General features: G+C 42.2%; 1 protein-coding gene across 1 annotated transcript; it reads left to right on the top strand.

The window, feature by feature from the left end:
* The first annotated feature begins 176,170 nt into the window (after window positions 1–176,170).
* Window positions 176,171–430,422, top strand: ERC2 (ELKS/RAB6-interacting/CAST family member 2). The gene is made up of 13 exons (XM_036739687.1): window positions 176,171–176,279; window positions 189,246–189,502; window positions 214,830–214,985; window positions 223,988–224,155; window positions 292,618–292,785; window positions 343,007–343,144; window positions 354,261–354,401; window positions 356,521–356,661; window positions 361,025–361,060; window positions 371,078–371,271; window positions 383,056–383,067; window positions 429,345–429,480; window positions 430,360–430,422. The coding sequence occupies exons 1-13, from the start codon at window positions 176,171–176,173 to the stop codon at window positions 430,420–430,422; spliced, it is 1,719 nt and encodes a 572-aa protein (XP_036595582.1).
* The last annotated feature ends 146,294 nt before the right edge of the window (window positions 430,423–576,716 follow it).

Genomic DNA, 576,716 nt, shown 5'->3' on the forward strand with positions numbered 1-576,716 from the left:
ATTTCATCTATTCTTCGCAGACAGATTGGGTTTTCAGTTGACTCTGAGTCTGCCTCTGCAGTGCCCCTCTGTCCGGCCTGGCCCCTTCCTTTCATTCCATTGACATTGTGAGTGTCCGACTTCTTGTGGCCTCCTGCCTGGCACCTTTAACAGCCTCGGCCCCTGGCTCCTGGCCCTTGCTTTTCAGATCCATCTTTTGCTTGGGGCCGGCCTAAACTTCTCCCAGAAGCTTCCTAAAATGGCTTTGATCACTTCATTCAAAATTGCCTCATGGATCAAGCCCAAGATTCTCAGTCTGGCGCTTCTAGCCCCGTGCAGTCTGGCTCCGCATCACCTTCTCAGCCTCATTTCTCACTGCTGCTCATCACGGAGCCTGTGGAGACTGAGAGCAGCAGAGAACCTTAGAAGCCAACCAACCCCCTCATTTTACAGAGGAGGAGACTGAAGCTCAGGGAGGAGAAGGACCTTGAGTCACTTCATGAGGGATCTAGGACGGAAATGGTAGAATGGGGATGCAAACCTTGGTTGTCTGACTCTCCCCACTGCACCACACTGTCACGGCTCTCACTTTTATCCACCTTCTGAACAAAGGCTCACACCACCTCCTCAGACCAAATGAATGTACAATGAATGAACAAGTTAGAACAAGGATATGAGCCATCAAAACCTTTCAGAAGTGCTTCAGTGTAGGGATTAAAGACTCTCTGTGGGAGGTTCCACTTTTATTTATAAAGCCCCTTCCCACAACCACCATCCCCTGTCATATAATAGGTTCTTTTGGACTCAAACCACTTTGAGGGACTTTAGAATTCTGATCATGGCAATGATGGCCCATGATTCCAGAGGACTCATGACAGAAGGGAGACAAGACTTAGGGGGCAACATGAGACAGATGTGTTTTGGACTTGGCCAATGTGGGAATTTGTTTGGTTTGACTATGAAGATCTGTTGTAAGAATTTTCTTTTTCTTTTGTATGTTTTTTTTTCCAGTAGGGATGGGAAGGTACAAGGGAGAGAAATGCTTGTTAAATTAAAAAGAAATAAATTTTTTAAATGAAAAAGTTTGTCAAATGAATATTTACCTAAAAATCCCTAGATATTTTCCCTAACCATACAAAGGCAGTAGCAGAGACCCCCCAGTCCCTCAGAGATTGCCTGCTGATTTGCTGAGCTGTGAAGGTCATGGCTTTTCTTCTTGAATACTTCTCATTGAAAGTTATTAAAGATCAATAAATCAACAGGAATTCCTTGAGTGAGTACTCTATGCCAAGCACCATGCTAGGCATGAAACCCAAAATAAAAGAGTACTTGCCTTAGAAAGGCACATAAGTGCATATGAAATACATAGAAAGTCAATGCAAAATCATTTTTTGCGGGGGGGGGCGGGGTAGGACAGACCCTCGCAGCCTAGGGAATTGAGAAAGGTCTCATGTAGGAGACAGCCTCTGAGCATTGAAGGAAACTAAGGCTGCCAAGAGGCAGATATGGAGAAGAGGGAGTGAGCAAGAAGGTTTCTGACATGAGGGACAACTTTTGCAAAAGCCTGGAGGTGAGAGATGGAATGTTGTGTGTAAGGAATAGACAGAAGGCCAGTTGGGCTGGAGCACAGAGTGGGTGAAGGGGAGTGAGTTCTGTTTAATTTTAGAGGCGACAAGGAGTCACGAGGGTTTACTGAGCAGGGAGGAAAATGATTTGTTGGGTCCTCTAGGCAGATCACTGTGGCCACTGTGTGCAGGAAGGATTGGGGTGAGGAAGGATGCAGGGAAGCCTTCTAGGAGGCTATGATCCAGGTGAGAGGTGATGAGGGCCTCCACCAGGGCGGGGCCACCTAAATTGGGACAAAGGATTGGATGTGAAAGCTGTCATGGCAGTAGAGTCAGTAAACCCAGGAGCTGGATCTACTTGGGGTTGTGAATGTGGGTGACCAGAGGATGGTGATGCCTTTGACTGCTATGGAGAAGTTAGAAGGGAGAGAGATAATGAGTTTGGTCATATTAGGTTTGCTTTGCCTATGGGACCCAGCACCTGTTTCCTTTCATCAGTTGCTGTTAGCATTTATTTAGCTCTTCAAGGTTTGTAAGATACATTACATATACTTTCACATTTACATACTTTTTTGGGTAAAATTTTAAACTTATCTTAAACGTAAATACAAAGTGAGAAAAAATTTGCCATGTACACAGCAGAACATGAGAGAGGATTCAATATAAAACAATAAACTGCCATTTCAAGAAAACCTATATGACAAATACTCCACACTGTTTCTACAGCTGCCCAGCTTTTCTTTGCTTCCTTAATGGTTTTCTTTTGTTCTCTGCAGTGCATTTTTCACTTTACTTCCCCACCCCTCAGAAGGCTACAATTGAGCATATACACATACATAGCTATCTATAAACATACATATATACACATATACACTCATGTATGTATATGTAAGACTGCCCTATGCTTACTTCCACCTGCCTTCTGTTTCTCTGAAGGTGGGGAGCATCTTCCTTCCTAAGCCCAAGTCTTTCCATGTTTTTCTTTTTTTTTTAATCTAAGTTTTTTTTTAATTTTTTTTTGGAGGGGGGAAGGCAGGGCAATTGGGGTTAAGTGACTTGCCCAAGGTCACACAGCTAGTTAAGTGTGTCATGTGTCAAGTGTCTGAAGGCAGATTTGAACTCATGTCTTCCTGACTCCAGGGCCAGTGCTCTACTCACTGTGCCACCTAGCTGCCCCTTTCCATGTTTTTCTAAATCAATCATCTCATTGTTTCCTATACCACGGAAATATTCCAACCCAATCACATCCTATCTGAGAGATTGGCTATGAAAGTTTTCCCCCAGTTTTTTGCATTCCTTCTATTCTTGGCTACATAGATTTTGTTTATCCAAGAACAATTTAATTTAAGATAATTGCAATTCTCCATTTTACACTTCAACAATGCTTTCTCCTTATGATATGGTTGAAGGTCTAATACTGCTGAATCTACTTCCTTTATGTATTTTTTCCCTGGTTTCTTTGAAGTTCCTGACCTTTTGTTCTTCCAAATCAGCTTTGTTACTGTTTTTTCTAACTCAGTAAGATAATTTTCTTGTAATTTAATTGAGATGACATCGAACAAATAGATTAGTTAGGTAAAATTGTCATTTTAAAAATTATATAGGCTTTACCTACCCATGAGCAAAAATATTACTTCAGTTATTAAGATATGAGTTTATTTGTATAAAAAGTGTTTTATGTTTATGTTCATATAGTTCCTCTGTCTGTTTTGGCAGGTATACACTCAAGTATTTTATACTGTCTACTTATCTTTAATGGTCTAAAACAATATTGAATAATATTGCTGACACATAGTGTAGATTCTCTATTTTTCTCTTTTGATTAAATCTATTTTAACTTTAACTTTGTCTAAGATCATGATTACTACCCCTACTTTTTTGCATAATAAATTCTACTCCTGCCCTTTATTTTATCTTTGTATGTCTCATTTTTATAATGTTTCCTGACAGAAACATAATGTTGAATTCAAATTTTTAATCTGCTATCCATTTCTATTTTATGGATAAATTCTTCCCATTCACATTCGAAGTTACAACTATTTGTGTATTTTTCTCCTTCCTATTTTCCCTCACTATCCTTCTCACCCTATATACCCTATTCCTCCTTACTCCTCTGCTTTACTTCTACCTACTACCTTGCCCTCCTATTCCTTAACCTATCCACCCCTCCAAGAGTCCCTCCCTTATCCTCTCCCCCATCCTAACCTCTTGCCCTCTTATTTCTTTCTGAATTTAGAAGACTTTTATATATACATAAATACGTACACACATATTTCCCTCTTTAACCAATTCCTGATGAGAGTAAGGTTCCAGCACTACTCCTCCCCCTACTAGCTTCATCTGTATCAAGTTTTCCTTTTATGCCTCATTCGAATCTTTCCCTATGCAGTTTTATTTTTTTAGACTCACTCCATCATACTCAGCTCAGCCTAAGCCTTTCTTTCAAGCTACCCAAGCAATGATGACAGTCATGAGTACTGCTAGCATTTTCACATGTAAGAAGCAAACGGTCTGATCTTATTGAGTCCCTTATAGTTGGTCTTTAATATTTACCTTGTATTTCTCCTGGATGTTTTGTGTCAAACTTTCTCATCTACTTCTAACAGTCCTGTAGGATAGGTGCTATACTTATGTCTATTTTACAGATGAGGAAACTGAGGCACAGAGAAGTTAAGTGACTTGTCTAGAGTCACACAGTTAGTGCCTGAGGCTTGATTTGAACTCCAATTCCCAAAGAACAATGGAAAGATGTGGGGAGCTTACTGGGTTAGACATTATTTACTTACTGATAAAGACCCACATATTAACTGAAGTCACCTGTCTGTTTGGGGCTAGTGTTGTACCATTGATTTTAAATGGGTTCATTTGACAAATGATTTTTTAAAAATACATTTTAGTTGATATATATTCTACTCTGATTTCTCAGTATTTCCCTCTCTGTCCCAGAATCCCTTTTGACAAGGAATAAAGAAGAGGAAAAAACCCTATTTCAGCAAAACTCACCAACAAAAGCCTGCCATTATCTGCAGCATTCCTCACCCATAGTTCCCTACCTCTGCAAAAAAAAGGCATGAACAGAAAGGTTGGGCAAAGGTTCATTGAGGGTCTACTACGTACAAGGCATAAGGGGAACTTCTATGCCAAATAGGGCAGTCCAGGGAATGGGCTCCCTGTGCCTCAATTTCTACTCAGCTGAATGGGCACTTTCAGGAGATACGGCAAAGGAAATGCCTTCAGGGAGAGATCAGAGTACACGACTTCTCTGTCAAGTCAGGAAACATTCACTAAGCACCTATTATTGCCAGGCCGTGCTGAGTGTTGGGTGTTCCATTTGATTTGAAGATAATGGCATTCAGTTAAGATGATTTGGGTCAGCTAGTCCATCCCATACACAAAATGAATCCCCACTGATGACATAGGTATATGAATACCTAATGGAGGTCATCCAGACTCTGTGTGAAGACTTCCAAGGAAGGGGCACCTATCATCGCTAGAGGTACCTCAGATTGTTCTTTTCCCAAGTGGGCATATCTCCAACTTCCAACCATTTGTTTGGGTTCTGCTCTTTGGAGCCAGACAGAACAAACCCACTCCCTCTGCCACAAGACAGTCTTTAACCCACCTCTCACGTTCTGCTGGGGTCTTCTCTTCTCCATGTTGAATGGCACTCCCAGTTCCTTCGATGGATTCACGTATGATATAGTCCCAAGACCCTTTGGCATCCTGGTTCTCTTCTGTTCACTTCAGCTCATTACTGTCCTCAAACTGTGGTACCAGAATGGAATATCATGCTTGAGGTGAGGTCTCACTGGGCCAGAGGACAGGGCGACCATTACCTCCATATTCTTCATTACCAAACCCTTCTTTAGTCCAGCCCTAAATCTCAGTATTTCTTGGTTTCCACGTCTCACTGCTGACTCATATAGATGACTTTAGCTAAGGCCAGATCACAGGCTGGTATAATTGGAGGAAAGAATAATTAGCAGGACATTAATTAGCATCCTTGCCTGCACTTTGTCAAGAATTGTATTTTTCTTTAGGTGAAATGCCTGCCCAGCCATCAATATAGCCAATGTTGTCCATGAGTAAGAGGATGTGGTTAAATTTTGTACTCATTTCAGTAAGCATTTATTAATTGAGACACTTGGCCAGACCCTGAGGGGAAAATAGGCCTGTCCCTCAAGCAGTTAATGTTCTTCTAGGATGGGAGAGTAATAAGGTTTCATCTTATTTTTGTTCCATCTGGAGTCCCATAAGTTGGGAGGTCCTCTCCATTCCCCTGTTTGTGAATGACACAGTGTATATTACATCAAGCCAAGGGACATCAAAGCACCTTCTTGAGATTACCCACAATTTATCCCATCTATAACTTGACTATACATAGTGGTTTGCATGCCGTCTTCCCACATTAGACTGTGAGCTTATCAAGGACAGGGACTGTTTTTGCCCTTCTCTGCATCCTCAGAGCTTAGCACAGTGCCTGGCCCAGAGTAGCTGCTTCATAAATACTTGCTGACCTGACTTGACTCTGCCAGAACACTGGCTCCACTCAGATTTTGTGCTGTTTAGATTTCAGTTTAGCTTTTTGGCACGTGCTGGAATTTGAGCTTTGACACCTTTAGATTTTATTTCAGAGAGCCAGCAAATATTATTTATGAGAAAGCTGGCCCAGAGTCAAGTTTCTTTATTTTTTCTTTGTGTTAAAATCTCTGTGTGCACCTACAAAGTCTCATTGGCTGTACTCTTAAGATACGCTTTCTCTCTCTTACTCTTAGGATCTTTATGTCTTGGGAGAGGGAGTCCGATTTAAGAGTCAGGATTTTTGCCTTGCATGTGGAAGATAATTAAATATGTTCACTGGAGTAAGTCAGAATTTTCAGTTTATTCCTTATCCTCAGACATAATCACTACTGTGAAATAGCTGTAAGTGGGAAGAGAACTCTGAAAATTAACTTTTGATTTTAGTATTTCCATATCCAGGGATCCTGCTCTTCCTTGCACGCATAGCAAATCTGAGGTTTGCCAGGATTTCCTCAATTTCTGCTTCCACATGGCCTTCTTGTTTTAGAGCTAAAAGCTGCTGTTGGAGTGAATGCCTTGATGGTAGACTCCATGAGTGACACTTGTGTCTCTGTGACAAAGTGAGAAATTACCTGGCTAGTCCCAAGAAGGTGGCATCCCTCATCAAGGGAAGGCTTACATGTGAGTCAGAAGGAGCCAGCCTTGTACCTGTGGTGTGGATGATTCCTTTTCTTCTCCCTGCAGGTATACATCGATTTTCTGTTCCATGAGGTAGAATATTGGAAATGAGTCCATTTCTTGGTTGTTTTAGCTTCAATCTTCCTGTTGAGTGGTCATTAACCTCTTGAAAAGACCACAGGAGAGAAATTTCAACCAATAATTTCAAGTGTTGTGGCTTTGGTCTCCCATCCAAAATGCAACTGGGGCTAGCTGGAGGATTTTCTGAGAGTGATGAGAAAATTCATGTCTTCCTCAGAAGACTTTTAGCAAATGATGCAGATAAAATCCAGGAGATTCAAATGACCTATGTCTATTTTTTTAAAATGAAGACCTTTAGTATAGCACTCTCAGTGTCTTTATGGGTTTTTCTTTTTTGGTCCAGATCTATGATTTCACTGGTGGGGGGAGTGTTCCAGTGAGAAAACTCCCTTCACTGATGCAGCCTGGCTGCTCGTTTGTGACTTAGAGTGTTAGTTCCCTGCATGAGAAGTTACATGATTTACTCCGATCACTCAGCCAGTATGTGTCAGAGGTAGGTCTCTAGCCACTAAGCTACCTCTTGTTAGAGATTAATGATACAGTGTTTTGTTTATTAAAAAAATTTTTTTTAGTTTTTCCACTGTCTTGATGATTTATTTTATTTTATTTTTTTAAGCTTTTTTTAAAATTTATTTAACATATTTAGTTTTCAGCATTGATTTTCACAAGAGTTTGGATAGTATAATAATTTTCTAATCTATATACTCTACTTCCTCAGTGAGCACTCTTCCCTTGTGACAAGGAAGAACAGTCCTGCAAAACCAACTCTTCTAATATCTGACAATATAAACCCCATTCCATATCACTGGTCACTCATATCTCTACTGAGAAGAGGGAGATGTGCTTAATCTATTGGTCACTGACCGTTAGTGTAGGTTTCTTTTACATTACTGTAATCTTTGTGTAAATCTTTCTGGTTGTTTCCTTTATCCTGCATCAGTTCATACATGTCTTCCCATGTTTCTTTGAATTGCCTCATCTCCATTGTTTCTTGTGGTCTAATAGTTTTCCATTCCATTCATAAGCCACAATTTGTTCAGCTGTTTCTCAAGTGATGAGGCCCTGTCTTGTTTTCAGTTTTCTTTGTTATGACAAAAAGATTGTATGCATTTAAATATATGTTGGGGTCCTTATTTCTGTCTTCGACTATCTTGGGGTCTTTTCTCTGTAGTAAAATTGAAGAGTCAAAGGGTCTGAACAGGTTAGTGACTTTCCTAACAAATTTCTAAAGTAGTTTCCAAACTGGTTGGGACCAATTCAGAGTTTTCCCAATGGTGTATTAGCATAATAGTAGCCAGTCTTAGTGTAGGCCCATAAATATTGACTTTTTGTAATTTCGGTCGTCTTTGCCAGTTTGCTGAGTATGAGATGAAACCTCAAGAGAAGTTTTAACTTGCATTTGTTATTTGGCTGTCTGTTTTGGTATGGTTGTTGACAGTTTACAGTTTTCCTTAAGAAAATTCATATTCTTCGAAAACTTATCCATTTGGGAATAGCTTTTGGTTTTTTAACAGTCTCTCTGGCCATCTTTATTTTCTCTTCTTGGTCTAGTCCCTGCCTCTAGCCTTGTGCTCAAAATGTTGCGTTGGGGATTTGGGCTCCTGATGGGTGAGAGATCTCTGTGTCTAGCCCAACCCAGACCAATTAATTTCCCTGTAGCTCCACTCACTGCCCCTATGTTTCAGAGCAAAGCACCCATCCCTTGCTGCTATTCACAGGTCAGATGAAGCACTCACCAATCTGGACAGCAGTTAAACTGTCCAGGGCACGTGCCTCAGACATAGTAGACAATTAGCTCCCCCTCCATTTCTCCTAACATCTCTGCCCTTATTCAATTATCTTCCCTCTGGTGTCCCGTAACAGGATTGGTGTAGATTTAGAGCTGGACATCACCTTCGGGGTCATATATTCCGACCTGCTTATTTTACCCAGAGGAAAACTAAACCTCACAGAAGTTAAGTGACTTATTCAAGGTCATAGAGACGTTAGGTAGCAGTCAGCCAGCAAGCAGCGATTAAGTACTTACCATGTAGCTAGGCCCTGGGCTAAGTACTAGAGACACAAAGAAAAGCAAAAGCTCAGTTTTTGCCCTCTCCTAACTCACACTCTAATGGAGGAGACAACGTGCAAATAACTATGTACCCATAAGATATATACAGAGTGGATGGAAGTTAACCTCAGAATGAGGACACTAGCAGAGCTGGAATTTGAACAGGCTTCCCCACTGTGCTATATTGCCTTAGATGATGACATATGGCCTTAGGGTCATGGATTCCTAGCTCATGTTGATCTAGAACTGGCAGAGATGTCAGAGGTCATCAAATCCAGTTTCCCCATTTAACAGATGAGGAAACTGAGGCTCAAGGAGGTTTAGTATTTTGCCCAAGGTCATACAGGTAGTCAGTGTCAGAAGCTATTGTTCTTTCTACTGTTCCATGCTGCCTTCCTCTTTCTCTAGGGCTAACCCTTCCATGTATGCACATAGATCTCATTTTCCCTTTTATAAGACCTTCCTTCCTTCCTTCCTTCTTTCCTTCCTTCCTTCCTTCCTTGCTTCCTTCCTTCCTTCCTTCCTTCCTTCCTTCCTTCCTTCCTTCCTTCCTTCCTTCCTTCCTTCCTTCCTTCCTTCCTTCCTTCCTTCCTTCCTTCTCTTTTCTGCATATTTAAGCTCTAGCTCTTCCTCTTACCTGTAATTGTACTGGAGACTCTCCTATCCTGAAGCAAAAATCTTCCTTTAATCCTTCTCTTCTTTCTAGATATCTTCACACTCTTCCCCCCTTGATTGCCCAACTTCTACAGAGGAAGGTTGACCTATACTTCCTTCTCTTCTACTCACTTGCCAGTCCCTTGTAACTTGGTCTTCTTTTCCACATCTCTACTGAAACTTTTCTCTCCAAGATCCCTAAGCATCTCTGACCTTCATTTTAGCCTTTACTCTTCTTGGCCACTCTGAAGTATTTAATTACTCCTTGGTTTCTGTGACTTCATACTCTCATGATTCTTCCCCACCCTTCTCTCTGACTCCTTATCCTTCGCCTGTCACTTAGATGTCAGTGTCTTATAAAGCTTCATCTTCACCCATCTTCTCTCCTTTCTCTAGTCTCTCTCTCTTGGTTATCTCATCGACCTCCACAGCTTCAGTTATCTCTTTTAGGTGGATGGTTCCTAAATCTCCAGTGCCACCTAACCCAAGGACACATTTCCCATACTTCTACCTACCCACTGGATATCTCCCTCTGTATGACCCACTGGCACCTAAAACATGTCAATATTTTTTTTTACCCAATGATACCCCTACTTGGAATATGCTCTGAGCAATATAAAAGATAGAAAGGTGTCATGTTTTTAAAAAGCTTCATAACAGCACTTTCGTTATAGGTAAGAATTGCAAGGAAAGTAGGTACCCATCAATTGAGGAAGGGCTGAACAAATTGTGGTGAGTGAATGAAATGGAGCATTATTGTGCTATAAAAAAGAAGATTTCAGAGAAACTTGGGATGACTTGTAAGAACTGAGGTAGAGCAGAGTAAGCAGAACCAAGAAAATAATTTACATAGTGACTACAATAATGTGCAGGAAACCAACATTGAAAGACTGTGAAATTTTGATCAACACTATGACTGGTTATAACTTCTGAAGACTGAAAGGAAAGCCTGCCACCCATCTCTTGGCATAGAAGTGGTGACCTATAGGTGTGGAAATAGTCATTTTTAGACATGGCCACAGTGTTGGTTTATTTGTCTTGACTATACTTTTTTTGTTATGAGATGCTTCCTCTAAAGGTCGTGGTAAGTCCTTTGAGATCTGATAGTGATTTTTTTTAAAGAAGAGAGCATTTATAAAATATTTAAAAAGAGGAAAAAAGATAAAGGGAAAGTCTCCCAAATTCTGTTTTTGTTCATAGTGACTAGAATTGTGTCAGAAAACCAGCAATGAGGACAAGATACAGTATCTTGGGAAGAGTCCTGAAAAATGTAGTCATCTTTTTGTGTTGAATAAAACATACATGATTAATAAGATAATTAACAAATAGTTAAGGGGCATCGAATGCCAAGATGAGTGAGGCTGTGGAATATAGACAAGATCGTATTGTAACTATACATTATTTCATTCCAGTGTTCAGTGTGGTTGCTTATTTTCTGTTGGCTGCCCCTAACCAGTTTAGAACAGAAAATGAAGTTATGAAAAGAGATGATTTCTCATCATTAAATGCCCTGTCGTAATTTAGACTGTCATTCAGAGAATCAGCTGCAATTTAAATGGTCACAATTTAGCAGAATGTTAGAAGGCTCATATTTTGAGAAAATGGATTTTATTGCCAATGAGAATGGTTATTGTTTCTAACATTTGGATTTTCTTTCTTTTTCCCCCTGCTTATGTCAGATTGTTCAGACTTAACAGAATGTTGGTACTTTTTCCCCTTTATAATAAAAGTCCCATAGTATTTGTGCAGTTTTTCTTTGTTTTTTTGGAGAGGGGAAGGCAGGGCAGTTGGGGTTAAGTGACTTGCCCAAGGTCACACAGCTAGTAAGTGTGTCAAGTGTCTGAGGTCAGATTTGAACTCAGGTCCTCCTGACTCCAGGGCCAGTGCTCTACTCACTGGACCACCTAGCTGCCCCAGTCCCATAGTATTTGGATCATGATTTTGGCTATTATTACATTTTTTGGTTTTAATTTCTCTTTTCTTTCCAGTGACTTCCAGCACAGTGTAAAGTGATACCTTTCGTATCTCCAGATCCTAGGATGGTGTTTTGCATATGGTAGGCAATTGATGCTTCAATGAAAGAAAATTATTAAATTTTTAAAAATTGTAATTTAATTTAATTACATTTGCAATTTCAATTTAATTAAAAATCAAAATTACAATTTTTTAGGATATGATTTTAAGCAATATGATAGAAAAGTCCTTGTCTGTCTTACCCCTAAAATAAAGCTTCTTCTGATGCTTCATTGGGGTGTGGAGATGACTTTGCATTAACTAATGCTATTTAAAATGGAATACAAACTCTAGCTGCTTCTAGTAAGACAGAAGGGATTTGAGAGCAGGTCTGGGAATGAGCTGTAAGTCTCTTGTCTAAGGACTAGGCTGCCTAATTGGAGGAAAGCTCATCACCACAGTGATGGACTGGAGGGAGATAAGTTTTTTGGTCACCATAGTTGACCAAGGCCAGCTGCTAAAGTCTGTAGTCTAAAATCTCCTAAAGGGCTTGCAATCTGTGCAGGTGCCAAGAATACTCCTACCAAGGGTATCATGTTTTCCCTCAGTAAAGTTAGGAATGTGCCTTTCATATGAAATAAGACCAAAAGAAGAGACTTGAAATTTTGATTGCTTCTGCTTGGAAACAAAATGTAAAGAAAGCTGATGAATGGATGAATGATTTAGATTTGTTTTAAGCTGATAAAAATGGGTATGGCATTTATTCATCAATACTGAAGATTTGGAAAGATGATGCATTAAAAAATAAGTGTAGTCCTCTGAACTTCCTTTTGTTTAATTGTCGATGTTCTCACCATCCGGGTCTCCTCTGTGGAACCAACCTTGGCCATTCTAATTATGCAGCATTTAGTTTGGCTTTTTGGGTTCTTCCTGTTTACATTGTGGCCATTGTTTCTCTGGCTGGCCCGTGTGCTTGGGATTCTCTTCTTCCTCATTCCTATCTCAAGGCTTCCTTCAAACCCCATTTTCTACGGGAATCCTTTCCCAACCCCTCTGAGTTCTAGTGCCTTCCGTTTCTTGATTAGCTCCTGTTTATCCTGTATATGCCAGCTTCTTTGTACATAGTTGTTTGCATGTTGTCTCCTCCATGAGATCAGGAGTTCCTTGAGGGCAGGGACTGCCTTTTACTTTTCTTTGCATCTCCAGGGCTTAGCACAGTGACTGACATAATACATGCTTGTTGACTGACTGGCTCTACTTACCTTGCCCTGTATCACTTCATCTAAGTTTTCCCATCTTAGCAGATAACTCTGAAAAATCGGGAATTTAAAATTTCCTTTTCTATTTTTGTGTGTCAGGAGCAAAATCATTCTTTTCTTTTTGGTACTAATCCCTCTCAAATTTGTAGTTTTTTCCTTAGGAGAATTAGTGATGATTGCAGATTTCTGGCAGGCTTCTAAAAAGAAAATTGCTTTTCTAAAAAATGTGGTGAATCATGATGGATTGAGCGTATTTTTAAAAAACAAATGAGGCTGATTGGGTCACTCTGAACCTAATGCCAGTTGATAATAAAGAATAGCAAAAATATTGATCTAGAAAATCTGGGCTGATACATTCTGTTTAGTGGTAAATATTCTGGTAGGGCAGTACCCATACAGTGCTTTCCAAAAGAATTATTCCCAACTATCATTAGAGCAGTGCTGCCCAGCAGAAAGAACTTTGGAGTTGGAGAACCTGGGCCTGAATCATCTAGCTTCTGTCACTTATTAGTCATGCATTTTTATTTTTTATTTATTTGGTTGTTTCTGACCTGTGATTTTATCAGCATAGGGAGCTCCCTGTGTAGAAAAGCCCTGTACCAATGCAGGTCAGTACCTTCTCTACAACTCAGAGTTTTATAGAGTTGCCCGGGGACATTGAGAGGTTAAGTGAAATGCCCTGAGTCACATAGCCAGTATGTTTCAGAGGCAGGATTTGAACCCAGGTCTTCCTGAATCTGAGAAACTGTTAACAACACTATCTTTGTGTGCAAGTATGTGTGTTTCATTGCTAGCATTTCATTAATTTATGCAATTATTTTCTCCCTCCCTCCCTCCCTTCCTTCCTTCCTTCCTTCCCTCCTTCCTTCTTTCTTCCCTCCCTCCTTTCCTTCCATCCTTCCTTCCTCCCTCCCTTCCTTCCTTCCTTCCTTCCTTCCTTCCTTCCTTCCTTCCTTCCTTCCCTCCCTCCCTCCCTCCCTTCCTCCCTTCCTCTCTCCCTTCCTTCCTTGAAAGAATCATCTTAAAAAAACTTTGAGAATGAATCTTCTTGTTGGGGCAGAATGGTGGTAATTTCTACAAGTCTGTTTGATTATTGGATTTTAAAGTGGGAATGTTTCCCTTACCAGGTGTAAGCATAGTGAAACCCACATTGACTCCCACATGTTGGCTTTTTAGGAATAGGAAAAAGACATAAAAGGGGAGAGAGCAGGAGTCGTGGTCTCCATGGAAACTTTCAAAAGTTCATGATTTATCCTTAGCAAAGGTGGGGAGCTGATTTAAAGGTGAATGAAATACTAGATGTGTGTGTGTGTGTGTGTGTGTGTGTGTGTGTGTGTATGTAAATATCCTTTTCTTTGGGTGCCAGGCCTCATAGTGTAGTGGTGAGAACGAGGGTGGGACTTGCTGTGGGCAGATCTGAGTCTGAGCTGGAAAGGCCATGGGGTGGCCCCAGGGGGAGAATCCCAAGGCCAAGGCTAAAGTTGGGGACCTGGCTCCAAACCATCTTCCTGCTGTTTGCCTTTGTGACCTTGTCCAATGAAGGGGTTGGATTTCCTAGTCTCTGAGCTGCCATCCAGCTCTAGGTCTGTGAGCAGAAGCTTCTGGCTTGGCTGCTTCCCAGCTAAGTCCCCGTTGACCAAATCACTGCTGTTCTCTGAGTCTCTGTATCCTCATTTGTAAAATAGAGCAATCATATTGGCTTGTCCTCTGCATGCTTCTGGGGGTGAAATGAAATCAGGTACTGTGGGCTGTTTGAAAATGGTAAAGCATGAGGAGTAAAAATGGTGTCTCCCACTGTTATATCTCACATGTTCTCACTGTTGTATCTTTTCTGCTTAACAGATTTGGAAAACTCCATGTTTTTGAGTTGTTTTGATGAGATGAGGGAAACCAAAGGGAACTTCATTTGCCCCTTGGCCTTGGATCCTATTTATAGAGGCACAAGAAGGATAGCCTGTGTCCGTAGGATCGGAAGATCATGGATCTAAGAACTGATGAGAGGACCCTTAGAGGTTGTCACACCCAAAGGTCAAACAAGCAGTAATTCCTGGGTGGAGCAGAACCAGATTAAAATGTAATTGGGAAATATGGAACAAAAGAAATCAAAATGTCATGGAATACAGTGTTAGTATGTAGTCTTCTAGGTCAATATTACAGCCTGCAGGGATGCTTATGTATAGTTTAATGGCCCCTGTTTCTAATTTAGTTTAACACTGCTGATCTAGGCCAATCCCCTGATTTCACAGACGAAGAAACCAAGCCCAAGGAGCTTAGGTGACTTGTTTAAAGTCAAACAGGTGGGAAACATCAGAGGTTGTATTTGAACCCAGGATGATGTCCATTTCTAGTATTAGACATCTTTTCATGTAATTCCAAGTGTGTTTGGGTTCTGGACCATAAAGTGGCCAATATGGGTTATGACATGTTGGTGGAATGGATAAACATATGACACCCCACTTTCCTTTGGTTGCCCTGTGTGAATGATGAGGTGACAGTAGATAACTCCAGAAAATTAAAGGATCTTGCCTGTTAGATGGAGAACTTTGCTGCTGTCCATGGTCCTTAGCAGCATGTTACTGTTGTTTGCTTAACATAATTAAAGCTCTGCTTTTTAATGTTAACAACTGCTTATTGGTTCATATTTGATAGCGATATAAATAGCTAGAAAGAGAATTTATTAAGCACTTACTATGTGCCAAGTACAGATTCAAGAAAGAGAGGCAATGTCTGCCGTAAAGAGCTTATTCCCTAATGGGAGAAGACAATACATCAAAGGGAGCTGGCAAAGGTGGGGGATTTGGGGGGGTATGGTATGAGTAGTGGCATCAGTAGAGCAGGACAGGAAGTGGGATGGAAGGCTGGGCTTAATTAAGAGAAGACAAAAGGCTCCCACATTAGAGCCGATGGACTCAAGAGTAGAATCTAGGTTCCCTGAGGGAAGAGGGGTTGTGGGGAGATGGTGGATGTGATGGTTTGAGTAGAGAAGGCATAGCAAGGAGTAGCTAGAGAATTTATCTGTATTGCTGTTAACTGTTTGTGAAGATGAGACCTATAGCTTATAGCAAAAATGGGCCAAATCCAGGAACTAGAGGTCAAGATAACAGTTTTTGTGCCTGTAGCAAGTAGCCTAGAGTGTGCAGGGTGGGAAATCAGGGCTGGGTCACCACAAATCCACTGCTTGGGACCTTGAGAATGGGATGAGGGAGTTCAACTAGGTGGTCACTACAGAGGGGGAGACAAGGAGCTTCCTGTTTGAACTCATTATTCCTGCTAACAAGATGCTAAGCTAAGGGTGGGTTTTTTAAATGCTAGTCTTGTAGTTACTGTCAATGCTCTCTACATTTTGACATCCTAGGAAAATCCCTTGTTGTCCTGCCTGTTACAGCTTTGGTCAGAGATATGTTAGTGGAACTACCCACTTGCCTGCTATTAGTAATAACTGCCTGCTACTTAATTCTCTTCCTCGTCAGCCTTGGAATTTCCTTTTAGGCACTACAAATTCAAGTTCATTTTCATGGTGGTTGTAGTATTCCTAATTTCCCCAATCCCTACAATCCAAAATTTCTAGAATAAAAATTTTTATCCATAAATTCTAGATTTCAAAACAAATTTGCATTGCAGTCCCAACCAGTGACCAGAATATACTAGATTTAGGGGTCATCTGATCTAATACTTTCCTTTTACAGCAAGGAAACAGGTCCAGAGAAAGGACATGACTTAGCCAAGGTCATATAACTTAATTTATAGGAGAATCAGGATTCAAACCCAGGTATCTCTGAGTCCAAATTCATCTTTGTGCTTAATGATGATTTTGAAAAAAAGTAAGCATCTTCTCTCCTCTTTAGACCATTTGAAAAATGTGACACTCAACCCCACCTGCCCTGTTTAATGTGAATTCGTCCTTCTGTGCCTTCATTTGATGTCAACTTGTCCTTCAGTGCCATCAAGTGTTGGCTTTACCTCCACAGATGCAGACTTAAGGAAACATAGTGTGTGTGTGTGTGTGTGTGTGTGTGTGTGTGTGTGTGTGTGTGTGTGTGTGTGTGTGTGTGTGTGTGTGTGTAAGTGAGCAACAGATGGGCAGTTTGTGATTTAACCTTTCCTGTTAGACACTAGGATGCCACTAGGAACCAGAATGTCACCCAGTCATTTCTAAATGTAGGATAAATTCTCTTCTGCATCCCCTGTGGCAGTGGTGGCCTGAGAGTGGACAGACAGTCTTGTGGATTTCATAGGGACACACAAATATGGATACTCATGCCGTTTGCTCCCAGACCATTTCTGGGATCCTGGCTTTTGTGGGAGAGGCAGGCAATGAGCTGTGGTCAATAGTGAATGGGGCAGAGAAAGAGAAAAAGGAACAAGTGAAGATGCAGGTTAAAATCGATCAGTTCTCATGGTCCAGAAAATGCATTTATTTTCCTATCACCTGGGTGGCTCCCTAATAGGCTCTGATAGGTCTTATGGGAACAGGCTGGCAGCTAATTTCAGCCACTACCTGAGGGCTTGGGCTTCCTTTGTGTGTCTGCCAATTTTAGGAATGTAGCCCCTTCTTATAATCTCTTACTCCCTTCTTGGTCCTTCGATCCCATGGCCACAACTTCCTCTTGGGCCAGGCTTTGGCACAGCTGAATTTTTTTTGAAGGAGGCCATGCCTAGCAGCTGGCTGGGCAATGTGCTGTACCATTGTGGAGTGAGTGTTGGACTTAGAGTCAGGAAGACCTGTGTTCAGGTTCTGCTTCTGATACCTACTTCCTATATCCTGATTGATGTCTGGCCACTGGACCCAGATGGCTCTGGAGGAGAAAGTGAGGCTGGTGACTTTGCACAGCCCTCCTTCACTCAAATCAAAGTCAACTACAAGTCATGTCATCATCTCCCTGATGTCATGGTCCTCTTTGAGAACGAAGGACAAATCACAACACAACACAAGGTATATGATGATAGCCAAATCACAAGATCTTTCTGAGCCTCTATTTCTCCATATGTAAAGTGGGTATGCTAATCAATCAAAAAGCATTTATTAAATGCCTGTTATGTTCCAGGCAATTTTGCTAGGTTTACAAATACAAAGAATGAATGAATCCCTGCCCTCAAGAAGCTGACATTCTAATACCTATAATCCCTCCCTCAGAAAGTTGTTGTGAAGCTCAAATGACATAATATATGCAAAATGCTTTGCCAACTTTTAAGAGCCTTTGAAGTTCCCATTCAGCTCAATAGCTCTAGCATTTTATAGACTACTTCCTTCCTGGCGTGCTACCACCATGTGTTCTTGTTTTAGCCTGGGTTTAGCTCTGCAGGACCAGCAGCCCCGGGAAACTGACCTCTCATGTCATCTTAGGGTCTGCTAATGGCAGGCCAGCTACAGGTAGCATGTTCTCATACATAGAAGGATTCCCATATTACTTTCACCCTTAGGTTCTCATCTTATTCTAGTTTTTGGAAATCAGCTACCCACATAACTGCATTCCATGACACTGGCAGGAATGAAGGACCAATTCAGGATCTTCTCTCTCTGAATTTTGAGTGGCCCAAGGCCATTGTGGTATTATATTAAGGCAGACCAAGGGAACATTTTATAAAGGTGCTGGTGTAAGGTGAGCAGACCCCAGTTAGCTAGTCATTCACTAAGCATTTATTAAGCACCCACTGTGTATCAGGCATGGTAATTAGAATTAAGGATACAAAGAAAGTGGAAAAAAAGCAATTCCTGCCTTCAAGGAGTAGACGTTCTACTGAGGCCCCCCTGAAAATGCCAATTATGGAAAGGTCGGATAAGATTAAATACAAGGGTTGAATGTGAAGAAGAAGAATTTGCATTTCTACTTGGATTTAAGGTTTGTAAAATGCTTGCACACACATCATCCCCAAACAGCTCATGCTGTGGGCACTACTTACTATTCTCATTTTCCAGATGAGGCTCAGAGTGACTGGCCTAGTGCTATACAGTAAGTGTTGCAGACAGATTCAGAAGCCAGATTTCTCGTGACTTCAAGTACAATGATCTGCGTGGTACCATTCCTTTGGCATCAAGGGTGGCACTCATGCACTTTTTAGTAATTCTTGTTTTTTGCTTTCTGTGTGTCCTGAAACATCCCCTCACCTGGCTCTTTGGCACTTTAGGGATTGATAGATTATAAATTTATAAAGTGGGCTGAATCGACTAATGGTTATATTCTCTTTAGCAAATGACCCAATTTAATAATTACTTGGTGCCTATTATTGTATGTGCTAGGTACTGGGGACGCCAAGACAAAATGAAATAGTTCTTACCTTTAAACAGCTTATCTTCTGAGGGGGGGTTATAACACATACCCAGGTAAGTAGAAAACACATAAAGTCTATACAGGGTGAGAGAAAGGGAGAGGGAAAGAGAGAGGGAGATGGAGACAGAGAGAGAGGGAAAGGGAGAAAGAATAAGGGAGTGGGAGAGAGAGGGGGTGACAGACAGGGAGACGGAAAGGGAGATCTCATGCTAGTAATTAAAGAGTAGAACAGGAAAGATTTTAAGTAAGAGGCGGCACCTGAGCTGGGCTCTTGATAAAACTAGGCAGGCAAAGTTGAAGAGCAAGAGCATTCCAGACATAAGGGACCATTTCTGCCACAGTGTGGAGGAGGGCTATGGAATGTAACAGCTAGCAGGCCAATTTGACTAGAGTGGAGAGTGTTTTAAGGGGAGTAACATATAACATAAAATAGAACTGAAACGGTAGGCGGGCCCCAGAATGTGGAAGGCTTTAAATGCCAGGCGGAGGATTTTGTTTTATCCATGCTATTTTTCTCTGCTTTCACTTGATTGTAGGTGTGGATTAGTCCAGTTTGATGTGCAATTATCTTTTAAAACAATCCCCATTTGGTTAACCAGACAGATCCTAAGCAACATCCATCCACCAAAATAGACACAGATCATTAGCATCTGTTTCTGACTCGTTGACTGTTTCCAGAAGAGAATTTGTCACTTATGGCTGTGGGGGCTTGAGCTGCATATCTGAAGTTGACATTTTGTGTCACGCCTCACTTAAAATCAAAGGCAGCAGGCCTGTGGATTAACTCTTCTTAAAAGCAAATTTATTTGCAGCTTGTCAGTAGCAGGCAGATTTAGAGGATTATATTAAGAGTGCACAAATTCATACTTTAAAAATAGTTGTTTCAGCTTTAGGCGTTTAGTTTACACTCCACCTTGGTAATATTCTTCATATTATAAATATCACCCATCGCTCACCCGAGCCCTCATTGAGTCTTCCTGCAAAACCTCCCATCAGACCTCCCCATTCCATTCCTGGGGCCACTCCTCTTGAGAATCTTCATCCACTCCAACTGAGATCCCTGATTATATTCTCACCCAATCCATCCTGTTTATAGCTGCTGGTCTCGTTTTTCTCAGGCACCTCTGCCACCCCTCCACCCCATCCATCTTCTGCTTAAAGAAATGATCATGCCATCTCCCTGTTGCCTTAATCCGAAAGTCTTCTCTCTGGATTTCAAAGCAGTCTGTGAGCCTGCTCTTGTCACTTATTACTTGCGTGACCTTGGGCAAGTCACTTGACTTTTATGATCTTCAGTTTCTTCATCTTTAAAATGAAAGGGTTAGACAAGATACTCTCTAGAATCCTTTCTGGCTCTAAATCAATGATCCTATGATCCCACAATCTCTCTGGGACCCACTTTCCTCCTTGGTAAAATGAGGGGGTTGGGCTGTGCATTCTTTGAGGTTCCCCTTCCAGCTTTACATCTATAATCTCCCCCAGCTATGATCCGTAATCTGGTCCCATCCTCTCAATCATTTCTTACTTTACTCCGTTCCTCAACTCAAACTGTTATGATCATTTCTTGCCCACGAGATGTTCATTCCAGTCTTCTTGCTTTTTCCCCTCACCTGGAAAACTCCCCTTCCTTCCTCCACTTTTTCAAATCCCGTTTTTCCTAGAGCTAAGTTTGCTATCTTCTGGGAAGATTTCTCTGATTCCTCCTTCCTCCTTTCTATCTCTGTATCTGTGTTTCTACTGTGACCATCTCTGCTGGCCTCTTTGGACTACAGACACAGACTACTCACTCTTTTATTGTTTGGGGAGATTCCATGTGAACTGGTCTCATCTCCCATAGATTTCGCAGGGCAGCAAGTGCAGCTTAAATTGATTTGTTCTGTTCCTCAGGGAGCCCACTGGTGCTGAGCAGGGATCATAAGAAGTCTGGAGTGAATGGAAAGATTAAACTCTGGCTCTGGAATCACAGGACCTGAGTTTGAACCATGACTCTGACAAAGTATCTCTGTGATCTTGGGCAAGGCATTTGGCCTCAGTTCCCTCATCTGTAACGTGAGAAAGTTGAATTCGATTGACAGAGGGCTCTTCCAGTTAGAAATCTGTGACTTCGTGATCATTGATTTGAATGGTTAATTGAATGATTTCAAAGGGCCAGCAGTTACTTGTACTTTGCTTTCTGTGGAGTTGATCTTTGGTCAGAATTGCTTAGAATGAACTATTTGAAGCTTCCTTTTAGTAGAATATAAACTCCATGAGGTCCAGACTTTCATTTTTGTCTTCAGACTCCCCCCTCCCCGATACCTAGTACAGTGCTCATAATCATAGGGAGTGTTTGCAGCTAGGTGTTACAGAGGATAGAGTATTATACTCGGAGACCTGACTTTTTACTAACTGTGTGACTCTGGGCAAGTCACTTGACCACTGTCAGCCTCAGTTTCCTCATCTGTAGAATAATATTAACTTACTTCCATAGGATCAGATGTGATCACATGTATGAAACACTTTGCAAACCTTAAAGGGCTCTATAAATGCTAGTGATTATTTGTGGAATTAAATGGAAGGTTTTGTTTAAGGTCTTCAAAGCGATGTAGAAAAAGCACTGCACTTAGAGTCAGAGGCCTTGGGTTTGAATCTCACCTCAGTCACTTACAATATTCCACCTCTCTGGGCCTCCCTTTCTTCTCTTGTAAAATGGTGGACTTGGACTGAGTGGTCTCTGAAGGCCTTAGAGCTCAAAATTGATGACCTCACAGGCTCTACCATTTGTTGCCTGTGCAGCCTTAAGGAAATCATTTGTACACTCTGGGCCTTGGTTTTCTCAATGTAAGATGACAGAGTTCAATGAGATGATGACTTTGAGCCTAAATTTGTGCTCCTGGGATTGACTCAGCACTTTGGAAATTGACTTAGTATTACTCAAGGGAGGAGAAGGCTCATCAAATGGATAAATGTCTGCCATGATCATCATTGTTCCTTTTGTAGATGGAGTGTTTGATATTCTGTTTTGGTGGGGTGTGGTAGGGATCAGTAGACAAAGCTGAATAAAAAAACCTGCCTCTGACAGTGATGGGCCTGCCTCTGATGCAGGCAGTGCCGTGTAGATTTGACTTTGGGATTGAGTTGAAACTCACAATTGAGCTCAGGGAAGGGTTGATTTACCTAGGTGGGGAACCTGTGGCCTCAAGGCCACATGTGGCCCTCTAGGTGGTCAAGTGTGGCTCTTTGATTGAATCCAAACTTCACAGAACAAATCCACTTAATAAAAAGATTTGTTCTGTAAAGCTTGGACTCAGTCCAAAGGCCACACCCAAGGACCCAGAAGGCCATGTGTAGCCTCAAGGCTGCAGGTTCCCCACCCCTGACCTAGTCTCTAGGTATTCCAAAAGTCCATTTGGAGAACTAGCTGAGGGTAATAACATTTTGCCTCAAAATGGGAGCCATTAAGCTCTGATAATGACAATTCTTTGTTACTGTTGACTTGGCTCAGTAGGTAAAAATTAATCTTTAAGCCCCATCCCCCTCCATCCCCAACTAAGTTCTGTTCATTTTGCTGAACTGGAAAACAGGGACCATGTGATTTATCTTTGTATTTTACCCAGAGACCGAGAAAGAGTATTGTACATAGTGGGTGCTAAATAAGTGTTTGTGGTTTTATCTGGGAGCACGAATCCTGCACGAGCGGCCAGACTTTGTAAGATGTGTGGCAACTTCAAAGGGTCTTTTTAAAAAACTTAAGGAAAGAGCATTCAACTGAAGAAAGCATGTATTAGGAGACTATAGTGTGCAAGGCACCAGATGTACAGAGATTAAGAACAAAGTCAATGCCAGTCCCCGCTCTCAAGGAATTTCTATTCTGTTGGGCAATGCCTTGTTACCCAACATCACTTGCTTATTTGCCACTGACTCCTAAGCGTGTGTCCTCTAGGACTCTGTACTGGAGACTTTTCTCTTTATTTCTAGCTACAGTCTCTCCCATGGGGATGATTTCTCCTTGTGGAGGTTCAGTGATTACACTGTCCATACACATTGGACGTGTTGTCTCTCCCAGTGGAATGTAAGCGCTTTGAGGGCAAGGCACTACTTCAGTTTGATCATTGTATACTCAGCCTTTGGGACAGTGCCAGGCCTGTGGGGGATTTGTAATAAGTGCTTAATGAATGAATAAATAGAGAGAAGCTCCTTGAAGGCAGAGCCTGGTTCTAATTTTGTCTTTGTATCTCCTGTTTTTAGCACAGTGCTCAGTACATAACTACTTGGTACATTTATGATCAATGAAATATAGCAATCTCTATGTCCATGCGTAATAATGGGTATTCTAAGCATATACACATGTATGTATATACATGTATACATGCTTGTGCATATCTGCATATGCATACATAAGTATTTGGAAGAGGGCCGGATTTGTGATTTCTCTCATATAAGAGAGCTCTCGATGAGGAAGGTACCAATATAGATTGGCTCTTTCTCTTCAAGTTTGAGTCTTTGTGAATTGCCTGGGGATGCCTGCCCAAGGTCACACAGGTCAGAGGAGTCAGAGGAAGAATTTGGACATAGGTTTTTCTGACCCCAAGGTTGGCTCTCCATGCATTAGGCCACACTGCCTCTCACACTGGATTCCCAAGCTTCCTTCAAGACTCATCTTAGTCCTGACTTCTGTAGGAAGACCTTCCTGGTTTCCCTCATTGCTAGTGCCTTCTCTGAGATTACTGTCCATCTATGCTGTGTAGATCTTGTATGTACCTGATTTTTTCACGTTGCTTCCTCCATTAGAATGTGAGCTCCTTCAGATCAGGGATTGTGTTTTTACCTTTATATCCCCAGAATTTGGACCTGTGGCTGGTACATGGTAAGCACTTAATAAGCACATGTTGATGGATTGACTGTGTATACATTCATGTGTGCATAGATGTTTATGTGTATCTTCAGCTCTGCTCTTTTCTCCTGAATTTCAGCTTTCATTTGCCAGTTGTTCCCTGGATACCACCAACCACTTGACTGTCCCCATCAGTTCCTCAGACTTGTTATGTCCATAATAGACCTGATCCTCTTTATCTTGGATCCCCCCACTCCATGCCAACCTGTCTCTCTTGAGACAGACAGTGTGAACTATATATCTCTAAAGGGTCCTAGTAGGGAGATCTCAGTTGTGATGGCCCAATCTTTTCTTTCTTGTTGGAAAAAACCACTCCCAGGTACCTGTCCTATAGAAGTAGGTGAGTTATTTGTGGGACCACTGGAAAGAGGAATCCTCTAAAGATCTAGGTTTGAATCCTGGCCAGCAATTGCTGCCTTAAGGCATCGACAAAGCCACAGCCTGTCTGAGCCTTGTCTGAGCCTTAATGCTCTCAACTTTAAAATGGAGATATTAACCCATGTACTGTCTACCTCAGGTCACATTGTAAGGAAAGTAGTCAGAAGCCTTCTCCTGGAGGGAGCTGTTATGATCTCCTGGAAGGACAGGCTGCTTCTGCTTATCCTTGTTGTTCTGTAGCTCAGGGGACTTAGGAGCTTATCTTTGTCTGCCAGGATCAGGGAATCAAAATACCAGGGCTTTGTAGCAGTCTCTGATGAAACCATACTGCAGAGTTAGAGGATTTAGAGATGGCCAGGACCTCAGGGGCCTGCATGAAGCATTAGTTAAAAATCCCTCAGGGAAGAATCACACAGTCAATTCAGTTCATTCAGCAGTTTTTAAGTACCTACTATGCGCATGACTTTGTGCTAGGGATACGGATACAAAGAATAAGATAGTCCCTGACCTCAAGGACATTACATTCTATGAAGTATGTGTGTGTGTGTGTAAAAATATAGATACATATAGAAATCTATATAAACATATCTATATAAGCATATAGATATCTATACATCTGTCTTTTATACATCTGAATATCCATCCATCCATCTATATCTGTATTTATATCCATCCATCATCCATCTGTCTGTCCCTCATCTATCTATCTATCTATCTATCTATCTATCTATCTATCTATCTATCTATCTATCTACTTACCTATAATGGTTAACCAGTTGGCAGACTTGTAAGTGACTTTCATTTTTTTCTGACCTTTGTAGGGGCCAGGCTACCCTGTGAATTACTCTTCTTTGGAGGGTGGTTTTTTTCTCAAGACACTTCTTCAGTCTCCTCCTCTCTGTGGGAGGGGCTTCCTTTCAGATAGGGCATGGGAAATGACCGGTTCCTGTTTCCATGTCAGACAGTTAGCTTCCCACAATATTTCTGGCCTGTTTGGATGCCTGGAAGGAGTTACTGATGAAAATATTCTCTCTTTTTGTGCTTTGAATACAAGCCCTCAGCCTGACATCTTGCTCTGGCAGTGCTAACTTATAGTTTACAGAAATAAACCCCAACTCCCTAGATCTTGTCCCTTCAGGGTGTTTGTCCACTCATCCATTTCACATGGCACATAGCAGTAACATGCACATTTGAACAGTTAACCATGGTTTTAATAGCTTAGAGATTAAAGTGGATTTATATAAAAGAAACTTCTAAAGACCTGAATCTGAGCCAGCCATTGAGAGAAAAAGCAAGCCTTCTTTCTCTTCCCCGGAGTCATGGAAAAAGCTTATTTTTTTGGTAAATAGTATTTTATTTTTTCAATTACATGCAAAGATAATTTTCAACATTCATTTGTATAAGATTATGAGTTCAAAATTTTCTCCTTCCCTCCCTTCCCCCCTCTCTAAGACAGCAAACAATCTGATATAGGTTATACATGTACAATCATGTTAAACATATTTACACATTAGTCATGTTGTGAAAGAAGAATCAGAACAAAAGGGAAAAATCATGAGAAAGAATAAAAAATAAAATAAAACAGTATGCTTTGGTCTGCATTCAGACTCTGTAGTTTTTCCTCCGGATGTGGATAACATCCATCATGGATCTTTTGGAATTGTCTTGGATCATTGTATTGCTGAGAAGAGCTAAGTCTGTCGTGGTTGATCATTGTGCAATGTTGCTGTTACTATACACAATGTTCTTCTGGTTCTATTCTCTTCTCTGAGCCTCAGTTCATGTAAGTCTTTTCAGGTTTTTCTGAAGTCCACCATTACATTACATTCATATACCACAGCTTGTGACTGATGGGCTTTCCCTCAATTTCCAGTTCTTTGCCACCACAAAAAGAGCTGCTATAGATATTTTTGTGCATGTTAGTCCTTTTCCCTTTTTTATGATCTCTTTGAGATACAGATCTAGTAGTGGTATTTCTGGATCAAGGAGTATGCAAAGTTTCATAGCCCTTTGGAGCTCCATAGTTCCTGGAGAAGCTTTGAGCCAAAGGTGGAACGAGCTTCTCACCACATGACACATTAGGTCTGCTCCAGTCATCATCTGCTCCTTGATTTTTACTCTGGTCCTGCTCAGCTCTGACCCCACCCCCTTCCAATTCTTACTCTTCCCAATGCAGGGAAGCAGTGTGTTGTGTTCATTACCTGAGTGACCTTGGAGAAGGTCACCAATGAGACCTTGCTGGCTTTCAGTTTTGTCCTCTATACAATGAGGGAGTGAGGGTAGATGGCCTCTGAGGTCCCCTTTGCTTTTGGTCTTTGGTTCTATGGACACTTTATACATTCTCTTCTTCCCAGAGGGGCTGCCTGGAAACTCTGCTGTCACCATTTCTTGCCTCTGCCCTTTCTCTGGTAGTGCATGTCCCCCCATGGCCAAGATCCTTCTTGGGGTGGAGAGAGCAGTGACCAGTATGGGGATTCCTGTCACCTTTCTCCAGGTCACGGCAAGCCACAAGTGACCACAGACCAAAATGCCTGTCCCTCCCTCCTCCCTCCTCAGATCAATCTGCAGAAACTCTGGAAAGGGTGTTATATGTGGATCATTTCATCTGAACCTCAAAGAAGCCCCATGGGGAAGACACTACAGGAATTCTGAGCATCCCCAGCTCAGAGAGGAGGAAGCTGTGGTTGATCAGCTTGCCCTGGGCTGCACAACAGAGGCGTTTCTGTGGCCTGGCTGTCTGGCTTCCTCTGCTCAGAATCCCCACCCCCCCCGCCCCATCCCCCTTACTTCTACCTCTTAGAATCTCCAGCATCCTGCAGAGCTGCCTCCTCTTCCTATGTGAGGCCTTTCCTCATCCCTCCTGGGAAATCCCTCTGTATATCATTTGTATTGACTTAGCCTATGTCCAGGTTACTTTTCCTGGTAGGATGTAAACTCCTGGAGGGCAGAAATTGTTTCATTCTAGTCTTTGTCTCTCTTGTGCTTGGCACATAGGAGGCACTTGATAAATGTTTGATTGAAGCATCTGAGTAGGATTTGAACTCAGATCCCTCCTGATCCTATCAATCTTCCCACTACCCTGTGCTGTTTCCCAGAGGTCTTCTCCTTCGTGGTCATAGCTTTATCTGCTAGGTTATATTTCGTCACTCTACTGGCAAAGTCTAAATGACAGATGGATGATTTATCATCATCATCACCATTATCATCATCATCACATTCAAGATGGCTTTAAAACCTTTGCCCAGATTGTGTATCTGCAGAATCCATGATCTTCATTATTATTTTTAAGGTGGTGTGTTCTCAAGCTTTTTCTGGATCTAATGTGAGAAATGGTGTCTCTGTGAATTCTATTTAAAGACTGTAATCAATTGTGGCTGTAGGTCTGATATTACTGTGCAGAGGACATGGGAGCCAGGCTTTTATGTCTGGATGTCATTTATGCACTTGGATCTCAAGTCTGTGCTGGAGACCTTACCTAAATTAAATTCTTTGTGGTTTCAAATATCTGCTCCCTGGCCTTGGCAAGCAAACATGTAGAAGGATGGCTCGCCCTAATGGGACCATTGGTCAGATGCACTTTTGGGGACCATCTCTGGTGTGTCTCCCTCTGTGATGGATTTTGTCTTTCCATCTCTTTCTTTTTCTAGAAGCTATAATTGGAGGCTTTCCCCTTCTGAACTGTTCTCTCCTGCCCTCCCTCTTTTTCGCCTTTTGTGAGTGAGTTTTTACCGGAGCCTTTTCTGTTGTGCAGTTAATATTATTTTTTTGGGGGCGGCATTCAGCTAAGGTTTCCATAGGTGGACCAAAATGAAATTTTCCCAGTAGATTCCATCAAGTCACCCCGAAGGGAAATATCTCCTGTAGACAGGAAGCAGTATTTGCATATGAATTCTGGGGCATCCTACCTGACATGTTTCTTAATTCAATTCCTTCAATTTTTCTCAAGCATTCGTGGGGTTCCGGGCTCTGTCCTAGGTGCTGGGGAGATAGAGACCATCACAAAACCCTTTCTTCCCTCAAGTAGCTTACATTCCATTGGAAGACACACCATGTACACAGAGAGGTAACTACAAACTATATACAACCTAATTTCTCCTGGACTGGAGGTGGGAATCAGATAAGGCTTCATACAGGAAGGAATACCTCACCTGAGCCTTGAAGGGAGCTAGAGATTTCCGAGGTAAAGTTGAGGAGGGAGAGTATTCCAGGCATGAGAGGGGAGACAGCCTGTACAAAGACATGGTGTCAGGAGATGGAGTCCTGAGGTCAAGGACTAGAGTGTGTGAGGGACACTGATGTGTAATACAGTAGAAAGGGCTGCGGAAGCCAATGACTTCTCTGCAACTTACAGCACTGAAAAGGAAGGGGCAGGGGAAGGGGAAGGGGAAGGGGAAGGGAATCCGCATTTATGAAGTGCCTACCATGTGCCAACCACTGTGCTAAGTGCTTTACTGTCTCATTTGGGTCCCCCAACAGCCTTGTGAGGTAGGTGCTGTTATTATCCTTATTTTAAAGTTGAGGAAACTGAGGCAAGAAGAGGTTAAGTGACTCATCCAGGGTACCATAGGTCATGTGTTGGGACTTGAACTCAGGTTTTCCTGAGCTGGCTTTAAGGCCAGCTCTCTATCCCCACGAGCTTGGTGATGATGGGTAAACCTCTCAGAGCTTCAGTTTTCTCATCTATAAAATGGGAATAAATGATATCTTTAGTACTTTGCTCACAGGGTTGTTGTAGAGGCTCAAATGAAATAATTTGCATAATATTTGCAAACTTTAATTAACTAGCACCATGCAAATGTCAGTCGTGCTTCAAAGGCAAATACAATAAGCATCTGTTTTTATTAATTCTCTTGACTTTAAACTTTTTCAAATTAAATGTTTTATTAAAACCCACTAAACTTGCTTAGCAACTACAGCAAATACTTTTCAAAGGCGAATGTGGCCTAAATGCATTTCAGATTTTGTACTTTTTTAGATTATCTCTGCCAATCTCTAGATTGGCTCCACTAAGATGTGTCAATGAAAGTTGAATGTATATAAAAATGTGGTTTGGTGTGTTATTAATAATAAGTTGTTGACTCTACTTAAGAAAGAATTCAAAAATCTTAACGTGATTTGCTGATAACTGTTTTTTAAAGGACATTAGCGTATGGAAACCAGGCTAATTGTATGGAACTGATAGGATTTAAAATGTATTATGGTTAAGTTTCTATTAATATTGTACTTAAAATGCTGATGGAACAAGTTTGAGGTTAATTTATTTGGCATCAAAATTCCCTCAAATATTTGGAAAGACAATTGCTGGTACCAAGCTATTTTTAAAACCTTGGAAATTTGAGACAGTAAGGAGTTTATAGATGTTGCTGTATGCTGTACTTGACTTGTAAAAACCATGTTACAATTATCTAATTAGCATAGATGTAACAGCAAACATTAACTGTGTATAGATCAGACTCGGGTTCCATTTGTAGGATGTGATCCAGTTTTCTTTGTTAAACCACTATGTAAGTCTTGCTGTTGTTGACTTCCCATGGTTTCTTTTTTTTTTCCAGTTCATGTGTAGCCACCCAGATGCCACTAATTGTACCCTTTAATGGTCTGGACCTTTCCTCATCATCTGAACTGAAGCATGTGGAAACTATTGGGTGGTCATCAGAATGACAATATTAAGAAGAATGTAGGGACATTGCCATTTTTGTATTTGGAGTTTTCAAGCAAAGCTTCTTGTCTAGCTAAGAAGTAGGGCTTTTCTCTAGGGCACATAAAATTCTAGTGGTAGGTTTTGTTGTATATAAGCACATCTTGACTTTTGTCTTGCCACTGGATTTTGATGACTCTGGGTGACAGAGTGAGGCTGATGGCTTTGTGCAGGTCTGCCTCACTTAGTTCCAATTCATTCTCAAATCAAGATATCACCCATGATGTCATTGGTCCTCTTCAAAAATGAAGGATGAACAAGAAACCCATCATAGCTCCTTGTAGCAACAATTCGGCTAGCAGCTGTTGTGGGGTGTAAGACCCAACAAGACCAGCAACAAAAGCTGCCAACATGGGTCCTTCGATCTGCTTTACTAAGGAAAGTAACTTTAAGGGGTTAACAATCTCACTTTAATTACACATACAAATATAACTCAGTTCAGGAAGAAAAGCCGGCACCTTGAACTTCAGAACAAATACAAATAGAAATTACAAACATCAACAGACAAACCTTGTCTAATTCAAATTACAATTCACAGTTACCAGGAAAGCACCAACATCTGGGTTTATAAGCTGGGTGGCTCTTAATGATGGCTGTCCAGAGTCTCTTCAAGTCACAAGTCACTCTTCCAGTGAGAGCCCCCAAACAAAACATCTGGGTTTCTTCAAAGCTGGGGGGCTCTTAACAACAGCTACCCAGAGTCTTCACACCAACACTCTTCCAGTGAGTCAGAGCTCCAAGATAAAATGGTAACCTCTGAGTTTACATATCTTGTTCAGGGTCAAAGGGTGTCACTACATATGACTCAAACCCACATGACCTAAAAGCATCACAAACATGTGACTCAAACTCATGTAAACTAGGCTTTCTCTTGAGGCAAGCAAGTCATCAAAGACCCCCGATTTAATCAAAGAAACAAAGGCCAGACTCTTCAAGGGCACTTGATTAAATAAGTGCTAAAAGAGAAAGCAGTAAAAGAAAGTCACATCTTAATTAGTGATACACTCCTTCAGACTGAAAGGGAATTCAGCTCCTCTCTAGTCCAAATCCAACAAAAAGTGGCCATCTCATCTTGACTAGAAAGCATCTAGGAAAGGAATTCTTTGCTTCCCCCAGCAGCTCATTCTTCTTTTGAACCACCCTAGTAAGTTTTGCTTCACGTGGAGCTGAAATTTGCCACTTCTGAGCCTAGCTTTCACTCCTTCACACCAGCTTTGTCCTCCAGGATCAAAGAGAATAGTCTAATTCTTCTTTCAGATTTTTGTCCTCCACTAATTCTACTTTTCTCTAGGTTCAATGCTTCCAATTCCCTTTGTACATTATGGGTTTGAATCCCTTCATTGTTCTCATCACAGTCTTTTAGATGTTCCCACCTTGTCTATTCTGATTCTCAACACAGTACGATGGCTCTCAACATGGGCCCCATTGTTCCAGATGTGGTCTGAACAAGGTAGCAAAATGATCCCTTCCCTTGTTCTGGACCCTCTCTTTCTTTGATTATTTATCATTCTTTCCATTGCTTTTTGGCTGCCGTTTCATTCTGCTTGGTTATATGCATCTATTTAGTCTATCAAAACTTCAAGGTCTTCTTCCTTTGAGCTGTTTGCTCATCATATCTGCCCTCATTATGATGCTTGTGTCATTAATTTCTTGAGTCCGTTTATAATTATCCCAATTAAATTTCATTTCATTAGATTTATGCTAGAGGCAGAGTAGATGCACGAAAAACACATGGTTACTTGATTTGCGGAAATGGGCTCGAATCCTAACTTTAAAATTTGGGGCTGTTTGGTTATATTGTGGATGGTTGAGTCATGTTCAGTTTTTAAATCATTCAACAAATATTTATTAAGGGCCTGGTTTGTGTAGGGCAACTTGGCATAAAAGTGCTTTGTAGAGAAAGTTTGATCTCAAGGATGAAGTTTGACTTTTAGTCAGAACTTGGGTTCAAATTTTGCCCCACATAACTTGCTAATGTTTGAGCCTGAGCAAGTCATAACCCTTGTGAGCCTCAGTTTTCACCTTTGTGGGAGACAAATACAAGCCCCTGCAAGACAGAGCTTCCATTCTAATGGGAGAAGAGAACACATAAAGGGGAATGGTGGGGGGAACTGTGGTGGCATGGTATAGAGATGCCCAGAAGTGATAGAGACCTGATTCTGGGTGGGATAAGGCAGAAGGTCACCTAGCACAGCTCCTTGGTTGGAGTCCAAGGTTCCTGTGAGGACGAACTGGCCATGATAGTTAGAATAGAAGTAGCATAGTTTGAAGCTGATGGTTGGGAAGACACTTAGGGAGTGGAGATCAGGGGAAGGTTTCATGGAAGGGGCTGTCTCTGAGGTGAATCTTAAAAGAAGAGCAAAGATTCTCAAGAAGCAGAAATGGGGAGGGACTGCATTCCAGGCATGGGAAACAGCTTATGCAAATGCAAAGAGGCAAGAGATGGGTCTTCAGATTTGGGGCATGGTTAGTAATAAATAGATAAATAAAGGTCGATTAGAATGCTGAGTTCATAAAGGGGGGGTAGTTGAAAACTGGAAAGGTAGGTGGGAGCCAGATTGTGAAGAGCTCTAAGTCTAGCAGGTCAAGTTTATATTTGAGCTTGGAGGCATAGGGAGCCCCTGAAGGTTGTTGAGCATGAATGACATGGTCAGACTTGTGCCTTAGAAAGATGATTATATATTGAATTTTGCTTTGCTATATATGGGCACAGTCATTATAAGTCTCTTTCTCATAATAAAGACTCTTAAGCTTTTTGCTTTTAATCAAGGTTCCCTCTTTCTTTAAGTTTTCCTTTCCCCCTTGTTTTTTAGGGCACCATCATCAGAAACTCCTTGTTTCACAAAAGCATCATATGGAATTCCCGTTTCTTACAGTCACATCACTTTCTTCTGCATGGGGCCATCTGCCTTAGCATATGGCTGCCATCCACGATGGCGCGACCATCCTGCATCCTTCTCCAAGGGCATGAGGACTCAGTGGTCCGCAGGGCTCCGTTTAGGCATGTCTAAGGATAAAAAGAATCGTTGCTGTTTGTGTCAGTCAGTCAGCAAGCCCTTCTGTAGCATTTACAGTGTGCCAGAAGAATGACCCCGATGGTTCTTGCCCTCTAGGAGTTTACATTCTATTGGGGAAGCAAGGGTACAAGCTGATGAAAACTGTTGGTTTGTATCAAAAACCCAAGAGGTAGACCCTGAAGGTATCATTACCCTCATTTCGGTGTCCGTTGCTCAGCTGTTCCCACCTCTCTGTGATCCCGTTTGGGGCTTTCTTGGCAAAGGTACTAGAGTGCTTGGCCATCTCCTTCTCCAGCTCATTTTACAGATGAGGAAACTGAGGCTGAGAGAAGCTTAAGTGACGTATCCAAAGACACAGTCGATAAAGTGTCAGCTTTGAGCCCAGGCCCTTCCTTATTCTAGGATACCGCTCTGTACACTTCATCCCTGGCCTCCGCCTCTCTGCCTCTTACAAATCCTCTGCAGGTGGAAACCCCTCATTTTAGACGAGGAAACTCATGCCCAGAGTGAGAGGGAGTGAATTTGCCAAGGTCACAGAGGAAGTAAAAGTGACTGAGTCATGGTTTGAACCCAGGACCCTTTTCACTGTATCTTGCTCCCTCCCCAGCTCCCCAGAGTAGGTTTCTATCTTTTCAAGCAGCTGAGCTCGTGAGCCAAGTTTTCAAGGCCTCCTTTCTTGTGGGTGAGGGCTGGCCCTGCCAGAAAGTACATCTGGAGGCACCTACTTACAGATGTAAATAGAAAATGGTGCCTGTTTGGGAAGCCTGCTTTGTATACAAATTGTTTGCATGTTCTCTGAGGTCGACGTAGGAATCTGAGTCTCAGCGTCAACACCCACAGAACAGTGGGAAAAAATGAAACTGGGAGAGACAGGGCTGATTGGAAGGACCCTGCCCCCAAACCTGAGAAGTTGGCTTAGAATAGGTTGTAGCAGGTGCTTCCTTTCTCCTTTGTGTTGCCTGGGCCCTCCAGAGCCCAGGGATCTCAGATTCCTCCTACTATTTACTACCTGGCTGACATGGGGCCAGTCATAACCTTTCTGTGCCTCAGTTTCTTCACCTGTAAAATGGGACAATTGAACTTGTAGGAGTTCTTAACCATTTTTTTGCCATGGTGGTCTGGTGAAGCCTACGGTCTCCCTTTCAGAAGGAGTTTCTAAATGCATAAAATAAAATACGCAAGATTACAAAAGAAACTGATTATATTGAAATATGGTTATCTGTATGTATGTACATATATGTGCACATATATACACATATACACATATGCATAGCTATACAAAACCCTAATTGCATATATATGTATATACATGTGTATAGATGCGTCCATGTAAGTGTATGCATACACACACACACACACACTTATATATATACATATACAGAGAAAGAAAGAAAGAGAGAGAGGGAGGGAGGGAGAGAGAGAGAGAGAGAGAGAGAGAGAGAGAGAGAGAGAAAGAGTGAGTGTTAGTTTCCATGGTCCTTTCCAGCTCAGAGTCCCATCATCCAAGAGGGCAGATCCTTCTTCCTCCAGTGCCCTGAAAGGTTGACGGGCCAGTGGCTGACCCTCAAGAAGGACCCTGATTAGGTGATTTTAGGGCTGCCTACTGAGAAGTAAGCAGCTTGGTACAATATCAGGAGCACTGAGTGGGGAATCAGGAACCCTGTGTTCTAGTGATGGCTCTGCCCCTACCTGGCCAGGTGACCACTGATCTAGGATGATGAGGGTGGTGACATACCTTAATACTGACACTTACATAGTGCTCACCAGGGGCCAGTGCTTTGCTATTATTATCTCATTTGCTCCTCACAACCCTGGGAGGTAGGTGTAAAATGGTTATTTCCATTTTATAGATGAAAAAACTGAGACAGAAAGACATTAAGTGACTTGCTAGTAAGTATCTGAGGCTGGTTTTGAATTCAGGTCTTTCTGACACCATCCCTGGTGCTCTGTCTACTGAGCCACCCAGTTGCCTCTGATGTGAGTGATGACTGCATTCCTTTTCATTTTAAGTAAACAAATAATAATAACATCTGGAATTTCTAGAGGATTTGATGGTTTGCAAAAGTTTTCATTTGATCCCACGACAACTCCCAGAAGCATTTATTAAGCACCTACTGTGTGCCAGGAATTGTGCTGAGCTCTTCACATAAAAAGAAGGCAAAAATGGCTCTTGTCCTTGATGAACTCGCATTCTAATGGGATGGGTCTCCTCATATGTATGTCTGTCTCTCTGTATATATGTATGTACATACATACATACATACATATGAGTATATGTATACACATTATATATATTTATACACACATATGTATAATTGATGGTGTTCCAATAAAAAAAAAGATCTCAAGGAAGTCCCTTTTCTACTATTCTCCTTAATCAATGTTTATTGACTGACTGACTAGTCGTTTTCATGCTGATTATTAATAACAGTGTTCAGAAGTCATTTCTTCTCTCTGGTACTTAACTGCTTCAATTTGCAGAATGGGTGGCTTGAGTAATCGGGTCCCATGATGCTCTATGGTCCTATGATTTTCCTTTGAATTTAAAGGACGATAGGATTGAGAGTTAGGAGGTACTTCCCTTAGTCAGCAGCCGTTGCCACCCCTCATTTCACATGGGCAGCCATTGAAGCCCAGACAGGTTCAGTGACAGGTCTGAGGTCATGGAGGTAGGAGGGCGCAGATTTGGGATTTGAACTCAGAGCCTCCCTCAGTGTCTCTTTTGTTATTCCACGATTCTTTTGGAAGTATTTTCCCCCTTTTTATTTATTTTTCTTTTCTTCATGTTTTTTGGTGACTTGTGTCAAGCACTCCCTTATCTTCTACTTAAGAAAGATACTCAGCCTTAGTTTTACTTTTTCCCCTCATTAGCTATTTAATTCCCCAGTGTCAGACTTTATAAGCTTCACTGGGAAAGATGTTATTTTCTTTTCTTTTGAATTGTCCTATAGAATGGAGCCAGCCTCCTCTCCCTCACCCAGTGTCTGATAGAAAATGGGAAATCGTTAAGGTCTCTTCGTGACTTGCAGCTAGTCCCTATTTAAAGAGGGAATCTTTTTTAGTGTAAACTTAGCAATCATTAATCAACAGACACACATTCCAATAGACCAGAGAAGAATAATTAAAGGATTTGTATGATAATAAGTATGTATGAAATCACAGATTTCTGTTATGTGCTATTTGTATCATCTTCCTTCCTTCCTATTGTCCTCCCTCCCTCCCTCCCTCTCTCTCCCTCTCTCTCTTTCTACCTATCTCTTTATCTCTTTAATACATTATGGGAATCTCTCTAGTTCATAGTTGTTGATAACCTAGTAAAACTCCATCATTGTGACTATTCCACAGTATTCGTCAGAGGTGAGACTTGAACCCAGCTCTTTCTGGTCCTGAGACCATAACTCTATTGACTATTCTAGGGATGCTTCTCATGTGTTGGTTAATTACCCATTGTCTTCCCCACCCCCAGCTTCCTGGGCATTTTTTGATCTTTCTGTTGCTCTTCTCCCTCTTTCGCAGGGGTCCCTTCAGTTCAGTTGGTGCCCTACACACCAAGAAGCCTATATCATTCATTCTCCTCATGCCAGACCTTGCAGAGCAGACTGTTTCTGTCACATAGAAAGTCCTTAGCTTGCACTTTCTCCATGGGCACTGGTCCTTTGCCAGTCATTCAAAGAAGGAGAGAGGCCATGCAAGTCAATGAGTCAAGCCAATCAGCATTTATTGAACACCTACTATGTGCTGAGCATTGTGAGAAGTCCTGGGGATACAAAGAAAGGCCCAAAAAGGGCAGACAAGGACAGCGACAATGACTGATGAGTAAAGGTAAGGCAGTATGATAGGATGGAAAGACTACAGAATTTGGAGTCAGAGGACCTGGGTTCAAATCTTGATTTTGTCATCTACTCTACTCTCTGTGTGAGCAAGTCGCATCACATCTCTGGGCCTCGGTCCCCTCATCTTATAAAATTAGGGGGTTGACCTCTAAAATACCTTCCTGCCTTAAATTGATAAATATCCATGAGTGCAACTTCTGACTCCAAAGGAATTCTACTGACCCTTGCATTTGAGAGATCAAGTAAATTGAATCCTGGATTTGGAGTCAAGAAGACCAGGGCTCAGATCCCAGCTCTGATAGTTATGAGCTGTGTGACTCAGTTTACTCTGCATGTCTCTTGTACAAATCTGTTTACCTGCATTTGTCTCTCCATTAGAATATAAGCCCTTTGAGGGCAGGGATAGTTTTTGCCCTTCTTTGCTTCCCTAGCACAGTTCCCTGCATATGGTCTGATGATTGTTAATTGATTGCTTGACTCTAGGCAAATGAGATTAACCTGCGTCAAGGGCCTTGCCAGCCTTAAAGCACCATAAAAATGTGTACTTGGGAGTAGTAGGCAAGTGATTTCACCTTTCCTGACACTCAGTGTCCTCCCTGGTAAAACAGAAATGATCACAGGACCTGCCTCACAGGCCTGTGTAAGTATGAAGTGTTTGTTGAGTGCATTTCAGACCTCAAAGCGCTTTACAGATGTGAGCTGTTAATGTTGTTGGTGTTTTTGTTACTAAGGTAATAATGGCCATCTAGTGGAGTATTCATGGGGACTGCCTCTGTCCTAGCCCCTTTTGGGGGCTAGTGGCCACAGGTTTCTGTTTGGTGCCTGTATCTCCTCTTCCCCTCCTTTCTATGGTGCCAGCATGGGGGTCCTGGGCCAGAGAGATTGGCTGCTATGCAATGAAAGTCTCCTTGTACCCCTCTTAGAGTTCCAAGCCACCCCTTCTGAAAAGAGGGAGGTTCTTACAGCTCAGAGGCCAGGTGTTTTTGGTGGAGGCTTCTCTGGCCTCCCGCTCTTCAGGACAGGGATGGGCACCCAAGGGCCATTCTGGAGCCTCTGGTTGTGTATCCTCTTCAGCAGAGGACCAGGGCACATGGTCTGATCATGGGGCCACCGGAATGGAGCAGGATGCAGACTCATCACAACTCCGGCTCCATGGGGTGGCTGTCATTACATTAGCTTTGACTGACCTACTTATGTATTGAAAGGTGGCAAGGGCTTGCTTGTCCTAGATTGGAGGATTCAGCATGAAATGAAAAGCCTCTACAGTCTGTGGGCACCTGGTGTTCTAGCTGGGGTCCTTATAGCACCAATTTCCTGTGAGGCTTCGTCACCCTGATGGTCAGTCAGATGGGGGTCCAGGGGGTAGCTGTGAAGTAGATGTAAACATGCCTACTTGTATCCTTCTTGAATGAGTAAGTATATCCACATGGTTGTCATACTGTTCAGTGAACCCTGTGTTTCTATCTACTCCATGTCAAACTTGAACCCCCGAACATGACTGACTCCACGATCCAATGAATATGAGCTGACTGGATGCCCCTCTGAAACCTTTGTCCTTTCTCTCATGCCTATGTAGTTGGGACTTGGGCCCAGAGCTAATGGTTGGCTTGGCAGAGATGTCTCACCACATCTCTGGATTTTTGAGTCTTGATCTTTGCTGCTGAAAATCAAGTGTAGCCAATCTGTGGGAGAGCATGAGGAGAAGTTAGGAAGAGATTTAAGAGGCTATGATCATATGGGCAGAAATAACAGAATTTAAACTTGAAAGATGTCTTACAATGGAGGTTCTTAACCTGGTGCCCACAGACAGCCCCTCCCCTCCCAGTGTTCCATGGATAAATTTCAGGGAGTTGGTACATGAATTTGGATGGGAAGAAATCCTATCTTTATTTTCACTAGCCTTTGGTTTTCTTTGTAAGCCCATCTATTTTATTTTATACATTTGAAGTATTATTCTGAGAATGGGTCCATAGTTTTCATCAGACTTTCAGAAGTGTCCATGACCCATAAAAGATTAAGAAGTCTTATTTGTTATTGTTGTTCAGTCATTTCAGTCGTGACTGACTCTCAGTGACCCCATTTGGGGTTTACTTAGCAGAGATACTGGAGTGGTTGGCCACTTCTTTTCCAGCTCATTTTACAGATGAGGAACTGAGGCAAACAGGGTTAAGTGACTTGACCAGGGTCACCAGCTAGTAAGTATCTGAGGCCAGATTTGACCTCAGGGACATGAATCTTCCTGATGCCAAGCCCAGCACTCTACCCGTTGCGCTACCTAGCTGCCCCTCAAGACGGCTTAACCTTCAGGTTATTCTTGTGATGATCTATTTTTGTTTTGATGTGTGAGGTGGGACCATAAAATTGTGTTGCTGATTTTAAAGCAAATGTTCCAAAACATTTATACCCAAATGAAAGTTGTTCACTTCAATATGGTGATCTTGCAAACCTTAATGCTTATTGTAAGTTGACCTCTGAGGTTTCTTCCCCCATTGCAATTCTGTGATTTGATTCTGTAGATATTAAGAATGTACAAACTACATCCTGGTGCACCAGCATACCCCCTGAGGAAAGTGATGGCTCAGCCACTGTTGGTAATGTTTCACATCTTTTTCCCAGGTCACCAATATTCCTTTTATTGCTGAATTCAAGGGCCATGTCCTTCTTGACCTCTCTGCAGCATTGGATGCTTTTGACCACACCCTCTTCCTTGATGGTCTCGGTTTTCCTGACTCTTCTTTCTTCTGAGTTTCTTCTAAATTTTCTGACTAATTTTTGGTCTCTTTTCTGGGATCATCATCCATGCCCTGCCCCCTCTGCCTGGACAAATTTCAAGGTTCTGTTCTTGGGTTTCTTCTCTCCTGTCTCTGTTCCCTCCCTTGGTGATTTCATCAGCTTCTATGGATTTAACTCTCATCTCTATGCAAACAACTCCTCAGTTTATGCCTGGAGCACCCTCCCTCCTCCATTCTGACTGTGAACCTCCCTGGCTTCCCAAGGCCCAACTAATATCCCACCTCCTTTAGGAAGCCTTCCCCAACATCTCTTATTCCTGGTGTTTTCTCTCTTTTAATTCTTTGTCTTTGTCCTATATATTGCTTGCTTTGTATGTATTCGTTTTCATGTTGTCTCCCGAATTGGATGGTAAGCTCCTTGAGGGCAGGGACTGTCTTTTGTTTCTTTTTGTAACTACAGAGCTTAGCACAGTGCCTGGCACATAGTAGGTACTTAATAAATGTTTGATGATTGAGCTACACATTCAGCCCTCACCTTTCTCCTGAGCCACAGTAAAGCATCCATCCTAGCTACACACTGGAACTTTCTGCCTGGCTATACCACAGGCAACTCAAACTCAATATGTCTAAAATCAAGTATATCTTTTCTTCTGTACTCACCCTTCTCCTAACTTCTCTGTTTCCGTCTTGGTACCAACACTCTTTCACTCACTAGGTTTATAAGCTAGGAGTCATGACTTTCCTCTTTCACTCATCCTCCCTTCCCCCATAGCCAATCACTTGCCAAGTCTACTGAACTGATGGGCTCAACTTCTCTCACTTCTGTCCCTGTCTCTTCAATCATACCACATTCACTTTATTTCAGGACCTAATTACCTCTTGTGGAGACTATTATAATAGCCTCCTGAATTATTTCTCTCCATTCAGTCTCTCCCCCTTTCCAATCCAGTCTCTTCTCTTTGAAATCCATCCACATCGATACCAAACTGATATTTCTAAAGCACAGGCCTGACAGTTATTCCTCTGCTCAAGAACATTGAATGACTCTCTGTCTCTAGGAGACAATAGAGATTTCTCTGTTGGGCCCTTCACAGTATGTAAAGCTTGACTCTGGCCAACCTTCTAGAGAGAACACCCAAGTGTTCTAGGGGCTGGAAGAGCAGCATAGTAGGGGACAATGACAATTAGGAAGAGAAAACCTGAACTTTGCCTTCTACTCCTACCTTAATTTTGTTTTCTCATTGAGTCAGCGCTGGTCCGATGGAAAGGAGAGTTGCCTCTCTCCCATCCCATAGTGCATCTCTCTGCTGGAAAAGGCCCAACTACAGAATGATTGCCAACGTGCATTTGGAGAGTGGGATAGTGAAGGGAGGAGGGTTTGTCATGAATGTTTGTGGGCTCCGGCTAAGTGTGTGTTAATGTCTTCTTCCTGGAAAGACCTGTCCGAATCCAGTATACACTTAGCATAGCGGGGATCTGGTCTCTGACCAGGCCATTCTCCCTCTTGATGTAATCCCAGAAAGCAAGAAGTGGTTATCAGAGGTAATGCGATGTGAAAACCCTGTTACCCTTCTATCAAACGTGAGAGTTTTTCCTGGATTGAGTTAGAAGGGCTTCTAATCTGTCATCTTTTAGGGAAATGTCAAGGAATTTTCCTCACTTACCGTCTATATGACTTTGGGCAACTCACAACATCTCCAAAACTCAGTTTTTTCATCTGTAGAATGAAAGAGTCTAAGTGACCTTAGAGGGGCCTTCTAGCTATGGTCCTATGATCTCCATGTTATTGACATCTTTTCCCTCTCTGTGTTGTTAAGCTACTTGGCACTAGACTCACTTGGTGCCCTAATTGAAAGAATAGGTCCAGAGTTTCGATGGAGAGGGGAAAATGTGAGCAGAAATGTGGTATGAATGAAGTGGTTTGATAGGACAGATTAGTGTCAAAAAATAGAATTAAGCGTGTCTGGAGGAAAGAAGGGTCTATAAATTAGAGGGACCGTGAAGAGCGGTTTTGTTGGATTCTTGCCGTTTTTAGAGTTATAAAAAAGTCACACGTCAGGTGGTGACATTTTTGAGCTCTTCTGCAGTTCCTTCCTCTGAAATGGGACAGCTTATTAGTGGCTCAGAATAGATAACAAGGCAAAACCAGGTCATTTGCAAAGACCCTCAGTCTCTTCCTGCTGGAATTCCTCATCCTTCCCTTACCCCAGTCTATTTTCAGCTGTGAACCACAGCACTCTGCATGGAGGGTATTTGAGGAGGGAATAATTCTTTTAGCAGGCATAGTGGAGGCACAAGCTGAGAGCTGCAGCCCTCTCTGGTGATCCCATGGCAGCACCTGGAGTTGCCCCAGAACCAGGCAGTGCATTTATAAGATGAATACTAACAGCTGACATGTATATAGTGGCACTCTGGCTTGCAGAGGGCTTTCCATATATTATCTCATTGGATCTTGGGATCAGCCCAGGGAGGTGGGACCTCTTTTTATCCCTTTTTACAGATGAGGAAACTGAGTCTGAGAGAGGTTAAATGCCTTACCCAAAGTCATCCAGTGAGTGAGGGAGGAGCTGAGGCAGGGTTTCATGGCAGGTTTTCCTTACTCTGCTACTCTAGGCACGAGATCACTCTGCCTTGTTTTTAGGTACAGAAATGATTTTTGGATTATCCATTGTTCTGAAATCGTCCCACTTCTACTGCCCTTTGCTAGAGGGGAGAAAATTAGGTTGATCGTATGACACTTTCTTTGGACTTTGTAATAACCAATGCCATTTGTTAACAAACAAATTGTTGTGTAAAGTCTGACAAAGATAATAATAATAGTGGTAATGGGAAGCTAGGTGGCTCAGTGGATAGAGTACCAGCTCTGGAGTCAGGAGGACCTGAGTTCAAATCTGCACTCAGACACTTACAAGTTGTGTCATCCTAGACAAGTCATTTAGCCCCAATTGCCAAAAAAATAGTGATAATGCTAAGTAACACACATAGCCTCTAAGGTTTGCAAAGCACTTGACAGATATTATCTCATTTAATCCAACAACCCTGGGGTGTAGGTGGTGTTGTTAGACTAGACCTGAAGGGTAGAGAGTGAACAGTATGGCCAGGCCTTTTCCCAATATGATGGTTCCAGGCAGGGCCTCACTGTACCCTCAGAGGGCCCCAGGGGCCAGGGATGGGGTGGAGGTGGGAGTAGAGCAGGCTAGGGGATGAGGCAGAAGTGAAGAGTGAGGAGACATCTCTTATTCCCCTTATCCCTTTGAATTCTTCTTTTGCAAGGTGTCCCAGCCAGATCCCACCCACCTACCTCACACTCGTCCATTGTTCTCTGGGGAAGAGTCTTTTTCCCCAGATATGTTCTCAGTGATTAGGTCATTGTCCTTTGGACTCGGAGAGGACCAAAATGGCACTGCCGCATTGGCATCAAGTAGTAATTCTCGTAATAATTCCCAGCAATACCAGGCAGACTGCTATGGGCCATAGATAGGCATTCAGTAATAATAATTAAAAAGGCGTCATCTGCACCCCTAAGGAGCGTATGGTCCGGTGGGTTTTACTTTCTGCTTTCACTTGACACCCAGTGGTGACAATGGTTGATAAGAAGCTATGATTTAAAATGTTTTACTATTAAAATATTATTTTATTATTTGATAATATTTTTATTGTTAAAATATTTAAAAAAGAAAATAATGTATGATAAAGTCTGTGTCTCTGTGAGCCCAGGTTAATTAAAATGTATCACATCACTCCCCGACTCATTGTGCCTTATTTATACTAGCTTATTAATGGTGTGAAATCAAGATTTTTCAGGTAGTCCTTGATCTGATTTATCTGCCTAATATTGACCAACCCCATGAAAAATGCCTCAGTGATATGTCTGGAACTGTCAGTCAGCAGAGTTGGGATCCTGGAGCTTATTGCCTGGGATGGAGATGCTGAAGCCCAAGTTGGGAAAGGACTTCACCTCTGAAAATATTAGGGCTGGAAGGGGGCCCCAGGAATCAGGTAGTTCACATCTCATTTTACAAATGAGGAAATTGAGGTCTCAGTTGCTTGGCTCCATTGCCTGGAGTCGAGATTCAACTCATGGACCTCCTTCTCCAAGAAGCCTTCTCTAATTGTCCTCTTCCCCACTTTCCTTGCCCCATGAAATTGCTTTGTATGTTTGTGTATATTTAGTATTCACTGATCTGTGTGTGTGTTGCACACTGCCCTCCCCTCTCCCCACAAGTAAGCCCCTTGAGGGCGGGGACTATTTCCTTTTTTTTGTGTTTGTCTTTTGGTACCTAGCACAGCGTCTGGTATGTAGGTAGTCAGTGTCTCATTGTCTTTGAGTACTCAAAGGGTGGTCATCTGGAAGAAAGAATAGATTTGTTCCACTTGGCCGAACCAGCAGGTGGAGGTGATAGAGAGGCCCATGTAGCCTTGGTGGAAGGAAACATTGCCGAACAATCGGCGTTATTCGAGATGGCTTCTTTTGTCTTGGTATCACTAGTGCCTAGCACAGTGCCTGGCATACAGCAGCAATTGAATCAATGCCTCTCGATTGATTGATTGATTGCCTTGGGAGAAGGTTGGCTCTTCCTTAAGAGAAGGTGGGTGGTCTGCTCTTTGAGGAAATCCCTAGTCAGGTACAGATTATGCCAGACAACTCTTCCAACCTTGAGATTCCATAATTCTGTATCTGGAGCCAGTCACCTGGCTCTGGGGTCAGATGACCTGGGTTCAAATTTCATTTCTGCCATTTGCTCTCTGACCTTGGGTGAGTCCCTTCCTATCTCTCTGGGCCTTGGCTTCCCCACCTGTAAAATAAGGACAACAAACTAGTTGGCCTCTGAGGTCCTTTCCATCTCTGACACCCATACTTCTAGAACACAAAATTGTAGAAACACCTCCAGTTAAATCAATTTGTGTGGTGTGATCTCCACTTTTTTCACTAGCCAGGTGATCTTCCTTCGATTGGCCAGTTCCTCCCAGAGCCTCCATTTTAAAGGAGGTAGTCAGGCCTGCCATGATGATTTCTTTATTTCTCTCTGGACCTGTCCCCCTACTTACTATACTTTTTCCCCCTCCATGCTTGGGAACCTTCTTATCCTGGAATATCCCCCAACCCCTGCAGCCCCTTCGTCTGGTTGGCCATTTCCTCCTGGAACCTCCATACCAAACAGTCCCAGCTTGCCGTGCTCTGTGAATATTTCTATCTGCTTTTTAATCATCATTTTCTCTCTACACTTGAGACTCCCTGAGAATACCTCTTTCCCCTTAGATCTGCTATGTCTGGTAGGATAGATTTTGGTAATGTAATGAACAAACCTGCTGAAATTGTGCGCAAAGCAGGAGTCAATGGACTTGGTATCCATACGCTATAAAGAAAACACAAGGAAGGCTGCTGGCACATTGAATGGACACAGGCCTGGCCAGGAAGGATGGCTTCGGATCTGCACCAGCACCACCAGAGCCAGCTACCCACATCCATGAGATGCTGGCACTCCCACAGCAACTGGATTTTATGAGATATGTGCAGGAGACAGAAACAAGGACAAGAAAGAGGAGATGACTAGAAGAGCTTGGCACACTCCTGTATCATCCTAGCGCCTTGCAAGTGCTGAATGCAGTTGGCTCTCTGGATGTACTTTCTAAACTGGAAGGAAAGAGGTGGGGGGAGAGAGAGAGGAGAGAAAGAGAGACAGGGAGAGGGAGAGAGGAGAGACAGAGAGACACAGAGACAGAGAGAGACACACACACACACACACACACACACACACACACACACAAGCAGAGACTGAGAGAGAGAATGGGAGACAGTTAGTCAGTTACCAAGCATTTATTAAGCACTTACTGTGTGCCAGGACTTGGAGCCAGGATAGCTTGAGTTCAATTCCTATCCTAGAGACTTGCCAGGCAGGTGACTGCAGTGAAGTTTCCTGTCTCTGAGCTTCAGTTTCTTTTCCTGTAAAATGGGAATTGTAATGACATGTGCCTCCCAGGATGGTGGGTTGTGAGGCTCCAGTGAATCTATACACATAAAACACTTTGCAGCCCTTAAACTGCTTAAGAAATGTCAGTTAATAATTCAAATAATCTAAAATCTCAATAAGCATGTGAAGGTGGTTTCTTTTTCTTCTCATTCTCCCCCCTCCTTCTTCCTCTTCTTTCTTTTCCCTCTCTTTTTCTCCCTTCCCCTCCCCCTCCTCTGCACCCTTCTCCTCCTCTTTTCTTCCTTCATAGTGAGATGATTTATTGAATCAGAGTTTGGTCTGGAGACGGTCAGGTGCTGGTGGAAAATAGCACTCTGGTTTGTGCAAGGCCATGATTTCCCTGTTCCCGTCTGGTAATTATAGAGCCAGTGTGCTTTTCTTTTGTAAATAGGGTAGTCCCAAGGGCTGGGGGAGGCTGTCTGTGCCCTGGGATGTGCCGGAATGGTATACTTATGTAAATGAAACCTTCTCCTCGGTAGAGCTGAAGGTGGAGGTTAGCCGAGCAGGAGGGTAATTTCCAACCAAATCAGGCAGTAATTTCACTGTCACCTTTCGGGCATGGGTGTCCCAGGCCTACTCCTTTTGTGTCACAGGGAACATTGGAACCACCCGCTCTGTAAAGATTACTTTAAAAACATCCTCCCTCTCACCACCATCTTCTCCCGGGCCTGCAGAGCAGCTTTCTTCTGCTAATCTTCTTCCCAAGGTACGAAATGACACTTCCTGAGGTCTTTTGTGCTGCTATAAGCCAGAATCTTCAGTTCCTCAAGCTTTACAGTAAACAACTTAACCTCCCCAAAACTATTCTATCTCTCTCTTTTTTTAAACTTAGAGAAAATTCCTGAGAACAGCTGGGAGGAAAAGAGTCCTAGAGTTTAAGACTGGAAGCTAGAAGAGGCCTTAAGAGGTCATCTAGTGGAGCCCTGTCATGGGTAGGCACCCAGGTGGAGATGTCTAGCCAGCTGTTGATGGGATTCTGAACTCTAGAAAGAGATACGGTGGCTATGTAGACTTGGGAATCTTGTCTTCTACATAGGGAGGGTAATGAACCCAGGAGGACCATCCAGGGAGATGTTGCAACAATTCGGCTAGCAACTGTTGTGGGCATGAAAGACCAACACAAGTCCAACAACAAGAACACTGCCAGCACAGATTCTTTTGATCTGCTTTAATATGGAAAGTAATGTTAAGGGGTTAACAATCTTACTTTAATCCAACATATACATATAAACTCACTTAGTTCAGGAGGAAAAGCCAGCAGCCTGAACTTCAGAGCAAATACAAACAAATTACAAACTTATACAATATAAACAGACCAAATCATAATTCATAGTTACCAAAAAACCATCAACATCTGGGTTGACAAGCTGGGAGGCTCTTAGAGGGGCTGCCCAGAAACCCACACCAACACTCCTCCAAGGAGTGAGAGCCTCAAGTAAATAACTCTGTTCTCTCTTTTTATATAGTTTTCAGATGTCATCATATGTCATCTGAGTGACCAGAACTTAGGCGCCTACTATTGGCTCTGGTCTTAGCAACTCCCCTTAGGGCCCTGGGGGCTTCATACCCACATCAACTTAGCACCCAGTAAATAGGGGTTTGGACCTGGGGCTTTGCACCTAGTAAGGCTCAATCAAAGACACTTAATCAATTTAGCATTCTAAAGCATTAAAAAAGTCCCAACTTAATTAATATTAGAGGAGAGAATGTAGAGAGAGAAGAGAAGAGGGCCCAGGACAGAGTCTTGGATGATACCCACGGGTCCATGCAGGTTGGGGACTGGCAGGATGATCCGGCAGAGGAGACTGATGGAAGGGGAGCAGTCCAGGGAAGCATCTGGGGAGAGAACCAAGATAGGGCACTATCAAAGAGGCCAAGGGAGAATGTGGGTTGGACAGAGAATTCCTGGGCTGCAGGAATCCAGATCTTTGGGCCCACCAGACCCCACTGCAGAGGCCTCAGGAAAACCCTAGGGCTGCACACCTCTTCCCTGGGAGAGAAAAGGAAGGGATGCGAAGGGGCTGGCCAAAGCTGAGACAGCAGCATTGTGCCTGAGGACGGACAAGTTCAGGGCCTTTATTTCAGGGGTGTCACTAGACTTCTGGAGCTACTAGGAGCCTCTCTGTCGATTCTTTTGACTTTTTTCCTATGTGTTGCAGTATTCAAGAGAACGATGGGAACCTGTTGATTTCAGACATTTCAAGGCTTATTTCGTTCCATGGGACATTTGAAATGCCTGTTTGTCTCTGTATATTTACTCTGATAAATCCCCATGTTAGAAAAGGGTAGAAATAATACACTATCCTGTAAGAAATTCTCAGAAAAAAGGTCATGCTGACTTTCAAGGCTGGGGAGGATTGAAGCAAGGAATCTCTCTCTCTCTCTCTTTTTGATCTTTACCTAATCTTAAGGGATGTTTTTTAATTTCCCAGCATGCACACCAGACTAAGTAAAGCAAATGATTATGCTGCGGCTTTTTGGGATTGAAGAAAAGGAGAAATGGCTGACATTTATATGGCATTTCTCAGACTGCCAAGTCTTTACATTGGTTATCTCACATGAGCCTCAAAGCCAACTTGTGAGATAGGGACTGAAGTCTCCTTGTTCCCAGTTTTCAGAGAAGGCAACTGAGGCTGAGAGGTTTAGGTCACTGGCCTTAAAGTGCTAGGAAGGGCTATTTGACAGTAAGGGATGGTAATTCTGATGTTATAGAGCCCACCAATTGTGGTTTGGAATTGGAATTGAATTTTGAAAATTGCATCTGCAATAAAACTTGCCCTTTGCTGGTTGAAAACTCTGCAGATTCTTAAGGTACCTTGTTTTTAGAATGGTGGAATTCTCAGGTACGCATCACAGATCGGGGACTTTGCAATGCATCTTCACTGAGAAGTATTCCTAACCATACTGTATTTTGGAAGACAAAGCATTTAAAAAAATTAGCCTGGACATCTTGGGGAGAGAGGAAAGCAACCCAGCAAACCCTTAGAGCTGGGTTATTAGTATTGTTAATTTTTGATGGCCCAAATAGTTTATTAAGGAGCCTTGCTAACCCCTCTCGCTCCTGTCTAAGGTGTTGGGGAAGGTTTGCTGGAAAGCATCCCTTGCCATCTGCCCAGGGCTTTGGAATATCTCTTCTATTTTCATTCCTTTGTCCATCCCCCAAACAGTTTCTAGGTGTTTTCTTTACCCAGCAATACAAAGACACAAGGAAATAGTCGCTGCCCTGAAGGGGTTGGCATGCTCTTGATGGGAGGGACCAACTGGTTTCCCAGATCAGTCAATACAAACTATGTATTATAGGAATTACAGAATAATTATTTTGGGGGATGAGTCCACTAGCACCTCAATTCTTTGACTCACAAACCTGTTCCCCTTCAGTTTTCCTAATGGCATCCGAGGATAGAAGATTGAGGATCTAGAGAGAGGGCAGCTGGTTAGGCAGGTCTCAGGCCAGGGGTGAAATGAGGGGGTCCCTCTCTATCAGATGAGGCTGCGGTTCTGCAGAGAATGGCAGGAGAGCCATTCAGCGTAGTGCCTGGCACATAGTAGGGGCTTAATAAATGCTTTTTGCTACATTGATTTTCATTCTGTACGTGCAGTTCATTTAAGCAGATAGGTTGAGGACCTACTATGTACAAGGTCTCTCTAATGGACATTAGTGCCCAGTTTGGCAGAGAAGCATCTCTTATTAGGATGCAGTGTGATCCTCTCCACGGCACACACTGATTCTTACGAAGAGAGTTCCTTGGACATGGTAAGGCCTGAGCCTAGAATGACAGAAATTTTAGAGCAGCGTGGGGCTGGATGTCGCATGCATATGGATGGTTTGTTTGTCAAAATTACATATACCCAGATTGTAAAATTATGTACGTGTGTCTCAAACAATGAACAGGCATCTATTATATTCTACGTGTTTATATGCTGTATACCTGATGCCACGTATTAGCTCCTATGCCCAAAGGATAGACAGAAAGTGCAGATTTTATATATTTGTTGTATGTTCCTGAGGCAGGGTCTCAGTTTTCCCACTTCTATTACAGCTCCACTGTATTGTCCTTTGAACTCCGTTGTTTTTGCCAGATGCCTTCGCATCTGTCTGTGGAAAACTGTGGTTTTGGAGAAAGATCATTGGCCTGGGAATCAAAAGACTTGGGTCTGACCCTTGGATTTGCCACTTACTGGTGATGTGACCTTGGTCGTTGGCTCAACCCCTCTGAGCCCCAAGTTGCTCATCTGTAAAATGGAGGCCGTGACACTGGCCCTAGCTACCTCACAGGGCTAGTTTGAGGAATGAACAAGTAAATTTACAGAATTAAATTAAGTTGGACCACACTGTAGAAGCCTAAGGTATTATTATTGTTGTCACCTAGACATTCATTGGTTTAGGAAGCTCCTGATGAAGACCCTCCCTCTCTCAATGGAGATGGGCCCTTGCTTTGTAATTTACATTTTAGAGAGTTGCCAGGGGTGCTGAGAAGTTCAGTGATTTACCCAGGGCCACACAGCTAGGGGGCATAACTGGGACTTAAATCCAAGTCTTCCTGATTTCAGGCCTGGGAGGGGGCGGGACGTCATTGCTGGATTATAGAATACTTGGAAAGAATACTAGAAAGTTAGGAAGGGGGTAGGTTGTTAAGAGCTCTGAAAGCCAAACAGAAGAGTTTATATTTTAACTAGGAGGTAACAAGGATGTGTCAGCAAGACTCGAATACAAGTCTTCTTGACTTAGAGGCTGGCTCTCCATCCACTGTGCCAACTGCCTTTTAAATTTCATAAGATCGCAACCCACATCTTCTCAGCAAATAATAATTGAAAGAGAGTCTTGCCCCCATTAATTGCCTTCTTACCATGGTGCCTCCTGCTCTTACACCCTCTTCCCACTCATACCTCTAGCCATTGTGTCACCCTGCCTCTCCTAATTCATGTTTTATTTCATCTCAACTGGGCCCTCACTGCTGCCTGGCAATTCTTTTATTCACCCTTGATCACTTCTCTATCGTTTTCTGTTACACCAATTATTCCAAATATGTTCCTTTTTCTTTGGGACTTTGATGCTATCTTCCACCCCCACGTCAGCTCCCTCTTGCTCAGCAGATGGCCTTGCCTCCTACTTTATTGAGCGAATTGAAGCCGCCCATCTTGAGTTTCCTCATCTCCACTCCTCCACATTTCAAAGCCCATCCACATCTTCACCCATCACCATCTGTCTTATGGACAATTATACATGGATATCTCTTTGGTATTTAAACCCAATGAGTCCAAAATAGAGCTCATTATTACTCCTCCAAGCTTGCCCCTCCTCTGGATTTCCCAATTCTGTTGTGAAGACCCCACTCTCCAATCATCCAAACTGTCAGGCAGCATGGAGTCTCAAAGAGCCTCCTTCCCTCCTTCCTTTCTTCCTTTCTTCCTTCCCTCCTTCCCTCCTTCATGCCTTCCCTCCTTTCCTCCCTTCATCCCTTCCTGCCTTTTTCCCTCCCTCCCTCCCTGCCTTCCATGTCTGTTGCCAAATCCTCTTAGATCTCCTCCACAACCTCTCTCATATCTATCCCCTCTTCTATGCTCCCATGGCCACCACTTGAATTTAAACTTTCATCATCTATCACTTCTTGTAGTAGCCCCCTTCTTGGTCTCCCTGCTTCCAGTGTGTATCCTCTCCAATCTTTTTTTCCACTCAATTTCCCAAATCCTCTTAACTCATATCTCCCACTGTGTCACACCCCTGACCAAAAATTTCAGTGACTCCCCATTGCCTTTATAATAAAATACAAGCTCCTCACTCTACCATTTAAGGACCTCCATAATCTGGCACTAGTCTACATTCCCCCCAACCATATCTCACATTTTTCTTCATGGATATTGCAAGTCTTTAAATGTTCATTTATTCATTCATTTGTTTATTCATCCATCTATCCATCGATCTATCCATTCATTCATTCATTCACGTGTTCTACATTGTAGCTAAACTGGTGTATTAGCTAGCTGTTCCCCCAAATTTATGTTCTTTCTTGGTCGATACAGATCCAAGCCAAGCTTTTACATGATACTTTTCCTTATTATATTTGTGAGCATCTATTCTCCCCCCACAGCCCTGTAAGGTGTAAGACTGTCTCTATCTCTGCATCCTCAATGCTTAGCACAGGGCTTTACTCACCCTTGGGACTTAACAAGCATTTGTTCAATTGAACCCAATTGGAAAGAGGTTCGTTGCTCAGCCTATGGTATGGATTTATTATGTTTGTTCTATCCCTCTGGGAGCAGAGGGTCAGTGCTGGCTTTCCCAGGGAAGTATGGCTTTGTAAAATACAAATTGTGCATTTATTAAATGTGCTTTACTCAGAGGCCACATGTAGAGGAAAGCTCGAGTGGCCATCGAGCTCGAGACCTGGGAGGCACCTTTGAGGCCATCCGGTCTCAGCTCCCACACTCTGCAGCTGAGGTTAAGTCTTCATTTATTACAAAATCATAACCAAGGTTGGATGGTGTTTTGCTCACTGTGGAAAGATGAAGCTCGGTAATAACCCTAGAAGCCCTCTGGAGGTTGTGCCCATATCACTCTTCTAGCCAGTCAGATGCTCTTGTATTAAATTTGGTGAAAACTGCCTTTCAAAGGCAGAAGGGGGGAGGAAAATGGAGGAAGTTGGCCTGGCTCATCATGAAATGCAAGAAGTATCTTCACATAAAAATGGCACAAGCAGTTGATCGCTGGCAGTGTCGTGAGCGGAGTCTGGGCTTTCTGACTCCTGGCTTAGCGTTCCTTCTATTACACAAAGGCCGAGAGAATTGATTTTTATTTTTTAGGGGAAGGGGGATGGGAAGGGAATATGAAAACACAAATGGGGGGTCAGCATGTTCTGCATTCTTTTCTGCAAACCACAAATGACCAATAAACTCACTGCCACTGGGGACTGATTTATTCAGAGCACGTCAAGTCTCTTATGAACTGCTTCATCTTGGATAAGTCACTTCATCTTCTGGGCCTCAGTTCTTTAGCTGTAAAATGAAGGAGTTGGACTGGATCCCATGCTTACAGTGCTGTCCCTCCTTCTTTCTGGCTCATAGGGTCCCTCTCTGCCTTTAAGATGTAGCAGAGGCACTCCCCTTCTGCATTTGTGTATTCCCCTCCTGCTCATGCCCTCCCTCCTAGACTGCCTTGTATAAACAACTTTGTATATATGTGTGTTTATTCACGTTATATCTATTTTGTCCTTTTCTCTCCCTCACTAGGATGTATGCTCCCTCTGAGTAGCGAGCAATGATTGTATTCTTTGTATGAGTCCCCAGCTTCTATAGCACAATACCTGGCACACAGCAGGCTCTTAATCGATGCTTGTGGACTGATGTTCACCAAAGTTCTTTCTTGATCTGAGTAAGAGGCTCACATGGGTGCTGATCCATTCAGTTCATCCAAGAAACAGCTATTAAAGACTACTGTGTGCCAGGCCCTCTCCTAGGCCCCAGGACTGGAAGGACAAAAAGGAAACAGGCTCTGCCCTCTGAGGGCATCCGATTTATTGATGCACCCCAATATCTTATACCTCCAACCTCTAGGCTTTATAGTGGTAATTTAAATTCAAAGTGATGGGCTCTTGATACTGTGAGACCCCAAAATAATTTGGCACAGGGGAGAGAGTGTTAGACTTTGAGAGAGGAAGACTTGAGTTCAAATCCTGCCTTAGATATTTACTTGCTGTGTGACCCTGGGCAAGGCACCTAACTGCTGCTTGCTTCAGTTTCCTCAACTGTAGATAAGAACAATAATAATAACACCTACCTCACAGGCTTGCAGTGTGTCAGATGAGATAACACGTGTAAAGCGCTTTATAAACCTTAAAATGCTGTATAAATGCCAGCATTACCATCATTCTGGATCATCAAATGAATATTAAATTATTTTCACTGGCTCCCCAGGTTGCCCTTCTCTGGCCACTCCTCCCCTGTGTTTGTTGTCTCCTCCCATTAGAATGGAAACTCCTTGCAGGCAGGGACCGTGTTTGCTTTTCTATCGGTATCTCCAGAGCTTTGCCCCCTACCCAGCACATAGTAAACACTTAATAAAAGCTTCTTCGTTAATTGTGAAGAATGAGCTCAGTGAACTGTCGAGTCCTGCAGCATTGGGGGTTCAGGGCGGATGGACTTTGGCAATGTTATGGGAATGCTTAATTTAGGAATGCACTTAACTATGGGGAGCACAAGTCATTTCTGTGCTGAGGACAAGTGAAGAGTATTGTGTATCTGAAAAACATGATTTCCTTTTGTGACATGTGGAAGGGCAGAGAAGTAAAGTCAGTATTTCATATTCGCAGTTGAATGTCAGCTCCCTGAGGGTGGGTGTCATTTTGTGTTTTGTATCCCCAGACACCCAGCACATCGTCGGGCTCATGGTAGATGCTTAGCAAATGTTTGGTGACTTAAATTGAATTGACCAAGTGAGTGATGCATGGGTGGGCCAGAAGTCCCCTGCTGAAAGCTTCCACTGTCCATTGGCCTCTGTTGGTCCTGGGGCTATGTCCTGGGGTACAAGGTCACGTACTCTCTCATCTACAACAGAAAATAATCGGTAGTAATTGTTCTCTGGTAGCCTTACTGGTGCTCCATGTAGGAAGCAGGAAGGGATGGAACTGTACAAGCTTAGGTGTGGTTTTTAGTGATGGCAAAACTGTGTGAATCAGGAAAAGCCTAGAGCTGAAGTGAAAGGAGTTTTCTTTTCACAAGTATTTTTATTGATATATTTTATTTTTTTGTTGCCTGCATTTCCCAGTGGCCCTTAAGGACCCAGGGCCACTCCTGTACCCCTGAGGCATTGGAGTAAGTCTGTAACCCAGTTGTTCCTGATATACCTACTTTTCCCTCCTGTTCCTTTGTGGCAGATGGGACAAGAGCTCATCTCTCAATATACTGGGTTTGTGCTGCTCCAAATGTAGGGAGTATGTTGTGCGAGGATGCTCTATGTGTCCGTATGGGTTTGTCTAAATGTGGCTCCCGGGAAGGTGTGAAGAACCATCTCTAGGATCTTGACCACTTCTCTCCAAGGGAGACTTTGATTTCTGCCAGGAGGAAAGCAGGATATTGGCCCTGAGGCCGGCTCTTTCTGCCCTTCTCACCGAGGATACTGGACTAGAATTGTATGTCTGTTCTGCTAAATATTGCTAGTCTAGGGGAAATGAATTTTTCACTCCTGCCACTTTCTGATGGCTGTTTCTTAACTTGGAAGAGATGCCATAAGTTATAGCTGAAGACTTGCCTCCCTTCTCACTAAATGCCAGTTACGCGAAGACCATTACAATAGTGAATAGAGAATAAACCCATTTATCCAAGCTCACAGTGAACAGAAATCAGAGAAGGTATGCAAATTAGAGTATGCCAGGCAATACACAGAGTGAATCAGCTGTCCCACTGGGAGAGAAGTATCTCAGCCCAGCTGAAGAGGAGAGTCCCTGATCTCACCCAAGGGGAAATTAACCAGTGTCTCTAGTATGGCAGGCTGGAAATAGGGACATAACTTGATGTACCGGCTCCTCTCTGAGTCTGTCCCTCTAGAGACCTCTCTGTAAAGAGGTTCTCTCTGTCTCTGTCTCTTTGTCTCTCTTTCGCTTTCTTGCCTTTCTTCTCTCTCATCTCTCCTCTGTGTCTCTGTCTCTGTCTCTCTATGTCTCTTCTCTTCTCTGGCTGGAAACCAGAAGATGTCTCTTTCTCCTCAGTCTCACCAATTCTGCCCCTTACACAAGTGCAGAGTGACAAGCATCCTCTGTGCGTTAGTTTTCTCATCTGTAAAATGAGGGGGCTTCAGAAGGCCTTTCTAACTCGAAATCTATGACCCTGTGAGTCCCTCAAAAACCATGTGAGATTGGTGATAAAATATTACCCCCATTTTAGAGATCAGACAAAGAAACTGGGTCCCCATGAGATTGTGACTTGCCCAGGATAACATAGGTACTCTATAGAATAGATGAGTCAGGATTTGAATTGAGGTCTTTCTGGTCCTGTTGCCAGAAATCCAAGAACAGCCTGCCTTACTGCCTTGTTTGTTCTGTGGACAAATGGAAAGTTTTCTCCACAGGGCTCTCCATTCAGGACTCATGCTTTTTAGCTATGATTCCCCTGATCCCAACACCCCAGCCTAACATAGGGAAATTCTGATTGTGGGGTTCACAAAGGCTTGACCCAGCCTGAACAGCTCCCCTCTGAGCATCCTTTGGATAAGAGCATGGAAGGAATAATCCAATCATGTTGGATAATAATCCAATCATTCTTTAATAATAACCTTAACCTGCTGCATGAAGAATTAATTGCAAATCTGTTTCAATTTCCAATAAAACAAGCCTCTTAGTGTTATGTGGGATGATCTAATCTCAGTGAGACCCATGATTTTAAATGAGAAAAGTGCTGACCAGCTTCCCAAAGGTTCCATTCTGAAGGCTGAGTTCAGCCTGGGTTCTTCCCACTCCCCCAGTCTCACAAGAAATGGGGCGCATAATTTTAGAATCCAAAAACACTGAATTCTACAAGAATTTCCTCTCAGATATCTTGAGATGGCGAGGGCTTCTTTGTCCTGGTCTGCCGGGTGGCTGGGGATGGCTCTTGTTCTGTTCCACGTGGGGAGAGGAAGCTGCCTGCCTGAACGAATGAACTCTGGTACCCTGATAGAGATCAGTAATAAAGGATGCTTTTGGGGGAGGAGCCACGATGCTCTTTGTCCTGGTTTTGTCTGGGCCTTTCTTGTTTGCTAGGTATGGATCTGGTGCCATCTTGTGGGCAATTCTCAGATTTGTTTCAAGCCCACCATTTTTTTCCAGGCCATTAATAAAGCTTTTTCAAAATTATGCAGTTTAGAAAAATTGGCTGGAAAAAGGGTCACTGTTCATCCCCAGATTTCCCATCACTAAGCCCAAAGGCCTCTCTCTCTTTGGAGACTCTTTTGCCATTGAATTTGGGAGTAACATGAGACCTCTTTCCTAACAATTCCTGTACACTGTAGAAGCTCCTTACTCTGTTTTCTGAGAAAAACCAAATCATTGCTGACTTCGTTCCCTGTTACTAAGCTTGGCATTTACCTCTGTTGATGATGTCAGATGACTTTAACCCAAGCAATGAAATGTTAATACCATGGTGGGGCTTTATACAGGACAGAGCATTGGACTTATGGTCCAGAAGACCTGGGTTGGAATCCTGCCTTAGGAATCAGGAAAGCCACTGCACCTTTGTAGGCCTCAGATTTCTCATCTGTAGGATGGAAGGTTTGATGTGATGACCTCTCAGAAAGCTTCTAGATCTAAATCTACCATCTTAAGATATCTTCTTTTTCTTTTCCTCCATTTTATATTGAACATATGTGTTGATGAGACTTTCTCTCCAAATGGCAGCATTTGATGGCTGGTGAAATCATAGAAGGAGAAGATTCGGACTGTTTGAAAAGATTCGCTCTTTCTATGATGGTTTACTCTGTCTACTTAGCAGAATCACAAATCACAGAATCTCAGGGTTAGAAAGGACCTCAGCAGCCATCTGGTCCATCCCAAGAATGTCTCTACAACATCCCTGCTGATGGTCAGCAGGGGAGGAAGCCCATAATTCTCACATCATGGCTATTTCAAATGAAGACATAAAATAAAATTAAATTCCACCACAATGCATGGTGGGTACATACATGAAATCCAAGACAGATGCTTCCAATTCAGTATAAAGTAAGTTCCCTGAGGCCAGGGAGTGTTCTTTGTCTCTTTAGCCATGGCACCTGCCTAATACACATAGGAGGTCCTTCAGCAGTGAGATGATTAAGCTTAGATAATAGATTTGTTTATTTCTGCCTCCCTCTTAGGTCCTAAATGAATTAGTGAATGTGACAGCTGAGCCACTGGCAGTGTTCACTGAAAAGTCATGGATAGCAAGAGGGTTGTAGAAGGACCAGAGATGGGCAGATGTTACCTTTATTTTCGAAAGGGGAGAAAGTAGCTGATTCAGACTAGATGCAAGTAAGCTCCACATTTTTGATTCCTGGAAAAATTCCAGAGTAAATTATTAAAGGGATTGTTTACATCTAGGAAGGAAGTGGTGATCTCCACCAGCCAGCATGGGTCCTTCAAGAATGATGCATGTCCAACTGACCTCATTTCCTTTTCTGGATAGGTCTACTTGGCTGGGACTCTATTTTATCCATCAGGATGTTACAAAGGACGTAGGTCAGGCTCAGGGTCAGGGTTGGCATCAGCTCAAGTTAGGAAGAAAGGGGAATAAGCATTTAGTAAGCACCTACTGTGTGCCATGCACTGTGCTAAGCACTTTACAAATATACAAACAATATTTAATCTTTGTAACAAACCTACAAGGTAGTTACTATTTATTAACCCCATTTTACAGCTCAGGAAACAGGAAAACAGAGGTTAAGTGACTGGCTCAAGGTCACACAGCTAGTAAGTGTCCGAGACAGGATTCGCACTCAGGTCTTCTTGACTCTAGACCCAGCACTCTATCCACGGTACCACTTGGAGTCAAGAATAATAGTAGGATTGGTTTCTTTCTGCCTCTCTCTTCAAGTCTTCAGTGAATTTGTGAGTGTGAAAAATCATGGAGAGCAAGAGACATGCAGAAGGACCAGAGATGGACAGATGTTGTCCATCTTAGAGTCAAGAGGTGGGCCCTGGGGTCGAGAGGGGGTGTGTTGCAGGGATGTGGAGATACAAGGAACAGTAAGGGTGAAGATCCATAAATGAGGGATGGAACGGTTCATGTGGGGAACAGTGAGTGGGCCAGTCTAGCTGGAATGTTGTGTGTGTGAGGGGGAGGAATGTGAGATCAATTTGGAAAGGTAGATTGGAGCCTGGGTATGTATGGCGGGCTTTAAATGCCAGGCAGAATCAGGACTCTGAACAAATCTTGGCCAGCAGGAATCATGGGCTAAACCTAACGAGGTAAAATTAAAGAGCGGTCCTTGCCATGCACTCTGCTAGGTTTCAAGACATCAGTTGCATGAGTATGGGATGGGAGTGGGGAGACTTGACAATAGTTTGTGAGAACGAGACTGGGGCAGGCGTTGTTGTGGCCTGCAGACATCATTACAGTCTTGGTTCTTAAGCAGAGGAGAAAGAAGCCAGTGAAGCCAGACTCTGTCCATCACTGCAGTATTCTGGATGAGGCAGGTTAGAGATGGGCATGTTGTCTGGGTGGACCACACTTGGACCATGACGTCTGAGGAAAAAAGACATTGGCAAGCTAGGCTGTCTAGGAGAGGGCAAGTGGGATCACCAATGGATCTGGAATCAAGTGGCTTGAATTCAGAATGAAGGAATGGGTCATTGGAGATTGAAATCCATACTGCTATTTATTAGCAGTTCTTAGCCGACGTCCTCCATTACTACATATTCTGGATTGATAGGAATTTATTTTAAGTGCTGCCTAAAAAGATGTGCTGCGTTTTTTGTTGCTCAGACATTTCTTTCAAAGGGTAAAGTTGATCCTTCTCTTAATGTGAAAAACAGGAGAGGGTATGACAATTGTATCCATGCATTTGAAGAACTTATATGTGATACAAGGAATAAATGTATTTTGTCTGGTTCCAGAGAGCAGAACATCGGAGCGATGGGTGGATGTCACAGAGAAGTCAATTTTAGCTCTGTATGTGGAGGAGAAAAATTCAGTCTCTTAACAGATGACAGTCATCCACACAGAGAACGACCTGTCATGGGAGGGAATGGGCTCACCATCCCTGGAAATCTTTGAATGGAGTCAGTCAGTCAACAAATACTGAGGAAGGACCTACTCTGGCCCAGGTGCTGTGCTAAGCAGTCAGGCTGGATTTACTTGTAAGGGGATGGTGTAGAGAGGGCTTCTGGATCTGCTAACAAAGGTTCTCCATGAGGTCCCTGTCAGCTGTGAAATCTTTAAAAAAAATCTTTTGGGATCCAAAGTATGGAGATGGCCAGGAACATATTCATAGTTGGTAACAAATTTCTTCCATCTTTCCTGGTTCTTCTGCCTCTCTGTATCACAAGTCTTCCTCCCCAAGGAAACGGGAATACACGTATCTCAAAAGCAGAAACAGCTGTCATTGGCTGTCTCCCACAAATGAAGGAATGAATGAAATTAACCTCTGCCTGCCTCAGGCTCCTTGTCTGGAAAATGGAAGTAACGTCACTTCCCAGGGATGTCATGAAGGTAAAATGAGATATACTTGTGAACTGCAGACCTTAAAGCACTATGTGAATGCTGGCGAGGATGATGATGATGGTGACAAAGCAATTTCATAATAGCTGGTGTAGCTTCCTCATTTGTAACATGGGGATAATAATGGCACTTACCTCCCAGGGTTGTTGTGATTGTAAAGCACTTCGCACAGTGCTTGGCACGTAGTAGGTGCTTAATAAATGCCTATTTCCTTCATTTTTGATATCTGCATAAGAGTCACCTCTGAGGAAATTATCTATGTATTTAATATATTATTTATCTGTATCTGTAACGCTCTATAGAAACCAAAGCTAGCAGAGTGTTGTTGAGGGAGCTTAGGATAAAACCCGATTCAGTAAAGCTAATACCACAGGCTCTGTTGAGTACACAGCTATATTAAATTTTTTCCCCATTCAGTATTTCTTAATGAATCTGCAGTATTATTTTTATGTATCTAGCTATTCATCAGAGATGGAGATGGATGGTCTCGGAGAAAAGAGGAAATTGTATCTGAGCTGCATTGTGAGACGATTGCATCAATGCCTGGATAAATGGGTGTTCTCATTGGTGTGGGTAGTCTCATCCTTGGCGCAGGTTGCAGCCCAACTATCCCCTCTCATCCTGTGGGGCTCTTAGACTACAGTCTCCATATTTTCTACTCCAGGCCAAAACACATTTGCTAGTCACTCTGGCCATCTAGGGATCTTAGCAGGTCTGTTGAAGTGATGGGTAGCTAACGCTTGGGAGGCATTGTGTGCTTTTTAAGTCTTGTTTACATTTTTTTGAGTGTATTTGATATAAGTAAAACATATTAATTGTGCCCCAAGATGAAAATGAGAAAATAGTTTTAAAATGTAATCCTCTTCATTTTTTGAGATACATCTCTGTCAAAAATTCAGAGGAAGCTGGGGGATTGTAGAAGCAATATGGGGCCAGCACATGTCCATGTGAATTTCTGGGACGCTAGGGAGAGCAGCTTGTCCTAACCATTGTAGGAAGAGAGAGTGTGTTACTGTGAGTCTGTCAGCTAGCATGTGCCCAGCACTGGCACTATGCTAAGCAGGGAGATGCAGAGAAAGGCAGAAGGCAGTGTCTGCCCTCTAGGAGCTCAGAGTGTTGGGGGAGACCATATGCAAACAACTCGGGGCAATCAAGGTTGCTATTGGATAATATGGAGAGAATTTAAACTCTTAGAGAATCAATGAGGGGTATTGGGAGGCTAAGTGCCGATGATGCAAGCTTTTCTGGTTTTGTGCTCAAGAAAAAGAAAACTGAGACAAAAAGAATGAATTAAAAAGAAGCAAACTCACTGTCTTCCAATCCAGTTCAAGTCAATGAGCATTTAAAAAGCACCTATTGTTTACAACTATCCTTGGTTACCTTTGGCAAGTAAAGTAATACAGATGCTTTTTTAAAAGAGAAAGTTCATTTTCCAGGGTTTCTTTTTCAGAAATTTTAAAAGGTTCTGTTTCCAAGAAATGCTAAGAATTGACTTTGTAGCTCAGTCTCTAAATCAAGATTCGAGCCATTCCCTTTGGTGTCATAGGGTGAAACCATGAAATCAATCTCCAAAGAATTAAAAATGAAGCTTGCTCAGAGGGCAGTGGAGAGTGCTAAGTGGATGTAAACATACCATCAGGAGAACTAGAGTACAGGATGTCACTAAAGACATTCATGGAAAAAAAAGATGCTGGGCGAATCACACATCCTGGGGCGGAACTGAGGCGACTTGTGGCTCCACCAGAATCCCTGTGATCACCAGGGAAGCCCAGAAAGGGCTGCTCTCAGCTGGTGGGGTGGACTGCCTTAGCTGACCTCATGGGAGAATGTAGACAAGAGTCATATAGGATGAGCAGGTTGTGATCTACGAAGAAATTGACCCGGATGAAGTCACAGAGCCCATGGAGGGTTGGGGCATGTTTTGGGTGGGTTTTCGCACTATAAATGCAGGACCTGCTGTGGTTTGTTTCCAAACTCCTGGACATTTTGGATAGTAAATAGATTTATTGTTGACTTCCTACAAGAAGGAAACCAGGATAGCTCTAGGATAAATCATCTTCTTTTACCTCCTCACCCCCAGATGACTCATCAAACCCTCTTCAGCATCTTTATGAGTGAGCTTTTCAAAAACTGGGACGACATTTGCAGGAAATATGTTTGCAAGAAGCTTTTACTATCAATTATGTTCAGGCTCTGCAAGAGTCTTTTTTCAAAGGGAAAACAGAAAGGAATGGGAAAATATAGGTTAAATGTTCACAGGATTTTCTCAGGCCTAACACCTCCCATCGGTTTTTCTTGATATGCTTTGTAGAAGAGAATGGCCATGGTCCTCAGGACCTCTTTTACTTGATCTTATTCTTTTCCTCCACCTTAAGGCAGAGATGCTGTGAAGGTAGGGGATCCTGGGTAGGGTGCGTGTCATGAGTAAAGGTGTAGCAATGGGAAAGTGGGACTGACTGCAGGCAGCCTGCTGCATGACGGGCTCTGTGCCTCAAGGAGTGTCTGTATCACTGCTCATACAAGATGTACTCAGATAAATGAACACCAGGTAGTTCATGGCCCCTTCTTCCATCTTTGAGCTTATGATTATAAACCATATATGCCAATATGGTCATTTAAACTGGCTTTATCATTATTTACATTTAACTAAATTATTTTTATTGTATCCAGTGCCTATTAATTTTTCAATCCCTCTCTTGATATCTCCATCAGGTTTCTGTTCCAGCTGACTGAGAATTTTTAGAGTCCTGTTTCTGTCATCATCCCCTCTGTCTGGCATTTAAAGTCCATCATACCCTGGCTCCAATTTACCTTTCCAAATCGATCTCACATTCTTCCCCCTCAGACACTTGGCATTCCAGCCAGACTGGCCTACTCACTTCCCCACATGAACTCTCATTTCTGGACCTTGGCCATGTGCCTGCAACATGCTCCCCCCAACTTTTCGACTCTGAGATGGACATCACTTGTCCATCTCTGGTCCTTCTGCATCTCTCTTTTTCTCCATGATTTTTAATTGACTGAGAAAGAACAGTATTTAATGACGTGACTGGGCCATCATTTGGTGAAACACACCTCTGTGTTTTGTGTATTTAGGTTGCCTCCTGTCAATTCTAATGACAGGATTGCAAGATCACAAATTTAGAATTGGAAGAGGCCCCTTCATTTTAGAGATAATGGAGGCCCAGTTGCTCATGTTTCACATAACATGCACGCAGAGCAGCTAGTATTTGAGTCCAGATCTTTTGGCTTAGAAATCACTTCTCTTTCCCCAGTACTCTGTTACTAAGACAATAGCCATCAACTAAGCATTATTCATGTACATCTAAACTCTAAGAGAAGAGATATTTGGAGCAAGATAGAAAAGAATATAACTAAGATGTACATTAGCTATCTGGTTCAGTTAATATTTCTCCCAACTTTTAAAACTATGTAATTTATATATAAATGTTTAATAGGGGTAATGTTTAACTAAATTGTGGCACATTCATGTCATGGAAAAAATTGTTGTGGTTGGGTCGTTTTTCAGTCATATCTGACTCTTCTTGACCCCATTTGGGGTTTTCTTGGCAAAGATACTAGAGGGGTTTGCCATCTCCTTTTCCAGGGTCACCCAGCTAGTAAGTGTCTGAGGTCAGATTTGAAATTACAAAGAGGGGGCTTCTTGACTACAGGCCCAGGGCTCTATCTACTGCATCCCCCGGAAGTTAAATTACCCAGCCTTTATGAAGCACCTACTATGGGCAAGACTTTTTCACTTTCAATGGAAACTATCTCAAAGACTCTGGATCTTTGCCTGTTCTGCCCTAGATCATACCCTTGAGCTTGTTGTATAAAAACATTTATTCTTGTTTCCTCTTGTCGTCATCTTTGGTTCTCTGTCAAAGAGAGTGTCAAGGCTTAACGTTTTTGTTACCTCAACTTTACAGAACATCTCTGGAGAGCAGATGCTAACCACAGACTTTTTCTGTCCCCTGAGAATGTCAGGCAGAGGTCCCCTCCGCACTAGAATGGTTCTGTCCTGGCTCTTTGTTCTGAAGTATATGTCTGGTGCAGTCACACTAGACCCCCAGCATGTCTAACATGCCTAATTTTTCTGCATTTGATGCAGGCCTTGCTCCAGACTCCCAGCCTGCTGCCCTTCAGTTTTACTCCTTCAAGGCCAAAGACCAGACCAGAGCAACTGTCAATTAATCAATCGATCAGCATTTACTAAGCACCTACTATGTGCCACACATTGTGCTAGGTGCTGGGGGTATAAAAGGAATATATAAGGGTATATAAAAGGGGGCAAAAATGTAGGCCTTGCTCAGTCAGCTCTCAGTGGCTCAGTCACCTTAGTCACCTAACCCAGCTCTGTTCTTCCTTCTAAGCTGCTGTTTTAAGTTAAGATATCAGTAATCATACAAATGCTAACACTAATTCTGAGTCCGCCTAGTCAGGAAGGGAGATACGAACCAGGAGATGGATAAGACTAGGGAAAGGTTCTGAACTGGGGGGTCAAGAGGTGGGGCATGGGTAGATTTCAGGGGGTCCATGAAATAGGATGGGAAAAATGTATCTTTATTTTCACTAATCTCTAGCTGAAATAAAATATTTCCTTCAGCTGTTTAAAATCATCATTCTGAGAAGAGGCCCATAGACAAAAAACTGAAAAAGAAACCCCAGACAAGAGCGAATCCTTTGAAGACCCCCCCCAGCTTCTGCCCTGCCCCCCCCACTACTTGTTTTCTAATTATATTCAAATTTAGAATTCTATGATTTGGTTCATTTTCTTATTTTAAGTGCCTTACTACCCACAGAATATATTATCTTATATTTACTTTGTGTATATGTTTTATAGACCTATGTGCACGTGCATGTTGTCACTCCTGTTAGAATATAAGCTCCCAGAGGGCAGGAATGATTTCACTTTTGTCTTTACATCCTTAGTGCCTAGCACCTAGTAGGAGCTCAATAAATGATTGTGGATTTCTGAACATTTTCTTTTTGGTAGTTCCATGAGTTTTCAGTCATATCTTCAATTAATCAATACACATTTATTAAATGCCTACTGTTTGCTAGTTTGATGCTAGGGATCCAAAGATAAAGATGAAGGAGCCCTTGCTCTAGTGGAATTTGCGTTCTAGTGGGAGAGAAAACATTTGCAAATAAAATTGAATATAAAATACATACAAAAATAAATACAAGGTAATTTGGGAAATATTTTGAAATACTTATTAACTTTGTGCTAAGCACTTTACAAATATTTTTTCCTTACAAAAACCTTTGGAGGGAAGTGCTAGTATCATCCTCGTTTTACAGTTGAGGAAAGCAAATCAGACTGAAATAAAGTGATTTGTCCAGGGTTACATGGCTGGTAAGTGTTTGAGGCTGGATTTGAATTTAGGTCTTCCTGCCCAGTACTCTGCGGTCCCTGGTGGCTAATACTGAGTCACCTAAGTACAAGTAATCTCTAGGACACTGAACGGTCATGTAATGGGAGAAATGATTTGTATAGATTCTCTTCAAAGCGCTTCTGAAAATGGTTAGTGTAATTTACAAATTGAACTTGTGACTTCATCGATTCAGCAATTTCCCTAATGAGGAAATTCCAATTCTTATTGCTGACCATAGCAGGTCAGAACCTTCTCTCTCCCTGCTAGACTCTGACCATTGAAAGGTTAAGTGACTTTCCCTGGGTCACACAGCATATGTAGACCAGCTCTTCTTGGCTTCCAGGCCAGCTTCCTATCTGCTATATCACACTGTTTCTCAGATTGAGAATATATGCATGAGGAAAAAAGTTTGTCATGAATTTTCATAAACTTCACCCACCTCTTGAAAGCCATCTATTAATTGTCATGTGGGATTTAGAAAGCCTGAAGACCCACTCTCAATGGAAGGAAAATAAATATTGTCTGACTTTGGGAGAAGACATGGCTTTCTAAACACACATATGTTTAATATGTTACAATAAATGATAGTGAAATGTGAGTCTTCTGATTAAAATGAACAAGCATCGAGAAGCAAGAATGCCAGATGGCTTTTAGTAATTGCTTCTTCTCTATTCTCTTGTGAGTTAGGGGGAGGGGTGTGGATGTGTATAATTTATCCCAAGATCATTTGTAATAATAAATGCATGTTGAATTGAGTGAAAAAGCTGTGTGCAGTATTAAAAGTGGGGAGAAATATAGACTGAGCTAGGTGATTAATGCACCTCAGTGATACATTCCTTTCTTTCTTGCTTCAAATAGTATCTTCTCTTATTGTTTTAGCCAAAGAAAACTGACAACAGGGATAAAATCCTTGGGCTCACTTTCTTCAGTCATTCATTCCTCTTATCTGTGGTATTCAATCAATCCACAACAAGTGTGTATTAAGTCCTTACCGAGTGCTAAACAGTTCAGTAAGACAAATTTTATGAAAAACATTGTTCATTTTTTTCTCTTGTGTCTTTGCTGCTGGAAGGCTTGCTTTATTGCTACCATACTGAATGCTTTCATTTTTTGAAAGCTTTATCAAGTTCTTTTGCTTTTACACCAGTCATTTCCTGATCTATTACCCACCATTGATCATAATAAAGAAAAATGAACCAAAAATGGCTAACCAAATGATAGTATGTGCACCATTCTGTATCCATCGTTTCCCACCTTTCTATTTAGATGACAGAAGTAATCATAGATTCTCCAGGATCAAAATTGTTTATTACAATTAGTTGTGATAGCTAACGTTTATATAGTGCTTTAATGTTTGCAAAGCACCTTGCAATGATCTCATTTATTCTCACAACAACCTTGGGGTATAGGTTCTATTACTATCCTCATTTTATAGATGAGTAAACTGAGGTCCATAGCAGGTAAGTACCTAGGGTCATATTGCTAGTTAAGGTTCTGAGGCAGGATTTGAACTCAGGTCCTCCCGACTCCAAGTCTAGTGCTCTATTTGCTGTGCCATGTAGCTTCTGACAATCTGAGTTTGGCTGCCTTTTAGTTTCTTTTTATTTTGTTTCAACCCAATTTAATTCTTTCTTTTAAATGGATTTTTATTGATAACTTTTGTTTTCACTCTACTTAGTTTTCCCCCATGCTGTATCCTTTCCCTTTCCCTTCCCAAAGAGCCATTCTTTATAATAATTCAATTTTTAAGAAATCAAATGTGGTAGTAAGTAAAATACTTTGCCAACCTTAAGTGCTACATAAATGCTAGCAGCCAGTTGTGATAGCAACAAAACAATAACTATGATGTGGAGATGTTTGTTGAATGGATTTTTGTTGTTGTAAACATTGTGTATGTTGTTCTCCTGGTTTTCTCACTCCTCTTAGCATCAGTTTCTCTAAGTCTTCCCATATTTCTCTGATCTCTCATATTCCTGGCTTCTTATGATGCAGTAATATTCCATTATGTTCCTATAGCACAGCTCATTCATCTATGTCTCAATTAATAGGCACCCCCTTTTTTGTAAAACTATTGCGACAAATATGTCGGTAGAAATGGGACATTTCTCTCTCTTTCTGACCTATTTGGGCAATACGTCTAGTTCCTCTCTTTAAACTCTTTAGAAATAGGTATTATATTTTAGTGAAAGTCTCTGTTTTCCTTGGCACTTAGCAAGGTGTTCTATGCACAGTGGGCATAAATCTCACCGAATCAGGATCAAGTTGTCCTCTGGTGCCATATCATGGCATGGAGGGGATCCCGGGTCCTTGAAGATGATGCTGGCAGAATTCTATCTAAAAAAGTGGGTAGCTAGGTGGTGCAGTGGCTAGAGCACTGAGACTAGAGTCAGGAAGACTTGAGTTTGAATCCAGCCTCTGAAACTTACTAGTAGTGTGACCCTGGGCAAGTCAACCCCTGTTTGCCTCACTTTCCTCATCTTTAAAAGGGGGATCATAATAGCCCCTATCTCCCAGGGTTGCAGCACACGGGCTGTCCATCGGTCATCTCTCTACCTTCTCACTTTACCTGCTCCTCTTCTTGAGTCACACGCCTCTTTGATGCTATTCTTTGTGCTAGTCCTCCATCATAACCACTTTTTTGCAATGTCTTGAAGCCTGCTCGTACCCACTGTGTGTCTCCCTGTTGGACTGGGAATCAGGAGGAATATTTAACTGAAGGATTTAGATGGCACTGAGGGGAAAAATGGTGGGTGGGTGAAGAATTATGGCAGGGGATTGGATTCAATTTGAATAAATGTTGCCTAGTGGCAGTTTTGGAGATTTGTGGTCTGTTTTCCCTCTCTCTCCAAGGAGGGCAGAAACTGAGAAGGGCTCTTAGAGATTTAAATGAGCTGTCACGAGGTATTCCGTCTTAGTTCAGGCTGTTAACTCTTGGGTTGGCATAGGAGAGTTCTTTAAAAGCCGGGGTGGGGCGCTTGCTCCATCTGGGACCCCAGGTGTGGTCTTGCCTGGAGAAAGGGACGTCAACTAAATGGCCTTTCAAGAGCCCCCCTAGACTTCGCTGATGAGATCAGCATTCCCTCAGCCTGCATTCAAAGGGCAGGGCTGGCAGGAGGCCTCCTTGAAAAGGGTAAACTCAAAGTCTCTTTGCTTTCCCTCAGAGGCAGTGGGAGGAGAGACAGTGTAATTGGACAGAGAGACAGAGGACGCAGGTTCGAATCTCAGCTCAGCCATTTACTAGCAGTGTGACTTTGGGCAAGTAATTTAAATGACTTTCTGGGACTCAGTTTCTTCATCTGTAAAATGAGGCATTGGACTCCATGGTCCCTTCTTGCTCAAAATCTGACATCCTGCATTCTTCTCATGCCATCTTCTCTGTAGAAAAGGATGCTCATAGGCATTCCTTCCCCTTTTTCTTTGTGTCCAAAATTATTTTGTTGCTCCTCAGACCTGTGATTTCCTAGGTGTTGGGAACTCTTGGTGTGGAAGCTTTTTCTGCCAGTAGGGGCGAGTATCTCAATAGTAATTTATCGTTTTGGAGAAGTGCCTGGAGCTCCTCTGTCCAGACCCATGATTTCACAGGCTTTGTGTGGTTTAGCACATGCCTGGCACAAGCTTGTTGATTGATGTAAAGAATGTCCAGCATGGACAGTCTTCCTGCTAGTGCAGATATCAACCCATCTGTTGCTTATAGTCTTAGAGGCTATAAGCTACATATTACTATTACGTTACTGTGAGAGACCATTTATGGCTATTGTTAATGGTAACAGTAATAATGATGGTGATAAAAATAGCTGCTATTTACTTAGCACTTTAAGGTTTATAAAATAACCCACCCAATTCCTTCTTTAGCCCCACCCCTACTTTGACCCTGCCCCTAATCCTCACTTTTACCTGGGTTCCCTTTTCTAACGCAGACCACTACCCCATCCCGCTCCAGTTTTCCACAGATTTCTACTTGAGCACTGTTTCTTAGTCTTCTTTCACTTGCCTCTCACAACAGCCCCTTAGGATAGGTGGTACTGTTCTCATCACAGCTGAGAAAGGTTCAGTCCAAGGTCTCACAGCCAGCACATGTGGGAGGGAGCACTTGAACCCAGGTCTTTGTGACCCCATGTCTGTCCTTCATTCCACAATCATTTCCCAATATTTCACTCACCCACGAAACCCTCCCTGCTAACAAGGGAAAACAGGCAAAGCCTGACTGACAGAATGACCCTATCTGGCAGAGTGTGCAATGTTCCCTACTCATAGCCCCCCACTTCCATTTTTTATAACTAAGTGGAGGGTTGACATTTTGTGGTCGCTCAAGGTCCTCCCACATTGCTGCCTCTTCCCTGCTCTGGATTCCTACCTCCAGCCCAACCTGGTCACCAGGTAGAACGGACAAATGGGGTCACCACAATCCTGTATTTCTTGCTGGCCCACTGAAGGAGCCAAAGTTTTGGGAGTTGTGTTGCCACCCTTGGCCTCTGGCCAGGTTTCTGGTGTGGCCCCCTAAGCATTTTGAAACTTGCAACAGCTCCAGCCTGTTTCATCTTATTAGGAAACCCGCCAACAGGCCCTGGCCCGAGTAAGTGATTCCGTTAAGGCGTGCTCCGATGTCAATGCTTCCTCCACTCAATAATACCTTTGTTCCTGGCTGGGCAGCATCTGCTCCGAGAGGTATTTTCTCACTATTTGGGCTGGACTCCATAGGTGAGCTCTGTTCCAGACCCAAAGTTGAAAGCGATTCCTTTTCTGTTTTCTGCTTTAGAGGTCTCTGGTGAACTATAAAACAAAATAAATATCTGGGAGAGACAGAGCGCTTTGCAAGATCTGGTTTGGAAATGCTTTTACTGGACTCGGAACAGAGATCTGGGTTCTTTGCTGGTTTAAAGATTGGTGAAAGAATCTTGAATAAAAAGTAGGTAATTTATCTGGATACAGACACATTTTTCAGCTTGCCAGAATCCGTCTGCTAAGGGGAAACCTTTATTATTAGCAACAAGTACAAGAATACGCCTCCATAGAAAATAGCTCAATTTTTCCACATCGATAATGCAATATTATTCAGGTTAGCTACCTCCAGGCTAAGCCTGATTTCTCTGGGAGCTGATGTAGTCACTTCTGGATGAATTTAAATGAAGCAAAGGATGGTACCATCCCCATGCCCAGAATGTTGGGGCTCCCTAGAGCTGGAATCCCAAGGGCTCTGAGGTCAGCAAGTACAGCCAGTGGCTGACCGAGGGTCCCTTCTGCAACATTCCGAGCAAGTGGGCTTCCAGCCCAGGCTTGCAGACCTCCAGGGAGGGCAAGCTCACCAACTAGAGGCAGTGCCTGGTGCTGCACATTTGGATGGCTCTTCTTAGGAAGAAGCTCTCCTTACATTAAGCTGAAATTCTCTTTGTAATTTCCATTCATCTTTCCTAGTTTTGCTAAATCTAATTTCTCTTCCAAGTGAATGTACTTAAATACTTGAAGGCTACCATCTCCTCATATCCCCACCACCACCACCATCATCATCATCACTGTCATCATCGTCATCGTCGTTGTCATCATCACCATCATCGCTGTCATTGTCGTAGTCATTGTCATCATCGTCGTCTTCATCTCCTTCATCATCTTCATCATCTTCATCTCCATCATCTTCATCTTCTTCATCTTCATCTTCATGCTCATCCTCGTTGTCATCACTTCCATAGCACTTAGGGGTTTGCAGAATGCCCTCATCTGTAAATTGGGGCTAATAATTAATAGCACCTACCTCCCAGGGTGGTTACGCGGATCAAATGAGATAATCTTTTTAGAAAGGTGTGCATCAACCTTAAAGTGCTGTGTAAATGCGAGTTCTTATTAGAATTCCCTTGTACGCTTAGCACAGCCTATTTTATGTGATAGCTGTTGGTGTTTGTCACACCTGCCCTCCATCTCTGCAGGCTCCTTGAGGTCAGCAACAACCACTAATGTATATTTGGGATCTCTCGCGAGGCCTAGCATGGTGCCCGGCATAGAGAAGGTGCTTCATGATTATTTTCTCTGGTTTTGCTTTGACGCAGCCTGTAATGTTATGTCTGTACTCCCTGGATACCTGACATTTCTCTGGGCTTGTGCTTCCATGTGGGAAAGAAGTCCATCTAAAATACCTCTCAAAGGTCAGAGAATGGAGACTACTTGGTGCACTGTGCTTATTTTATTTAAAAGAGATTTGTCAAGGCCTTTTCTTCTTATAGTCACGTAAGGCACTCTCCCTCCCTACTTCCCTCCCTCCCTCCTCTCTGTCTGTCTTTGTCTCTGTCTCTCCTCTCTCTCTCTCTCTCTCTCTCTCTTTCTCTCTCTCTCTCTTGCCCTCTCTCCTCTCTTCTCTCTGTCTCTGTCTCTGTCTCTCTCCTTCCCCCAAACAATCCTCCCCTACTCTTCTCTCTCACCCCCCTCCGCCAAACAATCCTTCCTTGTAGCAAAGACAGTCAGGGCAGCAAACCCATGCGGAGCAGTGACTAACCAGTCTGCCACTAGTATAGTGAATAATCATAATGCCTACTGCATTTATAACTCTGTAAGGTTTATAAAGCCCTTACAAATATGGTCTCATAGGCTCCTCATAGCACCATTTGGAGGTAGGGGCTATTATTATCCCCATTTTATGGAGAAGGAAAACTGATGCAAACAAAGGTTAAGTGATTTGCCCAGGGTCACACACTCATGTCAGACTTGAAGTCAGGCCTTCCTGACTCTAGCCCATGACATGCTGCTCTGGCAATGAGTCCCCTGCTGGGAGGAGGAAGCATTACTTCGTTCGGTGTTCTCCATGCTGTTACTCAGAGTTCTGCAGTGAGCTCTAACGATGTCCTCAGGAGCTGTGATCCTGGGTGCATTGCTTCCCACCTCTGCCTCAGTCTCCTTGTCTGTAGTACCCATCTTGTGAGGCTGTTGTAAGGATCACAGAAGACTGGGACTGGAAAGCACGTGGCAAACTTCAGAGCCTGAAGACGTGTGAGGCTTTAGCATTTAGAAATTCCCCAGAGTACTTTCTGAATTCCTATCCTTGGTTGGATCCTAGATTTAGGCCTGAAAGGGTCCTCAGGGGCTCCTTAGTCTTCCCTCACATCTTACAGACAAGAAGACTGAGGCACAAAGAAGCAGCAGGCCCAGCGGCATGGCCAGCAAGGGGCAGATCCCAGCTCCAGAGCCACATCCTCAGGCCAATCCTGCCTTTCCTCTGGGGCCCTGCCCCCTCCAGGCTCTCAGCCTTGGGCCCATCCTTAGTCCCTCCCCACCACATAGCAAATATGGTGCCTAAGGGAATCACCATTGTGTTAAAAATAACTTTAGAACCTTAAAAAATGAAATAATGTGATGTTCATGGTGTAGTGGACCTTTAGAGGGCTGGCTCCAAATGCTGCCTCTGGTTGCTGGGTGACCTTGGGTAAGTCACTTTTTTTCTCTGAGGGGGCCAGTTCTGCAACTGGAAGCTGCCATGGCTAGCTCTTCAGATAGGGGGAGGAATTTTCATTCTGATGAAATAAATGACAGTTCCTTTAGGTGGTGCTAATTTATTATTAAACTCAATATCAAATATCAATAAACCAAAGAGACGTTTTATAACTATTCGTATTTAAACAAATGTGATAGGTTTTAGTTAATTTAATTTTATTTCAATTACAATTAATAATTAAATTTTAGTTACTTTATTAATTAATCAAATGTGATGGTTGCTTCAGGCCTTCCCTCTAAGTCTCCTTCAGTATTTCTCCTTCACTAGGCATGCTTCCTAACTGTCATTCATGGCAATGTGGCATTGTGGGCAGAGGCCTGTGCTATAGTGAAAAGAGCATTAGCTTAGGAGTCAGAGGACCTGGGTTCAAATTCTGCCTCTGATGAACACAGCCTCTGTGACGGTGGGCAAATCCCTTACCTCTCCAGTAAAATGAGGGATTTGGACCAATGGTCTCTGAGGTTCTGGCCAGTTCTAGGCCTGTGATCTTAGCATCTTGCACATTAGTTGTCATTAGGGCAAAGCCTCTCCGTGTCCCAGGCAGCCCTCTTAACCCTTGGGTTACAGACCAGTGGCTAAGCTGTGCTGGTGGAGAGAATGCTTCTACCTGGAGTTCCCTCCGTAGATAAAATCCCAAGTCCAGTCCCCACCCCCCAAATCGCTGCCGCGTTTGTTCTGTTTTTGTAGTTGACTTTCTGTACTTTCCAACGTTGCATAGCGTTCTTTCCATATTTCTTCACACTCCTCACATCCACTGGTCTCACTTGTAGTGTAATATTTCAGTGATGGATGTTGAGATTGCTTCCAGATTTTTAAAGAAAAATTATAAATCATTCTCCTGTGAAAGTCTTAGAACTCACAGTGTAGAGTATGGAGTACAGAGGTCGGGAGGACTGGGCTTGGGATCCCAGCTGAGATGCTTCCTTACTGTGTGACCCTGAACCGGTCACTTAAACTCTCTGTGCCTCAGTGTTCTCCTCTGTAAAGGGGGCATAACTGTGGCACCTACCTTGCCAGGCTGTTGTGAGGCTCAAATGAGGTGATATCTATATCTATATATATCTATCTATCTGTATATATATGTCTATATATATATATATATAGCATGTGCTTTGTTAATGATTAGGTGCTCCAGATAACACCTATTATTCTGATGAGAAGAGACAGCCCAAAGGCATAAAGGATAGACAACCAGCCTTAGAGCTGGGCAAAGCAAGTTCCAGTCTGTCTTGGGATAGGAAGTTTCCTTATCCACGTCCCTGCTACTGATGAAATCTCAGTCCTCCTCCTCCTCTGCCATTATCAACCCTGGAGACAAAAAGAAAAACAAAAAGAAATAATTCCTACCCTCAAGAAGCTTCCATTCTATTGGGAGATAATGTGAATGTGTTCTGTGGCCCTAAGCATGAACTGCTCTCTGAGTTCATGATAAAAGGGAGGACAAACGTGTGCCCGTAGGGACATCAGCTGCCAGAAGAGTCTTCCCGCCAAGATTGAGGTTAGCACAAGAACCACCTGCACAGATGGTCAAGATTTTTGCCAGAGTTCTTTTGCATGACTCAGGAAGCCACTTCCTGTCTGTGGAATTTGAAAATCATTCATGGATAATTGCGCCGAGGCAGAAGAGTTCTTGCTTATTCCTCTCCCAAGGACAAAACGCAGGACCATGTGCAGAAATCGTGAATTGTGTTTTTTTTTTATTAAGTTCCCAGGAAAGGAACTTTGTAACAGACTGCAGCCACATGTTTTGTGGAAATATCTATGTTTTTTTCCCAACCATGTCCCATAACTTGCCCGGGGAGTCACCACAGAAAGCCTGGCAGACACAGTCTAGTCATCTTCTCCTGAAGCCCGCGGTTTACTGGGATGGTCCTGATCACAGATAGACCCATCCCTTGTCTCCGTCTGCCATGGGAGGGTCTCTTAAGCAGCATAATGAAATGAATTATGCCAGCAAGCTTAATAAAATGTAATGTCTAATGAAAGCAGACATGGGAAGCATGGGCATGGGCACATCCTGCCTTTTGCGATGTTCATCTATAGCTTTGACTAGGATGGTATGTAGTCTCTTTCATATGAGTGTATATAACACCTGTGGAATGCTTGTAACATGTAGTTTGTCTATGAGGGCAATAGTATATATATATGTATACATAGGTACATAGGTAGGGTATATGCAATATTGATGTGTGTAGTATGTCTTTGTTATGCATATGATGCCTGCTTGTATAGATAGCAAACGTGTATATGGTGTGTATGTAGCATGTGTCACACATGTGGTATGTACGTGTATATGATGGGGACCACTCATGCGATCTGTTTTTATTGTGGATATGTGTAAGGTGTAGGGCATGGTGGTAGGTGTAGGGTGGCTGGTGCATGTGGGACATGTGTCTGGTACTGCCCAAGCTGTAGCTCTGGTATTGTTGCGTGTACAACAGATGTGTCAACCAAGGTCAAGTGAATCAGATTAAAATGTAATTGGGAAACATTTAGCAAAATAAATAAAAATACAATAGAAAGTAAATAATGTTAATATGTGGTTTTCTAAGTCTTTATGTCTGGCTGAGTAGCCCCCATTTCTACTTGTGTTTCCTATCCTGTTGGTGCCACATGGCTACAAGGGGTAGAGTGCGGACTCTGCAGCTGGAAGACCTGGGTTCATATCCTAACGCTGCTACTTGCTGCTTGGGGAAGTCTTAACTCTGTGGACTCAGTTTCCTCTCCTGCAAAGTGCAGCCTTCAATTAGGTGATCACTGAGGTCCCTTCCGGCTCTCAAGCTGTGATCTATGAATTGGTACATGGCATGCATGTGGCAGACACGTAGTGCTTACATTAGACATGTATGTAACATACAGGTAGCATGTATACATGTGGTGATCACAACACAGCTGGTGATGACTAGTCACAATGTTGAAGGAGATCAGAAATGCTTTATCAAATTTTGTCTTACTTTTCTAGTAAATGTTCCTCTTTACAAACCGTCCCCAGGATTTCATCAGTGTGGGAAGCTGCCAGTGGGGAACTTTTTGTATCAATACAGAGGAGCAGAGTTATCTGGGCCATTGAGAGGTTAGTGGCTTACCGATGGTCCCACAGACAGTATGTGTCAGAAGTGGGATTTGAACTCATGTCATCCTGGTTCAGAAAATAGCTGTTTACTACTTCCCACTACCTTTCATTTCTTGCTAAGATTATTAAAAAAATACAATTTGTCCCCAAAATCTTACTGCAGTTTTATATTATTAAAAGTTTAAAATGGCACGAAGACTTTTAATATTTACCTTTTTATTCAACAAGTTGAACCCAATAAACATTTTTTTTTAAAGAGCCAGCTGTAAGGAATTAGGTTGTGTGCCGAAAACATCCCCTGCCCTTTAAGAGCTTATATTCCTTCAGTGGGAAACAGCATGGAAATCATTAAGTGCCTACTGTTTGCCAGGCCTTGCACTAAAGGCTGGGGATTCAGATCCAAAAGCAAGACAGTCACTGCCCCGAAGCAGCCCATACTCTGCAAGGAAAGACAATATGTAGAAGGGACTGGTAGCAAGGAAGGGGAGTTGTGGTCTGGGAAGTCACAAAGGTGGGGAGTAGAATCACAGAGAAGTTCATTAACTTTCCCTTTCCAGAGGTGGGGGGTGGGGCATGATCGCCTGGGTAATTTAGTTACAGTTTGCAGAGAAGGGCATGGAGAGGGATAGGGAGGCTATGGGGCTGAGAGGGTCTCTGCAGCTCTCTTGGTCCTACCTGGTGACGCAGTTGCTGTAGAAGATGTGGCTGGGGGAAGATGAGGGCCTCTGGTCATTGGGAACACAGAGCTGAGTGACTGGGCTCCCTCCAGTATGATGAGGGTGAACACACGCACACAAACAAGTACAGTGGAAAGACGACTGAGGAGGAAGAGTTCTCACAACCACAGGGAGATGGCATGAAAGATTTACTCCAGGGAGATCACCTTCTAGCAGAGTCACACGGAAAACTAAGATTCTGAGAGGCAGAGGTGGGGAATGATGACATTTCAGGCAGGGAATCAGCTTGGGCAAATGCGTGGTGGGAGGTGCTGAATGGAGGTTAGGGAAGCCATGGGGGTCCACTTTGGTGAGAATGTAGAACTCTTGAAGGGGACGAGGTGGGGGCGAGATTCCAGAGTACCTTCAACACAGGCTGGGGTTTTTGTATTTCCTGGAGGAAGGGGGGAGCCCACTGAACAGTGGGATTGAGAGTCGCACCAAAGGAGTGACATGGTCAGAATTGTGCCTTAGGCAGATTCTTTTTAGGCTAGTAGTTGAGTTTGGAAGACTTCTCATGTAAAATTAAAAAGGATAACAACCACCACCAACCACCCAACAACCTACACCCTCCTTTAAGAGAAAATTTCTGGTGAAGGGATACCTAAAACTTGCTTAAAATCTTTTAAAGGTCTAAGAATAAGCAGAGAGACGTTTGGCCTGCTAGGTAGCTTTGGAATCAGAGCTGGGTTCAAATCTCACCTGAAGCACTGTCCAGCTGTATGACCCTGGACACTTCCATTTGTATGTATCTCATATGTACCTAATTATTTACGTATTGTCTCTACTGTCAGACTGTAAGCTCCTTGAAGGCAGGGACAGTGTTTTTGTCTTTCTTTGTATCCCCAGCAGTTAGCTTGGATATCTTTGTCTTTCTTTGTAACCCCAGCCTGGCACATAATAAGCATTTAACAAATGTTTGTTGATTGACTGAACTTTTTGTTCCTCAGTTTCCTCATATGGTAAATGAGAAGGTTGGCTTCCAAGGTTCATTCCAGCTGGGTTCCCAAAATCTGTTGTCCTATAAGTCAGTTTGCAGAGACTTCTGTGTCCTGTGGAAGAGGCTGCATCATATAATAAGTGTCTGCTTGTCAAGCATTGTGGAGTGGTTTAAAAAAAATGCTGGACTTTTGGGCATCAGCCAGTTCATAGTTTTATGTAGCTTGAAGACAGATTTCATAGCAGTGAAACCTTATACTGCTTTCTGGAGCAAGACTTTATCATTTTTGTTTTTTCCTCATAGTGTGGAAAAGGGCTTAGGGTCACAAATTTTTTCAACCCTGCCAGAAAGTCATATTTTCCATGTTTGTGGCTAAGACTGGATAGGTTATGAACATCTGGCCATTTGCTATTTAAATAGTTATGTGTTCTATGTGTATCGTGCATATATAATTATATTTTCATTCTGTTTACCTTTTTATTTTCGAAGTCCTGAAATCTGGATCAGATTCTGAGTGTAGTGTACATTGCAGGTTTTTGGAATTTGGGCTGAGCCAAGAGTGGGGCCTTGTCTGTTTTTTCACTATAAAATTGACTTGCTCTTAGTTTCCCGTATTTTAATTTTCTTCTATTTTTTATTAAGTAAATTTTGGTGCTTATGAATGGTATCGAATTCTAAGTCTTTAAGTTGGTGAAGTCAATTACGGGAGATTGTGATCTTGGCCGTTGGGAGACCACACTTTTCAATGTCGGCATTTAGCTGTCCTCCATCACCTACCAGTCTAGGGCAAATCTCTTGACCTGCTTCAATTTATCCCTCTGTAAAATGGAAATAAAACCACCCCTCTCGAGACATGTGGTCAGACCAATGGGAAAGCATACGGGGAGCCATTTGGATTTTCTTGGATAGGAACACTGATGATGATGAAGCCACGGGGGAGATTTTTTTTCTCCTATAGCTAATAGAATAAAGAGGGAAGAAAACATGCCCCAATCCCTGCACTGTGTAGTTTTTCTGGGCCAGGGTGAGGACATTTGCCTTTTTTGTGTTCTCTGTGGGCAAGTAACTTGGAGTTACTTTATTTCCTGTGCCTCAGTCACTTAGCTTATTAAGTAACTTACTCACCATACTGTATCTTGTTATATGATATCAGGGCTCATTAATAGTAACTTGTGTAAAATGCAAACTCATACTGTTGTGTTAAAATAAACTCCATGAGTGTAAGACTAACTAGACAGCTTGGCTAGATATCAGTTCTATTCTAGTAGAAAAGATGGACAGATGTGGTCTAGATGGATTTGAAATTAATTGAATGGTCTGATTTAAAAAATGAATGGTTTCAAGTCATCTTGGAAGGAGGTCTCCAGTAGAGTGTCCCAGGAATCTATGCTTGGTGCTGAGCTGTTTGGATAAAAACACAGACAGCATACTGATGTGATTTGCAGGTGACATTAAGCTAAGGAGCATAGCTAACACTTTGAATCCTGAAAGCTCTTGGCAGGCTTGAGCATTGGGCCAAATCTAGTTAGATGAAATTTAATAAGGATAAGTATAAAGCTTTACACTTGGGTTAAAAAAAATCACCTTCTTAATGATGGGATGGGGGAGTCATGGTTAGACAGTTCATACCATTCTTTTAAACACTTTTATTGATGTGTTTTGTTTTCACATTGCACATATTTCCGGATTGCCCCTACCCTATGAGAGCTGTCTTGTAATAAAGTCAGTCAGTCATTAAACATTTATTAAGTACCTATTATGCGCCAGGCACTGTGCTAAACACTGGGGATACAAAAAGAGGCAAAAGACAGTTCCTTCCCCCAAAGAACTCACAATCTAATGCTCAATTAAGCAGCACTAACAGTACAATGACTTTATCTGAAAGTATATACAATGTTTATATATGTAACCTCCCAACTTCTTTATTTTTTTAAAAAGGTTTTCTTTATGAATAAAAATCTATTTTTTTCTCCTTCCCCCATTGAAAAAAAGAAAAGAAAAACACATTTATTGTAAAAACATACAGTCAGGCAAAACCAATTCCCTTATTACCTGTATTAAAATATCTCTCATCTTCTTATCTATCTACCATCTAGTCTGTCTACCCACCCACCTATCTATCTACCTACCTCTAGCTCTATCTTTCCGACCCCTAAAGCCATCACTTTTCTGTCAGGAGGTGGATATTATGGTTTATCATTAGTCTTCTTCAATCATGGATGGTCATTGTACTGATCGGGGCTCTTAGGACTTAACAGTTGTCTTCACAGCACTGTTATTGTATCAATGATTCTCCTGGTTCTTCTCCCTTTACTCTGCATCAGTTCACACAAGTCTTTCCTTGTCTCATTGAAATTACCAGTTTCCTCATTTCTTAGGACACAATAGCCTCCCATCGGAATTCTATGTTGCAGCTCATTCAATTATTCCTTAACTGATGAGCGTCCCATTAAGTTCCAATTCTTGACCACTACAAAAAGACCTGCTACGTATATTATTGTACATTTAGGACCTTTTCCCTTTCTTTGGGTATAGGCCTAGAGATAGAGTGACAGAGTAGGGTCAAAGGTCAAAAGGTCAGAGCAGTGATATAGCATGGTCAGCTGTTTAGTAACGTTTTGTGTATAATTCCAAATGTTTTCCGGAATGGTTGAGCCAACTTTGCATTGATATTCCTGTTTTCCCAAAGTCATTCATCATTTTCCTTTTCTGTTGCCTTTGTTAATTTGACAGGCAAGGATTGGAATCTCTGAATTACTATAATTTGCATTTCTCTAGTAGTCCCTTGGAGCGTTTTTTCACATGACTATAGATAACCTGTGTCTCTTCCCCTGAGAACTGCCTCCTCACATCCTTAGACTATTTATCAATTGTTGAATGGCTCGTATTTGAATAAATTTGAATCAGTTCCTTACGTATCTTTGAAATGAGACCCTTATCAGAGAAACTTGCTGCAAAGCTTTTTCCTCCTTGTTTCCCTTACTGGATCTATTTGTGCTAAAGTTTTGGTTTTCATGTAATTATCCATTTTATCCTCTGTGATCCTCCCTATCCCTTGTTATATCATGAACTTTTCCCTGTCCATAGTTCAGACAGGTAGTATTTTCCATGTTTCTTTAATTTGTTTACAGCATGACCTTTTATAATTGGGTCAAGTGTCCATTTGGTGCTTATGTTGGCATAAGGCATGAGGTGTTGGTCTAAATACAATTTCTTTCCTACTGCTGTCCTGTTTTTCCAGCAGTTTTTATTAAGTAGTGAGTCCCTAACCAGTAGCTAAGGTCTTGGTGTCCATCAAATTCTAGGCTACTAGAGATACATTGGCTTACAGATTGAATATAGAGCAATCTCTATTTTTGTACCATTCTTCTAAACATTTCTCCCCTTTCTCATCTCTTCTTAAGAGAGTTTTATACCCATTGACCTCAAAGGTCCTTTCTGTCTTGAAATCTGTGATACTGTGGTCCTTGTCAATCTTCACCATTCTCCTGGCTTCAGTTATCAATTCTATTCAAATGACTCCAAATTTTGAGATCTTCTGGTCTTTTTTCTTCATCCTCCTTACTTAAATACCAGGGGTCAATACTTGGGCTCAGCATCTTGAACATCTGTTCTCTTCTCTCCTGTCACTTCACAACCCCTCTGGTCCTGACCCTCGTCTCTTCTTGCTAATGCTGTTATAATCACCCTTTACCTGTTTCACTTCTATCTTCTCTCTGATCCACCCTTTGTACTTACGCCTGGGTAATATTTACAAAGCACCAAATGCCTTGGATCACGTCACTCCTCAACTCAAAGACCTTCCCCGGCTCCCCATTGCCTCCTTAATCAAGTATAAATACCTGATCCTGGAATTTGTGGCCCAAGATCCCAAGCAAACATTTTTTAAGTACCTGCTGCATATGCGCTAGCAAATAGGGTACAAAACCCAATATGAAATAGGCCTTGGCTGCCCCATGCTTCAACCACATTGGACTAGGCTGGCTCCCATTCTTATCTCATTCTTTGTTCAGTCCATATGGGCTTCATGTTGACTTAGAAAATCAACTATTCACATTATCAATGTTTTATTGTCTTTTATTCATTTTGTTAAATTTTTCCCAATTACATTTTAATCTAGTTTAAGTACACTGGAATGTTGTGGCCACATGCACGATGTAACTACACTACGCATGCTTCCTTTTCTTGTACACGTAGGAGACACAAAGCTAGCTGAATTGTACATTCTAGCTGTAATGCCAATCCATTGCCTCTGTATTTACCACAACTATCAGCTACTGATTTGACAGAATAGTTTGTTCGTATTTTAATGAAATTGTAAAAAACCGAAAAGAATATTCTTTATGCAAAGCAGATGCTTTGATTTTTGGTTCTGAGCTCTCTGTCGGGGGATTGATATTTTTGTATGCTAGATGCATAGAGCAATGCAGGAATGGACATGTCAGAGGCGGAATAAGCTGGACAAAGTGCCAATCACACAGAAGTGACAGATATGTCACCAGAGAGATGAGGTGATGGCCTCATCTCTCAGACGTGCTCTGAGGCGAGTGACATAGGAACTGAGTGGGGCAAGGGCCTGGGATGAGTCAGAGCAGAACAGAGTAGCTAGAGGCAGAAATCAGGAACAAGAATTATAATAAGGATAATCACGGGTGTTTTTGTATCACTTGAAAGCCCAAGAAATACTGGATACATGATCAGTCCAGATACTCAAAGGCATTTGTTAAATACTTCCTGGGAAGCAAATTCCTAAGTGAGATTATCTTTGCTCTCAGGGAGGTAGCATATTGAGAGATTGTTTTCACTGGAGCCTCACAAGCATCCTGAGAGGTAGATACTATGAGTATTATTATGCCTGTTTTACAAATAGGGAGACTGAAGTGACTTGACCTAGTCACTTGACCTAGTCAGAGGTAGCATTTGGACATAGGCTTTTTAGATTCCCAAGTCCCCTCATCTAACTCCTAAGCCTCTGGATTTGTCACCCTTGTGTTCAAGTGTTCAGTAGAATGGAAAAAAGTCAAAAAGTTGAAACTGGAGTAGCATTGGGAAAGCCTTGAGAGCCCAGTCAGCCCTGAGGAGGCGGATCCAGGGGGAAGTATCTTCTGTCAGAACCAGAGTATTTAGAGCTTAGAGACCATCTAGTCAGATCCTCTCATTTTACACATGAGCCAACTGGGACTTGTCCTGCACCACACAGCAAGCAAAGCCAGAATTTGAACCCAGATACTGACTCCAGGTCTGGAAGATCTGAGTGCAAATGTGGCCTCAGACACTTACTAGCTGTGGGATCCTGGATAAGTCACTTACCCCCATTTGCCTCAGTTCCTCATCTGTAAAATGAGCTGGAGAAGGGAATGGCAAACCCCTACAGGGTCTTTGCCAAGAAGTCCTCAAAAGGGGTCACAGAGAGTCAGACAGGCTAAACAACAACAAAATGGGGGCTCCTAGGAAAGCTCTCCTTCCTTCTAACTTGTCAACTGGTGTGTCCTTGAACTGGCATGCCAGTAGAACCAAATGTTCTTGATAACCTATAGGTGGCTGGGGATGGCCATTGCACACAGGAGTCTTTATGAAGACTGTGACCTTAGAGGCTTGTGGGGAGAGGCGATTTGGAAAGAAGGAGGAAAGTTTAAGAAACGTAACTTTAGGAACTTCAGGGGTATCATGCAAGTGTCACAGCAAGGACCTTAGACATGCCATGAAGTTGGCAGAAGACCTGGCCTTTGCCCTCTGTGATGTTTGGACACTGAGAGTCTGTTGGAAGGGAGTTGACTCTGGCAGCTCCAAGCTCCCTTGTTCTTCTGGGATGAGTCAAAGCCCTTAAGCTGGTAGTGCTCCCTAAGGCTGGAAGGCAGTGTGTTCCCAGGATGATGAAAGGAATCACCAGAATGTTGGGAGCTTGGTTCCTTGGCATCCATGGCTTTCATTTACCTTCCAAGAGGATTCTAAACCACAGGGTGTTGCTGTTGGTCTGGTGGATTGTCCAGGGCCCGAGCATGTGGGGAAGGTGGTAGAGAGGGAGCAGTGATTGAAAGGCGAGCAGAAGGTGGTGGAGAGGAGAGCTGGGACTCAGCAGAAAGGGAGAATTGTAGTGATTGTTTAGGAGTTACTAAGACTTTTTAATGCAGGTTTTTGGTGGGGTGAAATGAGGATGGTTCTGAACCTGATAGATATTATTATTCTTAGTCCTTGTGTGGGAGCTGGGAACCCTCTAATCCACATCCGAGGAGACCACTATTCAGAGATTTTCCCCAGAGTGAACTCTGCATAAGAGCCAAATGGAACAAACAATGTGCTTAGGGTGGGGGAGGCTGCCTGAAGATTCAGCTTGGTCCAAGTAAGGCCAGATCTTTGGTGCTGGACCCCAGCTTACACTGAAATGGAGCTGGCCTGCAGCTGATTGACTCCTACATGGAGCATAAACCCAGAGACGAGAGGACTTCCCCGCTGTGTTTTGTTTTCTGCATACCTGGCTTCCGTTCTGTATTGCAGAGAAATAGGAAGGGTTTTTTTTCTTTTACAATTGTTTGGGCTTTAACAGATGTTGGTTGACTTTTGAAGTTGCCTGGCCTGCTTTAAGATAAGGCCACTGAATCATGCTGAGTCATGGACTCGGACAAACAGGGAGGTAATTGGAAACATCTGGGCAGACGGTGACTTCCATCAACTTCTCTAAGAAGCAGAGAAGCAGCAGAGAGGGGAGGCGGCCGGGCTGGTCCAGAAGGAGAGGCCCAGCTGAGCCAAAGCTGCTGCTGCCTGGGAGAGCTGAGGGCCAGTGGATGTGGGTGGGTGGGGGAATTGGATGGAAGTGGCCAAGATGCTGGTATGGAGGGGATGGTGTGATACTCTTGGTTGGGTCACTGTAGGCTAGGCACTCTGGAACCTGGAGGCAAGAAGGAAAACCTGCAGCTCTTGAAATCATCTCCCCCAACTCTTAATAGTGAGCACCAGTGTGAACGGCTACTTCAGTGATGAATTATGCCCTGGCCTGCATCCCTTCATTGTTGTCGCTCATAGATCTTTTATTAAACATTCACGTCTGTTGTCTTCCCATCTAAGCTCTGGAAGGTCTAGAATGGGCTGCATGCTTCACTGTGTCCCCCCAGAATGCCTGGACCAGTGCCTTGCAAAATTTTTGTTGATTTGCTAAAACTGAAGTCTTACAATTCTTGAGTTAATTGAGAGGTTTTTTCTTCTTCCCATAAGACTTCTGGCCACACAGTGTATCAATGACAGCTTTATGCCACCAATACCCTAGAAGAAGAGAACAAAGGAGAACCTTACTTGGCTTTTGCATCTCCCCTCCCTCCCCCTTCCCTCAAGTTCATCCTACCTGAAAACAGATGCTTTGAGCAGCCACCATCTCAACTCCACTGATCTTGGTCTGGCTGAGGATCTCCTTAGGGTCCATCAGGATACCTAAGGCTTTGTCTGTGCTGTTCCCATTCACTTCAGCTGTTGCTGGTCACTACTCTTGGCTGAAGCTTGTCTGACACTCCCTGTCTGTGTCTCTGCCTCATTTGTTGGATCTCTTTCTCCTTTACCTCCCTCCCTCCTCCATGCATTTTCTTTTTCCTTTCCCTCTTTTACTATGTATTGGTCCTCACTCCCTCTTCTCTTGTTTAGCCATCTAGAATCTCTGCCCTGTTCCTGTCTCTCTGGCTGCGTCTCTCTTGGGCTGCTCTCCCTCTCTCAGGGTTTTCTTTCTAGCTGGGTGTGTCCTCTCTCTATGGATTCTTTTTTGGTCTCTCTTGGATTTCTTTCTTCCCCCTTTCTGGGTTCTCTTTCAGCTGTCTTTTTTCCCCTTCTCTTTTACTCTAATTCTCTCTTGCTGCTCTCTCTCTCTCTCTCTCTCTCTCTGTCTCTCCCCTTCTCTTCCCCCCTTTTATCTTTCTCTTTGGGGTTCTTCCCTTTCTCCCTCTGGGTTTCTGACCCTAAATAGTCTGGTATTACCTTTTCCCTTCCAACCCCAGGTTGTGTGGGCCACACCTTCTTAGGTCTCTGATGTTTCCCACCCAGAGGACCCCTTGTCATCCAGAGGGAGATTTTCACATACACATTCCTGGAACACAAGGGGGCTTCCCCTCCCCATAACTTAGAGACCTTCAATTAGTTTACAGCTTTAAATGAGAATGAATCATTATTTGTGTTGCTAATATAAACAGCTGGATTCTGTATATGAAACATTGGTCAGTGTGTTGTGAAATGCAGATTTATACCGTCTAATGATAAGGAGGACTTCAAGAAACCACCTGGTCTAGCCCCTCCCTTTGGACATCAACAATGATCTTAATCCTCCTTGCTCTCACTCTGTTAATTTGTACAATGGCAGTGACTTGTCCACATTCACATAGCTTGTGAATGGCAGAAGAGAAACTGAAACCCACATCTCTCCCTACGAAGTGCATGCCAGGCCAGGCCAGGCCAGGCTGGTTCTTGTGTCTCTGGGTTCTCAGTTGTTATAGGACTAAAGGAAACTTAAACGACGATGCTTGCTGTACTGTTATTAGCAGAGGATGTGGGGATCACCAGGGAACAAGGGCTGCATGATAGGATTGGCTACTTTGATATCTCTTCAAAGGGACAGATCAATTGAGCATTTATTAAGTACCTATTGTGTTCCAGGCACTCTGTCTGGAGTGGAGTGTACAAAGACAAAAACAAAATAGCTTCTGCCCCCAGGGGGCTTCAATTCTAGCAGGAATACTATATGCACATATATAGTTGTTTGTGAAATGCAAGTAACATATGTTTGTATTTATACTTTCTCTCTGTCTCTCTCTCTCTCTCCTCTTTCTCTCTCATTGGTAGTTGCCCAATATAAAGATATAACTGGCCCGAGTGTGGCATGGGTGGATATATGTGGACTCTGGCTTACCCTACATCTAAGAGAAACTACAATTTCTATCTCTGTGCATAGAGAGAGTGGGAGGAGGATTGCACATGCATCAGCAGGAGCCTAGCCCGGTAAGGCAGGCAGGAGCTAGGACTACTGTGGTTGTGCAATGTCTCCTTCACTCTCCTATCTCTAAGAAGGCATCAGGCTAGACTTATATCTATCTGCTGAATGTCAAATATCTGTAGTCTAGGAGTATGCTGTTCTCTCTTAAGGGTTTAAAATAAGAGGTACTTTCCCTAAATGCTCTAAAAGAGGAGGTAACACTTGGCTTGTCACTCTTGTTAGCATAGCTCCCTCCTACCAAATATGGGGTGCACAGCCACCACTAGTTAGTAAGCCCTTTTAAAAAAGTTAAAGCAAGCATTTTGGAGGAACTATGCCATTTAGACTAAGCAAGAGAATACACAGGGGTAAATGTGATCTTTGGGAGCAAGACAAGATGTCATCTCTGTAAAGGAGAGGACAGTGTCACCAGGGAGAGTTGGCCCTTAGCAGTGTCTAGGGTTGCAGACACTGGGAGTCAAGGGACAGACTAGAACTTCTAGATCTAAGTAGGTGGTGTCTCTGCAAAGTAGTCCCCTTGGGTGTCTGTGCACTTACTCCAGTGTTGCTGTTCTTGCTCAAAACATTTCTGGGAACTCAAATTCAATTCGACACATTTATTCTCCACCTCTTATGTTGTACTGTGTTAGACACTGAAGTTACAAAGACAAAAATGGAGCCATCCTTGTTCGTAAGGAGTTTACTTTCTTCTGGAATTGACTCATCTACAGAATTTCCTTTGGAACTAGTTTTTAGGGCACATAAGGAAACCAGTCTCATTTCCCCCATTATAGCCACACATTCCTTGTGACCTAAAATAGAATCATCTGGCTCGATCTCTCACCTTACTCGTCAGATTTGGTGCTGAAGCACTTTGGACTGTTCCTCAAATCAAATTCATCATTGACAGTGATTAATTTCCAACCAGGGAGGGGATTAAAGAATGTGCCACAGGCCCTGAAGGCAGTTTCAAAAATGTCTTAAGTGACAGCAACCTCAAAGGAACAAACCTTCCAATAATTGAGATGTTTGCATTTGAGCAGAACATAAGCTCCTTGAGGGCAGGGACAGTTTTGTTTTGTCTCTGTGTTCCCAGAGCCTAGCACAGTGCCTGGCACATAGTAGGTGCTTTTTGGTAATTTCTTGTTATGTTATCTGATGTTCATTCACTCACATGAACTGAAGCAAATGGCAAGGTGTGATTTTTTTTAATCTTCAGAACAATTATACTTAATCTGCATGTGTTATTGTGAATTAACTGCCTACAAGTCACTGGTGATAGATTCTTTAGCAAGAGAAATGCAAGGCACAGTTCCTGCCTTATAGGAATTTACAATCTAGTTGGGGGTCTGGGATTCATACACACGTGATAATCAATAAAATCTAGTAATTCAACAAAGGTGTATTGAGCACCTACTGTGTGTAGATTTCTTGAGTTTAAGATTCGAGTAGGTACTCTGAGATCTAATAACATGAGCCTTCTTGCTCTTCCTCCTATGTGCTGTTTCTCCATCTCCCAATGCTATGCTTTTGCATTGGCTGTGCCTCATGCCTGGAATGCTGTCCCTTCTCTTCTGTGTTTTGTGGTTTCCTAGCTCAAATCCTACTTTCTGCAAGAGGCCTTTTTTCCAGTCCTCCCTTCTGAGATTATCTCCATTTAAAATTGTATATGTATGGTGATTGTGCTTCCCTCATCCTAAATATTATGCAAACTTTGAGTTAATAGTTTAAGTGAAATAAGAGTTATACGTGCCAAAGGGGGTAAAGCTTAGATTTTGGTTTTTCTTTTTTAATTTCCAGTTTATCAAGCTTCCTCAGTGCTGTAGATGTTGCAATGCTTGTGGGTCTCTGCTGTAATAAGGAACTGATTTTTTTTCCTCTGAAGGTACTTTCTGTTGAGTTAAGTTCGATTCTGTTAAGCACAATTTGCTTGCATTGTATCTTTGTGTTGATTTTTTGCTTCTTTTTTTGTTTTTCATTGGCCATGCTGTTCAGTTTTTGGATGCCAGGAGAACAAAGGTTTGTTCACTCTTTGCAAGTCATTTGTTTTGCTAAGCCTAGCCCCTCATCCGTTGGGTGTGTTTGTGTGTGCATTTGTTTTCCTTTGGCTTACAGATACAGTAATCCTGTTTCCTAAGCTTGTTCGCAGCTTTGTCCTTGTAGAAAATGGAGGCATCTTGTGTCCTCTCCTTAGGAACGCTGTTATTTGTGTCAATGTGTGACCATTTATCTCTGAAAAAGAAGAGATGGGAGGAGGGGCTCTAGGAGTTTGGTCAACATAAGGGGCTCCATCCAGCAGTGCTGATAGCACATATTGACCCAACAGTGACTTAGTATCTAAATCTTTGGTAGTTACCTGAGACACACAGACACTGCCTTTTGGGCCCATATTTTTGGAGCTGTTTCAGAGTTTAAGTGACTTACCCAGGGTCACACAGCTAGTCAGTGTCAGAAGCAGCAGTGGCTAAGCCTTGAGATTCCTCCCTCTTGAGGCTGGCATTATTTAATGTGCTTTGCAGCTGCTAGAACAGGGTCATTTTTTTTTTTTTTGTATCATGGACCCCTTGGGCAGGCAGTCTGGTGAAGCCTGAGGAACCCTTCTCAGAATCATATTTTTAAATGCATTCAGGGTTACAGAGGAAGCCTACTATGTTGAAATACAGTATAAGTTACATGTATGCTGTATATGTATAGTAAATATATACAGTTTAAATACTATATCTATTTACCACAGACATACATATATACATATATAATGTATGTATTTATTACAATATATGCACACACGTGCACACACACACACACTCTAAATTTACAGACCTTGGGGTAAGAACCCTTGCTCTATGGTCTTTACTGAATGACTTAGAAAACACGGAATGCTGAGTCTTTGAGCTTTGTGGACATCTAGAAGGTCTATGTGTGGATGTTTCACTTTTAACCCTTTCTACCACCTAACTTACAACTTTTTTTTTGTTTATTTCACTTGTAACCAACACTAACAACATTTTTTTTTGTGTGTATGTGTGCATTATATTTTCTCAAGACATCTGACAAATGTCAACTAATTTTCCACATTTCCATTTGCTAATAACACAATGGAGGCCATTCGGTAAGACTCCATCCCGGGTCCTCTGGATCTCATGACTAACATGACATGTTCACATTGGGTAGAAGTGGGAACACCTTTTGGATCTTTACTGACTCTTCCTCCCCCCCTTCTCTTGCTTCCTCTTCCTCCTTTGCAGCATCTGCAGTTGACAATCCAGGCTCTTCAAGATGAGCTCCGGACTCAGAGGGACCTTAATCATCTCCTCCAACAGGAGAGTGGCAACCGGGGAGCCGAGCACTTCACCATTGAGCTGACGGAGGAGAATTTCCGGAGACTCCAAGCCGAGCATGACCGCCAGGCCAAAGAGTTGTTCCTGCTGCGGAAGACCTTAGAAGAGATGGAATTGAGGATTGAAACCCAGAAACAGACCCTCAATGCCCGTGATGAATCCATCAAGAAACTGCTAGAAATGTTACAAAGCAAAGGTTTGCCTTCGAAAGGCATGGAGGACGACAATGAGAGAACCCGAAGGATGGCCGAGGCGGAATCTCAGGTGAACCATTTAGAAGTGATCTTAGACCAGAAGGAGAAGGAAAACATCCATCTGAGAGAGGTAAGGGCAGTACTGTTGCTTCTGAATGTATCAGTTATGGGGATAACATCTGTGTCATTTTTCCATTTTGGAAGGCAGTGGTGGCTTTTTTTCCTTTGGAGCAGCTATTTCCCACCCTCCATGCCTTCTTAATGGCTCAGGATGACCATGTTTCTTGAGCAAGATTTTTTTTTTTCTTACTGCCTATTCATACTTTAGTTGGTGTATACTTATTAAGACCCCCAAACTGGGAAGCATGTGTTACGGTAAGATTGTTTACAATAGGGCCCCTGAAATGGCTTTACTTTCAGCATTGGTTCCCTGTGGCTCTAATAATTGGTCAGTGGGGAAGTTAGTGAACAGGTAATTGGCCAAACAATGAGTGCAAATATTTTTACAGCTGAATTTGCTAGGCAGGAAGTACACTGGATGCATGGGCCCAGGATGACTGCCAAATGAAATGGTGTGGCCGAATTTTGAATATTATCTATTTAGGGTAATCTACTTTTACTTCTGTCAAAGGCCGAACATCCTCTGTTTGTCTCTCTCTGCTTTGTTCCTCTTGGTATGTTATTTACATACCTTTGGTGATTGCCCTTCAGTGAATGCAAGGTTCCTTCCCATCTTCCATCTCTTATTCTATTATTTAATTAGCTTTTATTGAATGCCTGCTTGGTGGTGGAGATAAGAAGACAGCTGTGAGGTGGCTGGTGCCTTCCAGGTGTTCACATTCTAGCAGCGGAGACAGCATTGATGTGTCTATGAAGAGGCAGATCACATACAAAATCACCATGTGGGGAGTGGAGCTAGCAGCTGAGGACCCTGGAAACTACAATAGCTGGGGGGACCAGAAAACATGGGGCACTTGAGCTGAATCTTAAAGACAACCAAGGGATTCCAAGAGATGGAGCATCATGTGTGATGAACAGCAAGGCCAGTTTTGGTGGGGAGTAGTGAGAAATGTCAGACAAGATAGGATGAGGCCAGATTGTAAAGAGCTCTAAATGCCAAGCCAAGGACTGGGCTTTTCTTTTTTCAAAGGATGGTAAGCCTCCCTTTCCCCCACCTCAAGTCACTTTCATAGGCCTCAGGAAGTCAGGAAGATTGGCCTTAGTTCAAATCCTGCCTTAGATACTTGTTAACTATATAAAGCAGGGTTATCTGTGTTAACCTACCTGTGCCTCAGTTTCTGTAAAACTGCAGAATGCAGACAATAGTAGCACCTGCCTCCCAGGGATATCATGAGGATTAAATGAGGTAATCACAGAAGCAAAGCACTTCTCAAAGCTTAAAATGCTCTATAAATGCTGGATAGAACTATTACTGTTGTTATCACCACATCAGAAGCCTGGAGGGCTCTTGTGGTACGTGGACCTGATCCTTTTCCTCTACTTGATACCTCCTTGGCTCCCTAAGTGAGAAGGGCTTGTGCCTTCTGTGCTGTCCTGGAGAGAAGTAAAGGGGGGCTTGGCATTTAAATAACCCTCCACATTCTATCCTGTCACCCCATAGCCTTTTTGTTCTTTCCTGACCTTTGTGAAGCCTGTATCTCCTCTGGCTTCTTGGTTGTGAACTCAATGGGTCCAAGAACTTGGAGCCGTCCTGGTGTTAGTCTCCCCTTGTTTCTGTGTGTCTGACTTTTTGCATTAAACCTGGATTCCTCTTAAAAGTTAAACTATGTTTCTTGGGAAAAGAGCTGCCCTCTTGGGCACCAGCCTCAGGAGGAGGAGTTGTCTTTGCTCCCTCTGTAGAACCCATTTAGGGAATTCTGGGAATTTGAAGGAATGGAATCCTGGGTTCCAGAAGTAGGAAGGGGATAGCTTCTTCTTCTCTTTTTTTATACATTTATTTTTCCTTTTTAGTTTACAACACTCAGTTCCACAAGTTTTGGGGTTCCAATTTTTTTCTCCCTCCCTTCTCCTCCCCCCTATCCCCCCAAGATGGCATGTAATCCAATGTATAGTAGTACAGTTGTAAAGAGGAATTATAACCAATGGAATGAATCATGAGAAAGGAGAAATGAAACCAAAAAAGAAGGAAAAAAAGAGAGCAAATAGTTTGCCTCAATCTGCATTCAGACTCCACAATTCTTTCTCTGGATGTACATAGCTTTTTCTGTCATGAGTCTTTTGGAGCTGTCTTTGAACCTTGCATTGATGAGAGGAGCCAAGACTATCAAAGTTAGTCCTTACAGAAACCATGTGTCTGTAATCGTGTATAATGTTCTCCTGGTTCTCCTACCCTTGCTCAGCATCAGTTCATATAAGTCATTCCAGGTTATAATCAAGTCCATCTGCTCCTCATTTCTTATAGCACAATAATATTCCATTACATTCATATGCCACAATTTGTTTAGCGATTCCCCAATTGATGGGTATCCCCTTGATTTCTAATTCTTTGCCACTTGTATGATCTCTTTGGGATACAGCCCGAGAAGTGGTATTACTGAGTCATTTTTTATAGCCCTTTGGGCATAGTTCCAAATTGCTCTCTAGAATGGCTGGATCAGTTCACAACTCCACCAACAATGTAACAGTGTTCCAATTTTCCTACATCCTCTCCAGCATTTATAATTTTCCTGTTTTGTCATTTTAGCCAATCTGACAGGAGAGATGTGGTACGTAAGAGTTGTTTTGATTTGCATATCTCTAATCAATAGTGATTTAGAGCATTTTTTCCATAGGCCTATAGATATCTTAAATTTCTTCCTCTGAAAACAGCCTGTTCATATCCTTTGACCATTTCTCAATTGGAGAATGACTTGTATTCCTATAAATTTGGCTCAGTTTCCTGTATATTTTAGATATAAGGCCTTTATTAGAGATACTGGTTGTAAAGATTTTCTCCCAATTTTCTGCTTCCCTCCTAATCTTCGTTTCATTGGCTTTGTTTATACAAAAACTTTTTAATTTAACATAATCAAAATTATCCATTTTGCATTTTATAATGCTCTCTGTCTCTTGTTGGGTCATGAATTCTTCCCTTTCCCATAAATCTGACAGGTAAACTATTCCTTGCTCTCCTAAATTGCTTATAATATCAGCCTTTACTCCTAGATCATGAACCCATTTTGACTTTGTTTTGGTATATGGTGTAAGATATTGGTCTATGCCCAGTTTCTGCCATACCATTTGCCCATTTTCCCAGCAGTTTTTGTGAAATAGTGAATTCTTAGCCCAGAAGCTGGCCTCTTTGGGTTTATCAAAGAGTAGATTGCTGTAGTCGTTGACTACTGCCTCTTGTGTACCTATTCTATTCCACTGATCCACCACTCTGTTTCTTAGCCAATACCAAGCAGTTTTGATGACTGACACTTTAGAGCACAGTTTAATAACTGGTATAGTTAGGCCACCTTCCCTAGTGTTTCTTTTCATTAATTCCCTTGATATTCTGGACCTTTTGTTTTTCCAGATGAATTTTGTTATTATTTTATCCAGCTCTGTAAAATAATTTTTTGGTAGTTTGATTGGTATGGCACTGAATAAGTAAATTAATTTAGGTAAAATTGTCATTTTTATTGTATTACCTCAGCCTAAGCATGAGCAACTAATGTTTTTCCATTTATTTAGATCTGACTTTATTTGTGAGAAAAGTATTTTGTAATTATGTTCATATAGGCACTGGGTTTGTCTTGGCAGATAGACTCCCAAATATTTTATAGTGCCTTCAGTAACTTTGAATGGAATTTCTCTATCTCTTGCTGTTGGGCTTTGTTAGTAATATATAGGAATGCTGAGGATTTATGTGGGTTTATTTTATATCCTGCAACTTTGCTAAAAATTTTTATTGTTTCAGGTAGTTTTTTACTTGATTCTCTAGGATTCTCTAAGTAAATCATCATATCATCTGCAAAGAGTGATAACTTAGTTTCTTCTTTGCCTATTCTAATTCCTTCGGTTTCTTTTTCTTCTCTTATTGCTACAGCTAACATTTCTAGTACCAAATTGAATAATAGTGGTGTTCATGGACATCCTTGTTTCACCCCTGATCTCATTGGGAATGGATCTAGCTTATCTCCATTACATATAATGCTTGCTGATGGTTTTAGGTGGATTCTATTTATAATTTTAAGGAAGACTCCATTTATTCTTATGTTTTCTAGTGTTTTTAATAGGAATGGATGTTGTATTTTGTCAAAAGCTTTTTCTGCATCTATTGAGATAATCATATGGTTTCTGCTAGTTTTGTTGTTGATATGATTAATTAGGCTGATAGCTTTCCTAATATTGAACCAGCCTTGCATTCCTGGAATAAATCCTACCTAGTCAAAGTGTATTATTCTCATGCTAAGTTACTTCAGTCTTTTTGCTAATATTTTATTTAAAATTATTGTGTCAATACTCATTAGGGTCTATAATTTTCTTTCTCTGTTTTGACTCTTCCTGGTTTAGGTATTAGTACTATATTTGTGTCATAAAAAGAATTTAGTAGGACTCCTTCTTTGCCTATTTTCCCAAATAGTCTATAAAGTATGGGAATTAATTGTTCTTTAAATGTTTGATAGAATTCACATGTAAAACCATCTGGCCCTGGAGATTTTTTTCTAGGGAGTTCATTGATGGCTTGTTCAATTTCTTTTTCTGAGATGGGGTTATTTAGGTATTTTATTTCCTCTTCTGTTAACCTGGGCAATTTATATTTTTTGTAAATATTCATCCATTTCCCTAAGGTTGTCACATTTATGACCATACAATTGGGAAAAATAATTCCTAATTATTGTTTTAGTTTCCTCTTCATTGGAGGTGAATTCACCCTTTTCATTTTTGATGCTGGTAACTTGGTTTTCTTCTTTTTTAATCAGATTGACCAAAGGTTTATTGATTTTATTGTTTTTTTTCATAAAACCAGCTCTTAGTTTTATTTATTAGTTCAATAGTTTTCTTGATTTCAATTTTATTAATTTCTTTGGTTTTCAGTATTTCTGATTTGGTATTTAATTGAGGATTTTCAACTCATTTGTTTTCTAGCTTTTTCAGTTGCATGTCCAATTCATCGATTTCCTTTTTCTCTATTTTACTCATGTAAGCATTTAGAGATATAGAACTTCCCTTAAGAACTGCTTTTGCTGTATCCCATAAGTTTTGGTATGTTGTCTCATTATTGTCATTCTGTTGAATGAAGTTATTAATTATTTCTATGATTTGTTCTTTGACCCACTCATTCTTTAGGATTAGATCAGTTTCCAATTAATTTTTAGTTTATCTTTCCATGGTTCTTTATTACAAATAAGTTTAATTGCATCATGATCTGAAAAAGATGCATTGACTATTTCTCCCTTCCTGCACTGGATTGTTAGGTTTTTATGCCCTAGTACATGGTCAATTTTTGAGTATGTGTCATGTACCTCTGAGAAAAAAGGTATATTCCTTTTTCTCCCAATTCAGTTTTCTCCAGAGGTCTATCATATTTACCTTTTCTATAATTCTATTAACCTCCATAACTTCTTTCTTGTTTATTTTGAGGTTAAATTTATTAAGTTCAGAGAGGGGAAGGTTGAGGTTGAAGGGGGCAGCTTCTTGATGGGAATGTGAGAGCTGCTAAATGTTGGTTATGGGGAAAGAGTGAAAGGGAACTGGCCCAGCAGAAATGGGGGAGCTTTTTGATGTGCTTCTGTAAGGCAGTTCTTCTCACTGGGCTGACAGCTGCTATTTTAGCAGGAAATGGTGAGCTCTGGAGTGATGCCATTGATTTGGTGAGCACCAGGAGAAAGCACCACATGTGTCACTCTGGAACGAGAGACAGAGATGCCAGCCCAGAGCTCAAGGAGCAGTGGTGGGAGGGACCCAGCCAGGATAGTCCAGAAAGTTTCTTATGGGTCTCAGTGGATTCTTCTTCATTAAAAATAGTAATAACTCACATGTATGTCACCCTTACTATGTGCCAGGCATTGTGCTAAGTATTTCACAATTGTTTTATCTTATTTGCTCCTCACAATTACCCTATTATTGTCCCCATTTTCCAGATGAGGAAACTGAGGGAAACAGAGATCAAGTAACTTGCCCAAAGTCACACAGCTAGTCAGTGTCAGAGGCTGGATTGGAACTCAGTTTGGCTTAATAGCTGTGTTGTCAGAAGAAGTGGATTCACGTTCTGACTCTGACAATTCCTTGTTGTGTGACCTTGGACTATTCACTTTACTCTTCGAGCTTTAGTTTCCTCATCTGTAAAGTGGAGATAACACTTGTGTTGCCTACTTAACAATGGTAAGAATAATAATAGCCAATTTTATTTAAGTCAAAAAGTAGTGCTTTTATCCACCTCTCCAAGAGTCTGTAGGACATTCCCCCTTTTCTAGCTCTTTGTTAAGTATTGTTTTGCCCTATAGCCCATTGAGGGCAGGAATGGTCTTGCTTATATTAGTATCACCAACTCTAAGCACAGCACGTGGCACATGGAAGGGGAGAAAAGATCCCTTTTCATTCATTCAGTATGAAAGAATGCTATTGGAATAGCAATTTGGCCCAGGAGAACTGCTGTCTGAGCCCCAGAGAAAGAAGTGAGAGGAATGACATGACAATTACGACGATGACGATGATGACTGTGATGGTGATGGTGGTAATGAGAGTGATGACGATGGTGATGATGTGATGGTGACAGTGATGATGGTGAAGATGATGATGGTAATGATAGCGATGGTGATAATGATGACATGATGGTGATGGCAATGATAGTGATGACGGTATTGATGATGGTGACGATAGTGATGGTGATAATGATGAGGTGATGGTGATGACGTGATGGTGATAGTGATGATGGTGATGGCAATGATAATGATGGTGATAATGATGACATGATGGTGATGGTGATGGCAATGATAGTGATGATGGTGATGATGATGGTAATGATAATGATGGTGACAATGATGACGTGATGACATGATGGTGATGGCAATGATTGTGATGACGGTATTGATGATGGTAACGATGTTGATGGTGATAATGATGACGTGATGGTGATGATGATGGTGATAATGATGACATGATGGTGATGGTGATGGCAATGATAGTGATGACGGTACTGATGATGGTAACGATAGTGATGGTGACAATGATGACGTGATGGTGATGGTGATGGCAATGATAGTGATGATGGTATTGATGATGGCAACGATAGTGATGGTGATAATAATGATGGTGATGGTGGTGATGATAATAATGTGATGGTGATGATATAGATTTTGTGAGGAAATGATAGAAACTGTATAGCATATCACTGAAAATTCAAAAAATACCAATGTTTAAAAAGACATGACCAAGAATTTTACATCATAAGCCATCATTCAGATTAATAGATAAAAAATTCCTGTATTAAAAATGTAACACCCCACACCTCCAGTGCACAATAGTCAGTCAACTAATATTTATGAAAAGCACTTACTATATGCCAGGCAGCATGCTAAGCACCAGGGATACAAAGAAAAATAAAAGACAGTCCCTGCCCTGAAGGAGCTCATAGCCTAATGGGGGCAGAGAGCATGCAAACAGCTATGTGCAAACAAGCTGTATCCAGGGTAAATTAGGGGTTAACTCAGAGAGAAGGCACTAGCCTTGGGACCAGGAATGTTTTCTTTTGGAGATGGGACTCAAGTTGAAATATGAAGGAGGCCAAGGAAGCTAGAAGGCAGAGATGAGGGAGAGAGCAGTGGAACTGAAGTATCATAACAGATGAAACTTCTACCCATAATGCTCAAGTAGGATATGGATCTTTAAAAATTTGAATACCTGGGTGTGGTGGTAATAATTCCACATGCCTAAAATCTACTTCCTGCTTACTTCTGCCTTTCAGAATCTTTCTCTTCCTTTAAGACACAGCCCCAACACTATCTTTACATGAAGTCTTTCCTGATTCTCTCTCCCGTGTACAAATTGCCCTCCCCCATCTTTAAATATAAACTACCTTGTATTTAACTACTTTGTATTTATGTACAATTTTTTCTCTTTTTACAGAAATAGAGAAGTTTGAAGAAGGGAGAATTTGGAGGGACAGATATTAAGTTTCATTTTGGACATGTTGAGTTTGAGATGTCTCCTGGACATCCAGTTTGAAAATATCCTATTGGTAATGTGAGATTGAATTCGGGAGAATGATTTGGGCTGGATGAATTGATATGGAAGTCATTGGCATAGAGATGTTCATTGAACCCAGGGGAGCTGAAAAGATTTCCAAGGAATAGAGTAGAGAGGGAGAGGAGGACCTCTTATAGAACTCTTATGTTTAGGGAGGGACGTGTGGGTGTGGACCCAGCAAAGGAGATTGAGAAGGAGCAGGCAGACAGGTAGGAGGAGAACCAGGAGAGAGCTGAGTCTTTATGACTTAGTAAGAGAGGTATTTAATCTGAAAAAGGAAATAGCATTGGTATGGAGGTGAAAAACAGATCCAGCAAATGTGTAAAAATAATATGAAAGAAAGGGGAAAAGAGATGGACCCTGAAAATTAAAAAAAAAAACTAACATAAGTGGAGAGGATGTATTTGTGGTCTAAGACACTGAGTGGTATGTATGTTGGGACTTATGAAAATAAAATAAGTGTTTCTTAGGCATGAAGGTCATAGTTATGAATTTAGAAAGATTCATAAACTTACATTTTTGACTACTGGACTTATTCCTATTAGTTGTTGGTTCTCCTATAATCCATGGATTTCTGTCCCGTTCTCCCCCTCCCCCACCCCCAATATCATTGAGGTTCTTTCCTGGTTTTCAAATAAACATTTTTTGTTCCCATAGCTTCAGGAGAACCTTAGACTATGGTGATTTTATCATGTGGAAATCTAGCACAGATGTTGGGTATTACCTTTTCTTTTTCCCCTTTAAAACATGGTGACCACACATGCTTTACTCTAAGTACTATTAAGTATTTTTTTTATTATTGCTGTTAAGAAAAAAAAACCCTTGCCTTCGGCAAAGTCCCCCTAAATTGCTAGTAAAGGCAAATATTAAAATTCCAGCGATCATTTATGCATATTCCACTAAAAATATGCTGAAATCATATTTGGCGTCTGACATGGTTTTAACCTCAGTTTTTTGACCCGTTTGACTTCCATTTCTATACTCTCTTGACTAAAAACTTGAAGTTTTGATTAGAAGACCCTTTTTTCCTCTCTTCTACCAAGTTTTCTTGAGGCCTCCACTAACCATTCTCTACCCTGCCTCTATCTTTGAACTCTGCTCGATCAAATAACAAGGTTTGATGGGAGGATTTGAGCTGCCAGCCTGAATTAGTTAGTGTATGTTTTTTAAAAGTTATTAACGAAACAAAGTTTTTCCTCCTACAGAAAATTGAACAGATGCTTTGCAGACGGTCTGTGTTTACTGTGAATGCTTTGCAAAGGAGCCGGTAGTCAGGGCTAAGGAAATGCTTTATCAACACCAAATTTTTTTCATCCTCCAAAAAGTTCATTACTGAGATTAATGGCCACTCTAGACTGTACCTTTTTATTAGGCTCATTAGTGCCTCTTGCTCCTTTATTTCTCTTGGCCAGACTTAAAATAGTCATCTAATCAGTTGCTCAGAGAGTACCTTCTATTTTAAAGAGGGAAGCCAAGAATCCATATCATCCCCTCTGGTTTCCCCCTTTCACTCCATCTATGTTTTTTAATATGCTGAAAAGAAATATGCCCTCCAACCAAAGGGGTCCTCATTAAGAAGACTGTTTTCTCCACAAAGATAAACAGAAATGTGTGCATTTTGGGGGCATATTTTTGGACCATATTGGTGTTTTGGCAGCCCCTCCAGACAAGGGGACCTAGGCCAAAGCTGATCATGCCTTGGAGGAGTCATTAGTGGGAATGGGGCTTGTGCAGATGTGCCTCCACTGTGTCCCATGGTCTCCTTGCTATGGACTTTTGGGGCCACAATTTTTCTAGCATGGGAAGAAGTAGGCAGTAGGCAGTGATGGAGCCCCTCACAATGGTGGGTTTCTCGTCAATCACCTTTGGAAATTTGAGACACTTTAAAATGTTTTCATGCTCCTGGTGAGCGCCGCAGACAGATCACAGGTGTTTAGTGAGGTGTTGAGAATGTGGGTGGGTTTGCTTATCTTAGTAAGTGTGACCCTCCAGATTATTTAGGAGGCTTAAAGATGTGACTGGCTGGCTTGTATTTCTTTTCCAGTGGGTGTGGAGCAGGTTCTCTTTGGGCCCTCTCCTCCCTCTAATTTGCTATCTTTTAAGCCTCAGGGAAACAATCCTCAGGGACCATCCCATGCCTGCCCAGATGTCAGCAGGGCAGCCCACCATGATGGGGGGGGCGGCTGGTGGGCTTATCACATAGATATATTTGGGAGGATCTTATGTTTTGTTTCCATCACTTTGAAATATTAATTTGGGATGAACTGGCCACTCAGTGCCAGGGAAAGGCAAATCTCCCTTGGAACCCTTCTTCTGTTCTTCTTTTTCTGCCTCATCCTTGTTTTCTTTTTAAATTCTCCTTTTTCCTTTAATTCTATAGTTCTTTCATCTGGTACCCATTATGGCTTTAAAAATTTACATCTTTTTCTTTTCTCAGTATGTTTATCTCTTTCTTCTCCTGGCCCTATGGATTCCCCACTCCTAATTTTCACTTTTCACTCTGGGTTCTCTCCCATCATATTTACCCAGAGCAGCACTTCATTTGTACTGTTTCTCATTGGTTACTTTATTTTAGGTCAGAGTTCAGTGGGAGACAAGCAAACTAGAACCAGAAGGGACTTGAGAAGCCGTCTAATCATTAACTTTACCGAGAAGGAAACTGAGGCCCAAGGAGTTTAAGGGACTTGCCAAGGATCACACTGAGCGTCAACATTGTGATATGAAGCCAAATCCTCTACTCCCAAGCCAGCCCACATCCCCCTTAACCAAGGTGAACAAGAGGCATCTCAGGACAGATTCTGGTCCACATGTCAAGAATCTTTCCTGTCACTTTTGAGTTTACCAGTGAAACCAAGAAAGGAGAGAAATGAATTTTGTTTTATTTTACTTATTTTTGCCTTTCTTTCCATCCCTTGTACATAGAATGTGCTGGGCACATAGTAGGCTCTTAATGCATGATTGTTAATTAACTGAAATGAATAAGGAAGGAGTTAGGTCTTCTTTGTTCTTCCTCCTCATTCATTCTATAAACATTTACAGAACATATCTTATGGCCAGACCCTGTCCTAGGCTCTGGACGTGCAAAGACAAAACAGAACCTAGTATCTGCCTTCCAGGAGCTTCCAGTCTGCTGGAGGGAAACACAGGATAAAGAAGAGAGAGTGTATAGAGCATGGGAGGGAGCCAGGAAACAGTTTCTGTGGAAGTCAGCATCTAAACTGCATCTTGAAGGAGGTACAAAAACAGGAACCCTTGGGCTCCTTCTGACAAATAGTTATAAAATATTCTTCTAAAAAGCAAGTCAAGAGAATGAGAAAATTCAGTTTTTGTACAATCAAGTGAGAATTTTAATGATATATTCTATTAAAAAGGCAGCTGGGGTCACCATAGGACAAAGAGCTTGGGGCCTGGATTCAGGAAGACTCATCATCCTAAGTTCAAATCTGGCTTCAGACACTTGCTAACTGTGTGACCCTGGGCAAGTCATTCAACCCTGTTTGCCTCAGTTTCTTCATCTGTAAAATGAGCTTGAGAAGGAAATGGCAAATCACTCCAATATCTTTGCCAAGAATCCCCAAAAAGGTCACAGAGAGTCAGACATGACAGAAATGATTGAACAACAACAAAAGCAAATGCCTTTAGAAATGACCATAGGAGAACTTTAAAAGAAGTTTACTTGACAGCACATCATACCGGAACAATTTTTGGTCTCGCATTTGACTGACCTTACCATGTTTTGGTGCCCTCAGTTGTATGAGGTCATCAAAGTCCTTTAAATTGGTCACCTAATGCAAAGCCTTCCAGCAGCAGATGAAAGTTCAATTCTTAATATGTGGGTTGATAGATCATAGGGCTAGAATGGACCTTAGAGGTCATCCATGACCTAATCATTCTGGATATTTCCACCCATCCAGGAAGGTGTTCATACCTCATTCTGTCTGCCTGTTCTGTATAAGTCTTCTTTACATGCTCCCATGATTTCATCACCAGGCTGCCATCCAGTGGACTGGTGGCCTTTCATCCACTTCTTTCGACATTGCAAAAATATCAATTTAAATAATACATGTAAAATGCTTTGCAAGTCTTAAAGTTTGCCATAAATGTGCATTTTCTCTCACTCTTTTTCCCTCTGTCTATCTACCTAACTACCTATCAATCAATCTGCCCATTTCCTTATCTCTTTCTTTCTTTCTTTCTTTTTCTTTCTTTCTTTCTTTCTTTCTTTCTTTTTCTTTCTTTCTTTCTTTTTCTTTCTTTCTTTCTCTTTCTTTCTTTCTTTTGTTCTTTCTTTCTTTCTCCCTTTCTCTCTCTCTCTCATCTATATATTATCTATCAATCATCTATGTATGTATGTATGTATCTATCTATCTGTCTGTCACCATCATTATCAATGGAGCACACAGGCTCTCTGTAGTTTACCTCTCATTCTCTTCTTGGGACCCTCTCATCTTTTGTGCATTCATTTCTTTGACAACCATTTTGATGACACTTTTCCTTTCTAAATTCTTTGCTTATAGTGCATTGCGGTTGGCTGAGGCTCCCTCTGCAGTACTTTGCTGCTCTTTGGGTGACCCTTAATTTCATTTCTTTGTAGACAGTAGTATTCCATGATTCCCAGTCATGCCCTAGTAGGTGCAGCCATACAAAGCAGAGAAGACACTAGTCTTATATGTATGATTATCCCACATACAATAATGTTGTTGTGCACCGTGAGTGAATGCCATGATTTTAGCAGCAGCAGTGAGTTGCTGAAATCTTGGGAGTTGTCATGGAGTCCACAGGAATATCTTGAACACAAACACAGCTGCAAAAAAGGAAACCTTAGCAGAACTCAGTCTAAATGCAGGACACGTCACCGCTGTACACAGAAATCAAAAGCCAAACAAGTCTCTTTTCTTGGGGCATTTTCTAGGCATTGGTTTCAGTTTCACGAAGTTGCTGATTTTGGTTGTTGTTGGTTTGGTCCATTCACTTGTGGGGTTATAGTCTTAGCCAGTGAAACAGGTTCTTGGGTAAAGAGCTCTAATCAGCCAGGGAAGAGTGAAGCAATTAAAATGTAAATTAACTCTCCATGGAACCCTTTGCCCAGAACCCAAAGCTCTGACTTCCTATCTCAGAGGCTTCTCAATAATTAATACTCTTTACTGCTCACGCTTCCACTCAGATAGTCTCCTTTCTAGGAATAAGAGAATCCAACCAATTTTCTCTCTCCCCTAGGGGTATTCAATTATTCAATTTTCCTCTTGTAAGCAACAGGCTAACTGTAAGGACTTAAACAGAGATTATTCAGGGCAGTAATGAACAGAGATAGAACGAGGCTGTCAGCCTTTTTCACAAGGGGATGGCTCTGTAGCCCATCTCCAGGTGAATGCTGCTTTCTCCTGTCTCCTCTCTCCCCCATTTCCACTGGTTCTGGCTCAGTCTCTGCTAAAGTCTCATGACACCAATGGAGGAAGACCAGGAGCTGTTCAGGAACCTGTGGGCCGTGCTAAGTGGGCTCCAGCATAGGCCAATGTCAAATGCCCTGATCCTAGGTCTCAACCAGTCTGACTCTTTGGTGCTCTCCTCTTGCTGTCTGGTCAGGAAGCTAGTCTCTAGCATCTTTAGCAGATTCTCTAGTCTCCAGGTCCATTGAGCAACCCTGGGCTTCTCCAGTGGACATCTTTTGGGGACATCCTCTTCTATCCTCTTCTTTGTTGTTCTCTCCTTTTAGCTTGAGGAAGTGAAAATTAGGTGGTGCAGTGGATAGAGCACTGGGTCTGAAGTCAGGAACACCTGAGTTCAAATCTGACTCAGGCCCTTACTATCTGTGTGACTCTGGGCAAGTCACCTAACCGTGTTTGCCTTAGTTTCATCATCTGTAAAATAAGCTGGAGAAGGAAATGGTAAACTACTCCAGTATCTTTGCCAAGAAAACCCCAAATGGGGTCATGAAGAGTCAGATACAACTGAACAACAACAGTAACAACTTTAGGAAAAACTTTAGGAAAAAGGGGTCCTTTTCTTAGGGGACTCATTCAGCTCCTCCGGCTAATACAGCTAGGAAGCTTGGGGCTGGCTCCAGTCCAGGTCTTCTTAGGACGCTCTGTGCTCACCCACTACAGTCTTCATTGCTGCCCTAGTGACATCCTGTGCATGCCCACTACATAGCAATGAGGCTTTTTATCAAGAACCTGGATATTCAGGGAGGCATCTGGGGTGTCTAGGAGAGCCAGCTGAACGTGGAGCCAGGAGCCAGGCGCCAGGAGCTGTCATTCCATGTCTAAAAGTGACTGCCCACCATGCATTGAGGGAGTCGCTTCCCAGTGGAAAGAGTTGGGCCAGATGATGTTTAAGGTCATGTTCATCCCCAGCATCCTCTGCTTCTGAAGAGAAATGTGCTTTACGAATAATTTTCGATAGAAATAATCGCACATTTTTATGACTTTTTCTATTAATATTACTATTTGTATTAATGTGATGATACTTGAAATGGTATTTGGCCTTGGACAAGCAAGCTGAAGTCACTGCCCAGCTCTGAGTCTCAGTTTCTCCATCCATAATATGAGAATAACAATACCCTAGTCAAAGCTCTTTTGAGGGTAGAACTGTTCTGTGTCCTAGTGAGTGCCTAGAACACAGCAGGCACTTAATGAAGACTTGTTAATGGAATAATCAATCAACAAGCATTTATTAAGCACCCACCCACTCTGTGCCACATTGTGCCAGGGGCTGAAGCGATAAGGACGTAGCAGCTTTGCCTACCTCATGGGGCTGTTGTGGGGCCGTACTCTGCTCACCTTATAGTACACTCTGGGCATGAATGAGGATGTGGAAGGATGGTCCTGATGCTCTCGCCTTGTATCCTTGTTGTTGTTCAGTCATTTCAGTCATGTTTGACTCTGCGTGACCCCATACTGGAGTGGTGATACCAGAGTGGTTAGCCATTTCCTTCTCTGGCTCATTTTACACATGAGGAACTGAGGCAAACAGGGTGAAGTGACTTGGTCAGAGTCTCACATCTAGTGTCTGAAGCCAGATTTGAACTTGGGTCTTCCTGACTCCAGGCCTGAGCTCTATCCACTGCACCACAAGTGCCAAAACCACTTAGAGGAGAGGAAGGTGACTCAAGGTGAGGGTAATCTACTTGCCAAGGTGGATTGTCTCTAAATTAAACTCTGGGAGTTTACTACCACAGGGGATTTCTAAATGGGCTAGTGTAATTTCATGCAATTACTGGCAAGATAAGAGAAGGGTAATTAATATTTCCTGCTTCTGGGCTCAACTCATTGCCTCTGGGATCCAGACAATTTCTCAACTCTGGCCACCCCATCCTCCCATCCCCCACAAAGCATGTGCTTGGGCGCCTGTCAGATTTTTCCTTTTCTGTTCTGATGCATTCAATGTGACTCACTCTGAAAGTTAAGTTATCAAAGTGTCTGGATGATTAGAGGACCTGAACACAGAATATTTTATCTTCTTTCTTTTAAATATCAGTGAAAAAATAAGTGGGCATCATTTGACTAATCTTTGTCAGAAGATCCCTATTTACTAAACAGGCCGACCATTATTCATAGATAGAATGTCATAGATCTTCAGCTGGAAGGGGTCTTGCAAGCCATTGAGTTGAACCCCTCACTTAGGTCAGTCATTCAGTAAACCAACATGTATTAAGCTACTATGTGTGAGGCATTGCACTGTGTTGAGGATACAAAGATGACCACCCGTATACACTTACACCCACAGAATATCTGCTCTCAAGGAGTATATATTCTAATGGAGGAGGCAGCATGAAAATGTCTAGGTCCATACAAGATCTATCTAGAGTAATTGAAGGCAATCTAAAGGGTGTATAGATGAGGGACCTGTGGCTAGTTAGGTGACTTGCCCAGCAAGTATCTGAGGAAGGATTTGAAATCAGGTCCCCTTGACTCTAAGTCCAGTGTTCTTATCCACTGCTTCACTTTGCTGTCAGTCCAGGTTGTCTTAAATTCTTGTATATCATGGCTCTCATGAATCCTGGTTGTACAACACAATTTTGCTCAGTCCATTTGACTCTATAGATTAATGAAGTTAGGAAACTGCTGGAAGGTAGGCTTTGGAAAATCCCTTTACTTCCTGTCTTGGAGAGTTTGACCTTTTTCTTTCTATTCCTTAGTAGGACCAGGCTGGACATAAATGCCATCATAAAGCAAGCTGACTTTTAGAATGGAGAGAGAGAGAGAGAGAGAGAGAGAGAGAGAGAGAGAGAGAGAGAGAGAGAGAGAGAGAGAGAGAGAGAGAGAGAGAGAGAGAGAACAAGAGAACACAAGAGAACAAGAACAACTTGGGAAATTAGGAGATGTCTTGTGTAAGAGATGGCACCTGACCTGTGTCTCTAGGCAATATAGGGACTCCAAATTGTGAAGGTGAGGAAGGCGTTTATGAAATGTGTGTGGGCAGTAGCTAGCATGCTAGCTTGACTGGGAAAAAGCAGAGTGTGAGAAGGAGTCATATGAAATCAGACTAGAAATGTAGGTGTATTCCAGAGTGTGTAGGGCTTTATATCCAGGTGAGACTACAATGGTTTTATTCTATTGTAGATATCACCTAGTTTCATGTATTGTGAAGATGTAAAAGTCTAGAAATAACATGGAAACCTTCCCCCGGGCTCCTGAGTTAGGTTGAGTCAGAAGCATAAAATTCCAAATGATCCTCAAGTATATTCTTTAGCTTTGAACTTTAATTAGTATCTTGAAAGTCATAAAAGTCTGACAGGCAGGAGTTTAAAGAGAATTTCCACACTGTAATAAATGGGAATTGGCCAATATTCTTTTATTTCTTTCATTGCTACTGAAAATCCTGGGCTTTAATGAGCTTTCTCCTCCTCCACACCCCTTCCCCTCCCCTCCCCAAATTCTACGGATGGAGAGAAGGGATCATTCTTTAAGAGCACCACCCTGTTGCTGTGGAAACTACATGGTGGAAGAATTGCCATATTTCAAAGGTAGGATCAAAGAAGAAGACAAACAGCTTTGGAATTTTAATTAGTGTTGCCAGGAAATTAATAGGATGAATTCATATCGAGTCCTGTGAAGTGCATGCATTCTGGGCACTGCCAGACCTTTTCTTCTTCCCCCTCCTGCAGTTTGCAGGACAGAATACTGACATACAGCTAATCCTGCTGTGGATGAGGATGGACACTGAGATAGACATTGGCGACTTTCGTTAAGAAGAGAGAATGATTTAAAAACCTTAAAAAATTCCACTGGGAATGATGAAGAATGGGACAGAGAGAAAAGCATGAGAAAACAAAAACTTATCAAGTCAGTATTAATTCAGGGTTGAGAAAGCAATTGGGGAGATGTGGTTGGTCCTTGAGCCTCATCTTCTCCCCTCACATCCATCCTCCACACAGCTGCCAGAGTGATTTTTATGGAAATGGAGAAGACTGATCTTGTCACTCCCCTGCTTAACAGAGTCTAGTGCAGGGGTGGGGAACCTGAGCTGCACATGGCCCTTTAGGTCTTAAGTGCAGCCCTTTGACTGAATCCAGTGTCTCCGACTCTAACCCTAAATTCGCCTCCGACTCCTATTCCAACCCTCTAACCCTACATGACTCTGATGCCCAACTTTAAATGAGCACTTCAGGGCCTTGAGGCCACAGGTTCCTCATCTCTGGATACAGCCCAGAGTTTGGCCTGAAATCATGGTGGTGGGGCTGAAGCAGAGGAAAACACAGGAGAGACATGTTCAAGGTTCACAATAGACATCGTGAAGAATTAGTTGTGAGGGATGAGAAGTGCCCCCCCCCCCACCTTGAATCTGCTTCAATTGACAATGCACCCTTTCCCTTCCCTTTTGGGGTGAGTGTGCTTCCTCTGATGCTCAGACTCCAGAGATGAAGGGACACCCCTCATTTTCATGTTTCTGTCATAGCTGAGCTGCTTCCAGACTCTGCTTAGCCATCCTCCCCCACAGCGGGGCTCCAGGAATGGGTTTTTAAACAAATCTGATAACTGGATCTCCCTGTCAGTTGTTTCTTTTGTAATTTTGTATTTTGTTTATATGTGTGTTATATGTATTTTGCTTTTTGCATTTAAAAACATGTTTCCATGAAGGGGCCCATACTCTTCAGCAGACTGGACCAAGGGCTCAGGACATAGAAAAGATTAGGGGCCTTACCCTGTGGGAAGCCTTCCCTCTTTCCCCTGTTGGGAGTGCTGTCTCTGTCTTCAAAGTATTTGCAGATTCTTTGTATGTTTGCATGCCGGGTCTCCCCAATAGAATAGAAGAAGCTCCTTGAGGGGAGGGGGTGGTTTTCATTTGTGTATTTTTAGCCCCAGTGCCAGAGGTGCAACTAGAAATGCAGGCTCCCAGGGTGGGCACCACTCTGTGCCCTCAAATCAGTCCCTGAGGGATGACAGGAGGTCCCAGAACATAGCCCTCTGAGGGAGAGGCAGAGGCTCTGGGTCCCTGGCTTGTGTGGAGGCAGACAGCAGGAGGCTGCCACCCTGGGATGAGCAGGGTGGGTGTGAGAAGTCACTGGCTCTAGATATTTGTGCCCTTTCATTTTCAGTGCCTGGGATTAAGCCTCAGTTGCCCTAGTATGGTTATAATTGGCCCGTGCATACAGTGGGTGCTTTATAAATGGTTTTGGGGATGGACTAATTTACTCCTCCCTTCCTCCCTTTCCTGCTCCAGAATGTGAACTGTTTTTTAGCTCAGCTGCTGCTGAAAGTATTTGCATTTCAACGGACTTCAGCCTCTTAGACATATTTTGAACATAAAATAATGTTTTTAAAATACTTATGGATAAAACTACTGGCTTTCCACACCATGTTTGAAAATGTGATGGACAAGAATGATTAAAAACAGGGAATTGTTTATCCCTATGGTCAGAAAGAGAATTCTCAGTTTTCCCAGGGCATGTTCCCAGGCAACACTTATTTCCACATTAAAGAGGGTCTTTTTCTGTGTCCCTCTCCGTGTCTCTGTTCCTTTCTTTGTCTCTCTCTGTCTCTCTCTCTGTCTCTCTGTCTCTCTCTCTGTCTCTGTCTCTCTGTCTCTCTCTGTCTCTCTGTCTTTCTGTCTCTCTCTCTCTCTCTCTCTCTCTGTGTCTCTGTCTTTCTGTCTCTCTCTCTCTGTGTCTCTGTTCCTCTGTCTGTCTCTCTATTCTTCTATGTGTCTCTGTCTCTGTGTCCTTCTCTGTATCTCTGTTTCTCTTTGTCTGTCTCTCTATCTCTCTCTGTCTCTCTGTTCCTTTCTATCTCTGTGTCTCTATATGTGTCTCTCTTCCCTTCCCCTACTGTTTCTCTCCATTCTCTCTCCTCCCCCCCACCCCCACCCTTTGTTACATGTTCTGTCTCACTGTCTCAGTCCCTCTCTGTGACTCTGTCTCTCTGTCCCTTCTCTGTCTCTGTCCCCTCTGTGTCTCTCTCTGTCTCTCTGTTCATCTCGGTCTGTGTCTCAGTTCCTCTCTGTGTCTCTGTCGTCTTCTTCTTCCTTTTCCCCGCTGTTTCTTTCCTTCTTCGTCTCCTGCCACCTCCCCCTCCCAGCCCCTGTTCTTTGTTACGAGGTCTCTGTCTGTGTCTCTCTGTGTCTCTGTCTGTTTGTTCCTCTCTCTCTGTCCCCTCTCTGTGTCTCTCTCTTTGTCTCTCTCTTCCCTTTCCCTGCTGTTTCTCTCTTCCATTCTCTCTCTGTCTCTGTCTCTCTGTCTCTGTCTGTCCCTTTGTCTTTGTCTCTCTGTGTCTCTCTGCCCACCTCCTACCCGTTGTTGCATGGTCTCTGTCTCTGTCTCTGTTCTTTTTCTCTGTCTCTGTCTGTCTCTCTGTCTGAATCAATCTCGGTCTCTGTCTCTCTCTGTCTCTTTCTGTCTCTCTGTCTCTATCTCTCTGTCTCTCTCTGTCTCTCTCTCTCTCTCTGTCTCTGTCTCTCTGTCTCTGTCTCTCTCTTTCTCTCTCTCTCTCTCTGTCTTTGTCTCTCAGTCTCTCTCTGCCCACCCTTTACCCTTTGTTACATGGTCCCTGTCTCTCTGTTTCTGTTTCTCAAGTTGCTTGTGTCGTTTCCCTTCTTCACTTTCCTTGTGTGTAAAAGGAGCTGGCCGGACAGAATGGCTTTGAAGCTCCCTTCCCTATTCCACAGAATCAAGGGACCTTGATTTAAACAGAAGAACCTGCTCTGGCTTGTTGGGCAACAATGTGGCTCTCTCCAGGACCAAGGACAGCACTCCTGTCAATCAATCAGCTCTGGCAGTAAATGTTTGTTAAGCACTTCCTACTAGCCAGCCCAATAAATGCTGGGGGTGCAAAGAAAGGCCAAGGCACACAGACACTTCCTGGCCTCTAGGAGCTTACAGTCAGTTGTGAACACTCGCCCCAGGCACATCGCAGCCTTGCTACACCTGGTCCAACTTTAGGCAAGTTAACTCCCTCATCTGTAAAAGAAACAGAGTGGATCAGACAATCTCAAAGGGTTCCCTCCAGCCTTCAGGCCTCCATCTAAGCTTTGGGGAGTGTGGTGCCAGACTGAGAGCCGCAGGGGTGTCTGGGAGATGGGTCCTGGCTTCCATATTTAAAAGACATTGGGGAAAATACTGGAAAAAGAAAAAAAAACCCTTCCATTTCAGAGGCAGAGTGGAGTTTTGAGCTGAAGTTGTGGCTCATAATGGAACCAGCTACTCAGGCGGTTTTCAACTCATGAAAAAGACAGCTCTGAAACAGGCTAAACGTCGTGTCATTTTACCCACAAACTCCATGGTGTCCTTCCAACCCAACGTAGGCCAGGGTCACCTAGATGTGTATGCTCAATCCAAGTGATTCTAATATTGGCCCATGACAAACTTAGCTCAGAGAAATATTAATCCAAGACAGAGAGGAAGCATGGTATGGTGGATAGAGGCTTGGCTTTGAGGTCAAGAAGATCTGGGTTCAACCCTGACTCTGAGCCTTAGCAGCTGTGTGACCAAAGGAAGCTCATTTAACCTCTCATTGCCCCAGGCAACTCTCTAAGAAGGTAAGTTCCAAAGGAACCACTAGGTAGTGAAGTGAATATACTTACCATCCGGAAGACCTGAATTCAAATCTGACCTCAGATACTTACTAGTTGTGTGACCTGGGGCAAACCACTTACTCTGTCTACCTAATTTTCCTGCCAGTAAAATGGGGATGATAAAAGCAATTACTTCCTAAGGGCTCTGATAACAAAATTGTGATGATAATATTGGTAGTGTTTTATAAAGCTTAAAATGCTAGTTATAGTAATAATGATAATAATGGTATTTATTGTTATTTTAGATCATTATAAAACATTTTATAACTTATTGATTATATATTTATAGATTTATTATATAAATTATATTTTATATATTATATAAATTACAGGTTTGTTATATAATTTACATATTATATTTAGTATACAAATTATTTTAAAGTTATATAATTTATACAAATTTTAGAACAATACTATAATTTATAAATTATTGGAAATATTATTTAAATAATAATAATTATTCATTTATCTGTGTCATTTGAGTGTATTTCCACAATGGGAATTCACTAAAGCAACGAAATCATAGATCTAGACCCTACTCCCCAAAAAGCTAGCTTGAGAAAAACATTAAATTCCTCTTAAATTCTGAATTTGGTAAAATTTAAGACATGAATGTTCATTTCTCTGTACTGGGGGTTCTTCACCTTTCTTGGTATCATGGCCCACTCCCCTCCATCCTCTCTGAGCAATCTGGTGAAGTTTATAGACAGATGCCTTCTCAAACTAATGTGTTTAAATGTATAATATAAAATACAGAGAATTACAAAGGAGAGCAATGATAGTGAAATATAGTTACCAGAATGTTTAAACAAATTCAGGATACTACGTGAAGACTCACTGCCTGACACAAAATGTAGAAAAAGAGGCTTACATATGTATGAAATTTTGAATCTATTCTACGTAGCCTGTTTTTGGCCTGAGGAAGGCCTCACTGAGATGGTAATTACAAAAACAAAGTTCCTGATGCATCTTGTCCCAACAGTATTGCTCTTGAGAAATGCTCTCTGATGTCCTTTTCCAACTCCTCAGTCCTGATTGTGTGAAATCAACAAGCTTGTGCACATGATTTATGATGATGAATGCCATAGCTGAGTCCTTTGAGCTTCATAGCAAGCCTTAAGTTATTAGTATGAAGGCAGCACAAAGTTCATTTTCATTATTTTATCATTATTTTAAAGATGAGAAGACTGCATGTGTGTGTGTATGTGTGTGTGTGTGTGTGTGTGTGTGTGTGTGTGTGTAGAGGGCAAGGACCCTGACTTTCTCTTACTTTTGTATTTGTATCCCTAGGGCTTAGCATAGTGCCTGTTAGATAGCAATTGCTCAATAATCTTCTGATTTCCCCTCCCCTGGTCTCCCTTCCCTTTTCTCTCTTTCTCTTCTCCCCTCTTCTTTCCTCCTCCTTTCCTCCCTCCCTTTCCTTCTACTTCTTTCCTTCCTTCCTTTCCTTCCTTCCTGGAAGAGACTTTCTTTGTATACCTAGCCCTTAGCACAATACACGTGGCATATTGTAAAAGCTTAATAAGTGCTTGGTGGTTAGTTGGTTGCTTTGTTGATTGATCCTTGGAAAGAAGAACCAGTCTTTTGAAGTTATTGTGCTCCAAACTTTTCCATCATGGTAGCACTTCATTCTTCCTGCTTGGCCTTCAAGAACCAGAGTCATCTCTAGGCTATGACGAGACATCAGAGACTGACTTTGTGGAGGACAGAGGGGAGAGGCACATGGTTGAGTGTGAGCAGGTTTCAGCATATAACAAGGGATGATGTAGAAAAACTGGAGACAAGGATATCATCTGGGAAGTGTATGAGGAAATAAGAAGTTGGGTTGGTCACATGGTGACAATGGTGACTAAGAGGTGGATAGCCCAAGTGTTCCACTCTTGGCCTTGGGATTCCAAGAGAAAGAGAGAAAGGTCCCAGGACACTGGGTAGATCCCAGATGGTAAACCTATGGGAAGCCTTGGACAAGAGTGGCACTGCCAGCTGCATCACAGGAGGAATTGTCCAGATCATTGAGATTATGATTCTGTTTGAACATCTGAATTTACGTATGAGAAAAACAAGGGTCAGAGAGGTTTTCAGTCAGTCAATGAGCATATTTTAAGTATTTCCTATGTGCCAACCTAGGTGATTCCAAGAAAAAGCAATTAGGTAACACACTAAGTGTATGAAGCATGATTTGAACCCAGCTCTTTCCAATTCATTCTAAGTCCCTTGCTCAGCCTACCATGCAGCACTGGCTTTGTTGGTGTACAATATGATACAGCCCACAAATGTCTTAAGCACTTGATATATCCAGGGCAAATGGTCCAAAAGAGGCTGAATGACTTTTACTCAGCTCCCGATACTCCATGTCCAGTGCTCATACTGACCTGGCTTTGGTTTGGCCAACACAGGAAGCTGTTACCTGTGCCTTGAATTCATGACTTTGGAACCACAGTCTTGAAAGTGCTTTCATCTTTGTAACCTCAGTCTGGTTAGCTGGGAGTCAGGGGAATGGAGGCACGAGGCTAATGACTGCCTGAATTCTAGGCTTTGCCAGATTTTCCCATGTTATCTGAACACTCTAAGTGATTGCTGGGCTGCAAAATGAGGGATGAAGACTATGCAGCCTGCTTTATGAAAATACAAACTTATGGTGGGTTGTCGGGAAGCCATTCTCTGGGCATTGGGGTATGGAGCCCATTTTTGTTAGCTCCTTCATGGGAATCTAGAGTAAACCTTCCTTGGGGTGGTTTCCTCTGTGATACTGGAGGATGAGTTCAGAGAAATAAATCTAAAAGCACTTGGTGAGCCCTTACTATGTGCTAAACCCCTGCTGAGTTCTGGGGCTACAGGAAGAACAGTAAGACATGAACTGCTCTTCAGGAGCTCCTGTTCTGGGGGGAGGGGCAATTAGCTGTAAGTCTAAGAACAAAGACAGTGAATTCACTGGAGGAAGGACTGGGTTTCCCCCCAACGCTGGAGAGGCATTCTCTTGGTCACAGGCCCAGCACACATGCTTGGGGACATCTTAGTGTTCAGTTGAGGGGAGGGACAGCATGTGCTGGAAAGTCAAGCTACTCCCTCCTCCTTGAGCCCCATGTCCCATCAGACCCTGGTGGGGACAGCCTAGAATACTGAACCCAAGAGCCTTAGGCTCTCCAAACCACCAGAGCTGCTTCCAGCCTGGCCTCTGTTGCCATCTTTGAGGGGAGAAATCATTGCAGGGAGGGGCCCACCTTCTATTGATGGGCAGATAATGCCTCAGACCATCACTTCTGTTTCTAGCCCAGCCTTCACAGCCATCATCTAGGAAAGCATAACCTCCTGGGGGTGGGAGGAGCACCCCCATCAGTAATCAATCAACTGCCACTCACTGGGAAGGCAACCCAGGCTAGCCAAAGCAACATGGCGCCTTGAGGGAGAGATGGGGGGCCACGTGTGCCAAGCAAGTCAAACCACCAGCAGCACATTCTTGATCACTATCTCCCCAGACACCACGCTGGACTAAATGAGTCAACAAGGTGTACTGGTTTTTAAAATATCCTCCAACTAATGAAATAATACCTCATTGTTGCTTGGGTCATAATCGAGGTCTTTCCCCGCCCTCCCATCCGCAGTAGATTCAGAAGAGCAAACCATGCTACACTACAGTGGGGGAGGGAATAAGCATTTATAGAGTGTCATGTGCCAGGCACTGTGCTGATCACTTCTACAAATGTTGTCTCCTTTGATCACTCACCTCATTTCTCATTTTTGAAAGGATTACTAGGTCAGTAGGGCCAAGAAAGTGATGTAGGCATGGTGTGTATCACAAGGCAACCTGCTGAAGTAGATGTAGATTTCACCAAAATATTGAAAGAAGTCTCAAAAGAAATTCTTGTGAAAGAAAGAGAGAGAAGTGGGTTACATGAAAATTCAATCAGGCAGATTCTGAACCGGGTGAAAACACTGATCCAGTTAGTAACACTTAATGGTTTGCTGTCGGCTTGGAGGGAGGTCTTCAGCAGAGCGCTCCAGGGATGTGTGTTCCCCTCCTCCAATGATTACCATCTTTCATGACTTTGATAAAACCACAGCTGGAATCATTATCAGGTTTTCACATGGCACTATGATAATCAGGATTTAGGATCCGGAAAGGTCTTTTCAGGCTAGAATACTGAACTGAATCAAATAAGGTAGAATTTAGTAGGTTTAAATGCAAAGTGTCATACTCAGGTTCAGAAAATCAGCTTCACAAGTACATGCTGGGGAAAGGCATGATTGGCCAGGAATTTATCTGAAAATGATTTGGGGGTTTTAGTGGACCCCAGACAAGATGAGGCAGTATGGGGATATGGCAGCAAAAGAAATGTTTGTGACTTTGGCCTTCTCTAAAAGAAATATTGCTTCTAGGTAAATTCTCCCTGTACTTAGACCACTACTGGAGCACTGGGCTCAGGGCTGGGCACCTGCTACATCTTAGGAAGGGCATTGGCAAGCTGGAGCAGAATCCAGAGGGAGGCCACCAGGAAGGGGAAGGGCCTTAAGCTGGGGCCATGTAGTGGTCTGTTGGAGAATTGGGGGTGCTCAGCATAGAAACAAGAACCATAGGCTCAATTGCAAAGGGTCCTCCTTGGGTTAGGGATAGCTTCCTTTAGGTCCTTGGATTCCCCCTCACTTAGTGCAGTGGCTGGCAAACAGGAGGTGCTTATTATGTGCTTTCTGTTTGCTTGATGGAGCCGACATTGTAGCTACGGAGAGCTAGCCTTGGTTTTATTTTTGTTTCCTTGCTTTACCGATGGCCGGGCCGAGCCAGTTCAACAAATCTCTAGAGCGCTGAAAGGGCCTTGCTGGGAGAATCAGATGCCCTGGGTTGGAATCCTGGCTTCGGCACTTACTGTAAAGTTGCTATAATAATTACAGTGCCAATAAGAGCATTACACAGTGCTTTAAGGCTTGCAAAGTGCTTACTTCACTAGTACCTTATTTGATCCCTCCAGCTACTCTTTGAGAGGGGTGCTATAATCATCACTATTTACAGATGAGGAAACTGAGTCAGCCAGAAGAGAAGTAATTTGTCTAGGGTCATACAGCTAATGAGTGTCTGAAACACTTGTAATAATTGTGTGTCCCATTTCGCAGTGTTATGTTGATGATCCCATGAGATAATTAAAGGGAGAGGTTTGGTAAACTTATTTAAATGCAAACTCATTTATATTGTTGTGTTATATCATATCGTATCATATCATATATTCTCATCCGCATCCTTAAGTAGTCTCTTCTTGCCATGGAACTTGCAAAGAAATAAAAATATAACACGAATACAATAAATCTCACCCCCCAAACTAGAGCAAAATATTTTATCAACACTTTACTGTATAGATCCTGTATCCCTGACTAGAATCTCCTTGAAGGCAGGTACTGGTTCATTTTTACCTTTGTATCCCCAGTGATCCTCAAGCACAGTGCTTAGCACATAGGAGGGGTGATTCAGTAAAATTGGCCTCCTGGCTTCCTCACACACAGACCCCCTCCACACCTTTGTATTAATGCCTGGATGCAGTCCCTCCTTACTTCTCCTTCAGAGTCCCATTCTTCCTTTAACATATTACCAGGCACTATCTTCTTTCTGAAGTCTTCCTCAATCCATCCCCCTCCCTTCCCCACCTCCCACCCGTTAGTGCCTTACCTCCTAAATTATTTTATATTTATAAGTTTACTTGTTTCTCATGATAAAATAGAAACCTTGTGAGTAGGGATTGTTTCCTTCTTGGTACTTGTACCCCGCAAAAGCAGCTGTTTCCCCTGAAGTGTGCAAGTCTTTAGAACAGTGCATATAAATTAATAAGACCAGGAAAGGGACTTGTCTGAGTGCCATCTTTATGTGAATCCTCTTGAAAATAATTAGAATGCCTGATATAAATATAGGGATTGGCACATGGAATGCCATGGTGTCCTAGGACTTAGTGGAGCAAGAAACACCCATATCCTCTCTCTCATAAATGAAGGGCATTCTACAGACTCTGGGAAGCTGCTCACCATTCACAGTCCTTTCTCTTTTCTCTGGGGGTTCCCTTACTCCACTGGCTATTGAACATGGGCATCCATCAAGTGTGACTAATGGACCATTACAGCTGGATCTCAGAAGAGGCCACTAGCCATGGAAGCAAGGCTGAATATTAGTAAAGAGGCAGGATCTCAGGACAGGGCTCTCTACTTCCCACTAGTCTCTTCCTGGGCAAATTCTATCCCATTTGAAGCAGCAGTTTTTTTCCTGGGGCTGCTACTTCCTAACACAGTCAGAGGAGGAAGTATTAGGCACCTGGAAGTGCTTTAACTTGGAGTGTTCCAGACTGTTGCCTGAGGCTTAGAGATACTAGTTGACTTTGCCACAGACAACACCTAGTAAGTATCAGGGGCAGGATCTGAGGCCAGATCTTACTGACTCCTGGTTACCTTCTCTGCCTACTGTGCTATCAATAGACACCCTGAAAAGACAGGGCTACAGTGCTAATACCTTAGTCTTCATTCTGGGGCTTTGGGGGAAATGAGATGCAGAAGATGGTGTTGAGAAGAAACGCTTTGGCTGAGAAATGGAAGTTCAAGGACATCTATCTCAGAGAAGTAGGACCCACTGGAATTCAGCACCCAGAAGCCACCAGGGAGTGGGGTAGGTTCTGTGGCCAGTTATTATAGCTTGATTGCTCTACGTCTCAGGCTGCTTGCTGGGAGATTCTCTTGGCATTCAATTTTCCCACTAGATGGCAGGCTTGAATGGGACATTGGCTGACTTCTCTTTTGTGGTGAAAGACATCCACTTTTGGACCTCCTCACTTTTCTCATGCATCAGTAGAGTGCAGACCACTTATTAAATTGATTATAAGATCATTTCAGTAACATTATCAGACACATTTCAAATAAAATCATTGAGTCGATTCTAGGCATAAACACTCAGCTCGGGTTAAGTGACTGGAATGATTGTACTTTTAACACTAGCATGATGAAGCCAGTATATTTCACATTCCCATAGCTTTTCCTGTGGGATGGATTTCTTGATAAGCCAATAAAAAGGGCACTAGGTAATTTTTGTCATTTTTTTCCAACTTTTAAACATTTTTATTTCAAGTTTCGAGTTCCAAACTCTATCCCTCCCTCCCTCCCCTCCCTGAGATGGTAAGCAACCAGATATAGGTTATACATGTGCAATTATATAAAACATTTCCATGTTAGTCATTTTGTACAAGAAGACTTGTATAAAAGAAAAAAAGCAAGAAAGTGAAAAATAGCATGCTCCAGTCTATCAGCCAGTACCAGTTCTTTTTCTGGAGGTGGATAGTATGCTTCATTATACATCCCTTTGGGTCTGTCTTGGGTCATTGCATTGCTGAGAAGAGCTAAGTCATTCACAATTCTTTATCGAACAATATTGTTACTGTGTACAACGTTGTCCTGGTTCTTCTCACTTCACTTTGCATCAGTTCATTCAAGTCTTCCCAGGTTTTTCTGAAATCATCCTGCTTGTCACTTCTTACAGCACAATAATATTCCATTATAATCATATACCACAGGTTGTTCAGCCATTCTCCAATTGATGGGCATCCCCTTGATTTCCACTTCTTAACCACCACAAAAAGAGCTGCTATAAATGTTTTTGTACAAAAACAGATTCCCTTATTTTGGGTGTCTTTGGGATAGAGACCTAGCAGTGGTATTGTTGGCATAGTTCTGTAGCTCTTTGGGCATAGTTCCAAATTGATCTCCAGGATGGTTGAATCAGTTCACATCTTTTTGTTCCATATTGATAACAGCTCATGTTGAATTTATGCTTTAAGGTTTGCAAAATTCTTTCCTCATGACTAATGAGGAAACTGGTCAGAAAAGTGAGATAACTGTCCCAGAGTCACATAGCAAGGAAGTGACTCAGGTAGAATTGGAACCCAAGTCTTCTGACTCCAAATTTAGCTCTATTTTCACCAAACTATGTGGCCCAAAAATTGTGCTGGCTGAATTGCATTGAGGGGAGAGGTCTTTTTAGAATCAATGTACATACATGTGTGTAAACAACTTAGGGAAACTGGGATTGTAGTCTTGTTAGCTGTATCCTTAGTGGGCAGTCTTCTGAAATTCATTTGAGTAAGCATTTATTAGAATCTGCTGAAAAAAGAAAAAAAGAAAGAAAAGGAAAGAAAAGAAAGAGATTAGCTAGTCCAGTTCTCCTCCATCAAGGCAGTGCAACAGCCCGTGAAATCATTCAGCCTGAGAAGGACTCAGTGGAGTTAGGTGCTTTGCCCAGGGTAGTCCAGCAAGTGTCTGAGGTGGGTCCTCTATGAAGAACAATGACAAGGGGCATGCCCTGTGGTTGCTGCCATCTGATTTGGATTTGATGCCATGAGTGACTCTGACCCCCAAAATGAATCTGTCACTGAGGACTGGCTACCTGCCTGGTGAGGGCAACTCTGAGCCAGAACTCTGACCCTGATGAAATCACACAAACTTCAGATGATCAGTGTCACTTGGATCAGCTTCCGTAGGAGATAGCTGGCTGGCACAGTCGATAGAACATGGGCCAGGGAGTCAGGAAGAGCTGAGTTAGAATCCTGCCCCAGACATTTATTAGCTGTGTGACCCTGAGTAAGTCACTTAATCTGTCTCAGCTTCAGTTTCTTCTTCTGCAACAAGGGAATAATCATCCGCACCTATCCCCCAGGGCTGTTGTGAGGATGAAGTGAGATCATGTTTGTAAACAGCTTTGCAGACCTTAAAGTGTTCTCGAAATGCCAGCTAGAAAAGCACAGCATTCAGAACCACTGGGCTTAGTTATTAAAATTCTTTGTAATCCAGGACCTTCCCCAGCCCATTTTTACCAGAGTTCTTATTCTTTTAGCAGGGCTGCAACTTGTGTAGGTCAATGGTTCCTAAGTGTTGAGTCTCTGCTGGACTTGGAGCCAGGGAGGCCTGCGATCAAATCTCACCCTCCAGATGTGTGACCCTGGATAACTCAGTTCCCCTGTCTTAGCCTCCATTTCCTCACAAAAAGGATAATACCTGCAAAACTAACCTCTCAGGGTAGGCATGAGGATTGGATGATGTAACCTACAGAGATACAGTTCACAAACTCTATAACTCTTTCAATATCAGGTAGTATTCCTGATAACAATGGCATTAAAGGGTTGGATCTTGGATAAGGGGAACACCAAAATTTCATTGGAATGTGAAGGATGTTTAAGGGCTCATTTAGTATATAATCTCCCTTGCTCCCTTCCAAGCAGAGTCAGGGCCACTCCTCCATGGGGCCCCTAACAAACCCCCAGTCATTGGTTTTGTGTCTCTGTCTCTGTCCTTCTCTGTTCCTCCCTCCCTCTGTATCTCTCTTGTCCTCTCCTCTCTTTCTTCTCTGTCCTTTTCTTCTGTCTCTTTCCTCTCTCTCTCTTCCTCTCTCCTCCTCCTCCTCTCTCTCTCTCTCTCTCTCTCTCTCTCTCTCTCTCTCTCTCTCTCTCTCTCTCTCTCTCTCCCCCTCTCCCTTTCCCTCTCTTTCTCTCTCTCTCTCTCCCTCTCTCTCTCTCCCCCCTCCTTACTTTTAGAGAGAGGTGGGTGGGGAGGTGAAGCTAAGTGCTCCTCTTTTCCTTTTTTTTTTAGTGTTTTCTAAGTCTGAGCACTTGGTCTTGGCTGATCCTGGGCACCAAAGGCATTTCTGTACCTTTAAAGTTACAGTTGACTTTTCTCCTTGGATGTTGTGAGGTCTTCTCATGTCCCTTGGTCCAAAGGGCAGTAGCCCTTGGCCTTTCCTTGGTGCACCCAAGATAGGCACTTGCAAAAGTCTCCTTAGTCACTGTGACATTATTTTCATTGGTGAGAAGATGCTGTGGGGCAAGAAGGCCCCCCAAGAACCAGAGAAATGTGAGGCATGGCCCAGGAGGAGCATGGAAGATATGTCCTCGAAATTTCCAGACTGTCCAGGCCTGACATCGTCTGAAGCAGAGGCAGTCAGGTTGTTAGAAGGTAGCAGACAAACGAAGCAACGCGAGCCGACCTGCCAATTTTGCTCTTAGCTCGAAACGTGGAGATTTCTTGGCTTGATTGCTCCATATTCAAATATGTTTGGCAGCATTTCCCCAAACACTGCTTGACTATACTTAGCATTTACAGTGCTGGACTTTGTCTTCAATGCAGGAAGCCCCTCCAGGCTTCTGTAATGTGCTAAGAAAGATCTTGTCTGAAGCTCATGAAAATAAATAACATAAAACCAGTCGGAATAAATTTGAGTGAAGGGAACAGAAACCTTTTTTGTGCATGCATATCTTATACATAGAGAGGTGTGTGTGTGTGTGTGTGTGTGCGCGCGCGTGCGTGTGCATGCTCGCATGTGTGTGCATGCACACAAATGCTCCATGGCCATGCGTGCTTACTGTATCAGCCTAGTTTAGGGCATCTCAGGATTTCCATTATAAACTATTTTTAAGGGTTGTAACTAATACTGTAAAAATTCAATTTTGCCTGGAACTGGGTTTTTTCTTTCCTTTTAATTGTGTTGCTGGATTAGCTGATGAAGAGAGCGCTGTGGAAGCCGCCTCGGGTTACTTTTTAGCCTTGGGGGAGGTTGGGAATGGAATGCCAAACCTGGGGTTCCTTTGGCTCACATATGAGGGCTGTCAGAACTAGATTGAGGGTCTCAGAGACCTAAAAAAAACCTCATAATGTGTTAGATTGGGCTCTTGTTGTCCCCAAGGGTCTTTCTTTGTGTATCCCCAGGCTCAGCAAGATGCCGGCACACACTTCATAAATGTTCATTCACCTGACTTGACTTGTCTTCAAATTGATCACCTTATAGCAGGAAGTACACACAGTTAAACCTAGAAGCTTCATTCAGAAGCCCCAGATTTTGAGAACATATAAAAAAGATAAAGTTTAAAAATTACTAAAGGAAAACATTTGTATATGTATGTCTGTTCTTTCAAGACACAGCTCAGAACTCACTTCTCCTGTTATGTCTTCTCCAAGAAGTCAAATGAACTTTAGAGCTGGTAGAGAAGTCAGATGTCATGAGTCCATTCCTTCTCAGTCCCCTCCCCTGCCCCCATTTTTCAGATGAAGAACCTGAAGCCAGAGAGCTTAAATTACCACTTTGTTAAGCAGTTTCAGTCATCTCCTACTCTTTGTGACCTCCTTTGGGGTTTTCTTGGCAATGATACTAAAGTGGTTTATCATTTCCTTCTCCAGCTCATTTTACAGATGAGGAAACTGAGGCAAACAGGGTTAAGTGCCTTGTCCAGAGTCACAGCCAGTAAATGTCTGAGGCTAGATTTGAACTCGGGTCTTCTTGACTTGGCACTCTATCCACTGCACCATTAGTGAACATCCAAAGCTGGATTTGAACGCAGGTGCCCTATTAACTCTGCCATGCTACCTCTGAAGTCCATTGTATTCTTATCACTCCTTTGTACTCTATCTTTGAAGATTTCCAAATTATACTTGTATGGTAAAGTCTCACTTATTTAGAGTTTGCAGTCATTTGAGCCACCACAATTGCTGAAGAATTAACCTCATTGCAAAAAATTTGAAATTTGCCTCCTAGCAAAGAATTTGGGGAAAGAAGAAGAGGAAAAAACCCAGTAAAGCTAATTTACATAGGGAAAATAATCTAATGGTACATGGAATGTTCCTTACCATGGAACTTGACCTTTGCGAAGAGGTGGTGGTTGGTGGTGGGGAGTTGGTGGGTGGCATCTTCTTGGCTTTCTTCTTTGGAGCCAAGCTGTTCTTATTAGGACAGTCCTTTTCATTTCCATACTTGTAGCCATTGTGTCTACTTTTTTTCTGAGATACTCCATTGTATTCACCAAATATGACATTTGTGGAGCTTTTAGGATGAAGATTAAAAAAATCATGAAAAGTAAAAGGACAAAATTCCAGTCACTGCTTGGACTTTTGTTTCCATGTCGATCACAAATATGGAAATGGAAAATTACATCAAGGAGAGTTCTCTATTAACTTTCTCTCTCTCCCACTGCCCTTTCAAACTCACTTTGTAAGCTCATATAGCACATGGACAATTGCAATTAAGTAATTGTACATTACAGGTAACAAAAGTTCATCAGCCTTTTAGCATTGTTTTCGTGTTCATTACTGTGGTTATTGTGTATCTTGTTTTCCTGGTTCTGTTTCCTTCTCTGTGCATCTGTCCATACAAGTCTTCTCATATTTTCCTGAATTTCTCATTGTTATTTTCCCCCTGATATGAGAACTTGCATTTGCACCTGCTGAAGTATCTTTCCTTGCTGAGGCATGGCCCAGGTTCATTAGTCAGCAAGTGTTCGTTGAGTGCATTCTCAGTGCAGAAGTAATAAGAGACAATATCCCGCTAAGGAGTTTCTAGTCCTGGAAGGACAAAATCCTCACATGTGAAATGACATCATGTGGACAAATTAAAATAACACATTCCAGTGTCATTTATTCTGACTCAATGTGGGTGAATACCAGAGCCAAATTTTATGAAAGGTGAAATGATGTCATCTTATCATTAAAAACAAAGTTTTAGTCTCTCCAAGAAGGGGAAGCTCAACCTAGGAAAATGAGTCCTTCCAAATAAAAATGTTTTGGGACCTTCTTTGATGAAATGATAAGCAGCTGTATGTTATAGTAGAAAGAACACTGGATTTGGGATAAGAAGACCTGAATTTGAATCCTGGCCCTTCCACTTATGATTTGGATGTAGCAAGTTGCTTCATCCATCCTGACCTCAGTTTCTTTGTCTGGAAAGTAAGAGGGTTGAACTAGACAACCTTTTAAGGTCCCTTCCAGCACTTCCAGCACTCAGCTTACATTCCTATGAGCTTTCTGAAACTAAAATGCTTCTTTGGAAACAAGTATTTCTAATTTGTTGGAAAATATTTAGTTCCCTTGAATAAGTTAACTGTTTCCTGTGTAGTCTGGTGTGAGTCATCCACTTCCTTACCGAATCCCCCTTTTAGGTTACGTGATGCCCAAGTGAACCAGCTGAGCTCACGTCCAAATCATGATAGGCAATTATTCTGGCTCCACAAGATGTAGGCTGTCTCCTTTGAATGGTCAGTCAGTTACCAGCATTTATTAAGCCCTTATCCTATACTGGGCAGTGTGCTAAGCAGTGCGGATGCAAAGAAAGCAAGAAGAAGACAGCATACAAACCAAAACAAACACAGAAACCAGCCCCTGCCCACAAAGAGCTCACATTCTAATGGGGGAAACCAAATGCAAGTAACTAGATAATTGTCAGCTAGATGGCATGGTGGATACAGCACCAGACCTGGAGTCAGGAAGACCTGAGTTCAAACCTAGCCTCAGATACTAACTAGCTGGGTTACCTTGGGTAAGTCACTATTTGCCTCAGTTTCCTCATCTTAAAATGAGCTGGAGGATGAAATGGCAAACCACTCTAGTATCTTTGCCAAGAAAATCCCAAATAGGGTTGCATGACTGAACAAAATTGGGTAACACAAGATACTCAGATACAGAGTAGATGGAAGGTCACCTCAGAGGGGAAGGCACTCTCCCATCCTCCCCAGAGGATCAGCCTGATAAAGTGATGGCCTTTCTCTAGGCCTGTTTATGTGAGGTCATTTTTGACAGTTCTGTGCTTCCTCTTGCTCCTCTGGCTTCCTTTGGACTGTGGCAAAGCTGGATGAAGGTGGTCAATCACCCTTTTGGGGCAGTGGCCAGCCTGGATCCCATGCCATTGCACAATGGCATTTATCCACATCCATCCGGCCTTTCACAGTTTTGACACCCAGTCGGGGGATCTGGCTTCACACTGCCCTTCATAGACTTACTGGCTGTGTGATCATGGGTAATACAATTATATATCATTTGGATTTTTCAGTTCATTGATTCCGTTGAACGAACCCTCAGGAACCTTCTAAGCGTGGAGCACTCTGTTAGACCCTGAAAAGATACACTCTTTAGATATTATATAGTTCTTGCCTTCATGGAATGTAGAGTCTAGTAGGGGAATGGAACACATACACAGAAAACTGTAATACAAACATGATGTGTGGCTAATACAGTATTTAGGCATAAGCCAAGGTTGGTGTGAAGTCTCTGCAGCAGGACTGGATAAAGTCTTTAAGGATTGGGCAGCCTGAAAAAGCTGACAACTGAGTTAGGCTTTAAAGGATGAGCAGGCCTTTAGCCCTCAATGGGCCTGGGGGAGAAGGGGAGGATCTTTTTTTATATTAAGGTTAGTCTTTATTTCATTCTCATCTTCTGTTCACTGGAGTTCATATAGCAATGCCCTGGGACAAGTTCCTATCCTGGTGTCTTTATGTTTTATTTTAAAAAATTTAATTAATTTATTTTTAGTTTTCAACATTCACTTCCATAAGTTTTAAATTTTCTCCACCTCCCTCCCTTCCCCACTCCCCAAGACAGCAGGCAATCCAATATAGGCTCTACATTTACATTCCTATTAAACATATTTTCCTATTAGTTATGTTGCATAGAAGAATTACAATGAATGGAAGGAATCATGAGAAAGAAAAAAACAAAACAAAACAAAAAAGAGTGCAAATAGTCTGCTTTGATCTGCATGGGGAGGATCTTTCTGACAGGCAAGGCCAAGGCAAGTGGGTGAGATGTCATGGGGTCTCTATTGGGACACGTGCCAGTTTGATTGGAACAGGGTATGGATAGGGTAGTAGTAAGTGTTGAGACTGCAGTGATAAGGTGGGGCTAGATTATTGAGATTGACTACCTGGCTAGGGATCTTGAACTGGGTAGACAGTAGGAAGCTTTTAAAGGATTTGAGACAGAAGAATCACAGAGGAATGTGCTGCTGACAGAAATAGCCAGAGAACTCTAGAATATTAGCATTGGTCGTAGGCCATCTAGGCCAACTCTTACTCCCTCCTCTAATATAGATAGGTGATCATCGAGTCTTTGCCTGAAGTCCTCTAGGGAAGAGGAACTTACCATCTCTTGAGACTGCCCTCTCTGGCTCTGCTTGTTGGTGAAATCAGAGGGAGAAACAGGTTTTGAAGGAATGGTTGTAAAACATCTTGTTCCTCTTGAAACCAAGGGTGCTGGTGGAATGTCCATGGAGAGAGGCCCCTCCTACCAACTGCCTCAGTCGCTCCTCGTTTCCTTGAGACCATAGATAGGGTGCTGGTGAAAAGTCTGGAAGATGAGTGAGAGAAACTACCTGACTTAGGAAAAACCATCTTCCCACTTTGACTTCACTGTTATCTCATGGAGGAGTATAAAGCTGAATGGAGTTCTGAGATTGCCAGTGACAAATACATTTTGTTTGTGACCTCTCTTCTGTCCTTGCAAATGTATTTCTATCTGACTGTCCTGGAGGGAGTCAGCAGGAGAGGGGACTGAAATTTAGGAAGGTTAATGATCATGGTGGTCACCCCAGAATCCCACCTAGGCCTCAATGGTCTTGGTTTGAGCTACCGGATTGAGGGAATTCTCTTGGTCTGACTCAGTGGAGCATGCCCACAATAGGTTTATTGAAGGCTGTGTGACTATGAGAGGTTGGCAGGCTCTTGATGGTCCTAAACAGGAGCTTGTCCTATATCAATCAATAGGTATAGATTAGGTGCCTTTTATGTGACAGGTACTGAGCTGGGTGTTTTAGAGACAAAGGAAAAAACCCCAAACAATCCCTGGCCTAGAGGAGCTTAGACTCTGTTGGGAGGGACAACAGGAACATATGTAAGTGTCCTCAAGCTGCAGACACTCCTGTAGAGTTTTGATCTCATCTATTGATTTGGGAGATCCAATGACACAGAGACTAAGTCAGCCATTCCTTCTTGTTCATGTTCTCCTAAAAGTTGTCCACAAGGGGGTCCAACCTCTAGCACACTAGAGGCCTTCCTCATTTTCTGCTTATATCATACAGGTACCAGGGTGGTCTTCTTGGCATCGATTGCTCTTACCCTGTGACCAACTCATTTGCTCTTCGTGTGACACAATTCTTTTGATGAAATCCTTTGCTCCTATTCTTCATATTTATATGTTGCATACCATTCTAACCCGCCGCATGCTTCTGTTTCGCTTTCTCTGTGATACTTATCTTTAGTTCTCCAGAGGGAGTGATCTCATATATCTTGCTGTTCTATAATGTTACATACATATTTTGTTATAATTCTTATTGTTCAGTTGTTTTCAGTCATGTCCAACTCTTCGTGACCCCATTTGGGGTCTTCTTGGCAAAGATACCAGAGTGGTTTACCGTTTCCTTCTTCAGCTCATTTTGCAGATGAGAAAACTGAGGCAAACAAGGTTAAGTGACTTGCCCAGGGTCATACAGTTCATAAGTATCTGAGGCCAGATTTGAACTCAGGAAGATGAGTCTTCCTGACTCCAGGACCAGCACTCTATCCACTGTGCCACCTAGCTGCCCTTATATACACGTATCATATATTATGTACATATTATACATGTATATTATATGCATATGTATATAGAAATAATAATAATAAAATTTATGTAGGGCTTTAAGGTCTGTTTCCTAATTTTATTTTCATAATCCTGGGAGACGGGTGCTATTATTAACCACATTTTACAGATTTCCTCTGTCTCATCACAAGGATGCTTGTGAATCTGGAGATGTGATGGCCACCACTGAAAATGTGTTCCACCCAGATGGGCACTTTGGTGAGGGCTGAGGCACCCGCCCTTTTTGAATGCTGGTGGAACTAGGCTTGAGCTTAACCTGTTCCAGCTGATATTTGCTTCCCTTCCCCACTCCCCAAAGTGTTTTCTCCACTCTGGGATCAAACATTGGATGTGTTCCCAGGCTTGTGAGATATGTGCAGACCAGGAAGAGTTGTAATACCTCCCAACACAGTCCTCCTTCTGCCATAGTCATTGAAGCACCTGAGGAGTGGGTTTCATACTCACCGAAGGATGATCTTCTTTGTGGCCTTGGAAAACGATTGACTGATGGTGTAACAGCTTCCTTAGCTTTTCTCAGCTCATCTGATCAGAGAGAGATTGCATGATTTGTTGTGTACATTCTTGGTCCCTAGGTAGCAACAGACAAGAACAGAAAACCACCCTTTCAGCTTGGAAAATGGATAGAGTGTTGGATTCACCATCAGGGGACCTTGGTTCACATCCCACTTCAGACACTTACTGGCCTTGTCATTATGGGCCAGTCAAATGACATTTGTGCTCATTTGTAAAAAAAGAAAGAAGAAAACAAGAGCATCTTCACAGTTGCTGTATCACCAGTACCCAGCTAGGGCACTAGTCCTAGGCACTGGGGATATTGGTAGGTTGTTATTTAGTCTATTAGTTATGTCCAATTCTTCATGACCCTATTGGGTCTTGGCAGAGACACTGGAGTGGTTTGTCATTTCCTTCTCCAGCTCATTTTACAAATGAGGAACCTGAGGCAAATAGGATTAAGTGACTTCCCCAGGGTCACACATCTAGTAAGTGTCTGAGGTCAGATTTGAACTCAAGAAGATGGGTCTTCCTGATTCTAGACCTGGCTCTCTGTACACTATGGTGTCACCAAGCTGCCCCACTAGGGATATAGAATCAAAAATTAAACAACTGGGAAGACAGCTTCTTTCAATAAGAAGAGGGCTGCTGTTCTCCTCTCAGGACCTGAGTTCAATTCCTGACTCTGCTGTGCACCTTGGACAAGTCACTTGGGGCTCAGTTTCCTGATTTACAAAATTAAACTAGATGTCTTTTCAATCTCCAAATCCATGCTGTTCCAAGCATTCCTTGAGTGTCAGCTGTGTTCCCAGGCAGCGCTATGCCTGATGCCATGAAGGTGACCAAACAGAGATCAGGCAGTCTTTGTTCCTAGGGAGCTTCCACTCTATTTGGATTAATGACAATGATGTGTATGTCAAAAACATGATTAATGCTGACTCATGTGGTTCAGATTCTTAATGCAATAGGAATCAAGAGATGGGAGGGGGACCAGAGTGGGGAGGATGAAGTACTTTGGGATGGCTTTCTAATTAGGGAAGGGGGGACAAATATTCATCCCTGTGCTTTCATTTCTAGGAATTTGTTTCTCTTCATTTCATTCATATTATGTGGATAACAGTGGACAATGCTAGCTATTTGTCCATTATCCTTTGCTCTCACCACATCTGGCCCATTTTTTTGTGGCTAGGTGGGTAACGAGCAGTTATTAAGCACCTGCTGTTTGCCAGGCACTTTGCTTAGTGTTGGGCACACAAAAACACCAAAAAAGAAATATTCACTGCCCTCAAAGAGCTTACACTCCAACAGGGGAAGGTAATCGACAAAAGGGAGCTGAAAAAGTACGGAGAGGACAAAAGCCTCCCAAATAAATCCATCATGATTGGACCCTTCTCCAAAATGGAAGGATGGATGGTTCTTTCTATCTTTGGTGACTTGACTGGCTTACTGGCTATTCATTGTAAATGACCCCCCATTTCCCACTGTGCCATATGGACTTAATGCCAGCTGTAACCCCTGATTGGCATGCCCTTCCTCCATACTTCTGCCTATCAGAATCTTTTGTTCCCTTCAAGGTTTAAATTGCCTCTTCCTGTATGTAGTCTCTCTTGATCCCCATCTCTTGCTATTACCCCATCTCTGATATAACTTTGTATCTTGTATTTACTTACCCATGTATGTGTTGTTTGTTCCTCAATGGCATCTATAGAATAGAAGCTACTGGAAGGCAGAAACTTTAATTTTGGTCTCTGTATTTCCAACGGCTAGGATGATTCCAGAGATATAGTAGGTATTTAATAAATGCTTATTGAATGAATGAATGAATGAATGAATGAAGGTATTTCTGTACTATTTCTCTTGCAGGATTCTCATTGGCAATGTGCTGAATCTACCTTTTGCCTTTTCCCTAATTTTATTGTTGTAAATACAGACTAGTTTGTATTCAGATTTAAAATTGCCCCAAGATTGATCAGACATGAAGATTCTGGGGCTTTTCAGCTCTGGCTTGGAAGTGTTTTTTACTAATACCTTAAATCCTGACATAGATGAGTTACTTTACAAGTCTCAGTTTATGTCCCGTTAAATAAACTTCTCCTCACAGCGAGGCCTGGTTTTCATGTGCTCTTTGATGTTCTTGGCCCGTGCCACAGATTTCATTCCTAAAGGTGGAATCTTGACTGAAACTCTAGAACTGTCCTGTGATGGGCCAGGGAGATGCCTCATCATTTGGGCCCCAAAGGGACAAGATCCTGGCTATGAGTTTTCCTTCTTGGAAAGTCCAGGGCAGGGGCAAAGGTATCCAAATAGGGTTTTTTCTCCTCCCCAATTCTAACCCAGTGGCTGTGAAAAGAGTTAGACTGGTTTTTATTTTTCATTTCATTGGCTCTCAGGTTTTCTGTCTGGCTTGCCTAATTAGGGCAAGGTTTCAGTCAAAGGCTTAAGGTTCCTCCTCTTTCCTGTCACTATAAATCAATTAAAGGTGAATATGAAGAAATGTAAATGGTGGTGAGTAACTTTAGACTTCACTGCCGAGTGCTTGTTACTCTCTTTCTCTTTTTCTCTCCTCCTTCCCTCCCTCTCTCTTGCCTTTCTTTCTCTCCTTCCCCCCTTCTCTCTGTGTCTCTTTGTCTCTCTCCCTCCCCTCCCTCTTTTTCTCTTCTTTCTTCTCCCTCTTTCTCTCCCCTCACTCCCTCTCTACTCTCCTTCCCCCTCCCTCCTACTTTCTCTTCTTCTTTTTTCTATTCTCCTGCCTTCCTCCATCTCTCTGGCTCTCCTTTGTCTCTTTCTCTCTCTCCCTCCTTTCCTCTCCCTTCCTTTCTCTCTCTCCTTCTCTCCCTCCTTCTTTCTCCCCTGTCTTCCCTCCATCTCTCTCCTTTTTCTCTCTGTGTTTTTGCCTTTGTCTCTCCCTCCGTTACTCCCTCCTCTCTCATTCTGAACTGTATTTCAGTTCTAATACTTTTTATCTGGTGCCACAATGTACTACCCAAGAGCAAAATGTTATTTATACCCCAGGTAAAAGGGAAAGCTGTTTTTTTCCTACTATGTTTGCTGTGTGAGCAGTGTGTGTACATGGTTAGACAAAAAGGGAAGTGACAGAAACATTAAAAAACTTGGGTTTGTATTTCACAGATAAAACTTCTAAAAGTGCCCGAGTTTGTGATCATATGAAATTGCCAGCATCAGTCTGAGGTTTTCCCCCCCATATATTGCTCCTACACAAAGTGATTGCAGGATGAGGCTTTTAATAAATAATCTTAAGGAAATGTCTGTCCCCCTCTTCCTCCTACTTCCTTCAGGATTTTAGGAAAGTTTCCCAGTATACAATGGTACTTCATCTCCATCAGTACCAAATGCTTAAGGAAGAATAATACCTCCTTTTGAAGCCATGTGCACAATTTCTCTTGTTCTGTTGAGCTTGTAGTTGTCTTCATGGATCTGTTAAATTTTCAAATCATGATTTTTCTTAGTGACACCCTTTTTGATATAATATTAACCAAAAGGGGAAGGAAGACACTGCCCAAAGGAAAAATCTTTGAAGAAATCTCATATATAACGTACCAAAATGGTTATTACACCTCATCTTAAAGACTTCCAACTGCAAGACCTCAGAAATAATCTAATCTTACAACTTCATTTTACATATGAGTAAACTGAGGCCCAGGGTGGAGGTCACAGGATAGTGGTCCATTGTCTTATATACATATGATCATTTTGAGAGTTACGAAGGTTATAACTAACCAAATGGTAAATCAAAAAACTCTGAGGACTATGAGCTGATGATATAAGGACTGTTGGGTTCATACTTGGCAGAAAGGTGGTTTTCTTGACTTTTACCTTGTAAGATAAAGATGTCACTACTCACCAGGAGGCTCTGATTTGAGGCAATGGAAGACACAAGAAGCCACCAGGGGAAGAAACTATGGGAAAAGTCAGCAAAAAAAAGGCAGCAGAAAAGTTAGCTGAGCTTGGGAGGAGTCCCAAGAAGCTGAGCACAGATGACATGAGGGACCATGAGCAAAGCTGCTTACAGAAGACAGAATATGGAAACTGATGGGAGTCAACAGTAAGCCTGTGCAGTCGCTTCACTGAGAGTCTGTTGAATGGAAGAAAAACATGACTTGGCTGATTGGTTGTTAAAAAGCCTGGGTCAGTTGAGAACTCTTCAGCTGCTGTGCTGATGAGAAGAGTTGAATCTTGCTGTTGTGCAAAGAGCTGTATAACTTATTGCTAGTGTCTTCAATAGCCCAGGAGACGGGAAACCTCTCAGTGGTACCTGGTTAGCCCCTAAAGCTCTCTCTGGTTAGAGAGGGAAACCCAGAATGAGGAAGATAGGTTTTGCATCTGTTCTGCTATGAGTTGTGCTTAGCCGGGAGAAGAAGCATGGCACTGATTGGAGAAAGTCAAATTTTCGGCTATTTCTGGATCTGAGAAGCTTGGCAGTTTCCTGGCTGAAAGGAATTGCTTGTAACTGAAAGTGTTATTTTTTTCCCCTCAGCACTCTGTTTGAGGGTAGTTGTAAAGGGGAAAAAAGCTCATCATTGTTTCCTTAGCTCATGAATAGAGAGTGACTTGGTCCAGCAGGAGGGTGCTAGGGACCTAAATGGGAAAGAAGCTCCTTGATGCCTTCTGAAAGGGCCCAAAACGTCAGAGACCGAAGGACAGTGTTCTGAATTGCCCTGAACACATAGTTTTTCCCATTTGTGTGTCTCTCTGATAAAATTTTAGAAGTGTGTGCTTTGTTTTTCTCCTCAGAACACTGAGTGAATTGGTGGGAGAATGTGATTCAGGTTTATGGGTGGACTGTACTGTTTCGATTATTTCTCAATGTAAAATGGGGATCATAATAGCATCTACTTCTGTGAGTTGTTGTGAGGGTCATTTGAGGTATTTGTAATGCACTCAGCACAGTGCCTAGCATACAGTAGGTGTTTAATACATACTTATTCCCTTTCTCTTCCCCCCTCTTTTCTTTATAGATCCTTCAAAAATCCCAAAGAGTGGGAGTGGGGGTCCATGCTATCCCTGTGCTATGCTTATGCTGCTGGATCATGTGATCTGTCCATTGGTTATTCTCAGCACTTGGCTGATTTATCTCTTCTGATGCTGTTCTTTCTAATTCCTCACTTGTAATTAGTGTGGTGGTCTCTTCACTGCCCTTTGCTCTCTCTCATTCTCCCTCTTCATTGCTCATTTTTCCCCCTCAAATGGAGCCCTCTGATACTAGGACATCCAAGAAATATCAGATAGAGAATGTCTCCCTCCTCTTCCTTGCTCATTTTTAATTTTTCAGAGATGATTACATCCTGTGTCCTCTAGCCATGTGCCAATACAGGTAGTATGTTGGAATTAGAAAGTTGAGGCTTGTTTTAGGGAGAAGTTTGGGGTCAGAGTTTTGAAATGTACACTAACTTCTGGGAGTCATATGTAAAGAAGAAAGACTACTATGAAATTTTGTTTTGGGACATCAGTGCACATACACTTACTGCCCCTTCACTGCTCCCCCCCCATTTTTCCATATCCTGAAACTTTGAAGAAAAGACAACTCTGGAGGCCCCTGAGCATCCTCAGAGAAGTTTTTCATTTCTTAGTAAATTCAGGTGTGTGAATCACTTCCTTCTGTCCTGTCATGGAAAAAGGCAAGAATTAATTGGACTTTCTAGCTAACCTGAAAAGCTTGGCATTTACAATGTGGGTTGCTCTTATGGAAAAAAAAAAACTCTTTCCGTAAAAGAACTTCTGCTTCATCCTTAGAAGAACAACTTACAGATGTGAATGCTATCCCCAAGAAAAGATTTTTACCATGAATGACATCTGAAAAGAAAACCTTTCCAGAAAAAAAGAAAACGTGTCCTTTCTCAATCCTATGTATGTTTTCACTCAGATCAAAAGATGGCTTGATACGGGGTGGCACCTGAAAAATAATTTTTTTAACAAAGTTGCTTCACAGCAAAGATGAAAGTCCAAGTACAGATTAGACAGGCCAACTGGAAGTAGTAGAGGGTGGGTTTTTTTATATTTCTTTTTAGCGATAAACACATGTGGAACACAGGAATGGGGCTGTCATCATCCACAGTGACAGAGGTTCACACTGAGCCTGAAAAACAGTTAGGACAAGGATGCAAAGCCAGCCATAAAAGGTATAGGCAGGTAACTTAGTGGTTTGGGGAGCTCGAGGAAGGAAGTCCAACTTGAAATCTGATCTATCTCAGGTATCTAGGGTGATGGGCATGAACTGAGATGCCTTAGGTAGGCAGTGATAAGTTTGGGGGTTGTTTCAAATGTCCCCAGGCTAAACCCTGAACCTTGTGGGAAGGAGACTATGAGAACATCTGGTATTTTTTTTGTTGCACCGAATGTTGAATGCAGCTGTTGTCTTTTCTGTGGTGATGAGGTCCAGGTAGGTAGGACAATAGGTTGTCTGAGGCTTGCTTTAATTTTCTCACCTCCTGGAAACCTAGTAGGATGTGGGCTTGAAAACTAGAATAGGGATAAGATGCCAAAAACACACCTTGAAAAGACTGTGGAAAGTTTGGCTTATAGCCTCATAAAACCTGGAAAGAACCCAGGAACAATGCTGTTGGGCTCCGAAGATGATTCCTAAAAGAAACCTAGGCTGGTCCTCTCTATGGAGAATCATTTGTCCTTGAGAGAGGAAAAAATGATAGTGGAATGTCATAAGGAGAGTGCCTGCCCATCCAGAGGAAATGGTCTGTTTGCTCAGTGGTCTTCCAGTTCAGATCCTTGATACTTTAGAGCCTGAAATCGGAGCTGAGAAGACCAGATATCCTTGGTATATGCTCTTCCAAAAGGCATGTTATTATCATTGTTATTGTTAAGCCTAACACTCCCCTACCCAAAAAGATCAGCATCACCAGAAGCCGGAGCCTGTAGAGACTAGAGCCAACTGGCTGAGCAGCGTTCATAGCACAGAGTAAGCCTATTGAGCCTAGAAGAGCAATGAAACCTAGCTCAGACTTCCTGTCCATCCAGGTGTGTCCCCGGTCCACCCCACCCATCCCTGCATACATACTTAAACACCTGTACTCATGTACTGTATTTTTTCATTGCCTCTTAGGTGACCTAAATTCTTGATAAAATGAGTTAACATAAGAAAAGTACTTTGCAAACCTCAAATCACTATGTAAATGCTGGCTATTATTCTTATGCTTATTAGTAATAATAAATATGTGGAAATTTCAAAGTGCTCCATGGTTCAAAGCTGTATAGCATCCTTAGGAGAATGTTGGTGTTAGAAAGATGAACTTGCATGTAAGGGAGTGGCTTGGGATCATTTAAAGCTTGGCAGTTTCCCAAAGGCCATCTGGCCAAAGCACTTGATTTCCAAGAGATTTATGAGGATGGACCAATTCAGTGGATGGGCAGCCAGCTGCACTTCAGAGTCTGGACAAGAGGCCTAAGGTTTAGAGAAGGGAAGTAACCCAATGAGAACAGATGAAAATACCTTATGAGAGATAGGAAGAGGACTTTTCCCCTGAGTGAAAAGTGTCCAAATTTTGTCTTTAGGACAATAAATGATTCAGTATTGGTTGAAGAAATTTAACCAGCACTTAGTAGAGTTGGTCAACAATAGAGAAATCCAAAGAAGTGTGGACACAAGATGCCCTTTACAAGAGCAGTGGTTGGCCTGAAAACCAAAGAGAGAGCCTGTAGAACAAAAGCAAACTGCAAACAACCAATGCAGGTGTTGCTAGGTGCCCCCCACCCCCTCAACACTGGAATCATCAAGAAAACTAATTAAACTTAGTTGAGCTATTTACCAGATTGGTATATTTATTATAGTAGCTTCTGTATTTTGGTACATTGGGAGCATGTTATAGATGACCCAGACTATGATGCCAAGAAGCCTGTAGTAGAATAGAGGAAAGGATGTGCTTAGGAATAATGTTAATGCAAAGAGGAGTGGGGCAGTGGTGGAGAAGATATCTGAGCCAAGTCCATTGAGGAAGGAGAGATCACTGTAACCGGCGAGGAAGCCACTCGTGCATACTGAGTACACAATGCCTCTTGTACATAGTACTACTTACTAAATGGCTTTCAAATTGAATGTAAGGAAAGATCTTCAACATATTGAGGTGGGGGCAGGGGATGGGTTCTTTATAGACATCATTAAAGGCACAGTGATAAGAAAGGGTGGGGTGTAATATGGTAGTGGAGACTGGTTTGGCCTCACTGGAGACTGGTCTGGCCTCATTGAAGCAGGTGGTAGAGAGTAGTAGATGATGAAATATGACTGGAAAGGCTTTGGAGCCCAAATGTGGATGGCTTTGAATGCAAGGATTAGGACTTTATGAGAAGCCTCAAGATTTATTCAATATAGGAGCGGTGTGATGAAGGCAGTCGTTAGTGTGACGAATGGACTGGTGTGGCGAAGGATGGGAGGCCAGAAGACAAGTTGGTCATAAGGTGATTACAATCATTTAACAGGGAGAAATGAGGGTCCAAATGAGGAGGTTCCAGCAGGAGTTAAGAGGATGGAGACACATGGAAGAAAAGGTTCAAAGGTGTGGTCAGTAAGACCTATCTGGTCAGTCTTTAAACAAGTTGTGGTTCATGAATGCAACAGTACATTACTAGGCTGTAAGAAACAATGAACACAGAGAATATATGAGAAGACATAAGAATCGATGGAGAGTGAAAGTGGTTGGGATGATTTGAACGTGAAACATGGAAGATAATATCAGATGGGCTTGGTTAATTTGAATTTTTTTCTCCCTCTTTTATTCTTTATCATAAGGGAAGTCTCTCTGGGAAGAGAAGGGATAAATTAGGGAATGTCAGTGATATAGAAACAGAAGATATCAATACAATGTTGTTACAAACCAGGATGTGGCAATTGTTTGGATGCAGGAGGTGAAGAGAGGGAGGAAGTTAATGGTGATTGCTGTGAAATGAGTCTGGGTGCCTGGGATGATGGGACATTGTGGAAAGGACCTGATTTTTCTTAGGCAGAAGATAAATTGATACACGTCATTTTTCATTGGTCTGTTTGATGTCACATAGTGCTAGATTCTTAGAGGTGGAAGGACTTCAGAGGTCTTTTTTTGATCTTCATTCTTCCTGACCTCTCTGTAGCTTTGAGCAATGCCCACAGCCTCTTTTCTCTTGTTCTCTCTTCCTTCAGCTTGGGTGACAGTGGTCTATCCTGGCTGATCATCCCTTCTTGTTCTCCCATTGTGAGTCATCTTCTATGTCCTACTCTTTGAGTGTGGGTGTTGTACTTGGGTTCAGAGCTGGAAGGCATCTCAGAAGCCATGTAGTCCAAACTCCTCATTTTACAAATAGGGAAACTGAGGCCCAGAGTGATTAAGTGACATTCCCAGGGTCAAACAGGCAGTAAGTAGCAGAGCTGGGATTTGAACTCAGGCTCAGTGGGAAAGCTTGGTATTCTTTCTTCTATTCTGAGCTGTTTCCACAGGACTCTTCCTTGCTGTTGAACCAATTTTTTTTAACAGTATGGATTTGAGTGAGACTTCTTTCTTTTCTTTCTTGAATTTATGAGACATTGGTGTATAGTGAATTTTACCTTATCTCATGCTTTTTGGCACTGTCATGTTCTGAATTTATTGCTGAATTAACTGAATTTATTTTTCTTTGAGTGTCTTTGACTAGATACAGTTGGAGATTCTGTTCAGCTTGCCTTTTCGGGAAGGCTCTCAGCTCTGTGTGTCTATGCATTCCTAGACTTTCTGAGCAGCTTCCTGTTGCCCCTAGGACAATATATAAAATTCCATTTCACTTTTAGAGTCCTGCATAAGCTGGAGCCCAGCTGGCTTTGCAGCCTTGTTGGACATTCGCTCCCCTCCTTCCTTCTCAGATCCACACCAACTCTCTGCTCCTCACAAAAGACACCCAGTTTCCCACACATGTGCCTTTGCCCTGGCCATCCCATGTGCTTTCCCTGTCTCATAGAACCCCTCTCTTCCTTCATGATGTAGCTCAGACACCACATTTTATAGGAATCTTTTCCTCATTCCCAACACCTCCAACCCTTGCTCTCTTGACTACATGTAACTGCATCATATCCCTTCTCTTCAATATATACATGTGCAGATTTCCTCCCATTACAATAGCAGCCCTTTGAGGGTAGAGCTTACTTCATGGTTTGTCATCATAGCCCCAGCTATTAGCACCATGTCTAGCTCAGATAAATGCTTAGCAAATGCTTATTTGAATGGCTTGTGCAGTGGTTCATAAAATTCCTTGGATTTGGTCATGTGTAAAAGTTCTCCAAGTATCATTGATCCCCAAGACACTTTCCTCCCTCTCTTCTGTCCCCTCCAGAAGAAAGAAAATAAAAGCTTTCCTCCAGTGTCCACACAGTTTACATAGCTGACATTCATAAAAGTTCTTCAAGGTTTGTAAAAGGTTTTCTAGACATGCCCACCTTTGAAGCCTTACAATAACCCTGTGAAGTCAGTGCCACATATATGATTACTCCAATTTTACAGATGAGAAAACTGAGGCTCAAAAATTTAAATGACTTGCTTATGACCATATAACTAGTAAGTGTCAGAGACTGGATTTAAATCCAAATTTCTCTGATTTGAAATCCAACATTCTTTATTAATTTTTTGGGAGGGTATGGTAGGGGTACCAAGAACTCTTCAGTAGAGAAATGATATGATCAGAGCAGTACATTAGGGAGGTACCCTTTGTGCACTAAGAAATAGTCTAAAAGGGCATGATCAGTAGAATTCACTCCACTATGGCACTGGTGTTACCTTCTAGTGCTTAAATTATGCTGAGAGGTGGGGATTGGGGAGAGGGCTTGACAATAATAGTCCACTCCTAAGGAAGGCTTATGCAGCCAGAGTTCAGTGGATGTTTGACCTCATCTCCATGGGGACTGCCCCACAACAGTGCAGAGAAATCAATCCATAAATAAACATTTAAGTGCCTAACATGCTATGGCCTTATGGTAGGCACCAGGATTGTTACCCATGTGTATTTTCTAGTTATGTGGGATTCTTGTCGATATCCTCCCATCAATTCATCATGGAGAGAATTTGGCCAATGGATTGGGGGTCTTCTTCTAGGAGATTTTCCTATTCCATGGGAGCCAGCGAAGTATTTGCAGGGGTCGTCTGTGATCCTTGCCTCTTGATCTATGGCCAGCCCATTTCCTAATCAGACATTTCCTGAATGATATCTTTGTATGACATTTCTCCTGTAAGAGCCATCATGGGTAAAGTGTCCACCATGCTTTTCTCCATTGTCCTTTGGGTGGCCCACAATTCTGGTTTTTGGGAGACCGTGGTGGTTCATGACTCATAGCCATGTAGCATCACTGGAAGACTATCGGTATTGAAATAGACTTTTTAATTCAAGCAGTACCATGTGATCATTAAATATGCTGTACTACTTCTCTCTGAATTCTGGGTCCAGCATACTGTAGGCCCTCTCTAAGATATGTGATAATCAAGCTCAATGGCCTGCCCTTCCAACTGCTTCCATGCTGTAGTCCAAGAAAGTTATTAACATCCATTTGATTATTCCTATGTGCATTGTCAGACTGATCTCTTTTGAGTGGTCATGGACTTCACTGAGGACCCGCTGTAGTGTTCTGGGACTTAATGCACTCAGCACAATATCTTCTACAAAAAGAAGCATTAGAAGAACTTCATGAACTATAGGGAATCCTTCCTTTTGGGTTCTTCCCATTAAGTACTTCATGCTACTAACGAACACCTTTGGTGCGCAATTGTCTTCCTAGAATTCTGTTCCTTTTTTTCACTATTGTGAATTGGATGATGATTGAAAAGAGTTCCCTTCATTGTTGTGTTTCATCAAAGATACTTGTGTAGACTTAACTTCTTTTCTAATCATTTGATTGCTCAGTGTTTTCAAAGTTCTTTTACCTTCAGGATAGATTTCTTCTTGGTCTCGTTCAGCTGCTGCTCCTGTCTTCATCTTCTTCCATGCTATTTCTAATTTTTCATATAGCACATCTGGATTGAGGTGTTAGGTCACTGAATGTGGTGGTTTCACTGCTGTTGATCATGAAAATAGTTTAATATAGAAATACTGGCAGAGATATGATCCCCACCCCCATTGAGGGGGGCTGATCCTTTCAGGTTCATCTCCAAATGCTCTTAGGATAGTCTGGCTGAGTGTGGTCTCATGCCAAGTTCTCTCTTGACTCATTTTCCCCTCCACTTCTTTTTATTATTTTGTGAGATGATACTGATCATAATCTCCTTTCCACCTAAACTCATGTAGCCCTTGGTTGCCAGGTCTTTTGGAAAGGAGAATGAGTGTTTTTTGGCTGTTGTAGTTTCTAGGATCTTTTAGACTCCTTGTCATGGAAATTTTATTATATTGGTTAAACTTTTGTAGGTCGTGGTGATAATCCAGAACCACTATTTATTCTGTGTTCCATTCCCCCCTCCTCCTGCCTTTTTTTAAAGCTTCCTCAGCTTTTTTTGAATAAGGCAGGCCAGGCCTCTTATAATTAGCCCAGAGTGCCTTTTTCATCTCCATCCTTGAGCCAAAGGCTCTGGCAAGATATTTGATTCTTGGTTATGGAAAAATTTTTCCTCTAATTTAAAAATTTTGGGGGAGGTCAATACCTGTTATTTCATTGGAAGCATGAAAATCTTTGTGAGAAAATTCCTTCTACTAATGCAGATTGGCAACTGTTCTGTAATTTCGGGTAGAGAGTAGTCTAATGGCAGCTTGATGGTACAGTGGATAGAATACTGGCCTTGGAATCAGGAAGACTCATCTTCATAAGTTCAAATCTGGCCTCAGACACTTACTAATTATGTGACCTTGGGCAAGTCATTTAACTCTTTATCTCAGTTCCTCATCTGTAAAATGAGCTAGAGAAGAAAATGGCCAACTCCTCTGGTATCTTTGCCTAGAATACCCCAAATGGGGTCCCAAAGAATTGGACACAAATGAAAATGACTGAATAACAGGAGTAGTCTAAGGAAACTAGGGGTTAGGTAACCTGCCTAGGGATCACCCAGCCAATATGGATCAGGGGCAGGACAAGGGCCTGGGGCTCTTTTACTCTGCTCTCTCTCTACCAAGAATGAACCATGTTTAGATACAGGAAGTCAGGTTGGAGGTTCTATGGTTCTAACATGGGATATCCTATATCATATTCACACACTGAGCTCATTCTTCCTTCCTGTGTCCTCTCAAAATAAGGGCAGATTTAGTTAAATGGAGAAAAAGTATCCAGGGGTAACCATATAATTCTTTCCTCTGAGTTCGGGTCTTATCTACCCCTTTCAAATTTATACCACTTCTATTTTCCCCCCAGCATATCTTCTTATGGCCCAAGAGAAAAATCCTGCCAAATTAACATTATTCTTGAAGTTCTTTGAAATAGTTCAATTTATTAATTTTTCTAGATGAAAAAGCATTTATCTCTCTTTAACCCCCCCCATTGAGAAAAAATAAAACCCTTTTAATATACATAGCTAAGGAAAACAGATCACTGCATCAACACTGTCCAAAAATGTCTCACTCTGCATATTAGCCCATTGATTACCTCTCTGTCAGGAAACAGGGAGCATTCTTCATCATTGATCCACTGGGGTCAGGGTTGGTCATTTCACTGACCAGAGTTCTTAACTCTCAACTTAGAATTCAATTTTGAACAGTTTATAAAACTTCTTGTCTTTACAATGTTGTTACTGTGTAAGTTATTCTGTTTCTACTTACTTTACTCTGCATCAGTTCATACAAGTTTTTCCAGGTTTCTCTGAAACAATCTCCTCTAAGATTTTTATGGGGTAACAATATTCTCTATTCTATACTTCAGATTCAGATGCCACACTTTGTCGAGCCATTCCCCAATTGATGGACATCCCCTTGGTTTCCATTTCTTTGCCGCTACAAAAAGAGATTGAGAAGGAACAGTGATCCAGGTGGGAGAACCACAAGGGTGCAGGTCCCTAAAGGCTGAAGGAGAGGATGGGGAGGGGCAGTAATCAGCAGTGTAAAAATCTGTAGAGGACCCAAAGAGGGAGAAGAGGGAAGAAAGGGATGGTGCCTGCATCTGGAAATTCCCTGCTAAGAAGGACTGTGAAGAAGTCACTCAATCTCCCTCAGTCTCAATTTCTTCGTCTGTAAAATAGGGAGAGTAATATTGACAAAATCTACCTCATGGGGCTGCTTTGAAGCTCCCTAGATATCATTCCCATCAGGCCCTCCTCAAGCTGTTTGGTTCTGAATGCCAGTTATTTACCCTTGTCTCTGGGTGGCCCCAGTGCTGGATACTCTCAGCTGCGTATGGAGTGTAGATGGAGTTGTGGCAAAAGATTTGCAAAGAGGAGGACTCAGTTTCTGAGAAGTAGGGACTTTACAGGAGGAGGTAAGCATTCACAGCCCAATAAACGCTTGTTGGGGACCAGTGCCCACGTACAGTTGGCGTTGTTCATGCCCCTGCTACACCTTAGGATGACATTTGCGCCATGTTGGAGAGATAGAAATCTCTCCCCTGTAGAATGAACTCTAGGTAAGGATATTTCCCAACCTCTTTCAGCCAGCTGTTCCAATGCACTCCACAAAATACACAGGATTACTGGGGTTCCAGACCATAAGAATGCCAGGCATCTTGCTTTTTTAGACAGCTAGGTGATACAGTGGATTGAACACTGGGCCTGGAGACAGGAAGGACTTGAGTTCAAATCTGGCCTCAGACATTCACTAGTTGTGTGACCTTGGTCAAGTCATGTTTGCCTCAGTTTCTTTAACTGTAAAACGGAGATAATAATAAAATGAGGTTAACTCCTCGCAGGGTTGCTGGGAGAATTAAATAAGATCATATTTGTAACATGCTTAGCACAATGCCTGGAATATAGTAGACACTATGTAAGCAGTATTATTGTTATTGTTAATGTTATTAGCTTTCTAGCTGGACCAGGAAATGCTGCCTTTAGCCTTTCAGGTGGTCACCCGTCCTTTGATGCCACTGGTTGTTCCATTTTGTCCTCTGGGCGTTCTGTGTCCTTAGGATAGATCCCCAGCCCCGCTGTCCATGGGCAGCAGATTCTTTCCCCCTAATGTTTGGGAGAAAAGGTGGCAGAGTTGGAGAGGGAATCACCATTGAACAAAGAGCTTTTCATTTCCCCTTTGGTTTGCTGGCTAAAAGTGTTCTCTTGGTACATAGGAAGGAAGGTAGTAGGCATTTATTAAAGCGCTGACCATGTGCCAGGCACTGGAAGAGAAGCACAATATTAACTCATTTGAGCCTCACAACCACCAGGTGAGGCAGATATTATTATCTCCATTTAATAGTTAAGGAAACTGAGCTATGCAGGGTCACATAGCTGGCTTCTGAGGCTGGATTTGAACTCTGGTCTTCCCAGCTCCAGACCCAGTGTTTTATCTACTGTATTCCCTAGCTGTCTCTATAACAGGGTTGTCTGCATTTCAATAAATAGCAGCCTACATTTTCTTGGCCTTAAGAAAGTAGGAGAATTTGATGGGGGTGGGGGAGTGATGTAATGTTTATGGGATATAAAGATCTTCCCCACCCATTAATAGGCCTCCCATTAAGGGAAATTTGCTCAGGGGAGGCTTGCTTATAGGAAGGCTTTCACACCTTTTGGTACTAAGCTAATTAGGCACTGAGTCACGAGGGTTGTGATGCCTTCTGGCTCTGAGCCTATGAGCCAAAAGTGTATATATTGGCATTTTGCTTTGGGTGCTCACTTATGAGAAGGACCTTGTGATTTCCTGGTCAAGACTCTGAGTACCTGTATGTTGAGCCCCCACAACCCCACCCCAACTGCTCAGGTGTAAAGGGCATCTCTGTTCAGGGGTGTATTTAAAGAATATAGCAATATTGCTTTGATTTGGGCAGTCAAGAGCCCTGTGTGTGAAGCTGTTATGGGGCTGGAGAACACTTCAGGGAGAGCTTTCTTAATGGCACATGGGATGATTTCCCTTCTACCAGCATTTGTGATGCTCCTGGAATTACTTGAGGTGCTATGGAGGCAGAGAGTTAAAAAGAGATGAAGCCTCCCTGGAAGAAATTTACATTCTAAGGAGGAGGCAACCAGCAAACATTAAGTACCTGCTGTGTACCAGGCACTGTGCTGTCTTTGGGGGTGGGGTACAAAGACAAAAGCAAGTTGAAGGCTTCATAAGTCTCAGCCATTTTACTGGATGGGAGGTAGGTGGGTCGGTAGAAACAACATATACACACAGGAAAGTAAATACGAAATCCCTTTGGAGCATGGGAGAGTACAAATGGCTATGGTGATCAGGAAGAGCTGAGAGTGGGTGACCTTTGGACTGAACTTTGAGAGGAGAGCAGAATTCTAAGAGTCTGAGGTGAGGACCCAGTGTATCCCAAGCACAGAGAACAATGTGTGCAGGTTGTCATGGGAAGGCAACAGCAGAAAGGGCAGTTTGGCTGAAACATAGACTGAGGGCTTGGGGAGAGCCCGACATGGAGGCAGGTTTGATGGCATTGTCAATACAGAGCCTGCTTCGAAGCCAAGATGTTCTAGGTTCAAGTCCAACCCTTGAATACATCTTGGCTGGGTGACCTTGGGTAAGTAATTGTATCATTATTGCTCTAGGTAACTCTTTGAGGCAGTAATGACCTGTTTTGGTAGGAGGAATTTCTCACCCAGGTATTTCCCATAACAGTGAAATTACAGGTACTCTCCCCATCCCTTTCCTGGAACATAGGTTGGGGCCAGGTCGTGAAGGGTTTTAAATGCCAAACAGTCAAGTTTGGGTTTTGTCTTAGAGGCACTGGGGAGCCAATGAAGCTTCTTGAGCTGGGGAGTAACATAGTCGGCTTAATAGAAGATGGATCAGGGAGGGGAGAGGTTAGAGACTCTTTCTCTTTTGTCCTTTGAGAAGCAGCCTGCTCTATTTGGGAATATTCATGACAAAGAAGCTTTCTCTTAAAATGGGAATGAGCTCTGGGCCAGAGTCCTCATTTGGGTTGTTTGTTTTACAGTGGAATAAAAAAAATCTGCCCCATAATATCTCTGTGCGTTGGTCCATCTCTACAAAATCCCATTTTTTTCCCCTCTGATGTGTTTCTTTTATCCATGATTACACTCCTTGGAGCAAAATAGTCTTTGAGGAGACAAGTGAAGAAAAGGGGGTTTGGGTCTTTGAGATATTGCCCCTGTCCTAGGAATCTCCAAGAGAAAGGCTCTTGTGTAAAGTGGGATACCAAGGCAAAGTAAATGGACCTTGGGTCTCTTGTTGCAAGTGGCCCCTGATGGGCCAAGTCATGTTCCTCTGGACCAGCGCAGCTAGGAGTGGGGGGGGCACCTCCAGAAAGGCCCACCCATCTGTTGGGCTTGACTTGCTCTTTGGCGCCTGGAGTGGTGGTGGGAGAGAGGAATGTGCTGAATACGGAAAAATGTCCACAGGCTTGGACTGCCCTTCAGTGTTCTGGGCTCCAAGAACTTGATTTGTAATTAGTCACTTGGTATGTGTATTGCGTTCATAATTAGCTCTGTGTTATGGACATTAAATTCATAGGGTTTCAAAAAGTTTTTTGAGGGGAATTTTGGTGATTGTGAAATGTCTTGGAGTATTTTTAACGAGCATTTTTGAGCAATGAGGCATCCCCTTCTCTTTGGGGCTGGCCACTTATGCTTTTAGTTAGCCGAGGGATTTTCATCACTTACCCCCACCCCTATTGTGGAGGCGGATGGCAGAATTATAAATTTAATAGCTAGAATTTTTAGTTTTAAGGACTGTGTTTTATTAGTGTTTTCGTTTCAGTTTTTGTAGGCAAGATTTGTGAAGACAGTTAAGGGATTCAAGTCACATCCTGGAGAGAGCGTTGTTGACTTGGGAATGCTTAGCACAGGTGTCTGACATATAGTAGGTGCTTAATAAATGCTTATTGACTTGAAAAAGTTGGCATCCTAGCTCCGTTGCCCACTTAATGTATGAGTAAGTCTCTTCCCCTCTGGGAGCATCATTTTCCTCTTCTGTCAAATATGGACCTTTGCCTGCATGATTCCCTAGGGCCCATCCACCTCTGAAAGCCCCTGCCCCCCCTACATTTTGTTGTCTGGGAGTTCTAGCATTAATTCACTTTAATTCAATTCAGTAAGCATTTCTTAATGGCCTCCTATGTGCAAGGCACTGTCCTCGGAGGCATTGGGGATACATAAATAAGTCAAAATATTTCCTGCATATGTTCTCTTGGGGGTGGTAGTGATGTGCAGTGCATATTTTGTACAAAGACGAGTAATTTAAAAGTCATACTAAACAATGCCAGGAAGGAGAGAAAATTAGAATAGGCAGCAGGCCAAAGATCAGGAAGTCCTGAGTGGGAGGTGGCTTCTGAACCATGCTTTGAGGAAAGCTTGGGAGGTGGAGGTGAAGAGGGACAGCATTCTGGATGTGAGGTGCCAAAGACCTACCAGTAGGGTGGATGTTAAGGACCAATGTCAAGGTTGGAAGGCCATTTTGGGAATGAGGGAAGGGACCCACTGGTGAAAGGGGCAGATTGTTCTGTTCAGTGACTAATTAACATCAGTCCATGGTTCCTTACATAAAGTTGGCTTATCTTGGCTCCTATGTCTACCCTAAGTGCCTTCTGCTTCCTTTCTGTCCTCCAGCTTATATCTTTTCCTTATTTCCAGCTCAGAACTTACCTCTCAGCCTCTGCTGGATAAGCTCAGCACCACCCCCAGCTCTCTTCCCCTCCTCTTTGATCCGTGTCTTTATTCTTTTGTCAGGGAGCTGAGCTTAGGACCAGCGATTTCGTTTGGATCACAGTCTGGGCTAGGGACCTGATCCCTCTATGGATCCTGACCAAGGAAAGATAATAGAAGCTAATTCCCACTCAGGCTTGGGACTCTTCCCGCAAAGTTGTTTCCTTGGTTACTCTTCAGGCTCATTCCTTATTGCTCAGGGCTCTATTTTGTAGATGATGAATTGAACCAATACCATGGGCTTGGGTTGGCTGGTCCCTTGCTGCTTAAAATAGACATTGCTGCCTGGTCTAGAAGTTAGGGAAGTTGGCTTCCCCTCCAAATTCTGTCACCTCCACTGGCCTCAATGCCGTCGGCCATAAGGTAGGAAGTGGTGCAATTGGACCGGATGATTTTGAAGGTCCTTCTGACATTCTAGGAGTTAACACTACAGTAGTCCATGGCTGATATGAACTCAATTTGAAATGATGGCGGTGTGAATGGGTTATCCTTGTCAGAAGATGGGAAGAGCTTTGGCTCCAGATTCAGAGGACCTGGGTTTGAATCCTATCTCTGATATTTGACCTTGGACTAGCTCCTTAACTATTCTGAGCCTCAGTTTCCTCTTCTGTGAAATGGAGTTAGACTCAATAGCTTGGGGAAGTCCCTTCAAAATCTTGATCTGGGAGGATCTTATAAGGTACAGGAGTTCCTTGTCAGTACTGTGCCCACTCTCCCCTCCCCTCCCATCTCCATCCTCTAAGTTTAGATGGGAAATAGCTCAGTCTGGCCTTCCCTTTCCACATACAACTCTTCCTTCCTTTCCATTCATGATGCTAACACTATGGCATAGGCCTTCTCCATTCCAGTCAAACTGGTTCATTAATAGTTCCCCATACACACCCTTCTATCTCATTCATGTGACATTGTCTCTCATTTCCTTGCTTTTGCCTAGGTGGATCCTCATGCCTGAAATGCCCTCAATTCTTGCTTCCACCTCTCAGAGTCCCTAGCTGCTTTCAAAGCAGAGCTCAGGGGTCCCTTCACCCAACATTCTTTTAGTCAGATAGGAAGAGAACCAGAGAACTCAGAGAAAGAGTATGCAGGAAGAGAGGATGGCCAACAGTGTCCAATGCAACAGAGAGTTCAGGAGGGTGAGGGAAGACCAGTATATTTCTCTTCTTTGACATATCTGACAAGAGGCCCACCAGGTTCTGCTTGATGACCTGCCAAGGCAGGGGAGCCTGTCACTGTTAAGACATCACTTCAAGTCTTCCCCAAAGGAGAATTCTTTTGTCCATGATGGTTCTAGTGCATTTCAATATATTGATGCTTTACAAAATTCGGCCCTTTTATGGGTGCCCTGAAATCATTTCACAGTCTAGTTTGAGACCCTCTTCAACATCCAGACAATACTCTGCCTATGAGTCAGTTGTGATCCAGGAAGTCTTGCACAGTAAGGACATTGTCTGGAGCTTGGAATACATTTTCCTGCAGTCCCAATGTCACAGCTGGGGGATAGGGAATCAGGTGAGCTCTCAGGAGCCCAGAATGTAGCTGAAATGTGGTACATTTAGAATGAAAATAGGAGAAAATGGTTCTGTTATAATGCTTTAGCAGATCCATGATCTCAACACAGATCGACTATGAAGTAGCAGCCATAGGCAGCATGCTGGGTCTGTAGTCAGAAAGACCCAAGTTCAAGACCTGCCTCAGATACTTACTAGCTGTGCAACCCTAGGCAAATCACTTTATCCTGTCTGCCTCAATTCCCTCATCTGTGAAATGAGCTAGAGAAGGAAATGGCAAACCACTCCAATATCTTTGCCAAGAAAACCCCAAATTGGTTCATGAATAATCAGACATGAATGAAAAACAACTAACAACAAAAAAGAGGAGGCTAATGATATCCCTATCTCACAAGGCTGTTGTGGAGATCAAATAGGATAATGTATACCAGTCCCTTTTTAAACCTTAAAGTGCTATATAAATGGTAGCTAATGTTATTAATTAAAATTATAAGTATAATTAGTTGTTTATTAATTAAAATTATATCAATTATAATTGTTTACAAATTTTAATTTTATTACAATTATTATTAATTACAAATGATATATGTAAATCATCATGTTTAAAGTACAGTGTCAGTATGATTATGTTGTTTTTGCCAGTTCTTATGGTGTGGGTTATAAATTATTATGAATAACTAGAGTTTATATAGTCATATAGTTCTATAGTAACATATAGTTTTAGAGTTATATAGTATAAGCTCTTTAGGGTATTTAAAGCCCTTTACATTTATTATTTCACTGGATCCTCACAACAAACTTGTAAGTTAGCTATGATAATAATGATTAAAACAACAACAAAACAATTATTATTATTAAGATTGGCTCTCATTATCTTTCACAAGTTGGGAGTACAGCAACCACTTGTGGGTTGACTCTGCGTCGGAGCTTTGAACTGTTCTGTTTCCAACCTGGGTGGGTTTACCCTGCCTTGAGTAGCCTGGAGCCTCCACCAGTAACTCATCATACAGGTGCTGGGCTTAATATGTACATCTGATCAGTTTAGCCCACTATAGTTCAGAATTCTTGTGCTGAAGAGATTCACCAGCTTCAGGGTCCCTAGCAGGGATTATAGGCATGGGCCACCATATCTAGGTAGTAGGCATGGCAGGAATTTGGCTGGTGTGGGACATGGGAAGAGGTCTGGGGCTGGTCAAAAAAAGCTGGCTATGACCAGTCAAGAGAGCATAGTCCTAGGACTGGAATACTGAAGCAATAGTGACTTAGTTCCTCCAGGGCATGACCTCTGCAGTTATGACTTGGAGGATTTAGCTAAAACAGCAGCAGTAGGAGGACAACATGACTGCAAGATTGCTGGGGTGAATTTCCTTCTACCAAGCCCTATAGGACATGGACTCAAGACCTTTCAGTTATCATGTTTTCTCACCTTGTGTGACTCTTGTGCACCTCCTTCCAAAAATCACCCATAGGGGATTGACTTAAAGAGACCTTTCTCCTAGGTCTTTTGACATTATGTGGGCATCAGAGTGCAGAACACACCTATAACACGAGAAACTAAGCAAAATCTGAAAACAATGAAATTGAACAAGAAATAATTTAAAAAAAATTTCTTTAGAGCTTGTGCTTCAAGAGAAAAACTAGTTTAATACAAATAGGTTAAAAGTGGAAGTGGAGATTATGAAGATTTTGACGAAGATTTCTGGATACTTTCAAATTGGTTGATATTGAAACATCTAGTTTCATTTTAAAACCTTTTGCTTTGCTTTTCTTCGGTAAAAATAAACTACTTAGTACTATACACTTAGCTATATTAGAGACTTTAAAATACTTATAAATGGAACAGCAACAGAAAAGAGAGTGTGTTACCCATTTGAGAATCTTCTCTCGGTAAACAGGTAAGAATTAGAAGACAGGAGCAAAGGTGGGGCTTATGTGTGAAAAAGGAAGAATGAAACTTATCAGCGGGCAATGAAATAGGAGAAAAGAAAGGAACGTAGCGTGTACAGAATCCCTCTGAGGGAGAAGAAAGGAGGTGCTGGGGAAGACATTGGATGAGTTCCCAACGCTGAACACCAGGTGGCACCACAGGCCTTGCTGACAATAATGACCTCAAAATGGGTGGAGTAAAGGTGCTATTGTACAATCAATATGTCTTAGACATTGACAAGTTAGGTGCTTATAACGTGGATAATACCTGTATTTTAAAACATTGCACTGTATTGATTTTTGCCTTTCAGGGGTTGGAGGGTAGAACATATATATATATATATATATATATATATATATATATATATATATATATATATATATATCCCAATCCCCCCAGGCAGGAGCAGAGGTTGGGTTGGGAAGAACTTTGAATGAATGGAGTCCATGGTGCTGATTGAAACTTCCCCAGAGGTTTGCGGGTGGGGTTGGGATTGTAGTGAATAATTCCTGCAAGTGGCAGGGCTCAGAAGTGCCGGGCAAGCATGCCAAGACAAAGAGCAGGGCCAAGAAATCTTGGAGCTGATTCTGCCAGAGGCAGGAAACTTAGTTTGAGATGGAAGCAGGCTAGAATCAAGGATGACACAAGAGACTGGTGTAGGTGAGCTCCAGGGCTCAAGCTGCAATTGACTGGTGAAAATAATATTTGTAAAGTACTCAGCACGGCGCTTAGCGTGTTGTAGGTGCTTAATAAATGCTTCCTTCCTTTCTTTGAGCTAGATAAAAAATTATCTTAACTTCCTGCTCTCTGTGGGTCTGCTGGTGCTCTGGTGTCTAGCTCAGCTGGAATAGATCCCCTCCCTTCTCCCGCCCCCACCAGTTTCTTCTGAAACCCTGAGTACTGGAGAGCTCCTGAGGCCGCCACACTCACTGTTTTCTGTGCCAGTGGGCAAGGCCGCATGATGCAGGACAGTGTCCAGCCAGACCTTGTGAATGGCAATTAGTGGTAATTGACTATTTTGAACTGTTTCTTTGGCCACTATTGGAAAATTGCCAAGGATACTAGCCATGCAATGAAGAACGGGAGGAAAGAAATTCAAGATCTTTCCCAAAAGAGAAAAATGATTAACATAGATGGTAAATCTGGTTGTTTAATCAATTCCCAAAACCCTAATTGTACTAGCCCACATCCCTTCATCTTTTCTATAAGATTAGAATAAGATACTTTATCAAATGCCCTCCTGAAATTTAGGGGAAGTATAGCCGTTGCCTTCCTCTGATCTACCAGTTCAGTTGTTTCAGTCTTGCCGAGTGCTTCATGACTAGGTTTGGGGTTTTCTTGGCAAAGATACTGGAGTGCTTTGCCATTTTCTTTTCCAGCTCATTTTACAGATGAGGAAACTGAGGCAAACAGGCTTAAATGACTTGCCTAGGGTCCCATAGCTGTTAGGCGTCTGAAGCCAGATTTGAACTTGGGTCTTTCTCACTCCAAATGCAGTACCCTACCTACTCTGATCCCTGGTTTACCTTTGGGAGACACACAGAAGAGTTGTTATATCCCCTCTATGGGGAATTTCAAGTGAAGAGCTTCCTTCTCCTGGTGGTGATTGGCAGCCTATGCATGAGTTGGTAGATCCATCACGGGATTTTGCTAGAGGCACACAGAAGTTAAACTTGCCTAGAGTCACACGGTAGGATCAGAAATGAAATTGGAAGCCAAGTTGTCCCCCTCTGCTTCTCTCTTTAGCTAACTCCAGTGAGACTGCTATGTTAAAGGGTCAGCTGAAAATGTTATTCAAAATGTCTTGTTAAAGAAATAGTTAAGTAATTTTTAATGCTTCATTTTTATGAATTTCTTTCAAAAAGCAATTCAGAATTAATATTTTTAAGGGACCAAATCTTATTGCGAGGTCACTATCATATAGGAGATATCTAAGTTAGACACATGACATTTATTTATTTATTCAATATTTTTAGTTTTCAGCATTGATTTTCACAAGAGTTTGAATTACAAATTTTCTCCCCATTTCTACCCTCCCCAGCACTCCAAGATGGCATATATGCTGATTGCCCCATTCCCCAGTCAGCCCTCCCTTCTGTCACCCCACTCCTGCACATCCCCTTTTCCCTTACTTTCTTGTAGGGCAAGATAGATTTCTATGCCCCATTGCCTGTATATCTTATTTCCTAGTTGCAGGCAAAAACTTTTTTTTGAACATCTGCTTTTAAAACTTTGAGTTCCAAATTCTCTCTCCTCTTTCCTCCCCACCCACCCTCCCTATGAAGGCAAGCAATTCAACATAGGCCACATGTGTATCATTATGTATAACCCTTCCACAATACTCATGTTGTGAAAGACTAACTACATTTTGCTCCTTCCTATCCTATCCCCCTTTGTTCAATTTTCTCCCTTGACCCTGTCCCTTTTCAAAAGTGTTTGCTTTTGATTACCTCCTCCCCCTATCTGCCCTCCCTTCTATCGTCCCCCCTTTTTTTATCTCCTTCCTCCTTCTTTCCTGTGGGGTAAGATACCCAATTGAGTGTGTATGCTATTCCCTCCTCAGGTCAAATCCAATGAGAGCAAGATTCACTCATGCCCCCTTACCTGCCCCCTCTTCCCTTCCTACAGAACTGCTTTTTCTTGCCACTTTTATGCAAGATAATTTACCCCATTCTATCTTTCCCTTTCTCCCTCTCTCAATATATTCCTCTCTCATCCCTTAATTTGATTTTATTTTTTTAGATATCATCCCTTCATACTCAACTCACCCTGTGCCCTCTGTCTACACACACACACACACACACACACACATACACACACACACACACACACACACATATGTATATTCCCTTCAGCTACCCTAATACTGAGGTCTCATAAATTACACACATCATCTTTCCATGTAGGAATGTAAACAAAACAGTTCAAATTTAGTAGGTCCCTTATGATTTCTCTTTCTTGTTTACCTTTCCATGCTTCTCTTGATTCTTGTGTTTGAAAGTCAAACTTTCTATTCAGTTCTGGTCTTTTCACTGAGAAAGCTTGAAAGTCCTCTATTTCATTGAAAATCCATATTTTGCCTTGGAGCATGATACTCAGTTTTGCTGGGTAGGTGATTCTTGGTTTTAATCCTAGCTTCTTTGACCTCTAGAATATCATATTCCAAGCCCTTCGATCCCTTAATGTAGAAGCTGCTAGATCTTGTGTTATCCTAATTATGTTTCCACAATACTCGAATTGTTTCTTTCTGGCTGCTTGCAGTATTTTCTCCTTGATCTGGGAGCTCTGGAATTTGGCAACAATATTCCTAGGAGTTTTCTTTTTAGGATCTTTTTCAGGAGGTGATCTGTGGATTCTTTCAATTTCTATTTTACCCTCTGGCTCTAGAATATCAGGGCAGTTCTCCTTGGTAATTTCTTGAAAGATAATATCTAGGCTCTTTTTTTGATCATGGCTTTCAGGTAGTCCCATAATTTTTAAATTATCTCTCCTGCATCTATTTTCCAGGTCAGTGGTTTTTTCAATGAGATATTCCACATTGTCTTCCATTTTTTCATTCCTTTTGTTCTGTTTTATAATATCTTGATTTCTCATCAAGTCACTAGCTTCCACTTGCTCCGATCTCATTTTTAAGGTAGTATTTTCTTCAGTGGTCTTTTGGACCTCCTTTTCTATTTGGCTAATTCTGCCTTTCAAGGCATTGTTCTCCTCATTGGCTTTTTGGAGCTCCTTTGCCATTTGAGTTAGTCTATATTTTAAGGTGTTATTTTCTTCAGTATTTTTTTTGGGTCTCCTTTAGCGAGTCATTGACTTGTTTTTCATGGTTTTCCCATGTCACCCTCAGTTCTCTTCCCAATTTTTCCTTTACTTCTCTAACTTGCTTTTCCAAATCCTTTTTCGGCTCTTCCATGGCCTGAGATCAGTTCATGTTTTTCTTGGAGGCTTTTGATGTAGGCTCTTTGACTTTGTTGACTTCTTCTGTCTGTATGTTTTGGTCTTCTTTGTCACTAAAGAAAGATTCCAAAGTCTGAGACTGAATCTGAGTCCATTTTCACTGCCTGGCCATGTTCCCAGACAACTACTTGACCCATGAGTTTTTCATCGGGGTATGACTGCTTGTAGAGTATAGAGTACTTTTTCCCAAGCTTGAGGGTCTGCGCTGTTGTTTTCAGAGCTATTTCTACACAGCAAGCTCTGCCACACCAGCACTCCTCCTCCCCCAAGAACCACCAACCCGGACTGCGACTCAGATCTGAGCAGGCTCTGCACTCCCGCTCAGATCCACCACTTAATTCCTCCCACTAGGTGGGCCTGGGGTGGGAAGCAACTGCAGCTGTAGCTCTGTAGCTGCACCTCCTCTGCTGCCCCTGGGGCAGTGGCCAAATTGTTAACTCCTTTCACTCTTTCCCAGCAGTTTTTTTTTTCCCCACTAACCTTCTCTGTTGTCTTTGGTGTCTGTGGGTTAAGAAATCTGGTAACTGCCACAGCTCACTGATTTAGGGTGCTAGGGCCTGTTCCACCGAGCTCCCAGTCTGGTTGGTCTGAATGCAGCCCACGCTGGTCTCTGCTCCGCTCTGCTCCCAGCTCTGTGTGATAGACCTCACCCAGTGACCATCCAGGCTGTCCTGGGCTGAAGCCCTGCTTCCCTCTGCTATTCCGTGGGTTCTGCAGTTCTAGAATTTGTTCAGAGCCATTTTTATAGGTGTTTGGAGGGACCTGGGGGAGAACTAAAGCAAGTCCCTGCTTTCCAGCTGCCATCTTCATATGACTTTTTTTTTTTTTAGAGTCTCCCACTACTAATTTGGCTTCTTTCTAATAGATGGATGTCCCTGTCTTTCCCAGGTTATTGGCTTCCCTTATTTTTCAGAGATGTGGTAGATTTGGAGTCAGGAAGACCTAGGCTTGAATTCTACCTCTGAAATTATGTGACCATGGGCTAGTCACTTAATCTCTTAACCTCAGTTTCCTTATCTGGAAAATGGAGATCATAATAGTACTTGCCTTAGGGGGTTGTTATGAGGATCTGAAGAGAGAATGTCTGTAAAGAATTCCACAAACAAAATATTGGATAAATAGAAGCTATTGCCTTTGCTGTTGTTTATTGGTTTGGGTTTTGGCTGGATTTGTGATTTCCTTGGCATAGGGAAAATTTTGAGTAGAAACTTCCTCCACCAGTGAAGGTCAGACAACTCCTTTGTAAGCTTTGTTCTTAGAGAGTTACCTGAGGGCACTGAGAAATTAAGTGACTTGTCCAGGGTCACATAGCCAGGCTACGTCATAGATGGGACTTGAACCCGGCTCTTCTTGGCTGGGTGAAGGTTGGCCCTCTATCCACTGTGCCTTGTTGGCACTTTGTTGCTTTGGAAGAATGTTTTCTTGGTATGATGGAAAATAACAACAGTGGATCCTACAACACAGATACTTGACAAACCATGTCAGTCAATTAGCAATTATTAAGGGCTTACCCTGGTGGCAAGGATTGGGGATAGAAGCAAGTGCCAAAAACAGTCCCTGCCCTCCAAAGTGCTTACATTCTAATGGTGTCCTCCAAGCAAAAGAGTCCCTTAAAATCCTTTCCTTTTGTGAAGGATCACTTGGAAGCTGTCTTCAACAAAAGGCTCATGTTGGCTACAAGGTTGCCTTGAGGGAAGAAATGCTAAGCTAAAAGTTAATGCCAGTAATGCTTCCTTCCTCAGAACCTCATATGTTGACAGGTATCAGTTCTATTCCTGGGTTTGTAAGGGAATTGGTTAAATTCTGTTTCCTGAGTAAGGTCTGAAAAGAAGAGGAGCTCTCCTCATCCCAGGTACTGAAGAGGGACCCAGTCAGAAGGTGGCTGCTCATTAGCAGGAAGAACAAGGTGACAAATCTCTGGAAATCAACCATTACAGAAACAAGGCAAGCTGTTCTGGGAACTGGATGTTTCCTAAGAGTGAGTAAGAGGGCAAGACATGGAGGGCTGGTCTGTTTCACAGTCTGCCAGGAAGTCTTCTATTTTCATTCAGTAAGCCTTGGCCACAAAGAGTCTTACAGCTTATTTGATTAATAGATTTATCGAAGCAAAGGTGGCTTTGACATTTACTTAGGACAGATGGAAACTTGGGGAGAAGAGGAATTCTAGCTCATGCCTGGATAGTGCTTTAATGTTTAGAAGGAGCTTTCCCATGATTTCATCAGCTCTGTGAGGTCTGTACTACAAGGGCCCCTGTCATCAGAGCTGTAACTAGGGTGAGGTGACTTGAGACTTTGACCTGAAACATTGAAATTTAGAGGGTGCAGAAATTTAAAATAGAATCATGAAAGATTGTTCTATTTTTGAATTTGTTCCATTTTTGATAGCAATTGCATTCTTTTAGAAATTACCAAGCTTAGCACATCATCATCATCGCATTAGCACTTCAAGTTTTACAAAGCACTTCAGGAAGGAAGGACACAAGCATTTATTAGGCGCCTATGTTCCAGGTGCTGTGCTAAGTGCTTTACAAATATCACCTCGTTTTATCCTCACACCAACCCTGGGAGGCAGGTGATCTCAATATTCTCCCTATTGTACGAATGAGGAAGCTGAGATACAGAGATGGTGAGTGCTTTGCTCATGGCTACATAGCTAATGAATGAAGAAAGATAGCATGGGGTAGTGGAAAAGAGGAGGGCTTGAGTAAGAGATCTGGATTTGAATCCTGGCTCTGACAATTACTATCTCTATGACCTTGGGCGCAATGTCCCTGGGCCTGAGTTTCTTTATCTCTAGGAGAAGGACAACAGACTGGATGACTTCTAATGTCCCCTTGACTGTAGAGCTAGGATCTTATGAAATGTTTGCTGAATTCAAACCCATGTCTCTGTTGACTTCAAGAGCAATGATCTGGAGAAGCAGGCCTCTGGTGGGAAACATGATCAATTGGCTTTTGGACATGTTGACAAGAAGAGCTGGTGTCTCAGTGGATTGCAAGCAGTCTTAATATGAGTTAGCTGTGTGATATGGCAGCCAAAAATTCCAGTGCCATCTTGGGCTACATCAAGAGATGCATGGCTTTCAGGAATAGGGAGGTGAGAGTGGATGTCCACTGAACTCTGTCAGGCTTCATTCTGGGCAGTGTGGTATGGTGGGTAGTGATTGGGCCAAAGATCCAGGAAGGCCTGGTCTTAAGTCCTACTTCTTCCACATGTTGGCTGTGTGACTTTGGGTAAGTCACTTACTCCTTCACTACCCTAGGTACTTTTCTAAGGGTACAAGTTGCAGAGAAGGTGCTGACCCATAGTTGTAGAAGAAGTTTCCTCTCCTGGGAGTTAGCTATGCCAAGAAAATCACAGGTTCAGCTCTTATCTCTATTTGGGCAGGGCCCGTGGATGTCATCCAGGACTTATAAAGGGCTCTGAGTTTGTGACACATGAAGGTCAGTTGAAGAAACTGGATATCTTTAGTCTAGACAAGACAAGGTGAATAGATTAGACTTTTTCTGATTGTCCCCAGAGTGTAAAACTAAAGATAATGGGTAGTAAATTATTACGAAGAGACAAATTTAGGCTGGATATCAAGAAAAAAAAGCTAACAATTAGAGCTGTCTTAGAGTGGAACATGCTGCCTCTAGAGGTGATAATACCCCTTGAAGGTCTTCAGGCAGAGGTTGGAAAACCACTTGTTGGGTGTGTCATCCTGGGGAATTCCTTTGGCATGGTGGCTGAGCCTTTCCATTTGCTAATTTCTGTGATTCTCTGTTGAATTGGAGGTGGCAATGGTAGACTTTGATTTGGGTTGGAGCGGTGGTGGAATGTACGGTAACATCCCTTCATTTTCAGAACAAAATCCGCCAGCCCACTCTTCTGTAATTTTCGTTTTCCCACTGGCAGTGTGGGTGGCTGCTCTTATGAATCTTCTTTTGTACTGATGATGATTAGTCAGGAACAGAAGTTAGGTCCAAAGGGAAGAAGGAGAGAAAGTGGGCAGCCGCTGACTGGGACCTGGGAATGTTGACTTTGGCTCATGGTGCTTTGCTGCCTTTTGAGCTTAGGGCTCTTACTGTGTCTAATCTTCCTCTGCTACAATCCTTTGTTTATTGTCTATTTCCAATGAAAGTGTTTTCCTTCTTGAGAAGCATTCCCAAAGGTCTGTGGTGCAGTGTGGAATAGCCTTGTTTAATGATTGTGTACGTTTGGAATATATGAAAATGATACTGGGCTATCCCGCCAAAATGTCAGAAAACTCAATGGAAGACTCCCTGCCTGCATTTTCATTGTTCTTATTGGTAGTCACCACTTGGGACCAGGGATTAAAAAAAGGGTGTATATGGGGCAGCTAGGTGGCGCAGTGAGTGGAGCACCGGCCCTGGAGTCAGGAGGACCTGAGTTCAAATCTGGCCTCAGACACTTGACACGTACTAGCTGTGTGACCTTGGGCAAGTCACTTAACCCCAATTGCCGTGCCAAAAAGCAAAAAAAAAAGGGTGTATGTGTGTGTGTGTGTGTGTGTGTGTGTGTGTCTGTGTCTGTGTCTGTGTTTAGAATCTGGCAACGTAGAATTGCCTGAATTTCATGAAAACTTCACTGATTCCCATTAGACTGTAAGCTCCTTGAAGGCAGGGACTGTTTTTGCTATTCGTTGTATCCCCAGCACTTAGCACCATCCCTGGCCCTTGTAAGCACTTCATCAGTGCTTGTTGACTGACTGACCCTGTTCCCCTTCTCACCCCCAGTTAGGAATGACCTCTGTGTGTCTATGTAGCACTTTGGAGAGCTCTTGATCTCAGCAGCAGAATCACAGAATTTCAGTGCTGGGGGGGGGGTCCTGATTGTTCATCTTAGTCCTCCTGCCTCTGATACACCTGACCAGTGGGCATCCAGCTGCCCAAGGCTGCCCTTTGGAGCAATTGAAACAGTGAGAAAGATTTCTTGGCATTGATACGAAAATCCCCCTTTACATCTTCCACTTACTGCTCTTTGTTCTGCCCTACAACATTCTTATGAGTTATCAGCAGTTCTTAAGCTAGGTGATACAGTGAATAGAGCATAGAACCTGGAGTTAGGAAGCCCTGAGTTCAAATGTGAGCCTGGATAAGGCACTTAACCTGTCTGCTTCAGTTTTCTCGACTGTAAAATGGGATAATACTTGACCTACTTCCTAAGGTTGTTGTGAGGATCAAATGAGATGATATTTGTAAAGCACTTATCATAGTGCCTGGCACATAGTAGGCGCTTAATAAATGCTTGTTTCCTTCCTCCCTCCCTGTCATTTTACAGAAGAGGTCCTGAGGCCCAGGGCAGGGGGAAGCAACAGAGCTCAGTGATTTGCCCAGGCTTCCTCAGATAATCAATATTTGAGGAGGGATTTGAACCAGAGTCTTTCTGACTCCAAGGCAGTGCTCTATTCACTGCTGTGTGGCCCCTGGCACCTCAATCTCAACATATCAATTCATTTCAACTTAATTCAATTCAACAAACATTTGCTAAGTTCCTGCTGTGTGTTCAACACTGAATTGGGTACGGGGAATATGAAGGCAGAAATGAAAAATGAACTCTGACCTCTTCAGTGAGTTTATGGTTCTAATGGGATGGGGCCGGGCACCCAGTGAGTTGGCATCAGAGCTATAACTCGGGTCTCCTGATTCCCAGTGGGCTGCACTTCCCATCGCCCCACACAGCCACTTCAGCATAAGTGTACGTAACTTTCTCTAAGTCTTAAAGTCTGTGACCCCTTGGACCAGGTGCTCTTTAGATCTGGGGACTGAAATTTTTGCCTGTTTTGTCTGAGCTGCCTCCTCTTCCAAGCTCCAGGAGTGGCTGTCCCTCTAGTTACTGTGTCTTCGTGACCTCTCTCTCATCCATCTCCTTTTCTTTCTTTGCACAATTACCCTCCCTCTGCTCTCAGGACCATCAGCTGTGACTGTTGTCACGGCCCCTCCCAGCCTGCCTTTCCTCCTCTCTAACTAGTCCATCCTTCCCAGTGTCAGACTCCTCTTTCCCATGTGTATAGGGGATGGTCACATCATTCTTCTGCTTGGAGTTATTTAGCCAATCCCTATTGCCACCCGGTGAAGCTTGAGTGGATTCAAGGCCCTCTGCAATCTGGCATCGACCTTTATCTTATATTACCCCCTGCCATACAGACTGTTGTTTCACTGAGCCATTTTGGTCTCCAAAAGGTAGGGTCATAGACTGAGCTGGAAGGGACCCTGAGCTGCCATTGAGTCCAAATCCTTCATTTTACAGATGAGGAAACTGAGGTACAAAGAGAGGAAGTGGTTTTTCCAGGGTCACCCAGCTAGTAAACAAAGCTGAGACAGGATTTGAACCTAGGTCTTCCTGCCTGCAGGTCTGATGCCCCATCCACTATAGCACATTGCCTCATCTAGTCCAACCCTTTCACTTTATAGGCAAAGAACCTTACACCTCAAGACTCTGTGACTTATCCAAAGTCACCCTGAGATGGGATTTGAGCCCTGCCTGTGATGCCAGATCCCATGTTCTTTTCACCATACCCTAAGAGCTGAGCGATTGATCACAGAACCTTCCTGGTGAGACTCAAGTCTGAGGACACAAGGCAGATGGCGGGTGCTGCTGGCCCACAAACACAACAGCAGTTTTCTGAAAACTCTCAGAGTTTCACCGAGGCTCCCAGCTTTGATGGGGACATCTGGCTTTCACAGTTTACTCAGCTTAATTCAATTTGGAGTCTTTGGGCTGCAGAGCTGTCTCGGGAATGCCTGATGGTCCTGTTGTTCAGTCATAGCCAACTTTAAGCATAAAGTAAAATCTCGCCCCTATGCTGATAGTGCATCATCCTCAGTGCATTATAAAGAGAATGCCGGCCACAGAGGCCACCTCCCTCCACTGTGAGGATCAGGGGGCAGCTGTGTGGTATTCAGTTACTTGGGGATGGTCCTATCCTCTACACCTTCTCTGGCCTTTGGAAGTTCATATTTTGAGCCCCGAATCTGAATATGCCATTTGATGACACATTTCTTTCTTTCTCCTCCCATCCCCCCTCCAATTAGGAAGGCTCTACCAATTGTATTTTCCACGGATAATACCTTTCATTAAACCAAACTCTACCAGTGCAGGTCACCATGGTAACCCAAGAGGAGCCGGGCCTAGATGCTCTCTTGTAAGGCTGACTTATCAGCCTCCAGGTAGTTTGCTCTGACATAAAATGGAGCCATTGTCCTGTAATTAGGAAGAAGAAATAAGATCAGGAATTTTATTTGCCGTTTCACTTACCACAGTATGTGTTTACATCCATTCCGCTGAAGGTATTGGAAAAATGTCTGTTTGTCATAAAAGTCCTTTTAAGAGTGTGCTTAGAGTTTGTGTGTAGAGTGAACGTTATAGACTGGAGTTCTCTGTGCTCGACCATGGACCACCTTTCTCTACATCCTCTGACCCTCAGGGCTCAGGGTTAGGGCTTTGAAGGTATAAATCATACCTTCCTGTGATCGGGCATCAGAAAATCCCAAGTGGAAGCAGAGCATCATAGGATGGGGCCCAGCAAGAGATCTCAGAGGTTACGTGGCTCAAATCCTGCACTTTATAGAGGACAAAATCAGGGCTGAGAGAGTGGACATGCCCAAGGTCACATCCATGACCTTGGTTTTCTCTGGGCTTCTCTATTGGATCTTTTTAGCTTCACATTAATTCGTGTGTGTGCATGAGTGTGTGTGTGTGTGTGTGTGTGTGTGTGTATGTGTGTGAGAAATACAGAATTTCTGTTTCTAGCACAATGCTTAGACTCTCTTATGAACTTAGTAGTGTGGTCTTGTCAGTTCCAAGGAAGCTACTGAATTGTCCTGGTGACCAGGGGCATTATTTTATTTTCTTTTTTCCCTTTATTTTATTTTTAATTTGTGAAGTAAAACAAGCATTTCCATAACATAGTTGAAGTGAAAAAAGATTACACATAAGACTGCAAATCTATTATGTATAGCTTGCTATTCCTTTTAAACATATAATAAAGTTATCATGTAAATTTCTTTTTTCCTTTTTTTTTTCTTTTCTTTCCCTACCCTAGAGATGGCTACCATTAGACACAAATAGGTGTGTGTGTGTGTGTGTGTGTGTGTGTGTGTGTGTGTGTGTGTGTAAAATTATGCCATAAATACTTCTATTCATCGGTTTTTTTTTTCCTCTGGATGCAGATAGCGTCTTTCTTCATATGTCCTTTGTAGTTAATTTGGCCATTTATGATAGTCTAAATGACTTAGTTGCTCGAAGTTGTGCTTAAAACAATAGTTGCTGCCATTAAGGTCAGAAATGGACTTTAGGAATAGCAATGTGGCAAGTGTGTGGAGGATAGGCTGGAGAGGGCAGAGGCTTAAGGAAGTCTGAGATTCTGACATTAGAATGGATTTATCTCCCTGATTAGGACTTCTCCCGCCCTTAATTGGTGGAGAGGCCAGGTAAAGGAGACAACTCATTCTATCCATACCCCTAACTGTCTCTCTCGCCTTCAATTTCAGAGTATCCCTCTTCTCAGCCTCACCCACTACATGGGTTAACACAGTATATGGCATGTAGTATGTGCCTAATAAAAATTGTTTGATTTTGTTGCTTGATTATATCATTCATTGTTCATTGAAAGTGAAATATTCTTCAAGGGCAAGATGGCTTTGATGAGCTGTAATGCCTCTTCCTAGACCACAGATTAAAAAAGAACCCAAGAGATAAGTTATCTTTTGTAGTGGCATGGGTTTAGAGTCAGAGGTCCTGGGTTTTACTTTTGACTTCACTACTTACTGTCTGTGTAGAATGGGCCAGCCAATTAACCTCTCTATGACCTAGTTCCCCTCCATAGAAAATGAAGGGGTTGGAGGCTGCATGTTGCAGTTGGAAAGGACCTTGGCTTTGGAGTCTAGGATCAACTCCAGCCTCTGTGATGCTTCCGACCTGGATGTCCTCAAGCAAGATGCTTCACCTTCCTGGTTTTCATCTGTGAAATGAAGGGTTTGTCTTAGATGCCTCCAAGTTTCCTTTTAGCTCGGGCTCTAAGATTGTCATCCTCTGTAATTAGGCTTCCATTCGGTTTTAAATCCATAACCTTAGTCAGATGATAAAACAGCTTTTAGCAGCTTTCACTGGGTTCAAGCCACCAGGGCCATATGAATTAAATCCTAGCCTAGGGAGAAAACTGTCCCAGGTGATTGCTGAGCCCCTGCCAGAGACTTTTGGAAGATCTCGAGAACAGGAGAGGCGCCATAGAGCACTTTCTGACTCCATGACCCTTCACTGGCTGTCTCTCATTCCTGGAATGCACATATTCCTTACTTCTACCTTAAAGGATCTCTCTCTTCTTCCCAGACTCTGCTCAAGCAGTACCTTCTATAGAAAGTCTTTCCTGATTTGTTAGCACCTTCTTCCCAAATGACTTCATATTTCACTATCTTGTATTTATTCTGTATTAGAACATTTATTCTATAACATTGTCATTCATATTAATAATATTATATTAATAAGAATAATTGATATTCGAGAATATTTATTCTAATATTTATTCTGTATAGACTATATATACATGAGCTCCTTGAGAGTGGGGATTGTTTTGGTTTTTTGTACTTGTATCCCTCATCCCTAGCACAGTGCCAGGCATGTAGTAGGTGCTTAATAAATGCTCATTAGTGGGTTGATTTTCAGAATACTAAGAAGTCAATGAATTTAACTTCCATGCCTAGCAAAGTTCTGGGGGACATTAATAAAAGGCTGGACTGTCACTATTTAGAAAGGAAAGTGGTGGCCAAGAAAAGCTAGCCTGACTTCTTCCAGAGCAGGTCTCGCCTGCTATTTCTCTTCTGAACAGGGTGATTGGGTAGGTAGACCAGAGAGAAGCTACAGAACAGCATTCCAAGGTTTTGGGAAAGTTCTTGCTAGCGTCTCTTAGGCCCGAAGTTTCGAACATGTGGTCTGTATGTGATCTACAACGCTCCCCAGTGTGGCCAAGCTCAGATTAAAGTGTAATGGGGAAATATTTAACAGAACAAATAAAAATATGATGAAACATCAATAACATCACATTTCAAGACTAAGTCACTACGAGGCCCAATAAGGATCTTTATGTGTGGATTCATACATTGCCGAGGATCACGTAGGTGGTGTAATAGATAGAGTGCTGGGCCTGGAGTAAAAAAGATTCATCTTCCTGAGTTCAAATCTGCCCTCAGACTGCCCTCAGCTGTGTGACCCTGGGCAAGTCACTTAACCGTTTGCCTCAGTTTCCTCATCTGTAAAGTGAACTGGAGAAAGAAATGGCAAACCCCTCCTGTATGGGGTCATCAAAAGTCAGACATGACTGAAAAATGACTGAATAGAATATTCCCCATCACCAGAGGTTTCCAGGAAAAAGTGGATGGCCAGCTTTTGGGAGTGTTGTAGAGTTAATTATTACTCAGATATGTGTTGAGCTCCCATGATTTCATGATACTTTGATTCCTTAAATCACAGCATCCTCATTTTAGAGCTGGAAGGACTTTAGAGGCCATTGAGTTCAACCCTCTCCTTTTACAAACGAGGAAGCTGCAGCCTATAGTGGTTAAGTGACCTGCCTAAGGTGACACAGGCCAAACTTCAACTCAGGCCCTGAATCTAAAGATAGTGCTTTTTCTGTTGTGATACACCGCCTCTCCAACTTGGTGCCATCTTGAAATGCCATGTTAATGTGGATTGTTCTTACCATTCATAATTAGAGGTCCAAGGAAGATCCAACTTACAAAAAGTTTTCTTTGACTTCTAGTAGCTACCTCAGGTGTATTGAATTCCATTTCAGAAAGCATGAAGTACTTTACAATGTTTTCTCAACTCATTCCAAATTAAATGGGTATCTGTTCACATGTTGATTTGAAAGTATTTGTCTGAGGGTGAATGCCACATGCCGGATGTGGGACCGCACCAAACTGAGGCAGAACCAAGCTCACTGTTTCTAGTTTGGTGTTCATGCATTGTCAGTATCAGATGGTACTTTGGGAGAGGATGCTCTTTAGCTCAGTGGGATGCTTTAGGCTTTAAATTCTAATTTATTAGGAAGATTATCAACGGGGCTACACACACATATATCCTTGTAAAATAAGATAAAAAAAATAAAATTAATTTAAAAAATAAAACATTTAACCCATATTTCATTTACAAAATGGTTTCAAAATAGAACCTAAAGGATTTATTTTAAAATAATATGGCTCGGGCTATTGAGGTAGCACATATTGATTACAATTGTGTCTTACATTCCTGCAGTAGCAGGCTGTACCCTTTGGCCTAATTAGGAAGTTTGAGGGTGAAGCCCAGGGTCAGTCAGGAGCTGTGGGAGGAGTGGCCCAGGCCATCCCCTCTTTCCTGGTCTGTCTTGTCCAGCTCTGCTGTGTTCTGGTTTCCCCTGATCATTTCCAGTGCATTCGCAGAGCAGCCTTGGGCATGCTCCTAGCCGCTTGTCTCTCAAGCACATCCTGACAGTTTAATTAAGTAAGTAAGGGCACACTGGATGGTCCTGTTCTTGATGGCCCTTGATAAGCTGTGAATGGGCAGAAATGTTTTCCAAGGCAGGTTAGATTTCACTTGCACAAAGAACCTTCTGCTGTGTCTTGAGAAATAGCCCCCCAGTAACAATACCAGCCTGTCTTGTGCCTGACAGTGTTCCTGCTGTGGAGGACCAGAGAGCTCTTTGGAGTAATGCATGTGTCATTTCCATAATATCCCTGATCGACGGTGAAGTTTTTCCTTGAGATCGGCTGCTCCTGGGTTCAGATACCATGGCTAGACATCTCTGACTGTAGCTGTCCAACATCCAGAGCTTTGCCGTCCAGTTCAGTGTTAGGAAAACTCCAGGGAGTTTATTCATTTCATCATAAAATAATTTTGTTATGAACTTAATGCAGTTCTTAATTTACCCAGCTGCTGGTACCCTCTCCCCCTGGTTCCCTTGTGTTCATTCCCTTGACACTTTATCTGCATTTCTGTCTCCTATGATAAAGTATAAGTCCTTAGATAGGGATTGTTTCTGTCTTTGTATCTGTATTCACCACCCCTCCTCCCCACCAGGAGTTATAAGCACTTACTTATTGCTTAAGTCTGGTTCTTTCCAAGAAGAATTCATTAAGTGCTTAGTTAAGGGCTTGCTATTAAGGGCTTACTATTATTAATAGCACTACTCCCCCCGCCCCCAACAAAACAAAACAATGACTCAACAACAGGAAGTATTTATTAAGTACCTACTATGTGCCAGACACTCTGCTAGGTACAAAGTGTACGAAGACAAAAATGAAATGGTCCTGCCTTCAAAGAGCTACATTCCGAGGCAAGTATGTGTATACGTATACATAGATACGAAGTATATACAAAATAAATATGAAGGTATTTCTGTGGCAGGTGGTGGTCATGGTGGAGATGGTAGCAGGGGCCAAGATTGGGAAGAGGAGCTGAGGGAGGGCTATGGCTGTGTGCCAGGAACCATGCTTATTGTTTCTCTCACTCAATGATAATGATAATAGTTATGATATAATAAGTTAACATTTATAGAGTGCTTACTGTATGCCAGATTCTCAGACACTGAGTTAAGAGCTTTATAATTATTATCTCGTTTCATCCTTACAATAACCCTGGGAAGTAGGTGCTGTTATTATCCCTATATTACAAATGAGGAAACTGAGGCAAACAGAGGTTAAATGACTTGCCCAAGGTCATACAGCTGGTAAAGGTCTGAGGCCCTATTTAAAATCAGAGCTTCCTGACTCTAGGTCCAGCACCTAACTGTCCACCTACCTGCCTCAATAGACAAATAAGACCAACCAATGAATGAAGGGATGAATCCCACATAAAACTGCAAACTCCAGGTATTTGTAGTTTGCCAAAAAGGAAAATAGCATACCAACTCATAGTAGCCAAACCGTTCTATTTGTACTTTATTCCTGTCCTTTGTTTGTGTCTGTGTACTTAGCAGACTTTTGTGACTTATTTCAAATATGGTGCTTGTCGGCTCGATAGCTCTTGGGGCTCCAGAAGGATCTCTTCCTTACATTTTTCTCGTTTGGCTCACTATAAGCTTATGAAGGAGGTCCTACACATATGTGCCTTCCTGTTGAATGGAGGACATGACTCACGCTAAGATGAAGTGGTTTGCTGGGCTGCACAGGGCTTCTGGGGCCAAATGCAATGCTTTTCCTTCTCATAGCATTATACAAGGCTGAAGCAGCTGTGAGTTCTGCTTACCGAGGCAATGTGTTTTAATGGATAGAGCACTGTACTTAAACCCAGGACGATTTGGTAGTGAATCCTGACTCTGGCATTTAAGTAATTGTGTAAACCTGGGCAAATCTTTTAAAGTCTCTCAGCCTCAGTGTCCCCAAGTGTAAACAGGAGTAATAATAACACCTGTGCTAGAAGGTTATTGTGTGGCTCAAATGCCACAAAGAAAATGAAACACTTTATAAACATTGCACACCACCACCACCACTACTGTTATGATTATGACTTTATAGCTATCGTGACTCTGCCTTTTTTTGCTCTGTATCACTTTCTGTCTTTCCAGAGTTGCCCCTTTCTCATGGGAATTATTTAAATGCAGCCCTTGAAAGTTCTGAGGGTTTTTATCTCAATCCCACCGACTATTTGGGCCCCCAGAGCTGGCTGTTCCCTGCTCCCCACCAGTGAAACTCTGAGGAGAGAGAGTGGGTTGCACTCTCCAATGCCAGTTTGCTTGAGTCCTCACGGGTATGCTTCCCTAAAAACTGTCACTTAAGAATCATTTAGTCAGCAATACTTAAGATGCTTTATAAGAAGAGGTGTTTACTATGGTGATACTGTAGGAACAGTACAAAACATCTTCCCCCAGAGGCCTGTGATGCTTTCCCACAAGCACATACAAAGTCCAGGGGAAAGTGGGCTCAAGCTTGGGGAGCGCATGTGGTAAAAGGATTACTCACAGCTCCGGATCGATGGAAATCTTTCTCTCCCATTTGTGGGCTGCTCAAGAAATTCCCTTTATGCCTGGTGAATTCATGTCCATCTGTTCTTAGCTCCAAGTGTAGACATTGATGTTAACCATTCTGGGAATATGGCTAGGTTGTGGTTGGGCAGATGGGTGGTCCAAGTTCCTCCAGTCCCTTTGAAACTTGGAACATTCTCCTTTGGCAAGAAAGGTAGAGGTAGGGGGAAGGAGACCTGGCCAAAGCCAAAGCTGAGGCCTCTCTCCCTTGACTCCTACCTTCTACATCCCAGGCAGTTCCTTCTCAGGGATGTTCAGGAAAGCCACGGTTACTCTAACTTCTCAAATGACTTTATCTTGATAATGTCTAGATTTAGGGCCCTAAAGTGTACCAAGTCTCCTTGGCCTATGTGAGCTTTATTCTCCTTCAAGTATTTGGAGGCCCTTTCCTATTTAGCCTAATGCCTATGCTTGATTGATCAACTAGGGGCAACTGCATTGCTATTTACTCAATTTTGGCACATGAAACCCATCCTTCTTAGCCTTCCTCAAACACTAGACATTGGGTTGTGTCCACTTCTGTACCACTGAAGATAAAACCACTTTAAATATTTGTACGCTGACCAGTTCTTGCCTCATGTTCCCCTCCTCCATGCCCAATCTGCTCCTCTTTTTAATGACCTCCTTAGGGCATAGTCGAGGCAGGGCCATAGCTAAGACACATGGGATGATTCATTTTATAACCCTAATTGTACATTTCCAGATGGCTCTTCCCAAATTTTGTTTTCCAGTTTTTGATAATCAGGAACGTGGGATTCTCATCCTTGGGATGACTCAGGATTTCATCTTCTCTCTTGCCTCAAGGATAAAATACAAAGTCCTCTGTCTGACATTCCAAGTCCTCCACCATCTGGCCCCAACACAGGCTTCCAGACCAAATTCCCATCATTCCCCTTCTATCTTTTATCTCTGTTTTTATCCCAGTTATCCCCTCTTTTGCTGTCATCCTTACCTGACATCCCAGTTCCCACCTTTCTGAATGTGTATGGCTTCTTCCCATGCCTGGAATGCCCCTTCTGGCTTTCACTCTATGGTCTGCTGTTCTGATTTTAATGAGATTCCCCAAACCTATTGCTCAAAAGTTTGACCTTCTAATTTCCTTTCCTCGGGTTCTTAAAAAAAAGTAGCAGAAAAGCCAAATTGGAGTGGAGAGGAGGAGGAGTAGTGTGAATCTGCTCCTTCAGATGGAGGAAAGTAACCCTGAGAATCCATTCAGGGGGATGGGAGCCTGAACTGTGGCTTAATTCTGCTGGTAAACAAATGGCTTGGTTAAATAGGTCAGCAGCTCCTAATGAGATCAGCGCTGGGCCAAGAGCAGACACAGATAAGGTTTCTGGACTGCTGATAGAACTCGGAGAGCTGAATGGGGAGTTGGCCCCAGGAGAAAGCTGGGAGAAGGGGCCGACGTGTGGTGGTAGGTACCAGCTTTGCTCTGGGGCTAGTGGACTCAGTTAGTGTTGAGTCCTTGTGTTGAGAAGGTCATGGCTGTTGCCCTTGTTGTTGTTTTTGTCAATAACAATGTTAATAACTGATATTCACATGATACTTTAAGCTTCACAAACCACTACTAACTTACCTTATTTGACCCTCATCACTACCCCATGAGAGAGATACTGTAGTTCAGCTGTGCCCATCTCACTGATAAGGGAACTGAGATGAAGTGATTTGTCTGGTCAAGATTTGGACTCGGGCTTGATGCTAAGTCTGGCATTTCCCACTGTGCCACCTGGATTCTCAGGGGAGGGAAACATTTGTAGGTAATCACCTTGACAATGGTTTCCTTTGTGTGTGTGAATACGACACTTAAAAAGTTCAAGAAACATAGTTTCTGGGGATTAGTCATTTTATTAATAATGCTAACATAGTTAATAAAAGAAGTCAGTGGCACTTGAATAACACCTCATGGTGGTGGGCACACAGTTTATATAGCCTTGGAAGAATGGCTGTTCTCAGGGTGGCAATCAACTCTGATTGGTTAACAATTGATGACAGTATGAATATTACAGTGAGAGGTGAGCTATATAACAATGAGGGTCTTGAGCAGGGGTGGAGAACCTGGGGCCTCAAGGCCACATGTGGCCTTCTAGGTCCTCAAGTGTGGCCCTCTGACTGAATCCAAACTTCACAGAACAAATCCCCTTAATAAGAGGATTTGTTCTGTAAAACTTGGACTCAGTTAAAGGGCCATATTTGAGGACCTAAAAGGCCACATGTGGTGTCGAGGCCCCAGGTTCCCTACCCCTGGTCTTGAGGTACTAACACTGAGCACCCAAATCTTGGTCAAAGAGACTTATCAATTTCCATGTCACCTGTCTGACAAAAGGGAGAATCCACATTTCCCCAGACCTGTCTGAGTAAACACAATGAACAAGAATCCTCCCATTTGCCTAAATTCAGAATTTCTTTTACTGTCTTTGATTAGATCTTAGCCTCGGTGAGTCTTTACCCAACATTCCCAGCACTGGTTGATTTCTTGATAAGGAAGTAGAAAAAGGGAAAATTCTTGGTCTTAATTCAATAATAAGTTATTAAATGCATGAGAGAAACAATAAACAGAATCTATGCACTGTGCAGACAGGGTAGTTTGGGGGCAGAGGGCATTAGGTTCTGGGCATCCAGGAAGGCTTTCTGTAGAAGGGGGCACTTGGGCTCAGTCTTGAAGGGAAGCAGGGTTCTCAGAGGCATAGGTACCTTCACATGCTTTCCAGATGTGGCAGACAGACAGGACAATGGAGGTAGAGGGTGGAGTGTCATCAGTGGGGAACAGCTCATAGACAGGTTGATAGGCAAACAAATGGAGAAGAGCGATAAGTAAGAAGACTGGAAAGGTAAGAAGGGCTCACATCAAGAAGAGTTTTAATGAGCAACAGAGCAGTTTATATTTTATCCTGGGGGAGTAGGGAGCCAAAGGAGTTTGTTGAATAGGGTAGGGACCAATGAGAGGAACTGTGTTTTTGGAAAATCACTTTGACTGCTGTGTGAAGGATAGAGTGGAATCAGGAGACCATGGTGAGAGGGTGGTGGTGGTCTGAACTAGGGTGGCAGCTATGTGAATAAAGAGAAGGGGTTGTATAAGTGTAATAAACATTGGGTGATAGAAATGACATTTGTCAATTGATTGGATGTAGAGGAAGAACTCATGGCACATTACTGCCATTTTCTTTATAAAAGATGGGGCCACAGGTCTTTGATCTGAGAAGGTAGGAGAGGAAGTGCTATGAGAGGCTTGAGGAGAGATGAGAAGCTTGGAACAGCTGTTGTAAGGGGGATGGAGAATCTGTTTGTTGTTCTTGTTGTTGGTTTGTTTTTCAGTCATGTTCAACCCTTCGTGACCCTATTTGGAGATTTTTTGGCTGAGATACTGGAATGGTTTGCCATTTCCTTCTCCAGCTCATTTTTCAGTTGAGAAAACTGAGGCAAATAGAATTAAGTGACTTCTCCAGGGTCACACAGCTTGACAGTGTCTGAGGCCAGATTTGACCTTAGGAAGATGCCTTCCTGATTCCAGGCCATGTGTTCTATCCATTGTATCACTTGGCCACCTCAGAAAATCTGTTGGGAAGGAGTAAAAGAATTGTCTTGCTGTAGTGAGAGCCCAGTTGAGATTAGATAACACACATTTTAGTGTGCTCAGTCACCTGGGTTTGCGTAACTTCCTTCAACACTGTTTAATGGAAGAGATGGATGGTGGGAGAGACCTGGGGCCAAATTTGGAAAGGACAGAGGGCAAGGAATTCAAGAATAGGGCATGGATGGTGCAGAGCTGAATGAGTTCCCTAAGGGGTTGAGATTGGGAAGAAAGGAGAGTGTAGCCAGAGCAGGGGGGATGGATGACCTGGAAAAAAGTACTCTGGGCTGGAAGGATTGGAGATCTTTGTTAGAAGAAGAAAAGAGAAAGGCAGGAGAGATGGAGCGATAGGAGATTATGATTATATGAAGAAACTAGCTAGTTCTTGATCAAGGACACAGTACAAAGTAAATACAAAATAATTGTACAGCTTGGGGGCACAGTGGTTAGAGTGCAGGGCCTGGAGTCAGGAAGACTCATCTTCCTGAGTTTAAATCCAGCCTCAGACACTTATTAACTGTATGACCGTGGGCAGGTCACTTTGCCCTACTTTCCTCAGTTTCCTCATCCGTAAAATGAACTGGAGAAGCAAATGGCAAACCACTGCAATGTCTTTGTCAAGAAAACCCCAAATGGGATCATGGTGAATTGAACACAACTGAAAATAATTAATGGGGGTGAGGAAAGGCAACAGATATAAGGTGGTACCTAACTGGAGGAAGGAATGATTCTCAAAGACAGCTGAGAGGAGTGCAGCTTACCCTCATATGTGCTGGTCCATTACCTTGCAGTAGGAATGAATGGGATGAGAATGTCATAATCTGGTTGTCCATTTTTTAAAGTGTATGAGCCCTATCTCCACAATCACATTCTGAAGGTTTATTCTTTTCTTGTTCCTAGCTGTGAATAAAGGGCAGGGCCCATAGTAGGCCCACAAGAAGTACTTAGAGAACAAAGTTGAATCTCCCTTAGGATTGTGGGATCATACACTGAGAGCAGGTGGGACCTTAGGGATCAGTGAGTCCAGTCCCCCCGCCTTTTTTGCAGAGGAGAAAACAGGTCTAGGAAAGCTAACAGGCTTGGGAAGTATCTCACAGAGAATAAGTGTCTGGAGAAGATTTGAACCCTGACTTTAAGTCTAGTGTTCTTTTGTTTACTACACTGTTCTTAAGATGTTTGAAATCCCTAGGGCCACTGCTTTAGTAGTGGGAGAAGATAAACCTTAAATCCTAGAATTTCCAGGTTGGAAGGAGCTCAGCTGCTGTCCAGTATACCCTGTGCTGGAAAATGCCCCCTATATCATTGCCTGAAAATGGCAATGTGGTCAGGCGAGGTTTTGCTGGCATGGACATGAATGGAAGCTTCTTGGATGATGATGGTGACGAGGATGATGGTGATGAAAATATAATAAAATGATGATGATGTACTTTAATATTTACAAAATGTTTCCTTCTCCACAACCCTGGGAGTTGGGCAGCATTAACTATGTTGATCCCTATTTGAAATCTGAGGACACTGAGGCTCTGAAAGGTTAACTCCCAGCTAGTGCTGGTGGTGAGATTCAAACCCATATCCCCTGACTCCAAGTCTATGACTTTAGCCACTGCACCATATTGATTTTTATGAAGAATTCTCATCAGGGCTCCATAGCCAGAATAATGAAGTTAACTTGGAGAATTCGTTAGGTGGTGAAGTGATGGCTTGTTAGGGGCCAATGTCTTCTTATGCACCAGCTGTGATGGGCCCTGTCCAATGGATGGGGTTCTTGGGAACTTGTAGACCAGCCAGACCCTGGCTCTTGGCTGCTGTGAGATCTGGTGATCAGGATGGAACACCCAACTTTGGATCTCACACTGGATGTGTCTGGTGGGAGGAACTGACTAGTGTGGGGTCCCTCTGTGACAGCGATTAGACATTGAAAGAGTTTTCACATTTTAAAACTTGTGTTTGACATTTTTCATATTTTTGTCTTGAAGTGGTCAATAGGTATAAAAAGTATTGATGATGGGTAGCATTTATATAGTACCTACTGTGTGCCATGCACTGTGCTAGATGCTTTACAATTATTATCTCATTTGATCCTCACAACAACTCTGGGAGGGAGGTGCTATTATTATCATCCCCTTTTTACAGATGAGTAGCCTGAGGCAAACAGAGGTTAAGTGACTTGCCCGAGATCGCGTAGGTAGTGAGAGTATGAGGCCAGCTTTGAACTCAGGGCTTCCTGGCTCTGTGAATTCTGGCACTCCCCTAGCTGCCCCTATAAACAGTTCCTAGGGTTCTTTGTGGTTCTGGCAGGGAGTTGGGGATATCAGAAACCAGCAGAGAAATTGGGTAATTCTGGAGCATGTTGCTAATGTGGATGACCTTCCTTGGTCTTAGAGTGAGCCCCTTATGCTGTTACCAGGGGAGATCCTCTACCCTTGGGCCTCCTGAGTGGGGGTTGAATAGAACAGTTGGGGGGTCATGCACACACCTGGGTAGAGGAATGCGTTAGATGCTTCTGACCCGAAGTTCACATCATTTCCCTCATATCACCTCAATTCAAAGTTATCAGACATAATTAAACTGAACGAGGCAGAGGAGGGATGCTAAATCTGGGTAAGGCATAGCCCCTGCCCTCGCTGATGTCTTCTACTATCTTCTGAACAGAAAAAAATAGAATGTGCTGCAAGCCCCAAGACTTTTCCCAGCTGGGACATACCACATTGGAGGGTGGGGGTGGGGATGGGGGTAGGAATCATCAAGAAATCTGTCCTCAGTTGAGGAGGGACATCAGTACTTGGCTGAACAGTGCTGAAGGAGGAGTTCTGAACACTAGACAGTCAGTTGGTAGTTTGCTATTTAAATGACTTTTTCTGGCTAGCTAGAATATAGGTTCTGTTGTCTCAAAGCTGTCAAAAGACTACAAGGTTCTGTTAGGTCTTTGTAAGCCAGGAGTCCCAGAGAGCAACAGATTTCTTGATGATTGGCACCTCCCACCCTCCAATGTATTTCCTTGGGACTCACAGGCCCTGTGGTGTCACTTCACATGGAGATGTGTTTCTGTGGTCCTAACTCACAACATTAATCTGGCAGCTTCTCCTCTAGCTGTGAAGATAACACATGTGTAGAAACATCTGTTAACACTAGTAAAAGTGGCTTTATGGGCTCTGTGAGAGGTAGCCTCATGCCCCCCTTTTGTGTCTTAATCTAAAAACAATCCATGCAGGTACTAAACCTGAAGAAACAGCAGAATGGAAAGTTCCGTAATTTATAACTTGGATATATACACAAATAAAATATACGTGGATCTATCGATCCATTCATCCATCATCCATCTATCCATCCATCTATGTATCTATTCATGTATCTATCTATGTGTCTATGTATCTATGTGTGTATCTATGTTTCTATCTATTTATGTGTGCATCTATGTTTCTATGTATGTATCTATGTATTTATGTATCTATGTATGTATGTATCTATCATCTATCTATGTGTGTATCTATGTATCTATGTGTGTATCTATGTTTCTATCTATGTATGTATCTATGTATGTATGTATGTATCTATCATCTATTTATGTGTGTATCTATGTATCTATTTGTGTATCTATGTTTCTATCTATGTATATCTATGTATCTATGTATCTGTCTATCTATGTATCTATGTATATATCTATGTTTCTATCTCTTTATTTATCTAATTCCATAATCCACTTTATGCCCCGGCAGGGAGCTATGCTGGATAAACTCTCATTAGATGTGGAATAGAAGGGCAGACATATCATGAAAAATCATCTTTCTCTCTTCCTTTCCTCTTGTCTTTTGTCTTTTGTTGTTTTACCATTTGTCTCTGCCTCCTTTCTTTTCTGATAGTCTCTTTTGTGTTTCACTCTTTGAGGGAGCAACCTTAACAGCGTAGTGCTGGATGGACATAGATCATAGATTTTGAGCTACAAGGGGCCTCATAGGCCGCTGAGTTCAACCCTCTCATTTTTCATTTGAGGAAATGGAGGTGCGGTGAGGGCAAGGGACTAACTTGCCTGAGGTAAGTGTTAGAGGTAGGATTTGAACTTGGTTCTTCCTGATTCTAGGGCTAGCACCAATCACCATGCTACCCTGCCTTTTTAGGATAGCCTCTATCTCCTGAGTTTCATCAGCTTTTCCAGATAGTGGTTATAGTCTCCCTACAGCGAAATCATTGTTCAGAGGCCAGGGACATGCTGAGTTAAATAAATTTAGTCCCTCACAAGTATTTGCAGCCAGAAATCTCCCAGAGCTACCAGGATGTCCAGAGCTCCTTAGGCACCCTGCCCTCTCCCTGGCCCTCTGTTCTCCTCCACAATGGTGTTCCCATAACTTTACACATAACTCCAGTGGACAGTTTGTCCCACCAAGTACTGTTTGTGTGCCTCGCCTGCTTAGCGAGGTACTCTTAATTCAGTTCTCTTTGTTTTGAGCACCCATTAAAAAAAGAAATGAAAAATAAAAACCAGCTATCCCCTTACCCTTGAAAAGCATTGCTATGACATATTACTCCCGGGGGTATGGCACACCGCATGGAGACTTCGAAATGTTACTCCCGTTGATTTTAATGGGAGCCAGGCTGCCAAAATCCCTTCCACTGTTTGGGAAAGGACAAAAGGGTGTATATTCCCATTTACACGTATGTTGGGGTGATTTCTAACATATGGTATATGATTTACTACCTTGAAGAAACATTTATCTAAGGCTCCGAGAAGAAGGCTATGGTAGCCGGGCCTCATTTACTGAGTGATGATGATTGGGTGAATGTGAATGCATTCGTCAGCTCAGCGACGGGTCCGGGACAGCTGGCCACCAGGAAGGTCCATTACAGTGAGACTGAAGGACCCAATTGCCTCCCTCTCCCCCACCTCCCACTCTGCCTCTGTGGACAACTTGATTATTTTTGAACAGCTTAATTTATTTTAATTTTCCTGATTGCTTCCCCATAAGCACTTTGGTCCTCGATATCGTGTTACTGGCATCGTCATCTGCGATATCATTTAGGAGGCCAGTTCAGAAAGGGACTGCCGACCCGGAGCTGTAACCAGATCTGCTTGGGAAGGAGCTGGCCGTCACTGCAAAGGGGTGATAGAGGATACACTACATTGGTTTAATAGGCTGGATTTATAAAGTCGCTTTCCCCTTGAGATAACAGAGCACGTTCACACGTAGAGTCTCACCTGTTTTCACAAGACCCTTGGGAATGAGGCAGCAGCAGGCACTTTTCTCCATTTTGAAAATGAAGAAAATAGGAGATCAAATTGCTTACTCTGACCTCCCACTCCTTGTCCAATCAATCAAGGAATAAGTGTTTCTTAAATGCCTGCTATGTGCTTGGCATTGCAGAAGGCATTGTAGATAGAAGGCAAGACGGAAATAGTTCCTGCTTTCATGGAGCTTACATTCTATTGGTAAAGGTACCATGTACATAGCCAAATATACACAAAATTCATACCAGAGAATTTAGGGACTGAAGACTCTTGTCTTGGGGTGAAGGTCGGGATGAACATAGCACTTCAACTCAGCCTCAAAGGAAACTGGGAATTCTTCAAGGAAGGAGTAAGGGAGTGAATTTCAGGCATGGGGGATAGGAGGGAGATTGCTTTTCAAGTTTGAGAAGTCAATAAGAAGGATGAGGGGGGGGCATAGGACCATAAAGTGCAGAAATGGGAATAATATTTCACAAGGCTATAATAAAGGTAGGCAGGGGTCAGTTTGTGAAAGGCTGAAATGTGAATATTTGGCTCTTGAGACAATAGGGAGCCACTGGAGTTTTTTGGGCGGTGGTGGTGAGAGGCTGTCATACCTGCACTTCAGGAAAATCTCTTCCACAGCTGTGGGGAGGATGAGCTGGAGAGAGGAGAGATGTGAGCCTCAAAGGCCAATTAAAAGGCTATTGAATAGTACAGTTGAGAGGAGATGAAGGCCTGAACCAAGGTGATGGCTCTGTGAGTGGAGGGAAGGGTATGGATGTGGGAGATGATAACTGAGAGGCAGTAGGCAAGACTCGGCAGCTAATTGGAAATGTGCTCATCACCTACCCTGTCAAAGGAATTGAGATGAGTCTTGTACGACTTGCTCTTGCTGAATCCATGTTACCTCATTGTGATGCCCCTTTTCCTCCCAAACCACTCATCCCTCATTACCCAAATTACCCATTGTAGACTTTTGCTAAGGATTGGCTTCATTGACCAGCCTGTGGCTTGTGGCCTCCAAGGTTAGTCTGGCCTGGCCTGGTCTTGGGGATACTTTCCTCGGTTCTTGACAATCACTCCTTCCTAATGTTGACTAATTATATCTGGAAGGAGCTGTTCTAGAATCTTTCCGGTCATTGACTCACTGGCTCACTGACCTATAGTTGGCCAACTCTGTTCTCCTCCCTTTTCTTGAATGCTGGGGCTTTTGTCTTTCCTTAGTCCTGAGGGATTTCTCTAGGTTTCTGCATTCTTTTGTGTGATGTAAGAGAGTGGCTTATCATTTGCCTGTTTTCCCACTACCCAAAGTCATTGTGCATCTGGGCCTACTGACCTGAACTCACCAGGGCCAATTAGGTTCTCTCTTATTATTTCGTTACTTAGTGTGTCTATCGGCTTCCTCTGAGCCGTTTGCGTTCTGCTGTTTCTGGGGCAAAGAAAGATATTTTCCCTTGGCTGAGAAAACAAGCCCCCAAATTGTTGAGCGGCATTGTCTTCTCTCTCTTGTCTCTTGGTCCATCCCAAGCCTAGGGATGGCTTCCCTTCTTCCTCCCTTCTTCCATATTCCTTTTTCTCCCAATATTGCTTTACAAAAACTGCCTCATTTAAATAAAAATACCAGCACGCACCTTGGCATTTAAGGTTCTCCACAATAATAACGGCCGTGACAACAACTATGATCATAATGGCAGACCGTTATGTAGTTGGATGTCATTTCATTTGATCCTTCCAACCAAACAGTGAGGCAGGGGCATTATTGTTCTGGTTTATAGATGAGGGCACTGAGTCCGAGAGAGGTTGTGTTATTTGCCCAGGGTCACACAGCGAGTAACTGTATGAGGTTGGTTGATAATCTAATAATAAATTTTATAACAGCGTAATTATTCAGCACTTCAAGAAATTCAAAACACTTTACACATTATTTCAGTTTATCTTCACAGCAACCTTGTGTGTGTGTGTGTGTGTGTGTGTGTGTGTGTGTGTGTATCTCCGTATGTAAGTGTGTGTGCTTAACATATAATTAAATATGTATTTGTACTGTGGGGGACATAGAAACTATGCAGATTCTATATGTATAAGTGTATATATATATGTGTGTGTGTGTATTGCAAACTGACATTGAACTTATCCCCATACCTTTACTATCACCCCTAATGTAAGCATACACTTACATATTTAGTGTATGCACTTCTAATCATCTGCCTACCTTCTATATCTCCCATAGGATGAGGATTCTTCACTTTCTTGGGTAATCTGGGAAAGCCCATCGACCCCTCCTCAGAATAATGGTTTTAGATGCATGTAATAAAATGTATAGCATTACATAGGAAACTGATAATATTGAAATAGCTAATGTGCCAATATGTCAAATATGTCAAAATAGTTGGAAAAAAGTTCACAGACCTCAAACTAAGCGTCTGGGATTTTACAACATGCTTTCCTTCCTGGCTTCAGTGTGAACAAACGTGCAGTCCCAGATCTGCCCCCAGAGGCCTCTGCTCCCTTGTGTCCACATATGTCTTGGACTCTGGAAGCATTCCTTCTCAGTGCTTGGGTTGGTTCTGTGCCTGGGACTGTCAGCCAGGGGAGCCATCTTCTGTTCTTGGTGAGTGGCAGAAGCCATCTGGCTTGTGGAGGTGTTGTCAAGAACGCCCAGTTCGTTCTCATCCTGGGTCCTGCTGTTTGCTCTGAAGTGGCCTGTTTTGACAAGAGCATCCAGGAGTCTTGGTTCTCCTCTTGCTCCTCTCCTACACCCCAGGGAGTTGGGGGAAGGGTGGTTGGAGACCTACATGAGTGAACATGGTTCTGGAAGTATCTAGAAATAGACGGTCTGGTTAGATTACTCTGGAGGGCTTTGGCTGGTGGCTCATGTGGTTACCCACACTTGGAGGAGGGGAGAGAGGAAGCTGCCATTGACTGGGCCCTGGGGAATTTGGCAGAGTGATCTGGTATCAGGACAGTTTGTCCCACCTGCTCTGGGGAGGTCTCCCCACCCTGGGTCATAGGATCGTGGATTCAGAGCTGGTAGGGAATTTAGTAAGGAGTGAGTTAATCCCCATTTCGTAGATGAAGAAACTGAGCCATAGATAGGCATGATTGGCTCAGTGGCTAGAACTCTGGGCCTGGAATCAGGAAGACCTGAGTTCAAATGCAGCCCCAGACACTTGAGAGCTGTGTGACCCTAGGCAAGTCACTTAACTTTTGTATTGCCTCAGTTTCACCAACTGTAAAATTAAGATAATAATAATAAACAATAAAAACCTCACAGGGCTGCTGTGATGATCAAATGAGATCATATTTATAAAAGTATTTAGCACAGTGCCAGGCACATAGAAGGCACTTAATAAATCCTCATTCCCTTCCTCCTTCTCCTCTCCTTTCCCCTTTAGTGACTTGACCAGGGTCACATAACAGCTGAATGTGTGAGGCAGGATTTGAACAAAGCTCTCCCTGACTCCAAGTCCAGTGCCTTATTTAATTACATTTTTTCCCTTGGTGGCCTTGAAATTTGGGCTTGGGAAAGCATCCTTACCTGACAATAGGTCAAGATATACCAGGCTCCAATGGAGACCAAGGTCTGTGCACCCAGTAATGAGGAGGTTCAGGCAAAAACTTTCAGAGTACTTGTGGGGAGAGGTGACCAGACAATTCTTGCTGTCAACAGCTAATTCGGGAAGGTTTCCTAGGCAGAAAAAAACCCCTTCTTCTTAGCCTTTTTAAAAGAGGCATTGTGTTATAGTGGCAGAATTCCTGACTTAGAGCCTGGGTTCAAATGCTGTCTGATTCCTAATAGCTGGGCAAGTCTTAGCAAATTGTTTTGCCTCTCAGTTTCCTCACCTGTAAAATAAGGGGACTGAGAGAGATGGCTTCTAGGAAGGTTCCCTCTGGCTCTAAATCTCTCATCTGAGGATCCTGGCTAGGAATACAAAAAGTGTCCACTTCTTATGTGTTTGTAACCATGATTGGCCTCCGTGGGAAAAGCAGTCTTTAAACGACATCCACATTGTCCGCATGAAATGTAACAGTTCCATTTGAATGACATGATAACAGGTAACCTAAGGACCACCCCCTTTGGCAGGGCTTGGTAACACCTTCCTCCGAGAGGCCAAGTCTGTTCCAGTGGTCAGAGGGACACCTCTTGCTCGTCAGCCCCGTCTCACTGTCTAGCTGACAACGGTGAAGGCATCCATCCGCTGACCGAGGAAAGCCTTCTTAGCTACCATTCATTGTTTCAGAGGACCTTTATTTTTACAGGGCATCCCCAGGGCTTAATCCCAGCTAGGGAAGGTGGCCTTTGAATTTTCAGTTGTTCAGTTAGGAGTATAAGCCGCTGCCACACAGTCTTCTCATGGAGGCCGCCAGTACAAGTGGCCATTTATCTGGAAGCTACTGGCTATTGGTCCTCATGTTTTTGTTGGCCCTGAAGCCATAGATTCCAAAGAGGAGGGGAAATTCTGTCCTAAAACATGTAATGTGGATCCATAGGATCAGAGGCTGGATCGGAAGGGGCCGATTTGCTAAGACGTCATGAGTTTTTCTAGGGGTCTTCTCTCTCATCTACTTTGGGATCTGAGCTCCCTCTGTGTGTTGTTGGGTAGTGTGGAAGGTCAGGGCTGCGATGTCAAGCAGCATCAGATGGATACAGCAAACACCTATCTTTGGACTTCCCACAGGACGTCAGTCGGTCAGGTCCTTCAAGGCCAACATGAACTGCCTCTGCCTTGGTGCAACTTAAGGGTGGCTGAGGGGAGTTTAAGAGTTGGCCTGGGCATTTTGATCTGTGGGAGGATCGTGTATCCTTTGTTCCTGGATCGAAGCACGTTGAGTGCTTCTTGGCTAGCTGACTTAGGCAGATGGGATAACTTGGCAGCTGGAGGGTGTGGCAGGTGGAGGGAGCTCTGACCTGGACTCAGGAAGACCTGTGTTCAGATTGGACCTCTGATGCTGACTCACTGGATAAGGTGTTCCAAAAGTCTTTGTGCAGCTTTAAGCCCTTTTGGGATACCCTGTGTGACCATGGCCAGGTCACTTCATTGGTATTTGCCTCCATTTCTTCATCTGTAAAATGGGTGTAATCATAGCACCTCCCTCCCTGGGATATAATTAGACAACATTTGTAAAGTGCTTTGATATAAATGCCATCTTTATTGTTGACTTTTCAGTTCCATTGGTCTTGATTTTTGTGTGTCAGGGCCAGGGTTCTCCCCTTTGCCCCCCATAATTGACATTATGCATCATTCTGTCCCCTGGGGACCTGACTTCACAGAGCCCTCATGGGCAGTGCTCTGTGAGGCCAGGCTTTATTACGGCACTTTACAGGTTCTCTGGAGAGCATATTTCCTGAAATAGAGTGTTAAGGATATTCACATATTTACACTCTGAAGTTTGTCGTTTAGGAGGCTGAATTTCCAAAAATACCTGTCAGAAAATATATTTAACTGTGTTGTACAATTCTTCCCCCCGCTAAGGAAAGGGCTTCTTCCCTATGGCTTCTGAGGCTGAGGCCCCTCCTCTCACCCCCTGTTCCTTGCTTCAGTGACATGTCATATGGTGGTCATCTTTGGCCACCAAGCCCTCTCAGGACCCTTGGTCCATAGGAAAACATGCAGCAGCACTTCTGGTCACACTCTCCTCTCTAGCCACACTAACTAAAGTCCTCCCTCTCCCCATGGTGTGTCCTTGCTCTGATACCTTCCCACCCTCCCCTTTCCTCTCCCTTGCTCTCTCCTCATGCTAACATATCCTTGATTCTTTCCTCTTCATTGAATGCTTCTCATCTCCCTATAAATATGCTCAAGTTTCTCACCTCTCCCCTCCCAAATCTACCATCTCAAGTCCTCCTTCATAGCTGCTAAATAGCTCAATATTATAGCTGCTGCCTCCATTTGCTCATCAGTCATTCTCTCTTAAACCTCTTGCAATCTGGCTTTTGTACCCAACCACTTTACTGATTCTGTTTTCTTAGAGGTTACCAATGACCTTTGAGACATCAATCACTAAAGGCCTTTTTTTGTTTTAAACCTCATCCTTCTTGACCTCATCTAAACTTTTCTCACTGCTGATTGTGGGACAGTGGGAAGAGTGGATTTGGAGTAAGAGGACCTGGCTTTGAATCCTGACTGCTACTTAAAGTGGTACTTGTGTGATTTTGGGAAAATCCCTTAACTTCTCTGTTCCTCAGTTCCTCATCTGTAAAATGAGAGGATTGGATTTACTGACTTCTAAGGTTCTATCCAGCTCTAAATCTATGGTCCCCTCATAGGATCTCTTCTTCAACTGATATTCACATATTGGAGTCCCCAGAGAGTGGCTACTATTGTTTTCAGGGGCCTAAGGGTAACTCTTTGAGGTCAAACTTTTGACACTATAATTCACAAGCCCCCACCAGTATACTTTCCATGAACAACCAGCCAATAGACTTCATTAACTTTTAGAAAAGGAATTGACTAAGATGATGTTAGAAGAACAGTAATTACAGAAACATTTTTTGTCATTAGAGTGTAAGTTAGTTCTGACGAGGGATTGTTTTATTCAGTATATTTGTATTTCCAGTATCTAGCACAGTGCCTGGCACATAACAAGTACTTAAAAATACTGGCTAATTGACAGGTTTTAATCCCAAAGCTGAGGTTTGCTTTCTTATACCATCCATGAGAAGAGTGGGTTCAAAGTTAAAGAATAATGAAACAGGCACACATGCAAAACTCACAACCCCTGGTGCTAGAAATCCTTTTTCCCTTCATGGAGTCCTCATGAGTCCCTTAAGTGTGGAATTCTCTTCTGGGTTCTGAGGGTCTATGCCTTTCCATAGTCAGTACCTGGCAATGTTCTTAACCATGGTGTGTATGTGTGTGTGGGATGGCAGTCATATACTCTGGAAGGTGTTATTCCTCAAAAACTCCAGGTACTGGAAGTCCTTTTTTCATAGGATACTCATGCAGCTCCCCTTGGAGGAATATGCCTCCACATCTCTTTGTCTTCCATGCGTCTCTCTGCTGCTGGTTGGGGGATTGTCTCTTTATTGGTCAAGTTTCTCTGATCCTAGCTGCATGTATTAATTGATACTAACCTAGTGTCTCTGATGAAATGTGACAGGGATAGGAAGGTGAGAGAGTAATCCCTTCCTTCCCACCCATATCCAATTGCCTCTTGGGTCTCTGTATCTAACTTTTTTTCTGGAGGGGGAAAGCCAGGGCAATTGGGGTTAAGTGACTTGCCCAAAGTCACACAGCTAGTAAGTGTGTCAAGCGTCTGAGGCCAGATTTGAACTCAGGTCCTCCTGACTCTAGGGCCTGTGCTCTACTCACTGAGCCACCCAGCTGCCCCTCTGTCTCTACCTTTCGAACTGGAATCCTCAGTTCCTTAACTTGGGGTCCTTCAACACTAGACTGACTTGCTGTTATTAATCATAAACCCAATGGGTATGAATTTTTATTGTAAAATATTTCTAGTGTTGCTGTTATAGACTTTGGTTTAGTGGCGAAAGTCTATAATCCTCTTTAATTGATTGAGGACATATTGACACAATTGTAGGAAAATTCCTTAACACCTCCTATTGATTGGTTGTGTCTATGATTTGATCAGAGGGGCATTGGCACCATAAAGGTATGGAATGTAACTATGTCTTATTTTAAAACTTAATGGTCCTTGTTGATTGACTAATGAAGTTAATTGAGGTGTCTGGGCCTTCTGTGATTACATTAATTGTGGTGAGAGATGGAATGCTTTACCTGTGCCCCTCCTGTTCAATTATGATTCTTTGATCACCCTTCCTCTTGGATGTTCTATCTCCCTTTGGCTTCAGACAGATATACTCTTCTGATGACCACTTGCTGGATATGTTATATGGTGATTTCTTTTGGGAATGGGTCAGACTACTTGGCCACTGAGATCCCTTTCAACTGATTTTTCTCTTATTTCTTTTCCCATCTGTTTTTGGTTCCTCCACTGGTTTCTTATTCTTTCCTTAACTATTTAATATAGATGTTCTCTGAGGGTCCAGTCTTGATAGTGGGAAGTTAATAAATGGTTCTAGTTGATGGATTGATCCTATGTCTCTTCTGGTTATATGAACTCTCTCTGTAGCAAACTCATTCATTTTGATAACATAGGAAAAAAAATTGGCTGTGGAATTTCAAAGCCTACCTCTAAAACTTATTACCTGTGTGACCTTGGAGAAGTCCCTTGACCTCTGTGGGCTTCAGGTTCCTCACCTGTAAAATATGAGAGTTGGCTGGGATGGCTTCTCAGCTTCCTTCCAGCTTTAGACCTAGGACTTACTCTGATTTCAGAGATGATTCCCTGGTCTGAATCTCCAGACAACACCCTTTTTTCTGAGCTCTAGACCCACACCCCCAAATCCTTGTAGGATAGGTCTGCTGCTGTGCCCCATAAGCAGTGAGTCACCTAGCCTTTATTAAACACTTGCTATATACCAGGCACCAGCAAGTGGTCGGGATATGAATAGAGACAGAAACAAAATCCCTTCCCTCAGAGACCTCCCCACTGCTAGAGATCATTCATGTGAGGCAGGATGTCCACTTGCCACTGATGTCTTAGGGGGAATTCTAGGTTCAGGGTTAGACAGGACTCAGTGGCCTTAGGTTCTATGATTCTAAATGCTTTGGGAAGAAATTGTTCAATGCATCAAGAAAATCTGACTTCTATATATGTAAGACTTTATGGGGGGTAATTATCACACCTAGAAACATATCAAAATTTCTTTAGAATATTTTGGCCGATGGACAAAAACTGCAGGCATGCACATAAAGTTAAGATCACTTTTGTCTCTGAAACAACTGAAACTGATGTGGCTAATTATAGGAAGAGTATTGTTCTTGGAAACCACATTTAACGATGCCTTAGCAAGCACTTACTGCACGAAGCCTTTCCCCTCGAGGGGCATAAACTGCCAAGGATGAGCATGTGGACTGTGGAGCTGTAGCCTGGATGCATAAAATATTTTCCTATTTGCCTTAGGAGCTGAGGTGATCTCAGTGGCCATAAAATGTAGGATCAGAAAACAGTTAACTTTGCTGCTTTAAAAGCCTGTAATCTTCCCAGCCCCAGGTTAAATGCAGATGGCAAAGAATTTTTATAGGCTGGTGCTGAATACAGTGGCAGGACATTGTGCCTAGCCAAAGGAAGGAGAGAGATTTCCTTGCGTGTTGGAGTAGGGAGAACCCTTGAGCTTCATTCAGTCCGAATGTCATACTGCAAATGGACAAACCATATTCTAGGTAGGGAATGTGCTTGGCCCAATGTCACACAGCTAGATGGGGACAGAGCTAAGATTAGAACCCAAGTGCCCTCAGATGAGACAGCATGTCATAGTCGATAGAGTATGGGATCTGCAGTCAGGAAGGCCTGGGTTAAAATCACACCACTGATACTTGGTAGTTGTTTGACCCATGGCAAATCACTTAACCTATATTGAGCACCAGTTTCTTTATCTATAAAATGAAGGGGTTGGATTACCAGGTGGCTTTATAAGGCTCTCGGCAGCTCTAAATCTATTTTCTGTAATTCTGATTTCCAGGACCAAACTCCCTTTTCTGCCTACACCACAAAGAGTTATGTCCCCATGTCCCAAATCCCAGGGTCTCAGAGTAGGAAGGGATCTCTCCAAAGCATACCTGAACAGGAATCTTCTCTGCAACATATGCAAGTAGTTTGGGCTGTTGTCATCCCATCGATTCCTGGCTTTCTTCTGTTATTCTTGTTCAGTGTTGAATGTATCATTCTATGTCATAAGAAGAGGCAGACGTGTGGGCAGTTTTCTCCCTCCTGTCCCTCCTAAAGACCAGATTTGTGAAGCTCCAGGAAAAATATATTTTTACTGGCCCTTGTTAGGTATACTCCATCCCTGGCCAAGAGCCCATCTCTTCTTTATTAAAATATAGGCCACCGTCTGGAAATCTAAATCCTGTTCTCAGACTTCATCTTCTTATTCAGCTTCTCACCCCCCAGATCTGTCTTTCTCTTCTGAATCCCTTGCCTTCAATCAACAGTAGTGATGAGAACTCCACCTGTACCCTCAAGTACTTAAGTTTCTTGCCCAGGAGTTCATAATCCTTAGCAATGCCTCCTAGGTTCTTTCTGGCAGAAACATTTGTCTTTACATGAATCACTTGAATGGTGTAACAGCTGTCTAGTCTCAAGAAACTGCCTATCTATCCCAGATACATCCATCAGAAGCCAGAAGATGTCTCTATTACTTATGTCAGATTGAGAATAAAATAAAAGTTAATTTAAAAATGAGTTTAAACACACCCGCAAAGACAAATTCGGTGGGTGTTGTTTCTTCTTCCTCTTCCTCTTACTGAATGACTTCTCGCCTGGTGGTGGTGGAAGTAGATGATTAGCATTTATATAGTGTTTGCAATATCTCATTTGATCTTCATCATAACCATGGGGGGAAGGTTTATTTTTATTATCCCTCTTTTATAGAAGAGGAAACAGAGACTGAATAATTAAGTGACTTGCCCCCATCACACAGCTAGTAAAAGTTTGAGGCAGGGTTTGAGCATTCCTCCCGATTCCAAGTCCAGTGTTCCATTCATGATGCCATCTTGCTCCTCTCACCTGAACATTCCCTTGTAGTTTTTATGATTTTGGAACTATAATTAAAGTCCAAAGTCCCTTCTATCTCAAAATCCTTTGATCCTGTGAACCATACACTATGTTGATGACCAGTTTCCTCAGGGGACAATTTAAATACTGGTAACCTACCAACTTGGAATGAGACCATGTGGGAACTCTTGCGTATTCCTCAAGGGAAGGGCCATAGTCAGCTGTAAATGAATAATTTTAAAACGTTAACAGAAATGAAAGAAACAGAAACATGAAATTTAAGCTAAGGGTCTTCCCTCCTAATTTTTGTTTCCCTCAATTAATAGGTAGGAATGATGAGGGGAAAAGGAAAGATGTTTGAATACAAAGAAACTTCTCTTTGTTTTTAAAAGAAGACAGGATTCATTTTCACACAATAGATTTCATTCCAACAAATACTCAAATCACTTTTTAATAAAGTATATTGCTTGGGAAAAGAGTTAATCATTCATTTAAATTAAGGGGAATGAAGATTTTCTCTTTGACAGTATGGAAGTAACATTGTTAGCTTCTTCCGGTGACTCTTTACATTGTTGTATCCGTTGTCTATGTTATTCTCCTGGTTCTTCTTCATTCTGCATCAGTTCTTATAAGTCTTCCGTGTTCTTCTGATGTCTTCATATGCACCATTCCATACTGAGCAATGCTATTCCATAAATGAATATATCACAATTTGTTCTTCTAGTCCCTCGTCCCTGGGTACATATTTTGCCTACAGTTGTGGGTTTTTTTTGGTCATCACAATGCTGCCTTGAATATTTTTGTCAATATTGGTTGGGTCTTTTCTTGCTGTAACCTCCTCAGCATACAGTGTTAAGTAGTCATATCTTTGGATCAAAGTTTATGAAATGTTCTTACATAATTCCAAATTGATTTTCAGAGCAGTTGGACCAGCTTCTTGCTTCCTGCCATCCTACAGCTCCTTCAACAAGAAGTTTCCCTTTTTTAGTACCTCTGATTACATGATGGGTGTGGGGTCATCGCCGAGGGCTACTTTGATTTTCATTTCTCTGATTCCTAGATTCTGGACACTTTTCCAGAGCAGTGATTGATAAAGAAACTCCTCTTTGAGACAATGCGAGGAAATGAAAAGGGAGAAGAATCTTTGAATCATAAAATTGCTAATATTAAGCTTGTTCACCTGTCAATAAAACCCTCTAGATTTTATTTTTGTCCTGCCTTCCTTCCTTCATTCCTTCCTCCCTCTCTCCCTCTCTTCTTCCTTCCTTCCTTCCTTCTCCCTTCTTTTTTCAGGCATGGACAACATGAATTCTGATTTTCTTATGATTTCATTAGTATAGGGAAAGAGACCTTCCTGGACAGGGAAATTCCTCTACCAAAGCAGGTCAGCACCTTCTCTGAAATTTAAGAGTATTAGAGAGTTGAACATTGAGTGGCAAAGTTGTCCAGAGTTGCATGGATACTATGGGCAAGAGGCAGGACTTTTACCCAGATTTTCCTTGTTTCTAAGGCTGTGCTCCATCCACTGTGCCATGATACCTCCTAGCTCTCTCTCTCTCTCTCTCTCTCCCCCATCTCCCCCCCCCCCCCCTTTAAAGCCAGCTCTCGCTGTTATCCATACCTTGGCTTTTTCTCTCTTAGGATATTAATCTATCAGCCACAGATGCAATTGGAAAGTGGAAGGCAAGACATTCACTGTGTTCCATCCAACCAATTTGCTGCTGGAAAGAGTGCCACATTTCTATTGAAAATGCTCTTAATTGCTTGCTTCGAACCCTGGTGGCTTGTGCGGTGCCTGGTGTGGGTTTGCATTCACCCAGGTCCTTTCCTCCCTTTGTTTATTCGGCCTGTGTATGAGGAGCCCTGAGCGATGTGATTGGCTGGGGGAGGACAGGCTGTCTGGGCACATGCAGCAGTGTTGAAGAGTATTTGGACACGGCTTCCTTGCTGTCTCTGTCACAGTTGACATTAATTATTGACGGAAGTTTTAGAAATCGCGCATGTGCCAGCTCCGTTGCCTGTAACCTAGCCTCCAGGCAGCGGCAGCAGCAGCAAGAGGGATCAGTGGGCTGCTGGGGAGTAGTAGCACCTGTAGCCTTCAGCTGGGTGCCCAGCGAGCTTGGGGTTGGGGGATGCTGGGGCGCGCTGTCTGAGCTGCTGGATGACGGCAGGATGAACCGTCAGGCTTATTTCTATCGTGTCCCTCCACAGGAGCTGCACAGGAGGACCCAACTTCAGCCCGAACCGGCAAAGACGAAGGCTCTTCAGACTGTCATAGAAATGAAGGTAGGGGCTGGGCACGCTTGGCAGTGTCAACCAGCTGGTGACGTTCGTGGGCACTTGAGATCGGAAAACATGCACTGAGCCTAATCATTTGGCATAGCTTTTTGCCTCCACCCCAACAAACAAACAGCCTCAAGCCAATGTTTTGTTTGGATGTGGTCTTTCTCTATTTGTGATTCTTAGAGATAGATTCATTAGGGTCTCATCCTGTGTGTAAGGGTCGCCCACCTGAATTGGCTCCACTGGCAAGCAGCAGAAGCCATCTGAAACGGTTAACTATTTTCAAGAATTACATTTTCAGGAATTGAATACATCTACTTTCCCTACCCCACGCCCAATTCAGTGACAAAAGCTCTTTGGAGAAACCAGAGTTTGCCAAAGGAAGGCTGCTTTGTGCCCCACAGAAGGGTCACCGAGTGATTGAAATGACATTATCAGGAAAATATTTTTCTACTATAAAAAGACATTTTCCCTACTGTGTGTGGGTGTGTTAACCTGAACACTATTTCTTAGTCAAGGTTGAAGATAATGACAGTACAGAAAGTATTTACAAATTTCCCCTCCCACGTCCCCTTCCCCCAACTCTGCTGTGAAGACAACTGAGGAATAATCTTAAAAACCTCCTGACACTCTAAGGTGTGTCCGTGTAGCTAGGATGATTACTCACCTGATAAAAATTAGGAATAATGAAACAATAAAGGTTTGTAAGCTGATTTAAATGAATGGCGCTCAGCTGCCTCTTTATTTATTTATTTTAGTGTCTGGTAAGCTGAAGCCTTTTCACTTGAAAGTCTTACTTTTGAAAAGGAAGCCTGGCCAAAAATTTATGTCATGAGAATGGTCAAGTCTCACCTTGTTGATGTCACCTTGAAGAAATAAAATAGCATTAATCAGTGGGGATGTGTGCCTTTGATAACTTGGGCAGTTGGGCAAGCTGGGCTTGGGACCAACTTGTAGGAAAACTCTAAAGGTTGAAGGAAACACACTGCCCATCCCTACTTCTGCACAGGGTCCCATCAACATTCAGTGCACACACTCAGATTGTTTGTTCCAAAGATCCCAAGCGGCCTGGGGAGGAATAAAGGACTTCTTACCATTGACCTTTGCATCATCTTGCCCTCTATACAGATGAGTTTAGGATGTTATCTGGTCAGTGAAAATGGCTTCAGCCAAATACAGCTGTAACTAAGGCTTCTGGGTCTTTGGCTTGTAAGTCTTCATCCTGTCAGTCAGGGTAGAGATGAGTTAGCCCATTTAAAGCAGGCTTGGTTGAAACTGGCTTAAAAATAATACACAGTATATTGATAAGAATTTTTGTAATTTATTAGCTTTGGAGAAGCAGCATTAAGTAGTGTCTAGGGAGTCAGTCCTGGGGGAGTCAGGAAGACCTGAGTTGAAGTTCAGCCTGTGGCATGTTCCAACTTAAGACAACAGAGAAGACTTTGGAGTCAGAGCTCCTTATTTTAGGCTATAACCTCCCTGGTCCTCAGTTTCCTTATCTGTAAAAGGAGGGACTTGGAATGAATGGCCTGCGAGGTCCCTTTTAACTTCAGTTCCATGAAGTTTTAAACCAGTGTCTTCTAATAAATCTATTAGTCAAGCATCAAACATTTTTTCAGTTCCTGCTCTATGTCAGGCACTCTCTTAGGTAGCTGGTGAACCAAAATAAAAATGAGACAGTCTTTATAAGTTACAGACAAGTTGCATCAGTGGATGGGAGTTTCTATACTGGGTGTTCCCTATACCCATGAAATCACAGGAATCTAAAATGAGCAGCTTTCCTTGCCAAAGAAAGTTCTCAAAATCTCTGTAGAGAGTAAGTGCGTCATTGTGCCTACATGGACTATCAGATGGCCCCTGAATGCTCTCCCAGCATTAGTGATGGACCTTCAGTGAAGGGAGTTTTATACACACTCTTGATCCCCTTTCTGTTGGCTTTTGACTGCCTTTTTAAAAGGAAAACTAATAGATGATGAGTTTCGAGATTTAGAGCTGAAATAGACCTTTGGGGTCTCACTTTAGTTCCTAGTCACTGCTTCCATCATTATAATTGTGTGGCAAAGAGAGGACCCTTCCCCCCAATTCTTAAAGCCAATGAGTGAAATCCTTTCGGGCAATTCAGTGGAATGACTTGGAAGCCCATTTTCAGAGTGAGCACTGATCAACAAATTTATCAGTAACTGGAAGCTGCAGTGTTGCTTTGTGCATATGGCTGGCAGTGTTCAGATCACTGGGGTCCTTAACATGGCACTTCTTTCTGTGCTAGGGCATGGAGAAATCTGTCATTCGTTAGCACTCAATTTCACCTCTTTAGGATGAGTTGTGTAGCAGCTTGCTAGAAGATACCCAGGCTCTCTGCATGTTTTCTCAGTGCTCAAAAGCTCAGCCTTTGATCTCCTCCTGTACTACAAGTGCTGCTCTTTTTGGGACTTGGATGGGAAACAATTGAGGAGAGCTCAGATTCTACAGCCAACTACTAGGGATGATTTGAGCAAGTAGGTGACTGTACACTGGGTACAGAATGAATGGAACTGGCATTTCAGCAGTGGTGAGAGCATCTGGCTTTCTCTTGGGTAAGACTTAAAAACTAAAGTTTCATGTTAACTTTTGGCCAAGGCTCAGAATTATACAACCTTTTGCCAAAATTCCAAGTTATATAGCCTTAAAAAAACGAACAAGCAAAAAAAGGGAAATGAATTTCTGTGAGATGCTGCTTTGGTTAACAATAATCCTTAATCCATACATTGATCCTCTAAATAGCTGCAGAACAACTTTTTGATTTCTTTCATCTGTTACCCATCAGGAAAAAAGATAGCAGGTGTGAGATTCCATGAGCTCTTGCCCCAAATAAAGTCCTACTTGGAACCACTAAGAAGAGTTTCTGTTTTGCATGTCCAGTGAGTTTCCTGTCTTACAAAGTTATTCTTTGTGGGGCAGATTCTCTGCACAGATCTTGAAATCTCTAGATCCTCATGCAGAAAGCATTTATCAGTGAGAGGATATAGAAATTTTATTATCCTAGGTAGGCCTGATAGTTTTATAGAGGTTTTGTTCAAGTCACCTGAGTTAAGATGGAAGGACACGATATGAATAAAGTTATTTATGGTTTATCTTCTTGCAGGGAAGACCATGTTTTAATTTTGATCGAGATTTGGTATGGCAGGTATGTTCTGTATGGGTTTGCTCTAGAAAACTGCGTGTGTTTTAGAAAAAGTGTGTGTTTCTTTGTAGATGTAGCTGTCTTTCTCTTTTTCTTCCTTTAGTGACTCGCCTCTTAAGTCTTTTTTTAAAACACATTTCCTCTGCCATCGCTATAGGACGTTATAGATTATTTAAAAAGCCAGTTCCTCCCCTCCCTTGCCATCACGGAATTGCAGAATCTCAGATTTGAAGGAGACCTCAGGGACCAGCTAGTCTAATTAGCACCTAAATAAAAATCCCTTCTCCAGCTTCCCTGATGTGTCTTCCTCCTGCTTGTACTCGAAGGTGTCCAGTTATAGAAAAGATGCTCCTCTGCCTAAGGCAGCCCCTGCTACCTTTGGATAGCTCCACTTATTTTGAGGTGGTTTCCTTCCCCTCCTCCTCCCATCCGGCCTAATCTGCTTCTCAACTTCTGCCTTTTGCTCCTAGTTCTGTTCTCAGGGGCCAAGCAAAAAGGAGTCTGCAGACATAATCCAATTGATTGTAATTTTTGATCATTGATTAGGAGTAACAGCTTTCATGCCTATATTTGACATGATGAAAATGAGAGGCAGCAAATAGCCAAATGGACAGGATCTTGTTCAACTAGTCTCTTTAAAGATAGTGACAGACAAAGTCACCACTTCAGGAATAGCAAGCATCAAGTTATAGCAATCAGTCATTTTCTATCAATCAATCAAACACTTATAAAGTGCCTACTACGTGTCAGGTCCTGTGCTAACACTTACATGAGTAGGTGAGATTGCTTTATGTGCACATACTTATGGTACCCTCCTGGGGGTCCTGTGAGAGTTGTGCTAATAAATACAAGGCTACACTGAAGCTCATTTTAAGCTCTTTAAGGGATGGAGGTCTGCTCTTGACTGACTGAGGCACAGTAGAATTAAATGACCCCAGAGAGCAGTCTCTCCAGTAGACAGAGTGTATTTTATTTGTAAAATTGGCAGCTAAATGGGCTAACTGAAGTGAAAGGACCCATCCATGCACAAATCCCTGCTTTTGTTTCATGATGTCAAATAATGTAGAGCTGATTGGTGGGTCAGAGCTTGGCAAGAGAAGTCATTTTCCTAGGAACGTACATTTAGAGTTGGGAGATACTTTAGAGATGATCTAGCCCACCCTCTTCTTTTTATAGATGAAGGATCAGGCCCAGAGAGGGAAGTGATTGGCCCAAGGTCACACAGATAGTGTGAGAGATGGAATTCTTTCCAAGGTCCTGTGATTCTAATCCCATGTCCTTTCCTCTACACCAGTCTTCCGACCTCTTCAGTTCGAGAACCCAGTTAATTCAACACACATACACACATATACCTATAATCTGTTCAGTAATACATTCTACGAATATATGTACATGTGTGCGTATCATATACTAGCCGTGTGACTCTGAGTAAGCTTCCAAATGGGAATCATAATCGCGTCTAGCTCACGGGTTTGTTATGAGTATCAGATGAGATAACAGATATGAAGCAGCTTGTAAACCTTAAAGTGTTAGACAGACCTCAGCTATTATGACTGTGTATGTGTAAGATAGTTGGGAACAGAGATGCTGTTTCTATGCAGATGTGTATAATATACACACATGTGATGATATGTGCATGACTGGCACATATACAACATACACGCCCAGCATATACACACCTACATGTATGTGCACATGCATATTCATATATGGACACATGCACAAACACATATAGATACCTAAACACACCCATATGGGTCTGTTGTTTCATTAGTACAGGGAATTCCTGGGTAAGGAGAGTCCCTCTGCCAATTCAGGCTGGTAACGTTTATGACCCACAGTCTTAGCTACCTAGAGCCCCTGGGGATAAAGGACTTGTTCAGGAATGTACAGCCAGTATGTGGAAGGATTTGAAGCCTGATCTTTCTGGCTTCAAAGCCAGCTTTCCATCTCTTCCTCTACATCTCCCTAGACCATGGAGCTCCCAGGTGTAGACCCTACCCCTGGTTGGTTGTCATCCTTCGGTCTCAAGGAGGACCAAAATGACATCAGTCTGCTGGAGTCAAGTTTCAGTGTGTCTGGCTGTGGCTGATCAGGCCAACACAAGCTCGGGATGCTCTGCCACAGGTCAGGCACAAATAGTCTGTGTGAACATCCGAAGTGGATACTCCAAATTTGCGCGTCCTGCATTTCCTTTGAGCTGTCTCAATGGACAAAGGCCATACAGACTTGGATCTGCAGCAGAACTTACTGTCACCTGGAGTCAGATTTTTAGAGGCCTACCAGCAACTGGGAGTTTATTCTACACCTGCTAAAAGTGTAGAAAAGAAGGACAGTGGTGACTTCTTGTCCCTGGGTGGCCTGCAAGCATGGACATTCTCCCTGCCTGTCTCCCTTTTCAACTGCTTTTTTTTAAAAGCAAGTTTTATTAATCTTTTCTTTTTCTTACATCATTGCAATTATCCCAAGTATCCCTGCCCCTCCCCCAGAGCCATTTCACACGATCAATAGTCATTTTTAGAGAGGAACAAGCACAGCACAGCTGATCAAGACGTTGAAGGTCTGAAGGACTGTGTCATGTGTGACCCCTGTGACCTCCACAAAGAGGTCCCTCGGGGGCACCTTCTCTCGCTTCATTTGATCAAATATCATCTTCTGGTGCGCCATCGCTTTCCATTTCCATTTTTGTAGTTACATTTCCTTGGTTCTGCTTGCTTCCCTTTGCATCGGTTAATTGAGATCTTTCCGGGCTTCTCTGAATTCATCCCACATGTCATTTCTTACAGCACAGCATTATTCCAATTACGTTCATGCACCACAGTGTGTTTAGCCATTCCGCAGTACATGGGTATCTACTTTGCTCCTAATTCTCTGCTATCACAAAAAGTGCTGCTATAAATATTTTGGAGTATATGGGGACTTTCTTCTTATTCGTGGCTTACTTGGGGTATGAGCCCAGTAATGCAGTCAGGGGTTCAAAGGGTATGGATATTTTAGTTGCTTTATTTGCATAATTTCAAATTACTTTCTAAAATGACTATATCATTTTTCAGCTCCACCAACAATGTGTATGTTTGCTTATCATTCCACACCTCCTCCTACTTTCATTATTTCCAATTTTGGGGGTCATTTTGCCCAGTGATTTTTACTTCATTGGCAGCATGGAATAATGGACTTGGGGTCAGGAAAACCTGAATTTCAGTCCTAGCTTGGGGGCTTACTGCTGAGTCTCACTTCCATATCTATAAATAGGGAAATAAGAATCCGTAGGAACTACTGCCTAGGCTTATCATGAGGCCCATGGGTACACCATCCACAAAACATCTAGCATTTCTTAAAGGATTAGAGAAATGTCATTTTTTGGATCATTGCCCATGATCTCTCTAGTCCAGGGGTGCCAGATAACCCACCATACTTAGGTTAGGTTTGGCCCGATTGAGTGCCTTGTCCCAACTTGCAAGAAGATCATTCATTCAATGACAAGAAGCTGGGTTGCGATGGTAACTTGAGCCTGAAATGCAACCTGAACCAAGCCCTGGGATACAGTGAGGAAAAGGCTCACATGGCTCTGCTGGCCACGTCTCCTTGGGGATGAGCCCCCTTGATCTTTTTATCCCACAGACTGGTGAAGAGATAACCACAACTCATGGAAGTTCTGGCCCCAATGCCTACTTTGAGCTTCACTGTCTCTCAGCCTTCTTAGAGTCGTGGTTGTTTATGTGGATTCTCCCCTAATAGACTAGGAGAGCAGGGGCCAGGTTTGGCTTTTCTTTGCAGCCCCATTGCCTGGCACACAGTAGGCATTTAATAAATGCTCGTGGACTTGACTTTCCTTTGAGCCCGGGATATACTTATATGTACCCCCCTTCCGTTGTCCTGAGCATAGCCTGAAAAATGGTCTTTGCCCCTTGCCTGGTACAGTGAAGGAGGCAGAGACTCTGGGCTCCATCCTGACTCTTCTGTCAATTGTGAGTGTGACCTGGGCAAATGCTTTTCTTTCTCTGGTTCTCAGTTTCCCCTCTATAGAAGAAGGAGGCTGGACTAGATGACTTTGCAGACTCCCTTGCTCTAAATCCAGCTGTCAAAGGTGTTGACCTAAGAGGCCAGCTTGGGCTAGTGGCCCCTCTGGACACTGCTTAGTGGCCCACTGGACCTTGGGCGCCTGACACAGCCCTGCTGAAGAGGTTAGACTGTGACTTGAGAAGTCTTGGCCATCCCTTAGTCTGAGAGGCAAGAGAACCTGGGACAGGGTCCCTGCGCTCACACTCCTTGGCTGTTTGAACACAAGCAAGTCCCTCAAATGCTCTGAACCTCAGTTTATGTACCAAATGTGCACCAGAAGAAGAGTTTGAAAGATCATAGAGTGTAGGTGTGGGAGGGGCCTTAGAGGTGAAGGCCACCTCCCTAGTTTTACAGAAGAAGAGACCGGTGCCCAGAGAAAAATGACTTAGACAAGGTCACATGGGGAATAATGATAGTGCACACTGATATTGTGGTGCAGTGGATAGAGCACCGGGTCTAGAGTCAGAAAGACTCATCTTCCTGAGTTCAAATCTGGCCTCAGACACTCACTAGCTGTGTGACCCTGGGTAAGTCACTTAACCCTGTTTGCCTCAGTTTCCTCATCTGTAATATGACCTGGAGAAGGAAATGGCAAACCGTTCCAGTGTCTCTGCCATGGGGTCACGAAAGGTCAGACACAACTGAAACGACTGAACAACAATGACCGTGACAACAAAGCTGAGGCAAGATGGAAACCCAGATCTTCCTATCTTCCTCACACTCAGCACAACGCCCAGCACATAGTAGGTGCTTGATGCGTGTTTACTGTTTGATTGATTCCAACTGCAAATCCTCTGCTTTTTCCTGGTTATGCTTTGCTGAATATACAGAACAAGGAAGGAGATTTGGCTTTTGTGGAACTTGTGAGCAGGCACCAAATGGAAGCCATCGTAGCCCAGGAATGGACCTTGGCCATTAAGGAGAGTTAGTTCCTCATGGTCAGCCCTTTTTGAAAGCAGGAGCCCCAGGAGTCGACTTGTGGTGGTCGAGCTGCCATAGCCATCCCTTGGCTATCACTCACAAACATGCCTTTTTGGCTGGCTTCATAAATGTCTTCAAAGGATGCAATCAACGTGATGGCCAGTTGAAGGTCACAGTCTGGTCTAAAGGGAAGGGCCTTGAGTGGAGAGTCAGCTGGCCTGGTTTCTGTGTCCCGATTTTAGCTGTCTCTTGCTGTAGTCATAGTCTGAAAAAATATTGCCTGACTAATGTTGTTCTATGATAACATCACCGAGGTATCATGTTCAGCTGATAGCTGTGCCTAGGATGGGCTTTGCCTTTGGGTGCTAGACTCTAGAGGGCATTCACCTTACTTTCAGTCCTTCAGCAGTACAGAAACAATTGAGCTTGGTAACTGGTTGGCCAGAATGATTAGTTTGAGGGGAAGCTATCCAATAGAATGCTCCTGGTTGCTTCCTCCAGCTGAGCTCTGCCATGCCCTGCTCCCTCCGCAGAGTAGCATCCTACTACCACCACGGTGGTAGTAGTAGTGGTGCCCTAAGGTCTCCTGCCTTCCCCAATCATAGTGTGGTGTCTTTGGCTTTCCAGCCTGTGACTGGAATTTGTCTTTACATACTTATACTTCTTCCCCTGGGGATGACAAAAGCTAGTTATAACTCTGGGTTAGCAGGTTGCCTGAGGTGCTTATTGATGCCTGGGCAATGAGCTGAGCTATTTGCTTGAGTGAAGGTGGCTGGTAAAGTAGAGATTTTTTAATTTTTGCTCCCTTGGCTTTAGCCATGGTTCCTGGGATGGATGCTGAAGAGAGGCAGCCCTCTTTTCTCTCAGTGCTTCAGATGACCTAGTGCTGGCTGTTTACTTAGGGATTGTAATTTCCTTACTGGCTGGCAGGGGAGCCACGGCGGTTGGAGAGTCAACCACAAGGCTAATGTTAACTTCCCTCTCTAAGTTTCCATCATGATAATGCACTGTCACATGCCCCAGATGGAAAGTCATTGAGTTTCCCATCCATCTGCCTGATGCCCTGTGGATTGGTCCTGCTTGGACTCATTAGGCCCCTGTGTCAGTTTTCATGGGCCAAACCAGTTTTGAACACAGATGCCTTTTCTGTGTCTCCCCGGATCAGAGGCGTTCAGAGGCAGGATGGGTAGTGAGCTGAGGATTGGCCTCAGAGGCCAGAAGACTGGGGTTTAAGTCTAGCCTTTGGTTACATACTAGACTGTGACTTTGGGTAAGCAACGTCACCTCTGTGTCCGACACTAAGTCATAGCACAGGCACCTCTCTCTTACTCTCTCTGCTGGGAGTTCTCTACATTGGTGAAATAGCAGGACCGGACCAAAGGAAAAAGGAAGGGCAAAGTGTCCAAAAAGAGAGCTATGGAAGTAGCAAAGAAAAGGGGAATTATCAGGTAGGATGACTTTTCATGAAAAATATTGGCTTCAAATTCTCATCTTTTCACATTCCCATTCCCCACCCCCCAAAGCCACTGAGTGACTATTGAGGTACCAGGGCTAGGATGAGGTAGAATTCCAGTGGCTTCTTAGACTCAAAGATGGGGAGGAGGGTGGAGATGGCAAGTCATGCCTCCAGAGGGTGTGAGGGAATGAGACCCAAGGGATGACTGCTTTCTCATCAGGAAGCTGTTTGGGTGACTCAGTTCTTCCCTCCTCCCTCTCCCATACCATCCCTGCTTAGCTCTTTGATCTTCAGAGATGGACGGAAGCATGAAAAGAGTGTGGCTTCTACGTGGCTGGAAACCTTCCCACAAGGACCATGAACACACATCCCTTTTGGATCACCTGCTTCATCATTTCATCCATGGCAGCCAGCCAACAGAAACTGTCATTGTATTGCGTTTTCCCAGGTGTCCTTGGGAGTCTGTCCTTTGTGGACTTCTGTGGCAATTTAAAAGTCTCTGTTTGGCCTCCATGCCTAGTTACGTGCCCTAGGTAGTCTCAGGTAGGCATTCAGGGAATGCAGTTGAGGCTATGAAGACTTTGTCATCCTGGACAATTCAACATGGGGCTTCTCTCTATTAATGTCGGTTAAAAACCTTCTATGATTTCCTAGATGGGTCCCAGGAATTGCTTGTAGCACCTGGAGATCAAGGGACTTGGCAAGCAGCAGGAGCAGGGTGTAGACCTCGTGCTATAGCCTCAGAGACTAGAAGATCCACGTTCACATCCTGAGTCTCTTCCAGCTGTGTGACTTTAAGAAAGTCACTCCTCTGATTTTCCCAATCTGTAAAAGGGGGAAATGATGGCGCTTACCTACTATGGCTTTTGTGAAATCATGAATGTGTACATATGTGTGTGTGTATATGTCTGTGTGTGTGTATGTACACAATACGTAGAGCAGTTTGAGAATCTTAACGTACCATGTGCACATGTGCAATATTATCCATTATTGCTAATATCACACTGGCCCCCTCAACTAATAAACATCGGAGGTGAGAGCTGAACCCAGACCTTCCCTGCTCCAAGCCCATGGCTCGTTCCGCTGTGCCATGCTGACTTGGCACGGGATGCGAGATCATTTTTTTCTTAAATAAAACATAATTAGGATGTTTAGAAGGAATAGAACTAGCACACAGTGTGCCTTAAGCCAAATAGAAATCATTTTGCACTTAGCATGCTATCGTTTGCTTCTCTAAATGCATGGACCCTTGAGAGCTGTCTTCATACCGTAAGGAAGCAATCTATAGAGCTGCAATTTGGGGAATTTCTTTGAGGTTGTTGAGAGCATTTATCGATGTGTTTTTCCTTCAGTCTTCATGTTCCTTATCTTTTGATACTATTGATGTACTTTCTTTCTTGACATTCTGTGCCTCTCTCTTTTTAAGTTTCTCTCTTTCTCTCTCTCTCCCTCTCCCTCCCCCCCCTCGCTTTTATGTCACCCAAATTCCCCACAGGACATCAGGCAGATGGATGGGAAACTCAATTCCCAGAGCATGGCTGAATGCGGGCTGCAGTACAACAGCTCTCTGTGTTCCTTTAATGACTTTGATTCCTATTTCTTTTACTGTATCTCATCATAGCTTTACTTTAGTGGTGAATTTAGTATTTTTAAAATACAGTTTTATCAATAGCTTTTGTTTTAATATGAACTACATTTCCCAATGTATTTCACCTCCCTCCTCTTGGTAAGCCATTCTTTGGAGCAAAGAATTAAAAAACAGAGAGAAAATCCCCCCAATTAACCAATATATTGAAAAAAATCTAGCAGTGTATACAGTGTTTTACACCTACAGTCCTCCACCTATTGCAGGGAAGCTGGGGGAGGTACCTGATCCTATTTCTTCTTTGGGACCAAGTTGGTCATTATAATTTTGCAGCTTCCAGTTTCTCTCTTTCCATGTAAGGATGGAAAGAACTAAGCACTTACTATGTGCCAGACTGTACTATTTGCTGGGGATACAAATGCAAGCAAAAAGACAGTCCCTGCCCTCATGGAGCATGCATTCTAATGGAAGGTAGTACATAAAAGGGAGCAGAAAAGAGGGATGGGGAGGAGGAGAGGTCCTTAGTGCTAAAGTTCAGAAAGTCAGGAACAGGGCCTAAAGGAGAGTGAGGGCAGGTGGGCCTGAGCCCCTTCATGAAACAGAGGCTCACCAATGGAGAAGTCACCAATAGATCACAGTACAATGTAAAAAGAGTAGTTTTATCTCTGTGAGTTAAACCGTAATGTAATGTCCTTCAGTGTTTCGGATTTTTCATCAACAAAAAATATTTGATTTCTTTCTACTTATAAAAGGCCAGTTTGTCTCTTCTTATGCTACAGTTCTTCATCTTTTCAAGGTCTGATGATTAAAAACAAAAAATAAAAACCAGCTCACCACCAGAGATGAGCCATGAGTTCTGTTTTTCTAACGTATCTCATGCCAAACCTTTCCTTCTGCCTCTAGTGATTAACTTGGCCCCTTAGAACAGTGGTTAGCCCCACACAATAAATCCTTCCAGAGACAGCCCAGCTCTACATGGCCAGAGGTTGTAGGTTTGGAAAGTTCTACTCCCATCCCCAGCAAGAGAGATTTTAAAAGGGAAGCCGACCAGAGCCTCTGTGGTGTCCAGTAATAATAGTTTCATATTTTATTCTAAATAGAGGGCAATATAATTATGCAGGGACATTTCCTTCCCATTGGATCATGTCTTCTTTAGACTAAGTTGACCCTTTTTGGGTCACTCATCTTCCGCCATGTCCCTGGACCGAAGCACAGGATGTGCCAAGCTCTGTGGATGCTGTTGATGGGCACTCTGAAGGCCCTTTGTTAAAGTGGAAAGAAATGAGATTGGCACTCATCCTTCATATGGATTAGTGATTGCTTCTTAGTACATGTGGAAGGAGAGTACATGGTAATGCCCAGCAATGGCCCAACTGTCACAGCCGATGACTCAATTGTGTTGCCTTTCTGATTTCCCGCCTACTCCCTCCCTCCCTCCTTCCCCCACAGTGTTCCACTGTTCCTAAAGAGGAGCAAAATCTGTTTCTCAGTTGCTTAACAGCTCTATCATGTTTGATGTTCAAAAGGAAAAGTAATGGCACCTGACGGAGAAGAGGGTCCCCAAAGTCGTTCTCATGCATATGTACATATCTGTTTTACGTAGGCACATGAGCCATCCAACGATGGTACATGAGTACACACATAACTTGGGATTGTGTTTGCACTTTGTTTTTCAAATGTTTATTTTAACTCAACAAGACACTAACAAAAAAACCCTGTGCTTTCTCTTCACTTTCGGAAATTTTGCTCCTGTTAATTTATCTAGAATTTTTTTTCTGCCTTCATTACCATCATTATTTATGTCATGATAAAATGATAACCCATTTCCAATATTTACAGAGCACTTTCCTATCAACAATCCTGTGAGATAGTATAAATATCTTAACCCGTTTTATTGATGATGAAACTGAGGTTCTATGTGAATATGTGTATATGTATATATGCATATATAAATATAAATATATAAACATAAAATGGTGATATGTAACACAGGTAGGGAATTCCTCATAAATAAGTCCCTTTGCCAATGTAGATCAGCAACTCCTCTATAAATTATGATTTTTAGAGTCTTAACTGAAATTTAGCATTTTCTTTAATGATTTAGAAACATAATCCTGTGGAGTCCAGGAGGCTTCACCAGACTGCTAAAGAGGTCTACAGCACAAAAAGGTTAAGAACATTTGTCTTAGAGAGTAGCCTAGAGCATAGGGGTAAACAGGTGATGTCAATATGGGGTTTTTGAAGTCAGTCTGCAGCCAGCAGGGATCCCAATGTAGAGTTGGGTGGCCTTCTTTCCAGTTGAGTTGGATACCCCCGGCCTGGAGGACTGGGACGTTTGGTAGCTTGCCCATGTTCAGAGAGCCCATTTCTCAGAGGTGGGACTTGTAGTACCAAGGCCTGTTCTCCAGCCACGGAGCCTTGCTGCTGCTTCCACATGTGGAGATGTATATGGTGTAATGATGCTAGAACCTATATGGAACTTTATCATATGCTCGGCACTTTACATATTTTATCTCATTTGGTCCTCACAACAACCTGGGGAGGGGGGAGGGGGGAGTGCTACTGTGGGAGCTCTGAAGCTGAACATCCCCAGGCTGGCCAAGCATGATTTATTTAACCTCTTGGAGTCTCTGTTTCCTCCTCAGTAAAGTTGGGACAGTGCTATTTGTAATGCCTCCCTCCCTGGCTCATTGAGGGGAAATTGTTTTATAAACTCCCTTCTTTTCCTCTCCTACCATGTTACCACCTTGGAGAACATGTACCCTGAGGGCCTCCTCTCCTGGTTGGGCATTCTCTCCCTAGGACCACCATTTTGAGGGGAGAGACAGAGAGAGACAGACATAAGCAGGCATTGGGGCTAGAGCAGAGGAGGAATCCAGAAAGAAGGTCCAGCCATGAGGAAGATGAAGTCTATCTGGAGTTTTTCCTACAGTTATAATCAAATCCTCCATTTCTGTTAGCATCCTGGATTATAATTCACTGGTCTACATTGATTTTAATTTAAGGTACCCTTTTACTACATCTTTCGTTATTTTGGGTATCACTTCTTAGGGCAACTAGGTGGTGCAGTGGATAGAGCACTGGGCCTGGAGTCAGGAAGACGTGAGTTCAAATCCCACCTCAGATACTTACTAGCTGTGTGACCTTGGCCAAGTCACTTAATCCTGTTTGCCTCAATTTCGTCATCTGTAAAATGAGCTGGAGAGGGAAATGGTGAACTACTCCAGTGTCTCTGCCAAGAAAACACCAAATGGGTTCACAGAGTCAGACATCACTGAAATGACTGAACAACAACAAAATCACTTCCCTATTGGCTATCCCTGCCTTTTGCTTTTGAGGGTAAGGATCATGCTCCTTAGAAGAGCACACCAACAGAACAGAAGTTGAACAGTTTTCTCTCTTCTTCATCATCAGTGAGCTCTGCGATCCTCTCTGAGCAGATGTCCAGTCTCTTCTTTCATCCTCTTTGATGGGTCATAATCATTACCCACATGGATGAGATGAGAGCTTCATCGAGGACAGAAAACAACCTGGAATGATGGAACAAGAAATAAGAAAGATTGGGGTTGGGGGAGGGGGAAACAGTTAAAGTGCCTTAAATATGAAGGACTTATCCAAGGACTTCCACCCTCCATGTCCTTGACATTCTCTTTACTCTTTTCACTGTTTTTTTGCTTATAGAAGACAGTCCATCTAACAATTTCATCCAAACTACCTCACTGATCACATTAAATTCAGATCTACCTTGGCAAAGTGAAGGAAGGTAATTATCCAGGTAGATCAAGGTGGGGGTGGGGGGGGTGGAGGCCTTACATTGACTTCTGAATATCCAGAGAATTATGTTCATTCTGTAAGGGACTTTTTTTAATGGAGACATTAGCTAAGACCAAAAGGCTATTGGTTTGCAGACTTACTCCATTTCTTTATAATGGACAGAGACTATAAAAATGAAATGAAAAAACTATCTCAAACAAGTAGTACAATAGACTGAGATGTATTTGGACCAAAACAATTTAGAGAAAAAAAATCGCCTCAACACTTTCCTTTCATTGTACTACTGAAGTTGAATAATGGTGATAATAATAATAGAGTAGTAAGAATCTTGAGACAAGACTCCTGTATTTGAGTTTTGTGACCTTAGGCAAGTTATCTAACCTCAATGCACTTCAGTTACCTTGTCTATGACATGACAATAATGATCCTTGTAACATATACCTCCCAAGGTTGTTGGGAAGGTCAGACGTGCTAACATATGTAAAGTATTTTTAGCTAATCGGTGAAGTGAATAAAGTCTCATGGACTTGTGATAATGTTCTTTGATTAACAGTAGAGGGTTGGATTTAGAGTTAGAAATGCCTGAGTTCAAATACTGAATCATATATTAACTAGCTGTGTGACCGAGGGCAAGTTATTTAACCCCTATGGACTTATTTGGTGCCATTTTAGAATCCCAAAGTTGCCTTTCTTGGGTGTGTCTACTTTGTCTTCAGTGTGTCTTATTCAGAAGCTGTTAACAGCTACAGCTTTTGGGGGCACACCCCACTACCAACCTTGATGAGAAGTCCAAGTCTTCTGACCTTTCAAAATTCACAGTGTGCAAATGGGGAGGGGAAGAGAGAGCTCCATTCCTCCCCCTATTCTTGCTCGTAATTAGATTGGCATTTAGCTAAAATACTTCTCCTGGAATCCTCGATTGTGAATTGGCTTGTGACGCAATAGGCTATATATAAGCTCAGAGGTATGTCTGATTCTTCCATTGAATCCAAACATATCTCCTATGTGGCTCATCTGATTTCATCCATTGATCACAATATTTCACTCCTTCCAAGTTAATTAAGGACTTGCTCACTTTGGGTTTATTCTTTTGATTGATTGGTTGATTCAGTAGATATATCTTGGCTTTTTTGTTATTATATTCATTGAGGGAGGAGAGCGCATCCTCCTTACAGATGCCGGTAGGTCTCAGGAAAGAGGGTCCTCAGGGTTTGAGGTGAAGCAGATGAAGGAGGTGGCTTTCTATTTACTAGCAGAGCAGGAGCCTCCTGATTCAAAATTGCCTTCTGCCTTGGAGAAGTGAGAGTGCAGATCCTCATGAACTTGAGGTCTTACAGAGCTTATGGAATGAGGAGGAGATGAGTAGTAGGTACGGAGACTAGTGTACAGAGCCTTAGTGCCATTTTAAGCTTTAATGGAGCTAATAGTTCAAAACTAAACTAAGAATGTTGGAGCATGATGTATGATCTAACACAGCAATATGATAGTAGTTTCTCTCATCTTTGGCTTTGGTGGCTAAAAGGAAATCTTCCCTCCTAATTCCTCAAAATGAGATGGATAGGAGAATTAGTTGCGATAGCCACCATTTTCTTTGCATTCCATTTCAGGAGCTGCATTTCCATCACTGCTGCTTGGCTTTCTTGGCCGTCTCCCCATTTGTCCAAGTACAAAGGTCATTGTCTTTTGAACCTGAGATCCCCTTTGTCTTCTTTATCTGCCACTCTTGGAGGGAACTTAAATAACTTTCTCACATTTCTTTCCTGCTGGGCATAAGACTTCCTGTAGATTGCCAGGGTTGATTTCTGCTTCCTTTGATGCAGTCTTCCTAAATGGGGACAGGATTATTACAGAGAAAGCATATCCTTCCTGAAGTGTCTCCTACAATACCCATTCATTATTCTTCTAGCTTGAGATAATGCAGAACACCTGTGGTTGAATAAAAAAATGAGAAGGATGTTCGTTAGTTTAGGAAAATTGCCCTAAATCCAAAGCCATCTCACAAATTTGCTTTTTACTCCCCAGTAGAATTCGGCTTCCAATGGGAAGAGGCCAATAAGTCTTCACTAAATTATGGGACTTAACTTTCAACCTATGTTGGGATTTCTTTGGTCCAATATAATTCCCAATAGTCCAGTGAAAAGCTCTATGTAGCTCCTTTCAAAGATGGCATTTTCATTAATTGCTAACTGACACCTCATGTGTTGGTGGAAAGCCAAACTCATAATAGCCAAACATCATAAGCCAACTGTTTCTACACCCATTGGTGACAAACTGAAGATATAAAGAAGGTACAGAGTGTGATCACATTTTAACATTTTATGATCACATTTTAACAGAATCAACAAAAGCATTTGTTGTAACCTCAGACTCATTATGAAGGTTTAAGTGCTTTGAGACTGAGCTTAGGAAAAGTGGAGGATTTGGGTACCCTCCTTATGTTCCCATTGAAACAAACCCTTTTTGCCTAACCTCTAAACAGCGAAATTCACTCCCAGATACTTGACATGTGTACCACAGGAACAAACATATTGGTAAACAGAAGGCACAACTTAGATACCATCTCCTACATAAGGCCTTTTGTGATCCTCCCTCCTACTTCCCAACCCATCATGAAATTATGTGATGTAGGATTTGTATTTATTTGTCTTGTACATATTGTTTTTGCCTCAATGGAATGTTTGCTCCTTTCCAGAACCTAGCTGAGTACCTGGCATACAGTAGGCGCTTAATGAATCCTTGTTGATTCGAATTATCTTCCTTCTGTGCTCTCTCACGTGGTGATAGATGCCATCAGCCCCCACAGAGTCAATGACCATTTCCGAAGATGGTTCCCAGAGCTATAGATCCAACCTACTCTCTCTCCTGAACTCCAGGCCTATGTTACCAACTATAACTGGGACCTCTTCAGCTGGATAGCGTTGACTCGACTCAACATGCCCCAAACAGAACTCATTTCTTCCTCTTTCCTTCCCATTTTCCCCATGACCATCAAGGGAACCACTATCTTCCCAGTCAGTTTGGCTCACACTCATATTGTCATCCTCCATTACTGATTTCCCTAAACCCATGTACCCAATCTGTTGCCAAATTTTGTTATATTTCAATCTTTATGACATCTCTCATATAGGTCCCCTCCTCTCCTCACCCCATAGAGGCTCGCATCACTTCCTCATGCCTAGACTATTGCAGCAGCCTCCTGGTGACCTTCCTGCCTCAGGTCTTTCCTTACTCTGGCTCATCATTCCCTAACCTGCCAAAGTGATTTTGCTAAAGGAAAAGGCCCAGCCATGTCATATTCGCCACCCCTACCCCACTCAATAAATTCTAGTGACTCCCTATTGTGTCTGGGATCAAATATAAAATCCTTTGTTTGGCCTTTAAAGCTCTTCAAAACTTGGCTTCTTCACACTTTTTGATCTTTTTGCAATTTATTCCCTTTCTCATTTGCTCTAATTCAGCAATACTGGCCTCCTCATTGTTCCCACTCTATGCCTTCTTCACTGGCTTATCCACAAATCCTGAAATTCTCTCCCTCCCCATCCTCCTCATTTGTTTCCCTGCTTCCCTTCAAAACCCAGCTGACATCTGCCCTTCTGCAAGCAGCCCTGCTTGGTAGGGCTGCCCCTACCACCTCCCATCCATTTGCTTCCCATCCACTCTCCCTATAGGTTGTATATTCTTAGTTACACATTTACTCCCCCTTAATATGTAATAAGTGCCTTGAGAGCAGGCACTGTTTTGGCCTTTGAGCACCTGGCGCTCAACTCAGCGCTGGTGCATAGTCGGTGCTTCATAAATGTTTGTTGACTGACTGATTGGACTCAATAACATAAAATGTATCTTGGAGGTTATGTGGGAGAGGACTAATTATTTGGCAGCATTGTGCCACTGTTAGAATTAGGAGATCTGGATTCAGATCCAGGCTCGGATACTTTCTGGATACAAAACCTCATATGACTCAGTTTACTTCTCACAACCTCAGTTTTCTCATCTGGAGAACGGGGACAATGATACTTCTTTCTGTGGTGGTTGTAAGAGCAGAGACTTGGAGCTGGAAGGGACCTTTGGGCCATTCATTCTATTTCTCTGAATTCCCCTTGGGTTTTGTTGTTGTTATGTAGAAATGCTGTTCATTTTGAGAGTTCTATTTTGTAGGCAGCAACCTTGTTGAAACTACTAATTCTCTGTTAGTTTCTTTGCTGATTCGCTAGGTTTTTCTAAGTAAAGCAAAACGTCATCTGCAAAGAGGGACACATGCCTCTTCTTTGCCTCCCTTTAGTTTCTTACTCTTGTCCCATTGCTATTGCAAGCATTTCTAGAACAATATAAAATAGTAGCCTGGAGAGTCCATGTCCTTGCTTTCCTCTTATATTTATGGAGAAAGTTTCTGGTTTGTCCTCATAGCATAAGATGGTTACCTTTGGCTCTAGACAGCTACTTTTCATGATTTTGAAAAATCTCCCTCCTTCTCTCCTTCCTTATATTTTGTAGGGTTTTTAGTATAAATGAGCACTGTACTTTGCCAGAGGCTCTTTCTGAATCTATTGGGGCCATCTATTCCTATCCATCCCTCTGTTTTACAGATGGGGAAACTGAGGACCAAAGCAACCCTGGATTTAGGGCTGAACAGTACCAAAGGATGAGGAAGCTGAGTCTCAGAGAGGTTGAGCATCATGCCCATACTTACACAGCTTGCGAGTGTCAGAAGCTGGTTTTGAACCCAGATCTTCCTAACTCCAAGTCAAGTCCTGTATCCACTGTACTGCCCTGCCTCTCACTGATGATTTATGGCCATAATGTGTATAGATAAAACTATTTTTAAATGTTAAAGATCTATATAAATGAGAGTTCATTATTATAACTCTTCCTTCTGATAGTAGTGATCCTGAAAAAGTTCAAATTAATTTTATTTCTCATAAAGTTTTTTTCTTTCCATGGATAAACTGTGTCAGCAAATCATTGGTGATTATAGTTTGCCAGTCAGTAAACTAAGCACCTCCTACGTGCCAGGCACTGTGCTAAGCCCTGGAGGTACAAAAAGAGACAGAAGATAGTCCGTGCTCTCTAGGTGCTCATACCCTAATGGTAGAGACAACAATAAAACAAGTGTATACAGATAAGCCACATACCAGAAAATTGGAAATAATTAAAAGCAGAAAAGTTAATAATGGGCCACAAAGTTAACAAAATTCATCATCCTCAGAGTAGCCACTAAGCTGTGCTCAATGTTGGGGTTTTAGGAATGGCTTAGACCTTGGAAGACAGTTGGGCGGTTGCATTGTTTGTTTTCATGCTCCAGCCCAAATTAAATATATGAAATCTTGGCAATGGGCTACTCAGCTTGGTAATGTAATAATTTAAAGGTCTGTGAGGGGGGTGCTACTAGCTTAGAGGAGACTGTACTGTGTGTATTTGTCTTGAAAATTTGATTTGAGTATAGCTACTAAGTCTTGGGGAAATCTGGAGTCATTTCTGTGTTCTGCTTCCCAGATGAAGAAATAATGTTGTCTCTCCCATTGGATTGGAAGGTCCTGGAGGGCAGCGACTGTTTCTGACCTTCTTTACAGTCTGAGCGTTGGTGCACAAGGTCTAGTTATTGGAAACTGTGCTAAGTGCCATGTATACAAAGAAAAGTGAAAGATGGCTCTTGCCTTCAAGGAGCTCCCAGTCTAATGGGAAAGACAACATGGTGACAGCTTGGTTTAAACACAATATGGACCAATAGAATCCACAGAGGAAAGGAAAACACTCACATTAAAAAGGATTGGGAAAACTTCTTATAGAAGATGGGATTTACCTGGGACTTGAAGGAAGCCCTTCCTTAATCCTTGTTCTGTCCTCTAGAGCTGAGAAGAACAAATTGAATTTCTCATCCACATCAGAGAACTTTACATTTTTGAAGGGAGAAGTCATGTCCTTCAGAAGTCCTATTCCCTGCCCCCAACCCCCAGGCTAAACCTCTCTAATCACTTTAATCAATTGACCCTTTAGTGATCTGTGACCCTCATGCCATTCTTGGTGTCCTCTCCTAAATGTGCTCCAAAGCACTTAACATAGCACCTGACAAACAGTAGGCACTTAATAAATGTTTGTAGACTTGACATCTGAGAGTGTTGAGAAGCACCTTGGTTAGAATGAATAGGGCACGTGCACTTGAGTCATGATGACCTGAGATCTAATCCATTCTTAGCTAATTATTAGTTGCGTGACCCTGGACAATTTGCTGTAACCTTCTGACTCCATATCAACTTTTGTTTCCTCGTTGATAAAATGGGGAAAATAGTAACACCCACCTCCCAAGGATGCTGTGAGGGTCGAATCAGACGAGGCAAGGAAAATCCTTGGAAAATCTTCAAGCACTCAACAGACTCTTATTACTGACAATTTTTCTAGCTGTCACTATCTTTCCTAAAATGTGTCTAGAACTGAACAAACTACTTAAGATTTGTCTTACCAGGAAAAAGATCAGCAAAATGTTGACACCCCTCATTCTCAACAGTGTTCTTCTCTTCATGTCAGACTAGGATATCAATAGTTTTATTGGATGTCATGTTACTATTGGCTGTTGACTCGTGTTGAGTTTATGGTCCACTGAAATCCCCAGATCTTTTTCACTTGAGCTATTCTTTAGATCCACATTGCTCCTCCTGAACTTTTAATGATGTTTTTTTTTAAACTAAGTATAGAACTTTACATTTATTCCTCATAATCTCTTTCTCATTTAAATTCTGTTTCTAGTTCTAGCCTTTATTTAAAGATCCTTTTGGACAGTCTCACCCATCGTGATGGTTCTCTTTTCCCACTTCATAACATTTGCAAATTTGGCAAGAATGTCTTCCCTATCTTCATCCCAGTCAGTGATAAAAATGTTAAACAGCAGAGGGCCAAACCTAGATCTCTGGGATACCTCGCCAGAGATATCCCTCCAAGATGACAATGAAGGCAGTGACTGCTCTTTGGGTCCTGTCATTCTTCCATTTGCTGACCTACCTGGTGTCTATTCCACATCTCTCCACCTTGTCAACAAGGATAGAATGAGGCAGTCTATTAAATGGTTTGTGGAAGTCTAGGTATGATACGTCTTCATTGTTTCTTAGATTTGACCAGTCTGGTTGCTTGGTTAAAAAAAAAAAGAGTGCGCTTCATGTGGCAAGCTTATTCCTGATGAAGTCATGCTGGCTTTTAATGTTTGCTATTTCCCTTTTGAAATGTTCACAAATCACACTTTTAATAATGCATTATACACTTTTTCTAGAAGCAGAAATGAAGCTCACTTGCACATCAGTGGCAGACTCTACTATCATTCCTTTGTGGAAAATCAGGAAATTGTCCTTAAATCTTGAAATTCAGCACCTGTTATTTATGCTCTTCCCAAGCTTCCTAACTCTAGATCAGTAATCATACCAACTAGTTCTTTCTGAATGCTGGGGTGTAATGGATCCAGGGCTTGGGGACTGGAACTCTTTGGAAAATCTAGATGTTCTCTGAACTTGTCCCATCTCTGGTTTTGACTCCCTGTTAACTCTTTTGGTTCCATTTTTCTCATTCAAAAGATGTTGTTCATTAGCATAACCCCACCCACCCAGTTCTTTATCTGTAAAATGAGCTGGAGAAGGAAATGCAAACCACTCCAGTATCTTTGTCAAGAAAACCCCAAATGGGGTCACCAAGAGTCAGGCATGACTGAAACAACTGAAGAACAAAACACCCACTCAAAGCAGTGGGCTTAGTGCTTCTAAGGTGCATATTTTGGCCTCTTCCCCCTTCCCTCCTTCCCAAATTACTAAAAAGCAAAATCCTTTTATTGACATGAGGGCTGCTCTCCAGCCTCCCCTCATACTCCTTACGCTCTTCCCTAGAGGACTGTGGTTCTTTTTTTTTTATTCACCCTGGATTCTCTGCTTTTGTTTCTGCATTCTTTGCACATATATCTTGAATCCTTTGTTGATGAGCTCCGTGGACAGCCACATTTGGCCCTCTAGACAATCTTCCTTTTCAAGCTGATGACATGGCTTTTTCCTTCATGCATTCTAGGTTCTAGTCAAACTGGTTTATTTTCTGCTCTTGACACAAAACTTTCCACCTCCTACTTCTGTTTGCAGAGGGTGTCCCCCATGTCTGGAATGCCCTATATCATTGCTTCTGTCTATTAAAATCCCTTGCTTCCTTTGAAGTTTAGCTCAAGTACCTTCTCCTTGATGTACAGTACCAGGTGCATAGTAGGTACTAAATAAGTCCTGTGTTTGATTGGTCATTGAAGGAAGTCTTATTAATATAAGTATCTTATTAATTCTGATTTTGGGCCAGACCAAATTGCAGCAGAAGCTTAGTTAGTCAGTTTCCTGTCAATTTCATGATTTGATCAATATCACACCCCTGGTCCAGGCTTAGAACCTGTTCCCAGGTTTCTGCCCGTAGTGTCTCCTTCCCTGCAATGTCTCCATTCTTAGAGCATCAGTAACATTTAATCAGGACTCATTATTGAGCTTTGCCTTTTTCTATCAGCCTATTAAGCCGTCTTGATCAGTATCAGTGGACTTGACTTTCAACCTATTCCAGAGCCAAATTCCAAACAGGCCCTCTACAATTCAGTTATGAAATAAGTGTGGACAGAACTTGGGAACTATATCCCAAATTGTAAAGTTGTTGACATAAATAGTGCCAGGCAGTATGATATAGATATAGAAGGAAGTACTAGTCTTGGGAGTTAGGAACACCCGAGTTCACATCCTGATTCTGGCACTTAGGAGACAATGTTCTAGAAGGGAAAGAGCCCCGACTTTGAGTCAGAGGACCTGGCTTCAAATCTTTTTCGATGTGTGCTGCCTGTGTGACCTGGGGGAGTTGTGGAAACTGCTTGGGCCTCAGTTTCCTCATATATAAAAAATAAGGAGAGTTGGGCCAGCTGGCTTCTGAAGCCCCTTACAGCTCTAGACCGAGGCTCTTTTGTTCCTTAATTACATCACTTAAACTCTGTGAATCAGCTTCTCTCTCTGTGAAATGCAGAAAATGAAACTTGTTTGAGCAACTAACTCATCAGGGTGTTAGTTGTGTGGCTCAAGTGAAGCGATGTCCTCAGAGCAACCACTCTGCTAACTGGGAAATGCCGCACAAATGTCAGCTGTCCTCCTCCTCCTCCTCCTCCTCCTCATCATCATCATCCTCATCATCATCGTCATCTTCTCCCCTTTTCCTGGGTTACATTTACTGTTGCTATTGACTCGCCTCGTAAATTTGGTGCTCAGTGCAACATGACAAGTCTCGGTAAATGAGGTGCCTAATTACAATATCATCATTTGCGTGATCAGAAATTCTTTTTAAACAAACAAATATTTATTAACACGTTAATAACAAATAGCATTCACATAGCATTGTAAGATTAGCAGAAAGCTTTTTTGGAAAACTCATCTTCCTGAGTTCAAATATGGCGTCAGACACTTAGCTGTGTGACCCTGGGCAAGTCACTTAACCCTGTTTGCCTCAGTTTCCTCATCTGTAAAATAACCTAGAGAAGGAAATGGTAAACCACTCCGGTATCTTTGCCAAGAGAACCCACATGGGGTCATGAAGAGCTGGACGTGACTGGAACAACTCAACAACAGCAACAAAAATGAATTACCAACATTGTTTCATTTGGTCCTCACAGCCCTGGGAGGAGGAAACTGAGGCAAATGCAGGTTAAGTGACTTGCCCAGCGTCACCCAGCTAGTAAGGGTCTGAGGTAGGATTTGAATTTTAGGTCTTCCAGATTCCAAGACTAGAATTCTATCACCTGAGCCACCTAGATGCCATAAATACATATACACACATTTACATGCATACATGTATACATGTATGCATGTATACATGTATGCATGTGTATGTACATGTACATATTTATATATGTGTGGTTAGCTATAGAAATACATACGTGTCCATGCAGATATATATATATATATATATATATATATTCTAATATAGGTAAACATTCTATCTAGAATATAAATATTTTAATATACTAGTGTCTATCTAGACATATTCTGAGATAGCTATATTAGATTAGCCCATTTATTAGAGTAACGGGTCTAATGTAGATAAATTAAAGCATATCTCTCTCTGGAGATATGTGCCTCTCTACAGCTCTCTATGCTTGCACTGGTATATTCTAATATAGTTTTTTTTTCCCTTTCTCTGCATTCTCACTGCTTACCACAGTACCTGGAACATAGGGAATACTTTAAAAATGCTTTTTTGCTGACTAATATAGATTCTAATTCTGCATTTAGGGCTCTTTCTGTTTCAAAGTGAGTATACTTGTATTCCAAGAATCGCTCCCTTACACCCTATTTTGGGCCTGCTGAACGTGACGTTTTCTCTCCATTGTCACTGACAGGACACAAAAATTGCTTCCCTGGAGCGGAACATCCGGGACCTGGAGGATGAGATCCAGATGCTGAAAGCCAATGGGGTTCTGAACACGGAGGAGCGTGAAGAAGAGATCAAGCAAGTGGAGGTGTACAAGAGCCATTCCAAGTTCATGAAGAACAAGGTACAGTCCGAGTCCGGGGGGGGCCATGGAACTACCCTGGACCACCCAGGGAAGTGGGAAAAATGATGCTGCTTCGGGCTGTTCCAACATTGACGGTCATTTGTAAAGTTCACAGGCTGCCAAGCAGTGGTGAATCTGCTGGCTCAGTGGGCCAAGGACCTGGGCTCAAATCCCACCTCCTTGTGGGCAATGACCTCAACTTTCTGGGCCTTGGTTTCTTCAAATGTAAAATGAGGGGAGTGGATTCTGCATGATTCTTCTGGAAAAATTGGAGGCCTTGAGCAACATATAGGCTTAGATTTCAGGTCATTGGAGGGAAATACTTTAATCACTACTTTCTCTATGAGTGTCATGCTTTTAATTTTTAGTTTCCTTATGTTTCCATTGTGTGGCTAGGGGGTGCCATGGTGCACAGAACTCTGGGCCCAGAGTCAGGAAGACCTGAGTTCAAATGTGACCTCAGACATGTTCTAACTGTGTGACCCTGGGCAAGTCACTGAACCCTATTTGCCTCAGTTTCCTCATCTGTAAAATGAGCTGGAGTAGGAAATGGCAAAGTACTCCAGTGTCGTTGCCAAGAAAACCCCAAATGGGTCATGGAGATTCAGACGTGACTGAAACAACTGAACAACAATAAATGTTTCCATTGGAGAAGTAATGTGGCATTATAATAGTAATAAACAATATTTGCAAAGTGCTTTACATATTACAGTGTGTGTTATATTCATACGTGTGCTTGTATCTATGCATATATGTATGCATGTGTATAGATATATACATATATGTGCACGTATTATGTACATATTGGATACTAACCTGACCTCAAATTGTGCCCCTGGAACTTCCTGGCTGTGTGACCCTGGGTAAGTCATTTAACTTCTTAGTGCCCCAGGAAACTCTAAGATTGCAAGTTAGGGTTGAGTTATCAATCTGAATCAGAGGGACTTTCCACATTGGAAGTTCCACCAGGTTTCCCTGGTTCTTTTCTCTTGATGCTTTCTTTCTGAGTTTGCAGCCATGGCAAGAAGCTCCATTTTTGTCTGAGTTCAGAATTACCCGTTCATATCTCTCTGCTGTTCTTTGTTTTTGGCTGTGGCTGTGAAATGTTGATAGCTTGGTTAGTAGAGATAGTTGTTTCATGCACTTTTTTTTTTTTAAAGCTGAAGTATTGGCCCTCTCCTCCCTTTCCCTCCCCTTCGCTTCTGTCTTCCCTTCCCTGTTCCCTTGTTTTCCCTTCCTCCCCCACCTTCCTCTTTCCCCTTTCCCCTCTCCTGCCTGCTGTGGGTCAGGCCTGCTTCATTTCTTCTACATTTAATTTTGGTTTGTTCATCTGTTTCATTCAGGGGGAGTCTTGAGCAGATATTTCGGGTACTTTCATTTTTTTTTAAAGTGTCTCTCTCTGTCTCAAGGGTATTTCTTCTTAAAACAAAAATCTTTGCATTACAATAAGCTTTGATTGCTTCTGTGTTCTTGTTCCAGGTTTAAATCCTATTTATTTCTTTATAAAGGGAGGGAGTGTTAGAGTAGTGTGGTTTTCTGGGAGAAAACTGAAGGAGAGCTGGAGGGATTTCTTTTTCAAGTCAAAAATAAAGACAGCTGGAAAGGGAGGACCAGTCAGCGCCTCCTCTTTGTACATTGGGGGTTTCTTGCAGATGTCACAGCATCATGGATCACAGCTGACCTCCTAGACCTCCATTCTTTTTGGATGGAAGAACCGTAAAGTCACCCAACCAAGATCTCACAGGTGGTGAGTGGGATTCAAACCCAGGTCCCCTGCTTCCTAATGTGGCACTGGTATTGAAATATGGCCCCAGGATTCAAAGCTGGAAGGAACTCAGAGGTTATATAGCTCAGTGCCTTCGTCTCATAGTGGGGAAGCTGAAGGCCAGACAGCTCAAATGATTTGTCTAATGTGTGAAGTAACAGAAATGGGTTTGTGATTCACGTTATAGGCTCATAGATTAAAGGAACGATTAAAATTAAATGATCAGGTCTCTAACTCCCTCCCTTTACAGATGAGGGCACTGAGCCACAGAGGGGTCATGTGACTTGCTCAGCATCCTGCTGGTAGTAAGAGGTGGGCTTTGCACCGAAATCTCTAGGTCCAGTGTCTTTACGCCGCCATGCTTGTACAAATGGAGATTTAGCCATTTGGCTGTGTAGACGGACCTAGCCCTGGACGAGGAGGATTTCTGAAGGATTCTATTGCCGCTCTTTCTGTTTGGGGTCTGACAAAGTGAAAGATCCACTTTCCTAAACAGCCCTTCTTTCCCAGCTCCCTCTTGTGTCTGGGGAGCCCCTGTCTAGGTAGAATCAGAGGTACATTCCTTGCATCAGAGGAGCAGAGTTTGCGCAGTCTAGCTCTCAGGAAGGACACTCTGTCCAGGAGGGCTGAGAGATGATGGGAAGGCTATTTGGCTGGCTGTGTTTGGCCAGGAATCTCTGATTGCTTATTAGATAAGAGGATCCCCCTCCCCCTGAGGGCACACCTGCCTCCTCACATCTCTCAACAGCTCTGTTCATCATCTTGCCATTAACTATGTCACCAAAAGATCCTCATTCTACCACTCATCATGATCTCTATCAGTGGAGAGGCCATATTGGTCAGGCTGTCAGAGACCAAAGCTACATGGGGGAGCCCCCATTCCCTCATGGGGGAAGTCCAGACAAGGTTCTTTGTGTACCCAGAGACTGATGCCCTAAGGCTTTCAGGTCACCACAACAAAAGATTATTGAGTCCAAGTTTTTATTAAAAAAGAGCAAAAAGGCAAAGTGGGCACTACCATGTGTAGTTACAATGCTCTGTTGCTAGGTGAGCTTCATTGCTTTCATTAGGCAGAGTTAATCTAATCCATTTTCTCCATCCAATGTCCTTTATTGTTATCAGAACTAAGTTAATACAGGCTCTTCTCAAGTAGAAGGCCACATGGGGAAGCAGAGAGAGGGCTGGGTTTGGAATCGAGGACCTAGGTACAAGTCTTGACTCGGTCACTGTCTCTGTAGCCTTGGGCAACTTACTGAACCTACCTGGGCCTCAGTTTTTTTTTTTAACTGTAAAAGGAAGGGATTGAATGGAATCGAGGGTCCTTAACCTTTGTTTGTATCATGGAGACCCCTTTCACAGTCCTCTGGTGATGCTTACGGTCCCTTTCTCAGATTAATGTAATCTAAATACATAAAATAAGATATATAGTATTACAGTAGAAATCAATGATTTAAACACAGTTATGTTTACATGCACATATAGGATATTGATGCACATGTATGTATTCATGTATATTGCATTCATATAATATATGAATATGCACGTTTATGATATATAATTTATGCATTTATATAAATATATGACATATACACATATGAATGTGCCTGTGTGTAACATACAATTACATGTGTACACATACAATTACATGTGTTCATAGACATGTGTGTATATACGCATGCAGACAGACATATGTAAAAGTTCCCTGACCCTAGGTTAAGAATCCCTGGATTAAATGAACTTGAATGACCCATTCAACCCCATATCTATGCCTGTAAAGCATTTATTAAGCGCTTACTATGTGCCAAGTTCTGGGGATACAAATACAAAGGTGAGATGGTCCCTTCCCTCAAGGGGATAACAGTCTAATAGGGGCAGACAACACACATGGGGGATTGGTGGCTGGGGAGGAAGGTTTTGGTTTGTAAGCACCAGGGATGGTGGGTGGAGCCCTGGAGGAGTTGGCCACATGTCCTGGCCAGGAGCAGGAGCAGTGTGATTGGCTTATGGTCCCAGGAGGTTGGGAGTGGACGTAAAGGGCATTAGGGCAGGAAGCGCCTGGATCCATCGATCTGAGGGAAGCCCTGCCCAATCAGGGCAGCTTGGAGCACCAGGACTGGAGTGCCAGAGCATCACTCCTCCCAGCCAGGGTCTCAGGTCCCAGGAAGCAGGTCCAGGTGGATGCAAGATAATGGCGGGCATGTGGTTCTTCACAGACACGCTTTCCCTTTGGAGGATTCAGGGATGTGCTCGATGAGGGAGCCAAGCTTGCTCTATAACTATTGATTCTAGATACTATTACCAAGGCCTTTATTTTCTCTCAAGGCATAGAACTGTGATCTGAGGATAGAACCTGGAACCTTCCTTGTTGCTTTCTGAGCACACCTATGCTCCAGGATCAAGTTCAAAATGCTCCTCTTGGCTTTCAAAGCCCCTCGTAACTGCCCCCTCCTCCCTTTCCAGTCTTCTGAACATTTCCATCCAGTGACCCTGGCCTCCTGACTGGTGCAGGAACAAGGCCCTCCATCTCTTGGCTCCGGGCCTTATCTGGATTGACTTACAAGGGTGGGACGTTTTATATATATATGTATGTATGTAAGTATGTATGTATATGCATATGTATATATCTTAATAGGCTACTAGGTGGCGCCACAGTGGATAGAGGGCTAGACTTGGAGTCAAGAAGATCCGAGTTCAAATGTTGCCTCTGATACTTCCTAGCTGTGTGACCTGGAGCAAGTCACTTAACCTCTGTCTGCCTCAGCTTTCTCATCTGGGAAGGGGGTGAGCAATAAAAATACCTACCTCAAAGAGCTGTTATGTAAATCTTAAAGTGCTGCTACGGTAACAACAAAACGCTAGTGACTAACTTTTACGTCACACTTACCTCGTACCAGGCCCGGTGCTGAGCGCTTTACACTCATTGTCTTGATCCGTCCTCACAACTCTTCCAGGTGGGCGCTGTTATTCCTATTTTACAGACAATGAAACTGAGGCAAACAGAGATTCGAGTGACTGTCCCAGGCTCACACAGCTAGGCTGTCTGAGGCCGGATCTGAGCTCAAGTCTGCCTGATCTCCGGCCCAGATTGTGCCAGTCAGCTGTTGTAGGCGATGTCAGTTGTCACCGGCACCAGCATCGTTCCACGTATCTTGTTATTTACGTATTTTCTCCTCCATTCGAGTTTTAGCTCTCTGAGCTCAGGTACCATTTTTAACCCTTCTTAGTGTCAGCTCAGTCGGCCTGTAGTAAGTACTTAATAAAGTCCTGGTGACTTTACTTTGACTTAATAGAGAGCCAGCCCTGGAGTTATGAGCACCAGGATGCTGGCCCTGGGGCCCTGCACAAGTCACTTGGCCTCTTCTTGCTTCAGGTACATTTTAAGGCTCAGCAGGCACCTATCTGCATTGTTAGAGGGGGTTTCCTTACTGAGAGTTCACTTTATGAAAATAATATCACAGACCTGGTAAAAATATATACACATACATAAATACATATATATATATATATATATATATATATGTATGTATATGTCTATACTGTGACTGTTCATACCTCTGGGTTCCTGGGTATATACAAGTGACCAAGAAGCTCTGTGCTTAGATAAATGAATGCTGGACTTGGAGCCAAGATCCTAGGTGAGACTTGTCCTAATTCTGTCACCAATTAGCTGTATGACCTTGGGCAAGTCATTTCAGGAGCCTGTTTCTTTATTGTAAAATGAGAGATTGGCATCTCTAAATGGTTAGTGGCCATTCCCAAAACTGCAGTGTTCATTGTTAGTGGCAATGAGGAAATGAAATCCTTTTGGCCAGTGTGATCAGAGGGAATGGTCAGGCGGAGCAGCAGCTATGGAGGTGGGACAGCGACAGCAGAGATGGGAAGGTATGGCCAAGGATCCAAGCCACAGGGATCCTGGGATGCCAGGTGTGATCTGTTGAGGCTGCATCATTATTTGTGTGCTCAGATGTGCTTTGTATACTTAGCAATAGTTTTCTATATTTATCATCTAATTTATCTACCTAACATCTATTCTTATTCTCTCTCTCTCTCTCTCTCTCTCTCTCTCTCTCTCTCTCTCTCTCTCTCTCTCTCTCTCTCTCCTCCTTCTCATCTCTCTCTCATCTCCTCTCCTCTTCTCCCTCTCATTCTCTCTCCCCCTCCCCTTTTCTCTCCCTTTTGTCCCTTTCTCTCTCTGTTCTCTGTTTCTCTTTTTCTCCCCTTCCTCTCTCTCTCTCCTCCTTCTCTCTCATTGCTCTTGTGCCCCTCCCTTCCCCTCTCTGTCTTTCCCTTCCTTTTCTCTGTCTCTGTCTTTCTCCCTATCTTTTGGCTTCTCTCTCTCCTCTCTGCCCTTTTCTTCCCTCTCTTCCTCTATCTCGGTATACTTGAGGAACTCAAGCTTGCAAACCCCTGGCAGGATAATTTGCAAGCAGAATGGTTCCACTCCCACATTTAAATGATGGAGCTAGAATTCAACAATATAATCTAACAGAGGGATGATGTGAAGTATGAGTTCTACGCAGAATCGTCCTCAGCAGGAATCACTAACATTTACTAGCCCCTACTACGTGCCGGGCACCATGCTAAGCACTTAAAAACTAGCTCAATTAATCCTTACAACTGCCCTGGCTGCTAGGGGCTATGACTATCTCTATTTTAAGTTGAAGAAATCAAGGCAAGCAGAGGTTAAGTGACTTGTCCAGGGTCACCCAGCTAGTATGTGTTTGAAGCTGGATTTGAACTCGGGTCTTCCTAACTCCAGGCCCAGTATTCCACACTCTGTGTCACCCAGCTGCATCATTGGTCCTTTGAGAATATAATGTGCCAGATACATCATTAGGTTGGGGGTCGCCTCCTTCTGAAGAAGGCTTTGCTCATGGCTCCACTCTTTCTTCTGCTCCTGGCCAGTGTAGCAGAGGAGCCGCACCTCGATGGCTTTCCTCCGCTGTCTGCCCACGATGCCACTCAGCTGCCTTTGATGCTTGGCCCCTTTTGTTCTGAGTTTCAAGCCCATTTTCTCCCTAACCTCCAACAGTTTGGAAGCCCCCTCTCCTGGCCCAGGTTGCCGATCATCCAGTGCCCTCTGAGAGATGGGAAGACTGGATCAGAGATGACAAAGAAGCTGTTTTCTTTGGCGGGCTTGTCTCTTGTGGGGTGCGAGAGGTGTTGCAGACAGGGCTGGGGGAAGAACCTTCAGGAGAGATGAAGTGGGTGTGATGTTGGCACAGGCTTCCCTAAGGCTCGTGATGTCATCCACACTGGCCTTCCTCGGTCTTCTGCAGGCCAGCATTTCTGGTCGAATCATTTTCCGTTTTTACTGAGTTACTGCTATAAGGAGGAGCGTCTTCCCCTCTCTCACCAAGGATGCATTTCTCTTAAAAACGCTTCTTTGCCCCCTCCCCCACTACCCTTTTCTTCTCCTTTCAGCATCATGGGCTCACGGAATTAGGACTGGACATCCAACCCAACCTCTTTCTTTCACAGAAAACTGAGATGTAGGGAGGTGGCGGTGATTTGCCCAAGGTCACGTGGGTAGTGTCAGAAGTAAGATTTGAACCCCGGTCGTCTGTCTCCAGACTTTGTTCTTTCTGGTTTGCCACTTTTGTTGGTCAGGTGTTTCAGTTGTCTCCAACTCTCCATGACCCCGTCTGGCAGAGTTACTGAAGTGGTTTGCCATTTCCTTCTCCAGTTCATTTTATGGATGAGGAAACTGAGGCAAACAGATTTAAGTGACTTGCCCAGGGTCACACAGCCAAGAAGTATCTGAGGTCCGAAGTGAGCTCGTGAAGATGTCTTCCTGACTCCAGGACCAGTGCTCGGGGCACTATGGTGCCACCTGCTAAGTCATAATCTTGCAGAGCTGCTGAAGGCACTGAGATGTTAATTGAATTGCCAGTATCAGAGGAGGGCTTAACCTTCCTCATGCCGTGGACATGCCTTATACATCCTTTCTGTAAGACAGCAAATATTTCCCTCCTAGTGGGGGCTCTCCTGCCTTGAAAGTTTCTCTTGGTTATTATTTTAAATGAATCAGTTTCATTTGTAGAGTCCAACATACACATGACTGGTCACAAGGAAATGTGCCTTTGTGTCCTTATGTTTTTTTTGAGGATATCAAATTTTTTTTTGAGGCCATTGGGGTTAATGACTTGCCCAGGGTCACACAGCTGGTAAGTGTCTGAGACTGGATTTGAACTCAGGTCCTCCTGACTTCAAGGTCGGTGCTCTGTTCAATGAGCCACATAGGTACCCTAAGGATATCAATTTTAAGGAGCAAGTGGCAGCTGACAGATTTCTAATTTCCTGTGGTGTGTTTGCTCTCTTCATCCTGGGTCTCCCTTTCCCTGTACACTCTTTTTCTTACTGTGCGTGCGTGTGTGTGTGTGTGTGTGTGTGAGAGAGAGAGAGAGAGAGGGAGAGAGACAGACAGACAGACAGACACTATTCCATGATAATCTGCAACATGCTACATACAAATATGGCGCAGAAACTTAAGGTACTTTTGAAGGCTTGGCTGGGCCAGCTTTCTAGGGAAAGCAGGCAGCTTTCTTTCCATGTCCCTGGAGCAGCCCCAGTTTACCGCTAAGGGCTTGGCTACTTCCAGTGATGAGAAGCTCACTCATTTGTGAATCTATCATAAACTCAGTTGTCACTCTCAGCTAGGAGTTTGTAGGTCTGAGTCTGAAACCTTCCCTAGTTCTTATGATCTGTGTGACACTGTGTAAGTCACTTTCCTTTGCTGAAGTGGGGAATAATATAAATGAATAAAATATATGCTATCTCATGACTGGACCCACAGCAAATACCAGATTAGTCAAATGGCCATTTATTCATAAGATCATAGGTTTTATCAGGCAGGACCAACTCTTTTGAGTGTGGAAAATAAGGCTCAGGTAAGTTGAATGACTTACCCAAGGTCACCCAGATATTAAGAACTGGAAATTTATGCTCAGGCTCTCTGCTGAGTCTCTGGGTATAAATGGGCAGTTTCTGGGGTGCCTAACGAGGGAGGAGGAGGATTTGGGGGGCTCTCCTTGGGCAGGAGGCTAGTTCTGTGAGTGTGTGGGGGCTCCCCATCTGCTCCGGAGACTCCAGCTGGCTTCCCTCTGCCTGGCAGCCCCCTGGGTGAATGGAGCCCTCCCTAGAGCTGCTACGATCTTCCTGGCCCAGGGAGGGAAGGGACGGGTCTCTCCGGGATGCATCCCTTTCTGCCTCTGACACGAGCATCTTCTTGTTTCAGGTCGATCAGTTGAAACAGGAATTCTCCAAGAAGGAGTCGGAACTTCTCGCCTTACAGACCAAGCTGGAAACCCTCAGCAACCAGAATTCAGATTGCAAGCAGCATATCGAGGTGCTCAAAGAGTCGCTGACCGCCAAAGAGCAGCGGGCGGCCATCCTGCAGACTGAGGTGAGGGCTGTCATCCTGCAGGGGCCGGGTGGGGTGGGCTGTGCCTGGCCGGACACACACCCGGCGCTTCTCTTTGCGGGCACCCAGAAAACATCAGGAGACGGTGTGGCGAAGGGAAAAGGGCTGTGGCTCTGGGGTCTGAGGACCTGGGTTCAAATCCCGCTTCTGACACAAGCCACTGATACTACCCGGTTACAGCTCTGGATGTGGAGTCAGAAAGACCCGAGTTCAAATCCTGCCCTCGATACTCACTAACTGGAGGACCCCGACAGGCCCTTGACCTCTGCCTCAGTTTCCTCATTTCTAAAATAGGGATAATAATAGCACCTGCCTCCCAGGGTCATAGGGAGGGTCAAACGAGGGAAATCCACAGACACCCCAATAGAGAAATGTAATTTTACCACCCTTAAGGTGCTGTGTAGATGTTAGCCCTTATCACTGTTATTAGAACAGTTTTATTGTGTTGCTGAGTCCCAAGGTCTCGCTGGGCCCGAGCCCCCGAGCTCTAAAGGCGGGGATGGGGGCGGGGCTGGACCGTCTGTCCTCAGGGATCCTTTCCGTTTCCAAAGCTAAGACTCACCCGTCCGTCCGCTGTACTTACGTGGGAGAGGGCTTTGCGTAGACAAGGGAGCGTTGGCTTTGGAGCTGACCTGAGGACCGATCCTGCCCCAGACCCTTGCTGACTGCACGGCCGGGCACGCTCGGACCCGGCTTCCACGTCTCTAAAGCCGGCGCAGTAGCACCTGGCGCACGCTTCACGCGGTGGCTGCAAGGCTAAATGACATAGCGCATGTAACGTGTTCTACAAACCTTGAGGCATCGTGGAAGCGCCCAATTCCATTCAGCCCAGCACATATTAAACACCTACCGTTTACTAGTTGTGTGCTAGGCAATTCATGCCCTGTAGGAACTTCTAACAGAGGTTATATTTTAAATATATAACTTACACTACTTATTGTATTATGTACCTAAATATATAAGCTTACATTCTCAATCCAGTTTGTCAGGATAGTAGACAGAGCAATGAGAAATTATTTCTGAAATGAGAGTTTGGAGCAAGACTGTGAAGGGCATTGAATGTTAGGAAACACAGGCAGGCTGAGGCAGCCTCATGGCCAGGGTCTCATATATTCTCCCAATCGTGGGCTGGGAGGCTGAGTGTCTTTTTCCAGGACCAGGGAAACCAGGCTCCGAGCTGCTTGGGACTCTCCATGACTTTGTGAGGGCTCCCATCACCTGAGGGGTGTGATTAGTGTCAAGGTCCCTGATGGGTGGAGAAGCCAAAGCTCTCCCCATTGGTCCCTCTGTCTCTATCTCTCTGTCTCTCCCTCCCTCCCCATTGGTCTCTCTGTGCCCCTGGCTTACCTGCAGGATCTGGTATCCTTGGCTAAGCTTGGATGGCTAGGCTGCTGCATGTCAGGAAGAGGAGGCTGAGATGGGGGGGAAGGATGAGTATGACCCAAACCTCCCAGGTCTGTGCTGTGTCTTCCCCTCTTCCCATTGGGGTTCTTTCTCAGTATCCTTCCTCAAACAGAAGGGGCAGCTGCTGCTACTCCCCTCCCCCATTTTGTCCAACAACAGGTGATGCCTGAGAATCGTTCTTCACCTCTCCCTCCCTGCTGTAACTGGGGCTGAGTTTCCTGGAAAGGGATTCCTCTGCGCATCCGACTCCCCCCTTTGCCCTTTGGTCTTCTTCTGCTCTGATTTCTTCCTCTTGTGCCTGTTTCCATGTCAGCGTGGTGCCTCCATGGAGGAAGGAAGCCGCTGGGGTTGTGTCCTGTTGTTGGCTCCGCACACTGGAGGCCTGCTGGGCAGGTCCCTTGTAGTAAGTGGTTCAGGCTTCCATGTCATTGTAGGGCTTCAGGATTTGTAGCAGAAAAGGACTCTGGAGAGCATCCGGTCCTGCCTGTACTTTTACAGATGAGGAAACTGAGGCCACGGGCGATGAAGCAACTGACCATAATTCACATAAGTAGCAAGACCCACTTCCTCTAAATCCTGTTCTCGTCCCATTAAACCACACTTCATCTTACTCATTCAGTCCCCTGGCTCGGAGGCAGGAAGACCTGAGTTCAAATGTGAGCTCAAACACTCACTAGCTGTGTGACCCTGGGCAAGTCACTTAACCCTGTTTGCCTCAATTTCCTCATCCGTTAAATGGTCATAGTAGTGGTGGCATTTAACTCACAGGGTTGTTGTAAGGATCAAATGAGAGGATATAGCTAAAGAACCATATAGACGTCGGATGCTTTTAATCATAATTGTTCTTATATGCGCACATCTATGGCATCTTAGGTTAGAGTGGACAGAGGTCTCAAATGTCAGCTGATCCAACCTCCTTGTCTGTCTGTCTGTCTCTCTGTATCTTTCTATGTCTCTGTTTCTGTCTGTCTGTCTCTCGTTCCTTCTTTCTCTCTCCCTCTTGTTCTCTCTCTCTCTGCTCTCTCTGCCTTTCTGTTTCTCTCCCCTTCTCTGTCTCCCTGTCTTTCTGTCTCCATCTATCTGTCTGGCTGTCTCTCTCCCTCTCTTTGTTTTTCTGTCTCTTCCTGTCTATCTTTCTTTCTGTCTCTGCCTCTATCTGGCTGTCTCTCTCCCTCTCTTTCTCTCTCTTTTTGTCTGTCTCTCTCTCTGTATCTTTCTATGTCTCTGTTTCTGTCTGTCTGTCTCTCGCTCCTTCTTTCTCTCTCACTCTTGTTCTCTCTCTCTCTGCCTTTCTGTTTCTCTCCCCTTCTCTGTCTCCCTGTCTTTCTGTCTCCATCTATCTGTCTGGCTGTCTCTCTCCCTCTCTTTGTTTTTCTGCCTCTTCCTGTCTATCTTTCTTTCTGTCTCTGTCTCTATCTGGCTGTCTCTCTCCCTCTCTTTCTCTCTCTTTTTGTCTGTCTCTCTCTCTCTCTGTATCTTTCTATGTCTCTGTTTCTGTCTCTGTCTCCTGTCTGGGTCTCTCTGTCTCTGTCTTTCTCCTCTTATTTCTGAATATATCTCTCACTCCCGGTAAGCTTTTCCTTGTAACAAAGAAAAAAATATTGAAGCAAAACCAACACACACACAGACCAGGCTTAATTGTGTCTCCAAACACCCCTAGTCTTCTACCATGTCTTGCCTCATTTTACGGATGAGGAAAATGAGACCCAGAGAGAGGAAGCAATCTTGTAGGAATGTCATCCTGGCGGGAAGTAGCCGGGTCAAGATTTGAGCCCTGGTTCTTTGACCCCTGCTCAGTGTCATACTCTGCATTCCTTCATTCAATGCCTTTCCATCATTTCTTCACCATTTTCTGTGTCTGACTTAGTTTTTCTTTATCTAGAATGAAAAATTCTCCCCAAATAAAAAGCTTCCTCTGGGCCCTGCAGCCCTCAATGCAGCAGGTGAGAAGGGGAGGCCCATCTGAGCCTTTGAATCACATTAGAGATCATTTCCCCTCATTTTAACGCCATTTTTGATGATCAAGCCCAGAGTGTGGCTTCTGTTCAGATGAACAGACCTTTAGAAATCACAGCAAACCTGAGGCCTAGTGCTGGCACAGGGCAAGTGCTTGGTGCGTACTTGCTTATTCACTCCTTCATCGAAGTAGTTTTTCAAGATCGCTTATATTTTTCCCATTTGGTTGCCCCACTCCTTTGCCTTCTGGTTCTCTTGGGGCTTTGGAGACTTTGGCCATGTTCTGACTAATAAACTGAATTCTAGACTAAAGTAGGGGCAGAGTGGAGTGGAGAGACCACTGGATTTAGAGACAAAAACCTCAGGTTCCCATCTTAGCTTCGCCTGTCGCCTTCTTTGTGACTTTGGGCTTGTTATTTGCTCTCTGGGTCTCTCTTATGTCTTCTGTAGAATGAGAGGTTTGAGCTGGTTGATCATCAGTCAGTCACCATGCATCTATTAAGTGCCTACTAGGTGCTGTGCTAGGGGCTGGGGATGCAGAGACAAAAATGGAAAGAGGCCCTCAGGCAGCTTATGCTCAAAGCGGGGTGGCGGTGGGGAGATAATGGAGGCAGGGAAGGCACCAGCAGTTGGTGAGATCAGGAGAAGCTTCATAGAGCAAGTGGTACCTGAACCAAACTTTGAAACAAATTAGAGATTCTAAGAGGTTGAGGTGTGTGTGTGTGGGGGGGGGGCGGGGGCGGGGCACTGCAGGCATGTAGCACAGCCTAGGCAAAAGCATGGCAACTGGAGATGGAGGGTTTATATATGAGAGTCATCAATAAGAGCCCATTTGGCTGAATTTTAGAATGTTTGATGGGGAGCAAAGTAAGTAAATCTGGGGAGGGTGGGGTCTGATGACAAAGTGCTTTAAGTAGCAGAGGAGTCTATATTTGATCCTAGAGGCCAGAGGAGTTTATTGAATAAGGGGGTGATATGTTTAGATCTATTCCTTAGGAAAATCACTTTGGCAGCTGTGTGGAGTCTGAGTTGGAGCAGGTTGGGAGACCACTTAGGAGGTAATTACCATAGTTGAGGCAAGAGGTGATGAGAACCTGAACTGGGGGGCGGTGGTGGCAGCAGGTAGGGGTGAGGAGAGGGAAGGGACCTCTAGAGGTTACAGTGCCACTTTTTCATGAAAAGTCTGTTGCTGACAGTTTGGACCACATCCCCCTGCTTTCTCCACCCCCACTGGCCAACATATAATTCTAATAATCACAGACCCAAGCAAAATAGCTTTTTAGATCAACAAAGCAGCTGCCATGAGTTCAGAGAGCGGCCCTCTTCACTTCTGCTGCTTTGAAGGCAGCGCTTGGGAGCATGATGACTTTATCAGCTGGAAACACCTTGGGAGCTTCCTTCCTTCCTTCCTTCCTTCCTTCCTTTCTCTCTCTCTCTTTCTCTCTCTCTCTCTCTCTCTCTCTCTCTCTCTCTCTCTCTCTCTCTCTCTCTCTCCTTTCTTTCCTTCTTTCTTTCCCTTTTCCTTCCTTCCTTCCTTTCTCTCTCTCTCTCTCTCTGTTTCTCTCTCTCTTTTTCTTTCATCTTTCTGTAAAAGGAAATCGAGAAAGCTGCCTAGTGATGCCCATGGCTGACAGGAAGCACTTTAAGATGGAACTGGTGACAATTGTCTGATCCTGTGCAAAGGGGTCTTGGCAGTGGGCAGGCTGCATTAAGAGGATGGTTTTCCTTTGATTTTTTTTCTCTGAGGTGCAGAAGGAAACAGGAACCTACAGGCTTACCAGGAGCTGGGGCATAAAGAGGAGATGTGGACCATGGCCTTGTATCTTTACAAAAAAGGAGCCAGATTCAGATGGAAATGAGGGGCCCCTCATGTATCCCAGGAAGCACTTACACCACCAGCTTCTGGAAATCTAATGACTGAGGAATTTCTTCTCATCTTCTTGCCCAGGGAGAAAAGAGCTCTTTCCATGGCAATGAGGGAAAAAAAAAATAAAAAGCTTTGCTACTTTTTTTTCATCTGGAAAGGCCGAGCTGTCAGCAGACTTTGGGTACCTTTCTCTAACATGTTATAGGCAGAGCTTTACATTGCAGGCTTTTGCCTACTGGGGAATTTGCCTTGGGTGGGTGGTGGTAATATGGGGTGGAGTGAGGCCTGGGGAGAGCTGGCTGGGTCTGGTTTCATGGCCCTGTGGTTTGGCTACTGGTATTGTTTGTTTTAGCTTGTCCACATGCCCAGACGCTATTTGACATGTGAGTCATAAATCAATGGAATAATGATTATGCACATACAAAGATACCACACAATGCATAACATAATATTTTGTTTTTTAAAAATAGCTTCAAAGGCCAGGATCCTGATTTTCCTATTCCCCCTTCATGTTTCTTGCTTCCCAACTTGCATATTTCAACTTACACAATGTTAATTCAACAGACATCAGAGAAGGTGGGATAGTCCTGACACAATATGGATGGACAACCAGTGGCTAGCCTACTCAGAGAAGGTGGGCTAGTCCAGACACAAGAAGGATGGACAAGCAGTGCCTAGCCTGCTCTTGGTGGCCACACAATGTCAATGGCTCTGGAAGAAGACCACCGGCATTTAGGGATAAACAAAATCAGGAGTTGCATAGTTATAGAAATAACACAGATGGATGGCAAGCTATACATTAGAGAGAGTAGCTAACTTGTATATTCTAATATACACAACATTCCTTCATTGACCATTAAAGGTAAGCCAGCCATGTCGTGAAAGATGGGTACAACTGATGGACAGCTCACGAGCTTCATTGGTATCACTCCAGCGTCGAGAGTTTCAGAGGAGGCCTACGGTATGTTGGGAGACCCATTGTTGAACATTTATGGGAGAACCTGGATGAAATGCACACAGGAGAGAGTGCATCTGTGGTGATCTACACCATCAGAGAGGTTGCCCAACCTGTATATGTCAGCAGGCACCACATTCATTCAGTGGCTGTAGCAATCAGAGTAGTTTTATGGATCTCAAAGGGTCCCTTGCTGGCACTCTCATCACCGAGACAGGGAATGAGGATGGCATTGAGGACTGATAATGGTCTACATCAATGATATCTTGGGAGGTGGGACCTTCTTGACTTCACCAAACCTTAGTCTGTACTTCTCCTAAGCTCACTCCTGTCTTCTGGCCAAAGGCCTGTATAGCTTTGTTTTTATATTTGGCGAGGGGTGAGGGGGTTGTTATTTGGCTACAGAATTGAATCCACAGCATTTCACATGCATTCCTTATTTTTTCATGTCACAGAATGCCACAGAGAAATGTAGCTCATTGGGGAATGGGGCTCTTTCATTTTTGTTCTTAGCCTGATGTCAGGGAAAGTTAGATTTATTTTATTTTCTGTCCTTTTCTTCCACATTTATACCGATCTCCAAACTCCTGAGCATAAGAGAAGTATTATTCTTGGAAGAATATTCAATATTTTTTTGGAAGATGCATTGCATAAAAGGAACACTTAACACCCACTCCTATGGTTATGAAACATTGTCTGTTCTTTGATATTCATTTCTTTATTTTTAAACTCATTGTAGTTTAGGGACAGAAGGTGCTAAGGATCACAATTGTTTGGCTGTCTATAAACATCGTGTTTGTTGTTAGAATCAGAATATGAGAACCTTGTCTTATGAGCAGTGAGTAAACAGTGTTGGGGGAATGGCAGCTCCTCAATGTTGAGAGTCTTACTCTAAAGGAATTGACAGGCCACCAGGAAGGTGCTGCTAACTAGGAGAATAGCTAGGAGTTGAAACAGCTTATGCAACGATCACAATGTTTAAAGGGGAAAAAGCACTTTGAAAAGTGTGAGAACTGAGCAGTGCAGTGAGCAGCCATAACTCCGGAGGACTGCGGATGAAGCATGTTTCTATCTCCTGCCTGGAGAGGCGGGGACACTTCATGGGAGAAAGAACACAAACATTTTGGACATGGCCAGTGTGGGGGTTGGTTTTATTGATTCTGCTTCTTTGTTTTTTGGAGCAGGGTCAAGGGAAGCTAGGGATAGTAATGCCCTCTATCCCTGAAAATATGAAAAAAGAAAGAATAGAGCATAAAAGAGAGGAGAAGGAGCTTGAGTGGAGACAGACAAGCAGGACGGCCTTGAAACTGCCATGTTGAATTTCGTATAGACCTTAAAAAAAAGAAGCAAGCAGGACATAGTAGAGATTCATGCCTTCCTATACAATCCTCTGCTTTTGTTCTTTGTAAATGGAAATATTGCTGTTTGTTGATGTTTTTCAGTTTCAGAATAAAAAAAAATAAAACTTTTAAAAAATTGCCATAAGTTCTGCCAGGGAGGCCATATAAGGATTTGATGGAGACAACTCCATGGTGCATTTAAAGCCATCAGAACATACCACTTCACTGGAGGCTTGGTTATTTAACATCCCCAAAAGAGCGTGTTGGGAAAGATGGTTCAGGATAAAGAAACGGAAGAAGGCGACGGCTTCTAGAGGACTCGGAACTTTCTCAGATCAATGCTTTGTAAGGAAGAGAGCTTAAAAGAGCAGAGCATGCTGGGCACTGAGCAACATTAGCACAATATGGAACCGACTGTTTTCTCTTAGGAAATGACGGGTTTCTGATGGGGGAGTGTTTGGGGACCAACTGTCTGTGGGCAGTCGGAGCGCTGACGAGTTAGAGGAAAGGCAAAATCAATACCAAATTAGAATAAGGACTCAAAGCACAAAGATATCGCTTCCACTTAGGAGTTACCTTTAGAGGCAGTTGGTAGCACAGTGGACAGAGTGCTGGGCCTGGAGTCGGGAAGAGCTGAGTTCAAATCCAGCCTCAGATATTCTTGCTAGTTGTGTGAGCCTGGGAAAGTCACTTAAGCCCTGTTTGCCTCAGTTTCCTTATCTGTAAAATGAGCATAATAATAGTACCTACCTCCCAGGGTTGTTGTGAGGATCAGATGAGATAATAATTATAAAGTGCTCAGCAAGGTGTCTGGCATTCAGTAAGTGCTAAATAAATGTTCCCCCTCCTCCCCCTCCCCCTCCTTCCCCTCCTCTCCCTCCTCCTCCCCTCTCCCTCTTCCCCTCCTCCTCCCCCCTTCCTCCTTCCCCTCTTCTCCATCCTTCTTCCCCTCCTCTCCCTCCTCCCCTCCCCTCCTTCTCCTCCTCTCCCCCTTCCTCCTTCCCCTCCTCTCCCTCCTCCTCCTTCCCCTCCTTTCCCTCCTCCTTCCCCTCCTCTCCCTCCTCCCCCTCCCCTCCTTCCCCTCCTCTCCCCCTTCCTCCTTCCCCTCCTCTCCCTCCTCCTTCCCCCCTTCCCCTTCTCCCCCCTCCTCCTTCTCCTCCTTCTTCTCCTCCTTCTCCTCCTTCCCTTCTCCCCCAATTGGTCCCTTGAATCTGATCCATCTGGCTATAGAAGTTTAATTGATCTACAGCAATCAGCTCAGTGAGGAGGCCAAAGAGCTCAGAAAGCATTTCAACCAGCAAACAATGATCGAAGATACATGGTGCGACCGTCTATGGAAAGGCTGTTTTAGAATATCAAATCATTTGTAAGGCATTATGGGGGCAAAGTAACAGAAGCTTATGAGTGATAGTGTCTTATAAAAAAAGAGATGATGAAGAAATGCAGGGGAAAACTCATCTGCAACAATCTTGGCATGACTCGATGAGCCAAGGGTGAGCTCCTTGAGAGTAGGGATTGTGTTCTTTTTGTACCCTCAGTGCTTAGCACAGAACTCAGCATACTGTAATAGTCTAATAAAGGTGTTTTTCATTCATTCATTCATTCATTCGAGAACCATGAAGGTTGAGAAGGGATGGACGAGTTAGGATTCTCAGAGATGGAGAGGGTCTTTATAGTGACGAGAACATGGAACCATTTGAGTTTTAGAATATAAACATTTAGAGAAAAGATACAGTTATTAAGATTTCAAAACTCTTGTTATAACAGCCCCCTCCCCCCAGTTTTTTCTTATAATCAAGAGACAAACCAACATGTATTGGTTGTGTAATTGTCTTATAAGATAAATCATGAAGACTGAATTCCTAGCACAGCACCATTTTACTAACTCAGACTTTCCTGGCGTAACATTCAGGATCACTTATGACAAGGTGAAGATTGAACTTCATGTCTTAATGACCTTTGACAAAACTAAACATGTCAAACAAAATGTTAACGTCTAAGGGAATGTTTACCTTCCTCAGAGAGCAAACTTTTCAAGCATTTCTCAAATACCTATTTATCTCTGTGTAATCACCATGTATACAGAGGCCAGCCCTGTGGGAGAATGCTTTGATGTGAAAGGCTTTGATTAAAACAGACCCACTTAAGACAGTGCGGCCTAGTGGAAAGCTCTGTATTTGGTGTCAGAGAGTACACTCGAGGCCTCAGTTTCCTTATGTGCAAAATGAAAGGGTTGGACAAGAGCAAGAGTTTTTAACCTTTTTTTGTTTGTTTTTGTCTCATCAACCCCTTTTGCAGTCTGGTGAAGCTTATGGACCCCTTCTCGAGTTGCTGTTTTTAGATGCATAAAATAAAACAACATGATTATAAAGGAAAGCAATTGTATTGAAATATCGTTATCAATTTTTTAAACCAAGTTCATGTATCTGAGGTTAAGAATTCATAGTCTAGATGGTCCCTGAATCCCTTTCATTCCTAAATCCAAGATTCTTTAGCTGGTTGCATTAAATGTGCCAGAAATGACTTCTTTTCCCTCCACAGTCAGACTTTAACTCTTTCAGACAAATCTCTTTCCTCTCCATTGGCCTGAAATGAGGGAGGACGTTCATCACTAACATCAACACTTGAAGTACAAAGCCCCTGAAGGTTTGAAGAATGTCATTGTCGCTCTATTACAAATGACAAAATGGCGGCTAGGAGAGGGGAAGAGGTTGGCTTGAGGTCACCCAGCTGGGACGCGCCAGGGCTCTCAGACTCTTAAGTCTAGTTCTCTGTCTCACTCCAAGACTTGGTCTTCCATTCTGATTCTCATTGTGCCCGCCTTTCCACTGACCGTCTGACCTCCTCCACTATGGGCCAGGCACGGGAAGGGCTGGGGAGACAAGGCAAAAGCAGAGATAGTCCCTGCCCTCAAGGAGCTTACCTTCTACTGGAGGGGACAAAAGAGAGAAGCCTTGACTTATTCCCAAGTGCTTTTCTGAAAGAACAGAGGCAACAGTAACTAGCATTTCTGTAACTTGGATTGAAGTTCTACAAACCATTTTATATCTGCTGTCTTACTTGGTCCTCACAACAACTCTGTGATTTGGGGCCATTGTCATCCCTAATTTACAGATGAGAAACCTGAGAGGATAAGTAAATTACCCAGGGTCATGTGGCTAGTGAGGATCTGAGGTGGGGTTCGAATTCAGGTCTTGCTGACTTCAAGTCTAACTTTATCCTCTACACCCTCTAGCTGATCTAGCTTATCTATTTGTGTATGTCTATACGGATATGTGTGTGTGTGTGTGTATACACACACACACATAAATGTGTATGGGAGCATATTTGTGTATCAATGCATAGGCAATGGGATTTTACTGGCAAAAGAAATTCTTAGATGAGAAAATTCCTTCTACTAAGACAGATGCCCACAATATGTATGCATGTATGTGTATGTATGTATGTATGCAAACATAACTCTAGGCATATATGAGCATATATACATATGTATAAACATACATATATGTATATACATGTGTGTATACAAGGCATAAATGTGTATGTGTATGTGTGTACAATACATATGTGTATGAAAATATAAATATGTGTGTGTGTATATTTATATAGATATATAAATATAAATAAATAAATATGTCTGGGGCTATGATTTTCATTGTGAAGGGAACTCCTGGTATGGAAGCTTCCTGCACCAATGCAGATCAGCAATTTGTCTTTTACTTAGAGGCTCAGAGAGTTTCTTGGGTGCTTGTGACAAGTGGTGATTTGATTTGCCCAGGGTCACTCAGCAAGTATTTGTCAGAGGCTGGATTTGAACTTTGAACTTGGGGCTAGCTCTCTGGACACTTCACCACCCTGCCTGGCTATGTGTAGAGCCCTGCCTATGGCTTTACAATTTACAAAAAGGATTTCCCTCAACAACACTACATGTGAGGGGCAAATGCCCCCTTTGGATGGGTACTTAAAAGCCAGAATGATTGGCTCAAGGTGTAGGAAAAACTAGAGTGATAGCATTTGTCCCCTTCCCCCCTCCACACCACCTTTGTTAAACTTTACTCACTTCCTAAGTTTGAAAGCAGGGGGACGTTCCCCAGGGGCCTGATGGTACTTGATGAGTCTGGCCACCCTGCTCCTTCTGAGTCACCTGTGACTCAGTGGAATCCCCTGGTGAGAAGGCAGACCAGTTCTGCCAGCGTCCTGGATGAGTCACAACATTGAAGGCTTGGCCTGCCAAAGTATTATCTGTTCAGGCTCCAAGCGAGCTTGATCTGCCTCTTTTTTGTGTGTGTGTCTCCATTCCAATTCCTCTCAGCCCCTTTCTCCTGGAGAAATATATTCAACTCTTGGGAATAAAGGTTGGCAAGATAAAGAGAAAAGAGCTTGTGACCCGTGATGCTGGTGGAACTCCTGGGAATGGGAGGGATTTGGGTTGATTCTGGTTCTCACACCTACAACACTGACCTTTTTGGTCCCCTGGCTGGCAACAAATCGTTTCCTGCTTGGAGATGGAAAATGATGTTTGTCATATAATGGAAGTCAGTGAATTTTATTTTAAAATATGGATTTTTATTGAAGCTCTTAGGATTGTTGATGGAATGGCAATAATGTTCTTTATAATTTCTTTGCATGTTGTCTCTCTCACTAGATTTTCAGGTCCTTGAAGCCAGGGACTACCCTCTGCCTCTCTTTATATCTCCAGGGCTTAGCACAGTGCCTGGTGCATAGTTGGTACTTAATAAATGTTTATTGATTCATTGAAGTGATACAGAGGATATTGAGCTGGGCCTGGGGTCAGGATGACCCAAGTTCAAATACTGTTCCACGTATATTCCATTCATCCATCTGTAAAATGGGGAGAACAATAACAGCATGATAACATGAGGGTCCATTGAAATAATGTTTACGAGAGAATGAAAAAAATTAAATGCTATATGCCTAGTACGATCTATTCTAAACATTGAGATACAAATTCCTGCCCACAAGGAACTTACATGCTAAAAGATGAAGAAAACACATGTTGGAAAAATAAGAGTTGATAACTGGGAAGTGTTTGTGGGTTGTAGGGTGTGTGTCTGCCAGAATGGCTTGAAAGTGGCTGCATGGTGATGTGGTGAGCCCAGGGCTTCTAGAAGAAGGTAAGAGCTTACCAATCAAAGCCCAGGCTTGGAATGATAGGAATTGGAGTTCAGGTGGGAAGATGCTGATGAGGAAGTTTGAGTGTTAGCAACATGGCCTGGGAATGCTTATAAAGTATTTTACAAATCTTCATTGCCTTCATTTCTCTCTCCATCTCCATTCTCTCTCTCTCTCTCTCTCTCTCTCTCTCTCTCTCTCATGCTCTCTCTCGCTCTCTCTCTTGCTCCCTCTGCTCTTTTCCTCTCTTCCTTTCCTTCTTCCCCCTTCTTTCTCTCCCTCCCTCCCCTGGTCTGAATCTATTATTTAATCAATTTAGGGAATCCTGCTATGGAAATGTTTTCCACCCACACATATTAGCAACTCTTCTACAATATTGAGTCTTAGTGAATTTCTGGGACATCGAGAAGTGTCAGAGACCAGTGATACCTGATGCCAAGGCTAACCTTCTGTCTCTGACACTTCATCTTCTAAGCATTATATAAATGCCCCTATTATTAGTTATTTGATCTTCAAAGTATACAGTTAGTTTATAATAAGTATGAGATAAATAGACTTACTTATATCTGGAACCCTCAATGGAAAGAAAGTACCTTTCGAAAGTATTTGCTATTTGTTTGTGATAATAGCAATTTAATGATCTAACGCATTAGTCAAGAACCATTTTAGATGAATCTACTTATTAACCTGTTTCAGAATTCTTGTCAATGTTGTAAAAGATGAGACAAAGTAAATCAGAAGGGTGGGCAAATACTCGTCTAGGTGATGGGCAACCGTTTTAATCTTTCTCTGTTTTTAAGTTTTAAACTGCTTGTCTTTGACATGATGAGACCTTGCTATGTTTTTATTGATAATTCTCATTTAAAAGAAAAAAGCACATAAGTCAGCTGAGTCATACCTCCTGTGGTGGTTGTGATGGGGTGCTGCAGAATTCTTTATCATTGAGAGGAAAAAATGTTTGGGACTACATTTATTGTGGAGTTCACCTCTTCTGGTGCAAGCATTTGAGGGTGGTTTTTATTTTCCATTTTGAGAGTCTATCTGATAACAGTGCCAAACTAGGCAAACATTTTTCTCCCTTAATGTATGTAGTCTTTGTTTACTTTCTCTCTTATTAAGCTTGTGAAAACCTGAGGGTCAGATAAAAATAAGCCAGGATCAGGTTTGGGAGCTCCATAACACTAAAACCATCTCTGGACCCAAGAAGAGAAAGCTATGAGGCTTTCTGAACTTAAGCAATTTAGGGAACCCCTGGTATGGAGTACCTGGTTTGGTAAATCTTTGGCATTAGATCAAAACTTTGAAAGTGTGACTTTAAGCTACGATTTTTATGAGAAGATAGTTCAGTCCAAGTATATGTAGCCTGGGTTCCCACTCAATCATAGTTCTCCTGAAAGCTACCGCTTTGGGTCAGCATTCACTTAAAAGCCATAGCTCATGAGCCCCCACCAGTGTTCTTTTTTTTTAAACCAGACCAACAAGAGGACATATAGATCAAAGCGAAGGGCATCAAAATGAATAGCATAGGTAAATGGATAACAAAGAAAATCCCTCCTTCCTAGTATCCTCAGGGTTATGGAGATGACCTTTTAAAAAAGATAGAGAATGAGGCTTCCAAACCTTGCCCTGGAGACAGTTGGCAGTTGATAATGCCTGTGATACGGCGTGTAAACAACTTCTGCACCATTAGGGAATCGGGCAGGTAGCTGCAAACCCCAATTTGATTGATAGATAGTTCAGGGATAAATTGCATTTTTAAAGGATTTATGACAATACCTTATTTAGTACTCGGTGTAAAATTGCTTGTGATTGCATAAACACAGGTGTGCATTGTGGATTGTAATGAGCTGTGAAATAGGTAGATGGCTAAAAGGAAATTCTATAAATTGTGAGCACTGTTCTGTCAGCATGCTAACTGGATTAGGAAAATTCATTGTCCGGAGTGTAACTGAATGCGAGTGTGATGTGTGTATGAGAATTAGGACCGAAGAGCCAATAAAATGGGGGAAGAAAGGTGAGGCTGGGAGATGTTTTTTTCTGTGGTTTCCCCCACAAAATGAATGCTAGGGCAGAAGGACTCTCCAATGTGAATAAGTATTCAGAGGACTGCCAAAAAGGAATAAATATGAACAGACAGCAGAGAATTTATGGGGTAAAACCACAAACACCTTATTTTCCATTGTCCTAAAATAATGCTATTTTACAGGGCCCTTTTGTAAGTAATTCTGCTTTCAATTTGCTATTGTTACTACAGTTGAAATCTCATTATAACCAGTCTCATTATAACAACAATTGTTTTTTAACCAAAATATTTCCAAGTCTGAGGCAATGCCAGGCTGCTGACTTTTTTTTTCCTTTAGAGCAATAGTTGAGATAATCAGATTCCTATAAAGCAGAAGAATTTGGATGGTTCCTTAGAGTCTATTGTCCCATGGTATTTAACCTGTGCCGAACAATATCTAATTCCAGACACCGAATTTCTTTTAGCTCACATACCAAATTAAAGCATGAACTAGGTCCTGTGTTGTTCTGTACAGTGTTGAATTCCCTTCCTGCCTTTGTCCTCTCTGGAGGACAAGGTTGGATTATTAGCCCTTTTTCTTGGTTATGAGTCCACATGAAAAAAGCATGGCCTGGGACACTCTAGACTTCGTTGAGAATTGGCAAAATCCAATTAGATAATTATCGATGAAGAAATCCAAATCCATGGTTAAACCTGATATACTGGCTAATAGTTTGGGGGGAAGCAAGGTATTCAGCTTACGTCTGTGGGAAGCCGACTTGTCATTAAAAAAAAAAGAAAAGAGATGACAGAATTTAAGAGGAGAGAAATCCAGCAAACCTCTCCCCGACCCCAAAGACCCATTCTTTCATTTTTCTGTATTTTAAGGAATGCAGGATTTATTAACTACTCCCATTCATAATTTTTTGGCCCTCTCCCCCACTTATTGGTGAGTTTGATCCATCTAGTGACTTTGTGGTTGTATTCTTCTGACACTCAAGATAACTTTGCAACACTTGCTGCTATTCCAATATTGTAATTATGAGACAACGACAGGCAGTGAGGGTTTAGGCTTGGATGTATGAAGGATAGATGGATGAAGCTGTATTGAATATAGACAGAATATGGTTATAGTAGATTCAATGCCAGACTTGGAATCAGGAAGACCAGTCTCCCTTCTCTGACACCTACTGGTTGTCTGTTCATGGGTCTATCAAATGAGTTAATGTTTGTAAAGCACTTGGCACAGTACCCGACACATAGTAGGTGCTTCACAAATGCTTATTCCCTCCTTTCCCAATCACCTCCTTTTTCTGAGCCTCAGTTCTATCATTTGTAAAATGGAGATAATTACATCCATAATACCTATCTCACACGTTTGGAATGAGGCTTAAATGAGAACATTTTTTTAAAAAAGGTCCGTGAAAACCTTAAAAACTAAAATAAATGCAACTTGTTATTTTTGTTGAGAATCAAGGTAGCCTAATGGAGACAGAGCTGGTCTTGAAGTCAGGAAGAACCTGGTTAAAGTCCTGTTGCTGACACATCCCGTCCTCACTGTGTGTCTGTGGGTCTCTCCCTCAGTGTACCGGGCAATTCTCTTTGCCTGTAAATTTCAGAGGAGTTGCTCATCTGTATCAATCAATCAATGTCAGTAAACATTTATTAAGCACCTGTTATGTGCCAGGCAATATGCTCAGTGCTGTATAGTAGAGGGCATTTCCATACAGGGAGTTTTTCATGCTGGTGGAATCACCTGTCTGCACCAAACATTTTTATATATTGTTCATTTATTCTGTCTGACTCATCCAGAAAGATGTCATACCAGATCAGGTTGTCAGGATTCTACAAAAGTATGAGAACGTGTACTCATCTCAGATTTTTACTACCAACTACTACCAACCCACACTTTCTAATTGTTCATATCTACAAAGTGCTTTTCTATTCCCCATATCTTGTCCATTCTTGCAACAACCTATCTGGTGAGTGCTCCATTAAACAAACTGGGGCCAGGAAAACTACTTGGCTTGCCCTAATTTAGACAACAAATGTTTTTAATTAGTTATATAATGAATTCATATTATTTCACATTCATCTCTTTTGCCCCCTCCCCCATGGACATGAGTTACTATCAAAGGGTCATATGGCCATTAAAGTTTTGATTTTACTCTGAACTTTTTTATGTTAATGTCAATCAAATTTGGTGTTTTTTTTTAAAGAAAACTATCCATTACCCCTAAATGTGTTATATTGTCCTTATTCACCCACCGACCAACAGATAGAAAGCCCTGTTGTTAAAAATTTGTCAAAATATTCATTGGAGAGCTAATGACTCCTGACGGTAATAAAATAAGGCACTGTGCTAGAATTTATTCTACTTCCTAGTAAAGAAGACCAGGGTTCAAATTCCACCTTTTCTCCTTAACTAGCCCTTTGATCCTTGAAAGTCACTTAGACTTTCTGAGCCTTGGCTTCTTCGTTTATAAAATGCATCCAGTAATATCTATTGTGCCATCTTTCTGGGGCTATTGTGAGGCTCAAATGAAATAAGGGGCGTAAAGCACTTTGAAGGGTGTCTTCAAAATGTTAGCTAACTGTGACAATGGTGGTGATGATTGCCAGCCAACTCTGTGTGGGAAAGTCACCATTTGGGAACTCTTCCAACAGCGTCCGTGTGTGTGTGTGTCTGTGTCTGTGTCTATGTCTGTGTGTGTGTGTGTGTCTGTGTCTGTGTGTGTGTGTCTGTGTCTATGTCTGTGTCTATGACACAGAGAAGGGGGGGTGGGAGAGAGAGAGGGAGAGAGGGGGGCACCATCCTGAGAGGAAGTCGGACTGCTTAAGACCATTCTAGAGAGTACCAATTACCACTGAGAGGTTTAATATGCTTTACAGCTCTGGTTGCATGATCACCAGCTCCTCAGCCTCTCACCTGTGGTCAAAGGCACGCACAGGAAAAAATGCATTGACTTTAAGATTGGAGCGGAGCGATTGAATGAAGGAAATTGTTCCCAGTTTGGCAATTTGGGACATTGGACACACAGTCTGTTGCTGCAACTCTAATAGAAAATTGTACGTTTGGGCAATAGCCGCTGTATGTCCGGCCTTGGGGACCTGTTTCTAGAATGTTTGAAGGTTTACGCATGGGGAAGTATTATTATCCCTAGTTCAAGTATGAACATAGAGAGACTTGGGGCAGTTAAACAATTTTCCCCAGGAAGTATATTTTAAGGCCAGGATTTGAACCCAGGCCTGTCTTTACTCCAAGTTCAGCATTCACATTACACCCAAGCTAATCATAGCATTCTTAATTTTATTTCCAAGAAGTTTTCATTAGCATGATTGACACCTTTATTGGGAAATACTTTACAAGACATCACATGGGTAGGCATGGAAAGCATAAACTACGTCTAGTTATCTCTCATGCTTGTCATGAAGCTGGACAATCTTTTTTCAAGGCACATGTTTCTTTAGTAACAACCATTCCACCAATTCTACTGAGTAATTCCTTGTCTGTAATGTGTTTTATCTTACTTAGGACCACCTTTTACTTCTCTGTGACTCTTGGATGAGGCTCATTGTCAACAGTTTAGTTCTTAGTGCCCTTGGAATAACTTTGCTTGAGTGAGGTCTCTCACTAAGCTTTCTTTAAATTTTTTTACTCCTTTCCATTTCTCCATTACATATCTTTCTCCTTGGGAAGAACATCAACTGTTTATTGACTAAGGCAGGTTTTAGACTTCTCATTTTAGGAATTGATTTACTTTAGTTAAACTTTGATTGATGTTATTATGATCATTGTCAATGTCCTTTCCTATATCTGTTTGCAACTTTTTGTAGTCAATAACTTTTTGATATAGGTCAGGCTGCAGTTTTTAAAACCACACCTAAATTTTTCTTATTTTCTTTCTTCATTCTGCTGTCTTTTTACTGATCTTGATCTTTGCTCTAAAAAGGTCTGGCTATATACAGATAATTGATTAAGGATGTCTTCTGTGTTAGTAACAAATCATTTCCCATCACCTTTTCTTTACATAGTCTCTGCTCTAGATCTGAAATGCATGCCTTCCCCAATCCTGCCTTTTAGAATTCCTAGCTTCCTTCATAGCCCAGGTAAACTCTGCCTCCTCTCTGAAACTTTTCCTGATGGCCCCAGCTGCTAGTGTCACCCCTTCTGTGATTTCATCTGTGTACATGAAGTCTTTCCCAATCCCCCTTTGATGCTAGTGCCTTCTCTCTGTTGATCATCTCTAATTTATCCTGTTTAGAGCTTATCTCTACATAGTTATTTGCATATTATCTGTCCATTAGATTATAAACTTCTTGAGGGCAGGGGCTATTTTTTAAAAAAACCATTTCTTTGTGTCCCCAGTGCTTAGCATAATGCTTGCATAAAGTAGGTGCTTCCTAAATGCTTATTGATTTGACTTGGCACGTTATTTCCCTGAATAGAATGCAAGCTTTTTGGTAGTAGGGATCGTCTTATTTTTACCATTGTATTCCCAACAATTGGTACACAGTAGGCACTCAAAAAATGCTTGGTTGAATGTTAAAAATTTTTTGAAAAGTGATATTTTTAGTGCTACCCATTTTTAGCAAATCTCCATCCTTCTTTCAAGAAAGTATTTCATGTTCCATAGGGAAGGGGCTTCTGTGTAGCCCCTAAGCTTTTAACTTAGCTCATCCCTTCCTCTTGGCTTTTTCTTCCAATCTATTTTTCAGCACCTTCAAGCTTTGCATTGAAGTCACTGAGTTTCATAGCATATGTTGATATAATGGTAGAGTTTCTCTGCCTCCTCATCCTCTGTAACAGATATTGTATTGGTGCTTAAGCTGCAATTATTTTCATGGTGGTTTTTCTGTGAATACTGATAGCGCATTCTTCAATCAGATACAACCACAAGTCCCCTGGAATGATGACTTTTGTTGCCTTTCAGATGCAGGATAAAACTAGCTCCACTAACTCCATATTTCCTTTTCCAAGGAGAACTTCTGAGTCATTGAGCTACAATTTAACTTTCATCTTCTTTTTTGGTTAATAGTGAGAATGTTAAGATTGATGGGATTCGGTTGCTTCAATGGTGCTCCACTCATCATGGGTCACTGGACAAGGATCTCACAGTTGGAGTATCAGCAGCTAAATCAATGTTTCTATATACTCTTTAAAAAGTGTGATTCTTGGCATCCAGTTCCCCGTTTTCCATCACTCTGCTTTCACTTCCTAGAGGAGTGAAAGGGGCTGCCCAGAACACATTCTATGTCTTCTTTATTTCATGAGTTCCCATTTTCCTCCCAGCCTTGTACCTGTCTCCAAAGTCACATCTTCTCTACTGCTCACTCATCTTGGAACTTCTGTTAGTTGCATTAGGAACCTCCTTGCCCTGGATCAGTGGACCATCCCTATAGCCAACTCTCCGCAGAATATTCCTCTGCAAGGTCCATCAACTTTCTTCCACTGGTGAATTTCTTCTGGAGCTTCCATTTTGTGGAAAGGCCAGCCTTGTTTGCTTTCATTATATTTGCCAGGCCCTCTTCCTAACTTTTTGGGCCTCAGAACTAACTTCTTTCCCATTCTGCTTCATACCCTTTCGTGTGCTGTCTTCCTCCATAGGTTGTCCTGATCTATGTCTTGCCACTGGACTCAGGTGACCTGAAGGACAGAGTGAGGCTGGTGACTTTGTACAGCCCTGCCTCGCTTAAATCCATGTCACTTGCAAGTCGAGACATTACCCTCCTGCTGTGATTGGTCCTCTTCCAGAATGAAGGACAAGCAACAACCCCCCATTAGAATATAAGCTTCTTGAGGTCAGGGACCACCTTTCTTTTTTTTTTTTTGCTTGTATTTGTATCATGAGCACTTGGCACAATGCCTGATGCATAATATTTGTTTCCCTATTTAATAAATTCTCCTTCCTTCCTTCCTTCCTTCCTTCCTTCCTTCCTTCCTCCCTCCCTCCCTTCTCCTTTCCTCCTCCTCTGCTTTCAGATGTTTGTTTTATAAATGTGAGAGCATTAGATGAAAGGAATCTGATGAATGCTTGTGAATAGATTGATATGGAGGCTGAAAGGAATTTTTAAAAATTCTTTACTCTTTTGGAAAACTTCTTGCAATCTGCCCCTTGAATGGAATTCTTTGCAGCTGGATGACATCATACCTCTTACTGTGGACTCCACTGAAAACTACATCCCCTCCTAGTCATGGACTGAACCAGATATTCTAGATGGTGCTAGCCTCTTTGATGTTTGACATATTGGTGGCTATTAGTGATAGGAAAATATAATTTCTGTTTTACTATTAATACAGCTTTTCACTGTAGAAAATTCTTCATTACTGAAACAATTCTGATATAATTTCATATTCCTCAATATATTTAAGTTAATTGTAGGATGAAATATTTAAAATCAGAAAGGACCTTAGATGGCATCTAGCTTAATTCCACTTGCCCCCTCCCCCCCTTTACAGTTTCAGAAACTGAGGCCTAAAAAAACAAAATGAACCACCCAAGGTCAACCAGGTGTTTTGTGGCAGAGCTGAGATTTGGCTCCAGATTCTCAGAATCTTGTAGTATTTGTGGCTCCTGAAAAGGACAATCTCTCTGGTTCAGGTCCTCTTAAATCCTAAAAGAGGCAGCTTGGTCTAGTGGCATATTGGATTGGAAGTCAGGAAAATCTGGGTTCGAATCCATACCCCAGCATTCTCTAGCCATGTAGTGTAGCTGTGAGTAACAAATCACTTATTGATCCATCAGCAAGCACAAGTTAAGTGTTTATGGTGTTCCAGGCATTCTGCTAAGTGCTGGGGACACAAAGAAAGTTGGACAGTCTCTGCTTTCAAGGATCTTACATGCCAATGGGAGAGTCAACGTGTGAATCAATAGGTACATAGAAGAGGCAATCTGAGTATGCTTCAAACAGCTCACTGGGTCTTATCTAATAAGTCACAGAAGGATTGTGATCTGTGTTGGTACAGGGAATCTCATGCTTGGAGTCGGTCTCCCCCCTCCTATCCTTCCCCCCACCCCCATGATAGAATCACAGACCCTTTGCATATATGCACACGTGCCCCAAACAACTTCCAAGCATTTCTTTACTCAGTCATTGGAAGGTTGCAGTTGGTACAGTGAATTCCCTATGCTAGCACCAACACAGATCTTTTCCATATTCATGTATGATAATAAAAGACAATACCTAGAAGTTGAAAGAATATTGATTTTCAAAGGCTTCTTAAGTATCCCCAAGCCCGGCAGCACATCCACTCTGGACTTGCCCAAATCCATGCGTGCGTGTGTGTGTGTGTGTCTTGTCACTGAGTTGCTCTAAACCCCATCTGTCAAGAAGAGGCATGCCAGTTTTCTCTAGTCTTTTCTAGAAAGCTAATTTCAAAGTAATACCATATGTTGGGTGAAACACAACCAAGCGGAGATCATTATCAGAAGATATTAATATACCAGAGAAACAGGCTTGCCGAAAAAAAAAAAGGCGATGCGAGGTGTTAGGGAGATTTGAGTTGGGGGAGTGTTTTTAATCCCGTCCACTCTACTCCAGCGGACATTCCGCCCCACTCTTCTCCTTCCTTACTCGGTGCCTTTGGGAACGCCGGCATCTCCCACCTCCTGGATGCCAGAAGGCCCTCTTTCTCGGCCTTTCCCTTGCGGGTCCCAAACCTTCCTGGCCCAGATCAAGTATTTCCCTCTCCCTAAACATTTCCCTTCCTTTCAAGCCCACACTGAACTCGCCTTTTCCTGAACTCCTTTAACATTTATACGTCTAGACGCCTAGAATGTGAGACTAAACCACACGATTTAACACTTAATTATATGCTACCTTGAATTGTTCTCCATTTATTTCTCGCATGTAAATCTTGTCTCTCCCACCATTCGAAAGCTCCTTGAGGGCAGGGGCTGAGCCTTGCCCTTCCTTTGATCCTTCCACAGGGTCTAGCTCGGTAAGGGCATGGAGAAGACTCAGCTGTTTGGGGGTATTTCATTCTTCTTCTCCCAATCCCATGCCTTGGTTCCCAGCCGAGAGCATTCCCCAGCTTTGGAATGTTTGCGGGGTCAGGGCAGCATTTGAGGTGGGTTGGCTGACCAGGACGGGCGGGCTAATACAGCGTTTTAATTTCATTTTTAGAAAACTTGGCGCTGATGCTCGTGGTCCAAAGACTTAGAAACATATTATTCGACAAAAGCCACATCCAGAGGGTTGGGCTTTTGCAAGCTAAAATTAGCACCTGAAGTTAGTAATTCCGATAAAATACACAGTTTTTATTTAAACTGGCACATTCACGTTTAAACTGATGGCTTCATACGGACAGAATTAAGGGATTTTCCGAATGGAAGTGCTTGTGAGAAAGGTATCATTGCTTACGCAGTTGTGGAACTGGCTAATTCTTGAATCCATTTCTGTAGCTAAGGCTTGCGGGATTTTCTAATGGTCATGCACCTTCCTTTTTTTTCCTTCTTTTCTTTCTGCTTAGGCAGCTGGCTTAGCACTTCAGGCTAGAACGTGAACCTGGAGTCAGGAAGAACCGAGTCCCCCAGGCTGTCTGTGTGATTCTGGGCAAGTTGCTTGACTGCTACCTGCCTCGGTTTCCCCATCTGTACAATGGAGTTAATAGTAGCATTTACCTCCCAACATTGTTGTTAGGATCAAAGGAGGAGAGATTTGGAAAGTCCTTGGCAAACCTTAGAGTGCTGTCTAATTGTTGGCTATCGTCCTCATCATCATTATTTATTATTATGAATTCTCGTTTGTATTAGAGTTGCTGGTGCGCATGTCCCAGGGCACTCCCAGGATCAGTGACCCCGGCTTACAGCTGATTCATCTTTGGATGTGCCCCATCACCAGGCTTTGTTCTCTGCATATCTCGGGTACATGAATTCGATTCATTTATGGACTTTTGCATTTGTAAACAGGCAGCATCTAGGGTATATTCCCTAGGCTATTATAACAAACACTTAGTAGGTGTCTACTAGGTGCCAGGTACTGTGCTAGGCTCCGAGAGGACAAAGACAACAGTGAAAGTCCCTCCCCTCAAGGGGCTTCCATTCTACTTGAAGAAACAGCGGGGGGTCACAGATAACTAGATGAATCACCATGGCATTGTGGGTAAAGTGCCCTCAGTGAGGCGCAGTTTACTCACATCTAAAACTGAGAATCTGGACTCATGACTCCTGGGGACCCTCACAGCTCGAGCTCTAGGATGATCAGGGAGCGGGAGAGGACCACAAGAGGGGGAAAGACCTTAGAAAGGCCTTCAGGGACCTCAGAAAGGAAGGTGGCAAAGGAGGGAAACTTGAAAGACTGAAGATTAAAGCACCTCGAGGGGATGATGAAGATACTTGGCTGTTTCTGGGTGTCTGATTAGTCCAAATATAAACTTTCTTCTGCCCATCCCATGCCTCAGTTCCCAGCCAAGGTCCCCTCCCTGCTTTGGAATGTTTGTGGGGTCAGCACAGGATCTGAGGTGGGTTGGCTGACCAGGCTAATATGGCATCTTAATTTCATTTTTAGAAAAGTTTTAAAGAAAAGGCTCAGTATTCCAGAATTGGTAGGGAGATGTGTGTGTGTGTGTGTGTGTGTGTGTGTGTGTGTGTGTGTGTGTGTGTAAATAGCCTGTGCAAAAATGCAAGGGCCAGGGATAGAATAGCAAGGGGTCCAGGGGGCCATATATGTGTCCCAAAAGTCTTAGCATGGTCTTAAGCTTTTAATAACATAAAACTACATTATGAGTTTTGGGACACTGTGTGTGTGTGCACACATATGTACATATATATACATTGACAAACGTGCATTCTTATCTACTTGGGTTTTTCTTGTATGAATCCAATCATTGTATGAACATTAGTAAGTGCCTACTGAGTGGTGGGCACTGTGCCATGTGCTGGGGGTAGAGAGACAGCAGTGGAAGATTCACAGACCTCTAAGAGTTTATGTCCTTTAAGGGGAAGGCATGATAAGAACATAGGAATAAATGCAAAATATATGCAAATAGAGAATAAATATAAAATTAATGCCTTGAATTCCAGGCAGTTTTGGGAAGGAGAGCACTAGCAGAAGAATTGGGACAGACTTTGGGTAGAAGGTGGTGCTTGAACAGAGTCTTGAGATCTCAAAACGTAGAGGTGAAGAGGGGAGTGATTTCTGGGCATGGGGCACAGCCTGGACAAAAGCATGGAGGTGAGAAATGGAATGTTGCTTGTGAGGACTTGCAAGAAGCCAGTTGGGGTGAATTGTAGCAGTGGAAGCAGTGGTTGGTGTGGGTTGCTCAGCTTAACTCTTGAACCAAATGAGATAATATTTGTCAATATTTGTCATAGCACGGTGCTATGACATTTGTTGTTCAGTCATGTCTGACTCTTCATGACCCCATTTAGAGTTTTCTTGGCGAAGATATTGGAGTGGTTTGCCATTTTCTTCTCCAGCCTTGCACATAGTACATGTTCAATAAGTGCTTGTTCCCCAATTTCCCTTTTTAATGTCCATGGGTCCCATTGAGGGAGGGCAGCTAGGGGATGCCATAGTTCAGAATGCTGGTCCTGAAGTCAGAAAGATTCATCTTCCTGAGTTCAAATCCAGCCTCAGACACTTACTAGCTGTGTGACCCTAAGCAAGTCACTTTACCTTGTTTGCCTCAGTTTCTTTAACTGTAAAATGAGCTGGAGAAGGAAATGGCGAACTGCTCCAGTCCTTGTCTTTGCCAAGAAAACCCCAAATGGGGTCACGAAGAGTCAGACGTGACTGAAATATGACTGAAACCAAACTCATCAGTAATTGGAGTAGGGACAAAATCACCCCCCCCCATCCCATTTCCCACAAACTGAAGCATTTGGAGGACTCAGAGCACCTGCTTCCATCTGGATTCTACCTGGGTTCCTCCCCGCTCAACAGTGACAATGTCAGGGACCTTCACATAGCATATGCCTTCCTGTTTTATGCGTCACTGAAGAATGTCTCTGGCCAGAAAAGGACTTAAGATTTTACTGTCCAGCCTGTTGATCTGATCCCCCAGGACCCATATCTTGGACACTACAGAAAGACCACGATTGAACCTAGAATGGATGGCATTAAAGGCTGTATGCACATCTTTCAATAATCCTACAGTGCTTCCCGAAGCAACGCTCCATTGAAAAAATAACCTTACTTTTAAAGTTATTTTGTATCTTATTAATTTGTTTTATTTTAAAATTACTTTATTAACGATAACTTTATTTTCTAAAACTTTTTATTACTTAATTTATTATTCTAAATTATTTTATTTTATTGAAAATAACTTTATTTTCATGATGTATCTGTTTGACTGTGAATCCCAGCACCCCACAATCTCTGAAGAGCTGACGGTACAAGGCGTACAAGGCGGTGGAGGAGAGGTCCCCAGTGGGTGTACAACTTTCTAGCAATATGTGAAATCAAATGTTATACCAGGGAAATGCATGATTGAAAACGGTCTATGTCAAATGGAAGGGCAGGCTGTGATGTAATTAGACCTTGAGAAGGACCTTGAGGGTCTTGTTTGGACTCTTTCTGGAGGATTTATGGGAAGATTGAACACCATGATGATATGTGGGTGAACTGTAAGCTGAGCTGCTAGAGGAAGTGCCCACATGTGGAAACCAGTCAGCCAACAAGTTTTTATTAAGACTTACTGTATGCAGGCATTGTGCTAAGTATTTGGGATACAAAGACAAAAAAATGAAACAGTTCTTTCCCCGTGAAACTTATATTCTATCAGGAGAAACAATATGTGTGTATATTATACATGTAATATATAATTATAATATATTCATATCTATATCCATAATATGCATGTAATCAATATAAGATTGATCAGCACTGGAGGTGGGTGGCAGTTGATTAAGATACAGGTGCCCAAAAGTCTTAGTGCAGTTTAAGCAATCAGAGCTTAAAACTGCACTAAGGCTTTTTGGGATATCCTGGATAAGATGGTGTTTGAGCTGTACTTGAAAGGAATCCAGGGGTTCTGAGAGGTTCTGGCTCCACCACAACTTTCTAGTCCAACCAGCCAGTGTTCGTTAAGTGCCTACTATGTGCTAGGCATTGGGGATGCCAAGACAAGGCACCTTCCTCACCACCGTGCTGGGTAGGTTGAGTTGGCTTCCTCATTTTATGGGTCTAGAAGCCCGAACTCAAGGCAGTAACATAGCTGGTGTTACTGGGGGCATGAATAGATGGCACTTATGTCTAGGTCCCCTTCCTCTGGATTCTCTCAAAAGGAAGGCAAATTATTTAAACAAAATAAACCAAAACATGAGCGTTCATAGTCCGCCTTGCTCTGGGGGACTGTGTGGTTAGGTGACCATTGTGGGGACCATTTTTAGAATTCCTCCTTTGGAGCTATGTTCAAAGTTGGGATTGTGTTCTTTAGATTCCCTTTAGTAAGCATTTGTGAAGTACCTCTCATGAGCACAACTCTGAATGTTGGCAGTCTGGCAGTATCCAAGATGGCCACCACATCTCATAAGTCCAATCAATCCCAGTCCACAGAAGAAGAGATGGCATGTTGGTTGTGACATTCGAGACTGCAGAAACTGAATATGGCACTGAATGAGTTAGATACAAATGAGGTTAGGGAGGGGATGTGCAGTGTGGGCATCAATGGTGCTGCTATCTTGAAGGCCCCCTCATTCCCCACCTTTCCAGAGGAGTTTGGGGTCTTAAAGCTCAGGTCTTCCCATGTTACTCCCCTACTCAGGACACTCTGGTGGCTTCCTGTTACTTCAGGGGTTAAATATCACCTCTCCTGGTACTCAAAGCCCTTCATGACCTGGCACCATCTCCAGCCTTACTGTTCTCTTTAACTCCAAAGTCAATAAGGTGCTTTTATTAAGCACCTACTATGTGCCAGGCACTGTGCTACATTCTGGGGATAAAAAGAAAGGCAAGAGTATGGCCCCTGCCCTTGAGGGTCTAATGTGGAAGACAACATGGTCAAGCTCAGTGGGCCTTCTGACTGTCCACCCCATCTCCCATCGCCATGCTTGTGCACGGCTGTGGATCAGGCGCAGGATGCACTCCTTCCTCACCTCCATGTCCTAGAATCTCCGGCTCCCTTCAAGTCTCAGTTCCAGTCCTACCTTGTGCAGGAAGCCTTTCCTGGCCCCCCTCCTCCCTCCCCTAAGGGCCTCAGAAATAATCTGGTATCTATTTGGTACATTCCTCTATGTGTACAGCACATGTGGTCTCCCTTTCCTAGATGGTCCCTTCTCAAGCATGGGGACTATTTCAGTCTTGACTTTATATCTGCACCACCTGGCATGTAGTAGATTCTTAGTCCTAAAGGCTTGTTTGTTGTTGGTTGATGGATTTCTGGAAACAGCCCAGAGTGGTCAGACTGGGTCAAACCATTTTTTGCGGAGAGAAAGGCTAATTCTGGCCATAAAGTAGTATTAAGAGGCAGTTGGTGGGGCAGCGCAAAAAGTGCTGGGCTTAGAATCAGGAAGACTCGAGTTCAAATTCGGCTCTAGATGCTTACTAGCTGTGTGATCATGGGCAAGTCACTTAGCCTCTGTTTGCCTCAGTTTCCTTAGCTGTAGAATGGGGATAATAATAGCACCTACCTCCCAGTGCTGTTGTAAGAAGTGCTCTGCCAAGTGCGTGGCACCGTAGCGGGCACGATATGAATGTTTGTTCCCTTCCCTTCCCTGCCTGCATCGAGTCATGAAGCTCACTTTCCTTTATGCCCTAATAATGCCTCCGAAGACAGTTCTAAAATGTTTCACTTGATGGTAATGTCCATGAACAATTCGCCAACCTTCCGAGGCGATGAATTTGGAAGTCATCGCTCATTGGAACAGAAGAGCTCCGCCATCTTTGCTAAATCTGCGGGTTTGCTTCACCGTTCCATGGTGTGTAGAAGTTAAGCATGTCAGCTCCAAAGTGGATGTGAATTGGATGATTCGGGATTCGGGATGTGCTGGTTGTTTCTACATTAATCTGGATTGACTTGTGGGATGGAAGTCTAGGTGGGCCAGTTCAGTCTGGGATAGTAAAGAGTATGGCACAAACCGACAGGAAGGATGCTTGTGCCCTGATCGCCTCAGCAGCCCACCTGGTCTCTACGCTAGAATTGACTGGAGAAGGGAGGTGGGGACAGGCAGTGGAGAAGGACCTCACCTCACCCCCAATGCTTGGTGTTTGTTTTAAATGTGTTTTGTTCTTATCTCTCTACCATATGTGTTGTTTCCTCTGCTTTAGAAGCACTGATTTGGTGGCTATTTGCGGGGTAGATCAAAACAGTAGGAAGGGACCTCAGATACCATCTAGTCTAATGGCCTCATTTAAAAGAGAAAGAAACTGGTTTCTAGAGGGGCCACATGCTTCGCTGTGGTTCCCCAGATCAGGGGTTGAGGTTAGAATGGACCTCAGATGCCATTTAGTCCAATGCTTTCATTCTCTGAGTGAGGAAACTAAGCCTTAAGGAAGGGGTGTGACTTGTCCAAGGTCCTACAGGTCATAGGCTGGAGTTGGGGTCACTTAGGCAGCTACAGCCACAGTCCAGGAGAGAATGAATGAAGCTGTGCGAGGGATGAGAAGGAGGAAGAGAGAGGGGGAGGGGGTAGGGGTAGCATTGGAGGACCCGGAGATTGATGGGATATGGTGAGTGGGTTAACTAGAAGGGTGGCTGTGTCCTCAAAGAAATGGGGACACCTGAAGGAGGAGGGAGGTTTCCTTCTGGAGGAAAAGAAAGCAAAACATCATATGGGAATGGGCCTAACCTGCTTGTCTTTTCACAGGAAAATACCACACTGAAGGAACCTCTTGGCCAGTGTCTCAAGGCTGGTGATTCATTAAATTGACCCTCTTGAAAATAATAGCCTCACCATTTCCTGCCCAGACACAGCATCACAAATAATGGAACTTGTGACCAACTGTGGGATTGTTCTTTGGGGTTCTTCAAAGGCCTCTGATGTTTAAGGGTTTTTATTCATGGCCCCATTCTTCCTAGGTTTTGAGATCTGAAGCCACAGACCTGGAAGTGAGTTGTCATCTGTGGTTTTCCATTGAGCTTATCAAAACTCACCTATGGGATACTCACCGTCTTATCTTTTCATAGCTTAGGACCATCAGAATATAAGATATCCAAAAGCCTGAGGACCAAAGCTTTGCCATTTCCATGTAAATTTGGAAATTTAGCTTACTTCTAGAAGCACGTTAACATTTTGTTGTCTTCGTCAGGATGAAAAAGAATTTGTTAGCCATCCACCCAGAAAGAGGCAGTATTGGACACAGGAAAGAGGGTGGAAGGCTCGGGTTCCAGTCTGGCCTCTAACATCCAATGGCTGGAGGACTCTGGGACATCACTTGATCTTGGTGCTGCAGACACCTCTCCAAGACTCCAAGTTATGGACCAGTTGCTCAGCTGATCCATAGTCTCCTCACCATAGAGTCCTTAAATCAATAAAATCACAGATAGGGACCAAAAATAAAATAAAAGCACTAGTCAATAAGTGTTTATTACTCTTTGCCAAGCACTGGAGATATAAAGAAAGGGAAAACACAAAAATCATCCCTGTCTTCAAGAAGCTTACATTCTGATGGGTGAGGATGCGACAGGGAGTGGCCCTGGGAATCCACTGGGTCAGGGAACTCCCAGGTGGGGGAACTCCCCCTACCAGTACAGGTCAGCACCTTCTGGCCAACTTAGAGTCCTCTAGAGTTGCCCAGAGCAATGGTGTCCAACTCAAATATAAACAGATCTCTGGAGCAATAATGACTTAAAAAACCGCAAATAATAACATTATATTGTATTTTTATTTATTTTGTTAATCTGGTTAGGACCCCACTTGGAGTTCTGGGGCCAACAGGCAAGGATAGGACTTGAACCCATGACTTCCAGGGTCTAGAACATGCTATGGGTCGGATAGAGACATGTACTGGAAGTTCTGTCTGGCTTTCTCTTCCCCTCTCCCTCTCTCTGTTTCCCTCCTTCTCTCTCTTCTTCTCTCTCCTTCTCTCTCCCTTCTCCTTCTCTCTCTCTTCCCCTCTCCTCTCCTTGTTTGTCTTCCCCTCTCCTCCACTCTCAGTCTCTCTCCTCCATCCTTCTCTCTCTCCTTTCCTCTCTCCTTTGTCTGTATTTCTTCCTCTTCCCTCCCTCCTCCCCCCTCCATCTCATTTTCTCTACACACACACACACACACACACACACACACACACACACACACACACTACTTGGTATATATGTGTAGCTATCTTTCTACAAACCCCACACATACATTTCTCTGCATACATTTACACACACATATTTAAGTGATTTGCCCAGAACGTCTCTGTCTGTCCGTCTCTCCCTCTCTGTCTGTCTCTCTCTCTCTCTGTTTGTCTCTGTCTCTCTCTGTTTGTTTCTGTCTCTCTCTCTGTCACACACACATACACACACACACACTTGCCAGGGTCCATAGAACCCATGATCTCTGATGTCTTGGAGCTTCTTCTTCTCCTACCATGTGATCATGTGGCATTCCCAGCCATTAGAACAAACTCTTGCTCCCTGGCCTGTAGAATGGAAATCATCCTTGATGGTTCCAAGCCCAAATGGGAATGCTACCCCTCCCTGATGGGCATGAAGAGGGTCAAGAGCTTTTCTCCTTTTCTCTGGGGATAATTGGGCCTTTCCTAAGAATACCAGGCTGGCTGCAATAGGCTCCCATTAGTCTTTGCCCAACATGACTTAATTAAACACGACTTAGACGCTCACTTCCCATGCTGAGCTCCTGATAGTGGCAGCCCTGCTGGATTTCTTGGTCCTCTGGCTGCAGGGATGGATGGCCAGGAGATGAGGTGGAGGTGACCTCCTGGCCCTGCTAAAGCTTCATTTCTTAAGGAGTGTGAGAGCATTTTCATTCAAGTGATGAGAACCTCCTGGACTTGATTGACTTAAATTAGCTTGATTGGTTTTTATCAATTGCAGCTGGGCTGTTTAGCATAAAAATGCAAACCATCTAAGAAGCATTTGCCTCCCAGGCCCCAGAAAGATGGTTTCAGTTAGGTTTAAGATGTTTCGCATTTTTATTTTACACAGATTCTCGGAGAATGGCTCCAGAACAGATCCAGTTACAGAGAATTAGTACAGATATTGTAAACTTTGAGAAAATGAATTAAGGAAAATATGCTGTATTATGAATTACATATTTAGAGTGGGGGCCTTTTAGCTTTTAACTGTCTCTTGTAAGGGACACAGCCCAGGCATATTGCTTGCCCTGGCCTCACAGAGCATCTGCTCACACATGGTGGGAGGGAAGAAAGGAGGGAGGAAGGGAACGAGGGAGGAGATACTTCCCAGGACTCTCCCGGTAGCTTAGAGGAGCAGACTGGGCTGGTGGAGCCAGGGTGGGGCTGTGCTCAGAAAATGGAAGTCCCAGGAGTGAGGTAAAAGGAACTTTCCATAGAAATCCATCCTGAGAAGCCTTTTGGGTCATTGTCCTGATTTTCTGCCCATATAAGCTAAAAAAAGGCCATGACTTTGGTTGTGACTACGAACATTATTTACTGATTTTTCCTATGTGCCTTGGCTTGTGTGTGCCCCTGAGGACAAACCCAGGACTCAGAGTACCTTTGTTAACTAGTCCTTCTTCACAGCTGTCCCCGTTGTAGAATCCTTAGCTTCTTTCTGATCTCCTGACCATAGGCCAGAGCCCCTCTGGGACTCCACTACCCACCTCTCACCCCCATTAGAATTTTCCTAAAATCACTTTGTATTTGCCTGTGTGGATACTTGTTCTATCTTCCCACCCACAGAAGGATGAAACTGTTTAGTTTTATTATCATATCATTCAATCCTCATGACAACCTTGGGAGGTGGGTGCTATTATTATCCATTATCCATTTTACAGATGAGGAAACCAAGGCAGACAGATTAAGTGACTTGCCCAGGGTCACATAACAAGTGTCTGAGGCTGGATTTGAGTTCAGATCTTGATTTCAGGCCCAGTGTTCTGTTCAGTGAGCCACCAGCAGCTTGGGGGAATATCTGAATATCTTAATGAATGATCTATGACAATTTTGGCGTGAGTTGACCCTCTATGGATACCCGACATACTCTGCTTTGCCTTGGTCCAGCGATTCTTAAACCTTTAGGTCTCAGAACCCCTTTTTTATTCTTAAATATTATTGAAGATCTCAAAGAGCTTTCGCGTATGTGGGTGATATCTATTGGTATTTACCATGCTAGAAATGCATACATCTTAGTATTATTATGAAAATAATCTTGACCTCCAGAAAGAATCTCAGTGCCTGCATGTGGGGCTCCTTAGCACACCCTGAGGACTGCTGCATCTTTAGAGGGTCCTTGGGAGAGGCTCTGCGCACCCCATTCCTTTTGCTGCAGCCACACTGAGGATGGACAGGTATGGAGACCAGCACCAGCTTTGTCCTCCACACCTCTTTCCAGGGTTCTCAAGTAGGACTTGGTGGAGGGGGCACAGCACTGTGACATCTGTCAGAACCCATGCGCCTCCATCCCCTGATGAGACATCAGTGTTGGACTTTGGTGTCTGACTTTTATCTTGCTTGACCTAACCCAGCCCTAATTTTGGAGAGTTGAACCATGTTCAAGCTATCTATGTGAAATACAGCAGGAGTCAGCAGGTGATGTGTTACAGCAGGGAAGCCAAGACTAGTCCCTGAGACCTGTGCCAGGAATAGATCTCTTGGCAGAGTTTTCTCAGCCCTGGTTCTCATGGACACATGAGGAAAGAACTCCCAGCTTAAAGATGATGATAATAATAAATATAATAGCTCATATTTATGTATTGCAAAACACTTTGCATCTATAATCATATTTGATCCTTATAACAACCCTATGAGGTCAGTGCAGTTATTATACCCATTTTAAAATCAAGGAAACTGAGGTTGAAATGATATGTCTTGGACCATAAAGCTAGTAAGAATCTGAGATAGAAGTGGAGCTCAGGTCTTCCTGACTCTAGAACCAGCACCCTGTCAATGGTTCTCTTCTTCCACCCCCTTCAGCTGGATCTTGGAAATAAGTTTGAAAGATCTATGTTTATGAATGGAGGAAAAGAGAAAAAGAGAGAGAGAGAGAGAGAGAGAGAGAGTGAGAGTGAGAGTGAGTTAGTTCACTGTTCCTGGCTTTTGAAGGGAGTGTGTTTACACTCAGTCAGAACTTGTAATATAGAGGTGAGATAGGGGCCATTGGGAAGATATGTTTTCAGAGCTGTTGGTAGGAACCTTTTTTTTGCTCTTGGGATGCTGATCACAAAGTACCTCTGAGACCAGCGGCAGTAAGTGTGATCCGCCTTGGAATGTGGCAGGCAGGGAGGTGGTCAGGATGGGCTTGAGGAAGAGCCCTTCCAATCCCCTCGCTGGGTGCTAAGCTCGGCTCTCCTGTGTTGCTGGGAATGGCCCCCCAAATATGCTGCCTTGGGACAGAACCCGAGCCACACTGCCTTAGCTGCCTTCGAGAGCTCTCATCGTGTTTGTGGTGACTTTGGCCTGTGCAGCTTCCTAATGATGACAGCAGAAGCTGCATCCCTGAGGGATCCTTGGAAGAAGCATATCATTCCACTTCCAGACTAACCCTGACATTCACTAGTCCTCACAGCACCCAAAGGTGTTCTATTGCTCTATTCGTCCTCAGTAGTTATTCTAATTTTATAGAGGGGGAAGTAGAGGTGGAAGTAATTAAAAATCAACACAACAATTAAAATGCTGGGGAGATGTGACTGGATAGTGGTGGGTTTGGCCAGGAAGTGAGGGCCAATGTGAGTCAACAGCATGATGGAGCAGCCAGGGTAGAGGATGAGATCTTGGGCCAGATGAGAAGGGCTGAGCTTCCCCAGAGAAGGCAGTGGCAGCCCTGGGGTCTCTGCTCAGCTCTGTCTGGAGTTGTACGCTCAGTTCTGGGGGCTTTGGTTTAGAAAGACTATCGATGAGGTGGCATGTCCAGAGGTGACAGCCCTATGCTGCCTGCCCTAGGAAGATTAGTTGATGGCACTGGGGATGTATATGTCGGGAAAGGAAAGACTCAGAGGTAACATGAGACTATGCTGAATTTTTTGGAAGGCTATTATATGGAGGAGGGATTAGGCTGGTTCTTTTTGGGCCCAGAGGGAAGAAGCTAATTTAGTCTCCATGCAAGGAAAACCAAACCACAGCAAACCAAACTCATTAACAGTGAGAGCTACCCCAGAGAGGAATGGGTTGCCCTGGGAAGTGGTGGATTTGTCCTGTTTGGAGGTTTTTAAACGAAGGTTGGAAGACTTTTTGTGCGGTGTGTTGTCAAGGCAATTCTGGCTTAGTATGGACTGGACTAGATGGAAACTGAGGTCCATTCCAACTCTGAGATGATCATATTCCATAATGGATGTGCTTGGGACCATGAAGGAGACACCAAGTTGACAAAGAATTGAACCATCCCTGCCTTCAAGTTGCTTACATTCTGTTGGTGGATACAGCTTTTACAACAATACAGAAAAGTTGAGAAGGGGATCACAGGGAAAGGTCTTTGGAGGGGTCACCAGGACCTGAGCCTAGTTTGGAAAGAAGACAAGGCTTTTGAGAGGTGACTGTGACAGGGAAGGGGATTTCAGGCATGAGGATGGCTTTAGACCATATGGAGTCAGAATTTAATATGGGGAATCTCGTTTGGCTGGAATCATTGCAAAAGCAACAACAGCAACAGATATTTTTAAGCATCAGCTCTGTGTGGAGCGCCGTGCCAGGAACTGGGACAGATGTCATATTTAAATAAGATGTTGTGCCTACCCTCAAGGACTTCATAATTGAGTGGCATGTGGGGATAAACCTCCCAAACACAACATGATATTTTAAGTGCATTATTGAATTATGAGGAGGGTTTGGAATGGGAGGGGGTGGTGGTGGTGGGGTAATATGCAGCTATATCTAAGACTGTGAGAATATAAGGACAATGATTTGGAAACCAATACAATTGGAAGTTGATTGAGGTGGCATGGTCTTATGGGGGAGACTTTGGTGGTGGTTTTGGGAATGCTTTCATGTGGTTCTTCCTCAGGGATCTCCTGATTCTGGATAGGGGAAATTGGACCTGGGGGTAGGTGGAAAGGGAGGGGAGAAAGGCAGGGCTACTTCCCCAATGTATGAGAATCAGTATGTTCAAAATGACAGTCAGCGTGGCCTTGGAGATGTCTTCCTTCTACCACTTCGGTTTACAGATGAAGAAACTGAGGCCACTTAAGTGACTTGCTGTAGAAACCCACAATGACTCTGTGTCAGATTTGGGCCTAGAACTGAGGTCTTCTGAGTTCCAAGTGCAGGGCCCCTGAAAAGAATCAATGAGATGGGCTTGCTCAAACAAGATTCTTGGTGCACTTGGGAAGATAGAACATTCTGAGTTCAAAATCTCTATCTGACACTTGTATGGCTGTGACAACATCATTTGACTTTCCTAAGCTTCAGGAACTATCTATCTAAGTTTTGGACTAGTATTGATTGGTCTTGGTCGAGGGAACTTCTTCCAATCACAATGACAAATGGTATATTGTAAGTTTCTCGAAGGCAGGATACATCTCACTTTTTCATTTGTACGCTTGGGGCCTAGCACACTACATGGTAAATGGTTGTTGGTTGATCAACTGAACACTCTGACCAGAGAATCTTTGGAAGGACACGTTGATTTCAGAGGTAGATCTTAACCTCCCCTAAGATCTGGACTAGCCAGACCTTCAGTAGGATTATTCATGGTATCATAGAGCTAGAATTGGAGGCCATCTAACTTTACAAATGAGGAAACTGAGGCCCAGGGAAATATAGCAACTCACCCAAGGTCCTGAGCCACTACCTTTTTCATATGGTTCCCAGAGATTGCAGGTCTGAGGAATCCACTCACCAACAGGTCTAATGCCTAAAATGAAAGCCAGCCATAGACTCGTTTCTGATCAGTGACAAACCAGTTAGATTTTGGTGCAGATGAAGAAATTGAGGCCCTTCTTTTTTGGCCTGCTAAAAGCTGAGAACAACGAAATTCTAATAAGGGAGCATGGATAGATGAGAATTTCTTCTGCACTTGATTGTAGCTTCAGGGTCAAGTTTTGTAGGAAGGCCGGGTTGTTGAGAAGATTGCTCTGATGTTGAAATGCGTTAAGAGCCCTTGGAGACCTCCCTTTATTGTAGTTTGTCTGAGAGGCAGAGAGAGAGAGGTTAGTGCATTAAAATTGAAATATGCGTGTGTATTTATGTTTATATAGATTTATATGAGTCCAAGAACATCCAAGGGGGAAAGATGTGATAACAATTGATTTTTAAAGGGCCCTGTTTCCTGGATTCAGAGTTTATCTGTAAGAGGAAACAACTCAAACTCCGTTCTTTTTCATCTGATCCATCTTCCAGAAGATAGGACAGGGCTGGAGAACTCATTTGCTCAGAGGCCTGGACTCCTTTCCATGGAGCTGGTTGGATTGTGTTTGCAAAGCCTTGGAACCTTTACTCAGAAGGTTTGCACCAGCATGCGGCCCCTCCCCACCACAGGGTGTAGGGTTTCAACCTTAGTTCTTTCTCTAAGGGTTTGCTTTCCATCCTATAATATTGAACTATGTGGGATACTAAAATTTTAACAGCTTTTCTGGTTACTGGGTTAGCTGGGCTGTAGTGAGCTTACTCTGGACTTATTCTCTGTCATTTTAGGTTCCTTGTGCCTCAGTTAACAGACTCTTCTAAATGAGAGAGTAAAAATGAAATGGCAGTATGCCTACCAGCAAAGTTATGAGAAATGGTGACACGGTGCTTGGTGAGAACGTGGCAATCCGTGGGGAAAAGGCGCGAGTGCTTATTATAATATTATCTTTATTATTCCAAATCTAAAGCCTGTTATCGTCACCAGTGAAAGAAAACAGCTCCCCTGTGTTCTGTATGCTGGGGCCATGATAGGAGTTATGAAGGTCCTGGCAAATGGAATGGATAATGGACCGTTCCGTAATACAGACCCCTGCTCAGTTAATCTGGGCTAGACGTCATTTTGCGTCTGCTTTTCAGAGCTGGCATTGTCCTGTCCTATGAAATGAATCTTTATTTTCACAATCTTTTGCAGAGATTAGAAGAAGGAGCAGAATTTCACCCATGTGCAGGATAATCTTTGTCTGGGAAAGAGATTTTACATTCTGAATTCTTTCCAGGAAAAGAAAAACAGACACAGAGCCATTTAAAAATTATTTTTTTAAAAAATCGAATTTTTTTGTTGTATTGTTGCAAATTTATGCGGCTGCTGTGTTAGCAACAACTATCAGAGTGAATGAGTTTAGGAAATTATTTGTTTGCTTGTTCCATGCAATTAAACCTGCTTTGAGATAATTTGCAATTATTAATAATGTACTACCTGATTACTTTAACAAGAATCCAGATATGATAAAAGTCTGAATAGATTCTATTGCAGAAAAAAAGGGTTGTGGTAGAGACTTCCCTCCTCCTCCAGGTTATGATCCTAGAACCATGCATAGGACTTTGATCTTGTCCACAATGACCTTGTTTAAAGAATTTAAGAAGAGACTTTCACTTTCAAGGCTATTTCATGGAGAGAAATGTCATTCGGGATAGGATGATTAGGAAGTGGAAACCCAGAAAAGCTTATGGAAAGTCTTCTGAGCATGAACAAACTTGGCATTTGAGGGATGGGAAATAAACTGAATGTGTGCTGGGCTGTGTAATTCAAGTAGACCATTGCTTCCCTTTTGTGAATGATGCTTAGAAGGAAATTCAATTCAGCAACAAACATGCAGAGAAGTCCAACGTCGTCTTTCCCCTCCCTAGCTATCCCTCCTCCAAACTTCCCTGTTTTTTCTTGCGGACGCTGCCATCCTTCCAGCATTCTGCCAAGCACTGGGGTTCACAACCTAAGAATTTGCCTTGGTTTTTGCCTTTCCTTCCTTTCCCAGTTCCCACCAGCTGCGGGGTCTTGTCTAATTTTACCTTGTCACCATCTCTTAAGGGTCCCTTAAAAAAAAAGAATTTTATTTTTTCAGTGAACAAGCATTTATTTTTGTCTCCCTCGAATCTCTCCTTGCCCCATCAAATAGAGAAAAAGCAAGCCTTTGTAACAAATATTCATTGTCTGTCTGTATTTGCACAGCCACTACCTAATTCAGGTTTTCTTTGTCTTGTCCCAGGATTATCACAAGGGGCTCTCGACTGGTCTCTTGGCTTCCCCTCCCTCCTCCGCAATCTGAAGGTGCCATTCCCTAGTCAAAAAATCCTTAATGTCTACCTATTGTTTGTAAGATAAAATACAAACTCTTCAGCTTGGCATTTGAATCTTCCCACCATCTGGCTCCTACCTCTCTTTCCAGGCACAGGTGGCAGTAGACTTGGAGTCAGGAAGACCTGAGTTCAAATCCTGCCTCCGATACTAGGTGTCCTGCGTCCTTTATATAATCTCTCTCGGCTCCAGTTCCCTCATCTGTAAAATGGGGACAACACGTGAAAAGTATCGGAGAATAAAATGAAATTGTACATGTAAAGCACCAAACAAACGTGAGCTGTTCCTATTGTGAGTTTCAGTATTTGCACTATTACCCTTGGGGCACTCAGTAGGTTAGTCACAGTCAATAAACGTTTATTAAGAGCCTACTGTTTTCTAGAGAACAAGAAAGAGGGAATGATAGTCTGTGCCCTCAAGGAGCTTACCATCTAATAGGGAGACTAACATGCCAACAAAGATGTACAAAGCAAACCATATGCAGGATAAATAAGAATAAGTAAGATGAATGAGAAATAAATAATAAATAAGAGGGAAGGCCCTATAATCAAGAGGGGTCTGGGAAGGCTTCCCTTAAAAGATGAGATTTTACTTGGGACTCAAAGAAGGAAGCTTGGGGGCAGAGATGAAGAGGGGGATCATTCCAGGCATGGGGGGGCAGCCAGTGACTTCTGTTATCTCTTCCCAGAATCCCATAGGCTATCCATCCCATCTGGACCTCTGTTCAGGCTGTCCCCATCTCTGGAATGTTCTCTCTCCTCACTTTTTCCTTTCCAAATCCCTAGCTTTATGGTTCAGGTCCAGGGTCACCTCCTCCACGAAGCCTTTCCTTTTTGACCATTTCAACCCTAATTGGCAATCTCTTTTAATCCTGAAATTACTTTATGTTCACTTCTCTATCTAGATGTGGCCTCTTCCCATAAGGATATAAATTTCATGAGGTCAGGGATTGGGTCTTTGTATCCTCACAGCTTTGTATAGTGATTGTATAGTGCCATAGCTCAGTAAGCCAACTGGTGGTGTAGTGGGTGGAACACTGGACCGGAGTCAGGATGACCAGAGTTTGAATCTGGCTTTAGACTCTTACTAGCTGTGTGACTAGTAATTTCATCTCTGTCTGCTTCAGTTTTTTCTTTGGTTAAAGTGAGGATAATAATAGCATCTACCTCTCAGGGTTCTTGTGAGAATCAAGTGAAATAATAGTTGTAGAGCACTTTGTAAACCTTAAATAGAGCATTCTGTAAATGCTGGCTGTTATTATTATTCTTAAACATATATTCAAATGATATCTTCTGCTGCTGGGCAGTTGGTGGTGCCATAATGTAATAGAGTGCCAAGCCTAGAGTCAGGAAGACTCATCTTCCTGAGTTCAAATTTGGCCTCAGACACTTACTAGTTCTGTGACTCTGGGCAAGTCACTTAACCCTGTTTGCCTCAGTTTCCTCATTTGTAAAATGAGCTGGAGATGGAAATGGCAAATAACTGCAGCATCTTTGCCAAGAACACCCCAAATGGGGTCATGAAGAGTTGGACATGACTGACCAACGACATAGCTTCTCCATGCCTTCTCATCCTGTGTGGTTCTTTTCCCTGGTTAATCCACAGTCACTGTAACACTCAGATGGATCTCTTATCTCATGGATTAGGATGTTCTGATGCAGGCCAAGAACCCATTCTTGCTTCCTCATCCCAGATGATTCTTGTTCATGTCTTCCCATTATTGTACCTTACAGTTCCATTCATTGTGCTTTTTCTCGACACAGATTTAGCATTCAATCTCTCAGTTCTTCAGACCCCAAGAATCTAGCTTATCTTGTCTGGGTGAATTGAATTAGTCAAGGATGGTTCACTTTTTCCTTACTTATTTTGGGCACCTACTTTCTGGTGATCTTCCCTCCCTATGCCACCCCCATTTCTAGAGTAAAGCTCATTTTCTTTAGTGATGAAAAGAAAAACAAAATGAGAATTGAGCAGCTCAATGACTTGCCAAGATGAAAGACCATTCAGTTCCCACATACCTACTCCTGCAAAACATCAACCTCTACACTAGATTCTACTATAATAAACAAAATATATAAATTATAAATAACAAAAAACCCAGTGAGGAACTAGAGGAACTATACTGAGTGGCTTCTTCCACCTCAGAACCACACAAAAAGCCAGAATCCCATAGGCAATAAGAACAGAGGCCACCAACAAAGCAAACACTTACACGGGGTAGCCTCTCAGAGAGACCAGAGGCAGAGATGGGTAGCCTACAAGTCTCTGAGTTCAGAGGCAGCAAAAATGAAAGGCTCACCTGAGAAAACCTCAGGGTGGACTGAAAGCCCCAGGCCTTAAATGAGCTGTGAGGTATGAGGGAGTAGCCTGCCTAGCATGGTTCCATAACTTCCAGACTGGGTTCTTCAGGTCCTCATTACCCTACATTCTGAGATATCAGAGAGAGCCCTGGGGATAGCAATCAGAACTTGAAAGATCCAGAGGGAACTAATCCCTGGGAGGTGGAGGTCAGTCCAGGAACCTGGAGGATCCCAGGGGAAACCAAGCAGGACTGGCTACCCCACCCAAAAGTACAGCAGGGAGCACAAAACCCCATTCCTAAATGAAAGCTGAAGGGATGAATAAATTAGAGAAAACATTGACCAGTATTGAAAAAAAGATTGCCAATCTAACTTTATAACAATTGTCCACAGAGACTGAAAGGGAAAAAAATGGATTTTCTACAAGGATCATATGAATACAGTATTCAGAAGAAATGAAGCAAGACGTTTAAAAAAAATGAAATAAAAGCTCTTGAGGAAAGAATTGGAAGGACAGTAGCTTAGAAGAGAAAGTAGTAAATGTTAACCAAGAAATAATTTCTCTGAAAACTAGAATAGACCAAACAGACTCAATGATGCCGTGTGGGATCTTGTATCCTCTGCATCTTTTATTCAGTTTTGAGATGGTAAAGATGGCATCCATTGAAGTAGGCAGCTATCATTTGGGAAAGATTGCTTTTGCTTTAGTGATGCCCTCCTTGAGGTGGCCTTATGGTGTCTATAGATGATCATCAGGAGGATGTCATGTAGTTGGGAATAGCACATTGGTTAGCATTTATTGACATCTCCGCTGACTTTTCCAGTATTAATAAAATCTAAGATATTTTTTCCTGTTTTTGGTATTTTCCTCTTCTATACTTTGAATCAGTCCCTCAATACCTTCCCAGTTGTGTGGCCTCCATCACTGAGATCTCATCTGTGTCTGCTCAGTTCAATATGGATGTTTTGCTCATCTTTGTTCTTTATAGTACCATTTCTAACTTTAAAAAAATAAACACATCTGGGACTGTGGTGTTAGAGTCCAAGTGTGGTGGCTCTACTGTTGTTGCTTTTTTCTGTAAATAGTATTTTATTTTTTCCAATTTCATGTAAAGATAGTTTTCAACATTCATTTTTTAGTAAGATTTTGAGTTTCAAATTTTTTTCTCCCTCTTTCCCATCCCTCCCCAAGATGGCAAGCAGTCTAATATACGTCATACATGGGTAATCATGTAAACATATTTCCACATTAATCATGTTGCGGAAGAAGAAACAGAACAAAAGGGAAGAGCCAAAAGAAACAAAAATATGAAAATAGTCTGCTTGAATCTGCATTCAGACTCCATAGCTCTTTTCCTGGATGTGGATGGCATTTTCCATCACAAGTCTTTTGGAATCATCTTGGATCATTGTATTGCTTTGAAGAGCTAAGTCAATCATAGCTGATCATCATGTACAGTGTTCTCCTGGTTCTGCTCACTTCACTCAGCATCAGTTCTGCACTTCTTAAAGCACAATAATATCCCATTACATTCATATACCACAACTTGTTCATCCATTCCCAAAAGATGGACATTCGCTAAATTTAAGAGCTGCTATAAATATTCGTACATATAGGTCATTTTCTCTTTTTTATGATCTCTTTGGGATACAGACCTAGTAGTGGTATTGCTGGATTAAAGGGTATGTACAGTTTGATTGCCCTTTAGACATGGTTCCAAATTGCTCTCCAGGATGGTAGGATCAGTTCACAACTCCACCAACAGTGTATTAGTATCCTAATTTTCTCACATCTCCTCCAATATTTATCATTTTCCTTTTCTGCCACATTAGCCAAACTGATAGGTGTGTGGTAGTACCTCAGAGTTCTTTTAATTCGCATTTCTTTAGTCAATAGTGATTTAGAGCATTTTTTCATATGACTATGGATAGCTTTAATTCCTTCTATCCTTTGACCATTTATCAATTGGGGAATGACTTGTATTCTTATCAATTTGACTCAGTTCCCTATATATTTGAGAAATGAGGCCTTTATCAGAAACACTTGCTATAAAAATCGTATCCCATCTTTCTGCTTTCCTTCTAATTTTGGCTATGTGGTTTTGTTTGTGCAAAACCTTTTTAACTGAATGTAATAAAAATTATTCATTTTGCATTTCACAATGTTCTCTATCTCTTGTTTGGTCATAAATTCTTCCCTTTTTCATAGATCTGACAGGTAAACTACTCCTTGCTGTCCTAATGTGCTTATGGTATCACTCTTTATGTCTAAATCATGTACCCAATTTGATCTTATCTTGGTATACGGTATGAGATGTTGGTCTGTCCCTAATTTCTGTCATACTATTTTCCAGTTTTCCTAGCAGTTTTTGTCAAATAGTGAGTTCTTATCCTGAAGATAGTCTTTTGGTTTATCGAACAGTTGATTACTATAATAATTTACTTCTGTGTCTTGTGTACCTAACTTATTCCATTGATCCATGACTCTACTTCTTAGCCAGTACCAAATAATTTTGATGAGTGCTGCCTTGTAATGTAGTTTTAGATTTGGCATGGCTAGGCCACCTCCCTTTGCATTTTTTTCATTAATTCCCTTGATATTCTTGACCTTTTGTTCTTCCAGATGAATTTTATTATTATTTTTTCTAGCTCTATAAAATAATTTTTTCATAGTTTGATTGGTGTGGCACCGAATAAGTAAATTAACTTAGGAGATCATTGCCATTCTTATTATATTTAGTTTGGCCAACTCATAAGCAACTGATACTTTTCCAGTTGTTTAGATTTGACTTTATTTGTGTGAAAAGTGTTTGTAATTGTATTTGTATAGTTCCTGTGTTTGTCTTGGCAAGTAGATTCCCAAATATTTTATATTGTGTACAGGTATTTTAAATGGAATTTTTCTTTACATTTCTTCTTGCTTAGCTTTGTTGGCAATACATAGAAATGCTGATGATTTATGTGAGTTTGTTTTATATGCTGCAACTTTGCTAAAGTTGTTCATTATTCCAAGTAGTTTTGGGGTGATTCTCTAAGTATACCATCATGTCATATGCAAAGAGTGTTTTGTTTTCAAATTGCCTAGTCTATTTCCTCAATTTCTGTTTCTTTTCTTATTGCTGAAGCTAACATTTCTAGTACAATATTGAATAATAGTGGCGATATCCTTGTTTCACCCTGATCTTATTGGAAAGGCTTCTAGCTTATTTTCATTACAGGCAATGCTTGCTGACTTTTAGATACTAATCATTTTAAGGAAAGCTCCATTTATTCCTATACTCTCTAGTGTTTTTAATAGAATTGAGAGCTGTATTTTGTCAGAAGCCTTTTCTGCATCTATTGAAATAATCATATGGTTTGTTGGTATTGTTATTGATATGGTCAATTATGCTAATAGCTTTCCTAATGTTGAACCAGCCCTGCATTCCTGGTTTAAATCCCACCCAGTCATGGTATATTTTCCTTGTGATAAATTGCTTTAATCTCTTTGCTAATATTTTATCTAACATTTTTATATCAATACTCATTAGGGAAATTGGTCTAAAATTTTCTCTGTTTTGGCCCTTTCTGGTTTAGGTATTACCATCACATTTGAATCATAAAAAGAATTTTGTAGAACTCCTTCTTCACCTATTTTTCCAAATAGTTTATATAGTATTAGAATTAATTGTTCTTTAAATGTTTGGTAGAATTCACTTGTAAATCTCTCTGGCCCTGGAGATTTTTTCTTAGGGAGTTCATTGATAGCTTGTTCAATTTCTTTTTCTAAACTGAGGTCATTTAAATATTTTATTTCCTCTTCAGTTAAGCTGGGCAATTTGTATTTTTGTAAATACTGATCCATTTCACTTAGATTGTTATATTTATTGGCATACAGTTGGGCAAAATATTTCTTCATTTTCACTTTAATTTCCTCTTTATTGGTGGTGAATTCACTCTTTTTGTTTTTGATATTGGTAATTTGATTTTCTTTTTTTAAAATCAAGTTAACCAAAGATTTATCAGTTTTATCATAAAAAAACAGCTCTTAGTTTTATTTATTAGTTCAATATTTTTTTTCATTTTCAATTTTATTAATCTCTCCTTTGAGTTTCAGAATTTCTAATTTGATATTTAATTGGGGATTTTAAATTTGTTCTTTTTCTAGCTTTTTAAATTGCATGCCCAATCCATTGATTTGCTCTTTCTCTATTCTAGTCATGTAAGCATTTAGAGATATGAAATTTCCCATAAATACTTCTTTGGCTGCTTCCCATAAATTTTGGTATATTGTCTCATTACTGTCATTCTCTTTGATGAAATTATCGATTGTTTTTATGATTTGTTGTTTGACCCACTCGTTCTTTAGGATTAGATAATTTAGTTTCCAGTTAATTTTAAATCAGTTTTTCCACGGCCCTTTATTACATGTAATTTTTATTGCATTATGATTTGAAAAGGATGAATTTAATATTTCTTCCTTTCTGCATTTGATTTTGAGTTTTTCATGCTCTAATACATAGTTAACTTTTGTGTAGGTGCCATATACTACTGAGAAAAAGGTATATTCCTTTTTATTCCCATTCACTTTTATCCATAGGTCTATCACATCTAATTTTTCTAAAATTCTATTCATCTCCTTAACTTCTTTCTTGTTTACTTTGTGGTTAGATGTGTCTAGTTCAGAGAGAGGGAGGTTGAGGTCCCCCACTAGTATAGTGTTACTGTCAATTTCTTCCTATAACTCACTTAACTTCTCTAAGAATTTGAATGCTTTACCATTTGGTACATATATGTTTAATATTGATATTCATTACTCTGGTAACTTTTAGCAAGATGTAGTTTCCTTCCTTGTATCTTTTAATTAGATCTCTTTTTGCTTTTACTTTGTCTGAGATCAGGATTGCTACTCCTGTCTTTTTTTAATTTCAGCTGAAGCACAATATTCTGCTTCAGCCTTTTATCTTTACTCTGTGTGTGTCTCTTTGATTCAAATGTGTTTCTTGTAAACAATATATTGTAGGATTCTGGTTTTTAATCCACTGTGTTATCCACTTCCATTTTATGGGAGAGTTCATCCCATTCACATTCACAGTTATGATTACTAACTGTGTATTTCCCTCCATCCTGTTTTCTCCTTTTATGCTTTTTCTCTCTCCTTTCACCCAGTCCCTCCTCACCAGTGTTTTACTTCTGACCACTGACTCCTCAATCTGCTCTACCTTCTATCAGCACCACCCCCACCTTTCTTTTTTCCCTTCCTATCCTACTTCTCTATAGGCTAAGGCAGATTTACCTACCCAACTGAGAGTGTACATTTTTCCCTCTTTGAGCCAAATCCAATGAGAATAAGTTTCAAACAACTTCTTTCTCTCTATTGTAATAGGTCTTTCATGTCTCTACATGTGATATAATTTACCCCATTCTGCCTCCCCTTTTCCTCTTTTGCAGTACAATCCTTATTTTTCATCATCATTTTATTAATAATTTTTTATCATCATATCAAAGCTGACATATACCCACAACCTCTGAGTATACTCTTTCTAATTGCCCTAATAGGGATACAGTTCTTAAGAGTAACAAGTATTATCTTATCCTGTGGGGATGTAAACAGTTTAATCTTATGAATACCATGTGTGTTTTTTTTTCTTTCCTGTTTACCTTTTTATGCTTCTCTTGAGTCTTGTATTTGAAGGTCAAATTTTCTGTTTAGCTCTGGTCTTTTAATCAGGAAAGTTTGAAAGTCCCCTATTTCATTGAATGCCCATCTTTTCCCCTGAAAGATTATGCTTAGTTTTGCTGAGTAGTTGATTCTTGGTTGTAATCCAAGCTCTTTAGACTTTTGGAATATCATATTCCAAGCCCTCTGATCTTTTAATGTAGAAGCTGCTAAGTCCTATGTAATCCTGACTGTGGTTCCTTGATATTTGAATTGTTTCTTTCTAGCTGCTAGGAGTATTTTCTTCTTGATCTGATAGTTCTGGAATTTGGTTAGAATATTCCTTGGAGTTTTCATTTTGGAATCTTTTTCAGGAGGTGATTGGTGAATTCTTTCAGTGACTGTTTTACTTTCTGGTTCTAAGATATCAGGACAGTTTTCCTTGATAATTTCTTCAAAGATGCTGTCCAGGCTTTTTATTAATTAATTAATTTATTTATATCATGGCTTTCAGGTAGTCCAGTAATTTTTAAATTATCTCTCTTGGATCTATTTTCCAGGTCAGTTGTTTTTCTAATGATGTATTTTAAATTTTTTTTCTGTTTTTTCATTTTTTAAATTTTGTTTTGACTGATTCTTGATGTCTCATAGAGTCATTAGCTTCCATTTGCCAAATTGTAATTTTTAAGGAATTATTTTCTTCAGTTAGCTTTTGTGCCTTCTTTATATTTGGCCAATTATGTTTTTGAAAGAGTCATTTTCTTCAGTGGATTCTGCTCTCCCCGCCCTGCAATTTGTCCAATTCTATTTTTTAAGGAGTTGTTTTTTTAGTCAATTTTTGCACTTTCTTTTCCAAGGTATTAACTCTTCCCCCCCCCCCAATTTTCTTGCATAGCTCTCATTTTTTCCAGTTTTTCTTTTGTCTCTCTTGCTTGAGTATAAAAATCCTTTTTGAGTTCTTCCAGGAGTATTTTTGGGGCTTGAGACCAATTCATATTCCCCTTTGAGACTTTACATGTAAGCATTTTGATGTTGTTGTCTTCTTCTCAGTTACTGTTTTGATCTTCCCTGTCACCACAGTAGCTTTCTATAGATTTTTTTATTTGCTTTTTTTTTTAAAAAAGTTGAGCTCTACTCCTGTTCTAAGCTTCTTGCACTGGAGGCCAGGGGCCTTGTCACTGGCTTTCTGTGCTGGGGCCTCTGGGGTTGGCAGCTTGGACACTGCACTAGGGTAGCCCAGCCTACTTGTGCCTGTCGTTCACTGAATTCTGGGGCTGGCAGTTTGTCTGTGGCACTCGGTCTGGCGGCCTCGCAACTGGCCTGCTGTGCCATTAGCCTGCTGAGCCAGAATCTTGGGGCCTTGGTTGTTAATCTGTGCTGTGGCTAAGAGCCTTCTGCTGGCTTACCCAGACACTGCCTGGGCTGGGTTGTGCTCCCCTTTTACCTAAGTGAGACAGACCTTTTCTGAAGTCCTTCTAAGTTATCTTGGGATGGGAAGTTGTTTTGCTCAATTTTTTTGTGGATTCTGTTGCTCCAGAGTTCTTTTAGAGGCTTGATTTAAAGTTGTTTCCAAGGGAAACTAGGGAGAGCTCAGGCAACTTCCTGTCTTCTCTCCACCATTTTGTCTCCACCCCCTCTACTGTTCTTTATAGCAAAAACAATGCTATAAAAATTTTGCAGATTTGTTCTAATCTCTCTCTCTCTCTCTCTCTCTCTCTCTCTCTCTCTCTCTCTCTCCCCCTCCCCCTCTCCCTCTCTGTCTCTCTCTCTGTCTCTATCTCTCCCTGCCCCCTGTCTCTGGTCCTCCTTCCACTTTCATCCTTAAATTACATTCAGAATGATGTGATACAGGCCCAAGGGCAGATTTCTGTAGCATATTCACTAGCAACTAACCTCTACAGGGTCGAATAATGGTAGAACCATTGAGTCCTATCTTTTCATTTTATAGATAGGAAGACTGAGGACATGGAGGTTAAATGACTTGTTTAAAAATTCTGGAGGAAGGCATTAATAATTTATTAATAAATAAACTTGAAACCCAAGTCTTCCTGACACTATGTCTGGCGCCCTGTCCACTATGTCTTAATTCCTTCAAGTTGACATTGACTCATTAATGATTACTCTATGATTCCAGTCATTCCACCACCTTTGTATCCACTGGACTCTACAATCATCTGCTCAGCTGTCCCCTTCCTTTTCCATGAGAGTAATCCAAAGACCTTTGTTGAGGGTTTGCTAAAGCATACGAAGACCACATCTCCATTCCCCTTGAGTAGACTCTCGAGGAACCCTATTTAAAAAGGGTGTGGAGTTTTTCTGGTATGACACCAGTGTGGTGTTTTGTGACCTTTGCTTTCCTTTGGAAGGCTTTCTAAAATAAAAGAGTCCCAAAGACAAGGCTGTAGACTTCAGGGATTAACTGAAGGCAGCTGGGCCATGGAGTGAATGGAACAGTGGTACTGGTTGGAGTCAGGCACAGCAGGATTAAAGTCCCACCTCAGACACTTTCCTAGACAGCTCAACTTTCTCTGCCTCAGTTTCCTCATTTGTGAAATAGGAATAACAATGGCACCTATTTTCCCAAATGGCCAAGCAGATCCAATGAGACAATATTTATAAAACCCTTTGTAACCTTAAAATCTTTATATATTTTAGTTATTTGTTTTCTTATAGCCACAAGGAAAGATTGCCAGGTACTTAGTTTCCTTGTGCCCTGATCTTATCTTTACCCACAACCTGTTTGGCCTGTTGTAATCCCACAGAGGGTAGAGCTTCACTGAGTGCATTTGGTTTATCAGTCATCAGAAGGCATTAATTGCTAGACACATTTTCCCCCTGCAGCTCAGACACACTTCCTTTCTGATTACTGCTTTAGTTGTTTTTTTTTCCCTTTCTTTCTTCCTTTCTTTTTTTCTAGTGTTTCAGCTAGAAGGGATGTTGTCAACACATTTTTTCCTCTTGCAAAATTAGCAGTTGTTTAAGGTTAGGCCATGATTTTCACATGCGTTTGGAGCCATGTTTCCTATGCTTTTCTTTAGTCCTGTCTTTTGCCAATATCTTCCATTGAAATTGGGTAAATGCCCAGCCAACAAGATTTGTAGGCACAATGAGCTCACTATACAAAGCAAATAGCCAGAAAGTCATTCTGGGGCTTGTCCTGAAAATCTCATGCTACCATTCTCAAACTAATTTGTGATCTCTGTTGCAAAAATAACAATCCCCGTACTTCTCCTTGATCTAAGTGGGGTACAGCTGACTCTTGTCCAACCAGAGTCCCAGACTTGGAGAGTCAGAAGAGACCTGTTTATAATTACTTTCCAAAGTGATGACATACTTTGTTCAAGATTCACATTCAGATCTCTCCTAATTCCATGTCTTCAGCTTTCAATACTGCCCTATACTGCCTCTAGCAGAAGCCTTCCATCTTGTCTGGCCCTTGCTGACTTCGTAAAAGGTTCACTGATTCTGTTTCTTTCAGAAACCCTGGAATTAGTCTTGAAAGTCAGTGAGATGATTGTACCAGGGTCCTGAAATCAAAATGTCTTGTGAAATTTCAAAGGTATATACGCATTAAGATGATTGAGAAATATCGCTTTACTTATCTAGTTGACATGAAAAAATAAGACGTCTTTGAATTGAGTAGATTAGTGCAATGAGTGTCCATAGTTTGAAAAAACCAAACTGTGTTTGGATGGTTTGCATGCAGATGGGTATGTCTTTAATCATATACGCTGGTCCTTGGGAAGGAGCCACACTCTGTTGCCTCATGAGGTGATTCTAAGGCATCTCAAGCTCCACATGTCCCGAGTCTATGGTCTGGTTCTCTGTCCTTGTTCTTTGTAATGAACTTCAGCCTGCTCACTCTCACCATGCCCCTCTCTACTGCCTTCTGGAGGTTACTCCTTCATGCTTTAGAGCCTCTTATGTTCCACGAGTCAAGTGCCGTGTTCTATATGAGGTTTCTTTCTGGTCTCCTCTGTTGTTTAGTGCTCCCCACCTTCTCTTAAAATGATTGTATATTTACTAATCTGTGCTCGTATTGTTCCCCCCCCATAGGATGTGAGGTCTTAAAGGGAGTCTTTTTCATTTTGTATCTATATCACCAGAGCCTTGTACATAGTAATCAAATGAGACATGCATGCTGAACTGAATTGAATGGAGGAAATTGGGGACCTTCTACCATAGGATATTAACCGTAAAGTGTTCTGCCTGCAGGGTACAGTGGGTGTCTGCGCTGGTGGTCTGTTCTGTTGGCTTGCTCTCATCTTGTGACTGTCTGTCTCATGGCTTCTCTTCTTCAAATGGCTCTGGTGTGGGTTTTAGGTTATCTGGGGTGGGGATTCTGTGCCGACATTTCATGTACTTTGGCTGATGCTAAATGTGGCTCCGTGGATATATGGCTCCTAGAAAAAGATTCCCTCTTGGAAAATTGGTATTGACCATGGACTCCTTGTGTTGGTGATTTTGTCAGTCACCTCTAAAGCTTCTTCTCTTAAGTGGGTAAAACGCCACCAGCAATACATACCATCATCTTATATCATGTTATAGGCATTGTGAAGTACTTCATACGGGTCTCATTGGAGCCTCACAGTGACCCTGTAAGGATGGCATTGTAGCATTTTCTTCTATTTTACAAATGGGAAAATTGAGGCTCAGAGACATGAAAGACTGTGATTTCACTTTTGGTATCCAACATCATCACCCCTTATTTTCCCTTTGCAATCTAGCTTCTGTTCTCATTACTCAACGAAAACCACATACTCCAAAATTAGCAATGGTCTCAACTACCAATGCTGAAGATTCGTAAGTTTTCCCCGATCCTCATCCTTATCAACGTTGCCACTGCTGACTATCTTCTTTTCCGGGATACTTTATCTATTCTGGGTAAGGAAATAGTGCCTTGTGACACCATTCTCTCTGGATTCTTTTTTGACTGCTCCTTCTTGGTCTGTCCTTCTCATCCAAGTCTATATTGCCCTCAACTGTGAGGGTGCCTCAAGGGTCTCCTCTCCTCTCCTCTGCTCCCTACTCCTCTGCCTCCTTCCCCCTCCCCACCTCCTCCTCTACCCTCCCACCTCTCCAATAGGCAGTCCTGAGTCAGGTGAGGCATCCCCCAAAACACAAGTTTTCCTTTTCAGATTCATTGAAATGCCTTGCTCAGCAGACCACCAAATGATGATTATGCATTCATGGCCCCGCGGTCAGGTGGTCCCAGGGCAGTGTTTGTCTGCTCCTATATTAGGGAAGGCAGCTTTTGAATCTTGACTCAGATACATCACAATTGTGTAACCCTGGTCCAGGCATTTAACTTTTCTCAGACTCATTTCCTCATCTGCAAAATGGCGTTAATAGTGATAATAGCTTCTCCCAAGGTTATGATGACCATAATGGAAGACAGTACATGTAAAATATTTTGTAAACCTTCAAGTGCCACACAAATGTTAGCTATTACTACTGAGGCAGCTGGATGGTATAATGGTCAGGAAGACTCCATCTTTGTAGTTCCAATCTGGCCTTAGGTACTTGCTAGCTATATGACTGTGGGCAAGTCACTCAACCCTGTTTGCCTCAGTTTCCTCATCTGTAAAATAGAGAAGATTATAGTACCTACTTCCCAGCATTGTTGCAAGAATCAAATGAGATAATCGTGAAGTGCTTAGCACAGTGCCTGACACATAGTAGGCACTATATAAGTGCCAGCTAGTTATCACTCATCATTATCATTATTATTATCAAAAGGGGAAAAGGATGTAGTGGCAGGATTGTAATTTCATTGTCATAAGGAACTCCCTGCTGAAGACCTCACTCTGCAGATTCAAATCACTACCTTCTCTGCCACTTATCATCCTAAAAACTGCCAGGAGCATTGAAAAATTCAATGACATTCCCAGTGTCCCACAGCCGCCATAGGTGTCAGAGGCAGGACTCGAACCCAAATACATTATGGATGACCATGCACTAAGCCACGCTGCTTCTAGAAGGGGAAAGCAATATTGAAAATAGGTGGCATAATGTTTGGATAGTAAACATATCAAAGACAGTTCAAGGCCAAGTGTGTCCTATGAATGTGGGTGTTTATTTCTTTGTGTGTGTGTTTTTGGGGGTGGGTAGAGAGGATATTTACCTTTTTTTTTTTTTGCAAACCAGTGTGAGATGCGAAGATGGTCTTCCCTCATGTTAGGAAGCCTTGAGATTGATGCCTCAGCAAATTGGTTTTAAGTATTTTGAATTTACAGCTCTCATTATGTTGCAAAGTAACACTGACTTTGGAATGACCGGCTTCCTCTTGCAGTAATTCAACAGCATTATGACAGCTATAGTTTTAAGTGAGCATAAAACCCAGTGAGGTAAGTTCAATGAGGTAAGGTTAGTGTTGGGAGTTTTATTAACAAAAACTCTAAGTATTAACACATGAGTTACAATTCCCACGTGCTTTCTGAAATTTGCTGGAACTGAACTAAACATTAAATTCTGAACTTTGGACTAGTCACTTAAAACCACCTAATTTTAGTGCTGGAAGTAGCCAAAAATGTGAGTATGAAAACAGGCTTTCGAAAGTTGGCTGCCTCCCTTGCCCCACATATGATCTGAATTCTTCAGAATGGAAGATGTAAAACAGGCCTCGCCCGCCTCGGCTCCTCTCAATGAGGTGGCATCGTTCTGGAAACAGCAGCAAGGACAGCGGGTCACTGTTACAACCTGAAAATCTTGGCCAGGTGATTTATAGATTCATGGATGCGTTGTGCAGCCATTGAGAATCATGATGAGAAAACACCTACCCAATATTTTACAGTACCAGGTTGGCATAGGGAATCATTCAGATCTCAGTAGGTGTATGATCTTACCCATGTGGGGATGCCCTCTGACCATGCAAATTGCAACCCATCTTTGCCTTCCTGTCCCAAGTGACTCTTGGGAGGTGATTTTTTTCCTGGACCTGTGATTTCATTGGTGCAGAGAATTCTCAGGGAGGAAATTCCATCTACCGATGCAGATCAACTCTTTCTTTATTAGTTATAATTATTGAGAGTTGCCTAGGGAACTGAGATTGCTTAGAATCGTACAGCCAATATGTATCAGAGGCAGTCCTGTAAACCAAAGTCTTTGTGCTGCCAAGGCTATCCCTCTATCTGTTATACCACACTCCTTCTTGGGGAGTCATTATTCAACCAAGTTCCTTTGTCTTATATTGAGGGCAGATTTTGGATCTATGAAAATGGCATGCTGTCTATTATGAGGTGTTCCATAATAAAGAAATGGAACCAGTGTTGAATGGTAGATGGAGTGCTGCTGGGCAAGGAGTCAGGGTAACCTGGGATCAGATGTTCCATCTGATACTTATTAGCTCTGTGACTATGGACAAGTCATTGAAAGTCTCTGAGTGGAGGTGACTCCCTAGGATTTGTCTGATAAACCATAGATGGATTCCAGAAGCAGATGGTGCTACATTGGGAGATCTTAGGTTCACAGATATGGAGCTGGAGGGACTTCAGGGACTGTCACATCTGACTCATTTAATTGACTAAGACCCAGGGACTCAGGGGAAGGGACTGACTCAAAGCCCTATGGTGGTAGGTGGTAGAGGTGGATGGTGGGTTATTGCCTAGTGGAGTCTTCAAGCAGAGGTTGGAAGACCTCTTCTTAGGTGTGCTGTGGAGTGGATTCTTTCAGATATAGGTAGGAGTAGATGGCCTCTCAGCTTCATGAGTTCATATCCAGTCTTAGACATTTACTAGCTGGGTGACCCTGGGCAAGTCACTAACCCTGTTTGCCTCAGTTTCCTTATCTGTAAAGTGAGCTAGAGAAGGAAATGGCAAATCACTCCAGTATGTTTGCCAAGAAAACCCCAAATAGGGTCCTGGAGAGTCAGACATGACTGAAATGGCTGAACAGTAAAAGATGGTGCCTGAAATCCCTTCCACGTCTGAGGTCCTGTGAGTCTGTGATTCTGGTTGCAATCTATGTGGGTGGAAGGAATTTCTACAATGGAAGTTCCCCTCACTGATTAAATCACAGGCAAATATTTGGGAATATAATAAAGACTTTTTAAAAACTATTGAGAATGTATTTTGAATTTCTTCCCTCACCCTCTCCCCTGCAACTCCCCACTCACTGAACAAGTCTTAGGGTACCAAGAAAAGACTCATATGTCAATGGGGATGATGGTTTGCTTAGCTCTCATCCCTCAGCCCCTGCAGATGGTCAGCAATGCAAACTTCCTAGTCATCAGGGAACTTTCTAGAATTAGGCTAGAGTTGCCACAAGACTGTACATCCAGCTGTCCTTTAAAAAGTGAGAATGTCCTTTGCCAACTGTCTTGCTTTCCTCCTCCAGAGCTAGGTGCTGGGCACATGAAGGTAAAGGGCTGACTTGTTCTGGTCCTTAAGGAGCTTGTATCCTCCTGGGCAGATCATCCAGCAGCCCGGTACAGTGCAGGAAGTCTGTGCTGTGCCCCTTGGAGTGCCTGAGTTTCCCATGCCGTCTGCTTCTCCCTATGTGTGTGCCCTTCATCTCTCTGGACACAAATCTTTTCCTCTACGAAACGAGGAAGTTAGAGCAGATTGCCTCTAAGGTCCCTCTGTAACCAGAATGGACTTTGTTTTCTTTGAATGACTCAGCTTACCTCATTGAGCTTCCCTGGACACTGGGGCTTGCTCTTCCAGGGCAGGAAGCCCAGCGACCATGCCAGGAATCAGAGAACTTCCTGTGTGATGAGTCATGGGGCTGGCTGAGGGGAGGTATGTTAACCTGGTCTACGCTAGGGGGAGGGGCCAAGTCAAGAACCAATTGGCCCTGGTCGTTCAGGAGGTGCTTGATGATGTCAAAAACTCTATAAGAGGGGAGAGGACAGCTTGAAGATTCTCTCTTCCTTTTCCGGTTGGAGCGAGAGATGCCTACAGCCAAAGCTGAGCTGCCGGTAGCAAAGCTGACTGGAGGCTAGTGGGTAATCTTCTTACCGTAGAGGGGAAGCATGTATACGATTTTGCCTTATACCATCTCGCTTCTCTGTGGCCTCCTGGTTACCCTTGTGAGGCGGACTTATTGGGCCTGGAAGCTTTTGATGAAAATATCAAAATGGGGACGCTGGTTTGTGGGCTTGTTACTGTGGAGTGTAAATACATGCTTTAGTTCTCCTGCCTTCTGCCTAGAGAATTCCTTATATCCTGCGGTTCCGAACCTTTTAGGCACATATGAGATTCTCTTTGAAATCATCAATTCTGCCTTCCTAATATACCCTCCTAGCTCTACATGAGGAGGTCATGAAAGCGCATATGTATGTGAGCGACGTTTGGTCGAGGAGGCTGACGCTAACACTAACGGGGAGGGCTTGCTTTGTGTAGGGGCAGCATTTGAACTGAGCGCAGTAGAGGATGCTTTCTGGTTCCAATATCATTTAACTCTGTTTGCCGAACTGGAGACAGTGAGATGGGTCTTTACAAAGAGAGTTCATTGAAGATGCTGAACCAGAGATAGTGGGCTGGGCCTCTCTGAAGAGAGTTAGTTGAAAATGCTGGAATCTCCAGAGAAGGAGGAAGATGGCATGATGCCATTTTGAGCGGCAGGGGATGCCCTTTGTAGCTTCTGGATCTGTTTTCATGGGGGGATTGCTGATGGCGGCTGTTTTTCAACTTGAAGCCCTCATCAGTGGCAGATTTTATGTGAAATGGCTCTTAAAAGAGTCTTGAGAATGTTGAATGCTTTTCCATCAACAACGCAAGCCCTCATAGGCCAGAGCTCACAAACCCAGGCAGACCTCCCATGGCTCATGCTGGCTGGAGTCCTGGCAGCCAGTGACACATCCTGTACTCTCTGTCTGTAGGGCCCTGACTAGTGAGATCAGCACAGGGGGAAGAGGGCCTGCTATTAACTCACTGTATGACCTCGCCAAAGTCACACTGCCTCTCTGTGCCTCAGTTTACCCATCTGGATTATTTCTAAGGTTCTTTCCAACTCCATTAGTCTAGGATTTTGTTTTTTTTCCCTTTTCAGTGGTTTTCCATTAGTTTGTAGGGTAAGGGAATATCTTTTATTTCTTTTTGTATCTCTAGTACATAGCATAGTGCCTGGCATGTAGTGGGTGCCACTTAATAAATATTGATTGATTGATCATGCAGACTTGTGATTTCCTTGTTATAGGGAATTCCCAGGTTGGAGGTTTCCTTCTCCAAAAGCAGATGGGATGATAGTTTGTAGCTTAGGGTCCTAGTAAGCTGGGATACTGGCAGTGAGAGAAAGGCCTCGCAGCTGGGCCCTCCTGCCTTCAAGGCAGCCCCCTGTCCGCTACAACACACAGCCTCTCAGGATTCTATCAGAAGAAAGTAAAAATGGGACAGTTCACATACTAGTAACAATAACTAACTGTACTGATGACATTTGTTTGGCACTTTGCATTTAAAAAAGCCAATTGTGCAGCTGTCATTTAATTTGATCCTCACCACAGCCCCACTGAAATTAGCAAGATGATTGGATTATAGATATAGTCCTGAAGGGGAACCCAGTGGGCATTTAGTCTGTCTCTCTTTACAGATGGAGAAACTGAGGCCCAGATGGATTGAATGGCTTCATAGATCATAACTAAAGAACTGAAAGGGAAATCAGAGGTCCTCTAGTCTCATCCCCTCATTTTTCAGATGCAGAAACTGAGGCCCAGAATGTTAAGTGACTTGTCCAAGATTCCATGGATAGTAAAGTACAGAGTCAGGATTTGAACTCACAGCCTGTGAATCCAAATTCTTCACTTTTTCGGCTATTTCATCCTCCCTCCCAGATAGTATAGCTATTTTTTACTCCCATTTTAGAGAAGAGGAGACTGAGGCACCAAGGAATTGGCTCAAACTCATCTAGCATGTGTATGGAGATGAAAGATTCAACCCAGGTCTTTGACTCCGGATCTGTGCGCTCCCCATTGGGCTACACACACACACACACACACACACACACACACACACACACACACATACACACTCACACACACACTCTCTCTCTCTCTCTCTGCATTAGGTGATGTCACTCTTCAGTCCTGTGACTTCAAAAGCACAAACAACATGGAGCCCCAACCCTGGTCTTGGGCAGCTCACCAGAAATATTGAGGCTAGCCTTCTCCTGTAACCTTGGCTAACAAGGATATTGCTCTGGGTCTGAGATGGCCCAAAGCTGCTTTCTAGCATCGTTCAGGTATCTCAGTGAGCCATAGACTCGGGGTCTCCCCATCATTCCCTCACTTGCCTGTCCCTGCAGCAAAGCCCTCTGCACACCCAGATCCTCTAGGCCAGGAGGTGGGGCAAATTCAAATCCAGGCTAAAGGGCCTGGCTTTTCTACTCAAGGTCAAGGAATCAGCCATTTGATGTCACTGCAGAGGATTCTTTCATCCACGTTAGTCAAACCGTTTTTCGCTCTTTGAACATTCTGCATATACCCAAGGTAGAAATCATCTTTTCCTTCCAATTTCCATCAAAGTAATTAAAAACTTTCGTGTACTCCCCTGCAGTTTCTGAAGAAAACAGAAAGTGTGGCATTGAGTAAAGGAGACCAAGCTGGGAAGATTTTCAACAACTTTCCCAGTTTTCTTCCCCAGGATTTCATAGCTTGTCCGTTCCAAAGTATGGGCGATTGCTGTAAAACCAGTAGTATTTTGCCTCTTAAAAAACAAACGGGTCATGACACTAGATGACCTGAGTGTGAAAGATCATGCTGTTTTATAGGATCTTGGGGTCATGGACTAGAGCTGGGGGGACCTTCGAGGTCAAGTCCAATGTTCTCATTTTACAGAGGAAGAAACGGGAGCTAGGCCCAGGGAGATGAAATGACCTTCTCACGGCCATGCAGTAATTGTCTGAGCTTTTTTGACCCTGATGCTAACATTCTATGCCATTAGGCTACATTTCCTCTAAATGGAATTCTTTACTGTTCTGAGGCCAGACATCCATGCCTTTTTCACTCTTTCTGGAGCATTATCTTGTGTTTGAATTGTTAAGAGGTCCATCCCAACCCCAGAAATTAATTTTAAACTTCCCCACCCCCCAAGACCTGCAAAAGGTCACACCATGTTAACAAAGAACCTCAGAAAATGCTGCTCACCATTGGAACTGGCCTGAAGTCCTGGGTGCTGACATGAAGATTAATGGCCCATTGCTTCAACTTTGGCAATTTGGGCCAATTTCACGGACTTCTCCCTTTCTTTTCAAAGCATCACGCTAGCAACGTGTTCTGTGCTGCCAGGTAGAGTACTACATGTTCAGGTCTTTGTTAAAAGGCCTGGATGGGAAGAGAAGAATGAGATAGAAGAATGGAAAACCCAGTTACGTGTCTTTGTGTGATAGGGAGAGGTCTGCCTTCTCCTTTTGTTTTTCCAAGGAATGATGGTACTCTTGAGTTTGCCAAGTTTTCTTAGTCAACGTGCTGCCAAAGTTTGAGCAAGAGTCAAGGACGCTTAAAATTATGTGGTGTTGAGTGAAAAGTCAAAGAGAAAAGAGCTCAGAGACCAAAATACATCTTCTTAAACTTTTATACGTCTACCTGATGCTGAAATACAACCCAGACTTTTTTCCTCTTTCTGATTATTTTTTGCATACACTCTAGAAAATGCAGAAGGTTAGTGGCAGAGACTTTTATTAGTCTGGAGCTGATCTAAAGTAATTGGTGGTAGAAGTTGTCCTGGGTGGATCAACCCCCTGGTGCTCACGCCCACAAATGCTCTGCCCGTGCTCTCGTCCCTTGGCTTTTCAGCTCCCCCAAACCAGAAGGCCGTTTGTCTGCCTGCGGTTTCACACCATCTGGAAGTTCAAATTTGACTGCAGAAATGATGTCATCCTTGCTTACTGCAAACCAGGCTAGCATCAGTCAAAAGCTGGATGCGGTTCAGGGCTCCAGTTGTGTCTTGATTTAAAAACTCCAGGTTTGGTTGGTGATTTCAGGAGGTTGAACAAGACTCCAAAGATAGAGCGGACATGATTGATGGGCTCCTGCTCCGATTCCTTTGAAGCTGAGAACATGCTTTCCTGTATGTGGAAAACATGCTCTCCCAACGTGAGAACTCACCTGGCACATATTCCCATTGGGGGCGCCCTGGTCCGGGCTGGCCCATCAAGCCTGCCATTTTGAATTTGGGTGCAGTGAATGGGCTATGGATCCTGGCCATCTCTGCTTCTCAGTCTTCATGACACATTGGGAAATCACTGCCATGGCCTGCCTAGCTTTTGATCTTTGCCGCACTCTGGAAGATGCAGTTATGGTGGAGGGAGCACATCTGGCAGGGAGGGGCTGAGTCCAGTAAGCTCCCTGAGAGTAGGGATTCTCATTCTTTGTCTCTGTATCCATAACTGCCTAGCACATTACTTGGTGCAGAGTAGGTGCTCAAGGAATGCTTGTTGATCGATCGATAGCTGCATTTCAGTGACCCTTCCTGTTGTTGGTCAAGGGCAGAATTCTGCCCAGTGCATCTAATACCTCTCCTGTGGTTGGTAATTTATACTCTTCTCTCTTTGGAGATGGGGTCATTCCTTCTGGACTAGGACTACTAGCTAGACTGTGGGACTCAAATATAGGCTTGATCCAGGACACTGACTCTGCCTTGGACAACTTCAAAGCACAGAGAGGACTGTTATAGGAACTGTAGGGACCCTGTGGAATCCAGCAGACTATTGGAAACAATTCTGAAGCATGGCTTCCATGTGGCACCAGGACGTTGTTAAGCTTTTCAGTCATTACCATGGCCATGCAAAGACAGATATGTTCATGGGGAGGGACAGAGGGAAGGAGGAAGGAAACTAGCAGTTATTAAGCTCTTACTGTGTGCATTTATTAAGTGCCTCGTGTATGCCAGGCATGATGCTATGCTGGAAGGTGGAGATATGATTAGGCTCTCCTGTGGTTGGTAATTTATACTCTTCTCTCTTTGGAGATGGGGTCATTCCTTCTGGACTAGGACTACTAGCTAGACTGTGGTACTCAAATATAGGCTTGATCCAGGACACTAACTCTGCCTTGGACAACTTCAAAGCATAGAGAGGACTGTTATAGGAACTGTAGGGACCCTGTGGAATCCAGCAGACTATTGGAAACAATTCTGAAGCATGGCTTCCATGTGGCACCAGGACGTTGTTAAGCTTTTCAGTCATTACCATGGCCATGCAAAGACAGATATGTTCATGGGGAGGGACAGAGGGAAGGAGGAAGGAAACTAGCAGTTATTAAGCTCTTACTGTGTGCATTTATTAAGTGCCTCGTGTATGCCAGGCATGATGCTATGCTGGAAGGTGGAGATATGAATGCCTGAACTCCTTTTCTTCAATGGATGGCATGAAGACCAAATGAGCTATATGTCAATCACGAACTTGGCCAACTTGGAATACTTTGATAGAGCCTTGATTTTGTCAAAGACAGCAGTGACTGATGTGACATAGACAGTACTTTTAGCTTTTTCTAGGCAGCTGAGTGGACGATGGTAGATGGTATATGGAGTGTTAGTGTTTGAGACAAGAAGAACCGAGTGTGAATCTTGCCTCATAGACTTGCCAGCTGGGCAAGTCAGTTAACCTCCCTCAGACTCAGTTTCTTATTCTATAAAATGGAGACTATGACCCCTATTTCTCAGGGTTATTGTGAAGATCTTCCTAGATAATGTGCAAATTATATAAGTGCTGGCTATTGTCCTTCAACAAATCTACGAGGTAGGTGCTATTACCGTTTCTGTTGTTCAGCTGAGAAGACTTGTGTGGTTGAGGTTGAGAAAGGCCGAGTAACTTGTCCAAGGTCACATGATTCATTAAATCTTTGTAGCTGGATTTGAATCCAGGTCTTTCTGAGACTGTGTCTAGTGCTCTTTCCATGATGCCATGCTTCCCTGACATATGGGTCCTTTCCCCAGTGATGCCAGTCATGTCTTCTCACTTTCTGTGACTGTGCTCCAGGCCCTTTCATGAATCGGCCATAGTGGATCACTCACCTACTGGCAGCCTCCCTCTCAGTCTTTCAATGCTCTGGGAGCTCCCTCTCATGACTGACCTGCTCCTTCTTCCACAGTCTGTCCAGAAGGACATCCATGAAGCCTGGTGTTCTCTCACACACAGGCCCCCTCCTCAAGGACCTTTGCCATTCTCAAATGCTGAAGGGGCAGGAAGTCAGGTGTGAGGTCAGCTCCCTTTCTACAGAGTCTAGTTTCTTTCTCAGTGTCTTACCCCAAGGTCATAGCCTCTGAGGTTAGGTTGTCAGTCTGGACGTAGGAAGAGTCCGAGCCAGAGTCCCTGACAGAGAGTCCTGTCATGGCCCTTTGGCATCTAATGGTTTGGTCTGTATGACCTCTCAAGATCAATGCTTGCCATAGTGCTGGCCTGCACTGGTCCCCAGTACATACCCACTGACTTGCGCCACTCTGCCATGCCACCTTTGGGTCTGTTTCTTGCTCTGTGCCCCTAGACGTGCTTTCTCCCTCACCTGGGAGGGAGCTCCTTGAGGTCAGAATTCCTGCCTCTGATTTGTTATTTTAACCTTCCCCCAGTGCATAGCTTTGTACTCAGGGCAGCTCCCAGAGCACAATGATGCCTTGTTCTGTCTCAGGATGTGTGCGTGGTCAGACCTGTGTGCGGGCATGTGGAGGAACTTGTGTATAGTGATTACATCTGTCCATGGGGTTGTTATGTGGACTAATGACATAACATGTTATGTCAATGCTAATTTACATGTGTTGTTTACATGTATCTATATTTACTATTAAAAGAATTAATATTTAATAAGTATTTAAATTTCAAAATAATTATATTATCAGGCAATAAGCTATAGGTTTAATAATGGTACATTTTAAATAAATATTTAATAAATCATAAATTAATTAAATACTAATTTTACATCTTGTAGCAGTAGCAGCAGCAAAAGTAATATGGTGGCGGCAGCAGCAGCAGCAGTACTAGTAGTATGTATATATATGTATGTATGTATGTATGTGTGTATGTATGTATGTATGTATGTACATCTAGCTGTTTCTCCTCCAGATTAGAGAAGTCACTTAGTGAACACATGCTTGCCTGTCTAGTGACCTCTCAGAGGCATGGTGTGGAAGGAACACTAGAGCACTGGGGAGAGGGCCTGCAGATCTGGGCTCCAGTCATGGCTCCATTATTTATTTCTAGTTTGTGTGACTTTGGATAAGTCTCTTTTCCTCCCCAGGCCTTGCTTTTCTCTTCTGAAGGATGGGAGGGGGACATGGATTAGAATGATTTTGTGGTCTTTTTCAGCTAGCCCAAGCTGTATATTGAATGGTCTTATTCAGGGAAAGGCTGGCTTCATCTTCCTTTCTTTGTCACCCTCCTTTTTTTCTTTCTCCAGTTTCTCTACTTTTCTTTTGTCCTTCCCTTTTCTTCCCTTCCTCTGGAATTCGAACCCAGGTACCACATGATCCAAGATCCCGTTCTTTCTGCCCGCAAGGGGCTGCCTGATTCCTTTGTTCTGGGGGATGATGGAATTTTTCTGGCTTTAGGATTTTTACAGCTCACTCTGAGAGTTGGCTCTCTTGTCAGTCTGCCTGTGATGTCCGGCTCTTCTGTCTTGGGATCTGCCAGGCCAATTCTAACCTTGGGACTGGCTTATAAACATCAATGAAATGAAAAAAAAAAGGAGGGAAGGGGGTTCACTAGATCACAGCAAATTTAGAGCAGAAGATCATCTAGTCTGAATCCCTCTGGTTTATTTTAAGAGAAAGAGAAACTGAGGCTCAGAGAGGTGGGAAATCACTTCCCGGGGGCCACACAGCTGGAACTGAACCATAGTGCTCGGACTTTAAAACTAGTGTCTTTCTGTTGTGACCCAAGCTGCCTCTCGGTGTGTTTAATTTTTGGTGTGGTCAATGGTGTCTGGTAGCCAGCTACTGGAATCCGACCACTCCTGAGCAAGGCTGGGAAGGGGACTTTTGTCATTGTCCCATAACTTAGTGAGATAGTAGAGAAGAAACTTCTTGAGGACAAGCACTGTTTCCTTTTGTCTACATTTCTAGCACTTGGCTCTCGGGCTTAATCAATGCTTCTGGAATTGAGTTGAAGTGTATAAAGTTCTCTCTCACTGGGCTGTCCTAGGCTTGGATTGTGCTCCATACTTCCCCAGATCCACCTATGGCTGGGCTGCTGAACTCCTTCAAAATGTGCCTGAATCTTAGAACTGCTCAGGGCCGGAGCTTCTCCTTCTGCCAGACTGTCGTCAAGAGTGGTGAGGGATAGGGTTTGGATTTTAAAAGAAGGATCATAGAAGCCCAAGGGTAGGAACAAGGGCTGTTTCTGTGAAGCCTCCTTTGGGCTTGCCAGTGTGGGGGATAGATAGCCACACCGAATGGGAAACCCCAAAGGGGTTTCCAGGACAGCAGAGTCAAACATCAGGCCTCACGGTTGGGGCCAGCCAGGATTTTTGCCTATAGGCCATTTTGCCTCAGCAATGCTCAAGGAGTTTATGCCTTTAATGTGGTGAGAGTAGCTGCATAGGCTGATGGCTGAAGCTCCCATTTATAGAGGGTGTCCCAAAAGTTTTAGTGCAATTCTCAGCTATTATACTTTAAATTTTAAATACAAAATTTTATTTTAAGCTATTAAAGCTTAAAACTGAATGAAGGCTTTCGAGATACCCTGTATATTAAGGCATTTAGTTGGTACAGTGAATAGTGTTGGGTTTGGAGTCATAAAGGACTGAGTTCAGTCCTGAATCAGATACTTAACTAATTGTATGACCCTGGGCAAGTCACTTATCTCAGCCTCATGTTTGTCACTTGTAAAGTGGAGATAGTAATAGCACCTACCTCCCAGGATTGTTGTGAGGGCCATATGAGATAATGATTGTAAATTATTATTATTATTTACATAATCATATGCATATATAACTGTGTAAAATGTATCATTATGATAATATTGATTTAAAGTTTACATAGTTTTTTTAAATTTAAGAATAATTTAGCTCTTAACGGAGCACTTTAGGCTTCCTCCCTGGATTTTCACAACAGCCCTGGGAGGTAGGTATTGTGATTATCCCATTTACAGTGAGTAGAGAGAGGGAAGCTCCTACTAGTTAGTTAATTTTGTGAGCATGGGTAAGTTACTCAAATTATCTGAGCTTCATGATCATATGAAGTAGAGAACTCAGGAATAAAGTCTGTTGTGACACTCGAAGGAAGTATTCAGTAGGTGCTCTGTAAATGTCAGTTTCATTCATGATGGTGGATCTTTCTGGAAATAAGCTGCCTAGAGTCACCATCACCATGACAACTGAACATTGACTTCTGCCCACTTTCAGCTGCGCTTGTAGCCCTTGGTGTAATTTCTTGGTAACTGCTTTGATAATATATTTGGACTCCCTAACTCGTTGACCTAAATGTTACTTAACTGAGCTTTGCTACTGAAATTTATTCTCACCAAGGGGCTGTTATTTCTCGATAAGTAAGTCTATCTACCCATATTTCCCGTAAGAGTAGATATTCTGGATGATAGGAAGTAGATGTTTCTGGAGAAGATATCTATATGTATGTCTGGGTCTGTATGTCTGTCTCTGACTTTGTCTATCTATATCTCCCATAAGATACTCACTTTCATTTTTCCGTTGTCTGTTTCTATGTCTCTGTCCGTGTCTATTTCTTTTTCTACGTTGTCTCTCTCTCTCTGTCTCTACATGCGTATCTTGTTGTCCTTCATGATCGGAGATATGGTATCCCCATTACTGGAGGTGAATGGGACTGGAAATCCAGCATGGCCTTGACCATTTGCTGTGATGGATACGGTCATGGGGTCATGATCAGAGGATTTAGGTTCAAAGCCCGCCCTTGCCACTTAGAGACCTTGAATAAATCACTCATTGACTTCAGTTCTTTTATTTGTTAAAAAAACAGTGGGATATGGGACTTGATGGTCTCTAATATCCATACAAGCTCTCAGTTTATGATCCTTTTAAACTCTGTATCTTATTTAAATTCATATTGAGCAAAACATTTATTCCTTCATAGAGTTCAAATCTAAGGCCAGCTGGGTGGCATAGTGGATAGAGCCCTGGGCCTGGAGTCAGGAAGATCCGAGTTCAAATTTGGCCTCAAACACTGACTAGCTGTGTGACCCTGGGCAAGTCACTTTACCCTCTTTGCCTCAGTTTCCTCATCTGTAAAATGAGCTGGAGAAGGAAATGGCAAACCACTCGAGTATCCTTGCCAAGAAAACCCTCAATGGCATCACAGAGAGTCAGACGTAACTGAAAGGACTGAACAACAACAAAGTATTCGTTACTTCCCAGGACTCAATCATGCAATCATAGGTTTAGAGCTAGGAGGAAGAGGCTGTCATCTATCCTCATTTTACAGATGAGGAAACTTAGACCCAGTGATGGGAAGTCGCTCGTCCATAGAGTCAGTGTCTATGGAGGGATTTGAACTTGGGTCTTCCTGATTCCAAATCTAACATTCTAGCCGCTGTACCACAAGCATTGGTCAGATGTCTACTATTGGCCAGGCACTGTGCTAAGCACTGGGGATACAGAACCAAAAGTGAAACAGCCCCTGCCCTCAAGAAGCTTCTAATGAGGGAGACAATGTGTTGTCTGTATATGCACATTATTTATATATTTGTAAATAATATACACAGTATATTTGTATTTACACATATTTATGTGTATGTAAACACAAATGATATATTCCTCTATGCATTTGTATTTACAGAATGCATAAGGAGTGACTAGAAGGCGGTTTGGGGTGGGAGGGCACTTATAGTTGGGAAGATCAGAAAAGCCTTCCTAGAAGGCAGTGCTGGAAATGAGTCTTAAAGGAAGCCTGGGATTCCAAGAAGTGGATGTGAGGAGCAAGAGCATTCCAGGCATGGGGGTGGGGGTAGCCAGGGCAAGGTAGGAGATGGGAGGTGGAGAATGGGCCATGAAGAAGGGCAGTCAGATTAGGAGGGCTAGGCCATAGAGGCAATGGAGAGAGGAGCATAGAAGAAGATTGGAGAGGCAGGATGGGGCCAGGATATGAAGTTGTGTAAAACCAAGCAGAAGAGGTGATTGGGAGCCACTAAAGTTTATTGAGTCACAGAGTGATATGACTAAGACTACACTGGGATCCCATCAATGTGCCTACTGCCTCCAGTTATTTGGGCCACCTGGTCAACCTGACCTTGCCTACCTATTCTGTGCATAAATAATCTTTGGGCAGCTTCTTCCTCCTTCCTCTTCGTCCTCTTCCTCTTTATGTCTCTCTATCTGTGTGAGGAATCATACCTTTACATGTGGGTGCTCTGTCCAAAGGAATATAGTTTTTGATCCGTTATACTTCACAAGGTATCTTGGCATTTGGGGGTTAGAGTTTTTTCTTTCCTATTTATTTATTCTATCATTTTTATCTCCCAAAGCCGGGACAATTAATTCTTTTGTCTCATGTGGTTTCATTAATGATTTCTTGAAATGTAGCTCTGAAAAAACAGATTTTGAAAAAGCCCATTGTGATTCAAATAGAGTTACTTGATTATGTCTTTAAACCCAAGTCACTCAGGCTCTCACTGACTAGCCAATAAAAGGTCTCAGTCCAAGCCTCACTTTTGGGAAAGCAAACTAGGCCATCTTTTTCTTTCAAGTCTCACCTAGCCTTTAATCACTGAATGGATATTGCCTCAGACAAACTGAAACCTGGGAAAGACTCTTAGTTTAAAAAGGCCAAGGTTTCCATTGCATTTGAGGCTGTCACCGGTCATCCTGACCTGGGTCTTGCCACTGGACCCCGATGACTCTGGAGGAGAGAGTGAGGCTGGTAACTTTGGACAGCCCTACCTCACTTAAATCCAATTTACTTGCAAATCACCCTCCTGAGGTCATTGGTCCTTTTTGAGAATGAAGGACAAACCACAACAACAAGAACCACAACAGTCTTTGGGTGACCCAGGAAACAAAGAAACCCTCAGAATCACCTCAGGACTCTCTGGCACTCTTCTCCTTTGGCAGTGATGATGGCAGGCAGGTAGACAAAGAGGGCAGGAGGTGCTAAAAGTAACACAACTTTTAGATGGTCCATCAGTCTGAATTGATTGTTGTCACATTATCTAGGACTTTAATCTTCCCCTTCCCCCACTGTGTTGCACACTCACAAGCATACTAGGGGGTAGGGTGAGAGCAAATAATATTATCTTAACATAAGTAATCATGAAAACAAGTTGGGTTTAGGTGCTCCTGAGCAAGGATGTGCTGATGATGGTATGTGATCTAAGAATGTCTCTTCTAGGGACAAGCCAACCATTTTTCTCTCAGCTAGGTGGCTCAGTGGGTACAGTGTCAGACCTGGAGTTAGGAAGACCTGATTTCAATTCATGTCACTTAACACCTGCCTGCCTCAATTTTTTCATCTGTAGAATGGGGAAAATAAAGAGCATTTACTTTGCAGGATGGTTGTGAGGATCGAAGGACATAGTATTTATAAAATGCTTGGCATGTAGTAAGAGCTATAGAAAATTATGGTTATTATTATGTCCTGTTGGAATTTGGCTCATGCGAAGTTCAGTTGTCCTCTTTATTTAATTTCTTTCTATAAACAAGTAATTGAACTTTTCTGATCTCAAATTGCCCACCTGTCGAAATTCATGATCGACTAGATCGGGATAAATTCAGGTTATTTTTTATTAAAATCTCCACCACTCCTTTTTCAATCCTCTGTTTTTAGGTTGATGCCCTGAGATTACGACTGGAGGAGAAAGAATCTTTTCTCAACAAAAAGACCAAACAGCTACAGGACCTCACAGAAGAGAAAGGCACATTGGCTGGGGAGATCCGAGATATGAAGGACATGCTGGAAGTGAAGGAAAGGAAAATCAACGTGCTGCAGAAGAAGGTGAGTCCCTTTGGAGAGTCTCCTTGGGTCGAGAGCCAACAGGGTAGTGACCCTGAGCAGCATTAGGGAGCCCGTGGTGAGCCTCCATTGGGGGAAACGATGGGACACTCTTTATAAGCAGATGGAGAAATAGAGTTTCTTTCTCTGAAATTTTAGAATGGGCAATGTGCATGCTTACCTTGAGTTTCTTGTTCGCCTTGATAATCTTACCCGATTGGTTTCATCATTTTGTTTTCCACTGAACTTGTAGTTTTATTACCCAGCAATCAAACCAGAGTGAATTTATGACTTCACCATCACAGAACCTGGGGGCAACACTTGTGGCTGCAAAATAAATCCCCAGCGAAGTTGGGCTTTGACAAAAATAATGCAGAAAGGATGGAAAAGAGATTAGGGCATCTTACATTGATATGATCTAATCCAATCAAGTCGGAGTTAAAATTCTCTGAGTTATTTGTGCTTATGGGAGAGCCACCCAGTTGTTTTATGGTCGGCCTTAACTGTATCTTAGTGTGTTCTCAGTTCTCCAGACTTGGGCCGGATGTCTTTCCTTGCCAAGCCAGAATGCTTAAAATCCATGTGTTGGGTGGGGGGAACATCAGGAGTGGATCAGAACCGAGCCCTTGAATCTTTCCTTTCCTTAATTTCCAGAAGAATATAATGTACATTTGAAAATAATCAAACTTCAATTTAAAAAATACTCAATCCTGGAAGTTTATTGATGTTTTAAGGTCCAGAGGGCCCACAGGCTCACAGAGTGGTTGTTGGTATGTCTCTTACCTCCTGGCTGTTTTTTAAACTCTTGTTTACAGAGTTCAAGGTTCCAGTAATTGCCCATTAGGCACCTACCCAGGGGACCCCATGACCCCCAGGCCTAGTGGATGTCATGATATTAATAAGTCTAAGGAAAACCTGAGTTCAAATCCGGTTTCAGACCTTGACTATGTGACCCTGGGCAAGTCACTTAACCTCTATCTGTCTCAATTTCCTCCTCTGTAAGACAGACAAAATACTAGCAGCTATCCTCCTAGGGTTTTTATGACAGATAAAATGAAAAAATGTTTGTAAAGCACTTTGCGAATCTCAAAAGTGCTGTATAAATACTAGCAATGATCCTTGCTGTTGGTTTACAAGTTAAAGCCTACACACTGGATCTTATCAGGCCTCTACCCAGCCTTCCCTCCCTCTCCCTGTGCTGGGCATATTCTCTGACTTTGCATGGTGTGACTCAGGCTGGTGACACCATATAGGAGCTTGTCCCGACACTGGAGGCCTTGATGTTGGTTCCTAAGCCCTCCCCCAATCCCCCTCCCTCACCCCACAGCTTTTCCTTGTAAAATAAAAATGAAACAAAACACGTAGGGTATCGACTGACTTTTGAAAAATACATTGCATCACTTGTAATGGAAAACAGGCTTTTTCTATTATACTTACAAGATTTTTTTTTAACATTTCAATTTATAATTTGAAATTACAATATGAAATAAACTATTAACACTGCTTTCTTCTTATTTTAAAAACATTGAAGACTTTCCTTTCCTGCCTCTTTTGTCCATTGAGATTGTCATTGAGATAAAGTTTACGCAAATTATGCCAAGTGATTGCCTAGGTAATGTGGCAGTTTATTAGCCTACTCCAGGACCAGAAGGGAATGCTTATTCATAGCCTATAAAAGGTCTTCTGTGTTGGTGATTTACATAGAAAATATGAATATGATTATACATTGAAAGCTTGGAGGGTCCTGAGAAACATCTAGTCCAAGGGTTGTTTTCTGTGTGTCCTGGACCACCCTTGGGCAGCCATCTGGGGAATCAGCCTATAGACTCCTTCTCAGAATTGTGTCTTTAAATTCATCAAACAAAACCCATTGTATTATGAAGGGAACTGATTATATCGAGGTACAGTAATGAAAATGTTTTTAAAAAGAAGTTTGTGGACTCCAGTTTAAGAACTCCTAATGGCCTGCCCGTTTTAGGGTTGGGGAAAGTGGCCCAGGGTCCTGAAGCTACTTTCCAGTTCCACAACTGGGAAGGGCGGAGGTGGGAATCCAATCCTGGTCCTTGGATCCTCCACCCAGCTCGCTCTCCTCTGTACCGCTGTATTTAAATAAAGATTCTATGGAATTTTCTGTGCATGTCAGCCATCAATCGGGGGCAAACAAACCAGCTCTGATATAGTTTGACTTTATATACGAAGGTTTTTTGTGTAGCCAAATGAAGTCATATTTTATATACTGGAGTTTCCTTTTCTTTTTCTCTTTTCTCTGGATCTTTTTGTTGTATTGTTTGAACTCATCTGTGAGACTTTTATTCTTGTATTATTTCACAAAGGTCTGTTTCATTAGTGAGATGCATTACTTCATGTAATGACAGTCAGCTTTCCCCACAATCCTTTGATTTCATCTTTGTCACGGTTTCGCTCATTACACGTAATTGAACCTTCGTAATTTCTGAATCCAGTTTTTCTTTTAAGACTTCACAAGTCTTTGTTGTTTTCAAAATAAGAAGAAAGCAGTGTTAATAGCTTATTTTATATTTCAATTTCAAAATTTAAATTGAAATGGTAAAGAAAAACCCCACAAACTTGTAAGTATAATAGAAAAAACCTGTTTTCCATTACAAATGATGTGATGTATTTTTCGAAAGTCAGTAGATAGCCTAGGTGTTTTGTTTTGTTTTGTTTTTTACTTTGTAAGCTATGAGAGAAGGCTGCAAATAGTCTTGGAGCATGGGATGGAGGTGAGGGTCTCAGAAGGTCATAATCCATCACTAACTCAGATCCTCTGGAAGGGTGACATTAGAATGAGAATGAGGTCAGGGCCCAGGCTGCATTAATTCTCCAGCCTTCCTGCTTGCCCAGCCTGGATCCCATATGGATTTTTGTCTTCTTTTTTTTTTTCCATCGACTAGAGCTCAACACCCCCAGCATATCTGTTAGAGGGACGTGGAGTAGCGAGTGATCTTGAGACTAAAACTAATGAATGTTATTGGCCAGCATGGGCCAGTGCCATGTAGGCAGTGTCCCCCGTGGGGCTCCTGAGGTAAAAGTGCAGAGGGATTCCAATGAAGGGTTCAAGTCTGGGACTTAGTGACATTTCTACCTGCGTGTGACTTTGGCCAAGTCACTCAACTTCAGTCTCTTCATTGGGGAAAATGTTCCAAAGCCACTCCCTCCAGTGATCTCACATGAGCATTGTGAATTGTAAATGCCAAGACCAAGATGAGCGATTATTATGGGCAGTTAGACAGGATGGTGCCATAGGAAAAGCATTGACTCTGGGGCCAGAAAATCTGGGTCAAATCCCATCTCTGAGGCTCTCATTTATTTGTGGGACCTTGGAGAAATTGCTTCAATTTTCTGGGCTTCCTCAGCTTCCTTTTTGGTAAAATGAGGCAGCTGGACTTGATGATTTCTAAGGTCTCTCTCTGCTTGAGTTCTGTGGGACCCGAAGAAACTCACAATGCCTGGACCAATGACAATTTGAATTCTGGCTGAATAAAGCCCCATCTTTTACATAGGGTGCTCTCAGATTGCTCTTACTTGTTAGGGACCACATCTGAATAGCTCCCCAAAACAGTGTAATTGACTGCCCTGGGGAAGGCTTGGTTTGGAACAGCCTTTGAGGAGGAGGTTTAGATTAAGGTGTACAGGCATGGAATAATAATACTAAACCGATGTCGATGTCAGAGGGGCAGGATGACTCAATATTTCTCTCTTTCAGGAATTCTGGCCCGGGCGCTTCCTTCTAGGGCCAGGAAAGTGGGGTACGGGGCTTTAATAGCTGTGTTTAACCTGGCAAGCCTAGCCTGACACCTCATATCTGTCAGCTCAGCCTCCAGAGGAATCTATGTCCCTAACAGCTTCATGAGTAGCATGGGCTGGTTCTATTCCTGGGCAGCAGGTCTAGCTGGAATACCCCTCAAACTCTTCTTAGCAGCAGCTAATGAAGTATACCTCAGGGCCTAGGGTGAAGGGCTTTATAGGAGAGGATCCGTGTCTTAGATTATCTAGGTTGAGCACATTTGTAAATACAACAATCCCAATTTGTGAAATTTTCTGGGTAACGGAACCAAAGGATCATGTATCGAGAGCCGGGAGGGACCAAAGATGGGATCTAGTCCAAACCCTTCTTTTTATGGATGGAGAAACTGGGGTCGAGAGTGACTTGCCCAACGTCAGCTGGAGTAAGCTAGAGAGCCAGAATTTGAACCCATACCCCTGACTCTGAATCTATCATTCTTTCTACTGTTTGATCATCTGCTTACAGTAAGGCATTCTTACTGGCTAAGTTCTTTCTGGGTCAGTAGAGATTTGCATTTTTTTCTCTACACTGATGGTTGATGAGGACCTAGATTTCCCCATGCAGGAGCTGATTAGATTCTATTTTCCCTGGCTGACTCTGCACTCTGAAATGATGAAGTGCCATAGTGGGACTGGATTTGAAAAGGAAATGCCATCAAGCCACGAGGACATCAAGCTATGGGGGGATGGGGAGCACCATCAAGATGGAGGCCAGCTCTTGGAGCCTTAAAGGGCTAGGATGCTACTGAATGCATTGAATTTTTTATTCAATTATTATTAATAATAATAAATTATTATTAAAACATGCCAAAGTCTGGGAGCTTGGGGTCAGGTTCATGTTTTATATCAGTGAAGTGAAAGAATGTTTAACAAAGACCCAACGTTCTGGATGTATGAACTCATGGCCGTGAACCACAATGGCAACTCATGCATACTGAGAGGGAGAGTGTCTACCTGCCTCACACAGCCAGTATGTCAGAGCCAAGACTCAACCCGGGAGTCATAGCATCTGGGTTCAAAACTTGTCTCTGACTCTACCTGAGTTACCTTGGACAAATCACTTCACTTTCCTGGGCCTTGGTTTCCTCATCTGTAAAATGAGGACGTTGGGCTAGATGGCCTTTGAGGTCCTTTCCAACTTTTAACATATGACCCTTTGATGCCATGGCCCAGCAAACACCACAGAGTAGGAGCGTCTTATTGGCAAAGGGGCTGCACCTCGATAATCCAAGTAAGTCCAAGTAGCCCACTTTTGGACACATCTTGGAAGTCACTAGCTGCCATTGTGGATAGCACACTGGAGTCAGGGAGTCAGCAAGGATTCCAGGCCTGGAGTCAGGAAGACCTGAGTTCAAATCTGAATTCAGAAACTTACTAGCCATGTGATCTAGGGCAGGTCATTTAATCTATCTGACTTGGTTTCTCCATCTCTCAAGTGGAGATAATAATAGATCTACCTCCCAGGGTTGTCCAGAGGATCGAACATGATCATGTTTACAAAACACTTAGTGCAGTGCTTGACGCACAGTAGGTGCTTATTCCCCCCTTCTCTCTTATTGGAAGGAAGTCATTCCTAAAATCAAGCCTAGACTGACCTCTTTGCAGCTTCCCCTCCCCCATTCCTGCCTCCAGTGGATCCTCTGGGGCCAAATTGGAAAAAATGTAACTATCCCTTTTCTACATTACAGCCTTTTAAGTGAGCAAAGACAGCTATGATTTTATTCTTCAGGTTAAAGATACCCATTCCTTTCAATTCCCCATCACATGAGGTGAATTCAAGGCCTTTTATGATTCTAGACATCCCAGACATTTTTTGGCCTCTCAATGTCCTTCCTATAAAGTGGAGCCAAGGATTGAGCATGCATCTACTCTCCCCTCTTTGTTCTCAGAAGCCACACTTCCCTTAATGTGATCACATTAGCTTTCCTTGATGACTGTGGCATGTAGGTGATTCACATGGAGTCTGCAGGCCATTGAACCCCCAGGTCATTTTCATACATCTTGTACTTCTGAAATTGATTTTTGGAAACCAAGTGTAAGATTGCATTTTCCCCTGTTAAATTAAATCTTGTTAGAGTCATGAAGAGCAATCTCAGGTGGCGATCGTGTGTGGATCATGTGTGGAGAAAGAAGAGAATAGGCACCAGAAATGATGTTGAGGGCAATCTACAAGACTTGACAAATAGATCAGGGTGAGGAAGGAATTGTGGGTAACTCTTCAATTTCTGAACCTGAGTGAGTGGAATGATGATGGTACCTGTGACAGAAATAGTGAAGATAATGATCACGGATAAGTTTGGTGTGGGAAAGGTAAGGAATTTTGTTTTGGATACATTGAGTTTGAGATACAGTTTGAAATGTCTGATTGGCAGTTAGTGTTGTAGGACTAGTATTTGGGATAGAAACTAAGGCTGGATCCAAACTCTTCTGCTTAGACCTGGTAATTAAATACATGGTAATTGTTGAAGATGAGGAGAGAGAAAGAGAGAGGGAGAGAGGAAGAGGAGAAGAGAGATGACAATCTTTGCTTACTTCGTAAGACAGAACCTTGAAAACATCCAGTCAGGGATGAGATATGGATGATGAGCCAGCAAGGAGGCAGAGAAGGGGTGGTAGGAAAGAAATGAAGAGGACCTAGAGAAAGGATTCTTTTGGGTCATGGAACTCTTTGGCAGTCCTGTGAAACTATGGCGCCTTTCTCAAACTCATATTTTTAAGTTTATAGAAAAATGCTTGGAATTACAAAGAAAACCAGCTGTAGTGAAATATAGTAATCAATTTTTTTTAATAATGCCATGGATCCTGATTTAAGAATCCCTGATCTTAAATACAGTAGTGTCCTGAAAACCAAGGGAAAAGAGAATATTGAGGAGGAGAGGGTGGTCAACAGTGTCAGATAACCCAGATAGGTCAAGAAGGATGGTGACTGAGGAAAGATGGTCAGATTTGACAATCAGGAGGTTGTTGTCAATTTTTGGAGACTTTTAGTGAAGTGATGAGATTTGAGGCAAAAAATATGGATGACTTCAGTGAGTTTGGCTAAGGAAGGGAGGAGAAATATGAGATTATAGCTTGAAGATGTGGTAGGGCCAAGTGATTTTTTTAATGATAAAGCCTGGAAGAGATGTAGGCATGCTTGTAGGCAGTAGGGGAAGTGCCAGTAATGACTAGATTTTTATTTATCTATTTGTGTACATGTTTTTCTCCTCTAATGAAATGCAAGTTTCTTGAGGGCAGGGCAGGGCTGTTTTGGTTTTGTCTTCATGTCTTCAGTGCCAGGCAAACAGTAGGCACTCAAATGCTTGTGGATTGAATGGAATTGACCTATCTGTGTGTGAGTCTGTGTTTGTGGCAGTACTTCATTAAATGGCAGAAGTTGGAATCAGTTTCGTTTTAATGCCTGGATATCTTTCTCTTGGCATGAAGTTGGTGCCAAGGGCTTTGGTGCTAATTGGGTTGAACGCTGTGAATACTCCCTGGGAGTATCCGTGCCCTCTAGATTGCATGGCTGTTAATCTGGCTGGAATTGTGCCACCCACGGTTGGAATGAAGCCTGTGAAAAATAGGCTAATAGGGTTAGTTGACTTATCCTGCTGCTCACAAACTGGTTTTTCTCCATTAAGATAATATTCCAAATCTTCTCCCATGCCCTGGTCTTTACAGCTCTCCTTGCTCAGCCTTCCAATGTCCTCTCTAGGTAGATTTCTTCTTACTTCTCTACCTGGCCTTAACATTTAGACCAAACTGGACTCCTAGACTTGATGCCATGATTTCTTTTTCTGTGTTTATGCTAGAACTGATCTCTGTGCCCAGAAGGCACTTATTCCTCTCGCTTTTCTCACAGAATCCTCATCTTCCTTCCAGTTTCGGCTCAGGTATTCTTTCCTCGAGGGACGCTTCCCTGCTTCCTTCAGTAGATGCTCATCTCCTCCCTCTCCCTAGCCATGTTTTTTCCCTGATGTTTCTACTTTTTTTCTGCTCTTGCTATCAGCCCCTCCATCCCCAAACTCTGGGAGAAGCTAAGCCACTTAGCTCCAAATACCATGAGACAGTGTATGCCAGTGTTCATGGGTCTTCCTGCCCCCAACCCAGTATTGGACCTCTTGACCTCAGGACTGTAATCGAATCGCCATTGCCTTTACTTTGGGAAAGGTCTGTCCGTTTCCGGAAATGGATGGTCCTATTGTCGCACTCACTATCCCTGCAACTTCTCAGACCAAAATAGTCTTCCCTGGCCACACCACTCCCCTGTGTGTGTTGACCCTTATTAGAATGTAAGCTTCTTGAGGGCAGCACATGGTGCATTTTTCTTTGTATCTGTATTCCCAGAGCTTAGCATAATGCTTGAGATGTAGTAAGCCACTAACACATTTTTAATTAACTGATTCATTCATTCATATATTCATTCACTCTCCATTTTCCTGGTCATAAAAATATTGTTATAGATCTTAACCCCTCTCCTTCCACCTGTATGTGAAACCTGAGTGGGACACAGCTTTATTCTTTCTTCATCTTCTACATGAGTTAGTTGAAGAGGTTCAGTTCACTTCAATTCACCCAGTACTTTTAAATCATCCACTCCATGCCAGTCATGGTACTAAATGCTGGGATCCAAAGACGAAAATCAAATAATTCCTTTTCTCAAGGAGTCAGCAAATAAGGGAGTGGTTTAGATTACAGAGCTTCTTCCTAGCTTCTCCCTAGCTTCTCGTTGACTCTAACTATGATTTGCCTTAAAGGGAACCTGAACGATGGGTCCCTCCTTCCTTAGCAGGCGTATACTCATGAGTAGTCAGATCTGTCTTAGGAGTTGGGATAAAATATTCTGGCAGTGCTCTTCCTCTGGTTGTCATGTGAACACACAGACAAAAGACACATCTGCTCATTTAAAATGGTTATGTATTAACATTGGTTAGACTTACAGGCATTTATTTAGGCAGAGTGAATACAGTGCCTGACTTAGACTCGGGAAGAGCTGACTTCAAAACTTGCCTCTGACATCAACTAGCTGTGTGAAATCAGTTTCCTGATCTGTAAAATGCAGATTAACAGGCAGTGTGATGAGTTAGTCAGCAAAAATGTTTGTAGTTTGGAACTGCACTAAAAAAGGTTGCCACTTGCCTGAACAGGGAGGCGAGAGCCTCTGTCCTCTGCTTTTAGCAGACTTCACCTGGATTATTGTGTTCAGTTCTGGGCTACACAGTGAAGTCAGGACATTGAATAACTGGAGTGTCAGGAGGAACACAACCAGAATGGAGAAGGATCTGGAGTCAGTGTCATATGAGGAGAGATAGAAAGGACTGGAGAAGAGGAGGTGAAGGCCTGTGGCCACAACAGCGTCTCTGAGATGGTAAGCTCTCACTCCTTGTTGGTCTTCAAGTAGAAGCTGGAGGACCACTGCTACGTTACATTTGAATAAGAATTCCTTTTGTTTATGGGTTGGATCCAGTGGTCCCTAAGGACCCTTCCAACTCCCAAGTTCTTAGGAGGTAATAATATTTGCACCACCTACAATAAAAGGATTTTTATGAGGATCGAGGGAAACTGTATGTAAGTGCTATAAAATGTCAGTAGGATAGTCATATCATTGTCATCATCACCACCACCATTACCACCACCACCATGATCATCATCATCATCACCATCATCACCATCATCATCATCACTTCCCCTTCTCTCTTCACTTTCCTTCCCTTTCCTTTTCCTTCCTTACTGTCTTAGACACTTACTAGCGGTGACCCTGGGCAAGTCACCAGTTCTTCAACTGTAAGATGGTGATAATACAACAACTAGCTCCTCTGGTTGCTGTGAGGATCAAATGAGATAATATTTATAGAGCTTTTAGTACCATGCTTGGTGCATAAGAGGTACTTAATGAACCCACTCTCTCTTTTTCTCTGCCTTCCCTTCCCTTCCCCTTCCCCTAGAGATGCAAAGTCAGAAAAGGAACCAGATTGCCCTCAGGGAGCTTATATCCGACAGGTGACCCCTGTCCCTCACCTTCTTATCGGTGATGAGCGGCTAGATTTAGGGATTTCTCAATGCATCTGATGATGAAGAGGACACAGAGCTTTGTTTTTGTCCCGTGGATTCTCTGCCTCGCTTGATTTAATGAATCTTGAAGGCCTGGTTGTGTTAAACACTGTGTTTATTTTATGATTGTGAAGTTGCTGCTTTTCCCTTCTGTTTTTGGGGATGGCATAGAGCCTGTTTGCTCCTGACAGGTACTGAAGAGTTGGCGACCGGGTGTGTGGTGCTGCCCGCTGTGAGCCCAGGTCAGGCCCAGGTACAAGGCATTGCCTGCTATGAGCCCAGATCAGGCCAGGGTGCAAGGCACTGCCCGTTGTGAGCCCAGATCAGGCCAGGGTACAATGCACTGCCCGCTGTGAGCCCAGATCAGGCCAGGGTACAAGGCACTGCCCGCTGTGAGCCCAGATCAGGCCAGGGTGCAAGGCACTGCCCGCTATGAGCCCAGATCAGGCCAGGGTGCAAGGCACTGCCCGCTGTGAGCCCAGATCAGGCCAGAGTACAATGCACTGCCCGCTGTGAGCCCATATCAGGCCAGGGTACAAGGCACTGCCCGCTGTGAGCCCAGATCAGGCCAGGGTACAAGGCACTGCCTGCTGTGAGCCCAGATCAGGCCCAGGTGCTAGGCACTGCCTGTTGTGAGCCCAGATCAGGCCTGGGCATTTTCAGGCTGGCTCAGCACGTGCCTGCTGGGTTGAGGGAGGTGAGCTAGCTGGATGGTGGATTTTTTATAGAAAGTACCCATGTCTAATGAATATTCAACATTCAGTCAGTGTTTATTTAGGTATTCGTATGTGACTGTCTCAATCACAAGTTCCAACAGGCCTCAGGCAAGTCTAACATCTAACAACCTTTATGGGGAATTTTAATATTTTATAGACGGTAAATACTTCATGCATTGGAACAAGGCTGGCTTCTTCAGGAGACTCTGCTGCCTCTGGGCTCAGATGCGCTCCCAGCCTGCTATGGGAAGCATGTGCTCCCAGGGCTGAGGGCTTGGTGCGTTCTCCTTGTGTTTTGTCCTCTGTGGGTGGAGATGGCAGCAGCCCAGGTGTGTGCTCTAGATGCCTAGAGGTGATAGACCCAGATGGTGGGTGCCACACTGCTTCTGAAGTCAGAAGACCAGAGTTTGAACCTCCACTTCTACCACATCCTGCCAGTGTGACTCTGGGCAAGTGTCTTGTCCTCCCCTGGACTCAGTTTCCTTACTTGTAATATGAGGTTGAATTCAATGTCTTCTGAAGTCTTTCCAGCTCTAAACCTACAATCTTAGGAGCCTATGACAGTGGGGGTGGGAGGGGGAAGTGTTTGTTCCTTAAGCTTAAGTGTGGAATGGAACATTTTAAAGTTAAATCGTAGGACCCCAGCTGGACAAGAGCCTCAGAGACCATCTTGTCTGAGCCCCCTATTGTACGGGTGAGGAAACTGAGGCCCAGGCTAGCTAGTTGACTAGACCAAAGTCACACAAATAATTATGATCAGAGACTGGATTCAAACCTTGGTCCCCTGCTGACTCTAGAAGGGTAGGGAAGTGCCTTTAAGAGATGCCTACAGGACCCCCGAATTGACAGAGATCACCTAGTAGACTCCCAGGGAGATGCAGGATGATAGGTAGACAAAGAAGGAGGTAGAAGGAGCCACACGGAATCTTCCAGCAGGGACAGCTCCCTTGCCACCATCAGCATTCTCTTTCCTGATTTTGTGGAAAGTACTCCCTTGGGCTAGGAATAGAATTGGGATGTAAATGAGTAAGCAGGGTCCCTTCCCTCCTAGAGGAGGTGATGCAGGAAGCCAGAGAATGAGAATCCAGGCTTTTCTCCCGCACCTGGAATGCTCTCACTCCTCATCTCTGCTTTGGCTTCAGATTGCCTAACTCCTGGCAAAACTCCACAAGCTCTTTCCTCATGCCCATGAATCCTAATACCTCCTGTCTATTTTGTATATGCTTCTATTTCACATGTTGTCTCCTCTTAAAGGATCATTTTTCCATTTTGTTTATATATGTATATATATAATCAGTTATATATTTCATTTTTACCATTAAATCCCTAGTATGTACCACAGCCCCTGGCCCATAGTACACACTGCCAGCTGACTGACTCCTCTCCCCCTTCCCCCCCAAATGGGCCAAGCAGGGGGCTTTTTTATGTGTTTAAAGAGCAGCAGCTTTGGGCAAACCCATCCTAACTCTCTCATCTAGCTCCCCTTTCAGTTAAGGACATGGATGTGCAAAGGACTGGCAGTAAGCAGGGAAGCCATGTGTGACCCAAGACAGGGTAGAATGAAATAGCATGGAGTGTTGGGAGGGGCACCAAATGCCAGGCAGCTGGGTGAGCCTGCATGCTCAGGAAAGCCTGAAGCTCATTACCACATCTGGAACAGAATGCTCCTTGTACTTCTGGAGACTCGTGATTATCCAGAGGAAGAGCAGGGAGCAATTAACGGACAACCTATGGTTCTCTGTTGGTGTCCGTGCAACATGAAGAGAACATGAGGATGGCCCCTGGCATATTGGATGAGCTGCTGTTGGTTAGTTTTGGGGAGGATGTGGACACGAGGGGCACACAATGGTGGGCTGGAATGGTTTGCTCCCTGCATCTAGGAAGAGAATGCCCACATGAACAAGATCTCAGATCCATCAGCATTTGGGGGATAGTTTCAAAGTCCCACAGTACTTTTTCTTAAGGTGAGTTATGATTTTTAAGTATAAGCTCTTAGAAGAAGGTGTCATATGCTGCCTTTAAAATGGTTGCTATTTTATTTATGATGGGTTATGAGCTCTCAGAAATAGAATGTATTGGACCCCTACAAAATACTTATCCATTTTTATTAGCTACTCCAAGGATCAAAATATGTAAATATTTAGCCATGAGAAGTAGGACTCATTTAAAATGTGTCTTTAGTTTATAATGTAAATGGCAGATAAATGTCATGTGATTCTAAAACGATATAAATAATACGAAACAGCTCTTTGCTAATTTTGTTTGGTAGCTTTTTTGAGGCAGGAAGGCATGAGTGTGTCAGTTGGCTGGCTTTTCTTTGCCATCAGTTAAATCTCCCATTTTAAATATTTTTACAGGCATCAGCTCTGTGCCCTAGTTAGAGAACTAGGTTAAACACCCAAGATAATTTATATATTTGCACTGTTTACAGTGACTTGAGCTTAAATCACTGAAATAGAGTTAGAAATAAACATTGTAATTTTCACAGGAAAATTGACATCGTTTTGCTGTGCTTAAATCTAAACTCTGCAAAACCATTCTTGGGGGACTGTGGTTGTGATCTTTGTGTTGGGTGTTCCAATTCCTTATGTTGTTCAAACGTTTGTTGTGTGTGTTTTGGTGTGGTGTATATTTGTTCAAATCAGTCCCACAAGCCTCTTATCCTGGATTTCAAACTAAACATCTTCCTCTGCTTTTTGGTCTCCTTTATCCTCCATGGAGGGCAAAGACAGAGGAAACTGGCAGAGAGGGAATTAAATGTCATGGTAGTTGGGAACTACCTCACATTCAACTCTCAACTGGTGCATTGACTTGGATTTATCCAGACCACAGAAAGGAGGAGAAGATCAGTAGATCATGCCCCCAAAACCCTCCACAGGCATTGGTGAGTGAAACAGAGCCCACACCTTCGTCATCTTTGGGCTCAACTCAACTCAGAAAAATATCCTGTAGAAGCGGGGGTTGCACATGAGGGTGAGAGATGCCAACTGACCTCGACATGTTTCTTCTGGCAGTTTTCCATCTTTGTTGTTTCTGTGTCATTTCTATGAAGTAACAGATGCAGCCTGAGTGAGAGCACCTGGTTCCGCCTCTTCCACACGTAAATGGGTCTGGGAGAAAGGCAGGCACCAGTATCAGTAGCAACCAGCCACTGGAATTCCACAAGCTAAAGACCATGACTTGGAAAAGTTGTGCAAGCCAGTGAAGGTCACTGACTTTACCTTCATGATCAACGTGGGATCGGAAGAAGAAATGATGCCAGGCAAACTTTATTGTTTTCTAGGTAGAAGGTCAAGATTAAAGAAAGGAATTCAATAGATACAATGTCTGATATTGAATAAATCACTAAAAATAATGTCTCCATAGATCTTTGTGGGAGAAAAAAAGACAACTCAATGAAAATTGGCTCTGAGCACAGTCATGTGGATTCAATTTGGCTGTTGTAATAAATTACAGCAGAATGCAGTCCATTGGGATGATGCTTAGATCAGTATCAGGTCAGCCCTCAACATCTCTAGGAGTGATCTGGAGGAATGAACAATGTGCTTAATGAGGTTTGTCAGGTCATGATACATAGAAACTGCTCTAAGTGCCCTTGTTGTCAATTAGCCTCGAAGAAGTGCATTGGGTGTGAGGAACTGGGTCTGGTCCTGGAAGAGTCTGAGGGAGCGAATGGACACACAATCAAAATAACATACACATACATGTTGAAAGATGCAGCCACACAGACAGATAGAAAGAGAAGAGTGGAAAGTTAGCCAGCCAAAATCCTTTATTCCATCAACATTCAACAAACATTAATTAAACACCCATTGTATTCCAGGAACAGTATGAGGACTGGGGATACAAAGACAGCAAGAAATGAAGCAGTTCTTCCCCTAAGTGAAATTAGACTTTAGTGGGAGGAAACAACATGCCCACAGATAAATAAATATCCATATATAAATTGAACAAATAGAAACTATTTATGGAAAATTTTTGTTAACAATTATTGGGATCCTAGGATCTGAAGTACTTTCCTTCTTGCCCTCTGCCACCCGGCCACCCTGGCCCAGTCGTCATTCTGCAGGTGTGACCCTCCTCCATTTCTGTGCCTTTAAGTGGACTGTTCTCATTGCCTCCCATGATCTCCCATTGACCTTGACCTCTGGAAATCCCTGGCTTCCTTCAAGACTCAGAGTAAGCATCACCTTCAGTCCCCACCTATTACTGCTCTGCCTCCCATGACCATGTTTTATTTTGTATGTAGCTCTCAGGTAACAATCTCAACTTCTACTTGCACTGAAAAATCAGGTCCATAAACCATGGATGTCTGCACTTCCCTCTTCCTTTCCCTCTCCCTAAGTCTCTCCCTCTCCTACCCCCTATCCCTCACCTTCTCTTTCTCCCTTTCCCTCCCCTCCTGTTCATCTTTCTTTCCTTATATATTCATCCTCTCTCTTCCCTGGGCATCCCACTCTGGATCACAGGTCAGAGTCTTTGGATCCAGTGTCTTATCCGGTCTAGGTTTTGGATCGCTAGACCTCATAGCCCACTCTGGCCTTCTTACTGCTGCTACCACTGGCTCCTTAATTTAATAACTGTCTAGTCACTTAAATGGCTCTCTGGAATCCAGCTGGCTATGCTGCTGATTTTCAGTGCCTTTGCGGAATTTTCTTTTTCTGGAAAATGCTGGGCTTGTTAACTGATTTTTCCAGCTACATTCAACCCTTGTACCCTTGGAAGTGAGCTAGGGAGCTTTGTATGTTAATTCTTCATTGAGAATTCAGAGTGACTCTTCATGGAAGCTTCACAATATCTTGCCCCTCATCTCAACCAGTGTGGAGTCTAGCTGTACCATGAGAACTTGTCTCCACCATAATGATAGCAGGAAAAAACCAAACAACATTGCAGACTCCTCCTTCCCTTCCTTCTCTTCTTCTTTGTTTTTTTTCTACCTCCTTTTTTCTTCTCTTCCTCATCTTTTTCTCCTCTTTTCCTCTTTCTTCTTTTCTTCCTTCTTTTTCTTCCTCTTCCATCTCTCCTCCTTTTCCTCTTCTTCCTCCTTCTTTTCTTCTTCATCACCACCACCATGCCCTCCTCCTCCTCCTCCTCAGACTTTAAGCTTTTCCAAGTTTTGCATAGCTTTCTTTGCATCACACTTGTTCTTCAAGACAATCTCATGATATCAGTACCATAGGTAAGTATTGTCCCTATCTTACAGCAGAAGAAACAGTCTCAAAGAGGTTAAAAAATAACTTGCACACTATGGTCCTACAGAAAATGGTTTCAGAGCTGGGATGGTGATGCTGATGCCTGGCAGGACCAGCAGGAAATCAGCCATGGAAAGTTTGACTGATCCTGATCTGTAAGCATCAGGGTCATATTGATGAATTAACACAAGTTTGGGAAAGAGCAGTCAAAATGATCATAGGATCATAGTTATAGAGTCAGAAAGGGCAATGAACCCAGCTTCTCTTGACATATGAGGAAACTGAGGCCCAGAGTGGTGAAGTCACAAATGACTTAAACTCCATTGAGAGAAAAACATTACATAGTGGATACAAGTCTGGCTTTGGAATCAGGAAGATTTGGGGACATGTCTTACCTCAGATGACACCTTCACATGTCACATACTTTGTGGGATTATGGCCAAATGCCAGCTATATAGCAGAAGTCAAGTCTTTTAATCTCTCCTGGTCCCCAGGCAACTCTATAAGATAGCAAGTCATAGAGAAGTTGTTGGTCTTCATTGGTAGGGAGAACTTCCTCAGCAGCAGTTCCCTGCCCCATTAAAATCACAAGTCTAGACCACCTCTCCATCCACCCAAGACAAGGCAAGGTGCTTCTCATACTCTCTTATTCCCTTATTGGCAGCCTGTTCCTCCTTGGTTAAGCTTGCTGCTGCTTTTGTAGTGGGAACAGATAGACTGGGTCATGAGGTAATGGCCATGGGTATGATTTTGTGACCTCCTGAAATCTGTATGACATCTCACCATCTTGGTCTTGGGCCAAATGAACCTATTTTCTGCAAGACAGTTATTTCAGATTTATACAGAAGTTGTTTCTGATAAAAATTGGATGACCTGCTACACATCTCACCATAAGTCTTCCAGTTGAAGACTCTTTGGGATTGTAGCCCCTTAGAAATTATTTTCGTCAATGTTAGTTGATCCACTATTCTGTCAATGTGGGCAATCTCTCCAATGGTGCAGATGACAACCCACTATATTTTCTCATCCTTGGTGACCTTCATCCATGTCATACCATACATTTTCCATAGAGAATCTCCTACCCACCATGGCAGAGCCCTTCTAGGTCTTTTTCCTGGCACCAGTGAGGCACTTGGATAGTCCATCTGTTGTCCCCTATTTTTAAAATAGGATGGGCATGCCTTCTTCTTCGAGCATACATCTTCCATATTATATCTTGGATAATACTTCCCTTGTAGAAATCATCATGAGCAAGTAAGTGGCCTAATCGTAGCTTCCATTTGTCTTTCCAGTGCTCTTTGGGTTACCTAAAATCTTGATTTTCAGAGGGGGTGGTTTTCCAAGATTCATGACCATGTAGCATCACTATGAATTTTGATGTTCCAAAAAATGGAAGCATGTGGAGGCCAATAATAGAATGGTACACCTTAGAAAACATGACCCAGCCCATTTTCTCTCTCCTATTTGGTTCTAATCCCAGATTTCCATATATCTGCTATATAGGTATGATGGGAATACCCAATGGGATCTCCTTCCAACTTGGAGTCATAGCCAGGGCAATCAGTCACTGAGTATTTATTGAGTAACACCATGTGACAGTCATTGTGCTAGGTGCCGGAGGTATAAAGGCAAAATAAAAACAATGCCTGCCGTCAAGGAGGTAACATTCTCTCAGGGGAAAAAGACACTCCCCCCACAACCTGAAAGGGTGAAGAGATCCCTTTCCACAAAAACACTGAGTCTAGACTCCATCATTTCTTTCATACACAAGAGGTTCCACTGACTCTCTCACCAGATCACAAGATGTTTCCCATGGGATGTCAGCTGCTTGAGCAAATGGATGAGGCCCCATCACCCTCTCCAGGTGATGAAAGACTTACATATTTGTTGTGGTGTTGTAGGAAGACCCTTTAAAAATCCTAGGTTCTTTAATTACATCATCTGAGGTGGGGAGGGACACTCCGTCCCTTACAGATGTTTGAGAAGATGTACCATGAAGAAGAGTTTTCTTTCAGCTCTAAGGCAATAGATTCAGTAACTAAATATATCTTTTCTGTCTAATTCCTGCGAACAATCAGATTTCAGAGTAAATTCCAGAACTGGAGGCAAAGAAGAACCTAGTTTTGTCTGCATTATGCCTAGACTGACCTAGGCAGCAGATGATGGAGCTGCCCACATTACCCATTCCCTTTCATTGCAAAAGTCAATCAGTCATCAATCAAGAATGATGTTTTTATGAAAGAGAAAAGGACTCACTGCTTTTGTATTTCTCTTGTGGAAAAGAAGAAACCCAAACTGCACCAAATAGTTGTCACTGTCTTGTTTCTTGAAAGCCCTCATCCTGATGGGGCACAGTGCCAGCTCAGGCTGTTGTCTGTCCTTCCTCCCACTCACCACCATTGCCAGCCACGGATAGCAAGAATTTCCAGGGGATCTTCCCTGCACTCCAGCAGGGCTCAAGCTGTTGAGCAGATGTGAACAGAGAGTCCCCCATCCCTGAATTTCCTTTTGCAGTTCCAGTTGGTGCGGCTTTGATAGCATGGCCATTGGAGGGCTATGTCTGGCCCACAGGGCTGGGTGGTGCAACCCAATCTGGCTGGAACCTTCTGTAGACTCACTATCACCCATACTCAGTTACAGCACATGGCATGGGAAATTGGAAGCCCCAAATGAGCCACATTTGGACTATATCAGCTCCTCATTTCATTTTGATATAAAAGGGTATACCTTGGCCAGATGGTGAAGTGGAGGAACTTAATAAATGTGGAGACATCTTAAAAATTGGAATCCAGGCAGCAAGCTGCTTCTCCTACTCTCTTATTCCCATATTCACAGCCCTCCCTCCTTGGTTAAGTCCAATGCTGCTTTTATGGAGGAAACAGATAGACTGGGTCATGGAGCAATAGCTGTAGGTATGATTTTGTGACCTCCTGAGGTCTGTATGACATTTCACCATGTTGGTCTTAGGCCAAGTGAACCTGTTTTCTGCAAGACAGTTATTTCAGATTTTATACAGAAGTTATTTCTGATAAAATCAGATGAGCTGTTACACATCTCTCCATAAATCTTCCAGTTGGAGACTCTTTGGGATTGTAGCATTGTAAGAATTTAACTAGACTTTTCCATAGGAGGCCTTTCCCAGGCACGGTGATGTCTCGTGCCTCCCCAGTTATGTGATGACCTCCCGTTTATACATAGTTGTTTGCATGCTGTCTTTCCCATTTAGAATGTGAGCTTCAAGAGAGCAGGGCTGTGTTTTTGCCCTTTTTTGTATCCCCACTGCTTAGCACAGGGCTTGACTCAAAGTCAGCACATAAAAAATATTTGTTGACTGACTGTTCTTCCCCATGTCCCAGATTTGGAAGGAACATAGAGTACGCAGTTCCTAAAGGGCCATAAATTGCCTCTACAGAATGCCCAGTAAGTGGTCACCCATTTAGCCTCTACATGAAGACCTGTGGTTATGGAAAGATCACTCCTCTGGAGGCAGCAAATTCCGCTTTTGGACAGCTGTAATTGTTTTGGATTGAGTCTAGATCTTGTGGCTTCCAACACACTGGCCTTTTGACTTCACTAGGTTCCATGGAAAAGGGTACTTTAAAAATGACTATTTTCTTCAGCTGTTTTCTCTGATAAAAAAATAGGACTTTAAGTAGAAATGTTAAGTTGATATAGATATTTCCATTAAATTGATGTTTGTCAGTGATGCTTAGCTCAGTTGACCCTTCCTGTCTGGCTTGAAGGAATCCTCAACAAATAATGAAAAGTTGCATTTCCAAATGAAAGGTCTTATCCTATGAAAGCTCTAAAAATGTTACTTCCTTTGTAGGGAAGGAAAAGGGAAGAATAATTTATTAAGTACCTACTAATTGCCAACAACCTTGGGAGGTGACTACTATTATGCTTTCCATTTATATGGAGATATATGATAGGATAGTCATATGATATATATGTATATACAGGATAAATTGGAAATATAAGCCACATTATGAATAAGGGGCACTGGGGCAGGTTTCATGCAGAATGTGGGGCTTTAGCTGAGACTTGAAGGAAGCCAGGGAAGGTAGGGGGCAGAGATAAGGAAGGAGAGAGTTCCAGGCATGGGGGCAACCAATGAAAACACCATGAGTTGAGATATGGAACGTCATGAATGCAGAATAGCCAGAACGACAGTATGAGTGAGAACATGGGGAAAGAACATGGAGGGGAGTAATATATAGGAAGCCTAGAAGGGTGGGACAGGCACAGGGTATGGAGGAATTTAAAAACCAAGGAGTGGAGCTTATCTATTACCTTAGAGGCAATAGGAGACCACTGGGTCAGATCTGCACTTATGGAAAAGCCCATGGTATCAATGGAGATTTGGGAGCAGCTGGTTTTGTGGGGATGAAGGGAGAGTGAGGTGTTGCGATTAGCTCTGAGTTTGCAAATCTGTTGAACTGAATTAAATTTTTTAGCTCTCTGACATCTGTCATCCCTCCCCTGGCACAGATCACTTCCTATCTCTCTCTTCTCATCCCGTGTAATTCTTCTTCATTTCCTTCTATCAATCCTCCATGTTGGAACTATCCAACTATTCCTTTGGGTCTGTTATTACTGTGTGGGTATAGAACTCATTAAGTCTGTGGATCATCGCTATAAGACCATCCATCCTCTGTTTCTGGTTCTATATGGTCTTGCTGATTTTTTTATCCCCTTTCTTACTGGCAAGATGTGGTTTGTAATACATTGCAACCCCCTCACACCCCTCGTCACATCTGCCCTGACGTAGGCTACATGGATATCTTTTCACAGAGAAATGCTCCATTACACAGGGGTCAATGGCAAGCCCAGATCATTGCTGTCTTTAATGAAACTCTAACTGGAGTTTTGAAAAGTGTGAAATATAGAAAATGCTCTGCCTTAGCCTTGCGCTGGCCTGTTTCTGCTTTACAGGGCTCTGGCTCGCAGGTTTTATTGGGTGCCCGAGTTTTTGGAATTGGAAAAAGACATAAGGTAAAATGTTTCAGGAGCTTTAAAGATTTTACATGGTGGGGCGAGGCTCATGCTTTAAAACAGTAGATAAAGATGGAGTTAGGGGCTGGACCTGGGATTTCATTTGTCTGGGGAGCCTTCCCGTCAATGCAGATCATCGTCATGTCATCATCATCATCAGCCACAGGTGTTCAGTAAGCACCTACCATGTGCCAGGTACTATGTTGTGGACTGGGGATACAAAGAAAGTCACAAACCAGTCCTTGTCCTCAAGGAACCTATAGTCTAACGGGGAAGCAACATGCAGGGTACTATGTATGATAAGAAATATATGGAACAAATTGAGGCAACCTCAGAATGAAAGCACCAGGTGTATGTGTTGGGGGAAGGGAACCTGAGAAAGGCTTCCTGAAGAAGGTGGGATTGGAGATGACTCTTGAAGGAAGCCAGGAAACAGAGGTGAGGAGTCAGGGCATTCCAGGCATGGGATACAGACAGAGCAAAGGCATGAAGTCAAGCAATGCAGTGTCTTGAATGGTAAAGAGGCTGCCATCTTCTTTATATCTTAGTCTTTTTAGAGTGTTTCCTGGAGTCCCATGGTTACCTGTATATGAAAGGGGAGACTTGAACCTAGATCTTCCCAGCTTTAGAGGTGGCTATCAACCTTACAGCAAAGACAATTAGTTATTGGTTAACAGGGATAAAAAGACAATGACCACTATTGGCTATAAGATTTTAAGTTTTTTTTAATCTTTGCTTTAAACAACAAAATCAACAAAAAACAGCCCTATGTTACAGTTGATAGAATTCTTTACTTGAAATCAGAGTGACCTGGGTTCAGATCTTATTTGAGATAACTACTAGCTTTATGACCTTGCCTCGTCCCTTCTTTTTCTCAGGTTTGGTTTGGTTTCTTCATTAGTAAAATGCAGAACAACAGTAGGAATGCCAGCCCCATTACTGCCCATAGCCAGCTAGTTCCTGGCTTTGTCCCTTCCCAGTGCTTGCATTCCTCAGGTGATCACCATCTCCATTCAGGTCCTCCTTGGTCTGGCCTCCCTGCCTCCAGTCTCTGCCCTCTCCAGGCAATCCTCCACATAGCTGCCAGATTTGTGCTCCTGGAGCACAAGCATTGGTCCTCCCCTTTACTTGCTAATTTGTTGTTCCTTGTGGTTCTAAGATAAAAACACATGGCCGTTTAAAGTCCTTCGTATTGTAGCTCCAGACTTTCTTTCTAGGCTGGTCATCTATTGTACCCCTTCATGGACTCTACATTCATTCCCCTCATTCACAAATATTCTGGCTTTTTTCTTGCTTTCTTTCATAGGAGACATCCCATTTCACGAAAATGGGATGTCTCCATAACTTTGCTCTGGTTGTCCCTTATATTTAGAATGTCCTCTCTTCTCCTCTCTGTCTCCTGAGCTTCCTTAAAACCCAGCTCAGCTTCTGCTTCCTCCAGGAAGCATCCTGGATGCCCCTAAGCTATCAGTGCTTTCCTTATTCCAAATGACTTTGCATTTATTCTCTATACATTTTTTTGTATACATTTGTGGAGTTTCCCTAAGCTCCTGGAGGGCAGTTGGTTTCCTATTTGCTCTTGGATCCTGGGGGCCTTGTATGGCACCTGGCACACAGTAGGCACTTAACAAATGTCATAGAATTGAATTAAATTAAATCAGTTGAGGCTCTGGGGTAGGGAACTCTCTGTGTTTTTTTCATTTGTGGAAAATGGAGCATGTCCTGAGACCTGTTGGTTCTCAAAGGAAGCCCCTCTTCCCTGCCCTGAGTCTGAAGGGACACCAGTCAGTATGTTTGCATTCAATGGATAGTGTCTGAAAAAGAACAAGTCAGCAGGGGCTGCTCGTTTTTCTACCTCTTGGGACCTGCCCTTTGACGGATAAATCTAACCTGTTTGATGTTGTGGTTGTTTGAATAGCTGCACAATGAGTGTACTTGGGGATTAGAAGTCAGCATCCTTTCTCCCTACACTGATTTCCCTGGGATCTTTGGTTGGTTTGCCTGGATGCTGGTCTCATCTGAGAGCGGTTCCAAAGACTAATTGAGAAAACAGGACTCTTTCCTAGGGGCTGTGGTCACTGAATGGGACTGTCTACAGCTAGGCGCTGCTTGTTTTTAAGTGGACATATTGGTCCCTCTGAAGGGGCAAAGGGCAAAGATGTTTTCCTTAGAAGGTCAGAGCACAAAACTATTGAAAAAATAATCAGTTGAAATCTGGATGCCAAGTTTTATAGCTGAGTTCTACAGTGTAAGCCCTTGGAAAATAGGTATTTAATGGAAACTCTGATGATACCCTAATCTGGTAGATACTGGTGCTTGATAGCACTCTCCTTTCCAAACGCTGCTTATGGCTTCTCTTTGTAGAAGTCACAGGAGGGATGAATCCATCAACCAGAAGAATTGGCCTGACCCAAATTTCAGACCTGACTATAGGACTGGCACCTCAAGCACCATTAATGTCATCCCCTTTCACTTAACTTGATGTGAATGTGAAGCTAGGAATACTAGGAGTCAATTAAGACAGACAGAGGCAGGGCATAGCCTTCTCTTTTAGGACACTGAATGACTCCTTAGGATCTACGTGCACAGGAGCCCGTGGGAGGATAGTGGCCAGAGAGCACGTGGTATGTTTTGGAAATGGCCAGCGGTATGGTGACCAGGTTATGGTCAAGATAGGTGAAAGCTCACCTGTTAGAGCCTACATCCCAGTGCTAGGACTCTGAGTTCCAGTGAAAAGGGAATGGGTAAATGGAGTGTAGGCCACATGGTTTAGAAACCATGAAGTTGTGTGTATGTTATTTTTAGTTAACACTGCACAATTATTGTTTCCTTCCAGTAGAATGTGGAAAGGGCACTGGATTTGGAGTCAGAGATCATGGGTTTGAATCCTGGCTCTGACAGTTATTTTCCAGGCAACTCTGAGCAAGTCACTTAACTATATGCAATGGAGGCGTTGGACCAGATGGCCTATGGGGCCATTAGCTTACATTCCCCAAGGTCAACAGAGTAGAACTATTCTGTGGCATTAGGGGGACAAGGGTGCTTGTGAAATCCAGAGGGTGAAGTTGATGGTGCTGTTCCCAAGGTCACCAGGGTGGTCGCTGGTAGAGTCAATGCTTGAGTACTGTATGCCAGCCCTGCAGACACCAGACGTAGGAAAAAAAATAACATTCAGGACCTTTGCTAAATACAAAAGTTAATGGGCTTTTAATGCAACAAGTATAGATGCAATTTTCCTTTAAATGTTAGGTTTTTTAAACAATTATGATGGCCCTACAAAAGTTTAAGATATTCTAGATTAAACAGAGTTTCTATTTTGTTGAGAGTGGAAGTCAAGATTGAATGAGGCAATCCAAATGGCAAAATTCCTTAAGCTCAGTTCATAGAGAACATGGGCTAAGGAGTGAGGGGTCCCAGGTTCTTTGCCCCTAACTAGCCATGTGGCAGTGGGCAAACTGTTTACTTCCTCATCTGTAAAATGGAGGTGTTAGACTAGAAGGTGTCCTTCAGTTCTAAAAATCTGATCCAATGTAGGTGTGAACTCCTGACTTAACAAGAAACTGTTTGACCTAACTGTATCTCCTACATGATAAGAACCTGTTTACTGGGAGAGCCCTGGGGAAGATAAAACTCCAGGCCATCCTTCTGCTCAACTGGACTGTCCAGTATTCTCTTAATAAATGCATTCTCATTCTCTCTCTCTCTCCCTCTCTCCACACACACACATGCATGCACGCACACACGTGTGCACACACACGCACACACACGGACACATATGTCCATACATCTACATAATCTTTATCTATTCTCTGGTCTACTCACTTCCCTTTACTATTTAGGAAAGTGAGGCTGAAAAGTTGCCTGTCTTGGCCAACGTCACACACTGGTGGTCCCTAGATGAGTCTTGCAGGAAGATGAGGATTCTAAGGTTTGTTAAAGTTTGGAGAGCTCCTGGTTCCTCTGTGAGGGCATTTCAGAGAATGGTGATCAGTTAGTCAATAAGCATGAGCATAGCACTTAGCACAGTACTGGCACACAGTAGGCTCTTTATTGATTGATTGATTATTAAGCACTTACTATCTACCAGAAACTATGCTAAGTGCAGGGAATACAAAGAAAAATAACCAAAGCCATAGTCCTTGCCCACAAGGAGCTCACATTCTATAGGAAGGGATTACACAGACATGACTTGTAATTGAATTGGATTTGAGTGAGGGAAGGCTGTGCAAAGTCACCAGCCTCACTTTCTCCTCCAGAGCCATCTGGGTCCAGTGGCCAGATATAGATCAGGAAGATAATGTAAGTGGAAGGTAACTTCTGAAGGAAGATCCTGAGAAGGTGGGGGCAGGAGAAGCTTCCTGCATAAAGTGGGAGTTAGGCTGAGCCCTGGAGGAGGGTGGGGAATTCAAAGACAGGAGGAGACTTTCTGGGCTCTGCATTTGTAAAACAGCATCTATCTGAGTTGTGAGGAGGCTGAGGAAGAATTTTGGTGAATCCTCGGACCGATTGTTCTTGTGAGATGTGGAGGGAGCCTTGGTTTTCCTGACTTGCTTTATTGCAAAAAGCTCTTTTGTACTATTCCCTGAATAATTTTGATATTTTGAAAGATGACCTGTTTCATAGTTATTCAACTTATTTTACTGTGTAAGTACTGATGGGAATAGACTTTGTTTACCTTGGAAGCCCTGACTTGATCTGTGGGATAAATCATGTGTCTACTGATGTAGCTCCAAGGTGCTGGGACTACATTCCTAAGGTGTCTGTGTTTCCCCATTCTGGTGTTCCACCACACAGCTTAGCTTACTGGGTTCTGAACCATCCTGCAGATGTCCCTATATTTAAATGTTTTTTTTCCAGACATCCTTATTACCCCAGTTTCTAATATATTCAAAATCAAAGAAGGAAATCCGCCCCCCCTTTTCCATTTGGGAAAGCCTAGAATTGGTTTTATGACTTTGTTGAAATAGAATGGAAACTGAAATTTCCAAGAAACCAATCAGAAATGAGTTGATTGAAGTGATTGAGGGTAGTACCTATTTCTTGAGATGGGTCCTGGACCTGATTCAGCAAATCATAAAATTCCTTTTTATGATCTATGGAAATATGGAAATCATCAGCAAAATGAATAACTGAACCTTTAAAAAAAGTTTTCCGTGGTTACATCCTTTATGTTGAACTAGGTGCCTCTAGTATTGAACTTACCCCTAAATTGGTTCTGTGGGACATCCTTATAACATATAAAACGTCTTTTATATATGAGGTGGGGAAACAAAATTCAGCTTCTTGTAAAATCTGTAATGCTTTAATTCCAATTATAGGATAATTCCTGTTTCTTTTAACTATTGGGGGGTATTTTTCAGCTTGCTACTGAGGTTCCATTTCACAACAGGAATGATCTGCATTGTTCCCATCTGGTCTGAGACAAGTCTTTATCTCTCAGAGTTCTTGAGTGATTTCCTCCTCTGGAATATGTTGCCATGTCTTTGAAATGGAACATTTGTGACAGCACACAGAACATTTAGCATGATGGATACTGACCAATAACTAAATAAATGGTTTGCGAGTAATGACAGAGGCAGTTAGCCTCGGTCCGGCAGGTCATCCCTGTGTTTGTGTTTGAGTTGTGGTGAGAAGCTCAGGATTTGTTTATCTAGGAAGTGGACTGGAGAGTCCCAAATGAGCCAGGTTCCAAACTGATCCCCCCACCCTCTCTGCCTTTGGCTCCCTCTCCAGCACCCCGCGCAAATTAGATGCTTTTAGGAGAATGATCGTTAGGAGATGGTTAAACTTCTTTCTGTTCTAAGGCATAAAGATTCAAGCACATGACTATTTTATCGAGTTAGATATTATTTAGATTAAATTAGAGTTATAATTCAATGCTTTCGGTTAGGAGGATGACTTAGTGCCAGTTCAAATAATATCAGGCTTGCTACACATCTTTGAGGTCTTCCTCCTCTCTCATCTTTCCTTCTTTCTTCCCTCCTTCCTTTCCTCTTTTCTCCTCTCCCCTTTCTTCTCTTTCCTTTCTTTCTTTCCTCCTCCTCCTCTCTCCTCTTTTCTTCATTTTCCTTACATCCTGTTCTTCCCTCTCTCATCCCCCCTTGCCATCCTTCTATCTCTCTTTCCATTCTCCTTCCTTCCACCTTTGCTTTCTCTTCTTCCCCCCGTTCTCCTCTCCTTCCTAATGAGAGTCTAGGCTCTTCCATTTACTACTTGGGTTACCCTGGCCAAATCTCACCCCCTCTCTAGGACTAATTTTCCCATTTCTACTTTCCAAGATTTCCAAGGCAGTCTTTTATTAACAGCCTGATGAGACAGATGGTACAAATAGAATTATTCCAAATTAAATGTGAATATCAATATCAGGTCTTCCCTTGAATCAACTTTTGAATTGAAGTTAGATGAATCTTCCATTTGGATTCCCTTTCCTTGGTGTGAATGCAGGGAGCGGAAACTTGCTCCTAACAGTCCACCATTTATCTAAATTGTCCGTTTCAGACCCCATTACAAGGACTGCCCCCAGCTCCAGTCACTATTGAGAGTGACTTACCATCAAACCACAGGTCCTTTCTCTGAACAGAGAAAGCGTTGCCTGGAAATTCAGTGACCATGGTTCCCATGGTGGGCTTCCTCATGATGCCTTTGGGGAGGGAAGATTTCTCCAAAGAAAATCTCTGGAATAATTTTTGAAGAAAGAGCCTTGAGGAACCACCTTGCTGGAAGTAAATTGACTTCCCGGAGACTGTTATTTTCCTGTAGATTCCTGAGGGTAAAGCATCTGGGGCTTTCCCATAGAGAATGAAAACCATTTTCCTTTGAAAGCTGGGCTTTCTCCAGAATGCTCAGAAGGCTGTTGGCAGCTTAGATGGCACCAATTCCTTCAAGTCCTTTCAGAAGCCATCCAGAACCCAGTGCCAAGACAGAGAACAGATGGACACTTGGGGTCTTGACTGTCTAACCATGAAAAAAGACTTTGGTCCCTAAAAACTAATTACCTTTTGTGGAGGGGTGAGGATTGTTTGTGTTTTGCTCTGTCCTTGTTTCAATGGCTAAAATAAATCTTGGCACAGTGAGTAGTGCTGGACTTGGAGGTTTGGAGACCTGGGTTCAATTCCTGCTGAAATTAGTTAAGGACCACAGGACAAGTCACATGACCTTGATCAGCCTCAATTCACTTACCTATAAAATGAGAGGTTTGTACCCTATAGCTTCTAAGGTCCTGTTTCCCCTTTGATCTACAATCCTGTGTAATTAAATGAGAAGAATGCTGTGTTTTATTTTCCAAGAGTATGCCACCTTAATTGTTGAGATGGAAATTACAGAACAACGGACTTTGGACAAAAAGCATGTCACATCTTGCAGGTTAAATGTTGATTTAGAGGGAATCATCACTTTTAGCAGGTTGGCCATGTAAAGTGGAGGCAAGGATGAATACATTCAGAAGAAATACTTAATTGAATCCAATGGAGTTTTCAGGAGGATCCAAATTAAATTGGTGCTAGGAAAACTTTAGCTAAAGCAGCTTTCCCCAACACCCATAATGCTGTGGAAAGAATGCTGAGCCAGGGGATGGCAGAGCTGTGAGCTCAAGTCTGGCCTCTAATAATTATGGACTGTGTGACCTCGGGCCATTTACTTCATTTGTATGAACCTTAGTTTCCCCATCTGTAAAATGAAAATTATAAGAACACCTACATTTAAAAGCTGTTCTGAAGGTCGTATGAGGTGATACGCACAAAACACCCTGCAAGCCTTAAAATGTGTTGTAAATATAATCTATATATAATAATAATACATTATAATTGTATTTGTTAAAATTAAAATAGATTTCTATTATCTTTGTACCCCCAGAGCTTAACACATATCACAAAGCCAGGCACCTAGCAGGCTCCTAATAAATGCTTGGTGACTGACTAATAATGATAGCTACCTTATGGGACAAATCTGTTTTTCTATCAGCGTTCCATTTGTGCAGAGCTCTATGGTTTGCATCTTATAGATAAGTATCAAGGATTTGCCTCTGTCCTAGAGATATTGAGTGACTTGTCCAGGGTCACAGAGCTGGTCAGTACCAGAGGCAACATGAAGCCTCAGTCTCCCTGACTCCAAGGCTAGCTAGCACTCTATCTCTTCCTCTGCTTCTTCCATATGCACATATCTTATTCCCCACCCAGGGTCTATCTTCTGCTGGGCACAGAGCCAAGTACCATTTTTACTAAAAGAAAGACCCCACATGAAGGAGAATGCATCAGGGTGTCAGCATTCCCAATGCCTATAAGCATCATTTTGATAAATGACCAGCACTGAGACCCCTTTATGTTTCTGTATGATAATTTAGTCAGTCTGGGTGTCTAAAACACTGGATCATTATCTCATTTGTTTACCTTTTCTCAACTCGTTTCATGATTTTTATAAGGAAAACCACCATTTCTGAGAGACCATATTTCTCACCATCGGAGGCATCCGGCCAAATGTACATGTGATACTTGAGAGAGATTTTACTCTTCCCAGACTTCTGGCCCCCTTAGAGGCTTTGGGATCTCATGGAAGGACTTGGGTGTGGTTAGCCTACATGCAAAGATCTTGCCCAGAGCATCGCTTGTGTCCCCTTGGCTGGAGTTTCTTCCCAGGTGACTTCAGACGTTGCCCACCCTCCAAGACGGGGGCCAAGAGCTGAAGAATCCATCGATCTTCTTGGCTGCAGTTATTCTTACGGGGATGTTTTGCATTTGCCCCCAATTCATTCCCTTCCGTGGGAGGGAAAACTGACATGAAATGCCCTGGTCTTTGGGAACATGTTTTCCTGGTTAAGGCTTGGATCCCATTATACAATTAGCTTCAAGACAAAGGAAATGGAGTCGCTGCTCTGGAATTCAGAGCAGAGGCGAATGGAGGAAGCTGGAGCTATTGTTTTGGGGGCGTTCTCCTATGGCCCGGTCAAGCAGTGGGGCGGGTAGGGAAGGTTGGGGGCTGTAACAAGAGAGCATCAGGATTGAATGTTAAGGATGGAATCTGGGCAGCCCTACTGTCTGGTCTGGGCTGTTCTTTGGGCAGCAGTAACATGCAGTAGCCTGGACGTTCCACAGGGTGGCGTGGTGTGGTTGGGAGAAAAAGCAAGGCATACATGCTTTCCAAGGGGACCTCGGATCTGAAGACCAGCTCAGCCAGCCCAGGCTTGTTGGCTTGAGCTGATGAGCCCAGCTGCCCACCCTCACCTCAGGGGCTCTGCTGGGGAATTCTCCCTGCAACCCTCTGAAGAGAACGTTTCCATCTGTGCGAAGGGGCAGCGGGGCCAAAGGAGGAGCAGAAATTAATGTCAGTCCATCTGTTGCATACAATATCAGTTAATAGCTTCTTGCTTTTAATTAGGGGTGGGGATGATGACTGGGGCTGCATGGAGCCCAGATCTCCAGGTCTTCAGTGAGTTCTTCCACTGGAATATTTGGACCTGGAGCTTCATTATTTTTATCGCTACATTGTCTTTTTCATGGTATGTCCATTTTCAGATATTACCCTTCCCCTGCCTGGAGGCCATCCCAAAGAATATTTTTTTTTAAAAAGGAAGAGAAAAAATAGTTCTGCAAAATTAGCCAGCACATCAAATCAGTCTCACAGTGTATATACAGTGTTCCACACCCATATTCCCCTGCCTGATGAGCAGAGAGGAAGGAAACTCAATTCTCCTTCCTTCTTCACAGTCAGTTATGCTTTAAGTGAATGTGCGGTTAAATTGTAGCCATGATTATATTTCTTTTTTTTAATGGACCGAGTAAAATAATAATTTAAATCCCATCGTTGTTAAAAAGTCATCGTATAATAAAGATTTGGATGACTTTTAAAGCTAGAACCCCTGTTCCTGCTGACCTTCTCTTTCTCTGGATAGAACTCCTTAGCTTAATGCACGAGTGGTTTCTGAGAGGCCATGTGTGACCTTTGCCATCTCTTAAAAGGGTTGACCTTTCAGGGGGCTGAGGGACTTGTAGAGCCTTATATCTGCCATTCAGAGGGCGTAGTTGGGAGGGGGTTCCATTCAAAGTTTAACGGTTAAACAGTTGGATGGCACAGCTACTAGAGTGCTGGAGTTGGAGTGAGCAAGACCTGAGTTCAAATCCGGCCTCAGACAGTTACTAGCTATGTGATCCTGGGTGAGTCACATAGTCCCTCGAAGGCTCGGTTTCCTCATCTTTAAAATGGGGATGATAACAACCCCCCCTCTTAGGATGCTGTGAGAATAAAACAAGAACTTTAAAGTGTTGTATAAACGCCAGCTGTGCTGCTTCTTGTGGATAAATAACCGTTAGATGCATGATAGTAATAGAAATCATAGTGACCTTTCCCCTTTCCCCAAAGAGCTTGCGTTCTGTGAACAGAGTCTAAGATGAAAACCTAGAAAACAGAACGTGGAGCAGGCGGGGTGGGGACTGCGGCTGGGGAGAAGGTGCTAATGGGGGGGGAGGGACTGGGGGGAGGAAGTCTCCCTAAGGGGCAGCAAGTGGAGCAGGCTCGGGCTCAGGAGAGGTGGGGACTGCGGCCATGAACAGGGAGAAGGTGCTAATGGGGGGGGGCTGGGGGGATGAATTGAGGGATTCTGAAAAGTGTCTGTGGAGAAGAGACTCCTACTATGTGGGTCTTTTCATAGGTACACCCAAACAATTCCAGAAATTTACCTTTTAATAAACAAATAACCAAATAAATGAGGAAATAAACAGAACTCTTCATTTTCACAACGACTTAAATTGGGCCTTAATAGTGATAGCCAGAAAAGAGGAAACAAACTCACTACTTATATAGTCAGGCAGTAAACATTTATGAAGCACCTACTATGTGCCCGGCATTGTCGTGAGACCTGAGGATTGGAGGAAAGGCAAATGACTGTCTGTGTTCTCCAGGAGCTGCCTTTCTCACAGGGGAGACAATGTGAAAACGACTCGATTCTGATGAGTTCTAGACAGGATAAATAGGAGATTATCATTGGAGGGAAGCGCTGGCACGGAGGGGCATTGGGAGAGGCTGCTGTAGAAGGCAGACCGGCACCAATGCTGTTTCTAGTCCTAGAGAGTTGCCCGAGTCCCTGAGATGCTGAGACTGAGGGTCAAGTGGTCGGTCTGAGTCTGGACTCACACTCAGCTCTTCCTGAATCCACAGGAGGCTGTTCTATACACTTTGGCTGCCTCTCTTAATCTGAAATATACTTTTGAAAAAGATTTTTAAAGAACTAAAAACCTCAACTCATTTGAGTTGAGTTTTTGGACAATGTTGTGACTATGGAATAGAAGGGGGCCAGGGATACTCTGTGGCTGATGATCTTGTGAACCCACAGTCTTTAAGGAATTAACGGTGTATGTGAGTCAAGGGACCACAAAGGGGCCCTTAGGTGGGCCCAAGGAAGCTGCAGAATGTCTCTAGTGGTGACATGCTTAAGTATGGCACAAGGGAGATAAATAGGAAATAATTAGTCAGCTGGTCAACAAGCATTTATTAGGCACCTAGTGTGAGTCAGATACTGTTTCAGGAGCTGGGGATACAGAAAAAGGCAATAGACCATCCCTACCCTTTGGGAGCTCGCTCATGGTCTAATGATGAGGAAGGGAGCTGGGGGCAGAGTGGTGAGCAGGCGGCTTCAAAGACTGCCTTTTACAATTGAAGAAAAGCACTGGGTGGAGGTGAGTGCTCTGTAGATTCACTGAAAGCATCTTTGGGCCCTCTCCAGTAGCAGCAAGCGCCGCAGGGATGCTGTTTTTATTACTATGGAGTATATAAATCAGTAAGGATGTTCGTTTCTTGCCTGTTGTTGCAAGCCTACGCAGGGAGAAGCCTCAGCTGGCACCCTCTGGGGGGCAGTGGGCTTCTGACTCTGGATCATTTCTCACAGAAAGCACGTGGTCCTGTAGGCTTCCAGCCTTTGGCCTTGCTGCAGTTTGTGGTAATTCAGAGAAGGGGAAACAGACTTTTTAACGTCCCAGTCTGTTGCTGGCCTCAGGCATCTGAGGCAGGGTGGACTCTGTCTATCTTTTGATTGGCCTTGGGAAGGACTGAGGGAAAGGAAGGCCCTCAGGGCTTGGGGGTAACTGCCCATTGACCCTTGAGATGGAAGCTTGCCTTAAAGTGGCTTTCCTCAAGCCAAGATGGGGAGATGCAATGACCGCCTTCACCTGTCACTCTAGACCATGCCTCCTGTATCCCCTCCATGGCCTAGATACCTTCTGGTCAGTGTCTGTTTTCTGAGAGCCTTTCGTTCGATGTAGATTGGCGTTTGTGGGGTGGCTATTAAAAATAACATGCTTGCGTACATCTGGCCGATGACGGTGATGAAGTATGCTGACAATCAACTTCCTTCTTGCTCTCTTTTCATAGAAGGTCAGAGCTGGAGGGATGTTGGGGTGCGGCTTGTCCACTCTCCACATTTTATAAAGATGGGGTTATATGAAGGGTCAGAACATAACCAAAGCTTCCCATTGAGCCCTGCTGTAGTGTGGAGGGACACTCTGACCATGTGTGTTTGCTTACAACCTCCAGAGATGTGGGCCCCACCCATTCCCCACTCTTGTGCGATCTTGTCTCCTTGCAGCATGAGGCCTCAGACATGAGCAGGAATAGCAGCTGTGCTCCTGATACTCCCTTCATTTATAAAGAAACCATCCTCACGTGCATTTAGTCTTTACAGTAATAGAAGAAGCGAGAGGATCGGTGTTATCATCCCCATCTGATGGGTGAAAATTTGCCTTTGGTGTAAGGCTCCTGAAGTGGGTGAATCTGAATTGGCCCCCGGTCGTCAACCACCTACAAGGTCCCCCGGGGGATGCCCATGAGCACCTCAAACTCAAACGCTCCAGCCGAATGTATTCTCTCTCCTCCAGACTGTGTTCCTCTTTCTGCCTTTGCTCGTTTCTGTCTGTGACACCACCACGCACCCAGCTGGCTATATTCTAAACTGTGGGGGGGTGTAACCTCTGACTCTTGCCTTCATTCCCTCTAACCCCCTCCCCTGCTAGGCAGCCTCAGCCTCTCAATGTCCCCAATAACGTCATATGACAGCAAAGAGCAGAGAAGGTACTGACGACCTGTGTGGGTAGAGAGAGTGCCTGAGCAGATGTTCTCTGTGCTGATGGATTCACAGATGTGGTCAAAATGCATGTGCTTTTATGTGCACAACATAGATCCATGTGCACACATGTGTGTAGTTTTATACACATGCATATAATATAGATCCACATGCATGCATAGACACAGATTTATATAGGTATTTTATACACTGCATAGACGTGCATGCTTGTACAGACATTCCATATACATATATGCGTGAACGCACACATCTACATCTGAACAATACCTACACACATACATATTACATACCCACGTACACATGTCTATGGTTATATCTACATGTTACACATTCATACTTATGCGTACACCTATTCCTATACGTAATCTCTCCATAAATACATTCAGATGTACATATACGCCCATGCCTATGTGCACATAGATTCACACATAGGCTTCTGTATGTATTATATACAGGATATATGGCTATACCCACAGGTACCTTTGTGTACACACCTAGATTCATGTACATACACATCTATATTGATTTATGCCCATACACACATGCATACGCCCAATACATACATATGGATTCAAACATATACCTACATAAAGACAAATACAGAGTACCCCAAAAAATCTTTGTGTACTTTTAAGCTTTTAAGACTTTTGGGCCACCTTGTCTACACACACAGATTTGCACACACATCTGTTTATCTGTGAGCAGCTGGGTGGTGCAGTAGCTAGAAGCTGGGCCTGGAGTTAGGAAGACACGAGTGCAAATCCAGCCTCAAATTCTTACTAGCTTTTGTCACCCTGGGCAAGTCACTTAACCCTGTTTGCCTCAGTTTTCTCATCTGTAAAATGATCTGGAGAAGGAAATGGCAAAATCACTCCAGTATCTTTGCCAAGAAAATCCAAATTGGGTCAGGAAGAGTTGGACATGACTGAACATGGCTATATATATATATATATATATATATATATATATATATATATATATATATGTATATTTACACACAAGAATATGTGCATGTATGTATACATGTATGTATATATGCATGCCAGTAGTCCTGAATAAAATAATACACAAGGCAATGAGCCAATGTTTTTTCAAGTGTCTACTCAGTGCCAGGGTTAGGGTACTAGTCATTTTAGCCTTGCAGCCCCTCTCTCAAAGAGTTCCAAAGCTCAGCTCCCTGTTGCCCTTCCTCTGTCATGCCAACCCTGGCTGGAGAGAGGGAAGCCTGGAATGAGAGGCAGATGCTCACAGGAATTGTGAAGAAAGATGTCCGGGAACAAAAAAGACAGGGGCATGTGGGCTGAGTGAGAATGGGGGAGGAAGACGTCCATGAACAGAAGACAGATGTGAATAATGGAGGAGACTGATATGCCCCAAATTGACGCATTATACAAGAGACAGATGTGCTCCAGTGAGGGGAAAAGAGAATCCCGGGAATGGAAGGGACAATGATGCTGGAGTGGGGGAGGGAGGGAGGAGAGATGGAGAACACAGATGTGTTGTTGGGTCAGAAGTAATAAAGGCGAAAACAGGCCGAGATACACATAGAGCGATGGAGAGAAGCAATCAATCAGAAATGGTTATAGAGCATCTGCTCTGAACAAGGAGCTATGCTTGTTCTGGTGGGGAAACCCAGAGGATCCCCACTTCTACTAGAGTTAGCCTTTTCTTCAGCCGTGAAGGGCTGTTAAAGCCCAGAGGATCTTGCTTCTAGGGCAGTCCCAACTGGACCAGCAAAACAAACCAAAACAATGACAGAACAGATTTGCCAGCAACAGCAGCAGCCCTTGGGTTGTGAGGGGTTGCAGGCTCACTTGCAGGCCTCTTGGAAGCTGGCCCTGACTTTGCTTGCATCTTTCCTGACTATTAGGAGCTGCGCTCACCTTGAAAAGAGCCAAGTGGCCAGAATAGGAATGGGGACATCCTTAACAGCAAGGAGAAATAAGACAGGTGGGTCTTATTAGATCATGAGATTTCTGCTTATAGAAAGCAGTTAAGTGGATTATGTAAGGAAGGAGGTCAGGGGCTTCTAACCTTTCTTATGTGATGGAGCCCTTTGGCAATGAGGTGAAGCCCAGGGACCTATTCTCAGAATGTCATTTAAATGCATAGCATACAAAGGAATTTAAAGGAAACCAATTATGTTGAAATCGTCATCAAAATATTGAAAAAAAAAATCCCCAATTTCCAGATGCTGGGCTAGAAACTATTGAATAATGTCATCTTCACTTGGGAATATGCCATAGTGTTTGAGCCCTCAGTTCAGTGCCTGGGCAGGCCCAGCAGACTGACATCTTGCCTCGGTGTTTTAGCTATGCTTGTGACCAAAAAGAATGCGAAGTAGTATAGATGTGACCTTCAAGTGAGTATGGCGGCTAAGGAGAATTCTTCTGCAATGAACAGAGAGCTCTATATTTGTATTTCTTCCAGTATGAGGAACAGTTACAGGTGCCTAAGATACAAGATGGCTTTTCTCTTAGCAGAGAAGATAAAAGATTAATACCTCTTTACTCTCCAGGTTGTCAGGGAGAAGGGAATGGTCTTTTAGGGAATGTTTCAAGGAGGAAATTGAGAGGGCATAACATGGAAGGAGTAGAGAACTCTTTCTTCTATCAGGAGGTGGGAAGGAAAAAGAATATGTTGCAAGAGGGAAGGCCAGAAGGACCCTGAACCTTTGGGTACAAGGCCCGTCCTGTGTGGGAAGAGGGAGCTGGACAATCTCTGGAGGAAACAGCTTCTTGTCCCCTGCAGGATGAGGGGATGGACCCACAGGCCATCAGCTGGTCATTCAGGGATGACCAAAGGACGAAAAGATGAACAGTGTTGGGTGACTCCATGTTCAGAGGTCCTGAGGTAGCTACGCTTCAATCTAACCTTACCAACAGAGACGAGGGATGTTTCTGGGTCTTAGTTGACTGAGACGCTCCTGAGACTGGTTCAACATGGTGTCTTTCTGTTGGTGATTCAGGTATAGACATGAATACCACCATAAGGAACCCACACAGCAAGCACTGATGAAGATTATGAAATATTAGGGGGCAGGGTGAGATAGGGGAACTTCCCCATCGTCCCCCCCAAAACCCTTCAAAAAGCCTGGGTACTCTAGGGGTGTATATGGTACTATGTAATAAAAGAGATAGAGTGATGGGCTGGGAGTCAGGAATACTTGAGTTCAAACCCTTACTGTCTGTATGACGCTAGGCAAGTTACTTCATGTCTGTCTGTTTGCCTCAGTCTCTCCATCTGTAAAACAGGGATGATAATAGCCCCTATTGTTAGTTTGCTGATAGGACCAAGTGAGATAATATTTGAAACCATTGTAAACCTTAAAGTGCTACATAAAGACTAGCTATTTGTTATTATTAGTGTTGATTGAAGGTAGGGGATTTAAAAGAGAAGAGAGATTTGGGATGTGAACAGCTGGCTAATAAGGTAGTGTCTGAGAACAGGATTTGGGTTTCTGGCCCGTGGCTTAAAATGTAGAAATGATGGGCTCTTGGCCTGAGATGTAGTGTGTCTAACAAAGGCCAGTAAAAAAAAGTATTTTCCAGAATCCTTGTAAGTCTGGACCAAGGGGGCCTGAGGCTGAAAAGGGAGGAGGAAGAAAACGACCCCCATAGATCTGCCAAGCCAGAGATCACAGAGCACAGCGGCTGCATCATTGGAGGGAGAAGAGAAGGAGAGAAGGGCAGTAATTCATGGGAGACAATATCTAGGAAGAGAGCCAGCGATAAAACCCACGGCCTCTGGGGTTTACACAGATGCTCTGAGTATGGAAAACCAGTCGGGTGAATGTGAGAGCCTCACGCAGGGAGGCAGATTGCAGAGAGTCACAAGAGCTCCGAGATGGTCGTTGAGTCCCAACAAGGATCTCCACTTCACTGCCACAAACTGGGCAAACATTTGCTTAAAAATCTCTGGTGGGGAGGGAAAGGAGACTGGGCACTGTGCCCCCCCTGCCTGCCTATGCCAGTTCTTATTATTAGTAATGTTTTCTGCCCCTTTTGCAACTTCTCTTGGTGCTTTGCCCTTGAAGGTATCACTGAGCCTTGGAAGCCTGGGACTTATGTCTGGAATATGGTTCTAGGAGAGAGGGTTTCTTATTTAAAAGGATCCAAGAAGATCAAAGGGGGGATGTGGAGAAGCATGTGTAAGAAGATAAACGGGCATGAAAAAATCCAGGAAACTATAGGAGGAAGCATGATGGGGAACATTTGATTGAGGACCAACAGAGGGGGAAACAGAAGCTATGTTATTATAGGAGAATACTACAGACCACCTGGACATAAGGAAGAATGATATGAGGCATTCAGGAAGTATATCATAGCGGTGATAGGCTGATAGGTCCAGAGGCATGTTTATACTGATGGGAGATTTCAATGTTCCAGATGTCTACTGAAGTCTCTCTCTCTCTCTCACTCTCTCACTCTCTCTCTCTGTCTTTCTCTCTCTCTCCATCCCCCCTCTTGCCCTCTCTCTCCCTCCCCCTCCCTCTCTCCTTCCCCCTCCCTTCTCTCCCTTCTCCTTTCATTTTCTTTTCTCCCCCTTTGCACAGTGGCTGAGAAATCAATGACTTGACATAATGGTTTAAATCATGATTAAACAGATGGATGAAATGATAATGGGAAGTACTATTCTGTACTCCTGAGATGAGGAAACACCACCTGGTTGCTGAAGTAGAATGGACAGAAACCTTGGAGTCAAATCACCAATCTGTCTAGAGTTCATGAGAAAGAAGGGGAGGAAATCCAGGCACGGCTGGATTGGGAGAGCAAAGCCAGGCCTTAGATTGAATAGATCTAAGCAAATGATGCAAATGGATTAAGGGTTTTGTAGAAGGGATAGATTGTATCCAGTAATATAAGATGGTCCTTGAGGGATTTAAAGCTGTCAGGAATGAAATCCTGAAGACATACATGCAAACAACTCTGTTGAGGAAGAAAATGGGAAGCTTCCCAAAGTGACTAATGTTAGCTGCACAGGGAACTAATTGATTAATTGAAATTTAGAGGACACATAAATGATGGAAGCAACTAGAAGTAAGTGAGCATGAATACTGAAGAGCAGCATGGTCCGATAAGGAGAGTGTCAGAAGCGCTGTGAGGTTAATGGGGAACAAGATCTTCCCCGCCCATCAATAGGCCTCATGTGGAGCCCATTAAGGGAAGCTTGCTTGCTTGTAGGAAGGCTTGCACACCTTTGGTTAATTTCTAATTAGGCCCTGAGCCTGTTAGCTGAAAGAGTATATATTCTGCAAGGTGAGCTTTTGCTTTGGGGGCTCACTTATGAGAAAGATGTTGTGATTCCCCGGTTGAGACTCTGAGTGGCCATGGGTTCAGAGCTCCTGACTCCTCAGAGGTAAAGGTTCTCTCGATTCAGTGCTGGATGTAAAGCATATAGCAGTATTGATTTGATTCAGTCAGTAGAGCCCTGTCTATTGGTCTTTATTTTTCTTCTCTGTATTTTTTCTGTGTAATTAAAGAAGATTGTTGAACCCTGAAGAAGCTGTCTTTCCTTAGTAAAGCAGATAAAAGAAACTGTGCTAGCAGCCATCCTGGGTATGCCAGTGTGTTTGCTGTTACAAGTGTTAATATATGGAAAGAGCTTAGGAAGATCATGGATGCTGAGGACTATGACAGTTTTTTTCCTTTTGTAAAGGTATGTTAGAGTTGAGGATGACCTAAGAAAAGGCAGGATTGCTGCTTGGGGACATACATATCCTGATGGTAATGGGCAAGTGTGAAAGAGGACAAACGGACTAGATTCTTGTTTTTCTTGTTTGCTTTTCCGGGAAGAATAATCTTTGAACTGGGGAGGGGTAGAATAAAATGGTTATTAAGACTTCCTTCAATGGGCTCAAATCAAACACATCCCAGTGTATGAACTTAGTGTTAGGGTTAGTTAGCAAATAGGTTTGCTAAACTACTTTTGGTGACATTTGAAAGATCTTTGAGAATTGGAAGAGCCTGCAAAACCAGATGATAGCAAATGTCTCCATTTTCTTGAGTGGGAAGAGGAAGGAATCACCTCCCTATGGATCAATGAGCTTGATCTTTATTTCTGGAGAAATTCTAGAGTACACTATCCAAGGAAGGTTCTGAGAGCATTTTCAGAGGGAAACAGTGATGACCCGAAGTGAGCATGGCTTCATCAAGGATCAATCATGCCAGACTAATCTGACTTCCTTTTGTGTCTGTTAGTTTGGAGGAATACTGCAGATGTAGTTTAAATATATTTCAGGAACTCATTTGGTAAAATCCCTCATTCCGCCATTGTGGGCAAAAAAAGAGAGAGATGTGAGCGAGATTGTCCATTTGGCTGTATTTGGCAGCCATCGAGAGACTAGATCCACAGAATAGTCATTAATATGTGTACGACAAACACAGAGGAAATTGTCTAGTGGAGTGACCCAAGGATTTGCCCCCTTGGTCCTTCACCATTTAAGATTTTTTATCAGTTGGCTTGAGTGAAGACATAAATATCATGCCTGTCAAATTTGAATATAATCCGAAGGGGGAAGGGAGGGATGACATTTCAGAGGATGGAGTAGGCCCCTAAATAGATCTCAATAGATTAAAATTATGGGTTGAATGTAATAAGAAAAATAATCGATGAATCAACCAAGAAGTCTTTATTGAGCCCTCAGCATATTCCAGGTGCTGGGCCAAGGGCCAGGCGCACCATGGTAAAGGTGAAATAGTCCCTGCCTTTAAGGAATGTGCATTCGAATGGTTGAGAAACATACACACACACACACACACACACACACACAATTAACAAAGGTTAGGGGTTTTGAAGAGGGGAGAGGGAGTATGTTAGCAACTGAAGGGATGGGGGTGAGGAAAGTCTTTGTAAAGACATTTTGTTCTTCCTTGTTCTTGTTTCTGACACCCCACTTTGGAAAGCATGTCTTTTGACAATTCTTGCTTAAAATTTGTCTTCCTCTTAGACACTCTATCACTACACAACTTGTCCCTGGTACTTTCTAGTATTCTGAATTCTATTCTTGTGTATTTAGAACTATTCCCTTGTCTTTTAGACCCTATGTCTCAGCAGTGACCTGGGGATGGGGAGAAAGGGGTAAAAACTATAGGGAGAAATGATGGCTCCAGTTGGAAGCATCAGATATGTATCAGACTGCTGAGTTTCAAGACACTCAACTTCTCATTGGCCATTCCTTCTGGATAGTTAGGTCTGTTGGCCCAAACTGTCCCCTCAGAACCAATGAAGCCAAGCATACCTTCATCATCATCAAAGACACTACCATCTGGCAGCCCAAACTGTGGTGCTCCCAGCATAGTTGATCCAATTCCTACAGTACTGATTGTATCTCAGGAATATTTCAGAGCCTTGTAGGAGGTGACTGGTTGTTTCTGGAAGCAGGTGGAGTTAGCTACCGTGGCTCCCATCTGCATGGAGAAGCATCTCATTTCTTTCCCCAGGGAGTGAAAACCTTGTCGAGTTTTCTAGACTGGATTTCCCCATAGCATAGACTAAACTGTCCATCTGACAGGACAAGCACTTTCTGTCTAACAGCAAATGGCCCTTTATAGATAATATAGGGGAGTTTCTAGGAGCTCAAGGACATCGGTGACCATTTCTTCTAACCTAAAATTGACCTCTGCCTCATTGCTAGTTCAGGCAGAGACAAGGATCTGTGATGGAAAATTCTATTATGTCAACTCCTGTCCCCTTCTTACCCCTTCTTCCCATAGTTGTGACTCCAGGGACTTATAGCACTTTAGCCACTTTGTGATGTAAACATTGGGTGTCTGCCATTAAGTGTGGGGCCTCCCCAGGGACACCTAATCCAACCCCAACTTTGTTCATTCTCTCACGTCCTTATGTAGCATTAAATATTGCTGCTTCCTTACCAACACCTTCTTTTCCATACTCTAATCCCATTACCACCGTCGTCAGCATTCAGTCTGTTGTGATGTGTTATTTTGGTTCGAGTATATGAAGAAAATCTGGCCTCGCACAGTTACGTAGTTGTAAAAGAGAGGAGTATTTTAACTGGCAAGCAATATTTTAGTGTCCTTGTGAAAATAGTTTTGACCTCACTGATCATTGTAAAGGATCTCAGGGATTCCCAGAGCAACATGTACCACATTTTGAGAACTGCTGCCTTACTGTATAAATGGTTAAAAAAGGAGGAAAAAGACAAATTTACAAATGAAGAAACTCTAATGGCAAACAGTTATTTGAAAGTATAGTCAAATTCACTGCTTATCAAAGCAATACAACTAAGAATAGTTATGTGATGCCTCTTTTCATCTATCAGATTGAAAAGAAAGAATTAAATGAAACTCACTGTTGGCTAGTTGTGGAGAAACAGCCTTCATTGTTGATGGAATTCTAATTTGGTGGAATGCTGGAAAGCAGTTGGACAGTGCACTGAGAAAGTTACCAAAGTAATCAGATCTTTGGACTTCTATGTAATTCTGTTGGTGGAAAAATAAACAACTATCTTTTCAAAGCTATATACACCAGCATTACTTGTGATTGGGGGTAGGGGGAGACACCACCTGGAAATAGCCTAAGTATCTAATGACAGAGAACAGTTAAGGAAAGTATGGTCCATTAATGTAATGGAATCCTCTAATGAAATTAAGATGCATAAGTATGATTACCAGGTATCATCCACATCTCTCATTCTTTATGTCTCAAAATACTAAAGGAAAGCAGTAACAGGAGTCCCAAGGCTAATAAGAACATGATTGGAGGAAATAACAAATCCAGAGTTTTTCTTGATGGCCAATGACAGAAAAACTTTTAAACATTTTGAAATGGCTTATCAAAATAACCAGGGCTGTCACAGATTGGCAAGCTGATTTGTCAAACAGGACAGACCTCATGTATAAAGAGATTTTTGTGCCAATAAAAACAATTCCCCGAGGGGTAGGAAAAAAGCAAGCTTCGGCTTTTGTAAACAGCCAGCCCTCAGACATTTAGCCTCCAATCTGTTTGCTTCTCATTGAAAATTTCCCTGTACCCTGTTGGGCTCCGGAGCCTGCTTTTACCTGAAAACTACAACCTTTGGTGAACTCTTAAAGAGGGCCTTGTCCTCATCCCAGTACCCTTGGTCCCTCACACCATCCTCTGCCATTTTATACCATTGGTATATTAAAACAAGCACTTGTAATTTTCCTCCTCTACAATCTGATTTCCCTAAATCTCTCAGGTCCCATCTTTCCTTCCTTCCCCGCAGTAGCTCACTGGCTGCCTAGCTCATTCCCATAAATCCAAAGGTTTTTTTCCCTTTCATTTCCTCTCTTTAGCCTTCTCTAGTCCCCGATACCCTGTAATGAAACTCTGGAATTTGCTACATCTCTTATATAGCTCAGGCAGAGATGAGGGTGGGAGAAACTGTCCTCAGAGTTTCACTTAAGTTGCCAGTTGTACTATTGGTAAGTGCTTTTAGATGGGAGTTGGTTTTTAGCCAGCTAATCAGACAATCAATTAACAAGCATTTATGAAGCACCTGCTATGTTTCAGGCATGGGGGATACAGAATTCAATCAACAAGTATTTATTATGGTCCTACTATGTGCCAGGCTCTATACTAGGTGCTAGAGATAGAAAGTAAAAAAAAAATTGCATAGTCGGCTCAAGCCAACAATAGCTCTCTATCTAGTTATAACTGTCCACACACACACACACACACACACACACACGCTCACAATACACAAAATAAAGGTAAGAGAAGGGTGATATGCACCTGGTCTTATCATAAGTGTCACATGAAGGGTGTCTCTGGTGTCCATCACTCTGGACAACGATGAACCATCCCTTTTTCAGTTAGCAGCAAACGCTTACTTCCCAGCAGGTACCACAGAAGAGTAAGCAGTGACAGCATTCAATGCTTATCCTAATGTCCCCAATCTAGTGGCCCAGTCTTTTCTTCAGCCACTTCTGGAAGAGTTTCTTTATTCCAACTCTCCATATGAACATCTGAGATAAAAAGCACCTATACATTTAGGTGTTGATCCCCTGGCTTTGTCCAACAGGGTTGAGGAGGTGGATCTTTTAGCTATGACACAGTCACAGAAAACATTCCTGGGTTTTGACTTTTAGGACATAGTTTGAATCCTCGATCTACCATTCAATATTTTTGTGGCCCTAGGCAAGTCATGTCTCTCTGGGTCTCATTTTCCTCATCTGTATAATAGGAGTTTATATGACTGATTTCCCCATCTGACCTTCATAGCCTACCACCCCTGTCCCTAGCAAATGAGTGATGAAAGAAGGGCCCTTCTGCTCCTGCCTAAGATAGGAAATATATCTCTATGATCTATAACCCACTGTTCCTCCAAATACTTGCTTACTATATATATCAGGGTGTGGTCATGACCTACATGTACCCAGATCTCCATACACAGGTCTATTAGAGTACAGAATACATTTTTATGGTAACATTTATCTTTTCAGGCATCATTCACATGTTCACATTTCCCAATCAGCTTTGGGTGTCAGACCATTCCAGTCCCAGGATTTCTGAAAGCTCTCTCACCACCTTCATGGTGAAGGCCAGCCTTTGGTACAACTTGATAGCAAAAGAACTCTTACTGGTGGAAGATATTCACCAATGGTCAATTATTAATAGTCATGTCCTCCTTCTCTATGTGCCATGAGAATCCACTGCCTTCAACAAAAGCTCCCATCAATCCTGTACACCAGAGACTGAGTTAGTATCATTGACTTGGGATGGGTTCCAAAGCCTCTGCTGTTCCTATCTACCAAGATACCCGAAGAAACGAAATGTTGACCAATACTCCCTTGCCAGTTGTGTGATTTCCTGGTTCCCTTTCCTGGACCAGTGACAACAGAATATTCTTTCTCCTAGTTGTACTAGGCTAAGGTCTAATACCTTTCTTCCCTCCCTTAAGGATTCTGATACCTCCTCATTTCTTTTTTTTTTAATTTTTGATTCTTTTTATTTATTTAAATATTTCCAAAATGGATGTACAAAATTAACATTTGTTTTTTAAAATGTTGAGTTCCAAATTCTCTCCCTCCTCCTTCCTTTTTTTCTCTTCCTCCTTCCCCACCCTCTGAGAAGGCAAGCAATATGATATTGATTATACATGTGAAGTCATACAAAACATATGTCCATTTTAGCCATGATGCAAAAGAAAACACACACACAAATAAAGAAAAATAAAAAATTAGAAAAGTATGCTTCAGTCTGCATTCAGAGTTCATCAGTTTTCTCTCTGGAGAAAGTATTTTTTTTAATCACAGAACCTTTGGAATTGTCTTGATTTTTATGAAGCCATCTCCCTCATCATTTTTATGACACAATAGTATTCAATTACATTCACATGCCACAACTTGTTTAGCCATTCCCCAGTTGATAGGCATCCCCTCAATGTCCAATTCTTTGCCACCACAAAAAGAGCTGCTATAAATATTTTTGTACCTGTAGGTTCTTTCCCTTTTCTTTGATCTTTTTGGGATACGGACCTAGTAGTGGCACTGCCGGATCAAAGGGTACGCACAGTTTTATAGTTCCAAATTGTTCTCCAAAGTGGTTGGATTAGTTCACAACTCTACCAACAGTACATCAGTGTCCCTATTTTCTTACATGCCCTCCAGCATTTGTTACTTTCCTTTTCTATTATGTCAGCTAATCTGATAGGTCTGGAGTGGTATTTCAGAGTTGTTTTAATTTGAATTTCTCTAATATTAGAGATTTAGAGCATTTAAAAAATGTGACTATTGACATCTTTGATTTCTTCTTCTGAAAACTTCATATTCTTTGACCGTTTATCCATTGGGAAATGGCTTTTATTTTTATAATTTGGTTCAGTTCCCTATATGTTTGAGAAATAAAGCTTTTACCAGAGAAACTTGCTGTGAAATTTTTTCCTAGTTTCCTGTTTTCCTTTTAATTTTGGCTGCATTAGTTTTGTTTGTGTAAAAACTTTTTAATTTCATGCAATCAAAATTATCTATTTTACTTCCTGTGATCCACTTTACCTCTTGTTTGGTCAAAAACTCTTCTCTCATTTAGAGATTTGACAGGTAGATTTTACATGCTCCCCTAATTTACTTGTGATATCACTCTTTATGTTTAAATAAATTTATCCACTTGGATCTTCTGTTGGTATATAGTATGAGATGATGGTCTATATCTAGTTTCTACCAAGCTGCTTTCTAGTTTTCCAAGCAATTTTTGTCCAATGATGAGTTCTTATCCCTCAAGCTTGGATCTTGGGGTTTATCAAACACTAGATTAACATTTACTTCTGTGTATTGTGTATCTAAGCTATGCCACCAATCCACCACTATTTTTTTTTAGTCAGTACCAGATTGTTTTCATGACTACTGCTTTGTAGTATAGTGTGAAATCTGGTACTGCGGGGCTGCCTTCTTTCACATTTTTTTCCATTGATTTCCTTGATGTTTTTGACCTTTTGTTCTTCCAGATGAATTTTGTTATTATTTTTTCTAACTCTACAAAATAACTCTTTGGTAGTTTGATTGGTACAACACACTTCTTCATTTCTAATGAGCATATGTGTATGTGTGTGCATTTGTGTATACTTAAAGAAAAAGAAATGGATATGGGGAAAACTAGAAGGACAGGTAGATTATGTCCAGATGCAGATAAAGGATAGAAAACCCTCCTTAAGGAAACCCAGGGAAATGACATTTGTCACTTCCATTGTCCTGCTCTCATCTGGAGACCACACTGAACAAGAGGTTTGATTTTGTCTGTGCTCTTTGGAGGTGATCTGCTCTGCTCCCCGCTGCCACAGCTAGCTCAGTGACATGACCATTGTCTTCTCTCCAGACCAGTGTCTGGAATCCTCTGGAGATCTGAGCAGGTCTAGAACTGTGAAGGGTGTGAATCTACATTTGAAAGGCAAGGGAGTAGATCACAAAAGTTAGAGAAGAACATTTTGACCCCTCTTAACTCTAGTGCCCTCTGTTGACTATTTCCTATTATTATATTATCCTATACGTAGCTTGCTTTGTATATATTTGTATGCATTTTGTCTCCTCCATTAGATTATAAGCTCTTTGAGGGCAGAGACTGTCTTTTGCCTCTTTTCACACCCGCAGTGCTTAGTAGTACAGTGCCTGGCACATAGTAGTGGCTTAATTAATGTTTATTGCTTCATTGACCATCTCACTGGAATAAGTGAAGGCTGGATGACCCATCACTAGGAAAGTCAAGAGGAGCGTTGTTTAGGCTGGCTTAGATGTCTTCAACTCTGAGATTCTGCGATTCCGTGTCAAAGTGCCAGTCCTAGATGTTTGGATCTGTGTCTTTGGATTAGACACGTATTGGGAAAGATCCTTTTGGAACAACTTCAGGGAAATCTTAGTGCACAATAAAATATTTTGAATGAACTTATCTCAAAGCTAAGCTGCCTTTCCCCCTAGACATTTTAAAACTCTTAATAGGAATAAATTGTTTGCCTAGTGATTTTTTAAAATCCTTAGATAAGGGGTACATGATTGGAAAGCGAGGGAGAATAAAAACATGAGTGAGACAGCAACACTATGCCCAGGAGAGGACCCTTACAGCTACTAATGTGTAAAACTTATCATTTACAGTTCCTCCTGCTTATTCAAGCTGGAGATAATGGAGAAAAGTGGCTGGTTAGATGCCAGGATAGCGTTTGTTTGCCAAGTGTAGTGTTTAGAACTTGTTAAATTTGATTTATATCTCAGGTTTGTCCCATTAGTGGTCTACTGGTGATAACCTAGGCAACTTGGCCTGTAGATTCCTTAAAATAATTGCAGCACAAACTATTTCCTATCACATTAGCACATACTGAGTCAGACTGGAAGGCCGTCTACCTGACCCATATAACAGTGTGATTCCCTTCCTATCATCTGTGTCAGAGGCTGCTGTGCCTTGAATGGGCTGTCTCGAGAGGTAGTAGATTCTCCCTCCTTGGAGGTCTCTAAGCAAAGGCTGAATGATCACTTTTTGGGTCTCTTGGAGATGGAATCATTTTTCAGGTATCAGTCATTGAGGTCCCTTCCAAGTATCAACCGCTGAGGTCTCTCACAGCTTGGCGATTTGGCCATTCTTATGTGATTTTGGCCAGTATTATTGGGAGAATGCCTGGAATCCCATTTACTTGGAAAATAAACCAAAGCTTTCTACCAGTGTTGGCTTTAGGAAAATGAGACTTGTGAGAGAAGGAAGATGAATGGAATTGGAATCATTTAGAAAAGAGGATGTGGAATAGTGAGCAATATTCCAATATTGGGAATGCTATAATTGGGAGGATATTGGTTGGTTTTTTGTTTTATTTTTTTCATTGCTAGAGAAGATGAAAAGAGCTACTACAATAATACAAGAAATATGAGTTAGATGTAGAAAAGGACTTCTGATGGGTGTCTTGTACATGGGAAATGATCAACAATTTAATTTAAAAAGAATTTATTCTGTGCCTATGATGTTCCATACTCTTTGTTAGACAAACCCCCCAAAGTCCTTGCCCTCAAGGGGCTTCTATTTTATGGAGGAGAGGAGTGGAGGATCCTGTGTGTATGCAGAAAAGGCACTAGTATATGCACACTGTATACAGTATTGATATCGCATCCTTTCTGTCAAGGTGTCCAGGCAGAGCAATGACAATTGAGAGCATGAGGAAAGGACAACTTCAGGATGTGGCCCTTGGTCTCCTTGGGCTTTGGAGGGAGCTGAGGGATCCATGAGACTGAAGTGAGGAGGAAGAGTATTTCAGGTGTGGGAGGCAACCTAAGGGGAGATGTGACATGCAGACAAATATGGACAAAGAGGATGTGGACGGGATAGCCTGGAGATGATCAGTAGAATGAGGGGGAGTTGAGAAAGCTTCCTGCAGGCAGTGGGATCTGGAAGAAGCCAGGAAAGCTACAAGATGGACATGAGGAAGCAGAGGATTGCAGGCAAGGGACAAAGTCAGGGGAAATGCTGAGAGTGTCTTGTGTGACCAGCGACAGGGAGTGCAGCTTTATGGGATTGTGGAAAATGGTGCAGGATGGCACAAAGTGTGAGAACACTGGGAAGGAGGTTGGGGCCAGGTATTTCAGGGCTTTCAATGCCAAACAGAAGGTTTCATATTTGATCCTGGGAGTGTGGGGGAGTCCCTGGAGTTTATTGTGATGAGGATACAAATACAAAGAATAAAACAATTCCTACCATTGTTGAGGAGCTTGAGGCAATGTTTGGGGATGGATTGGAGAGGGGCAATGAGACTTTAAATAAAGGGATTGAGTCCTGTTCCTGGATGAAAAGTGTTAGTGTTACCAGGGTCTAGAGTGTAATTAGGACAGATGCCGTGTGTGTACCACTAAGTCATCATTTTGCTCTTAGTGTCAGATTTCCTCACCATATTGTGATAGAGGCCAGGAAACCTGCCACTGTGGGCAGCTGTGTAACTTTGAGGAATTCCTTTGATTGCTATAGGCTTCAATTTCTCTATTTGTAATAATTCCATGTTCATATTAATGAGTTAATGACTAAATGAAAAGTGATTAATTGCCCATTGTGTGCCAGGCATTGTACTAAGTGCTGGGGGGAACAGTGCTCACCCCCTTAGAGCTAACATTATGTAAGGGGATGGGGGTGGGGAGAAAACATATCTTTGGAAGTGGTGGCCAAGGAAGGGATTCCCAGGCTCCAGGAGATGATCCATAATTGACATGCCCTTTCTAGGACCAATGGTAATATTGGTTTGGTTTCTAGTGTGAGGTGGGGAGGTTGGGGTCAGGCAGTAAGTAGGCAGAAGGCAAGGTGCCTGGGTGGTCACTTGGGTGGAATGGGAGGCATGGTCTGCTGTGGTGGGCTGGGCCTGGCTAGGTAGAGTGAGCTCATTGAGAATGGCATTGAGAACCTGAGCAGCAGGTTCAAAGTTGAGGAAACCAACTCGCCAAAGGGACTGGATACTTTCAAAAATTGTCTGGGGCACCTTGCTAAGACCTCACTGAAATAACAGTGTCTGGTTTGATTTGGGGCATGGTGTTTCCTTTCCTGTACCATCAACAATGAAATTATAGGGCTGGACTCTCCACAGGTCTCACACCCACCACCCCCTGCCCCCAGTGCCAAGACTTGATGATTCCCAAATGTTTTTTACATGATTTATTATTATTTGAAAGAGTGCTTGATTTAAAGTCAGAAAACCTGGGCTCCAATCTCAGTTCTGTCAATTACCCCCTTGTCAACTTGGTCAAGTGACTTTCCCTCTTAAGATTCTGGCCTAGATGACCTCTAAGACCCCTTTGAGTTCTCCATTGTTGGCCCATTTGGGTGTTCCCTATTGGACTAGGACTAAAATCCCAGGCTCAGTCCCTTTCCTCTGTTCCTCCTCATGTCTTAATGGCCAGTTTTGATGTGAGACCATCCCAAAACAAGATCCCAGGACTGTCTTCCAAAGTAGATTGACTCCTCTGCTTTCTGTTTCTTTTTAGATAGAAAACTTGCAAGAACAAGTCAGAGACAAGGACAAACAGCTGAGCAACCTGAAGGACCGTGTGAAGTCTTTGCAGACGGATTCGAGTAACACCGACACAGCCCTTGCAACATTGGAAGAGGCTTTGTCTGAAAAGGTGACCTTCCTCTGGACCCTCACTTTACAGGGCTGGGAGAATCATCCATCGGTGTAATTAGCAACCCCTGTTCCACTTGCTAAATCGGGCAAAGGTGAAACTAAGTAATGCCTGTCCTCAGTGAACCTCCATTCTACTGGGGAGGAGGGGCACTTGGCTTGCTGAAGAGACCCCTGCCTGTAAGGGGCTGGTAGAGAGGGCACACAGGCACATTGTTAATGGGAATGCCAGATAGAAAATTGTGCCAGGTGGGTACCAAGAGGGATTTTGATCCAGAGGAAAAAGCTTCCTGGTGGATGGGGTATTGGGCACCAAACTTTTCAAAGCTCCTTCATTAGCATTTGTGTGTTTTCAGTCCTAACTCAAAACGAAAGTCACACTTAGCACCTTATTTTAGAAGAAAACCAAAAGGTTGTTCTCATCAGGAGGCTTTGTTCTAATTTAGTCTAAGATATTTTCGTAGAATTAATTAACCCAACAATCAGCAAACATTTGTTAAGCATTTACGGTGTCTTAGGCAGGGTATTAGGTGCAGGGGGTACAAGGACAAAAATGGACACAAACCCTGTCCTCAGGGAGGCTACATTCTCTTTTGGGGAGACTAAGTGTAAGTAGGCAAAGAATAAATAGAAAATGAATACATAGTAGTTTGGGAGGGAGGGTGGCCATTGGCAGTTGGGGGAGGGAAGATCAGGAAGGGCTTCCTGTGGAAGGAGATGCTTAAGGTAAGTCTTCAAGGGGGAGAAGGTTTCTGAGGCAGAGATGAGGAGGGTGTGTATTCCAGGCATAGGGCACAGCCAATGCAAAGAAATGGTGATGATCGATGGAGTGCCATCGATCAAGGACAAGGACAGTTTGACTGGGCTGTACAGTGTGCGAAGGGTTGTAGAAAGACTCTGGAAAGGGAGGTCGAGGCCAAGGAGAACATTAAGATTTTCTCTCCATCTTGGAAAGATCATTTTGCTTCCATTTTCTAGCACTGTGGCCATCTGCCATATTCACCAATGGTTGATGAGCAACAATTGACAAGAGACAACAGCATAGGGGAAGGAACCTTGAGGTGTGTTCGGGCTGTGGCTCAGCTATGTGACTGGGAATAAGGCATTTCTCTTTTCTTGGTCTCAGTTTCCTTATCTGTAAGGTGAGAGGGGTTCTAACGTTCCTGAGGGTTCTGAAGCAATCCCACTCTGTGGGGTGTTATATATAACTTTGTAAAATAATCAAGATGACCTTTCAAGGCAGGCAAATGGTTTCTCTGCGTTGACAGGTTTATTTCAAGAAGATGTCAAGTCATTTTATGTTAAAATTGGACTTTCCAAGACATATGATTAAATCATTACTTCTTGACTCATTTGGTATTTAATTTGGAAGCTGTGTGCCAGAAGTCGAGGGTCGCCTCTCTGTGCCCTTCCTTCCAATCCCCTGAAGCACACGTGTGGACCGACCTTGGCATGTTTCCACGCGTGCTCAGTTAAATGCATCCTAAGCGTTTCTGAAATGTTTGATCAGCCGCTTTTTTTTTCAACGTCACAGTCATTCACTGAAATATCAGCTCCCTCCATTCAAGTCTCTCTCGTAACTCAGAAAAAACAGGTAAGCCAAGCCGGCCAATAGAGGGCAACTGCTTTGGAGGGTGTCCGGCACCTTCTGTCCCATCCTCCTACTGGGGTGAAGGCAGGTTTCATCCCGAGAGAGACACAGGAGATATAGTGCTGGGCTTGGATTTAGGAAGACCTGGATCCAAATCCCACTTTTGACCCTTCCTAGCTGTGTGACTCTGGGAGAGTCACTGGACCTCTCTGAATTTTGGTTTCCTTATCTGTAAAGTGGGAATAATGAAGAACCTACTTCACAGAGCTGTTCTGAAGATCACAGCATCGTAGACACAGAGCAGGAAGGACATGAGAGCCCATCTAGTCCGATCCCCTCATTTTCCAAAGGAGGAAACTGAAGCCCAGGAAGTTTAATTGGCTTGTCAAAAGTCACATAACTAGGAAGGGCCTCTGACTCAAGAGAGGGCAATTTTTCCACTGTACCGATTCTTTACGTAGAGCATATGCAGAAGGCATTGTGGGAACCTGAAGGCATCCTACAAATGGGAAGCATCCCTTTCTTTTTCTACATTCACATCCAGCTCATCTCATGCCTTCTCTCAAACCCTGATGGATCATTGCAGTTGATCTGAGGGTTACTTTGGTTTGTGTTGTTGCAGTTTGTGTTTCTGTGGCACTTCTGGATCTTCGTATCTCCCTCCGTGTGACTCCATACGCTGTCCCCCAGGTTTCTCTGAATTCATGTTCATCGCTGTTTCTTAGGGTGCTGTAATGTGCCAGCTGTGTGACCCTGGGCAATTCACTTAACCTCTGCCTCAGTGTTCTCATCTGTAAAATGGTGCCTACCTCCCAGCATTGTGAGGGTCCAACGAGATAATATTTTAAAGCTCTCATCCCATGCCTCACACACATTAAGCACCATATCAATGTTATCTATGATTATTTCCTCCCCCTCTTACAATTTGCCTTATTTGAGGCCCACTTCCTCCAATTTTTTAACTCCTTTCTCCAAACAAGCGATTGAACTCTGATGATCTCACATTGCCCACACGTCCAAATTTGTGATTGATAAATTGGGGTCAAGTTCAAGGTCAAGTGTTTAAGAAAAACTGAGAAGCAAAGTATAGACATGGGAGTGACCCAGGCTGGACCTCAGGCTGTGTCCTGGCAAAGCGACATTCCGCTTGTTTTGTGGAAGGAAATGCTGAGGAGACACAGCGGAGGTGTACAATTCCCTAATTGGTAGGTCACTAAGCATTTATTAAGTAGCATTCTGAGCTTATATTGGTCGGATCAGTCACAGTCGGACACGTTGAAACTTGACTCTAGCATAATGGAGCCATTTTGGTCGTCTCTGAGAATGAAGGACAACAACTAACCAACCAACTGAGTCTCCAGAATGGGAAGCGACTTGGTGATGGCTCCCACATGTCCTCTCCTACTATGCATTGGTGCTCCGTGAAGTCCCCTTGGATCCCATCCTTCCTCCTCTTCCCTGTCTTCACAGATGGCGGATGTGGCATCATTTGTCTCATGTGATCGTGGTGGAACACATATGCAGAAAGAAAATGAGTCGCATGCACAGAAATTCTAAGGTGTGCAGGAAACTTAGAGGCCTTTAAGTCTGCTCTGTTACTGAGCCAGAGGCTCCTCTCCAGCATCCCCCACAAGGGGTCCTTCAGTGATAGTGAGCCACTCCCTCCTGAGGCTGACCATTCCACTCTCTGACATCTTTGTTGGTCCGCGTTTCTGCCTCCGCAAATCGTACCCATTGCCTCTATCTGGGGGTAGAGAGACGTTCATTTATATCTTTCTGTCCCCAGCACCGAGTGATGCCTGGCACACAGTAGGTGCTTAATAAATACTTGTCGATAGATTGATTAGTAGCTTAATTCTGGACCCAGACCTATTAAATTAGATCAGTCATCTAAATGATACCCATTTCAATCTCCAGATCATCCCTTCTTCAGGACAAGTATTTCTAATTCCCTCCAATAACCCTTGTATAGCACATTCCCTGGTCCTCTCATTGATCTGGTCACCTTTGACTGGACGTGTTCCACCGTATTTACTGAATGTTCTTCCTAAAACGCAGATGTAGTCAATCAATCAATAAACTTCTGTTAAGCACCTACTATGTGCCAGGCACTTAGTGTGGCCAAAGCAGGGTGTACTATAAGTATCCCTTCTTTCTGGACCTCTCTCAAAGTAGCCAAGACATTCACTGATGGCCATGAAGCACCCTTGGCTCCAATGGACCAGGCAGTCTGCTAGAGCCACGCTGGTGTGTAACACTAGTGGGGAATGGCTCCGTGGTTTCATGTAGACAAGAAGTTAAGAAGACCTGAGTTCAAATCCTTTCTCAGGCATTTATAATCAAATCCAGCTGTGTGACCCTGGGCAAGTCACTAAACCTTTCTGGGTCTCAGTGTTCTCATATGTAAAATAGGGATCATAATCATGCCTGCCTCAAAGAGTCATTGTACGGATCAAATGAGACAACGTCTGTAACGTTCCTTGTGAACTCTGAAGTACTATAGAAATGTTAGCTATTCTTCCTCCTCCTCCTCCTCCTTTTTCTCTTCTTCCTTCTCCTCCTCCTTCTCTTCCTCCTCCTTCCCCTCCTCTTTCTCCTCCTCCTCCCCATCCTCCCCATCCTCTTCCTCCTCCTCCCCATCTTCTTCCTTCTCTTCCTCCTCCTCCTCCTCCTCCTCTTCCTCTTCTTCCTCTTTCTTCTCCTCCTCCCCACTAGTTCTCATACTAACCTAGAAGAAGCAGTAACAGTTTTCAGGGGGCAGTATTTAGAAAGCTGGTCTCACTGTGTATCTGCTGTGGCTATCATCTGATTGAGGAAGGCTGATGGGGGCCCTGTAGCTACCCGCCTGGGGCTCTTGCACCAAGATAAAGTGTTCAGAGATTAGACCCACGAGGAGCCAGATTCGGGCAGAGAGGCCCTTGCCAATGCAAATAAGCTGAAAACAAGAGCACATTGTTGGGATTTCTGCAAGTTTGCTGTTAATCAAGTTGAACATGGCATATTAGGGCCTTTTAACACATGTTTTTGACATCTAGCCTTGTGTATCTGACAGTTAAATTAGTCACCTCATGATTGACGGAGAAATATTTTATGCTGTCTAATCACCAATAAAGCACAAAAATATATCACAGTCCTGGTCCTTTGAAAATAATCTGCGTCTAGTAAATAAAGTCCTAGAAGCTGATAAAACCTGCCAGGTATATGTATGTATGTGTGTACATACCTCCTACACACATGCATATATACACACATACAAACGCACACATATTGACACACATACATAAAAGTATCGGCACACATTTACACATACATGTATGCATACACACTTACCCACATGCATATACATACATATTTCCCATTTAATTCAGCATGCTTTCTATTAAGCACCCACTAAGGGTAAGGCACTCTCCCGAACCCCCTTTGCGCATTGCCATTTCTAACGCTCTTTTTGAAGCAGAATCATCCTCAGATTAATTAGTCCATGAAGAAGAATTGACCCTAGACAATGAGAGACTACTTCTCTTGGAATTTAAGATCCCAGATCAAGAGGTGAAAGGTATTCAAAAGTCATTGGGTCTAGTTCTGACATTCTACAGATGAGAAAACTGAGTCACAGGGAGGTAAATGGACTTGTCTATGGTCACCCAGGGAGTCGAAAGGAGAGGTGAGACCCAAACCCAGCTTGTGAGACTGAATTCAGGGCTCTTTCCACTACCCCATGGTTTCTTAGGGCAAGAAGGCATAAATCTCTGTACTCGTGCTAACATGGAGCTGTCACAGCTTCAGAAGCCACAACTCAGTGCATACTTAATGCCCAAAGACTAACACTTCGTTGGTCACTACTAGTATTTATGGAGCCTGAGCACCTTTTCTTTAAAAATAACAGAGACTGAAAGCTAGGCGTGTTCCAGAGCTCCAGGAATGTAAGAACAACCACACCCTCCATCATGCCCTAAGCTACCAGGGAAATCTCAGAACCCCGGAGGGAGGGAGAAGGGCCCACAGAGTTTGTCCAACCTCACCGGGACTGGGGCAGGTGGCCACCCAACTTCTCTGTGGAGATCTTCAATGAAGTCTGTTTCCCTTTTTTTTAAAAAAAAATTAACATTTTCCCCCAATTATATATTTAAACAGTTTTTAACATTTTTTAAGAAAAGTCTTGAGGTCCATATTCAATCCCTCCCTAACTTCCTTCCCTACCCCCTCCCTGAGATTGTAATCAATCTGATATAGGATGTACATGTGCAATCGTGTAAAATGTTTCCATATTAGTCATCTTGTACAAGAAGACTTGGAAAGGAAGGAAGGAAGGAAGAGAAAGAAAAAAGAGAGAGAGGGAGGGAAAGGAAGGAGAGTGAGAGAAAGAAAGAAAGAAAGGGTGAGAGAAAGAAGGAGAAAAGAAAAGAGAGAGACGGAAAGAAAGGAAGGAGAATGAGAGAAAGAAAGAAAAGAGAAAGAGAGGGAAAGAGAGGGAGAAAGGAAGGAAGGATGGATGGATCTCTTTTGATCTGCATTCAGACCCCATCAGTCCTTTCTCTGGAGGTGGATGGCATTTTCCACGATGAATCCTTTGGGACCAATTGCTTTCCTTTACATCAAACTCAAATCTGGCTCCCTGAAACTCACACTCATTGCTTCTCCTTCTGTCCTCTGGGGCCAAGCAGAACGTGACTAATTTCTCCTTTGTATGATGTGGAGAATGGAAGAGACCTGTTATAAGTGAGGACAGAGTCAAAAAAACCACTACTATGTTGGAATGATTGGAGCTTAGTTGAGAAGTTGAACTTAACGTCCTTTCCTTGGGTTCAGGCGACCTATTTTACCAGTTCAGAATGCAGGAGATACAGAAAACAATTATACCTGGCACATAGCACTTTAAGTGGCCAATTGGCCTCTGCCCTGGTCAGACCTCATCTGGATTCTTGTATGGAGTCTTAGAGATCATAGTTTAAGGAAAGACATTGACAATCTGGATCTTTGAGTTCATGACATACAAAGATCAGTTTAATAAAATGAGGATAGTTTGCCAAAGCTAATACTGAACAGCTACCATATATATCACACTGTGCTGAGTGCTTGACAAATATTATCTCACTGGATGCTCATAACAGCCTTGGGAGGTAGGGGCTGTTATTATCCTTGTTTTATAGTTAGGGAAACTGAGGCAAACAGAGGTCAAGTGACTTGCCCGAAGTTACCTAGAGAGTAAGTGTCCAATGTTGGATTTGAACTCCCGTCTTCATGAATCCTGAATCCAGGCCTTGCACTCTATCCCTGTGACACCTAGCTGTCTTCTCAGAGAAGGGAAGAAGACATGCTATCTGCATTTGAAATGCTGCCAAATGGATAGGTAAATAGAGTGAGAGATAACACATTTATTAAGTGTTTTCTGTGTGCCCAGGCATTATGCTAAGTGGTGGGGATGTTTTGTGTATACATACGCATAGATATGTATATGAATATACCATATACCTCTGTGTTTGTGTATACATACATACATACATACGTACATAAATACATACATATGTATTATACACATACTCCCATGTTAGGCAAATAAGATAATCCCTGCCCTCAGGGTGTTTACATTCTAATGAGGAAAGATAACACACAAAGGGGTGCTAAAAACTTTTGGAGGGAGATGGCAAGGAGTAACTCAGGAGCTGACTTCTCTGCTCAGCTGTCAGCATGGGGACAGGGTTAGTGGAAGATTTAGACTTGTTTTGCTAGATCCAAGTAGGTAGAATCAAGAGTACTGAGTAGAAGTAGGAAGACAATTTAGACATAATGTTAAGAAAAAAACAAAATAAAACAAAGATTTCTTTGTGATAAGAGCCATCCACAAGTGGGCTGGAGGTCTTCAGCTAAAGTCGAGGTGAGCATTTGTATGGGTAGGGACGGGGGTGTGAGGGTGATGGGGGAGATGCTTGATCAGATTCAAATTGGCCTCGCTGGCATATGAGGTCAGGATGCTGAATGGGATGTAATAAGCCCTTTGCTTTAGATCCCAATGACACATAAGCCATTCTGGGATTCGGTCCAATTCATCCTTTATTTGGCAGATCATTACTCTAATCTAAACCAACCTCTCCCAAACAGGATCCTTGGAAATTATTTTGCCTGTTAATCAATTTCAGCGAGTGCATCCAGAAATCTGGAATAACATCTGAATGTGAGAGGATAGAGGTGAATAATTGAAAGGGGTCTAATGGTATTCTGGGACTTTGAGAATTTCGCATTTCAAAACAAAATAATTAAAATAATGATAACCGACACAGGATACTTTAGAGTTTGCAGAAAGCTTTATTGTGCACATTATCTCATTCGAGTCTCACGATGATCTGGTGGGAAAGTGTTCTAAGTATTACCGTTTTATTTTATCAATGAGGAAGAAGGCTCAGAAGGCTGAATGCCCTTGCCCACCACCCTGCGGCAAAGGGGGAGGTAAATGGAAAGGATACTGCGTGTGGATTCGAAGACTTGGTTTGGATCCCAGCTCTCTGTGTGACCTTAGGTGGTTTCACTTCTCCTTGGTCCTCAGTGTACTCACCCATAAAATGAGGCAGTTGTCATGAGGCTCAAATGAGATCCTGTACATAATAAAGGGTTTTTTTTTTTTTTACAAACTTTACAATATTGTGTGTTAGTTATTTTTTATTATTATTTTTCACTGAATTGTGAAATTCTCAACGTCTAAGGTCCCTTCCATGTTTCACTCTATGATCTTAAGTGCTGACGGTGAGGGGGTTCCTGGCATCTTGGTCACTCTTCCTGGCCACCCCTTCTTATCTTCTTTCTATCTCTTGAGGTCTAGTAGGAAAAGCAATGGATTTTGAGTCAGGTGCTCCAGGTTCAAATCTGCTCCTTTTTTTTTTTTAACTTACTGGGAATGACCTGAGCAATTCTCTGTGCCTCTCTCTTCTCATGGGTAAAATGAGCAGGTTGGCTTAGGTGGTTGCTGTGGTCTCTCCTGGCCCTCTCTCAGTGATTCTTTGGTCCAGGACCCTGTGAAATCCTTTAGGGTTCTCTGCCAGACCTTTGCACTTGTGGAGGGTGGTAAAGTGTAAGAAGCCTGGCAAATTCAAATGGGACTCAAGGTGTGAAGGGCTTTAAAAGACAAAAAAGAATTTTCTACTTGATCCTGAATTTTAATGGGTAGGGAGTGGCATGATTAGACCTGCATGTAGGATAATCAGAAGGATGGATTGGGATGGGGAGAGATCTGAGGCCAGGAGACCCAACAGCAGCTACTGCAGTGATCTCAGGTCCAGAAGAGCCTAGGCTGAGGTGGGGCAAGGGCACAGGAGAGAAGGAGGTTCAAAAGATAATGCAAAGGAACAATCAGCAGGCCTTGACAAATTGATTTTTTGAGGTGAGCACAAGGAAGGAGCTAATACTACCCTTGACAGTAAGAGAGAATTTCAGGCTCAGATTTTGGAGGGGAAGGGATTGTGAACTGTGTCTTAGACATATTGAGTTTGAGATGTCTCTGATACATCCATTTCCAGAAGTCCAACGGATAGGTGGTGATGGTAGACTAGAATTAAGGAGAGAGGTAAGGGTTGGATAAGTATATCTGAACCTCATATTTGTATGTAGAGGCAACAAATGAACCCACTAGAGTTGATGAGATTATCAAGTGGGAAGGTATAGAAGAAGAGAAGGACCCAGATTAGAGCCTTGGAGGATGGTAGGTGGGTATGGTAGGATTGTGCTGGGGAGGTGACCCTGAGTTTTTGGAGGTCATATCAGAAGAGTGCAAACATTAATAAATCTTACAGGGCTTGTGCTAGTGATTTGGAATATGACACTTCCAATAGGTCAGCCTTTCTATTTAGAAGAAGTTTTTACCTACAAGATCAACCACCAGTTGATGAATTTTTTTAACTGTGAAAACTTTAAATAGGTTATAAACTCCTTGTTGATTAGAATAGTTTCCTTTTCTATAAAACAAGCGGGATAGACAAGAGCGCTTGGGACCTCTCTTCCAGCTCTAAATCTTTCATTCTTTGAAATCCCAAGTCTTTCGAAGAACATGTTCCTCTTGGTTTGAGGCAGTTGCTAAGTACAGAACCCCAAAATAATGTGACTTAATTTACCATCTTATTCTATGAGGTCATAGAAATTTAATTCTAGCTAATGGAGACATTAGAAGATGGGTATACTTTTTGGGGCGGGGAGGGAGGTAAGGTGTATGTGCGAAAAGGCTTTTTTTTGTGTGATCCAAAAGTTGTCTAATAATAAAGGTGAGTTCATGTGTTAATGAATATTGTCTAGGCTTTTCTTCCTCCCAACTTCAAGAGTCTTGAAACTTCAAGGAATAGAGTTCTTGTGTAAATAGACTTGACGTGATGGAACTCCAAGAGTTAGGGCCTCCTCAGGGCTTCCCATGGCAAATTCCTACCTGCTGATAAAGCTCCATCATCTGCTCCATCATGAAGCAGACCTGTTTGACGAGGTCTGTAAGGAGCTCCAAAATGTAGTTTACGCAGTCAGGTAATTTATTGGGTTAACAGACATTTGCTCAGTATTTTCAAAAAGCTTATTTCTGTGCTAATATAAACCCCCAAGACTGGCAACTTAAAAGCTGAAGAATTCAGAAACAAAATTGAAGGTGTGTGATTTCCTTGAAGGCAACAGAGAGAGGATTTCCTGAACTTGTGATTTCATTGGCATTGGCAACTTCCAGGTGAGGAAACTTCCTCTACCAAGCAATCAGTAAGCATTTGTTAAGCACCTGCTATATACCAGGCACTATGCTAAAAGCTAAGGCTACAAAAAGAGGCAAAAGACAGCCCCTGGCTCAAGGCACTTACAACCGAATGGGGCCGATGCAGGTTGTCACCTTTTCTGTATTCTAGCGTCCTAGAGAGTTGGCCACACAACTGAGAGGTTCAATGCCTTCCCCGTAGCCATTCGCTAGGGTGTGTCCAAAACAGGATTCGAACTGAGAACTTTCTGGCTTTGAGGAAGCTCTCTAGCCACCGTGCCAAAGCTGCACCTCTGTCTTGAAGGTGAGAAATGGTAAATTACTGTCCTGAGATGAAGAAGGGGGTTTCGGCTGGGGCTATTGAATTAGCAGTCCAGAGTGGGACTCACTTTCCTCTGCCTTCAATGCCTTTTCACAGTTGTCCTAAGGACTGGTCAGCCATCATTTAACATCCAAGCACACATGTATGTATATTTGCATATCAGTTCAGAGACCCTCCACCTTTTAGCCAATGACTGGTCTTGTGTGAGGGGACCTGACATAGATACTTTTGGAATAAAAGTTTTTTAAAAGTTGAAAGATAGTTCTTGGTCCTCACTTCTGCATCACGTGTTTTTGTTGTTAATTATAGTTATACTGCTCATGCCACATCCTTTAAATCCAAAGTTCTTGGCCGTGAACCTCCCTGTTTTAAGTCTCTGTATTGCCACTCCTGGGAAACGCCTAGGTCATGTGATATTGACCCCACCTTCTTGCTCCAGTGTGACCCAGCATCCAGCCTTCATGGTTTCTCATTGCATTTCTTTTCTGCCACAGGAGAGAATCATTGAACGCTTGAAAGAACAACGGGAACGTGATGATCGAGAACGCCTAGAAGAAATTGAATCCTTCAGAAAAGAGAACAAGGATCTTAAGGACAAAGTCAATGCCTTGCAAGCCGAACTCACGGAGAAAGAGGTCAGTCTGCACTGCCAGGCTCAATGCTCTCTCTATTATTGTTTTATCCACTTAGTCTCATTGTGACCTTTGTGGGAGGCCACTCAGACCTCCACAGACTCCACTGAAGTGGGAGCCAGTGACAGATTCTGGCTTTCAGCTGTAGGCGTTCAGAGGGAAGTATTTTCTACAATTCTCTTCAAATCAGCAAGTGTTTCATAGACACCTACTGTGTGCCAGGCGGTCATGGCATAACAGGTAGCTTGCTGGCCTCAGAGATCTGAGTTCAAGCTCTGACACATCCCCAAAGCCCTTCACCTCTCAGTGTTCCAGGCAGTACTCTGAGATTGTAAGTTACGGAACAGGTGTCAATTTGTATTGGTAGAGGGAGTTTCCATACTGGGATTTCCCCTAGGCAAATGACATCATAGTTCTAGATAAAAAAGCATTTATGTAATGCATATATATCTATTAATACACACTATATATATTTACATATATATGTATATATTCTTTTTGATTGAAGACCATGATAGTGGAATCTCTGCTTAAGCAAAAATCATTTATATATGCTAAATTGTAATAGCACTTTACTAATTATAACCTTTAAATGAAAATAAAACCCAAGAATCCTTTCTATCTTGGACACCGTTGCCTCTGTCACGTTCATTACCATTAGTGTCATGGCCAGCGGTAGACGTGGGCAGAGCAGCTTCTCCACGTAAAGCCCTGTGCTAATGATAACAGCTACGATGCCATGGATTTACGATGGTGGTGCTACATGCCACTTTTCCTTGATTCTCCAGGGCTTATATTCTCATTCTGCAAATGAGGAAATGGAGGCTCCTAAGAAATGAGGTGGTACCACACCTTGGGTCCCGCAGATAATAACTATCAGTGTCGAGTTTTGAACCCAGGTCTCTCTGCTTCCAAGTTCCATCCCACTGATCTTATTTACCCTCTCCCTCCACACAACATATGACAATTCCTCTTAAAAATGTTATAATTTAGTTAAAAGGTGAGATAAGAAATAAGAAAACAGAGTAGGAAGAAGATTGGCCTTGAATTTTGAGGTTCTGAATTCAGGTCCTAACATAGCCACTCACAAGCTGGGTTGGCCTGGCCACTTCATCTCTATGGGACTTCCCTTCCTCATCAGTAAAGGGGGGGAAGGGGATTAGATAAACTGTCTTTCAGGTCCCTTAGAGATCTAAACCTGGCATTCTAGGATATATATGTAAAATTGACCCAAACTCAAGGCCATAAATGATGAGTGCCAAATGAGCAGGACAAACAACTGTTCTAAGTCAGTTGGCAACTTTGGCTGAGGGTGACCTCTGGTCATTGCATGGGGGTGGGGGTACAGCAACATGTATTAAGTACCCATCATATACTAGGCACTGTGCTGAGCACTTTGCGAATATTATCTTATGGGGATGAGGGTGGGGTAGGAAAGGCAGCCAGATGACATACTCCCTGCCAAGTATCTGCATAGAGATGGAACAGTTAAGTCAAACGTCAGAACATTCCATCTATTCAGGCTCGTTCAAAGACAGAAATAAAGGGTCTCTTTTCATCTGTGGACTACTAATTATCTGTCTCCTGATTTACTTTGTTTGATTCTGTTTCCCCCTCAGCCTTTGATTTCATCTGGATGTTATAATGGACAGAGAGCTAGATTTGGAGTTAGGAAGACTTAGGTTGAAACTCTGCCTCGGACACTTCCAAGATGGTAGCCCTGGGCAAGCAGCATCTCTGGGAATCAGTTTGCTCATCTGTGAAATGAGGGATTTGGAGTTAATTGTCTCTAAGATCCCTTTAAGCTCTGGACCTATGATTCTTAGAGAACTCATCTACCAATTTAGATCAATGATGGCTGATTTAAACATTTTTTAAAACATCGATACCTTTTTTTTTCTATTATCTTCATTTCTGACTCTCTCCCTCTGGGGCTCAGAGGAATTCAGTGAGAGGCCCAGGCTCACCCAGAGATGGCACTCGAACCCAAGTCTTTCTGTCTGCAAGGCTAGTAGCTCTTTGGTCTCTGCTTATAATGATACTGAGAGTCAGAACATTCCATTGGAAAAGGGGTTCATTGTTGATGGATGCTTGTCTTACTCCCATTTCTTTCCTGTTTTAGTCTAATCTAATTGACCTCAAGGAACATGCCTCCTCCTTGGCATCCGCGGGCCTGAAGCGGGATTCCAAATTAAAGTCCCTGGAAATAGCCATAGAACAAAAGAAAGAAGAATGCAGTAAGTTGGAAGCGCAGTTAAAGAAGGTAAGTGAAGGCCAAGAAACTGCTCCTCTGAAAATGAATGGCCGTAATGGAGAAGGACAAGGCCCGTTCTCAAAAACAAGCAGCCCGCTTATCTTTTGCCGTCTGCTGATAGGAGAATTAAACACTCTTTATTCTTAAGGAGCCTGCCTCAAATCTGTCTGTGAACCTGAAAAGTTATGTTAGGTTTCCTGTCTAAAGAGTGCTTGAAAAATTGATGAAAATACCAGAGTGGAAGTGAAGGACATTATAAAAACCAGCCGTCACTCGGCGGGCAAATCTAAACTTTGGTCAAAGATAAATGCGAATGTTTGCAATAAACCAAAGAATTAAAGGGTCGCATAGTAAATTATAAACTTCCACTCCCAGCAAAAGGGTGTCGAATTCTTGTCCTGAAACTCTGCAGAGTTTTCCCTGGATAACTTTAATCTGTAGCCATCGACCAGCCTAGTCAATTAGCGGACAGAGTTGGTGGATGATAATTTGTCCAGCAAAAGAGAAAAAAAAAGCAGGGGGTGTATGTGTGGGGTGGGGGGAGAGGCATAAAACAAAAGAAAGCATGTTGTATGTATGATTCCTTTATGAAAGACTATCGCTGCATTCTGAGTTTTAAGTGACTTGAGTATTTTTTGTGGATGCATTCCCAATCATGCCTTGTTCTTTTGACTGATTCCTGTGTTGTTTGGTTCTGTCTGCATTCATTGTTTGCACAACTCAGAACGTTATGACTTAAGTTCTCTGTTTCCCTTCAGCAGCACCTTTATCAGCCAATCAGAAGCCCAGATAAAAGTTTCTTTGAATCCAATACTGCTTGGAGTAAAATTAAACTACTTACGTAAAGTAATCTGTAACAGAGTGAAATAGGGTTTTATTCTCTAAAGCTATGGAAATGTTGATAGATGGATGATAAGGGAAAAGCAGGGATCATATGTGAACTGTGAAATTATTCTGAATATTTCAGAATGGTGTGATGGAAAGTATAATGGAAATGTAATGGGCTATCGTTTTTTAGCAGGGGATTTGGAAAAATGGTTATACGAGATTATGCTAATGTAGTTTGTATATGAAATGGATGGAACTGATTCAGAGAGACGGGGGGGAATGGATCAAATCCCTTTATGACTACAATGACTGCCAAGACCCAGACACCATCCTGTTTACTGTCAACAATATTCTATATAACCAAGTTGTATTACAGTAAATTAAGTAACATACCTTTGTGAAATCAGAACTCTAGAAGTCCAGAGCTGGAAGGGACCTCAGAAGCCAGTAAGCCCAATCTTGATCTTGCATGGAACATCCCTCTTCAGCAAATAATCACCCAGCAACTGTTCAAAAGAAACCCAGTACTGCAAAATCTGTTACCTCCAAAGCAGGCCACTTTCTGTTTGGGTAACTTGATTTGTTTTTTTGTTTTGCTTTCATTTGTTTTTTTCCTTACCGCCAGCCTCCAATCTGCCTTCTTGCGGCATCAAATGTTGCTCTTAGATGTGCTCTCAAAAATCAGAGTTTACCATTAGACTTTTGACCAAGTATGAAATATAACCATAGGATGCATACTTGTTTGCACATATGGTACAAGGAAGAAGCTAGCAGGAGCCAGAGGACCTGGGTTCCAATCTCAGCCCTACTGCTAACTTCCCATGTGACTTTGGGCAAGTCCCTCAATCTCCAAGCCTCAGTTTATGAATCTGTTAAATAAGGGGCCTCTGAGATCTCTCTCTGCTCCAAATCCATGATCCCATGATCCTACAAAGTCCACAGACTGAGAAATTAATCCCTGACTCTCCTTTCTGTTTAAAACGTATTTGTACCTCTGTGCGTTTTTAGGTTATAGTATTATTTTAAAAGAAGTGAAATTGACCCATGAGTTTTGGGTAATTACTACTTGATGCTTCTCCCCTAAAACTGACTGTGATTTTTCCAAAGAAGGAGCAACTTTAAAATTACAGCAAAATCCCTTTCCCTCTGCCCAAGCTCCTTGCCACCAAACAAAATATAGGCATTTATAAAGATTCCGCTCCAGTAACATCTTGGAATTTTTCTTCTTCTTTTCTTAGTTGTCTATGTGAAGTGCATGCTTTCGATTTGGGCTTGCTCAGGAGCCATTTAATCCCTGAAGCTCTTTGAAGGAGGAGTTTTATATGTTTATGCTTGTAACTCGCATACGTTGCATTTGAACGATGTGATAAATCAGTGCGTGGATCATTCACGCTACATTCTCCTGGCGCTTTTATGGTAGCCACAGTAGAAAAACCTGTGGTTTTCCCTCCTGACTCTCCAGCAGCAGCACAGAGGACACTTTAGATCCCAGGCCAAACGGCATCATTCCTGTGAACGTTGAAAAAATTCATCTTTGCCATTGGCACGAGAATTAAATTAATGTACAACAGTCACCTGACCACATAGGGTACATTGAGTTAATGGAAAGGTAATTTGGAAGTGTCAACAAATCTTTGCTCACACTATCATCTAAACAAACTGATGTCCATTTTAATGGGGTGAAATAGGGTAATTATAATTTAAATATTTTTATACCCAAGGCTAACCTGCAAATATAATTTTATTATTTTTGGCCAGGTGTCATTAACTGAATTCAAAAGTTTAAAATATTTTTCCAGTAGTCTTTAATTTTTGGTAATAAATAGTTCTTTTAAAACCTCAAGTACCCATCACCTAAAAAATGGAAATCTCCATGAAATATTTGAAATTTTAAGCCAACATTTTATGAATGTATGTATAAACACATCATTTAGTCATGGAAAAGTAAGCAGTTATAAAAGACTGAGAGTGTTTGGGTGGAGAGAGAGAGAGAGAGATAGAGAGAGAGGCGGGGAAAGGGAGAGGGAGAAGGAGAGGGTAAGGGAGAGGGAGAGGGAGGGAGGCAGAGACAGAGAGCAAGACCAAGAGACAGACAGACAGACACACACACAGATAGATAGACACACAGAGTTGCTTGTTACTAAAAATGCAAAGATTTACTAAATGAAAACGGAATATATAATTTTATTATACCATAAAAACAACATGAATTCCTGGTGGAAATTTGCCCCAGATTTGTAGAGGCAAAGAAATTTCTACCATAACATTCAGGGCAGTATTGCATTTTTCATTTGTCTTTTTTTTTGGTTTGTTTTTTTTTACTTCCGAGTGAGAAAAAAGGTATTTTTTTTAATTGGATTGAAAAGAATGGAGATTATTGATCTCACCTCTGAAATGTACTGTCTATATGAATATAGGCAAGTCACTTAATGACCTTGGGCCTCAGTCATCTCATCTGTGAAATGAGGAGATTGGACCAGAAAACCTCTTAGGTTCCTTCCAGCTCTATGATTCTATCATTCTATCCCACATTGTAGGAAAAATATATTTCAATTTCTAGAAGGGCTCTTAATGTTGTATTAGTAATCATGACTAGAAACAGGGGGTTGGGAGGGCACCCCTTTAATGACTGAACTCTTATACTTGACACTGCAGCCCCATAACTCATTAAATTGATATTTAAGAGAAAAAGAAGAGAAGTCTAACCCCTAGGAACATTCGCAACATTAACAGCCCATGAAACATCCTATGAATTTTTTTCTACAAAAATTTTAACAGGAGAAAGTTCAAGAAGCCTCTAACTAATTGGGAGCATCCTTATATGAAGGGTTTCTTAGAATGTAATTTCCTTCACTGATTATGAATGAATTGCCCAAGAGAGTGACAGGCAATGAATCATTTGGGATTTGGGATAACTTTCTGTCTTTTTGTCCACTTAAAAAAGTTTTACTCTTTTGTCTTATGGTGCCTTGCTTGCCTATATTTGGCCGTTGCTAATCTGCTGTTTGCTAAGCTCTCTCTTTCCAAGAAACAACAACCAAAAACTTTTATTGAATAGCAAATTCAGGCTTTTGTTAATACAAAAGAAGAGCCATAAATTCAGTGATAAGATTTAATTAATCTTTTATTATTACCGTCTTTGAAGTTTGGGTGATAAATTGCAAGCTTGGCTGAAAGCACTCTCAGTGATTCATTGCTGAAGCCCCGCACTTCATGCATCATCCAAAGTGGACAGCTTTCTTTATTTCACGGGCTATTTGACTTGAGAAAGGGAAAGTAACACAAACCTTAAATTTCTTATTCCAGCTCTTCTTTTTAAGGAGCCAAAGTCAACATTTCTGTTCCCCTACTGCCTCTCACTTTCACCATGGAATGTTTAGCAACTGAAATTTCTTCTTCTTCATCTTTTTCTCTTTTCTTTTCTTTTTTGAAATGACGAGTTCTGTGCAAATGCACCGGGTCGGTTGAGCTAATGCTATTTTCCTGAATCTTTCCTTCTTTCCCTGTCTGTGCTTCTTCACTCCTCCCCAACTTTGCAATGTAGCAGGCTGAGCAGTTGTTCAATCAGATGTACAACCCCGTAAGTCATTTCTGAAAGTCCGCCGCTGTAACATACGCAAGCATGAGGATCCCGTGAGCCGATGTGGCCTTGTATCTGCCCTTCCTTTGAGCTTTAGCATCTGTTCTTGGTCATTTTTATTTTGTTTCTCTCTAAAGAAATGGACTGGGGGGCTGGAGAGGCTATTTCTTTCAAAAGTGAAATTCAGAAATTAACAACCTCTCCAGATAAGTTACTACCTGAATTGAAGTCCTCCAACTTACTCGGGTAGAAGAACATTCCCAAAGGCCACTTTTAAACCTAGACTCCTGGGGTACCTTTTTAGATCCTTCAAACACTTGCCAATCTTTGTAAAAATATACCTTAATGGACGTAGATTTATGCAATAATAAATGGATTATATGACAGTGATTCAAATGGGTGTGGATGTAAAAACGACATTCAGCATAATGGTAACAAATGATAATAAGTCCATTTATTGCCCTATAGAGCAGCATCTAAAAGCTAACCCCCAATAGAAACATTCCCATTTCTCATTTCAAAGACCTCACACCCACCCCATGGCTAAATGGACCATCCATCTTTGCAGAACAATCTGTTTTTTGTTTCTTTGTCTTGTTAAGGAAGAGAAAAAATTATTTTTGACTTTTTGAAAGCTACAGAACAACATCTTTTCTATCTGTTGCTTTGTATATGACCACCATTTTTAACTTGGCCAAAATTGCAGTACAAAAAAGTACAATATACTATTAGTAAATGAATGAAAAAAATTTTCTATATATATCATGTGTCAAGCACTGGGGAAAGAAACAACAGTGAAAACAGAAAAAATGAGACACACCCTGTCCTCAAGGAGCTCCCACTCTTGGTTGCCCATAATACTAGGGAAATGGCCCAAATACATGATTCCTATCCATCAACACATTTTTATTGACAAATCCAGTGCCCTGCAAATAACCAAATTAACAACAGACATTTACTAAACATCCCTTCCATGCCAGGCACCATGGTAGGTACTGGGAATACACAGGTAAAGTCAAATAGACCTTGCCCTCAAGGAGCTGACGTTTGGTCAGGGACAACTTGTCCCTGTATACAAGGTAACTGTTTGGGGCAATGGCAAGCCACTCACAAGCAGGGGGAAGGAAACAGGAACAATTTCACTTAGAGCAGGGGTTCTAGTCATGGACTACCTTGGCAGTCAGGTGATAAATAATGTTTTTAAATGTGTAAAATAAAATACATAGGATTATAAGGGAAAATGTGGAAATATATATATATATATGTATGTATGTATCTAGTGTAAATACTTAATAGTATTTGTGCAACAATCTTTCCAAGAGAGTGCCCCAGAGTACTATTTGCAGGTTTTTTTTTTTTTATCCTACACAACCTCTGCCCAGGTACAAATAAATGCCTTCATTTTCTTCCCCTTTGTTCTTAGATCATGCCATTGTACATGCCCCAGCTAGTTTCCTGGCATTTCCAATGGGCCTTGTAGTCTCATTTCTCATAACCATCACTTTTCAGCTATGTGACTACTAGTCTTTAACTCCCCGGGACTTAACTCTTGCTGTTATAAATATTACACATGTTTTTCTTAGTTATATCTTTTTTCTTTCTTACTTGGTGCCTATTCTGGATATATTCAGGGGATCCCACCTGTAGTTTTAAACTATTAAGGTTGAAACTGAACTTTTTGAAAAAGTTGAAACCAACCCAATATATTTATACTGATTTTCATATCTATGTATCTATAATCTCTCTATATCCATCATCATCATCATCATCATTTTCTTCTTCTTCTTCTTCTTCTTCTTCTTCTTCTTCTTCTTCTTCTTCTTCTTCTCCTTCTCTTTCTCCTTCTCCCTCTTATCATCATCTCTCTATCACCTTCTTTCCACCTCTCTCTCCTCTATATCTATCATCTCTCCATGTTCATCTATCTATGTATTTATCCATCTATTTATAATCATCTCTCTCTATCTATCATATTCTCTCCATATTCATCTATCGTTCAATCTATCATTTTCTCTCTTTATCTGTCTATCACGAAGAGGTTGTATCTTTTTTTCTAAACTTTCACAAGACTCGTCCTTGCTTTTGGGACAGTTTTTGTGATTTTGTCACTATAGGGAGCCCCCAGTATGGAAACTCCCTCCACTAAGGAGATTTGGCAGAACTTCCTTGTAACTCAACAGCTTGGAGAGCTGCCTGCAGCCTTGAGAGCTCAGCGAAATCGCCCAGGGTCGCAATCTGGTATGTGAAAGAGAGATAATTTGGATCAGGTCTTCCAGAGTCCAAGGCTCTTTCTACTTGGAAGGTAACTTCCCATTGATCCTCACGTTTAAAAGAAATCATAGTCTAAGGCATTTCATAGAAGCCTCACACATCTTTAGGCTTCTTAGTTTGCTAAACTTTGCATTTCATATGATGACATTGTTAACAGGTGGCAAGAGAGACATTGTCTTGTGTTTGATAGAGCCTCGGCCTTTAAGCTGGGAAGCTCTAGGTCTAAGTCCTGCTTCTCATACTTACACCGATGGTGTGGCCTGGCCAATGACCTGATGCCCCAGGCAGGCGATGGGTTGCAGAGAAGGTGCCAGTCTACACTGCTGAAGGGTTTTCTCACCCAAGGTTCCCTTTTACCAGTTATCTCACAAGGCTGAAGAAAGCAAATGTCTCACAGCCACAGATTACTCCCTCCCCCCTCCACCCCCACTCTGGGTCTTTTTATCATCTCTCCTAGATATTTAGCCACTGATTCTCCCTGTGTTTTTGCTCCTTAATAGTGAGCATTTGTTAATTCATTGCACTAAAAAAAAGTACAGTGACTTCCATATTGGTTCCTAGGAAGAGGTTTGTCTCTTGTAAATGAAACTTTTTAATGTTTGCAAAAAAGAAAATAAACCTCCTTCTACGCCCCCCCCAGTATCCAAACCTTTCTTCTTATACAATGGAAATCTAAAATAGCCTCCAGTGACAGCATTAGGTCTAAAAGGACATGTGCAGGGTGTACCCCAAATCTGAGGGGTAAGCTAGTAAGTATAAACATATACTTGGGACAGCCCATCATGACCATCACTTTCTTTGGTGGCATATCTTTCCCTTGAAAATTAAAATTCTCCACTCAGTCTCAGGACCAATGCAACCATGCAGACTGAAACAGAGAATCATTTCAATGTCCCAGATAATTCTATTCATCTCTTTTTAGTCTTTTTATAAAACAACAACAGCAAAATCTGAATACTGTATTGGCCTTCATTATTTGGATATTCAAGCAAAAGTATGTTTTGGAAAGGTATGTACAGATCATTTTTCTGCTTTGCTGATGGAGGCCTGATCTCAGTTTTTATTTTTTAAGTGGCCTTTCGGGAGAAGACATGGTATTGTAACAAGCTGACTTATTCTGAAATTTGAATATAGTCATAAATGTTTGAAGGGTCTTAAAAAGTATTTCCTCGCATGAAGGTGATACTCTTTTAATTAATGCTGTTAGGCAAAAAAAATGATTATTTCCTTTTACCCATTTCCTATTTTCCCTTACTATGAAAACATAATACTCTTTCCCAAAAAATCAAACAATAGAAATTCACACCATCTGGTATAACTCTTCTACTACACTGTAAATGTTTCAGATGAAACCAGTTTAGATCCTCTTATGATGATATTTCTGGATGCAAGAACTATGACAGTTACTTTGTAGGCTTATTATTTATGTAGAAGTATTTTATTTGGTGTTAATATATAGAGAATGAAAAATAATTTAGATAATATTAAAATACATATATACAATTCTCATTCTCCTCAATCTACTCTGCCCCCCCCCAATCCCATGGAATTATTCTAAAGAATAATATTTTATTCTTTTCATCTAACAGGTTTCTAAAAATTACTCAAGATTTTTCAATTCTGCAACATTTTTTGAACATGGGATTATTTTAAAACTTTAAAGGCAGTTTCTTCCTTGGGCGTTGCTTTTAAAGGGGACAAAATACTGTTAAAACACTGCCCGCTGTCCCTAAAACCCCATAGCTATGACACTTGGCAGTCCTTTAAAAAAGATAGTATATACACATGTCACCACTAAAAACCCAGAGCGTCAGGGTAGAACAATCATCAGGCTCATTCCTTAGGGGCTGTTTATGCTTTATTGTCAAGGCTAATCATTTGTTTGTTTGAAACCCCAAGCTCTGTCTTCATGAAAATTCTTAGGGCCCGACACCGATTGAAAACATGTTATAATGTCACAAGCAGGCTTCAAATTTAAATGGGATTTTAAAAAGAAAGTCATCCCAGGTCTATGGGCTCAGGTAACACTTTGCTACCTGGACGCCTGTAGGGAAGGAATAGTGTTTTTGGCTAAGCCAACAAATAGTCCTGCTGGGTGTAGTGTAAACGGGATCTGATTTCCAAACTTTGCAAATTGTAAACCTTCTCTGTCTGGGGAGTGTATTCTTCACTCTTAATGTACACCCACGCCATTAGTTAGAAAATAGCATTTTCGCCTGCAGCAGTACTGATTTTCTTTCAGTAATAAATGTGTAGGGACAGTATTGTATCTCTCTTCCTAAATGCCATTTAGATGCTCCTTTGGCATTTCAGCTTGGCTTTCAATAGCTATTTGTAGCCACTAAGCCAGACTTTCCCACATCAATGAAGCTTAAAAGTTGGGTTTGTTTATTCCCATTTGTGAGAAAATGTCTTCCTCCCATGGCAGTGGATGGGACCTGACCGAGAGACCCTTGACATTTCATTTTGAAATATGTAATATAGACATTGATGAAATACCAGATATAGAATATAGAGATTATGGACATAGAAGAAAAATTCTTTTTTAAGCATTTAGGGATTCTAGAAGCTGCTTAAAAGTAGAATTAAAGCTCACTGATATATTGAGGGAAAAATCATACTTGGATTAAGCATTCCCTGAAGTAGTTAACGAGCAAAATTCAATCTTGTATTTCCTCTGAGTGAGTCCCATTTAGAGGCCTTGGGGTCCCCTGTGAGTTGGGACTTTGCTTCGAAGCAATTAGGGTTCATTAAATAAAACTGCTTTCAGAGTCCCGGTAAAATATTTACTAGAAACTATAAATGAACAATCCCTGAACATATTCTAAACCTGTACTCCCCTGACTCTGATTTTTGACCAGTGATGAGGAAGGACCACAGAAAGATACTTGTAATGATCTCTTTAGATGATCATTTTCACTAATGACTTCTATACCAATTGGGAAGAAGGTGGCAAAGCTGTGGAATCTCTGTAGGAAATAAAAAATGCCCTTGGCTCTTGGACTTAATTGGTGAGAGGTCCTGATGTTGGTGAGGATGATTTCTAGGAAGGAAGCCAACAGGATCTGAATCAGTGCATTTCAGCCCTTGCAACTGGAGATGAGGACAAATAAAAAAAAGAGTCTTAAACCTGTGATGAGGTTAAGGATGGGGCCCGTACCATGTCACCTGGAGATCTCCAAAGGGAAGGGGGATTGGCCCCATTAAATTATAATTCTTAACACTTAACCTTTCCACCTGGATTCTTGGCAGCCAAGGGCAGTACAGATGAAATTCATTTCAAATCTCATTGTCAAAGTCCATTCAAGATGAGACTCAATGAAGTTCATTAGTAAGGGAGGCCAGGCTAGTGCCTGTCAGTAAGGCTTGGCCAAATTGGGAAGCCAACATTCATCCAGTGGAAAATGGCATTTTTGTAGGTTACACTAATTGTTGAAGTAATGGTTTAATCTGAGAGTTGATTTTCTCTGAGATGTTCCTCAGGAGTTTCAAAACTCATGGGGATTAGGGAATGCCTTGGTGCCTGTCATCCAAAGTGTTTCTCATTTTCCATGTGCCAACAGCAGGTACTAGAAAATTCACAGTTACCATCTTTAAGGGCCATTTGAAAATTTTAAAAAGCTTTTTGAGAGCACAAGAGCTTACAATCAGTCAAACTATTGAGCAAGAAAAGCTATCAGAGACACACTCAGTCAATGACACTCCCTTTTCCATTGTAGGAGCTGATTTCTCAGTAGACATTGCCTTTACTAGAGAAATGGTACCTGCAGCAGTTCCTTTTACCATCCTTAACATGACCCACTTAAGTATATCTATGCTAAAAGCTAGATATCTGTCTTGGTTTAGTGAACAGAGAACTAACTGACTGGGTTCAACTCTTACCTGACATACACTGATGGTGGGAACTTGGTCAAGTCACCGTTAGAGCTCAAGAGACTCTCTGAAACTATACACATTGGAGGAAACCTACAGGGTGTCCCTAAAGTCTGGATATATGGGAAAATGCATATTTTGAAATATTTGGAATATTAACAGAACTTAGCCCCCTTGATTTCTTTTTCTGGGGAATGCTAAAGGAGAAGGTGTACTCAGTGAAAATCACAGTTGTAAAACACTCTTGAATGCACAAAGAGTGAATGTGCTAAAATTGATGGCAATGTGGAGTTATTGCATCGAGTCACGTGAATCTTGCAAAGCAAATGATGGAAATCATATTGAAGATGTTATTTGTTAATATTCCAATGAAATAAAATGTTGTTGAAAATTTCATTCATTTCATTTCTTGAAAATATGCATTTTTGCCTATGTGTCCAGACTTTAGGAATACCCTGTACATGGGTAAAAGGAGTTTCCTATCCCAGAAGTTCCTGGTATCAGTAAAATCACAGATTTAATCTCTATACCGCCATATCATTGTGGTGCCCAGAAGCAAACTGAAGAAAATAATTTTAAATTTTTATCAGAAGCATTTGTTATATGTTTTTGCCTTTTTTTTTAAAAAAAGAATTTTTCAAAAATTGAAAAAAAAATTTCGCCTTTCCTTTTTAGGGCAAATTTTAAAGGAAACTGTTTTAATTCAGAGGGTTCTTAACCTTTTTTGGGGAATCATGTTTTAAATGAATAAAATACACAGGACCATGAAAGATTATATTGAAATACAATTATCAAAATAAAAAAAATCATGAACCCCAGGTAGATTAAGAAACTTCACCTTCAGAGAGAGTTGTGGTGTTGGCTCTTTTTCTGTGTGACTGTAAAAAATTGCTAACACATTCTAAAAGTGAAGGTGATTTTAAAATGGTAACTCTTGTTTTTAGCCATTTTCAAGCATCTCCCAAATTTTTACTACTCCTTGGTTACAATTGTCTCTGATATTAACTATTTTTGATTCCAAAGTTCACAACTAGATTAATTTATCAATCAGCAAATATATACCCGATGTCTCCTTTATACCAGGCACTGTCCTGGCCACTGGGCTACAAAGACAAGAGTGAAAGTTCCTTCCTTACATTTTACTTGAAGAAGCAATACAGACACCTTTGAGTTATATAGAATATATACTAAAAATATATGCAAAGTAAAAAGAAATTTCATGGATTTATAGTTGGATGCATAAATATAAATTATATCTATTTTTCTTTAGGTTGAGATGAGTATTTTAAATTAATTACAAAAATATAATAAAAATGGGTTTCCAATAGGCTTCCAATGAACAATTTTGATAGTTTTTTTTAAAGTCTAATAATTGACTTCAACTCAACATGTAGAATAGGTTAGAGAAAGAGCCACAAATATATATTTTTTGGGGATATGAGAAGCATGATTCACCTCAATGAAAAAAAAAAAACACTAGTTGCCTGATATTTACAGGACACCCAGCTAGGTTCTGGGGACACAAAAGCTAAGAGAAAACCCTCCCTGCCCCTCAGGAGCTCTACCTCAAAGATCACCCGAGTATACTTTATGCTTGGCCTCCTTTTTACTCATAACTGAATCCATGGAAAAATCAAGATCTTTCATCAGAGGAATGGAACTTGAAAGCAAAATTATGTCCTTTCTTATCCTCATGCTTAAGTAATATGTTACATGCCACCAATTTCATTTTTTAAAGAATGATCATTTCTGCTATAAGTGCAAGAGTTATTTCTGTTTATACTAAGTTTTGGAATTTTATTTTTCTACTAAATCATTGCAAAGAGTGTCAACCTTCTCCCAGTAGTAGATTAGTTTGGATTTTTTTCTAACCACGCATGTTTCCTCCAACTCCCTTCTTGGTTGTAGCTTGCTTACCTTGTTCTTCCCTTGAAATTCCAACAAACATAACATAACCAACATCCCTGCTGGACATAATCGACTAGCAGAATGGCCCACGTTCTCAAACGGCTCAACGTTTTGTTATTTTGATCTGTGGATTTTAAAGGGGAAAAAAAGATTTCTGAACTTCCTCTGTTGAATGTACACTGTGGTTAAAGCCCTTGTTTTTCTCCTGCTTGCTCTTTGAAGAAGTCATTTAGGAATAATTGGAAACAAGGGGTAGGCTAAACATTACGCTGCCTCCTTGTCGCCATCTGTCTGGGACGATTTCAGCCAAAAATTGGGATGCTTTGGCTGCAAATGACCCTGCAGTGTTATTCTTGTCATGTTCATGATGTCTGTTGTTGTTTGTGGTCATGTCCCCCCCTCATGCATGTGTTTGCAGGTCTGTGTTCATGTGCTTCTCCATCATTCTGATATTTCAGGTTGAGGGTGACCAGTTGAGGCATTAAAAAAAAGGATTAATGGGTCTAAATGTCAGGTGAAAATCCCTTCATGGTTACCTTTAGAAAGCATCTAGTATGGAAGATTGGCATCTTTATTTCAACCACCGTGGTCTATTGAAATGATTGGAATCAAAAGTCAACTCTATTTAATGAAACAGACATTCATTGATTTAAATGTCTCCTATGTGTCAAACACTGCATTGGGTATTAGGAATATAAAGAGAAAACAAAGAAGGGAGAAGAAAAGAAGGAGGTAGGGAAGGAAGGTGGGAGGAAAGGAAAGAGGGAGGGAAGGAAGAAGGTAGGAAGGAAGAAAAGTGAGTGGGGAGGAAAGAAATATAAGAGGGAAGGAAAGAAGGAGGGAAGGAAGATGGGAGGAAAGGAAGGAGAGATGGAATGAAGTAGGAAGGAAGAAAGGTGAATGGGAAGAAAGGAGAGAAGAAAGAAAGGAAGGAAGGAAGAAATGTGGGAAGGAAGAAAGGAAGGAAGGCTAGAAAGATAGGCAAAAGGAAGGAAGGAGGGAAGAAAGGAAAGAAGGAAGGAAGATAGGAAGGGAGGAGGGAAGGAAGGAAGATGGGAAAGAAGGAATTCCTGCCCATAAGTAGCTTTATATTTGATCAAACCAGATGGGTTATCTTCAGTGGCGAATCAACCACTTTCAGTCCAACGATATTGGTTGAGAGGTGGTTGGCGTTGGAGACAAAAAGGCCTAAATTCAAGTCTTGCTTTTGATACATACTAGCTGAGTGACCATGGGCAAGTGATTTAAGAAGCAGACATTAATGTAAATGTATATGCTCCATCATCCTCTCTGACTGCTACAGAAGAGTATTGGCAATCTTTATTAAAGGAAGGGGTTTCTACACAGAGAGTTCTCTCTTCACCCTAATGAAATCCCCTGTACATATCAACAAAACAGAAAGTCCTTATGTACTTAATGTTTGCAAAAACACAGTGTTAGGCCCTGAGGGGATATATCCAGTTTAAATAAGACATGATTACAAGTTCCACATCCGGGAACTTGTAAATTTAGTTGGACATGTGACAAATAACAATAGCACAAAATCATCAATATTTTTTTCTACAGGGAGAATGGGACTACAGTTTGTAGGACCCACTTGCTTATGGGAGGCAGAAATTGAATGAAGTCGTCTTTGTCCAGGATCACTTGTATCTTGTTTTATTTTTGAAGACAAATGAAAGCAAATATCTTTAGTTCTTGCCTAAATGAAACGTCTCATCCCTTGGGAAAATGTACTTAAAAATAAATTGTATAAACTCAGATTCTGTAACTGTTTTCAGACTAACAAGGTGATGTCTGCTTCCTGTCACTTAGCAACATTTTCTTGTTCAACTGACAGGATACCCAAAATCCTTTTTTTTTTTTTTAATATTTTATAAGTTGACTTGCTTGGCCCTCCATATTTCCACCTCTTACCATTCTAAACTGTTGTCTTGATTATTCCTTAACAACATAATGTCGAAGGCTCATAATGTTGAAGAAGATTCCAGGATGAACCCTGAATTTGCAGATCGAATGAAGCAGTTGGACAAAGAGGCATCTTACTACCGCGATGAATGTGGCAAAGCCCAAGCGGAGGTTGACAGGCTCCTGGAGATCCTCAAGGAGGTGGAGAATGAAAAGAATGATAAAGACAAGAAAATTGCTGAACTCGAAAGGTAGGTTTTAAAAGATTAAATTAAAAAATTAAATCTGTGGTTGAATTTCCATAGCTTGAGTTGCCATTGGAGAGAAAAATCCCACATCTGATAGAATATTTAATTTGGATGATAAAGACCATAGAGAGCCTGTCTTGGAAACAAAAACCCTGGGTTCAAATCTTGCCTCTGATACATTCAGCCTGGGTGAACTTGGACAAGTCTCTTAATGCCTTGGTGCTCTGGAGAGTTGTCTAAGACTCTATGTTCTAGAGAAGGTTGCATTGGTAGAGGGAGCTTCCTCACCTGGGAGTAGAATTACAAGTCTTGCTCTTATAGCCTCTCCCGATATAGCCATGAAATATGGGCAGGCATAGAAAGTAGTCTGTGTGTTTGGAAAGTAACTTGATTTATGCTTATATTGGGACTTTTGGATACCTCATGGTGCTTGGGATGATATTCAGAGAATCTGAAGTCAGCAGTCCAAGCCATCTCTAGGAATCTTTGGATCCCTTGCAGAGGCAGCTCCCATGTCACCTTCTACATGAAGCTGCTGGTTCTTCCCTCCCAAATCTATCTTTTATTCACTAGGATGTACTATGTAAATACTTCTCTATGCATATGTCTTTCCATTAGAATGGAAGCTCCTTCAGGGCAGGGACTTTTGTCTTTAAATTTCTGGCATTTAGCACAGTGCCTGGTTACTAATAAATGGGGGTTGATTGATTCCCCAAAGGAAAAAAAATCACATTTTTAGAAGTTATTGGAAAACTTGGTGGGAGGGACAATCTGGCATGGTAGATAGTGAACCAGCCTTGGATTCAGGAAGACCTGGGTTCAAATTCTGCCTGTCATATGCTGGTTTTTATGTGACCCTAGCAAGTTACTCAGCCTTTCAATCCCAGGCAGCTCTCTCAGAGCGTAAGTAACAGAGAGGGAGTTTTTTTCCTCTGGGAGTTTTCCATACTATTGGGTGTATCCCCTGGGAATTTGGGTTTCCCTGCCATCCCAGGGAGAGGGCAAATACCTGAAACAAAGGATCCCAGGATCCCAGAGTTGGAAGGAACCTTGGAGGCCATCTGTCCCAATTTCTATCTGTATAAAAATCTCCTCTGTGACCTGTTGCTTTCTTTGTATGAAGAGATCTCTAAGGGGAGAAAACCCCATAGCATGGGGCAGTATATTCCCCCTCTGGAGAGGGAGAGAGAGAGAAGAAGAGGGAGGGAGAGAGAGGGAGAGAGAGAGAAGGAAAGAGAATCTGGTAGATGAGAAAGAATGTAGTTGTCTTTTCCCATGTCAACATTAGAGGGATATTGGAATTATTCTCTTAAAAATTTTTCCTTGAAGAGCCAATATTGGCTGGGCATGTGACCTCGGACAAGACATTTGATCTCTTTTCCTACTTCTTCAGTTTCCCAATACGTAAAATTTAAATAATGCTCCCTGCTGCATCTACCTCACATCATTGTGGTTGTGATCAATGGGCTCTTTTATGGGAAATTGCTGTTGAAAGTATCAGTCAATCACCAAGCACTTATTAAGTACCTACTGCATGTCAGGCACTGCACCAAGTACAAAGAACTACATAATACTAAGGGTAGTCAGTCAACATTTATTAAATGGTTGCATCTCAGAGCTCCCAAGTACTATGTCTAGCCGCTGCCATCCAGAAACTTTTACTCTGGCTTGCGACACAGCTAATATACTCAGCAGTGATCACTAGCAATGCCGGACCATGGCTAGTCAGCTCCCAATGAAAGATGCAGACAGTTGCTCTACATGAGTTCAGGTGAGAGGAGATGAGTGTTGGGTAGGTGGGTGTTCAGGGGAGATGTTCCAGAAAGACTTCATCATAGACACAGTATTTTCAATGGGCTTTGAATCTAGGTAGGTCATTCTGCTACATTCCATTCAGCATCAAGCATAAAACACTGTATCGGTAGATATGTGGACAGACCTATGGACAGAAGGAGAGAAGCCATGTGGTAGAGAGGATAGTGCATCCCACTTGGAGGCAGGAAAACCAGGGGTTAAGTCCCACATCTGCATGATCATGGGCAGGCTGCTATTCTCTCTCTGAGACTCAGCCCAGGTAGAAAGAGTTCCCGCCCTGATGAAATGGTGGGTCCTTGATGTGTAGATGTAGGTGACAACCGAGACTCTGGGCAGGTTGCCTAACATCTCAGTGCTCTGGGAGTTTTTTTTCTGCTCCCCAGATTTCATTGCTGTAGGGAGCCCTCTTGGGGGTGGTTTGGACCAGATGGTCCCTGAGGTCCTTTCTATTTGGGACACAGATAGTTTTATTCAAGTCCAACCAAAGCTTGAAGCTGCTGGCTTCCAATAAAAAGGGCAGTCATGGCAGGTAGACCAGGTTGCTCAGTGGTCTAGCACCACAATTTCATTTGTATTAGGAGCTCTCCTCAACAATGCACATCATCACCTGATCTCCAACTTTGAATCTTAGAGAGTTGCCTTGGATACTGAGAGGTTAAATTATTTGTCCAAGTTCACGCCATCAGCATGGGTTGGAGGTGAGGCTCAGACTCCTGTCTTTTTGGCTCTGAAGCCTGCTCTCTTTCTCACATTATTTTCTGGATAGGTCCAGTTCCTCAGCTGGGTTGTGTATATGGGTTTAAAATTCATTGCAATGATATCTTCATCTCAAGCTATTTTGAATCTTGAAGTTAAGTTTATACTACAGCAGAAGGCATATGGCATCCCCATACAAAATTGTGGACTTTAGTAAGAGGTCCTGGGTTCGAATCTTTCCTTGGATATTTCCCAGCTATGTCATATGCCATATCCAAGTTCCTTAACTCTTCACAGCCACTGCTGATTATGTAAAGTGAGGAGTTAGGTTAAATCATCTCAAAAGTCCTTTCTATCTACAAGTCCTGTGATCCTACAGGTGCCTCTGGCTTGGAGTAAAGTGACAGAATCACTGAATTTGAAAGCCGGAAGGCACCTCCACAGCCATTTAGTTCAATCCAGCCCAAGAACCAGGATTCTTTTGGGCATCTCTTAAAGTGGGAATTCTAGGCTTAGGATGATCTCAGCAGCTAGGTGATGCACTGGATTGAGTGCCAGCCTTCAAGTCAGGAACTCCCGAGTTCAAATCCAGTCTCAGACACTAGCTGTGTGACCTGGGCAAGTCACTTGACTTAAATGAACTGGAGAAAGAAATGGCAAACCACTCCAGTGTCTTTGCCAAGAAAACCCCAAATAGGGTTACAAAGAGTCAGCTGTGACTGAAAAATGCCTAAAGACAATAGAATGATCTCTCACCAAGGTACCAAGTCCCATATTGTGGGATTCCATTTTCATTTATAGTGAGTACATCAATGGCGCCACACACCCAGGAGTCCAGTTTGAATGATTAAAACCACTGGTGCTTAGTCAACGAACGGAATTTTCAAGACTCCAAGCTAATCATGAATTAGCTTGGAGCAGAACTGCAGAGTAGATAAAGACCTGGCTATGAAGCCAAGAAGACCTGGGTTCAAGTCCTGTCTCTGACCCGCAATGGCTGTGTGATTCTCAGTGACTTTCAGCCTCTTCTTGTTCAAAGTCTTTGAGTTAGGCCCAGGAGCTCCATATACCAACGAGACTGCAAAACGATTCCCTATTCCTTTTGTTGTTGTTTGGTCACTTCAGTGGTAACCAACTCTTCTTGATCCCATTTGGGGTTTTCTTGGCAGAGATACTGGAGTGGTTTGCCATTTCCTTCTCCAGCTCATTTTACAGATGAGGAAACAGAGGAAAACAGGGTGAAGTGACTTGCCCAGGGTCACACAGCTACTAAGTGTCAGAGGCCGGATTCAAACTCAGGAAGATGAGTCTTTCTGAGTCCAGGCCCGGCACTTTATCTCTATTTCTAACCCATTTCTAATGCTAATAATAGTAATAACTAATATTTGTATAGGGCTTTAAGGAGTGTGTGGGTGCGTGTGTGTGTGTGTATACACATATATCCATATATATATATATATATATATATATATATGTATGAATGGGGGTGGATGGGAAGAGAATAAGGAAGAAATAAGACATAAGTTCCTACTATGTGCAGTAGTAGCATCTGTGAGGTAGGCACTAATATCCACATTTTGTAGCTCAGGAAGTTAAGGCCCAGTGGGTCTCGCCCGGGGTCGCCCTTCATGTATGCCTCACAGGTGACATTTGGACTTGAGTCTTCCTGACTCCAAGCCCCTGCTCCACCCACTGAATCACACTGCTGCTAAAACAAGGGTTCTTATCGTTCATTTGGTCCTTGCCTCACTGGGCAATCAGTCTAGCAAAGCTTTTGGATTCTTCAAAATAATATTTTTAAATGAATAAGCTATTAAACATAGGAATACCAAGAAAACTAATTGTACAGAAATGCAGCTGTCACAATGTTATTCCAACGCAAGGCCATAGACTCCTGGTTAAGAACCTTTCCTCGAGATCAGATTGATTTAGACTCCGAAAATATAGAGAGCTTCTGAAAAGCCAGGCAGCATCACATTATAGGGAGTGACAGAGCGGATGCTGCCTTGGTTTCCCCCAATAATTCCTTTCTTTTGCCGATTGAGCAGCATCTAGGTGGCTTGGTGAATAGAGTGCTGGGCCTGAAGTCAGGAAGACCTGAGATCTAATGCAGCCTCAGCCACTTATTAACAGTGTGACCCTGAGAAAACCACTTCACCTCTCTTCTGCCTCAGTTTCTTCAAATGTATGATGGCACTTGCCTTGCAGAGTTGTTTTGAGAATCAAATGAGATAAGATTTGTAAAGTGCTTAAAGCCACAGCACCTGGAACATAGTAGGTGCCTAATAAATGCTTATTCCCTTCCCCTGCACCACACTCTCTCCTCCATCCATAGGTTTAGGGACCTAAAGCGCATTTAGAAAAGGCATAGCTGGAATGACCCTTAGATCAGAGATCTAGGGCTGGGTAGGGCCTTGGAGGCATTCAGTCCAATCCCCTCATTTTATAGATGGTGGTCCTGAGGGCCAGTCAGGTGAAACTACTTACCCAAGGTCATGCAGTGAGAACTGGAGAGAGAATCAAGCCTCTTTCACTTGGACTCCAGACATCCTTCCATTGTGCCCTTCTGAAAGGCACCATGGTAGCTAGGGCATGGCAGAGCAATGGGGACACTCCATTCTATTGAGAGAAAAATACACCCACTCAGACACATGTACATATACATGCATTTGCACATGTGTGTGTATGTGTATTGATCTCTATCCATATAAAACAGATACAAGAAGTGGGTGGGAGGCACTCATGTAGAAGGTGATGTTGGAGCTGAACTTTGCAGGAAACTTGGAATTCTTGGGTCAGATGACGGTGGTTATGACAGCATCAGTTAGAAGATCCATGCCTCGTGTTTGTGGTTGTTGTTGAGACAGAGGGAGCGAAGGAGGCCGCTTCTCCAACCTGGGATGGCCTTGCTTTAGGGAACTCCCAGGAGGGAAGCTTCCTCCACTGCTGCAGGGAAGAACCTCACATGAAACTCTTAGAGGTGGTCCAGAATGCCGAGAGATTAAGTGACTGAACAATGTAGGGTCCGAGATTTAGGACTGGATGCCCTGACCTTGCTCTCCCTTCAGGGCCTTAGCCCCGATTGCTCTCTCCTGGACCCTCACTCACCCAAATCCCTCAGGTTCTGAATGAGAGCCCTGGGTTTTACATAAATCCCCCACTGTAGATTCAAGTACCTCATCCATTTGGGAAAGACTGCTCAGCAGCATCCCTCTGGTTCATCCAATGGCTTTGAAAGACTGTATACTTTGTTTACAAATTTTCACTGGTTGATTGATAATGGATAAATTCTGTGTTTTCACCTGGTTTAGGTATCAGGGCACACAGTCCTATACCTTCCTTTAAGTGGAATGGCATAATTGACCTACTGACTCAATGACCTCCACCCTTACATGCAAATGAAGAAACTGGGGCTGAGAGGTTAAGTGATGTCCCTAGCTTAGGGATGTGTGTGTGTGTGTGTGTGTGTGTGTGTCTATGTATTTTGTATGTCTATAACAGACCCGTTTTTCAGACAAATGCTTTCATCTTTTTGGAGACCTCTCAACTAGGAAAAGTCTGCTCCCAAGGCAGATTGTCATGTTGCACACAGATTATACATGTCCCCTCATTAAAATACACACTCCTTGGGGGCAGGAACTTTTTGTCCCCTTTCTTTGTGTCTCCAGCACTTAACCGCAGTGTGTGGCACACATTAAGTACTTAATACCTAGTGAATGACTGAGACAGATTTACTTGATTAGATCTCAGATGTGTCACTCTTCTCACCAAACCGGACTGCCTCAGTGTCCATGGTGGCATAGCCAGTAGGTTTCTGAGGTCAGATGAAACCTGGCTCATCCTGATTTCTAGGCCATTAAGGCCCAATCACCCCATCTTTAACCACTCCAAAACATAAGCAGTAATGCGTGCTGTATTCCTCTCTCTCAGGGGGATTTGGAGGCCTAATGACCTCTTATAAATTGCTTTCACATAAAAAAAGAGACCCAGAGGAATGCTAATTAGTTATCAGGTATTGTATACATAGCATAATTTTCGAGTGAAGAAAACAGGTCCTAAGTGGATGGAGCCTTTAAATCACCAGGGGGTATTAACATTTTTATTTCTTCAATCTGGTGCGCATTAGGACAACAGGGATTTTTACAGGCATTTATCTTTATGTATTTTCTGCACATACTCCTTATCTCCCTCCCTCTCTCTCTCTCTCTCTCTCTCTCCTTAAACCTGTTGCCTTCCAGGCATTGTAATTCACAAAACATGTTTGGAGGACCCAGCTCTGTCCCTCCTCTCTTGGCTCCTTTGTCTTGAGTCCAACAGGAGGCATACTTTGTGGCATCTTTGCCTGAGCCCCAGAACACACAAAGGCAGGCAGCTGAGATGGGGGTGGTGGAGTAGCATGGCTTCTTTGGGAAAGGAAGCAGCCTGCTTTTGCAAGGCATTCTCTGCTGGGCGCCATGTGGCGTCAGCCCCTCGCTTCTCTCTTACATTGTGAGATGGCCTCCTTCCGATTGGGCCATATCTCATGTTCTTGGCTCTGACCCTAAAATTCATACCTCATAAGATTGGGAAGCTGCAGATCTCTGAGCCGTGGGGACAGACATCTCCATTCCAACATTGTGGAGGAATGTTTGTAATTAAGTCTGCGATTCCGAGATTGGAAATTGGTTTTGAAGGGATTCTGCGGTCACCCATCTGAAATGGGACTGACCCAGCCGAGGAGTCCGTTCTTCAGCTGGCCCTGGTATTGGACACGTGCAAGGGAAGATGTCAGGTCAAGAGCCTGCTGGCTCCCTATAGCAGAACCCCAAGTCCTCACTTTTCAACTGGATGGATTCTTTGCTTTCTTGAAGCTGTGTTGTTGGTCTGGAAATCTAGCTTCCTTCTCTTTGGATCCAGTCCACAATTGGTAAACTTCACAGACAGCCCACCAGGATGTGTACACGTAAACAGACCCTTAAATTCTTTGTAAAAGGAGTATTCTTTTTATTTTCCTATTAGCACAATTAGGCATTAGAGGTTGCTTTGCAAATTACCTGTTGCCCCTGTGTGATCTGTAGGCATCTTTTGGGTGGGCAAATGGTTTCCCTTTTATGACACCTTGACTTCCTGGGCCTCTTACCTGTCAGCCAAGTTGATGCCTGGAATGCAGAGATGTCTGCCTCCAATTATGTTTTCCTTCCTCTTGTCCCTGAGAGCAGGTTCCAGCAAGGGCCACTTTCCTGCTTATAGACTCATAGAGAGCCTTTTTGGTTCAAGTACAGTTGAAAGAAAAAAAAAACATCCTGATAATGTATTAGACAGAACATAAACACACACTTCAGGATCTGAATGTGCTTGGGAGTAGAAGTAAGCACCATTTCAAAATTGATAATCGAATAGGAATACCTAGTTCAAATCCTACCCCCCCCCACCCGAGTCCCAGCTGCATGACCCTGAGTGAAGCATTCAAGTTCTCATTACCCCCAGCAGCTCACTGAGGCTTTCAGTTGCAGAGCTAGTGCTGATATGCGTTAGTAGAGGGGATTTCCTCGTTGGGAATTCTCGATGCAAAAGAAATTACAGATGGGGCTAAAGAATTAAATTAAACTCAAATAGGTTTGACTTTCAAGGATCTCACACCAACCTACTATTAGTAGAAGAAAGAATGGAAACAAAAATGCACACTGTGTGTCTACCATTGGTAGTTTCTCTACCAATATGGATGCCTCAGTCTTAACTCGTTCTCCTGAAGTAAGATTATGGCATTGTGTGGATAAGAAAGGGGTCACAGAATTATAGGAAAGATAGACTCTGAGGCAAAGGGACCTTAGAAGGCATTGACTTTACCTCCTTCATCTTACAGATAAGGAAATGGAGTTCTAAAGAGAACATGTACAAAAAATGTCCCAGGCAACTCTCTAGGATTATCAGTTACATTCAAGTGATAACATAATTTGATGGAGGGAGTTTTCAGAGTGAGGATCCCTGATACCAATGAGCTCAAAGGATCATAAATTCAGAACTAGAATGGACCCAATTCATCCAACCCTATAATTTTACAGGGAGTAAATTGAAGTCCATGGAGACCCATAAAGGTTAAATGGTCACATAGGTAGGAGGGGTCAGAGGCAGGATTTGAATCCAGATCCTTTGATTCTAAACTTTGTACGTTTTCCATTATACCATGCATGTCTTCTCATTTCATTAAATGAAATGACTTTTCAAAATTTTATCAGAAGCACAGATAAATGTGAGCTGAAAAAGGCTTTGCATTCTATATAACAAGAAGAACTGACAACAGGTATGAGAAGCCTTCCATTGCATATCATTCCAGGCAGGGGGTGGGATGCTTATCATGTGCCATCTTTGCCAGAGGAGTTCTCTTTGAAGTCATTAGCATATTATTAACATATTCATGCCAAGTTGGTTGGAGATACTTTTACACCAATTTTGAGAGGTTAACAATTCAACCTAATGGAGGCCACATCTTCACACAAGCTTTAATGGAGAACAAAGTGATGAATGGAATCTACTGGTGGAAGACCATGGTGCAGTGTAACGGAAGTGAATTTGCAGGTGAAGGACCTGACTTTAGAATGTTCCTCTGCCACATACCAGTTATGCACTATTAGACAAGTTACTTCATTGGTTTTGCCTCAGCTTCTTCATTTATAAAGCAAAATGATTGAACTAGATAACCTCTGGAGTCCCTTCTAGCTCTAAATCACTGCTCCAATGATCATGTTTGAATCTTATTTATTTTTAGAATTCTATTCTATTTTATTTTCAGCTCCAAATTTTCTCCCTCTTCTCTCCATTGAAAAAGCAAGAAAAGGGCAGCTAGGTGGCGCAGTGAGTAGAGCACCGGCCCTGGAGTCAGGAGGACCTGAGTTCAAATCCGGCCTCAGACACTTGACACATGTACTAGCTGTGTGACCTTGGGCAAGTCACTTAACCCTGATTGCCCTGCCAAAAAGCAAAAACAAAAAACAAAAAAAAAAAAAAAAGAAAAAGCAAGAAAAACAAAACCTGCTCCAAACACATATAGTCAAATAAAACACATTCCTAAATTAGCCATATGCAAACTAGCATGCCTCAGTCTGCCCTCTGAGACCCTTGCTTCTTTGTCTTTCTGGAGGTGGACAATATGATTCATCCCAGGTACTCTGGAACTGTGGTTGGTCATTGTGTTGACCATAGTCCGAGGTCTCTCCAGGCTCTCTTTAGAATATGGCTGTGTGCATTGTTCTCCTGGTTCTGCTCAATTTACTCTGCCTTATTTCGCTCAAGTCCATCCAGATTTCTACGAAACCATCCCGCTCATCATTTTTTATAGCACGGTAGTATTCCTTCACATCATATACTGCAACTTGTTTAGCCATTCCCCGATTGATGGACATCACTTTAATTTCCAATTTTTTGCCAACATAAAAGGGCTGCTATAAATATTTTGTATTTATAGGTCCTTTTCTACTCTTTGATCTATTCAGCTCACAGACCTAGGCATGATATCGCTAGGTCAAAGGTGATGCACAGTTGAATAGCTTTTTGGGTGTATTTCCATATTGTTCTCTACAAGGGCTGTACTGGTTCAAGCCCCACCAACAGTGCAGCTCCCAGGGCCCTAAACACCACCATCCAATCATCAGAATCATCTTCCTGCCTTGATTTTAATGACTAATATCAATACTTGCCACTATTTGAAATTTCCTGGTATTATTTTCCTTAAAAAAAACATTCACTTCTTTTTTTCCTTCCTTCACAAATGGATGAGACGATTCTTGTTTCTTAGCCTTGAATGACTCAGCCCATTGGAAGAAATGGACTGACCCAGAAGAAAGGCAGCCTAGCTTAGAGAACAGAGAAATGGCCTTGGGATCAGGAAAGATCTGAGTTCAAGTGTCACCACTGACTTACACTAACTCTGTGATCTCAGGCAAGTTACTTAACCTCAGAGAGCCCCAGGCCACATTTCTAAGACTGGAAGTCACAGATGAGGTGACAATCTGCGTTGGGAGAGGATATTTCTGTGTTGGGAGATATCCAAAGAGATGAAATCACCGGCCTGAAACAAACATACAATATACACATAGACACTAACCTGAGCAAAAATATATATAGAAATTGAACTGTTCTCAAATAAAAGTTAGTTGAAAGGCAAGTTTTCAAGTTAATTTTGTTTTTGGTGTTTTTAAAGAATAGGTGAAAATAATACTAGAAAAATACCCTGATGGTGTGTGTGTGTGTGCATATATATGTGTGTATGTATATATGTATCTATTAGATAGTATATGTTATACAGACAGCATATACATTATATACATAGATATAGGTATATATATTACATATAATAATGTATATATTAACATATATTTGTATATATGTGCATGTATATATTTGCTACAGTATTTTTGCTAGCTAATTGGAAATGCATTTTAAATATTGTATACTAAGCATGTGGATTTTTATGGTGATGAAATATGAACTTTATTTTCACAATCAGAAAAAAACCTGCTTTCAGCTCTGGAAGAAATTATGTCTTGTGGTAGTAGGGGGTACCTGAGGATGGGTTGGGGGTGGCGGGGGAGGAATGAACGCCTCAACCAAAAGATACCTGACTTTGTCTGGGACCATTCCTAGGCACATGGCTTGCTGAATCCCTAAAATGATGATAACTGAGCCCACATAGCCAGATTGCTCAGTCTCTTTTAATTTTCAGGCATGAAGAGAGAAATAACTGAAGGAATATGTATTGGTCCAGTCGTTGCTGGTTCAGATAATATCTTTGTGACCCCTGAGCTTATAATGAGATATGCTACCTTTGTGATTTCCACTTCTATTTATTAAATCATAAAAGTTTATGGACCTACATATAGGGAATGTCTGTATAAATATTCATACCGGAATTGGCCAAACTCTGTCGTTGGCTGACTCAAGTGTACCTCTGGTTTGCATCAGAGGGGGCTGCACTGGGGCCTCTGAGGCAGAAATTGGCTTCCGGGGGAGAATTCTTGATATCCTAAATTGCAAGGTATGCTCATAGCCTTCCCAGGGGAGTATCAGATAGAAATGAAATAGAAGTGCTTAGCGCAGTGCCTGGCACAGAGTCGGTGCTTAATCAATATTGATACATTGATCGATGCTCACTGTTTGCTTAGGAATTTGCCTAATAGTGCATCAGTTGGCTATTTGTTTGGAAACTAATGCTTTTTTCCTCTTTCTTTTATTCTCTGCTTCATCCCTTTCTTCCTCTCTGCTTCTTCTCCAAATTGCTGCTTCTTCCCTTGCTACAACCAGCTTGAATTCCAGGTCAGTACTTTCTGCTATCTTATTGTTTTCTAAATGCTTGTCCTTCCTAAGCTCAGCTTGGTCCTTAAACTCGTTTTTAATACATTTCTGTAATGTTTTCTTCTGGCCACTGTTTTCCCCTCATCTCGTGCCTAGGGTGGTCCCTTATATGAGTGTACAGAATCATAGGGAAAAAACAAACCTTTGGGTTGTTTCTTAATTTGTCCCTTCTACGTGACATCGTTTTTGTGACTCCGTTGCAATAAGAGATGGTAAGGTAACACATTTCTCTGGAGGATCTCTGAGTTTTGAGTAAAGGACATTGAAACATGGCTCCCTGCAAGATGAATGCTGCCTTCTAAATTTAATTCAGAAGAACAAAAGATTTGGCAGTGCCACTGAGACTTAAAAGCTCAATTTAATAGCTTGAGCCATTCAGACCTTTCGCTTAATAAATCACAGTGTTTTGAAAGATTTATAATACTTTTTTAAAAAAGTCGCTTTTGAAAATTATCAGTGTGTTGGTAACATATTGTACACACATGTTATTTCCTGCCATTGTTTGGGTTTTAACTTTTTAGCTTAGTTTTTATTAGTCATATGACAATTTTTAATTACTGAAGCTGTAGCACATGGGGGCAACCTTCAAAATGGGTTCAGGGTAAGCTACATGAACCCCAACATTGATCAACACAATGGATGCTATGTCATGGAATGTCCTTCACGCTCAGCCCCAGGCAGGCTCCTTTTTTAAACTTCTAAAGACAGAAGGCTCAGGTCAACATTTTGTTCTTTCTTAGGTCAAGCAAGGCTAGGTACTGGTTTCTAAGATACACAATATTTTTTCTGTGGTCTTATCTAATGTAATTATGAATTTCTTCTCTTTCTCCATACCACTTTCCATGTAGAACCTAAGCTCTGTTAGGTCAGGGGTTGCTTTTTTTTTTTGGTCTTTGAATCCCTAATGTTTCACAAAATACTTAATCAGTTTTGATTGAATTGGTTTTTCCAAATAGTCCTAGGTCAGTTGTTTTTTGACATCTGTTTAAGATTCAGAAAGCTCAGCAGTCAGAAACTAGTGAAGGCATCTTCACCAGTCACAATTTGTTTCTGAATTTTTTGGGATTCTGTTGAATACTTGGTCCTGTTCCCTTTCTGGCACACACAGATGGAGGCTCTTGAAGGTCTTTCTCATGAAGGTAATTCAGAAAAAACAAACAAAACCAAATTAAAAAAGCTTCCCATCTTTTATGCTAAAGTTTCCCCTCCCCTGAGGTTTATGGCAGTTATAAAAGGGATGGGTTGCCACTTCTCTTTCCCTGACACCCTGTCCCCCAAGTGAGCACTGACTGACCAGCTTCAAGGCGACAATGATGGAAGGAGCAAATTGTCTTGCCTTCCACGCTGGCTCATTCAAAGCCTGAACCAGAGAAGGTTCCCCACAGCCAATGGCCAAGCTGAGTTTTACCAGAGTCTTGTTCAATTTTGTGTGAGACAGAGACACACTGAGAAAGAATAATGGAGGAGAAAAAGAAAACATTCTAGATGGTCGAACCTCAGCCCTCCTGCCACACATTATCCAAACCTTTGCTCGCGGTTTTGGATTGGCTTGGCTCATCCCTGCCTGCCTCTTTTTTCTCTTTCTTGTTTTGCCTTTTCTTCTTTTTGCTGAACTTAGTTTTCTTTCTGTGCTTCCAGGTCCTTCCCTCCTTGAGTCTAGGAACATCTTTCACCCACACACCTCAGACCTTGGGCTCTGGGCTCAGCCAACAGAACAGCAAATTGTTTGACTGTGGTGGTTTGTGCAAAAGGGAGAAGTGAGAGACAGTGAATGGATTTCCCAGTTTTCCAAAGGATGGGAATGTCTGTGGGATCAGTTAGTTGGTCAACAAAGATTTATTAAGGGCCTCCAAAATGCCAGGCACTGTGCCAAGTGCTAAGTCAGATTAGAACGGGGTGGTACTTAGCTAGAGATGGTAGGTGTGCCTGGCATGGTTCAGTATGAGCAGAACTGGATGTAGAGTCAGAGAGTATTCAGGCCCACTTCTATCCCTTGTTGGACATTAGGCAAGTCTCTTGAAGTTCCTGACCTCTAAGGTCTTTGGCAGTTGTATTTCTGTGGTTCATTGGCACATGTATTTGGGGATGAGTCGACCCTATGTCAAACAGAGATGTGTCATCTGGTGGACAGGTATTAGCTGGTCATCTTGGGAAGAGAATAGCCAATGACTTTCTGGGGCTTAATTGGGCTTTGCCAGCCACCCAGATTGACAAGGCTACTTTTCTAAACTTGTCTACGTTTACCAGGAAAAAGAAAACACAACACTTCAACAAATATCGGATCCCCAGCCAGTGTGTTTTTGTTATGTGAGTTCTAATCAACTTTTGGATAATTGTTTGTTTTTGACATGGGTCTCTCCCCGCCCCCCCAACCTCCAAATTCAGAAATCTTGCTGGTGGAAGGAAGAGTTTGGCCCTGAATTAGAGCCCTTTTCTGTCAGGAAACTTGTTGTCACCCGTGCTTGCATTTTAACAATCCTTATATACTTAGTTTAAAAAAAAAAACCCAAAGCCTAAGCAGATGTGTCAGGTTGCACATGCAGTCTTCTCAATCTGTTTCGTGTTTTTTCCTTCCTTTCTCCTCCTCCCTTGCCTTTGGCAAATTTCATTTATAACAGAAAAGTCAGACAAAAGCCAAGGTGGTAAGTGCCTGAGGTCATCTACCCTGTTGGAAGGCCCATTCACACACATGAGTGGAGTGAAGGGACAGGTCACTGCCTCAGTGGGCTTGTGTAACTGATACCACTGGACCTTTTGGGGTGGGTCTCATCTAGACAATTACCTATGTCAATTAGCAATAAAAATGGATCTTGGGAGAGTTGCCTCTGCCTCCCCGCCTCTCTGCCTCCCCAGGGGCTCTTTCCACATGTGTAGTCCATATTTTGGGGAGGGTCTGTGTATGGACAGCCACATGCCTCCTTCATGTGCGAACCTGCCTTTGTTGAGACCGATGCCTGGCAACACACATTAACACCCTGTTAGAGAGTGACTTCAAAACCTTCTCTCTCTCTCTCTCTCTCTCTCTCTCTCTCTCTCTCTCTCTCTCTCTCTCTCTCTCTCTCTCTCTCTCTCTCTCTTTTTACCAAAATAAACTCTTTGTTAGGTTTCTCCCAAAGCCAAACATTGTGTTCACAGCCCCTCATTCCTCTGGTAAAAGATGAAGTCAGTCCTCTTGGAGGTCCACACCCAAAGAAAGCATTGAGAGTTCCATGCCCAGGGTATCCTGGCCTGCTTTGTCCTGGTCTGCTGGGGGCCATTCTTTTGCATGGCCTGGTTCTCCATCTCTGGAAGGATGACAGAAAGAAAATGGGCCAGTGACTCTCATGGCCCTGCTAGATGGATGGCCACTGGGTCTGTGTATTAAGAGAAGAGCAAGCGAGGTCTAGGACACCCTGACTCTCCACAAGATATCAGGAAACTCCAGAAAAATGAGGTGTTGGTGTCAAGCAGGATCAGAGAACTTGGAAATGGGAGGTACCAGAAAGTTCATTGAGGCATTTATATGTGTGTGTGTGTGTATGTATGTGTGCATGCACACACATCCCCTATACACACACACACACACTTGCATACACACATACAGCACATGCATGTGTAGACATAAAATCAATGTTGCTCTTTTTTGATTTTATATCATCTGCATTTCCTGGTGCATCTCTCTCTTCTCCTCCCAGAAACCCATAGCTTATAAGAAAAAAAAACTGAAAACAAATAGAGAAAAAAGGAATAATTCAGCAAAACTAGCCAAGACATCAAGCAGGTCTGACAGAGTCTGGATTGTTGCACATGAAAGGTGCAAGGGGGGAAGGGGGAGGAGAGAGAGAGGGAAGGAGGGAGGGAAGGGAGAGGAAGAGGGAGGGAGGAAAGGAGAGGGAAAGAGAGAGGGGAAAGGAAGGAAGGAAAGGATAGGGAGAGAGGAAGAAGGAGGGAGGGCTTGGGAACTAGGGATGGAGGGGGGTGGAGATGGAAGAAGGGCAGAGGGAAGGAAGGAGGGAGAAAGTGAGAGGATGGGGGAAGGAGGGAAGGAAGGAGGAAAGGGGCTTCTGTCCCCTCTTCTTTAAACTCTGCTTGGTCAATATAATTTCATAGCGTTCAGTTTCAGTCCGCCTGTTTTGTCACTGTTCTTTCCATTTACACCATCGTGGGTGTGAGTGTATGATTGTATATACGTACATGTGATTGTGTGGATGTGTGTGTTTTGATTTCATCACTGTAAGGAAATCCCACAGTGGAAACTCCTTCCACCAATACAAATGGACACTTCTTCTGTAATTGACAATATTGGGAAGTTGCATGGGGTGCTGAAAGGTGAATTGACTTGCCGGGGATCATAAACCAGGCCGGGTCAGAGGCAGAGTGGCTTCGCTGTCCTGACTCTCCAGGTTTTCATATATGTACATGAGTGTGTGCATTCATACAGACACAAATACATAAAACACGTATTAAATATACATACACATAGTTATATATGCATGTCATATGATGTATATAATACACAATTATTCCATATAATATAGATTATACCTGCATATAATTATGCATGTGTGTATCTTATATATTATATATAATTAATTATATAAAAGATATAATCATATATATCATAAACTTTTGATATCTATGTATCACACATCGATGAAGGAAGTTGTCTGCAGGTCAGGAAAGCATTTCCCTCTTAAAAATTGCTTCTTAACAGCTCCTGCTGTTTTTGGTGAAATGTCAGAAAAGTTTGTACTGAAGCCCAACTGGGGGAAAGCCAAAAATTTGCTGATTTTGCTGTGGGTGCAAATATTTTCTTAGGGGTGGAAAGACTTGCTTCCCCTGATTTACAGAGTAGGTGGCACAGAGGGGTCGAGTCTATATTTAGAGCAGAAGTGGGATCTTTGCGGGGGAGCCAGGAGCCAGTGCTCAGCTGGCTGGTTTGTACCCATCCAGGACCTTTCCAAAGGGACTCGCCATGGAAGGCGCATTGCTTAGGTCCCCTTTGGTGTCCAGTAGTGATGGCTTACTTCTTCCCCTGTGCAGCCCCAGCCCTTGGGAGAGGGAGGCAGTGTTGTGCAGGAGAATGTGTGTAGAACTTGGAGCTTTAGGGCTTGAGTGCAAAACTTGCTTGTGACCTCAGGCAAGTGATCTTAGCCCTCTGACCTTCTCTGGGGTTCCTCATCAGCAAAATGAGGGTGTTAATCTAAATAACCTGCAAAGGCCCTTCCAGCCATGGACTGTGGTCCATAAATAGAATTTAACTTGCCTTTTGAGTTTTGGACTTTTAAAAGTTACATTAGTAACACTTCCAAGACAGACAGCCTGTCTATCCCCTCCTCAGCCAGATGTTCCAGGTACACGTGAATGATAGAAAAGGTTGAGAGAGCAGAGAGAAAAGTTCCACTCCCTTCCCTCAACACTCAATTGATTGGTTCTAGGGTTACATGTTATGGATGAGGTTTTCTTTAAAAAGCAACAATTGGGAGGGAGCCGAATACAATGGAGAGATTTTGGATCATGGGACCACAGATGCCATCTGTCTCTATCATTTACTACAGGTGTAACCTTAGGGAAATCCCTTCTCTCTGGGCTTCAGTTTGCCCGTGTATAAACAGGCATGAGGTTGAATGACCTCTAACATCCCTTTCTAGCTCCTACCTGGACTTTCCATTTCCCAAGGGTTAATCTCTTAATAATCATTGCATAATAAAGTCAGGAGAAAAATGCCACCCACGATGCTAAGGCTGAAAGTGTGAGTTCTCAAGATTGTTTCTACTTCTTTCTCCTGTCAGCCACCGCTAGCTGGGTGACACTGGACAAGTACTTGAAATCTCTGGCTTTTTTTTCCCCTCATCTGTAAAATTGGGATAATAACAAAACAGGATCACCTAACAGATTGTACATAAAATGTGGCTTGTAAGCCTTAAAGTCTTATATAAATATAAGATATTATTAGTATTGGAGTATGGGTGGGTGTTCCGCTTTTGATTTGCATGATTTTCGGAGAAGGAGGTTGACATAGTGGACATCAAACACACTGGGGTGTCAGGAAGACTTGGTTCCCAGATACAGCAAGTGATCCTATTAGGAGACTTGATCTTTTTGTCCCCTAGTTGGGATTCCAAATTACCGAAGAGTTGCCATTCAGTGTGAGAGGAGAGCATTTCTACTTTGGTCACCCACCACACTGAGACAAGCACAGGTTCAGAAATATGCATCGTGAGTAAACATCTACAAATGGCCAGGCCATAGAGAAGGCACCTTGGACATTTCTTTGCAGCCTGCATAGAATCCTTTTAAAAAATACCTTTCTCGGCATGATTATAAATCACCTTCCAGAAAAATAGGATCTTGTTTCCTTTCACCTCTCTGGTTTTCTTATGAAATGTGAATTCTGTCACTTCATTACCAACAAGGCTGGTTCATATTGTGGCCAGTTGCCTCTGAATAATGCCACACACTTTCTTCCTTACGATACTAAATTGCTAGAAATTTCTACACTGAATAATGGTGAGTTGTTGAGTATTCTCATTCATTCATTCAGCAGTAAGCCAAGCAGCATTTATTAAGCATTTACTGTTTGCCAGGCACTGTTCTAAGCATTAGGAATAGAAAGAAAGGCAAAAACAGTGAGGGTCCTCAAGGAACTTACGTTCCAATGGGAGGGGGAAATGACAGACAATGTATGAGTAATTGGGAAGATACAAGATCTCTACAGAGGAAAAGGGGGGCAGTCTGAGAGGGGAAGGCATTAGAAGCTAAGGAGATGAGGAAAGTCTTCCTCCAGAACATCATATTTGAGCTGAGCCTTAAAGGAAGCCAGGAAAGCTAAGGAGCAGCAGTGATGAGGGAGAGCATCCCAGTCACAAAGGCAGAAAGGGGAGGGATGCAGGGGTCTTATTCAAGGAGTTTCATATACACTAGTGTGGATGGAATATAAAATGGTTGAGAGAGACTTAAGTTCAGAACAAGTGGGAAGGTTGGGGCAAAGACAAGCTATGGAAATCTTCAGGTGCCAAACAGAGGATTTTAAACCAGAGCCTGGAGGAAACGGGAAGACCTTGGGACTCATTGAGACACGGTCTAATGTTGGCTTTTGCAAAGTCAGTTTGGCTTCCGTGTGAAGGATGGATTAGAGAGGAGGGAAAGACTTAACAAGGAGAGACAAGGAAGAAGGCTGTTGCAATATTCCTGGGGAGAGGGAATAAGGACCTGAGTTAGAGTTGTAAAGGGAGCATTGAAAAGAGATTTTGTGAAGACGGAAACCACAACATGCATTCATGCATTGGCTACATGGCTGGGAGAGAGAGGGAGGGAGGGAAGGAGGAAGGGAGGGAGGAAGGAGGGGAGAGAGAGAGAGAGAGAGAGAGAGAGAGAGAGAGAGAGAGAGAGAATGAGAATATGAGAATCTAAGCAGTGGAGATATAAATACAAGCAACAAAGCAGTCTTCAAGGGGCTTACACTCTAGTGGGGAAAGACAACGCAAAAAGGGCCACAGGAAAGCAAGGGGAGGTGGATTTAGGTTGATTTCTCCTTTAGATCATGTGCTCCTTGAGGCCTGTGACTCTGTCTTTGACATTTTTTCCCTAAAATCACTTGGACTTAGTACATTGCCAGGTTTGTGGTATTGTTCAGTTATTTCCATCATGTCTGATTCTTCATGACCCATATGCTATTTTCTTGGCAAAGATATTGGAGTGGTTTGCCATTTCTTTCTCTAGTGAATTAAGGCAAGTAGAGGCTAAGTGACCTTCCCAATGCCACACAGTTAGTGAGTGAGACTGGATTTGAACTCAGGTCTTCCTGTCTTCTGGTCTCGCACTCTGTCTACTGAGCCACCTAGCTGCCTCTCCCAGGCCCATAGTAAGAGCCTAACAAGTGCTTGTTGATTCACTCGCAAGGGAACCCTTCCTGCTCCAGGATAAAACCTCCTTTATGCAAAAGAAAAACAATTAAGTAAATCCATCCAAGATGGTGACCCTCCCTGACAGTGGATCCAATGTTTTCCCTGTTGCCTCCACCATGAGGAGGGAGCTATGTTTCATTGCTGGTTCCATGGGATACCTCTCAACTTTTACATCAAGCACCTGAGAGAACTGTGCTTTAGCAAGTGCCCACCTAGAGGTCAACTTCATCCTTTTTGGAAATCAGAATACCTCCCCCCCACCTCCTCCAAGGATTGTTTAGAGGACCAAATGAGATCATGTAGTTGTAAAGCACTTAGCTCTGTACCTGGCATATAGTAGGTGATTAATAAATGCTCATTCACTTCCCTTCCCTTTGAATAGTGGCATACATAATATAGATGAGGAATATGGTAGCGTGGACAGGCCACTGGACCAGGATTCCATGGAACAAACTCCACATCTGGCACTTAGGAGCTCTGGGTCTGTCTAGGAACAAGTCACATAATGTCTCAGTCTCCTTCCCTTTAAATGTGGATTATAGACCCTGCCACACATGGCTATTGGAAGACTCCAAAGAAACCATCTTCATGAAGAGCTTTGTTAACTATAAAGTTTGGTATAAATGCTAGTTATTATTGTGACTTCATGTTTCTCCTGGACGTACATGTTGGAAACAGTATTTAATGTGCTATAGTATTCCCCCTGCCATTTACCCCATTTATCTTTTAATCAATTAACAAAGTTTTATTAAGTGCTTACTGTATGTCAGTCAAATCAGCAAGCATTTATTAAAACCATACTGTGTGCCAAATATTGTGTTAAGTGGCCTAAACACTGGGGATACCAAAAAAAAAGGCAAAAACACAAGGTCTACTACTTTCAAGGAAGTCTTACTCTGTTGGAGGAGTCAACATGTAAATGCTTTGGTACTGACCAGATACTTCTAGAGTGCATAAAAACATTAGAAGGAAAGGCCCTTAGGGTGGAGGTCTGGCTGGGATGATTCTCCTTCAGAAATTAGTGCTTGAGCTGAGTCTTGAGGGAAGCCAGTGTGGTGGAGGGGAAGAGGGAAATTCCAGGTACGGGCCAGAGCCAGTTCAAAGAAGATGAAGATGAAGAGACGTGAGTGAGAAGCAGAAAACAAGCCAGTATAGATGGATTGTAAAGTATTTTGGGCATTAGTATTGTGTAGGCCTCACTGAGATGTGTGAGGTGACATGGAAGACAATTTTAAACTTAACTCCATAGCTTCTTGTTCTGTAAAATGTCAGTTTGATGGTTCCAAGGACAGTGAGACCTACTATTCAGAGAGAATCACCGTGGAGAAAATCATTATAAGAATTAGTGGTGAGAGACTCCTTCAGTATTTGACTGATGCCCTGCGTGGAAAGAGAGGCCAGTGATGGTGAGAAGATGCTCACTGGGTAACTGGCAGGCAGTTGGTGGATCTTTTGATTGTGAGCTTACATTGATTCTCACCCTTCTAAACTTGGAGAGCTGATCTTTATTGAAAAGAATGGTGGTCTAGAAGCATAGGTTATAGATTTTATGCCTCCTCTCCATTGATATCTCCTTCCATCTATAAAATCCCTTCAATTCAGGCTGTCCAAGCCATTGTGGGTTGTCAGAGTGATTCCTGAAAAGTCAGAAATGAAGCTGTCTTCCTCCCGAGGACAAGCCTGCTGGTATCTGCAGAGGCAAAAGAATTGAGGAAGATGGGTCAGAAACCCTTTCAAGGATGCAAAGAGGATTCAGAAGGGAGCTGAGACAGAGGGCTTCCTGTTCCCAAATCTGTGCTCACACCTTTGTGTATCTCCTTGACTGAAGAGGAGCGGAAGTGTGGCTATTGACATACATTTCAAAGTTTGAAAAGCAAAGCAAAACACTCTATCGACTATATATGTATATATGTGTGTGTGTATATACATATATATATAGTATATATACTATATATATATATATATATATATATATATATATATATATATAGTGTCTACTGATAAAGAGTCCTAGGGTCCCAGGGACATCCAAGGACGTCTCCTAAAATGGATATAACAGCACCCACCTTGCAGCATTGTCATGAGGACCAAACAAGATAATATTAGTAAAAAGGTGCTTAGTGCAGTGCCTAGCACACAGGTATTATTGAAAAGCTTGCTGCCTTCCCCTCCCCCCTTCCAAAGTAATCATCTATAGATAAATTAAATGAGATCTGAGGTGGTCAAATGACTTGCTCATCACATAGGTATTAAGTGTCAGAGGTGGGATCTGAATCCAGGAACTGAGACTCCAGAACCAATGATGTTTCTACTTCCTCCATTATGTGCATTTACACACATGAATCATATATATGTATATATGTATGTATATACACATGTTTATATTCATATGCATGTAGATGTATATATATACATATATACACAAAATATGTAGTATGTGTGTCTATACAGGCACCCATACATACACAGTTATATAGAAAACTATATATGTATATATCTGTACATATTCACATGCATATATTTATATTATATAGTTAATATTTATAGGTAGCACTAGGCATCTATATATCTATATATTTACTTTTCTAAAAAATTCTGACTCATTAATTTTCAAGAGAAATGTAAGGTCAGGGAAAGAACAAGCATTTATTAAATGCCTACTGGATGCCTTTAGTTCTTAGATGTGCACTGACTTCTGTGTATAGCACAGAAGGAAGCCTTGATGTTCTGGAACAGCTGTACAAAAGGAAGAGTGGATTGAGATGAACACTACTTAAAAGACTTTGGCATTGGGCAGTGCCAGTGGAAGTGACTGAGGTGACTCAGGAGAAAGAGGACAGCAGAGACAGTGTGAAAGAGTTGTTTTCTTGTGCTGAGGTTTCAGTAACATTAGGAGCTGGAGGAAATGGAGGTTTACAAGTTAAGTATGTATTTTCTGGTTCAATACTCTGGAAGCCCATGTAAGTCTGATACTATCCAAAAGTTAACAGGATGGTCTGGAACTTGGCATGTTCATCTGACCACTGGAAAGGAATCCTTTCTAAAAATTGAATTTATGTTTGGTAATGGAATCATCAGGTAAAAAAATCACTCCGAATAATCTGTAAGGTTTTCTATTAGAATAAAAATCGGATGGTTGTATACAAAGCTGTTTTCAAAGCAAAGAAACTAGAGGAAAAACATGCTTCAGATTGTACATGTATTATCCATGGTATCAAGCCTTTGCTTGATTTCCTTGATAGCAAGCTGTCCAGGGGCATCGATTCAGAAGTGGAAGAGAGCTGAAAACCCATCTAGTCCTAACCCTTACATTTTACATATGAGGTCACTGGGGCCTTGAGATCAAATGACCCCCAAGGTCCCTCAGGGGCAGTGAATTCAAAGCCACATCTCCTGACTTCCCATTCCATCATCCCACGCCATGATGATTAAAGGAGAATCCCCAGCCCCCAAGGATTGACCTTGGTCACATGAAACAATAAATGGTTATTGTTGCCAGGCTGGATCATTCGATTGTGTTATTTCCTATATTAAGATGATTGCTATGAGTTGGAGTTGTTGATATTATTATGTCATGAGGTGCTACAGCCAAAGAAAGGTTTGCATTCCTGTTTGCAGACCATGATTGTACCTGTCTATGAGCGCTGTGACCTTGCAATTCCGATGCTATTGGAACCTGCTGTTGGGGCAAAGAGCCTCAGTTGGGTAGCTGACCATTGGATGAACAGTAACCTTGATGACCAAGCTTGCTCCCTCCACCCTTAGAAGAAGGGTCTGTGGATAGCCAAGAGCCCAGCAAGGCACAGAAATAGAAAGCTGTTGAGAGAGATGTCATGGAAGCCTGTCAGAAGATGTATGACAGACACTGTCTTTGCAGAACAGTAAGAGTGACAATGCCAAGGATCCCACAGACCCAGGGCTTCCCAAGAAGCTTATTCTCCTCTAGTGGTGTGGTTTTCTCTTTCTAAAAGGGACATAGGTTGCTTTTCAAAGCCCAGCATGGCAGAAACATGTCATTAAAAATAGAGTGAAAACATCCATGGTTCCCTCCCTTCCACACCTATTGTCTTTACCATCCATAGGAATCCCCAAATGATATGCTTGGAGTGTAGCTAGCCAGTCAGGAAGCATTTATTAAATGCATACTGTGTCTCAGGTAATGTGCTCAAAGAAAGCAAAGATATTCCCTGCCCTCAAAAAACTTATATTCTAATTGGAAAGGTAAACATGGAAGTATCTAGGAATACACGAGAGCTATGCTAAGTATTTGTAAGATGAGGACTGTAGATCTAAGATATAAGGAAAATCAGTGTGGCAGCTAAGTTGAGTATGAATTAGAGGGAGGAGAGACTTGAGATGATTAGTCTAGGTCAGGGCCTGAGTTAGGGTTGTGGCTGTCTGAGTGGGGAGAAGTAATGTATGTCAGAGATGTTGAGAAGGTAAAACAACCATGTTTGGTAATAGACTCTAAAGTCGTGGGCCCTGGTGACTTGGAGGATGTTAGTGTCCTCAGTATTAATAGGAAATTCTGGAATAGTGGAAGGTTTTAGGGAAAAGATGAGTTCTGTTTTGGATGCATTGAGTTTGAAATGTCCAAAAGAAAGTTCGTGATTTAGAACTGGAGCTCAGGAGAGAGCCTAGAGCTGAATCTATATAACTAAGGATCATATTCATGGACAGGAAAAATGAACCCACTAGGGATTACAAGATCACCAAATGATATATTATAGATGTAAGATATAAAAGGGTCCTGGACAGAGCCTCTATCATATGGTTTGATATTGCTTTCTGACTTTGTCAAATTATTATAACATACATTCAAACCGCAACCTTCTCCCCCAACTCCACCATATATCAGCCTTTGCTGATCAAATCTTTAATCTCCTTAAAATAAGGAATGCTCATTCACCGTCTACTTGTAAGTCTTACGTAACAGATTAGTCTATTTTTGTGGGAAGAAATGAAGAGATTTAAGTTAGACAGTAATACTAATTAGTCCAATTTTAAACTGTTTGAATGTTCCAACTGAAAGTGTAGTTATTAATGAATGATTCAGTTTTCAATCTGAATGGAAGCCTCCACTAGAGTGGTGTCCCAGGAATATTTTTAACATTATTTATGATAAGGGCATAGATGATGTGCAGAGCAAAGTTGCAGGTAACACAAAGCTAGGAAGACTAGATAACCTATTAGATGACATAGTGTCGATACTTAGTATGGAATGATAGGTTGAATATTAGATGATGAACTTCAATAAAGAGAAATCAAAAGGATTATTTGGATTCAAAAAACTAACTTCAAAGGGATAAGGTGGGGGTGTGTGTGTGACTAGATCACTTCTCAGATAAGATGAGTTTTTGTTTTCTTTTGAAAACACATTGCGATCTTAATATGAGTCTAACTCCCTAGTGTCCAAAGCAAAGGCCCATCTGTTTTAAACAATGATGATCATCTAGGGATGTTGTGTTACTATAATTAGTGAGATACTTATATCTGAGGAATTCAAATTGAGGGTAATGAAATGCTCAGTTGAGAGGCACATGGTATACATAAATTATCTGTAACCACCCGAATTGCCCAAGACCAATGAAGTAAGTAGTGCCATTAGTGAAGATCATGTCTGGAAAGTAGATGGCTTGGTCATGAGGTGGGAGTGAGAGAAAACTCTCTGACAGATAGGGTGCTTGCTGCATTGATGGCCACACAATGTCAGAAGGATGAGATGGAACACCCCCCCACCCCCATCCAGATGGTTGGACTCTCTGTGGAGAATTTATGGGAGAACACGGACAAGAATTGGACAGGCGTAGGTTAGTGGCTATCTGCATCACTGGAGAAAGTCTCCCTATTCAGAAGATAATAGACCACTGTCCAGGATCACTGTCTATTGAAGTTATTTCCCTATGCACCTGTCTGTCTTTCTATGGATCTCTCTGCATATCTATCTGTCTACTGATGGGTGACAGACTCTCCATCCAACTGCACAATGTTGTTTGACTCATAGATATTTCTCATCCAGTGTATTTTCCTGTGTGATTCATCAGGCTAAGCAATTTCACACGACTATGGATTCATTTAGGAGTTTCTGAAGTGTTCCAGGACCTGACGCAATCGGCAAGAGGTTGTTTTTAAATAGGGGCATCTGGAGGACCATGGCCAACCACAGAAAATCTGTCATCATTGGGACTCTGGGTTGGAGATAGTTTATGAGAGTCAGAACTTGGCAAGCATATCTCATTCTTTTCTCCCCTTCTTGATATTGATAACCTAATTATGAGGTCTTAAAACAAAGTTATTTTTGAAAATTTCAATAATGATATATGTTTTTGATACATGCAGAGGAGATGCTTGATTAGAGGAGATATCTTCTGAGGCCAGTGCTCCCCTTCCCAATCAATTGATTTTAAATAGTCAGGACCCACAATAATTTGTGTGAGTATGAAGATGTGGTCTATTGCGGAATTATCAGTTGTGCTTGTTTCTGAATAATATCCTCAGGAAGCACATTATCCCACTGCTCTGTGTGCAGTTTATTTAAGATGTGTAAAGACAGAAAAATTGACATGTTAGGATGGTCATTGATATTTTCTTGGCAGGCTTTTGTGGGACCAGTTTTGCCTCTTTCACATTCCTTGAGAGAAGCTTTCTCAATGCCATAATCTTGTACTCTCTCCTGTTGAGGAGGTATTGGGTGGTAAGAAAATAGAAGCATTGAGGCAGTCTGGCAGTCCTAGAAAGGAAGAGGAAAACAGAGAGTCCCCCAAGGGAACCTTACACAGAACCACAAGTCACTGAGCACATTCTAAACGGTGGCTGTGGCAGAGAACTTTCTATGGGTTTTTTGCTGATATGATAGTTTTTAGATTGGAGAATTGTAGACTGACTACTAATCTCAGTTCTCCTCTTCCTCCTCACACAAGCAAGGTGATTTTATTTTCTACTAGTTATGCTACATAAAATCTGTGTAGTTTTACCATTTTATTTCTTGAGCATTTGGGATGTTGACATATATACCTTTCTTTTAAAAGTGTAATGATATCTTTGGTTTTAACATTATTTATATTTTCCAATATGTCCCCTCTCTCTCCACCTCCCAGAGAACTATTCCCTATAACAATGAATAAAAAAGGAAAGGAACATTCTGAAATGTGGTACAGTGTTATGGTACTCCAGCACACCTGCTCTGGAGTTCAAAGACTTCAAATCAAATGCCATCTCTCATACTTACTACCTGTAACACATTGGACAAATCACCTTACCTTTCTGTGACTCAGTTTCCTCAGCTGTAAAAGAAAGACATTAGACGAGATGGCTTTCAAGTACCATTCAGCTGCATATCTATGATTCTCTGATTTAAAAAGTCAGACATTATATGTAGTCAGATATTATATGTACAGAGTCCCCACCTCTACAAAGAAGTAGAGGAGATGTTTTTTAAATGTCTCTTCTCTGGTAATATGGCTTTGGTCACTATGATTTCCCAGCATTCATTTTGGTTTCCCTGGTATTATTCAGTCTATTTTCATTGTTGTAATCATAATGTGTATCATTTTTCTGATGATTTATTCTTTAATTTGCATCAGTTCATGTAAATCCTGTGTTTCTCTGTACCTACCGTAGAGCTTCATACTCATTGCTTTATATAAAGAAGCTGGTAGCATCTTGAATGAAATACTAGACAGTGGATTCCAATAATTTGTAGAGGATTGGAAGGCTTATTTCTATTCAGGGACATGAAATCTCACTGATCTCCTTAATGTCATTGGTGGGGTTTATATGGCAAGGGAGAACTCTCTGGATAATTTATTTAGATTTCCAAATTTACCTTACTATAGAATCAGAGGTGAGGGATTCTTTGTCAACAAAAGAGAATTGCCTTCAAGACAAAACCAAGGGTCAAGTAAACCAATACTTCTTTGGATAGAAAAGTGCTAACAGTTGAGGTACTCCAGGGACTGGAATAGAAGCTGATTTTTTTTCAGGATTGTCATAAATGATCTTGAAGGAAGAGTTCCCAGTGAAATCTCCCAAGTGAGGCTCATCAGAGGCTTGGAATGCTGAGCTCAGTTAAGATAAACTCCAGGCAAAGCTCACAAAGACCTTTGGGAATAGGCAGGGAAGTGGAAGATAAGGATCAACCAACATGGAGATCACTTCAGGCTGGAGAATTGAAGATTGATGCTCATAAAAAATATAAGAAAGAATGAAAAGCATGGACTGCAATTGACCAGTGATCAGAATGTTAGAATTAAGTGGCAGTTCTATGGCTTCATATTTGTACTTCCCTATGTACATGCTATGTTCTCCCAGTTAAATGTAAGGTCCTTGAGGGCAGGGACTGTTTCATTTCTATCTTTGCCAGAATCCAGTACAGTGACTAGCACATAGCATGCAGTTAATGTTTGTGGAACTGAATTAAATTGAACTTGGTGATTTTTTAAAAAATAAGCTTTTGTGGCAAAGAGCAACTTAGGATCATTGAAGTGCAGTGAAATATTCTAAATGTCATCCAACCTAGTCTTCCTCCTCTCTAATTTTGGCCCCAACTTATTGTCACTCATTAAATGGCTGGTATACATGTTTTATGGTCCAGTTCAATGACTGTCCATCCAACTTTGTGTCCTAATCTAATCAATTTACATTTTTATCCGCTTGGTTTTTACAGTGTGGATAGCTGAGGCTAGCTGCAGTACCCCTAAATCATTCTTTCTCTTATCCTTGCTTTGTTCTTTCTTCTTCCTTTATCAGTGGAGACAAGAAAAACCTATGCTTATCATAAGCCTACAAACTTGGGAAACTTGAATCAAAACCAAAGTTTTTTTTTTTTTTAAATTTCCATGTGAATCATTCAGCATGGATTCTAAAATCTTAAGTTTTTATGATGGCTTTGCTGCAACAACACTATTATTCTTTGAGCATTTTCTATCTTTATTTCATGTTGGCAAGTGTAGGGTCCAAAGACTGGTTTATTGCCAACCAAGGTGGGTGAAAAAAGCAACTCAGAGAAGAAGGAACGACATTCCATCGATTAGCCAATGTGCCTTTATAGGGAATGAAGAAGACAATGGAAGCTAGCACTGTTCTCATGTAATTTATAATCTTTTGGGAAAAAAAAAATTATATTCTAATGGGAAACATTATACAAACATACATATATACAGTACACACACACACACACATATCTATCTATACATATGTTTATGTACAGGAAGCAACTAGGTGGCTTAGGGGATAGAATGCTGGACCTGAAGTCAGGAAGACTTGAATTCAAATACGACCTCAGACACTTAGCTGTGTGACTCTGAGCAAGTCACTTAATCTCCGTTTGCCATAATCTATCGGTAGAGGAAATAGCAAGCCACTCCAGTATCTTTGCCAAGAAAACCCCATGGGGTCATGAAGAGTAGAACATGCCTAAATAGCTGAATAACAATGGCAGCAACGTATGTATATATGTGTATATGTATGCATCTATATGGCCACCCACACCGCAGCACTTCATGTCTCTCATGTGAGAGACGTGTATGAGTGTATGAGATACTCACTAGGCTCGCTCCCACATTCTAACTTGTTCTCACATTAGTAGGTCAAGGTCCTTGGAGAATGACCAACTCTGCCTGATTACACTCAGATTCACTAAATAGTATTCCTAGTCATAGCCCTATTGAAAGGGGACCTACTTCTACTCACCTCTTTAGCTGTCATGAACCTGCTGATGACACATTTTAGTTCTTAAATATAACCATTTATAGCAAAGAAATAGCATCAAAGGGACTCATATAGAAAAGCAGATGCAAGGACGATAAAGAGATCACAGTCCCCGCGCCAGTTTACTATCATACTGTAAAAGTGTTTCACAGTAAACTCAGGTCTACTCTCTGAGTATAGCAAACCATCCAGCCAGCTCTTCACTCATTAGGATGTAAAACCTGTCTTTCCATTAGAGCAACAGCTATTTCTGAAAGGTTTCAGCTCCTTCACCTAGTCTCAACTCTAGGCGGCGCTGAAGAAAAGATACTGGAAGGCTGATGTTTATTCAGCCAATCAGGAGCTCTCCACTTAAGTCTTGACAGTTGATTGGGTTAAATAGCTCCAATAAACTGCATTTGGATCCCCTATGAAACCTCCTCACATGCTAATTCTTTGGTCTTTTTTAACCACACCAGCTTCAGCCTGGATGGCTTAAATCTGAGTTTCCTGGTACTCAGCAACTGATCTCTCACCACATTTTCCCTGTGAAATCAGTAGTCCTGATTTAATCATCCCCCCATCTCCAAATAATTAATGTCATTTTAAATTTTCTTTGTAGTTTAAAGTCTTAAAACAGTTGCATGCAAATGAGGTCAGGTATAATGCCCTGAAGGTCTTAGCTATTAACAATCTCACATCACATTCTGTGTCCATGAAACTGTGTTTTTTTTTCCTGCTCACATTTTCTAGTTTTTGATAACTAATGTTCTTTCTCTGCTGCTTTAAGCCATCAAACTGTTCGCATAAAAATGAAGTATCACTGTACCTTTTTTCCAATGTGATTTAAATCTTCATATGTTCATTTTCTGTCCAAAACCACTAAAATCCATCTGACAGCTACGTTTCTTTACACAGGTTTAGCAGAATTTATTAAACTAAAATTATTTTCCTACTTCTTTCAGGCATTAAACTGTTCTCATCAATAAAAGAGGCAATATCTTACATCCCTTACTAGTTGGAATAACTTTTTCTTTACAAAAATACTTTTTTTTTCCCCTAATGTCCTTCAAAACTAAACTGCCCATTCAAAAAAGCAGTATGTTCAAGGAAAGGTCACTTAAAGGCCTTGTGGTACCTTATGTAAGAATATGCACAATGCAAATGAAAGGTAATTTGGATAGGCAGATAATAGTACCTTAGGGGCAGAGAAATCAAGGAAAACTTCTTGGAGGTCATACCACTTCAGCAGGATCTTGAGGGAAACTTGGGCATCCAAGAGTGGAGGTGAGGAGCTAGAACATTCCAAGCACAGGAGAGATGAGAAAAGGGAAATTTGCAAATGCTGTATAAATATTAGTTATTGTCAATATTATTATTGTGTGAGAAACAACAAAATGACCATTTTGTTTGGACCACGGAGCGTGTGGGATTGAGCATTGTGTAAGAAGACTCAGCTCTGCCTCACTTAAATCCAGTTCACACACAAGTTGAGAAATCATCGCCTTCATATCACTGGCCCTCTTTTAGAATGAAGGGTGGACAATAGTAAGAAAGCTAGGAAGGAACCAGGCTGTGAAGACAGGTAAATGCTAAGCACCAGAGTTTGTATTTGCACTTAGAGGTAATAGGGAGCCAGTGGAATTTATTGAAGAAGTGACATGGTCAAATTGATGCTATAGAAAAATCATTGTGGCATCTAAGTGGAGGAGGGAGTGGAGAGGAGAGAGGCTTGAGGCCAGGGGAGCCTGTAGAAAGCTGTTGCAATAGTCTGGGAGTTATCGATGATCTGAACTAGAGTGGGTGTGGGAATGGACAGAAGGGGACAGAACTGAGAGATGCTGTGTAGTGCGGGTGTGGGGGAACCTTACAACCAAAACCCAAGATCTTGTGTCAATGGAAACAGGGGAGGAGGGAAAGGAGAGCTAGACTGACCTAGTGGCGATTTCCTAAAGACCCTATGACCACGAGGCAAGAACCTGGATCATCTGACTCCTAGTATAATAATCTTGCCTCTGTATCAAGCTTCCTCCCTTCAAATGATTGTTTGGGATCAGGGAGACCTGAATTCAAATCGTACCTTATACACTTACCTTTGACAAGTCGCTTGACAGTTTCTCGTATATGAAATGGGGAGATTAACAACATCTGCCTCACGGGTGAGTTTCTGAAGATCAGATGCAGGTAAAACACTTAGTAAACTTGGAAGCACACACACGTAAATACATCCATACACATATACGTATGGTGAGCCATTATTGTTATGGTTGTTAGTCATTACCTATCTCTGGGTTCTGAGAGGTGGGGTGGCGATGGGAGAAGGTTTTGCTGTTCATCATTTGTTGACTCCCATGATCTATGTGCTGTGAAATGTGGTAGCTGTGGGCAGTATTCAGATGCGAGAGCCACGCTCAGCGCGGATCAAACCTGTGACCCTCCAACCCTGCATGTCTAGAAAGGAGGCGATGGGCTAATTTAATTGAGGCTGGCACCTGTCGAGGCAGCTTCTTGCCTCTAAGAGTCTTCTTCTCAATCCCTCCTGTAGCTCCCTGAGCCATGAATGACTGTTTGTTCTCTCCTAGACCCCTTAGATGAAGAACATATGTCAGAGCAAGCGGAATGTGCGCTTTGACCTTCAGCCACGCTTCTGTTTGGGCCCCCACTGAGGAGTGACTTTCACTTATAAAAAAGGGGCCTTTTTTCTTTGCTGACACTTGTGGTAGTGAATGAACCAGGCTGTGCCCTCCCCCATTCCCTGTGTGCCTCTTCTTGGGCTTGGAATATGAGTGTACGCGTAATTAAATCCCTCTCTCTCTCTCTCTCTCTCTCTCTCTCTCTGGATACACACACATACAAATACATATACACATATGCATACATATACAAACATGCCTGTGTGTATGTGTGTATGTTGTACATAATTAGCAAGCATTTATTAAACATTTACTATGCACCGTTCAGTATCTGTATGACTTGGTCCTTTCAAGATAAATACAGAATAGATGGAAGACAGCCAAAGTAGGGAAGCTTTCGACATATATTCTCACTATTTATATTTCTACCTATCTCTGTATTGGCATCTATAGAAATGTCTATATAGTTATAGCCATATCATCTCTATCTACGTGTGCGTGTTACGTATATCTGTATTTGTATCTCTATTGATGCGTAGCTGGATTTATAACAGCTATATCTAAAAATATTTGGAGAGACCCTTTCCATCTCACGTGTACCTCTGTCTCATCTTCATCTTTATTTTATGTCTATATCTATACCTACATGATTTTATATATATATATACACATATATATATTTGTATTATATATATCTAATGCTATGTTATCTCTCTGTGTCTCACGTATATCTTGTCCATATCTATGCTTTACCTATATTGGCACTGATATCTATATTTGGTTTGGTTAGCGTTGGCTTTTGTTTCCTTTGCTAGGAAAAAATAATATTTTTTTTGAAAGGAAAAAAAACCAGAAATGATTAATAGGGATTTGAGAACAAGGTAAGGAGATAAAAAGAAAGCACCTTGTTGCCATCAGTGAGTTCGAATTAGTGGGCCTGTATGAACTATATCCTGAAATACAATTAATTAATGGATAGGATTTCTGAGCTACTGTCAGCAATCTCTGAAAGCCTTGGAGAATGGGAGAGCTGTCACAGGCATAGAGAGAAGCAAATGTTGGAACGGAGTGGGACCAGCAAACTGTGTGGGTCAGTGAGGTCGGTTTGGGCAAAATATTAGGATATACTGTTTAAGGGATGGTTAGTGAACATTTAGAAAGGGAAGTGATGATCATTAAGAACCATATGGCTTCATCAAGAAAAGGTTAGTCACTCTAGACTAATCTTATGTCCTCATTCATAAAGTTACTAGACTGGTAGATCATGAGAATGCTGTCAGTATAATTTCTCTGAATCTTAGTATGACATTTAGCAATATCTATCACAAGCTGCGTGATATAATGGCTTGCAGGAATCCAGAAGCATGTGGGCCTTACCCTCTTTTCAGATACTTACGGGTTATGTGCTGCTGGCTGGAGAAGTCACTTAACACCCGAGTGACCTAAGGTACCCTCTAAGACTGTTATGAATGGTGGCGGATCTGCATTGGCACACAGAGCTTCCTCCCTGGGTAGCTCCCTACTCCAGTGAAAGGACAGGTCTGGGGTAGACAGAATCTGGCAGCAGCAAAAGAATCTTCAGACATAACATTTATCTTCTGTTTCACACTTTGCAAAGTGCTCCACAAACATAATCCTGCATGTAACTCATGGTAATCCTGAAAGGTGAAGGCATGGGTCTTATTATCCCCATTTTCTCCAGAGCAGAAATGGAAGCTTATAGAGGTAACCTGACCTAGGGGTCAGAGATGGGATTTGAACCCAAAGCTTGGTGACTCCAAGTCTAGTATTCTTTTCAATATGCCAGACTGGCTTCCTGATGTTCTCCTTATGGAAGAGACAGAGAGATGTAAGCTAGACAGTTGTACAACTTGGTAGATTTGTATTGGCTGAATGATTGGGCGTAAGAGTAGTCACTAAAAGTCAGTATCAAATGGGTTACAGTGATGTGGCCCACTGAACTTGACCATGTTCAAAGGGGATATTTAACCTGCAGAAGAGAATCACCTTTCCTCCTGATACCCTTTCGTCTGTCTTTTCATGACCCTGCTCTCTCTTGGTTCTCTTCCTAACTGACCAACTATCCTTCACAGTCTCATTTTGCAGATCCTCATATGTATCACAACCAAACTAGGAGTGTTGGCAAGGGCCTCTGTTGGGCTCTTTCTCTTCTTTCTACATCTTCTCCCTTGGTGATCTAAGTCAGGGCTTCTTAAATGTTTTCCCCTGGTGACCCCTTTTCGCATTTTTGGCAGCATGGATTGATGTTACTCAGCCTTGAGGTGAGGGCATGCACAGTGCAAAGTGCTTGTGCTTTGTTTGCAGAACCAGGGATGCAGTGAAGTTGTGGGATGCAACATGGGCAAATGTTGCCAGAAACACCTCAGATTCATTACGTGATTTGGTTTTCAATTAATTTTTGGTTGTTGTGTGTTCAGAAACCTTTCACTGTTGCCCAATTTTTAATGACCCCACATGGGGTCATGAGTCACAGTTTAAGAAGCACTGATCTAAGTAACTCCCATGGGTTGAGTTTCCATCACTCAGGAGATGACTTTCACATCCATCTATCTGTCTATCTATCTATCTATCTATCTATCTATCTAGTCCCACATTACTAATAGCCTAGTGAATATTTCAAATGGAATTCCCATAGAAATTTCAAATTCACCATAGCTAAATCAGAACTTATCATCATTCTCCCCAAATCCATCCTTTAGTTGAACATTCCCATTTCCACCAAGGCCACTTCTGTCCTTCTAGATTCTCCCCCTCAGGGCCATCTTTGACTCCTCACCGGCACCCATTCTATACCTCCCATTGCTTACCAAGAATTATCAATTCTAATTCTATCATCTCTCATATGCATTCTCTTCTTCTGCTCCTATGGTACTCGTATAGTCTTGCCTAGACTAGAGACCTCTAATTGTTCTCTTTGCCTCATCTTCCTCAGCCACCATAATGATTTTCTAATATATAAGTCTGACCATCCAACTCTCTTTCTCAACAAACTCTGGTGATTCCCCATATTTGAACTTTTCAGTCAAATAGAAAGTCCTGTATTCATCGCTTAAAGTGTGCCACAACCTGGTCCTCACCTATCCACCCAGCCTCATATATTACTCCTCCCCACGTACTTTAAGGTTCAGCCACACTGGTCTTCTTGCAGTTTCTCCCACACTATAATCCATCTCCCAGTTACCAAAGTAATAAGTGTCAGAGTCAGAATTTGAACCCAGATCCCCTTCTTCCAAATCTAATATTATCTCAATTTCATGGCTTGGGACTAATTAATCTTTACTTGCCTGGCCCTCAAAAGCCATACTGCCAAAAAAAAACCCATATTGCCATTAATACTGATTTTGTCAAAATTATTCTTGCACCTGAGGCTACATCATCTGAGCATATGATATTCATTTCTACCTGTTTTAAAACAACTATGCCCTGATACCCCCCTGACGTCCTTTGTAAGGTGTCCATTGTTTTCCTTTCTGACCACTAACCACATTCATCAGTTAGAACAATTATATCTTGTTTTGGTGAGTTATTTTAGCTCTAGAATGCAAAATCAGGAGCCGTGGGTCAAAGCTGCAAAGAGGCAAATTTAGGCTTTAAACTAAACCCAACCAAACAGCATTAAGACCTACTTCCTAATAGTGAGAGCTGTCCCAAGGTGGAATTGGCTACTTTCAGAGATGGTGAGCTTCCTAACACTGTGGGTTCTCACCAAGTAAATGGAGAACCACTTGACAGTAGTCTTGTTGGGAGGATTCTTAAATTTAAGTGTGGATTGGATTGAATGACCTTAGAAATTCCTTCCAACTTGGAGATTTTGTTCTTTGATATCTAACTTTGATTTTTATTTTTAATAAAGTCTTCAGTATTGTTTTGCCGATGACATTTTGGATTAATAAGTCATTTAAAAGAAAAACGAATGTATTAAAACTTAACATTTATGGTGTTAATGTGATTAAAGATCTTCCCCTCCCCTCCCCCCCATTCAATAGGCCTCAGGTAGAGCTAGTTAAGGGAAGCTTGATTAGGAGAGGCTTGATTGTAGGCAGGCTTACTAGGTGTGAAGCCCCAGGCCCGCACCTTTTTCCTAATTAGGTAATGAGAGCTGTGAAGCTCTCAGGCTCTAAAACAATACACTCAGAAGACAGTCATTGAGGACTGAGAAGTCAGAAGAGAAGCCAGAATTCAGCCCAAGGAGAAGGAGTAAGAACTCTGAGTCACCAGAGATACAGAAAGAGTCCAGAGCAGAGAGTGGAAACCAGGGAGCTGCAGAAACGGGAGAACTGAGGGGTGAGAGAATGCAGGGAAGTACACAGTCAGGATTCATGAATATTTATGGGGAGGCCCCAGCAGGGGGGAAGGGTTACAGGATGACTTGGGTCCCTGCTGTGATATTGGGCTTTAAGTTCTTTGCTATTATGATGAAGTGGACTTACAGGCTTTAGGATATAATTGCTATGTTGAATTGGAGTCATTGGTTTTGGGATTTAATCCTCTGGTGTTTGAATAAATGTTTTCTTTCTTCTGCCTTCTATATGGACAGTCTCTTATATCCTGTGATACAGAACTGTACAGGCATAACCACAAACATCATAGATGTTGTGTTTATTGCCTTAATGATACACATTGAATATCAAGTCAACTAATTAACATTCATTCATAGCTATTTTCATTTTAATTAACTAATTGCAGTGCACAAAATACCACAGTAAATTTTCACTAGCTCCCACTGAGATCCCAATGGAATTCCTTTCCTTGTCCATTCATACTCTCTTCTCTTTGTAAATGGTAGCAGTTAGTGTGTCCTCTTTCTAGTACTATTCTTGTTACTTCGAATTATTTCGTATATATTCTTCCAATATTTTTGTTCTCCTCATCCTTGTTGGTGTATCAACAATCTGGCTAGCAGCTGCTGTGAGGGTGTAAAGACAACAACAACTAGCTCACAGAATGCTGCAAGCCCAGGTTCTTTTCATCTGCTTTATTAAGGAAAGCAACATTAAGGGGTTAACAATCTTACTTTAATCCAGCATGCAAATAATATCCACCTAGTTCAGGGGAAAAAGCCAGCACCCTGAATTACAGACCAAATACAATTCGTAGTTATCAACATCTGGGTGTACAGCCAGGGAGCTCATTAGAACGGCTGGCCCAGAGTCACACACCACTCCTGCTGTGGCTCAGAGCTCCGAGAGAGAAAGCTAACCTCTGTGCTTATATATCCTGTTCAGGGCTGTGACCTCACCCAGGCTAGGTGTAGGGATGTTTCCCACCCCCAATATCACATCAGATAAAAATCAATGGCTCCCAATTGTCTCAGTGCTGAGAAATACAAAAACATCCCACTCTATCTGCCCCATTCAAACAAAGGCCAGAATCATTAAAGGTCAACAGCAAAAAGTCCCACCTTAATTACTATTACAGTTGGTGTTAATAACATTTTAGTATTTCATTATTTAAAGTGTGATAGCAAGTCATTTAACATCCCAGGTTCTTTTGCCAGCTATATAGTTGGAATGCATAACTTCTATAGACATTTCTAATGCTACATCAATGATCTTATAAATAACCTTGGGCAAGTCTTAGGGCCTCAGTTTCCCCAATTGTTAAGCAAAGTAGCTGAACTAGATGGTCCTTGTGTTTCCTTCTAGTTCTATAAGTAATCTTGGGCAAATCACTGAACCTCTCCAGACTTGAGTTTCCTCATGTGTTAAAGGAAAGTTTTGCTTTCTAATGTCCATTATCCTAGGATTTTATGATCCTGTGTCTCACAGTTTTATTTAAACAACTCTCTTCCTCCTCATCTCCCACCCCTTCTGGCCTCCCTGGCTTCCTTAGAGTGTTAGCTGAAGCTCTACTTTCTTCAAATCTTTCCCAGTCCTTAGAGTGCGTTCCTGAGGAGACATCTCTGATTTCTCTCCTATGTAGCTTGTTTGTACATGGTTGTTTGTCTGTTTGTATGTCTCCACTATCCTTCTATCCTTAGTTTTAAGGTTTTTACTTATTTTTACCGGTCTAATCAATTTGACTTGGTCCCTGAAAATTGTCTTAACTCACAGTCTTTGGTTACCATTGAAAATGAGCATTTTTTCCAAATCATTATTACTAATTTTTATTTCCTTTTTTGAAGATGGTCAGCTTAAGTACTTTGACCATCCAGCTATCATATGTTGGGAATGAAATCTGTAATTTTTTTTTACTATTCCTTGTAGTTTTTAATCCTTTATATTTTCCGTAAATATTTTCTCAGTCTATCATTTTTATTTTTAGCTATATTTCATTGTGCTTTTTATCTTAATGAAGTCAAGTACGTCTATCTTGTTACTAGTAATCACTTCTACTAGTTGAATAGGAAAAAAAATTTGTTTCAATAATAAAAAAGCACTTCCTGGGTCACCCTTGTGTTTTGGTCCATCCGATCCTTTCTTAATTTTCATTTCTGCTTTTCATTTCACATTTGGCATAGTGCCTTCATACAATTTCCTGCTGCTGACATTGTTGAAATTTTTAATGCATTTTTTAAAGCCTGGAAATCATTTCCCCATATTTATTCTTTTATTCTATGTCTCATATTATTCGTCTTGTCCATTTATCCCTCCCCTTCCCCAATTCCTACCTGTTTATTTACAGAGATTTTACTGACATGTCTTTTCTGAATATTATCTCTTCTCCTTTCCTTCTCCTTCTTGCTTCATATATTCTGGATACAAGGCAGACAATTTTTATTCCTGTCTTTTGTACCCTAACTCTCTTATACCTAGTTTACACTCATTGCCTCTATCCTCTCTAATATATTTTCTTATAAAAATATTCTGATTTTGAGTATTAGGACAAATGTGTTCAGTCAGCAAGGGTGTATTAAGCACCTGCTGTGTGCTAGACACTGGGGAGAAAATGATAAAAGTAAAACATTTCCTACCTTCATGTCTTTTACATTCTAATGTGTATTTCAAATTGTACCCAAATTACAGATTAAAAAGAAAAAAAAGAGGTGGACAAAGGAGGAAAGAAGTAGATTTGTGTCATCGCATTTTCAGGCAAAATTCATGACTTATCTAATAACAATAAAACTAGCTAACATCTATAAAGGATTTAAAGATTGCAATGCAATTTAACATCCATCTCCTTAGTTAATCAGATTGGTTGAGATTTAGAGCTGGAGGCCAGTGAGTCCAACTCCTTAATTTTAGAGAAACACAAAAAAAGACCTTTGAGGTGGGCAGGGTAAATGCTCTTCACATTTTACTGCTGAGAGCACTGAGGCTGAGAGATGTTCAGCTAGATGGCACATGCATAGAACACTGGACCTTGAGTCATGAAGACCTGAGTTCAAATTTGGCCTCAGACGTTTCCCAGTTCCCTTCAGCAGTCTTTTTATTTATTCTGTTGTAGTCACACTGCGTGTTATTCTTTGGGTTTTATTTCACTGTGCCTCAGTTCCTGCAAAGTTCCCTGTGTTTCTCTGAATTCCTCAGGTTCACCATTTCTGATGACACAGGATATTTCATCAAATCCATGAGTCATAGTTTGTTGTGTTATTTCCCAATGATGGGCACCCCCTTGATTCTAATCCTTAGCTCCCTTTGTGAATATTTTGGTTTATAGTTGGCTTTTGTTTCTTTCTTTGACCTCTTCAGGCATATTTGCTCAATCCATTACACCAAATTAGTAGATTGATGATCATGTCACAGAAGAAGTGAGAATTTAACATCATTTATGATGTTTCTGACATCATAAGAGCATCTAATGTTTGCTTTGGCTGCTAACTGGTCTTTCACTTGTTCCTAGTCAGCAAGGGGCTGCCATTTTGATTGTTTTAGCTGCCTTCGAAAATCACTTATATTTGATGCTTCTTTTGCTGTTTTTTTAAATTCCAACCAAATAGTTGGATATTCAAGTACTGTTGTACTCTATAACACAAAAGAAATTGGGATTTTGCATGTCAGTTCAATAAACCAATACTTTGAGTTCTTCCACCATCACATGCAGAATCAAATAAACTATGACAGCAAAACTAAGAGAAAACAACACTCACTGAAGAAAGCCTTAGTATATAATGCGAAGGTATATGTGGAACCTATATTGGATTACATGCTGTCTTGGTGGGGAGGGGGGAGGGGAGGAAGGGGAGAGAATTTGGAGTTCAAAAACTTGTGGAACTGGGTGTCGTGAAATAAAAAAATAAATTAAAAAAAGGAAAGAAATGAGAATGCAGGAAAAAAAAAAGGAAAACCTTAGTATAGCTCAGGATGAAGAACACAATACAATATAACACAATATGCATTTATTAAATGCCAACAATATGCGAGGCACAGTGCTAAGTTCTGGGGATAGAAATAAGAAAAAGAAAGACAATTTCTGCCCTCAAGGCACTTACAATCTAATGGGAGGGAAGACTAGACACAAAAGGAAGGTGAAAAGGGAGGGAGGGGAAGGTTCTTGGCACAGGGGCATGATGGTGGTGGTATTGAAACCAGTCATTACAGCTGATAGGAAATGCAGAATTAACAAAGCTTATGAGCCCTCTTTAAAGGGGGCTGGGGAGGAGGTTTTTGCCCTCCAGTCAGAGGGGCAGAGGCAACTGAGATTATTGAAGAGATGTGAATAACAAAGCTGAAGGAGGAATTAATTGTACAATAAAACCTCCTGTGCTTTCACAAGCAGGAAAGGGATGGAGGAAACCATCTCTGAAAATATCAAATTGGGAGTGGGCAATTTGTAGGTATTAGGAGTAAAGAACCATGTGCAGATCTTCACTTCTGTATTAGGAGGGCAGAGTTTATAATCTCAAAGAGGATCATAAACATGTCTGAAAGGTTCGGAACCGCCGGATATAAGAAACTCTCAAAGTAGAAGGTAGAAGAATCAAAACATATATTTAGGCTCCACAGTAACCAACCCATGAACCAGCAACCCCATTTTGATATATTGATCAAAAGCTTCCAGGCCCAATAAGTACGCCTTGAAAGAGTAACCAGGAGGCTACAGAGAAGCATGATTGTGTAAAGCAAAATCATGCTTCCCCCTCTATGGTAAAAAGATTACCCACTAGCCTGAAGTCTTTGTTCAGCTTCCTCCCGTAGGTCAGCTCTGCTACTGGCAGCTCCTGCTTCAGCTGTGGCTGTGGCTGTAGCAGCCTCTGGCTCCAACGGGAGCTGCTTTTAACCATCCAGCTTCTGCGGGGGGTGTAAGGTACGCCGGGGAAAGCACAGGTTCTTTCAATCTGCTTAAGCAAGGTGAAGGGGTTGACCGGGAAAGCACAGGTTCTTTCCATCAGCTTAAGCAAGGGAAGCAAGGTGAAGGGGCCGACAAGCTTACTCCAGTCCAACATACAAACAGCATTCAGTTCAGGGGAAAAAGCCAAACTAGTCAAGGGCACTTGTTGACTAAGTGCTAAGGAGCCCATTTTTGGTTGCCAATACACTCCACCCCTTGTTATAGGATACATAATCTAATCAGCCATGTATCCTAGAACATACATCGTGATCCAATTACAAAGGAAACTAAAACATATCATTCATTATAAAGCAAAACATATCATTTGGTGACATTCCTAAATATTGGTTTATGATTCAAATGTGATCCACCCCTAGGTCCCAGCAAGATAATCTCTTCAATCAGTCATCCCAAAAATAATTATTAATAATTCAAATGTCCACCCCTAGATCCTTGTATCCATTACATAGGATCAATAATATCATAACAATAAAACAACACGGCAAGGATAACACAAAATAAGTAAACAGAACACTCTCATCATTCCCACCCCCCTTGAACGATTGGGGCTCAAAATCTTGGGGCAAGGGGTGAAGATCTCATTTTCCATAGCTTCTTCATGCTGAAATTGGATGTAGAGATGGCCCTGCCCCCAAAAAGTCCCATTCCAGAGGTCAGTTCTTTAACGAGCTGGCAGGAATTCCAAGAATGCTATGTGCTTAGGCAGTCACCAGAAAGTGCAGGGTGCTTAAGCCTAAAGGAAACAAAACTAGCAACAAGGTTAGCCAAAACAAAGGACAAAAAGAGTAGACAAGTATGGACTATTATTCTTCAAATAAAATCATCTCAAGTTTGGTTGAGATTTCAGTTATGCAAAGATCCAACATCAGAGCCAAACTCAGGTGGGAAATGTTTCTTTTCAAAAGGAACATAATGAGGAAGCCAAGAGGATCCCACCCTAGATAGAGACTAAGATTGTCCTCTCAGCCTTTCCCCAGATGTACAAGGAAACACAATAGGAAAATTAAACTAAGAGGATCCCATCCTAGATAGAGACTAGGATTGTCCTCCCAGCCTTTCCCCAAATGTACAAGTTTTCATCCGTTAATCACACAAGGTCACCTTTCCTCTGAGTGGCTTATGGCATTTACCAGCATCAGCCATACCTGTGGAGTCTGTGAATCTATTATTATAACCTATTCACGGTAAAATATATGGTTCAGGGGTACGATTTGGTAATTATTTTCCCCTGAATAGACAACTGTTACAGTGTTGTCCTTCCCATGGGCTATGACTTCTGCAGCCTTTGGAATATCATCTGGCTTCCGTTTTACCCATACCTTAGCTCCTGACTTTATTCTATCAATGGAGCAAGACCCTTTTGCCCCTCTAGTAGTTATTTTGGGAGGAGGGTCAGTTTTCACAAAGGGTATTTTTTCACAGGGGATAATAATCACTTGAACCATCCTATCATTTCTACAAAATTGTACAGGTTTTTTACCCATATTCTGGAGTGTCACAACAATTTCTTTTTGATAATTAGAATCTATCACTCCAGCCAATACATGTATTCCTTGAGCCGCTAATCCTGGTTTAGGTAATATCCATCCAAGATGATTCTTGGGATTCTCATACATACTCCAGTAGGGGTTTTTCTTATCTCTTTCCTATTTAACCTAAAATTCTCTATACAATGTAAATCATATCCTGCTGAACCAGGTGTTCCTGGACTTGGTAGTGGGACATCTTCCCTCACAGTCCAAAATTCAATGTTTTGGATCTCACATGTTTGCTGTTCTCTGATCTGCAGATTTGGGGTCATCATTCTGGCTAGAGGTGTACTCCCCCCTAAGAGCCTATTATTCAAATTACGTAAGGCAATAGACAAATTATCCTTCCAATGTCGATATGAATTATTTGAGCTTAATTTTCTCAGCTGTTCTTTCAACAATCCATTCATTCTTTCAATTAGCCCAGATGCTTGTGGGTAATATGGAATATGATATATCCATTCTATATTATTCAACACACAATATCTTTTCACTTCTTTGCCCTTGAAATGTGACCCATTGTCACTTTGAATCTGCATTGGGGTTCCATAATATAAACTTACAATATCTAGAGTTTTACAGGTGTTTTTCTGAGTTGCGTCTTTATAAGGACAAGCCACTAGTACACCTGAATAGGTGTCAACACATGTACATACATATTTACATCCTTTATCCTGGGGTAGTGGGCCAATATAATCTATCTGCCAAATTTGGGCTGGAACTTTTCCCCTTGCTATTTCTCCAGTAACTATCCTAGGAAGAGTTCGTTCTTTTTCTAATTGGCATATACAACACTCCTCTGTTATTTGTTTTAACAACGCATGAGAAATACTGATACCTCGATCCTGTGCCCATCGATGGGTGGCGTGGACCCCTAAATGGCCAGCAGTCTGGTGGACCCATCTTGCTAAGGCTGGGTCATCAGTTGGAGTCGGAGTAGGGACAATACATTCAGTAGCAATCTTTGCTAGTCGATCCGCATGTGCATTGTACTCACGTTCTGGTGTGGTCAGGGTTGCATGAGCATCAACATGAAAAACTGACAGATCTGTAACCAAAGACATGTCCCATATATTTTCCCATAACTCTTTACCCCAAACTTGTTTGCCATGAATCTCCCAATTCTGATTCCTCCATATAGGCATCCACGTAGCTAATCCATTAGCTACCGCCCACGAGTCAGTAAATATATGACACTGTCCTCCTTTCTCTGCTCTGATGGCCTGATGCACTGCCATCAGTTCAGCATATTGGCTACTTCCACCTATCCCAGAACTTTCCAGAGTTCTCCTTGTACAGGGGTTATAGGCTACTGCTTTCCAATGTCTCTTCTGTCCTAAATATTTTGCTGTCCCATCAGTAAACCAAGCATGTTTCTTCTGTTCTTCATTTAGTCCGTCATATCCATTATTCCATTTCACTAAGGATGGTACCATCTGTTGCTTAGATTCAAGGGGCTTTTCATTGCTCTCAGTATCAATGTTCGCCACAGATTCATGTAGAGCAGAAACTCCATTTTTGCCTGCTCTGGACCTATTCTGAATATACCACTTCCATTTGATTATGCTTGCCTCTTGTGCATGTCCAATTCTGTGAGAAGCTGGGGTACTCATTACCCAAGTCATAATTGGAATTCCAGGCCTTAATACCACTTCATGACCCAGAGTTAGTTGCTCAGTTTCTACTAAAGCCCAATATGCAGCTAACAGCTGCTTCTCAAAAGGTGTATATTGCACTCCAGATGAGGGCAGTTTCCTTGACCAAAAGCCTAAAGGTACACTTCGGCTTTGTTGTTTTTGCCACAGACTCCAATTTGCATAGTCATCTTGTACAGTCACTTGTAACTCCACTGGCCCATTTTGCATAGGCCATAAGTCTAGAGCTAATTGGATAGCAGCCTTTGCTTCCTCAAAAGCTCTACTTTGTTCAAGTCCCCAGTCAAATTCATATTTCTTTCTGGTGACTTTATACAAGGGTTTTAAAATCTGTCCCAAATGTGGGATGTGGTGTCTCCAATAACCAAATAGCCCTATGAACTTTTGGGCCTCTTTCTTATTGGTAGGGGTGGGAAAATCCTGGATTTTTTGTCAAGCTTGTGGGAGAATTTCTCACAGTCCTCTATTCCACTGTATCCCCAAGAATTTTACAGTTTGAGCTGGCCCTTGAACCTTTGCGGGGTTGATTTCCCATCCTTTGCTTTTCATATGGTCAATTAATAATGCTAAACTCTCCTCCACCTCCTTTATATTCTTTCCCTGTATCATGATGTCATCTATGTAATGTGTAAGCTGTACACCAGGTAACTTTAATTCATCCAGATGTTCAGCTACAATCCTGTGGCAAATAGTTGGGCTATGAATATATCCTTGCGGCAGGCGTGTAAATGTATACTGTCGGCCTTGCCAAGTAAAAGCAAACTGATTCCATTGCTTGGGGTCTATTGGGATTGTAAAGAAGGCATTGGCCAAATCAATAACTGCATACCAAGTCCCTTCACGTTTTTGTATTCTCTCTATTAAAGTAACCGTGTCTGGGACAGCAGCATACAAGGGAGGAGTCACTTTGTTCAGCTGTCTATAATCTACTGTCATCCTCCATGTCCCATCTGACTTTTGGACTGGCCAGACAGGGTTGTTCCATTGAGTAGTTGTAGGGACCAACACTCCTGCCTCAACACATTCTCTTATAGTGTTGGCAATTTCATCTTGCCCACCTGGCACACGATATTGCCTCAAAGTAATTATTTTAGAAGGTTCGGGCAAAGTGATTGGATCCATCTTGATTTTCCCCACTAAGACTGCATTAATGCCCATTTTCCTCACAGCAAATTGGTATTTCCCTTCGGGTAAATTTAAGGTCATACCCTTCAATATGTCTATTCCAATGATGTATTCGGGAATAGGCACAATAACCACACTATATTCTTTCTTGGGCAACTGTCCAATTTTCATCATTAATTTAACTTGCCTGGCTGATATTTCAGTCCCTCCTAGTCCTGTAATGGTAATAGGAGTTCCATGGCTGAACTTGTCTGGATTTCCATAAATAAGGGTGGCCTCGGCCCCAGTATCTATTAATGCCTCAGTTACCGTACTTGACCCATTTTTCCAATATATGGTCAAGTTAATGTGAGGTCTGCAATCCAGCCTGTGTATTTCCTTAATTTGGACTGGGGCTCGGCCTGTTCCCTAGTATTCCTTTTCATGTGATTCACTTGGGTTTGAAGGTTCAACATCTGTAGTATTTGCAGGAGCAGTTCTTATTTCCCTATCTCTCCTGTTATCAAGGCCTTTATCTCTATACATTCTATATAATTCATTGGTTGGAATTCCATCTATCATTTCAAAACCTACCCCTGCTCTCAATAAAGCAGTAAACATTTCTTTCCTTGTTACTCTCCTTTGGCGCCAAGTTTGCTGGTTATTTACCCTTCTCTCTCGAGGAGATCTATCCCTTCCCCAGTCACCTAAGTCATGTAACTGTAAAATCTTATTTATCACTGTTGTAAGATGGCTCCCTACTTCTCCAAGTAATAAATTCAAAATTAGTTGTTTATAAGCAGGGGGAGCTGTCCTAATTATTAAATTCCTATGAGGCAGTCCCATTGGATCATTGTAATATTTGTCTGCGGTTCCTATCATAATGGCAGTCTTCATCACCTCCTCCTTTAGTCTCATGATACAATCTCTAAGTGAATACCAGGGTCTGTGCTCAGTGGGCCACATAGAATCAGTAGCATATCTCTTATTGCATCCCACAGCAGCTAATGCCAACAGAGAAGTCCTGCTATCACCATCTCCTTGCTGATGATGTTCCCTAAAAGCTTGTTGAACTAGAGGATCATGGCTGATACCTATGAATCTCATGCAGTCTATCCTATCTACTGATATTCCACTGGCCCCTTGATCACTGAGTCTTACCATCCAAGATATCAATGGTTCTCCTATTCTTTGGCTGAATCTACTCAAAATATCTGTGACCTCTTGCGGTGAGAAATCTTCCTGAATTTCCCTTGTAACTGAATCTTCACCTCGGGTTTCTGTCTTCCTCCTTTGTATGGGTCGAGCCCTTGTCTGATCATTTAACCATCTCCTATTCTCTGTGTGAGGGACATCCTGAACCCCAGTAGTGTTTTGTGCCTCGGCCCCTAACGTTGTCTCATTTTCCCCCCACTCACTTCCTCTGCCACCATGGCTAGGACGAAGCAGGCAGTCAGGCTCTTTCTGGGCTGGGTTGAAATGCACTCTGGGCTTTTTTGGTCTCCTGTTGCTCTTAGCCACATTAATAGAAAAGTTCTCATTTGAGTCAGTTTGGTCTCCTGCTATCTGAGATTCCCCTTCTTGCTGTGGGGTAGGAGTGCCCCCATGTCTTTCACTTAATCTCAATCTTTCGTATACTAACCGGTAGGCTGATAACACTATCCAGCTTTGCCTAGATAGTGATGCCCCTGACTGAATCCCAACTTCTTGTAAACACTTTTCCAAATCCCTAGGATCTCCTCTCCGTAGCCTTGGTTCCCAGTTTTCACAGGGTCCAGCTTTTTTAGCCAATTCTTTTGCTAGGGAGGAATAAAATGGATCCTCCCATCCTGGGATATTCATCTCTTCCTCTGAAATTGTTCTGCTTCTAAATAGAGATCTTATACCTAGCGATCCCATCCTGGTCGCCAAATGTATTAGGAGGGCAGAGTTTATAATCTCAAAGAGGATCATAAACATGTCTGAAAGGTTCGGAACCGCCGGATATAAGAAACTCTCAAAGTAGAAGGTAGAAGAATCAAAACATATATTTAGGCTCCACAGTAACCAACCCATGAACCAGCAACCCCATTTTGATATATTGATCAAAAGCTTCCAGGCCCAATAAGTACACCTTGAAAGAGTAACCAGGAGGCTACAGAGAAGCATGATTGTGTAAAGCAAAATCATGCTTCCCCCTCTATGGTAAAAAGATTACCCACTGGCCTGAAGTCTTTGTTCAGCTTCCTCCCGTAGGTCAGCTCTGCTACTGGCAGCTCCTGCTTCAGCTGTGGCTGTGGCTGTAGCAGCCTCTGGCTCCAACGGGAGCTGCTTTTAACCATCCAGCTTCTGCGGGGGTGTAAGGTACGCCGGGGAAAGCACAGGTTCTTTCAATCCGCTTAAGCAAGGTGAAGGGGTTGACCGGGAAAGCACAGGTTCTTTCCATCAGCTTAAGCAAGGGAAGCAAGGTGAAGGGGCCGACAAGCTTACTCCAGTCCAACATACAAACAGCATTCAGTTCAGGGGAAAAAGCCAAACTAGTCAAGGGCACTTGTTGACTAAGTGCTAAGGAGCCCATTTTTGGTTGCCAATACAACTTCTCAAGAAGGTGGTTTGGGAAAATTGGACCCTTCCTGGGCCGTGTTCTTTGCTGAGCAGGGAAACTCAGAGCACTGGGTTGAGTCAGTGTGTCTGGGTTCTCTTCCCAGGCTCTGCTAGTGTGACCATAGGCAAATCATTTTGAGGACTGTGAGTCTCACTTTCCTCAACTGCAAAATGAAGGGGCGAAGTAAGTGATCAGTAAGGTTCTTTCCAGGTCTGAATCTGTGCTTCTACGGGAAGCCAAGCTCAAGTCCATTGGGAGTGAGGGACGGAGCCTAGATTCACGCCCAGGCTTCTAGCCTCCAATTCTGCTGCTTTTGGTTGCAGAGTCTCTGGCACTCAGTTTCTTCTTTTGCAAAATCAGTAAGTTGGATGAGACGAGCTCTAAGGCCTCTTCCCTGTCTAGGCCTATGCTTCCATCATTCACTTGTTTTTCAATTTTCCACCTTTTTAGTATTGTGGATAAGAATTTGGAAAAACAGCTTCTTAGAATAATGTCTTAAATGTGTAAAATAAGATGCATAGGATTACAAAGGAAATAAATTCTATTGAAATAGTTATCAGCATGTTAAAAAAAAAAAGATAAAAACCAAGTTCCTGGAGCCCAGGTTGAAAGCCCCAATATGGGGCCCGCCCTGTGTATCCCTTCATGAATGTCCTTTCATCCTCCCTCTCTTACGAGTCTCTTCTTTACTTTCTGGAACCTTCGTAAGGCTCTGGCAGTAGTTTCTTAAGGGGAGAAATGTGTTAATTTTACTTAGAGGTTGCTGCAGCATGAGAATATGAACTCAAATGCAAGAAGAAGAGGCAAATGGAAAAAATTGTGGATGTGCCAGGAGGGCTGCTAAGGCCTTTCCCATCAGCAGAAGAAAAAGGAAATGGTGGTGAGGTAACACATTAAGAATTTGCAGGTTTTCAGCTTTGGAGCCTGGTTGTCTTTTGTCGCCATTTGTAGTGAAGGGATGTGGGAAGGAGGAGGACAATTACCTCGATAATCAGGAAGTTATCTGTACACCCACATCCCAAGTGACTGAAGGCAATAGAGAAGAGAGCCTGCTATGTAGCAGTAGTGCATTCTTTGTATGGCTCAGGGAGGGAAAAGATCACCAGGGTTTTTTTTTTTTAAATCCTTATCAGCACAGAGCCTTCCAGAGACCTCCAATATGGTGGTGATGACATCTGCTTGCATTTGCACCAGACACGCATGAAAAGACAGTCACAATTACCAGCTGCTCTGCTGGGTGTCCAGTCCTTGTTAATCATGGGAATTATATGTGTGAATCCCAGGGAAGACTGCTGGTGGGCCAAAATACCCCCCTGAAACTGTCTGAATGGATAGGTTGCAGAATGGGAATATTCCCATAGCATTGCATACGGCAACCTAGGCAGTTGATTATGGAATGCTGATGACATTTGAAAATTACAGAAACCTGGGAGGAAATTGCTAAGATAGTGGGTGATGGTCTTCATAACTCGGAGATTTGGGAAGACCGGAACATTGAGTTGATTCTGATGTGATAAAACTTAATAGGTATTAATGTAAAGACATATACTTAAGTTCAAAAAACTGTCTTCACCCAAACAGGATGGTGGGAGATAGGATTAGAAAGCAATTTGTTTGAAAACAGATCTGGAGATTTACATGGACTGGAAGCTCATTAGGAATTAATGGTATGATACAGCATTCAACACTTTACAGCAACAGGATTAGGATACAAAAAAATATCTTGACAGGTTAGCATATTGTGAGGAATTTGGTCAGATGAAATTCAGGTAGGCTCACTGTAAAGTCATATATGGGTTCAGAAAGACAAGATTGAATAGGCATGGTTAGATTTCTGTTTAGCTGGAAATAGTCTAGCAGTTTCAGTGGATTGTAATCTCAACATGAAACAGCATCGACACTGAGAACCAGAAAAGATCATGGGATCTTGTAGTTTTTGAGGGAGACGTTGTGTTGAGGAATAAGGAAATGATTGTCCTGTTGCCCTCTGTCCTGGTCAGATCTCATATGAAGCATGGTGTTCAGCTTTAGGAGCCAGAGTTTAGGGGCAAAAAAAGAAAAAAAAAACATTGAGAAGCTGGAGGATATCCAGAAGATTGCCACCGGAGTAGAAGTGGATCATGAGTCCATGCCATAAGAGGACTTGGGAAGCAACTGAGGATGTTTATCCTGAAGAAAAGGCCCAGAGAGGCTAAGACTGGCTGCCTTTAAGTATTTGAAGGCCTTTCTTGTGACAGAGGGATTAGTCTTATCTTCTTAGATTCTCATCCATTTTCTCCCAAGTGCCTTGAAAAATAGGCAAGTGCCCATCTGGAGACCAACACAAAACTCTAGGATTAGCATGATAAAATAGAGCAACACTCACTGGGTGTGGGTTCAATAATAGCCACTGATAACTAGTATCTTTGTGACCTTGGGTGAGTCACTTAAAATCCCTGGGCCTTAATTTCCTTATCTGAAAAATGAGAGGGTTGGAGTATATGACCACTGAAGTCCCTTCATTCTCTGGCTCTAGGACAATATGAATGGAACTGAAAATTCTGATGGTAGGATACAAGCCTCATACTAACATTGTTAGCCAGTTTCTTTTTTTTTTTTTAGTTAACCTAAGGTTTTATTGTTGTATGATAAATATGCCTGGTCGTTCATAGTGTTACAGAAAATGTTTCTGGAATTTGATGTTTACAAAAGAAAAAAGCTTATCCCCCATCTCTTCTTCTCTCACTCTCTTCCTTTCCCCCCTCTCCCATGGCCCAGTTCATTTCTCATTTATGGTTGAAAAGCAGGGTGATAGAGTGCAGAGTCTTAGGTGTAGGAGTTTAGATTTGGATTGTAGACCTTGTTCTCTTCCTATGCCCTTGGGTAAGTCCATTGGGTTTTTTGCTCTAGAAACTTTCCTCATCTGGAATAATCCTGCCATTCTTTATATTTCACCAATTTCCCTCTCTTCCACCACTTTCATTTGTTATTTGCTGTTCTCTTTCATAGGACTGAGTTTTAGAAGGAGATTGAGTAATGTTAAAACTCTAAATAATATACATTTATTGTTGATGTATGTTTTCATGGGGTACGTACTTGGAAAAAGTTTCGTTGATGCGTCAATTATTCCTGGGAGCTCCGCCATCATGATATACGTAAGTTGCTATGGTTAAAGTGGTTTTAAAAGAACCTCAGGAACTTTGGCATGATGAGGAAGATGTGAGCTTCAAGGCAAAGGAGTACAGTGCCCTCGCCCCCCCCAACCCCCACAGCAGAATATGAACTTGATGTGAAAAAAAAGGAAAGGATTTGAGAGTGTGTTGAAGGAAATCAGAAGGAGGTGAAGAATTGTTTTGCGATGTTCTAGATGGATGATCTAGAAAAGTTTCATTGTAATATGGAAATACCAATTTAGTGATCATCACTTTTACTTAATTATTTTTGCCCTGTGTGGGTGGAGAGAGTTCTTGCCCAGATGAAATCACAGCTCCTTGACATATTGACGCATGTCGTGGGCTGCGGTCTGCAATGTTGGACAGAATGTCCTCACCGGTGAGATCATGGGTCCATTGGAGTGTGGAAACATTCATGTATGCCCTGACTTTCATGGCAGTTTTCAGTTTCATGCCAGATTACCTGGACCCAGTTGATACTCTTACCAGATCATGTCTTTAAGGTGTTTTGCTAAATCAATGTGAATTACTATTATTATTATTATTATCAATGGGGTTAATACAGGAGAATCAAGTCTACTTGGCATTCAAAGCCTTGGGTGGCTCTCATACCCTACTTGCTCTTTTTCCCCAGGTGGCATAGCCAAGCTGGAAAAGATATAGGGTCTATGATTCCTTCCCATGCTCAGGGTAGAACCATTCCCACAAAGCAGGCTGAGGAAATTCTTAGAAGGCAACGTCTTCTTTAACTGTCTTTTCCAGGTCAAGGCCATTGCCCTTCTCGTCATTGTGGAAAAGTATGAAGCCCTCAGGTTCTCCCAAAGGTTCCTGGATACTTGATGCATTTTTTCCTAAGGGGGATTACTGTGTTCTAGTGAAGTTCTTTACGTTTCTCTGCTGCCAGGGAAGATGAGCTATAGGCAGGTGGCAATTTCAGACAGGTTGACTTTATTTAGGTTAGTGTTTGCAGAGATAGAGCTGGCCATCACTGGTATCAAACATGGAGCCATTACATTGACACTTATATACCTGTTTAGCAGGCTCCATTTTTTAAATGATAGTTTAATATTTTATGATGCATACAAGGTAATGTTTTGTGTTGAGAAGGAGCTGATTTCCTCCAAAAAATGGTCTTTGTAAGAATTAGAAGTGGCCAATTTATCTCCGCGTGGCCAGTGTTTATGGAGTTCCACCCATGTATGCAGCAGTCTGCCAGACAGTTCTTGAGTTGACCAAAATGGAGGAAACACTTGGAGTAGCTTCTAAAAGGAAAGAGACAAGTCTGCAAATAACTCAGCCTCCATAGAGTCAGTAGGGTTATGGTAAAGAGGAGAGGGACTGCTTGGTCGGGGAAAGGATCTATTGCCTGCTTGGATTCATGAAGACCTACATAAGGGTGAGATGATGATGATGATGATGATGATTGATGGATTTATAGTTAGAGGGCTGGTTCGAACCTCAGATCTACTCCTTACAACCTACATTACCTTATTATTTCCATTTTACAGAGGAGAAAATTGAACCTTAGAAAAGTTAAGTGACTTGCCCAGGGTCACAACCTCTTCAGACCTGTTTCCTCTATAAAACGAGGGAGGTGAAGTGGAGGATCTCTAAGTTTCCCTCCAGTGAGTATTGGATAAGATCACTAAGGGATGGTTAGCCTGGAGAAAAGAGGAGATTTGGTGAGAGAAAGACGAGAGCTGTCTGCAGGGTCTTGAAAGGCCGTAGGCTTCGGTTGTTTTGTCCCCAGTGAAAGAGGTAGATGTAATGGCTGGAAAACACTAAGAGAAAATTTAAGCTTCGCATCTTCACAAATTTGCTAAAAATTCAAGCTGTCCAAAAGTGGAACAGTCTATCTTGGGGCTGGTATGTTCTCTTTGCTTGAAAGTCCTTTAGGAAAGACTGGACAATAACTTATGGCTGATGTTATAGCGGAGATTCCATGTCCATATTGCTTGGACTAGATTAGATGGCTGCTGAGCTTTCTTCCAAATGGGAAATTCTATGCATGGGTTCTCAGGATCATGAACGTAATAATCCTTCCTGTGGGTGAAGAAGACTGCTTTAGTGTTCCTCAACAGAGATGCAGATCCTTGCAAGAACATGGAGTAATTCTGTGTTTCTATAACAGCTCTATCTATCTGTATTTATTTGCTACATGAAGATCTGTTGGAGGAACTAGAGATAGTTACACTGTAGATGAGAAGACCTAGGCAGGACCTGAGATTGGATGGAATGCCATGTGGAAGAATTGGATGTGTCCTGTTTTCCCCAAATTGCAGAATCAGGAGCATTGTTAGAATTTAAAAAGAGGGAAGTTTAGGTTTAATACCAGGAAAAACTTCCTTATTGTCATTCTCAACTATTCCAAACTTGAGACTCAAACTGGATGAGGTCAAGCTAAGTCTGGATGTCAACTTCTCAAGTATGTCATAGGGAGAAATGGTTGCTAAAGTCTCTTCCAGCTATGAAATTGTGTTTCCTTATAACATATTCTTAAACACACATTTTTTATGTCTGCCTTGTTTATAACATGAGTGTATTTGTAGACTCAGGGGAAAGGACCAGAATGGAAGAAAATATTGAAGATGTAAGAAGGTTAAACATAGAAGCATTAAGATCATGGAGGGTGGGGATGCAATTAAGATTATTGAAGAAGAGGATGCATTTAGCTAGAAGACTTTCTTTCTGAGGTTCAAGGAAAAGAGGAGAGGTGAGGACTTGTGGGTAGGGAGTGGAGATGCCCTACATCTTCTCAATAAAGTAGTAGGCAAGGCTATCTCCTGACAGTGAGGGGGGAAGGGGTGGAGTTGGAGTCTTGAGAAGAAAAGAAGAATTTGATAAGCCATGGTGTAAACATGTTAATGATCCAATAAGAGAAAAGGGGCAGCCATGAGCTAGTTGGTCAAGGAAGTAGTTATAGGGATCCCATCAACACGGTTTTGTGATTCTCTCTGGTAACATTCAGCAACCTCAGAATAGGCATGACTTTCGTCACCTTTACTACTTAAAATCCCCTGATTTCTTCAAAGCTTGTCTTGATCCACCCAATTCTGCAAATATGATCTCAGTCAGGGACACTGCTAACTTTTATGCTCAATCTGCTTGTGGAAAGAGCTTCATAGTCACAGGGTGAGAGAGCTTTCTAAGGGGTGCTGTGGTCTTCACCTGCAGGGACCGGTTTGCCAACCACATCACCCCCAGTCAATGATTGATAGTGTAGCCGGTGGCTTGGATAAGGTAGCACCATAGATAAAACCTATAAATTAGTCCCAGCAGTAATCTTCCAAGATTTGATGTCCATCAGGGGAAGGACTTAGCAGAAGGCAGGACAATGCTATTATCAGAAGAGACCTGTAACTCTACTGTATCACAGGTATAAGCTACCCTTCCATCTATATGCACTGACCCTACGTATTCCCTGTATGTGCTCTGCTCTATGCAGATGCCCTGGCTGTGAGCACACCCCACATGTGATCCCTTTAAGGCCACTCTTCCCACTGAGGGCGTGTTTATTTATTGAAGAATAAGCTCAGTGTTTATGGGGGAGAATGTTCTGTTGTTACTTTTATTGCTACACTATTTCAATGCCTTTTCTGGGAACTAGCTATAATCTCTGGTTGACTAGTAAAAGTAAACACATCAGTAGGGGCTTGTGAGCTGCGGTTTGGAGAGGATTCTGACCCACAACATACCTGGAACCTAGGGTAGCATTTTTCTCAAGCCTAGGGAAGAGTTGTCACCAATTTGCTTAGCAGATTCCGTGCTTTTTCTAGTAGAATGTATGCACACTGGGGGTAAGGACTGGTTTATTTTTGTATTTCCAGGACCTAATATGGTATCTTGCATATAGTAGATATTTGATAAATGTTTGCCGAATTGCAGGGAATGGAGGAAGGGTGTGGGAGGGGCGGGGAAGGAAAGAGACAGAGAGTGCTGAGAGAGAGAGCAGGTCCTAGAACGATGAGGGAAGGTGGCAAAACATCCATAAGGTAAGTCAGGGACAGAAAGAAGGATTGCCATTTACAGAAAGGTTAGTGAGCCGCTGCACAGCAGGGTTTTGGAAATGGCAGGAACATCTTGGCCCTATCCCTAGGCCTTTTGACATTGGGCCTAAGGGCATTTTAGCAAGTTACCTTTCAATGCCAATAAACACATGAAGAATTATGGGAAACTTTCCCAATTTAATTTGAATTGGCAGCATTTGCTATAGAAAATAATCCCTCTGCCTGCCCAAGGACTGTAGCTGTAGATTGTTTTCACTGGTCAGTAAGAAAGCTCACTAATTGAAGGTTAATTTCTTCTTGGTTACTGAATTTTGGAAGTTGATATGTCCTTGGTTTGTGAGGCTGCCTTTTGGAGACAGAGGGCTGTGTTCAAGGGAGACCCCAGTGCACCCCTGGCTTCTTTTACCCCACGAACTCAATAATGGTGCCTGGTACCTTTTGGCTTTGGTTTTTATTGAGGTATTTCTTTGAAGAAAAAGTCCACCTTAAGGAAAGATGCACTCACCTCCTAGGGAGTAGTTCAGCCTTGAGAGTCCCCTCCCCAGCCATACTCCAGTTATCACCTCTGGTAGCTGAGATAGGAGGAGTAGGAATTTGGGAAGAGGGCCTCAGTGCTTCTTTTCCTTTGGAGACATCATCCTAAAAGAATGTCTGGTTGACCCTACATACCATACCTTGTACTTTTATAGAGTCATAATTAAGAGGAGCCTTGGGTCCAACAGATTGATTTATGAGCTCTGGGTTTCTTTGAGCAGTTGTGGTCAGATGCAGGGGCCAATGACGTTGCACAGTTGGTTTATTTTTTGTTTTTGAAAGTCTTTGAGCTCTTAGAAGGAAAATGATTATTTTAATTCCTTTCGCAAAATTATTAATTTGCTGTAGGGTAGTTCCAGTTACTGGTTATCTATTACTGCCTATGGTTTTGTATTTGTGAGCTCCAGTAAGTCCCAGACTCCATTGGTGTAGGTGCTCCCTTTTTTGGGACCAAGGGCACAATGGTCATGCCTTTAGTCCTGTGCAATGTTGTTCTTCTCCTTTGTCTCCCTAGCAGAAACTGCTTTCGGCATGCTAGAGGCCTTCCCAATAAGCATTTTATTAAGTACCTGCTATGTGCCAGGGTCTGTGCTAAGTACTAATCTTACAAAGAATGACAAAACTAGGCACAATTAAGCAAGCAATCAAACAGCAACAAACTAGTCCCTGCTTCCTCTAATTAAATAGCATGATATAGAAGAAAGAAGACTGAATTTTGGAGTCACAAGACCCAGGTTCAAGTCTCACCCTTTTTTCTAATCACAGTTTTTTTTTTTGTCTTTTTTTTTTTTTTCAGTCACACAGTTACAGTCTGTGTGACTTTGGGAAAATCACTTAACTTTTCGAAGTCTCAGTCTCCCTATCTGTAAAATGAGGATGTTGGGTTGTATGGCTTCTCCAGTCTCTTCCAGCTTCAGATCTATGATCCTTTGATGGATTAAATCAAGATATGTTGTATATGAGAAGCAGAGTGGTGTGCTAGGTGGAGCCCTGACCTAAATTTCAGGCAAATCTTTGTTTTTGAAGATGATTTCCTTTAGAACCTCCTCCGTTCACACCCTGAAAAATTTTCATTAAATTTACTTATTTGATCTCTTTTAAAAACATTGTCTTCGAACAACAATGTTGTTTAAACAATTGCTGTCATTGCAGGAATAAAAACATTTCATATTGCCCATGGAGGTACTGGTGTCCCATTCTGCATAAACCTTGTGACTTGGATTTTCACTATCCTCCAATCTTCTCATTAACTAGTCTGTCTTAAAATCCTGATCTTGGTATTTTGACATGTGTTCCGAGCTTCCTTGTGGTTCATGATGCTTTTTCCTTGTCTCAATTGATTAATTAGGAGGCCATGTGCTTCAGAGGGTAAAGAGCTGGACTAGGAGTCTGGAATTCAGTTCAATTTAACAAATAGTTTTAAAGTATTTACTCTGTGCACAAAGTACTAGGCTCGAAGATGGGGATACATACGTTAAAACGAGATTTCCTTACCCCAATAAAATTACATCATATTAAGGGGAGATAATATATACCCAAGCAAATGAATAAAAAGTAATACAAAATAATTTCAAGAAGGAGAAAACCTTAGGGTGGATGAGGAAGGTGGGGAAGGGAACGAGCATTTATTAAGCACCTAATGTGTTCCAGCCACTGTACTAAGTACTTTAAAAACTTCATTTGATCCTTACACTAACCCTGGGAGGAATGTGCTGTTATTATCCACAGTGTACAGATGAGGAAATTAAGGGATACAGGGGCTAAATGTCTTGCTAAAGGTAATGCCAAGATTTGAACCTGGATCTTCCTGACTCAAAGTCCAGTGCTCTATCCACTGAGCAATATAGCTGCTTATGTATATACTCCATTGGAGCCAGTCATCCCACCTCTCTGGTTCTTAAGCATCCCTTTAAGACTTCTCTATTAAGCTGCAGATATTGTTGGATGGACATCCAAAAACAATGAAATATGGACCCTTGATGTGTTTGTGTAAAGGTTAATGTGTGGCCTATTTAGCCCAAAGAGTAGTATTTATCCAAAGGTACTAATTGAACCATTCTTTTAAAAGAAAGTTCATAACGTGTACTTTTTATTCTATCTCATCTATTTCTGCTATATAGATATCAAAGTAATACCAAGAGCAGTCTCATTTCTGTGATATTCACACTTTACTGTGCCCCTGGAATTCACAAGTGTTCATGTATGCTTTTCTTAGACATATGAAGGACCAAAGTAAGAAAGTGGCCAACCTTAAGCACAACCAACAGCTGGAAAAAAAGAAGAATGCCCAGTTATTGGAAGAAGTACGAAGGAGAGAGGATAACATGACAGACAACTCCCAGCACTTACAGGTAAGCTCCTTCATCAAGTCTCAAAATTCACCAGAGGCACTTTTGCTCTCGGATGTCGCCCATTACTTCATCAAAGATACCGCGGAAACTGTGTGTCATGGAATCTCATTCTCTTGAAACCAGCATATATGAAATGCGACCCCATTAAGGGTCATTTTCAAAATGGTGCTGAGAAAAACCAAAACAAAAGCACAAAAACCCAACCCCATCATGACCCCATCATCTGGGTTTTTGTCTTTTTGTCTTCTCAAGGTGAGTACTATTACCTCTGCTTGCCGATTCAGTGTCACATCTACCTTAATCAGATGTAATGGAAAATGGAAATATGTGTTTTCAATTTCCCTAAAGCCCTTCATTTTCAAATATGGCTCTCCTGTTTAGTTCCATTATGTATCTTTTCTCAGTAGGGATGTCTACAAAGATTGATGAAGCTGGTTTTGTATTGGCGTTGGGATTGATGTGAATTATGCTTTATTTCTGGGTAATAGAAATCCGTCTTAGGGAGAAGCATGTCTCCTTGTAAATCAGAGTCCTTGAGCACATAGAATGTCCACTTTGGCACATTTGGGGACAAATGCACCTATGACCCTGTGCCCAATAAAATAGTGTAGCTAGAAGACGAGCCAGCTCAGTTGAATGGAACAAGCATTTATTATCTGCCTTTTGTGTGCCAGACATTGTGTTAAGAGAGAAAATATTCCACATAAGGGCTTGTTCCAATGTATGCTTGAATAGAGATGGCTGTGCTTGACTTTGGTTCTAGTTCATATTAAATTCGACATTAAAATTGGTCACATTTAAACAGCATTTCAATGTTCAGGAAGGAATTTCCATAATTTTGCCAATCATCCATTGAGGTTTGCCTGTTGTCTTCCCCAGGAGCCTGTGAGCTCTTTGATGGGGAACCACGTATCTCCCTTTCTCTGCATCCCTGGTACTTAGCCTGGTGCCTGACTATAAGGGTTTAATAATCAGTCAGTTAATAAACATTTATTAAGTACCTACTATGTGCCAGGCTCTGTGCTAAGCACTAGGAATACAAAGAAGTAGTCACTGCCTTTAAGAAGTTTACAGGCTAATAGGAGAGATAACCCATAATGATTGAGAGAAGATAAACTGGAGCTGATCACTAGAATTAAATGCCTTTTGCCAATTTGATTGACATTGGAGAGAAGAACCATAGCATGGCGGATAGAGAATGGCCTTGGAGACAGAAAGACCTTGATTCCAGTCCCTTTTCTAGCACATGCTGGTTTTGTGATCTGGGCAGAGTCTTCACAGCTCTTAGGGAGTGGCCAGACAACTCTCCAAGTCTATCAGTTGCAACAAGAAGGTGCGGAGCTGAAGTGGCAGAGGGACTCTGCTCACTCAGGAGCTCCCTGGACCAATGACTTCAAAGGCCTGGTCTTTGTCCCTGTTACTATCACTGAAAAGGGAGTGATTCATTTAGAGTGACTCAGCCAATCCGTGTCAGAGGCAGAATTGGAACCTAGGGCTTCCTCATCCCAAGTCCATTGTTCTTTCCCTTACAACATCTGGCTCTGTGCTTTGTTCAGTGCCTCTCATCTTTAGTTAATAAAGACTGAACAGATCAGAAAACTGTTGGAAAACCTAAATTCTTAGCTGTTGTTTACACATATTTTTTAAAACATTCTACATAAGAAGTCTGTTCTAAAGGAAGAAATATAGCAAAAGCCTGCGCAGTGTGCCACAGTCCTGGCTGTGTGACATTGGGCAGGCTACCTAACCTCTCTGATTCTCAAGCCTCTCATCTGTCAAGTGGGCATAACAATTCTTACACTACTTAGTCCAGTTCATGGGATTGCTGATTGAAGGGCCCACCATAGGGAAGATATTCTGTGACACTTTCCACACAAGTGAAATAATTAAACACACCTGCTGTCTCAATAGCCATCGGCCACAGGCAAATCTGCCCTTACAGGATTTGCACTTTTAAATATGAGGACTGTGTTGGCTGCTTTAATTATGGTAATTTTTTTATGTTAAAAAAGAAATGATCAGAATTACTTTTCAAAAGTGTGAAGACAGTTTGGGATGGTGTGATGAATTGTGGATATGAATGCAAAGGGCTTACTATTTGTTCTCACCTTGGCTAAGTCATGGACCTCTCTGGGCCTCAATTTCCTCATTTGTGAAATGAAAAGGATGGACTAGGTTTCCTTCAAGGTTCTTTGCATCTCTAAGTCCCCACTCCCACATGAATATGCATTTCAAAAGCTTTCAAAGTTGTGATTTCATCAGTGCTGGGAGCTCTCAATGAGACACTTCCCTAACTTTTCTGTAACTTCCAGCTTTTGAGAGTTTCCTCGGATGGTGGGAGGGTAACTTGCCAAAGATGCCCTAGCTAGTGTGGAGCAGAGGTGAGCCTTGAACCCGCATCAGCCTACCTTTGAGGTCATCTCAGGATTCATTACATCATGCAGCCCCTTCCTGATTTTATTTGTGTGTGTGTGTGTGTGTGTGTATGTAAATGGGTGGGTGTGAGTATATGTGTGTGAGAGTGTGTAAGTGGTTGAGTGTATGTGTGTGAGAGAGTGCATGTGAATGTATATATGTGAGAGGGAGAGTGTGTGTGTGTCAGTATATGCGTGCATGTCAGCGTGTGTATGTGACAGTGTGTATGTGAGTGTGTATATGTATATGTGAATGTGTATGTGGAGAGAGAGTATGTGAGTGTTTGTGTGTATGCAGGGCAAGAGTATTTATATATTTCAAGAGTATAAACCACCTCTAACAGTATGATGATGATAGTGAGATGCATGCAGAGAGAAGGCCACTGGACAAGCTCTCACTTCCTGGCTCATGGAATTCTTTCCTTGGGGTCATACAGCTTGAAGTGCTTGCCCCTTGGCTGGCTCTTCTTCAGCACCCATTGATGCGCATGTTGGTCTTTAGTGGGTGCTTCTCTGTGTTCCTGGTCAGATGCATCCTCTCGCATTGTTCCAATCCCTCCAGTGTTGCTCTCAGTTGTGGGGGGAGGGGTAGAGCACTCTCTCAGGATTCACTGCTTCCATTTCTATAGTTTTAACATTTGGAAAAAGGAGGTGGTAATGCCACTGTCATCTGCCCTGGTCAGGCTATATCTAGACTGTTGTCTTCAGTTTGAGGGCACCATATTTTAGGAAGGACATTGATAAACTGGAGGGCAACCAGAATGTGAAGAGCTTTGAGGCCAAGCCATATAAGGGTCTATTTAAATATCTACTGCGTGTATTTAGCCTGGGGAAGGAAAGATGTGATGGCCAGGTTCAAGTATGTAAAGGACTATTGCTTTTCACTTAGCCCCCACCACCAGCCTGAAGATCCATGGTTGGATGTTACCAAAAAAAGGCCAACTAAGCTTTCCATAAAGCTGGAGCCTCTAAAAGTGTATTGGGCTCCATTGGTGGGGGGGGGGGGGGTCATGTGTCTCTATGCTTCAGCCAGTGGTGATAAAGACCCCCAAGTCTTCCTCAGCTACAAGAGATGCCTGTAAATCATAAAGAAAAAAAAAGTGGGCTGCTTTAGAGGCCTGGCTAGTAACCAAGAAGACCATGTTCACCTTTCCTGAGCCATCAGAGATATGGGTATAAGGTTGCTGAATATGCTTAGGGGTACAATGTGGAATTTTACATAAATAATTCTCAAATCTACTGTAGATAGTGAGAAGAAAAAAGAGAAATGGATGCTTTTGTATGTTATATTAAGAGAAGCAGTGTGATATAAATGGTTAGAGTGCGAAAATTATTCGGTAAGACCTAGGTTCGAATCCTGCCTCTAAAGCTCGTTAGCTATTGTTAGACAAATCATTTTATGTCTCACAGTCTCAGTTTCCCTCATCTGTAAAATGGGTGTGATAATGTCCTCTACTTCATAATTGTTGCAAGGGACAAGTGAAATAAAGTACATTTCAAACTTTAAAGAAATGTAAATGTCATCATTATTATTGTGCATATAAATAATAACATTATTCATATGTCTGAGAGGCATGGAAGAAAGATTCTGATTGTCAGAGTTTCAATGTTGGGATGACTCCTAGGGGCTTGTACCTGATAAATGAAAATTTCTTTTCCAATGTGCTCGAGCAGGGGTTGGCCAGCCTTCACTTGAAGAGCTCGGTCCAGCAAGGAGGCGTCTGCCACCTCTAGGGAGCTCATTCAGCTTGGAGGGAGTATGAGTAATGAGAATTTTATTCCTCCTTAACATCAAACCTGTGTTAATGTCTCTGCAGCTTCCCTTATTTGCTCCTCGTTCTACCCTTGGTGATTAATAGAGCAAAGCTAATAATCTTTCTTCCATGTGCCAGGCCCCCAAACACTTGGTGACAGCTATCATTCATTCCCTTTCTCTGTGGAAATGCCTTGATTCTTTTAGGAGCTCATCAGCATGAACTCAAGTCCCAAGGTGATGATTTTGGTCCAGTTCTGTTAATTTACTTCTTGGTCACTTGGAAGACAGAAACACAGCTCAGTAGCTGCACTCAGCACTTTCCATTTCTTGATTCAGTTTCTTGACCCATGCAGACCTTTTTCTCTCTGATATCACAAGATATCTAGGTCTCATTTTGATAGCACTTTCAGGTTTACAATATATTCCCCCCCACCCCCCCCCCGGCCAATCCAGAATTGTTTTCTGAGGTAGGAAGGCACATATCAGTTACCATTTGCATTTTAGGTTCTGCCTCATTCTCCCAGAGCACAGCTGGGAGTTCTAGGGGTAGCCTTGAGGTGTTAGGGGTATCTCTTGTCTAATAGTATTGTCTCAGGCCTCCAGTCTGGTGTTCCCCTTCATTATTAACCACCAGGACTTAATACCCCACTTCCATTTAACCAGTTAACATCAATTACATTATGCAAAGGGATGTTTACTATCAAGGCAAAAGTAGAAATTACAAACATTTTCCCCTGGCACGTGAGAGCATACCTCTCCCCTATGTCTCCTCAGTCTCTGAGGGCGCAAGCCTCCACTTGATGAACTTTCTGCATTGACCTTGCTAAGTTTACTTGCCAGTACTATATAACCCTTGCATGATTCTGCCTCTCAGCCGCTATTTACTGGTCTGGGGCCTGGCGGTCGTTCCTTGGGGCCCTGATGCTTGGCATGATGACCACAAACCTGGGCATGAATTCTGCTCCTAGACCTCCTGCTGGCTCCCTTTCTGACTTTTCATGGCTTACAAGGTCATGGCCAACTCAAATCTCCTTCACCTAAATCAGGACAGAATAAATGCAGAAAGGCAAAGAGCCAAGGCCTTGCCTATGTTGGCCTTATGTTGGGATTGCTCAAAGCCTCTCCCTTTACAGAATTGTCTCAACTAGAACTCAGCCTGGAAGGAAAAAAAAGACTGACCAAAGGATTGGCCCTGACTCCCTCATGCCTCTTGAATGTACGTACCCCAGTTCTGGAGGCTTGCCCATTCACAAATCTACCTATCCATCATGTGGTTAGCAGACCAGAACCAGTTGCAGTCTGTCTGTGCATGGTCCCACTCGGGGAGCAAGGCGGAAGCTGGCTCCTCAGTCTCCTCCATTTAGGGGAGGCATCAGCCCCAACATTACACACAATGGAGCTGTCGAAGCTTAGGGGGTTAAGGACTCATCCGAGGGTCCATAGGTTCAGGAGCTAGGATTTGAATCCAGAGCTGTTGGCAGCAGAGCTTCTCCTCTTCCTTAATAATAACTCGGGTCATTACAGCACTTTCCGACTTACAAAGTACTCTTCAAACTTGATTTTCATTACTGAAATTGGATGCGTTACTTTTTCATCCTTTAGAAATGGCTCCCTGAATAAACAAGGCCTTTCGAAGACCACATGGGAAACTTTGTAGTTTTTGGCAAAAGCGCTCCCTGGGCAGTCCATTGAGTTAATGAACTAACATCTGAAGAGATGTAGAAGCCAATATTCCAGGCCAGTTTTTTGTTTGGTGTCTGCAGAGTTCTATTGAATTTATTGCCTGAAAACAAAAGTGGGCTCTTGTATGCTTCCGTTTCCCGATGTTCGGGTCCTGGGGGGCTGTAAAGTTTCTTCTCTGTGAGCAGTTAAACTAGACTATGATTGGTTAGAAAACAAGCAAGAATACACGCACTGGCCTAGCCTTTCTATAGAAGGATGAGGCCTGCCAGAAGAAAAAAAACAAAAAACCTGGGTTTTCCCAATTGCCATCTGCCCAACTCTAGGCCCAGCATTGTGCCATCCAGGCATTCTGTTTCTCTGCTGCCCTCCTTAGAGAGTGAGTGGGCTAGGCGAAGAGCTGTAACTAATGACATCAGCCGCAAGAATGCGTAGCTTTCAGCGAAATATGCACTTCATTATGGATTTCACAAGGTTCACCAAGTCCGTGCTTTGTAAAGGAAGCAAGATTGTTTATAGCAGCTGCCGCCATGTTTAAGCTTCCAGGTCCATGTCAACCCCTGAATCTCCCAGGCTCATGATCTCTGGGGTCATCCTCACTTCCTCTGACTCGCCTCCATATATGCAATCATTAACAACCTGACCTCGACTTGTCTCTTGGCTATACCCTCTTTTCTCCACTCATAGGAATGGCTCTTGCTGAAGCCTTCCTCACTTCTCCCTGTCTCACTCTGGCTACTGCAGTAGCCTTCAGACCCATCTCCCTGCCTTACATCTCTCCCCACCCTAATCTATCCTCCACTTGGCTGCCAAAGGGATTTCCCTAAAGTACAAGTCTGGCCATATCACCTCCTACTCAGGAAATGCCCTGGCCTCCTATTGTCTCTAGGATATAAAAGGAAATTCTTTGTTTGGTGTTTAACGCTCTTCATAACTGACCCTGTCTCCTTTTCCAGCCTCCCTATACTAGCCTCCTCTCCCCATGGGTTGTGTTTAGCTTCACTGGCCTTCTGGCTGTCACGTGTCATGACCCTCCATCTCCTGAACATGCATAGATGGGTAAAGCCAGCAACCCTCTTCTTTTAATGGAGATATTTATTTTATCCCTTGTATTCATTGTATAGTTTAAGACCCAGAAGCCTGACTTTGTTTTTGTTCTTGTTTCTTATAAAGGGCTCCATATAGACAATCCAAGGAAATCTTAATTTAAAAGAATTTTCTTCGACACTTGGATTACGGTTTACATTTTTTTTTTTTGCTGTTGTAATTCACAATCTGACAAGTTTTTCAAAGCACGCTTGGCTATGCATTTTATGACTGATGATTAAAAACAAAATCCATGTTGTTGTAAATAACGTGGTTATGTGTGGTGTTCCCCCTTCCCTCCTCCTCTTAAAGTATGACTTGTTTTTCCAAATGTGCACAGCCCTGCATATTTCTTCTGAGCAGCGGCCTCCACTTTTTCCTGAGGATTTGTGACTTAATCCCAGGCTGGGCCCCCATGGGTGTAGAACCCTCCATGCAAACACTGCCTATTTCAGTGGAAATCCAAGGTCTCCCCTTGATCAGGCGCTGGCTAATCTGCTGCTGAACTCCCCCTCCCAGAGGGAGAATCGGGCTCAGGATTCTTTCTGTTTGGCTTTCAGGTTGCACCCCATCAGCGAACCTTCTGCTACCGCAGTAGACGTAAATGTTTAAGTTGGAAAAAGCCACATATTTGTAAAGTGAAATCATCATTGCTATAGGGCAAAGGAGTGATGGTTCTCTATGACAAATGGGGGGAGGGTCTCCTGTGAAAATGGTCTCCATGTCATTTGGCTCCATGAGAATCTCAAGGTTCTCAATGTGCGTTATCACATTTATTAAACAATAATCCGAGAGACAGTGTGGTGTAGTGGGTAGAATCTAGCTGGCCTGGGAGCTAAGAAAACCTGGGTTCCAGTCCTCCTGACACACACTGGTTGGGTGATCCTGGGCACCTCTCTGTGTTCTGGGGTACTAAATCAAGTAGAGAAGATGCTGATGTTCTTTGGTCCCTTCACCCAAGAGTGCCCATGCCAACGTAATCATAGTTCCAGTGTCTGTTCCTTGGTAAAAAGATCACTGAACCTATTCTGTTTTTAATTCACTTTTTCAATCTATCCTGTACACATGGCATTCCTAAACCACAGGTCTTTCCCCCCACCTTCTTTAAACTTATATTTACTTATGTTTAGCTTTTATTTAAAAAAATTGTTTAGTATTTTATTTTTTGTTTTCAACATTCATTTTAATGAGATTTTGAGTTCCAATTTTTCCTCCCTCTCTCCCTTCCCACTCCCCAAGATGGCAAGCAATATGGTATAGGCTATACACGTGCAATCATATTAAACATATTTCCACATTAGTCTTAACATTCATTTTTTTAAAATGTTGAGTTCTAAATTCTGGCCCTTCCTCTAGTCCCTTTCCCACCCAGTAAGAAGGCAAGCAATATGATATCAATTATACATATGAAATCATGCAAAGCTTTTTTTCCATGTTAGCCCTAATGCAAAAAAAAAAAAACAAGGTAAAAAGAGGAAGTGAGAAAATTCTCCTTCACGTTGCACTCAGAGTTCATCGGTTCTTTCTGTGGATGCGAATAGCGTTTTTCATCATGAGTCCTTTGGGACTGTCTTGGATCATTGTACCAATGAGAATAGCAAAGTCATTCACAGTTGGTCATCTCACAATGGTGCCGTTACTGTGTACAGTGTTCTCTTGGTTCTGCTTACTTCACTCTGCATCAGTTCATGGAAGTCTTTCCAGGTTTTTCTGAAATCTGCCTGCTCCTCATCTCTTATAGCCCAACAGTATTCCATTACATTCATATACAACAACTTGTTCAGCCATTCCCCAATGGGTGGGCATCCCCTCAATTTCCAATTCTTTGCCACCACAAAGAGCTGCCATAAAAATTTTGGTACAAATATGGCCTTTTCCCATTTCTTTGATCACCTTGGGGTATAGACCCAGTTTACCCCAGGTCTTTTCAAATGACTTCATGTACGTAAAGTGTTTTGCAAACTTTAGACACTAGGTTAATGTTGACTTATTGTTCTTATTATTGTAGCAACAAAAATAATTGTTCTTTTCCTTCTCCTTGTGTCATTCTCCTACCTAGAAGTCTTCAGTGGTTTCCTATTGCCTCAGGATAAAATATGACTGTCCACCCATCTAGGCCACATGTAGGCTGGCAAGCCTTGCTCAATTTGATTGCTTTGGCTCCCTACTTCAGCCAAACTGGCCTGTTAGTGGTTCCTGGGGCATGTCCCCCCATCTCCCATTTTATCCCGGACATGCTCCTTCCTTGTTCTTACCCTGGCTTCTTTCCAAGCACAGCTCAGGGGCTGTTCTTGACCTCTCTCCTTGACAGTGGGCTCTCCCTCTTGACATTCTTTTGTATTCGTTCATCTTTGTACATTTTATCACCCAACAGAATGGTGTCTTTTCAGTTCAAGTCAACCAACATGGTGGCGGGCACTGAGGATACAAAGGCCCAAATTAAATTGCCCCCACCCTCCGGGAGCCTGTGTTCCATCTAGAGAGACAGCAAATAAAGAATTAGAATGTAATTCCAGCAGAATTAGAAAATAAATAATTTGAAAATAATTCTAAGAGTGAGTTAATGACAGTAACTAGGGGACTCAGGAAAAGTCCTTGTCTTATAGGTTGTAACTTAGAACTCTGGGAGCCAGAGAAAGGGAGGGAATGTATTTCAGAGACCAGGGCCCCTGGGATGAAGAAACTGAGATGGGATGGAAATGGGATGTCACATATGGGGAAGAGTCAATGGCCAGTTTCACTTGAACAGAGAGCGCACGAAGAGCAACATTTGTGAGAACGGGTTAGAGATACGGGAAAAGGGAAGAACCAGATTGTGGAGGGCTTTTTTGAATTTTTCATATTTTCATGTTTGTCTTTGCTTCCCCAGTGCCCAGCAATGGCTCCTTTACATACGAGGGGCTAAATACATATTCCTTGAGTTAAATTGAATTGGCATGATCTGAACTGAATGAAAGTAAGAGATGTGATGCTCTTTTGCCAAAGGATGAAGGGATTAATGCCGTGTCTTGTGGGTGGGCCTCACGTGATCACTTCTCATGTTGATTCCCCTTTTCCCCAAGGAAGGACCTCATCTCCTGGACATTTTTCTCTGCTTATGCTTCCCTCACTCAGCTGTCCATGTTCATGGTTAGTCTGGGCTGGGGTGAAGGCAGTGAACACAGAGAAGGGGGCTATAGAATGGGGCAATTATGTATGGGGAAAAAAAGGGCTTTGAATCAGTTCCTGGCATAAATGTGCATGGACCGGTACTTACCCTAGACTGACCACTCTCCAGGCCTCATGGCTTCATTCAAAAGCGCCAAGCACAAAGCCACTGCTTGGTTAGACATGGCACAAGTCACGTCATGAGCACCCAAATGAAAGGCAATTGTCACATGAGGCTTTGATACCTGAAAGAGCTGGGTTCCAGTATGGTCTCACCCTCAAGCACTATGTGACCCTGGATGAGATCTTACCCTCTAGGTGCCTCGGCAGCTCTCAAAGACTGTAAGCCCCAGTCAAGTTACTAGTTTGTGTTAGTGAAGGGGGTTTCCATACTGGGAGTTTCCAGAGGTCCAACCTTACTCTCACTCCCTCCAGACCCTCAGAGTGAGGCCAAGATCATAATGGACCCTGGTATGTTTATGTTCAGTTACTGGCTTCTAGTCGCTGCTTGATAAAGTGAGATGATGCAATAGATAGGCTAGTGGGCCTGGAGTTGAGAAGACTTGAGTTCAAGTATGACCTCAGATGCTTTTTAGCTCAATGACTCTGGACAAGCCATTTCACCTCTGTTTCCCTCAGTTTTCTTAATTGTAAAAGGAGAATAACACCATCTATCTCTCAGAGTTGTTGTGAGAATCAAATGAGGAAGTGTTTGTAAAGTACTTAGCATGGTGCCTGGAACACAGCAGGTGCTTAATAAATGCTTTTTGGTTGATTAATTGACCCTAGTGTTCTATTCCTTATTCTTGGGCATGCTCCATTATATCATATGACCTAGTAAAGGAAGGAAACTTTACTCAGAGCTGTCTGTCTCAGGTCTTCCCAGATTGGCTCTGGTCAGACCTTTTCTGGCTGATCAGTCATTGGCCTCTCTCATGTACTCTGCATTCCTGCTGACTTGATACTCCCTTTGTGACTCCCACCTCCACACCTTTGCACAGGCTGTGCCCCCCCCCCCCCCCCCCACATGCCTGCCTCTTAGATTTAAAACTGGAAGAGTCCTTGTTAAACCTGCCACTCTACTAATGAGGAAACAGAGGTTAAATAACCTCTCCAAGGTCAGATGGGGGTAGAAAGATCAGGATTCAAACCCAAGCTCTCTGACTCCAAGGCCACACCTCTTTCGAGGGTGCTGCTTTTAAATGTTCTCCTTTCAAGTCTCTGCTTGTTGTAACCCCTGGCTGTCTTCTGGGCTCAGGTCATGTCTCCTCCTCCATGAGGCTTCCCTGGATCTTCCCATTGTTAAGATTCCCACTAACTAAGATTACTTGGAATATATGTGTGTGTGTGTGTGTGTGTGTGTGTGTGTGTGCGTGTGTGTGCGTGTGTGTGTGTATGTCTATATAGATATACACTATATATTTGTATTACATATAAAAATATGTAATACACATCATACATACGTATACATGTCATGTATGCATATCTGTATACAATGCATATTTAGATCACAGGCATACATATGTACACATGTAAATGTTCTATATGCCCATCTGTATTATGTGTGTATATATAAGCACACAGCACATATTTATATTGCACATACATATGCATATTATGCACGTGTGTATAGATGCACATGCATGCATAGATTACATACATGCACATGTATACACACAGGTATATATATTTGTGTAAAGGTACATAATAGATGTTTATATGACATACATACATATTACGTATACATAGATTATGGATATGTGTGTATATATGTATACACACACACATACACACGCACATTTGTGTATGTATCTTTGAGTTGTTTCTTCCCCCTTAGAATGTTTGGCAGGTGCTGTGTCCATGTTGTGTTTCTTTCCTCAGCAGTAATGTTAGCACATGTTTGAAGCCATCCAGGCAAACCAGGGGGAACTCAGAGAGAGAATGCTGATTCAAGATTGGTGCACAGGCAGCTCCCTTTTGAGGGAGCTGTGGGTGTGGAAAAAGGCATATACTACCACTTTCACTGATCTGCCTCCCCCAAGCCCTTTTTTTTTTTCTTAAGGCGATGGCTTATTGTTTACCCAAAGGTGGGGCATATTTAGAAATGAAGGTGACATGAAAATGAAAGATAGCATAAAAGATTTTTAAAGAAGGAAAAAAAGCAACTTTAAAAAGAAAACTAAATTCTCCACGAATAAGTGCCGCTGTTCACCTAATGTGCCTTCATCCTTTGTGACTCGGTTTGCTGACTGCATCCTGTGCGACAAAGACTTTGGAAGGGGGGAGCCTGGAAGAGAACGCAGACCTCAGCTTGCCCATCGCTCTTATTTTTCCACCCAGAGGTAATTTTTACGTAATAACTCCCACATGTGGGACTTGGGGCATCCTTAGGGGGCAATCACGTTCAGCATGCATCAAAAGAAATAGTTCAGCTAAACCAGCTCTCCTCATCCACAGTAATTACTGCAAGTTTAGTCCGAGATACCCTTGCAAAGGTTAGCTGGGAGGGCATCTGCAGATCAAGGCCCATGTCGGCTTGGCATCAATAACCTCTTTCTAATGGATGTTAGGGTTTCAGCACGTCACAGGGCCTCGGAGCCAACCGGGGCCAAGGGACTTTTTTTTAATGTCCATTTTGACTTATGGCCTGCCCCAGACTTTGCTAAATTGTGTATTCAAACACTCCAGATTAAGTAAGTGGCAATCAATGACACCATCAATGATTTAGATAGAAATTCAGCAAAATAAGCTCTCCGTCCCCAAAGCTGTTCCGATTTGCAGCATGGGGGAAGCTGGCTTGGGAAATTTATGACACTTTAAATGCTTTTTGTTGTCATTACGTTTCCCAAGCATATCCTGCTGTTTCCCAAATATATGAAGTCGGCATGGTGGAGTAGTGTATCGCGTGCTGGGCTGCCAGGGAGCAGCAATACCTGGCTTCAGATCCCAGCTGTGTCTGCCATGTACTGGAGAGGGGACCCTTCACCTCTCTGGGCTTGGTTTCCTCATCTGTAATATATGGGGAGTGGTTAGATTAGAAGTCAAACAGTTTGGTGTGCAGGATTTAGAGTCAAAAGGCTTGGCTTCATTTTTAGCATTTCCTTCTTGCTGCCTTTGCAGTGATCTTGGACAAGTGCTTTCCTTATTCCGGGCCTCAGCTTCCTTGTTTGTAAAATAAGGTTATTGGACTAGATGATTTCCGAGACCCCTCTCAGCTCTATATCAGTGGTATATATTGGTATCTATATCTATGTCTGTAATAGCCATGATTCATTTAGCCCAGCATCTGACAAGTAGTAAGCACTGTGTAAATGTTAACTATCAGTATTATTATTGTTATTAACATTTATTATGTCAATGTATGGTAGCTGTTTAGTCATTCATCTTTGGGTGAGCATCAACTTTTAAATTTCCAGTTCTTTGATCCTACAAAAATGCCGTTATTAATATTTTGATGTAGATATGATTCTTCTTTGTCATTGATGTTCTTAGAATATATGTCTAGTAGGGCAATCTCTGGATCAAAGAATACGTACATTTAATGTACATATTCAAGGCGTGTGTGGGGGAACACAACTCCAAATTACTCTCCAGAATGACTGTGAACTTGAGTGCATCCAACGTTGACTACTCCCATCTTTCGGCATTATCGCCAATTTGTTGGGTGGAGGTTGTTTTGATTTATATTCCCCTTTTATTAATGACTATTTTGTTGGATCATTCTTTCATCTGGTTGTTAATGGGTTGAGAACTGTTTGTTCATTTTTCCTGACTATTTATCTATTGGGGAATGGCTTTTAGCTTAAATATTTCTGTTAGTTGCCCATATATTTTAGGTGTCATACCCTTGCAATACCCATTTAAATCACTGTTATGGAATTTATGCACAATTCAGCGTCCCTCTCCAAATCACCTCTCATCTCCATCCCATTTAAGCTTGAAAATTGTGGATTTCTTTTTGTCTGTATAGCTCCAGCTTCTAGCCTAGGGCATGGCACCCCCTCTACCCCCCAAGGTGCTTGATAAATGCCTTTTTAGTAAGATCAGACAGAACAGAGCACGCTAGAACAGAAGAGAACTTTAGATGGAATTAGGGAAATGTGGTAGATGTAAAGAAACAATTTTTGCCTTCATCTCACATGCACACACACACATACACATATGTCTATACCACTCTGTGACTACACAGTAGGAAAAGATTTCAGTAACTCAGTGGATGGGCCACTGGCTGAATAGATCCCAGACTCCTCCCAGTTGGATCCCAGTTGCTTTACCTTGTGCCTCAGTTTATCAGCTGTGAAATGTCCAGTCCCTGCTGAGGGATTGTTACTTTTAGCCCAGTCCTCATTACCTGGCAGAGTCTGTTATGGAAATAAAATTGTTCTGATTTTGCATTCCTCTAGCTGTATATAAAGAGTGAATACCCCCCTCCCCCACCATTAGAACTTAAGCTCCTGGAGGACAGGGACATGTCTTTTTTTTGTCTTTGTCTCCTTAGCATTTCGCATAGTACCTGGAAAACAGTAAGTGCTTAATAAATGCATGTTGACTAATTCAAAGGTCACCTGTGACAGTTACGATGTGACCATGGGCAATCCAGCTGACCTCCCCAAGACTTAGTTTTTGGCTCTCTAAAAGGGAAACAATCCCTTTAGGTAGGATTTAACCCAACACTGTGATTGCTGTAAGTCTCAAATGAGATAATGTCTTTAGAGGGTTTTGTAAACCATAAGGTGCTATATAAATGCTAAACACCATCAGTTCTTAGTGGTACTAGTCAGGGTTTTAGTAATTGTAAATACAAGGCAGTTTGAAGAGAAAGTCTTGATGACTGAGAAGGCTTCATGGAGGAGGTAGAAACTCAGTGTAGCCTTGGAGGAAGAGAAGGATTCTGAGAGATGGAGTCGAAGGAGGAGAGCACTTCAGCTATGGGGGTGAACAGAGACAAGACCTAGAATGTTGGGTTTAGAGGGGAGCTTGGTGTTCAGCTTTGGCTGGGATATAAGGTACATGAAGATGAGTCATGTGGAATGGGTCTAATGAGGTAGACTGGGTCCAGATTGTACTCAGTGAAGGCCCATAAATGTCAAATGATCGCTGAGGTAATTGAGTCATTGAATGTTCTTAAATGAGGGTGGTGGTAGAGTAGATGTGAGAAGTGGTCCCAAATCCAGCAGGGAGGGGCATAAACTTAGATAGGGTATGGGAACAGGAGTTAACTGGCAGGTCCGTTGCTTACTACCCAGTTCAGGTCCCAGATTTGGGGCAGACTTTAGATGGGATCTGACCCTAGGAGTGGCATGAACCTTGGGCGGTGTGCCAAGCAAGGAGCATGTTCAGAAGCAAGTTGCAACTGTGTGGCTTGGGCCACAAGAGGGTCCCAGTTCCAGGTTCTAGCTCAGGCCAAAACCTGGTTGAGAGTTGCAGACCAAAGGGAAAGCTATAGCTCTGCTACTTTGAACCCATAGAACTTTCCAGTGGGCTGATAGTTTCCAACTTGAGCAAGCTCTCAGGCCTGTTGCTCAGCCCCAAACCCAGGTCAGGAACATACGGACCAAGGGGGACAAAGAGCAGACTTTGATGTGGATCAGACCACTTTGGGAGAATTGAAAGCTTAGGTTCCTATTCTGGGGTATCTTTGAGATCTTGGAATAAAACCACACTCTAATACCCCAAGAAATCATAAGCAAGACTGGCCCAGACTTTCCCTCCATACATGCTCAGATTCTGGCCCAAACATTAAGTCTAAAATTAGAAGGTAGGCTAGAAGGCAAGAAAACAAACAAAATCCCACCATGAAAAGCTATTATGATGGCAGGGACACTCAAGACATAAATACAGAAGAAAAGAATGACTCTAAAATACCTAGAAGAAAAGCCTCAAAAAAAACATAGTTTGGGCACAAATTCGACTAGAATTCTTAGAGGCAATGAAGCAAGAATTTTAAAAAATAAAGTTTAGAAATATTTTTATAAAGGAAATGAGAATACAAGAGAAAATAGAAAAGAAATAAGATCTGTAGAAGAAAGAATTGGAAAAGGAATTAACAGCTTGGCACAAGAAGTGCAAAATCTTGCTAAAGCTACAAACTTTCTGAAAATTCTAATGGACCAAATAAAAGCTTTCATAAGACTACAAGGAATATTAAAACAAACAAACAAAAACAAAGTCAAAAGACTGAAAACAAAAGAAGAAAATGTTACCTTGTGGCAAAGATAAATGACCTGGAAAAATATTTAGAGATAATCTAAGAATTACTGGACTATCTGGAAATCATGACACTATAAAAAAGTCTAGGCATATTTTAAAAGAAATCTTAAAAGAAAGCTGCCCAGATCTCTTAGAATCAAGAGAGCAAAGGGGAAGTAGAAAGATGGCACCAACCACCTCCTGAAAGAAATCCCTAAATGAAAACTCCTAGGAATGTGATGGCCAAAATCCAGCTCAAAGAAATATATTGCAAGCATCTGGAAAGGAAAAATTTAAGCATTGAGGAACCGCAGTCTGGATCACACATAATCTAGGAGTTACCTCTATTAAAAAAAAGCAGAGATCTTGGAATATAATATTTTAAACCAATTGTAGCTTATTTAGCAAAACTGGGTATAATCCTACTGGGGAAAAATTGATTTTTTATGTAATAGAAGACTTCCAAGCATTCTTAGAGAGAAGACCAGAGCTGCATAGAAACTTAGAAGTACAAGAAAAGGAGTCAAGAGAAACAAACAAAAAAAGATTAACTTGAATGAATGATAATAAAAGCATTAAAAATGATAAATTGCTTATATTTTAATACGGGGCAATTCAGTCATTTTGCAGTCATATCCAACTGTTTGTGACCCTGTTGAGGTTTTCTTGGCAGAGATACTGGAGTTTCCCATTTCCTTCTCCAGTTCATTTTACAGATGAGGAACTGAGGCAAACAGGGTTAAGTGACTTGCCAAGGGTCACACATCTAGTGCTTGTGGCCAGATATGAACTCAGAAAAGATGAGTCTTCCTAACTCCAGGCCTGGTACTCTATCTACTACACCACCCAGCGGCCCAGTAACCTGAGGAGATGTTGTTTTACTATGTCTTGATGATCTTAAAAATAAGTACGGAAAAGGAGTGAAAAAGAGTAAGGAAGAGGAAGGTTAGGGAAACAAATCTCACATAATTAGTGCTTGTAAATAGAAGCCTATACAAACAAGAAAGAAGGGGTAGGGTGCGTGGCTGGGGTTTCAACCTCAATTTCATCCAAACTTGCTGAAGGATGAAAGAATACACACACAGTTGGCTACAGAAATATTCAATAGGGAAATAAGAAGGAATTAGAACTCTCTGGTATATACACACATACACACACACACACACACACACACACACACATATATATATATATATATATATACATTTACATACACACAGATAAAGTTCTTTGTGTGACGGCAAAGAACTGGAAACTGACAGGGTGCCCACTAATTGGAGAATGGCTGAACAGTTGTGAAATAAAAATGCGATGAAATGTTATTATGCTGTAAAGAATGATGAAGGGAATGATTTCAGAGAAACTTCAAAAGACATGTACGAACTGATTCAGAGTGAAGCAGGCAGAACCAGGAGAACAATTTAAGGATGAACAATTTTGAAATATTTAGAAACTCTAATCAGTGTAATGACCAACTACGATTCCAGAGAATTGATGATGAAATATCCTACTCACCTCCTGAAACAGGGGTGAAGGACCTGGCTTTGAAGATAGAGTGTTGGATAATGGATTTGGGGAGAACTGGGTTTCTTAGGTTTGTATTTGTAAGTCATGCAATCTGGCTGAGCCTCAGTTCCTCATCTGTATAATGGAGACAGTAACATCTACAATTCCTACCTCTTGGGGTTTTTGGAGGAACCAGTGCAATCACGCATGCAAAGAACTTTGCAAATTTTCAAGCGTTCTATAAATGCCAGCTGTTGTCATTAGGACAAACCATGATGGTCTTTCTCTAAGTTTCTGAGATTCTGGGCTACTGGGACACATTGGGTGTGGCATTCAAGCTCAGTTTCTATTTCAATGGCATTTGCTAACCAGCCATGGTGGGCTGCTCAAGGGCAGCAGGTAGTCCAGTTGGGGTTTCAGGGTTGTAATTATTAGAGTTCCCAGTGAGGAAATCCCTCTACCAGTATAGATTGGAAGGAGTGCTCTCTACAACTTGTTCTCAGTAAGCTGGACACTGAGGAGTTAAGGGACTTTCCCATGGTCACAGAGCATCTGGGTCAGAAGTTAGGCTTGAGTGCAGATTTTCCTGAGTCCATTATCAGCCCTCTGTTCACTATGCCACTGGCAAATTAATCCAGAATTTCACCTGAGTATCATTTATAATAAGAAGGATTATTGTCTTTCTGAACACCTGTGATAAGACATTGGGTGTATGTGTGTGCGTGCACACATGTATATGTGAGCACAGCGATCCAGATCCAGAAATGACTCCATGCTTCCTGAGCAACATGAAGCTGATTTCGTAAAAAGCCCTCCCCATCCGAGGCCCCATTTGTTGCCTATTTGTCCTCTCTCTTTCCCGGCTGTTGCAGTCCATGCTGGCTGTTGATGCTGGTGCATTAAGTTACTGGGGAGCTGTCAGGCCCACTTAGGCACGTGGAGAATGCAGCACACAGCTTTCCTGTGTCATTACACACAGATTGCTTTTTGTTGGGTTGCAGGTTTTGGGCTCTGAAAGGGCCCTTATGAAAAATTAGAAAACCACAAATTTGGCCATGTGAGCTGGTGAACAATATCCTCGAATGTGAGCCCCCTCCAAGCCTGACCCGAATCAGAAATGTGCCTGTAAATTCTCAGTGAAGTGGCCCTCTCTTAACCTGTTTTAATGATGGGTTTGCCTTTTTACTCATCTACCAAGATAACTTTTTTCCCTTCCTGCTCCAAGTCCAGGCTTACAGCCTCCCTACACTGTGGCCAAGTGGTTGGATATAATGCTTCCCTTTACAGGTTAATCCCACTGGTGGATCCCACACATCTGTCCTGTGAGACCAGGGTGGCCGTCGTGATCCATCAGCTCATCTTTATTGCTTAGGAATGCTTTGGGATGTTCTTCTCTATCATCTATACAGTAAAAGGCTTCTATTGTGGTTTTCATTCCTTCTCCACCTACTCCCATGAATGAGGGCTGCATCTTTTCCTGTGAAATGACAAAGTGACACATGCACAGCTGTATCTCAGTAGAGGTTTTGTCAGTGACCTGCATGATTTCATTAAAAATAATGACAATAATCATAATGATAGTACATGTCTAAGGAGGGCTGTATGGTTTTCAAAAGGTTCTCCTCAGAACAACTTACCGGGATGGGCAGAATAGTTAATACCATCCACATTTTATAGATGAGTAAGCTGAGACTCCTTTGATGAACCAGTAAGTAGACATAAAGAGTTACTGAGTCCTTGCTATGTTCCAGGTGCCCGGTAAGAAGGCACTGAGGGTAGAAAGACTTAAAACAAGGCAGTCCTTACTCTCAAGAAGCTTACATTTCTCTTTTCTTTTCTGAAAAGAAGAATTCATGAGACCTTTTTAAATAGTATTTTATTTTTTCCCAATTACATGTCAAGACAACTTTTAGAACTCATTTTTGTAAAAATTTAAGTTCCAGTTTTTTCTCCCTCCTTCCCCTCCTCTCTTCTGAAAATGGTAGGTAATTCGATATGGGTTATAAGAGTGCTATCATGTAAAACGTATTTCCATATTAGTCACAAATGTGAAAGAAGAAGCAGATCAAAAGGAAAAAAGAGCCACAAAAAAGAGTAAAGTGGAAAAAATGCTTCAATCTGCATTCAGAGTCCATCAGCTCTTTATCTGGATGTGAACAGCATTTGTCTTCATGAGTACTTTGTGTTTGTCTTGGATCACCATATTGCTGAGAAGAGCTGAATCATTCATAGTTGATCATCACAGAGTATCGTCGATACGGTGTACAATGTTTTCCTGGTTCTGCTCATTTCACTTTGCATCAGTTCATTCAAGTCTTTCCAAATTTTTTTCTTAAATCTGCCTGTTCATCATTTCTTTTTCCCCTTATTTTCTTTTTATTATTTTTATTTTTCCCCACTTAATAGTATTTTATTTTTTCCAATTACATACAGAGATAGTTTTCAACATTCATTTTTAGAAGATTTTGAGTTCCAAATTTTTTTCTCCTTTCATCACTTCCCTCCTCCCCAATATGATATGCAATCTGTTATAGGCTATACATGCCTAATTCTATCAGACATATTTCCACGTTACTAATGTGGTGAAGGAAGAATCAGAACAAAAGGGAAAAACCATGAAAAAGAAAAAAAAAGAGAAAATAGAGTACTTCAATCTGTATTTGGACTCCATAGGTCTTTCTCTGGATGTAGATAGCATTTTCCATCGTGAGTCTTTTGGAATTGTCTTAGATCATGGCATTGCTGAGAAAAACTAGGTCTATCAAAGCTGGTCATCTCATGGTGTTGCTGTTATTATGTACAGTGTTCTCTTGGTTCTGCTCACTTCAGTCAGCATCAGTCCATGTCTTTCCAGGTTTTTCTGAAATTCGCCTGCTCATCATTTCTTATAGCCCAATAGTGTGCCATTACATTCATTACCTTACATTCATATACCACAGCTTTTTCAGCCCTTACCCAATTGATGGGCATCCTCTCAATTTCCAATGTTTTGCTGCCACAGAAAGGGCTGCTATAAATATTTTTGCATATGTAAGTCCTTTTCTCTTTTTTATGACGTCTTTGGAATACAGGCCTAGTAGTGCTATTGCTGGATCAAATGTTATGCACAGTTTGGTTGCCCTTTGGGCATAATTCCAAATTGCTGTCCAGAATGTTTGGATCAATTCACAACTCCACTAACAGTATATCAGTGTCCCAATTCTCTCACATCTTCTCCAACATTTATCATTTTCCTTTTCTGTCTTATTAGCTAATCTGATTGGTGTGAGGTGGTACCTCAGAGTCATTTTACTTTGCATTTCTCTAATCAATAGTGATTTAGAGCACTTCTTTATATGCCCAGAGATAGCTTTGATTTCTTCATCTGAAAACTGCCTGTTCATATACTTTGACTATCAATTGGAGAATGGCTTACACAAGACACTTTCCAGTTCAGTTCCAATTAGAAATATTTTCTCCATCACTTTAAAAATTTAAACAAAATAAATCAAAACCTAATTTATAGTGTTTGTTGATTTCTGAAGGAGGAGAACATTCCAGGCAGGAGGGGCAGGCAGTGAAAAGACACACAGTCAGAAGGAGCGTCATGGACTAGGCACAAGAGGTGTAAGAAAAGTGGAAAGGTAGGAAAGGCCAAGTCTGTGAAGGAATTTCAATTCAAAGTGAAGCATTTTATATAGTCTAGTCTGGATAATTTACAGATGAGGAAACTGAGGCCCAGGAGTGTTAAGACACTAGCAGTGTTTCATAGATGGCAAAGGCAGTATTTGAACACGCTCTCAAATCCACTGCTGTTTTCTGCACAACAATGCCAGCGTATGAAGCGGGGAAGAGATAACCAAGACAGGCTTTCTACCTTCAAGTAACCTATGGATAGTAGAATTGTAGATGAGGATGATGGTGATGATCCATGATGATGATCGTCATCATAATTCACATTCATAAAGTGCCTACTGTGTGCCAGGCTCTATACTGAGCATTTTACACATTCGGCTTCACTGGATCCTCACAACAGCCTTGGGAGGTAGATGCCATTGTTATCCCCGTTTGACAGATGAGAAAACTGAAGCAAACTGGTTAAGTGACTTGCCCAGGGTCACATAGCCAATAAGTGTCTGAGACTGGATTTGAACTCAGTTCTTCTTGGCTCAAGGTCCAATGCTCTATGCCTTGAGCTGCCTAGCTTCCAGATCATCTGCTCTGGGGACATTGGACCCACTGGGTCAGAGGATCCATATCCAGTCAGGTACTTATTCTTTCCACAGATATGAGGGGTGTGTCACTTTCTGATATTAATAGGGCAGGAGGTCCTCATACTTGAAAGATTAGGAACCACTCATCTAATGAATTTAACGAATGCGGAAGCACATACCCAGAAAGTTCCAGAGACTTGCCCATGGTCACCCAGCCAGTTACAGGGATATATGGGACTAGAATCTGATTCCCTTGTATCCTGTTCTCCAATTCTATGGAATCACAGAATGATAAAGTGGGAAGGGACCTTCAGACCCCTACTTGAAGCATTTATTCCGAAGAGAGGGATTTATTATTCTCCCTGAGAGTGTATAAGAAGACCTCCAGAAAGGCCTGGGTAACTCACTATTGAGCAACAGTCTCAGTATTGGAGAAGACCCAAGTCTATTTTGGAATTTAGTCAGCATGAACTCATTAATGCTATTCCTACCGAGGACTATCCATACTCTATTAGGAGACTTCTAGTGGTGGGGAGCTCACTACCTGCCCCTTCCACTCATTAAAAAAAGAAATATTTCCTCATATTGAACAAAATTCATGTCTTTGAAACTTCTTACCATTATCCCTCATTCTACCTTTTGGTGGAAAATCCAAACAAATCATGTCTGTTTTCCATGTGACAGTTATTCAGATGCCTGGCACCTCTCATATCCCACTCACCCTGAATCTTTTCTTCTCTGCGCTCCAATTCCTTGTCCCTTCAACCAATCTTGTCATGGAAGGATTCTCTATCCTCGCACCTCCCTAAGCACCTTTTTGCCCTCCCTGACAAATTTCCTTCTTGATAGGTGACTATCTAAACTGAATACAATCCCTCAGACGAGGCACACAGGGATGATGGCCTTCCTGTTTCTGCACTCTCTGCATCATTCACTGTAGTCTTAGGTCATCCTAGACTCTTCCAGGGGCAGGCTCTGTCTCATCTGAGGACCAGCTGAAGTGAGTTTGAAGAGGTTCCCCACTGTGTTTGCCAAAGGGAAGATCCATGTTTCCGTCATAGCTGGTGTGTGGTGGAAGGTTTACGATTCACTTGGGTGGAGGGAGAAGCCTTGACCAGGTCTGGGTTGCCTAGGTGGTAACTTCCTGCTCTGGGATTCTGGAGACAAAACCTTGTCCAATTTTTTGGGGTCCATCCTTTTGATTGTATTGTATTGTATCATTAGTATAGAAAACTCATAATAATACCCAGCCCTTTCTCCTAGTACCATGACAAGTGCTAGCTAACGTTTACACAACTTCAAGGTTTGCAAAGAGTTTTACATCAATCATCTCCCATGTTCCTCACAACAACCTTGATAATTAGTTAGTATTCTTATTTTCCTCATTTTACAGATGAGAAAACTGAGGCTCAGACAAGTTAATGAGTTCCAGGTGCCCTGGGACTTATCCAGGATCATGTAGTAAGTGTCTGAGGCAGGATTTGAACTCGGGTCTTTCTGACTTCAAATCTAATGGTTTATCCATTGTGATATTCCCTAGTGGCCTCCCCTCTGTCAGAGCCTGGCCAGTGATTGTTCTGTTGCTTTTAGCCTTGGAAAGTGGGCTTACAAATGACTTGTCCAGGGTCTAAGACCCAGTATGTGTCAGAGACAGTACTTGAACCCAGATCTTTCTGACTCTGAAATTGAGTCTCTATCCATTCCCCATGTGGTTTCCAGCATTCGTTGAATCAAATTGAAAAATAGACCAAATTTTTATTGTAATCTAACACTTTACTTACAGCTTTTGTTTTCACATCACCTACATTTTCTAATGCACCCCTTTCTCTCCTCTGTGAGAGAACACTCCCTTATAACAGAAAAAAAAATCAGTTCAGCCAAAATAAACAATGTGTTGATAGAGATCGATGCCTTCTGCTATGTCCACACCCATTCTTCCCTACCTCTGCCAAGGTAAGGGAGGTGCCTTCTTAAGTCTCTTCCATCTTGGGGGCCTAACGTTCACTAGCATCTCACAGCATTCATTTTTATGCTGTTATGGCTCTTTCCACTTCCATTGCTGTGGTCACTGAGGAGTTTTTCCTGGTTCTGCTTACTTCACTTTGGGTCATTTCATACAAGTCTTCCCACGTGCCTCTGGTTTCACCCTTTTCATTTTTTCTTAAGACACAGGAATATTTCATTGTATCCATGGAGCATAATTTGTTTAGTCTTTCCCAGGTGTTGGGCACTTAAAGAATGTTTCCCATGCTTTGCTACTGCCAAAAAGGCCACTATGAATATTTGGGTATATATATGGCTTTCATGGATGTATGTAGTACATGTGTGTTATGTTCACGTACACATGTCATGTGTGTGTATTATATTTATGTTTCGTAATTGACATCCAGATTGAATTGTGAAATCACGTCAGCTCAGAATCTGAGAATTGGATGGCACCTCGATGGCCATCAACTTTCACTCATTCCTGCAATGGAACCATTTTTTACAACCACCCAGGAAGTAATCAATCATCTAATAAGGGCAAGCCTGCTACATCCAGAGCCAACTCTTCTGGCTAACTCCTACTGCTGGTTAGTTGGTTTTGGTTTATTTGATATTGACAGGAAGAGTTTGATTTTCCTCCTGGTGTTAGCCAGTATTCTTATCATGGTAACAATGAGATGGTTAACTGGGCTTACAAAAACACAACTTCTGGCCCTGTTATTTTGGCTTTTGGGGTAATAAGGGTGTCTGCAGTCTTATGGAGACAGTTGCATCTTTCCACTCCCTAGTCCTTTGGGAGACCTGAAGCTCTTGTCCACGAGCATTATGCAGGGGAGCTTGCTCAAATGTAGCATCCCTTTCCACCGAGGATGATGGCACAGATACGTTATTCACCTTCAGATTATGTTCAACAGAGTCCTTACCTCCATGGCTTGTTCCCTCATTGTCTCAGACTATCATTCCATCTCTTTTACACTATTTTCTCCTATCAGTAAAGGCTTCATTAAGTGATTACTAAGAGCAAAGCCCTGTGTTAAATTCCAAGGATACAGATATAAAAGTGAACCAGCCCCTGTCCCTGAGAAGCTCACACCAAGTTGTGGGGGTGGGGGAGGAGGAGAGGACAACACCTAGAGGAGGTTTCAGCTAATGGTGAGATAGAGAGGTCTCATGGTCCTCAGGGTATGATGGCAAAACAGATGGACATGCCTGTTTTTAAAGGTCATTTCTAGTGATGAAATCCTATTAGTTCCTGGGATTGAACCGTTTGACAGTACCAGGGTCTTTGGTGGCCAGGACTTTTTTTGGGGGGCTTTAGTAAATGTGACTTGTATCTTGCATTCATCACATGCATGCCTTTAGCGCTGATTGAGAGCTGGGGGCTGGGGAGCTTAGATTTATGCATCCACCTCCCCTTTCCCAACATCATAAATTTTTAAAGCTTTTCTTCATGTTTGGCAACAAGCCATAACCTCATTGTTTGTATCACTCTCTCTTTTTTTAAATTTAAATTCTCCAGCTTTTATTTTCTTTCCTAGAAGCATCATAGCTTCTTTTAATTTTGTTTGTTGACTCTAGTTGGCTTGCCACCCCTAAATTAAACACCTATGGAATTTGATGCTCACCACCAAAGTGGTAGCCTCAGAAAAGCCGCTGACTTTCCCTAGATGGATCCTTGAGACAAGAGCACCTTTCTTTTGGGGAGCTTTGTTGGTCTGGGGCTTCACCTGGTTGAGGGGATTGGGTGGACTGGGCCTTAATGTGGTCTCCCAGGCCCATGGTCTAGAGGTGGGCAGGCGATTCCTGGCAGCATCCAGGGTGGCAAGTTCTTTGGTGGGGGCCCTGACAGTGGTACAGATTATTGCAGGGCCTAGGAGGCTGCCAAGGAAGTGGGCTGGCTCCTGTGGCTGATGAGTTTGCCCACAGCCTGTTTGGCTTGTGTGTCTTCCTCAAAAGGAGCTTTGACAGCCGCTTTCTGAATGGAATTGATCTCGGAGGGGGATCAGGTTTGTCCCTTCCCCCGCTGGCCCTGCCTCAAACTTGATTCCCCCAAAAGCGTTTATCCACAGCGTCAATGTGTAAATGCTGTAGGCTAAACTGAGATTTTAAAAGTTCACTTGGACCCAGGGGTGACACTGAGTTTTTGTAGCCTCTGGTTCTTATTGGCCATGGCTGAAGATTTTTACTTTTTTGGCGTTTGGTGTTCTGATGTACCAGCAACTTGTCAAGAAAGAAACAAAAAAAGACAAGTGAGAGAAGGAAAGAAATTGAGTGAGAAATCAAAGTGAGAAAAATAGAAAATGAAAGAGAAAGAAGGAAAGATAGGGATAGGAAGAAAAAGGGAAGGAGAAAGAAAAGGAGAGAAAGTGAGGGATAGGAAGAGAGAGGAGAGAAACAGGGAGGAAAAGAGTGACAAGGTGGGGACAGAGACAGAGACATACACATACATGCACACAAAGAACAAAAGAAGGATGGAGAGAGAGGAAGTTTAAAAGAAAGAGAGAACAAATGTATTTTTACCCCCAGTTTCTTCCTTTCTCCTCCTTGTGAAGGATATATTTTTTTTTTGCCTTCCAGTTTGGTTTTTTTTCCCCTACCATGAAAGATTTGATCCCATGGTCTGGCTTTTTCTGGGTCAGAATTGTGGTATTTTTTTTTCTTCCTCGTAGTAGAAACCAGCACATTCCTCTTGGCCAGGCCCATGTATTAATTGCTTGCTTTTTCATGGATGCTTGACAAAAGGTATGCATATTGCAAGATAGATGGCCCTGCTGCAGCCATGTATTTATTGAACAGAATTCCAGGAAGAGTATGTCATTTCGATCATCTGTTGCTCATAGGATATTTTTTTTTTACTACTGTTGTTAGGAGGAAATAAGGAATCATTGTCAGTCTGGTGATTTCCTGAGGAATAATATTTTTTGAATTGGTACCAGGAGGAGGAAGATGGAAATGCATGAAACGAGGAGTCTTAGAATAGTACGGATATTTCTAGGGTTGCTCCTTTTGGGGAGTACACTGATTCCGGGTCACCAAGGAGGTTATTGAGCAGTCAGTATCTATGTGTTGCTAGTGAGTAGAGAATTGTGTTCTAGAGTTGGACAGACCCTAGACAATTGTAACTGACATTTCCATGTTGCTTTAAAGCATTTGACATATGTAATCTCTCACTTGACCCTCACAACAGTTGGTGAGTTAGATGTCGTGATCACCATTTTGTAGAGAAAGAAACTGAGGCTGAGAAAGGGAGAGTCCTTTCCCCTGTTGTAAGATGCCCGAGGCAGGATGCTGGCTCGGGGCTTCCTCACTCAAGTGTCCTGCCCTGTCTTCCACCCCCCCCCCCCCTTGGATGCCTAGAGCTCAACTAAATTAAAAAAACACTGAGGGCCAGAAGGGGTTTGTCCGAAGTCTAAAAGTTAATTCACTCACAAAGGGTGAAGAAGCTGGGTTTTCTGACTTTCTCTTGTTCCCTTTTGATGCCACTAACACATCATAAATTTAGAACTAGAAAGGACCTTGTGGGGGTCACCTAGTCCTGCATCCTCATTTTAAAGAGAAGGAAATGAATGCTGTGAGAGAAATGACCTCTCATGCAGGTAGTGATTGGAAGGAGAGGGAGATTCAAACCCAACTCCTGACTCCAGACCCACTGCTCTTTCTACTCCATCACGCAGGCATCTTGGTGGTGCATTGAATAGAGTGCTGGGCCTGGAGTAGGAAGATCTGAGTTCAAATCCTACCCTAGACTGGCTGTTTGACTCTTTGACTTTGCCTTAGTTTACCTTTCTTTAAAATGGGCGTGGTAATAGCATTTACCTCATTGGATTGTCAGGAGGTGAAAATGAGCTAATATATGTAAAGAGCATGGCAAACCCCAGAGCACCATGTGCATGCCAGCTATCATCATTCTGAGGCAGCTGGGTGGGGCAGGGGATGGGAGCAAGCTCTCTGAGTCTGAGCCTATAACTGCCTGCGCTTTTTCATTTGTAAAGGAGAGACCATGATAGCACCTATCTCACGTGGCTGTTGTGTGGCTCAAGTGGCAAATGCACAAGTCGTCTCGAATGGTACAGCGGCCGTATAAGTGCTAGTTACTCTGATGAATTGTTATTATAAAGTATTATGATACCCAACGGAGGATGATGATGAGAGGCTGGGAATGGCTTCCAGGCTGGTCAGCATTCTTTTAATTGAATCTTAAGACCCGAACTGCAAGGCTAGACCATTTTCTTCACTATAAAGCATTAGGAACCTAGAAAGGTTGACTTTGCTGTGTGTGAGGCCGCCACTCATTTCAGGCCCAGAATGTCTCTCTTCCTCCTTACCAAGGATGAAACTGTTAAGACTACTTTCTGGGATTTAGAATAACCACAATGATGATAACAAATAAGAAGAATGATGATGATAATAGCTAACATTTCTATACTGCTTTAAAGTTAACGAAGCACTTTATATATATTAATCAGTTTGAACCACGTCCTCATTTTACATATGTGGAAACTGAATTGAAAGGAGGTTAAGTGAATTTCCAGGGTCATGTAGTTACAAGTGTCTGAGGTCAGATTTAAACTCAGGTCTTCCTGACGTCAGGCCTAGTGCTCCTACCCACTCAGTCACTAGCTACCAACCTTTTAACTCTTTTGTAGACTCTGATGTCACTCAGAGAAGTTGTCTGTTCATGTCCTAGAAAAAATGTTATGATGTTGATGATGGGAGAGAGAAAGAGGCTTAGTCCTCAAATAAGCTCAACTAAGTTATTATAAATGGAATTATAAATTGGAAGCTTAGCACAAGATGGCTCTTTGGACTCTTTGATGTGCAGCCTTCTTTTTCTTTCTCCTTTTTGTACTTAACAGCATTTTATTTTTTCTCAATTACATGTAAAGATAGTTTTCAACATTCATTTGTGTAAGATTTTGAGTTCCAATTTTTTCTCTCTCCCTACCTTTCCTCTCCTCTCCCCCAAACACCAAGTAATCTGATCTAGGTTATACATGTATAATCTCGCTAAACATATTTTCACATTTAGTTATGTTGTGAAAGAAGAATTGGAACAAAAGGGAAAACCCAAGAGAAAGAAAAAACAAAAAACAAAAGAAAAATGAAAACAGCGTGCTTCAATCTTCGTTCAGACTCCACAGTTCTTTCCCTGAATATGGATAACATGTTCCATCACGAGTCTTTTGGAATTGTCTTGGATCATTGTATTGCTGAGAAGAGCTAAGTCTATCATAGTTGATCATCTCATGATGTTGCTGTTACTATGTACAGTGTTCTCCTGGTTCTGCTCACTTCACTCAGCATCAGTTCATGCAGGTCTTTCCAGGTTTTTCTGAAATTCACCTGCTCATCATTTCTTATAAAATGATAGTATTCCATTACATTCATATATCACAACTTGTTCAGTCATTTTCCAATTGAAGGGCATTTCCATTCTTCACCAGATATGGAGGTTTCTTTTGATGAAGACTGAACTCATTGAAGGTGGGGATTGTTTTAGTCTTCCTTTGTGTCTCCTGCACATAGCACAATGCCTGGCACATAGTAGGTACTTAAAAAATGCTCGTTGATTTGACTTGACAATGTAGATCTTAACCTGTCCACACCTGCTCATTCTGTGTGACTCTTCTTCCTGACTCCCTGAATGTCTTCAATGAACCCCCCCCACCAGTCATTGGCCTTCATTTTGGCTGTCTAACAGTGAACTATCCCACCCCATTTCTAGCCTACCTTTTAATTAAATTTCATAGAAACTCATTGGCATATATTTTAATACCTGTAACAATGATGGTGGTCACTTGCATTCCTATTCTGTAAGACATACAAGTGACTTTCCTTCCAACATCTTGATCACCTTTGAGTTGGACGAGATGGCCTCTGAGGTCCCTTCCAGCTCTGATATTCAGGGGGTGCTGTGGACCCTATGAGATAGGAAGCACATCTGTTACTGATGTGCTGGATGCCTCAATGCTTTTTTTTTCCTGAGCTTTCAAATTAAAACTATAAATGAGAAATGTTAAGCCAATGACGAGGATAAACCTCTTGGGGAAGTTGCTAGAGCCAGTGAATATCTCTAAAGTTTGAATCCTTGTCTAAAAGCTATGGGAACTGTTTGGGTCTAAGGGCAAATGCAGCCCAAGCTGATTATTTGGCACATGCTAGCTTTCTCATCAGATTCCCACCACTTCTGTCTTTTTTTGGAGCCAGAGCAAATATGAGAATAGACGTTTTCCCTGGTTCTTAACTATCAGTGCTTCAGGTCCAAAAGAAAACCGCTGTCTTCAGGATCATGGGGACACACACAAACAAACCCAGCCAGGCATTCATTTTCTGGAGCTCAGAAATAAGTGGGGTTCAGTCTGAGACTTGGAGACAACATTTTATCTTGGTTGGTTTTCTGAAAACTGTCCATCTGTGATATATGGTTCAGGAGGCTTTATTTTTCTTGATCTCATAAATACCCACATGAGCATGGAACCTTTTATGGTCAGGAGATTATTTGTGTTTTGTCCTGTATAATAGTGTTGCAGGTGTGGCTGAGCTTGGCAGTTTGTGTGATTTTGTAACCTTAACATGGTTATTTTTCATAAAATATTCAACATGGCTTACCTTTGGGCCAATTTTCTCAGCTGTTGGTTGAATCCCATGACGGGTTCTGAGCCCAAACTCACAATTTAGATAGTTTCCTTACAAATACCAATTAGAGAGCACACCCAGGTATTCTGTGGAAGCTTTGTGGTCAAAGGGATGGGGGCAGGACGGAAATGATGCTTAGGCCGTCATCTGAGCACTGCCATTAAATGACCTAGAGAATTTTGAGTCCCGATGATAATAATGGCCAGCGTTTACATAGTGTTTTAAGGCTTGCAGAGTACTTTGTCTGTTATCCTTACAACAATGCTATGAAGTAAATGATATTATCATTCCCGTTTTACAGAGGAGGAAAGGCAGAAAAGTTAAATGACTTGTCCAGGGTCACACAGCTAGTAAGTGGCTGAGGGTAGGTTTGAACCCAGATCTTTCTGACTCCAAATCCACTGTACCACCTGTCTCTAAGTAAGCCTCTGGATCTTTCAGTGTCTCCATTTCCTTATCTATATGATCTACAAGAGGACCTCGACAGCTGCCTACCAAGTTTGCTGATAGAATAAAATGAAATGATAGGCATGGAAGCATATTGCATATGCTTTGATACTTTTGAGTTATTGTTCAGTCATTTTTGTCATGTTCAATTCTTTGTGTCACCATTTGGAGTTTCTTGGCCAACATGGTGGAGCAGTTTGTCATTCCTTTAGCAGTTCATTTTATAGATAAGAAAACTGAAGCAAACAGGATTAAGTGACTTGCCTACAGTGCCTAAGGCCAGATTTGAACTCCCAGCCCAGCACTCTATCTATTGTACCATGTAGTTACTTTATGATACCATGGGGGATTGATAATTTCATCAGTTTGGGCATTCTGTCCACTACTGCAGATCACAAGCCACTCATGCCTCTCATTCTATATTATTCCTATCTGTCTGTTTCCATGAATCCATAATCTCCCCAACATGATTGGATGTATTTTTCTAGTTCTTGGAGTATTCTATGGATGCCGGAGTACTATGTGGGCTTTCTGCCTTTTCCCCTCACTGATACAGAGGCGATGCAGTTCTTCTGTGGTGGTACCATTGTCATCAGTGAGAAGAATAGACAGCTATATAGAAATGCTGGCAGATCTGTTCCATTTCACAGCTGGTTGGTATCTTTCCACGTACCAAAATATTATTTATATGGAACTTCATCTCTATCTATTCTAAATGTTAAGAAGTTGTATCTCCTAATCTTTTTATAGGCTTGATTTTTTCCCCCTGTGTTTCACTGGCTCATGAGATGTTACTGTTCATAGCCAGTGTTTATCCTCTATTGTATTATTTTACAATTGAACTTGTACTTCAAGTCACTGTTGTTGTCACTTCCTAAGCAAAGGGGATGAGTATTTATGGGGCGAGGCACTCCCTGTGTTTCTTAGACCTCCTTATCAAGGCAACTATTTCTTTTCTAAATTATATTTTTTTAAGAAATCATGGTCAATAATCTCATAATTTCTTCATTTTCATTCATTTTCTAATTTTTAGTCAGCTGATTGGTCTCTTTTTTAATTCCATATAATGCTTTTTTATCCTCTCTTCTGTTTTGGTGATTTTTGACCTTGGCTTTAACTGGTTGGTCTGACCGCATCAAGAACGTTGTTTGTGATGTGTCACCAAATCATTTCCTCTGTGCTAAGATCTGGTCAATTTTAGTTTTCATCATTATTTGTGGTCAAGTCCATTGCTTTCTATAATTTTCTCCTGGCTAAGTGCATCATAGAGGAAAGACATTTAAAAAAATGATCTGGGGGAACTCGAAGAGAATACAAAAGCCATCCTGAGAAAGATGCGCGCACACGCGCACACACACACACAGGAAATATTGTTTTCCATGAGTACAAACACATGTATGTAAATGGAAAAAGTGTAATTCATGAGAGACATTGGTTTGGAATGAGACCTAGTCCTAACCTGGGCTCTTCCATGAGCAAGCTGTGGGGCCTGAGGCAAATTGTGGCCCTCTGTGTCTTGGTGTTCTCATGTCTTTCGTGAGGGAGTGGTGCTAGGTGATCTCTTGTGTCCGATGATTCACAGAATATTCAGGCACACTGCGTGCATCTGGGTATATCAGCAGATCCAACCTCATCATTTTATAGATAAAGGAATGTGAGACATATAGAGGCTAAGCAACTTGCCCACGGTGGTCCCACAGTAAGTAAAGCTGAGATTTGAACCCACGTTCTTCCTGATTCCAAGTCCAGTGCCAAATTCGCCAGTCAAAATGAAAGCTTGATTCTCATGGACAGATAAGGCATGAGTCAGAATTTCTGCTTCCTCTATAGCTCCTGGCCTGAGATAGGGATCAGGGCAGAGGAGGCCTTGCCTATAACTATGGGATGATGAGAATCTGAGAATCTGAAAGACTATAGGAAGGAAGAGATATGTGAAAGACTCTGCTTTTTGAAGAGTGGGGTGAAATCAGACCACCAAATATGTGTAAACTCTGTCCTCAAGCCCCCCAAATTGGGATCTGAATGGAGGTATGGCTTGTGTTGGATCTCACGCTCATAGTGGGTAGGGAGTGGTTTCACCATGCTTAACTGTTCTCAAGTCTATTATCTGAAACAGGCATATCGGGAGCCAATGTGCTGAGAGTAATCTATTCCAGACCCAACAGAATTAAATGATACCCTTGGGTTCTCTCCAGTTTGTAGCCAGTGGCTTTTGCTATCCTAGTTTTTAAATCTAAGTTTTCGGTTGAGTCAGCAATCAGAATGGAAATGCTGGCATCCAGGGACATCATGTGAATTGGTGGCACTCTCTAGAAATACTAAGGGTCAATAAATGATAAGCTTGGCCTGCATCCTGGCATTTTCAACTGTGGGAGGTCGTTGTTTCTTAGCAAGGATTAATATCGTGCCCAATTATGTAATACAAATTGATCATCAGATACTGAAGAATGACATTGTATCCAATAATTCAATTACAAATATATTAGCCAGGACCAACCATACACGTGATTTGGGAAATATTTAATTATGTGCAGACCATATTATCAATAGTATAAATTTTGTTAAGAATAACAACGTGCAAACCCAAACAGTGGGCAGTAACTCTGCTCAAATCATTTACAGAGTATGTAATGCGGTATAAATAGTTACTAAATTTCACATAACTGTTTAAAAATGCCATGTCGGGTGAAATACTACAGAATGGAAGGTAGCCAGCCAAGAATGTGGTCATAAATGTACACATATTTTTATGTATATAATATATGTGTATGTATGTGTGTATATATGTATATAAATATATATAAAATATGTTATTGCCCTGTGTATTTTGTAGCCAGAACAACTGGAACATGATACCAATAACGTAATAACGTGAAATTTGCCCTTTTGGTAACCCATTGTGGGTTTCCATTCAGTGGTCACTTCCACGTTCCCATTGTGATTTCTTAAACCTGGAACCAGCTCATGGCCAAACAGGATCAGATTTTAAATCTTTCCTGTTTGGTAACCCATTTTTCTTGACCTCATGCTTGCTAAGCAGCAGGACCTTGGGCTGTAGTGTGAATTGTAGAATGTGTCATTCACACCTTTAATATCTTTAGAGCACAGTTTTATTTTTATTTTTTTGCAGAAATCCCGTGTGTTTAAGAGATAGACTATTGACCTTGGAATCTCAAAGAGCAGGGTCTCAGTTCCATCCCAGATACTGACCCTGAGCCAATTATTCAACTTCTTTGTGCCTCAGTGTCCTCATCTATAAAATGAAGGGCGTTGTCCCTTCCAGTTCTAAATCTGTGGTCCTGTGTTCCTAACATGAAATTCGAGATGGTAGATAAAGCGATTGACCCTCACCCTTTCACCCTGCATTGCACATACATGTACCCATTTTTACAAATTGTGACTCATTCATCTTGGAAAGCTACACACACACACACACACACACACACACACACCAGTGATGCCTCCATTTTTCTATGTGATGCTAAGGAGAGATGAAGCTAGGTATCATCAGGTCAATAGGAATCCATGGAGTGGCATGTCATGTGACCTGAAGCTGTATTGAGAGGCTTAGCATAGATGGATTAAGAGATGAGAGTCCCCTGCTTGGTTGACCCTGTTCAGACTACATGGAGTATTGCATTAAGTTCTAGGTGCCATTTTGGGAAGGACTTTGATAAGCTAGAGAGGGTCGAGAAAAGGGAAAACCAGAATGGTGAAAAGCAGTGTGATATAATGAGAAGGCTGGTCCTGCAGTTACGGGACCAGCTTCCCACTTCTGATGCTCATCTGTGTCACCTTGGGCCTCAGTTTCCCCATCTGTAAAATGAGCAGATTGCACTAGCTGTCCTCTGAGCTTCCTTCCAGATCTACATCTAGGATCCCATGGTAGCATCATCTCTCCTGATGGCGAGTTGCCCAGGAGCCCACTCCCATTTCCCCAGCTGGACAGAATCTTCTCAATCACTTATCACCTCCTACTTTGATGAGGATTAGAAGGACGTAGTTCTCCACTTCTTTCTGTTGTTCCCTTTGCTCTTCCCTACTCCTTAATTTTTCAGTGTTGTTGTTTGCCTTGGAAACATGTCAGACTCTCACAGTCTCTTTGACTTGGGAGTCATCGCTGGTGCCTGATTTTCTTTGCTCATGAAGGGCTCCTGAGCAAGGCACTGCCAAGGTTTGAGGGGAGAGATAAAGGCTTGCTAAATGATTTAAATCACCAGCTCAGCAGTGAGGACTAGGGGTGGGGAGCATGGGAGGGTCACAGGAGAATTAAGATGAGTAGAAAGGCAAGATGAGAGTGGATGGTAGGAACTAAGTCTTCCCTTTGGGCATCTCCCAGTAAAGCAATGAAATCTCAGACCAAGTCTCTACTCTAAATTTACACTCCTGCTAGCTGATCTCCAAACCAACTGCAGACTCAGAGGAGGGAATGTGGAGAGAGGACAGGGGCTGTCATAACTAGGCTCACTGAGAAGAGGAAGGTGAAATCTCTGAGAGTGAAGGAGGAAATAGAGAACTATTTAACAAAAGGGGGGCACATAATATATTTTACTCTGTCTTTCCTTTTTGATCTGCCTCTTGCCCCTAGGACTGAGTGCAGTTACATTCTAGTGGGTAAAGACATGTGACAGACCTCTGAGCAAATTGGTGTAGGGAACTCCCAGTATGAAAAATTCCATCACCTATGCAGATCTGCAGCTTCTCTGTAACTTAGAGTTTTAGAAAGAGTTTTGTAATAGCAAGGGGAGGTTAAGCCATTTGCCCAAGGCTGCACACAGGTTTTGTGTCAGAGGCAGGAGCTGAAACCCAAGACTTAAAAACCTTTGGACTAATCCTGTCTTCCCTTCCCCCCTTCTCCTTCCTGGGGATTACTACGTAGTATGGTTCTGAATGAACCATACTTCCATTCACTCTCAGTCAGGAGTAGAACACAGAAGAGGCAAGTGGATTTTCCAAGGTCACACAGGAGATTTTGGGCAGAGACAAGAGTAGCCTAGGATGTCGTTGTCCTGTCTCCCAATGTAAAGCTTTTGCCTGCTAATCCTTAGTAGAGGTGAAAATGTGTTGCAGCTGGCAGTAGATGGAGTACATTTATCTTAGTTTAACCCACGACTCAGGGATTTACAAAAAGACTTGGCTCACTTGAATGACGTCTTCTGGTCCTGAAGATGTGACATCCCAGGGTCATTCTCTCTCTTTAGTTCATGTTCCAGGAAAATATCCTGATATGTTCATGGCATAGTTTGTGTCTTGATTTCCCTGAATATGGGCAAAGGGGGTCCTCAGTTTCTATGTGAGCCCTAGATCTATGATATGTGTAACATGGGTATTGGGTATGGGATACCTTCTGTTCCACTTGGCAGAAAATTTAAAGTGTACACACACACACCCCCCTCACAGGAGCTCATGAACAGATACAGAAACACATGGAGGGGGGAGGGAAACAAGCATTTATCGATGGCCTGCCCTATGTCAGACACCGTACTAAGTACAAATATTTCATTTGATCCCACAACAACCCGAAGAGTTAGGTGCTTTTTCATCCCCCTTTAATAGCTGAAGGGACTGAGGTAAACAGTGACTTGTCCAGAGTCATAGTTAGTAAATGTCTGAAGTCAAATTTGATCTCGGGTCTCCCTAACTCTAGGGCAGTGCACTGTCCACTGGCCCCTGTATCTTCCTACAGCACCCAAGCAATCCTACAAGCATCCCTAGAGTACTTAGCTTGTGATTGCCATTGGGACAAGCCTTTGGCATTCTGGTATGTTCATCCATCCACAGGGTCATACACAGTCCCCCTAAGATGCTTAGTACCATCCTGTGGTTCAGACTCTCAATGGAAGTTAAATTAACAACTCACTCTGAGGGCTGCTAACCAATTAATCTTCTTCCCAACGAACTATTCATATGAGAAATTCACTGGCATTGCTTTCCAAGTAGCCAGTCTGCTTCTTTTTTCCCAAGGAGGCACCCTTCATCAGGATGTGCCCTTCCTTCTAGAAGGTCTAATGCACATACTCTCAAACTCAGAATAATCACATTTGGAGTTAGCCACAAAACTACTGCCAAAGCAGGCTCTTCTCTCAAGCTAAGTGGCCATGTACATTCCTGCCTCCCTGAGGTACTTCTGCAGGTGGTCTCCAACTTCAGTAGTGACTTAGCAGCACTTTATTTGGTGAAGTCCGCTCAGAAAGGGATGTAGAAGGGGAGAAGGCAGCCAGAAACTCAAGACCTAAGAATGCCAACTGAGCAGCACATGCTTTGGTTGAGCCATTGTTACCTATTCCTGGGATGAGAAATCTTCATGGGCACATCATTCCACTTAGGCCAAATGCAATTACATATTGACTTTGTGGTGTGCTTCTCCTGTGAGCCACCATCCATTGCCCTGGGGGGAGAAACTGGAGATGGGGTTAGGTTTCCTTTCAGGCCAAGTGCCAGAACATGCCTACTTTTTCCATTTGCTTGTGCTGCAAATCATTGTGAAATGTTTCTGGGTGAGGCAGACTATCCCTGCTCTGTCCCCCTCCTCTACCTTGCTGTATTCCAGGAAAAAAAATGCAAAAGTGAAGGGGGAGAATGGGTAGGGGGTGGAGAGGAAGGATATATATATATATATATATATATATATATATATATATATATATATATATATATATATGTGTGTGTGTGTGTATGTGTGTGTATGTGTGTGTATGTGTATGTGTATGTATATGTATATGTATATACCAGGGATACTCCAAGGAAGGTGTATTTCCGTAAGTTCCTCTTGGCTCTCACTAAGTTAATCGTCCTGAGTTCCCAAATTCTAGGAGAAGAGGTACCCCTCAATATTCCCAAAGGCCTATACTCTGTCATCTCATCAAGATAATTGAAGAATGCATCAACCTCCTGCTGTTTGCTGAAAGCGCATTCTCCACCATCTCCCAGATGCTCTGAAGGCAGCCATTTGGAGAGGCATGGATCTGGTCTTCCCGGCTTGTCTGGCTCGGCTACTGGTTTTTAATGTGTAAGGTTGCTAAGGCATTAAGAACTAGACGGGCCAGCTAGCAGAGAAGAGTTGTCAGGCGTGGATGCTGTTCGCTGCCTTGCCCGGCTTCTCATTGGATCTTCACCAAGAAGAAAGAGTCCCCATCAGGGTTCTGGAACTCCACTGGGCAGAATACTGTATTTGTAAATGCCAATGGTTGGCTGAGGACTGTCTTGCCATATGAAAGTTTGCAATTATATGTTGTGAATCTAACATTTATAGTCAGTTCTTATTGGTAGTTTCTTTTAAAAAATCTAAAAGGCTAATTCATTTGGGCAGTACACTGGTTAGACATTTAAAGACCATAAAGCAGGCTATGAATGAGCTTCCTATGACCTTAATTATAAGGCATGGGAATTCAAGGAAAAAATAAAACTAGGTAAAATCTTAATGCTTTGAAGTTGAGGAAGAAAAGGAAAATAAGGAAATGAAGAGGGAAAAATCAACATCTCTCATCAGTTCTCTAGAGGAGTCTGTGGGTGGAGGGGTGTGTGCATGCGTGTGTGTGTGTGTGTGTGTGTGTGTGTGTGTGTGTGTAGAGCAGAGGGAGGGGGAGAGGGAGAAAGGGAAGTTATATCTTCTACTTCCTTTCAGATTCTATTTAAAATAGAGATACCCAGGATACCCAGGCCTCACAACCCATAAGTCAAATTTGAGGGTTATTTTTTCAGCACCTTTGATTATCTTCCTTAATGACCATATTCAGTCCCTGTTGCCTCAAGCTTCCTCCTCCCCACTCTGTGTTTTAGTGAAGTGAAGGAGGTTTTTTGGTTTTGTCATAAACAGTACTTGGAGGGCCATGACTACTGGGCTTCCTGTCATGTTTCTCTAGCACCAAATTAATCCAATTCTGGCTTATTGAAAGAGGAAATCTGCCTGCTAGTGTCAGGTTCAGCTACAGAATTTAAGATATTTCAATATTCTTGTAATGGTAGATTGACTGCATTATATTAATGCCTTGAGAATGGACTCCCCTGGCCGGGCCACCTTTGGCTTCATGGTTTCAAAAGTGTATCTCCATCACCAGAATGAAGTGAAGGCACAGTGGATCTGTGGCTTTACAGACATGGATACATCCTCTGGTGATTCAGAGAACAACCTACCCATGCTCACCCGTAATGACCAACTCCTAGCTATGTCCCCCCATATGGTTCCCCCCCCCCCCCGAAATGAACCATTTTTGTGATCTTCTGACAATACAAATTCACTGTATGACCTTATTTTTTCCTGATCCTATCTTCTTCTGATGACATCTTCTATACCACTTTTCCTCAAGGATTCCTCATTTCTGATGCATCGTAGTCTTCTCGCACCTACCATCAATCCATCAATAAGTATTTGTTAAACACCTTCCATATGTCAGGATCTGCTCTAGACTTTGGCTATAGAAAGACAAAAATGAGACAATCTCTGTCCTCAAGGAGCTTCTGTGTCTGGAATTCTTTCCCTCCTCATTTGTGCCTCCTGGCTTCTCTGGCTTCTTTTAGGTCCCTACTAAAATCTCATCTCTGACAAGAAGCCTTTTAGGACTCTTCTTCATTCCAATGCCTTCCCTCTTTTAATTACTTCCTATTTGTCCTGTGTATAGCTTTGTATACCTTTGCAGTAGATTGTGTGCTCCTTGAGGACAAGGATTGTCTTTTGGCCTTTCCCCAGCCTGGCACAGAAAATGGAGCATCATGCAAAGAACCCAAGAAGGCCTGGTTTGACTGTACCACAGAGTGTATGAAAAAGAGTATGTATAATAAAATTAGATGGATAGGTTTGAACCAAGTTGTGAGCGCTTTCAGTACCAAGATAGGCCAGAGCCAGATTGTGAAGGGCTTGTAGTACCAGGATAGGTCAGAACTGGGCTGTGAAGGATATTCAGTGACAGATAAACAGATTTATATTTGATCCTAAATGCAGTAGGAAGCCACTAGATAGGGGCCTGATGTGATCACAGTGTTCTTCTGCATTAGGCCATCTGAATGATACTCTTGAGAATGCTGTATGTATATCATAAGTCTCAGTCATATAACATCACCAGGAGGGGAAAAAGGTATTAGAAGGATGAGAATTTCTTTTAGAGAGAACCTTGGGGTTATTAAAATCACTCATTAATGCAACAAGCATTTATTAAGCACCTACTATATACCACACACTGTGCTAGGGTTTGGGGATACAAAAGCAAAAACCAAACAGATCCAGCCCTTGACAAGGTTATATTCTTTTGGGTGGGAGACACCATTTATAGAAAATAGACAAAATACAAGGGATCCCTAAAATCTTAGTACAGTTAAGCTTTAATAGCTCATAGCTTCACTAAGACATCTTGCACATATGCCCTAGCAACTTAAGGGAGTGGGATAGACTTCTTATAGTAAGTGACCAATTAGAGAAAACTATTGCAAATGACCCAGGTCGGGAGTGATGAGAGCCTGAACCAGCGTGGTGGTCATTCATGTAAGTGGAGAGGAGATGAAAACAACATGTATTGTGGATATGATCCATAAGCCTTAGAATCTGAATGTGAGGGGTGAAAGACAGTAAAAACCTGATGACTCCAAGGCTACATAGACTCCAAAACTTACATAAAAATGGTTACAGTCAGTGTCTTTACCTTTATCCATTTTCGACATCAGCAGCTTATATGAGTAAGGCACATTGGAGTTGTCATAATAGCATGCAGCGCCTTCTTATCCCTTCTTGTGCTTTGGTGTTACTTTGGATCCTTCTTCTAATTAGTGAATGATCTTGAAGGTAGGTGGCTAGAGGCATGAAGGAATCCCTCAACAGAAATAGGTGAATTAGAAAGTGGGCTAAGTTTGGTAGAAAAGATAAAGAGCTCTGTATGGATCTCAAACTGCAGTTTCCTAAAGACCATCAAGCCTACCATCATGCTCTCATTCAATTATAGTCTTAGATCATTGAACAAGACTTTCACTTCCCACGTGTCTCTTATGTGTTTACTTGGTCAAGGTCAGCTTCTCATTTCTAAGTTATTTTAAGTGGTATTTCCACTCCCTTCCATAGCACACTGGGCACTGAGGATTTTGAATCCAAATGTGATTGATTTCTCTGTCACCCATGATGAAAACTGATGACTACAGAAATGCTCAAAGACCTGTTCCATTTTTTGTCTATTTGTTGTACTCCTTCCAACTTCATTTATCAGGGCTTTTAGGATGATCTAGCTTAGAAACACTACATTTCCAAAGACTTGTTTCCTGCCCTCTTCTTCACCTCTCCTCCCCACTACCCTTCTTCAGTATTTCATAAGCTGATACTGCCCATTAATCTAACTTTCTCCTCTCTAATCTTTTACGCATCCATTTATATTCTAAACTAATGAAGCTCTTTCTTGGCATGGCTCTTTCCTTGTCCAAGACATCAATTGTTTGTTGGCTGAGATGACGTCTGGGTTCGTTGGGTCTTTTCCTTGTAGTAGATCCCTTTTGTTAGGTAAACTTACATGGAAAATGGTTACAGTCAGTGTCTACCTTTATCCATTTTCGACATCAGCAGCTTATATGAATAAGGCACATTGGAGTTGTCATAATAGCATGCAGTGCCTTCTTATCCCTTCTTGTGCTTTGGTGTTACTTTGGATCCTTCTTCTAATTAGTGAATGATCTTGATGTACACAGAAAAGCTGATTTTGAGATGAACCCCACATTGCTAACCAGTTGTTTGCTAGGAAGATATAGTCAATTTTATGTTTTGTGATGTCGTTCAGTGCTTGTCATACTCAGCGTAATCTGGCTTTCTTTTTGCAGAACTGATTCATGATATACATTGGTTAGGCTTCTGAGTGGTCTCCATGCCTTTGACATACTTCATTTCTTAAATGCCAGTGTTCTTTGCCATATTCCCCTGTGCCCACCTTCACAAGGAAGTCAATGATATCACAGAAGGAAAGTCTAAGTGTTGCAAGTTGTGTTAGAGTGTGCATCATCTAATCCATCAAAATTCCTCTCTAGAGCATTCTCCATAAATCATCATTCAGCCTTTGCTTGATGACTTCTAATAAAGGGGAACCCACTCCCCTACCCCTCTGGATTCCAGGCAGAACATTCCACTTGGGACTTTATTAAGATGTCCCTAGTATAGAGATCCCTTCATCCCTGCAGGCTCCTCCTCTGATTGGTTAGTTCCTCTTAAACCTCCATTTGAAGAAATGCCCACATGCTTGTCATACTTTTAATTTGGCTCAGTTCCTGAATCTACATTTTGCCACCTGGTGCCCTTCCCTTTGAGATCCCTTTTATGTGTTGTCTACCCTCACTAGAATATAAGCTTCTTGAGGGCAGGAACTGTCTTTTGCTTTATACTTGTATTTCCAAAGTTTAGCACTTTGCCTGGCATAGCTTGATAAATGCTTTATCAACTTAGCCTAAATCTTCTCCTTTTCAACTCCCTGATCATTTCCATCTGATTATTTCTCAGGAAGAAGATGAGAAAACTTTGTCAATGCATAATGATTTAGAGCAGTTTGTCCCCTTCTTCACAGAACCTCTCTACTTCTTCCTTCTCTTTAGCAGATGTTGATGCAAAAGCCATGAATATCCTCATCAGGGTCTTTTGGCTTATTTTGATATGCAAAGGGAGGTAACCAAGTATCCATGAGAATGATAGTTCTTGTAACCTTTCCTGTTCAAAAGAACTCCTACACCTTTCTTGCCTTCTGGTTTCATCCCCTATCTCCTCTGGGAGGGTGCTCCTTCAAATAGTTCTGTTCACTCATTATTCAATTTCTTCTTATCCACTAGCCTTTCTGTATTGTTTACAAGTATCCTCAGATCTCCCTGTCCTCAAAACTAAACAAAAAACAAACTTTGGTTAACCCTATGGTTCCCTCTAGCCCTTGTACTTAATTCCTCTTCTTTTTCTGTGTCAGACATCCAGCAAAAACTGTCTACAGTTTGCTGCCTTTCTTACTTCCTTCTCACTTCTCAATCCCTTGCAGTTTGGCTTTTGTTTCCATCACTCAACTGAAACTGGTTTGTCTGGGGTTTCCAGTGAAGTCTGAATCCAATGTCCTTCCCCTAGTCCTCATCCCTCTTGACTCCTCCATAAAATTTGGCATAGCTGACCACTCCTTCTTACTTTGGGATACTCTCTTCTCTATGGATTTTCATGATGCTGGACTGTCAATGATGAGAGTACAGTCTCTGGGAACCCCCTTGAACTCTCCTTGAATCTTCCTACCAGAAGAGGCATTTTCCTGAGGCCATAAGCCTTTCATTATCATTAGGGCCAAATCTCTACCTGGCCTTGCCCTTTATTGTCCAGCTACTTCCCACCCTTGATACTATTTTAATATCCATGCCTTCAACTACTTTGCACCCTTAATACCATTCTCTAGGTTCCTGGAGTCTGACCTCATCCCAGTCCCATCAAGGTCCTCCTTAAACTCCTCCTCAAGTCCCTCCCTAAACCCCTCCTCTAGTCACCCCAGACCACCCCTCAATCCATCCCACAATCTTTCTGTATATAAGTTTCTTCTTGCCTCCATGAAGGCCCTCAGATTCAATCTAGCTCAGCAGATTGAATCTGATTTGGCCAGCTTGCGAAAACCAGCATCACAAAGGGTAAGATTTCTTAAGACAATCCATTATGGCCAATCTTTAGAAAACTTTGTCTTTTTCCTTGGCTGAGAAGGCTTGAGTTGAATTCATTCAGTAGGACCCAGCATGTTGGTGTTTGGGATCTCGAGCACCCCTAAAAACCTGTGGTTCCCTACCATCCTCATTTTTCTTTAACCTCATCATCTTGTTTCTCTTCCTTCCTATTTCACCCATTCTTTTCAGTTCCTTTGGAAGGATTATCATGTCTCCCCAACCCCATGTGTGGGATATATCTTCAGGCTTGGTCCTGGGACCTCTTCTAAACTCCCCATTTACTTTCAGTTAGTGTTCTCACCAGCCACCTTGTGTTTCATTGTCATCTCCATGTAGATAACTCTTGAGCTCAGTCTCACATCGCCACTTGCCTATTGGACTTTTCAGACAAGATATACTGTAGGCATCAGATACTCAGCAGAACTCATTAGCTTTCATTAGCATTCCCCTCCTGAGGTTCTCTTATTCTGTTAAGGGCTCTGCCCTCCTTCCCATCATCCAGATGTGTGAGGTAAATAAAATAAATGAAATGTGAAGACTTCACAGGGGAGGATGTGTATAATATTCATATATATATGTGTATGTGTATATATATATATATACACACACATATATATATATATATTAAGAAATGTTTAAAAATCAAGAAATATGAAAGTGAAAAAAATTCTGAGGCTGTGAGAGTCTGATGGCTCAGCCTCTGGGAAAGTTTACCCCTAAACTTTTTGTTCTTTCTTCTGGTTCTGGTTTAAAGATTTGCTCAGTAAGAACGGGGTCATAATGAGCTGTTTTTCTCTACTGTAAAGAATGGAGAGTGTCTCCCCTCCCCTTATCCTATTCTCCTTCTTTAGATTTATAGATGTCATCTCAGTTGTAATCATTAACTAAGGGAATGGGAATTGGAGTATCTGTGCCTCAATTTCCTGATTCTTTGTCTAGCTTTCATGCTCAGATTGTAAGCCCACCTCCCAGCCAATGGTGAGAAGGGTCAGAGGTGGGTGGGAATTCTTTTGTGTTAGGTATAATTATGGGTGCTTTGCTCCTTGTAAAGCTCCTGCCTTGCTGGATTCCTTCTAGCAGGGGATGCCCAATTCTCCGGAATTGAATAAAATTTATTTCTGTTCCCACCCTGAGATGGCTCCTTATTATAAATTTAATTGGTGAGGATCTTTCATCCCACACACAGACTTACACATCCAGGGTCATCTTCACCTCTGCACTTTCCCTCACCCAACATATCTAATTGCTAAATCCTTAATGCCACAATATCTCTTACATTCTTTCATCCCGTTCTCTCCCCTCATATAGCTGCCACCCTTGTTCATGCCCTCCCCAATTCTTGCCTCAATTATTGAAAAAATTTTCTAATTTATCTTGCTACCAACTTTCTTGTTCTTCTCCAATACATCCTCCATGTAATACTTATCACAGTGCCTGGCACATAGTAGGTGCTTAATAAATGTTGATAACCACACAGGTCTGATCATGTCCCTCCGCTCAGGAGTCTCCAGTGGCTCCCTCTTGCTTTTATGATAAAGTACAAATTTCTCTATTTGGACCTTAAAGACATTCACAGTTCCTTTTGCTATTATTTTTCCAAGCTGCTTGCACCTTACTCCCTCTCACACCCTCTATGTTGTAATGTGTTGCCACATTCTTAATCTGGCCTCCTGGCTATTTCCTATCAGTTTTATTCTATCTCCCACCTCCAGCCTTTGCAAAGATTGTCCTTCCATGCCCAGGACCTCTCTCCACACACCTCTGGGAACCCTTACCTGCCATCAAAGCCTAGCTGGAAGAGACCTTTCCTTATTCCTCATGGTGTTCATACACACTGCTAACACTTCAGGTGTAAGGCATAAGATGATTGGAAAGGGAAAAGTGGGCCAGGGTATAAAGGGTTTTGAATCCCAACCAGAGGATTTTATATTTGGTTATATTTGGTGCTGAAATTAATAGGAAGACATTGGTTTTCAGAGTAGGGGAGTGAATGGTCAGACCTGGACTTGAAGAAAATCCCTTCACTGCCACAGTGGAGGGTGGATTGGAGTGACAGGCAAACCAAGCAGCAGGCCATGCATTGGTCCAGGCAGGAGGTAAGAAGGACCTGGGCCAGGGTGGTAGGAGTATCATAGGAGAGAAGAGGGTGTGTGCAGAGATGGGATGAAGGTGAAGTTGACAGGCCTCAGTAATAGATGGAAAAGGGCTTCCTGTAGATGGTGGCCCTGAGGCCGAGTCCTGAAGGACGTGAGTGATTTTAGGAGGTGGATGAGAAGAGGCAGAACATTCTAGACACGGCAGATAGCTAGGGCAAAAGCCTGGATATGGCCCATGAAGTATCATGCCCAGACAATATCATGAAGGGCAGTTTGGCTGGATTCAAAAGTGTGGGAAATACAGTGATGGATAATATAGCCGGAAAGGTAGGTTTGAACCAGATTATGCCAAACGAAAGAGTTTGTATTGAAGTCCACAGGCCAGAGGTTGGCAAATTATGATCTAAATCTGGTCTGCTGCCTATTTTTATATGATCCATGAGCTAAAAATACTTTTTACATATTTTCAATGGTTGAAAAAAATCAAAAGAACACTATTTGGTGACATGAAAAATTATATGAAATTCACATTTCAGTGCCCACTGATAAAGTGTTGTTGGAATGTAGCCGTATTCATTTGTTTATGAATGATCTCTGGCTACTCTCGTGCTATGATGGCAGAGTTGAGAGGCTACAACAGAGTCAGAAAATGGCGCTGTCAGCACTACCCACTTCTGCACACACTCCCTGCAAGCCACAGGGATTCAGTTAGAACTCAGCACAATTTCAAGTGCCACACATCACCGCATGATGACATCTTATTTTATTTTTTATTACCAGTGCATGCCACCATGTCAAAAACAAGAAGAGAAAAACATGTTACTCCAATTTTTTGTGCTGAAGTCTAAGATTGAAATTTTTCTGAATAAGAAGAATTGCCTTCTACCACTATCACCAAATACTGTTAATGGCTTTGGAAATTATCTTTTGCTGTAGATTTGGTCATTTTTCTTAATGAAGTGTTTCAACAATCCAGCTAGCAGCTGTTGTGGGGGTGTAAGATCCACCTACAGCCAGCACCCAGAAAGCTGCCAAAGCACAGGTTCTTTTGATCTGCTTAACTAAGGAAAGCAAGGTTAAGGGGTTGACAAGCTTACTTTAATTCAGCACACAAATATCATTCACTTGGTTCAGGGGGAAAAAGCCAGCATCCTGAACTTTAGAACAAAATACAAAGTACGAACATCAACAGACAGACCTTGTCTGATTCAAATCCCAATACATAGTTACCAGAGTTTAACAAAGTCTCAGCATCCAGGTTACAAGTTGGAGGGCCCTTAGCTATAGCTGCCCAGAGTCTCCACCTCAGCACCACCACGAGTGAGAGCCCTGCGCAAATGGCTCTGTCCTCTCTTCTTATAGGGCTTCAGACATCATCAAATGTCATCTGAATGACCAGAACTTAGGCTGCTATGATTGGCTCTTGAGTTAGCACCACCCCTTGGTACCCTGGGAGCTTCACACCCACATAGACTTAGCATCTAATAGGGATTTGGGCCTGGGGCTTAGCACCTAGTAAGACTGCAGAGGCATGGCTCTGGAGTTAGCACCTCCCCTTAGCCAGCCCCACCTTGGGCCCCACCCTAGTCACCAGTCCACACCCACATAGGTTCTATACCTAATAGGGGTTTGGGCCTGGGGCTTAGCACCTAGTAAGGCTCAATGAAATACACTGAATTACTCAAAGGAAACAAAGGCCAACTAAATGCTAAGAGCCCATTTTGCTTACCAACACATGAAGTCAACCTAAAATGACAAGGCCAAACAGAATATATATGCAAAATTTATATCGTGGTGAGGTCAATTCTGCTATAGCTTTGTTTGATTTATGAGTAATCTCAAGCTACTTAGACACTTCCTCGTGTGTAGAAAGTTAAAACAAGGCGTGAGAGCTCTACTGCTACATACATTTACATTAGATATATTTTCTGAGCTCAAACTACAGTTCCAGCAGTGTTTTCAGACCATGATGCAAAAGCAAAAGCAGTTTCTGTAGTTCAGACTACATTTAACCTTCAATTGGAAGAGATCTGCAATGCTAAAAGACTATCAAGAGAAAAATATAATAAAATTCTATAAATGCCTTCCAAGCAAGGAACATGCTTAATTAAAATCATAATATCATGGATCGATATCAGAATTTGACAATATCTATCTGTGTACAAAGGTTTTTTCAAAGATAAAATATTTAAAATCTCACTAAAGATCAGCATTAATAGATGGATGCTTGCAATCAATTCTGATGAGGAGGAATACTAATTTTGAACTCCAAGAGAAATACTACAAAAATATTCATTCTTTTTATTAGCATATTTTATTTTCAAAACACATGCTCTATTATTATTATTATTTTAATTCAGCTTCATTTCAATAAACATCTATTAAGCACCTACTGTGTGCCAAACACTGCCATTGCTATTGTATTTTGAATTTCATTTATAAAAAAAATTGTGGAAATTTGTTTTTCCCTTGTTATGTGTTTGAAATAATAGCCTTGATTTTTCTTCTTGGCCTGGGAAGTCTAAAATATTTACTATCTGGCCCTTGACAGAAAAATCTTGCTGACCCCTGCTAAAGGGAATAGGCAATCAGTGGAGTTTACAGAGTAGTGGGGTGAGACCTGGACTTTTAGAAAATCACTTTGGCAGCTGTGTGGAGGATGGATTGGAGAGGGGAGAGATGTAGCAGGGAGACCAATTAGGAGACTATTTCAGTAGGAAAAGTGTGAAGTGATTAGGGTGAGAGGAAGGTGACGCTTGCTGTACATAAGGAGATGGGAGCAGTCGTTAGAGTACATAGACATACACACACACACACAAGAATACAGAAATGTGTGTGTAGACACATATACACAGTGAACAGGGCTTGGTTAATTGTCATCACCCAATAAATGCTTGTTGAGCAATTGATCTACATACGCATTTATCCCTAAAGAGTGATTAAGCCTAGGAAGCATTGCCTTTTAACTTTTTATTCTGAAATGAACTGAGTGATTTCCTAATCATTGCACAAGGGGAGAAGGTTATACATGAGACTATTTCTTCTGTCCGTCTTCCTTTTAATTGTTAAATATCCAATAAATTCCTTGTGTAATGTTCAAAGCTGTTTTGCTTGTCTTTGATTCCTGCTGATTTTCCTTCCATTCTCTTCTCATTTGTGATGATCTTTTAGAGAGCAAGAATGTAAAGAAATTGAAACACTTAATTAGAACAGCTTGGTGGCACATTTGATGAAGCGTTGGGACTGGACTAAGGAAGAGCTGAGTTCAAATTGAGCCTCAGACAATGAACTATCTATGTGAACTTGGAAAAGTCACAGCCTCTGTCTGCCTCAGTTTCCTAATCTCTAAAGTGGAAATAATAGCAGCAGCTACTTCCAGAATTGTTGTGAAGATCAATGAGATGTTGTTTCCCAATGCTTAGGAAGCCTAGAAGCACTTTAGAAATGCCAGTGGTTATTATTGTCACTCTTCTTTTTGCTCTTACCTAAGCAACAATGTGTTTCTTCTGACTAATTTCAACTCTTTTCCATTATTGAATGTGGCTAGAGATGCCGTGGATGTAGGGGGCTCTCCCCTGGGCTTGGGGTCAGGAGTCCTCCTTTTCAGGGTCTTGTGTACCCTTGGCTAAACCACTTCCCCTTTCTTTGCCTGTTTCCTCCTCTGTAAAATGAGGAAATGGACCAGATGGTATGTAAGTTTCACTTACGTTCTCAATTCGTAGTTTTGTTGTTTCCTCCCAGGCTCAGTAATACTCACTCCCAGGCTTGGACAAATAGTCTTGGTCAATCCACAGGCCTGTTCGATATGTTGGAGACAATGAGATCACTGAATAATAGTGGAGGGAATGGGGTGAAGGGGGGAGATGATCCCCAAAAGTCACATCATCCCTTGCCAAGCCTGAAAAAACTCTTCTTACACTTTTCCCACCACTCTTCTCAACTCTTCCCCAGCCTTCCCTTGTGGATGTCTACTGAAGGAGGCCCCACACCACCTTTGGAAGCTGCCCAGGCCATTTGTAGACAACTCCAATGGCTAGGAAATATCCTCTAATTTCTTCTCCAAATTGGTTTCCTTGTGACTTCCTCTTCTGTTTTCCCTCTGGGGCCAAAGCAGAACTTGGCTAATTCTATTGCCTCATATCTGGCCTTCAAGTACTTAAATACAGTAATTATGTCTCCTCACCCCAACATTTTGTGGAAGACTAGATAGTCCCATTTTCTTTAAACACTTTAGCTTTTGCCTAATATGCCTTAGATTTCTCATCTATTTTGATTTTTGTTTCAGGGAGAATGACATTGTCAAGGTCACCTTGTTGTGAGGTCTTAAGTATTCATTATCCGAGAATGGGAAATTAGACCTGACTGGAAGCCTCTAAAACTGCTCTTCCTTCCTCTTCTCATCACTACAGGGTTTTTCTTTACCATCCTTTTCATTCTTTTTCCTACTTCATCTGTTTGTATCCAAAGTAAAAGAGAGAGAGAGATGGGCCTGCTTGGTGTTAACCTCTGTATATCTCTCCCCCTCTCTTCGTTGATCTTTAACTCTTAGAAAGACAATATGATATAGTGAAAAGTCTGTTGAATTTGGACTCACAGACCTTGGCCTTAAACCTGTCTCTCAAACCTGGGCGATGATAGACAAAGCATTCAACTTCCCTTTTCTCATCTGCAAAACAGAACTACTAATAACCATGGTCCTACCAGTGAAGTTGTGCGCAGGCTCAAATGAGACACTTTTGAAAACTTTAAAATGCTGTATAAGGAGTCCCAAGTGTATCCGTACAGTTTTTAATAGCTTGAATATGCACTGAGACTTTTGGGATGCCCACTATAGCATTCTAAGATTTATAGAGTTCTTTCTGTATGTTTGTCTCATTTGAGCCTGGGATACAACCTCACTGCAAGGTACCATGATGATAATTAATCTCATTTTGGAGCTATTGAAGCTTAAAATTCCCCTAAGATTTTTGGTACACTGTGTAAGTATCTCTAATTGACACAGGTACTATCATAACCATGATTTGTCAAGAGGGCATCAATATTTTCCTTTTATTTATTTCCTTTTCACAAGTGGCCTCCAAAATCTTAGTGACTTTTGAGAGGGTGGTTTTAGTACAGATGGGGGATGGGAGATAGCATGAAAGACAAGTTGTGAAGGCTTGATCAAGGAGAAGCAGTGGTTGGACTGGGTAGACCTTGGAAGTTCTTTCTAGCTCTGAAATTTTGTGATTTCTAGATCTGTGGGTTGGCTTTGGTTTGACATCAGTTATGGTGAGAAGAACTGAAGGTCATATTGAGATCAAGCATGGGATTCTTCTATAACAAGCTCAGCTCTTAGAATTTTGCAAAGTCCCATTTTGATGAGCCAGAGAAGAATCAATAGAGTCGAGCAGATACAGTAGATGGGCATGGATCCAAGAAGACATGGGTTTAAATACTGCCTCTGTCTTACTAGTTCTATATCTCTGGGTAAAGCAGCTAGGTGGTTCAATATCCAGCCCACTGGACCAGGAGCCAGGAAGATCTGAGTTCAAATCCTGCCTCAGACATTGATTAGCTGCATGACTCTGAGCAAGTCACTTAACACTCTGCCTCATTCCCTCTTCTGTAAAATGGGAATGATAATAATAGTACCTCCCTCCTAGGGTTGTAAGGAAGACCAAATGAGATGATATTTACAAAGTGATTTATGATCCTCAAAGCACTATGTAAATATTGTTATTATTATTAACCCCTCTCCATGTGCCTTAGAAAACTCCTTAGAACTTGTCTCCTAAGTAAAACATGGTTGTGATCTGTGTTGATGAATGAGCTTTCTGCACTGAGAATTCCTCCCCTGAGGCTGTGCTGGGAGTTGGAGATTCATTAGCAACATTGAAAAACTGTCACTGGTTTACTTCTCCAGTTGTTCTATAATATGTAGAATAGATAAGTAAATAGAAGAGAATCTGAGCACTGAAAGAATGCTGACAAGTTGAGGGGAGAGAGAAAGATTGAAAACGTTGAAATCATGGAGATCTCTCCCTCTTCTCGGTAAATACCCTAATTCTACAACCATGCCTGTGGGTTTGTGAGAGTAAAAGTCACTTTAAAAGCTGCATGTATGTGTATAGATGTGTATACATACACACACATGTGTATATTTGTAGTGTATGTGTATATTGCTTTTGTTGATTACCACAAAGTCTTTGACTCATTTCTCCACTCATGGCTTCTTCATGTTCTGGAAATATATAAAATAAAGGAATAATTTTCAGATCTATGGAGAAGGGAATAATTTATGACCAAACAAGAGATGGAGAAGGTTATGAAATGCAAAATAGATGATTTTGATTACATTAAATCAAAAAGGTTTTGCACAAACAAAGCCAATGCAACCAAGATTCGAAGGGAAGCAGAAAGCTGACAAACAATTTGTGCAGCCAGTGTCTCTGATAAAGGCCTCATTTCTAAAATATATAGAGTACTGAGTTGAATTTATAAGAATACAAGTCATTTCCCAATTGATATATGGTCAAAGGATATGAACAGGCAGTTTTCAGAGGAAGAAATTAAACTATCTGTAGTCAACGCAAAACGCTTTAAATCACTGTTAGAGAAATTGCAAACCAAAACAGCTCTGACGTATCACATCACAACTATCAGGTTGGCTAACATGACAAAACAGGAAAATGATAAATGTTGGAGAAGATGTGGAAAATTTGGAACACTAATGCATTGTTGGAGTTGTGAACTGATCCAACCATTCTGGACTGCAATTTGGAACTATGCCCAAAAGACTATAAAACTATGCATACCTTTTGACTCAGCAATACCACTTTTAGGTCTGTATCCCTCAAAAAACATAAAAACGGGGAAAAGGACCATATGTACAAAAATATTTATAGAAGCTCTTTTGTGGTGGCAAAGAATTGGAAATTGAAGGGATGTCCATCAATTGGGGAATGGCTTAACAAGTTGTGGTATATGAATGTAATGGAATACCATTGTGCTATAAGAAATGATGAGCAGACAGACTTCAGAAAAAACCCGGAAAGATTTATATGAACTGATGCTGAGTGAAATGAGCAGAACCAGGAGAACATTGTTCATTTTGTTGTTTGGTTTTGTTTCTTCTTTCTCGTGGTTCCTCCCATTAGCTCTCATTCTTCTTTATATCATGACTAATGTGAAAATATGTTTAATATGAATGTATAAAGTAGAGTCTATATCAGATTGCATCCCATCTTGTGGAGGGAGAGGGAGAAAATTTAAAACTCAAAATCTTATGGGAATGAATGTTGAAAACTAAAAATACATAAATTAATTATGAAACAATTAAAATAGATAAAATTATAATGAGAACATTAGCATTTAGTGTGTAAATGAAAGGGTGTCCTCTCTTTACAACCCACACAGTAACATCAAAAACAATTGTCTTAAGTGTAGGATTTTCAGGGAGACCATTTAAACCCATTATTCTTGTATGTAGCCTTAAATCATTGTTTCTTAGAAGGAAGGAAAGAAAGAAGGAAGGGAGGGAGGGAGGAAAGAATGGAGGAAGGAAAGGAGGAAGGAGGAGAGAGAAGTTTATTAACCACTACTATGGGTCAGATACTGTGCTAAGGGCTTTACAAGTATTATCTCATTTAATAGAACTTAATGTCCTTCAAATTAAAGAAATTAACTCCAAATATTCTATTAACTGCTTTATGTATGTATATATGTATGTATCTATCTGTCTATCTACCTAGATGGTAGAACACAAAATAAACAGCTCATGCATCTCGTGGAATTTCCCTCCAGTGATTTTGGAATACCCTTTGTAATTGTTAAGTGCAAATTTCAGACCATATCCCAAAGAAAAAAAGAAGTTGACAGCTTCAAGCTTGAATCTGGAGACTCCACTGAAGCAATAAGTTACCTACAAACACTTTGGGTCTTCTCTTGGAAAGGTCCATTGAGCTCAGAGCTACCAAGGAGAAGATTATGGCTGAATATGTTAAAAGCCTTATTGACAACTCCAAACTGAATGTGAAGAACACATTTAAAGCTTTTAATAGTTATGTATTTTCAGTCTTAATGTACATCCACGGAATTGTAAAATCAATTTTGAAAATATCCCAACTAAAACCCATACAATACAAACAATAAATTGGGCCCATCGTAAGGCAGCTGTTAAAAGACTGACGCTTGCTTGCCAAATACTTGACAAGTAGGTTACTAAACAAAACCAATCCCTACAGAAATACCTTTAGAATATTCAGCAATCATTCCTCACAAAACATTAAAGGCTGGTAACATGTACACGTGGTTATATTTATCAAGTGTAACTGTAAGTGGTTTCTCTTACCATCTAGGTGTTAAAATGGATAGCATTGGACTTAAACTCAAGAAGCCCTGAGTTCATATTCAGTCTTAGACACTTAGTACCTGTGTGACCCTGAGCAAGTCGTTTATCCTGTCTACCTCAGTTTACTCATCTGCAAAATGGAAATAATAGCAGTGTCTATCTTCCAAGGTTCTTGTGGGAATAAACTGATATAATATTTGTAAAGTGTTTGAAAACTTTAGATCATTGTATCAAATGTAACCATCATCATCATCGACTTTTTCATTGCCTGTGGATGGAGCCAATGAGCCTGCTAAGGTCCAGAAGGAGAATTGAAAAAAACAACAAAAACCTCCATAGGTGACATTCTAAACTCAGCCTACATTCCAGGGCTTGGCACTGTGATTGTGACTATGGTGCCTACCACATAGGAGGCCCTTAATTAATACTTATTGACTGCTGTTGTTGTGTTTGTCCTTCGTTTTCGAAGAGGACCGTGGCATGAGGGAAATGATGACTTGCGGTTGACTTTGATTTGAGTGAGGGAGGGCTGCGCAAGGTCACCAGCCTCACTTTCTCCTCCAGAGCCATCTGGGTCCAGTGACCAGATAGCCATCAGGATGCCTGGAGATGGCCCAGGATGCAATGGGAGACCCTGGCCCTTTTAGCCTAAAGCCTTTTCAGCTACTCACTCAGAGTGAATAGGCCTCTTTAAGAAGTGAGTCAAGGATGGCTCCTTTATTTAGAAAAAAGAAAAAAAAATCAAGCAGGGAGAGGAAGACCCTCAGGGTTGCCGTTTCAAAGAGAAACAGTTATCATTGACATTTTAGTCTAAGCCAGCAGGGCCCAAAATATAGCCATTAAGTGGAGCTTGGCCAGGGACCTATGGTCCTATCTATGAGCTGCAGAGTGAACTGGGTGACTAACTTTGGTCAGATGGCTGAGTCATGCAGATTTGTTTTTGTAAAGGTAGGGTTCATTTTAGAATGGTAATTCAGGATCAGATTAGTGCCAGGAGAAACAACCTATGGATTATCCTTAAGGGGCCCAGACTTAGCAATCAATACAGATTAGGCAGAGAAATCAGAGAAATTATATAATACATGACTATAGATTTTAAAATTTAGTGCCCACCTGATACCTAGCAAGACATGACCTGGGAGCTGGAATTATACATCAGCAGCTCCTCCTCTTTCTAGGACTGACAGGTGACAAGTCCCTATTCTACAAATAGAAACCTAAAAAATAACCTGGAGAGTTCATCCATAAACTGTACTGGAATTGGACCATCATCACAAACTGAACCAGATCCTATAATTGCCCAGAGAAAACACTGAGTCATCAAAACATTTAAGAAAGGCATTTTAATAGGTGTCACCATTTTAAATACTCATTTCTAAGCTTTGTGCAACAAAATATTTTCAAAATATAGAGACCCAGTAGAGGAGATAAAAACAAAACGTGGGAACAGGATGACATGAGTCATCTCTGTCATTCTTTCTGCTACAAAAATTGTGCCAAGGCTGGTTTCGGTGCCTACAGCTGACGAGTTTACATCCTAATCCTTGTATCCAATTTGAAGAAGCTATTATTTCTTTTCACTCGTCCAATATTACATAGAACATTAAATACAAAAGATGAAAAGGATAATGACTTGCCCCAGGGCCATTTCTAACTGATATCCATTTTAAAAGATGAAAATGAAATAATGATGCCATTAATGATAGCAGAACTTCTGAGTTGTTGTTCAGTGGGCCTCAATTCCACTGTCTCTGACTCTGTGTTCTCTCATTTCTGCCATAGAAGTACCTTGAGAAGAGGCAGTGACTCTGAAGGGTCTGCCAGTGACATCGTCACCGATCTGCCCACGTTCTTGACTCTAAATTTCCATAGGTTATTAGACGTGTGTTTTCCATTGTCTTCTGAACAGGTTTAGGATTCTGTTTTTATGCTGCTTCAGAGCCCTAAGTCTGAGTCAAGGGAAATTGAGTCAAGATGTGTTATTTACGTAGGTGTGTGTTATGTATGTGTCAGTGTCTGATGCTGCCTACTGAGCCTACTGCCCTACTCCTGATGAATACCTCACTGTGGGTACTGGGGCACAACAGGTTTGCCCTCAGCCCTTTAACTCTTTCCTCAAACAGCAAGGCCACTTTTATATTAAAGCATACGTGGTTAGTGATTGCCTCCGATAATAAGTCAAAAATAGCGCAATGATAGAGTTCTCTTGGTTTCAGCACTGATAGATACGAATGAATTAGGGTTAATGCCTTCATCACCATCATCATCGTCAACAACATCAGGACTTAGGGGAAGGACGAGTATAGAATGTAGGACCAACAGGGATACCTTCTTCATTATTTCTTATTTCTCTTCCAATTAATGATCGGATCCCACCTTTTATGATACCCGATGCATCTGGCCGATATTCTTCCGCAAACTCTAATCTAAGCCGATTGCTTGGAATGGACATTAGAACATTCCTTGGAGCACTTTTAAAAAAGAGATTCTACCAGGTCAGACAGGGCAGCTAGGTGGTGTGGTGGATAGGGTGCCAGGCCTCTAATCAAGAAGACTCGTATCCCTGAGTTCATATCTGGCCTCAGATCCTCACTAGCTCTGTGACCCTGGGCAAGTCACTTAGCCCTATTTGCCTCAGTTTCCTCATCTGTAAAATGAGCTGGAGAAAGACATGGCAAACCGTTCCAGTATCTTTGCCAAGAAAACCCCAAATGAGGTCAATGACTGAAAAAACAATAAAACCAGATCAGATGACTGATGGACATAGACCTCTTGGTAGCCCCCCGAAGTACCCCATCGATATCCAACGTTTTTATTGCTGTTGTTTATAAGATAATAGATTTAGAATGGGAGAGACCTCAGAAGTCATCTAGACCAAGGGACTTTTCCTGAGATCTAGAAATTTGTTTATTAAAATTATTTTATTTTATTAAAATGTTTATCTATATTTCAGTGTAAGTGGTTTCCTTCATAATTGAGGTATTGTGATTTATGCATTTTAAAAACATTATTCTGAGAAGTGGCACATCTATAGATTTCACCAGATTGCCAAAGGGGACCATGACAAAGTTAAGATGTCTTGCTCTAGACCATCCTTCTCATTATGCAAAAATAGGAGAAAACAGAAGCCCTGTATGGGAAAGAAGCTTTTCCGAGGTCACTTATCTAGTGTCTGAACTGGAATTTGGACCCACAAGAAACGGGCCCTCTGACTCTTGAGGCATTGTTTGTTTCCCTGTGCGTGCTGCCTGTTGACTTTCTCACAGCTCGCCAGGAGGCCCCTTGGTGCCATGGTAGGGTTTCGTCTTTAAACTTTTGTTTGTCCTGTGACTCCTTGTGAATGGTCCTTCCCTGCTCTTTCTCTTTCCTTCCCTCTGCATTCTTCAGTGCTCGCCTTTTCCATACCACTCCATCTTAGTGATCTCTCCCTTCTCTGGAATGCTTCAGTACTTACTGTTTGTACCCATTGCCCATCCCTCCCTGAATTTCTCATCTTTATCTGCCAGATCTTTCCTATTTAACATATTCTAATTTATTTCATAGTTATACATATCTATGTCCTATTTGTGACTAGATTATAGGCTTCTTGAGGTCAGAGGTTACATCTTTTTTCATCTTTGGGACTCCATGCCGTACACAGAGTCTTGAATGGGGGCATTGTTTTTGTCTGCATTATTACTATTATTTTGATACACCACCACCACCACCACCACCATCATCTTCACCATTACCACCACCACCACCACCATCATCATCATCATCCACAAAAACATGAAGGACTATGGGAAGTATCTATGATTTATTCAGTGTCTGAATCTCCCATGTCCCATGTCCAACAACATGGATCACAGGCCAAAGCTTAATATTTGAGTTCTTTCCTCCAGAGTTCTGTGAGGCATAGGTTAAGTGACCTGCCCAGGGTCATTGTGCTATTGTCTGAAGATAGATTTAAAACCATTTTTCCTTATTCTAAGCCCAGTACTCAGTTTGCTCCCCCTCCCTCTCGCCTCATACTTGTGAAGAAACTGAGACCTTTCATTAAGAGCTCTCTCTTGTCCCCTCCTTCTCATTTCAGTTCCATCAAATGTCTTCCCCCACTGTCTTCTTTTGCCCCTCTCTCACCTGAAGAGGTGGTGCTTCTTGTGAAGACAAATCCTCTAAAGTGATCCCATTCTGTACCATCTTCTCCAACAGTTTGCCTCCTCCATCATCCTCACTCTCACTATCTTCACTCTCCTTATGTATTAGATTCTTTGCTTTTTACAAACACCCCTGTGTCTCCTCCATCCTTCAATAACCCTTGCTTCACCCAACCATTGTTGCATTCTACCCCTCTAGAGCACTCTTCCCTTTCATGGTTAAATTCATTGAACAGTCTGCCCATGCTTGGTGCCTTCACTTCTCCCCTGAAGCACTTTTCTTTACTCACTGAACTCTGCAGCCTGGATCTGAATCCATCAGATTCCACTCTCTCCAAATTACTTGTGAAATCTAGTGGCCTTTTCTTAATCCTCATCTGTCTCAAGCTCTCTGAAGCTTTTGACACCATCGATCACACTTTTCTCCTTTCTGCTCTCTTCTTTCTAGGCTGTGGTGGCATTGCTCTCTCGGGGCTCCTCCTAGCTGTCTGACCGTTCTTCCATCTTCATTGCTGGCTCTTTGCCCAAGGTCATGCTTCTTCAATGTGGGTGTCCCCCTTGGGTCTGCCCTGGATACTTGTTTCTCATTTTGCCTCTTGCTTGGTGATCTCAATTTTCATGGATTCAATTATTATTCCTAAATATGCCAAATTCAACATGTCTAAAGCAGACCTCTGAAGTCCTTCTCAATTCCTGCCTTTTCCCCAGCTTCCTTATTACTAATAAGGCCATCATCATCCTCTCAATCCTTATTACTAATAAGGGCATCATCATCCTCTCAGTCACCCAGCCTTCCACCCAGGTATCTTACTTGATTTCTTCATTTCTCACTCCCCTTCTCCCCACCCCACTTCTATATCTAATCTGTTGTCAAGGCCTGTCATTTCTACCTTTGGAACATTTTTTGTATAAGTTCCTTTCTCTCCTCTGACATACACAACACTCTGGTACACACCCTCATTGCCTCTCCCTGACTCATTTCTCCCCACTCCTGGGGATCCATCCCCCATTCAGCTCCCAGAGACTTCTGAATCCCAACCTGACCATGTCACTCCCTGTTAAAAAAATAAAAACTGCAGTGGTTCCTTATTAACCTCCAGGATTCAAATATGCCATCCTCTTTGGCTATTCAAGCCCTTTACAGCCTGGCCCTTTTCTACCTGTCCAGTCTGCTTACACTTTACTCATCTCACATACTCTATGGGCCAATCACACTGGCCCTTTAGTGTTCCTTACACACAGCCCTCCATCTCCTGCCTCTGAGCATTTCTCTTCCATGCTTGGAATGCTCTTCCTGCTCATCTTTGCCTCTTAGCTTCCTTGGCTTCCTTCAAGACACAGCTCACCTCCTACCTTCATCAAGTGGACTTTTCTGGTTTTGAAGAAAACCATGGATTCCAAGAAGCAGAGGTGAGAAGGAGCAGGATCCCAAAGAAGGGGATGGCCAGCCTGAAGGTCCACAGATGGGATATATAGTCTTCTGTGTGAGGAACAGTCAGGAGGCCAGAGGACCTGGACTGTGAGGTGTGTGGAGAAGAACAAATTGTAAGAAAACTAGAAAGCTAGGTTAGGGGCAGAGTGTGAAGGATTTCAGACAGAGGAGTTTTTATTGAACCTCTAGGTAGCAGGGAAGCCCCTGCAGTTTACTGAGAATAGGGGCTGACAGATCAGATCTGGGCTTTGGGAATATCACATTGGCATGGAAATCAAATTGGATTGGGGAGGGACTGGGAGCAGGGAGTCCAAAGAACAGGCTGTTGGAATGGTGAGAGTCAGTGAAGGCTTGGAGAGGGTGGCAGCTGAATGAATGAAATAAACAGGAAGCACTACCAACAGTAAAAGCTATTTTCTTAATAGTTTATTCCATTTTCCATCTTGGAAATGCCAAAATATTCCATTTTGTCTGATGACATGTATCCTCTCTTTCTGTGCCTCCCTCCCCCATCCCCAGGAGAATGGCCATTTTCACCAGGGCTCCCAGTCAAGGTGGACCAAACTCTATCAAATGTCCTTTCAACTTTTAGGGCTTAAAGCAAGATTAAGGGGAACAAGAAGGGCTATTCAGTTAGAAAACTTGAATTTTTTGTTGTGTCTAAATCGACACAACACTATGAATTATGGTATTTTGTCCATGGTCCCTGGTGATGATTTTAATTGGGGGAGGTGTTTCAGAGGAATTTACATCATTGAGGAAAAAGGAATTTTAGCATCTTTGGTTTTTTCCCTCTTCACAGATGGGCTCCTGAAATCTCATTCATGTTCTACGTAATTGGAGAAATTGGATATTTGGGAATGGAAATTGGTGGTCTTCCAGGCAATATGGGATCTAAAAGTGCTAAATCCTTTCATAAATAAACCTTGATTCAGACTGGAATGTCTTGGCTTGATCTTAAAGGTGATATTATGGGAGATGTATAGCCGTTGACTAGTCTTAGAGATAATTATCTGCACATTCCAGTCTTATTCTGCCGTCAGCAAAGCCCGAGGTCTCTATGAAGTAAATGTTATTTCCACTTCAGCTGTATCGTACTTGGACTAAACTCCAATCGCAGAGCTTCCTATAAACTGCTCTTTACTGGTGAACTATTAAAGAAGAAATCTGTCAATAACCATAACCGTATTGTTCTGAAGCTTAACCAGTTATATATGTTGCTGTAATGTTTCATTGTGTTTTAATTGAACTATACTGAGCTTAAATCTAGGACTTTGGGTACTATGTTTCTCAGGTTCTCTATGTCAACTGAATCCCATTCATGATGGGATCTTAGACAGGTAGCCATCTTGGACTGGCTACATTGTTTACACTAGATTGGGAGCTTCCTTGTAGGGCTACACAAAACCATTGAGTCTGTCTCTTTAGTTCACACTGTTCAGTTGTGCTCCAGAACTGATTCGAGTGAAAGCCTGAGCAGACTAGTAGATAGAGTAGGAAGATAACATCAAAGGAGGCTCATGGAGGGCTAACAATAGAAAGCCCCCATTCCAGAAATCTTTTATCTTTCACAACGTGGCTGAAATTGAGTCATAGGCATAGACCTGGAATGGATCTTAGAGGTCTTCTAGTCCAACCCTCTCATTTTTACAGAGGAAAAAACTGAGGTCCAAAGAAATTAAGACATATGCCCTGGGATCATAGAATGATAGATTTAAAGCTGGAAGGCCCTTTGACTTCATTACTTTACAGTGGAACCAGGGAGGTTCAGTAACTTACCTGTGCTCACACAGGTACCAAAAGACAGAACCAGGATTCACATACAGATTCGCTGACCTTTGTTGATTTTATTGGAGGCCTTTTCTGTCGGATGTGTTAATATGTCACTAAGATTCTTGAGAGCCAAAGCTTTACAAGTACTTTACCTAATAAATCATTGCTTATAGCACTTACTACCTCTATGAATCTGTTCAGTCATTTTTTAGTAGTGACCAACTCTTTGTGACCCATTTTTGAGGTTTTTCTTGACAAAGATACTGCAGTGATTTGCCTTCAGCTCATTTTAACAGATAAGGAAAGTAAGACAAATAGGGTTAAGTGTCTTGTCCAGGGTCACATGGCTAGTAAATGTCTGAGACCAGATTTGAGCTCATGAAGAAGAAAGAGTCTTCCTTACTCCAGGCCTAGCACTCTGTTCCCGTGACACCTAGATGCACTGAGTCTAGGCAAATCCTATAACTTCTCTGAGCCTCATGTGTAAAGTGATAATATTTGCACTTCCTACCTCATATAGGGTTTTTATGAGGACTTTGTGAACCTGAAAATGCCATATAAATATGAGTTATGTTGATATAAATGATTTTGGTAAAAAAAAATGCTGTAATTTTCCGAATGCTATTTCTGGCTTTTTTGAGGAATACTATCATCATTTAAGGATCTGTTAAGCATATTAATAATTGTCATTCCAATAGGCATAGCCATGAAGGTAGTCATATTTGGGGACTTATCCTGGGCCAGATGGTTTTTGGAGGGTCTGGTTAATGTTAATTCAAGCTTGAGAACTTTCTGTGAATGCTTTAGTTCATCCCTTGGGCCATGCAGGAATGCAAATAAACCTGTTTGACCCAAGAAGAGAAGACTCTAGGGCCTTGAGAGCTGTCTTCAAGTATTTGAAAGGTTGTCCCCTTGAAGAGAGATTAGCCTTGTTCCGCTTGTTCGGTCCCTAGGACAGGACCAGGAGCAAAGGGTGAACATTTGCGAAGTGGCAGATGTCAGGGCAAAACAAAACCAAAGAACTTCCTAAAGATTGAGCCCCAGCATGGGCTGCTTCTGAAGAAAGTGAGCTTCCCCTCGTCGTATGGCTTCAAGCAGAGTCCCGTTGACCATTTCTCTGCTGGGCTGTGGAGGATATTCTTTTTCAGGAGTAGTTTAAACTATTTGTCACTGAGTTTCCTTCTGTGTGGGAGATTGTGTGATGCTGAGGTGTGTACATCTCTCTCTGTGTCCCCTATTCATTGAGGGTCTACCTTTTTGAAATATTGATATGTCAAGAAAGTAACGGAATGAATACCATCTGGAGACATTGGAGTCCCAGGAGGCTTTTTGAGGCCAGATCATAATTTACCAGACAGGATGATATATTTAGCTGTGGAAGTGACCTCAGGGGTCACCTTGTTTACCCTTTCATTTTGCAAATGAGGAAACAAAAGCCCACAGAGGTGAAGTGACTTGTTCAAGGTGACAAAAATGTTGAGAGGCAAAGGTCTTGGATCCAAGTCTCTTGACTCCCAAACTATCTTTTGGCTTCTCAATAGAAGTGTTTGGTACTCGACTAAATCGCTTTTCACCTACCCCAGGGAATATGCTGGAGAAATGAATGGATGCCATTTATCATGGCAGCTGGCCTTCAATGCTTCACCATCCTTGGGGTCGATTTTTTACTTTGCTTCTCTTTTTTTTCCTTCAACATCAATTCTTAGAGGAAACAAATATTAGTAGCTGGTGAGTCACTTTGTAGTGACAGTACCTGGTTTCCAGCCACCCCTCTATCCCTCAACCACCATTGATGTGGTGTAAACAGTATGTGTGTAAACGGTCGTGACCTGAGCCAAGGTACTACTACCTACAGATATCCACCTGATGATGGATGGGCCTCTGGTTTGGGAGGGGAAAGGGAATGAATGGCCCCAGAAGGGGGTACAGGAAACTTCACCTTCCTGCCTGTTCATCTTTGGTGAGATGATTTAAATGCTCATGTTTCCCAAAAAAGAAACCCAAAGATGAAGAGGTGAATTAACTGTACCAAGATGCCACCATGAGGGCACTTAATGACTGACTCTGGACAAGAGTTGACTTTGTCTTAATTCCTCCTCCAGCTTTCTGTCTTCTCCTTTCTTTCTTCCATGTTTTCTCACTTCACCCATGGGTGATTTTCCATGAATGATTGATTCCCCCTACCACTTAATTTGTTTAAAATTGATTTTGTTTTTGCATTGCCTGGATTTCTCCCTGAATCTGACCCCACCTGCATCCTAGAAATCTGTCTCTTATAACAAAGATTTCTTTTCTAAAGTGGGTTAAAAAAAAGAGTAAGAAGGGGAACAGGAAAAAAAAATCAGGAAAACCATTCAATATAAAAAAAATCTTCCATTATAGGTAAGTTCCACAGCCTTGCAGTGTGCAAAGAAATTGAGAGAGGGGTAGGGAGAAGTATGTTCTTCTACCTCGTAATCAGGGTCAGTGTTCTTCATCATTTTGGAGCGTTCATTTCCTATTAATTTGAGGTTGTTGGGCTTTTTGTTTATAGTGCTGTAGTCACTGCAGGAAACTTTGTACGTTTTTGAATCCTGAGTGGGATTTCATCCATGTGAGAAATTCCAGGTGTTCATAGAACCATAGATTGAAAGCTGGAAGAGACCTCTAAAGTCATCTAAACCAACCCCCTCACTTGACAAATGAAGAAACTGAGGCCTAGAATCGCTCAGGCATTTGCTCAGGAGCACACAGGTAGCAAGTATCAGCCTTAGGATCCTAAATCTAGAGCTGAAGAGAACCTCAGGGAATGCTCAGCTCCACTGCCTTGTTCTGCAGCAGAGAAGCTGAGGCCTAGAGAGACTGAATGCTTCTACTAAGTGACTAGGCCCCCTGACTACCAATTCATGGCTCTTTGACTAATTCTCTTCTAATTGATAGTCTTAGAGGGTCCTCTGGGGCCCTGAGAGGTGGGTGATTCAGCCACATTCACATATTTAGTGGGGGTCAGAGTCAAGATGAACTCAGGTCTTCCTGACTCCAAAGTCAGTACACTGTCTACTAGAATTCACTGTCTCCTTCTGCATTTAATATACCTACTACATAGATTCATTTTTCTTTTTAAAATTGTATTTATTTTATTCTGAACTTAAGAAATAAAACAAGCATTTCCACAACATAGTAGAACAGAAAAAAAGTAGAATTGTACATTTTTCTGGCCTATATAGTTTGGTAGATTTTTTCTTTGTTTTGTTTTGTTTTTCTTGATTCTAGCAGTGGCAGAGTTAGGGCCTTTGGAATGCATTACCCAGACTGCACTGCATGCCTTCCTTTCCCTGTCTTATTTGGTAGACTGCTGGGCAGGGTTATTAGAGCCCCCTCCCTTCCTCTGTCAATCTTGGTTGGGCCTCTGAGACTGTTTAGTTTTTTAAGTCCTTCACAATGTGATCTCAATCTATATTCAAAGCCTCATTGGCTTAATTCCCCATTTGGCCTTTGGTAATGCACCATGATGCTCTGTCTCTGTACCTTTGACCTGGCCATCTGCCATGCCTAGAACGCCCTTGTTCCTTACCTCTGCCCCTAAGAATTCCTTATTTCCTTTAAGATGAAGCTTAGGCACCGCTTCTCTTCTTCCAAATAGGAGTGCCATTCATAATCAATCTGACTTCTGCTGATAGAGCTTTGGTTCACTTCCATCCTATTTATACACCCAGTATCCTGTGGTGGTTGGGAGGAGAGGTGATTGGGAACCATTACAAGGTGACTCTCCAGCTCCCCATTTGTGCCCTTCTCCACGAAGCCTTCTCCCATCTCCTCAACTCCCAGTGTCCTCCCTCTTTAACTAGCTCAGGTTTAGCTACTTTGTATATATTTTCATTTATTAATTCTGGATTTACACTGCACATCTTTTTAATTTTACTTATTTTGTTAAATATTTCCAAATTACAATACAAACATTTTTTAAACTTTCATTGAAAAAAATGAGTTCCAGTTTTTCTTTCCTTCCTGCTCCTCCTACATGCCTTGCAAAGGCAAGCAATATATCAATTATACATGTGACATCATGTAAAACATATTTTCATATTAGCCATCTTGCAAAAGAGAACACATACACACACACACACACACACACACACACACACCCCAAAAAAGTGAAAGTGAAAAAAGTCTGCTTCAATCTGCACTCAGAGTTCATCAGTTGTCTTTCTGGAGGTAGATGACATTTTTCACCACATGTACTTTGGAATTGTCTTGGGTCATTGTCTTGATCAGAATATTCACAGTTCACTATTAATGTTACTGTGAACATTGTTCTCCTGGTTCTGCTCACTTCACTCTTCATCAATTCATGTAAGTCTTCCCAGGCTTCTCTGAAGCCACCATGGTCATAATTTCTTACAATGCAGTGATATTCCATCATGATCATATGCCACAACTTACTCAACCATTTCCCAATGGATGGGCATTCCCTCAATTTCCAATCCTTTGTCATCCCAACAAAGAACTACTATGACTATTTTTGTGCAAATAAGTCCTTTTCCCTTTTCTTTGCTGCATAGATGTTTATGTATACTTGTTTCCCTCTTTGGGATATAATCCCTTTACAAAGGATAGTTTCATTCTCTGTACTTGTCTATCCAGTACCTAACAAGTGCCTTGTCAGTCCTTAATTAATGTGAGTTGGTTACTTGCCCAAACATCATTCTTTTCCTGAGAAAGGCCACTAGATCTTTCAAACACATTTATTCCTTCCTCACTTGTGATTTTTCTCTTTCCACAAGCAAAAAGTTATTTGAGGAGCCGGGTATATCCCTGGTTGGTAAATTAAATTCCCTTTGCCTAAAAAGATGGAATTCCAGAGAACCAAGTCTCTGCACTTCCTGAATCAAAACTGGGTCAGGCTGGATCTCTGTTTCTGCACCCCTACCTGGCCCATGACTTCTTCTATTTTGCTCGTCTGAAGGCCTCCACTCCAGCATCCCCCATCTTCTTCTTGGCCATCATGTTTGGGCTGTGCAACCCAAAGGGAGTGCCAAGAATGTCATGGAGGAGTCTCACCCACCCTAAGTTACCATTGAGCTTGAGTGTGTGTATATACACAGCCACATTAAAATGCAGCCCTTGGTGTGGCAGTGAGATATACTGTATGAAATACAGAGGATCTGGTAACTGGCCCAGACTGGAAGGAATAATTGAAATATCAGAGCTCATGTTGCCCAAACAGTTGGGCCTTTTCTCTTTCCCTGTGATCTACAAAACTTAGGGGCTCCATGTTTGCAGAAAGGCCTGGGGAAATCTCAGGAGTGCTGGGGATATGTAGAGTGGATGCACAGTGAGCTGGAAAGCGATGCATGGGCAATGCATGCCCAGAACTCCGTGAGGGTCAGAATACACAACTGTAGGTCACCATCATGGCGGAGTAGATGTCTGGGTGGTGGATGGCCTTCCCCTTATCTGCAAAGGAGAAGCCTCAGTCTTCCTCAGCTATGTAGGGCTGACTGTATCTTTTCATGTCATCTGTCTCCTGTATCTTTGCCAAGAAAACCCTAATGGGGTCATGAAGAGTCAGACACAACTGAAATGACCGAACAACAACATACAAAAGACTTTATGGGTGTCATCTCATTTTGTCTGCACCACAGCCCTGTGGGGCTGGTGCTATTATTCTCCCCAGTTTACAGATAAGGAAACATTCAGAGAGGTATGAGAGGAAGTAACTTAGTCTAGGAAGGCTCCTACCTTTAGCAAGCTTCAGAGGCAAAATTGGACCTGTGAACTTTCTGTGTCCCAAGATCAGCACTATTTATTATGCCCCCTTACTGCTCACCTGGCTCCCTGAAAACTCTGAGGACAACTTAGTGGTGTGATGGGTTATCTGGCTTTTTCCTGTTGAAGGGATCATCACTCTTGATTTAGGAAGGAGCTCACTGGTCACCTAGCCCAATGCTGCCTTTTCCAAATGAGGAAAGACACTCAGAAGGGCAAGTGACTTAATCATAAGAATCACTGACATGTATATAATACTTTAAGCTTTGCAAAGTACTTTACATATATTATCTCATGTGATCCATCCAGCAGCCTGTGATGTAGGTTCTTTTCTTGCCCCCTTTTCTCCTTTTGGTCTATACTTGTGATTTCACTGGCATAGTGGACTCCATATGAAGAAATTCCTTTGCCAAGGTAGTTCAGAATGATGTGTGTGTGTGTGTGTGTGTTTAAATATATATTATGTGTACATGTATATGATATATTGTATGTGTGTATGCGTACACAATAAATGTTATGTGTGTGTGTATATATGTGTATATATATATATATATATATATAGTGTATATATAGTGTATATATAATCATACTCTTAGTTGCCTGGGGCTCTTAAAGGTTAAAGGACTTGTATGGGTCACGTATCCAAAATACGTGAAAGGCAAGACTTGAACCCAGGACCTACTGCCTCCAAGCAGAGGGTTTTTTTTTAATTTGTTCTGCCATATTGACTCAGATGCCAGAATTCCAAGTATTGTTTTTATAGTTTTCTAGGTGAAGAAACTGAGGACATTGTGACTTTATAGTAAAAATAGCTCAAAATTATTTGGTCTTTAAGAGTTGCAAAATGCTTTACAAATACAATATTTTATTTCATCCTCCAAACAACCCTCTAGGGTTGTCGGCCAATCAGTCAATAAATATTTATTAAGTCCAGCTATGTGCCAGGCACTATGCCAAGCGCTGGGGATACAAAGCTAGTTCCCACCCTCAAGTGAGCTCACAATGGCTATTATTAATACCATTTTAAGATGAAGAAGCCAAGGCTCACACAACTTAACTGACTTGCTCATGGATTCTTGGCTAGCAAGTGTCAGAGGAAAGATTCCCTCCCAAGTCTTCTTGGATCTGTGAAAACTAGCTTAATATCCACTAGGACGAAGTCAGCTCAAGACTCCTGCTCAAGTCCTCTGACTTCAAATCTAGGGTTCTTTCCATTGTACCACTCTGCCTCCTGACGGATTCTATACAAACATCGCGTATATGTACAAACGCCTTGTATATAATGTGTATGCCTATACGCAAACATGTCATTAAATATAGAGTGATGGAGTAAATCAATTAAGTTACCTCCCCCCACTTAGAGTAAGTTACAAGGCGCTTAATCAATCCATTGGAATTGGGACTAAGTATGAAAAGTCTTCAAGCTTTTGGGTGAAGTGAAGTGACTCCAGACAGGAAGTCTATTCCAGATGGCCAAGAGATTTCGTCATGCTCCAGATCCCAGATTAAAGCAGCCAGATAACTGGAATGGAGAGTTCCATTGAGTGGTGAGGCAGGAGCAGAGAGAATTCCAGTAAAATTGCTAAAGAGGAACCACCTGGGTGAGGATGGAGAAGTCTTGGCCTGAGTCTTGGGCTAGGCCTCCTTCTCCTCTCCCCTCAGCCAGAGAGGGATGTCCGGAGGATGTTGGAATTCCAATGCTTCCTCTGATGTCATAACGGCATCCCTAGATCAGGTGACTGAAGTATCTACTTTGGGTGCCAAGCACAGCCTAAAATAGATTCATGAATCTACAAGAATCCCAGCAAAGGCATTGTGCCATACCTGAGAAGAATTTCTAGAGCCCCCCACTAATGAGAGGAAATAACTTTTTCCCCCTCGGCTCATTTAGTCTCTAGCTGGTGTCCTCTTTCCCTAGACTCCATCTATACTTGTGGGAAGGTGTGTCCTACTTTGGGGCTGCTATTTTCTGCCAACTGTTCTTACAGTATCACCTTAGTAAGTACTCCTTTCTATAAGCTACTTAATGCTGACTGACTGATTCCCAGTGGATAATCTTAGGGGGAAGTACGCTAGTGGGGGTTGAGCTAATGATATTCCACTCTGCAGATCCCCTAGACTCCTGAGGGGGAGATGTAGCCAGCCTGCCTTATCAGTGAGAGTCAGCATTGGCATGAGGATCCTCAGAGCTTATACGGGCTAAATCTATATATGCAATTTGTCTTTGGACCCCAAAGATAAAATACAAACTCCTCCCTTTAGCTTTCAAATTTCTTCACAGTCTGGCCCCAAACAATCTTTCTAGGCTCTCTGGGCATTGCTCATGATCCAGCCAAACTGAGCTTCTTTCCGTTCTTCACTTATGATAAGCTGTCTTCCATTCTCGTGCCATTGCCCTTGGCATGCCACATGCCTGGAATCTCTTCTGTCCTACTGTCTGCCGTATTCCATCCCTCTGTCCCCAAGACTCGGCTCAAGCACCATCCCCTGCATGGTCTTTCCTGATTCCCCCAAATACTCTTCTGATATTTGTTTTTTCCTGTATCTCTGTGTTGTGTTCCGAAAGTCACTTCAAAGCGAACTAAGACTTTTGGAAGCTGCTGTACTTTGGGGGTAGTTGTCGTCTCCCCTTTACATTAGAATATAATCATCCCGTGAGCAGGAATTGTTCCACTCTTTATACTTGCACCCCTAGTGCTTGGGCACAGGGCCTGATACCAGATCTGTTGGACCTGTTCAAGAACCCCCCCTCTAGGAATGGAGCTTAATGAATGTCAAATGATGCTAGCTGAAGAAAGCAACATTTTAAATATTTGGACTTAAGAATATGTTTAATGTGGGATTTTGGGGGGGCAATTTTGTAAATGTTGACCTTTGATTTTAGAATAGAGGGTCACCTTTTAGATTGGAAGACTTAGGAAAACCTGGGTTCAAATCCTGTTTTGTACACTTACTGGCACTGTGGTCCTCACTTAATCTCTGTGAGTCTTAGTCTTTTCACCTGTAAAATGGGAATGATAGTACACCTACCTCATAACATTGTTGAAAGACACATTTGAGTAAATCTTTGTAAACTTTAAAGGGCTAAATAAACCGGTAATTATTATTGGTATGGAAATATAGTTCTCCTTATCTTTCAGAGTCCTAAGAGAAGTTGCTATCCTACTATTTTCCTTTTTATATTTAGTGATCTGTAGCCTCTCACTACTATTCTATTACGGCCATTGTTTTGTTGGCTTTATTTTACTTCTGTCCTGAACTTTTGGAGGTTTTAGGAGCATAAAATGGCAAACAGAACTCTCTAGTTGTTTTTTTCCCCCAGGTAGGTGCACTCAAAACACAATAATGGACTTTTATCATCAGCTCTTTGGCCTCAAAGAAACAGTTTGGTCTAAGGGCAGGAACGTTGCTCCATCTGCTCATAATTCCTTTACACGGTCTATTTGCAATTGGCACTTAATTTGTTATCCATACATTAGAACATTTCCCTGACACCTTCTGGAAGGATTTCATAGGCAAGACTTTGAGAACCAAAATTTGAACACTCAGGATCCTGGATTAATGGGAGGCCAGGAAGTCACTTTCCACAGGGTAACCTCCCGGGCGAGGGTGAAGGCTCAGCCTTTGGCGTGGAAACCTCCCCATTTGCCCCCTCTTCCAACAGTTGACCTAGTGGATGAAAGAGTAGATGTGTCTCTGATTCTAGGCATGACTTTCTCCAAAGATCAACATTTGTACACACTCTAGTCACCTTTTATATGCGGTGCTAGTGACATTAACCAGAAAGGCCGGACTGACAGGGCCCTGCTTTAACACCAGCTCCAGAGTGCCTGGGCAGGGCCTGGCTCAGCTCTGCCCAGTGGTTTTATCTACAGGGACTAGGCCTTGAATCACACAGCCTAATTGTTTTTAGTCCAAAGGAACTATCTTCCAGATAGAGTAGCCTTTAGGCTTATGGGGAGTGACCTATTTAAATGTACATTTTTTTTGAGGGGGGCGGTGTGGAGAGAAGCTATTTTAGGCTCTTGGCTAACTGTAAATATTGAGTCTGCTAGTTTCTACTTGCTAAGTGTGGCTGCCATGAATTTATTGCATATGGACATTCAGGAGCATAGGTTGCCAAGAGAAAGGAACATGAAAAAAATGTTATGAAAGAAGTTTGCAATTTGGAGAAATGGTTGCATATTCTTGGATAAAAGGATAGGAGCATATCTTTAGACAAGTCAAATGGACATTTTGCCAATCTGGCAAAGAGCAGAGAACTGTACTTTATCATGCAAGTTACAAATCAGATGATGAGAGCATTTAATATCAAGTTTCTCTTTGGAAACCAATAAGCCTCTACTATCCTCATTGGCTTGTAATCATCCCATTTGTCAATATGCAAAAGTGAGTTATTTGCCAGGTAGTTGGCTCACTCTAGGATTGGTTCCTTCTTAAAAGAACTTGTTAGAAAATCATTTAGGATTATAGGTTTAGACCTGGGAGGGGCTTCAGAAGCCATCTACCTCAAATCCTTGGGGCCCTGAGAGGGGACAAATGGTCAAAGTCACATGGGTAGTAAGTGAACTGGGCATGATTTGAACCTAGGTAATCTGCTTCCTTGTCCAGAACTCTTTCTGCTGGATGATAGGGAAACTTTCCCAAAGGTATGAAATAGGAATTGTTTTTTTTTTTAAGTGGATTAGAAATTTGCCTGGATCTAAAGCACAAAGGGCATTTTGGAGGATTTTTTTTCTGATTTCCTATGTTGATGCTTTCTGATTTCCTTTCCTTCAGCAGATTTGTAATCACTTTCATGGGAGTAGATCATGACTTGTCTGCCATCCTATGTAGCCCTATCTGTGCCCTCCCACAGATTCAGCCACAGTCACCACTGCCTCCAACCACTGGTGGCTTCCTTCATGTTCTCTTGACACTATGTCTACTGATGGATTGTCTCCATCAGCCTGCCATCTCAGCTTACAATCTAATAGAGATAAAAAGCTGAGTTTTGGGGCCCAGGTATGTGACTTTGCATTAATCTCTATTAAGTTTCATCTCATATTCAACCCAATAATTTACTCTGTCAATATCATTTTGGGTCACAATTCTCTTGTCCAGTAAATTAGCTCCCTCTCTCAGCTTTGCTTCATTCGATAATCATTATTTAAGTCATTGATGACAGTGTTAAATATCACAAGGCCAAATGCAGATCCCTGAAGTACCCTTCTGCAAAATCTCCTACCAAAATCACTTGAGTCCATTCAAGCCATTCAACTGATCTGACTCCCTCAAGTTTTATTGTTGATTAGCCCACATAGCTCCATCTTTTTCAGCAAGAACCACATGAGACCCTTTGCCCAGGTCCAATAAGCCAGCTCTACAGTATTGCTCTAACGTGCCAATCTGGCAACCCTTTCAGCAAAGGAAGAAAAAAAATCAGCCTGGTAAAATTATTCTCAAGAGTAGAGGCTTTGAAAGGCTCTAAATGCCAAAGAGATGAGTTGTTTTTAGATCTGTAAAGCAATAGCCATTAGAGTTTATTGAGCATGGAAGTGGGCTATGTACCTGCCCATTTGGAAAGTCACTTCAGAAGCTATGTGTAGGGAGAGTTGGCATGGGGAGTGACTAGAGCCAGGGAGACCAGTTCAGATACTGCAGTGATGCTGATGAAAGGCGATCAGAGCCTGAACCACATCATTAAGCATTAAATATGGTGTCAGAGTAGCTATGCATGCAACTGGACCCAAGGAGGAAGGCCCAAGAGATGCTTTGGTGATAGAAACAGGACTTTGGCTAATGAATGGATATGTCAGATACAAATTCAAGAGTGAGGATGAAATTGTGAACCTGGGTGTCTGGAAGGATGCCCTCATTAGCAAGAGGAATGTTCATAAGAAGGGTTTAGAGTCAGGTGGAGGAGGAGATAATGAGTTCTCTTTTGGGACTTGGTAAGTTTGAGATGCCTATGAGATATCTAGCTGAAAACATCCAAGAGGCAGTTTGTGATGTGGGGAGGGACTGGAGCATAGGAGAGGTGGGTATGATATATAGATCTGTGAAACAGAAGGGGGACAGGCAGGCAAGAGAGACATAGAGATGGAGACAGAGAAACAGAGGCTGAGGGTAAAAAAAAGAAAAGAGAGCCAAAACCAGACCCATTCAATTTTTTTATTATTTTAAACAAGAAGTTTATGTAAACAACAAGATGTTTGACTTGAAGGGAAAACTATCTAGGATCAATTTCTTTATATTAATTTATCCCTATTGAGATGTAAGAGCTATGTAGTACAAAAAAGTTCTAAAATCATCCTTGGTTTTACAATGATAAAAGAAAAACGTTGAAATTATCCAATCAAACAAGGTACGCAAGGATTTCTTTTTGTGGCTTTTTTTGGTTGTTGTTAAACAGTGAGAGCAAAATAACTTACTGGAACATAAAGATAAAAGTTGAATGAGCGTGCCACTAGTGGAGAAAAGGGATATTTTCACAGAACCAGTTTGTTTTTTCCCTCCTCATCTCCATTTGATGTTGATCAAAACATACCATCGGCCATTTAGTTAAAAAAAATACTCATTACGCCTGTGCACATACACCAGTTACTTTATGTACAATAAAGGAATGGGGGATGGGAATTAAAAAAGAGAGAAAACTATAGTGCAGTAGTCAAGACATGGATGATCCAAATTCTGATTGTGAATGTATTGTTTTCTTTGGGAGCGCGGTTCTGGAGTACAGTGGTAGATTCTCTTTTCAGTAAGTGCCTCCTGTCTGCTGCTGGAATACATCAATTGAATCTTCCTCCTCCATTTGCAACTGTGCAGGTGTGTTTGTTTCATTGATTTTTTTGCCCATCAAATCAGAATCTGTTGTGCCCCATTGACAAACCCTGTCGTTCACAATAGGCATTCATTCGTTTACTATGTGGTGCATGACGCTTAATCTTAAAGTGCATCTTGCCCTACCACTTTCAAATTAATGTGGTTGTTTTCAGTCTTGACTCCTTCCTTCCACATTTCTTTGGCCATAGTTAGTCTGGGGGTCTTTTCGGGGCTTCACAAAAGAGGTACCAGGATGGTCTGCTCTGAGGGAACGGGAGGGGGATGGGAAGGAGGGGGAAGAAGCAGTAAGAGGAAGAGGAAGATGATGATAGTGATGGTGAGGAAGAGAAGGAGAAGGAAGAGGAGGAAGAAGAGGGGGAATACCCATTCATAGGCAACATGCTATAGATGAAGAGCCAGCAAAGAATGAGGAAAGGTCAGAGAGGTAAAAGGAAAATTGATAGAAGTCAGTACCATGAAAATTCAGAGAGAAGAAAGTATCTAAGAGAAGAGGGTGGTCAGTAATGGCAAAGGCCACAGAGCAATCAAGAAGAGAGAGAAGAGACCATTACATGTGTCCGTTGAAGAGTTTGTTGGTATCTTTGGAAGGAGCAGAATCCATTGACTGCGGTCAGAAGCCAGATTTTAAGGGAGTTAGAGAAGAGGAAGGAGAAGCAATGAGTATAGACAGTTTCTCCTCTCTTATTACCTGCATCAGGAATTTGTTTGAGGATGTTAAAAGAGATATGGGAATGGTAGGATTTAGTGAGAGTCCTTTTCTTTTTTTAAAAAAAGATGAAAGAGACTTGGTGATTTTTGTGGTCAGAAAGGAAGAAGACAGTAGATAGGGTAAGACGAGAAAACTAGAGAGAAAAAAGGGATGATTTAAGGGGCAATAGGCTTCTCGTTAGATATTTTCATTTTGTCATAATGGGTTAGAGGAAAAGCAGCTCATTCAAACCTACAGAAAAGCTGTCATCCATTAGGCATGAAAACAGTAGTGCTGTCTGGCCTCTGGAAGGGGCTGTGAGTTGTTGTGATGAATTTGAGGGCCATTTTCATCACTACCCCAGCCCCATCAGTATTTTTCTTCAGCTTGACTCCAAATACTGACTTTAATCCATGATAGGATGATTTAGTGGTCAATATGCCAAGTGTCTCTGAAGTCAGATTTGAATCCTGGTGACTCTGGAACTCAAACTTTGTGTTGCATTTTCTATATTGTGCCCTTCATGCTCTTTGGGGGAAGAAAAATCATGGCTGAAAAAGTGGTAAGTGCTGAGTATGTGCCAGTAACTGCCGAGATACAGACCGAAGAATGAGGTAGCCTTGACCCGCACTTTCGATTGAGGGAGACAATCTATGTTGCAGGTAAATGCATCATTCATTTTAATTCCCTGCAGATATGTTTGGGATCCTAGATTTAAAGCTAGAAGGAGCCTTACTTTTTCAATTCCCTCTTTTTGCAAAGGAGAAATCTGAAGTTTAGAAAGAGTGAATGACTTCTCCAAAGTGACACTTTGGAAATTGTAAGGCAGAGCCTAACTTTGGAGCCAGGTTTCTTTTTTCATTCTGAATTCAAGGACCTTCCTACTGTCCTCTGCTGTATCTCAAGAAGGAGGGAAGGAAAGATGGAAAAAAGGAAGGAGGGAAGGAAGGGAGAAAGGAATGAGGGAGGGAAGGAGGGAAGAAGAGAAGAAAGAAAGGAGGGAAGGAAAAGAAAAGAAAGGAGGGAGGAAAGAAAGAGGAAAGAAGGGAAGAAGAAAAGAGGAAGGAGGGAAAGAAGGAAAGAAAAAAGAAGGAAGGAAAGAAAGAATGAAAAGGAAGGAGAGAAGTAAGGAAGAAGAGGGGGAAAGAAGGAAGTAAAAAGGAATGAGGAAAATAAGGAAGGAAGAAAGGAAGAAAAGAAAGAAGGATTTATTGAGTACCTACTACGTGTCAGACACTACGCTAATCATTTTACAAATATTATCTCATTTAATCCTCTAAATGACTCTGGCAAATAAGTACTATTATTATCCCCATTTTCTGGTTGGGGAAACTGAGGAAGACAGAGGTTAAGTGACTTGCCCAGGGTCACACAGTAAGGAAATGTCTGAGGCAGGATTTGCCATGAGGTCTCTAGCCACACCTTTGAGGGACAAGATCTTTCTAGTTCCTTGGAGTGTTCAGGTACACTGCTGAGATTAGGAAGCAAAAGATGTAAAGCACATTTTTTTTTTCACGAGAAGGCATCTTCCTTGCCCATGAGGGATAGGTTCTTCTTAGGGGCCTGCTTCTTGGCTATGGTGCACCATGAATATTTTCTAAGGAAATATGACATCTTTAAAAAGAAAGGAATCCAATCAAAGTGAAGTTATTTCATTCCTGTATCCATTCGGTGTTGATGGCTGATTTTTATAAAGCTCACAACAATGTTTTGGAGAAGTACCAGGGCAAGGCACACTGTGAACCAGCTGCCTCGGTCAGGGAACGTGGGAACATGGGGCCTTGTAAAGTAGCTCTTCAATCACCAATCCTTTATTCATTCAAGAGACACTTCCTGCCCACTTCTAACTGCGTAAGGCATGGTGTGCTGGGCGTTGGGGAAGCTGGAAAGATACCTAAGGCAGGATTCAACCCCAGACGGGATGGATTCATTATGGAGAGCTGAGACTCCAGAGGAAGAACTCAAATCAGCCTGCCTTCAAGGAACTTGCATTCTACTCTGGGAAACAACATGCAAATAGGCACATCCATGATAGAAATTGAGTAGATGGAAGGCATTCTCCATGCCCACAAAATCTTTGTAATCCGATAAAGAAATGTAGGTAATATATACACACACATACACACATATGCATCATTATAGAAAACACTAAATATATTGCAGAACCACCAGCTTCCATGGTTAGGGCTGATAGTAACTTCAGAGGTCTTGAGAGTCCAACTCCCTTGAGTTATATATGAGGGAACTGAGACCAGAATCATTGAAATGAGTCGCTCAAACGGCTCTGTCACTCAGTGTACAGGATGTTGGACTTGGAGCTAGGAAGATCTGATTTCAGATCCTGCTTTTCTAGCTGTATAACCCTGGGAAAATCACTTTACCTTTTTTTCCTCAGTTTCCTCATCCATAAAATAAGGATTAATAGCTTCTGCCTCACAGGGTTATTAAGAAGGTCAAATCAAATAATACAGGAAAACACTTAGGGAACCATAAAGTGCTGTGCAAATATAAGAAATAAGGGGAAGGTGGTGTGCTGGGTTTGGAGGGAGAAGATCTTGCTTCAGTTTTGTGCTCTGCTATTTTGTTCCCAATGAAGGAGCTTTCTGAGTCGCTCCACTTGCCTTGACCTCTTTCCTCCTCTGTAGAATGGGGGCATCGATGTAGAAAGACTCTAAACCCTTTTGATCCTTGGGATATCCTCAGGAAGCCTGTTCTACCTCACCCCTTGTCCTTATGTGGAGACATCTCAGCAGGCTCCTGACATTCCAGGAACTCAGTCTTATTTCAGAATGAGGAAATTCACAGCCCAGCGGCAATATAAATGGAACTGTTGGCATCTTTCATCAGCTTCACAGTTAGCTGGGAGTGAGAAGAATCCTTTATTTCACATTAGTGACTGGAGCATTCTTTTATATGGTATTAATCAGTTGTAATTCTCCTTTGAGACTTGACTGTTCATATCTATTGACAACTTGTCAAGAGGGGATTATGTCTGATAGTATGTTATTGTTGCTCAGTCATTTCAGTCATGTCCAATTCTTTGGGACCCCATTTGAGGTCTTCTTGACAGAGATACTGGAGTAGTTTGCCTTTTCCTTCTCCAGCTCATTTTATAGTTGAGGAAATTGAGGCAAACTTAAATGACTTACCCAGGGTCACACAGCCAGTAAGTATCTGAGGTCTTGATTGAGTCTTCTTGACTCCAGGCCTGGCACTCTATTCACTGCACCGCCTAGCTGCCCTCCTGTGTTAATTCCTGATTATCTTGTATAGCAAATTCATCAGAAAGACTTGATGGAAAGACCCACCTCGCCCCCTCCCCCACCATCAACACTTTTCTTTTGTATCCTTTCTAGATTAGTTTTGTGTATGTACAAAAATCTTATGACTTTTACATGAACAACATTATTTTCTCTTTTGTGATCTCTTCTATCTCTTATTTGATTAAGAATACTTTCCTTGGACTTGTAAAAGATCCCAAAGTATTTCCATCTCCACCCAATCATTTTCTTTTTAAAGTTCTTGATAAAACTTAAGGCGACATAGAAAATGCTACTTGGTATTATTTTCACCACCATCATCATCGTTATTGTTAATCTGTCTAGTATCCATTTGGAACTTGTTGTGGTAGGTGGTATACTCAAAGTCTAAACCTGGTGTATGTGTGTGTGTGTGAAACTTTTACAGTTTTCCTGGTATTTGGTGTCATATAGAGAGCTAGGCAGCACAGTGGGTAGAATACAGGACTTCGAGTCAAGAAGACTCGCCTTCCTCAGTTCCAATCTGGCTTCAGACATTTACTAGCTGGACAAGGCACTTAACCCTGTTTGCCTCAGTTTCCTCATCTGTGAAATAAAGTGGAAAAGGAAATGGCAAACCACTCCCGTATCTTTGCCAAGAAGACCCTGAATGGAGAGTTTGACATGACTATAAATGACAAAACAACAGCAACAAAAAGAGACTTACCAGCTATCATCTTCTTGGGTTTGTTAACGCTGGCTTATTGACTTTGATTTTTCTGACTTGTCTAGGATTATTCAGTGATCTACTTTTCCATTTCTTGGCCGGTACATAATAATATTTGATGATTGTTGTTGCATAATATAATTTGAGGTCTAGTAGTATCATTTTTTATTTCCTACCTTTTCTTTATTCCCTTGAAATTCCAGATTTTTCCTACAAATGAATTTAGTTGTTAACTTTTTCTTATTTTATAAAGCACTCTTATATAATTAAAGAAATGTAGTACTAAATGGCACGGTGTTTGGAACTCTGGACTTGAAGTCAGGAAGATCTGAGTTCAAATCCTGCCTCAGATATTTACTAGCTGTTTGATTATGGGGAAGTACCTGTTCCTTTCTGAGGCTTAATTTCCTTATCTGAAAAAAAATGATGCAGTTCAGACTGGCCCTCTAAGATTCTTCTGGCTCTAATTTGAGATCACATAATAAACTTCTAAATAAATTTATTGATACATTATCATTTTATTATATTGGTAGAGCCTACCATCAGCAAAGGTCATCCCTTTAATAATTGTCTTTCATTATGTAGTGTTTCATACTTATCTAGGTCTTCAGTATACCTTGGTAGACTGCCTCCTAGGTATCACAAGATGGATCTTGCAGTTATTGTGTATAGGATTTGCTTTCCTCTGTCCTTCTAGGTTTGGTATTCCCATACATAAATGCATAACAGCATAGGGACATGGATTTAGAGATAGAAGGGGTCCTACATTGACCCCCTTACTCCTTTCACAAATGAGGAAATTGAGACTGAAAGAGATTAAGAGACTAAGGCTGTACATCTAATCATTGTCTCTGGCGGGATTTGAATTCAAGCCTTCCTGACTCCAGTTCTAGCATTCTATCCTCTGTACTCCCCTAGCTACTGACAACTTTTAGGTATTCATTTTGTTACTTTACTAAAGGTGCAATTATGTCAAAAATTTCTTTACTCATTCTCTAGAGTTTTCTAAGTATCATACCATTTTCAAATAAGAATAGCTTTGTCTTCTCTTTGTCAATATTTATGCCTTTTATCATTTTTATCTACTGTCATTCTTGAACTATGTCAAATAATTATGGTTTTAAGGGACTATACTTTTTTTAAAACCAGTATATCTATGGGGAATTTCCCCCTTATTGCAAATAATGCCAGCTTTTCCTTTAGGTATATTTTTGATTACAATAAAAATGACCCTTCTATGACTAAGGTGTTTAGCATAAAGGAGTTCAATACTTCATCAACAGTTTTTTTTTTGTTTGTCTGTTTCCCATCTATTGATATCATCCCATGGCTCTGTTTGCTTTGCTTTCTAATGTATTACTTACATGAATTGTTTTACTAATGTTGAACCACCTTTGCATCTCTGGCACAAATATAACTAGATTATACTTAATACTTTGGGGAAGGATATGTTACTATTTTCTTTTTGCTAGGATTTTATGTCACATTTTTACAGCAATATTCATTAATCATAATCTCCATAGTTCTTTTTCTTTGCTGTATCCTTCTCTGGTTTATATTGTAGTAATATTTGTCTAATTAAAGGAGTTTATTAGGGTGTTTTATCAGTTTTTGAGAACAAATCATGTAGGATAGAGATTAATTGTTCTTTAAACTCTCTGCCAAATCTATGTTGAATCAGTTGTCAGATATTATTAGCCCTATCTCTACAATATCTCAGTCAGTTGATTGGTAGTTTATTTAATACTTACTGTGTTCCAGGTAGTGTAATAAGTTCTGGGGATACAAGGAAAGGAAAAAAAACCCACCAAACACAGTCTTTTCTCTCAAGGAACTCCTATTCTAATGGGACAGACAATGGGCAGATACAATGCACACAAGAAATCAAGAGTAGATAGCAGGTGACCTTGGCAAGGGACATTAGAAGCTGGGGGGACCCGGAAAGGCCCCTTGCAGGAGGAAAGATATGATCTGGGTCTTGAAGCCAAGGCGGCCAATGGGTCAGAAAGCATTCCAGGGATGGAGATGGCCTCCGAAAAGGCATTGAGTTGGGAGTCTGAGCAAGGAGGCTGGTGTCATCTGATCACAGAGTATATTAGGGCAGACAAAGATTGGAAAGATTGGGAAGGTAAGGAGGGATCTGCTTATGAAGATCTTTGAAAGTCAAACAGAAGATTTTATGTTTTATGTTGAAGGTAAGAAGGAACCATGGGAGTTTGTTGAATGTAGGAATGACATGGTCAAACCTGCATTTTAGGATGATAGAGAGTGATAATGCTGTAGCCTGAAGAGAAGTCAAGAAGGATGAAGACTGAACAAAGGCCATTAGATTTGGCAAGTAAGTGATCATTGGTGATTCAGGATGGAACAGGTTCAGTTGCATGATAAGGTCAGGAGCCTTACTCTAGAGTTTAGAAGGGAGGGAGAGGAGAGGAGATGGAGACATGTCCCCTCTGTCTATCCCTTTATCTAGCCCCACTTCTAACCCTCATTTCCATAGCACTTCCTCCTTTCTCTCCCTCTCCCTTGCAACCTTTTAGGTTAAGTAACATTCTTTTGTTGTGTGCCTTTCCAATAAATTTTCATTTTCTTTGACAACCTTCTTTCTCTCTCTGATTTTCTTTTTAATCTGTGGCTATGCTCATGCTTGTGCCTTCTTTATTCTCTCATGAGCACAGAGTTTTTTGAGTACTAAATTTAAACTCCTTTGTTTATCCCTGTTTGTATACTGTGCCTCCCTTTTAATTTATCAATGTTAATTCATCAATGAAATAATCAGTGACAATGAGGTTATATCCTAATGGAAGTGTGTGAGCAACACGCATATGGGACTGTTGGCCTGTGGAGTCACAGGGATGGTCAATGGACACACCCATTCCAGGAATCAAGGTCATATTGTAGGATTGATTTGATTATGAATTTCTAGAGCAAAAGATGGGAAGTGTATGGTGGTGGGGTAGGGTGAAGGGGAAATATAGATTGAGATGGCAAGATGGCTAAGGTGGATGCTAGATGGCATGTGGAATATGTCCTGCTCTGATGGCCTTGGGAATCACCGAGCATTTGTTAAATGCCATGGGCCAGGTGGTGTGCTAAGTGCTGGGGATATGAAGAAAAAGGAAACACTCCCAGCCTTCAAAAAGCTCACATCCCAATGGGAGAGATAATATGCCAACAATTATGTACAAACAAGATAGATTCAGAGAAAGTCACTATCATTAAAGGGGAGAGAGGGGAGGATGCAGGGAAAAGGTTTCTTGCTTATGGTAGGATTTGAGCTGATGCTTAAAGCCAGGGAAGGCAGGAGGTGATGATGGAATGGGAAATAGATATCCACTGAAAATGCACAGAACCTGGACATGGAGAGTCATGTGTCAAAAGTAGCAAAGAGGCCAGTGTCAATGGATCATAGAGTGTGTAGAGGGAAGTAAAGTGTAAGAAGACTGGAAAATATATTGGGAGCTAGTTGAATTCACTCATTTGCCAATGAAGACAGCTCAGTCTGGAGATTAAAAATTAAGTGAGTTAACTTCCCTTGGGCCTGAAGGCAATTTTCTCTCTCAGGGTATGATTCAGGGTAGCTGAAAATGGACAGGGTGGCTGGCTGAATGTGACCCATTCTTTGGTTTTGGTGCCTTATGGATACCTCTTGAGACTCTAACTCGTCACATTAGAATGAAGGTCAGCTGGGTAGTACACATGGTATTAGATTGTACTGTAAATTCCTTTCTTTTTCGGAATATCTTGTTCTTTTCTTTTATATTTCTTTTGACTGAAAGATAACAACAGGGAATTCAAATGAACATTCCTTCACAGATAGCAGGCTTTCTTCTGACTACTTGAATTATTTTGTGTTGAAATTATAAAATTCAATGACTACAGTCTTTGGCGTTTGAGGCATGATATATCCTTCCTTCCTCTTCTGCCCCCTCCCCCTTATTGGCTATCTGGAATCAATTGATTAATATTTTATTGTCTGTATTCCAAAATTCCAGGCAGTTTTCTTTTATGACTTTATGGTCAGCAGTACTCAAGCTGTCGTTGCTGTCATCGTTGTTTAAATTTAACATCTTCTTTTGGGAGACATAACATCTTTGACTTCTCTTTGGGTATCCTGTCCTCATTTGCTTTGGATTGTATAGAATCCAGACACTCTCTTTAAAAATTTGTTTTTTGCTTCTCAAGAAGGGGGAGGAGTGGGAGGAAGGGAGAGAATTTGGAACTAAAAATTTTTTGAAATGAAAATATTAAAAAATTCAAATATAATTGAGAAATATTTAACAATAAAACACTAGAATATGGCAAAAAAGAATTTGCTTTTTTTCTCCTTCTGTTCTGACAAATTTTCTTCTACATCTATACTTTTGTGTTCTAAATCCATTATTTTCTCTTTCATGGCCCCTCTTACTCTGGGTCATTTTTACATTGTATTTTCTGTTTTTTCTACTCTTTTTCCCTTTTTTAAAAATTATTCATTGAAAGGTCTGATTTCCAACAGAATTTTATTCCTTATATTTTCTTTTGAACCATTCTGGAGTTTGTTAGGGTTAGAGGGCATAACACCTTCTAACCCTAATTCTAACTTATATGTTTTATTATCTCAGGGGAAACCACATAATTCTCTTTTTTATTAAAGATTTTTGCTTCCTTTTTCTTTGTAGTAGAGAACTTGACCGAGCCTGTCTCTGAATCTGTTCTCACTTGTCTCTCTCTCTTAGTCTCTCTGTGGTGAAATAGGTTTAGACTCAGGTTTTTTTTTTTTTTTTTGCCTTCTTCCCAGGGACCTTTAGTCTTTTAGCTTGTTTCTTATATCCCTGGTAGCTTGTTTCTGGTTTTCCCCCTTATTCTTCTGCTTCTTCACCTTTCAATATTACAGAGATCTACCACCCCACTCCAAGGCTAGGTGTTCTTGACCTCTTCATGTTACAGAATGTGATGATCTGGCTTGAGCATCCCTGCCCAGAGTAAACTTCAGAGGAAGAGGATTGATCCCAGCTGAATTTCTTGTGGGTCTAGAAGGCTCAGGCTAAGTCACTGCCATGAATGAAGCAGACTCCTCCTGTTACCCTCTTAGAGCTGGAGCTTGAAGCACAAAGCCTACAAGGTTGGTTAAGATGGGCATCTTTGGCACAAGGAATGAGTTAGGGGAGACATATGAAGTAGCACTTGTAAATGTCATAGTTACCTGGATGCAAAGAGAGGGAGGGATCCTTTATCTTCTCTCTCTTGATGTGAGCGATGCCATCTTCAAACTAATCTCTATTTCCGTACAAACTGAGCAATAATATCCTCTTTCCCTTGAGTTTTGGCTTTTGCCCTTCTCTTGTTTCCTTGTGCCAGCCACAGAACAAAGCCAAACTGTCTTTTTCTATTAAACAAACTTAACACGTTTCATAGCATTAAGAGATGGAAGGAATCTTTGAGGTTTTCGCATCCAAATTCCTCATTTTATAGAGGAGCAAAGTGAATTTCTGAAAAGTTAAGTGCCTCATCCAAAATCATACTAGTAATAAGGAGCAGAGTCACGAGTTGAACCCAAACCATTCTTCAATCTGAATCTAGATCGCTCTGTTGTACTATGATGGCTTTCCATATGTGTCCAGTGTCTCCAAAATTCTAGTGTAGAAAATGCATGTGCCACAAACTTTAATGCAAAAAAAAGATAAGTCAAAAGAAAAAAATGCAAAATTCAAAGACAGGTCCACCGAGGCACAGATTCCCAAAGTTGGGGAAAACTTTTGGGAGGAAGTAGCATTTGCATTGCTCATTGAAGGCTCTGTAGGCCCAAATCATTTATGAAGGAATTCCAGGGAGACATAACACTAAACAAAGACACAGAATTGGTGCTATATTGATTATTCTACAGGAAATATAAGATCATAGATTTAGAGCTAAATGGGACCCCAGAGGCCATAGTCCAATCCCCTCATTTTACAAATGAGCAAAGTAGGGCTTCTCCACAGGCTCCTCAATAAAGATATCTTCTAGGTATCTTAAAGGCTATCTAATCCCATCCCCTTATTTTATAGATGAGGAAACAAAGCACGAGAATAGTGAAATTACTTATCCAAGGTCATACAAGTAGTAAGTAACAAAGGCAAAATTTGAACCCGGCCCTCTGATTCTTAATCTAGTCCTCTTTCCATGGCACTATGCATAGAGTATTCCTGTTTGGTTGGAGTGTGACATAAGGCTGGGAAGGCAGGTTATGGCCACATCATGGAGAGTCTTAAGAACGTGATGAGTAATACAGACTTTGCTCCAGAGAAAATGCGGACTTGTTTAACCTCGTCTTCTTTGTTGGGTAGGGTTGTGATGTAAGGGTGAAACAAAAGTGGGGAGGATAGACAGGAGGTGATCACATAAGTTTGAGTCGGAGAATATGACCTCAGCAGATGTTGGGTGGTAGGAATGGCGTGGGGAGTGGGGCAGTGGTAAGAAATATGGAAAAAAAAGATTTGGTGCCTGATTGAATATGGTAAGTGAGGGAAATGGAGATATTCATGACATTTCTGAAGTCTGAGCTTTGATGACTTGGAACATAGTAATAGAATCAATATGTCGATGAATGAATGGATGAAAAAAGCATCTATTGAGCCTTTGCCATCGGTTAAGCACTTACATTGTGCTAAGTGTTAGATATACAAATTGAAAAATTTAGGTAGCCTGCCCTCAAGGAGATCACACTTTAATTGAGAGAGATATTATACATAAAAGAAAAATAAGCTGCAAAGCAAATAGAATGGTCTGGAAATCCTAAGTGTTTAGTGTTAGGACCAAGGCAAGGCCTGAGAGCCCTCAGGCTATATAAGTAGGTTAGATGACTTTAAGGGTACCTGCAGGATAGATGGTAAGACCCAGAGGTCTTCCATCTTACTGAAAGTGATGGAGCTTTTAGCTGTCAGTGTATCCGAATTGGGTAGAAGGTAAGACCTGGTGGTCTTCAATGTTACTGAACATGATGGAGTTGTTGGCTTTCAGTGTATCCAAATTGGGTAGAAAGCAAGACCTGGTAATCTTCCATATTACAAGAAGCAACAGAGTCATTGACTTTCAGTACATACAAATTGAGTAAGCAGTCAAGAAACAGGGAGTTTGGGGAGGTCATTTCAGGTGGTGGTGGTGGTCCTCCTGCCATCTGGCCATCCTGGATGGGCTGGGACAGCCTAGGATCTAGGATGGGCAGCAAGAGAGAAGAGTAAGGGGAGATGGACAACTTATTAACTAGGGAAGAATTATCATGTAATTGTGAATATAGGCTGGAGAAGGCAATGGCATACCACTCCATTGTCCATGCCAAGAAAACCTCAAATGGGGTCACAAAGAGTCAGATACAATTAAAAACAAGTGAACAACAACATGGATACAGAGCTTGAGAGCATCCTGGATGTCAGCTAATCCAGTGCATCCCCATCCAAGGTGATTTGTTCTCTCTTGGTTGTATTAAATTTGAAGGGCTGGCAGGATTTCTACCTACAGATGATCTGGTAGGTGGCTTTGCAGGTTGTCCATGTGTATTCTGAAAGATAGAGAGAGACATACACATGTGTACATGCATAGATAAATGTGTGCATATACATACATGTCTACATGTATGTATATACATTCGTATATTTAGTATTGTATGAATATGTATACATATGTATATATACACACATATATACTACAGAAGCATGAGATGACTTTTATGACCTGATACAGAGTGAAGTTAACAGAACCAGGAAAGCAGTATACATAGTGATTACAAAAACATGAGTGAAAAGAACACCCAAATAAAGGTGGATTCCATGTTGTTATACTGACTCTTCTTGGCCTCAGAGAAGAGATCAGAAAATGAACCTCCCTCTCTTCACCTTGGAGCCCTGGGGAGGAGGCTGTGGGTGTAGAATGCTACATATGTTGTCAGATACTCAACATAGATTAATTTTACTTGGCTGTTTTTCTTGGTTTCAAGGGGAAGAGCATATATCTATGGGGGAGGGGTATATTCAGAAATGATGGTGATGTAAAGACAACAGATATAAATAAATGAGTTTGTGTTTTGTTTTTAAGATTGATGTTCAATTTGGGGAAATGTATACTATGTGGATTGTTGGGGAAAATAGAAAATGTGAATCTAAATTCTTGTGTTTATTGGGAGTTTTGGGATGCCTTGGAAACCCATGACCTTATCAGGACAGATGAGTATCTCCTTAGTAATTTTTGTCATTTTAGAACAATTGTTTTGGCTGCACCAAGACTTTTAAATAATATGCCCAAAGTAGTATTCTCAGAAGTGTAACTGGAAGCTAGGTCTTCCTCACCCCAAGTTCTGCCCTTTGGCTATTTTATCAAGCTGCCTTTTCTGTTTGTTGTGAATTAAGTAATGGAACTTAAAAAAAAAGATAGTCATGTTTTCTCACATTTGGAAAATGCCATCTCTCGTGAGCTTCTGTCAGATTGATAAGGAAGAAACTCCAATAATCGTATAGCACATGCACACACATACAATATTCACATGTGCATGCTTGTACATGTGCACACACAAGCATACATACACACATGCACGTGCGTGCACACACACATACATCCTTTCCCCACAAGCATACATACACACATGCACGTGCGTGCACACACACATACATCCTTTCCCTACAAACTGGAACTGTACTATATTAGTGTGAGGTGTGTTGAGCCGAATCCAATCTGGAATTAGGAATGCTCCAGGGCCTTTTTATAACAAACCGTCATTCATTTGCCCTCCTCCTCGATCTAATTCTGCAGAGCCCAGTAAGTCAGATGTGTGTTGTTTGTTTGCTGACTTTTCTTTCCTTTTTCGTCTTCTTGGGTGAAGAGATGTTAACAAGCCCGGAAGGAGAAAACAAGAAAACACCATGGGCGCATGTACATATGCACACACACACACACACACACACACACACACACACACACACACTTAAGTGGTGCATTTGCTCATTTTGGAGGGGCGGTTCAGCCTTAGTCTGCAGCCACTGCAGCAGGAGGAACACAAGTAACATAGCTCGAATACACTAGAAGTGGCCGTGGGAAGCCATACTCCTTCTGAGCAGCGACAAGAGCATCCAGCCTCTGGCCGGGAGGCAGCAGCTTCCGGATTTGACAGTTTCAGCCTTTTCCAAAAGGTGTCACTCTAAGGCAGGGTTGGCTGTTGAGGGAGGCTGGTGAGCGAGATAGGCGCGACAGATAAGAGTAATTGAAAAATCAGATTACGATTTCTTGTCTGGAGCAGATCATTAAGGTCCATAAAAACACTCTCTAAAAAGTTGCATCTGGCTCCTGATGATGAGAAAGGGTTTAAGAATGTGTTTGTCATATTTTAGTCTTAGGGAGACCCTCATGGGGTGGTTTTCAGAGGCAGGAAAAGAGGAAAACAACAACCATAACAACATGATCTTTTTATTTTTATGAAACTGATCTGTTTGAGCACTTTTCGGTCACACGGATGCTTCATGGATTCTACATCCTAGACGGTTTGATCGACTCTATGACCTAGTCTGGCTCCACTGGGGTCCTTCTCTGTGTCTCATAGTAGTATAGAGGTAACCCTGGATTCTCCAAGGCTAAGTCCATCTTTATGCAGTCCTGCCAAGGTGGAATACTAAGTGCATTTTTCACCGAAGGACCAAATACCAAATCCAGCTCAGCCTCCATAATTCAGGTTATTTTTGTCACAGTAAATCCTGGACACTGCAGTTTGGGGTCCAGTGGAATCAAGAGGACCAGAGACCAATGAATAGTGCATTGGAAAAATGGAAGAGTTTGGAGTTATAGATTGTTGGTTAGAATCCCAGCTCTTATTTAGTACTTGTGAGATTCCGGACCAGTCACTTAACTGATCTATGATTCAGTTTCCCCATCCGTAAAGCAAAGATATTGGACTTGATGCTGTCGGAGGTCCTTTCCTGCTCAATCTATGATTAAGACTGTGGCATGTACCTATACAAACCAACTACTGCATTTCTCTGTTTGGACATTGAGTCAGAGACAGTGAAAGAGGAATAGCATGATATCCATGATCAAGATAGTAATTTTAAAGTAGAAGGGCTATACGCTTTTCAAAACACAGCTGAAAACCCGTTAAAATTCCAAATCATTAACACAGAATATATATGTCAACTTAAAACTGGCATGACACTCCTATTTTTTATTTTAGCAAAATATTTGAAAATCAGCCCTTGCCAAACCAGGCTCAGGAACAGTGTGGGGTATTTGTAATATGGCAAGTGGGGAAGTCCAGAGCCCTGAGCACAGATCTTGGCAGATAACTGAGAAAGAAGCTGGTTTTCAAATATTTAGTTAAAGAAAGTAAATGTATGTGTAAGTTGAAGTCTCCATATGTTAATGATTTAAGGTCTTAAACAGGTTTTAAAAGATCTGACCATGGAGCTTGAGTGGGATGGAAGCCCTCGATGCTAGCGAAATGTGTTTGAAGGCCATGCCATCCTGCAAAGGGCCCAGGGAGAGGCATAGCTCCAGTAGGTTTCTCAAATATCGGTAGTTGGACTGGCTCTTGGTGTGTCTGATAATCAGCAGGAGAAAAGGGACTCAGGCCACTGGATAAAAGAATATTTGAAAAAATACATTTTAAAATAGGTGATCCTAATACATATGTCATTTGAGGATATTTCTTTTTTTTTTCTTTTTTAAACATATGATGCCAACCAAATATGGTTCCCATTATGGATCTGGTATCAGACTTCCACCACATGTGTGCGTGCTCATACATATACGCATGCATGCACACACACACACGCACACACACATGCACACACATTCTGAGAGAACAAGGCCAAGGAACTTCACCTTTGAGGTCTTAGGCAACATTCAAAGATTATAAATTATAAAAATGTTACTGCTAGGAATCAATGAAGAATTCCCACTTTGGGAGTTTGCTTATCTTTAATAGGCTTAAAACAAAATGAACAAACATATATACATATATTAATATAAATATATGTCTATGAGTATATATATGTATATGTGTATATACAAACATAGACACACACACGTGTATATATGTGTGTATATGGGTATGGGTGTGTATGACGTTTCCAATTAGATAGAAAATGGTGGTATGATTGGCTTTAGAGTTATGAGTTAGGAAACTAGCCGGGCTTCCAAAGGATTGTGTGGTCTCCAATGGAAGAAGCTAGGTGGCGCCATAGTGCACAGAGTGCTGGACCTCAAGTCAAGAACCCAAACTCAGTCTAGTCTCAGATACTTGATCCCTGGGTGACCCTGGGCCAGACCCTTAACCTTTTTCAGCTTTAGTTTTCCCATCTATAAAATGAAGTTAATAATAACACGAACCTTCCATGGTGGTTGTGAGGCATAAATGAAATAATATTGGCACAGATGATTGTTTGCTACTATCTATTTCTAACCAGAATTCTCCATTTTCAATCAAATACTTAATCCACATATATGAGATGGATCAAGTATATGATATATATGTAAGTATGTGTATGCATATATCTGTGCATATTGTGTGCATATGCGTATATATCTAGATATGTCTATGCATGCATGCATATATATCTAGATATACATATATACATAGTCTATATATACATGTGTACATTATATTCATATATACATGTATGGATATTATATCCTATGTATAAATGCAATCAATGTGTATATGGTACATACATGTTATCACACACGTATATGCACACAAACATACACATACGTAAATGAACACACGTGTATGCATGCATGCATATAAACATACATACATGCATACGCACACACACACGTATAAAATCTGGAGGAGCAGCACAAGCTGCAGAGTCAGAAAGATTTGGGTTCAAGTCTCATTTTTGCCGTAAATTGTCTCTGTGACCTGGGGAAAGTCACTCACCCAGTTTGGTGGCCTAGGGCAACTTTCTAATATTGGAAATCATACAACAGTGACATTGTGAACAAATACACGTGTGGATATATGTATAGACAGATACAGATATGCTTTATACATATCTGTGCCCATAAAAGTATGCACCTGTGTATGCACGTACTATTTTCACAAAATACACACGTGGTACATGTATGCACACACATGTAAACATGCACATACACAGAGGTGTAATATTGCATCTCTGTTGGCGTAATGCATTATGTTAATGTATATGTACTGTATATCTGTGCATGCGTACACTGCATTTGTTTCTATAGTAGCACAACCCATTATATAATAAATTGTATACATGCAAACTTACATAAGAAGTATTATATAATGCAGAGGCATAAAACATATCCACACCCCCTCCTTCACCCCCAGGCCCAACCAGATTAAAATATAATTGGGAAACATTTTGCAAATTAAATAAAAACACAATGAAATATAGAAAACATTAATTTTTGTTTTAGGTCACCGTGCTGCTCTTGGGGCATCTGTATGCACAGCTTAGCACACCCCACTCTTTTCAGAGCTCAACACCACTGATTAAATGGGGGGAAGGCAGGCTCTGTGTAAAAGGAGCAGGCCAAGGTTCCAGGCCTACCTCTTAGGTTACCTCATTTCACTCAAAATTCTGCTCAGATGATATCTTCTGCATGGAAACATTTGTGATCCCCATAAGCTGGGTAGCGCAATGGATGGAATGCCTGGCTGGAGTCAACAAGGCCTGAATTCAAATCCAGCTTCAGACACTTAATAGCTGTGTGGCCCTGGGCAAGTCATTTAACCTCACAGTCTCTTCACCTTTCAAATGGAGATTATGATGGAGTGTACCTTGCAAGATTGATAAGAGGATAACATGAGACACCATGTGCGTAGTGCTGTGTAAATCTTACAGCACCGTGTGAATGCTTGTTTTTATTGTTGGTATCGTTATTATTACGGAACGCTTGAATTACTCTACGTTTGTTTTGTGCATACTCAATTCTATGCCTTTTATATCCCTTCACTTGAAGGTAGGGTCTATTTCACTTTGGTCATCTTTGTATCACCAGAGCCTAGCACAGTGCCCTGCACATAGTAGGTGCTTAATAAATACTCATGGGTTGACGAGATCCAAGGTTTTCCTCTTCTGAACTCTAAAATTTCCCTAAATTCCCAGTCTAACTTAGGTTGGGTGCACACTTTCTTTCCCCTGTCACAAACTTCGGGAGGAAGTCATCATATCCCCTCAAAGTCTCATCCATTTCCATTGCATCAACCAAGTCATCCTTCATAATGAAAATCAGATCCCATCTGTAATCTCCCTGTCTTGATTCCACCACCTATTGAGGGTTGAAATGATCAAGTCTCTATGACCAGCTCTTCCTTTGACAGAGAGAAAGGTCCAGCAGATGTCTGGGGAATTGGCTTCTCCCATCCCTGTCAAAGAGTCACTGCCTAACCCCTTTTCTTGTTGGGGACCGCTCCCCATTTTTCTGTCCACCTAGCGTCATCCTCACATCTTCGCTCTCTTACCCCTCAAGTCTAGCTAGTGGCTTGTTCTTGCTACTTCCTTGACATCTGTCCACTCACAGCCACTCCTGGGGTCAAGCTTCATCACCTCTTGCCTGAACTATTGTGATAACCTCCTAATTGATCATCTTGCTTCTGTATGTCCCCAATCCAATTCTTCCATCACACAACAACCAGACTGATTTCACCAACTCACAGATCTGACCCTTTCCTGTCCTCTGTGCTACAAACTCTAGTAGCTCCCCATGGCTCTGGGATTCAATAAGAAGCCCTCTTTTGGATGTAAGACATTAGCCATCATCTTCAATCACTGGATCCTAGATCTAAATCTGGATGGAATCATGGAGGCTACTGAGTCCAACCCTTTCACTTTTCAGATGAGGAGAATCTGGCCCAGAAAAGTAGCTCAAGATCACCCAGGTACTAAGTGTCAGACAAAGGATCAGATTCCATGTGTTTTGACTCCCAATAGATCTTTATAGAATGCATACTCCATGTAAAACATGATGGTAATTGCTGAAAGGGACATAAAGAGAAGGCAAAATCCAGACGTGATTCATAGTCCAATGAAAGGGGAAGGGTCCAGGTTCACATCTCGCATCTGATACACTCACTTTGATGATTGGTTACCCTGGCCAAGGCTCTGATTCTCATTTTCCTCATCTGTCAAATGAGACCATTGGGCAAATGGACATCAGAGAGCCCTTCTAGGTATAATCCTATAGTCCTTAATACAAGGAATTACGAGGCTCTCCCTCAGCCTATTCCTTTTAAATTTAATTGTTAAAATTGAATTAATATCAAACTTGATATATGTCAAACTAGAGGTCTGAAGCAGGGAAGCTCTTCATTGTGATGTGAGACTAGGCTGAGTTAGGAAACAACATGGAATTCCCTGTGAGTGGACTCTGTGTTAGATGAGTGTGGGCAGGTTAGTTTTAGATAATAGCAGAGGGAAGGAATCAACAAACAAGGGTGTCAGAGATGGCCCTTATCTTTGCTGTAGGAAGGCCTGTAGTCCTGTTGTCTTACACCTCAGTTGATTGCAAACAGCACTGGTAATTCACCAACATGGCCAGATACTGGGATGGATAATATTCCAGTGGGATAATGGGATTACTGACATTCTTGGATATTTTTTCTTTCACCACTGGGTAAAGTTACAAAAAGAGGAGATGAGGAATCCAGGAAGTTTGACCAGAAAACATGGCACAGGTTTCTCCAACGTTGGGGTAGTAGATACTGTCAATATATGTCAGATGAACTGGGGTCTGGGATCCCAACAGAAGTGGAGGAGGAGGTGCAGTCTTATTTAAAGGAAAGGGTTTTCTGAATGCTTCCAAACTTTTTTCTGAAAGAAAAGCCCATTTTAGTCCTAGTATTCTCCCCATGAACACTCCAAGTCATGGATCACTAGAGTCTCTGAAGCGTTGAAGCTGATAACCCCCTATGGCAGAGGTATCAAACAGACAAAAAAATGGATAATGTTAATTTGTATTTTTCTAAATCAATATGCAGCCCATAGGGATCCTTAGGCATAGTTGTGTTGCTCCTGTTTCTATCTGAGTTTGATATCACTGACCTATAGGGCAATGAAGGGGGCCTTGATAACTATGGTCAGACTGAAAAATCGTGATTCATCAGTCAACAAGCATTTATTTATTGCCTACTGTGTGCCAATGCCAGGCAGTGTATTCACACACACACACACACACAATTATACAGGAGAAGTAGTGTAAAAGATGTTATCAAAGAAATATTTTATTTGAAAGGAAGAGAGGCTGGTTGCTTAGTAAGAGCTAGAGATGACTCATGCTTTTTGACATTCTTGTGATGCAAGAAGGAATGGAGGAAAGCCCTTAGTGTGTTGGATACCTTGGGCTGAAGTTGTGGGGGGACCTACAAAGAGCCCCATAGGATGGGCAGCCAGCATTGGGTTGCGAGCTGTACCTTTGGTCAAATGCCCATGCTGATGAAGTCACAGAACCAGAGGAGTAGTGGTGATGAGCCATCCATGTCAGGGACCACTTTAGCTATTAACAAGCAATGCTATAAAAGGGATAGATGGGAAATTCCATCAGAATTATAGCATTGCATGGAAGTTCAACTAACTCAATGGTTCCCCCCACCACCACCACCACTTGGCAGCATACTGCTGATGATGCTTCCTGATTCCATTGCCCATCAGACAGGTGTAATTTGATGAAATTCACCAATTTCCCTTTGTCTTCTTTGAATTTTACATTTTGAAAACTACTTCCCCCCTTTTCCTTTTCTTGGCATTAATCTACATTTGCCTTGCATGCTCATGATTCAAAGTATTCCCTTTTCTTGTAGCAAAATAAAAGGCTTTCTGAATCTTAAAAGCCTGAAATTTATCTTGGATGTGTGTTTTCTGCTTATCCTGAATAAATTCCATGTAAAACGGCATAAATGGTGCAGAAAGTATTTATGAATTGGGACTTAACATGTCAGTGACACATTTCGAAGGGAGCTTTGTTGATCTTAGTGATGGGTGAGCTCCTTCTGCCAAGCCTAGCTGGAAGGGATGGCTTAGAGGCCTAAACATCAGTTATGGAAGACGGAGACTCCCTGGAACCGCAGGTTCTAATCAACAGGGTCAATCCAGCCCTTCATCCGGGTGAGGGATTGCATATCACCAGCTTATTCCTTTGCAGCCCTTGGAATGAAATCATAAAAACCAGGCTGTCTTTGTTCTAGGTTGGCTTTAAAAAGCCCATGATGGTTTGTAGAGGAGTAAGGGTTTGCCTCAGGGCTCCCGGTCCAATTTCTTGGGACCTGGCTAAAAACCCTGGATATTTGATAGTCTGGCTTATCCCTATAGTGTATTAGCACCCTATAAAAGTTACATTTCATTTATTTCAAGTTTAAGGCCCTCTCAAACAGCACGGGTAAACCAAACTTGAACCTTTTGTGGTTGGAATTCTGTTTACTCTTGGCCAAACATTGCTTCCTGGTTCAAAGGAAAAGGCCTCTGGAGGGTCCTTGGAAATCCAATGGCTTTTAGAAACCAACATTTTGATGGGCTAAATGTGAATGAATCTGAAACACATAGATTAGCTTCCTCTTAAAATACTCAGGGGCCTGAAAATGAAAGGAAATCGTGCTTGACAAAATGCGTTTTGAACGTTGCTTTACCCCAACTCTGAGCAAATATTGGAGACATTTGCCAAGTCCAGGACCGAATTGGGTCTGCCCAGTCACCCCCACTTATAATAAAGAAGTTAAATAGTTTCTATAAAAGTTATTGGGCAAAACAACTGAATGGGGCCATTGGAAGCCTGGTCATTTCTGAGCATTGGAAACACATTTTTTAATCAGTGGGAAACAAGAATGGTCTTCAATGAAGTCTAGCTCCGATTTAGAAGGTTTGCATGGTTTTCTGTGGGTTTACGGTCAGAACACAAGCAGACAAGCAAATGATTGTAATCTAGTGAAATCCCATTCATGGCAATGTCTGCATTTCAGTTAGAAGAGCTGATGAATGCCCTTGAAAAGACCAGACAGGAGTTGGATGCTACCAAAGCTCGCCTCGCCTCAACACAGCAGTCCCTGGGTGAAAAAGAAGCACATTTGGCCAACCTACGGATAGAGAGGAGAAAACAGCTTGAGGAGATCCTGGAGATGAAGTAAGTGCCAATGGCTCACTCTTGTTTGATTTAGTAGAAATTCCAGTATCTTACATCTTCTACGCTGTTCTGGAGCTTGGCTGGGTAGGCTAACAATGGGAGATGAGGACTGGAGGGGGAGGGGGGAGCATAGACTCACCCTTCAAAAAAAAAGCAATGGTAGGAAAATAGAAAAGTAATATGGAGGAACAACGGATTGGTAATAACTGGATAAAGTTAGTACTCTAATCACAATTTCTTGAAGTACATCTCTGTTTTATTAAGTTCCAATTTGGGTTTCTATTATATAACTTTTTAAAAATTTGATTCATATATATGTCTCTATGTGCATATATATGGATATATGGATATACATACAGATATGTATTTATACACATGTATTATACATATATATACACATAGAGAGAGAAATATAATAATAGAAAAAGAAGCAATATCTTGAAAACCAAAATTAAAACTCAAGAAAGAAACCTTTTGTATAGCCCCTTATCATTTGCCTTGGGGATGATATTCATTGAGTTTGTCAATATGTCTTAGGGTATGGATGGCCAGACTCTCCAAGAATAATGCTAATTGAATCATGTAGCTTGAGTCAAGATGTAACTTGGAGGAGAATTATTTCCTTATTATAATTCTAGAGAGAGCTACGATAATGCAGGGTCTCTCTTAATATCTGTTTAGGCCTTTCTTCCATAGAATATTTGGTGGGCTGCCTTAAACCCATTGGAGATCTGACTGTCTGTATGCTCAGTCCCTCAGCCAAAGGCAGATATCGAAGGGGACTCTCTTGTGATGTCTTTGGAGGATTTTGGTTCTGTTTTTAAAGTGGAAGTGGGGTGTAAGACCATTGATTGCTTCAGTTTAGGGAAATCCTGGAGTAGTAATCAGTGCTTACCAGCAGCTCATGTATAAATTTCAGACTTACAGAATTATTGAGGACATTAAGGACAGTCACATTGTGGACAGTCACACAGCTAGTGTGTTTCAGAGATAGGACTTCGAGGTAGATCTGCCAGACTCCAGACCTGGCCCTCTCTCCATTACCCACATTTCTTTTGATTTGATGGATTCTTTTCTTGGGGGGTGGGGTGGGGTGGCTGGACCTGTAGTTTCATTTAGGAGCATCCTGGATGTATCAGGAACCATAAGATAATAGGGAGAGGTTGGACAAAAAACAGAGATACAACATAGATAATGTTAATTTCTGCTTTTCTAAATGTGGCAGGCTAGGATCCATTTCTATTTGAGTCTGACACCTGGGTAGATGGGCCAGCTGCTCCTTTCCTCTGTTCGTAGGATTAAATAAGTGCATTACATTGTCTCTCTCCTTCCTCCCACACACACACACACACACACACACACACACACACATATATATATATATACACACACGTATGTATGTGTGATTATGATAATATACACATATATAATTGGATGGTGCCACAATGCAAGTCTATGGCAGGTAAGCCGGCTCTGCAATGTGAAATTTATACACTTACATACAAAATATTTTATGCAACAATATTTTGTATTCCAGGAAAGCTATGAAGAATATAGCCTTAGGCTATATGGCTATGTAAGCCATTAAAATGCATCATCTACTTTAATAGAACACTTGGTGAAGAGTAGCATTAATATAAAATTGGATTTAATTTTCTGAAACCTCTAAACCCTTTTCATTTCTGTGTTTTCCTACTTACTCCGGTAATTTCAGCTAGCACCTAAGGTAAAGAGAAATAGGAGAATCTGTTTCATTACATCCTGTCCATAATGAGAACATAGCCTCTGGATCGTTTTTGTCGAATAGGGCTCTCTGAGATAGGGCTTTCAGTAGAAGCATTGGCAGGGAAAGGTTGGGAAATACACCCTTGGGGTAGAGGCAGGTGAGGGGTAAGACAGGAACCAATATTTTTTATTTCTTCAATAAAGCTTTGTTTCCATATGTTCTTTGGTATGAAAATGGCTCATCTTTTGCTGAGGATAATGACATTGCTAAGTTGATCGATTTCCTGTTTCTGTTTAAAAAAAAAAAAGAAATTCCAGGAGGAGTTCCATTTTATCAGTTTTGAGGAGCCAAGTCAGGAAAGAAAGGAAGTTCAGTTTTAAACATAGGCAGCTATTATTATTAACCTAAAATGTTGCCAAAGGCATGTATGAGAAGTATTCTCTCAATTCCTCCCAGTCTTCCACATTTCTTTCCTCTTTCTCTTCTCTCCTTCATCCTTTCTTTTTGTTTTTTCCTCTATTTTTTCCTTCCTTTCTTTACTTTCAAGATTAAGAATGAAGAAGAAAGGCATTAAAATAAATTGTGAATCTGACAAATGTCATAAAGTCAGCATGGCTAGGTATGAGTTCATTTGAAAATGATTTTGTGGGTTTAGTAAAAATACATAAATGACTAGATATAGAAGACTGACTTCGAATGCCCCAATCTGCCTGGTGCACTTGGGGTGTGGTGAAGGTTAAACACGGAACATTTTGATTAATAAACAATTTGGAATGGAATCCTTTGAAAGATGTGCTATCAAGAACATACTAAACCTTTATTCTCTATTGACGGCTTCAGTTTCTCCAAGAATATATACATTTTTTTTGCCATGTAGCCATATATGCTTAAGAAAAGAATATATAGGAGCTAATAGAAATTTAATTTTAGACATAAAATTTAAAAAAAGTCTGCCTTGCAATTGTGATATAGGTCAATAGGTTAATATCAGGGTGCAGCAGAAAGAATATTGGAGTTAAGTCAGAGCATGTTGGTTCCAATGCTAGGTTTGCCATTTGCTGTGTTATCCTGGGTAAGTCCCATAACTACTTTTATCAATAAAATGAGAGGATTGGATTAGATGGCCTCATGGCTCTTAATCTATAACCTTTTGATTAGTGTGGACACATTGATTTTTATGTATTTCCACTTGTTTAGATTGATAGATTCTTTCTCTCCTTAGTCATTTCTTGTGATTTCATGGGTCGGTATTTTGTCCCCATTTTTCTCAGTTGTGACCACTTTCATTTGATCTTGTGAAAAAAAACCCAACATTTAATTAGGAATTAGAATGAGATGACATTTTTTTTTACATTCTATTCTCAACTAAAACATATCCTTTCAATCATTTTGGGAAATATGACCAATTATCCAATGAAAATATGCCATCCATTTTATTAGAACATTTGGCGAAGAGTAGCATTTATATATATATATATGTATACACACACACACACACACACACACACACATATATATATATGTATATATATATTTAAGTTGGATTTATTTTTCTAAACCCTACAAACTCCTTTTACTTGTATGTTTCCCTACCCACCTTCAGAATTTCAAAGAACACCTAAGGTAAGACCTCTTTTGGTGGCTTGCCATAATATTGCTGAAGTGTTTTTCGTCTCTTATTGCCACAAAATAAATAAAAATGTCCACTCTGCTTCCTTTGGCAAAAGGCAACAAGGCATGACTTTATTAGGCACAATGGAAAATACCTTCAGTATGTAAGTTCCCCAGAAATTCCTCCTCTTGGCTATACTTGACTTTATTTCTAGCAGGGTCTAGGCTACGGATCTGGAAGGGCAAATTCATTGACTGAAATGACCTGTTATGCCAATCAGCCAGGTAGTTAGACCCTTGAACAAACATGTTAGATTGGCTTTAATAAAAGAAATGGAATGCTCTATCAGGGCTACATTTAGCAATCTTGGCTTCAGTATGCAAGAATCAGAAAACACTTCAGGTAATCAGAACGAAGTGAGCCCTCAAATCAAGTTGCTAATTCATGGTGTGAAAATAATGAAGTAAATAATCAAGCAAATCTATTTCTTGTGAGAATTAGTCACTCTGGAGGTTTCTTTGCTGCTGAAGAGCAAACTCAGTAATATTTGTGTCCTGTAAGGTTCGGCGTTATATTGCTAAGCCTCCCTGACTCTGCTGATAACATAGCTAACATGGTCACATGGTCAGTGACAATCACATACACACACACACACAACCCGTTTTTAGAGTTAGCATTCAAATATGACCCCCAAATTTTAGAATTTAGCTTTAGAAAGCAAGGTCCCTGTGCTGATAATTTTTGTCTCATGATTTCCTCTTAAATTTGGGTACGGGGCAGACTCATCAAGATGGTTATCATAGTAGTGATGATAGTAGAAGATATAGTAGTTATAATAATTACAATAATAATGATGAAAACTCAGCAGGCTCAAGGTGGTGAGAGTGCCGCCATGGTATCTGATCAACAGATGAAAAGTTGTTCTCTATTTAAAATCTGCCACTAGCATAATAGCATCAAAACTAATATGAATCATGGCATTTTTTTTAGGGAGGCAGTTTAAGCCTGTTGTGGTTCTTTAAATCTATAATCATCTTTCTCTTACATAGAGCTAAGTGTGACTTCAAAATTAGAATCAAAGAAAAATATCATATTAACACCCTAAAGTGTGTGGATGGCATTAAATGAAATAATGCCACTAAAAATATATTAAATAGCTTTTTCATCACCTAGAATCTTTGTCCAGTGAGATCAAAGTGACCTTTGAATTTGAGAAGGATCAAATTCTTAATGGGTGCCAAGGAAAGGGAAAGACCAATGACTGTTCCAAAATCAAGAAGGCACATTGAGCCAATGGATGAAAGTTAAACCTACAAATACTTTTCTCTGCTCCATGCAAGACCCATCAAGAATCAAGAACATTGGCTACAAAGGAATAAGAATGGGACCACCAAGGATAGTGCCTTTCCCGGTAATTGCTTCTATCTGAACCTTATAAAAAAAGGCAGATGAGGAAAGACCAAAATTACACATTTTTATAAAAAATATTCCCAAGAACTCAAATAATAATTGGTGACTTGATCATTATCACAGAACAATTTATTCATGAAAACATTAAAACCAATTAATATCTACCTTATATTGAATGTAAAGCTTTCAAAATAGAGACCTTTGTGAGGGGGGGAAAGCATGTAGGAATAAAGATGAGGTATATATTTTTCCCCATTGTCCTGTCACCTTGTTTCAACAATCTGGCTAGCAGCTTCTGTGGGGGTGTAAGATCCACCAACAACCAGCACCCGGAAAGCTGCCAATATGCTACAAAAGCACAGGTTCTTTTGATCTGCTTTAGTAAGGAAAGCAATGTTAAGGGGTTGACAAGCTTACTTTAATTCAGCATACAAATATCATTCACTTAATTCAGGGGGAAAAGACCAGCACCCTGAACTTCGGAGCAAAATACAAACAAATTACAAACATCAACAGACAGACCCAATACAATTCATAGTTACCAACATCTAGGTTCAGCCTGGGAGCTCAGAACAAGGGCTGGCCCAGAGTCACTCGTGCCACCACTGCAGTGGGTAAGGCTCCAAAGAAGAGAAAGCCAACCCCTGGTTTTAAATCTTTTTCAAGGTCAGGGGTGAGTGACACATGCGACTCACCCACATGACCGAGAATCGTCACAAAGAGGCGACTTAAACCCACGTGGTCTAAAAGCCTCTGCTGTCCCAAACATGTCACTCAAACTCATGTGTAAACTAGGCCCTCCCCTGAGGCAAGGAGGCACCAAGGACACCCAAATCTAAACAAGGAAACAAAGGCCAAACTCTTCAAGGGGACTTGATTGAACTAAGTGCTAAGAGCCCATTTTGCTTACCAACACACACCTATCAGAATCGTACTGAGGATGCTTGGCAGTAAGCTTACTCAGGATGAACCTACATGTTAATACTTTTATCCAGCTATAGAAAGCAGTTTTTAAAAAAATCTAACTGTGAAAGTCTGCAGAATATTCATTACAAAAGAATGCCATAAGGCTAATGACATGGTATTTTTATCAAAACCCCACTGGAAAAGAGGAAATGAAAGAGATGAGATAATATCTGTAGCAGTAGCAGGGGTAGGGGTAGAGCTGGAAGTGGGGACATTAATGATGGTGGTGGTAGGGGTGGTAATGGTGATAGTACCTTATATTTTTTTAATCATCACAACATATATTTTATAATCTGCACATCTTTTTAAGGCCACAAATTGACTCAATAGCAGAAGAGACTCTTTACAATTGGTTTCTTCCACCTCCTTCCCTAAGCTGATCAGTATTATTTATTCGAAATTCTAGTGATCATTCCCTCACAAGAAAGCATTTTCCCATCCAGCTTCTGTACCTCAATGTATTGTTACTGAAATTTATAGTACTTGGTTTTCTTTCTGTATCAGTTCCTACTTCAACGGGCCCATGATTTTATCCATGTGGATCTCCCATCTGGTAGTTCTGCTCATAGCCATCCTTATCTCTTCTTCCTATTTGATTTTTGTCCCCATCTTCCCATCTCATATTCCAGAGATTTCAGGTATTCCACGGGTACCCATGCTCAAAGCTCTCCATCTTCCAGTCCATAGTCTCACTCTATGGCAGCCTGACTTCTTCTGATCATACATGCCTACCACAATGCCCTTTATGCCACTTCTTGAAATAAATCATTTGGAGTAATGTGCTGCAGGAATCTTGTTGCCCCCAAGCACCTCCCCATTGCCCTTTGCGTCCCTGACAATTATGATTCTTTGGAGAATGTAGCTGATGAACCAGCCCCCATGAGGGAATAATGGTATTTAGCAGGTGGGGTTTTATGTGAAATAATAATTTGGAAATCACTGAGAGTATTGGGTACCATTCAGCCTCTTCCTTCTATTTAACTGTGGGCCTAGCCCACTGTCCAGTTATGATGTGCATCCAAGATATTGGTGTCAATGGAAGAACTCAATCCTGTCTGCTTAACTGTTTTGAATCATCTGGACCACTGAAATTTCTTATTTTTTTTTTCTTCTTCCTGTGGGAATGGTTAGGTAGATCTTTTTGGAGTGGTCATTGACCTCACAGTGAAGGTTGTATTTCCAACAGTTTTCTAGTGCATGCCTTATCTTCCTAGTGACAAATTTAGATTCAAAGAAAATTCAAGAACTCACCAAGATATACGTTCAGGGATTGACTTGAAAGCTTTTTGGTAAAGAGGAAGTTGCCAAAAATGGCAAAAACCACTGGGGGCATTATTATTAGCTAGTGAATAAAGAGAGTAGCAATCATGAGTCAGCACAAAGTCTACCAATGGGTAATCCATGTGTGTAGTGCCCTGTCTGCAGTGTCTAGCATAGACTCCTAGAGGTGTTGTCTGGCCTATTTGACTCTAAACTCCTTGAGTGCGGGGGTTACCTCACTTTTCTTTTGGTATCCTCAGCACCTATTCCAGCTCGAAACACATGATCAACACAAACTAAATATGGATTTTTCATTCGTTCATTTTTCTTTCGTTCCTACTGACTGCACTGTTTTTATATCACTATCAACTTTGTGAGAACTATCTGCATACACACGTGCTGAGGACATCCTTGATGAAACATTGGAGTGCCATATACGTAGTAGGCACTTCAAATGTTTATTAAATTGGATTGAAAGTAGAACACACATGTTTTTACATACACACCTACATATGTGTACATAAATGTCTCTATATTTATGAATCAGTATCTATAAACACCTATATATCAGCCTTCATCTTCATAGTCACAGGATTGATGAAAAGATGTGGGTGATACAAGACCCTCATCCATTTCTTTTTTTTTTTTCCTTTCTCGATTAAGAATACTTTGAATCAGTGGAACCAGGACACTGCCTTAAAGACTCTTGCCAAGAAACTGGCTGTCATTCTAAAGTTTGACCAGATCCTTTGAGAATTGCATCCACAGAGATACCTTCATTTAAAGATCCCTTGCTTATCAACATCAAATAAGACATAAAATAGAGATATACATATATATCCATCCATCCATTTTTATACACACATACATTCATCCATAAACACTCACACCCACACCCACACACACCCCAAAGGGATTGGGTACTCTCAGAGTAGAGATCCAGGGTATGGTCTATTTCATTCTATTCCATTCCACACCCATTTACATAGCTCCTACTGTGTGCTAGGCACTGTGCTGCAGTCTGGGCATTTCAAAGACAAACAGTAAAACAGTCCCTGCTTTCAAGATGCACACATTGTGATATTTAATCTACAAACATTTCCTGAAGACCTACTGTGTGCTTATTTCTGGAAATACAAAGACAAAACCAAACGGTTGTTGCTTTCAAGGAGTTTAGGTCCCATCAGAAGAAGAATTTCCCAGTAGATGGTGAGGCCCTCCATATGTTTCAGTTCCACTGATTGCATCAGGCCCTAGAGTCTAAGGTTATACATTTAATTTTTAAATATCTAAAGCCCTCTGCTAAAACATTTCATAATGACTTAGCTTTGTTATGCATACTTTGATGTAGAAGATTTTACTGAGAGACCATTATGAGCTTCATTTTGTATGTTTGGTTTTATTAATGCCCATTAATAAACTTGCATTCCAGTAACCAGACCCCAGTTATTTAATTTGTGGGAGATGAATTTGATATCTGTGGCTAAAGAGACCAGCATGTAGTGAGATACTGTACTTAGAATGTATCTGTGGGCTTTTGCTCTTGTGAATAAATCAATTTAAACTAATTTATGACTTCCAAAGGCAGGCCGAATACCAGGTATTTACCATTGGGTAATTTAATGTTGAACTAATATAACTTTTTTTTAAGAAGTTTGTTTACAATCAAATGAACTCAGAGTGTGCATTTCTAAGCTTTTTCTGTGATTTCCTAGGCTTAATTTGCGGACAACTTTCCAACACAGATCTGAATCCTTGGCCCATGTGGTTGACGTTGGAAGATTCCTCTTGATCATCTTCATTTAAATCCATTGTTGGTCTTTAGACAACTTTTCAGCTCTCATTTCGAGTCTTTGTGTATGTGGAGTTCTTTTAAGAAGTTTAGAGTAAGGCAGGGCAGCAGCTTTATCTAGCGCCTTATTTCCTTGGCCTTTGGGATCTGGAAACCTTTCCAAAAGGACCACTCTTGAGATAAGTGACCTTCCAGGAGAGGTAGTAGGGAGGGGAAGGGGAGAGGCAAGTACATTGGAAGACAGAGATAAACATCAGTGTATTCTTCACTTTAAGGCAATGAAAGACAAGACAAATATTCTTTCAAGGAGGCCTCCGAGTGCATTGTAATTTGGATTGAGTAAACCAGAGGCCAGAAGAACAGTTTAAGGGCAGCGTTTATTTAATAATACTGAGCCATCTCTGAAGGAGTGGAGCAGGACAATTTATGTTTGGGGGAGAGGAGGGGAAAGATTATGAACTATTGTGTGCATAAAAAGCCATGAGGCCTTGCTTGCATCATTGTAAAAATATACTGCAGACTGAATATCAGTTTCTTTTACTGTTTTTAAAGGCAAAACACCCATTTTCTTTCAACCATGATTTTTCTTTTGACGGTCTGAGTGCATAGGGAACTACTGACATGCTTACCATACATATTGTTTGTTTCAAAATTTCTCAACAAACCATTAAAATTATTTAAATTCTCACTAGATGGATGGAAAATGTGTAACCAACAAATAATACAAAATTGTTTATTTGATAACTTAGACACTGCCTTACAATATTTCTCTCTGCGAGTCATATCATATACTTGATCCGTCCCCCTCCCCCACAATCGGTAGCTTTAAACTTTTGTTGTTTATCTGTTTCTGTCGTGTCCAACTCTTCATGACCCCATTTGAGATTTTCTTGGTACAAATACTGGCGTGGTTTGCCATTTCCTTCTCCAGCTTATTCTACAGATGAGGAACTGAGGCAAATAGGGTTAAGTAACTTGCCCAGGGTCACACAACTAGTGAAGTATCTGAGAACAGATTTGAACTCATGAAGATGAGTTTTTCTGACTCCAGGTCTGGTGCTCTATCCCCTGCGCTACCTAGCTGCCTTTAGAAAAAGTTAAAGTCTCAGTTATAGATGGAATCAACAAGAAATTGTATATAGTGCAATCTTGAGTTTTAAATTAAAGGCATAAAAAGGGGAAAATAGTCTACAGTGATTTACATGGTCAAAATTAGTTTTTTTTTAACTACTTTGACATTTTCCTCATTGGAAATCTATCAACTATATATCATTCTCTGGAGTCCAGCATTAAATTTTGGGTGCCATATTTGAAGAAGGACATGTTTCCAGAGGACAGGAAACCAAGATAACACAGTATCTCAAAATCATGTCACATTCTGAGCAAGGTGAAGGGATGGGAGGAGACAGGTATGTTGGCACAATTCAAATATGTAGCTGGTTTTATAGGTAATAGAGGAGATGGATTTGCTGTATGTCCTCTTGATCTGTCTTGCTGTAGAAGGCTAAACAAAGACCATTGGGTGAAAATTAAAAGGATACCCATTTCAGCTCAACAGGAAGATTCAAGCAATGCGAATGATATCACCATGGTAGAAACCTCCTGTCATCTCCTTCAGGAATTTGGTACAAAATATTGCATGCTGGCTGAGGGGTTAGATTAATTGACAACCTCAGAGAGCCCTTTAATTTGAGTGATTTGTAAGGAAGGAATATTTCAGCCCACAAGCAAGGTGTCTGCACGGCATCGGGTCACAGGTCTCAAGAGAGAAGACTGAAGTGCCCCTTCATTTTGGCATCACTGCATTTCTTTTCTCCTTGACTTTCTCTTCCTTTATGTAGAAGCTACCACTGAGTGCAGAGTAAAGCAAGGGCCCCAGCTTCTTCAGTGCTGGCCTTTGTGTTTTTCAGCCAGACCCAGGAGAGTGTGCTCTAGAGATACTCTAGAATGCTCTCCCTCTTCATCTCTGCCTCCTGGCCTCCCCTTGATTATCTCATCTTCTACAAGAAGCCCTTCCTTATCCTCCATACTAGTGCTTTCCCTCTGTCGATTATTGCCAAACTATCCTGGACAGAGCTAGAGTGCACACAGTTATTTGCACATGGTCTCCTCCCATCAGATTGAGGGCTCCTTGTGAGCAGGGTCTGTTCTTTGCTTCTCCTTCTGTGGTCCCCAGGGTTAGTCCCTTACTAAATGATGACCAAGGTCCCTTTTAGCTAAAAACAACAACAATCATAGTAATCACTAGATTTTCTAGAGGCTTGTAAGATTGGGCAAAAACTTGGTGTTATCTCACAACAAATACGGGGGCAGGTGCGATAATTATTCCCTTTTTGGAGCTCAGGAAACTGAGGCCCAAAAGCTGGTGAATTGCCCAGGGTCATGCAGTCAGTGTCTGAGGCAGCTCCTGTCTCCTGACTCTTAACCAGCTGCCTGAATCTAAGCAAAATCCCAGAACTGAATGTTATCTTAGAAACCATCTAGAACAGCACCTGCCTCATCCCGAATCCTCTTGGCCACATGCATGGGAGGCCGCCACCTGTTGTCACCAATCTCTCGCCTCTTCTTACCAACGGGTTTCATGTACTTTTGTCTTATTCGCTACCTTCTCCCTTTCCTTCCTCAGATTTCTCTTCATTTTCTTCTCCCTTCTCCTTCCTCTCAGGTCCTTCTGGGGGAGTCCTTCCCTGGGGCTTTGAATTGGTATCTCCTTCTGCTTGAGCTTTGCTGATGGTCCCACAGCTAGAACGTCAAGATGCGGGGTGGCAAAGGAGAGAGCATCACAAGCAGAAAAGAGGTGGCTGAGAAGATGGGTGGGCAGTAAAGGGAAGTGCGATGGGAGCCAGCCTCCATGGCCCTTGCCATGCCCTGGGTGGGGGGACTCCTGGAGAAGGCTCATGCGAGGCTTGGCACTAAGAAGTAGAGTGGAGGGTCTTCCCAGAGGGGAGGAGACTGTAAACTTGAGGAGGCAGCAGCTGCTCGCCCTCCCAGGGAGGATGCCATGGGGCCACAGGGAAACTCCTCGGGTTTAGAATCCTTTAATTTAAATTTAAAGTCCTTCACTATCTCTCTCCAAGTGACCTTGCCAGGTTCCATTGAGTAGTGGGCTTGTTCACGTACTCTGCAGTCCAGCCCTCTTAGTGAATAATGCATTGCTGGTTAACGACAACAAAGACATTTTAAAAGTGCTTGAAGTTTGCACAGTTTCATTTGTATGTGAATCCTCAAAACAGCCCTGTGGGTTAAATGCTCTTATCATTCCCATGTAACAGGTTACAAAACTGAGGCTGAGATAGCAGCTAAAGTCATACCTGTGCGTAACTTATCCCCCTGTTTTCAATTCAGTCCCTCTGGGGCTCCACCTTTTTAAAATCCCCGGTTTCTTTCAGGGCCCTGCCCCTGTTCTCCCTCCTCCAGGCCACCTTTTTCCAGCCAAGCAGGCCTTTGTGCTTTCTGTGTCCTCAGATGGTCATGTATACATACTTGCTGGTTCACATGCTGCTATATTCCCTAGGAAGACAGCTAAGGTGGTGCAGTGGATAGAGAGCTGGGTCTGGAGTCAGGAAGACCTGAGTTCAAACCTGCCTTCAGGCACTTACTAGCTGTGTGACCCTGGGCAAGTCACTTCATCCTGTTTGCCTCAATTTCTTCATCTGTAAAATGAGCTGGAGAAGGAAATAGCAAACCACTTCCGTATCTTTGTCAAGAAAACCCCAAATGGGGTCATGGAGAGTCAGACATAACTGAACCACAACAATTTGTGAATAGATCTGTCCCCTCAACCCTTATGAGAAGTGAGACTTCTCATAACAAATATTTAAGGAGGAAAATGGAAAAAAAAACTAAATAAAAACCATCCATCACATTGACTACACCTGACTGCACATGTAACCTTTTGTGCTCCACATCTCTCCAATAAAGGAAGGAAGTACATTTTTCAACTCTTTGCTTGGGTCCAAGCTTTGTCATTATAATAATAACAGCTTTCAGTTTATATTATTTTTCCTATTTTTACTTTGTTGTATCAACTGTGCATGTAGTGTTTCAGGTTCTGCTGACTTTACTCTGAATCAGTTGGTATATGTTTTCCTATGTTTCTCTGAATTCTCCACATTTGCCCTTTCTTACGGTGCAATATCATTCCATTCCATTCCTGTTCACCATTCATTTAACCATTCCAAAGTAATGCTCTGGATGCTACATCTTAGAAAGGAAGCTGGTAACCTAGAGACAGCATGGAGGAGTTTAAGACTTGAGTTCATGGGAGTATAGGTTGAAGGAAATGTAGGTGTTTAATCTCAGGAAGGGAAGACTTACGGACACACAAGTATTTGAAGGGCTGGTGCTTGGATGGCCAATTCAAGTTCCCTTAGGATCACAGCTTTGAAGCTACAGGAGATCTTAGAGCCCACCAAGAGCAATCCCATCATAGAATTAGAGCCATGATGGACACCAGAGGTCGTGAAATCTACTCCTTTCATTTTACAGTTGAGGAAACTGAGGCATGGAGATGTTAAGTCACTTGCCCAAGGGTGCATCATTGCTAAGTGGTGGTAATGAGGTGTTTGTGCTTGGACCCTAAATTCTAACAGCCTCTGCTTGGGTGCCCGTACCCCATTTCTAAAGCACATTCAGTTCTCATAACCACATCTTGTTCCCAAAACATTCTATCCCAGGCTGTCTCTCTCTAGCCAAAGGGCAGCCTGCCCCAACTTATCTCTGCTTCTTCCTTTGTAAGCAGCTATGTGCAAGTATAGATTGAATTCCAGATGCTGATAATTGACTGTAAACTGAGTCATGACCATATTTACTCTTCACTGACCTTTCCAACATGTATTTTAGAGATAGTATTTTGTCTAACAGGACACTAGGTGAGAAATATTCCCTTTAGCCCTGACCGAGAGTAAACTTAGTGACATTTTCACAGTAAAGACCACAACCCCTGGTAACACCCCCCCCCCGGGCTATTTCCTAGAGAACTCTAGGTAGTATGCCTGCACAGTAGATACTAAACGTGCATGTTCCTTTAAGAACTAACCACATCTTGAACATGCCCTAAACCACTCCCTAATCCCACCCCCAAACACCAAGCTGACATGTTTTGCCTTTTAACCCTCTATAAAGATTCCCCCCTGCACCTCTTTATGGCTGCAGGTTCCCTAAGAACTCTTGCCCGCTGAAAAAGTGCAATAAATCTTTGTCTCCTTGACTTAACAAATGCTTGTGTCCACGAATTCATTCCAGGCGGCCTCACCCTGGGAACTTTGGTTTGGGATCCCTGCATCCCTGGGTTTCTTTCTCCCTCTACAGTGGAACAGCGACTTTTGCTTCTAAATTCATTTTACTTTTCACTGCACTGTGATCAGTCACCAGCAGAATCTGTTCCTTTATTCTTCCTTTGAGATGGGAGATGTTTCTCCTCTAAAATGATATAAAACTATCTCCAGTGGACTTGGCATGTGTATGTTAATACACTAATATATCTTGTGAGGTAGGAGGCCTTGTTTTATAGATGAAGAAACTGAACCTTGTAGAGATAACAACCAGTTGGTAAGAGTCTAAGGCATGGGTTCTAAACTCAACGTCCTCTTTGAACTTAAAAAAGATCCTTTGAGGATTGTATTGCAATACAATTGACTTCCTTCATAATTTATGCATTTGAAAATATTATTCTGAACAAGGGGTCCATAGACTTTACCTGCCGGCCAAAGGGAACTATGATACAAAAAGGTTAAGAACCCCTGGTCTGAAGGTAGGATTGAACCCTGACTCTAGGTCCTGGGCCTAATGCATTGGTTCTAAAGGGCAGAGCTGGGAACAATGGTTGGAAGCCTCAAAGAGGCAATAAAGAAATAAACAACCACACAAATGTATATATGCATACACTCATGCACATGTTATGTGAGCATTGGGAAGCAAACATGTAGAGGAGGTTTCTGTTTAGACAGAATTTGGATTGATGGCTTCTGAGATCTCTCAACTCTAATTCTTGGTTGGGGGGTCCACCTTTGCCTGCAATATGTGAGCAGTTAAAGAATGTGCAGACAGCAGCATAGACTTAGAGAGTGAACACATGTACCACACATCTGTTATATGTACATTATAGTGACATAACCCAATGGGAATTGGCCAGATGACGTGGAAAATATTGGGTCCTATAAAGGACCCAAGCCTGGAAGTGTAGGTTCAATAAATTGATCACCACCTGCTCCAGGATCAAGCAGAGGAGGCAGACTTTGGGCTGCTGTTTCAGAGAGGAGTGAAGGCAGCTAGGTAGTGAGAAGATAGCAATCAAGGCCTATGACCTTTCAGAGTAGTGCTTAGGAGCAGAGGGGGCACTAAGCAGGCTTCCGCAGAGGTACCCTGGTGGAGTAGAGGGAGAGGCTGCATGATAGTGGGTAGGAGCACCATGTCTGGAGCATGTTTGTGAAGTGCCTGGGGCCATTTCCCAAATGCACTTGGAGAAAAATAAAATGATGAGGAAAACATCTTCTTAAAAGGAAAAAACAAGTCTACTGTGGGCCCAGTTTTGGGAGTAGGAGTGTGTAAGTCAAATAAGCCAGTGGTTTGGAGGTTTTTAATGAAAATACAAACATTTTCTGAGCTACGGCAGACTAGTCTTTCAACTTAAATAATCATGATCAGTAGTTAAATAATCTCAGCCCTTGTGAATCATGAAGGTCTCAAAGGCCGGGAAGCGCCAGGCCCATGTTATCTTATCCCTCCACGTGGGCTCCAGAGGGTTAGGAAAGGTCAGAAAAAACAAGGGAGTGAGGAAGAGGAAGGCACTGGACCTCCAACCTCTCATGCCAGGCGGAAGGGGAGATCCCAGGCCTTTTGCCTTTTCCTACCAAATGGAAACAGTGCCCTGGGTGGCTTGGAGGAAGAAAGAAAAAGAAAGTTAGCTTGTGTTCAAGAACAGCTTTTATAGAGCGCTTGAAGGTTCGCGACACACTTCACATAGCTTATTTGAGCCTCACAGCAAACCTGTCAAGTAGGTGCTGTGACTATCCGTGTATTACGTTTTAGTAAACTGAGGCATGAAAAGATCAAGCAACCTGTGCAAGGTCATAGGGCTAAAGGTTTAAGGCAGGATTTGAACTCATGTCTTCCAGATTCCAAGTCCAACACTCTATCCATGATGCCTCTCCACCCCCTGGATTCCTTCAGTCTCACCCAGAATCCCATTTTCTGCAAGCAGTCTACTCTGGCCCCACTTCATACTAAGGCCGTCTCTCTGTCGGTTATCTCCAGTTCATTCTATGTCTTGCTTGTATGTAGTTGGCTGCAAGTTGTCTGCCCCATTAAGCTCTAAGCTCCTTGAGGGCAGGAGCTGTTTGGGGGCGTTTTTGGCCTGTCTTTGTTTCCCCAATACTTGGCACAATGCCTAGCCCTCCTGAGGCTCTTAACAGATGCTTCTTGACTCTCTTTGGCCTAATCCTGCCAGACCAGGTGAAGAAGCTGTTCTTGATTTTCCCTAAGAGGACTATTCCCTGTGGGTACAGAGTTATTCCACTATTCATGGTTCATCTCCCCCCTCCACCATGATTAAAGGTGAGACCTGCTTAAAATGAACCCCAACGACAGCCTTGTGGATCATGGAGTGGAATCCTCGGCAATCAATAAGCCATTCATCAAACCATCTACTCAGGGCCAGGCACTCTGTAAGATAGAAGGGATCCAAAGACCTTGGCCCTCAGGAAGCTTACATTCTACCAGGAGAGACAACATGAGCACGTATACATTGGGGAAGAATATTTGAAATATTTGAAAAATGAATATGTGATAATGTGAGGACAGAGGGAGGGTCAGGAAGGGCTTCCTGCAGGAGCCAGAGCTGGAGCTGAGACAGTTGGAGGTGAGGAGGGAGGGCAGGCCAAGCATGAAGGACAGGCCATATAGAGCCCAGGGACTGGTGTGCACCTGCCCTCTACCAAGGCAGAGTGAAAACCCTTGTCATTTAAAATTAGAGCTAGGATGTCAAAGTGTGGTCTGCGGACCAACTCCCAAGTGTTCCTGAGACCTCTCTGGGGGCATGTGAGGTTCATACTGTTTTCATAATCATATCAAGATATTTCCACTTATAATGTAGTAAACATCATTAGACATGACCCACATACACAAAAGCCCTCTGGGAAGGCTCCTCAATAATTTTAAAGAGTGTAACAGGGTTCTGAGACCAGCCATTTTGAGAAGCGCTGCCTTAGAGAATTTTATAGGTTAAGTGACTAATGCAGGACCATGTGGTCAGTGTGGGTCAGAGGAAGGATTGGAACTCAGGTCTTCTGGCTCAAAGTCTGATGCTCTATAGCACACTGACTTTGTAGTATACTGTAACCTTTTATCTGACACATACTAGAGACATAGCCAAAGTTACCTCCCCGCCCTAGTCTACACTGTTGCCAAAGTGATTTTTCTTAAGCAAGGACTTAATGACATTGCTCACCTACTCAATAAAGTCCAGTGGCTCCCTAGGTCCTCTAGGATAAAATATACACTGCACAGTTTAGCTTTTAAAGGCCTTTGTAACCTGAGCCCAAAATGTCTTTCCAGCCTCACTGTGCAGGATGAGTCCCCCTCCTACAATCAGTAATCTAGATAGCTGACTTTCTCTATGTCTCACACACACACACCCACCCACCCACCCACACACACACACACACACACACACACACACACACACGCCACCTTCTTTCTCTGTCCTTTATACTGATGTTCTCTTTGCCTGAAATGCACTCCTTCCTCGCCTCTCTCCTGTACAATCCCCTCTCTTCCTTTGTCTTCTTCAATAAGACTTTCCTGGTCCTTGACCCTAATTGCTAAGTAGCCTCCCTCCCCAATTACCTTGGATTTAACTTTGTCATATATGTTCACTTTCTATTTATGCTGTAGGTAGATAGATGGGTGAATGGATGGAGGGGGCAGAGATAGAGAGAGAGTATTTCATAAGGGCTTATCTTTTACACTGAAATGTAAACACCTTGGGAACAGGAATTGTGTCATTCTTTGTGTTTTTCTCACTAGTGCCTAGCATAGTGTCTGGTACACAGTAGATAATAAATACACGCGTACTGAGTGATTTGTTATGAAATAGAATTTGATTGCTTTTAGTGGCCTCTTCCTTTGTCTGAACCCTCATCTATGTGGAATCTAGGGATCATGTTTTCATTTGATGGACCCTAGTGGTGGGTCTCTGAGCTGTCACTGGACCAGTGATTCCTTTGGGGAGGGGAGCTAACTGGAACAGGCAGCCAAACAGGTGGAGGTGGGGGCTGCTGCTTCCTTCCTGGGAAGGAGACGTTCTCAGTAGGGTAGAGAAGGCGGGTTAGCCAAGTCCCCTAGGAGGCAAGTGATTGAGAACCACAGCCTTTGGCCAGGCCACTTGCCATGTGGAGAAACCATAAAGCCTATTGTTTTCCAATTATGGAATTTGGAAGCCTACAGTTTGGGAAAATTGAAGTTCACTGTTTTGACTTGATCTTTAGGTTAAGCCAAGTTCCTGGGATCATAATTTCAACCTGCGTGAGCACTTGGCTCTCTTCAGGAATCTGGCAGTATCTCACCCCCAATCCAATGCTGACTTGAACAGAACTGTAGTCAGATCCAGTTCCAAGGTCGAGCTCAGATGGCATTTAAGTGTTGGGGTAAATTTAGTGGTGAGTTTACTGCCCTATCTTGGCATAACATATTTATGGCCGGATCCCTGAGTTCAACACAGCGATCTCCTCCTTCCTTCTGATTCCAAAGCTCAAATTTAGCACTCATGTCAGCTCTGGGCTTTCTCCCAATGCCAACTAAAGCAAGACTATCACTCTGTATTCCCTCAGAGTTCTAGGGGTTACCATTGAGAGTCTTGGGGGTTCTTCTAATGCCGTTTCTCTAAATCCTCACTCAGTGTGTTCCTCCCAGTATGAAATGTCTGATTAATATCTTGTCAATATAATCCAGCCAGTGATTAGCACTCCAATATCAAGAACCTTGAGAGAAGAGACCTCATTTTTGCCTTTCCTCGTATCCTCAATACTTGTTATTGTAGCCTGGTAAATAGCAAGTGCTTAATAAAGGTTGACTGGCATGGAGAGATTCTGCCATTATAGGCAGTTTTCCCATATCATGGTCCTCCCCGTCTGCCAAGAAACAGGCTCGGGTGCTTCTCATCTTTCTCGTTTGAGGGGCCGTTTGGTCATTGGAGTTTGCAGCATTCTGTTCTCGTGGTTGGCTGGCTTTTGTTCTTCCCACTTCTATTGTTGTGGTCATTTCGATCATCACTGCCCTTCCTTTCCTCTCATTTTGCTTTGCCTCAGCTCATGAAGTCTTCCCGAGCTTCTTTCTGTTCATCTTATTCCTATTTCTTACAGCCCTGTAATGTTCCATCGCATTCACATTCTAACTTGTTTAGCTATTCCCCATTCGATAGGCATTTATCTCATTTGCGATTCTTTGCTACCACAGAAACATCCTGATACAAATATTTATGAATCCATCGGGCCTTTCTTTTTGTCATCGACCTCCTTGAGATATATGCCTAGCAATGGCATCTCTAAGTTAAAGGATATAGACATTCTAGTTCCATTTTCTGTTCGCATAATAATTTAGAGCACGGCTAGATAGCGCAGTAGATAGATTATTGGACATGGAATCTGAAAGATCTCAGTTAAAACCCCGCCTCAGACACTTACTAGCTGTGGAACTCAGGGCAAGTCTTAACCTCTGCCTCAGTTTCCTCATCTATAAAATGGGGTTAATAATAGTACCAATCTCCCAGAGTCTTTATCAGGATCAAATAATGTTTGCAAAGTGTTTTAGAAACCTTCAAGTTCTATACAAATGGTATTATTACTACTATGGTTATTATTAATTGTAAACTGCTTTCTAGAATGATATGATAAATTCACAGCTCTACCAGCAATGCTTTAGTGTTTGTCTTTCAACAAATCCGTTAAAAAAAAACCACAAACAAACCACATTTTCCTATTAGATTGTGAGTTCTCCAAGGGCAAAGACTCTTTTTACCTCTTCTTTCATATCCCCAGTTCTGAGCATAGTGCCTGGCACATAGGTGCTTAATAATTATTCACCAACTGGCTGATTTTAGCAATAAAATCAGGCCTGTGCACTGCTTGAGAAGGCAGATCTTTTTAATTAGATTTATTTAGAAGTCTCTTGATGAGTCCCAGTTAGTGAGCTACCACTGGAAGATTTCTCCATTTGTTTGTAGCCCAGAAAACCAAAAGGATTTGATATGCCTTGGGAAGTTCGAGACCTTCTTTTCAAGACCTTGATGAATGTGTAAAGTGAGAGAAACATACGATGTAGATGTAACCGGAGCTGTAATTAGCCCCTTTTGTCCCTGAGGCAGGCAGTAAGGAGAACATCCTAAGATGCTGCCAGAGAGACAGGTAAGAGGTGTAGACTGGGAAAGAGCTAATTTGGGATCTGGCCACCTGTGTGCCATCTGCTAGCTTCCCGTTCTAATTAGTTTCTCTTGTTAACAAGGTGCTTAGCTTAGACGGTACTACAGGTGTTCTAAGTGCCTTCTAAATTTCAGTGTTCTTTGATAGAGCACCAGATACCTTGCCAGAGTTCTTTCTCTGGATGCTGCTGATGCTTCCCCAAATAGTGGATTGAATGAGAGTTTAATCTAGTGGCTAGCTACAGGGGTGGTGACCCTGCAGCCTTGAGGTCACATATGGTCTTGTAGGTCCTCAGGTGGGGCCTTTGGACTGAGTCCAAGTTTTACAGAACAACTCCTTTTATTAAAGGCATTTGTTATGTGAAGTTTGGATTCAGTCAAAGGGCCCCATGTGAGGACCTAGAGGGCCACATGTGGCCTCGAGGCTGAAGGTTCCCCACCCCTGGGTTAGCACATAGTAGACACTTAATAAGTGCTTGTTGACTTGAAACCAACATGGAAGCATTATTAAGAGAAAAGAGTTCCAATCTAGAACATATATAGAGAGGCTTAGTATATCTACTTGTCTTCTATTCATCCACCCATCCAATTTTTCATCTATCCTTCCATTTATCTATATATCTCTCTGCCCATCCACCTATCAATCTAAATCAGGGAGGCAATATAGCCAGTTGAGAACAGGGAAAGGCAAACTAAAGGCAAATATGGATGCGTGTGGGCTCCAAGTTTTGTGAAGGGGTCTTTTTTTGGGGGGGGCAGGTTGGTTTGTATAAGTTTGAAATATTCAGTGCTGATTTTTCAGGTTTTTTTCCATTTACATTGTTGTGATCAGTGTGTGCAATGCTTACTCCGCTTTGTTCATTGCATCAGTTAATAGAAGTCTTTTCATGCTTCCCCATACTTATCACATTCTTTGTTTTCTATGGCTCAGTCATATTCCATTATATTTATCTACCTCACTTTGTTTAGCCATTTCCTAATCAAGGGGATCTACTTCGTTCCCAGTCCTTGGTATTACAAAAAGTGTACTGCTATAAATATTTCGAGGTATGTGGATCCTTTTTGTCAGGGACTCTGCTTGGCACATATGATCATCAGTGGAATTTCTGAGTCAAAGAGTGTAGATAGTTTAGACACTTCGGTTGAATAATTCCAGGATGATTATATTAATTCATAGCTCATGGTATTAATGAGTTTCCATAGCCCCAAGTAATCCTCATTGTGATCTCCCCTGCCTATTTTTAGCCATCCGGAGTCTCCTCAGACAACTAGAATTTCCACAGAATTTCTCTTTGATGTTCTAATTATCCATGGCTACTTACAAACCTGGTGACAATGTGGTATGATTGGATAAATGTTTTTTTTTTTAATAACTTGGATAGAAACAAAGTGAAGTACTAAAGACTGACCAATTGTGATCAAAGTAGCGATGACAATTTGACATAGAGAAAAGCCCAGGGGACATAAAGCTGGCTTCAAGAATTTGAAAGTCTGCTACGTAAAAGGGGGGCAGAGAGGGTAAACTTGTTCGACCTTGCCCTTGAGGGCAGAACTAGTATCATTGAGTAGAAACTACAAAGTGACTAGAGTTAGACTTGATGTCAGGAAGAGCTTCTAAATTATCAGAACCACCTCCAAGAGAATTGGCTGCCTTGGGAATATCTAGGCTCCCCTCCATAGACATCCTCAAGCAGAATTCCAATGATCACTTGTAGACGAAATTGTAGAAATTAGTCTTTTGCAAAGCTGCTGGAATCAAATCCTTCCAAAGAACCAGACTTGGAGCATCTCCAACACGCATCCACAAGAAAGGGCAGCACAGATTAAATACTGGCCCAAAGTCAAAACACATACCCTGGTAAGGTTCTGCCAACAAGAGGCAGTTCATAATCCTGGCGGGGAGAGGGGATGTCCACCCATTGTCAGTCCTTGAAGTAGGTCCGATTTCGGGGAGGCCACCTTGGTGACGCCTTTGACTCCTGACATCCTTTGTGCTAAAACAAACAATGTGGACTCCATGCTCGATTCCAGTCCAGGTTTCCCTGCCTCCTCACATCTTTCTTGACATGTGGCCATTGAAAGTTGGCCACAGCCTTTTCCCCAACCACAATTAGAGATGTTATCTCCATGATATATAGTAACATCGTTTATATTTACATTGGTCAACTGTAATTGGATATGAAATTGTCAGGGTTACCTTTCTCTCTTGATGGTATCTAAAATAATTTATATGTTTGTAAGAAGTTGGAATTTAAAAAAAATAGGATACTTACAAAGAAGAGAGACTCCCAGACCTGGCTTGCGTTTTTCAGGGGGATACCAAGATGGGAAAATCTGATTTCCACTGCAGCTCAGAGTTAAACTTGTAAATGCAAATAAAAATGTATATACAAAAATGTGGTAACAAACTTTTAGAACCTCCCGTTGGGGGGTGCTCTCATTTGTTACTTTAATATTTGGAGCAATGCAGTGATTTTACCAAGAGGAATAGGACCTTAGGAAAAGAAAAAGAGATTGCTTGCCCCTTGCCAAGACTGATCTCAGCCAAACTGGGCCTCTCCTTTTCTAACATCTTCTAAAACATGCTTTCCTTGAGTTTTATTAACTGAGGAAATAGTAATGATCAAAATGAGGAAATTGGATGATATTTTTATTGAAACTGAGCCATGCAGGGACTCGAAGGGCCTCCATTTCTGATACCCAAGTTTAGCAAAAGAAGCTGCCACAAAGTCAGCAGAGGAGAGGAAGGAAGGCAGAAAGCAAAGCTAGGCTTCTGTTTTGAGGGATCTCTCTCTCTCTCTCTCTCTCTCTCTCTCTCTCTCTCTCTCTCTCTCTCTCTCTCTCTCTCTTTCTTTATCTCTCTTTCTGTCTGTCTCCCCACCCCCGTGTCTGTCTGTCTCTCTCTCTCTCTACCTTTCCCCCCTCCCTTCCTTTCCTCTCTCTCCCTCTTCCTTTCTCCCTCCCCTCCCTCCCCTCATGATGACTGTATTATAATCCTTTCCATACCCTTGTCTTCTGAAGCCATCTTGGCACCATTCTCACTGGTCTCTGCGACCCCCCAGGCCAGAGCTGATCAATGACACACTCCATGATTGCTTTGGCCGCAGCCAACAGCTCAGGCTCATTTCACCCAAAGTTCCTGAGACTTGTGTCACTGGAGGTATTCCGGGTTATCCAGCTCCCTCCCTGACCAGGAGCAGGGGCTGCCTCCTCGAGGCACACATACGCTTGTTTGTGCACACGTACGTGCACTCAGGCTTGCACTGCCCAGTGCTCTTCACTTGATAGACGGGAAGCAGAGAGCTGTGCATAATATTAATGTCACATTTAAGATAGCTAGGTAGCATGAGGGATAGAGTACTGGACTTGGAGTCAAGAAGACCTGAGTTCTAATCTCACCTCAGATACTAGCTGTGTGAGCCTAGATAAGCCACTTAACCTCAGTTTGCCTCAGTTTCCTCATCTATAACATTGGGATAATAACACACTGCCCTCGTAGGAAAATTGTGAGAATCAAATAAGATGCCGCAAGTAAGGCCTTTCCCAAATCTCAAAGTGCTGTATAAGTGCTAGCTATTAACAGTAGGACTAATTATAATATCACTTTAAGACATGCAAAGTGCATCGTCTCATTTGGTTTTCACAGCAATGCTGGGAGGTCAGGTGCTACTACTAAGTCCGTTTTACAGATGAAGATACTGCTGGTGACTTTGCCAGGATTTTGGGGGTAGAATTGCAGTCTTCTGGACTCCAGAACCAGGACGAGGTTGGACTTGGACCAAGCACTCTCATGGGTCAAATCCCAGCTTTGACCAGTGCAGCCTCAGTGACAACGGACAAGTCACTTTTGGTGGCTTGCTACCTCGCTGCCAGGTCGAGGCTGGGGCTGTTGTCCCCAAGTGAGAGAATAGGCAGGTGGGGCTCAGAGAGTAGGCTGACACACATTTCAGAATAGATCCTTCTATTCTTGTCAAGGGTCTGTGGTATTTTCTCCCAAGTATCAAACTCTGAACAGATGCAGGCATTTAGTTTTGGGAGTATCAAGAATTGGTGGGTAGCCTTAAAATTGGTCATTTGGAAAATGATGTGAGTGAAGAGAAAAGAGGAGATGATTAATAGAAAAGTGGGCTGTAGGGGCTAGCTGGGTACACGTGGAATCTGTTAGAATGTGGGTTCACATCCCCTTCCCTCTATTCGTGAGCTGTGGCCCGTGGGCAACTCACTTAACCTTTCTGTGAATCTAGTTTCCTCCATGGTAAAACAGGTGTGACCATGGACCTTGCCTCAGGGGAGGCACCCATCAGATTATGTGCTGCAAACTTCAAAGCTTCATCGCTCTTATTATGCTTCCAGTGAGGGCTCCACTGTCCACCAGGACATATTCAGGGATTGCCCATTGTGTCCTTCCTGGTGCTCGCTTTAATTATTATTGTTTTGGAGGTGATCATCATTTACATTTACATTGGTCAACTGTAATTGGATATGAAATTGTCCATGTTATCTTTCCTTCTCAAAGGTATCTAACATAATTTATATATTTGTAAGAGGTTGGAATTTTAAAAATAGGATGCTTACGAAGAAGAGAGACTCTCAGACCTGGCCTACATTTTTTGGGGGCAACACTGAGATGGGAAAATCTGATTTCCACTGCAGCTCAGAGTTAACTTTTCAATCCAAATAAAAATGTATACACAAAAATATTTAAGTGACTTGCCCAGGGTCACGCAGTAAGTGTCTGAGGCTGGATTTCAACTCGGGTCTTCCTGACTCTAGGGCCAGTGCTCTTTCCGCTGTACCACATAGCGGCCCCAATAGCTTTTACTTCCGAAGCACATCATGGTGCTTCACCCCTCACCATCTTACTTGGTTTCCTGCCCAATCTATTTTTTTTTTGCACTAATGAAACTTTTCTATACTCCCGGTTCTTCCTGTCTATCTGTACAGAGTGGCTGGTGGTGCTGGGGATAAAAATGTTAGAGGCAAAGAGCCATGGCCCTGTCCCTAATGCAGTTAATGTAGGACCAGAAACATTATCTAGGGAACCAATAGGCAGAACATTCTGGAGCTTTTGCTCGCATTCTTTTCTCTTTGATTGTTTGGATGGCGTTCTTTGCCCCTCCTCATTTTTCTCAACTGTACATGTGCCAGCCGATTTCAAGCATGGCTGTGAACTAGGTGCTTGTTCTGTGGTTATTTAATACTGAATTTAACTGACTGGCTTGGAGATTGGGCTGTCAGTTAAGGAAGTCTGTATATATCCAGATTTCTCCCAAATTGAGACCCTGCTGTGTGGTATAGGATTAGTGGGAGAGAGGAGAAGTGTGGCCATCTTTCAAATGGCCAACATTTCAACCTATGTTGGTCAAGTCATCATGGTCATGTCTACTGTCCCCATTCCTGTGAAAAAGGCGGCAGCAGTGAAGTGGAGATAGTCCTGGATTTGGAGTCCTGAGTTCCAATTCTACCTTTTTCCTTTACTATATAAACTTGAAGCTGTCCCTTCCCTTTTAAAGTTCAGTTTCCCCATCTGTGAGATGAGTTTTTGGGTTAAAGGATGTCTAAGGCACCTTCCAGCTTGAAATCTATGAGCTAAGGTAATGTGTTTGCATCCCTGGGACACCGTAGTGAGGAGACATCATAGTAAAGTGCATATGACACAATTAACATTTGGCTGTCCATAGGCTCGGTTCAAGGCATCCTTTTCTCGATGCCAATTTTCTTCTGTCCTCAAGGGAAAGCGCGTAGCTAGAGTAACAGCTCTTGGATATATTCATATTTGGGGGTTTTGTAAAAGATACAATTGCATAGTTTTTAAAACACTCTCAAGTCTCAGCGAGGCTTAATTTTCCCAAACAATGCAGTACAGCGTGAGCAAGAAACAGTGAGAGAGAAAACATGCAATTCTATGAGGTGTCACTAGTTCAAGGACCTGGAATTTCTTGGGTATGGAGTCTGACCCTATCAAGGAGAATCCAAATGTCACTTCTGGTCTTGGAAGCTAAAAATTTTAGTCCTAACCCCCCCCCCCCCCACTTCTCCCAGCTACTAGTGTTTCCTCAACCAAATCACCATATTTTCATTTTGTACCTATTTATATTCATGCTCATTGGCACCAAAGACAGTAAACATCTTGGTGGCAGAGACAGTCCATCTTTGTCTTTGTCCCAGCTCCTAGGGCAATGATGTCTGGCACCTATTAGATGATTAATAAACTCCTGTTTGGTTGCTTGGAGAATTTTCTGAGATTCAGAGGTTGAGTGACATGTTTAGAGTTGCACAGATGTCAAAGCTGGATTTGAACCCCGCTCCTCCTGACTGAAAACCCACCTCTCTCTCTACTATATAACACTGCCTCTTAGATGATCCTTTCCTTGATTAGGTGTAGACCAACTAAGTGGGAATTTGTTTTGCACTTTGAATACTACATACCTGGTCTTTAGCCAATCCTTTTTAGGGTTGGTATAAAAAAAATCTGAGAGATGTCTTGAACCCTCCTCAGAAGGTGGTGTCCCTGTGGATTAGGTGAGATCTAAGGACTGTATAAGCTCCCATCTGAGTGAGCCTTTGGTTTTATATTGGGAGGATTTGGTAAGAATTGGTCTGTGCCATGGACTGGACAGAAGAGGCACCGAGGACAGGTAAAGGTGCTGGAAGACTTTGCACTCTCAATAAATGGCAGGAGGGATGTGCCCAAGGTCCCTATAGCAGGGCTCACATGGTCTGAAGGATGCCCATCCCTGTGCTGCCCTGGTTAGGGAATGCTTTCCATGTGTTCTAAATGTGTTTGCATTTGAAATGTTTCCACAAAGAGAGGAAGAAGGGGGAAAAGTATGAGCAGGGTCTTTTATGGGCCTGAAAAGGCAGTTAGTCTGGTATAAGCACCCTCTATTCCATTATGTGAGCCATTGGGAGCAGGAAGTACTCTGTGTGCATGTGCGTGCGTGCGTGTCATGAATGGCAACAGCTGGGCCTGTAACTGCTGGGGAGATTCAGTAGCACATGAACAGACTTGATTACAATTGCATCCTCTGAATGGAGATGCTCCAAGACTCTACCCTTGATGTCCAGCAGCCTCAGCAGCCTTCCAGATAGAACAGAAATTACACACATTTTCATGCACTCAAAGGGAAAAAAGATACTATTTTCCTTTTTTTAAACCTATTAAGTAACAATTAATTTTTTTTCTGTATGGGAAAGAAACTTGGCCAGATTTTCTCTTTTCCTTATAGATTTTATCAAAGAGATTCGTTGAAAATAAAGTGCCTAAAACAAACTGTGTACCCCTTCCCTTTCCTTTTTTATAATCTTTTAAATGGGAAATTCATTTAAAAAATAATTCTGGTATCTTGAGACTCAGTCTTTTGTAGGATAGAAATTAACCAAAAGGAGTGTGAATTTCCCAGTGCAGGAATCTTGGCCCATTTCGGGCTTGCCCTCTCAAGAAGTGCCTACGCCCATGCTCCCATCTTGGAATATTGTGTTTAGTCTAATGTAAGATTTTGTTAGTCTATAGACTCAAACAAGTAATCTAATTAACAGATGAAGTTGGGAAATCCCTACTGTAATTTGGCATTGAAACGGAAAAGAGGGAATGAGGACCATATCTGTATTTGACAAGGAACTTCCACTTATCCCTAATGGAATGATTACCTCCTTAAGAGGGGACTTTTACACTCTGCACAGAGGCCTTAGCCACAATCGAAAGCGACCCTTGACCACAGCATCAGACACAGATCAGTTGGCCTGTGAACATTTGGGCTGCCCTCACTCAGCTCCATCAGCCTGATGCATGATTTGGGGTTCACTCTCTAGTGGCAGTGGAAAACGTTGCGGACACTGCTATCTCAGCAAAGTTACCTGCCTCTTCTAGGAAAAGCAAAAGGGGGGTCGGGGGTGCTGAAGAAAAGAGCCAGGGTGGAGAGGAGGAAAAGGAGCAGAGCCAGCGCAGCCCCAAAGCAGGAGGCCTCTTCCTAGCCCATATGAATCCACTTACATGTAAATTGCTTGTCTCTCTGAATTAAGGTGACGGTTATGAAAGAACTGCTTTACTCTGTTTACTGGGGGATTTTTGACAGACTCTTTCCTCTTTCAAGTAAATTTGGCTTAAGTCCATAGTCAGTGGAGTTTTAAGTAAACTCCGCTTTTGTTACATTAACAAGGTTATAACATCACTGGGGCAGATTCCAGCTGCATTCACTGAGCTCGAGTATGCGGGTCTGAGGGTATAATTAAAACCTTAGGGTGGGAAAGTTAAACTAGCAAATAAAATTGGATAAAAGGCTAATTGTCCAGAGCAACAGAATAGGGCTTTTTCAATGGCTGTGAAATGAAGAGAGAAGTAGAGGCTTCTGATGTGCCCTCCACTCTTTGGGTCTGGACATTGGAGGGCACTACGGAGGAACTGGAGAGACCTTCTTGTGATGGAGAGATTTTGAATGATAATGGCCACCCAAACATTAGGGCTTCTTGCTTCCTGAAATTTTTCAAAGGCAGAGGTGTGGCGGGTGTAGAAGAGCTTCCTTGGAACAACTGGAAGCTCTGTCCTAACATGTCATGTGGGTCACCTAGACTTGGGCATCCTAGGATCCAGAGGCTGCTGGGCATTGGGTCAAAACTGACCACATCCTATTTTTAAGGGACTGTGTGTGAGCAAGAAATGGAAGAGTTTGCATCCATGCCTTTGGGAGCCCATAGGCAGATGCCATGCAAAGCAGAGGTTTCATTGGCACACCCATTGGTTTGATTGCCCCAATGGCTAGGGATTGCAGCCTGCACTCAGCTCAATGAATTATGAAGGCCCATTTGTTTTTCATTAGGAGAAGTAGAGTTTGTTGTCTTGATGGGGACCCTGTAAAATGGAGGTCACTTGGCATTTATGTCCCTGTGGCATGGGCGGCAAAGGGTGCCTTTTGCACAGTTTGTTGAGATGTGGATTTTGCAAGGTGCCTGCTATTTGTAAGACTTCAGTAGTCAAGAAGAGTGGCTTAGAGTAGCTTAATTCTCCTGTGAAGGCTGGGAGTGGGTAGCAGCAGCAGAAAGAAGAATGGTTGCACAGGCAGAGTCATAGAGCCCAGTGTGCCGCTGTGTCCCCTGGCAATGGCCATGGTTTCCTGTAGCCCAGGAGCAGCAAGTTTCTGGATCTTAATAGAAGCCTTACTGCCTTTCAGTGATTGTTCCCTTGGGTGGAGAGCATCTGAAGAGAGGGAACGTGAGCAGCATTCTTCTTTGCAACGGCTCAGGAGCCCCTGGAGAAGGGTCAGTGCTGGGGGATTGCTGGGGGGGAAGCATCTGGGGTGACTTCTACCCATCAGAACTGCTCACAGGTGTTGGCAGCAGTCACGGTAAGGAATGCAGGGTAAACCTGCATGGGGGAAAGAAAGGGGGTGTTGCCTCTCACTGCAGTGGAGGCAGATCTGGTGGAGCAGTGGGTATGCCAACCAAGCCACTTGAATCTCTGGGCAAGGGTGCCAAGCAAGTAGACAAGGGTCCCATGATGCCACCATGAAGCAGGTAGTTTGTGTCAGCTCTAGGATGTAATGGATTCCTCATCTGTAAAATAGAGACGAAGACAGCATCTGCCTCCCAGGATATGGTGAGGGTCAAATGAGATGACAAACCTTCAAGCACTATAGAAATGTGTGCTGCTATAATTTATTATCATCATTTTTATTAAAGGTAGTGCTCATAGGTTGCATTCAGTATTCTTAGCATAGTTGGGTTCCGTAGCTTTGGAAGGTTTTTTTTTTTTTTTGGTTTTGGCACATGTGATAAAGTGTTGCGAATTTTAATAGTCTCTTATTGCTTGTAAAATCTGTAAGAATGCTTTATGGGAGGGGACCCATGACAATGGAAGAAGGCTCTTTTCCAGTAGAACTGAATTCCCAATGTTCCGTCAACATTCTTATGGAGCAAGAAACGTTTATCCTTTTAGTTTGAATGAAAAAGTCCTTCGAATGCTAGTATGTGAACTTTGAACAAAATTCTCCTTGCAGTGTAAAATTAGTAGTGGTTTTTGTTGTTGTCTGGTCCAGACCTGTATGTTTTCAAGGAAGGGAACTCCCAGTCTTCCTTCACTAACAGAGATGACTGGTTTATTGGTAACCTAGAGCAGGTGTTTATAGTGTGTGTGTTTGTGTGTGTGTGTGTGTGTGTGTGTGTGTGTGTGTATGAAGGACCACTGGACCACTTTGGCAGCAGTCTGGTAAAACCTATATAGACCCTCTCTCATAATAAAGTTTGAAATGTATAAAATAAAATATGTAAGATTATAAAGGAAATAAAATATTTAAACTAGTTATTTATCATCTACCTCTCTATGTAGCTATGTCTCTATATGTGTATCTGTACCTATCAGGTTTGTATGTATCTGTCTATACCTACCTACTGAGTTCTCAGACCTTTGTTGCAGAGTGAATGAATGAATGAAGTGTTCATTAAGTACTTCCCGGATTTGAAGCATCGTGCTGAGTGCCCGGGATGCAAATAAGAAAGTCAGATAGTCCCTGCCCTCAATAAACTCCTGCTCTGATGGGGGAGACAACACATAGAGAAGCTTTCAGCTACATATCAGATGGAGAGCTCCATGGTCCTTGGGGCAGCAGCAGCAAAGCAGATGTTAATATCTCTTCTTTAATGCCTGTTCCACCGATGAAATCTCATTAGTTTCCAATGTCAAACTACTGGACAAGGCAAGGGCTTGGCTGGTGAGACTGTTCCTTTCTGGGTCTTTGGTGGCCATGGTCATGGTGGTGAATAGAAGCTTCGCCCCCCCAAGGCTTTTGGTCTCAGGGTCTTGGGCAGTCTTCATCAGAGTCTGAGGGGAGATGCTGCCTCTTGGTTGTGGCAGTTGGTCGGCAGTTGTTGCTGGTGGTAATGAGTAAGCTGGGCTCCTTCCTCAGTGATAGATACAGAGGCTAAGTTGGAAGCAGATCTAGTGGCTTGGGGGATGCTGCTCATCCCAAGGCTTCTGGGTTCAGGGGCCTGTGCTATCTTCACCAGTGTCTGAGGGGAGTGGTGGTCAAAGAGGTAGTGGGGGGTCTGAGTTGCCTGGCACATCTGTCTCCTGCCTCTCACTTCAAAGGGCATTGCTGCCTCAGCTAGGCTAGCATACCTGTTCTGTGAGAGGGTAAGTGATTTGCCCTTGGTAACTTAGCCAGTATATGTCAGTGGTAAGACTTGAACCATGGTCTTCCTGATGTCAGGGTCAAGTGTTCTGTCTACCATGTCATGTGCCTTCTCTTTCATAAGCATAATCTTAACTTTTGGAGTACTTAACCACCTTTTTTTCCAATTATAAATTAAGTTCTTTTTACATGTATGGGGGTTATTAAAGCATAGTGTTATGAACCACATAATTGCCCAGGATCTAAAAGCAGCCTAGGCAGTAGAGAGAGATCATAGAGAGTTTTAGTAAGGGACTTATGAAGCCATCTAGTCCAGCCCCTTTATTTTACAGATTGAGAAGCTAAGTCTCAGAGAGTTTGAGTGACTTGCCCAGGCTTGCAGGTGTCACAGGTGGGATATGAGTCCAGGTCCTCCCGGCTCCCAATTCAGCCCTCTGTTCACTAGTTTGTGCTTTCTCTAGAATACTGCGATTAGATCAGCATCTGGAAGACCAGGGTTCAAATCCTTCCTCTGACAATCGCTATCTGTGTAACTTTAAGACAATTACTTCTTCGTTCCTCTGGCAGCTTATTTAGGATTTCTCTGGTGCATCAGAGATAAGATTGAATCAGGAGTCAGAAGACTTGAGTTTCTATCTCAGCCCCAACTCAATTTCTGACTCTGCCAGCTTCTACCTGGTTGACGCTGGATAAACCATTGCCCTTCACAGGCCCAGTGCTATCATCTATAAAGCAGGTGGTTCAAAGCTTCTACATTCCCTTTTTGCTGCACATCCTTGACCCCCTCATCTACTCACTCATGAACACCTTAAAATCCCCCTAGAAGAGTGAGCAACACACCATGGAAAGACTACCTACTCTGGGTGAAAAGAACATGAGTTCCAATTCTATGTTTGATGCTCTGATTCTACCTGTGTGACACAAGGTCCTCCTAGGACCTCAGTTTTCTTTTTTCTCCAATAAGGAGGTTGTACCGCTTAGCCGTGAAGGCCAGGCTCTCAAGCCAGGATCTCCTTGTCTTATAATCTTAAATTCTCACATGTTCAAAATCCAAGATCTTTTATCTATTAGTTTTTCCTAGAAGAAGGATACCATCTTTTAGGACCCCCAGAACTTAGTGGGACTGACACTGCTTTATTGATGAGCTTGTCCTAGGAGGCATTTCAGGCATCTTTCTAACTTCTTTGTTAAATGTGGGATTTAATGTTGTTTTCCCCTCGCTTAGAGGTGGTTTATTTTCCCCTTCTAACTTGGAGCTCTCACTGTTGTATGTATGTATTAAAGTAAGTTAAATTAGCCTTTTAAAAAAATCATGCTTTTTAAATGTTAGAAGTGGAAATCATTCACATTTTTATCTAGAGTGTCAAAAATTCCTTCTTCTATTTCCAGATTGGTTGATTGATTTTTCATTTCTGATTTCCACTGTGCGTTCAGTTTGTGGAGTGTATGGGTGGGAAGGCAGATCGGCTCAGTCTGCAGAGAAGAGCAGACACCCAAGATGTGAGGGGGGCCAGCGATCTTGGCCAAGCACAGTGTTTCGTGATTCTGGGAGGGAATCCGGCCAAGGAAGAGTATGAGGAAGTTTCAAATCAATGGCCAGGCCTTGTCTACAGATAAAATTTTAAAGACCAACCCTCACTTAACACCGATGATATTCATCTTCACCATTAAACATTTATTGGAGAAAAGCTGAATGAGACACGGTCTGGGCCCCACAGCTCAATCCCCCTCCACCTTGCCTTCATCTTTACCTTATTTGTCAGAATCATTTTCGGTTTTCACTATTAGTAACCTAAGTGGAATGCATTGATTCACTGAGCATTTTGATCTATTGGCTGTTGTTCCCCAGTCCATAGGATCCCAGATTTAGAACTAGACATGGGCCTTAAAAGTTGCTGAGTCTAACCCCCATGCCCTGCCCCCATCTTATCAAGGCAGAGACTGGAGAACAGGGAACTTTGGTTACTTGCCCATGCTAACACAAACAGTAAGTGGAAGAGCTGCGATTGGATGCTGGGTATACAGAAAGCAAAAGAAACACAGGACCTGCCCTGAAGAAGCTAATATTGGGTAATTCTAATATAGCAGATGAAGTAACGTTTGGAGGGAGAATGGAATGCTCTTTGCCTCAGAAGAAGAGGGGTGCATTGAACCAATAGATGACAGGGCTGTATATGTTTGGGGCAGCTCAGTGGATAGAGTGCCAGGCCTGGCATCAGAAAGATCTGTGAGTTCAAATCCAGCCTCAGACACTTAGTAGCTTATGTGACCCTGGGCAAGTCACTTATCCCTGCTTGCCTCAGCTTCTTCATCTGTGAAATGAACTGAAGAAGGAAATGGCAAACCGCTCCATTATTTTTGTCAAGAAAACCCCCAGTAAGGCCATGAAGAATCAGACATGACTGAAATAACTGAACAGTGACTGTCTCTGATACTTCCTACCTTTCTCTCTGTGAGCTCTAAGTCTCATTTAGGCATTTCTCTCCTTTCAACCATGGTTGTATTCATTTGTTTTGCCCAAGGATGGGCAACACTGAAAAAGGGATCCTTAAAGAGGAACAAGGCTTGATTTCCTAAACTTTGTGGCTTTGGGTTCTTTCTAAGTGAGGGCAGTCCTTGTGCTTCCATGCCCTTTTGTGCTAAAGAGAGAGGGGAAAACTGGAGCTATGCTTTGGGGGCATATCAAGGTATTGGGAAGAAGTTGTTGTTGTTTTTTTTAATTTTAGTTTGAGTAATGGAAATTGTAGCTGGTCAGTGCTAAGGAAGAGGATTATTTATCCCAAGTTGTCTGGCTTTTGTTTTCAAAACCAGAGACCGAAGAGGGGTGTCTGAGGCATGCTCTGTATTCTTTCACCCTTGCCCCATGGGAACTATAAAATCATATGGTCAAAGAGTTCAAGGAGGGAGTGGGAGAAGACAGTGCATCTGACATCAGAAGAACTGGGTTCAGATCCTACCAACTGTCCTGGGGAAAAGTCACTTCCCAGTGAGGCCCTCACTGGGCTTCAGACTCCTCATATGTAAAACTGAGGGCTTATATTAAATGGTCCCCAAGGTCCCTTCTGGTTCTCAGTCCATGACTGTAGGACCCACTCATTACTTTTATTAGTAAGTAAATGATTTTTAATATCTTCTTTCATAAAATGGATGGCTGTTGTATTCTGAATCTTTTCCTGAGATGTGGAAACATCATTTAACAAATTACATTTACATCAGCGGATTCCCCTCCTTTCTGTTGTTTCTTTGAGAATATTTCTTGAGTACAGCCAATCTCATCTCCTCAGAATGGATATGAAAAAATGGTAACACCAAGGATTGACTTGTGCTATCGCATGGGCTATTTTTTGGACTAAATGGAATAGACTGAAATACATGGGTCAGAAAACCTCTTAAGGTACCAGAGGCTGGCAGAAGAAATCAACTCATGTGAGGGGGAGGGGAGGCAGAAAACAGCCTCGACATGCTTTGAGTCTTTTGTAAAAAGACAAACAAAAACTCCCAGTCTAATACCTGTGTGTAGACACTTAACACAGGCACTGGCCCACAGTAGGAGCTTAATAAATGTTTATGGACTGACGGGATCCCATTGTTACTACGGCTGCCAGTGGAGGCCCCTTAATCAATCAAAGAAAGCAGGAGAAGATTCTCATCCTACCAGCCTCCATGCCAGCCCCCTCCCCTGGTTTACAGCAGATGAGCCAGAAGGAATGTGAATTACACATTCGAATGAAATTTGCATGGGCTCCTGAGCTGTTTAACGTTTCCTCACAAACAGGCCATGACATGTATGGTTTAAAGGAAAATAATGGCCTGGAGTTGGGTCCCAGACCACCCTTTGTCAAGACCAGGCTGACAGGCAGGATGACTTTCTGCTGATATGGCCCATGGCTCCTTTGGGGGGTCTGGGCTCAGCCTGTCTCCCACAGAGGTGGCTCTTAAATCAGGAGGGCTCACAGAGGGCATGCCTTCTGGGGTCTGGACCATGCCTTGGGAAACAGCATCGGGGCTTCTTTGGAAGCTGCTTCTGGGATGTCTTGAGATCAGTGGGTGATTTCCTCAGCCCTGGGATACACTGCAGCCCAGTCTCATACTGTAACTTTATTGTAAAATATGAGATGTGGGGACTGACAAGTGTGGAATCAGCATCTCCTTGTTGAGAGCTGGGTTGTGTATTTTCCCTGGGTTCACTGGGGAATTTCTTTTTAACTTGGCAGAACTAGGGTCAGGAAGACTTGAGCTGAATATTTACTAGATGTGCGACCCTGGGCAAGTTCGTGTCTAGACCCTCCACTGAAGCATGTCCATCTTGGTAAACAGTGGGCCGCTAGGGAGTGCTGCAATAGCTAGAGCTCTGAGCTTGGAGCCAGGAAGGCCTGAATTCAAATCCAACTCAGAAACTTCCTAGATCTATGACCTTGGACAAGTCGTTTAACCTCCATTTGCCACTGGAGATGGAAATGGCAAACCACTCCAGCATCTTTGCTGAGAAAACTCCATGGACAATATGGTCCAGTGGGTCACACAAAGAGTCAGATGTGACTGAAATGACTGAGCAACAAAAAATTTCTACCTGAACTTGGACTTTGTTGTTGTAGCCATAAAGAATCCAGGGTCTTTTCCATGAAGAAACAGCAAAACTTTGGAGATCACATGCTAACATGTAATATGGCTACATGTATACATGTTTCTAATTGTGTATGTGTAAGCATATGAATGTGTGTTTTGAAAGAGAATATAGCAGATACAATCTTTGAAGGAATCATCAGATATACAGATATATAAAATCCAAAATGACTTAATCCAGAATTCTCTGGCAGATTTACTGACTTAGCGCCTATGTTACGTGGGGTGACGTTAGCATATTATATGAGGTTAGCTGGCTTAGAGAGAACAGAAGAACGAGGTTCCACGGAGCAACTTTGGTAGATTGTATTTACCACAAAGTGCTTTTTACCTCTTCATTGCTGTTTTGTGAAGAATAAAGACTGCTAATTTCATAAATGAGCATTTTCAGGCATGACAGGGATCACTAGTTTAAAAAAAAAGGCACCAAGCAGCCTTCAAAGGCCCAGAGCCTATGGGCTCCTAAGCGTGTCATTTTCTATTTCCATCAGGCCCTTTTACCCTGACCAAATATTTGCTTGACATCCAGGTGACCCGGTGGGCCGGTTTTTAATAACTCACTTTAGCCGTGGCTTCTTTAACAAGGGTGTTGGTGCACTGGACTTCAAAAAAAATTGGGTGGGGGTTGAAGGTGATGTCATCAATCATGGTGGACATCTGAAACTTAAGCTTGGTGTGCCAACAATTGACATAACTTATACTGATATGAAAAACAAAGTGAAATACAATATTTACTAAAATAAATTCAGCAGAAAGGTACTGGAAATGCATTTGAGAAGGAGGAAATAGATATTTAAAACAGTTGGCACTTAATCAATGCTTATTTATTGAATGGAAACATTTTTAAAAGGAAAGTTTCTATGCTTTTTTAAACTTGGTGCTAAATATTCCTATCATGACCACTAGCAACTACATGAGACCATTCTAAAGATAAAGAAATATCCTTTTTTTTTTCCTTTGGACGTGGTAGCATGTGTCTCTTGAGAGAATCAGCTACAAAGGGCACACGCACATCTATATGTAAACTAACTCTAGATTAAAAACCGCTCCCAAATAGAGGAGGGGGAAGCAGGACTAAATAGCACTTGCTCTGTGAAAGATTTGGGGCCTTCAGTGTGCTGCAAGCTCAGTATAAGGCAGCAGCATCATTTGGCAGACAAAACAGCTAAAGCAGCCTTGGGCTGCACACATGGCTTCCAGGAGTCAGGCCCTCTGTCTTCTGTCCTGCCCTGACGCCATCCCCAGGACTGTGCTGAGTTATGGAGGCCACCATTTGGGACAGCCCTTAAGAAGCTGAAGAATATTCAGAAGATGGCACCCAGGGTGGTGAGAGGCCTTGAGCCTACATTGTAGGCAGGTCAGCTGAAATAAAAAGGGCATGATGGGTCTGGAGATGAGAAGATTCAGGGAGATTCTTGGCAGTTGTCTCCACGTTTCTGAGGAGGTGTCATGTCCAAAAGGGATAAAGCTTGCTCTTTGGTGCACTGGATGGCAGAATTAGGGTGAATGAATGGAAGAAGGAAAAAAGAACATCTAGGATTAATGTCAGGGAAAAAAAACACTCAGAAGAGAGTTCTTTTGGAGACATTACATGACTATTGACAACAACAAGAAGAGGGGGAGCCTGGTACCTCTCAAAGGGCCTTTTCTGCTTAAGAACAGTGTGACTTATTAGAAACTTACTTCCCTATGTCACAACGCAGTTTGTCTCTGGGATTTTTGTGCATTTTTCCTGGTTTTGTTCTCTGGGGGTGGGGGTAGGGTGGGGATGGGAGAGTAGGAATAGGCAAGTCTAACTTAGAGACTGTAGAGTACAATGGAAAAATAAACAAACAAGCAAGCAAGCAAAAATACAGGTTCCAGAGTCATGGTTTAAATTCTGCCTCTGATACTCCCTGTGTGACTTTGGACAAGTCCCTTCCTTCTCCACCCTGGGCCTCAGTTTCCCCATCTGTGAGTGAAGCTGTTAGACTAGTTTTCTACAGCTCTTCTAAATCCAGAGCTCTGAGGCTTCAACCCTAAGCCTTCTTCCATGCGATGATCCTTCAGACGGTAGGAGATGCCGTCATGTTCTCCCTGAGTCTTCTTTGCTCCAGGCAAAACATTCCCAGGTCCTTCCGCTGAGCCTCCCACGGTGTGACCTCAGAACCTTCGCCAGCCTCGCTCCCTGCTGCCTTCAGAATGCTCTCGGTGCCCTGACTACATGTGTCTTCCCGGTAATAATAACAGCTTCTCACGTTTCTTCAGGACTTCCAGGCTTGCATAGCCCTCTCCGCACAGTCGTGATCACTCTTGTTTTATACATAGGGAAACATACTCAGTTCTTCTGAGACCAAGACTGGTGCGTGTGCACGGCGGCACATCTCTCTACAGTGGGAAGTACCGGCTGAATTAAGCCCAGATATCATTCAGCCAAATGCTAGGCATCAAGCGCAAAGAAAGAAATACAGACTGGTCTGGTGACCAAAATGTTCCAGGACAATTAAAAGTCTGCCTCTCTATCCCTCACCTTCTATTTTAATGTGAACAAGCGGGTTCGTGAGAAAGTGTCTTCAACTTCCACTAAGAAACTCAGCTGTCAGCCCTGACCTCAGCCCTACCGAGCCATTTATCCTCTGTGAGGCTCATTTATACGCCTACAAATGGGCACAATGATTGGCACTATTTACCTTACTTTGCTGTGGTGAGGATCATGTTTTACAATGGACAGAACGTTGGATTTGGAGTCAGGGGCCTGGGTTTGAATCTTGCCCTACTCACTTTTATCTGGATGATCATAGGTTGAAAGCTGGAGGGCACCGTGAGGTCCTTTCTGGCACTAGACCTTGGTCTTTTGTTGAACAACGCTTTGTGGCCGTAACATACACCACAAATAGGGATTGCCGTTATGGGGATTAACCGTCATGATCCTGTCCAGACAACTCTGATGTGATTGGAATAATGAAGGCAAATACCTTTGATAAGATTTAACGGGGGAAAAAACCCACCACCCAAATCATAACTATTTTTAAATACAGTACTTGCAAGTATGTGCTAGACAGGGGAATAATAGCTATCTGCCTTCAGTGAGTAGTGTCTGAAAGCAATCAGTTGACCTTGTGATAGTGGAAGCAATGGACAATTGACATCTGAGTGCCCAGGCCATTCTGGACGGTCACTGGAGCATGGAGACAGATGAAGTCTGTATTCACAGCGTGTCCCTGGGCCTGAATGCCCTGATTTCTGGGCAGTTTTGTCTCCACACATCTGGCATTCTTCACCACCTGCCCGGTCAGCATATTTCTGGAAATATTTTAGCTGTGACCCAGACCCACGATGTCTCCCATTGGGGGATTGATGCAGACTAAATTAGGCTATCCTAATGGCCCAAAGCTGGTGTAAAAAAGGAGAGAGGAAAAGAAGCATTGAGTGTTTCTGGTGATGGCATGTTTTGATCAGCCCAGATTCTCAATGGCTCAGATTTACAATAGGACAGAGATGGCCATCTCTCATATAGTTGGTTCAGGGTTATGATCTCACAGGCTTCCACAAGGGAAGATCTCACTCAGCAAGCCCATCCCTCTACAACCTGCTCAGACTCTAGCATTTCATGGAGGGATATGGGATGGACACCTTAAACCCTTTGAAGGAAGCTCTCAGTGTGAAGGAGCTGGGTGATGTTCATCATGGTAATTGTCCCAGAGTCTATCCTCTTTGCAATACAGACTCCCATTTGGCAAGGAAGCCACGGATGACTGGCCATGTGGAATAAGGACTGTTCAGGTTATTTCTCAGTGGCTTCCTCAAAGGCAACAGAGGGTTGGCACAAGGCCAGGGATCCTGCAGCACAGGAATGCCCCTCCCCAATAGTATAGGAGTTCAGAGCATTTAGGTCTTGTTACTTATTTACTGGTAAAACAGTCAAATGAGAGCTTATGTAACCAAATGCCATCTTAGAGACCAAGAAAATGTGCCTACTGTTGGGCCAGAGACATTCACTCTCTGGCCGCAGGGGCCACCCCTAATGACAATGTTTATCTATTCTACTCCTGGGATCAGAGATTTTGAACCAGAAGGGGCCTCAGAGGATTTTGGTTCAATCCCTTCATTTTATAGATAAGGAAGCTGAGGACGAGGGAGGTGAAGCAGTTTGTTTGAGCTTACTCAGTAGGAAGGTTCTACCTGAGGTGGGTTTGAGCCCAGATTCCGTGTCCATGCTTTTCCTCCTGTGCCATTCTAGTGCTAAGCACATGATAAGCATAAAGCCTGCGTGTTTTGGAAGAACACCCGGAATTGGGATGGTGGCCGAGCTTTCCCGACACTTTCCCTACCTCTTCTGATTCTATGAAGAGCAGAGTATGGTGGGGCCCACTGGCCATCACCATGGGTCTGCAGAAAGAGCACAGCACCTAAAATGGTGGCCAGATGGAAAGATCTCTGGCATGATGCTCATGGCAACCTGCCACTCTAGCCACATCTCACTGGCCATTTCACTTCACCTGCAAAATCCTGATGTTTGGTTGGAGCTTTCTAAGGTGCCCTCTAGCTCTATCGTTCTGTGGTGCTCTGGGGCTCATCTTCAACATGAGTGAGCTAAATTGACTGATTTGTAAGGGCCCTTCCAACTCTAAGATGGGTGCTTGAGCAAACTGGAAATTCATGGCATTGTTCAGAGGAACAAAATAATGACTCTATGAGCCATTGAACCAGAGAATATTCAGCATATTAACAGCCTGGAAATATCTAACCATTCCATACTTAAAAACCAATCAACTAGCTGTAAGCATTTATTAAGCCCCTAATATGATGTTGTGAACTATACTGGAGACTAGGATTAAAAAGTAAAAAATGAAGCCCTTCCTGCCCTCAATGAGCTTTCATTCTACTGGGGAAAAACAATGTACACATACTAAATAGAGACAAGATAATTTTGATGGAAAGGACTAGAAGCTGGGGATCAGAGAAGGCCAGGAGCTAGTTCTTGATTTCTATCATTATGAGGACCACCTCTGCCAATATGGATTCTATCTACTCTATACTTGAGCAAATGGAAAACTCTCAGGAGTTTCTCTGGCCAATATCTATCTATCCATCTATCTGTCATCTCTGTACCCATCTAGTCATTCCTCCATATATCTATATATCCATCCACCCAACTATCCTCCATCTCTCCATCCAGCTGTCTATCATGGATCTGTCCATCCATATATTCATTGACTTATCTATTTATCCATCCAACTATCATCCAGCTATCTCTGCATCTATCTACCATCTAGCTATCTCTCCATCCATCTATCTAGCTATTTATTATCTATCCATAAATTCATATATGTATCCATAAACATATATTATGCACATAAACTGGTGGCCAACCTTGCTGAGCTTCATTTTTCAGCCTTGTAAAGGAAGGCTTCCAAGCTATAAAATGAAAGGACTGGTGGCAGAGTTGACAAAAATGGAGAAAGACAAATATTGGAGGGATGTCAGGCAAATGGGCATGCTGGTGCATTATTCTTTTTTTGTTTTTGTTTGCTTTTTGGGTTTTTTTGCCTGACCCTCTGATAGGCAGAATTTTTTAAAATAAATTTATTTTTATTTTTAGTTTATGACACTCAATTCCACTGATTTTGGGGTTCCAGATTTTCTCTCCCTCTGTCTCCTCCCTCCAACACCCAAGATGTCATTTAATCCAATGTAGGTTCTACATATACCTTCACACTGAACTTATTTCCATAATAATCCAGTTCTAATGAATTATAACCAATGAAATGAATCATGAGAAAGGAGAAATGAAACCAAAAAAGAAGGAAAAAAAAGAGAGCAAAGAATTTGCCTCAATCTGCTTTTAGACTGTAATTTTTCTCTGGATGTTCATAGCTTTTTCCATCGTGAGTCTTTTGGAACTGTCTTTAAACCTTGTATTGCTGAGAAAAGGCAAGTCTATCAAAGTTAGTCATTACAGAGACTGTGTGTCTGTAAAAATGTATATCGATCTTCTGGTTCTGCTCCCCTCACTCAGCATTAGTTCATGTAAGTCTTTCCAGGATATAATGAAGTCTGTCTGTTCCTCACTTCTTATAGTACAATAGTGTTCTGTTATATTCATGTACCACAATTTGTTTAGCCATTCCCCAATTGAGGAGCATCCCCTTAATTTCCAGTTCTCTGCCACCACAAAAAGAGCTGCCATAAATATTTTTGCACATACAGGTCCCTTCCCACTTGTATGATCTCTTTGGGATATAGCCCTAGAAGTGATATTGCTGGGTAAAAGGGTATGCACATTTTTATAGCCCTTTGGGCATAGTTCCAAATTGCTCTCCAGAATGGCTGGATCAGTTCACAACTCCACCAACAATATAACAGTTTCCCAATTTTCCCACATCCTCTCCAGAATTTATCATTTTCCTGTTTTGTCATGTTAGCCAATCTGACAGGAGAGATGTGGTACCGAAGAATTGTTTTGATTTGCAATTCTCTAATCAATAGTGATTTAGAGTATTTTTTCATATGGCTATAGATATCTTTAATTTCTTCCTCTGAAAACTGCCTGTTCGTATCCTTTGACCATTTCTAAATTGGGGAATGACTTGTATTTCTATAAATTTGGCTCAGTTCCCTGTACATGTTAGATATGAAGCTTTTATTAGAGACACTGGTTGTAAAGATTTTCTCCCAATTTTCTGCTTTCCTCCTAATCTTGGTTTTGTTGGCTTTGTTTATGCAAAAAATTTTCAATTTAACCTAATAAAAATTATCCATTTTACATTTTGTAATGCTCTCTATCTCTTGTTGGGTCACGAATTCTTCCCTTTCTCATAAATCTGACAGGTAAACTATTCCTTGCTCTCCCAAGTTGCTTATAGTATCATCCTTTAGTCCTAAATCATGAACCCATTTTGACTTTATTTTAGTATATGGTATTGATATTGTTCTAATATAAGGTATTGCTCTATGTACAGTTTCTGCCACACCATTTTCCAATTTTCCCAACAGTTCTTGTGAAATAGTGGATTCTTAGCCCAGTTGCTTGTTTCTTTGGAATAATCAAAGAGTAGATTGCTATAGTCGTTGGCTACTGTATCTTTTGTACCTAACCTATTCCACTGATCCACCACTCTGTGTCTTAGCCAGTACCAAGTAGCTTTGATGACTATGGCTTTATAGTATATTTTAATATCTGATATGGGTAGGCCACTTTCCCTAGCATTTCTTTTCATTAATTCCCTTGATATTCTGGACCTCTTGTTCTTCCAGATGAATTTTGTTATTATTTTATCCACCTCTGTAAAATAATTTTTGGTAGTTTGATTGGTATGGCACTGAATAAATAAATTATTTCAGTAAAATTGTCATTTTTATCATATTAGCTCAGCCTAGCCAAGAGCAACTGATGTTTTTCCATTTATTTAGATCTGACTTTATTTGTGTGAAAAGTGTTTCATAATTGTCTTCATATAGGCCCTGAGTTTTTCTTGGCAGGTGGACTCCCAAATATTTTATAGTGTCTCCAGTAACTTTAAATGGAATTTCTCTATTTCTTGCTGTTGGGCTTTGTTAGTAATATATAGGAATGCCAAAGATTTATGTGGGTTTATTTTATATCCTGCAACTTTGCTTAAGTTTTTCGTTATTTCAAGTAGTTTTTTACTTGATTCTCTAGGATTCTGTAAGTAAGTCATATCATTTGCAAAGAGTAATAACTTTGTTTCTGCTTTGCCAATTCTAATTCCTTCGATTTCTTTTTCTTCTCTTATTGCTAAAGCTAACATTTCTAGTACCAAATTGAATAATAGGGATGATAATGGACATCCTTGTTTCACCCCTGATCTTATTGGGAATGCATCTATCTTATCCCCATTACATATAATGCTTGCTGATGGTTTTAGGTAGATGCTACTTATTCCTATGCTTTCTAGTGTTTTTAAATAGGAATGGATGTTGTATTTTGTCAAAAGCTTTTTCTGCATCTATTGAAATAATCATATAGTTCTTGCTAGTTTTGTTGTTGATATGATCAATTATGCTGATAGTTTTCCTAATATTGAACCAGCCTTGCATTCCTGGAATAAATCCTACCTGGTCATAGTGTATTATTCTTGTGATAAGTTGCTGCAATCTTTTTGCTAATATTTTATTTAAAATTTTTGCATAATATTCATTAGGGAAAGTGGACTATATTTTCTTTCTCTGTTTTGACTCTTCCTGGTTTAGGTATTAGTACAATATTTGTGTCATAAAAACAGTTTGGTAGAACTTCTTCTTCACCTGTTTTCCCAAGTAGTCTATAAAGTATGGGAATTAATTGTTCTTTAAATGTTTGATAGAATTCACATGTAAAACCATCTGGCCCTGGAGATTCTTTCCTAGGCAGTTCATTGATGGATTGCTCAATTTCTTTTTCTGAGATAGGGTTATTTATGTATTGTATTTCCTCTTCTGCTAACCTGGACAATTTATATTTTTGTAAATATTCATCCATTTCCCTCAGATTGTCACATTTATGGGCATACAATTGGGTGAAAATAATTCCTAATTGTTGTTTTAATTTCCTCTTCATTGGAAGTGAAATCCCCCTTTTCATTTTTGATACTGGTAATTTGGTTTTCTTCTTTTTTTAAATCAAATTGACCAAATGTTTATTGATTTTGTTGGTTTTTTTCACAAAACCAGTTCTTAGTTTTATTTATTAGTTCAATAGTTTTCTTGCTTTCAATGTTATTAATCTCTCCTTTGGTTTTCAGTATTTCTAATTTGGTATTTAACTGAGGATTTTCAATTTGTTCTTTTTCTAGCTTTTTCAGTTGCATGCCCAATTCATTGATCTCCTTTTTATCTATTTTATTCGTGTAAGCATTAGAGATATAAAGCTTCCCCTAAGAACTGCTTTTGCTGCATCCCATAAGTTTTGTTATATTGTCTCATTATTGTCATTCTCTTGAATGAAGTTGTTGTTTCTATGATTTGTTCTTTGACCCACTCATTCTTTAGGAATAGATTATTTAGTTTCCAATTAATTTTTAGTTTGTCTTTCCATGGTCCTTTATTACAAATAAGTTTAATTGCATCATAGTCTGAAAAGGATGCATTGACTATTTCTGCCTTTCTGCACTGGATTGAGACAGTTTTATGCCCTAGTACATGGTCAATTTTTGAATATGTGCCATGTACCACTGTGAAAAAGGTATATTCCTTTTTATCCCCATTCAGTTTTCTCCAGAAGCCTATCATATCCACCTTTTCTAAAATTCTATTCACCTTCTTAACGTCTTTTTATGAGTTTATTTTGAGGTTAGATTTATCAAATTCAAAGAGTGGGAGGTTGAGGTCCACCACTAGTATAGTTTTGCTGTCTATTCCTCCCTCTAACTTTCTTAACTTCTCTTCTAAGAATTTGTATGCTGTACCACTTGGTGTGCATGTGTTAAGTAATGATATTGCTTCATTGTCTATGGTGCCTTTTAGCAGGATGTAGTGTCTTTCCTTATCTCTTTTAATTAGATCCATCTTTGCTTTTGCTTTGTCTGAGATTAGAATTGCTACACCTGCTTTTTTTTACTTTAGCTGAAGCATAATATATACTACTCCAGGCTTTTTCCTTTACCCTGTGTGTATCCCCCTATTTCAAAAGTGTTTCTTGAAAACAACAGATTATAAGATTATGGTTTTTGATACATTCTGCTATCCATGTCTGTTTTATGGGAGAGTTCATCCCATTCACATTCACAGTTATGATTACTATCTGTGTTTTTTTCTCCATCCTGTTCCCCCCATTTATGCTTTTATTTATCCCTTCTCCCTTCTGCTCCTCAAAAGAGTTTTGCTTTTGACCACTGTCTTCCTCAATTTTCCCTCCCTTATGACACCCCTCCTTTATCTTACCCTTTTCCCCTTGCTACTTCTTCCCTCCCTTCTGTCCATCCCTCCTTTTCTTTTCCCTTTCCCCTCCTACTGCCTGTAGGACAAGTTTGATTTCTATACTTATCAGAGTATGTTATTCCCTCCTTGAACCAAATCCAATGAGAGTAAAGCCCAAACACTGCTTTTCTTCCTCCTTTTTTCCCCCTCTATGTTTTTGTGCCTCTTCATGTGACATAATTTACCCTTTTCTACCTCCTTCTTACCTTTTCTCCTAGAACAATCCCTTTGCATCCCTTAATTATCTTTATCATCACACCAGTTACTTTATACTGGCACCCTCAGTCTATGTATATCCCTTTCAATATTCTCAATATTGACACATATATAACATATATAAATCAATATAGTCCTATATAAGGATGTAAACAATTTTCCCTTATTGAATAACACAGTTTACCCCCATTTACATTTTCATGTATCTTGAGTTTTGTATTTAAAGATCAAATTTTCTAATGAGTTCTTGCCTTATCATCAGGAAGGTCCGGAATTCCCTTATTTCATTGCATGCCCATCTCCTTGCCTGAAAAAATTATGCTCAATTTTTCTGGGCAGTTGATTCTTGGTTGTAGGCCAAGCTCCTTTGCCTTTCAGAATATCATATTCCAATTTCTCCTGTCTTTTATTGTAGAAGCTGCAAGATCCTGTGTGCTCCTGACTGTAGTTCCACGATATTTGAATTGTTTCTTTCTGGCTGCTTGCAGTATTTTCTCCTTGACCTGATAATTCTGGAACTTGGCTACAATATTCCTTGGAGTTTTCAACTTGGGATCTCTTTCAGGGGGTGATCGGTGAATTCTTTTGATGACTATTTTGCCCTCTGGTTCTAGGAGATCAGAACAATTTTCCTTGATGATTTCTTGGAAGATACTGTCTAGGCTCTTTTTTTTCATCATGGCTTTCCAGTAGACTAGTCATTCTTAGATTATCTTTCCTGGGTCTGTTTTCCAAGTCGGTTGTTTTCCCAATCAGATATTTCACATTTTCTTCTATTTTTTCATTCTTTAGATTTTGCTTGACTGATTCTTGGTGTCTCATAGGGTCCTTAGCTTCTACTTGCCCAATTCTAATTTTAACACCTTGTTCTCTTCATTTAGCTTCTGTATCTCCTTTACCGTTTGATTAATTTTATTTTTTAAGGAGTTATTCTCTCCAATTATATTCTGAACCTCCTTACCCATTTTGCCAATTTTACTTTTTAAAGATATGTTCTCTTCTTTTACCTCTCTAATTTGGTTTTTAAAATCTTCTTCCAGGAATGCTTTTTGGGCTGGAGTCCAGCTCACATTCCTTTTTGAGGTTTCAGATGTAGGTACAGTGTCAATGCTGTCCTTGGTAGTGTATTATTCTTGATGGTGTGAATTGATCCAGACAGTATGAAGAGCAAGTTGGAATTATGTCCTCAGAGTCACTAAACTGTTTATTTCTTTTGAACCAGAAGTACTACTACTAGCCCTTTGCCAACAAAAAAATCAGGGAAAGAGGAAAATAACCCATATGTAATAATTTTTAAGAATAGAATTTAAAAATATAGCACTTGTTTTGTTACATCAATGAACTGGAAACTAAGAAGTATCTATCAAACAGGGAGTGACTGAAGAAATTATGGTATATGAATGTGAAGAAACAGTGCTGTACCATAAAAAATGGTGAACAGAATGGTTTCAGAGAATTTCCAAGGATTTGTATGAATTGATGCAGAGGGGAGTGGGCAGAACTGGAACAATTTATACATTTACAACATCGTGAAGACAATCAACTTTGAAAAACTTAAGGACTCGGCTCAACATGATGACTGGCCATGATTTCAGGGCTGCACACCTCCTATTAAAGAAGTGACAAACTTGTTCCAACTCCTGTTAAAGAAGTGATACAGATAGGCCTTAAGGTACACACTAAAGGCTTTTATACAGAGCCAACGTAGAGATATTTTTTTCTTTTTTGCTTGATTATGCATATTTATTACAAGGGTATTGTTTTTATTTTTTATTTTCCCCAGAGAGGACTAGATGGGTGGGAGGAAAAATAAATGTGTGTTCATGGAAAAAATAAATGAAACAAAATATAATGAGGAGATTGAACAAGGTAAGTCAGCCTGGACTCCTGCCAAGCTTTAAACAGACGATCCTTTGAACCAAGTCTCATTTAAAATTGGAGCATGGCAAACACCTTGATGAGACTGAAGAACCATCATGATGGTTCCGAAGAGTGTTAGGGTCCCTAGGAATGGCCTCAAGTCTGTCGTCCAGGGTGGTGGAGGTGGTTCCAGGTGTAGATTAATTGAAAACATGGCTACTGCCTAGTCAATCTCAAAGGCAGGAAGTGCTTGGCATGTGTCCTACCCCTGACACATAGTATCTGTGTGACCCCAGGCAAATCACTTAATCTCTCAGTGCTCTAGACAACTCTCTAAGAGTTGGAGTATTAGAACAGATGCCAAACTGCGTTGGTAGAAAGAGTTTCTTCATCTGGGAACTCCTTATATGAGTGAAATCATCGGCTTACTTCCTATCCCTATCTGTATCCATTGATGGATGTGCAATTTTGGGTTGCCGCTTATTCTGCCAACACAATATCATGAAGATAACACAGCTACAAAGAAAACCCACGTGGTAGTGATTGAAAAAATTAATCAGAGTCTGCCAAGGGCCAATCAGGGAACTTTCTTGAGAGAGTTGTTCAGAGAGGTCCTGGGGTATTAAAGGGAAGCCAATCTTGGCTAAGAGAACAAACATCTTAGCATCGGATAAAAGTAGTGAAACAATGAGGACTTATTCGTACAACTGACCTACTTAGTGGAAACATTTTTTTTAAACCTTCACATGAGAAAAAAACAACAACAAAGACCTACCAGATAAGGATGTTATTTTGTCAGGGGGGCTTAAAGAACATGTTGAAACCAAGGAACATCAAAGTCAATCTCATTTTCATCTTGGCACTAGAGACCATTACACACACACTAGTCGGACATCTCCAGGAGCTGTAGAGCTCTCATGTTTTTGGCTAAAATTCAGAAGGATAAGTTATATATAGGCACCTGCCACATCACCCGGAGACTCCCATCTCAGCCATAGATCATCATAATGTGCTTGGGCAATACCCAGGATTGGAATGAATTTTCAACAGATTTACCTGAGCTATGAAAGCAAAAGAATGGCTATGGTGATAAATTATGTTATTATTGAAGATCAAAAGGAAGCATTTCTTGCCAAACAGTATCTGAGTGCTCGGCAATGGAAAGAGATGTAGGAATCACGGCACTCAGATCCCTCCTGGAGCACTGCTCTCTTTACCACTCAGTTCCCATGTGAGGTACTTCTCTGATGGCTCATTGTTCCATAGAGGAGACCATGGATCCTTTAAAGCTAAACCAGCAGATCTCAAGCCTAGCAGCTTCTGCCATGTGGGAAAGGTGACAGTGGGAGCCCCAGCAGAAGATGAGCCTTCTGACCAAAGACCCCCAACATGAATTATAGGAAAGAGGTTGGCCCAAAGTCAGTGAGCCAAAAAGCATTTATTAATCACTTACTGTAACCAGACTGGCCTTTGTTTTCTTTGAGTGACTCAATTTATCTCAGTGAGCTTTACTAGGTGCTAAGCCCCAGGCCCAAACCCCATTAAGTGTTAACGTAATCCATGTGGATGTGAACCTCCCAGGGTCCTAAGGGGTGGGGCCAACTCAAGAACCAATCACCAGAGCCTGAGCTCTGGTGATTCAGATGATGTTTGATGTCTGAAGCCCTATAAGAAGGGAGGACAGAGCCATTTGTGTGGGGCTCTGGAGATGGTGTTGATGAGGAGACTCCGGGAAGCTGTAGCTAAGGAGCCCTGCAGCTTGTAAACCCAGCTGTTGAAACTTTGTTGAACTCTGGTAACTATGTGTTGGGGTTGAATCAGACAAAGTCTGTTGCTGTTTGTAATTTGTTTGCATTTTGTTTTGAAGTTCAGGGTGCTGGCTTTTTTCCCCTGAACTAACTGAATGATATTTGAATGCTGAATTAAAAGTAAGCTCATCAACCCCTTCACCTTGCTTTCCTTAATGAAGCAGATCAGAAGAACCTGTGCTGTTGGCAGCTTTCTGGGTGCTGGCTGTGGGTGAATCTTATACCCCCACAGAAGCTGCTAGCCAGATTGTTGAAACACTTACCATGTACCGAACACTCTGTTAAGTGCTGCAGATATAAAGAAATGCAAGTTCAGTCCCTGTCCTCGAAGTGCTGCTCACATTACGCAAATAAATAAATAAATAGGTACATTTGGAATCCTGTGTTGGTAACCAAAAATGGGCTCCTTAGCACTTAGTTTAACAAGCCCTTGAATAGTTTGACTTTTGTTCTCTTTGAGTAATTCATTGAGCCTTACTAGGTGCTAAGCCCCAGGCTCAAACCCCTATTAGGTGTAAAACCTTAGTGGGTGTAGATTGGCAACTAAGGTGGGGCCCAAGGTGGGGATAACTCCAGGGAGGGCCTAGTTTATTTGTCTGGGAGAGCAGAGGCTTTTAGACCACGTGGGTTTAAGTCTGCCTCTTTGTGACGATTATAGGTCACGTGGGTGAGTCGCATGTGTGACTCACCCCTGATGCTGAAAAAGATGTAAAAACCAGGGGTTGGCTGTCTGTTCCTTGGAGCTCTTTGCTGCAGCAGTGGTGGCACATGACTCTGGGCCAGCCCTTGTTCTGAGTTCCTGGGCTGAACCTAGATGTTGGTAAATATGAATCTGTATTGGGTCTGTCTGTTGATGTTTGTAATTTGTTTGTATTTTGTTCTGAAGTTCAAGGTGCTGGCTTTTTCCCCTGAACTAAGTGAATGCTGTCTGTATGCTGGATTAAAGTAAACTTGTCAACCCCTTTAACCTTGCTTTCCTTATTAAAGCAGATCGAAAGAGCCTGTGCTTTCCCAGCGTGCTGGCAGCTTTCTGGGTGCTAGCTGTGGGTGGATCTTACACCCCTACAGAAGCTGCTAGCTGGATTGTGGAAACAGATCCATAGCAATAACTCTGAAGTGAGGGTGGCCATCAGGATGAACACACCAGAGAGAATAGATAAGCATCATCTCAGTATTATGATGATGATTACTGTTTGTATTTTATACATACATACATACACACACACACACACACACACACACACACACACACACACACACACACGATATTTGAAACTGTGGTTCTCAGTTGGGAAATTAAAGAGCCAATACCTGTGGAGCACCCAGTTTTACCAAATCCTGGAGAAACTTTTTTAAAGTAGGGAGCTGGAAAGTGGGAGATATTGTAAGACATAATTGTAAGACATAAAAAGACTTCATGCTGCCCACATCATAACAGACTAGAAACAAATGGCTTCAGGTGGCTTACTTCATAGTCATCTGCTTGGGTACATTCTTCCTAAGAACTCTAGAGTAATGGTCAAAATCAACAGGAAAAAGAATAGAAAGTAAAAGATGGTATACAAATACAGGAATTATTTAAATAAACTATTAACTCAGAAAAGGTGGAGTTAAGTGAAAGTCAATATATTGACTCTGATGATGATGAGTTCTCAGAGATGTTTACCTGACATCCCCTTGTCACCTTAACAAGGTGAGAGAGAAGGGAAACAAACATCTGTCCCCCAAACTGGAGAGGAGCTGGAATGTACTGAGAAGTATGGAGCAGTAGGAAAC

The sequence above is a fragment of the Trichosurus vulpecula genome, chromosome 9 (genome assembly GCF_011100635.1).
Source record: "Trichosurus vulpecula isolate mTriVul1 chromosome 9, mTriVul1.pri, whole genome shotgun sequence".
NCBI lineage: Eukaryota > Metazoa > Chordata > Mammalia > Diprotodontia > Phalangeridae > Trichosurus > Trichosurus vulpecula.

Bases quoted from the DNA above. Each gene is read 5' to 3' on its own strand.
- ERC2 (XM_036739687.1), top strand. From the start codon at position 176,171: ATGGTAGCCGGGCCTCATTTACTGAGTGATGATGATTGGGTGAATGTG. The intron at 343,145-354,260 runs GTGACCTTCCTC...TTTCTGCCACAG, and splicing joins AAGAGGCTTTGTCTGAAAAG to GAGAGAATCATTGAACGCTT. The intron at 361,061-371,077 runs GTAAGTCATTTC...ATAATGTCGAAG, and splicing joins TCAATCAGATGTACAACCCC to GCTCATAATGTTGAAGAAGA.